This window comes from Taudactylus pleione, unplaced genomic scaffold (assembly GCF_031769625.1).
Source record: "Taudactylus pleione unplaced genomic scaffold, aTauple2 ptg002204l, whole genome shotgun sequence".
Taxonomy (NCBI): Eukaryota; Metazoa; Chordata; class Amphibia; order Anura; family Myobatrachidae; genus Taudactylus; species Taudactylus pleione.
Genome location: NW_028286597.1, coordinates 1 through 455,000, shown reverse-complemented (window position 1 = coordinate 455,000; position 455,000 = coordinate 1). Strand labels below are relative to the sequence as shown.

Sequence of the window (455,000 nt, the reverse complement as noted above, 5' to 3'; positions counted from 1 at the left end):
CCTACCGTAACCCTAACCTAACCCTAACCCTAACCCCTTACCCTAACCCTAATCTAACTAACCCTAACCCTAAACTCTAACCCTAACCCCTAACTCGTAACACTAACCCCTAACCCTAATCCTAAACCCTAACCCCTAACCCTGACCCTGAAACCTAACCCTAACACCCTAAACATAAACCCTAACCCTAACTAACCCTAACCCATAACCCTTACCCTAACCTAACCCTAACCCTAACCCCAACCCCTAAACACTAACCCTTACCCCAACCCCTAAACCGAACCCAAAACCCTAACCCTAAACCTTAACCCTGAACCCTAAGCCTAAACCCTAACCCTAACCCTAAAACTAAACCTTAACCCTAACCCCTAACCCTACCTCTAAGCCTAACCCTAAACACTAACCCTAATCCTAGCCCCTTACCCTAACAATCACCTTAATCTATCTCTAAACCCAAATACTAACCCTTACCGTAACACTAACCCTAACCCTAACTCTTTAACCCCTAACCCTAGCCCCTGACCCTAAACCTAACCATAAAACCTAACCCTAAACCCTAACCCTAACCCCTATCCTTACCTGACCCCAACTCCTTACCCTAAACCCTAACCCTAACTCCTAACCCATAACCCCATAGCACAACCCTAACCCTTAACGCTAACCATAATCCCAACCCTAACCTCTAACCCTAAAATCTAAACCTAAATCTTCCCTAACCCTAGGCTAAACCTAATCCCTAACCCTAACTTTGACCTAACCCTAACCCACACCCTCACATTAAACCTAACCCCTAACCCTTACCCCTAACCCTAATGATTACTCTAACCCAAACCCTAACCCCAAACCCTAACGATAACCCCTAACCTCTAACCCTAACCCCAAACCCTTACCCTAACCCTATCCCTTAACCCTAACCCTAAACCCCGACCCTAACCCCTAACCTAACTCTATCCCTAACCCCTAACGAATAATCCTAACCTTATCCAATAACCCTAACCCTAACTCTTAACCCTAAGCATCACCCTAAGCCTATCCCTAAACCCTAACCCTTACCCTAACCCTTACTCTAACCCCTAAACCTTTAACTCCTGAGGCTAGCCACTAACCCTGCACCTAACCCCAACCATAAACCCTAACCCCTAACATCTAACCCTAACTCCTTACCCTTACACCAACCCTTTCCCCTAACCCTTACCCCAACCCTTTCCCCTAACCCTAAACCCAAGCCTAACCCCTAACCCTAACTATAGACTAACCCTAACCCCTAACCCTGACCCTAACCCCGAGCCCTAACCCTTACCCTAGCCCTAACCCCTAACCCTAACCCCTAGCCCTTAACCCTAACCAATACACCCTAACCCTCACGCCGAACCCTAAACCTAACCCCTAAAGCCTAACCCTAACCCCTATCCATAACCCTAACCGCAACCCCTAAACCCTAACACTTACTACAACCCCTAACCCTAAACCCTAACCCTAACCCTAAACCTAACCCTAACTAACCATAACCCCTAAACCTAACCCTAAACCCTGAACTTAACCCTAACCCCGAACCCTAACCCTAAACCTAACCCCTAACCCTAACACTAGACTAACCCTAACCCTAAACCCTAACCCCAACCCTAACCCTAAACCCAAACCCTAACCCTAAAACCCTAACTAACCCTAACCTAACCCTAAACCTAACCATAACCAATAACCCTACCCTAACCCTACCCCTAGCCGTACCCTTAACCCTACCCCTACCCTAACCCTTTACCCTAACCCTAACTAACGCTAACCCCTAACCATAACCCTAAACCCTAACCCCTAACACTAACCCTAAACCCTAACCCTAACCCCAAACCCTAACGATAACCCCTAACCTCTAACCCCTAACCCTTACCCTATCCCTTAACCCCAACCCCTAACCTAACTCTATCCCTAACCCCTAACCAATAATCCTAACCTTATCCCCTAACCCTAACTCTTAACCCTAATCATCAGCCTAATCCTATCCCTAAACCATATCCCTTAAACTAACCCTTACCATAACCCCTAACCCTTTAACTCCTAAGGCTAGCCACTAACCCTGCACCTAACCCCAACCATAAGCCCTAACCCCTAACATCTAACACTAACCCTAACTCCTTACCCTAAACCCTAACACTAACCCTTACCCCAACCCTTTCCCCTAACCTTAAACACAAGCCTAACCCCTAACCCTAGACTAACCCTAACCCCTAACCCTAACCCCGAGCCCTAACCCTAAACCCTAACCCTTACCCTAGCCCTAAACCTAACCCCTAACCCTAAACACTAACCCTGACCCTAACCCTAACCCTTAACCCTAACCCCTAAACCTCACCCCTAAACCTAACCCTAAACCTAAACCCTAAAACTAACCCCTAAACTCTAACCCTAACCCCTATCTGTAACCCTAACCCCAACCCCTAAACCCTAACACTTACCACAATCCCTAACCCTAACCTAACCCTAACTAACCCTAACCCGAACCCAAACCCTAACCCCTAACCCTAAACCCTGACCTTAACCCTAACCCTAAACCCTAACCCTAACCCTGACCCTAAATCCTAACCCTAGACTAATCCTAACCCTAAACCCTAACCCCAAACCCTAACCCTAAACCCTAACTAACCCTAAAATAACCCTAACCCTAACCAATAACCCTAACCCAACCCTAGCCGTACCCCTAACCCTACCCCTAACCCTACCCTAACCTAACCCTAACCCTTTACCCTAACCCTAAACCTAACTAACCCTAACCCTAACCCCTAACACTAACCCTAAACCCTAACCCCTAACTCTGATCCTGAAACTGACCCTAAACCCTAACCCTAGACTAACACTAACCCTAAACCCTAGCCCTAACCCTAAAACCTAACCCTAACCCCTAACCCTAACCTAACTAACCTTAACCCTAACCCCTAACACTAACCCTAACCCCTAACACTAACCCTAAACCCTAACTCTGACCCTGAAACTGACCCTGACCCTAAACCCTAAACTAACCCTAACCCCTAAACCTAACCTAACCTTAACCCTAACCCTAAATCCTAACCAATAACTCTAACATAACCCTACCCCTAACCAAACCCTAACCATAAACCCTAAACACTAAAACTTACCCCAACATCTAACCCTAAACCTAACCCTAAACCCTAACCCTTAACCCTGAACCCTAAGCCTAAACCCTAACCCTTAACCCAAACCTTAACCCCTAAACCCTAACCCTACCCCTAAGCCTAACCCTAAATGCTAACCCTAATCCTATCCCCTTACACTAACAATCACCCTAACCTATCTCTAAACCCTAATACTAATGCTTACTGTAACACTAACCCTAACCCTAAACCCCAACACTAACTCTTTAACCCCTAACCCTAGCCCCTGACCCTAACCATAAAACCTAACCCTAAACCCTAATCCCTAACCTAACCTGACCCCAACTTCTTACCCTAACACCTAACCCTAACTCCTAACCCATAACCCCATAGTCCAACCCTAACCCCTAACCCTAAACCCCAACCCTAACCTCTAACCCTAAACTCTAAACCTAAATCTTCCCTTACCCTAGGCTAAACCTAACCGTAATCCCTAACCCTGACCCTAAACCCGTGACCTAACCCTAACTCTCACCCTCACATTAAACCTAACCACTAACCCTAACCCCTAATGATTACTCTAACCCAAACCAGAACCCAAAACCCTAACGATAACCCCTAACCTCTAACCCTAACCAGTAACCCCAAACCCTTACCCTAACCCTATCCCTTAACCCTAACCCTAAACCCCGACCCTAACCCCTAACCTAACTCTATCCCTAACCCCTAACCAATAGCCTTAACCTTATCCCATAACCCAAACCTCTGACCCTAACTCTTAACCCTAACAATCACCCTAAGCCTATTCCTAAACCCTAACCCTTACCCTAACCCCTAACCCTTTAACCCCTAATGCTAGCCCCTAACCCTGTCCCTAACCCTAACCCCTAACATCTAACCCTAACTCCTTACCCCAACCCTAACCCTAAACCCAAGCCTAACCCCTAACCCTAACCCTAGACGAACCCTAACCCTAAACCCTAACCCTGACCCTAACCCCGAGCCCTAACCCTAAACCTTACCCTTGCCCTAACCCTAAACCTAACCACTAACCCCTAACCCTTAACAATAACCCTAAACCCTAACCCTAAACCCTAACCCTAATGCTTAACCCTAACCCCTAAACCCTAACCCCTAACCCTAAACCCTAAACCTAACCCCTAACACTAACCCTAACCCCTATCCGTAATCCTAACCCCAACCCCTAACACTTACCCCAACCTCTAACCGTAAATCTTAACCCTGAACCCTAACCCTTAACCCAAACCGTAACCCTAACCCCTAAACCCTAACCTAAATCTAACCCTAACCCTTTAAACATAAATCTTCCCTAACCCTAGGCTAAACCTAACCCTAATCCCTAACCCTAAAACCTAACCCTCACCCTCACATTAAACCTAACCCCTAACCCTTACCCCTAACCCTAATGATTACTCTAACCCAAACCCTAACCCCAAACCCTAATGATAACCCCTAATCTCTAACCCTAACCCTAAACCTTTACCCTAACCCTATCCCTTAACCCTAACCCTAAACCCCGACCCTAACCCTAACCCCTAACCTAACCCTATCCCTAAACAATAACCCTAACTTTATCCCATAACCCTAACCCCTAACTCTTAACCCTAACCATCACCCTAAGCCTACCCCTAAACCGTAACCCTTACCCTAACCCTTTAACCCCTAAGGCTAGCCCCTAACCCTGGCCCTAACCCCAACCATGAACCCTAACCCCTAACCCTAACCATTAACCTTTAACCCTAACTCCTTACAATAAACCCTAACCCTAACCCCTAAACCCTAACCCTACCCCTAAGCCTAACCCTAAACGCTAACCCTTATCCTAGCCCCTTACCCTAACAATCACCCTAACCTATCTCAAAACACTAATACTAACCCTTACCGTAACACTAACCCTAAATCTTAACACTAACCCTAACTCTTTAAACCCTAACCCTAACCATAAAACCTAACCCTAACCCTAACCCCATAGCCCAACCCTAACCCCTAACCCTAACCATAAACCCAACCCTAACCTCTAACCCTAAACTCTAAACCTAAATCTTCCCTAACCCTAGGCTAAACTTAACCCTAATTCCTAAACCCTAACCATTGACCTAACCCTAACCTTCACATTAAACCTAACCCCTAACCCTTACCCCTAACCCTAACAATTACTCTAACCCAAACCCTAACCAATAATCCTAACCTTATCCCAAAACCCTAACCCCTAACTCTAACTCTTAACCCTAACCTTCACCCTAAACCTATCCCTAAACCCTAACCCTAACCCTTTAACTCCTAAGGCTAGCCACTAACCCTGTCCCTAACCCCAACCATAAACCCTAACCACTAACCCTAACCCCTAACATCTAACCCTAAACCCTAACTCCTTACCCTAAACCCTAACCCTTACCCCAACCCAAGCCTAACCCCTAACCCTAGACTAACCCTAACCCTAACCCCGAGACCTAACCCTAAACCCTAACGCTTACCCTAGCCCTAACCCAAAACCTAACCCTAACCCTAAAGCTAACGCCTAACCCTAACTCTGCCCCTATATCCTAACCCTAAACTTAACCCCTAAACCCTAATGCTCACCCCTAACCCTAAACCATAAACTAACCTCTAACCCTAAACCTAACCCTAACACTAACTCTAACTAACCCTAACCCAATCCCTAACCCTAAACCCTGACCTTAACCCTAACCCCTAACCCTAAACCCTAACCCTAAACCTAACCCTGACCTTAATCCCTAACCCTAACCCTAGACTAACCCTAACCCTAAACCCCAACCCTAAACCTAACTCTAAACACTAACCCTAACCCTAAACCCTAACCTAACCCTAAACCCTAACCCTAACCAATAACCCTAACCCTACCCCAAACCCTACCCCTAACCCTACCCCTAACCTAACCCTTTACCCTAACCCTAACCGCTAACCCTAAACCCGAACCCTAACCCCTTACCCCTAACACTAACTCTAACCCCTAACCCTAACCGCCAACCAAGACCCTGAAACTGACCCTGACCCTAAACCCTAACCCTAGACTAACCCTAACCCTAAACCCTAACCATAAAACCTAACCCTAACCCTAAACCCTATCCCTAACTAACCCTAACCTAACCTTAACCCTAACCCTAAACCCTAACCCTAACCAATAACCCTAACCTAACCCTACCCCTACCCTAAACCCAAACCCTAAACACTAAACCTTACCCCAACCTCTAACCCTAACCCTAAACCTTAACACTAAGCCTAAACCCTAACCCTTAACCCAAACCTTAACCCTAACCCCAAAACCCTAACCCTACCCCTAAGCCTAACCCTAAACGCTAACCCTAATCCTAGCCCCTTACCCTAACAATCACCCTAACCTATCTCTAAACCCTAATACTAACCCTTACCGTAACACTAACCCTAACCCTAAATCTTAACACTAACCCTAACTCTTTAAATACTAACCCTAGCCCCTAACCCTAACCATAAAACCTAACCCTAACCCTAACCCCAAAGCCCAACTCTAACCCCTAACCCTAACCATAAACCCAACCCTAACCTCTAACCCTAAACTCTAAACCTAAATCTTCCCTAACCCTAGGCTAAACCTAACCCTAATTCCAAAACCCTAACCCTTTACCTAACCCTAACCCTCACCCTCACATTAAACCTAACCCCTAACCCTTACCCCTAACCCTAACAATTACTCTAACCCAAACCCTAACCCCAAACCCTAACGATAACCCATAACCTCTAACCCTAACCCTTAAGCTAAACCTATCCCTTAACCATAACCCTAAACCCCGACCCTAACCCTAACCACTAATCTAACTCTATCCCTAACCCCTAACCAATAATCCTAACCTTATCCCAAAACCCTAACCCCTAACCCTAACTCTTAACCCTAACCATCACCCTAAGCCTATAACTAAACCCTAACCCTTACCCTAACCCTTTAACTCCTAAGGCTAGCCACTAACCCTGTCCCTAACCCCAACCATAAACCCTAACCACTAACCCTAACCCCTAACATCTAACCCTAAACCCTAACTCCTTACCCTAAACCCTAACCCTAACCCTTACCCCAACCCTAACCCTAACCCTAACCCTAACCCCTAACATCTAACCCTAAACCCTAACTACTTACCCTAAACCCTAACCCTTACCCCAACCCATTACCCTAACCCTAAACCCAAGCCTAACCCCTAACCCTAGACTAACCCTAACCCTAAACCCTAACCGTAACCCCGAGCCCTAACCCTTACCCTAGCCCTAACCCAAAACCTAACCCTAAAGCTAAACCCTAACCCTAACCCTGCCCCTATATCCTAACCCTAACCTTAACCCCTAAACCCTAACGCTCACCCCTAACCCTAAATCCTAACCTTACCTCTAACCCTAACACTAACCCTAACTAACCCTAACCCAATCCCTAACCCCTGACCTTAACCCTAACCCTAAACCTAACCCTGACCCTAACCCTAACCCTAAACCCTAACCCCAACCCTAAACCTGACTCTAAACCCTAACCCTAACCCTAACCATAAACCCAACCCTAACCTCTAACCCTAAACTCTAAACCTAAATCTTCCCTAACCCTAGGCTAAACCTAACCCTAATTCCTAAACCCTAACCCTTTACCTAACCCTAACCCTCACCCTCACTTTAAACCTAACCCCTAACCCTTACCCCTAACCCTAACAATTACTCTAACCCAAACCCTAACCCCAAACCCTAACAATAACCCCTAACCTCTAACCCTAACCCTTAAGCTAAACCTATCCCTTAACCATAACCCTAAACCCCGACCCTAACCCTAACCACTAATCTAACTCTATCCCTAACCCCTAACCAATAATCCTAACCTTATCCCAAAACCCTAACCCTTAACCCTAACTCTTAACCCTAACCATCACCCTAAGCCTATAACTAAACCCTAACCCTTACCCTAACCCTTTAACTCCTAAGGCTAGCCACTAACCCTGTCCCTAACCCCAACCATAAACCCTAACCACTAACCCTAACCCCTAACATCTAACCCTAAACCCTAACTCCTTACCCTAAACCCTAACCCTAACCCTTACCCCAACCCATTACCCTAACCCTAAACCCAAGCCTAACCCCTAACCCTAGACTAACCCTAAACCTAAACCCTAACGGCAACCCCGAGCCCTAACCCTAACCCTTACCCTAACCCAAAACCTAACCCTAAAGCTAAACCCTAACCCTAACCCTGCCCCTATACCCTAACCCCTAACGCTCACCCCTAACCCTAAATCCCAACCTAACCTCTAACCCTAACCCTAACACTAACCCTAACCCAATCCCTAACCCCTGACCTTAACCCTAACCCTAAACCTAACCCTGACCCTAACCCTAGACTAACCCTAACCCTAAACCCTAACCCCAACCCTAAACCTAACTCTAAAACCTAACCCTAAACCCTAACTAACCCTAACCTAACCCTAACCAATAACCCTAACCCCACCCCTAACCCTACCCTAACCTAACCCTTTACCCTAACCCTAACCCCGAACCCTAACCCCTTACCCTAAACACTAACCCTAACCCCTAACCCTGACCCTAGACTAACCCTAACCCTAACCCTAAACCCTATCCCTAACTAACCCTAACCTAACCTTAACCCTAACCCCTAACCAATAACCCTAACCTAACCCTACCCCTACCCCCTAACCCTAAACCCAAACCACTAAACCTTACCCCAAACTCTAACCCTAACCCTAAACCTTAACACTAACCCTTAACCCTAACCCCTAAACCCTAACCCTACCCCTAAGCCTAACCCTAAACGCTAACCCTAATCCTAGCCCCTTACCCTAACAATCACCCTAACCTATCTCTAAACCCTAATACTAACCCTAACCCTAAACCCTAACCCCGAGCCATAACCCTTACCCTAGCACTATCCCAAAACCTAACCCTAACCCTTACCCCAACCTCTAACCCTAAACCTAACCCTAAACCCTAAACCTGAACCCTAAGCCTAAACCCTAACACTTAACCCAAACCTTAACCATAACGCCAAAACCCAAACCCTACCACTAAGCCTAACCCTAAGTGCTAACCCTAATCCTAGCCCCTTACCCTAACAATCACCCTAACCTATCTCTAAACCCTAATACTAACCCTTACCGTAACCCTAACCCCTAACCCTAGCCCCTGACCCTAACCATAAAACCTAACCCTAAACCCTAACCTAACCTGGCCCCAACTCCTTACCCTAACACCTAACCCTAACTCCTAACCCATAACCCCATAGCCCAACCCTAACCCTAACCATAAACCCCAACCCTAATCTCAAACCCTAAAATCTAAACCTAAATCTTCCCTAACACTAGGCTAAACCTAACCCCTAACCCTGACCCTAAACCCTAACCCTTGACCTAACCCTAACCCTCACCCTCACATTAAACCTAACCCCTAATCCATACCCCTAACCCTAACAATTACTCTAACCCAAACACGAACCCCAAACCCTAACGATAACCCCTAAGATCTAACCCTAACCCCTAAGCCTAAACCCTTACCCTAATCCTATCCCTTAACCCTAAACCCCGACCCTAACCCTAACAACTAACCTAACTCTATCCCTAACACCTAACCAATAACCCTAAACTTAACCCATAACCCTAACCCCTAACACTAACTCTTAACCCTAACCATCACCCTAAGCCTATCCCTAAACCCTAACCCTTAACCTAACCCTTACCCTAACCCCTAACCCTTTAACCCCTAATGCTAGCCCCTAACCCTGTCCATAACCCCAACCATAAACCCTAACCCCTAACATCTAACCCTAACTCCTTACCCTAAACCCTTACCACAACCCTAACCCCTAACCCTAAACCCAAGCATAACTCCTAACCCTAACCCTAGACTAACCCTAACCCTAAACCCTGACCCTAACCCCGAGCCCTAACCCTAAACCTTACCCTTGCCCTAAACCTAACCCCTAACCCTAACCCCTAACACTAACCCTAAACCCTAACCCTGACATTAACCCTAAACCCTAACACTAACCCTTAACCCTTTGCCCCTAAACCCTAACCCCTAACACTAAACCTAACCCCTAAACCCTAAACTCTAACCCTAACCCCTATCCGTAATCCTAACCCCAACCCCTAACCCTTACCCCAACCCCTAACCCTTAACCCTAAGCCTAAACCCTAACCCTTAACCCAAACATTAACCCTAACCCCTAAACCCTAACCTAAACCTAACCCTAAACCTCTAAACCTAAATCTTCCCTAACCCTAGGCTAAACCTAACCCTAAACCCTAACCCTTGACCTAACCCTCACATTAAACCTAACCCCTAATCCTTACCCCTAACCCTAACGATAACCCCTAACCCCTAACCCTTACCCTAACCCTATCCCTTAACTCAAACCCTAAACCCTTACCCTAACCCTATCCCTTAACCCTAACCCCTAACCTAACCCTATCCCTTAACCCTAACCCCCGACCCTAACCCTAACCACTAACCCAACTCTATCCCTAACCCCTAACCAATAATCCTAACCTTATACCATAACCCTAACCCTAACTCTTAACCCTAACCATCACCCTAAGCCTATCCCTAAACCCTAACCTTTACCCTAACCCTTTAACTCCTAAGGCTAGCCACTAACCCTGTCCCTAACCCCAACCATAAACCCTAACCACTAACCCTAACATCTAACCCTAACTCCTTACCTAAACACTAACCCTTAACCCAACATTTTCCCCTAACCCTAAACCTAAGCCTAACCCCTAACCCTAGACTACTCCTAACCCTAAACGCTAACCCCGAGCCCTAACCCTAAACCCTAACCTTTACCCTAGCCCTAACCCAAAACCTAACCCCTAACCCTAAACCTAATGCTAACCCCTAACCCTGACCCTAACCCCTAACACTAACCCTTAACCCTAATCCCTTAACCCTAACCCTCACCCCTAACCTAACCCCTAAACCTAACCCTAACTAACCGTAACACAAAACCCTAACCCTAAACTCTGACCTTAACCCTAACCCCTAACCCGAAATCCTAACCCTAAACCCTAACCCTAAACCTAACCCCTAACCCTGACCCTAATCCCTAACCCTAACCCTAGACTAACATTAGCCCTAACCCCAACCCTAAAACTAACCCTAAACCCTAACCCTAACCTTAACCCTACACCCTAACTAACCCTAACCCTAACTTAACCCTACCCCTAGCCCTACCCCTAACCCTACCCTAACCATAACCAAACCCTAACCATAACCCTAAACCTAACTAACCCTAAAATCTAACCCTAACCCCTTACCCCTAACACTAACCCTAACCCTGAAACTGACCCTAAACCCTAACCTTAGACTAACCCTAACCCCTAACCCTAAAACCTAACCCTAAACCCTATCCCTAACTAACCCTAACCCTAACCTTAACCCTAACCAATAACCCTAACCTAACCCTACCCCTAACCCTACCCTAACCCCTACCCCCAAACCCTAAACACTAAACCTTACCCCAACCTCTAACCCTAAACCCTAAACCTTAACCCTGAACCCTAAGCCTAAACCCTAACCCTTAACCCAAACCTTAACCCTAACCCCTAAACCCTAACCCTATCCCTAAGTCTAACCCTAAACGCTAACCCTAATCCTAGCCCCTTACCCTAACAATCACCCTAACCTATCTCTAAACAATAATACTAACCCTAACCCTAACCCCGAGCCCTAAACCTAAACCCTAACCCTCACCCTAGCCCTAACCCAAAACCTAACCCCTAACCCTAACCTAAGCCCTAATCCTAAACCTAACCCTAACTAACCCTAACCATAACCCTGAACCCTGACCTAAACCCTAACCCCTAACCCTGACCCTAATCCCTAACCCTAGACTAACCCTAACCGTAAACCCTAACCCCAACCCTAAACCCTAACCCTAACCCCTAACCTTAACCCTAAACCCTAACTAACCCTAACCCTAAACCCTAACCCATAACCCTAACCCTACCCTAACTGTACCCCTAGCCCTAACCCCACCCCTAACACTACCCCTAACCATAACTTAACCCTAACCCTTTACCCTAACCCTAAACCTAACTAACCCTAACCCTAAACCCTTACCCCTAACACTAACCCTGACACTGAAACTGACCCTGACCCTAAACACTAACCCTAACCCTAGACTAACCCTAACCCTAAAACCTAACTCTAACCCTAAAACCTAACCCTAAATCAAAACCCTATCCCTAACCCTAACTAACCCTAACCCTAACCAATAACCCTAACCTAACCCTTCCCCTACCCTAACCCCTACCCCTAACCCCAAACCCTAAACACTAAACCTTACCCCAACCTCTAACCCTAAACCTGAGCCCTAAGCCTAAACCCTAACCCTTAACCCAAACCTTAACCCTAACCCCTAAACCCTAACCCTACCCCTAAGTCTAACCCTAAACGCTAACCCTAACCCTAGCCCCTTACCCTAACAATCACCCTAACCTATCTCTAAACCCTAATACTAACCTTAACCCCTAAACCCTAACCCTAACCCCGAGCCCTAACCCTAAACCCTAACCCTTACCCTAGCCCTAACCCAAAACCTAACCCCTAACCCTAACGCTAACCCTAAACCTGACCCTAACCCTTAACCCTAACCCCTAACCTTACCCCTAACCTTAACCCCTAACCCTAACCTAACCCCTAACCCTAACTCTAACCATAACTAACCCTAACCCTAAACCCTGACCTTAACCCTAACCCCTAATCCTAAACCCTAACCCTAACCCCTGACCCTAACCCTAGACTAACCCTAACCCTAACCCCAACCCTAAACCCTAACCCTAACTAACCCAACCCTAACCTAACCCTAACCAATAACCATAACCCTACCCCTACCACTAACCCTACCCTAACCTAACCTAACCCTTTACCCTAAACCTAACTAACCCTAAACCCTAACCCTAAACCCTTACCACTAACACTAACCCTAACCCCTAACCTTGACCCTGAAACTGACCCTGACCCTAAACCCTAACCCTAGACTAACCCTAAACCCTAATCCTAACCCTAAAACCTAACCCTAACCCTAAACCCTATCCTTAACCTAACCTTAACCCTTACCAAAAACCCTAACCTAACCCTTCCCCTACCCCTAACCCTACCCTAACCCCAAACCCTAAACACTAAACCTTACCCCAACCTCTAACCCTAACCCTAAACCTTAACCGTGAACCCTAAGCCTAACCCCTAAACCCTAACCCTACCCCTAAGCCTAACCCTAAACGCTAACCCTAATCCTAGCCCCTTACCCTAACAATCACCCTAACCTATCTCTAAACCCTTATACTAACCCTTACCGTAACACTAACCCTAACCCTAAACCCTAACACTAACCCTAACTCTTTAACCCCTAAACCTAGCCCCTGACCCTAACCATAAAACCTAACCCAAACCCTAACCCCTAACCTAACCTGGCCCCAACTCCTTACCCTAACACCTAACCATAAACCCCAACCCTAACCTCTAACCCTAAAATCTAAACCTAAATCTTCCCTCACCCTAGGCTAAACATAACCCTAATCCCTAACCCTGACCTTAAACACTAACCCTAAACCCTAACCCTAAACCCTAACCCAAACCCCTAATCCTAACCCCAACCCTAAACCCCTAAACCCTAACCCTAAGCCCTAACTCTAACCCTAAACCCTAACCCTAAACCTAACACTAACTCTAAACCCTAACCATAAACTCCAACCCTAACCCCTAACCCTAAACCCAACCCTAACTCCTAACCCTAACCCTAGACTAACCCTAACCCCTAACCCTGACCCTAACCCCAAGCCCTAACCTTACCCTAACCCTTACCCTATCCCTAACCCTCACCCTAAACCAAACCCCTAACCCTAATCCCTAACCCTAAACCCTACCCCTACCCTATCCTTAATATTAAACTTAAAACTAACCCTTACCCTAACCCAAACCCTAAACTTTACCCCAAACCCTAACCCTAAGCCCTAAACCCTAACTCCTAACCCTAACCCTAAACCTAACCCCTAACCCTAACCCCTAACCATAACAGTAACCCCAACCCTAACCTCTAAACCCTAACCCCTAACCCTAACCCCTAACCCTAAACCTTAACCCTAATCCTAACCCTAAACCTTAACCCTAATCCTAACCCCTAAGCCTAAACCTAACCCTAAACCCAAACCTTAACCCCTAACCCTAAACCCTAACCCTATCCCTTCCCTAACCCTAGGCTAAACCTAACCCTAATCCCTAACCTTAAACCCTAACCCTAAACCCTAACCCTGACCCAAACCCCTAATCCTAACCGCAACCCTAAACCCCTAAGCCCTAACCCTAAGCCCTAACCCCTAACTCTAACCCTAAACCCTAAACCTAACACTAACCCTAATCCCTAACCATAAACCCTAACCCTAAACCCTAACCTTAACTCCTAATCCTAACCCCAACCCGACCCTAACCCCTAAACCTTAACCCTAACCCCTAACCCTAACCCCTAAACCCTAACCCTAAACCTAACCCTAACCCCTAACTCTAACCCTAAACCCTAACCCTAAACCTAACACTAACCCTAACCATAAACCCTAACCCCTAACCCTAACCTTAAGCCCTATCCGTAACCCTAACCCCAACCCCTAATCCCTAACCCTACAATAAAGGTTAGTATTAGGGTTTAAAGATAGGTTAGGGTGATTGTTAGGGTAAGGGGTTAGGATTAGGGTTAGGGTTTAGGCTTAAGGGTTAGGGTTTAGGGGTTAGGGTTAAGGTTTGGGTTAAGGGTTAGGGTTTTGGCTTAGGGTTTAGGTTTAGGGTTTAGAGTTAGGGGTTAGGGTTAGAGTTTAGGGTTGGGGTTACGGATAGGGGTTAGGGTTAGAGTTTAGGGGTTAGGGTTTAGGGCTTACGGTTAGGGGTTAGGGTTAAGGTTTAGGGGTTAGGGTCGGGGTTAGGATTAGGGGTTAAGGTTTATGGTTAGGGTTTAGGGTTAGTGTTAGGGTTTAGGATTAGGGTTTAGGGTTAGGGGTTAGGGTTAGGTTAAGGGTTAGGGTTTAGGGTTAATGTCAGGGTCAGGGATTAGGGTTAGATTTAGCCTAGGGTTAGGGAAGGGTTAGGGTTAGAGTTTAGGGTTAGAGGTTAGGGTTAGGGTTGGGGTTTATGGTTAGGGTTAGGGTTGATGAAGAATTAGAACCAAAACTAAGACCAAAACATAGGGGTCCACACACATTTCTAATTTTTATGAGTGTTCCCTTTACATTCTGTTTTTCAGAAAACATTTGTTCTATTTTTGCAGAAATCTACAGTGAGCACAGAACTTTAGTAAAAATGTTATTAACAAATGTATATGAAATGCCAATATGCCAATGTGCCAATCTGTCTGAGCCCACAACACTATAAAATCACAGGAGAAATGCTGCTTCATGAGGTTTCAAATCTACGATTATGAGGAAGTGCAGAAATATGTGAGCTAAGAAGGCAGCATGTGGGCAGTTGTGTCAAAATTTGAACTGTAAGATGGGAGGAACAAAAGGCTTAGAAAGGTCTAGTGCAGTTTGTAATGGAACATTTATAGGAGTTATTTATAAACCGATTGTTCGGTAGGGATGGCCAATTTGCTGTCCTCTATAGATCTTTTGAATCTATACGGGATCGGCACCTTTGTACTCAATACATTTAAAAACCATAAAAATAATAATGATCTTTTCCAGAATTTTTTGGTTCAGTTGGTGAGTTATAGAAAGTTTGCTCATGCACAGTGGAGCAAGATTAGTACGTTGTTTATTTGCATCCAATATGAAATTTGCAGCAATGTCCTTTGGGGGCCTCACAGTCTTTCACACTCCCTGGCCTGGAGGTTGCCACAGTGTTGGGGTCTTTCTATCATCTGGTCACCCCCGCCAACTCTTACATACTAAACTCTCCATTTCATTCTCTCCATTCAGCGCACATGACATTCGCTTCTTCCTACTTCTTAGAGTAGCTGCCTTTTTACGTCCCCCTGGCCTTAGCTCAAATTCCTTGAAAACCTTGTTCCCTGGCTCCTAGGGGCATATTCAATTAGATGCGAAAAGTCGGAAAGGTTTCACCTGCCATACTTTTCACCGACTTCACGTGTTTTGGAGGTGAAAATTTTTCCTGCGCAGCCCCTCTTTTCGCCCTATTCAATTCCAAAGACGCGAAAATGGGACCCGGCGAAACGCAAACAGGCGAAAAGTGCTGTCAGATTTGGGGAAATCAGCCTGACACCCCCTAAAAGATGTAGTTGCCCCTGAATAGCCCTACTGAAGCTATTTGGGGTACTTCAATGCTCTCAATAGCTGCTAATTAGCGTCTTTGCACAAGTGGTGAAGAATAGTATTTCGCAGCTTTTTTTGGTGAAAATAACTAGTCCCAGCAAATTTGGGGTACATGAAAATGGGTGCAACTATGGTTAAAAATCGCAAAAGTGACGGTTTAAAAAATGTGAAAAATGCATCTTCAGCAAGCACCTGCAATCAAAAAAACACCTCCTCCCCCATACTTGCAGACCCCCCCAAATGCTTATTTTGCTAGTTTTTAAGTTTGTAACCCAACTTTGAACTTTTTCACCCACATTTTCAAAGTAATTTTTTGGGGTGTTCTTAATTTTAGTTTTTGACACAGTTAACCTTTGGGGGCCTGTCCCAACGGTGCAGGGTGGTTTCCCCACTTTTGCACCCCAAAACCGCAATTCTGCACTTTTTTCCGCCTGCTTTCATAGGCAAATCTTTTTCGCCTAAACCAATGCATTGATTTTCCGCCTAAGCGAAAAGTCTTTGGGATTGAATACGAGAATACGTTTCTTACCTGGCGAAATGACGTCATCGGTGAAACTTTTTCGCCGAAAACGGCTTATTGCGGGTAATTGAATATGCCCCCTAATCTTCAAATGGGCTCTCGAGACCCCTTTTTTCCTCAAAGCTTTCCAGCGCTCATCCTAACCCATTACTCCATGTTCCTTCCTCACAAGCCAGCCCATTTATGTCACCCCTGTTTGTTTGTCCCTCCCCTTTAGAATGTAAGCTCTCACGAGCAGGGCCCTTTTTCCTCACGCGCTTCTTCTTCCCTTAATTATATTTTCATTTACAACAGCACCTAACACTTGGTTTCTGACACCCTGCATACAGCACTGTTACGCAGCAATATTTATAAATCATGTATTTGTCCTGAATTGTTTGTACTGTTAATAACTGTATTTCTTGTGTGCTCATTTTTTTATGTACTTTGTAAGGTGCTGCGGAACCCTTGTGGCTCCATATAAATAAAGGATGATAATAATAATATGAATTTCCATTAGTAACTGTGCTATTTCCAACATTGCTAAAGGACTGTTGTAATTATTTGAAATCACTAGATAAAATTACATTTTGACAATGATAACTACATCTAGCATTTCAGTGGTAAAATCACTTCTTATAGAAAACAGACAGAAACTAAGTGAAGCAGCAGAGAAGAATCGCTGGCAGCCTACAAACAATATCAATACCAGGGAACGGGGAACAGGGTTATACAAATAGTACAAGTGATGTAGGTACAAATCATAGATTTTCCACAATAATTATGCATTGAGCCCTGCTTAGGGGGTCACAATAACACAGGTGCGTCCCCGAGAGCGTATGAACATAGGTAGAACGTTTTAGTAGAAAAGAAAAAACTCATTGTTTGGGGGCATTCAATTGAAATATAAAACATAAAACATCACGTTTATTAGATATCGACAAATAATAATAATAATAATAATAATAATAATAATAACAATAATCATCATCATCATAATAATAATCATAATAATAATAATAATAATAATAATAATAATAATAATGATAATCATAATAATAATAATAATAATAATAATAATAATAATAATGATAATCATAATAATAATAATAATAATAATAATAATAATAATAATAATCATCATCATAATAATAATAATCATAATAATAATAATAATAATAATCATAATAATAATAATAATAATAATCATAATAATAATAATAATCATAATAATAATAATAATAATAATAATAATAATAATAATAATAATAATAATGATAGCTGCCAAAATTCACACATCAGAAGCAGATCATAAAAAAACGAAAGTTTTAAAAGAGTCATTTCACACAAAGGGAAGCTGATGAAATATAAACAGTGATTTTACAATCACGGTATAATAACCAAGCGTTTGTCCTTGGCTTTATCAGTCAGTTGGGGCACGTCACGGAATTGCCACCCCCCATTACGTACATCACCCACAGGTATAATCCTGTCTTGTATTAAGCTATAAAATAAATATCACTTGTTATGTGGCTGTTGTCATAATAGTCTGGGCAGAGTCAGCAAATCGTTGCATAACAATTCCCCCTCCCTGTGTTCTCTCACTTCCTCAGCAGATGTGACTCTCTCCTCCCATCTCAGCTGTCAGGAAGAAGCACAGGACCTGGGGCAGAGAGAGAGAAAGAGGTAATATAACATACAATAGGAGCAGAGACTGGGTCTACACCCATATCTAATACTAGCATACTGTACTAACGCTAATTGTAACAATCTGCAAACTCTGATATGCAAAAGAGCAGTCTGACGCACACCACACACTGTACACAAACTACACGCTACAGAACACACACACACACACCACACACTGTACACAAACTGCACGCTACAGAACACACACACACACACCACACACTGTACACAAACTACACGCTACAGAACACACACACACACACCACACACTGTACACAAACTACACGCTACAGAACACACACACACACACCACACACTGTACACAAACTGCACGCTACAGAACACACACACACACACCACACACTGTACACAAACTACACGCTACAGAACACACACACACACACCACACACTGTACACAAACTGCACGCTACAGAACACACACACCACACACTGTACACAAACTGCACGCTACAGAACACACACACACACACCACACACTGTACACAAACTGCACACTACAGAACACACACACACACACCACACACTGTACACAAACTGCACGCTACAGAACACACACACACACCACACACTGTACACAAACTGCACGCTACAGAACACACACACACACACCACACACTGTACATATACACACTGCACGCTACAGAACACACACACACACACACCACGCACTGTACACAAACTGCACGCTACAGAACACACACACACACACCACACACTGTACATATACACACTGCACTCTACAGAACACACACACACATACCACACACTGTACACAAACTGCACACTACAGAACACACACACACACACCACACACTGTACACAAACTGCACGCTACAGAACACACACACACACACCACACACTGTACACAAACTGCACGCTACAGAACACACACACACACACCACACACTGTACATATACACACTGCACGCTACAGAACACACACACACACACCACACACTGTACACAAACTGCACGCTACAGAACACACACACACACACCACACACTGTACATATACACACTGCACTCTACAGAACACACACACACACACCACACACTGTACACAAACTGCACGCTACAGAACACACACACACACACACACCACACACTGTACACAAAGGGGTGAGCGGGTTCGGTTTTACTCGGTTTTACTCGGTTCTTATCGCCACTTTACCGCAAATTCGGCTCGATTTTATTCGCTATCCAAAACACGTGTTCGGCGATAGCCAATAAAAAGATCCGAGTAAAACCGAGTAAAACCGAACCCGCTCACCAACTGCACGCTACAGAACACACACACACACACCACACACTGTACATATACACACTGCACGCTACAGAACACACACACACACACACCACACACTGTACACAAACTGCACGCTACAGAACACACACACACACACCACACACTGTACATATACACACTGCACTCTACAGAACACACACACACACACCACACACTGTACACAAACTGCACGCTACAGAACACACACACACACCACACACTGTACACAAACTGCACTCTACAGAACACACACACACACCAAACCCTGTGCATATACACACTGCACTCTACAGAACACAAACACACCAAACCCTGTACACACACACACTGCACTCTACAGAACACACATACATACACACACACACACACACACACACCAAACCTTGTACACACACACTGCGCTCTAGACCAGCCTGTTCAATGCACACAACATGCGGCCGGCGGTAAATCGTTTGTATTCCCCATACACAAAGCTTTCTGTACAGCACAAACAGCACTCTATACAACACGGAATCGTTATGTAATGTCAGAGTCTGAATCAAATACCGACAGCGGCATCCCAGCGGTCAATATCCCGACAACTGAAGGTAAGTACCCTAACCCTCCCCTCTCCCCCCCTAACTCCAACCCTCCCATAGGGGTGTCTAACCTTAACCCCCCCTAGTGCCTAACCCCAACTTCCCCCCTGTTAGTGCCTAAGCCTAACCCCCCCTTCCCCTACCCTCCTAGGGGTGTCCTGAGGAAGGTCCGCACAGGACCGAAACGTTGGTATTCAACCTGGCAACTTACTGTTCTTTTATATTGAGGATGGCTACTTAAAGCCTGAATAAAGAGTTACCTATACTATATCGAGAGTGCCCTTGTCTACGTGTATTGTGACAATCTCTATTTCTATGTGGATTTCAAGAAGCCTAGAGGCACCCCCACATTCACTGATTCAAGATGGTGTGAGTGCAAGATCCACGAAATAGATATATATATACACATACGTACGTACGTACGTACGTACGTACACACACACAACTCCAGCTCTACCTCAACTGACATATTCTTTCTTGTAACCCCAGTGACATTACACACACACTACCCCAGCTCTACTCCTCAGCTGCTGTATTACCTACATATATAGTGCACCACTGCCCTGTATTACCCCCAGTGTCATTATATACACATAATAAACCAGCTTTGGCTATGCCCCGCTGATATCACACTGCCCCGTGCATGTCATTCTCTGCTTGCCCATTTTGTGTGCAGACATTACTACCTGCTCACTGTGTGCACCTTTCCTATTCCTGACACTTATTCTGTCTGTGTCCTCCGTGTCCTCCCAGCAACAGATACAAGCCCATCACCTCCCATTCTCTGTGTACTCTCTCTCTCACCCACCCCCCCATGGCAGCCTCATCCTGTACCAACCCCACCTCCTGTTCTGCCACTTACCGCAGTCATCTTCCACGGGCATGCTCCGCAGTCAGTTATCTGGCTCCTGTTGATCACAGACGGTGCACCGCGGCTTTCCTCAGTAATGTAACTGGCCTCATCCCCTGCCCGGCAGTAACCGCCCCCGGCCACACATAGCAGGCTGGATGATCAGCTTTCTGTCCTCTGGCTCCTGTAGAGCACTGACGGTGCACCGCGGCTTTCCTCAGTAATGTAACTGGCCTCATCCCCTACCCAGCAGTAACCGCTCCCGACCACACATAGCAGGCTGGATGATCAGCTTTCTGTCCTCTGGCTCCTGTAGAGCACTGACGGTGCACCGCGGCTTTCCTCAGTAATGTAACTGGCCTCATCCCCTGCCCGGCAGTAACCGCCCCCGGCCACACATAGCAGGCTGGATGATCAGCTTTCTGTCCTCTGGCTCCTGTAGAGCACTGACGGTGCACCGCGGCTTTCCTCAGTAATGTAACTGGCCTCATCCCCTGCCCGGCAGTAACCGCCCCCGGCCACACATAGCAGGCTGGATGATCAGCTTTCTGTCCTCTGGCTCCTGTAGAGCACTGATGGCGCACCGCGGCTTTCCTCAGTAATGTAACTGGCCTCATCCCCTGCCCGGCAGTAACCGCCCCCGGCCACAGATAGCAGGCTGGATGATCAGCTTTCTGTCCTCTGGCTCCTGTAGAGCACTGACGGTGCACCGCGGCTGTCCTCAGTAATGTAACTGGCCTCATCCCCTGCCCGGCAGTAACCGCCCCCGGCCACACATAGCAGGCTGGACGATCAGCTTTCTGTCCTCTGGCTCCTGTAGAGCACTGACGGTGCACCGCGGCTTTCCTCAGTAATGTAACTGGCCTCATCCCCTGCCCGGCAGTAACCGCCCCCGGCCACACATAGCAGGCTGGATGATCAGCTTTCTGTCCTCTCGCTCCTGTAGAGCACTGACGGCGCACCGCGGCTTTCCTCAGTAATGTAACTGGCCTCATCCCCTGCCTGGCAGTAACCGCCCCCGGCCACACATAGCAGGCTGGATGATCAGCTTTCTGTCCTCTGGCTCCTGTAGAGCACTGACGGTGCACCGCGGCTTTCCTCAGTAATGTAACTAGCCTCATCCCCTGCCCGGCAGTAACTGCCCCCGGCCACACATAGCAGGCTGGATGATCAGCTTTCTGTCCTCTGGCTCCTGTAGAGCACTGACGGTGCACCGCGGCTTTCCTCAGTAATGTAACTGGCCTCATCCCCTGCCCGGCAGTAACTGCCCCCGGCCACACATAGCAGGCTGGATGATCAGCTTTCTGTCCTCTGGCTCCTGTAGAGCACTGACGGTGCACCGCGGCTTTCCTCAGTAATGTAACTGACCTCATCCCCTGCCCAGCAGTAACCGCCCCCGGCCACACACAGCAGGCTGGATGATCCGAATCCTGTGCGGAGCAGAGAGTGAGATCACAGTCTCTATGTTCTCCTCCCCTTCCTCTGCTTCTGAAGCATGAAACAGATTATTACAGGACAGCGCTGCTGATTGGTCAGAGCGCGTCCTTAGGGACCCATCGGTTTATTTTTTTCGAGTCCCCACTGCCAATTATCGGGTAAAATATGCGCTATAGTGAGTATTTGCGAACACTGCTATGTCCATGTTTTCTTCAACTCCCCCCTTGACTCAATCTCTACCTAATCCTCTATTCTGCCCCTGCTTCCTCCTTTATCCTTCCCCTTATCTCCTTTCCTCTGTATGCCTTGCTCCCCTTCCTCTCCCATTACTTCACTTTCATTCTCTTCTACCCTACCATGGTTCTACTAGCCAACCCCTAATCCCTCCTCTCCATGTCCCTTCACCCCACCTCCATCCACATCACATTAAACACCAACTGTGACCAGACGCCTTTTTTCTAAGCCGGCCCTGGTCACGGGTTAGCGCTTTTGGACTCCCACTCACCGTCAGTGACCGCCTGTCACTAACTCCACCCACTGCGCCATGGGCGTTTACTGAAGCTGCCACCACCAAACTCTACCATCGGCATTTGGAACCGCTTATTAGGTACACTCAGGCTCCTATCTCGGCACCTGGAACGGCTTCTGCTGCGTATGCGTTTGATTAGCTGCGGCCACACCCCCTGATTGGTGTCGGCTTATTCCTCCTGATCCCTCGCAATGGACCAGGTCTGCATGGTAGCTTGGCAGAGGGCTTGAACTTGGAGACACGGAGCTCTTACCCAGAACAGCCGGAGAACGAAATAGCGTTTGGCGCAATTCTTTTGGTCGCAGGGTACAGACGTAGTTGAATTAAAAGGCAAAGGTGTTTATTGCTCACAGTCTTAAAGAAGACTCGTCCCTTTAGATTGAAGGGGAATAATCAGCATATAATACAAGATGTTACAGGAATCAAACAGCAGGTCTTCTCCACAAAGGATTGTCAAAGATGTACACCTACAGGACTCACAGTCCCTCTTTTTATCTCATTCTTACACACAATATCACAGGGGGGCAAATCCGCCCTGTGTTCGACTCAACCAATTATGCTGTTTCACATAATATAATTTAACCACATTACATTTCAAAGGAGTCACCTAAACCTAAACAAAACTGATTTATCATATAGTAATAATAACTGTCTCCTAAAATGTTGATATAACATTTCACAGGAAATAGTAAATAACATTCATCCTTTGATACATTTATCACACAGTGTCAACATATCTATGTAAAATAGCCATAGTATTCGCTTTGGTCTTCCTGCAATAATCATGAAAAGCAAACACTTTTTCCCCAGAAGTGCACACACACAGGAGACAGGTCTCAGGCCATTTCAAAGGAAGATTTGGCAATTTGACTCTCTTCATACCTTCCCACTACCTGGTCTCACTTGGAATGCACTTCAAAGAAAGCTTTGTTACACAATGGGTTTGACCACTACCATAGGTCAGGACAATTAACATATCACTTCCTATGTCAGGAGGGAAATCCCCCATTACACTAATATACTCTTAAACCATATAGTGCATAGCCTATTAAATATACGTTGCTTCATGCACTAATGCATTGCAGATCAGCTGCAGTGCATTACAGCAATACATATATACTTTAATACAGTTTATTATAAACCATGTGCAGTGTGCTTTTACACTGTCCTGTGTCCTGGGACTTTAACTGTTTCAGCGCTGGTCGCAGTGGGAGCTGGCTCTCCCTGTCTCCCAGTGTGCAGCCACACTCTACCCACACTCCTCCAGTGCAGCAGGTCCAGGCCGCGACATATAAAACATTAAAAACACACTTATTAACACTCAGAGCATAGCGCAGAGTATACATTTTTGTCCTTTTAAAAAAGAAGCCGCAGCATGAGGGTTAACCCATTCGGTGCCGCGGCCGCCATTCCACTAGTGAGGCCGGCCTCCGGCCACACCATCCCTGTCTACCTCCTCCAGGTTCCCTCCCTAGCACTGGAGCCCGCACTATTGCTACACTCTATTCATCTTGGTCCCCCCATGTTAATCTCACCTCCTCATTACAGTAACCCTGATAATCTCATTCATATCTATCCCACAAACGTTGGGCCTGATTCAGAGCCGCTCGCAAGATGTATATGCAAATTGCGTAGGCAGTACTATCGCACAGCAATACACTAGCACGCCCAGTATTTCTTAGAGAGCGTTCGCATAGTGTATGCAGACACCCACCAGCCTGTTTTAAGACACCCACTTGTGCACGTCATGTCCAGGAAGTGTATGCAACCATCGGTACACCAGATGCTATCGCAGCACTTGAGGTTGACCATACCCTGCCGCAAGCACTTCAGTGTAAAAACAAGCCAGGTGACTCCAACATACTCCATACTCTTATAAAACAGACATCTACAATTACCTATAAGATCAATATGCTATATAATCACTTGATAAGTGATAATACCACGGTCTCTTGGACTTCCCTATTTGATAAATGGAAAACAGACATTCCCTCAATAATTTAAATACCAGATATTATTAATCATTTTGACTCTACTCTCAAATATTTACAATCCGCCTACCTTCAGGAGGTACGTATACGCACAATTCATAGGGCATATATTTCCCCTGCACAGAGGAGGCATATGACAGACTCAGAACAGGGAATATGCCCGAAATGTCAGATATCCAATGCCACATTCTTTCATTGCATATGGGGGTGTAGAAAAATAAAAAAAATTTGGTGCAAAGTAATGAAATACTTAAATAATATGCTTTCTATTCATCTATCCCCCAATCCATTAGCTTGTCTTTGTGCTAATTTTAAATGTTGGAATTTGGGTTCGGAGGGAACACCTACATTTCGATTAATAGTGACTCTTCTAATTATAGCAAAGAAGGTAATTCTCACTCATTGGATCAAGAGATCTTCGCCATCCCTTTCCGAAGTTAAAATTAAAATGCTAGAAATATTATATTATGATCGTCGTTCAACCATTCCTGATATTAACGCAGGAGTAGATACATTTTATCAGAAATGGGAGCCTTTTATTAACACTCTAGAAAAAACTTCTCAGACTCACATTATAAAGCTCTTTGAAAATACTGACTGGCACCTCCTTAGGCGTCTTTCATTTACGACATAAATAAATAACATTATCACCTTATCTCCTAGGTCCTCCTTATATTATTTGGCTCTTTCATACCTGTTATTGATATCAATGTATAGGCGTGTTTGTGTTGGTATAGGTATTTATGTATATGCAAGTATGGATATACAGTCAGGTCCATAAATATTGGGACATTGACAGAATTTTCAGATTTTGGCCTCTATTCACCACCACAATGGCTTTGAAATGAAACAAACAAGATGTGCTTTAACTGCAGACTTTCAGATGTAATTTGAGGGTAATTACATCCAAATCGGGTGAACGGTGTAGGAATTACAACAGTTTCAATATGTGCCTCCCACTTTTTAAGGGACCAAAAGTAATGGGACTATCAACTCAAAAGCTATTTCATGGACAGGTGTGAGCTATTCCCTCGTTATTTCATTATCAGATAAGCAGGTAAAAGGTCTGGAGTTGATTCTAGTTGTGACATTTGCATTTGGAATCAGTTGCTATCAACTCTCAATATGAGAGCCAAAGAGCTGTCACTATCAGTGAAGCAAGCCATCATTAGGCTGAAAAATCAAAACAAACCCATCAGAGAGATAGCAAAAACATTAGGTGTGGCCAAATCAACTGTTTGGAACATTCTTAAAAAGAAAGAATGCACCGGAGAGCTCAGCAACACCAAAAGACCCGGAAGACCACGGAAAACAACTGTGGTGGATGACAAAAGAATTATTTCCCTGGTGAAGAAAAACCCCTTCACAACAGTTGGCCAAATCAAGAACACTCGACAGGAGGTAGATGTATATGTGTCAAAGTCAACAATCAAGAGAAGACTTCACAAGAGTGAATATAGAGGGTTCACCACAAGATGCAAACCATTGGTGAGCCACAAAAACAGGAAGACCAGATTAGAGTTTGCCAAACAACATCTAAAAAGCCATTACAGTTCTGGAACAACATCCTATGGACAGATGAGACAAAGATCAACTTGTACCAGAGTGATGGGAAGAGAAGAGAAGGAAAGGAACTGCTCATGATCCAAAACATACCATCTCATCAGTGAAGCATGGTGGTGGTAGTGTCATGGCGTGGGCATGTATGGCTGCCAATGGTACTGGTTCCCTTGTATTTATTGATGATGTGACTGCTGACAAAAGCAGCAGAATGAATTCTGAAGTGTTTCGGGCAATATTATATGCTCATATTCAGTCAAATACTTCAGAACTCATTGGACGGCGCTTCACAGTGCAGACGGACAATGACCTAAGCATACTGCATAAGCAACCAAGGAGTTTTTTAAGGCTAAAAAGTGGACTGTTATGCAATGGCCAAGTCAATCCCCTGACCTGAATCCAATTGAGCATGCATTTCACTTGATGAAGGCAAAACTGAAGGGAAAATGCCCCAAGAACAAGCAGGAACTGAAGACATTTGCAGTAGAGGCCTGGCAGAGCATCACCAGGGATGAAACCCAGCGTCTGGTGATGTCTATGCATTCCAGACTTCAGGCTGTAATTGCCTGCAAAGGATTTGCAACAAAGTATTAAAAAGTGAAAGTTAGATTTAGGATTGTTTAGTTTGTCCCATTACTTTTGGCCCCTTAAAAAGTGGGGAGGCACATATAGAAACCATTGTAATTCTTACACCGTTCACCTGATTTGGATGTAATTACCCTCAAATTAAATCTGAAAGTCTGCAGTTAAAGCACATCTTGTTTGTTTCATTTCAAAGCCATTGTGGTGGTGAATAGAGGCCAAAATATGAAAATTCTGTCAATGTCCCAATATTTATGGACCTGACTGTATATATATATATATATATATATATATATATATATATGTGTTAAACTTGATCCTATTCTAAAAGACGAGTTAGACAATTATTCTTCACTTCAATTCCTTCTTCTCCCCCAAATGTATGTCTTCACCCTTTGTGTTCTTCCCTTCCCCCTGTCTTGTCTCGTTTCATTATTTCAGTCATTTATTATAATCAGGGCTGCCATCAGAAATTGTGGGGCCCAGGACTTAGAAAATAGGCAGGGCCCCCCCTTCCCATATATAGCTCAGAAACCGTGAGCGAGAGAGAGAGAGCGAGAGAGAGAGAGCGAGAGAGAGAAAGAAATATCGGACGGCACTCCAGATCTCAATAATGGAAATCACGACAAACTAAAGTAGTGAAGTCGTGATTTTCTTTATTGAGACCTGGGGTGCCATCTGTTATTTTTTGCTATATACGAGTTCCACTTGGAGGGGCACCAGGGCACGCTGTAGTGCTGCTGTATTGAGTGCTGGTCTATATATATATATATATATATATATTTTTTATTTTTTTTACACACACACACTATATATATATATATATATACATACAATTATGTATATATATATATATATATATATATATACACACACACAATTGTGTTTGTGTGTATATATATATATATGTATATATATATATACAGTGAGTGTGTGTGTATATATATATATATATATATATATATATATACACACAAACACAATTAGTTATATATATATATATATATATATAACTAATTGTGTATATATATATATATATATATAGTATATATATAGACACACGCACACACAAGCCTTCAGCCCTGCCCTGCATTTTCTGACTTACTTACCTTTTTCCTTGAAGAAGGCTCAGAGTTCTTCCTTCTGACTTCTTCTATTCACAACCTCCGGCAGACGCTGCTCCTCGATCAACACGGCTCCTCCGACCTCTCACCTCAGCGGCGCAGCGTGACGTCATAACGTCATGAGCACTGACTACAGGGACGTCTTTAGTGTACATAGGGGCCGGCAGGTCTCTGTGTGCCCGGCTGTAGGAGCGGCCCGACCATTGACTTAAGGAGGACCATGTCTGCGGCGGCCACTATCAGCGGCTGGCTGTGCCCGAGTAGTAGGAGCCAGCGGGCACCCCCCCCCCCATTCTGCCAGCGTCCGGGCCCGGGACTCAAGTCCCGGCCGTCCCCCCTGATGGCGGCCCTGATTATAATTAATCTATTACTTCTTATTGGATAATTGTGCAGTTAATTGCAGTGGATGTCCTCTTTTCTTTCTGATATTTTTCTACAACATTTTGGGATGATCGGTGGGGAAAGAGTCTGTTCTTTGTAAACTCTATTGTTGATGTAATTTCTGATAAAGAATTATAGACAAAGTGATATTTACCCTACTGTTGTACGTTATTTGAAATACAATTTCTCTATCTTAACTCTCACCTTACGAGGTGTAGGTTATCTTTCCTATCTTATTGTAATTCACTCAATAAAATTCAATAAACTTTATTAAAAAAAAAAAAACAAGCCAGGTGATGTGTACTATGATGCTGTCCTATAATTATGCACGCCTCTAAAACTCCATTGAGATGCTCAGGCACGCCTGCGTTTGCACCTCCACTCCCCCGTTTTTAATGGCCAGCCCGTTACCACCTACAAACAGCTTCCCCTGTCACTCACTCTGCTGGGCTGTCTATGTGCAGCGAGCGAATGCATTGTGAACTTTCGCTAAGGTATGCACATGCGCACAATGCATACACACTGCATACCAGCGACAGCAGCGAGAGTATGCATCTTAGCGAGCGGCTCTGAATCAGGCCCATTGTCTCTCTAGCCTGTGCCCTCTGGAATGCCAGATTGGTCTGTAATAAACTGGTCCCAACTGATAACCTTTTCATCTCCAACTCCCTGCATCTCCTTGACATTACTGAAACCTGGATTTCACCCTTCTTAATCTACTAGTCCAATTCTTTTCAGTTATCCATGGTTGCATTATCATAACCCACACATCGACTGATCTGCTCCACACCTAGGGTCCCAACTGAGCTAAATCTTGCCTTTAGCCGGTGTTACCTCATCATTCTATTGCTAAAGATGTACAGTCTGGACTACCTGCTCCCTACAGACAGTTTTTAGACGTCTTTAGCAAAAAAACAGCAGCTGAGACCTCACAGACTGCTCAATTGATCTCATTGCTGGGAAAATTCCTCCTCGTGGCCGGGTTTATCCACTATCTGTTCCTGAGACCCAAGCCATGTCCGATTACATTAAGAAACACTTGGAACGTGGATTCATTTGAACTTCATCCTCTCCAGCAGGTGCAGTGTTCTGTTTTGTAAAGAAAAAAATTGGAGGATTACGTCCATGCATCGACTATCGAGGTCTTAATGATATAACCGTGAAAGACAGATACTTGTTGCCACTTATAATGGAATTATTTGACAGAGTCAAAGGAGCCACAATCTTTACAAAATTGGACTTACGGGGTGCATACAATTTTATATGAATCCAACAAGGTGATGAATGGAAAACTGCAGTCAGTAGAGACAGTCATTATGAATATCTCTTGACGCCATTCAGTCTCAGTAATGCAGTTTTTCAAAAATTTGTGAATTACATCTTTCAGGATTTATTGTACAAGACTGTTGTATATCTGGATGATATATATTAATCTTTTCTTCTGACATCCAAAGTCATCGGGGTCATGTGAAGAAGGTTCTACAGAGACTTTGCCAAAATCAATTGTATTGCAAAATTTAAAAGTGCACAATTGAGACCACAACCATTTTGTTCTTGTGATATATTATTTCTGATACTGGTCTGGCCATGGATCCTGAGAAAGTGCAAACCATTCTGAATTGGCCACAGCCATCTACTTAATGAACAATACAATGCTTTTTGGGTTTTGCAAACTACCGAAAATTTATTCGGGGCTACACGATGGTTGTTGCTCCCATCATATTACTAAACGAAGGGGCCAAACCTGCTAAATGGCCTGATTAAGCTCAATTAGCTATGAAACAAGCATTTACTTCAGCTCCTAACCTAAAACAGCCTGAGATTGACAGTTCTTTTCTTCTGGAAGTGGATGCTTCGTCCGTAGGAGTAAGAGCAGTTCTCTCACAAAAATCATCGGATGATCTATGACATCCTTGTGGATGCCATTGGTGACCAAGAACTGCTTGCCATAAAATTAGCCTTGGAAGAGTGGCGACATCTTCTAGAAGGCGCGGGTTATCTAGTGACTGTTCTTACTGACCACTTGAAATCTGCACTATGTATGAATCCTCAACAGGCCAGATGGCCACTGATTTCTCCCATTTTGAGTCACATTTAATGCAGGGAATAAGAACTGTAAAGGCCCCTACACACTAGACAATATCGTGAGCGATTTAGCAGATTGCGACGCATCAGACCGAAAAATCATTCATATAGTCCAGTGTGTACACTCTATCACGACCTGATGTGCGTTCCGCAGGTTGTTGGTCGCATCTTCAGATCTTTTGTACATGTGTGATAACCCATCTTGGGGTTCTGTATCGGTAAGACAGTTATGTCAGGTGTGCTGCAGTGTGCAATACCTGTTTCCTTACCACCTCTGGTCCTTCTCTCGGCTGGGTTTCCTCTAGGTTATGCAAAGCAGATGTCCACAATAAGTTAAATAAGAGATGAATTTATTCACACATTACCATTTTGTAAAAGAATGAACTTGAGCAATTCAGGATTACATTAAGAATGCACGTTACAGTAAATGCATACAAGTATATGACAACAGTAAACGGACTCTGGTTCCGTGGTAACATTATTTAATCAGAACACTTCGTTCTTGTGCTATGAATGAGTTAGTGCTATATTTACACTCTACGCAACTTTGCCACACGCTCAATGCAATAGTACTATTAACCAATTATGAGTAACAGTATTTGAACTTAGGGTCTGATTCAGACCCGGACGCTATGCTGCGCTCGCATTGAGTGATTTTTCGCAATCTGCGCATGCGTATGAGTCGCAATGCTCGTGCGCGAACCACTCATTGTGTCTGGAAAGTGCTCGCCCATAGCCCGCAGTTGGGCCGCTATTTTGAGTGACAGATAGTGCCGTTTGTGGGTGGTAACAGGGGAGGTGCTTGAAAACGGGGGTGTGGATGTGCGAACGCAGGCGTGCCCGACCGTCAGAACGGCGTTTAATTGGTGTGCATAATTAGCAAAGTAGCGTCATTACACACGTGACTAGGTTGTATTTTAGCCAGAACTGCTCGCAATGTTGTGGTGGAAAAAGGCTACCACAAGCACTGCGAGCAGCTCCGATGGCTCTCGATGTTCCCGATTAATACTACAACTGCCGGAGATGACGTGTGTTGCGAGTGGCAAAAGGGGTGTCTTTATACAGGTGCGAGCGCATAGTGCAGCCGCTCGCTATTACTTAGTGGGCGGCTTTACGTGACGCAGTGCGAGCACATGATTTAAATAGCTGGCTCCTTTTAGCCAGTGAGCGGACACAAATAGTGTCCGGGTCTGAATCAGGCACTTAGTCCCCAAAAGTCTGGCCAAAAACTCCTTTCATTGGTGCACTTTTTAATTCTTTGTAGTTTTTACATTAAAACTTCCTGACGACTGGTGATACTGCCCTGCCCCTTGATACTGTCCCTTACGCTGGTACTGACACTTATTACTCTTCTACGCTGCAAGCCCGGGACTGTGAGGTCCTTTAAGCAAACTGTAGCTGTCCCTGTAGAAGGCTGGCTCTGCCTATGATGGATATTTCCCTGTGGTATTTAACTTTCATACGTAGTCTATACAGGTTTTACTGTACCATAAGTAATGCTGTACTCAGAGGGATCTGTAGTATCCTGATAATGGTTACTTTATGTGCAGGTGGTCACACGCTCAGCAGCCGCCTCCTAGTCAGTGGATCGGCTCGCTCGGCTCCTCTGGCTCCCGTCCTCGATCTGCTCAGCTCTCAGGTAAGTGCGTGGTCACCACGCTGTACCTCTGCCACCTCAGGACTGACTCCAATGGTTCGTTTGCCAGCCCTTTTTAAAAGCTCCATCTGGGTCTATTCTTCACACGCCGACTCTGTTCCCGCCGGGCGCACGTGTCACAATAGTCACTGGTCCCCACTCACTGCAAGAGGGCACAAACTTTCTCCCCTGTAGAGTCCGGTGGGCAAGTCCTAGCCTCGTGCCCCTTCATTATACAGAGTCTATGGCAGGGGCTAGTCTACCATCTCAGGAGGGGGAAACATAGTGAGTCTGGCTAGCATCATATAAGGCATGTAAATGCCAGTATTCAGTGCGCAATCACTACACAATACAATTCAATCTACAATACAGCTCTGGGGCAACAGTCACACTTGTATATAGTACACACCTATATTGTGTCAAAAAGGCACCCTAAAAATACACATATAACTTGGGGTTACACATTGGAAGGTATTTAATAGTGATACTCCGATTCCCCTCTTATCGTGCAGTGTGTATGCACTACTCTGTGGTGCCATGGGGAGGATAACTTCTTTATTGAGGGGTCCCCACCTCCCAAGGGATCCCCGGCCTGGGCTGACTATTGGTCAGGTGTAATGCTTTGGCCGGGGACCTGGTGAAAGGGTACCCCTGGCTGTGGCATTACACCCCTGCTAGAAAGAGTGCAGTGCTGGTTATGGAAAGTGCTGGGGACCCCTACTCATTTTGTCTCCTGTATTTCCAAATTAATACCAGCTCACTGAGCCCAGTGCTGGTTGTGCTAAATAGAGGGGACCCCTATGTCTTTTGTCCCCTGTATTTAGACAACCAGGACTGGTTCTGAAAAGACTGATGTTGGTTGTGCACTTAGGGAGGACCGCACGTAATATGTTTTTATTTTAACACTTAACAAGCTTTTACACAGATGCATGCATGAATCTCATTGGTCTGTGTCATAGCATAGTCCCCTATTTACATTTTGAAGAAATCTTTAAGATGGTCATCAGGTGTTTTGGCAAGCAATCGATATATCATTAATGATCTAATGATTTGTACATCATTATTGACACACGATAAATCGTTTGGTCGTTGGTAAGATTGCGCAGTGTGTATGCACTATGGGCCTGATTCAGCATGGATCGCAAGTGCTAATATGCACGCAGATGGCCAATTGTTACGTTCTGCACAAGCATATGCATCGCAGTGTGCGTTCGTGGACTAACTACTGCAATTGGGACTACGATCGCAGAGACTACACAGACCCAATGCAGAGAGATTGACAAGAAGTGCCATTTGTGGGAGGTGATGGGGGGTGGTCGGTGAAACACAGACGTGCTAGTGCGTTCGAACGCCATTTCCGGGGCGTGCCTAAATTAGCCATTGCGATGGTGTACGCAGCCTGGGCTCTCACTGTGTGCAGGAATTTCTGTGTAAGGTCTGATCTGTTGTAATTGTGCATGAGACTGATTTTACTCTATGTAACCAATGCTTTTGCTGACTTACAAGGTATTTATGTGAGACAGGGGAACTGGGCATCCATATTTTGTACTGCCGCGGTATTGCGATCGCAGTCATTAGCATATTTTCACATCCATACTGAATCATGCCCTATATCATTTGCCTGGGAGTTCCAGGTAGTTCAAGGGAAATCGTTGATGACGTTGCATCATTTGCAAGTTGTTTAATGTGTACCCAGCTTAAGGCTGATGCCCTTTCATGGTCCATGATGGAGGAAGAGACTTCTGTCTACAGTACCACAACTCATTCTCAAACCTTTGAGCATTGCAGTTAGTAAACCAGAAGACACTCCTCCTTTAGGCAAAACTTTTGCGGTTGAGAACTTGAGGAAAACATTGTTACAGTGGACACATTCCTCGAAATGTGCTGGACATGCTGGGGTACTTAAAACATATGTTTTTATTTCCTGAAGTTATTGGTGGCCCTCACTTCTTCAAGATGATCAACAATTTGTATCAACCTGTGCCATCTGCGGTCAACACAAAAGCTCAAGACTCACAGACCCTGGACTCATGTCTCTATGGGTTTTATTATGGATATACCCAATTCTGATGGCTTCATTACTATTTAGGTAGTGGTGAATAGATTTTCCAAAATGGCACATTTCATTTCACGTCATGGACTTCCATCTGCTCCAGTTCTTGCACAGTTGTTTGTCAAAGAGATTTTCAGACTGCATGGATCTCCAGAGGATATCGTCTCAGATAGAGGGGTGCAATTCGTGGCCAAATTCTGGCATTCATTGTGTCAAAGTCTACAAATCAAACTCATTTTCTCATCTTCATACCATCCACAGTGGACAAACGGAGAGAATTAATCAGGGTCTAGAGACTTTCTTACGAATGTTAATTTCTTCTTCACAGGATGACTGGGTCCAATTACTACCGTGGGCTGAATTATCGCATAACTAACATCTTCTACTCTACTTTTTTTTATAGTTTTCATGCTGCATCTTAGAGTTCCATTGTTCCATTGTTTACACCACTTCCAGCAGAAACAGTTCCTGCTTCAGGACGATTTGTCCGAAACTTTGCTAGTAATTGACGTTGTGTGAGAGAGGCCTTACTCAAGTCTTCCAAATGTTACAACATTCAAGCTGACAAAAGGTGCAGAGCTATTGCCAGCATGAAAGTTGGAGACAAGGTCTGGTTGTCTATCCGAAACTTCCATTTAAGGGTAGCCTCCATGAAGTTTGCACCTCGACTCATCAGTCCATTTCCCATTAGCCAACTCATCAATCCTGATTCATACAAAATACGTTTACCTGCATATGTCAAAATACCGAACTCATTTAATATATCACTTCTCAAGCCTTTGATCCTAAATCGAGTTTATTTTCCAAGATCAGACAGACAGAACATAGTGAAGAGTATGAGGTGAGGAGATTGTTGATTCCCATTTCAGGAGAAATAACTTACATTATTTGGTGGATTGGAAAGGATACAGACCAGAGGATCTTGGATTAAAGCTTCTGATGACCATGCACCAGATCTGATTAAGAAGTTTCACCTCAAATATCCTGCTAAACCTCATCCTAAATGTCTGGTGACCACTAGTGTAAGGGGGGTACTGTCACACATCGGGGTCTTAGCATTCCTGTAAAGACCATACTTTTATTTGTTTCTATCTCAAAACATCACAGGAATGTTTCCCTGTGATTATTGCTGTTCCTGTGGCACTCTCTACTAGGCCAATTGCTAGAGACCACTCCCTATTTAAGCTAACTCCTGTGTACAACCGATTGCCGGAACAATGTGGTACTACGCCAGCTCCAGGACTACTCTGTATCCTGTATTGTGTCTTCCGTGACTTCCTACTACTCCTTTATCCAGCTTGTTATCATCTGTTGCTGTGTATCACTCACCTGCCAGCACCACAGCATCCACACTGGCTTCTGACTTTCCAACTGCTGCTGTGTTTCGGTTCAGTCAGCATTGTAGTTTACTTTCTGCACAAGAACTCGTTGCTCATCTGCCACTGTGACTTTACTTTGCCAGCCTACAGTGTTCCCACTATTCATCAACTGCAACCAGACCCCCATCGTGCTCTGTTACCTGCAGTCTGCTGTTTCTACGCTGCATACAAGTCAGCTTACCATCAGCAAGTATACCACTCCTATTATCTGAACTATATTTGCCTGTGGTCTATGCCATCTACTTGCAGGATATTGCATATTCCTTGTTTACTGTTCTCCTCTGTGCTTGATGGTTATTCAGGTATATAGTGTGCTATTCTGCTGTGTGGTATTGGTATCACTGCAATGGTGGAATGGAGCATGAAGGGCCCACAGGGGAACAACATAATAGAGGCCCAAAAGGGGTGTGGCCAGTCACTAGAGAGGGTGTGGCCAGCTATAATGGGAATATTTTATAGTCTGCTATTTATACATACTAAAAATAGAATACTATAAAACTCTCTCTCTCGATATATATGAAGGCAGTGCAATGTTTGGTATGGAGGGGCCAGGGGGATAGTACAACAGCAGAGACATAGTGTTTGGTATGGAAGGGTCAGGGAAGTAGTGCAGATAGGTAGTGGTGAGTATGGAGGGGTCAGGGAAGTAGTGCAGATAGGTAGTGGTCAGTATGGAAGGGTCAGGGAAGTAGTGCAGATAGGTAGCAGTGAGTATGGAGGTGTCACAGAGTTGTGTAGTTAGGTAGAGGTGAGTATGGAGGGGTTAGGGAGGTAGTGTAGATAGGTAGAGGTGAGTATGGAGGGGTTAGGGAGGTAGTACAGATAGGTAGTGGTGAGTATGGAGGGGTCAGGGAGGTAGTGCAGATAGGTAGTGGTGAGTAAGGAGGTGTCTCGAAGTAGTGTAGATAGGTAGTGGTGAGTATGGAGGGGTTATGAAGGTAATGCAGAGAGATAGTGATTGGTAAGGAGGGGTCAGGGAGATAGTGCAGATAGGTAGTGGTGAGTATGGAGGGGTCAGGGAGGTAGTGCAGATAGGTAGTGGTGAGTAAGGAGGTGTCACGGAGTTGTATAGATAGGTAGTGGTGAGTATGGAGGGGTTATGAAGGTAATGCAGAGAGATAGTGATTGGTAAGGAGGGGTCAGGGAGGTAGTACAGATAGGTAGTGGTGAGTAAGGAGGTGTCACGAAGTAGTGCAGATAGGTAGTGGTGAGTAAAGAGGGGTCAGGGAGGTAGTGCAGATAGGTAGTGGTGAGTAAAGAGGGGTCAGGGAGGTAGTGCAGAGATAGTGATTGATAAGGAGGGGTCAGGGGAGTAGTGCTGATAGGTAATGGTATGGAGGGGTCAGGGAGGTAGTGCAGAGAGATAGTGTTTTGTATGGAGGGGTCAGAGAGGTAGTGTAGATAGGGAGTAGTGAGTATGGAGGGGTCAGGGAGGTAGTGCAGATAGGTAGTGGCAAGTATGGAGGGGATAGGGAAGTAGTGCAGATAGGTAGTGGTGATTATGGAGAGGTCAGGGAGGTAGTGCAGAGATAGTGATTGATAAGGAGGGTCAGGGGAGTAGTGCTGATAGGTAGTGGTATGGAGGGGTCAGGGAGGTAGTGCAGAGAGATAGTGTTTTGTATGGAAGGGTCAGAGAGGTAGTGTAGATAGGTAGTGGTGAGTATAGAGGGATCAGAGAGATAGTGTAGATAGGTAGTGGTGAGTATGAAGGGATCAGGGAGTTAGTGCAGATAGGTAGTGGTGAGTATGGAGGGATCAGGGAGGTAGTGCAGATAGGTAGTGGTGAGTATGGAGGGGTCAGGGAGGTAGTGTAGATATGTAGTGGTGAGTATGGAGGGATCAGGGAGTTAGTGCAGAAAGGTAGTGGTGAGTATGGAGGGATCAGGGAGGTAGTACAGATAGGTAGTGGTGAGTATGGAGGGATCAGGGAAGTAGTGCAGATAGGTAGTGGTGAGTATAGAGGGGTCAGGGAGGTAGTGCAGATAGGTAGTGGTGAGTATGGAGGGGATAGGGAAGTAGTGCAGATAGGTAGTGGTGATTATGGAGGGGTCAGGGAGGTAGTGCAGAGATAGTGATTGATAAGGAGGGGTCAGTGGAGTAGTGCTGATAGGTAGTGGCGAGTATGGAGGGGATAGGGAAGTAGTGCAGATAGGTAGTGGTGATTATGGAGGGGTCAGGGAGGTAGTGCAGAGATAGTGATTGATAAGGAGGGGTCAGTGGAGTAGTGCTGATAGGTAGTGGTATGGAGGGGTCAGGGAGGTAGTGCAGAGAGATAGTGTTTTGTATGGAGGGGTCAGAGAGGTAGTGTAGATAGGTAGTGGTGAGTATGGAAGGGGTCAGGGAGGTAGTACAGATAGGTAGTGGTGAGTATGGAGGGGTCAGGGTGGTAGTACAGATAGGTAGTGGTGAGTATGGAGGGATCAGGGAGGTAGTACAGATAGATAGTGGTGAGTATGGAGGGGTCAGGGAGGTAGTACAGATAGGTAGTGGTGAGTATGGAGGGGTCAGGGAGGTAGTACAGATAGGTAGTGGTGAGTATGGAGGGGTCAGGGAGGTAGTACAGATAGGTAGTGGTGAGTATGGAGGGATCAGGGAGGTAGTAGAAATAGGTAGTGGTGAGTATGGAGGGGTCAGGGAGGTAGTGCAGATAGGTAGTGGTATGGAGGGATCAGGGAGTTAGTGCAGATAGGTAGTGGTGAGTATGGAGGGATCAGGGAGGTAGTACAGATAGGTAGTGGTGAGTATGGAGGGATCAGGGAGGTAGTACAGATAGGTAGTGGTGAGTATGGAGGGATCAGGGAGGTAGTACAGATAGGTAGTGGTGAGTTTGGAGCGGATAGGGAAGTAGTGCAGATAGGTAGTGGTGAGTATAGAGGGGTCAGGGAGGTTAGTGCAGAGATAGTGATTGATAAGGAGGGGTCAGGGAAGTAGTGCAGATAGGTATTGGTGAGTATAGAGGGGTCAGGGAGGTTAGTGCAGAGATAGTGATTGATAAGGAGGGGTCAGGGAGGTAGTGCAGATAGGTAGTGGTGAGTATAGAGGGGTCAGAAAGGTAGTGCAGATAGGTAGTGGTGAGTATAGAGGGGTCAGGGAGGCAGTGCAGACATAGTGATTGATAAGGAGGGGTCAGGGGAGTAGTGCAGAGATAGTGATTGATAAGGAGGGGTCAGGGAGGTAGTGCAGATAGGTAGTGGTGAGTATAGAGGGATCAGGGAGGTAGTGCAGAGATAGTGATTGATAAGGAGGGGTCAGGGAAGTAGTGCAGATAGGTATTGGTGAGTATAGAGGGGTCAGGAAGGTAGTGCAGAGGTAGTGATTGATAAGGAGGGGTCAGGGAAGTAGTGCAGATAGGTAGTGGTGAGTTTGGAGCGGATAGGGAAGTAGTGCAGATAGGTAGTGGTGAGTATAGAGGGGTCAGGGAGGTTAGTGCAGAGATAGTGATTGATAAGGAGGGGTCAGGGAGGTAGTGCAGATAGGTAGTGGTGAGTATAGAGGGGTCAGAAAGGTAGTGCAGATAGGTAGTGGTGAGTATAGAGGGGTCAGGGAGGCAGTGCAGACATAGTGATTGATAAGGAGGGGTCAGGGGAGTAGTGCAGAGATAGTGATTGATAAGGAGGGGTCAGGGAGGTAGTGCAGATAGGTAGTGGTGAGTATAGAGGGGTCAGGGAGGTAGTGCAGAGATAGTGATTGATAAGGAGGGGTCAGGGAAGTAGTGCAGATATGTATTGGTGAGTATAGAGGGGTCAGGGAGGTAGTGCAGAGATAGTGATTGATAAGGAGGGGTCAGGGAAGTAGTGCAGATAGGTATTGGTGAGTATAGAGAGGTCAGGGAGGTAGTGCAGATAGGTAGTGGTGAGTATAGAGGGGTCAGGGAGGTTAGTGCAGAGATAATGATTGATAAGGAGGGGTCAGGGAAGTAGTGCAGATAGGTATTGGTGAGTATAGAGGGGTCAGGGAGGTTAGTGCAGAGATAGTGATTGATAAGGAGGGGTCAGGGAGGTAGTGCAGATAGGTAGTGGTGAGTATAGAGGGGTCAGAAAGGTAGTGCAGATAGGTAATGGTGAGTATAGAGGGGTCAGGGAGGCAGTGCAGACATAGTGATTGATAAGGAGGGGTCAGGGGAGTAGTGCAGAGATAGTGATTGATAAGGAGGGGTCAGGGAAGTAGTGCAGATAGGTATTGGTGAGTATAGAGGGGTCAGGGAGGTAGTGCAGAGATAGTGATTGATAAGGAGGGGTCAGGGAAGTAGTGCAGATAGGTATTGGTGAGTATAGAGGGGTCAGGGAGGTAGTGCAGATAGGTAGTGGTGAGTATAGAGGGGTCAGGGAGGCAGTGCAGAGATAGTGATTGATAAGGAGGGGTCAGGGGAGTAGTGCTGATAGGTAGTGGTATGGAGGGGTCAGGGAGGTAGTGCAGAGAGATAGTGTTTTGTTTGGAGGGAGTCAGAGAGGTAGTGCAGATAGGTAGTGGTGAGTATGGAGAGGTCAGGGAGGTAGTGCAAAGAGATAGTGATTGGTTAGGAGGGGTCAGGGAGGTAGTGCAGATTGGAAGGGGTAAGCATGGCGGAGTCAGAGAAGTAGTGGTGAGCCACCCAGTAACCCTTGTAGTGCTGGTCAGTTGTTGGTAAATGAGACCACTACACATGTACTAACATTATGCCACACTGTAGTGCTCCCCATATTAAGCCACAGTATATTGCATTTAGTTTATACCGCACTGTAGTGCCTCCCACATGATGCCACTGTAGTGTCCACACATTATGCCGCACTGTAGTGCCAACATTATGCTGCAATGTAGCGTGCACACATTATGCCATCTGTAGTGCCCATACGTTATTCTACACTTTAGTGTCAACACATTATGCCACTGTAGTGTCCACACATTATGCCATCTGTAGTGCTAACACATTATGCCGCCTGTAGTGCTAACACATTATGCCGCCTGTAGTGCTAACACATTATGCCATCTGTAGTGCTAACACATTTTGCCATCTGTAGTGCTAACACATTATGCCGCCTGTAGTGCTAACACATTATGCCGCCTGTAGTGCTAACACATTATGCTGGACTGTAGTGCTAACACATTATGCCGCCTGTAGTGCTAACACATTATGCCATCTGTAGTGCTAACACATTATGCCATCTGTAGTGCTAACACATTATGCCGCCTGTAGTGCTAACACATTATGCCGCCTGTAGTGCTAACACATTATGCCGCCTGTAGTGCTAACACATTTTGCCATCTGTAGTGCTAACACATTATGCCGCCTGTAGTGCTAACACATTATGCCATCTGTAGTGCTAACACATTATGCCGCCTGTAGTGCTAACACATTATGCCATCTGTAGTGCTAACACATTATGCCGCCTGTTGTGCTAACACATCATGCTGGACTGTAGTGCTAACACATTATGCCGCCTGTAGTGCTAACACATTATGCTGGACTGTAGTGCTAACACATTTTGCCATCTGTAGTGCTAACACATTATGCCGCCTGTAGTGCTAACACATTATGCCATCTGTAGTGCTAACACATTATGCCGCCTGTAGTGCTAACACATTATGCCATCTGTAGTGCTAACACATTATGCCATCTGTAGTGCTAACACATTATGCCGCCTGTAGTGCTAACACATTTTGCCATCTGTAGTGCTAACACATTATGCCGCCTGTAGTGCTAACACATTATGCCATCTGTAGTGCTAACACATTATGCCGCCTGTAGTGCTAACACATTATGCCATCTGTAGTGCTAACACATTATGCCGCCTGTTGTGCTAACACATTATGCCGCCTGTAGTGCTAACACATTATGCTGGACTGTAGTGCCAACATTATGCTGCAATGTAGCACAAACACATTATGCCATCTGTAGTGCCCATACATTATGCTACACTGTAGTGCCCCCACATTAAGCTACACTGTAGTGCCCCCACATTATGCCTCCTGTAGTGCCCCCACATTATAACACCTGTGGTACCCCCCCGCATTATGCTATACTGTAGTACCCACACATTATGCTACACTGTAGTGCCCCCACATTAAGCTAAACTGTATTATACCACCTGTAGTTCCCCCCTCCGCATTATACTATACTGTAGTGCCCGCACATTGTGCCACCTGTAGTGCCCCCACATTATACCACCTGTAGTGCCCCCCCGGCATTATACTATACTGTAGTGCCCACACAGTGTACTCACTAGAACCCACAGCAGCCTCGAGGCTCAGGCAGAGAACATAAAATAAATAAGTGGGAGCGCTGGTACACAGCTGCTGGTTTGAGAAATAATATATTTTATTAAACAATCAATCAATTTCATTAATAAAGTTGTAATACCATGGTACGCAGATGGAAATAATCTATAAAATCTATGGCCAAAATCTAATCATATATTGAACAAATCTAGCTAAAAACATATACATAAATAAAAGTATTTTAGTTAAAAATTGTATTAAAATGCATATGAAGAACGGTAGGTTATATATATCTTTGACCGGTCTTTATAGCAAAGATTAACAGTAAGCAGCAGCAAAGCATGGAATATAAATGTTCAGTCACAGCCAATGTTAGTACAATAGGCAGATTAGTGGATTGAAAACTGGTTAGTATCAAACAATATGCATTACCTTCCAGCAGCTTTTCCAAAGTTCCATAGAACCTGTATAACAGCGGCTCTGACCTGTACCCTAGGTAAGGGAGGCTGTGCAGTGTAGTGCAGTTGCTATGCACTTTAATAGGCAGTCCTGCTATATTCACCGTGCGGTCTGGAGATGCTGTGGTCCTAAGGCAGAGAGACCTCCACTAGTATTCCTCGGCACACCTGGCTACTTACGATGTTGTAGTTGGTAAGCAAATAGGTGCAGAATCCGCACCAGGACAACAACAGTCTACAATTCTGCACAGAAAAGGAATATATATGTACCCCAATTAACAAGCAGAGGTCGTGAGGCAGATATCCCTATTGCCAAATACTATCATTTTATATGATCATTGCTGTTTAGTATAGAAGGTTAACGGTGCTCCCCTGCAATATTCAAAAAGTGAAAAAAGAAAAAGAAGACTTGTTTGGGGGCGCACTTATGTAATAATGATGTGATTAAAACGTAGCTTTTAATAAGCAACACTAAAATAAGTAGAAAAAGATTTTGGTTTCAAAACTAGAAAAAATGCAAAGAAAGAAGAAAAATATATATACGAAAAAAGTACAGTATATGTTTGTTTTATTATTTTAGAAAAAATTAGAATAGTTGCTTATGTGGGTCAATGTCCAAGCAGTGCCGTATTGGTAAGGCGAAATATTTTGCATATATATATATATACAGTGTGAAAAAACTGATAACTATACCCTTGTGCTGCACAGTCAGCACCAGAAAATAATAATGATGGAGAAAGTGTTAATAACAATTGTGTCAATTTCTCCTAGAACAATGAACTCAGGATATATGCTATAAATACTTAAACCTTTGTTTTAAGAAATATTAGGAAAGGATGTGTCAATAATAAGCAATGATATATAATCATATAATCTTCTTATGACTATATGTCCAGACAAATTGCTGCAGTATGACTCCTGCACGAAAAAGGGGGGGCTCCCTGCTGCCAGGTTAAGTAAATAGATTAGATGGTTAAAGGTCTGTCTGTAAGGTTAAAGAGACTGTCTGTAAGGTCTCCTTAATCAGGTGTTGAGATAATATTAGACAGGTTTCAACATCTTTATGCTTTTACTACAGCAAAGGGGGGTATTCAATTACAGGTGAAATCATCAGTTTTTGCCATCGTTGGCGAAATCGGACTTCCAGCCGATTTCGCCAACAACGGGAAAAACGGACGTTTTTTGCCTAAAACTGGAGAAAACCTCTCTCCGGCCTTGGGCAGGAGAAAAAATGTGCAAAATCCCTATTTTTGGGTAAAAATGTGGGGATTTCTTACAGAACACTTTGGACAGCCCCCCTAATGATACTTTAGTGGAAAAATAATCGTAAGTTGCGCACTTTGGCAAAAAACGACCGCTGAAATTTCGGTCAAAATTTTTTTTTCCAACGAAAAATGCGTTTAACGTATTGGGGCTGGTATTTCAGAGGGCCATAAGGATGTCCCAATTGTTTTAAACATCGCACGTGGCTGGCGCAGGTGTTTTTTTTATAACCACTAAAAAAACACCTGCGCCAGCCACGTGCGATGTTTAGAACACTTGATGCATTCTTATGGCACTCCAAAATATCAGCCCCAATACGTTATTCATGGGAAGAAAATTGTGACTGAAATTTCAGCCGTCGTTTTTCACCAAAGTGCGCAACTTATGATTTTTTTCCGCTAAAATATCATTAGAGGGGCTGTCCAAAGGATTCTGATAGAAATCCCCACATTTGTATCCAAAAATAGGGATTTTGCATTTTTTTTCACCTGATCTGGGATGGAGAAAACTTTTCTCCAGTTTATTTCTCCAATTGCGTTTTCGCCTGTTTTTTGCCAAAAATATCTCAAATTTTGGTGAAATACGTCCGTTTTCGCCACTAATTGAATATGGCCCATAGAGAGAAAATAGCTCAATCATAGAGGATACATTTGTATCAAATAGTAACAGGAAATATTGTGTTGCTCAGTGTTATGCTGGGCATACACTACAACTATCTGTCATATATCTGTCCTATCTGGCTGGTTACTAATGCTGGGTATACACTATACATTATCTGTCACATATCTGTCCTATCTGGCTTGTTACTAATGCTGGGCGTACACTATACATTATCTGTCACATATCTGTCCTATCTGGCTGGTTACTAATGCTGGGCGTACACTATACATTATCTGTCACATATCTGTCCTATCTGGCCGGTTACTAATGCTGGGCATACACTACAATTATCTGTCATATATCTGTCCTATCTGGCTGGTTACTAATGCTGGGCGTACACTATACATTATCTGTCACATATCTGTCCTATCTGGCTGGTTACTAATGCTGGGCGTACACTATACGTTATCTGTCACATATCTGTCCTGTCTGGCTGGTTACTAATGCTGGGCATACACTACAATTATCTGTCATATATCTGTCCTATCTGGCTGGTTACTAATGCTGGGCGTACACTATACATTATCTGTCACATATCTGTCCTATCTGGCTGGTTACTAATGCTGGGCGTACACTATACATTATCTGTCACATATCTGTCCTATCTGGCTGGTTACTAATGCTGGGCGTACACTATACATTATCTGTCACATATCTGTCCTATCTGGCCGGTTACTAATGCTGGGCGTACACTATACATTATCTGTCACATATCTGTCCTCTCTGGCTGGTTACTAATGCTGGGCGTACACTATACATTATCTGTCACATATCCGTCCTCTCTGGCTGGTTACTAATGCTGGGCGTACACTATACATTATCTGTCACATATCTGTCCTATCTGGCCGGTTACTAATGCTGGGCATACACTATACATTATCTGTCACATATCTGTCCTATCTGGCTGGTTACTAATGCTGGGCGTACACTATACATTATCTGTCACATATCTGTCCTATCTGGCTGGTTACTAATGCTGGGCGTACACTATACATTATCTGTCACATATCCGTCCTCTCTGGCTGCTTACTAATGCTGGGTATATACTATACATTATCTGTCACATATCTGTCCTATCTGGCTGGTTACTAATGCTGGGCGTACACTATACATTATCTGTCACATATCCGTCCTCTCTGGCTGGTTACTAATGCTGGGCGTACACTATACATTATCTGTCACATATCCGTCCTCTCTGGCTGGTTACTAATGCTGGGCGTACACTATACATTATCTGTCACATATCCGTCCTCTCTGGCTGGTTACTAATGCTGGGCGTACACTATACATTATCTGTCACATATCCGTCCTCTCTGGCTGGTTACTAATGCTGGGCGTACACTATACATTATCTGTCACATATCCGTCCTCTCTGGCTGGTTACTAATGCTGGGCGTACACTATACATTATCTGTCACATATCCGTCCTCTCTGGCTGGTTACTAATGCTGGGCGTACACTATACATTATCTGTCACATATCCGTCCTCTCTGGCTGGTTACTAATGCTGGGCGTACACTATACATTATCTGTCACATATCCGTCCTCTCTGGCAGGTTACTAATGCTGGGCGTACACTATACATTATCTGTCACATATCCGTCCTCTCTGGCTGGTTACTAATGCTGGGCGTACACTATACATTATCTGTCACATATCCGTCCTCTCTGGCTGGTTACTAATGCTGGGCGTACACTATACATTATCTGTCACATATCCGTCCTCTCTGGCTGGTTACTAATGCTGGGCGTACACTATACATTATCTGTCACATATCCGTCCTCTCTGGCTGGTTACTAATGCTGGGCGTACACTATACATTATCTGTCACATATCCGTCCTCTCTGGCTGGTTACTAATGCTGGGCGTACACTATACATTATCTGTCACATATCCGTCCTCTCTGGCTGGTTACTAATGCTGGGCGTACACTATACATTATCTGTCACATATCCGTCCTCTCTGGCTGGTTACTAATGCTGGGCGTACACTATACATTATCTGTCACATATCCGTCCTCTCTGGTTGGTTACTAATGCTGGGCGTACACTATACATTATCTGTCACATATCCGTCCTCTCTGGCTGGTTATTAATGCTGGGCGTACACTATACATTATCTGTCACATATCCGTCCTCTCTGGCTGGTTACTAATGCTGGGCGTACACTATACATTATCTGTCACATATCCGTCCTCTCTGGCTGGTTACTAATGCTGGGCGTACACTATACATTATCTGTCACATATCCGTCCTCTCTGGCTGGTTACTAATGCTGGGCGTACACTATACATTATCTGTCACATATCCGTCCTCTCTGGCTGGTTACTAATGCTGGGCGTACACTATACATTATCTGTCACATATCCGTCCTCTCTGGCTGGTTACTAATGCTGGGCGTACACTATACATTATCTGTTACATATCCGTCCTCTCTGGCTGGTTACTAATGCTGGGCGTACACTATACATTATCTGTCACATATCCGTCCTCTCTGGCTGGTTACTAATGCTGGGCGTACACTATACATTATCTGTCACATATCCGTCCTCTCTGGCTGGTTACTAATGCTGGGCGTACACTATACATTATCTGTCACATATCCGTCCTCTCTGGCTGGTTACTAATGCTGGGCGTACACTATACATTATCTGTCACATATCCGTCCTCTCTGGCTGGTTACTAAAGCTGGGCGTACACTATACATTATCTGTCACATATCCGTCCTCTCTGGCTGGTTACTAATGCTGGGCGTACACTATACATTATCTGTCACATATCCGTCCTCTCTGGCTGGTTACTAATGCTGGGCGTACACTATACATTATCTGTCACATATCCGTCCTCTCTGGCTGGTTACTAATGCTGGGCGCACACTATACATTATCTGTCACATATCCGTCCTCTCTGGCTGGTTACTAATGCTGGGCGCACACTATACATTATCTGTCACATATCCGTCCTCTCTGGCTGGTTACTAATGCTGGGCGCACACTATACATTATCTGTCACATATCCGTCCTCTCTGGCTGGTTACTAATGCTGGGCGCACACTATACATTATCTATCACATATCCGTCCTCTTTGGCTGGTTACTAATGCTGGGCGCACACTATACATTATCTGTCACATATCCGTACTCTCTGGCTGGGTACTAATGCTGGGCGCACACTATACATTATCTGTCACATATCCGTCCTCTCTGGCTGGTTACTAATGCTGGGCGCACACTATACATTATCTGTCACATATCCGTCCTCTCTGGCTGGTTACTAATGCTGGGCGCACACTATACATTATCTGTCACATATCCGTCCTCTCTGGCTGGTTACTAATGCTGGGCGCACACTATACATTATCTGTCACATATCCGTCCTCTCTGGCTGGTTACTAATGCTGGGCGCACACTATAAATTATCTGTCACATATCCGTCCTCTCTGGCTGGTTACTAATGCTGGGCGCACACTATACGTTATCTGTCACATATCCGTCCTCTCTGGCTGGTTACTAATGCTGGGCGCACACTATACGTTATCTGTCACATATCCGTCCTCTCTGGCTGGTTACTAATGCTGGGCGCACACTATACATTATCTGTCACATATCCGTCCTCTCTGGCTGGTTACTAATGCTGGGCGTACACTATACGTTATCTGTCACATATCCGTTCTCTCTGGCTGGTTACTAATGCTGGGCGTACACTATACGTTATCTGTCACATATCCGTCCTCTCTGGCTGGTTACTAATGCTGGGCGTACACTATACGTTATCTGTCACATATCCGTCCTCTCTGGCTGGTTACTAATGCTGAGCGTACACTATACGTTATCTGTCACATATCCGTCCTCTCTGGCTGGTTACTAATGCTGGGCGTACACTATACGTTATCTGTCACATATCCGTCCTCTCTGGCTGGTTACTAATGCTGGGCGTACACTATACGTTATCTGTCACATATCCGTCCTCTCTGGCTGGTTACTAATGCTGGGCGCACACTATACGTTATCTGTCACATATCCGTCCTCTCTGGCTGGTTACTAATGCTGGGCGTACACTATACGTTATCTGTCACATATCCGTCCTCTCTGGCTGGTTACTAATGCTGGGCGTACACTATACGTTATCTGTCACATATCCGTCCTGTCTGGCTGGTTACTAATGCTGGGCGTTCACTATACGTTATCTGTCACATATCCGTCCTGTCTGGCTGGTTACTAATGCTGGGCGTACACTATACGTTATCTGTCACATATCCGTCCTGTCTGGCTGGTTACTAATGCTGGGCGTACACTATACGTTATCTGTCACATATCCGTCCTGTCTGGCTGGTTACTAATGCTGGGCGTACACTATACGTTATCTGTCACATATCCGTCCTGTCTGGCTGGTTACTAATGCTGGGCGTACACTATACGTTATCTGTCACATATCCGTCCTGTCTGGCTGGTTACTAATGCTGGGCGTACACTATACGTTATCTGTCACATATCCGTCCTGTCTGGCTGGTTACTAATGCTGGGCGTACACTATACGTTATCTGTCACATATCCGTCCTGTCTGGCTGGTTACTAATGCTGGGCGTACACTATACGTTATCTGTCACATATCCGTCCTGTCTGGCTGGTTACTAATGCTGGGCGTACACTATACGTTATCTGTCACATATCCGTCCTGTCTGGCTGGTTACTAATGCTGGGCGTACACTATACGTTATCTGTCACATATCCGTCCTGTCTGGCTGGTTACTAATGCTGGGCGTTCACTATACGTTATCTGTCACATATCCGTCCTGTCTGGCTGGTTACTAATGCTGGGCGTACACTATACGTTATCTGTCACATATCCGTCCTGTCTGGCTGGTTACTAATGCTGGGCGTACACTATACGTTATCTGTCACATATCCGTCCTGTCTGGCTGGTTACTAATGCTGGGCGTACACTATACATTATCTGTCACATATCCGTCCTGTCTGGCTGGTTACTAATGCTGGGCGTACACTATACATTATCTGTCACATATCCGTCCTGTCTGGCTGGTTACTAAGGCTGGGCGTACACTATACATTATCTGTCACATATCCGTCCTGTCTGGCTGGTTACTAAGGCTGGGCGTACACTATACATTATCTGTCACATATCCGTCCTGTCTGGCTGGTTACTAAGGCTGGGCGTACACTATACCTTTTCTGTCACATATCCGTCCTGTCTGGCTGGTTACTAAGGCTGGGCGTACACTATACATTATCTGTCACATATCCGTCCAGTCTGGCTGGTTACTAAGGCTGGGCGTACACTATACATTATCTGTCACATATCCGTCCTGTCTGGCTGGTTACTAAGGCTGGGCGTACACTATACATTATCTGTCACATATCCGTCCTGTCTGGCTGGTTACTAATGCTGGGCGTACACTATACATTATCTGTCACATATCCGTCCTGTCTGGCTGGTTACTAATGCTGGGCGTACACTATACATTATCTGTCACATATCCGTCCTGTCTGGCCGGTTACTAATGCTGGGCGTACACTATACATTATCTGTCACATATCCGTCCTATCTGGCCGGTTACTAATGCTGGGCGTACACTATACAATTATCAGTCACATATCCGTACTATATGGCCGGTTACTAATGCTGGGCATACACTATACAGTATCTGTCACATATGTGTCCTATCTGGCCGGTTACTAATGCTGGGCGTACACTATACATTTTCTGTCACATATGTGTCCTATCTGGCCGGTTACTAATGCAGGGCATACACTATACATTATCTGTCACATATGTGTCCTATCTGGCCGGTTAGTAATGCTGGGCGTACACTATACATTATCTGTCACATATCTGTCCTATCTGGCCGGTTACTAATGCTGGGCGTACACTATACATTATCTGTCACATATCTGTCCTATCTGGCCGGTTACTAATGCTGGGCGTACACTATACATTATCTGTCACATATCTGTCCTATCTGGCCGGTTACTAATGCTGGTCGTACACTATACATTATCTGTCACATATCCGTCCTCTCTGGCTGGTTACTACTAATGCTGGGCGCACACTATACATTATCTGTCACATATCCGTCCTCTCTGGCTGGTTACTAATGCTGGGCGCACACTATAAATTATCTGTCACATATCCGTCCTCTCTGGCTGGTTACTAATGCTGGGCGCACACTATACGTTATCTGTCACATATCCGTCCTCTCTGGCTGGTTACTAATGCTGGGCGCACACTATACGTTATCTGTCACATATCCGTCCTCTCTGGCTGGTTACTAATGCTGGGCGCACACTATACGTTATCTGTCACATATCCGTCCTCTCTGGCTGGTTACTAATGCTGGGCGTACACTATACGTTATCTGTCACATATCCGTTCTCTCTGGCTGGTTACTAATGCTGGGCGTACACTATACGTTATCTGTCACATATCCGTCCTCTCTGGCTGGTTACTAATGCTGGGCGTACACTATACGTTATCTGTCACATATCCGTCCTCTCTGGCTGGTTACTAATGCTGGGCGTACACTATACGTTATCTGTCACATATCCGTCCTCTCTGGCTGGTTACTAATGCTGGGCGTACACTATACGTTATCTGTCACATATCCGTCCTCTCTGGCTGGTTACTAATGCTGAGCGTACACTATACGTTATCTGTCACATATCCGTCCTCTCTGGCTGGTTACTAATGCTGAGCGTACACTATACGTTATCTGTCACATATCCGTCCTCTCTGGCTGGTTACTAATGCTGGGTGTACACTATACGTTATCTGTCACATATCCGTCCTCTCTGGCTGGTTACTAATGCTGGGCGCACACTATACGTTATCTGTCACATATCCGTCCTCTCTGGCTGGTTACTAATGCTGGGCGTACACTATACGTTATCTGTCACATATCCGTCCTCTCTGGCTGGTTACTAATGCTGGGCGTACACTATACGTTATTTGTCACATATCCGTCCTGTCTGGCTGGTTACTAATGCTGGGCGTTCACTATACGTTATCTGTCACATATCCGTCCTGTCTGGCTGGTTACTAATGCTGGGCGTACACTATACGTTATCTGTCACATATCCGTCCTGTCTGGCTGGTTACTAATGCTGGGCGTACACTATACGTTATCTGTCACATATCCGTCCTGTCTGGCTGGTTACTAATGCTGGGCGTACACTATACGTTATCTGTCACATATCCGTCCTGTCTGGCTGGTTACTAATGCTGGGCGTACACTATACGTTATCTGTCACATATCCGTCCTGTCTGGCTGGTTACTAATGCTGGGCGTACACTATACGTTATCTGTCACATATCCGTCCTGTCTGGCTGGTTACTAATGCTGGGCGTACACTATACGTTATCTGTCACATATCCGTCCTGTCTGGCTGGTTACTAATGCTGGGCGTACACTATACGTTATCTGTCACATATCCGTCCTGTCTGGCTGGTTACTAATGCTGGGCGTACACTATACGTTATCTGTCACATATCCGTCCTGTCTGGCTGGTTACTAATGCTGGGCGTTCACTATACGTTATCTGTCACATATCCGTCCTGTCTGGCTGGTTACTAATGCTGGGCGTACACTATACGTTATCTGTCACATATCCGTCCTGTCTGGCTGGTTACTAATGCTGGGCGTACACTATACGTTATCTGTCACATATCCGTCCTGTCTGGCTGGTTACTAATGCTGGGCGTACACTATACATTATCTGTCACATATCCGTCCTGTCTGGCTGGTTACTAATGCTGGGCGTACACTATACATTATCTGTCACATATCCGTCCTGTCTGGCTGGTTACTAAGGCTGGGCGTACACTATACATTATCTGTCACATATCCGTCCTGTCTGGCTGGTTACTAAGGCTGGGCGTACACTATACATTATCTGTCACATATCCGTCCTGTCTGGCTGGTTACTAAGGCTGGGCGTACACTATACCTTTTCTGTCACATATCCGTCCTGTCTGGCTGGTTACTAAGGCTGGGCGTACACTATACATTATCTGTCACATATCCGTCCAGTCTGGCTGGTTACTAAGGCTGGGCGTACACTATACATTATCTGTCACATATCCGTCCTGTCTGGCTGGTTACTAAGGCTGGGCGTACACTATACATTATCTGTCACATATCCGTCCTGTCTGGCTGGTTACTAATGCTGGGCGTACACTATACATTATCTGTCACATATCCGTCCTGTCTGGCTGGTTACTAATGCTGGGCGTACACTATACATTATCTGTCACATATCCGTCCTGTCTGGCCGGTTACTAATGCTGGGCGTACACTATACATTATCTGTCACATATCCGTCCTATCTGGCCGGTTACTAATGCTGGGCGTACACTATACAATTATCAGTCACATATCCGTACTATATGGCCGGTTACTAATGCTGGGCATACACTATACAGTATCTGTCACATATGTGTCCTATCTGGCCGGTTACTAATGCTGGGCGTACACTATACATTTTCTGTCACATATGTGTCCTATCTGGCCGGTTACTAATGCAGGGCATACACTATACATTATCTGTCACATATGTGTCCTATCTGGCCGGTTACTAATGCTGGGCGTACACTATACATTATCTGTCACATATCTGTCCTATCTGGCCGGTTACTAATGCTGGGCGTACACTATACATTATCTGTCACATATCTGTCCTATCTGGCCGGTTACTAATGCTGGGCGTACACTATACATTATCTGTCACATATCTGCCTATCTGGCCGGTTACTAATGCTGGTCGTACACTATACATTATCTGTCACATATCTGTCCTATCTGGCCGGTTACTAATGCTGGGCGTACACTATACGTTATCTGTCACATATCCGTCCTATCTGGCCGGTTACTAATGCTGGGCGTACACTATACGTTATCTGTCACATATCCGTCCTCTCTGGCTGGTTACTAATGCTGGGCGTACACTATACGTTATCTGTCACATATCTGTCCTGTCTGGCTGGTTACTAATGCTGGGCGTACACTATACATTATCTGTCACATATCCGTCCTGTCTGGCCGGTTACTAATGCTGGGCGTACACTATACGTTATCTGTCACATATCCGTCCTATCTGGCCGGTTACTAATGCTGGGCGTACACTATACGTTATCTGTCACATATCCGTCCTCTCTGGCTGGTTACTAATGCTGGGCGTACACTATACGTTTTCTGTCACATATCCGTCCTCTCTGGCTGGTTACTAATGCTGGGCGTACACTATACGTTATCTGTCACATATCCGTCCTGTCTGGCTGGTTACTAATGCTGGGCGTACACTATACGTTATCTGTCACATATCCGTCCTGTCTGGCTGGTTACTAATGCTGGGCGTACACTATACGTTATCTGTCACATATCCATCCTGTCTGGCTGGTTACTAATGCTGGGCGTACACTATACGTTATCTGTCACATATCCGTCCTGTCTGGCCGGTTACTAATGCTGGGCGTACACTATACATTATCTGTCACATATCCGTCCTATCTGGCCGGTTACTAATGCTGGGCGTACACTATACGTTATCTGTCACATATCCGTCCTCTCTGGCTGGTTACTAATGCTGGGCGTACACTATACGTTATCTGTCACATATCCGTCCTCTCTGGCTGGTTACTAATGCTGGGCGTACACTATACGTTATCTGTCACATATCCGTCCTGTCTGGCTGGTTACTAATGCTGGGCGTACACTATACGTTATCTGTCACATATCCGTCCTGTCTGGCTGGTTACTAATGCTGGGCGTACACTATACGTTATCTGTCACATATCCATCCTGTCTGGCTGGTTACTAATGCTGGGCGTACACTATACGTTATCTGTCACATATCCGTCCTGTCTGGCTGGTTACTAATGCTGGGCGTACACTATACGTTATCTGTCACATATCCGTCCTGTCTGGCTGGTTACTAATGCTGGGCGTACACTATACGTTATCTGTCACATATCCGTCCTGTCTGGCTGGTTACTAATGCTGGGCGTACACTATACGTTATCTGTCACATATCCGTCCTGTCTGGCTGGTTACTAATGCTGGGCGTACACTATACGTTATCTGTCACATATCCGTCCTGTCTGGCTGGTTACTAATGCTGGGCGTACACTATACGTTATCTGTCACATATCCGTCCTGTCTGGCTGGTTACTAATGCTGGGCGTACACTATACGTTATCTGTCACATATCCGTCCTGTCTGGCTGGTTACTAATGCTGGGCGTTCACTATACGTTATCTGTCACATATCCGTCCTGTCTGGCTGGTTACTAATGCTGGGCGTACACTATACGTTATCTGTCACATATCCGTCCTGTCTGGCTGGTTACTAATGCTGGGCGTACACTATACGTTATCTGTCACATATCCGTCCTGTCTGGCTGGTTACTAATGCTGGGCGTACACTATACATTATCTGTCACATATCCGTCCTGTCTGGCTGGTTACTAATGCTGGGCGTACACTATACATTATCTGTCACATATCCGTCCTGTCTGGCTGGTTACTAATGCTGGGCGTACACTATACATTATCTGTCACATATCCGTCCTGTCTGGCTGGTTACTAAGGCTGGGCGTACACTATACATTATCTGTCACATATGTGTCCTATCTGGCCGGTTACTAATGCTGGGCGTACACTATACATTATCTGTTACATATCTGTCCTATCTGGCCGGTTACTAATGCTGGGCGTACACTATACATTATCTGTCACATATCTGTCCTATCTGGCCGGTTACTAATGCTGGGCGTACACTATACATTATCTGTCACATATCCGTCCTGTCTGGCTGGTTACTAAGGCTGGGCGTACACTATACATTATCTGTCACATATCCGTCCTGTCTGGCTGGTTACTAATGCTGGGCGTACACTATACATTATTTGTCACATATCCGTCCTGTCTGGCTGGTTACTAATGCTGGGCGTACACTATACATTATCTGTCACATATCCGTCCTGTCTGGCCGGTTACTAATGCTGGGCATACACTATACATTATCTGTCACATATCCGTCCTATCTGGCCGGTTACTAATGCTGGGCGTACACTATACAATTATCAGTCACATATCCGTACTATCTGGCCGGTTACTAATGCTGGGCGTACACTATACAGTATCTGTCACATATGTGTCCTATCTGGCCGGTTACTAATGCTGGGCGTACACTATACATTATCTGTCACATATGTGTCCTATCTTGCCGGTTACTAATGCAGGGCGTACACTATACATTATCTGTCACATATGTGTCCTATCTGGCCGGTTACTAATGCTGGGTGTACACTATACATTATCTGTCACATATCTGTCCTATCTGGCCGGTTACTAATGCTGGGCGTACACTATACATTATCTGTCACATATCTGTCCTATCTGGCCGGTTACTAATGCTGGGCGTACACTATACATTATCTGTCACATATCTGTCCTATCTGGCCGGTTACTAATGCTGGGCGTACACTATACATTATCTGTCACATATCTGTCCTATCTGGCCGGTTACTAATGCTGGGCGTACACTATACATTATCTGTCACATATGTGTCCTATCTGGCCGGTTACTAATGCTGGGCGTACACTATACATTATCTGTCACATATCTGTCCTATCTGGCCGGTTACTAATGCTGGGCGTACACTATACATTATCTGTCACATATCTGTCCTATCTGGCCGGTTACTAATGCTGGGCGTACACTATACATTATCTGTCACATATCTGTCCTATCTGGCCGGTTACTAATGCTGGGCGTACACTATACATTATCTGTCACATATCTGTCCTATCTGGCCGGTTACTAATGCTGGGCGTACACTATACATTATCTGTCACATATCTGTCCTATCTGGCCGGTTACTAATGCTGGGCGTACACTATACATTATCTGTCACATATCTGTCCTGTCTGGCCGGTTACTAATGCTGGGCGTACACTATACATTATCTGTCACATATCTGTCCTGTCTGGCCGGTTACTAATGCTGGGCGTACACAATACATTATCTGTCACATATCTGTCCTGTCTGGCCGGTTACTAATGCTGGGCGTACACTATACCTTTTCTGTCACATATCCGTCCTGTCTGACCGGTTACTAAGGCTGGGCGTACACTATACATTATCTGTCACATATCCGTCCAGTCTGGCCGGTTACTAAGGCTGGGCGTACACTATACGTTATCTGTCACATATCCCTCCTGTCTGGCCGGTTACTAAGGCTGGGCGTACAGTACACTATACGTTATCTGTCACATATCTGTCCTATCTGGCCGGTTACTAATGCTGGGCGTACACTATACGTTATCTGTCACATATCTGTCCTGTCTGGCCGGTTACTAATGCTGGGCGTACACTATACGTTATCTGTCACATATCTGTCCTGTCTGGCCGGTTACTAATGCTGGGCGTACACTATACGTTATCTGTCACATATCTGTCCTGTCTGGCCGGTTACTAATGCTGGGCGTACACTATACGTTATCTGTCACATATCTGTCCTGTCTGGCCGGTTACTAATGCTGGGCGTACACTATACGTTATCTGTCACATATCTGTCCTGTCTGGCCGGTTACTAATGCTGGGCGTACACTATACGTTATCTGTCACATATCCGTCCTGTCTGGCCGGTTACTAATGCTGGGCGTTCACTATACGTTATCTGTCACATATCCGTCCTGTCTGGCCGGTTACTAATGCTGGGCGTTCACTATACGTTATCTGTCACATATCCGTCCTGTCTGGCCGGTTACTAATGCTGGGCGTACACTATACGTTATCTGTCACATATCCGTCCTGTCTGGCCGGTTACTAATGCTGGGCGTACACTATACGTTATCTGTCACATATCCGTCCTGTCTGGCCGGTTACTAATGCTGGGCGTACACTATACGTTATCTGTCACATATCCGTCCTGTCTGGCCGGTTACTAATGCTGGGCGTACACTATACGTTATCTGTCACATATCCGTCCTGTCTGGCCGGTTACTAATGCTGGGCGTACACTATACGTTATCTGTCACATATCCGTCCTGTCTGGCCGGTTACTAATGCTGGGCGTACACTATACGTTATCTGTCACATATCCGTCCTATCTGGCCGGTTACTAATGCTGGGCGTACACTATACGTTATCTGTCACATATCCGTCCTATCTGGCCGGTTACTAATGCTGGGCGTACACTATACATTATCTGTCACATATCCGTCCTATCTGGCCGGTTACTAATGCTGGGCGTACACTATACATTATCTGTCACATATCTGTCCTATCTGGCCGGTTACTAATGCTGGGCGTACACTATACATTATCTGTCACATATCTGTCCTATCTGGCCGGTTACTAATGCTGGGTGTACACTATACATTATATGTCACATATCTGTCCTATCTGGCCGGTTACTAATGCTGGGCGTACACTATACATTATCTGTCACATATCTGTCCTATCTGGCCGGTTACTAATGCTGGGCGTACACTATACATTATCTGTCACATATCTGTCCTATCTGGCCAGTTACTAATGCTGGGCGTACACTATACATTATCTGTCACATATCTGTCCTATCTGGCCGGTTACTAATGCTGGGCGTACACTATACATTATCTGTCACATATCTGTCCTATCTGGCCGGTTACTAATGCTGGGCGTACACTATACATTATCTGTCACATATCTGTCCTATCTGGCCGGTTACTAATGCTGGGTGTACACTATACATTATCTGTCACATATCTGTCCTATCTGGCCGGTTACTAATGCTGGGCGTACACTATACATTATCTGTCACATATCTGTCCTATCTGGCCGGTTACTAATGCTGGGCGTACACTATACATTATCTGTCACATATCTGTCCTATCTGGCCGGTTACTAATGCTGGGCGTACACTATACATTATCTGTCACATATCTGTCCTATCTGGCCGGTTACTAATGCTGGGCGTACACTATACATTATCTGTCACATATCTGTCCTATCTGGCCGGTTACTAATGCTGGGCGTACACTATACATTATCTGTCACATATCTGTCCTATCTGGCCGGTTACTAATGCTGGGTGTACACTATACATTATCTGTCACATATCTGTCCTATCTGGCCGGTTACTAATGCTGGGCGTACACTATACATTATCTGTCACATATCTGTCCTATCTGGCCGGTTACTAATGCTGGGCGTACACTATACATTATCTGTCACATATCTGTCCTATCTGGCCGGTTACTAATGCTGGGCGTACACTATACATTATCTGTCACATATCTGTCCTATCTGGCCGGTTACTAATGCTGGGCGTACACTATACATTATCTGTCACATATCTGTCCTATCTGGCCGGTTACTAATGCTGGGCGTACACTATACATTATCTGTCACATATCTGTCCTATCTGGCCGGTTACTAATGCTGGGCGTACACTATACATTATCTGTCCCATATCCGTCCTATCTGGCCGGTTACTAATGCTGGGCGTACACTATACATTATCTGTCCCATATCCGTCCTATCTGGCCGGTTACTAATGCTGGGCGTACACTATACATTATCTGTCACATATCTGTCCTATCTGGCCGGTTACTAATGCTGGGCGTACACTATACATTATCTGTCACATATCTGTCCTATCTGGCCGGTTACTAATGCTGGGCGTACACTATACATTATCTGTCACATATCTGTCCTATCTGGCCGGTTACCAATGCTGGGCATACACTATACATTATCTGTCACATATCTGTCCAATCTGGCCGGTTACCAATGCTGGGCATACAGTAAACATTATCTGTCACATATCTGTCCTATCTGGCCGTTTACCAATGCTGGGCATACACTATACAATATCTGTCACATATCTGACCTATCTGGCCGGTTACCAATGCTGGGCATACACTATACATTATCTGTCACATATCTGTCCTATCTGGCCGGTTACCAATGCTGGGCATACACTATACATTATCTGTCACATATCTGTCCTATCTGGCAGGTTACCAATGCTGGGCATACACTATACATTAGGGCATACACTATACATTATCTGTCACATATCTGTCCTATCTGGCCGGTTACTAATGCTGGTTGTACACTATACATTATCTGTCACATATCTGTCCTATCTGGCCGGTTACTAATGCTGGGCGTACAATATCTGTCCTATCTGGCCGGTTACTAATGCTGGTTGTACACTATACAATTATCTGTCACATATCTGTCCTATCTGGCCGGTTACTAATGCTGGGCGTACACTATACATTATCTGTCACATATCTGTCCTATCTGGCCGGTTACTAATGCTGGGCGTACACTATACATTATCTGTCACATATCTGTCCTATCTGGCCGGTTACTAATGCTGGGCGTACACTATACAATTATCAGTCACATATCTGTCCTATCTGGCCGGTTACTAATGCTGGGCGTACACTATACATTATCTGTCACATATCTGTCCTATCTGGCCGGTTACTAATGCTGGGCGTACACTATACATTATCTGTCACATATCTGTCTTATCTGGCCGGTTACTAATGCTGGGCGTACACTATACATTATCTGTCACATATCTGTCCTATCTGGCCGGTTACTAATGCTGGGCGTACACTATACATTATCTGTCACATATCTGTCCTATCTGGCCGGTTACTAATGCTGGGCGTACACTATACGTTATCTGTCACATATCTGTCCTATCTGGCCGGTTACTAATGCTGGGCGTACACTATACATTATCTGTCACATATCTGTCCTATCTGGCCGGTTACTAATGCTGGGCGTACACTATACATTATCTGTCACATATCTGTCCTATCTGGCCGGTTACTAATGCTGGGAGTACACTATACATTATCTGTCACATATCTGTCCTATCTGGCCGGTTACTAATGCTGGGCGTACACTATACATTATCTGTCACATATCTGTCCTATCTGGCCGGTTACTAATGCTGGGCGTACACTATACATTATCTGTCACATATCTGTCCTATCTGGCCGGTTACTAATGCTGGGCGTACACTATACATTATCTGTCACATATCTGTCCTATCTGGCAGGTTACTAATGCTGGGCGTACACTATACATTAACTGTCACATATCTGTCCTATCTGGCCGGTTACTAATGCTGGGCGTACACTATACATTATCTGTCACATATCTGTCCTATCTGGCCGGTTACTAATGCTGGGCGTACACTATACATTATCTGTCACATATCTGTCCTATCTGGCCGGTTACTAATGCTGGGCGTACACTATACATTATCTGTCACATATCTGTCCTATCTGGCCGGTTACTAATGCTGGGCGTACACTATACATTATCTGTCACATATCTGTCCTATCTGGCCGGTTACTAATGCTGGGCGTACACTATACATTATCTGTCACATATCTGTCCTATCTGGCCGGTTACTAATGCTGGGCGTACACTATACGTTATCTGTCACATATCTGTCCTATCTGGCCGGTTACTAATGCTGGGCGTACACTATACATTATCTGTCACATATCTGTCCTATCTGGCCGGTTACTAATGCTGGGCGTACACTATACGTTATCTGTCACATATCTGTCCTATCTGGCCGGTTACTAATGCTGGGCGTACACTATACGTTATCTGTCACATATCTGTCCTATCTGGCCGGTTACTAATGCTGGGCGTACACTATACGTTATCTGTCACATATCCGTCCTCTCTGGCCGGTTACTAATGCTGGGCGTACACTATACATTATCTGTCACATATCCGTCCTCTCTGGCCGGTTACTAATGCTGGGCGTACACTATACATTATCTGTCACATATCCGTCCTGTCTGGCTGGTTACTAATGCTTGGCGTACACTATACGTTATCTGTCACATATCTGTCCTATCTGGCCGGTTACTAATGCTGGGCGTACACTATACATTATCTGTCACATATCCGTCCTGTCTGGCCGGTTACTAATGCTGGGCGTACACTATACATTATCTGTCACATATCCGTCCTGTCTGGCCGGTTACTAATGCTGGGCGTACACTATACATTATCTGTCACATATCTGTCCTATCTGGCCGGTTACTAATGCTGGGAGTACACTATACATTATCTGTCACATATCTGTCCTATCTGGCCGGTTACTAATGCTGGGCGTACACTATACATTATCTGTCACATATCCGTCCTGTCTAGCCGGTTACTAATGCTGGGCGTACACTATACATTATCTGTCACATATCCGTCCTATCTGGCCGGTTACTAATGCTGGGCGTACACTATACATTATCTGTCACATATCTGTCCTATCTGGCCGGTTACTAATGCTGGGCGCACACTATACATTATCTGTCACATATCTGTCCTATCTGGCCGGTTACTAATGCTGGGCGTACACTATACATTATCTGTCACATATCTGTCCTATCTGGCCGGTTACTAATGCTGGGCGTACACTATACATTATCTGTCACATATCTGTCCTATCTGGCCGGTTACTAATGCTGGGCGTACACTATACATTATCTGTCACATATCTGTCCTATCTGGCCGGTTACTAATGCTGGGCGTACACTATACATTATCTGTCACATATCTGTCCTATCTGGCCGGTTACTAATGCTGGGCGTACACTATACATTATCTGTCACATATCTGTCCTATCTGGCCGGTTACTAATGCTGGGCGTACACTATACATTATCTGTCACATATCTGTCCTATCTGGCCGGTTACTAATGCTGGGCGTACACTATACATTATCTGTCACATATCTGTCCTATCTGGCCGGTTACTAATGCTGGGCGTACACTATACATTATCTGTCACATATCTGTCCTACCTGGCCGGTTACTAATGCTGGGCGTACACTATACATTATCTGTCACATATCTGTCCTACCTGGCCGGTTACTAATGCTGGGCGTACACTATACATTATCTGTCACATATCTGTCCTACCTGGCCGGTTACTAATGCTGGGCGTACACTATACATTATCTGTCACATATCTGTCCTACCTGGCCGGTTACTAATGCTGGGCGTACACTATACATTATCTGTCACATATCTGTCCTACCTGGCCGGTTACTAATGCTGGGCGTACACTATACATTATCTGTCACATATCTGTCCTACCTGGCCGGTTACTAATGCTGGGCGTACACTATACATTATCTGTCAAATATCTGTCCTACCTGGCCGGTTACTAATGCTGGGCGTACACTATACATTATCTGCCACATATCTGTCCTACCTGGCCGGTTACTAATGCTGGGTGTACACTATACATTATCTGCCACATATCTGTCCTACCTGGCCGGTTACTAATGCTGGGCGTACACTATACATTATCTGCCACATATCTGTCCTATCTGGCCGGTTACTAATGCTGGGCGTACACTATACATTATCTGCCACATATCTGTCCTATCTGGCCGGTTACTAATGCTGGGCGTACACTATACATTATCTGCCACATATCTGTCCTATCTGGTCGGTTACTAATGCTGGGCGTACACTATACATTATCTGCCACATATCTGTCCTATCTGGCCGGTTACTAATGCTGGGCGTACACTATACATTATCTGCCACATATCTGTCCTATCTGGCCGGTTACTAATGCTGGGCGTATACTATACATTATCTGCCACATATCTGTCCTATCTGGCCGGTTACTAATGCTGGGCGTACACTATACATTATCTGTCACATATCTGTCCTATCTGGCTGGTTACTAATGCTGGGCGTACACTATACATTATCTGTCACATATCTGTCCTATATGGCTGGTTACTAATGCTGGGTATACACTATACATTATCTGTCACATATCTGTCCTATCTGGCTGGTTACTAATGCTGGGCGTACACTATACATTATCTGTCACATATCTGTCCTATCTGGCTGGTTGGAATGAAAACCTGGTAAAGTATGGGAGCAAATGACAATCGACTAATTGCTCACAAACAATGCAAAACAGACAAAAACGGTTGTTCGAACAAATTGGTTAAAACACACAAATTTAACCAATTTGAAGAATTGTTTTTTGCCCATTTTCCAGTGTTTAAAACCATATAATTGTCTGTCATTTTCTCCCATACATTACCAGGTTTTCATTCCAACCAGCCAGATTGGACAGATATCTGACAGATAATTGTATAGTCTTTGCCCAGCATTAATGCTCAGTTGATACAGTTTGCCTGGTAAGACAGAGGTATGGCCGGCTTTTTGCACCGTTCACAAATATTCATAGCTCCCATCTGTTATATAGGTTGTATGGAATTTTGGAAAAACTGTTTGACACTAACCAGTTTGCATGGTAACTGAACTTTTCAATCCGCTTTTGCTACTAATCTGTCTATTGTGCTAACATTGGTTGTGACTGAACATTAATATTCGGTGCTTTGCTGCTGCTCAGGGCCAGCAACAGAAATCTCAGGGCCAGGTACACTGATGTCTCTGAGGGGCCCACCTTCTCACCACCACCCCCGATCCTGCACATCCCTCTCCTGTATGTGTGATACGTGCAGCATGAGAATGGTAACTGAAATATATACCAGCCTTTACATACAGTAATAATACACTATGGCCCTCATTCCGAGGCGGTCGCAAGAAGCGATCGCTCTCTCTGAATTAGGGCGGCCGCTTCTTTTTTTTAAGTGCGGTCTCCTGGTTGCTAGCTAAGCTGTGGGTTACCACCAACAGTTTAGCGACTGACCAGGGTGATGGTCACGGTGGTCAAGACCATCGCGACCATCGGGGCTTGCGACGAGACCCTACGGTTAGGTCTCGGCAACCGCAAGCCCCAGGGAGCTTCCTGCTCTGATCGAGAAGGAAACTCCCCACTGACATCACTGCTGGTGTCAGTGTGGCCGCCCACAAAATGGCAAGCATTCCTCAAGGAACGCCTCCGTTTTGGAAACCACCCCCCCACCCCGCCTACATTATGGGGCGAGCTGTTGATCAACATCGACAGCCGCCCCTTTTGTAGTGAGCTCCGGAGCGAGAGAGTTTCTCTCTCGCTCCGGGGCTTGCGCACGCGCAGTGTGGCTGCTATGCGTGCGCAGGACCAAAACATCGATTTGGTTGCGAGTGCTCAGCACTTGCGACCGACTCTGAATGAGGTCCTATGACTAACCACACTGTCTCTCTATCACTATTGATGCAGGCAGTAGTTCTTCTCTGCCATCTCTTGCAAGGTCATCTTGATGACAGTGCTGTTGATGCCTCATGGGTAGGAAGATGGTGTCTGTAGCCAGCCAACCTCAGTCCTCAGCCCCTCATCGCCTTCCTCAAATTCAGCCTCTCATCACCATCCTCAGCTCAGAAACCCCCAATCACCTTTCTCCTTCCCCAGCCCCCATCCTCAGTCCCCAGCCGCTATCACCTTCTGTCCCCAGCCCCTATCACCTTTCTCCATCACCAGCCCCCATCACCATCCTCCAACCCCAGCCCCCATCACCTTTTACCTTCCCCAGCCCCTCTCACCTTCCTCCATCCCTAGCCCCCCATCACCCTCCTCCATCCCCAGGCACCATCACCTTCCTCTGCATCCAGCCCCTGTTAGCTTCTGCCCCCAGCCCCCCATCACCTTCATCTGCCCCTGCCCCATCCCCTTCTGCCCCAGCCCCATCACCTTCCTCTGCATCCAGCCCCTGTTACCTTCTGCCCCCAGCCCCCATCACCTTCATCTGCCCCAGCCCCCATCACCTTCTGCCTCAGCCCCCATTACCTTCCTCTGCCCCAGCCCCCATCACCTTCCTCTGCCCCAGCCCCTATCACCTTCCTCTGCATCCAGCCCCCATCACCTTCCTCTGCATCCAGTGCCCATCACCTTCCTCTGCATCCAGTCCCCATCACCTTCTGCCTCAGCCCTCATCACCTTCATCTGCCCCAGCCCCATCACCTTCCTCTGCATCCAGCCCCCATCACCTTCTGCCCCAGCCCCCATCACCTTCCTCTGCCCCAGCCCCCATCACCCTCCTCTGCCCCAGCCACCATCACCTTCCTCTGCCCCAGCCTCCTTCACCTTCCTCTGCCCCAGCCCCCATCACCTTCCTCTGCCCCAGCCCCCATCACCTTCCTCTGCCGCAGCCTCCTTCACCTTTCTCTGCATCCAGCCCCATCACCATCTGCCCCAGCCCCCAACACCTTCCTCTGCCCCAGCTCCATCACCTTCCTCTGCCCCAGCCTCAATCACATTCCTCTGCCCCAGCCCCCATCACCTTCCTCTGCCCCAGCCCCCATCACCTTCCTTTGCCGCAGCCCCATCACCTTCCTCTGCATCCAGCCTATCACCTAGCCACTGTTACCTTCTGCCCCAGCCCCTGTCACCTTCTGCCCCAGCCCCTGTCACCTTACTCTGCTCTTTTCACCTTCCTCCATCCACAGGCACCATCACCTTCCTCTGCCCCCAGCCTGTCACCTTCTGCCCCCAGCCCCCCATCACCTTCATCTGCCCCAGCCTCCTTCATCTTCCTCTGCTCTCTTCACCTTCCTCCATCCCCAGGCACCATCACCTTCCTCTGCCCCCAGCCTGTCACCTTCTGCCCCCAGCCCCCCATCACCTTCATCTTCCTCTGCTCTCTTCACCTTCCTCCATCCCCAGGCACCATCACCTTCCTCTGCATCCAGCCTGTCACATTCTGCCCCAGCCCCTGTCACCTTCTGCCCCAGCCCACATAACCTTCCTCTGCCCCAGCCTCCTTCACCTTTCTCTGCTCCCTTCACCTTCTTCTGTCCCCAGCCCCATCCCTAATGGCAGCCTCATCTCCATACTACTGCAGCAGCGCAGCCTGCCTGATGGCCGGCTGGGGATCTATCCACTTCCGCCCGGACAGGGAAGACGTGCAGCGACGTGACCTATGATGTCACATCGCCGCGTTGCAGAGTTAAAGGTCATGCCCGGCCCGGGCAGCAGCTGAGCCACCTGGAAAACCCCAGCACTTCCCGCCACAGGCTACATGGAAGCTGGGGCTGGATGGCGGCTATGGGTCCTGGCGGCTGCTGCTGGAACAGTGAGTCCGCTGTCCGCGGCCCTGTTTTGTGCCTGTCTGGATCTCGGGCCCAATATGGGTGTCCCATTACTCCCCACATCGCCGGGCCTGCTGCTGCTTACTGCTAATCTTTGCTATAAAGACCGGTCGAAGATATATATCAGCTAACATTCTTCATATGCTTTTTAATACAATTTTTTACTTAAAATACTTTTATTTATGTATATGTTATTAGCTAGAGTTGTGCAATATATGATTAGATTTTGGCCATAGATCTTACAGATTGTTTCCATCTGCGTACCATGCTATTACAACTTTATTAATGAAATTGATTGATTGTTTAATAAAATATATTATTTTTCAAACCAGCAGCTGTGTACCAGCGCTCCCACTTATTTATTTTTTGTTCTAATTAATTATATTGGGTGGAGTTCCAGATCCACTTATGTGGGAGCAGCTATATCAGTTTGCCCACTATAATAAATAAGTAAAATCAGCTACATATTAGCGCCCACTTTGTTTTTTCCTTTTTAGGCTGCAGAGAACCAGACAGAGCAGCAGTCACAGCATCACAATGAGTCACACCCATGAGGCTGCGCTGCTGCTGGGTCAGTGGAGCATGTGATGGACTCATCCAATCAGAGCTCAGCACATGCTCCTCTGACCCCTCTGCAGAGACTATTGGGATTTATTACCTAGTAATGCACTGCAGTGGTGAATCTGACTGCAGTCTGCTCCAGTCCCCTGCGTGGTAGCTGCTGGCTGGATCAGTCACAGCCTTGATGACTGCCCAGCAAGCAGCTGCACTGCAATAAACAAATTGCTCCATAGGCCATGCCCTCCCACGATAGAGGGTGTGGCTACAAATCTCCGGCGGCCCAGACTAAGCCTGTTTCCCTGCACTGTGTGCTGTTGTCTTGGGCTGGGTCAGAGAAGGGTGAGGTATACAGTCTGTGCATTGTGTTGCTCAGTCCTGTATTACTTTACCTAACACACAGTCACTGAGTTCCGCACTGGTTCCAGTTCCAGGTCTTGCATCAGAGTGGTGTCAGGGTTTCAACTTCCTGTTCTGAGTTCCTATCTGCCAATACAATGCTATCCTGAGTTCCAGGGTCTCTCTAGTGCTGAAGCATTTCCTTGGCCTGGCCTGGTTGATCTCTTGAGGTTACTAGGTGAGGGGGTGCCCGGTGTACTGGTCATTCATCCCGGTTCCATTTTAGTATCCTTGCATATCACTAGTCTGTGATTCCTACACTGGCATTAGTTACTAGCCTCCTGTTAATACTCATGAGCTAGAGCTGGATTAAGCCACCTCGTCTTACATGCACGTCAGCTAGACCCAGGGTCCTGAGCCAGATCTTTAAGATAAATAGACTATGCTCTTGACTCTGTTACTCCAGCAATCACTACTCACCCTCGCAGATCTAAACCTTAACCCTGGCATTCCACATGCACCAGACACGTGCAAAAGTATTCATGAACCAATTGCACTCTAAGGCAGACTTACTTAATTTCAAATGTATGCTCTTTCCCTCTCTAAACAGTCATATTTCAAGAACTTCATCTCCTCCCAGTCCATCTTCAATTCCCTCCTCTGCCCATCCCTTCCTTGCCTCCCCTTCTCGCTCTCTGTTCTTGACTTTGCTACCTACTTTGCATCTTAAATAGGCTCCATACATCAGGATATCATGTCCTAGCAGACACTGAGCATTCCACCTCCTCCTTTCCCGGACCACCACTCTTCATTCATCCTTCCAACTCTGACATCATTCTCCCCTGTATCTGCAGAGGAAGTCATGACCCTCATCTGGTCCTCATCCCTGCCCCCCCCCGCTCCACCCCTGTCAAGATGCAGACTGGGATCGCCCGTTACTCACGTCTGCGATGGCGTCTTCAAGCTCCTAAGTATCCGGACATCAGCCATGGAGACAGGTAGTATTCTGCCCAGGGACTGCTAGAGCTTTCATACGTGCATCCTGGTTGCTGCAGGTGCAGTCCTCTGCGCCGCCATGTTGGTTCATGTCCTCTGATCAGTATCCTCCTATGGTACTTCTGTTGTCGGTCAGCTGATGTCTCTGGCCAATGACCAGCTACGAAGGGGTATTTTAGGGCACTTCCTGCTGCGGGAAGTTGCCTGTACAACTTTGCTCCTATAGTGGTTTCTACTGATACTGCGTCTCAGGCTCCGTAGTGTTCCGTCGCAGTGAACCCTCCTCGTGACTACCACCGCTGTTCAGCATCTCATACCAACTATCAATTTACCATCGATTCTCAGTGTCTTATACCAAGTCGTGATAACCATCGCTATTCAGCATCCCATACCAGGTGCTGACTACCATCGATTAGCCAGTGTTTCATATCAAGTGCTGGTTACCAATGCCATTCAGCATCTCATACCAACTATCGACTACCATAGCCATTCAGCATCTCATACCAACTATCGACTACCATAGCCATTCAGCATCTCATACCAACTATCGATGTACATCGATTCTCAGTGTCTAATTCCAAGTGCTGATTACCATTGATTCTCAGTGTCTCATTCCAAGTGCTGATTACAATAGATTCTCAGTGTCTCATTCCAAGTGCTGACTACCATCGATTATCAGTACTGGCTACCACCACCACTCAGCACCTCATGCCAACTATTGATTACCATCAATTCTCAGTGTCTCATTCCAAGTGCTGACTACCTTCAATTCTCAGTGTCTCATTCCAAGTGCTGACTACCATCAATTCTCAGTGTCTTATACCAAGTGCTTGCTACCATCGCTTCTCAGCATACCAACTATCGACTACCATAACCATTCAGCATCTCATACCAACTATCGACTACCATAGCCATGCAGCATCTCATACCAACTATCGATTACCATTGATTCTCAGTGTCTTATACCAAGTCCTTATAATCATCACTATTCAGCATCCCATACCAGGTGCTGATTACCAGTGCAACTCACATATCAGTCTTTGGAGCATCATCCTTGTTCATCAGTGCTTATATAGTCCCATATCTATCTCTGTTTTCTCCAGGTACGTGCCTCATGGGCTGTGACCTGTTCACTTGGTGCAGTGAAACCCACATCCCGCTTGGAGGGGTCAGTGGTGAATACCATCAAGTTGACTAGACTCTGCGCCCTGGGGTAGGTCTCGCCAACACCTGGGAAAGAGATATGAAGAGGACATACATATTGCCTTCCCATTTCCACTCTCCCGCTACCCTTAGACCACCAGCCCAAGTTCCTGCAGTTGAAGCCTATATACATCCGGACGTGACACCCCCTCCACCTCCCGCCTTGACCCTATTCCTTCCTGTCTCCTCTGCTACCTCTCTCCTTCTGCCTGTTCCCATCTAGCCGACTTCCTCAATCTTTCACTCTCACCTGGCACTGTTCTTTCTGCATTAAAACATGCCCTTGTCTCCCCTATTCTTAAAAAAACATACCCTTGATCCTAACACTCTTTCCAAATACCAACCCATCTCTCTCCTTTCTTTTCTCTCCAAACTCCTTTACATATTGTTTACATCCACCACTCTTTCTTCCCACTCCCTCCTTGACCCATTTCAGTCTGGTTTCCATTCTCTCTCCACTCCACTAAAACTGGCCTCATGAAAGTCAGCAATGACCACCTTGCTGCCAAATCCAAGGCCATTACTTTATGCTCTTTCTACTCAATCTCTCTGCTTCTTTTGACACTGTGGACCAACCTCTCCTCTCAAAAATCCTTCACTCCATTGCTCTATGTGACACTGCCCTCTCCTGGTTATCCTCCTATCTCTCTGGGTGTTCCTATTCTATCTTCTCTCATGACTTCTCTTACCCCCCACTTCCACTTAAAGTAGGTGTTCCACAAGGTTCTGTTCTTGGACTTCTATTTTCCTTTTATATATCCTCTCTAGGTGACCTCATCAGCTCATTTGACCTCCAATATCTCTATGTTGTGGATACTCAGATCTACCTTTCCTTCCTTGACCTCTCCCCTCTCTCTTAAGCTTAATATGTTTAAGTCTGGGATGATCATCTTCCCACCATGAATAACCACACATTCTGCACCTCTCATAGTCCTGCCATTTCCACCTCTATCCACTCCAATCTGTCCTCAATGCTGTGCTTGGCTCATCTTCATCTCCAAATGTTCTAAATCTGCCTCTCATCTCTTACAAGCCATCCACTAACACCCCTTCTCCTTCAGATCCCAATTCAAGGTTCTTACACTCACTTACAAAGCTGTCACCCATTCCTCTCCCATTCCTATCCTCAACAGACTCTCCACCTCTCTACAAATCTTCAAATGGGCTCTCAAGACCCACTACTTCGTCATAGCCTTCCAGCTCTCATCCTAACCTGCTGCTACATGCTCCTTCCTAACTGTGTCTATCCCATCTGTGTCACACCAGTTTGTCTGCCCCCCCCATTAGAATGTAAACTTTCATAAGCAGGGCCCTCTACCCTCTTGTGCTTCGCCTTACTTATACCTTCATCTACTCCTCACTCCCCACCTGGGCACCTAACACTTGGCTGCATATGACCTGTTGTTTATTTGAGGTTTATGATTGCTAATGCACTAATATATATATAAACTGTATCCTGTATTTTACTGTAAGTCATTGGTTTCTTGTTCCCTTATTAATGTACTCTGTAAGGCGCTGCGGAACACTTGTGGCACCATATAAATAAAGGATAATAATAATAATAATAATATTAACAATCTGCCAGTCTCTGAAATAGTCCCTGCATCTCAATGTGAGCTGTGTGCATTCTTACTATAAGTGTACTGGTCTTAATACTTGTGTGCTTGAGATCATGTCCAAACTACACATTGGTGCAAACACTATCACACACAATGCACTGACCTACACTGATGCACACTACTAAACATTAATACAGCATTGTGCATTCTCATTCCACCACCAGGATGGCATCTTACAATGAGACATTCGACCTTCTGAGACGCAGCTTCCGGGAGGGAAAAACTCGGCCCCTGCAGTTCCGGTTGTCTCAGCTGGAAGCTCTGAGTAAACTCCTGGAAGAAAATAAGACACAAATACTTCAGAGTCTAAAGAAAGATCTGAATAAGGTGAGATAAAATCCAAAACGTGACAAGAAAACCATTTACTGTATAAAACAAAGCCATGACATTGTAGATTTCAGTCTTGGTAAGGCATGCACAACATCCAATTAAATAATTATATACATAACTATCAAGGGTCCTGAGGGGTACTAATACCATACATATAACCTCCACATACTTTTATTATTTAAGTGGAAATGAGCATGGAGATCTATGGGAGGCAGTATATGCCTATGTGAACTGTCACAGCTGTATGGAGGAACCATCCAGAGGCTCTGCCCCACACTACAGTCCTAGGATGCAGTGACTAGGAATATGGCGCCTGATTCAGATGGTTTGCGCACAACTCTAACATTTAATGATCGGCGTATGTGTGTCATGATAAACAGAGTCAAGCAAGAAGGGCCCATGGGGGAAGGCAGTGGTAGGGGCCCATGCTTAAGGTACGGCGTGCATCTCTTTATAACTGCTGTATGTACTGCGTCCATCTCTGTATAACTGCTGTATGTACTGCGTCCATCAATGTATAGCTGCTGTATGTACTCCGTCCATCTCTGTATAGCTGCTGTATGTACTGCATCCATCTGCTGTATAGTGTATGTGCATGGTCATGTAATAGTAAGATGAGGTAGTGTACCTATAAGGATCCTGCAGCCTAGAAGGACATGTGATCAGGAAGTGGATATAGGGGAAAGGAAGGGGGAGATATAGTATGTATATAGATAGTGTATGTGCATTGTCATGTAATAGTAAGATGAGGTAGTGTACCTATAAGTATCCTGCAGCATAGAAGGACATGTGATCAGGAAGTGGATATAGGGGAAAGGAAGGGGGAGATATAGTATCTATATAGATAGTGTATGTGCATTGTCATGTAATAGTAAGATGAGGTAGTGTACCTATAAGGATCCTGCAGCATAGAAGGACATGTGATCAGGAAGTGGGTATAGGGGAAAGGAAGGGGGAGATGTAGTATCTATATATATATATATATATATATATATATATATATATATATATATATATTGTATGTGCATTGTCATGTAATAGTAAGATGAGGTAGTGTACCTATAAGCAGGGTTGCCTACCTTTAACATTTTCTTCCCGGGAGAAGCCCGGGTAAGAGATGCAGCAGGGGGCCGACGGGGGTGGGACTTGACGAATCGCGTCATTAAGCCCCGCCCCCTCGCGATAAAATTGCCGCGATTGGGCACAATTTACATAGGGGGCGGGGCCAAATGCTGTGATTCCTGCAGAATCACAGCTTAAGCCCCGCCCCCTTCACGGAGACCCGCGATTGCCGCCGGTATTCTCCTAATTCTGCCCACTTCACTAGGAAGTGGGCAGAATCCCGGAGAAATGCCTACCCTTCCGGGGGTGCGGGGGGTTACCCGAAAAATCGGGAGCCTCCTGCGAAAACCGGGAGGGTAGGCATGTATGCCTAGAAGGATCCTGCAGCATAGAAGGTCATGAGATCAGGAAGTGGATATAGGGGAAAGGAAGGGGAGATGTAGTATCTATATAGATAGTGTATGTGCATTGTCATGTAATAGTAAAATGAGGTAGTGTACCTATAAGGATCCTGCAGCATAGAAGGACATGTGATCAGGAAGTGGATATAGGGGAAAGGAAGGGGAGATGTAGTATCTATATAGATAGTGTATGTGCATTGTCATGTAATAGTAAGATGAGATAGTGTACCTATAAGGAACCTGCAGCATAGAAGGACATGTGATCAGGAAGTGGATATAGGGGAAAGGAAGGGGGAGATATAGTATCTATATGGTGTATGTGCATTATCATGTAATAGTAAGATGAGGTAGTGTACCTATAAGGATCCTGCAGCATAGAAGGACATGTGATCAGGAAGTGGATATAGGGGAAAGGAAGGGGGAGATATAGTATCTATATAGTGTATGTGCATTATCATGTAATAGTAAGATGAGGTAGTGTACCTATAAGGATCCTGCAGCATAGAAGGACATGTGATCAGGAAGTGGATATAGGGGAAAGGAAGGGGGAGATATAGTATCTATATATATAGTGTATGTGCATTGTCATGTAATAGTAAGATGAGGTAGTGTACCTATAAGGATCCTGCAGCATAGAAGGACATGTGATCAGGAAGTGCGTATAGGGGAAAGGAAGGGGGAGATATAGTATGTATATATATAGTGTATGTGCATTGTCATGTAATAATAAGATGAGGTAGTGTACCTATAAGGATCCTGCAGCATAGAAGGACATGTGATCAGGAAGTGGATATAGGGGAAAGGAATGGGGAGATGTAGTATCTATATATAGATAGTGTATGTGCATTGTCATGTAATAGTAAGATGAGGTAGTGTACCTATAAGGATCCTGCAGCATAGAAGGACATGTGATCAGGAAGTGGATATAGGGGAAAGGAAGGGGGAGATATAGTATGTATATAGATAGTGTATGTGCATTGTCATGTAATAGTAAGATGAGGTAGTGTACCTATAAGTATCCTGCAGCATAGAAGGACATGTGATCAGGAAGTGGATATAGGGGAAAGGAAGGGGAGATGTAGTATGTATATAGATAGTGTATGTGCATTGTCATGTAATAGTAAGATGAGGTAGTGTACCTATAAGGATCCTGCAGCCTAGAAGGACATGTGATCAGGAAGTGGATATAGGGGAAAGGAAGGGGAGATGTAGTATCTATATAGATAGTGTATGTGCATTATCATGTAATAGTAAGATGAGATAGTGTACCTATAAGGATCCTGCAGCATAGAAGGACATGTGATCAGTAAGTGGGTATAGGGGAAAGGAAGGGGGAGATGTAGTATATATATATATAGATAGTGTATGTGCATTGTCATGTAATAGTAAGATGAGGTAGTGTACCTATAAGGATCCTGCAGCATAGAAGGACGTGATCAGGAAGTGGATATAGGGGAAAGGAAGGGGGAGATATAGTATGTATATAGTGTATGTGCATTGTCATGTAATAGTAAGATGAGGTAGTGTACCTATAAGGATCCTGCAGCATAGAAGTACATGTGATCAGGAAGTGGGTATAGGGGAAAGGAATGGGGAGATGTAGTATCTATATATATAGTGTATGTGCATTGTCATGTAATAGTAAGATGAGGTAGTGTACCTATAAGGATCCTGCAGCCTAGAAGGACATGTGATCAGGAATTGGATATAGGGGAAAGGAATGGGGAGATGTAGTATCTATATATATAGTGTATGTGCATTGTCATGTAATAGTAAGATGAGGTAGTGTACCTATAAGGATCCTGCAGCCTAGAAGGACATGTGATCAGGAATTGGATATAGGGGAAAGGAATGGGGAGATGTAGTATCTATATAGATAGTGTATGTGCATTGTCATGTAATAGTAAGATGAGGTAGTGTACCTATAAGGATTCTGCAGCATAGAAGTACATGTGATCAGGAATTGGATATAGGGGAAAGGAATGGGGAGATGTAGTATCTATATAGATAGTGTATGTGCATTATCATGTAATAGTAAGATGAGGTAGTGTACCTATAAGGATCCTGCAGCCTAGAAGGACATGTGATCAGGAATTGGATATAGGGGAAAGGAATGGGGAGATGTAGTATCTATATAGATAGTGTATGTGCATTGTCATGTAATAGTAAGATGAGGTAGTGTACCTATAAGGATTCTGCAGCATAGAAGTACATGTGATCAGGAATTGGATATAGGGGAAAGGAATGGGGAGATGTAGTATCTATATAGATAGTGTATGTGCATTATCATGTAATAGTAAGATGAGGTAGTGTACCTATAAGGATCCTGCAGCCTAGAAGGACATGTGATCAGGAAGTGGATATAGGGGAAAGGAAGGGGGAGATGTAGTATCTATATATATATATATATATATATATATATATATATATATATATTGTATGTGCATTGTCATGTAATAGTAAAATGAGGTAGTGTACCTATAAGGATCCTGCAGAATTGAAGGACATTTGATCAGGAAGTGGGTATAGGGGAAAGGAATGGGGAGATGTAGTATCTATATATAGATAGTGTATGTGCATTGTCATGTAATAGTAAGATGAGGTAGTGTACCAATAAGGATCCTGCAGCATAGAAGGACATGTGATCAGGAAGTGGGTATAGGGGAAAGGAAGGGGGAGATATAGTATGTATATAGATAGTGTATGTGCATTATCATGTAATAGTAAGATGAGGTAGTGTACCTATAAGGATCCTGCAGCCTAGAAGGACATGTGATCAGGAAGTGGATATAGGGGAAAGGAAGGGGAGATGTAGTATCTATATAGATAGTGTATGTGCATTGTCATGTAATAGTAAGATGAGGTAGTGTACCTATAAGGATCCTGCAGCATAGAAGGACATGTGATCAGGAAGTGGGTATAGGGGAAAGGAAGGGGGAGATGTAGTATCTATATATATATATATATATATATATATATATATATATATATATATATTGTATGTGCATTGTCATGTAATAGTAAAATGAGGTAGTGTACCTATAAGGATCCTGCAGAATTGAAGGACATTTGATCAGGAAGTGGGTATAGGGGAAAGGAATGGGGAGATGTAGTATCTATATATAGATAGTGTATGTGCATTGTCATGTAATAGTAAGATGAGGTAGTGTACCAATAAGGATCCTGCAGCATAGAAGGACATGTGATCAGGAAGTGGGTATAGGGGAAAGGAAGGGGGAGATATAGTATGTATATAGATAGTGTATGTGCATTATCATGTAATAGTAAGATGAGGTAGTGTACCTATAAGGATCCTGCAGCCTAGAAGGACATGTGATCAGGAAATGGATATAGGGGAAAGGAAGGGGGAGATATAGTATCTATATATATAGTGTATGTGCATTGTCATGTAATAGTAAGATGAGGTAGTGTACCTATAAGGATCCTGCAGCATAGAAGGACATGTGATCAGGAAGTGGGTATAGGGGAAAGGAAGGGGGAGATATAGTATCTATATATATAGTGTATGTGCATTGTCATGTAATAGTAAGATGAGGTAGTGTACCTATAAGGATCCTGCAGCATAGAAGGACATGTGATCAGGAAGTGGATATAGGGGAAAGGAAGGGGAGATGTAGTATCTATATAGATAGTGTATGTGCATTATCATGTAATAGTAAGATGAGATAGTGTACCTATAAGGATCCTGCAGCATAGAAGGACATGTGATCAGTAAGTGGGTATAGGGGAAAGGAAGGGGGAGATGTAGTATATATATATATAGATAGTGTATGTGCATTGTCATGTAATAGTAAGATGAGGTAGTGTACCTATAAGGATCCTGCAGCATAGAAGGACGTGATCAGGAAGTGGATATAGGGGAAAGGAAGGGGGAGATATAGTATGTATATAGTGTATGTGCATTGTCATGTAATAGTAAGATGAGGTAGTGTACCTATAAGGATCCTGCAGCATAGAAGTACATGTGATCAGGAAGTGGGTATAGGGGAAAGGAATGGGGAGATGTAGTATCTATATATATAGTGTATGTGCATTGTCATGTAATAGTAAGATGAGGTAGTGTACCTATAAGGATCCTGCAGCCTAGAAGGACATGTGATCAGGAATTGGATATAGGGGAAAGGAATGGGGAGATGTAGTATCTATATATATAGTGTATGTGCATTGTCATGTAATAGTAAGATGAGGTAGTGTACCTATAAGGATCCTGCAGCCTAGAAGGACATGTGATCAGGAATTGGATATAGGGGAAAGGAATGGGGAGATGTAGTATCTATATAGATAGTGTATGTGCATTGTCATGTAATAGTAAGATGAGGTAGTGTACCTATAAGGATTCTGCAGCATAGAAGTACATGTGATCAGGAATTGGATATAGGGGAAAGGAATGGGGAGATGTAGTATCTATATAGATAGTGTATGTGCATTATCATGTAATAGTAAGATGAGGTAGTGTACCTATAAGGATCCTGCAGCCTAGAAGGACATGTGATCAGGAATTGGATATAGGGGAAAGGAATGGGGAGATGTAGTATCTATATAGATAGTGTATGTGCATTGTCATGTAATAGTAAGATGAGGTAGTGTACCTATAAGGATTCTGCAGCATAGAAGTACATGTGATCAGGAATTGGATATAGGGGAAAGGAATGGGGAGATGTAGTATCTATATAGATAGTGTATGTGCATTATCATGTAATAGTAAGATGAGGTAGTGTACCTATAAGGATCCTGCAGCCTAGAAGGACATGTGATCAGGAAGTGGATATAGGGGAAAGGAAGGGGAGATGTAGTATCTATATAGATAGTGTATGTGCATTGTCATGTAATAGTAAGATGAGGTAGTGTACCTATAAGGATCCTGCAGCATAGAAGGACATGTGATCAGGAAGTGGGTATAGGGGAAAGGAAGGGGGAGATGTAGTATCTATATATATATATATATATATATATATATATATATATATATTGTATGTGCATTGTCATGTAATAGTAAAATGAGGTAGTGTACCTATAAGGATCCTGCAGAATTGAAGGACATTTGATCAGGAAGTGGGTATAGGGGAAAGGAATGGGGAGATGTAGTATCTATATATAGATAGTGTATGTGCATTGTCATGTAATAGTAAGATGAGGTAGTGTACCAATAAGGATCCTGCAGCATAGAAGGACATGTGATCAGGAAGTGGGTATAGGGGAAAGGAAGGGGGAGATATAGTATGTATATAGATAGTGTATGTGCATTATCATGTAATAGTAAGATGAGGTAGTGTACCTATAAGGATCCTGCAGCCTAGAAGGACATGTGATCAGGAAGTGGATATAGGGGAAAGGAAGGGGAGATGTAGTATCTATATAGATAGTGTATGTGCATTGTCATGTAATAGTAAGATGAGGTAGTGTACCTATAAGGATCCTGCAGCATAGAAGGACATGTGATCAGGAAGTGGGTATAGGGGAAAGGAAGGGGGAGATGTAGTATCTATATATATATATATATATATATATATATATATATATATATATATATATATATATATATGTATGTGCATTGTCATGTAATAGTAAAATGAGGTAGTGTACCTATAAGGATCCTGCAGAATTGAAGGACATTTGATCAGGAAGTGGGTATAGGGGAAAGGAATGGGGAGATGTAGTATCTATATATAGATAGTGTATGTGCATTGTCATGTAATAGTAAGATGAGGTAGTGTACCAATAAGGATCCTGCAGCATAGAAGGACATGTGATCAGGAAGTGGGTATAGGGGAAAGGAAGGGGGAGATATAGTATGTATATAGATAGTGTATGTGCATTATCATGTAATAGTAAGATGAGGTAGTGTACCTATAAGGATCCTGCAGCCTAGAAGGACATGTGATCAGGAAATGGATATAGGGGAAAGGAAGGGGGAGATATAGTATCTATATATATAGTGTATGTGCATTGTCATGTAATAGTAAGATGAGGTAGTGTACCTATAAGGATCCTGCAGCATAGAAGGACATGTGATCAGGAAGTGGGTATAGGGGAAAGGAAGGGGGAGATATAGTATCTATATATATAGTGTATGTGCATTGTCATGTAATAGTAAGATGAGGTAGTGTACCTATAAGGATCCTGCAGCATAGAAGGACATGTGATCAGGAAGTGGATATAGGGGAAAGGAAGGGGGAGATGTAGTATGTATATGGTGTATGTGCATTATCATGTAATAGTAAGATGAGGTAGTGTACCTATAAGGATCCTGCAGAATTGAAGGACATGTGATCAGGAAGTGGGTATAGGGGAAAGGAAATAGAAGAAAAACAGCAATGAGGAGATGATGTCTTTATCTACCTGTAATAATTAGAGATGAGCGGGTTCTGTTCTAAGAGAACCGAACCCACCCTAACTAAGGGGATCCGTGTCGAATCCAAACGGGCTCAGATATTTACCGCCTACTCGGATTTCCAAATCGAGGCAAAACTGTAGTGTCTGAAATCTCGCGGTTTGCGAGCTTTCACCTGTATGATCAATGTAGTATATAAGGGACCACGCGACGGACACCATTTCACTCCGGCTGTGGAGACTGAACAGGGAGGGTGGGTAGTGTAGGGCTGGGAGAGGTGCTGGTGCTGTCTGCTGTGTCCTAGGCTGGTTCTGATCCATTATGGGCTGGTGCTGTCACCGTGCTGTCACTGCGCTGTCTGCTGTGTCCATCTGGGCTGTTGCTGATCCATCTGGGCTGTCTGTTCTGTCTGCTGTGTCCTCCTGGGCTGGCTGGTGCTTTGATGTCTGCTGTCTCCATCTGGAATGGTTCAGATACATCTGGGCTGGTGCTATGTCCATCTGGGCCCAAGTTCTGGACTAAAAAAAAAAAAATATATTGTCAAAAAATAAATCAAAGTGTATTTTATATTTTTCTGTGTTTGTGTGTGCATGCGTGTTAGGCCTAACAGCAATACCACACAAGATCCAGCCAGCAACCAAGTTGCAACCTAGTGCTGCTGCCCAACTCCAGACGTGCTAACAAAAAAATAACTAAATAAAAGTGTCTTTTATATTTTTCTGTATGTGTGTGTGTGCGTGTGCGTGTTAGGTTTAACCGCAGTACCACACAAGACCCAGCCAGCAACGCAAGTTGCAACCTAGTGCTGCCCGAGTCCAGGCGTGATCAATCGGTGCTCTGGGCCCAAGGTCTGGACCAGAAATAAATCAAATAGTGTATTTTTTTTGTCTAATATTTTTGTGTGTGTGCACAACTGCACATGTGTGAATTTTTGTAGCCGCACCTTGGCTACACTATTAGTGCTTGTGACACTGCTTCAAGTCCGCCAAAAATATGGAGGGCTGTCACATGACAGGAGAGCAAGGCCAAGAAACACATATTGTAGCTACCGTCAGCAATGCAAGGCCGTCAACTTCCTCATCCTCTATGAAGGCCCATGCCCCTGGGCTTAAGTCATGCCATTGATATGGTAAAGCTACTTTTACAGAAGTAAAGAAAAAAAAATCAATAGGCAAGTTGCCTTTAGATAAACAAAACATTGCCAATATGCCCTTCACTACACGAAGTGGCAAGGAAAGGATAAGGCCTTGGACTTTCTTTAGGAAAACTGCTGATTGCCCTTCGGAAAAAAACAGTGCCCTGAGAAATCGAAATCACAAATCCCAGAGGAGAGTGCAAGTGTGTCCGCGGTTGCCATGTGTGAGCCAGACCTAAATACTAGTGTACTGGAGGATCCTCCAAGTTCCAACATTTGTGTGCCCTCTGTAAATGTGGGGAAGGGCAGTCCACATCTTGCAGACGTAGTCATCGAGGATGCTTCTGTGAAATTGCACATGGAGGAGGAGGATATTTTGGTAGTTGAAGGTGCTAAGGATGATGAGGATGTTGGTGATGAGGATGTTGATGACGAGGATGTCCTTTGTGTAAGTAAGGCAACAGCTGTTGCCCATGGATTGAAAAAGCCAAAGCCCATTGTTGTCATGCCTGGACAAAAGACAAAAAAATCCACTTCTCATGTGTGGAATTATTTCAACCCCGATCCGGACAACAGTTGTCAAGCCATATGTGCCCATTGCCATGCAAGAGTGAGTAGAGGGAGGGACCTAAACCACCTAGGAACCTCCTCCTTGTTACTTCACTTGGAGCGGATTCATCAAATATCAAAGTGTACGTCGCCACGTTGCAAAACTCAAAACGTAACAAGTCCAGTGTCACCTACCTGCTCCCTCTCTGTGAGATCCAAGCACCTTCAATCTCCAACACCAACACCTGCATCATCAACCTTATTAATGTCCTCAGAAATGCCATTGTACCCACTGTCCACTTGACCACTGATATGTGGACAAGTGGGACAGGGCAAACTAAGGATTACATGACTGTGACAGCCCACTGGGTAGGTGTATTGCCTACACAGAGGCAGGCTATTCTTTTTATAACTGATTTCACTAAGAGGCATACTGCTGAGAACCTCTTAGAAAAACTCAGGGAAATCATTGCTAAATGACTTACCCCACTTGGACTCTCCTCGGGATTTGTGATTTCAGACAATGACAGCAATATTTTGAGAGCATTAAATCTGGGTGAATTCCAGCATGTCCAATGTTTTGCTCAAACAATTAAATTGGCGGTGCAACGTTTTTTAAAAACTGACACGGTCGTGCAGGACATGCTCTCGGTGGCCCGTAAAATATCCGGACATTTTAGACACTCGGCGACCACTTGTCGAAGATTGCATGACCAGCAGGTACTGTTAAATTTGCCCTTTCATCAGCTGAAGCAAGAGGTAGTAACTCGGTGGAATTCTACCCTCTATATGCTTCAGCGGATGGAGGAACAGCAAAAGGGCTTCCAGGCCTATACAACGGACTATGACATAGGCTGTGGAGGGGGAAAGCACCTTACTCAAGCGCAGTGGAGAATAATTTCCGTGTTGTGCAAGGTTCTCAAACCCTTTGAACTTGCCACATGTGAAGTTAGTTCAGACACTGCCAGCTTGAGTCAGGTCATTCCCCTCATTAGACTTTTGCAAAAACAGCTGGAGAAACTGAAAGGAGGTGAAATGGAGCGATTGTGCAAAGTATGTCGGACTGGTGGATCAAGCCCTTGATTCACTTCACCAGGATCCAAGAGTCGTCAATCTATTGAAATCTGAAAAATATATTTTGGATACCATTCTGGATCCCAGGTTTAAGTCCTACCTTGTGAGTTTTTTTCCAACAGACAAAAATCTAAAACTGTGCAAAGAGATGTTGGTAAAAAAAATTTCAGCTGCAGCCGCACGTGAAACGCCATAATCTCCTCCTTCAGTTTCTGCAGCTGCCAGGAAAAGATTACATTTTCCTTACAGAATGCCTGCTGGTCATTCAGATCGTTCACCAATAAATTACATCTGGTCGGGCCTGAGAGAACTGCCTACTAGTGACATGTCTTCTACCGTGACTATGTGTGATATGGTCTCCATTCACAGAATGGTGGAGGACTATTTCAGAGATAACATCCTAATAGGCATGTGAGACAGTCCCTTTCAGTACTGGCAGGAAAAAGAGGCAATTTGGAGGCCCATACACAAACTGGCTTTGCATTACTTAAGGTTCCCACCCTCCAGTGTGTACTCCGAAAGAGTTTTCAGTGCAGCTGGCAACCTTGTCAGTGATCGGCGTAGGAGGTTACTTCCTCAAAATGTGGAAAAGATGATGTTCATTAAAATGAATTACAAATTCCACGAGGAAGACCTCTACCAACAATGACATGAAAAAATTACAGAGGCGCCTATGGTGGATTCCAGCAGGGATGAATTAAAATTGTGTGAAGAGGAGGATGTACACACTGATTGGGATGATGAGGACAAGGACAAAGACAACTGGTAATGTAAAGCCAGTTTGGGTATGGGATCATTTTCATTTCCATGTCCATATCACATTGGCAGCTTGTTTTATGGGGGTCCAAACAAATCAATCATTTCAAGCACAATTGGCAGTCCTTGTCGCTGAAATGATTGGTTTGTTAAACTGTCCTGTTTCGTATACAACATAAGGGTGGGTGGGAGGGCCCAAGGACTATTCCATCTTGCACCTTTTTCCTTTCCATTATGTGCTGATTGGGGCATTGCTGCCTGACATTTTAAATTAATGTTATGGTTGGTTTAGGAACCAATGATTTATTTTTTATTTATTTTGTATGATCAATTTAACAGCCAGGGGCTGTACCAATGAATTGCTTTTTATTAATTTTTCAGCCAGGGGCTGCACCCAATTAATTGTTTTTTAATTAATTTATTTATCAATTTTACAGCCAGGGGCTGCACAAATGAATTTCTTTTTATTAATTATTCAGCCAGGGACTGCACCGAATGAATTTTTTACTTTTTAAATTAAATTATTATTAATTTTTCAGCCCAGGGCTGCACCAATTAATTGTTTTTTAATTAATTTATTATCAATTTTACAGCCAGGGGCTGCACCAACTATCAACTATCAATTCTTCAATCCTCAAGGGCATACCAACCATCATCTTTGCACAGTCCTCAACTCTATCAATAATTATATCAATCAGTTTTGAGCCAGCAAGCCGGATGCAACCTTTTGCCCTATAACTAGATGAAAAAAATCAATATTGTGAGCTGTGAGGTGGTCAGAATTGACTGGAAATTAGTGGAAATAAATTTTATTGAGGTTATTAATACTGTAGGAACAAAAAAAAGGCCCATTTTATGTGATTTTAGCTGTTTTTGTGATTTTTTAAGAAAAAAATCCAGATCCAAAACCAAAAAAAGAAAACAAAACACGAAGGTGAGGTTTTGGCAAAACCAAGCCACATCCAAAACCAGGGGAGATCCAGATCCAAAACCAAAACATGGGGGTCAGCGCACATCTCTAGTAATAATAAAGGTATTACTAATAATAAATAAACTACATAAACAGCATACTTGATAAGTCATTGCTATGAAGAAAGGTACATCAGGATATAACAGACATGGCCTGTCTGAGATAACAAACACTCTGTACATATGTGCACATTTCTGAACTGGCCAGAGTAATCTTACTTGGGTGGCAAGTCTAGCATTTGAGTTTGTTTGGTATGCATGCAGTGTATAACTGACCGAGGACAGTATGTACTAAAGCAAACTTAGCTACTCTCCCGGAATCGCCAGGAAGCTCATGAAAATTGGGTGGCAATTTTTCAAAGCCAGCCGCCACCTGCCCAAAAACCCCCATAGCTGCCCCCACCGCCTGCAGCCAAAGTCTTTGGGTTTCTTTCCACAGATTTCCCCTGTAAAGTGATCCGAAGGTACTCTCTCTTCACCTCCCCCCCCTGCAGCTTGCCATGCACAGGCCGACGGCATGTGCAGTAGGACTCCACGGTCAAAAACCCAGACATCCACACAATGCAAAGGACAGCTCTCCATTGAAATTTTAATCACAATTATACATGAGAAAAGTGGGGGATGTATCACATACATCCTGCTCTGATACTGGGGTGTGTGGCTAGTGACAGAACTGCTGGAGACAATGGAAACATCACCTCTGGGTGCTAGCACTGAAGGTGGTGCTTTGCCCTCCTCCATTGCACCAGGTTCTGCATTTGGCATCCCAGAGCCAGGTTGAGGAGGGTGCCCAACTGGCAAATGTCTCTGTCTCCTCTTTCCGAGGGACCTCAAAGGAAGCCAAAACATAGGGACGGCTCAATGGCAAGATGCACTCACAACCCTGCTGCACATAACAAGGGTGGTACACTACCCCAGCCCTATCTCCTGTTGGTGGTGGGAGTTGGGACCCACTTCATCTGACTGCAGGTCTGCTCTGGCAGCTGTGGGAGGTAGGGAACAGCACATAACTGACTCAGAATTGAAGTCCAGTCATAAGTAGAATCAAGTGAAGGAGGTGTGTACTGTTATATCTCCGGGTGCTGCTGAGGTTGGGGTGTTGTTAGGAGGGGTAAGTGTTTCTCTGGGTGCTGCTGAGGTTTGGGTAATGGTAGGGGACAATGTGTCTCTGGGTGCTGCAGGGGTTGGGGTGGAGGTAGGGGGTAAGTTTATCATTGGTTGCAGCAGGGCTTGGGGTGTTGGTAAGAGAGGTAAGTGTATCTCTGGGTGCTGCAGGGCTTGGGGTGTTGGTAGAAGGGCAGTGTATCTCTGGGTGCTGCTGAGGTTTGGGTGTTAGTAAGAGGGGTAAGTGTATCTATGGTGGCTGCTGAGGTTGGGGAGTTAGTAAGAGGGATAAGTGTGTCTCTGGGTGCTGCTGAGGTTGGGGTGTTAGTAAGAGGGGTAAGTGTGTCTCTGGGTGCTGCTCAGGTTGGGGTGTTAGTAAGAGGGGTAAGTGTGTCTCTGGGTGCTGCTGAGGTTGGGGTGTTAGTAAGAAGGGTAAGTGTGTCTCTGGGTGCTGCTGAGGTTTGGGTGTTAGTAAGAGGGGTAAGTGTGTCTGGGTGCTGCTGAGGTTTGGGGTGTTAGTAAGAGGGGTAAGTGTATCTCTGGTTGCTGCAGGGGTTGGGGTATTAGTAAGAGGGGTAAGTGTGTCTATGGGTGCTACTGAGGTTTGGGTTGTAAGTAAGAGGGGTAAGTGTGTCTCTGGGTGCTGCAGGGGTTGGGGTAAGTGTGTCTCTGGGTGCTGCTGAGGTTTGGGTAATGGTAGGGGGCAATGTGTCTCTGGGTGCTGCAGGGGTTGGGGTGGAGGTAGGGGTTAAGTTTATCATTGGTTGCTGCAGGGCTTGGGGTGTTGGTAAGAGAGGTAAGTGTATCTCTGGGTGCTGCAGGGCTTGGGGTGTTGGTAAGAGAGGTAAGTGTATCTCTGGGTGCTGCAGGGCTTGGGGTGTTGGTAGAAGTGCAGTGTATCTCTGGCTGCTGCTGAGGTTTGGGTGTTAGTAAGAGGGGTAAGTGTATCTCTGGGGGCTGCTGAGGTTGGGGTGTTAGTAAGAGGAGTAAGTGTGTCTCTGGGTGCTGCTGAGGTTGGGGTGTTAGTAAGAGGGGTAAGTGTGTCTCTGGGTGCTGCTGAGGTTGAGGTGTTAGTAAGAGGGGTAAGTGTGTCTCTGGGTGCTGCTGAGGTTTGGGATGTTCGTAAGAGGGGTAAGTGTAGCTCTGGGTGTTACTGAGCTTTGGGTATTAGTAAGAGTGGTAAGTGTGTCTCTGGGTGCTGCTGAGGTTGGGGTGTTAGTAAGAGGGGTAAGTGTGTCTCTGAGTGCTGCTGGGGTTGGGGTGCTGGTAGGAGGGGTAAGTGTAGCTCTGGGTGCTGCAGGGTTGGGGTGTTAGTAAGAGGGGTAAGTGTGTCTCTGGGTGCTGCAGGGTTGTGGTGAAGGATTTTCAGCAGGAGAGGGTGGTCCACAGTGTCAAAAGCAGCAAAGAGATCAAGGAGAATGAGAAGAGAGTAGTGGCCTTGGGATTTGGCAGCAAGGAGGTCATTGCTGACTTTTGTGAGGGCAGTTTCAGTGGAGTGGAGAGAACGAAAGCCAGACTGAAAAGGGTCAAGGAGGCAGTGGTAGGAAAGAAAAGTGGTAAGGCGGTTGTAGACAATCCGCTCAAGGAGTTTGGAGGCAAAGGGGAGGAGAGAGATGGGTCGGTAGTTAGAAAGAAGGTTAGGATCAAGGATAGATTTTTTAAGAATGGGGGAGACAAGGGCATGTTTGAATGCAGAAGGAACAGTGCCTGATGAGAGGGAGAGGTTAATGAGGTGGGCAAGATGGGAGCAGGCAGAGAGAGAGGAAGCGGAGGAGGCGAGAGCGGATGGAATCAAGGGGCGAGGTGGAAGGGGGGGAGGACCGTATGAGTGCTATGACTTCCTCTCCAGATACAGGGATGTTAGTAGGAGGGGTAGGTGTGTCTCTGGGTGCTGCTGAGTTTTGGGTGTTAGTAAGAGGGGTAAGTGTGTCTCTGGGTGCTGCTGAGGTTTGCGTGTTAGTAAGAGGGGTAAGTGTAGCACTGGGTGCTGCTGATGTTTGGGTGTTAGTAAGAGGGATAAGTGTGTCTCTGGGTGCTGCTGAGGTTGGGGTGTTATTAAGAGGGGTAAGTGTGTCTCTGGGTGTTGCTGCAGGCGTTGGGGTATTAGTAAGAGGGGTAAGTGTATCTCTGGTTGCTGCAGGGTTTGGGGTGTTAGTAAGAGGGGTAAGTGTGTCTATGGGTGCTACTGAGGTTTGGGGTGTAAGAAAGAGGGGTAAGTGTGTCTCTGGGTGCTGCTGAGCTTGGGGTGTTAGTAATAGGGGTAAGTGTAGCTCTGGGTGTTGCTGAGCTTTGGGTGTTAGTAAGAGGGTTTTAGTGTGTCTCTGAGTACTGCTGAGGTTTGGGATTATTATTTATTATTATCATTTATTTATATGGCGCCACAAGTGTTCCGCAGCGCCTTACAAAGTACATAAACAATTTGTAGACAAGTGACTTACAGAACAATACAATACAGGACAGGGATAATATATATTGCTACATTAGCGACCATATCACCCAGATAAGCAACAGAGCATAAGCAACCAAGTGTTAGGTGCCCTAGTGGTGAGTACGAAGTTAATGACACTATAGTAAGGAGAAGCAAAGAGGGTAGCTGGCCCTGCTCGTGATAGCTTACATTCTAAAAAGGTGGGGGAAGATAAACAGTGGTGACACAGATGGGGTAGATGGGGAGGAAGGAGCATGTAGCAAGGAGTTAGAATTATAGCTGGAAGGCTTTGATGGATTGAAAACAGGTGGAGAGTCTGATGGGGAGTGGGAGAGAGTTCCAGAGGTGGGGAGCAGTGCGGGCAAAATCTTGGAGGCGGGAGTGGGAGGAAGTAATCAGCTGGCATGAAAGGCAGCATGCATTAGTTGAACGAAGAGGGCGGAGAGGAGCGTGAAGGGAGATGAGATCAGAGATGTATATGGGAGAAGATTGGGTGAGGGCTTTGTGAGCGAGTGTGAGAACCTTAAATTGGGTTCTAAAAGGGAAGGGGAGCCAGTGGAGAGCTTGTAGGAGAGGGGACGCAGATGTAGAGCATTTGGAGAGGAAGATAAGCCGTGCCGCAGCATTAAGGATAGACTGGAGAGGAGAGAGATGGGATTTGGGGAGGCCAGATAGGAGGAGGTTACAATAGTCCAATCTGGAGATGACCAGTAAGTGTATGAGTGTTTTAGTAGCATCCTGGGTGAGATAGGGTCTGATCTTAGAAATATGTTTGAGATGGAAATGACAGGACTGCGAAAGGTTCTTGATATGTGGTTTGAAGGAGAGGGATGAGTCCAGGATAACTCCAAGACAGCGCACCTTGGGAATAGATGAGATTTTTATTACATCAATTGATAAAGAAATAGTGGGAAGTGAGGTGATGTGGAAGGGTGGAAAGATGACATATTAAGTTTAAGAAATCGCTGGGACATCCAGGAAGAGATAGCAGAGAGACAGTTGGAGATACGAGTTAGAAGAGAGGGGGAGAGATCAGGGGAGGAAAGGTAGATTTGAGTATCATCAGCATAGAGATGATAATGGAGGTCAAAAGAGCTGATGAGTTCACCTAGAGAGGAAGTATAGAGGGAGAATAGGAGAGGACCAAGAACAGAACCTTGGGGAACACCTACTGTAAGAGGCTGTGTGGGGAGAAGAGGAGTCATGAGAGGAAACTGAGAAAGATCGGTCAGAGAGGTAGGACGACAGCCAGGAGAGGGCAGTTTCACGTAGACCAAGGGAGTAAAGGATATTCAGCAGGAGAGGGTGGCCCACAGTGTCAAAAGCAGCAGAGAGATCAAGGAGAATGAGAAGAGAGTGTATCTCTGGTTGCTGCCTTGGGATTTGGCAGCAAGGAGGTCATTGCTGACTTTTGTGAGGGCAGTTTCAGTGGAGTGGAGAGAACGAAAGCCAGACTGAAAAGGGTCAAGGAGGGAGTGGGAGGAAAGAAAAGTGGTAAGGCGGTTGTAGACAATCCGCTCAAGTAGTTTGTCGGCAAAGGGGAGGAGAGAGATGGGTCGGTAGTTAGAAAGAAGGTTAGGATCAAGAGTAGATTTTTTAAGAATGGGGGAGACAAGGGCATGTTTGAATGCAGAAGGAACAGTGCCTGATGAGAGGGAGAGGTTAATGAGGTGGGCAAGATGGGAGCAGGCCGAGAGAGAGGAAGAGGTGGAGGAGGGAGGGGATGGGATCAAGGGGGGAGGTGGAAGGGGGGAGGACCAGATGAGGGCCATGACTTCCTCTCCAGATACAGGGATGTTAGTAAGAGGGGTAGGGGTGTCTCTGGGTGCTGCTGAGGTTGGGGTGTTAGTAAGAGGGGTAAGTGTGTCTCTGGGTGCTGCTGAGGTTTGGGTGTTAGTAAGAGGGGTAAGTGTGTCTCTGGGTGCTGCTGAGGTTTGCGTGTTAGTAAGAGGGGTAAGTGTAGCTCTGGGTGCTGCAAGGGTTGGGGTGTTAGTAAGAGGGGTAAGACTATCTCTGGGTGCTGTGAGATTTGGGTGTTAGTAAGAGGGGTAAGTGTAGCACTGGGTGCTGCTGAGGTTTGGGTGTTAGTAAGAGGGGTAAGTGTGTCTCTGGGTGCTGCTGAAGTTGGGGTGTTATTAAGAGGGGTAAGTGTGTCGCTGGGTGCTGCTGAGGCTTGGGTGTTAGTAAGAGGGGTAAGTGTAGCTCTGGGTGCTGCAGGGTTGGGGTGTTAGTAAGAGGGGTAAGTGTATCTCTGGCAGCTGCTGAAGTTTGGGTGTTAGTAAGAGGGGTAAGTGTATCTCTGGTTGCTGCAGGGGTTGGGGTGTTAGTAAGAGGGGTAAGTGTGTCTCTGCGTGCTGCAGGCGTAGGGGTGTTAGTAAGAGGGGTAAGTGTATCTCTGGGTGCTGCAAGGCTTGGGGTGTTAGTAAGAGGGGTAAGAATATCTCTGGGTGCTGTGAGATTTGGGTGTTAGTAAGTGGGGTAAGTGTAGCAGTGGGTGCTGCTGAGGTTTAGGTGTTAGTAAGAGGGGTAAGTGTGTCTCTGGGTGCTGCTGAAGTTGGGGTGTTATTAAGAGGGGTAAGTGTGTCTATGGGTGCTAATGAGGTTTGGGGTGTTAGTATAAGGGGTAAGTGTATATCTGGTTGCTGCAGGGGTTGGGGTCTTAGTAAGAGGGGTAAGTGTATCTCTGGATGCTGCAGGCGTAGGGGTGTTAGTAAGAGGGGTAAGTGTAGCTCTGGGTGCTGTGAGATTTGGGTGTTAGTAAGTGAGGCAAGTGTAGCACTGGGTGCTGCTGAGGTTTGGGTGTTAGTAAGAGGGGTAAGTGTGTTTATGGGTGCTGCTGAATTTGGGGTGTTTGTAAGAGGGGTAAGTGTTGCTCTGAGTGCTGCAGGGTTGGGGTGTTAAGAAGAGGGGTAAGTGTGTCTCTGGCAGCTGCTGAAGTTTGGGATGTTAGTGAGAGGGGTAAGTGTATATCTGGATGCTGCAGGCGTTGGGGTGTTAGTAAGAGGGGTAAGTGTATCTCTGGTTGCTGCAGGGGTTGGGGTGATAGTAAGAGGGGTAAGTATGTCTATGGGTGCTGCTGAGGTTTGGGGTGTTAGTAAGAGGGGTAAGTTTGTCTCTGTGTGCTGCAGGGTTGGGATGTAAGTATGAGGGGTAAGTGTAGCACTGGGTGCTTCTGAGTTTTGGGTGTTAGTAAGAGGGGTAAGTGTGTCTGTGGGTGCTGCTGAAGTTGGGGTGTTATTAAGAGGGGTAAGTGTGTCTCTGGATGCTGCAAGGCTTGATTGTTAGTAAGAGGGGTAAGTGTGTCTCTGGGTGCTGCAGGCTTGGGGTGTTAGTAAGAGGGGTAAGTGTGTCTCTGGCAGCTGCTGAAGTTTGGGTGTTAGTAAGAGGGGTAAGTGTGTCTCTGGCAGCTGCTGAAGTTTGGGTGTTAGTAAGAGGGGTAAGTGTATATCTGTATGCTACAGGCGTTGGGGTGTTAGTAAGAGGGGTAAGTGTATCTCTGTTTTCTGCAGGGGTTGGGGTGTTAGTAAGAGGGTAAGTGTGTCTATGGGTGCTACTGAGGTTTGGGGAGTTAATAAGAGGGGTAAGTGTGTCTCTGGGTGCTGCAGGCTTGGGGTGTTAGTAAGAGGGGTAAGTGTGTCTCTGGCAGCTGCTGAAGTTTGGGTGTTAGTAAGAGGGGTAAGTGTGTCTCTGGCAGCTGCTGAAGTTTGGGTGTTAGTAAGAGGGGTAAGTGTATATCTGTATGCTACAGGCGTTGGGGTGTTAGTAAGAGGGGTAAGTGTATCTCTGTTTTCTGCAGGGGTTGGGGTGTTAGTAAGAGGGTAAGTGTGTCTATGGGTGCTACTGAGGTTTGGGGAGTTAATAAGAGGGGTAAGTGTGTCTCTGGGTGCTGCAGGGGTTGGGATGTTAGTAAGAGGGGTAAGTGTATCTCTGTTTGCTGCAGGGGTTGGGGTGTTAGTAAGAGGGGTAAGTGTGTCTATGGGTGCTTCTGAGGTTTGGGGAGTTAATAAGAGGGGTAAGTTGTCTCTGGGTGCTGCAGGAGTTGGGGTTTTAGTAAGAGGGGTAAGTGTATCTCTGGTTGCTGCAGGGGTTGGGGTGTTAGTAAGAGGGGTAAGTGTGTCTATGGGTGCTGCTGAGGTTTGCGGGGTTAGTAAGAGGGGTAAGTTTTTCTCTGGGTGCTGCAGGGGTTGGGATGTTAGTAAGAGGGGTAAGAATATCTCTGGGTGCTGCTGGCGTAGGGGTGTTAGAAAGAGGAGTAAGTGTAGCTCTGGGTGCTGCAAGGGTTGGGGTGTTAGTAAGAGGGGTAATAATATCTCTGGGTGCTGTGAGATTTGGGTGTTAGTAAGAGGGGTAAGTGTAGCTCTGGATGCTGCTCAAGTTTGAGTGTTAGTAAGAGGGGTAAGTGTATATCTGGATGCTGCAGGTGTTGGGGTGTTAGTAAGAGGGGTAAGTGTGTCTATGGGTGCTACTGAGGTTAGGGGTGTTAGTAAGAGGGGTAAGTGTGTCTCTGGGTCCTGCAGGCATTGGGGTGTTAGTAAGAGGGGTAAGTGTATCTCAATTGCTGCAGGGGTTGGGGTGTTAGTAAGAGGGGTAAGAATATCTCTGGGTGCTGTGAGATTTGGGTGTTCGTAAGAAGAGTAAGTGTAGCTCTGGGTGCTGCTGAGGTTTGGGTGTTAGTAAGAGGGGTAAGTGTGTCTCTGGGTGCTGCTGAGGTTTGGGTGTTAGTAAGAGGGGTCAGTGTATATCTGTATGCTACAGGCGTTGGGGTGTTAGTAAGAGGGGTAAGTGTATCTCTGTTTGCTGCAGGGGTTGGGGTGTTAGTAAGAGGGGTAAGTGTGTCTCTGGCAGCTGCTGAAGTTTGGGTGTTAGTAAGAGGGGTAAGTGTATATCTGTATGCTACCGGCGTTGGGGTGTTAGTAAGAGGGGTAAGTGTATCTCTGTTTGCTGCAGGGGTTGGGGTGTTAGTAAGAGGGGTAAGTGTGTCTCTGGCAGCTGCTGAAGTTTGAGTGTTAGTAAGAGGGGTAAGTGTATATCTGGATGCTGCAGGCATTGGGGTGTTAGTAAGAGGGGTAAGTGTATCTCTGGATGCTGCAGGCGTAGGGATGTTAGTAAGAGGGGTAAGTGTAGCTCTGGGTGCTGCAAGGATTGGGGTGTTAGTAAGAGGGGTAAGTGTGTCTCTGGGTGCTGGTGAGGTTTGAGTGTTAGTAAGAGGGGTAAGTGTGTCTCTGGGTGCTGCTGAGGTTTGGGTGTTAGTAAGAGGGGTAAGTTTGTCTCTAGGTGCTGCTGAAGTTGGGGTGTTATTAAGAGGGGTAAGTGTGTCTCTGGGTGCTGCTGAGGTTTGGGTGTTAGTAAGAGGGGTAAGTTTGTCTCTAGGTGCTGCTGAAGTTGGGATGTTAGTAAGAGGGGTAAGTGTAGCTCTGGGTGCTGCAGGGTGGGGTGTTAGTAAGAGGGGTAAGTGTGTCTCTGGCAGCTGCTGAAGTTTGGGTGTTAGTAAGAGGGGTAAGTGTATCTCTGGTTGCTGCAGGGGTTGGGGTGTTAGTAAGAGGGGTAAGTGTATCTCTGGATGCTGCAGGCGTAGGGGTGTTAGTAAGAGGGGTAAGTGTAGCTCTGGGTGCTGTGAGATTTGGGTGTTAGTAAGTGGGGTAAGTGTAGCAGTGGGTTCTGCTGAGGTTTAGGTGTTAGTAAGAGGGGTAAGTGTGTCTCTGGGTGCTGCTGAAGTTGGGGTGTTATTAAGAGGAGTAAGTGTGTCTCTGGGTGCTGCTGGGGTTGGGGTGTTAGTAAGAGGGGTAAGTGTGTCTCTGGCAGCTGCTGAAGTTTGAGTGTTAGTAAGAGGAGTAAGTGTGTCTCTGGGTGCTGCTGGGGTTGGGGTGTTAGTAAGAGGGGTAAGTGTATATCTGGATGCTGCAGGCGTTGGGGTGTTAGTAAGAGGGGTAAGTGTATCTCTGGATGCTGCAGGCGTAGGGATGTTAGTAAGAGGGGTAAGTGTGTCTCTGGGTGCTGCAAGGGTTGGGGTGTTAGTAAGAGGGGTAAGTGTGTCTCTGGGTGCTGGTGAGGTTTGAGTGTTAGTAAGAGGGGTAAGTGTGTCTCTGGGTGCTGCTGAGGTTTGGGTGTTAGTAAGAGGGGTAAGTGTGTCTCTGGGTGCTGCTGAAGTTGGGGTGTTATTAAGAGGGGTAAGTGTGTCTCTGGGTGCTGCTGAGGCTTGGGTGTTAGTAAGAGGGGTAAGTGTGTCTCTGGGTGCTGCTGAGGTTTGGGTGTTAGTAAGAGGGGTAAGTGTGTCTCTGGGTGCTGCTGAAGTTGGGGTGTTAGTAAGAGGGGTAAGTGTATCTCTGGATGCTGCAGGCGTTGGGGTGTTAGTAAGAGGGGTAAGTGTATCTCTGGGTGCTGCAGGCGTAGGGATGTTAGTAAGAGGGGTAAGTGTGTCTCTGGGTGCTGCAAGGGTTGGGGTGTTAGTAAGAGGGGTAAGTGTGTCTCTGGGTGCTGGTGAGGTTTTGGTGTTAGTAAAAGGGGTAAGTGTGTCTCTGGGGGCTGCTGAAGTTGGGGTGTTAGTAAGAGGGGTAAGTGTATCTCTGGATGCTGCAGGCGTAGGGATGTTAGTAAGAGGGGTAAGTGTGTCTCTGGGTGCTGCAAGGGTTGGGGTGTTAGTAAGAGGGGTAAGAATATCTCTGGGTGCTGTGAGATTTGGGTGTTAGTAAGAAGGGTAAGTGTGTCTCTGGGTACTGCTGAAGTTGGGGTGTTATTAAGAGGGGTAAGTGTATATCTGTATGCTACAGGCGTTGGGCTGTTAGTAAGAGGGGTAAGTGTATCTCTGGGTGCTGCAGGCTTGGGGTGTTAGTAAGAGGGGTAAGTGTGTCTCTGGCAGCTGCTGAGGTTTGGGTGTTAGTAAGAGGGGTAAGTGTGTCTCTGGGTACTGCTGAAGTTGGGGTGTTATTAAGAGGGGTAAGTGTATATCTGTATGCTACAGGCGTTGGGCTGTTAGTAAGAGGGGTAAATGTATCTCTGGGTGCTGCAGGCATCGGGGTGTTAGTAAGATGGGTAAGTGTGTCTATGGGTGCTGCAGGGGTTGGGGTGTTAGTAAGAGGGGTAAGTGTGTCTATGGGTGCTGCTGAGGTTTGGGGTGTTAGTAAGAGGGGTAAGTTTGTCTCTGGGTGCTGCAGGGGTTGGGATGTTAGTAAGAGGAGTACGTTTATCACTGGATGCTGCAGGCGTAGGGGTGTTAGTAAGAGGGGTAAGAATATCTTTGGGTGCTGTGAGATTTGGGTCTTAGTAAGAGCGGTAAGTGTATATCTGGATGCTGCAGGCGTTGGAGTGTTAGTAAAAGGGGTAAGTGTATCTCTGGTTGCTGCAGGGGTTGGGGTCTTAGTAAGAGGGGTAAGTGTATCTCTGGATGCTGCAGGCGTAGGGGTGTTAGTAAGAGGGGTATGTGTAGCTCTGGGTGCTGCAAGGGTTGGGGTGTTAGTAAGAGGGGTAAGAATATCTCTGGGTGCTGTGAGATTTGAGTGTTAGTAAGAGGGGTAAGTGTGTTTATGGGTGCTGCTGAATTTGGGGTGTTATTAAGAGGGGTTAGTGTGTCTCTGGGTGTTGCTGAGGCTTGGGTGTTTGTAAGAGGGGTAAGTGTATATCTGGATGCTGCAGGCGTTGGAGTGTTAGTAAAAGGGGTAAGTGTATCTCTGGTTGCTGCAGGGGTTGGGGTCTTAGTAAGAGGGGTAAGTGTATCTCTGGATGCTGCAGGCGTAGGGGTGTTGGTAAGAGGGGTATGTGTAGCTCTGGGTGCTGCAAGGGTTGGGGTGTTAGTAAGAGGGGTAAGAATATCTCTGGGTGCTGTGAGATTTGAGTGTTAGTAAGAGGGGTAAGTGTGTTTATGGGTGCTGCTGAATTTGGGGTGTTATTAAGAGGGGTTAGTGTGTCTCTGGGTGTTGCTGAGGCTTGGGTGTTTGTAAGAGGGGTAAGTGTATATCTGGATGCTGCAGGCGTTGGAGTGTTAGTAAAAGGGGTAAGTGTATCTCTGGTTGCTGCAGGGGTTGGGGTCTTAGTAAGAGGGGTAAGTGTATCTCTGGATGCTGCAGGCGTAGGGGTGTTAGTAAGAGGGGTATGTGTAGCTCTGGGTGCTGCAAGGGTTGGAGTGTTAGTAAGAGGGGTAAGAATATCTCTGGGTGCTGTGAGATTTGAGTGTTAGTAAGAGGGGTAAGTGTGTTTATGGGTGCTGCTGAATTTGGGGTGTTATTAAGAGGGGTTAGTGTGTCTCTGGGTGTTGCTGAGGCTTGGGTGTTTGTAAGAGGGGTAAGTGTTGTTCTGAGTGCTGCAGGGTTGGGGTGTTAATAAGAGGGGTAAGTGTGTCTCTGGCAGCTGCTGAAGTTTGGGATGTTAGTAAGAGTGTTAAGTGTAGCTCTGGGTGCTGCAGGCGTTTGGGTGTTAGTAAGAGGGGTAAGTGTATCTCTGGATGCTGCAGGCGTTGGGGTGTTAGTAAGAGGGGTAAGTGTGTCTATGGGTGCTTCTGAGGTTTGGGGAGTTAATAAGAGGGGTAAGTGTGTCTCTGGGTGCTGCTGAGGTTGGGGTGTTAGTAAGAGGGGTAAGTGTGTTTCTGGTTGCTGCAGGCGTTGGGGTGTTAGTAAGAGGGGTAAGTGTGTCTATGGGTGCTGCTGAGGTTTGGGGTGTTAGTAAGAGGGGTAAGTTTGTCTCTGTGTGCTGCAGGGTTGGGATGTTAGTATGAGGGGTAAGTGTAGCACTGGGTGCTTCTGAGTTTTGGGCGTTAGTAAAAGGGGTAAGTGTGTCTCTGGGTGCTGCAGGCTTGGGGTGTTAGTAAGAGGGGTAAGTGTATCTCTGGCAGCTGCTGAAGTTTGGGTGTTAGTAAGAGGGGTAAGTGTATATCTGTTTGCAGCAGGGGTTGGGGTGTTAGTAGGAGGGGTAAGTGTATCTCGGTTTGCTGCAGGGGTTGGGGTGTTAGTAAGAGGGGTAAGTGTGTCTATGGGTGCTACTGAGGTTTGGGGAGTTAATAAGAGGGGTAAGTGTGTCTCTGGGTGCTGCTGAAGTTTGGGTGTTAGTAAGAGGGGTAAGTGTATATCTGTATGCTACAGGCGTTGGGATGTTAGTAAGAGGGGTAAGTGTGTCTCTGGGTGCTGCAGGAGTTGGGGTTTTAGTAAGAGGGGTAAGTGTATCTCTGGGTGCTGCAGGAGCTGGGGTTTTAGTAAGAGGGGTAAGTGTATCTCTGGTTGCTGCAGGGGTTGGGGTGTTAGTAAGAGGGGTAAGTGTGGATATGGGTGCTGCTGAGGTTTGGTGTGTTAGTAAGAGGGGTAAGTTTTTCTCTGGGTGCTGCAGGGGTTGGAATGTTAGTAAGAGGGGTAAGAATATCTCTGGGTGCTGCAGGCGTAGGGGTGTTAGTAAGAGGGGTAAGTGTAGCTCTGGGTGCTGCAAGGGTTGGGGTGTTAGTAATAGGGGTAATAATATCTCTGGTTGCTGCTGAGGTTTGGGTGTTAGTAAGAGGGGTAAGTGTGTCTCTGGGTGCTGCTGAAGTTGGGGTGTTATTAAGAGGGATAAGTGTGTCTCTGGATGCTGCTGAGGCTTGGGTGTTAATAAGAGGGGTAAGTGTAGCTCTGGGTGCTGCAGGGTTGGGGTGTTAGTAAGAGGGGTAAGTGTGTCTCTGGCAGCTACTCAAGTTTGAGTGTTAGTAAGAGGGGTAAGTGTGTCTATGGGTGCTTCAGGGGTTGGGATTTTAGTAAGAGGGGTAAGTGTGTCTCTGGGTGCTGCAGGCGTTGGGGTGTTAGTAAGAGGGGTAAGTGTATCTCAGGTTGCTGCAGGGTTGGGGTGTTAGTAAGAGGGGTAAGTGTGTCTATGGGTGCTGCTGAGGTTTGTGGTGTTAGTAAGAGGGGTAAGTTTGTCTCTGGGTGCTGCAGGGTTGGGATGTTAGTAAGAGGGGTAAGTGTATCTCTGGATGCTGCAGGCCTAGGGGTGTTAGTAAGAGGGGTAAGTGTAGCTCTGGGTGCTGCAATGCTTGGGGTGTTAGTAAGAGGGGTAAAAATATCTCTGGGTGTTGTGAGGCTTGGGTGTTAGTAAGAGGGGTAAGTGTAGCTCAGGGTGCTGCAGGGTTGGGTTGTAAGTAAGAGGGGTAAGATTATCTCTGGGTGCTGTGAGATTTGGGTGTTAGTAAGAGGGGTAAGTGTGTCTCTGGGTGCTGCTGAGGTTTGGGTGTTAGTAAGAGGGGTAAGTGTGTCTCTGGGTACTGCTGAAGTTGGGGTTTTATTAAGAGGGGTAAGTGTATCTCTGTTTGCTGCAGGCTTGGGGCGTTAGTAAGATGGGTAAGTGTGTCTCTGGGTGCTGCAGGGGTTGGGGTGTTAGTAAGAGGGGTAAGTGTGTCTATGGGTGCTGCTGAGGTTTGGGGTGTTAGTAAGAGGGGTAAGTTTGTCTCTGGGTGCTGCAGGGGTTGGGATTTTAGTAAGAGGAGTACGTTTATCTCTGGATGCTGCAGGCGTAGGGGTGTTAGTAAGAGGGGTAAGAATATCTTTGGGTGCTGTGAGATTTGGGTGTTAGTAAGAGGGGTAAGTGTGTCTCTGGTTGCTGCTGAGGTTTGGGTGTTAGTAAGAGGGGTAAGTGTGTCTCTGGGTGCTGCTGAAGTTGGGGTGTTATTAAGAGGGGGTAGTGTGTCTCTGGGTGCTGCTGAGGCTTGGGTGTTAGTAAGAGGGGTAAGTGTAGCTGTGGGTGCTGCAAGGGTTGGGGTGTTAGTAAGAGGGGTAAGTGTGTCTGGGTGCTGGTGAGGTTTGAGTGTTAGTAAGAGGGGTAAGTGTGTCTCTGGGTGCTGCTGAGGTTTGGGTGTTAGTAAGAGGGGTAAGTGTGTCTCTGGGTGCTGCTGAAGTTGGGGTGTTATTAAGAGGGGTAAGTGTGTCTCTGGGTGCTGCTGAGGCTTGGGTGTTAGTAAGAGGGGTAAGTGTAGCTCTGGGTGCTGCAGGTTGGGGCGTTAGTAAGAGGGGTAAGTGTGTCTCTGGGTGCTGCTGAAGTTTGGGTGTTAGTAAAAGGGGTAAGTGTATATCTGGATGCTGCAGGCGTTGGGGTGTTAGTAAAAGGGGTAAGTGTATCTCTGGTTGCTGCAGGGGTTGGGGTGTTAGTAAGAGGGGTAAGTGTATCTCTGGATGCTGCAGGCATAGGGGTGTTTGTAAGAGGGGTAAGTGTAGCACTGGGTGCTGCTGAGGTTTGGGTGTTAGTAAGAGGGGTAAGTGTGTCTATGGGTGCTGCTGAATTTGGGGTGTTATTAAGAGGGGTAAGTGTGTCTCTGGTAGCTGCTGAAGTTTGGGTGTTAGTAAGAGGGGTAAGTGTATCTCTGGTTGCTGCAGGCGTTGGGGTGTTAGTAAGAGGGGTAAGTGTATCTCTGGTTGCTGCAGGGGTTGGGGTGATAGTAAGAGGGGTAAGTATGTCTATGGGTGCTACTGACGTTTGGGGTGTTAATAAGAGGGGTAAGTGTGTCTCTGGTTGCTGCAGGGGTTGGGATGTTAGTAAGAGGGGTAAGTGTGTCTCTGGATGCTGCAGGCGTTGGGGTGTTAGTAAGAGGGGTAAGTGTACCTCTGGTTGCTTCAGGCGTTGGGGTGTTAGTAAGAGGGGTAAGTGTGTCTATGGGTGCTGCTGAGGTTTGGGGGGTTAGTAAGAGGGGTAAGTTTTTCTCTGGGTGCTGCAGGGGTTGGGATGTTAGTAAGAGGGGTAAGAATATCTCTGGGTGCTGCAGGCGTAGGGGTGTTAGTAAGAGGGGTAAGTGTAGCTCTGGGTGCTGCAAGGGTTAGGGTGTTATAAAGAGGGGTAAGAATATCTCTGGGTGCTGTGAGATTTGGGTGTTAGTAAGAGGGGTAAGTGTGCCTCTGGGTGCTGCTGAGGCTTGGGTGTTAGTAAGAGGGGTAAGTGTAGCTCTGGGTGCTGCAGGGTTGGGGTGTTAGTAAGAGGGGTAACTGTGTATCTGACAGCTGCTCAAGTTTGAGTGATAGTAAGAGGGGTAAGTGTATATCTGGATGCTGCAGGCGTTGGGGTGTTAGTAAGAGGGGTAAGTGTATCTCTGGTTCCTCCAGGGATTGGGGTGTTAGTAAGAGGGGTAAGTGTGTCTATGGGTTCTACTGAGGTTTTGGGTGTTAATAAGAGGGGTAAGTATCTCTCTGGGTTCTGCAGGGATTGGGATGTTAGAAAGAGGGTTAAGTGTCTGTGGGTGCTGCTGAGGTTTGGGTGTTAGTAAGAGGGGTAAGTGTGTCTCTGGGTGCTGCTGAAGTTGCTGTGTTATTAAGAGGGGTAAGTGTGTCTCTGGGTGCTGCTGAGGCTTGGGTGTTAGTAAGAGGGGTAAGTGTAGCTCTGGGTGCTGCAGGTTGGGGCGTTAGTAAAAGGGGTAAGTGTATCTCTGGTTGCTGCAGGGGTTGGGGTGTTAGTAAGAGGGGTAAGTGTATCTCTGGATGCTGCAGGCGTAGGGGTGTTTGTAAGAGGGGTAAGTGTAGCACTGGGTGCTGCTGAGGTTTGGGTGTTAGTAAGAGGGGTAAGTGTGTCTATGGGTGCTGCTGAATTTGGGGTGTTATTAAGAGGGGTAAGTGTGTCTCTGGTAGCTGCTGAAGTTTGGGTGTTAGTAAGAGGGGTAAGTGTATCTCTGGTTGCTGCAGGCGTTGGGGTGTTAGTAAGAGGGGTAAGTGTATCTCTGGTTGCTGCAGGGGTTGGGGTGATAGTAAGAGGGGTAAGTATGTCTATGGGTGCTACTGACGTTTGGGGTGTTAATAAGAGGGGTAAGTGTGTCTCTGGTTGCTGCAGGGGTTGGGATGTTAGTAAGAGGGGTAAGTGTGTCTCTGGTTGCTGCAGGCGTTGGGGTGTTAGTAAGAGGGGTAAGTGTGTCTATAGTAGGGGTGAGCGGGTTCGGATTTCTGAAATCCGAACCCCCCCGAGCCCCCCCGATCCGAGTCCGATCCGAGTCAGGCTCGACTTTTCCCGCCTGACTCGGATCTGACATCGAGGCAAAACGTCATCATCCCGCCTTCCGAGTCTCGCGGATTTTGGATCCTATATAAGGTACCCGCGTCGGCGCCATTTTCTCACTCGGCTGTGGACAGTGAAGAGGGAGGGTGGGAGTTAGTGCTGTGTAGTGTAGTGTAGTGTAGTGCTGCTGTTGTCCACTACTTCAAAGTCCATAGGGGCTGGCTGTGTTGTGCTGTGCTGCTGTTGTTAATAGGGGCTGTGTCCACTACTTCAAAGTCCATAGGGGCTGGCTGGACTGTGTTGTGCAGTCAGTTCCAAAGTCCTGTGCAGTGTCCCAGTCCTAAAGGGGTGCTGTAGTGTTGTCCAGGGGGTGCTCTGTCCATCAGGGGTGCTCCCCCCAAGTGCTAAAAAAATAATATATTTTCTGTGTTTGTGAATTGTGTGCGCAGTAGCCGCACGTGCATCAACAAAGTAGTGCCAAGCGTGCGCCTGTGTCATAAGTAAAGGGCCGGCTGGCTTGACCGTTAAGGGTGCTGTAACCCCCGAAAGTACACTCCAGTCCAAACCAAAAAAAAAATTATTTTCTGTGTTTGTGAATTGTGTGCGCAGTAGCCGCACGTGCATCAACAAAGTAGTGCCAAGCGTGCGCCTGTGTCATAAGTAAAGGGCCGGCTGGCTTGACCGTTAAGGGTGCTGTAACCCCCGAAAGTACACTCCAGTCCAAACCTAAAAAAAAATTATTTTCTGTGTTTGTGAATTGTGTGCGCAGTAGCCGCACGTGCATCAACAAAGTAGTGCCAAGCGTGCGCCTGTGTCATAAGTAAAGGGCCGGCTGGCTTGACCGTTAAAGGGTGCTGTAACCCCCGAAAGTACACTCCAGTCCAAACCAAAAAAAAATTATTTTCTGTGTTTGTGAATTGTGTGCGCAGTAGCCGCACGTGCATCAACAAAGTAGTGCCAAGCGTGCGCCTGTGTCATAAGTAAAGGGCCGGCTGGCTTGACCGTTAAGGGTGCTGTAACCCCCGAAAGTACACTCCAGTCCAAACCTAAAAAAAAATTATTTTCTGTGTTTGTGAATTGTGTGCGCAGTAGCCGCACGTGCATCAACAAAGTAGTGCCAAGAGTGCCCCTGTGTCATAAGTAAAGGGCCGGCTGGCTTGACCGTTAAAGGGTGCTGTAACCCCCGAAAGTACACTCCAGTCCAAACCAAAAAAAAATTATTTTCTGTGTTTGTGAATTGTGTGCGCAGTAGCCGCACGTGCATCAACAAAGTAGTGCCAAGCGTGCGCCTGTGTCATAAGTAAAGGGCCGGCTGGCTTGACCGTTAAAGGGTGCTGTAACCCCTGAAAGTACACTCCAGTCCAAACCAAAAAAAAATTATTTTCTGTGTTTGTGAATTGTGTGCGCAGTAGCCGCACGTGCATCAACAAAGTAGTGTCAAGCGTTCGCCTGTGTCATAAGTAAAGGGCCGGCTGGCTTGACCGTTAAGGGTGCTGTAACCCCCGAAAGTACACTCCAGTCCAAACCAAAAAAAAAATTATTTTCTGTGTTTGTGAATTGTGTGCGCAGTAGCCGCACGTGCATCAACAAAGTAGTGCCAAGCGTGCGCCTGTGTCATAAGTAAAGGGCCGGCTGGCTTGACCGTTAAGGGTGCTGTAACCCCCGAAAGTACACTCCAGTCCAAACCAAAAAAAAAATTATTTTCTGTGTTTGTGAATTGTGTGCGCAGTAGCCGCACGTGCATCAACAAAGTAGTGCCAAGCGTGCGCCTGTGTCATAAGTAAAGGGCCGGCTGGCTTGACCGTTAAGGGTGCTGTAACCCCCGAAAGTACACTCCAGTCCAAACCAAAAAAAAAATTATTTTCTGTGTTTGTGAATTGTGTGCGCAGTAGCCGCACGTGCATCAACAAAGTAGTGCCAAGCGTGCGCCTGTGTCATAAGTAAAGGGCCGGCTGGCTTGACCGTTAAGGGTGCTGTAACCCCCGAAAGTACACTCCAGTCCAAACCTAAAAAAAAATTATTTTCTGTGTTTGTGAATTGTGTGCGCAGTAGCCGCACGTGCATCAACAAAGTAGTGCCAAGCGTGCGCCTGTGTCATAAGTAAAGGGCCGGCTGGCTTGACCGTTAAGGGTGCTGTAACCCCCGAAAGTACACTCCAGTCCAAACCAAAAAAAAAATTATTTTCTGTGTTTGTGAATTGTGTGCGCAGTAGCCGCACGTGCATCAACAAAGTAGTGCCAAGCGTGCGCCTGTGTCATAAGTAAAGGGCCGGCTGGCTTGACCGTTAAGGGTGCTGTAACCCCCGAAAGTACACTCCAGTCCAAACCTAAAAAAAAATTATTTTCTGTGTTTGTGAATTGTGTGCGCAGTAGCCGCACGTGCATCAACAAAGTAGTGCCAAGAGTGCCCCTGTGTCATAAGTAAAGGGCCGGCTGGCTTGACCGTTAAAGGGTGCTGTAACCCCCGAAAGTACACTCCAGTCCAAACCAAAAAAAAATTATTTTCTGTGTTTGTGAATTGTGTGCGCAGTAGCCGCACGTGCATCAACAAAGTAGTGCCAAGCGTGCGCCTGTGTCATAAGTAAAGGGCCGGCTGGCTTGACCGTTAAGGGTGCTGTAACCCCCGAAAGTACACTCCAGTCCAAACCTAAAAAAAAATTATTTTCTGTGTTTGTGAATTGTGTGCGCAGTAGCCGCACGTGCATCAACAAAGTAGTGCCAAGAGTGCCCCTGTGTCATAAGTAAAGGGCCGGCTGGCTTGACCGTTAAAGGGTGCTGTAACCCCCGAAAGTACACTCCAGTCCAAACCAAAAAAAAATTATTTTCTGTGTTTGTGAATTGTGTGCGCAGTAGCCGCACGTGCATCAACAAAGTAGTGCCAAGCGTGCGCCTGTGTCATAAGTAAAGGGCCGGCTGGCTTGACCGTTAAAGGGTGCTGTAACCCCTGAAAGTACACTCCAGTCCAAACCAAAAAAAAATTATTTTCTGTGTTTGTGAATTGTGTGCGCAGTAGCCGCACGTGCATCAACAAAGTAGTGTCAAGCGTTCGCCTGTGTCATAAGTAAAGGGCCGGCTGGCTTGACCGTTAAGGGTGCTGTAACCCCCGAAAGTACACTCCAGTCCAAACCAAAAAAAAAATTATTTTCTGTGTTTGTGAATTGTGTGCGCAGTAGCCGCACGTGCATCAACAAAGTAGTGCCAAGCGTGCGCCTGTGTCATAAGTAAAGGGCCGGCTGGCTTGACCGTTAAGGGTGCTGTAACCCCCGAAAGTACACTCCAGTCCAAACCAAAAAAAAAATTATTTTCTGTGTTTGTGAATTGTGTGCGCAGTAGCCGCACGTGCATCAACAAAGTAGTGCCAAGCGTGCGCCTGTGTCATAAGTAAAGGGCCGGCTGGCTTGACCGTTAAGGGTGCTGTAACCCCCGAAAGTACACTCCAGTCCAAACCAAAAAAAAAATTATTTTCTGTGTTTGTGAATTGTGTGCGCAGTAGCCGCACGTGCATCAACAAAGTAGTGCCAAGCGTGCGCCTGTGTCATAAGTAAAGGGCCGGCTGGCTTGACCGTTAAGGGTGCTGTAACCCCCGAAAGTACACTCCAGTCCAAACCTAAAAAAAAATTATTTTCTGTGTTTGTGAATTGTGTGCGCAGTAGCCGCACGTGCATCAACAAAGTAGTGCCAAGCGTGCGCCTGTGTCATAAGTAAAGGGCCGGCTGGCTTGACCGTTAAGGGTGCTGTAACCCCCGAAAGTACACTCCAGTCCAAACCAAAAAAAAAATTATTTTCTGTGTTTGTGAATTGTGTGCGCAGTAGCCGCACGTGCATCAACAAAGTAGTGCCAAGCGTGCGCCTGTGTCATAAGTAAAGGGCCGGCTGGCTTGACCGTTAAGGGTGCTGTAACCCCCGAAAGTACACTCCAGTCCAAACCTAAAAAAAAATTATTTTCTGTGTTTGTGAATTGTGTGCGCAGTAGCCGCACGTGCATCAACAAAGTAGTGCCAAGCGTGCGCCTGTGTCATAAGTAAAGGGCCGGCTGGCTTGACCGTTAAAGGGTGCTGTAACCCCCGAAAGTACACTCCAGTCCAAACCAAAAAAAAATTATTTTCTGTGTTTGTGAATTGTGTGCGCAGTAGCCGCACGTGCATCAACAAAGTAGTGCCAAGCGTGCGCCTGTGTCATAAGTAAAGGGCCGGCTGGCTTGACCGTTAAAGGGTGCTGTAACCCCCGAAAGTACACTCCAGTCCAAACCAAAAAAAAATTATTTTCTGTGGTTGTGAATTGTGTGCGCAGTAGCCGCACGTGCATCAACAAAGTAGTGCCAAGCGTGCGCCTGTGTCATAAGTAAAGGGCCGGCTGGCTTGACCGTTAAGGGTGCTGTAACCCCCGAAAGTACACTCCAGTCCAAACCTAAAAAAAAATTATTTTCTGTGTTTGTGAATTGTGTGCGCAGTAGCCGCACGTGCATCAACAAAGTAGTGCCAAGCGTGCGCCTGTGTCATAAGTAAAGGGCCGGCTGGCTTGACCGTTAAAGGGTGCTGTAACCCCCGAAAGTACACTCCAGTCCAAACCAAAAAAAAATTATTTTCTGTGGTTGTGAATTGTGTGCGCAGTAGCCGCACGTGCATCAACAAAGTAGTGCCAAGCGTGCGCCTGTGTCATAAGTAAAGGGCCGGCTGGCTTGACCGTTAAGGGTGCTGTAACCCCCGAAAGTACACTCCAGTCCAAACCTAAAAAAAAATTATTTTCTGTGTTTGTGAATTGTGTGCGCAGTAGCCGCACGTGCATCAACAAAGTAGTGCCAAGCGTGCGCCTGTGTCATAAGTAAAGGGCCGGCTGGCTTGACCGTTAAAGGGTGCTGTAACCCCCGAAAGTACACTCCAGTCCAAACCAAAAAAAAATTATTTTCTGTGTTTGTGAATTGTGTGCGCAGTAGCCGCACGTGCATCAACAAAGTAGTGCCAAGCGTGCGCCTGTGTCATAAGTAAAGGGCCGGCTGGCTTGACCGTTAAAGGGTGCTGTAACCCCCAAAGTACACTCCAGTCCAAACCAAAAAAAAAATTATTTTCTGTGTTTGTGAATTGTGTGCGCAGTAGCCGCACGTGCATCAACAAAGTAGTGCCAAGAGTGCGCCTGTGTCATAAGTAAAGGGCCGGCTGGCTTGACCGTTAAAGGGTGCTGTAACCCACAAAGTACACTCCAGTCCGAACCAAAAAAAAATTTATTTTCTGTGTTTAGCCGCACGTATATATCAAATCGATATAACATAAATGGAGGACCAAACTTTCTCCGATAAAAATAAAATAGAGAAAGATCAAGAACCACTTCCTCCTAGTGCTGAAGCTGCTGCCACTAGTCATGACATAGACGATAACATGCCATCAACGTCGTCTGCCAAGGCCGATGCCCAATGTCATAGTAGAGGGCACATACAATCCCAAATGGCAAAGTTCAGGAAAATGACCTTGAAAAAGACATTTAAATCAGCTGAAGAGAAACGTAAACTTGCCAATATGCCATTTACGACACGGAGTGGCAAGGAACGGCTAAGGTCGATCCCTAGTATGTTCATGACTAGTGGTTCAGCTTCACATGACGATGGAAGCACTCCTCCCACTAAAAAAATCAAAAGAGTTAAGCTGGCAAAAGCACAGCGAAGAACTGTGCTTTCTAAGAAGATATCACAAATCCCCAAAGAGAGTCCAAGTGTGGTGGTGGTTGCGATGCCTGACCTTCCCAGCACTGGACGGGAAGAGGTGGCTCTTTCCACCATTTGCACGCCCCCTGCAAGTGCTGAAAGGAGCACCCACAGTCCACTTGCTGATATGCAAATTGAAGATGTCACTGTTGAAGTACAACAGGATGAGGATACTGGTGTAGCTGGCGCTGAGGAGGAAGTTGGCGAGGAGGATTCTGATGGTGATGTGGTTTGTTTAAATCAGGCTCCGGGGGAGACAGTTGTTGTCCGTGGGATGAAAAAGCCCATCACGGTCATGCCTGGGCAGAAGACCAAACATTCCACCTCTTTGGTCTGGCAATATTTCTATCCAAATCCGGACAACAACTGTCTTGCCATATGTACCATATGTAAAGGTGAAATAAGTAGGGGTAGGGACGTCAACCACCTAGGAACATCCTCCCTTATACGGCACCTGCAGCGCGTTCATAAAAAGTTACTGTCAAGTTCAGAAACTTTGGCTCAGACCGTAAGCAGTCCAGGGACACCTAAATCCCGTTGTCCTGTTGTATCCAAGCGCCTGCAAACCACACCGTCAACTCCCTCCTCGTCAATTTCCTCCTTAGTCAGGATCGGAAGTAGTCCTGCAGGCCATATCACTGGCATGACTGACTCTCCTATCCGGGATTCCTCCGGAGGATCCTGCATTGCTACGCCTACTGCTGCCGCTGCTGCTGTTGCTGCTGCTGCTGGGAGTCGTTCATCATCCCAGAGAGGAAGTAGGAACACCACTACTTTTACTAAACAATTGACCCTCCAACAGTCCTTAGCGAGGAGGATGAAGTACGACAGCAGTCATCCTGAAGCAAAACGTATAACTGAGGCCTTGACTGCTATGTTGGTGTTAGACGTGCGTCCGGTATCCGCCATTAGTGCAGTGGGATTTAGACAATTGATGGAGGTAGTGTGTCCCCGGTTCCAAATCCCGTCTAGATTCCACTTCACTAGGCAGGCGATACCGAGACTGTACAGAAACGTCAGAAAAAGTGTCCTCAGTGTCCTGAAAAATGCCGTTGTACACAATGTCCACTTAACCACGGACATGTGGACAAGTGGAACAGGGCAGACTAAGGACTATATGACTGTGACAGCCCACTGGGTAGATGTATCACCTTACGCAGCAACAGCAGCAGCGTCACCAGTAGCAGCATCTCAGAAACGCCAGCTCGTTACAAGGCAGGCTACGCTGTGTATCACCGGTTTCAGTAAGAGGCACACCGCCGACAACCTCTTAGAGAAACTGAGGGAAATCATCGCCCAGTGGCTTACCCCACTTAGACTCTCCTGGGGATTTGTGATATCTGACAACGCCACCAATATTGTGCGGGCATTACATCTGGGCAAATTCCAGCACGTCCCATGTTTTGCTCACACAATAAACTTGGTGGTGCAGAATTTTCTGAAAAGCGACAGGGGCGTGCAGGAGACGCTTTGGGTGGCCCGAAAAATTTCTGGCCACTTTCGCCATTCAGCGACTGCGTGCCGAAGACTGGAGCGCCAGCAAACACTCTTGAACCTGCCCCGCCATCACCTGAAGCAAGAGGTTGTGACGCGGTGGAACTCAACCCTCTATATGCTTCAGAGGATGGAGGAGCAGCAAAAGGCCATACAAGCCTATACATCCACCTATGACATAGGCAAAGGAGGGGGTATGCACCTGACTCAAGCGCAGTGGAGAATGATTTCCGTGTTGTGCAAGGTTCTTCAGCCCTTCGAACTTGCCACACGTGAAGTCAGTTCAGACACTGCCAGCTTGAGTCAGGTCATTCCCCTCATCAGGCTTTTGCAGAAGCAGCTGGAGAAAGTGAAGGAGGAGCTAAGACGGAGCGATTCCGCTCGGCATGTGGGACTTGTGGATGAAGCCCTTCATTCGCTTTGCCAGGATTCCAGGGTGGTCAATCTGTTGAAATCAGACCACTACATTTTGGCCACCGTGCTCGATCCTAGGTTTAAAGCCTATGTGGTGTCTCTCTTTCCGGCCGACACAAGCCTGCAGAGGTGCAAAGACCTGCTGGTGAACACACTGTCAGCTGAAGCGGAACGTGACACGTCAACGGCTCCTTCTTCATTTTCTCCCGCAACTGGGGCTGCCAGGAAAAAACTTAGGTATCCTAAGCAACCCGCTGGCGGTGATGCAGGGCAGGCAGGACCAAGTTTGGACATCTGGTCCGGACTGAAGGACCTGGCAACAATTTCTGACATGTCTACTGTCACTGCATATGATACTGTCACCATTGACAGAATGGTGGAGGATTACATCGGTGACAGCATCCAAGTAGGCATGTCAGACAGTCCATACCTGTACTGGCAGGAAAAAGAGGCAATTTGGAGGCCCCTGTACAAACTGGCTCTATTTTACCTGAGTTGCCCCCCCTCCAGTGTGTACTCCGAAAGAGTGTTTAGTGCAGCCGGGAACCTTGTCAGCGAAAGGCGTAGGAGGTTGCTTCCACAGAATGTGGAGAAGATGATGTTCATCAAAATGAATTATCAGCTCTTCCAGGGAGACCAGCCTCCAGAAGGTACAGAGGGACCTGTGGTGGTGGATTCAAGTGGGGACGAGTTAATACTTTGTGAGGATGAGGATGTACACACTGAAGAGGGTGAGGAATCGGTGGATGAGGAGGATGAGGATGACATCTTGCCTCCGTAGAGCCAGTTTGTGCAGGGACACATTAATTGCCAGCTTGTTTTGTGGGGGCCCAAACGAACCAATCATTTCAGCCACAGTTGTGTGGCAGACCCTGGCGCTGAAATGATTGATTTGTTAAAGTGTGCATGTCCTGTTTATACAACATAAGGGTGGGTGGGAGGGCCCAAGGACAATTCCATCTTGCACCTCTTTTTTTCTTTGCATTATGTACAGTTTGGGGCCTAGTTTTTCTAACTGCCATCCTGCCTGCCACTGCAGTGTCACTCCTAGATGGGTCACGTGTTTGTGCCGCCCACTCGTGTCGCTTAGCATAGTCATCCAGCTACCTCGGTGCAACCTTTTGGACATAAAAACACTATTGTGAGGTGTGAGGTGTTCAGAATAGACTGGAAATGAGTGGAAATTAAGGTTATTGAGGTTAATAATAGCATAGGAGCAGAAAAACCTACAAATTCTGTGATTTTAGCTGTTTTTATGCTTTTTTTCAAAAAAATACAGATCCAAAACACAAAACCCAGAACCCAAAACACGGAAGGGTGGTTTTGGCAAAACCAATCCAGATCCAAAACACGAAGAAAGATCCAGATCCAAAACCAAAACACAAAACACGAAAAGTGGCCGGTGCACACCCCTAGTCTATAGGTGCTGCTGACGTTTGGGGTGTTAGTAAGAGGGGTATGTTTGTCTCTGGGTGCTGCAGGATTGGGGTGTTAGTAAGAGGGGTAAGAATATCTCTGGGTGCTGTGAGATTTGGGTGTTAGTAAGAGGGGTAAGAGTAGCACTGGGTGCTTCTGAGTTTTGGGTGTTAGTAAGAGGGGTAAGTGTGTCTGTGGGTGCTGCTGAAGTTGGGGTGTTATTAAGAGGGGTAAGTGTAGCTCTGGGTGCTGCAGGGTTGGGGTGTTAGTAAGAAGGGTAAGTGTGTCTCTGGCAGCTGCTGAAGTTTGGGTGTTAGTAAGATGGGTAAGTGTATATCTGTTTGCTGCAGGCATTGGGGTGTTAGTAAGAGGGGTAAGTGTGTGTATGGGTGCTGCAGGGGTTGGGGTGTTAGTAAGAGGGGTAAGTGTGTCTATGGGTGCTGCTGAGGTTTGGGGTGTTAGTAAGAGGGGTAAGTTTGTCTCTGGGTGCTGCAGGGGTTGGTATGTTAGTAAGAGGAGTACGTTTATCTCTATATGCTGCAGGCGTAGGGGTGTTAGTAAGAGGGGTAAGAATATGTTTTGGAGCTGTGAGATTTGGGTGTTAGTAAGAGCGGTAAGTGTAGCACTGGTTGCTGCTGAGGTTTGGGTGTTAGTAAGAGGGGTAAGTGTGTCTCTGGGTGCTGCTGAAGTTGGGGTGTTATTAAGAGGGATAAGTGTAGCTGTGGGTGCTGCAAGGGTTGGGGTGTTAGTAAGAGGGGTAAGTGTGTCTGGGTGCTGGTGAGGTTTGAGTGTTAGTAAGACGGGTAAGTGTGTCTCTGGGTGCTGCTGAGGCTTGGGTGTTAGTAAGAGGGGTAAGTGTAGCTCTGGGTGCTGCAGGTTGGGGCGTTAGTAAGAGGGGTATGTGTGTCTCTGACAGCTGCTGAAGTTTGGGTGTTAGTAAAAGGGGTAAGTGTATATCTGGATGCTGCAGGCGTTGGGGTGTTAGTAAAAGGGGTAAGTGTATCTCTGGTTGCTGCAGGGGTTGGGGTGTTAGTAAGAGGGGTAAGTGTAGCACTGGGTGCTGCTGAGGTTTGGGTGTTAGTAAGAGGGGTAAGTGTGTCTATGGGTGCTGCTGAGTTTGGGGTGTTATTAAGAGGGGTAAGTGTGTCTCTGGTAGCTGCTGAAGTTTGGGTGTTAGTAAGAGGGGTAAGTGTATCTCTGGTTGCTGCAGGCGTTGGGGTGTTAGTAAGAGGGGTAAGTGTATCTCTGGTTGCTGCAGGGGTTGGGGTGATAGTAAGAGGGGTAAGTATGTCTATGGGTGCTACTGACGTTTGGGGTGTTAATAAGAGGGGTAAGTGTGTCTCTGGTTGCTGCAGGGGTTGGGATGTTAGTAAGAGGGGTAAGTGTGTCTCTGGTTGCTGCAGGCGTTGGGGTGTTAGTAAGAGGGGTAAGTGTGTCTATAGGTGCTGCTGACGTTTGGGGTGTAAGTAAGAGGGGTATGTTTGTCTCTGGGTGCTGCAGGATTGGGATGTTAGTGAGAGGGGTAAGTTTAGCACTGGGTGCTGCAAGGGTTGGGGTGTTAGTAAGAGGGGTAAGAATATCTCTGGGTGCTGTGAGATTTGGGTGTTAGTAAGAGGGGTAAGAGTAGCACTGGGTGCTTCTGAGTTTTGGGTGTTAGTAAGAGGGGTAAGTGTGTCTGTGGGTGCTGCTGAAGTTGGGGTGTTATTAAGAGGGGTAAGTGTAGCTCTCGGTGCTGCAGGGTTGGGGTGTTAGTAAGAAGGGTAAGTGTGTCTCTGGCAGCTGCTGAAGTTTGGGTGTTAGTAAGAGGGGTAAGTGTACATCTGGATGCTGCAGTCGTTGGGTGTTAGTAAGAGGTGTAAGTGTATCTCTGGTTGCTGCAGGGGTTTGGGTGTTAGTAAGTGGGGGAAGTGTTTCTATGGCTGCTGCTGAGGTTTGGGGTGTTAGTAAGAGGAGTAAGTTTGTCTCTGGGTGCTCAGGGGTTGGGATGTTAGTAAGAGGGCTAAGTGTGTCTCTGGGTGCTGCTGAGGCTTGGGTGTTAGTAAGATGGGTAAGTGTAGATGTGGGTGCTGCAGGGTTGGGGTGTTAGTAAGAGGGGTAAGTGTGTCTCTGGTTGCTGCATGGGTTGGGGTGTTAGTAAGTGGGGGAAGTGTTTCTATGGGTGCTGCTGAGGTTTGGGGTGTTAGTAAGAGGAGTAAGTTTGTCTCTGGGTGCTCAGGGGTTGGGATGTTAGTAAGAGGGCTAAGTGTGTCTCTGGGTGCTGCTGAGGCTTGGGTGTTAGTAAGATGGGTAAGTGTAGATGTGGGTGCTGCAGGGTTGGGGTGTTAGTAAGAGGGGTGTGTCTCTGGGTGCTGTAGTGGTTGTGGTGTTAGTTTGAGGGGTAAGTGTGTCTCTGGATGCTGCTGAGGTTGGGGTGTTAGTAAGAGGGGTAAGTGTGTCTCTGGGTGCTGCCTAGGTTGGGGTGTTAGTAAGAGGGGTAAGTGTGTCTCTGGGTGCTGCAGGGTTGGGGTATTGTAAAAAGGGGTAAGTATTTCTCTGGGTGCTGCAGGGTTGGGGTGTTGGTAAGAGGGGTAAGTGTATCTCTGGGTGCTGCTGAGGTTTGGGTGTTAGTAAGAGGGGTAAGTGTGTCTCTGGGTGCTGCAGGGTTTGGGGTGTTAGTAAGAGGGGTAAGTGTGTCTCTGGGTACTGCAGTGGTTGGGTGTTGGTAAGAGGGGTATGTGTGTCTCTTGGTGCTGCTGAGGTCGGGGTGTTAGTTTGAGGTGTAAGTATGTCTCTGGGTGCTGCAGGCATTGGGGTGTTAGTAAGAGGGGTAAGTATGTCTCTGGGTGCTGCTGAAGTTGGGGTGTTAGTACGAGGGGTAAGTGTGTCTCTGGATGCTGCTGAGGTTGGGGTGTTAGTAAGAGGGGTAAGTGTGTCTCTGGGTGCTGCCTAGGTTGGGGTGTTAGTAAGATTGGTAAGTGTGTCTCTGGGTGCTGCTGAGGTCGGGGTGTTAGTAAGAGGGGTAAGTTTGTCTCTGGGTGCTGCTGAGGTTGGGGTGTTAGTAAGAGGGGTAAGTGTGTCTCTGGGTGCTGCTGAAGTTGGGGTGTTAGTAAGAGGGGTAAGTGTCCATCTGGGTGCTGCAGGGTTGGGGTGTTAGTAAGAGGTGTAAGTGTGTCTCTGGGTGCTGCAGGGTTGGGGTGTTAGTAAGAGGGGTAAGTGTGTCTCTGGGTGCTGCAGGGTTGGGGTGTTAGTAAGAGGGGTAAGTGTGTCTCTGGGTGCTGTAGGGGTTGGGGTGCTAGTTTGAAGGGTAAGTGTGTCTCTGGATGCTGCTGAGGTTGGGATGTTAGTAAGAGGGGTAAGTGTGTCTCTGGGTGCTGCCTAGGTTGGGGTGTTAGTAAGAGGGGTAAGTGTGTCTCTGGGTGCTGCAGGGTTGGGGTATTGTAAAAAGGGGTAAGTATGTCTCTGGGTGCTGCAGGGTTGGGGTGTAGGTAAGAGGGGTAAGTGTATCTCTGGGTGCTGCTGAGGTTTGGGTGTTAGTAAGAGGGGTAAGTGTGTCTCTGGGTGCTGCAGGGTTTGGGGTGTTAGTAAGAGGGGTAAGTGTGTCTCTGGGTACTGCTGGGGTTGGGGTGTTGGTAAGAGGGGTATGTGTGTCTCTTGGTGCTGCTGAGGTCGGGGTGTTAGTTTGAGGTGTAAGTATGTCTCTGGGTGCTGCAGGCATTGGGGTGTTAGTAAGAGGGGTAAGTATTTCTCTGGGTGCTGCTGAGGTTGGGGTGTTAGTACGAGGGGTAAGTGTGTCTCTGGATGCTGCTGAGGTTGGGGTGTTAGTAAGAGGGTAAGTGTGTCTCTGGGTGCTGCCTAGGTTGGGGTGTTAGTAAGAGAGGTAAGTGTGTCTCTGGGTGCTGCCTAGGTTGGGGTGTTAGTAAGAGGGGTAAGTATATCTCTGGGTGCTGCAGGGTTGGGGTGTTAGTAAGAGGGGTAAGTGTGTCTCTGGGTGCTGCTGAGGTTGGGGTGTTAGTAAGAGAGGTAAGTGTGTCTCTGGGTGCTGCTGAGGTTGGGGTGTTAGTAAGAGGGGTAAGTGTTTCTCTGGGTGCTGCAGGGTTGGGGTGTTAGTAAGAGGGTTAGTGTGTCTCTGGGTGCTGCCGGGTTTGGGGTGTTAGTAAGAGGGGTAAGTGTGTCTCTGGGTGCTGCAGGGGTTGGGGTGTTGGTAAGAGGGGTAAGTGTGTCTCTGGGTGCTGCAGGGTTTGGGGTGTTAGTAAGAGGGTAAATGTGTGTCTCTGGGTGCTGCTGAGGTCGGGGTGTTAGTAAGAGGGGTAAGTTTGTCTCTGGGTGCTGCATGGGTTGTGGGCTAGTAAGAGGGGTAAGTGTGTCTCTGGGTGCTGCTGAGGTTGGGGTGTTAGTAAGAGGGTTAAGTGTGTCTCTGGGTGCTGCTGAGGTTGGGGTGTTAGTAAGAGGGGTAAGTGTCTCTCTGGGTGCTGCAGGGTTGGGGTGTTAGTAAGAGGTGTAAGTGTGTCTCTGGGTGCTGCAGGGTTGGGGTGTTAGTAAGAGGGGTAAGTGTGTCTCTGAGTGCTGCAGGGTTGGGGTGTTAGTAAGAGGGGTAAGTGTGTCTCTGGGTGCTGTAGGGGTTGGGGTGCTAGTTTGAGGGGTAAGTGTGTCTCTGGATGCTGCTGAGGTTGGGGTGTTAGTAAGTGGGGTAAGTGTGTCTCTGGGTGCTGCCTAGGTTGGGGTGTTAGTAAGAGCGGTAAGTGTGTCTCTGGGTGCTGCAGGGTTGGGGTATTGTAAAAAGGGGTAAGTATGTCTCTGGGTGCTGCAGGGTTCGGGTGTTGGTAAGAGGGGTAAGTGTATCTCTGGGTGCTGCTGAGGTTTGGGTGTTAGTAAGAGGGGTAAGTGTGTCTCTGGGTGCTGCAGGGTTTGGGGTGTTAGTAAGAGGGCTAAGTGTGTCTCTGGGTACTGCAGGGGTTGGGGTGTTGGTAAGAGGGGTATGTGTGTCTCTTGGTGCTGCTGAGGTCGGGGTGTTAGTTTGAGGTGTAAGTATGTCTCTGGGTGCTGCAGGCGTTGGGGTGTTAGTAAGAGGGGTAGTATGTCTCTGGGTGCTGCTGAGGTTGGGGTGTTAGTACGAGGGGTAAGTGTGTCTCTGGATGCTGCTGAGGATGGGGTGTTAGTAAGAGGGGTAAGTGTGTCTCTGGGTGCTGCCTAGGTTGGGGTGTTAGTAAGAGGGGTAAGTATATCTCTGGGTGCTGCAGGGTTGGGGTGTTAGTAAGAGGGGTAAGTGTGTCTCTGGGTGCTGCTGAGGTTGGGGTGTTAGTAAGAGGGGTAAGTGTGTCTCTGGGTGCTGCTGAGGTTGGGGTGTTAGTAAGAGGGGTAAGTGTCTCTGGGTGCTGCAGGGTTGGGGTGTTAGTAAGAGGGTAAGTGTGTCTATGGGTGCTGCAGGGTTTGGGGTGTTAGTAAGAGGGGTAAGTGTGTCTCTGGGTGCTGCAGGGGTTGGGGTGTTGGTAAGAGGGGTAAGTGTGTCTCTGGGTGCTGCAGGGTTTGGGGTGTTAGTAAGAGGGGTAAGTTTGTCTCTGGGTTCTGCATGGGTTGTGGGCTAGTAAGAGGGGTAAGTGTGTCTCTATGTGCTGCTGAGGTTGGGGTGTTAGTAAGAGGGGTAAGTGTGTCTCTGGGTGCTGCAGGATTGGGGTGTTAGTAAGAGGGGTAAGAATATCTCTGGGTGCTGTGAGATTTGGGTGTTAGTAAGAGGGGTAAGAGTAGCACTGGGTGCTTCTGAGTTTTGGGTGTTAGTAAGAGGGGTAAGTGTGTCTGTGGGTGCTGCTGAAGTTGGGGTGTTATTAAGAGGGGTAAGTGTAGCTCTGGGTGCTGCAGGGTTGGGGTGTTAGTAAGAAGGGTAAGTGTGTCTCTGGCAGCTGCTGAAGTTTGGGTGTTAGTAAGATGGGTAAGTGTATATCTGTTTGCTGCAGGCATTGGGGTGTTAGTAAGAGGGGTAAGTGTGTGTATGGGTGCTGCAGGGGTTGGGGTGTTAGTAAGAGGGGTAAGTGTGTCTATGGGTGCTGCTGAGGTTTGGGGTGTTAGTAAGAGGGGTAAGTTTGTCTCTGGGTGCTGCAGGGGTTGGTATGTTAGTAAGAGGAGTACGTTTATCTCTATATGCTGCAGGCGTAGGGGTGTTAGTAAGAGGGGTAAGAATATCTTTTGGTGCTGTGAGATTTGGGTGTTAGTAAGAGCGGTAAGTGTAGCACTGGTTGCTGCTGAGGTTTGGGTGTTAGTAAGAGGGGTAAGTGTGTCTCTGGGTGCTGCTGAAGTTGGGGTGTTATTAAGAGGGATAAGTGTAGCTGTGGGTGCTGCAAGGGTTGGGGTGTTAGTAAGAGGGGTAAGTGTGTCTGGGTGCTGGTGAGGTTTGAGTGTTAGTAAGACGGGTAAGTGTGTCTCTGGGTGCTGCTGAGGCTTGGGTGTTAGTAAGAGGGGTAAGTGTAGCTCTGGGTGCTGCAGGTTGGGGCGTTAGTAAGAGGGGTATGTGTGTCTCTGACAGCTGCTGAAGTTTGGGTGTTAGTAAAAGGGGTAAGTGTATATCTGGATGCTGCAGGCGTTGGGGTGTTAGTAAAAGGGGTAAGTGTATCTCTGGTTGCTGCAGGGGTTGGGGTGTTAGTAAGAGGGGTAAGTGTAGCACTGGGTGCTGCTGAGGTTTGGGTGTTAGTAAGAGGGGTAAGTGTGTCTATGGGTGCTGCTGAGTTTGGGGTGTTATTAAGAGGGGTAAGTGTGTCTCTGGTAGCTGCTGAAGTTTGGGTGTTAGTAAGAGGGGTAAGTGTATCTCTGGTTGCTGCAGGCGTTGGGGTGTTAGTAAGAGGGGTAAGTGTATCTCTGGTTGCTGCAGGGGTTGGGGTGATAGTAAGAGGGGTAAGTATGTCTATGGGTGCTACTGACGTTTGGGGTGTTAATAAGAGGGGTAAGTGTGTCTCTGGTTGCTGCAGGGGTTGGGATGTTAGTAAGAGGGGTAAGTGTGTCTCTGGTTGCTGCAGGCGTTGGGGTGTTAGTAAGAGGGGTAAGTGTGTCTATAGGTGCTGCTGACGTTTGGGGTGTAAGTAAGAGGGGTATGTTTGTCTCTGGGTGCTGCAGGATTGGGATGTTAGTGAGAGGGGTAAGTTTAGCACTGGGTGCTGCAAGGGTTGGGGTGTTAGTAAGAGGGGTAAGAATATCTCTGGGTGCTGTGAGATTTGGGTGTTAGTAAGAGGGGTAAGAGTAGCACTGGGTGCTTCTGAGTTTTGGGTGTTAGTAAGAGGGGTAAGTGTGTCTGTGGGTGCTGCTGAAGTTGGGGTGTTATTAAGAGGGGTAAGTGTAGCTCTCGGTGCTGCAGGGTTGGGGTGTTAGTAAGAAGGGTAAGTGTGTCTCTGGCAGCTGCTGAAGTTTGGGTGTTAGTAAGAGGGGTAAGTGTACATCTGGATGCTGCAGTCGTTGGGTGTTAGTAAGAGGTGTAAGTGTATCTCTGGTTGCTGCAGGGGTTTGGGTGTTAGTAAGTGGGGGAAGTGTTTCTATGGCTGCTGCTGAGGTTTGGGGTGTTAGTAAGAGGAGTAAGTTTGTCTCTGGGTGCTCAGGGGTTGGGATGTTAGTAAGAGGGCTAAGTGTGTCTCTGGGTGCTGCTGAGGCTTGGGTGTTAGTAAGATGGGTAAGTGTAGATGTGGGTGCTGCAGGGTTGGGGTGTTAGTAAGAGGGGTAAGTGTGTCTCTGGTTGCTGCATGGGTTGGGGTGTTAGTAAGTGGGGGAAGTGTTTCTATGGGTGCTGCTGAGGTTTGGGGTGTTAGTAAGAGGAGTAAGTTTGTCTCTGGGTGCTCAGGGGTTGGGATGTTAGTAAGAGGGCTAAGTGTGTCTCTGGGTGCTGCTGAGGCTTGGGTGTTAGTAAGATGGGTAAGTGTAGATGTGGGTGCTGCAGGGTTGGGGTGTTAGTAAGAGGGGTAAGTGTGTCTCTGGGTGCTGTAGTGGTTGTGGTGTTAGTTTGAGGGGTAAGTGTGTCTCTGGATGCTGCTGAGGTTGGGGTGTTAGTAAGAGGGGTAAGTGTGTCTCTGGGTGCTGCCTAGGTTGGGGTGTTAGTAAGAGGGGTAAGTGTGTCTCTGGGTGCTGCAGGGTTGGGGTATTGTAAAAAGGGGTAAGTATTTCTCTGGGTGCTGCAGGGTTGGGGTGTTGGTAAGAGGGGTAAGTGTATCTCTGGGTGCTGCTGAGGTTTGGGTGTTAGTAAGAGGGGTAAGTGTGTCTCTGGGTGCTGCAGGGTTTGGGGTGTTAGTAAGAGGGGTAAGTGTGTCTCTGGGTACTGCAGTGGTTGGGTGTTGGTAAGAGGGGTATGTGTGTCTCTTGGTGCTGCTGAGGTCGGGGTGTTAGTTTGAGGTGTAAGTATGTCTCTGGGTGCTGCAGGCATTGGGGTGTTAGTAAGAGGGGTAAGTATGTCTCTGGGTGCTGCTGAAGTTGGGGTGTTAGTACGAGGGGTAAGTGTGTCTCTGGATGCTGCTGAGGTTGGGGTGTTAGTAAGAGGGGTAAGTGTGTCTCTGGGTGCTGCCTAGGTTGGGGTGTTAGTAAGATTGGTAAGTGTGTCTCTGGGTGCTGCTGAGGTCGGGGTGTTAGTAAGAGGGGTAAGTTTGTCTCTGGGTGCTGCTGAGGTTGGGGTGTTAGTAAGAGGGGTAAGTGTGTCTCTGGGTGCTGCTGAAGTTGGGGTGTTAGTAAGAGGGGTAAGTGTCCATCTGGGTGCTGCAGGGTTGGGGTGTTAGTAAGAGGTGTAAGTGTGTCTCTGGGTGCTGCAGGGTTGGGGTGTTAGTAAGAGGGGTAAGTGTGTCTCTGGGTGCTGCAGGGTTGGGGTGTTAGTAAGAGGGGTAAGTGTGTCTCTGGGTGCTGTAGGGGTTGGGGTGCTAGTTTGAAGGGTAAGTGTGTCTCTGGATGCTGCTGAGGTTGGGGTGTTAGTAAGAGGGGTAAGTGTGTCTCTGGGTGCTGCCTAGGTTGGGGTGTTAGTAAGAGGGGTAAGTGTGTCTCTGGGTGCTGCAGGGTTGGGGTATTGTAAAAAGGGGTAAGTATGTCTCTGGGTGCTGCAGGGTTGGGGTGTAGGTAAGAGGGGTAAGTGTATCTCTGGGTGCTGCTGAGGTTTGGGTGTTAGTAAGAGGGGTAAGTGTGTCTCTGGGTGCTGCAGGGTTTGGGGTGTTAGTAAGAGGGGTAAGTGTGTCTCTGGGTACTGCTGGGGTTGGGGTGTTGGTAAGAGGGGTATGTGTGTCTCTTGGTGCTGCCTAGGTTGGGGTGTTAGTAAGAGAGGTAAGTGTGTCTCTGGGTGCTGCCTAGGTTGGGGTATTAGTAAGAGGGGTAAGTATATCTCTGGGTGCTGCAGGGTTGGGGTGTTAGTAAGAGGGGTAAGTGTGTCTCTGGGTGCTGCTGAGGTTGGGGTGTTAGTAAGAGAGGTAAGTGTGTCTCTGGGTGCTGCTGAGGTTGGGGTGTTAGTAAGAGGGGTAAGTGTTTCTCTGGGTGCTGCAGGGTTGGGGTGTTAGTAAGAGGGTTAGTGTGTCTCTGGGTGCTGCCGGGTTTGGGGTGTTAGTAAGAGGGGTAAGTGTGTCTCTGGGTGCTGCAGGGGTTGGGGTGTTGGTAAGAGGGGTAAGTGTGTCTCTGGGTGCTGCAGGGTTTGGGGTGTTAGTAAGAGGGTAAATGTGTGTCTCTGGGTGCTGCTGAGGTCGGGGTGTTAGTAAGAGGGGTAAGTTTGTCTCTGGGTGCTGCATGGGTTGTGGGCTAGTAAGAGGGGTAAGTGTGTCTCTGGGTGCTGCTGAGGTTGGGGTGTTAGTAAGAGGGTTAAGTGTGTCTCTGGGTGCTGCTGAGGTTGGGGTGTTAGTAAGAGGGGTAAGTGTCTCTCTGGGTGCTGCAGGGTTGGGGTGTTAGTAAGAGGTGTAAGTGTGTCTCTGGGTGCTGCAGGGTTGGGGTGTTAGTAAGAGGGGTAAGTGTGTCTCTGAGTGCTGCAGGGTTGGGGTGTTAGTAAGAGGGGTAAGTGTGTCTCTGGGTGCTGTAGGGGTTGGGGTGCTAGTTTGAGGGGTAAGTGTGTCTCTGGATGCTGCTGAGGTTGGGGTGTTAGTAAGTGGGGTAAGTGTGTCTCTGGGTGCTGCCTAGGTTGGGGTGTTAGTAAGAGCGGTAAGTGTGTCTCTGGGTGCTGCAGGGTTGGGGTATTGTAAAAAGGGGTAAGTATGTCTCTGGGTGCTGCAGGGTTCGGGTGTTGGTAAGAGGGGTAAGTGTATCTCTGGGTGCTGCTGAGGTTTGGGTGTTAGTAAGAGGGGTAAGTGTGTCTCTGGGTGCTGCAGGGTTTGGGGTGTTAGTAAGAGGGCTAAGTGTGTCTCTGGGTACTGCAGGGGTTGGGGTGTTGGTAAGAGGGGTATGTGTGTCTCTTGGTGCTGCTGAGGTCGGGGTGTTAGTTTGAGGTGTAAGTATGTCTCTGGGTGCTGCAGGCGTTGGGGTGTTAGTAAGAGGGGTAGTATGTCTCTGGGTGCTGCTGAGGTTGGGGTGTTAGTACGAGGGGTAAGTGTGTCTCTGGATGCTGCTGAGGATGGGGTGTTAGTAAGAGGGGTAAGTGTGTCTCTGGGTGCTGCCTAGGTTGGGGTGTTAGTAAGAGGGGTAAGTATATCTCTGGGTGCTGCAGGGTTGGGGTGTTAGTAAGAGGGGTAAGTGTGTCTCTGGGTGCTGCTGAGGTTGGGGTGTTAGTAAGAGGGGTAAGTGTGTCTCTGGGTGCTGCTGAGGTTGGGGTGTTAGTAAGAGGGGTAAGTGTGTCTCTGGGTGCTGCAGGGTTTGGGGTGTTAGTAAGAGGGGTAAGTGTGTCTCTGGGTACTGCAGTGGTTGGGTGTTGGTAAGAGGGGTATGTGTGTCTCTTGGTGCTGCTGAGGTCGGGGTGTTAGTTTGAGGTGTAAGTATGTCTCTGGGTGCTGCAGGCATTGGGGTGTTAGTAAGAGGGGTAAGTATGTCTCTGGGTGCTGCTGAAGTTGGGGTGTTAGTACGAGGGGTAAGTGTGTCTCTGGATGCTGCTGAGGTTGGGGTGTTAGTAAGAGGGGTAAGTGTGTCTCTGGGTGCTGCCTAGGTTGGGGTGTTAGTAAGATTGGTAAGTGTGTCTCTGGGTGCTGCTGAGGTCGGGGTGTTAGTAAGAGGGGTAAGTTTGTCTCTGGGTGCTGCTGAGGTTGGGGTGTTAGTAAGAGGGGTAAGTGTGTCTCTGGGTGCTGCTGAAGTTGGGGTGTTAGTAAGAGGGGTAAGTGTCCATCTGGGTGCTGCAGGGTTGGGGTGTTAGTAAGAGGTGTAAGTGTGTCTCTGGGTGCTGCAGGGTTGGGGTGTTAGTAAGAGGGGTAAGTGTGTCTCTGGGTGCTGCAGGGTTGGGGTGTTAGTAAGAGGGGTAAGTGTGTCTCTGGGTGCTGTAGGGGTTGGGGTGCTAGTTTGAAGGGTAAGTGTGTCTCTGGATGCTGCTGAGGTTGGGGTGTTAGTAAGAGGGGTAAGTGTGTCTCTGGGTGCTGCCTAGGTTGGGGTGTTAGTAAGAGGGGTAAGTGTGTCTCTGGGTGCTGCAGGGTTGGGGTATTGTAAAAAGGGGTAAGTATGTCTCTGGGTGCTGCAGGGTTGGGGTGTAGGTAAGAGGGGTAAGTGTATCTCTGGGTGCTGCTGAGGTTTGGGTGTTAGTAAGAGGGGTAAGTGTGTCTCTGGGTGCTGCAGGGTTTGGGGTGTTAGTAAGAGGGGTAAGTGTGTCTCTGGGTACTGCTGGGGTTGGGGTGTTGGTAAGAGGGGTATGTGTGTCTCTTGGTGCTGCTGAGGTCGGGGTGTTAGTTTGAGGTGTAAGTATGTCTCTGGGTGCTGCAGGCATTGGGGTGTTAGTAAGAGGGGTAAGTATTTCTCTGGGTGCTGCTGAGGTTGGGGTGTTAGTACGAGGGGTAAGTGTGTCTCTGGATGCTGCTGAGGTTGGGGTGTTAGTAAGAGGGTAAGTGTGTCTCTGGGTGCTGCCTAGGTTGGGGTGTTAGTAAGAGAGGTAAGTGTGTCTCTGGGTGCTGCCTAGGTTGGGGTATTAGTAAGAGGGGTAAGTATATCTCTGGGTGCTGCAGGGTTGGGGTGTTAGTAAGAGGGGTAAGTGTGTCTCTGGGTGCTGCTGAGGTTGGGGTGTTAGTAAGAGAGGTAAGTGTGTCTCTGGGTGCTGCTGAGGTTGGGGTGTTAGTAAGAGGGGTAAGTGTTTCTCTGGGTGCTGCAGGGTTGGGGTGTTAGTAAGAGGGTTAGTGTGTCTCTGGGTGCTGCCGGGTTTGGGGTGTTAGTAAGAGGGGTAAGTGTGTCTCTGGGTGCTGCAGGGGTTGGGGTGTTGGTAAGAGGGGTAAGTGTGTCTCTGGGTGCTGCAGGGTTTGGGGTGTTAGTAAGAGGGTAAATGTGTGTCTCTGGGTGCTGCTGAGGTCGGGGTGTTAGTAAGAGGGGTAAGTTTGTCTCTGGGTGCTGCATGGGTTGTGGGCTAGTAAGAGGGGTAAGTGTGTCTCTGGGTGCTGCTGAGGTTGGGGTGTTAGTAAGAGGGTTAAGTGTGTCTCTGGGTGCTGCTGAGGTTGGGGTGTTAGTAAGAGGGGTAAGTGTCTCTCTGGGTGCTGCAGGGTTGGGGTGTTAGTAAGAGGTGTAAGTGTGTCTCTGGGTGCTGCAGGGTTGGGGTGTTAGTAAGAGGGGTAAGTGTGTCTCTGAGTGCTGCAGGGTTGGGGTGTTAGTAAGAGGGGTAAGTGTGTCTCTGGGTGCTGTAGGGGTTGGGGTGCTAGTTGAGGGGTAAGTGTGTCTCTGGATGCTGCTGAGGTTGGGGTGTTAGTAAGTGGGGTAAGTGTGTCTCTGGGTGCTGCCTAGGTTGGGGTGTTAGTAAGAGCGGTAAGTGTGTCTCTGGGTGCTGCAGGGTTGGGGTATTGTAAAAAGGGGTAAGTATGTCTCTGGGTGCTGCAGGGTTCGGGTGTTGGTAAGAGGGGTAAGTGTATCTCTGGGTGCTGCTGAGGTTTGGGTGTTAGTAAGAGGGGTAAGTGTGTCTCTGGGTGCTGCAGGGTTTGGGGTGTTAGTAAGAGGGCTAAGTGTGTCTCTGGGTACTGCAGGGGTTGGGGTGTTGGTAAGAGGGGTATGTGTGTCTCTTGGTGCTGCTGAGGTCGGGGTGTTAGTTTGAGGTGTAAGTATGTCTCTGGGTGCTGCAGGCGTTGGGGTGTTAGTAAGAGGGGTAGTATGTCTCTGGGTGCTGCTGAGGTTGGGGTGTTAGTACGAGGGGTAAGTGTGTCTCTGGATGCTGCTGAGGATGGGGTGTTAGTAAGAGGGGGCAAGTGTGTCTCTGGGTGCTGCCTAGGTTGGGGTGTTAGTAAGAGGGGTAAGTATATCTCTGGGTGCTGCAGGGTTGGGGTGTTAGTAAGAGGGGTAAGTGTGTCTCTGGGTGCTGCTGAGGTTGGGGTGTTAGTAAGAGGGGTAAGTGTGTCTCTGGGTGCTGCTGAGGTTGGGGTGTTAGTAAGAGGGGTAAGTGTGTCTCTGGGTGCTGCAGGGTTGGGGTGTTAGTAAGAGGGTAAGTGTGTCTATGGGTGCTGCAGGGTTTGGGGTGTTAGTAAGAGGGGTAAGTGTGTCTCTGGGTGCTGCAGGGGTTGGGGTGTTGGTAAGAGGGGTAAGTGTGTCTCTGGGTGCTGCAGGGTTTGGGGTGTTAGTAAGAGGGGTAAGTTTGTCTCTGGGTTCTGCATGGGTTGTGGGCTAGTAAGAGGGGTAAGTGTGTCTCTATGTGCTGCTGAGGTTGGGGTGTTAGTAAGAGGGGTAAGTGTGTCTCTGGGTGCTGCTGAGGTTGGGGTGTTAGTAAGAGGGGTAAGTGTCTCTCTGGGTGCTGCAGGGTTGGGTCGTTAGTAAGAGGTGTAAGTGTGTCTCTGGGTGCTGCAGGTTTGGGGTGTTAGTAAGAGGGGTAAGTGTGTCTCCGGGTGCTGCAGGGTTGGGGTGTTAGTAAGAGGGGTAAGTGTGTCTCTGGGTGCTGCAGGTTGGGGTGTTAGTAAGAGGGGTAAGTGTGTCTCTGGGTGCTGCTGATGTTGGGGTGTTAGTAAGAGGGGTAAGTGTGTCTCTGGGTGCTGCAGGGTTGGGGTGTTAGTAAGAGGGGTATATGTAACTCTGGGTGCTGCATGGTTGGGGTGTTAGTAAGAGGGGTAAGTGTGTCCCTGGGTGCTGCAGGGTTGGGGTGTTAGTAAGAGGGGTAAGTGTGTCTCTGGGTGCTGCAGGGTTGGGGTTTTTGTAAGAGGGGTAAGTGTGTCTCTGGGTGCTGCAGGGTTGGGGTGTTAGTAAGAGGGGTAAGTGTGACTCTGGGTGCTGCAGGGTTGGGGTGTTAGTAAGAGAGGTAAGTGTGTCTCTGGGTGCTGCAGGGTTGGGGTGTTAGTAAGAGATGTAAGTGTGTCTCTGGGTGCTGCAGGGTTGGGGTGTTAGTAAGAGGGGTAAGTGTGTCTCTGGGTGCTGCAGGGTTCTGGTGTTAGTAAGAGGGGTAAGTGTGTCTCTGGGTGCTGATGAAGTTGGGGTGTTAGTAAGAGGGGTAAGTGTGTATCTGGGTGCTGCAGGGTTGGGGTGTTAGTAAGAGAGGTAAGTGTGTCTCTGGGTGCTGCAGGGTTGGGGTGTTAGTAAGAGAGGTAAGTCTGTCTCTGGGTGCTGCAGGGTTGGGGTGTTAGTAAGAGAGGTAAGTGTGTCTCTGGGTGCTGCAGGGTTGGGGTGTTAGTAAGTGGGGTAAGTGTGTCTCTGGTTGCTGCAGGGTTGGGGTGTTAGTATGAGAGGTAAGTGTGTCTCTGGGTGCTGCTGAAGTTGGGGTGTTAGTAAGAGGGGTAAGTGTGTCTCTGGGTGCTGCAGGGTTGGGGTGTTAGTAAGAGGGATAAATGTATCTCTGGGTGCTGCAGGGTTGGGGTGTTAGTAAGAGGGGTAAGTGTGTCTCTGGGTGCTGCTGAAGTTGGGGTGTTAGTAAGAGGGGTAAGTGTGTCTCTGGGTGCTGCAGGGTTGGGGTGTTAGTAAGATGGGTAAATGTATCTCTGGGTGCTGCAGGGTTGGGGTGTTAGTAAGAGGGGTAAGTGTGTCTCTGGGTGCTGCAGGGTTGGGGTGTTAGTAAGAGGGGTAAGTGTGTCTCTGGGTGCTGCAGGGTTGGGGTGTTAGTAAGAGGGGTAAGTGTGTCTCTGGGTGCTGCAGGGTTGGGGTGTTAGTAAGAGGTGTAAGTGTATCTCTGGTTGCTGCAGGGGTTTGGGTATTAGTAAGAGGGGTAAGTGTGTCTCTGGTTGCTGCAGGGGTTGGGGTGTTAGTAAGTGGGGGAAGTGTTTCTATGGGTGCTGCTGAGGTTTGGGGTGTTAGTAAGAGGAGTAAGTTTGTCTCTGGGTGCTCAGGGGTTGGGATGTTAGTAAGAGGGCTAAGTGTGTCTCTGGGTGCTGCTGAGGCTTGGGTGTTAGTAAGATGGGTAAGTGTAGATGTGGGTGCTGCAGGGTTGGGGTGTTAGTAAGAGGGGTAAGTGTGTCTCTGGTTGCTGCATGGGTTGGGGTGTTAGTAAGTGGGGGAAGTGTTTCTATGGGTGCTGCTGAGGTTTGGGGTGTTAGTAAGAGGAGTAAGTTTGTCTCTGGGTGCTCAGGGGTTGGGATGTTAGTAAGAGGGCTAAGTGTGTCTCTGGGTGCTGCTGAGGCTTGGGTGTTAGTAAGATGGGTAAGTGTAGATGTGGGTGCTGCAGGGTTGGGGTGTTAGTAAGAGGGGTAAGTGTGTCTCTGGGTGCTGTAGTGGTTGTGGTGTTAGTTTGAGGGGTAAGTGTGTCTCTGGATGCTGCTGAGGTTGGGGTGTTAGTAAGAGGGGTAAGTGTGTCTCTGGGTGCTGCCTAGGTTGGGGTGTTAGTAAGAGGGGTAAGTGTGTCTCTGGGTGCTGCAGGGTTGGGGTATTGTAAAAAGGGGTAAGTATTTCTCTGGGTGCTGCAGGGTTGGGGTGTTGGTAAGAGGGGTAAGTGTATCTCTGCGTGCTGCTGAGGTTTGGGTGTTAGTAAGAGGGGTAAGTGTGTCTATGGGTGCTGCAGGGTTTGGGGTGTTAGTAAGAGGGGTAAGTGTGTCTCTGGGTACTGCAGTGGTTGGGTGTTGGTAAGAGGGGTATGTGTGTCTCTTGGTGCTGCTGAGGTCGGGGTGTTAGTTTGAGGTGTAAGTATGTCTCTGGGTGCTGCAGGCATTGGGGTGTTAGTAAGAGGGGTAAGTATGTCTCTGGGTGCTGCTGAAGTTGGGGTGTTAGTACGAGGGGTAAGTGTGTCTCTGGATGCTGCTGAGGTTGGGGTGTTAGTAAGAGGGGTAAGTGTGTCTCTGGGTGCTGCCTAGGTTGGGGTGTTAGTAAGATTGGTAAGTGTGTCTCTGGGTGCTGCCTAGGTTGGGGTGTTAGTAAGAGGGGTAAGTGTGTCTCTGGGTGCTGCTGAGGTTGGGGTGTTAGTAAGAGGGGTAAGTGTGTCTCTGGGTGCTGCTGAGGTTGGGGTGTTAGTAAGAGGGGTAAGTGTGTCTCTGGGTGCTGCCTAGGTTGGGGTGTTAGTAAGATTGGTAAGTGTGTCTCTGGGTGCTGCCTAGGTTGGGGTGTTAGTAAGAGGGGTAAGTGTGTCTCTGGGTGCTACTGAGGTTGGGGTGTTAGTAAGAGGGGTAAGTGTTTCTCTGGGTGCTGCAGGGTTGGGGTGTTAGTAAGAGGGTAAGTGTGTCTCTGGGTGCTGCAGGGTTTGGGGTGTTAGTAAGAGGGGTAAGTGTGTCTCTGGGTGCTGCAGGGGTTGGGGTGTTTGTAAGAGGGGTAAGTGTGTCTCTGGGTGCTGCAGGGTTTGGGGTGTTAGTAAGAGGGTAAATGTGTGTCTCTGGGTGCTGCTGAGGTCGGGGTGTTAGTAAGAGGGGTAAGTTTGTCTCTGGGTGCTGCATGGGTTGTGGTCTAGTAAGAGGGGTAAGTGTGTCTCTGGGTGCTGCTGAGGTTGGGGTGTTAGTAAGAGGGGTAAGTGTGTCTCTGGGTGCTGCTGAAGTTGGGGTGTTAGTAAGAGGGGTAAGTGTCCATCTGGGTGCTGCAGGGTTGGGGTGTTAGTAAGAGGTGTAAGTGTGTCTCTGGGTGCTGCAGGGTTGGGGTGTTAGTAAGAGGGGTAAGTGTGTCTCTGGGTGCTGCAGGGTTGGGGTGTTAGTAAGAGGGGTAAGTGTGTCTCTGGGTGCTGTAGGGGTTGGGGTGCTAGTTTGAAGGGTAAGTGTGTCTCTGGATGCTGCTGAGGTTGGGGTGTTAGTAAGAGGGGTAAGTGTGTCTCTGGGTGCTGCCTAGGTTGGGGTGTTAGTAAGAGGGGTAAGTGTGTCTCTGGGTGCTGCAGGGTTGGGGTATTGTAAAAAGGGGTAAGTATGTCTCTGGGTGCTGCAGGGTTGGGGTGTAGGTAAGAGGGGTAAGTGTATCTCTGGGTGCTGCTGAGGTTTGGGTGTTAGTAAGAGGGGTAAGTGTGTCTCTGGGTGCTGCAGGGTTTGGGGTGTTAGTAAGAGGGGTAAGTGTGTCTCTGGGTACTGCTGGGGTTGGGGTGTTGGTAAGAGGGGTATGTGTGTCTCTTGGTGCTGCTGAGGTCGGGGTGTTAGTTTGAGGTGTAAGTATGTCTCTGGGTGCTGCAGGCATTGGGGTGTTAGTAAGAGGGGTAAGTATTTCTCTGGGTGCTGCTGAGGTTGGGGTGTTAGTACGAGGGGTAAGTGTGTCTCTGGATGCTGCTGAGGTTGGGGTGTTAGTAAGAGGGTAAGTGTGTCTCTGGGTGCTGCCTAGGTTGGGGTGTTAGTAAGAGAGGTAAGTGTGTCTCTGGGTGCTGCCTAGGTTGGGGTGTTAGTAAGAGGGGTAAGTATATCTCTGGGTGCTGCAGGGTTGGGGTGTTAGTAAGAGGGGTAAGTGTGTCTCTGGGTGCTGCTGAGGTTGGGGTGTTAGTAAGAGAGGTAAGTGTGTCTCTGGGTGCTGCTGAGGTTGGGGTGTTAGTAAGAGGGGTAAGTGTTTCTCTGGGTGCTGCAGGGTTGGGGTGTTAGTAAGAGGGTTAGTGTGTCTCTGGGTGCTGCCGGGTTTGGGGTGTTAGTAAGAGGGGTAAGTGTGTCTCTGGGTGCTGCAGGGGTTGGGGTGATGGTAAGAGGGGTAAGTGTGTCTCTGGGTGCTGCAGGGTTTGGGGTGTTAGTAAGAGGGTAAATGTGTGTCTCTGGGTGCTGCTGAGGTCGGGGTGTTAGTAAGAGGGGTAAGTTTGTCTCTGGGTGCTGCATGGGTTGTGGGCTAGTAAGAGGGGTAAGTGTGTCTCTGGGTGCTGCTGAGGTTGGGGTGTTAGTAAGAGGGTTAAGTGTGTCTCTGGGTGCTGCTGAGGTTGGGGTGTTAGTAAGAGGGGTAAGTGTCTCTCTGGGTGCTGCAGGGTTGGGGTGTTAGTAAGAGGTGTAAGTGTGTCTCTGGGTGCTGCAGGGTTGGGGTGTTAGTAAGAGGGGTAAGTGTGTCTCTGAGTGCTGCAGGGTTGGGGTGTTAGTAAGAGGGGTAAGTGTGTCTCTGGGTGCTGTAGGGGTTGGGGTGCTAGTTTGAGGGGTAAGTGTGTCTCTGTATGCTGCTGAGGTTGGGGTGTTAGTAAGTGGAGTAAGTGTGTCTCTGGGTGCTGCCTAGGTTGGGGTGTTAGTAAGAGCGGTAAGTTTGTCTCTGGGTGCTGCAGGGTTGGGGTATTGTAAAAAGGGGTAAGTATGTCTCTGGGTGCTGCAGGGTTCGGGTGTTGGTAAGAGGGGTAAGTGTATCTCTGGGTGCTGCTGAGGTTTGGGTGTTAGTAAGAGGGGTAAGTGTGTCTCTGGGTGCTGCAGGGTTTGGGGTGTTAGTAAGAGGGCTAAGTGTGTCTCTGGGTACTGCAGGGGTTGGGGTGTTGGTAAGAGGGGTATGTGTGTCTCTTGGTGCTGCTGAGGTCGGGGTGTTAGTTTGAGGTGTAAGTATGTCTCTGGGTGCTGCAGGCGTTTGGGTGTTAGTAAGAGGGGTAGTATGTCTCTGGGTGCTGCTGAGGTTGGGGTGTTAGTACGAGGGGTAAGTGTGTCTCTGGATGCTGCTGAGGATGGGGTGTTAGTAAGAGGGGTAAGTGTGTCTCTGGGTGCTGCCTAGGTTGGGGTGTTAGTAAGAGGGGTAAGTATATCTCTGGGTGCTGCAGGGTTGGGGTGTTAGTAAGAGGGGTAAGTGTGTCTCTGGGTGCTGCTGAGGTTGGGGTGTTAGTAAGAGGGGTAAGTGTGTCTCTGGGTGCTGCTGAGGTTGGGGTGTTAGTAAGAGGGGTAAGTGTGTCTCTGGGTGCTGCAGGGTTGGGGTGTTAGTAAGAGGGTAAGTGTGTCTATGGGTGCTGCAGGGTTTGGGGTGTTAGTAAGAGGGGTAAGTGTGTCTCTGGGTGCTGCAGGGGTTGGGGTGTTGGTAAGAGGGGTAAGTGTGTCTCTGGGTGCTGCAGGGTTTGGGGTGTTAGTAAGAGGGGTAAGTTTGTCTCTGGGTTCTGCATGGGTTGTGGGCTAGTAAGAGGGGTAAGTGTGTCTCTATGTGCTGCTGAGGTTGGGGTGTTAGTAAGAGGGGTAAGTGTGTCTCTGGGTGCTGCTGAGGTTGGGGTGTTAGTAAGAGGGGTAAGTGTCTCTCTGGGTGCTGCAGGGTTGGGTCGTTAGTAAGAGGTGTAAGTTTGTCTCTGGGTGCTGCAGGTTTGGGGTGTTAGTAAGAGGGGTAAGTGTGTCTCCGGGTGCTGCAGGGTTGGGGTGTTAGTAAGAGGGGTAAGTGTGTCTCTGGGTGCTGCAGGGTTGGGGTGTTAGTAAGAGGGGTAAGTGTGTCTCTGGGTGCTGCTGATGTTGGGGTGTTAGTAAGAGGGGTAAGTGTGTCTCTGGGTGCTGCAGGGTTGGGGTGTTAGTAAGAGGGGTATATGTAACTCTGGGTGCTGCATGGTTGGGGTGTTAGTAAGAGGGGTAAGTGTGTCCCTGGGTGCTGCAGGGTTGGGGTGTTAGTAAGAGGGGTAAGTGTGTCTCTGGGTGCTGCAGGGTTGGGGTTTTTGTAAGAGGGGTAAGTGTGTCTCTGGGTGCTGCAGGGTTGGGGTGTTAGTAAGAGGGGTAAGTGTGACTCTGGGTGCTGCAGGGTTGGGGTGTTAGTAAGAGAGGTAAGTGTGTCTCTGGGTGCTGCAGGGTTGGGGTGTTAGTAAGAGATGTAAGTGTGTCTCTGGGTGCTGCAGGGTTGGGGTGTTAGTAAGAGGGGTAAGTGTGTCTCTGGGTGCTGCAGGGTTGTGGTGTTAGTAAGAGGGGTAAGTGTGTCTCTGGGTGCTGATGAAGTTGGGGTGTTAGTAAGAGGGGTAAGTGTGTATCTGGGTGCTGCAGGGTTGGGGTGTTAGTAAGAGAGGTAAGTGTGTCTCTGGGTGCTGCAGGGTTGGGGTGTTAGTAAGAGAGGTAAGTGTGTCTCCGGGTGCTGCAGGGTTGGGGTGTTAGTAAGAGGGGTAAGTGTGTCTCTGGGTGCTGCAGGGTTGGGGTGTTAGTAAGAGGGGTAAGTGTGTCTCTGGGTGCTGCTGATGTTGGGGTGTTAGTAAGAGGGGTAAGTGTGTCTCTGGGTGCTGCAGGGTTGGGGTGTTAGTAAGAGGGGTATATGTAACTCTGGGTGCTGCATGGTTGGGGTGTTAGTAAGAGGGGTAAGTGTGTCCCTGGGTGCTGCAGGGTTGGGGTGTTAGTAAGAGGGGTAAGTGTGTCATTGGGTGCTGCAGGGTTGGGGTTTTTGTAAGAGGGGTAAGTGTGTCTCTGGGTGCTGCAGGGTTGGGGTGTTAGTAAGAGGGGTAAGTGTGACTCTGGGTGCTGCAGGGTTGGGGTGTTAGTAAGAGAGGTAAGTGTGTCTCTGGGTGCTGCAGGGTTGGGGTGTTAGTAAGAGATGTAAGTGTGTCTCTGGGTGCTGCAGGGTTGGGGTGTTAGTAAGAGGGGTAAGTGTGTCTCTGGGTGCTGCAGGGTTGTGGTGTTAGTAAGAGGGGTAAGTGTGTCTCTGGGTGCTGATGAAGTTGGGGTGTTTGTAAGAGGGGTAAGTTTGTATCTGGGTGCTGCAGGGTTGGGGTGTTAGTAAGAGAGGTAAGTGTGTCTCTGGGTGCTGCAGGGTTGGGGTGTTAGTAAGAGAGGTAAGTGTGTCTCTGGGTGCTGCAGGGTTGGGGTGTTAGTAAGAGAGGTAAGTGTGTCTCTGGGTGCTGCAGGGTTGGGGTGTTAGTAAGTGGGGTAAGTGTGTCTCTGGTTGCTGCAGGGTTGGGGTGTTAGTATGAGAGGTAAGTGTGTCTCTGGGTGCTGCTGAAGTTGGGGTGTTAGTAAGAGGGGTAAGTGTGTCTCTGGGTGCTGCAGGGTTGGGGTGTTAGTAAGAGGGGTAAATGTATCTCTGGGTGCTGCAGGGTTGGGGTGTTAGTAAGAGGGGTAAGTGTGTCTCTGGGTGCTGCTGAAGTTGGGGTGTTAGTAAGAGGGGTAAGTGTGTCTCTGGGTGCTGCAGGGTTGGGGTGTTAGTAAGATGGGTAAATGTATCTCTGGGTGCTGCAGGGTTGGGGTGTTAGTAAGAGGGGTAAGTGTGTCTCTGGGTGCTGCAGGGTTGGGGTGTTAGTAAGAGGGGTAAGTGTGTCTCTGGGTGCTGCAGGGTTGGGGTGTTAGTAAGAGGGGTAAGTGTGTCTCTGGGTGCTGCAGGGTTGGGGTGTTAGTAAGAGGTGTAAGTGTATCTCTGGTTGCTGCAGGGGTTTGGGTATTAGTAAGTGGGGTAAGTGTGTCTCTGGTTGCTGCAGGGGTTGGGGTGTTAGTAAGTGGGGGAAGTGTTTCTATGGGTGCTGCTGAGGTTTGGGGTGTTAGTAAGAGGAGTAAGTTTGTCTCTGGGTGCTCAGGGGTTGGGATGTTAGTAAGAGGGCTAAGTGTGTCTCTGGGTGCTGCTGAGGCTTGGGTGTTAGTAAGATGGGTAAGTGTAGATGTGGGTGCTGCAGGGTTGGGGTGTTAGTAAGAGGGGTAAGTGTGTCTCTGGTTGCTGCATGGGTTGGGGTGTTAGTAAGTGGGGGAAGTGTTTCTATGGGTGCTGCTGAGGTTTGGGGTGTTAGTAAGAGGAGTAAGTTTGTCTCTGGGTGCTCAGGGGTTGGGATGTTAGTAAGAGGGCTAAGTGTGTCTCTGGGTGCTGCTGAGGCTTGGGTGTTAGTAAGATGGGTAAGTGTAGATGTGGGTGCTGCAGGGTTGGGGTGTTAGTAAGAGGGGTAAGTGTGTCTCTGGGTGCTGTAGTGGTTGTGGTGTTAGTTTGAGGGGTAAGTGTGTCTCTGGATGCTGCTGAGGTTGGGGTGTTAGTAAGAGGGGTAAGTGTGTCTCTGGGTGCTGCCTAGGTTGGGGTGTTAGTAAGAGGGGTAAGTGTGTCTCTGGGTGCTGCAGGGTTGGGGTATTGTAAAAAGGGGTAAGTATTTCTCTGGGTGCTGCAGGGTTGGGGTGTTGGTAAGAGGGGTAAGTGTATCTCTGGGTGCTGCTGAGGTTTGGGTGTTAGTAAGAGGGGTAAGTGTGTCTCTGGGTGCTGCAGGGTTTGGGGTGTTAGTAAGAGGGGTAAGTGTGTCTCTGGGTACTGCAGTGGTTGGGTGTTGGTAAGAGGGGTATGTGTGTCTCTTGGTGCTGCTGAGGTCGGGGTGTTAGTTTGAGGTGTAAGTATGTCTCTGGGTGCTGCAGGCATTGGGGTGTTAGTAAGAGGGGTAAGTATGTCTCTGGGTGCTGCTGAAGTTGGGGTGTTAGTACGAGGGGTAAGTGTGTCTCTGGATGCTGCTGAGGTTGGGGTGTTAGTAAGAGGGGTAAGTGTGTCTCTGGGTGCTGCCTAGGTTGGGGTGTTAGTAAGATTGGTAAGTGTGTCTCTGGGTGCTGCCTAGGTTGGGGTGTTAGTAAGAGGGGTAAGTGTGTCTCTGGGTGCTGCTGAGGTTGGGGTGTTAGTAAGAGGGGTAAGTGTGTCTCTGGGTGCTGCTGAGGTTGGGGTGTTAGTAAGAGGGGTAAGTGTGTCTCTGGGTGCTGCCTAGGTTGTGGTGTTAGTAAGATTGGTAAGTGTGTCTCTGGGTGCTGCCTAGGTTGGGGTGTTAGTAAGAGGGGTAAGTGTGTCTCTGGGTGCTACTGAGGTTGGGGTGTTAGTAAGAGGGGTAAGTGTTTCTCTGGGTGCTGCAGGGTTGGGGTGTTAGTAAGAGGGTAAGTGTGTCTCTGGGTGCTGCAGGGTTTGGGGTGTTAGTAAGAGGGGTAAGTGTGTCTCTGGGTGCTGCAGGGGTTGGGGTGTTTGTAAGAGGGGTAAGTGTGTCTCTGGGTGCTGCAGGGTTTGGGGTGTTAGTAAGAGGGTAAATGTGTGTCTCTGGGTGCTGCTGAGGTCGGGGTGTTAGTAAGAGGGGTAAGTTTGTCTCTGGGTGCTGCATGGGTTGTGGTCTAGTAAGAGGGGTAAGTGTGTCTCTGGGTGCTGCTGAGGTTGGGGTGTTAGTAAGAGGGGTAAGTGTGTCTCTGGGTGCTGCTGAAGTTGGGGTGTTAGTAAGAGGGGTAAGTGTCCATCTGGGTGCTGCAGGGTTGGGGTGTTAGTAAGAGGTGTAAGTGTGTCTCTGGGTGCTGCAGGGTTGGGGTGTTAGTAAGAGGGGTAAGTGTGTCTCTGGGTGCTGCAGGGTTGGGGTGTTAGTAAGAGGGGTAAGTGTGTCTCTGGGTGCTGTAGGGGTTGGGGTGCTAGTTTGAAGGGTAAGTGTGTCTCTGGATGCTGCTGAGGTTGGGGTGTTAGTAAGAGGGGTAAGTGTGTCTCTGGGTGCTGCCTAGGTTGGGGTGTTAGTAAGAGGGGTAAGTGTGTCTCTGGGTGCTGCAGGGTTGGGGTATTGTAAAAAGGGGTAAGTATGTCTCTGGGTGCTGCAGGGTTAGGGTGTAGGTAAGAGGGGTAAGTGTATCTCTGGGTGCTGCTGAGGTTTGGGTGTTAGTAAGAGGGGTAAGTGTGTCTCTGGGTGCTGCAGGGTTTGGGGTGTTAGTAAGAGGGGTAAGTGTGTCTCTGGGTACTGCTGGGGTTGGGGTGTTGGTAAGAGGGGTATGTGTGTCTCTTGGTGCTGCTGAGGTCGGGGTGTTAGTTTGAGGTGTAAGTATGTCTCTGGGTGCTGCAGGCATTGGGGTGTTAGTAAGAGGGGTAAGTATTTCTCTGGGTGCTGCTGAGGTTGGGGTGTTAGTACGAGGGGTAAGTGTGTCTCTGGATGCTGCTGAGGTTGGGGTGTTAGTAAGAGGGTAAGTGTGTCTCTGGGTGCTGCCTAGGTTGGGGTGTTAGTAAGAGAGGTAAGTGTGTCTCTGGGTGCTGCCTAGGTTGGGGTGTTAGTAAGAGGGGTAAGTATATCTCTGGTTGCTGCAGGGTTGGGGTGTTAGTAAGAGGGGTAAGTGTGTCTCTGGGTGCTGCTGAGGTTGGGGTGTTAGTAAGAGAGGTAAGTGTGTCTCTGGGTGCTGCTGAGGTTGGGGTGTTAGTAAGAGGGGTAAGTGTGTCTCTGGGTGCTGCCGGGTTTGGGGTGTTAGTAAGAGGGGTAAGTGTGTCTCTGGGTGCTGCAGGGGTTGGGGTGTTGGTAAGAGGGGTAAGTGTGTCTCTGGGTGCTGCAGGGTTTGGGGTGATAGTAAGAGGGTAAATGTGTGTCTCTGGGTGCTGCTGAGGTCGGGGTGTTAGTAAGAGGGGTAAGTTTGTCTCTGGGTGCTGCATGGGTTGTGGGCTAGTAAGAGGGGTAAGTGTGTCTCTGGGTGCTGCTGAGGTTGGGGTGTTAGTAAGAGGGTTAAGTGTGTCTCTGGGTGCTGCTGAGGTTGGGGTGTTAGTAAGAGGGGTAAGTGTCTCTCTGGGTGCTGCAGGGTTGGGGTGTTAGTAAGAGGTGTAAGTGTGTCTCTGGGTGCTGCAGGGTTGGGGTGTTAGTAAGAGGGGAAAGTGTGTCTCTGAGTGCTGCAGGGTTGGGGTGTTAGTAAGAGGGGTAAGTGTGTCTCTGGGTGCTGTAGGGGTTGGGGTGCTAGTTTGAGGGGTAAGTGTGTCTCTGGATGCTGCTGAGGTTGGGGTGTTAGTAAGTGGGGTAAGTGTGTCTCTGGGTGCTGCCTAGGTTGGGGTGTTAGTAAGAGCGGTAAGTTTGTCTCTGGGTGCTGCAGGGTTGGGGTATTGTAAAAAGGGGTAAGTATGTCTCTGGGTGCTGCAGGGTTCGGGTGTTGGTAAGAGGGGTAAGTGTATCTCTGGGTGCTGCTGAGGTTTGGGTGTTAGTAAGAGGGGTAAGTGTGTCTCTGGGTGCTGCAGGGTTTGGGGTGTTAGTAAGAGGGCTAAGTGTGTCTCTGGGTACTGCAGGGGTTGGGGTGTTGGTAAGAGGGGTATGTGTGTCTCTTGGTGCTGCTGAGGTCGGGGTGTTAGTTTGAGGTGTAAGTATGTCTCTGGGTGCTGCAGGCGTTGGGGTGTTAGTAAGAGGGGTAGTATGTCTCTGGGTGCTGCTGAGGTTGGGGTGTTAGTACGAGGGGTAAGTGTGTCTCTGGATGCTGCTGAGGATGGGGTGTTAGTAAGAGGGGTAAGTGTGTCTCTGGGTGCTGCCTAGGTTGGGGTGTTAGTAAGAGGGGTAAGTATATCTCTGGGTGCTGCAGGGTTGGGGTGTTAGTAAGAGGGGTAAGTGTGTCTCTGGGTGCTGCTGAGGTTGGGGTGTTAGTAAGAGGGGTAAGTGTGTCTCTGGGTGCTGCTGAGGTTGGGGTGTTAGTAAGAGGGGTAAGTGTGTCTCTGGGTGCTGCAGGGTTGGGGTGTTAGTAAGAGGGTAAGTGTGTCTATGGGTGCTGCAGGGTTTGGGGTGTTAGTAAGAGGGGTAAGTGTGTCTCTGGGTGCTGCAGGGGTTGGGGTGTTGGTAAGAGGGGTAAGTGTGTCTCTGGGTGCTGCAGGGTTTGGGGTGTTAGTAAGAGGGGTAAGTTTGTCTCTGGGTTCTGCATGGGTTGTGGGCTAGTAAGAGGGGTAAGTGTGTCTCTATGTGCTGCTGAGGTTGGGGTGTTAGTAAGAGGGGTAAGTGTGTCTCTGGGTGCTGCTGAGGTTGGGGTGTTAGTAAGAGGGGTAAGTGTCTCTCTGGGTGCTGCAGGGTTGGGTCGTTAGTAAGAGGTGTAAGTGTGTCTCTGGGTGCTGCAGGTTTGGGGTGTTAGTAAGAGGGATAAGTGTGTCTCCGGGTGCTGCAGGGTTGGGGTGTTAGTAAGAGGGGTAAGTGTGTCTCTGGGTGCTGCAGGGTTGGGGTGTTAGTAAGAGGGGTAAGTGTGTCTCTGGGTGCTGCTGATGTTGGGGTGTTAGTAAGAGGGGTAAGTGTGTCTCTGGGTGCTGCAGGGTTGGGGTGTTAGTAAGAGGGGTATATGTAACTCTGGGTGCTGCATGGTTGGGGTGTTAGTAAGAGGGGTAAGTGTGTCCCTGGGTGCTGCAGGGTTGGGGTGTTAGTAAGAGGGGTAAGTGTGTCTCTGGGTGCTGCAGGGTTGGGGTTTTTGTAAGTGGGGTAAGTGTGTCTCTGGGTGCTGCAGGGTTGGGGTGTTAGTAAGAGGGGTAAGTGTGACTCTGGGTGCTGCAGGGTTGGGGTGTTAGTAAGAGAGGTAAGTGTGTCTCTGGGTGCTGCAGGGTTGGGGTGTTAGTAAGAGGGGTAAGTGTGTCTCTGGGTGCTGCTTATGTTGGGGTGTTAGTAAGAGGGGTAAGTGTGTCTCTGGGTGCTGCAGGGTTGGGGTGTTAGTAAGAGGGGTATATGTAACTCTGGGTGCTGCATGGTTGGGGTGTTAGTAAGAGGGGTAAGTGTGTCCCTGGGTGCTGCAGGGTTGGGGTGTTAGTAAGAGGGGTAAGTGTGTCTCTGGGTGCTGCAGGGTTGGGGTTTTTGTAAGAGGGGTAAGTGTGTCTCTTGGTGCTGCAGGGTTGGGGTGTTAGTAAGAGGGGTAAGTGTGACTCTGGGTGCTGCAGGGTTGGGGTGTTAGTAAGAGAGGTAAGTGTGTCTCTGGGTGCTGCAGGGTTGGGGTGTTAGTAAGAGATGTAAGTGTGTCTCTGGGTGCTGCAGGGTTGGGGTGTTAGTAAGAGGGGTAAGTGTGTCTCTGGGTACTGCAGGGTTGTGGTGTTAGTAAGAGGGGTAAGTGTGTCTCTGGGTGCTGATGAAGTTGGGGTGTTAGTAAGAGGGGTAAGTGTGTATCTGGGTGCTGCAGGGTTGGGGTGTTAGTAAGAGAGGTAAGTGTGTCTCTGGGTGCTGCAGGGTTGGGGTGTTAGTAAGAGAGGTAAGTGTGTCTCTGGGTGCTGCAGGGTTGGGGTGTTAGTAAGAGAGGTAAGTGTGTCTCTGGGTGCTGCAGGGTTGGGGTGTTAGTAAGTGGGGTAAGTGTGTCTCTGGTTGCTGCAGGGTTGGGGTGTTAGTATGAGAGGTAAGTGTGTCTCTGGGTGCTGCTGAAGTTGGGGTGTTAGTAAGAGGGGTAAGTGTGTCTCTGGGTGCTGCAGGGTTGGGGTGTTAGTAAGAGGGGTAAATGTATCTCTGGGTGCTGCAGGGTTGGGGTGTTAGTAAGAGGGGTAAGTGTGTCTCTGGGTGCTGCTGAAGTTGGGGTGTTAGTAAGAGGGGTAAGTGTGTCTCTGGGTGCTGCAGGGTTGGGGTGTTAGTAAGATGGGTAAATGTATCTCTGGGTGCTGCAGGGTTGGGGTGTTAGTAAGAGGGGTAAGTGTGTCTCTGGGTGCTGCAGGGTTGGGGTGTTAGTAAGAGGGGTAAGTGTGTCTCTGGGTGCTGCAGGGTTGGGGTGTTAGTAAGAGGGGTAAGTGTGTCTCTGGGTGCTGCTGAAGTTGGGGTTTTAGTAAGAGGGGTAATTGTGTCTCTGGGTGCTGCAGGGTTGGGGTGTTAGTAAGAGGGGTAAATGTATCTCTGGGTGCTGCAGAAGTTGGGGTGTTAGTAAGAGGGGTAAGTGTGTCTCTGGGTGCTGCTGAAGTTGGGGTGTTAGTAAGAGGGGTAAGTGGTGTGTATCTGGGTGCTGCAGGGTTGGGGTGTTAGTAAGAGAGGTAAGTGTGTCTCTGGGTGCTGCAGGGTTGGGGTGTTAGTAAGAGAGGTAAGTGTGTCTCTGGGTGCTGCAGGGTTGGGGTGTTAGTAAGAGAGGTAAGTGTGTCTCTGGGTGCTGCAGGGTTGGGGTGTTAGTAAGTGGGGTAAGTGTGTCTCTGGTTGCTGCAGGGTTGGGGTGTTAGTATGAGAGGTAAGTGTGTCTCTGGGTGCTGCTGAAGTTGGGGTGTTAGTAAGAGGGGTAAGTGTGTCTCTGGGTGCTGCAGGGTTGGGGTGTTAGTAAGAGGGGTAAATGTATCTCTGGGTGCTGCAGGGTTGGGGTGTTAGTAAGAGGGGTAAGTGTGTCTCTGGGTGCTGCTGAAGTTGGGGTGTTAGTAAGAGGGGTAAGTGTGTCTCTGGGTGCTGCAGGGTTGGGGTGTTAGTAAGATGGGTAAATGTATCTCTGGGTGCTGCAGGGTTGGGGTGTTAGTAAGAGGGGTAAGTGTGTCTCTGGGTGCTGCAGGGTTGGGGTGTTAGTAAGAGGGGTAAGTGTGTCTCTGGGTGCTGCAGGGTTGGGGTGTTAGTAAGAGGGGTAAGTGTGTCTCTGGGTGCTGCTGAAGTTGGGGTGTTAGTAAGAGGGGTAATTGTGTCTCTGGGTGCTGCAGGGTTGGGGTGTTAGTAAGAGGGGTAAATGTATCTCTGGGTGCTGCAGAAGTTGGGGTGTTAGTAAGAGGGGTAAGTGTGTCTCTGGGTGCTGCTGAAGTTGGGGTGTTAGTAAGAGGGGTAAGTGTGTCTCTGGGTGCTGCAGGGTTGGGGTGTTAGTAAGAGGGGTAAATGTATCTCTGGGTGCTGCAGGGTTGGGGTGTTAGTAAGAGGGGTTAGTGTGTCCCTGGGTGCTGCAGGGTTGGGGTGTTAGTAAGAGGGGTAAGTGTGTCTCTGGGTGCTGCAGGGTTGGGGTGTTTGTAAGAGGGGTAAGTGTGTCTCTGCGTGCTGCAGGGTTGGGGTGTTAGTAAGAGGGGTAAGTGTGTCTCTGGGTGCGACAGGGTTGGGGTGTTAGTTAGAGAGGTAAGTGTGTCTCTGGGTGCTGCAGGTTTGGGGTGTTAGTAAGAGAGGTAAGTGTGTCTCTGGGTGCTGCAGGGTTGGGGTGTTAGTAAGAGGGGTATGTGTGTCTCTGGCAGCTGCAGGGTTGGGGTGTTAGTAAGAGGGGTAAGTGTGTCTCTGGGTGCTGCAGGGTTGTGGTGTTAGTAAGAGGGGTAAGTGTGTCTCTGGGTGCTGCAGGGTTGGGGTGTTAGTAAGAGAGGTAAGTGTGTCTCTGGGTGCTGCAGGGTTGGGGTGTTAATAAGAGAGGTAAGTGTGTCTCTGGGTGCTGCAGGGTTGGGGTGTTAGTAAGAGAGGTAAGTGTGTCTCTGGGTGCTGCAGGGTTGGGGTGTTAGTAAGAAAGGTAAGTGTGTCTCTGGGTGCTGCAGGGTTGGGGTGTTAGTAAGAGGGGTAAGTGTCTCTCTGGGTGCTGCAGGGTTGGGGTGTTAGTAAGAGGGGTAAGTGTGTCTCTGGGTGCTGCTGAAGTTGGGGTGTTAGTAAGAGGGGTAAGTGTGTCTCTGGGTGCTGCAGGGTTGGGGTGTTAGTAAGAGAGGTAAGTGTGTCTCTGGGTGCTGCAGGGTTGGGGTGTTAGTAAGAGAGGTAAGTGTGTCTCTGGGTGCTGCAGGGTTGGGGTGTTTGTTAGAGAGGTAAGTGTGTCTCTGGGTGCTGCAGGGTTGGGGTGTTAGTAAGAGGGGTAAGTGTGTCTCTGGGTGCTGCAGGGTTGGGGTGTTAGAAAGAGAGGTAAGTGTGTCTCTGGGTGCTGCTGAAGTTGGGGTGTTAGTAAGAGGGGTAAGTGTGTCTCTGGGTGCTGCAGGTTTGGGGTGTTAGTAAGAGGGGTAAATGTATCTCTGGGTGCTGCAGGGTTGGGGTGTTAGTAAGAGGGGTAAGTGTGTCTCTGGGTGCTGCAGGGTTGGGGTGTTAGAAAGAGAGGTAAGTGTGTCTCTGGGTGCTGCTGAAGATGGGGTGTTAGTAAGAGGGGTAAGTGTGTCTCTGGGTGCTGCAGGGTTGGGGTGTTAGTAAGAGGGGTAAATGTATCTCTGGGTGCTGCAGGGTTGGGGTGTTAGTAAGAGGGGTAAGTGTGTCTCTGGGTGCTGCAGGGTTGGGGTGTTAGTAAGAGGGGTAAGTGTGTCTCTGGGTGCTGCAGGGTTGGGGTGTTTGTAAGAGGGGTAAGTGTGTCTCTGGTTGCTGCTGAAGTTGGGGTGTTAGTAAGAGGGGTAAGTGTGTCTCTGGGTGCTGCATGGTTGGGGTGTTAGTAAGAGGGGAAAATGTATCTCTGGGTGCTGCAGAAGTTGGGGTGTTAGTAAGAGGGGTAAGTGTGTCTCTGGGTGCTGCTGAAGTTGGGGTGTTAGTAAGAGGGGTAAGTGTGTCTCTGGATGCTGCAGGGGTAGGGTGTTAGTAAGAGGGGTAAATGTATCTCTGGGTGCTGCAGGGTTGGGGTGTTAGTAAGAGGGGTAAGTGTGTCCCTGGGTGCTGCAGGGTTGGGGTGTTAGTAAGAGGGGTAAGTGTGTCTCTGGGGGCTGCAGGGTTGGGGTGTTTGTAAGAGGGGTAAGTGTGTCTCTGGGTGCTGCAGGGTTGGGGTGTTAGTAAGAGGGGTAAGTGTGTCTCTGGGTGCTGCAGGGTTGGGGTGTTAGTAAGAGGGGTAAGTGTGTCTCTGGCAGCTGCAGGGTTGGGGTGTTAGTAAGAGGGGTAAGTGTGTCTCTGGGTGCTGCAGGGTTGTGGTGTTAGTAAGAGGGGTAAGTGTGTCTCTGGGTGCTGCTGAAGTTGGGGTGTTAGTAAGAGGGGTAAGTGTGTCTCTGGGTGCTGCAGGGTTGGGGTGTTAGTAAGAAAGGTAAGTGTGTCTCTGGGTGCTGCAGGGTTGGGGTGTTAGTAAGAGAGGTAAGTGTGTCTCTGGGTGCTGCAGGGTTGGGGTGTTAGTAAGAGGGGTAAGTGTGTCTCTGGGTGCTGCAGGGTTGGGGTGTTAGTAAGAGAGGTGTATCTCTGGGTGCTGCAGTGTTGGGGTGTTAGTAAGAGGGGTAAGTGTGTCTCTGGGTGCTGCTGAAGTTGGGGTGTTAGTAAGAGGGGTAAGTGTGTCTCTGGGTGCTGCAGGGTTGGGGTGTTAGTAAGAGAGGTAAGTGTGTCTCTGGGTGCTATGAGGTTTGGGTATTAGTAAGAGGGGTAAGTGTATCTCTGGGTGCTGCAGGGTTGGGATGTTAGTAAGAGGGGTAAGTGTGTCTCTGGGTGCTATGAGGTTTGGGTATTAGTAAGAGGGGTAAGTGTGTCTCTGGGTGCTGCAGGGTTGGGCTGTTAGTAAGAGGGGTAAGTGTGTCTCTGGGTGCTATGAGGTTTGGGTATTAGTAAGAGGGGTAAGTGTGTCTCTGGGTGCTGCAGGGGTTGGGGTGTTAGTAAGAGGGGTAAGTGTGTCTCTGGGTGCTGCAGGGGTTGGGGTGTCAGTAAGAGGGGTAAGTGTAGCTCGGGGTGCTGCAGGGTTGGGGTGCTAGTAAGAGGTTTAAGTGTGTCTCTTGGTGCTGCTGAGGTTGGGGTGTTAGTAAGAGGTGTAAGTGTGTCTCTGGGTGCTGCTGAGGTCGGGATGTTAGTAAGAGAGGTAAGTGTGTCTTTGGGTGCTGCAGGGTTGGGGTGTTAGTAAGAGAGGTAAGTGTGTCTCTGGGTGCTGCTGAGGTTTGGGCTGTTAGTAAGAGAGGTAAGTGTGTCTCTGGGTGGTGCAGGGTTGGGGTGTTAGTAAGAGAGGTAAGTGTTTCTCTGGGTGCTGCAGGGTTGGGGTGTTAGTAGGAGAGGTAAGTGTGTCTCTGGGTGCTATGAGGTTTGGGTATTAGTAAGAGGGGTAAGTGTGTCTCTGGGTGCTGCAGGGTTGGGGTGTTAGTAAGAGAGGTAAGTGTGTCTCTGGGTGCTGCAGGGTTGGGGTGTTAGTAAGAGGGGTAAGTGTGTTTCTGGGTGCTGCTGAAGTTGGGGTGTTAGTAAGAGGGGTAAGTGTGTCTCTGGGTGCTGCAGGGTTGGGGTGTTAATAAGAGAGGTAAGTGTGTCTCTGGGTGCTATGAGGTTTGGGTAATAGTAAGAGGGGTAAGTGTATCTCTGGGTGCTGCAGGGTTGGGGTGTTAGAAAGAGGGGTAAGTGTGTCTCTGGGTGCTATGAGGTTTGGGTATTAGTAAGAGGGGTAAGTGTGTCTCTGGGTGCTGCAGGGTTGGGGCGTTAGTAAGAGGGGTAAGTGTGTCTCTGGGTGCTATGAGGTTTGGGTATTAGTAAGAGGGGTAAGTGTGTCTCTGGGTGCTGCAGGGGTTGGGGTGTTAGTAAGAGGGGTAAGTGTGTCTCTGGGTGCTGCAGGGGTTGGGGTGTCAGTAAGAGGGGTAAGTGTAGCTCGGGGTGCTGCACGGTTGGGGTGTTAGTAAGAGCGGTAAGTGTGTCTCTGGGTGCTGCTGAGGTCGGGGTGTTAGTAAGAGGTGTAAGTGTGTCGCTGGGTGCTGCTGAGGTCGGGATGTTAGTAAGAGGGGTAAGTGTGTCTCTGGGTGCTGCTGAGGTTTGGGGTGTTATTAAGAGAGGTAAGTGTGTCTCTGGGTGCTACAGGGTTGGGGTGCTAGTAAGAGAGGTAAGTGTGTCTGTGGGTGCTGCAGGGTTGGGGTGTTAGTAAGAGAGGTAAGTGTTTCTCTGGGTGCTCCTGAGGTTTGGGGTGTTAGTAAGAGAGGTAAGTGTGTCTCTGGGTGCTGCTGGGATGGGGTGTTAGTAAGAGAGGTTAGTGTGTCTCTGGGTGCTGCAGGGTTGGGGTGTTAGTAAGAGAGGTAAGTGTGTCTCTGGGTGCTATGAGGTTTGGGTATTAGTAAGAGGGGTAATTGTGTTTCTGGGTGCTGCAGGGTTGGGGTGTTAGTAAGAGAGGTAAGTGTGTCTCTGGGTGCTGCAGGGTTGGGGTGTTAGTAAGAGGGGTAAGTGTGTCTCTGTGTGCTGCTGAAGTTGGGGTGTTAGTAAGAGGGGTAAGTGTGTCTTGGGTGCTGCAGGGTTGGGGTGTTAGTAAGAGAGGTAAGTGTGTCTCTGGGTGCTGCAGGTTTGGGGTGTTAGTAAGAGGGGTAAATGTATCTCTGGGTGCTGCAGGGTTGGGGTGTTAGTAAGAGGGGTAAGTGTGTCTCTGGGTGCTGCAGGGTTGGGGTGTTAGAAAGAGAGGTAAGTGTGTCTCTGGGTGCTGCTGAAGATGGGGTGTTAGTAAGAGGGGTAAGTGTGTCTCTGGGTGCTGCAGGGTTGGGGTGTTAGTAAGAGGGGTAAATGTATCTCTGGGTGCTGCAGGGTTGGGGTGTTAGTAAGAGGGGTAAGTGTGTCTCTGGGTGCTGCAGGGTTGGGGTGTTAGTAAGAGGGGTAAGTGTGTCTCTGGGTGCTGCAGGGTTGGGGTGTTTGTAAGAGGGGTAAGTGTGTCTCTGGGTGCTGCTGAAGTTGGGGTGTTAGTAAGAGGGGTAAGTGTGTCTCTGGGTGCTGCATGGTTGGGGTGTTAGTAAGAGGGGAAAATGTATCTCTGGGTGCTGCAGAAGTTGGGGTGTTAGTAAGAGGGGTAAGTGTGTCTCTGGGTGCTGCTGAAGTTGGGGTGTTAGTAAGAGGGGTAAGTGTGTCTCTGGATGCTGCAGGGGTAGGGTGTTAGTAAGAGGGGTAAATGTATCTCTGGGTGCTGCAGGGTTGGGGTGTTAGTAAGAGGGGTAAGTGTGTCCCTGGGTGCTGCAGGGTTGGGGTGTTAGTAAGAGGGGTAAGTGTGTCTCTGGGGGCTGCAGGGTTGGGGTGTTTGTAAGAGGGGTAAGTGTGTCTCTGGGTGCTGCAGGGTTGGGGTGTTAGTAAGAGGGGTAAGTGTGTCTCTGGGTGCTGCAGGGTTGGGGTGTTAGTAAGAGGGGTAAGTGTGTCTCTGGCAGCTGCAGGGTTGGGGTGTTAGTAAGAGGGGTAAGTGTGTCTCTGGGTGCTGCAGGGTTGTGGTGTTAGTAAGAGGGGTAAGTGTGTCTCTGGGTGCTGCTGAAGTTGGGGTGTTAGTAAGAGGGGTAAGTGTGTCTCTGGGTGCTGCAGGGTTGGGGTATTAGTAAGAGAGGTAAGTGTGTCTCTGGGTGCTGCAGGGTTGGGGTGTTAGTAAGAAAGGTAAGTGTGTCTCTGGGTGCTGCAGGGTTGGGGTGTTAGTAAGAGAGGTAAGTGTGTCTCTGGGTGCTGCAGGGTTGGGGTGTTAGTAAGAGGGGTAAGTGTGTCTCTGGGTGCTGCAGGGTTGGGGTGTTAGTAAGAGAGGTGTATCTCTGGGTGCTGCAGTGTTGGGGTGTTAGTAAGAGGGGTAAGTGTGTCTCTGGGTGCTGCTGAAGTTGGGGTGTTAGTAAGAGGGGTAAGTGTGTCTCTGGGTGCTGCAGGGTTGGGGTGTTAGTAAGAGAGGTAAGTGTGTCTCTGGGTGCTATGAGGTTTGGGTATTAGTAAGAGGGGTAAGTGTATCTCTGGGTGCTGCAGGGTTGGGATGTTAGTAAGAGGGGTAAGTGTGTCTCTGGGTGCTATGAGGTTTGGGTATTAGTAAGAGGGGTAAGTGTGTCTCTGGGTGCTGCAGGGTTGGGCTGTTAGTAAGAGGGGTAAGTGTGTCTCTGGGTGCTATGAGGTTTGGGTATTAGTAAGAGGGGTAAGTGTGTCTCTGGGTGCTGCAGGGGTTGGGGTGTTAGTAAGAGGGGTAAGTGTGTCTCTGGGTGCTGCAGGGGTTGGGGTGTCAGTAAGATGGGTAAGTGTAGCTCGGGGTGCTGCAGGGTTGGGGTGCTAGTAAGAGGTTTAAGTGTGTCTCTTGGTGCTGCTGAGGTTGGGGTGTTAGTAAGAGGTGTAAGTGTGTCTCTGGGTGCTGCTGAGGTCGGGATGTTAGTAAGAGAGGTAAGTGTGTCTTTGGGTGCTGCAGGGTTGGGGTGTTAGTAAGAGAGGTAAGTGTGTCTCTGGGTGCTGCTGAGGTTTGGGCTGTTAGTAAGAGAGGTAAGTGTGTCTCTGGGTGGTGCAGGGTTGGGGTGTTAGTAAGAGAGGTAAGTGTTTCTCTGGGTGCTGCAGGGTTGGGGTGTTAGTAGGAGAGGTAAGTGTGTCTCTGGGTGCTATGAGGTTTGGGTATTAGTAAGAGGGGTAAGTGTGTCTCTGGGTGCTGCAGGGTTGGGGTGTTAGTAAGAGAGGTAAGTGTGTCTCTGGGTGCTGCAGGGTTGGGGTGTTAGTAAGAGAGGTAAGTGTGTTTCTGGGTGCTGCTGAAGTTGGGGTGTTAGTAAGAGGGGTAAGTGTGTCTCTGGGTGCTGCAGGGTTGGGGTGTTAATAAGAGAGGTAAGTGTGTCTCTGGGTGCTATGAGGTTTGGGTAATAGTAAGAGGGGTAAGTGTATCTCTGGGTGCTGCAGGGTTGGGGTGTTAGAAAGAGGGGTAAGTGTGTCTCTGGGTGCTATGAGGTTTGGGTATTAGTAAGAGGGGTAAGTGTGTCTCTGGGTGCTGCAGGGTTGGGGCGTTAGTAAGAGGGGTAAGTGTGTCTCTGGGTGCTATGAGGTTTGGGTATTAGTAAGAGGGGTAAGTGTGTCTCTGGGTGCTGCAGGGGTTGGGGTGTTAGTAAGAGGGGTAAGTGTGTCTCTGGGTGCTGCAGGGGTTGGGGTGTCAGTAAGAGGGGTAAGTGTAGCTCGGGGTGCTGCACGGTTGGGGTGTTAGTAAGAGCGGTAAGTGTGTCTCTGGGTGCTGCTGAGGTCGGGGTGTTAGTAAGAGGTGTAAGTGTGTCGCTGGGTGCTGCTGAGGTCGGGATGTTAGTAGGAGGGGTAAGTGTGTCTCTGGGTGCTGCTGAGGTTTGGGGTGTTATTAAGAGAGGTAAGTGTGTCTCTGGGTGCTACAGGGTTGGGGTGCTAGTAAGAGAGGTAAGTGTGTCTGTGGGTGCTGCAGGGTTGGGGTGTTAGTAAGAGAGGTAAGTGTTTCTCTGGGTGCTGCTGAGGTTTGGGGTGTTAGTAAGAGAGGTAAGTGTGTCTCTGGGTGCTGCTGGGATGGGGTGTTAGTAAGAGAGGTTAGTGTGTCTCTGGGTGCTGCAGGGTTGGGGTGTTAGTAAGAGAGGTAAGTGTGTCTCTGGGTGCTATGAGGTTTGGGTATTAGTAAGAGGGGTAATTGTGTTTCTGGGTGCTGCAGGGTTGGGGTGTTAGTAAGAGAGGTAAGTGTGTCTCTGGGTGCTGCAGGGTTGGGGTGTTAGTAAGAGGGGTAAGTGTGTCTCTGTGTGCTGCTGAAGTTGGGGTGTTATTAAGAGGGGTAAGTGTGTCTTGGGTGCTGCAGGGTTGGGGTGTTAGTAAGAGAGGTAAGTGTGTCTCTGGGTGCTATGAGGTTTGGGTATTAGTAAGAGGGGCAAGTGTATCTCTGGGTGCTGCAGGGTTGGGGTGTTAGTAAGAAGGGTAAGTGTGTCTCTGGGTGCTATGAGGTTTGGGTATTAGTAAGAGGGGTAAGTGTGTCTCTGGGTGCTGCAGGGTTGGGGTGTTAGTAAGAGGGGTAAGTGTGTCTCTGGGTGCTATGAGGTTTGGGTATTAGTAAGAGGGGTAAGTGTGTCTCTGGGTGCTGCAGGGGTTGGGGTGTTAGTAAGAGGGGTAAGTGTGTCTCTGGGTGCTGCAGGGGTTGGGGTGTCAGTAAGAGGGGTAAGTGTAGCTCGGGGTGCTGCATGGTTGGGGTGCTAGTAAGAGGTTTAAGTGTGTCTCTTGGTGCTGCTGAGGTTGGGGTGTTAGTAAGAGGTGTAAGTGTGTCTCTGGGTGCTGCTGAGGTCGGGATGTTAGTAAGAGAGGTAAGTGTGTCTTTGGGTGCTGCAGGGTTGGGGTGTTAGTAAGAGAGGTAAGTGTGTCTCTGGGTGCTGCTGAGGTTTGGGCTGTTAGTAAGAGAGGTAAGTGTGTCTCTGGGTGGTGCAGGGTTGGGGTGTTAGTAAGAGAGGTAAGTGTTTCTCTGGGTGCTGCAGGGTTGGGGTGTTAGTAGGAGAGGTAAGTGTGTCTCTGGGTGCTATGAGGTTTGGGTATTAGTAAGAGGGGTAAGTGTGTCTCTGGGTGCTGCAGGGTTGGGGTGTTAGTAAGAGAGGTAAGTGTGTCTCTGGGTGCTGCAGGGTTGGGGTGTTAGTAAGAGGGGTAAGTGTGTTTCTGGGTGCTGCTGAAGTTGGGGTGTTAGTAAGAGGGGTAAGTGTGTCTCTGGGTGCTGCAGGGTTGGGGTGTTAATAAGAGAGGTAAGTGTGTCTCTGGGTGCTATGAGGTTTGGGTAATAGTAAGAGGGGTAAGTGTATCTCTGGGTGCTGCAGGGTTGGGGTGTTAGAAAGAGGGGTAAGTGTGTCTCTGGGTGCTATGAGGTTTGGGTATTAGTAAGAGGGGTAAGTGTGTCTCTGGGTGCTGCAGGGTTGGGGTGTTAGTAAGAGGGGTAAGTGTGTCTCTGGGTGCTATGAGGTTTGGGTATTAGTAAGAGGGGTAAGTGTGTCTCTGGGTGCTGCAGGGGTTGGGGTGTTAGTAAGAGGGATAAGTGTGTCTCTGGGTGCTGCAGGGGTTGGGGTGTCAGTAAGAGGGGTAAGTCTAGCTCGGGGTGCTGCACGGTTGGGGTGTTAGTAAGAGCGGTAAGTGTGTCTCTGGGTGCTGCTGAGGTCGGGGTGTTAGTAAGAGGTGTAAGTGTGTCGCTGGGTGCTGCTGAGGTCGGGATGTTAGTAAGAGGGGTAAGTGTGTCTCTGGGTGCTGCTGAGGTTTGGGGTGTTTTTAAGAGAGGTAAGTGTGTCTCTGGGTGCTACAGGGTTGGGGTGCTAGTAAGAGAGGTAAGTGTGTCTGTGGGTGCTGCAGGGTTGGGGTGTTAGTAAGAGAGGTAAGTGTGTCTCTGGGTGCTGCTGAGGTTTGGGGTGTTAGTAAGAGAGGTAAGTGTGTCTCTGGGTGCTGCTGGGATGGGGTGTTAGTAAGAGAGGTTAGTGTGTCTCTGGGTGCTGCAGGGTTGGGGTGTTAGTAAGAGAGGTAAGTGTGTCTCTGGGTGCTATGAGGTTTGGGTATTAGTAAGAGGGGTAATTGTGTTTCTGGGTGCTGCAGGGTTGGGGTGTTAGTAAGAGAGGTAAGTGTGTCTCTGGGTGCTGCAGGGTTGGGGTGTTAGTAAGAGGGGTAAGTGTGTCTCTGGGTGCTGCTGAAGTTGGGGTGTTAGTAAGAGGGGTAAGTGTGTCTTGGGTGCTGCAGGGTTGGGGTGTTAGTAAGAGAGGTAAGTGTGTCTCTGGGTGCTATGAGGTTTGGGTATTAGTAAGAGGGGCAAGTGTATCTCTGGGTGCTGCAGGGTTGGGGTGTTAGTAAGAAGGGTAAGTGTGTCTCTGGGTGCTATGAGGTTTGGGTATTAGTAAGAGGGGTAAGTGTGTCTCTGGGTGCTGCAGGGTTGGGGTGTTAGTAAGAGGGGTAAGTGTGTCTCTGGGTGCTATGAGGTTTGGGTATTAGTAAGAGGGGTAAGTGTGTCTCTTGGTGCTGCAGGGGTTGGGGTGTTAGTAAGAGGGGTAAGTGTGTCTCTGGGTGCTGCAGGGGTTGGGGTGTCAGTATGAGGGGTAAGTGTAGCTCGGGGTGCTGCAGGGTTGGGGTGTTAGTAAGAGGGGTAAGTGTGTCTCTGGGTGCTGCTGAGGTCGGGGTGTTAGTAAGAGGTGTAAGTGTGTCTCTGGGTGCTGCTGAGGTCGGGATGTTAGTAAGAGGGGTAAGTGTGTCTCTGGGTGCTGCTGAGGTTTGGGGTGTTAGTAAGAGAGGTAAGTGTGTCTCTGGGTGCTACAGGGTTGGGGTGCTAGTAAGAGAGGTAAGTGTGTCTGTGGGTGCTGCAGGGTTGTGGTGTTAGTAAGAGAGGTAAGTGTGTCTCTGGGTGCTGCTGAGGTTTGGGGTGTTAGTAAGAGAGGTAAGTGTGTCTCTGGGTGCTGCTGGGATGGGGTGTTAGTAAGAGAGGTTAGTGTGTCTCTGGGTGCTGCAGGGTTGGGGTGTTAGTAAGAGGGGTAAGTGTGTCTCTGGGTGCTGCTGAAGTTGGGGTGTTAGTAAGAGGGGTAAGTGTGTCTTGGGTGCTGCAGGGTTGGGGTGTTAGTAAGAGAGGTAAGTGTGTCTCTGGGTGCTATGAGGTTTGGGTATTAGTAAGAGGGGCAAGTGTATCTCTGGGTGCTGCAGGGTTGGGGTGTTAGTAAGAAGGGTAAGTGTGTCTCTGGGTGCTATGAGGTTTGGGTATTAGTAAGAGGGGTAAGTGTGTCTCTGGGTGCTGCAGGGTTGGGGTGTTAGTAAGAGGGGTAAGTGTGTCTCTGGGTGCTATGAGGTTTGGGTATTAGTAAGAGGGGTAAGTGTGTCTCTGGGTGCTGCAGGGGTTGGGGTGTTAGTAAGAGGGGTAAGTGTGTCTCTGGGTGCTGCAGGGGTTGGGGTGTCAGTAAGAGGGGTAAGTGTGTCTCTGGGTGCTGCTGAGGTCGGGGTGTTAGTAAGAGGTGTAAGTGTGTCTCTGGGTGCTGCTGAGGTCGGGATGTTAGTAAGAGGGGTAAGTGTGTCTCTGGGTGCTGCTGAGGTTTGGGGTGTTAGTAAGAGAGGTAAGTGTGTCTCTTGGTGCTGCAGGGTTGGGGTTCTAGTAAGAGAGGTAAGTGTGTCTCTGGGTGCTGCAGGGTTGGGGTGTTAGTAAGAGAGGTAAGTGTGTCTCTGGGTGCTGCTGAGGTTTGGGGTGTTAGTAAGAGAGGTAAGTGTGTCTCTGGGTGCTGCAGGGTTGGGGTGTTAGTAAGAGGGGTAAGTGTGTCTCTTGGTGCTGCTGAGGTTTGGTGTGTTAGTAAGAGAGGTAAGTGTGTCTCTGGGTGCTGCAGGGTTGGGGTGTTAGTAATAGAGGTAAGTGTGTCTCTGGGTGCTACTGAGGTTTGGGGTGTTAGTAAGAGAGGTAAGTGTGTCTCTGGGTGCTGCAGGGTTGGGGTCTCAGTAAGAGAGGTAAGTGTGTCTCTGGGTGCTGCTGGGGTTTGGGGTGTTAGTAAGAGAGGCAAGTGTGTCTCTGGGTGCTGCAGGGTTGGGGTGTTAGTAAGAGGGGTAAGTGTGTCTCTGGGTGCTGCAGGTTTGGGGTGTTAGTAAGAGGGGTTAGTGTGTCTCTGGGTGCTGCAGGTTTGGGGTGTTAGTAAGAGAGGTAAGTGTGTCTCTGGGTGCTACAGGGTTGGGGTGTTAGTAAGAGAGGTAAGTGTGTCTCTGGGTGCTGCAGGGTTGGGGTGTTAGTAAGAGGGGTAAGTGTGTCTCTGGGTGCTGCTGAAGTTGGGGTGTTAGTAAGAGGTGTAAGTGTGTCTCTGGGTGCTGCAGGGTTGGGGTGTTAGTAAGAGAGGTAAGTGTGTCTCTGGGTGCTATGAGGTTTGGGTATTAGTAAGACGGGTAAGTGTATCTCTGGGTGCTGCAGGGTTGGGTTGTTAGTAAGAGGGGTAAGTGTGTCTCTGGGTGCTATGAGGTTTGGGTATTAGTAAGAGGGGTAAGTGTGTCTCTCGGTGCTGCATGGTTGGGGTCTTAGTAAGAGAGGTAAGTGTGTCTCTGGGTGCTGCTGGGGTTTGGGGTGTTAGTAAGAGAAGCAAGTGTGTCTCTGGGTGCTGCAGGGTTGGGGTGTTAGTAAGAGGGGTAAGTGTGTCTCTGGGTGCTGCAGGTTTGGGGTGTTAGTAAGAGGGGTAAGTGTGTCTCTGGGTGCTGCTGAAGTTGGGGTGTTAGTAAGAGGGGTAAGTGTGTCTCTGGGTGCTGCAGGGTTGGGGTGTTAGTAAGAGAGGTAAGTGTGTCTCTGGGTGCTATGAGGTTTGGGTATTAGTAAGAGGGGTAAGTGTATCTCTGGGTGCTGCAGGGTTGGGTTGTTAGTAAGAGGGGTAAGTGTGTCTCTGGGTGCTATGAGGTTTGGGTATTAGTAAGAGGGGTAAGTGTGTCTCTCGGTGCTGCAGGGTTGGGGTGTTAGTAAGAGGGGTAAGTGTGTCTCTGGGTGCTATGAGGTTTGGGTATTAGTAAGAGGGGTAAGTGTGTCTCTGGGTGCTGCAGGGGTTGGGGTGTTATTAAGAGAGGTAAGTGTGTCTCTGGGTGCTACAGGGTTGGGGTGCTAGTAAGAGAGGTAAGTGTGTCTGTGGGTGCTGCAGGGTTGGGGTGTTAGTAAGAGAGGTAAGTGTTTCTCTGGGTGCTGCTGAGGTTTGGGGTGTTAGTAAGAGAGGTAAGTGTGTCTCTGGGTGCTGCTGGGATGGGGTGTTAGTAAGAGAGGTTAGTGTGTCTCTGGGTGCTGCAGGGTTGGGGTGTTAGTAAGAGAGGTAAGTGTGTCTCTGGGTGCTATGAGGTTTGGGTATTAGTAAGAGGGGTAATTGTGTTTCTGGGTGCTGCAGGGTTGGGGTGTTAGTAAGAGAGGTAAGTGTGTCTCTGGGTGCTGCAGGGTTGGGGTGTTAGTAAGAGGGGTAAGTGTGTCTCTGTGTGCTGCTGAAGTTGGGGTGTTAGTAAGAGGGGTAAGTGTGTCTTGGGTGCTGCAGGGTTGGGGTGTTAGTAAGAGAGGTAAGTGTGTCTCTGGGTGCTATGAGGTTTGGGTATTAGTAAGAGGGGCAAGTGTATCTCTGGGTGCTGCAGGGTTGGGGTGTTAGTAAGAAGGGTAAGTGTGTCTCTGGGTGCTATGAGGTTTGGGTATTAGTAAGAGGGGTAAGTGTGTCTCTGGGTGCTGCAGGGTTGGGGTGTTAGTAAGAGGGGTAAGTGTGTCTCTGGGTGCTATGAGGTTTGGGTATTAGTAAGAGGGGTAAGTGTGTCTCTGGGTGCTGCAGGGGTTGGGGTGTTAGTAAGAGGGGTAAGTGTGTCTCTGGGTGCTGCAGGGGTTGGGGTGTCAGTAAGAGGGGTAAGTGTAGCTCGGGGTGCTGCATGGTTGGGGTGCTAGTAAGAGGTTTAAGTGTGTCTCTTGGTGCTGCTGAGGTTGGGGTGTTAGTAAGAGGTGTAAGTGTGTCTCTGGGTGCTGCTGAGGTCGGGATGTTAGTAAGAGAGGTAAGTGTGTCTTTGGGTGCTGCAGGGTTGGGGTGTTAGTAAGAGAGGTAAGTGTGTCTCTGGGTGCTGCTGAGGTTTGGGCTGTTAGTAAGAGAGGTAAGTGTGTCTCTGGGTGGTGCAGGGTTGGGGTGTTAGTAAGAGAGGTAAGTGTTTCTCTGGGTGCTGCAGGGTTGGGGTGTTAGTAGGAGAGGTAAGTGTGTCTCTGGGTGCTATGAGGTTTGGGTATTAGTAAGAGGGGTAAGTGTGTCTCTGGGTGCTGCAGGGTTGGGGTGTTAGTAAGAGAGGTAAGTGTGTCTCTGGGTGCTGCAGGGTTGGGGTGTTAGTAAGAGGGGTAAGTGTGTTTCTGGGTGCTGCTGAAGTTGGGGTGTTAGTAAGAGGGGTAAGTGTGTCTCTGGGTGCTGCAGGGTTGGGGTGTTAATAAGAGAGGTAAGTGTGTCTCTGGGTGCTATGAGGTTTGGGTAATAGTAAGAGGGGTAAGTGTATCTCTGGGTGCTGCAGGGTTGGGGTGTTAGAAAGAGGGGTAAGTGTGTCTCTGGGTGCTATGAGGTTTGGGTATTAGTAAGAGGGGTAAGTGTGTCTCTGGGTGCTGCAGGGTTGGGGTGTTAGTAAGAGGGGTAAGTGTGTCTCTGGGTGCTATGAGGTTTGGGTATTAGTAAGAGGGGTAAGTGTGTCTCTGGGTGCTGCAGGGGTTGGGGTGTTAGTAAGAGGGATAAGTGTGTCTCTGGGTGCTGCAGGGGTTGGGGTGTCAGTAAGAGGGGTAAGTGTAGCTCGGGGTGCTGCACGGTTGGGGTGTTAGTAAGAGCGGTAAGTGTGTCTCTGGGTGCTGCTGAGGTCGGGGTGTTAGTAAGAGGTGTAAGTGTGTCGCTGGGTGCTGCTGAGGTCGGGATGTTAGTAAGAGGGGTAAGTGTGTCTCTGGGTGCTGCTGAGGTTTGGGGTGTTATTAAGAGAGGTAAGTGTGTCTCTGGGTGCTACAGGGTTGGGGTGCTAGTAAGAGAGGTAAGTGTGTCTGTGGGTGCTGCAGGGTTGGGGTGTTAGTAAGAGAGGTAAGTGTGTCTCTGGGTGCTGCTGAGGTTTGGGGTGTTAGTAAGAGAGGTAAGTGTGTCTCTGGGTGCTGCTGGGATGGGGTGTTATTAAGAGAGGTTAGTGTGTCTCTGGGTGCTGCAGGGTTGGGGTGTTAGTAAGAGAGGTAAGTGTGTCTCTGGGTGCTATGAGGTTTGGGTATTAGTAAGAGGGGTAATTGTGTTTCTGGGTGCTGCAGGGTTGGGGTGTTAGTAAGAGAGGTAAGTGTGTCTCTGGGTGCTGCAGGGTTGGGGTGTTAGTAAGAGGGGTAAGTGTGTCTCTGGGTGCTGCTGAAGTTGGGGTGTTAGTAAGAGGGGTAAGTGTGTCTCTGGGTGCTGCAGGGTTGGGGTGTTAGAAAGAGAGGTAAGTGTGTCTCTGGGTGCTATGAGGTTTGGGTATTAGTAAGAGGGGTAAGTGTATCTCTGGGTGCTGCAGGGTTGGGTTGTTAGTAGGAGGGGTAAGTGTGTCTCTGGGTGCTATGAGGTTTGGGTATTAGTAAGAGGGGTAAGTGTGTCTCTCGGTGCTGCAGGGTTGGGGTGTTAGTAAGAGGGGTAAGTGTGTCTCTGGGTGCTATGAGGTTTGGGTATTAGTAAGAGGGGTAATTGTGTTTCTGGGTGCTGCAGGGTTGGGGTGTTAGTAAGAGAGGTAAGTGTGTCTCTGGGTGCTGCAGGGTTGGGGTGTTAGTAAGAGGGGTAAGTGTGTCTCTGGGTGCTGCTGAAGTTGGGGTGTTAGTAAGAGGGGTAAGTGTGTCTTGGGTGCTGCAGGGTTGGGGTGTTAGTAAGAGAGGTAAGTGTGTCTCTGGGTGCTATGAGGTTTGGGTATTAGTAAGAGGGGCAAGTGTATCTCTGGGTGCTGCAGGGTTGGGGTGTTAGTAAGAAGGGTAAGTGTGTCTCTGGGTGCTATGAGGTTTGGGTATTAGTAAGAGGGGTAAGTGTGTCTCTGGGTGCTGCAGGGTTGGGGTGTTAGTAAGAGGGGTAAGTGTGTCTCTGGGTGCTATGAGGTTTGGGTATTAGTAAGAGGGGTAAGTGTGTCTCTGGGTGCTGCAGGGGTTGGGGTGTTAGTAAGAGGGGTAAGTGTGTCTCTGGGTGCTGCAGGGGTTGGGGTGTCAGTATGAGGGGTAAATGTAGCTCGGGGTGCTGCAGGGTTGGGGTGTTAGTAAGAGGGGTAAGTGTGTCTCTGGGTGCTGCTGAGGTCGGGGTGTTAGTAAGAGGTGTAAGTGTGTCTCTGGGTGCTGCTGAGGTCGGGATGTTAGTAAGAGGGGTAAGTGTGTCTCTGGGTGCTGCTGAGGTTTGGGGTGTTAGTAAGAGAGGTAAGTGTGTCTCTGGGTGCTACAGGGTTGGGGTGCTAGTAAGAGAGGTAAGTGTGTCTGTGGGTGCTGCAGGGTTGTGGTGTTAGTAAGAGAGGTAAGTGTGTCTCTGGGTGCTGCTGAGGTTTGGGGTGTTAGTAAGAGAGGTAAGTGTGTCTCTGGGTGCTGCTGGGATGGGGTGTTAGTAAGAGAGGTTAGTGTGTCTCTGGGTGCTGCAGGGTTGGGGTGTTAGTAAGAGGGGTAAGTGTGTCTCTGGGTGCTGCTGAAGTTGGGGTGTTAGTAAGAGGGGTAAGTGTGTCTTGGGTGCTGCAGGGTTGGGGTGTTAGTAAGAGAGGTAAGTGTGTCTCTGGGTGCTATGAGGTTTGGGTATTAGTAAGAGGGGCAAGTGTATCTCTGGGTGCTGCAGGGTTGGGGTGTTAGTAAGAAGGGTAAGTGTGTCTCTGGGTGCTATGAGGTTTGGGTATTAGTAAGAGGGGTAAGTGTGTCTCTGGGTGCTGCAGGGTTGGGGTGTTAGTAAGAGGGGTAAGTGTGTCTCTGGGTGCTATGAGGTTTGGGTATTAGTAAGAGGGGTAAGTGTGTCTCTGGGTGCTGCAGGGGTTGGGGTGTTAGTAAGAGGGGTAAGTGTGTCTCTGGGTGCTGCAGGGGTTGGGGTGTCAGTAAGAGGGGTAAGTGTAGCTCGGGGTGCTGCAGGGTTGGGGTGTTAGTAAGAGGGGTAAGTGTGTCTCTGGGTGCTGCTGAGGTCGGGGTGTTAGTAAGAGGTGTAAGTGTGTCTCTGGGTGCTGCTGAGGTCGGGATGTTAGTAAGAGGGGTAAGTGTGTCTCTGGGTGCTGCTGAGGTTTGGGGTGTTAGTAAGAGAGGTAAGTGTGTCTCTTGGTGCTGCAGGGTTGGGGTTCTAGTAAGAGAGGTAAGTGTGTCTCTGGGTGCTGCAGGGTTGGGGTGTTAGTAAGAGAGGTAAGTGTGTCTCTGGGTGCTGCTGAGGTTTGGGGTGTTAGTAAGAGAGGTAAGTGTGTCTCTGGGTGCTGCAGGGTTGGGGTGTTAGTAAGAGGGGTAAGTGTGTCTCTTGGTGCTGCTGAGGTTTGGTGTGTTAGTAAGAGAGGTAAGTGTGTCTCTGGGTGCTGCAGGGTTGGGGTGTTAGTAATAGAGGTAAGTGTGTCTCTGGGTGCTACTGAGGTTTGGGGTGTTAGTAAGAGAGGTAAGTGTGTCTCTGGGTGCTGCAGGGTTGGGGTCTTAGTAAGAGAGGTAAGTGTGTCTCTGGGTGCTGCTGGGGTTTGGGGTGTTAGTAAGAGAGGCAAGTGTGTCTCTGGGTGCTGCAGGGTTGGGGTGTTAGTAAGAGGGGTAAGTGTGTCTCTGGGTGCTGCAGGTTTGGGGTGTTAGTAAGAGGGGTTAGTGTGTCTCTGGGTGCTGCAGGTTTGGGGTGTTAGTAAGAGAGGTAAGTGTGTCTCTGGGTGCTACAGGGTTGGGGTGTTAGTAAGAGAGGTAAGTGTGTCTCTGGGTGCTGCAGGGTTGGGGTGTTAGTAAGAGGGTTAAGTGTGTCTCTGGGTGCTGCTGAAGTTGGGGTGTTAGTAAGAGGGGTAAGTGTGTCTCTGGGTGCTGCAGGGTTGGGGTGTTAGTAAGAGAGGTAAGTGTGTCTCTGGGTGCTATGAGGTTTGGGTATTAGTAAGAGGGGTAAGTGTATCTCTGGGTGCTGCAGGGTTGGGTTGTTAGTAAGAGGGGTAAGTGTGTCTCTGGGTGCTATGAGGTTTGGGTATTAGTAAGAGGGGTAAGTGTGTCTCTCGGTGCTGCAGGGTTGGGGTGTTAGTAAGAGGGGTAAGTGTGTCTCTGGGTGCTATGAGGTTTGGGTATTAGTAAGAGGGGTAAGTGTGTCTCTGGGTGCTGCAGGGGTTGGGGTGTTAGTAAGAGGGGTAAGTGTGTCTCTGGGTGCTGCAGGGGTTGGGGTGTCAGTAAGAGGGGTAAGTGTAGCTCGGGTTGCTGCAGGGTTGGGGTGTTAGTAAGAGGGGTAAGTGTGTCTCTGGGTGCTGCTGAGGTCGGGGTGTTAGTAAGAGGTGTAAGTGTGTCTCTGGGTGCTGCTGAGGTTTGGGGTGTTAGTAAGAGAGGTAAGTGTGTCTCTGGGTGCTGCAGGGTTGGGGTGCTAGTAAAAGAGGTAAGTGTGTCTCTGGGTGCTGCAGGGTTGGGGTGTTAGTAAGAGGGGTAAGTGTGTCTCTGGGTGCTGCTGAAGTTGGGGTGTTAGTAAGAGGGGTAAGTGTGTCTCTGGGTGCTGCAGGGTTGGGGTGTTAGAAAGAGAGGTAAGTGTGTCTCTGGGTGCTATGAGGTTTGGGTATTAGTAAGAGGGGTAAGTGTATCTCTGGGTGCTGCAGGGTTGGGTTGTTAGTAGGAGGGGTAAGTGTGTCTCTGGGTGCTATGAGGTTTGGGTATTAGTAAGAGGGGTAAGTGTGTCTCTCGGTGCTGCAGGGTTGGGGTGTTAGTAAGAGGGGTAAGTGTGTCTCTGGGTGCTATGAGGTTTGGGTATTAGTAAGAGGGGTAAGTGTGTCTCTGGGTGCTGCAGGGGTTGGGGTGTTAGTAAGAGGGGTAAGTGTGTCTCTGGGTGCTGCAGGGGTTGGGGTGTCAGTAAGAGGGGTAAGTGTAGCTCGGGTTGCTGCAGGGTTGGGGTGTTAGTAAGAGGGGTAAGTGTGTCTCTGGGTGCTATGAGGTTTGGGTATTAGTAAGAGGGGTAAGTGTGTCTCTGGGTGCTGCTGAGGTCGGGATGTTAGTAAGAGGTGTAAGTGTGTCTCTGGGTGCTGCTGAGGTTTGGGGTGTTAGTAAGAGAGGTAAGTGTGTCTCTGGGTGCTGCAGGGTTGGGGTGCTAGTAAGAGAGGTAAGTGTGTCTCTGGTTGCTGCAGGGTTGGGGTGTTAGTAAGAGAGGTAAGTGTGTCTCTGGGTGCTGCTGAGGTTTGGCGTGTTAGTAAGAGAGGTAAGTGTGTCTCTGGGTGCTGCAGGGTTGGGGTGTTAGTAAGAGGGGTAAGTGTGTCTCTGGGTGCTGCTGAGGTTTGGGGTGTTAGTAAGAGAGGTAAGTGTGTCTCTGGGTGCTGCAGGGTTGGGGTGTTAGTAAGAGAGGTAAGTGTGTCTCTGGGTGCTGCTGAGGTTTGGGGTGTTAGTAAGAGAGGTAAGTGTGTCTCTGGGTGCTGCATGGTTGGGGTGTTAGTAAGAGAGGTAAGTGTGTCTCTGGGTGCTGCTGAGGTTTGGGGTGTTAGTAAGAGAGGTAAGTGTGTCTCTGGGTGCTGCAGGGTTGGGGTGTTAGTAAGAGGGGTAAGTGTGTCTCTGGGTGCTGCAGGATTGGGGTGTTAGTAAGAGGGGTATGTGTGTCTCTGGGTGCTGCAGGGTTGGGGTGTTAGTAAGAGGGGTAAGTGTGTCTCTGTGTGCTGCAGGTTTGGGGTGTTAGTAAGAGGGGTAAGTGTGTCTCTGGGTGCTGCAGGTTTGGGGTGTTAGTAAGAGAGGTAAGTGTGTCTCTGGGTGCTGCAGGGTTGGGGTGTTAGTAAGAGAGGTAAGTGTGTCTCTGGGTGCTGCTGAGGTTTGGGGTGTTAGTAAGAGAGGTAAGTGTGTCTCTGGGTGCTGCAGGGTTGGGGTGTTAGTAAGAGGGGTAAGTGTGTCTCTGGGTGCTGCTGAGGTTTGGGGTGTTAGTAAGAGAGGTAAGTGTGTCTCTGGGTGCTGCAGGGTTGGGGTGTTAGTAAGAGGGGTAAGTGTGTCTGGGTGCTGCAGGATTGGGGTGTTAGTAAGAGGGGTAAGTGTGTCTCTTGGTGCTGCAGGGTTGGGGTGTTAGTAAGAGGGGTAAGTGTGTCTGGGTGCTGCCGGTTTGGGGTGTTAGTAAGAGGGGTAAGTGTGTCTCTGGGTACTGCATGGGTTGGGGTGTTAGTAAGAGGGGTAAGTGTAGCTCGGGGTGCTGCACGGTTGGGGTGTTAGTAAGAGCGGTAATTGTGTCTCTGGGTGCTGCTGAGGTCGGGGTGTTAGTAAGAGGTGTAAGTGTGTCGCTGGGTGCTGCTGAGGTCGGGATGTTAGTAAGAGGGGTAAGTGTGTCTCTGGGTGCTGCTGAGGTTTGGGGTGTTATTAAGAGAGGTAAGTGTGTCTCTGGGTGCTACAGGGTTGGGGTGCTAGTAAGAGAGGTAAGTGTGTCTGTGGGTGCTGCAGGGTTGGGGTGTTAGTAAGAGAGGTAAGTGTGTCTCTGGGTGCTGCTGAGGTTTGGGGTGTTAGTAAGAGAGGTAAGTGTGTCTCTGGGTGCTGCTGGGATGGGGTGTTAGTAAGAGAGGTTAGTGTGTCTCTGGGTGCTGCAGGGTTGGGGTGTTAGTAAGAGGGGTAAGTGTGTCTCTGGGTGCTGCTGAAGTTGGGGTGTTAGTAAGAGGGGTAAGTGTGTCTTGGGTGCTGCAGGTTTGGGGTGTTAGTAAGAGAGGTAAGTGTGTCTCTTTGTGCTATGAGGTTTGGGTATTAGTAAGAGGGGCAAGTGTATCTCTGGGTGCTCCAGGGTTGGGGTGTTAGTAAGAGGGGTAAGTGTGTTTCTGGGTGCTGCTGAAGTTGGGGTGTTAGTAAGAGGGGTAAGTGTGTCTCTGGGTGCTGCAGGGTTGGGGTGTTAATAAGAGAGGTAAGTGTGTCTCTGGGTGCTATGAGGTTTGGGTAATAGTAAGAGGGGTAAGTGTATCTCTGGGTGCTGCAGGGTTGGGGTGTTAGAAAGAGGGGTAAGTGTGTCTCTGGGTGCTATGAGGTTTGGGTATTAGTAAGAGGGGTAAGTGTGTCTCTGGGTGCTGCAGGGTTGGGGCGTTAGTAAGAGGGGTAAGTGTGTCTCTGGGTGCTATGAGGTTTGGGTATTAGTAAGAGGGGTAAGTGTGTCTCTGGGTGCTGCAGGGGTTGGGGTGTTAGTAAGAGGGGTAAGTGTGTCTCTGGGTGCTGCAGGGGTTGGGGTGTCAGTAAGAGGGGTAAGTGTAGCTCGGGGTGCTGCACGGTTGGGGTGTTAGTAAGAGCGGTAAGTGTGTCTCTGGGTGCTGCTGAGGTCGGGGTGTTAGTAAGAGGTGTAAGTGTGTCGCTGGGTGCTGCTGAGGTCGGGATGTTAGTAAGAGGGGTAAGTGTGTCTCTGGGTGCTGCTGAGGTTTGGGGTGTTATTAAGAGAGGTAAGTGTGTCTCTGGGTGCTACAGGGTTGGGGTGCTAGTAAGAGAGGTAAGTGTGTCTGTGGGTGCTGCAGGGTTGGGGTGTTAGTAAGAGAGGTAAGTGTTTCTCTGGGTGCTGCTGAGGTTTGGGGTGTTAGTAAGAGAGGTAAGTGTGTCTCTGGGTGCTGCTGGGATGGGGTGTTAGTAAGAGAGGTTAGTGTGTCTCTGGGTGCTGCAGTGTTGGGGTGTTAGTAAGAGAGGTAAGTGTGTCTCTGGGTGCTATGAGGTTTGGGTATTAGTAAGAGGGGTAATTGTGTTTCTGGGTGCTGCAGGGTTGGGGTGTTAGTAAGAGAGGTAAGTGTGTCTCTGGGTGCTGCAGGGTTGGGGTGTTAGTAAGAGGGGTAAGTGTGTCTCTGTGTGCTGCTGAAGTTGGGGTGTTAGTAAGAGGGGTAAGTGTGTCTTGGGTGCTGCAGGGTTGGGGTGTTAGTAAGAGAGGTAAGTGTGTCTCTGGGTGCTGCAGGTTTGGGGTGTTAGTAAGAGGGGTAAATGTATCTCTGGGTGCTGCAGGGTTGGGGTGTTAGTAAGAGGGGTAAGTGTGTCTCTGGGTGCTGCAGGGTTGGGGTGTTAGAAAGAGAGGTAAGTGTGTCTCTGGGTGCTGCTGAAGATGGGGTGTTAGTAAGAGGGGTAAGTGTGTCTCTGGGTGCTGCAGGGTTGGGGTGTTAGTAAGAGGGGTAAATGTATCTCTGGGTGCTGCAGGGTTGGGGTGTTAGTAAGAGGGGTAAGTGTGTCTCTGGGTGCTGCAGGGTTGGGGTGTTAGTAAGAGGGGTAAGTGTGTCTCTGGGTGCTGCAGGGTTGGGGTGTTTGTAAGAGGGGTAAGTGTGTCTCTGGGTGCTGCTGAAGTTGGGGTGTTAGTAAGAGGGGTAAGTGTGTCTCTGGGTGCTGCATGGTTGGGGTGTTAGTAAGAGGGGAAAATGTATCTCTGGGTGCTGCAGAAGTTGGGGTGTTAGTAAGAGGGGTAAGTGTGTCTCTGGGTGCTGCTGAAGTTGGGGTGTTAGTAAGAGGGGTAAGTGTGTCTCTGGATGCTGCAGGGGTAGGGTGTTAGTAAGAGGGGTAAATGTATCTCTGGGTGCTGCAGGGTTGGGGTGTTAGTAAGAGGGGTAAGTGTGTCCCTGGGTGCTGCAGGGTTGGGGTGTTAGTAAGAGGGGTAAGTGTGTCTCTGGGGGCTGCAGGGTTGGGGTGTTTGTAAGAGGGGTAAGTGTGTCTCTGGGTGCTGCAGGGTTGGGGTGTTAGTAAGAGGGGTAAGTGTGTCTCTGGGTGCTGCAGGGTTGGGGTGTTAGTAAGAGGGGTAAGTGTGTCTCTGGCAGCTGCAGGGTTGGGGTGTTAGTAAGAGGGGTAAGTGTGTCTCTGGGTGCTGCAGGGTTGTGGTGTTAGTAAGAGGGGTAAGTGTGTCTCTGGGTGCTGCTGAAGTTGGGGTGTTAGTAAGAGGGGTAAGTGTGTCTCTGGGTGCTGCAGGGTTGGGGTATTAGTAAGAGAGGTAAGTGTGTCTCTGGGTGCTGCAGGGTTGGGGTGTTAGTAAGAAAGGTAAGTGTGTCTCTGGGTGCTGCAGGGTTGGGGTGTTAGTAAGAGAGGTAAGTGTGTCTCTGGGTGCTGCAGGGTTGGGGTGTTAGTAAGAGGGGTAAGTGTGTCTCTGGGTGCTGCAGGGTTGGGGTGTTAGTAAGAGAGGTGTATCTCTGGGTGCTGCAGTGTTGGGGTGTTAGTAAGAGGGGTAAGTGTGTCTCTGGGTGCTGCTGAAGTTGGGGTGTTAGTAAGAGGGGTAAGTGTGTCTCTGGGTGCTGCAGGGTTGGGGTGTTAGTAAGAGAGGTAAGTGTGTCTCTGGGTGCTATGAGGTTTGGGTATTAGTAAGAGGGGTAAGTGTATCTCTGGGTGCTGCAGGGTTGGGATGTTAGTAAGAGGGGTAAGTGTGTCTCTGGGTGCTATGAGGTTTGGGTATTAGTAAGAGGGGTAAGTGTGTCTCTGGGTGCTGCAGGGTTGGGCTGTTAGTAAGAGGGGTAAGTGTGTCTCTGGGTGCTATGAGGTTTGGGTATTAGTAAGAGGGGTAAGTGTGTCTCTGGGTGCTGCAGGGGTTGGGGTGTTAGTAAGAGGGGTAAGTGTGTCTCTGGGTGCTGCAGGGGTTGGGGTGTCAGTAAGAGGGGTAAGTGTAGCTCGGGGTGCTGCAGGGTTGGGGTGCTAGTAAGAGGTTTAAGTGTGTCTCTTGGTGCTGCTGAGGTTGGGGTGTTAGTAAGAGGTGTAAGTGTGTCTCTGGGTGCTGCTGAGGTCGGGATGTTAGTAAGAGAGGTAAGTGTGTCTTTGGGTGCTGCAGGGTTGGGGTGTTAGTAAGAGAGGTAAGTGTGTCTCTGGGTGCTACTGAGGTTTGGGCTGTTAGTAAGAGAGGTAAGTGTGTCTCTGGGTGGTGCAGGGTTGGGGTGTTAGTAAGAGATGTAAGTGTTTCTCTGGGTGCTGCAGGGTTGGGGTGTTAGTAGGAGAGGTAAGTGTGTCTCTGGGTGCTATGAGGTTTGGGTATTAGTAAGAGGGGTAAGTGTGTCTCTGGGTGCTGCAGGGTTGGGGTGTTAGTAAGAGAGGTAAGTGTGTCTCTGGGTGCTGCAGGGTTGGGGTGTTAGTAAGAGGGGTAAGTGTGTTTCTGGGTGCTGCTGAAGTTGGGGTGTTAGTAAGAGGGGTAAGTGTGTCTCTGGGTGCTGCAGGGTTGGGGTGTTAATAAGAGAGGTAAGTGTGTCTCTGGGTGCTATGAGGTTTGGGTAATAGTAAGAGGGGTAAGTGTATCTCTGGGTGCTGCAGGGTTGGGGTGTTAGAAAGAGGGGTAAGTGTGTCTCTGGGTGCTATGAGGTTTGGGTATTAGTAAGAGGGGTAAGTGTGTCTCTGGGTGCTGCAGGGTTGGGGCGTTAGTAAGAGGGGTAAGTGTGTCTCTGGGTGCTATGAGGTTTGGGTATTAGTAAGAGGGGTAAGTGTGTCTCTGGGTGCTGCAGGGGTTGGGGTGTTAGTAAGAGGGGTAAGTGTGTCTCTGGGTGCTGCAGGGGTTGGGGTGTCAGTAAGAGGGGTAAGTGTAGCTCGGGGTGCTGCACGGTTGGGGTGTTAGTAAGAGCGGTAAGTGTGTCTCTGGGTGCTGCTGAGGTCGGGGTGTTAGTAAGAGGTGTAAGTGTGTCGCTGGGTGCTGCTGAGGTCGGGATGTTAGTAAGAGGGGTAAGTGTATCTCTGGGTGCTGCTGAGGTTTGGGGTGTTATTAAGAGAGGTAAGTGTGTCTCTGGGTGCTACAGGGTTGGGGTGCTAGTAAGAGAGGTAAGTGTGTCTGTGGGTGCTGCAGGGTTGGGGTGTTAGTAAGAGAGGTAAGTGTTTCTCTGGGTGCTGCTGAGGTTTGGGGTGTTAGTAAGAGAGGTAAGTGTGTCTCTGGGTGCTGCTGGGATGGGGTGTTAGTAAGAGAGGTTAGTGTGTCTCTGGGTGCTGCAGGGTTGGGGTGTTAGTAAGAGAGGTAAGTGTGTCTCTGGGTGCTATGAGGTTTGGGTATTAGTAAGAGGGGTAATTGTGTTTCTGGGTGCTGCAGGGTTGGGGTGTTAGTAAGAGAGGTAAGTGTGTCTCTGGGTGCTGCAGGGTTGGGGTGTTAGTAAGAGGGGTAAGTGTGTCTCTGTGTGCTGCTGAAGTTGGGGTGTTAGTAAGAGGGGTAAGTGTGTCTTGGGTGCTGCAGGGTTGGGGTGTTAGTAAGAGAGGTAAGTGTGTCTCTGGGTGCTATGAGGTTTGGTTATTAGTAAGAGGGGCAAGTGTATCTCTGGGTGCTGCAGGGTTGGGGTGTTAGTAAGAAGGGTAAGTGTGTCTCTGGGTGCTATGAGGTTTGGGTATTAGTAAGAGGGGTAAGTGTGTCTCTGGGTGCTGCAGGGTTGGGGTGTTAGTAAGAGGGGTAAGTGTGTCTCTGGGTGCTATGAGGTTTGGGTATTAGTAAGAGGGGTAAGTGTGTCTCTGGGTGCTGCAGGGGTTGGGGTGTTAGTAAGAGGGGTAAGTGTGTCTCTGGGTGCTGCAGGGGTTGGGGTGTCAGTAAGAGGGGTAAGTGTAGCTCGGGGTGCTGCATGGTTGGGGTGCTAGTAAGAGGTTTAAGTGTGTCTCTTGGTGCTGCTGAGGTTGGGGTGTTAGTAAGAGGTGTAAGTGTGTCTCTGGGTGCTGCTGAGGTCGGGATGTTAGTAAGAGAGGTAAGTGTGTCTTTGGGTGCTGCAGGGTTGGGGTGTTAGTAAGAGAGGTAAGTGTGTCTCTGGGTGCTGCTGAGGTTTGGGCTGTTAGTAAGAGAGGTAAGTGTGTCTCTGGGTGGTGCAGGGTTGGGGTGTTAGTAAGAGAGGTAAGTGTTTCTCTGGGTGCTGCAGGGTTGGGGTGTTAGTAGGAGAGGTAAGTGTGTCTCTGGGTGCTATGAGGTTTGGGTATTAGTAAGAGGGGTAAGTGTGTCTCTGGGTGCTGCAGGGTTGGGGTGTTAGTAAGAGAGGTAAGTGTGTCTCTGGGTGCTGCAGGGTTGGGGTGTTAGTAAGAGGGGTAAGTGTGTTTCTGGGTGCTGCTGAAGTTGGGGTGTTAGTAAGAGGGGTAAGTGTGTCTCTGGGTGCTGCAGGGTTGGGGTGTTAATAAGAGAGGTAAGTGTGTCTCTGGGTGCTATGAGGTTTGGGTAATAGTAAGAGGGGTAAGTGTATCTCTGGGTGCTGCAGGGTTGGGGTGTTAGAAAGAGGGGTAAGTGTGTCTCTGGGTGCTATGAGGTTTGGGTATTAGTAAGAGGGGTAAGTGTGTCTCTGGGTGCTGCAGGGTTGGGGTGTTAGTAAGAGGGGTAAGTGTGTCTCTGGGTGCTATGAGGTTTGGGTATTAGTAAGAGGGGTAAGTGTGTCTCTGGGTGCTGCAGGGGTTGGGGTGTTAGTAAGAGGGATAAGTGTGTCTCTGGGTGCTGCAGGGGTTGGGGTGTCAGTAAGAGGGGTAAGTGTAGCTCGGGGTGCTGCACGGTTGGGGTGTTAGTAAGAGCGGTAAGTGTGTCTCTGGGTGCTGCTGAGGTCGGGGTGTTAGTAAGAGGTGTAAGTGTGTCGCTGGGTGCTGCTGAGGTCGGGATGTTAGTAAGAGGGGTAAGTGTGTCTCTGGGTGCTGCTGAGGTTTGGGGTGTTATTAAGAGAGGTAAGTGTGTCTCTGGGTGCTACAGGGTTGGGGTGCTAGTAAGAGAGGTAAGTGTGTCTGTGGGTGCTGCAGGGTTGGGGTGTTAGTAAGAGAGGTAAGTGTGTCTCTGGGTGCTGCTGAGGTTTGGGGTGTTAGTAAGAGAGGTAAGTGTGTCTCTGGGTGCTGCTGGGATGGGGTGTTAGTAAGAGAGGTTAGTGTGTCTCTGGGTGCTGCAGGGTTGGGGTGTTAGTAAGAGAGGTAAGTGTGTCTCTGGGTGCTATGAGGTTTGGGTATTAGTAAGAGGGGTAATTGTGTTTCTGGGTGCTGCAGGGTTGGGGTGTTAGTAAGAGAGGTAAGTGTGTCTCTGGGTGCTGCAGGGTTGGGGTGTTAGTAAGAGGGGTAAGTGTGTCTCTGGGTGCTGCTGAAGTTGGGGTGTTAGTAAGAGGGGTAAGTGTGTCTTGGGTGCTGCAGGGTTGGGGTGTTAGTAAGAGAGGTAAGTGTGTCTCTGGGTGCTATGAGGTTTGGGTATTAGTAAGAGGGGCAAGTGTATCTCTGGGTGCTGCAGGGTTGGGGTGTTAGTAAGAAGGGTAAGTGTGTCTCTGGGTGCTATGAGGTTTGGGTATTAGTAAGAGGGGTAAGTGTGTCTCTGGGTGCTGCAGGGTTGGGGTGTTAGTAAGAGGGGTAAGTGTGTCTCTGGGTGCTATGAGGTTTGGGTATTAGTAAGAGGGGTAAGTGTGTCTCTGGGTGCTGCAGGGGTTGGGGTGTTAGTAAGAGGGGTAAGTGTGTCTGTGGGTGCTGCAGGGGTTGGGGTGTCAGTATGAGGGGTAAGTGTAGCTCGGGGTGCTGCAGGGTTGGGGTGTTAGTAAGAGGGGTAAGTGTGTCTCTGGGTGCTGCTGAGGTCGGGGTGTTAGTAAGAGGTGTAAGTGTGTCTCTGGGTGCTGCTGAGGTCGGGATGTTAGTAAGAGGGGTAAGTGTGTCTCTGGGTGCTGCTGAGGTTTGGGGTGTTAGTAAGAGAGGTAAGTGTGTCTCTGGGTGCTACAGGGTTGGGGTGCTAGTAAGAGAGGTAAGTGTGTCTGTGGGTGCTGCAGGGTTGTGGTGTTAGTAAGAGAGGTAAGTGTGTCTCTGGGTGCTGCTGAGGTTTGGGGTGTTAGTAAGAGAGGTAAGTGTGTCTCTGGGTGCTGCTGGGATGGGGTGTTAGTAAGAGAGGTTAGTGTGTCTCTGGGTGCTGCAGGGTTGGGGTGTTAGTAAGAGGGGTAAGTGTGTCTCTGGGTGCTGCTGAAGTTGGGGTGTTAGTAAGAGGGGTAAGTGTGTCTTGGGTGCTGCAGGGTTGGGGTGTTAGTAAGAGAGGTAAGTGTGTCTCTGGGTGCTATGAGGTTTGGGTATTAGTAAGAGGGGCAAGTGTATCTCTGGGTGCTGCAGGGTTGGGGTGTTAGTAAGAAGGGTAAGTGTGTCTCTGGGTGCTATGAGGTTTGGGTATTAGTAAGAGGGGTAAGTGTGTCTCTGGGTGCTGCAGGGTTGGGGTGTTAGTAAGAGGGGTAAGTGTGTCTCTGGGTGCTATGAGGTTTGGGTATTAGTAAGAGGGGTAAGTGTGTCTCTGGGTGCTGCAGGGGTTGGGGTGTTAGTAAGAGGGGTAAGTGTGTCTCTGGGTGCTGCAGGGGTTGGGGTGTCAGTAAGAGGGGTAAGTGTAGCTCGGGGTGCTGCAGGGTTGGGGTGTTAGTAAGAGGGGTAAGTGTGTCTCTGGGTGCTGCTGAGGTCGGGGTGTTAGTAAGAGGTGTAAGTGTGTCTCTGGGTGCTGCTGAGGTCGGGATGTTAGTAAGAGGGGTAAGTGTGTCTCTGGGTGCTGCTGAGGTTTGGGGTGTTAGTAAGAGAGGTAAGTGTGTCTCTTGGTGCTGCAGGGTTGGGGTTCTAGTAAGAGAGGTAAGTGTGTCTCTGGGTGCTGCAGGGTTGGGGTGTTAGTAAGAGAGGTAAGTGTGTCTCTGGGTGCTGCTGAGGTTTGGGGTGTTAGTAAGAGAGGTAAGTGTGTCTCTGGGTGCTGCAGGGTTGGGGTGTTAGTAAGAGGGGTAAGTGTGTCTCTTGGTGCTGCTGAGGTTTGGTGTGTTAGTAAGAGAGGTAAGTGTGTCTCTGGGTGCTGCAGGGTTGGGGTGTTAGTAATAGAGGTAAGTGTGTCTCTGGGTGCTACTGAGGTTTGGGGTGTTAGTAAGAGAGGTAAGTGTGTCTCTGGGTGCTGCAGGGTTGGGGTCTTAGTAAGAGAGGTAAGTGTGTCTCTGGGTGCTGCTGGGGTTTGGGGTGTTAGTAAGAGAGGCAAGTGTGTCTCTGGGTGCTGCAGGGTTGGGGTGTTAGTAAGAGGGGTAAGTGTGTCTCTGGGTGCTGCAGGTTTGGGGTGTTAGTAAGAGGGGTTAGTGTGTCTCTGGGTGCTGCAGGTTTGGGGTGTTAGTAAGAGAGGTAAGTGTGTCTCTGGGTGCTACAGGGTTGGGGTGTTAGTAAGAGAGGTAAGTGTGTCTCTGGGTGCTGCAGGGTTGGGGTGTTAGTAAGAGGGGTAAGTGTGTCTCTGGGTGCTGCTGAAGTTGGGGTGTTAGTAAGAGGTGTAAGTGTGTCTCTGGGTGCTGCAGGGTTGGGGTGTTAGTAAGAGAGGTAAGTGTGTCTCTGGGTGCTATGAGGTTTGGGTATTAGTAAGAGGGGTAAGTGTATCTCTGGGTGCTGCAGGGTTGGGTTGTTAGTAAGAGGGGTAAGTGTGTCTCTGGGTGCTATGAGGTTTGGGTATTAGTAAGAGGGGTAAGTGTGTCTCTCGGTGCTGCATGGTTGGGGTCTTAGTAAGAGAGGTAAGTGTGTCTCTGGGTGCTGCTGGGGTTTGGGGTGTTAGTAAGAGAAGCAAGTGTGTCTCTGGGTGCTGCAGGGTTGGGGTGTTAGTAAGAGGGGTAAGTGTGTCTCTGGGTGCTGCAGGTTTGGGGTGTTAGTAAGAGAGGTAAGTGTGTCTCTGGGTGCTACAGGGTTGGGGTGTTAGTAAGAGAGGTAAGTGTGTCTCTGGGTGCTGCAGGGTTGGGGTGTTAGTAAGAGGGGTAAGTGTGTCTCTGGGTGCTGCTGAAGTTGGGGTGTTAGTAAGAGGGGTAAGTGTGTCTCTGGGTGCTGCAGGGTTGGGGTGTTAGTAAGAGAGGTAAGTGTGTCTCTGGGTGCTATGAGGTTTGGGTATTAGTAAGAGGGGTAAGTGTATCTCTGGGTGCTGCAGGGTTGGGTTGTTAGTAAGAGGGGTAAGTGTGTCTCTGGGTGCTATGAGGTTTGGGTATTAGTAAGAGGGGTAAGTGTGTCTCTCGGTGCTGCAGGGTTGGGGTGTTAGTAAGAGGGGTAAGTGTGTCTCTGGGTGCTATGAGGTTTGGGTATTAGTAAGAGGGGTAAGTGTGTCTCTGGGTGCTGCAGGGGTTGGGGTGTTATTAAGAGAGGTAATTGTGTCTCTGGGTGCTACAGGGTTGGGGTGCTAGTAAGAGAGGTAAGTGTGTCTGTGGGTGCTGCAGGGTTGGGGTGTTAGTAAGAGAGGTAAGTGTTTCTCTGGGTGCTGCTGAGGTTTGGGGTGTTAGTAAGAGAGGTAAGTGTGTCTCTAGGTGCTGCTGGGATGGGGTGTTAGTAAGAGAGGTTAGTGTGTCTCTGGGTGCTGCAGGGTTGGGGTGTTAGTAAGAGAGGTAAGTGTGTCTCTGGGTGCTATGAGGTTTGGGTATTAGTAAGAGGGGTAATTGTGTTTCTGGGTGCTGCAGGGTTGGGGTGTTAGTAAGAGAGGTAAGTGTGTCTCTGGGTGCTGCAGGGTTGGGGTGTTAGTAAGAGGGGTAAGTGTGTCTCTGTGTGCTGCTGAAGTTGGGGTGTTAGTAAGAGGGGTAAGTGTGTCTTGGGTGCTGCAGGGTTGGGGTGTTAGTAAGAGAGGTAAGTGTGTCTCTGGGTGCTATGAGGTTTGGGTATTAGTAAGAGGGGCAAGTGTATCTCTGGGTGCTGCAGGGTTGGGGTGTTAGTAAGAAGGGTAAGTGTGTCTCTGGGTGCTATGAGGTTTGGGTATTAGTAAGAGGGGTAAGTGTGTCTCTGGGTGCTGCAGGGTTGGGGTGTTAGTAAGAGGGGTAAGTGTGTCTCTGGGTGCTATGAGGTTTGGGTATTAGTAAGAGGGGTAAGTGTGTCTCTGGGTGCTGCAGGGGTTGGGGTGTTAGTAAGAGGGGTAAGTGTGTCTCTGGGTGCTGCAGGGGTTGGGGTGTCAGTAAGAGGGGTAAGTGTAGCTCGGGGTGCTGCATGGTTGGGGTGCTAGTAAGAGGTTTAAGTGTGTCTCTTGGTGCTGCTGAGGTTGGGGTGTTAGTAAGAGGTGTAAGTGTGTCTCTGGGTGCTGCTGAGGTCGGGATGTTAGTAAGAGAGGTAAGTGTGTCTTTGGGTGCTGCAGGGTTGGGGTGTTAGTAAGAGAGGTAAGTGTGTCTCTGGGTGCTGCTGAGGTTTGGGCTGTTAGTAAGAGAGGTAAGTGTGTCTCTGGGTGGTGCAGGGTTGGGGTGTTAGTAAGAGAGGTAAGTGTTTCTCTGGGTGCTGCAGGGTTGGGGTGTTAGTAGGAGAGGTAAGTGTGTCTCTGGGTGCTATGAGGTTTGGGTATTAGTAAGAGGGGTAAGTGTGTCTCTGGGTGCTGCAGGGTTGGGGTGTTAGTAAGAGAGGTAAGTGTGTCTCTGGGTGCTGCAGGGTTGGGGTGTTAGTAAGAGGGGTAAGTGTGTTTCTGGGTGCTGCTGAAGTTGGGGTGTTAGTAAGAGGGGTAAGTGTGTCTCTGGGTGCTGCAGGGTTGGGGTGTTAATAAGAGAGGTAAGTGTGTCTCTGGGTGCTATGAGGTTTGGGTAATAGTAAGAGGGGTAAGTGTATCTCTGGGTGCTGCAGGGTTGGGGTGTTAGAAAGAGGGGTAAGTGTGTCTCTGGGTGCTATGAGGTTTGGGTATTAGTAAGAGGGGTAAGTGTGTCTCTGGGTGCTGCAGGGTTGGGGTGTTAGTAAGAGGGGTAAGTGTGTCTCTGGGTGCTATGAGGTTTGGGTATTAGTAAGAGGGGTAAGTGTGTCTCTGGGTGCTGCAGGGGTTGGGGTGTTAGTAAGAGGGATAAGTGTGTCTCTGGGTGCTGCAGGGGTTGGGGTGTCAGTAAGAGGGGTAAGTGTAGCTCGGGGTGCTGCACGGTCGGGGTGTTAGTAAGAGCGGTAAGTGTGTCTCTGGGTGCTGCTGAGGTCGGGGTGTTAGTAAGAGGTGTAAGTGTGTCGCTGGGTGCTGCTGAGGTCGGGATGTTAGTAAGAGGGGTAAGTGTGTCTCTGGGTGCTGCTGAGGTTTGGGGTGTTATTAAGAGAGGTAAGTGTGTCTCTGGGTGCTACAGGGTTGGGGTGCTAGTAAGAGAGGTAAGTGTGTCTGTGGGTGCTGCAGAGTTGGGGTGTTAGTAAGAGAGGTAAGTGTGTCTCTGGGTGCTGCTGAGGTTTGGGGTGTTAGTAAGAGAGGTAAGTGTGTCTCTGGGTGCTGCTGGGATGGGGTGTTAGTAAGAGAGGTTAGTGTGTCTCTGGGTGCTGCAGGGTTGGGGTGTTAGTAAGAGGGGTAAGTGTGTCTCTGGGTGCTGCTGAAGTTGGGGTGTTAGTAAGAGGGGTAAGTGTGTCTTGGGTGCTGCAGGGTTGGGGTGTTAGTAAGAGAGGTAAGTGTGTCTCTGGGTGCTATGAGGTTTGGGTATTAGTAAGAGGGGCAAGTGTATCTCTGGGTGCTGCAGGGTTGGGGTGTTAGTAAGAAGGGTAAGTGTGTCTCTGGGTGCTATGAGGTTTGGGTATTAGTAAGAGGGGTAAGTGTGTCTCTGGGTGCTGCAGGGTTGGGGTGTTAGTAAGAGGGGTAAGTGTGTCTCTGGGTGCTATGAGGTTTGGGTATTAGTAAGAGGGGTAAGTGTGTCTCTGGGTGCTGCAGGGGTTGGGGTGTTAGTAAGAGGGGTAAGTGTGTCTCTGGGTGCTGCAGGGGTTGGGGTGTCAGTAAGAGGGGTAAGTGTAGCTCGGGGTGCTGCAGGGTTGGGGTGTTAGTAAGAGGGGTAAGTGTGTCTCTGGGTGCTGCTGAGGTCGGGGTGTTAGTAAGAGGTGTAAGTGTGTCTCTGGGTGCTGCTGAGGTCGGGATGTTAGTAAGAGGGGTAAGTGTGTCTCTGGGTGCTGCTGAGGTTTGGGGTGTTAGTAAGAGAGGTAAGTGTGTCTCTTGGTGCTGCAGGGTTGGGGTTCTAGTAAGAGAGGTAAGTGTGTCTCTGGGTGCTGCAGGGTTGGGGTGTTAGTAAGAGAGGTAAGTGTGTCTCTGGGTGCTGCTGAGGTTTGGGGTGTTAGTAAGAGAGGTAAGTGTGTCTCTGGGTGCTGCAGGGTTGGGGTGTTAGTAAGAGGGGTAAGTGTGTCTCTTGGTGCTGCTGAGGTTTGGTGTGTTAGTAAGAGAGGTAAGTGTGTCTCTGGGTGCTGCAGGGTTGGGGTGTTAGTAATAGAGGTAAGTGTGTCTCTGGGTGCTACTGAGGTTTGGGGTGTTAGTAAGAGAGGTAAGTGTGTCTCTGGGTGCTGCAGGGTTGGGGTCTTAGTAAGAGAGGTAAGTGTGTCTCTGGGTGCTGCTGGGGTTTGGGGTGTTAGTAAGAGAGGCAAGTGTGTCTCTGGGTGCTGCAGGGTTGGGGTGTTAGTAAGAGGGGTAAGTGTGTCTCTGGGTGCTGCAGGTTTGGGGTGTTAGTAAGAGGGGTTAGTGTCTCTGGGTGCTGCAGGTTTGGGGTGTTAGTAAGAGAGGTAAGTGTGTCTCTGGGTGCTACAGGGTTGGGGTGTTAGTAAGAGAGGTAAGTGTGTCTCTGGGTGCTGCAGGGTTGGGGTGTTAGTAAGAGGGGTAAGTGTGTCTCTGGGTGCTGCTGAAGTTGGGGTGTTAGTAAGAGGTGTAAGTGTGTCTCTGGGTGCTGCAGGGTTGGGGTGTTAGTAAGAGAGGTAAGTGTGTCTCTGGGTGCTATGAGGTTTGGGTATTAGTAAGAGGGGTAAGTGTATCTCTGGGTGCTGCAGGGTTGGGTTGTTAGTAAGAGGGGTAAGTGTGTCTCTGGGTGCTATGAGGTTTGGGTATTAGTAAGAGGGGTAAGTGTGTCTCTCGGTGCTGCATGGTTGGGGTCTTAGTAAGAGAGGTAAGTGTGTCTCTGGGTGCTGCTGGGGTTTGGGGTGTTAGTAAGAGAAGCAAGTGTGTCTCTGGGTGCTGCAGGGTTGGGGTGTTAGTAAGAGGGGTAAGTGTGTCTCTGGGTGCTGCAGGTTTGGGGTGTTAGTAAGAGAGGTAAGTGTGTCTCTGGGTGCTACAGGGTTGGGGTGTTAGTAAGAGAGGTAAGTGTGTCTCTGGGTGCTGCAGGGTTGGGGTGTTAGTAAGAGGGGTAAGTGTGTCTCTGGGTGCTGCTGAAGTTGGGGTGTTAGTAAGAGGGGTAAGTGTGTCTCTGGGTGCTGCAGGGTTGGGGTGTTAGTAAGAGAGGTAAGTGTGTCTCTGGGTGCTATGAGGTTTGGGTATTAGTAAGAGGGGTAAGTGTATCTCTGGGTGCTGCAGGGTTGGGTTGTTAGTAAGAGGGGTAAGTGTGTCTCTGGGTGCTATGAGGTTTGGGTATTAGTAAGAGGGGTAAGTGTGTCTCTCGGTGCTGCAGGGTTGGGGTGTTAGTAAGAGGGGTAAGTGTGTCTCTGGGTGCTATGATGTTTGGGTATTAGTAAGAGGGGTAAGTGTGTCTCTGGGTGCTGCAGGGGTTGGGGTGTTAGTAAGAGGGGTAAGTGTGTCTCTGGGTGCTGCAGGGGTTGGGGTGTCAGTAAGAGGGGTAAGTGTAGCTCGGGTTGCTGCAGGGTTGGGGTGTTAGTAAGAGGGGTAAGTGTGTCTCTGGGTGCTGCTGAGGTCGGGGTGTTAGTAAGAGGTGTAAGTGTGTCTCTGGGTGCTGCTGAGGTTTGGGGTGTTAGTAAGAGAGGTAAGTGTGTCTCTGGGTGCTGCAGGGTTGGGGTGCTAGTAAGAGAGGTAAGTGTGTCTCTGGGTGCTGCAGGGTTGGGGTGTTAGTAAGAGGGGTAAGTGTGTCTCTGGGTGCTGCTGAAGTTGGGGTGTTAGTAAGAGGGGTAAGTGTGTCTCTGGGTGCTGCAGGGTTGGGGTGTTAGTAAGAGAGGTAAGTGTGTCTCTGGGTGCTATGAGGTTTGGGTATTAGTAAGAGGGGTAAGTGTATCTCTGGGTGCTGCAGGGTTGGGTTGTTAGTAGGAGGGGTAAGTGTGTCTCTGGGTGCTATGAGGTTTGGGTATTAGTAAGAGGGGTAAGTGTGTCTCTCGGTGCTGCAGGGTTGGGGTGTTAGTAAGAGGGGTAAGTGTGTCTCTGGGTGCTATGAGGTTTGGGTATTAGTAAGAGGGGTAAGTGTGTCTCTGGGTGCTGCAGGGGTTGGGGTGTTAGTAAGAGGGGTAAGTGTGTCTCTGGGTGCTGCAGGGGTTGGGGTGTCAGTAAGAGGGGTAAGTGTAGCTCGGGTTGCTGCAGGGTTGGGGTGTTAGTAAGAGGGGTAAGTGTGTCTCTGGGTGCTGCTGAGGTCGGGATGTTAGTAAGAGGTGTAAGTGTGTCTCTGGGTGCTGCTGAGGTTTGGGGTGTTAGTAAGAGAGGTAAGTGTGTCTCTGGGTGCTGCAGGGTTGGGGTGCTAGTAAGAGAGGTAAGTGTGTCTCTGGGTGCTGCTGAGGTTTGGCGTGTTAGTAAGAGAGGTAAGTGTGTCTCTGGGTGCTGCAGGGTTGGGGTGTTAGTAAGAGGGGTAAGTGTGTCTCTGGGTGCTGCTGAGGTTTGGGGTGTTAGTAAGAGAGGTAAGTGTGTCTCTGGGTGCTGCAGGGTTGGGGTGTTAGTAAGAGAGGTAAGTGTGTCTCTGGGTGCTGCTGAGGTTTGGGGTGTTAGTAAGAGAGGTAAGTGTGTCTCTGGGTGCTGCATGGTTGGGGTGTTAGTAAGAGAGGTAAGTGTGTCTCTGGGTGCTGCTGAGGTTTGGGGTGTTAGTAAGAGAGGTAAGTGTGTCTCTGGGTGCTGCAGGGTTGGGGTGTTAGTAAGAGGGGTAAGTGTGTCTCTGGGTGCTGCAGGATTGGGGTGTTAGTAAGAGGGGTATGTGTGTCTCTGGGTGCTGCAGGGTTGGGGTGTTAGTAAGAGGGGTAAGTGTGTCTCTGTGTGCTGCAGGTTTGGGGTGTTAGTAAGAGGGGTAAGTGTGTCTCTGGGTGCTGCAGGTTTGGGGTGTTAGTAAGAGAGGTAAGTGTGTCTCTGGGTGCTGCAGGGTTGGGGTGTTAGTAAGAGAGGTAAGTGTGTCTCTGGGTGCTGCTGAGGTTTGGGGTGTTAGTAAGAGAGGTAAGTGTGTCTCTGGGTGCTGCAGGGTTGGGGTGTTAGTAAGAGGGGTAAGTGTGTCTCTGGGTGCTGCTGAGGTTTGGGGTGTTAGTAAGAGAGGTAAGTGTGTCTCTGGGTGCTGCAGGGTTGGGGTGTTAGTAAGAGAGGTAAGTGTGTCTCTGGGTGCTGCTGAGGTTTGGGGTGTTAGTAAGAGGGGTAAGTGTGTCTCTGGGTGCTGCAGGGTTGGGGTGTTAGTAAGAGAGGTAAGTGTGTCTCTGGGTGCTGCTGAGGTTTGGGGTGTTAGTAAGAGGGGTAAGTGTGTCTCTGGGTGCTGCAGGATTGGGGTGTTAGTAAGAGGGGTATGTGTGTCTCTGGGTGCTGCAGGGTTGGGGTGTTAGTAAGAGGGGTAAGTGTGTCTCTGTGTGCTGCAGGTTTGGGGTGTTAGTAAGAGGGGTAAGTGTGTCTCTGGGTGCTGCAGGTTTGGGGTGTTAGTAAGAGAGGTAAGTGTGTCTCTGGGTGCTGCAGGGTTGGGGTGTTAGTAAGAGGGGTAAGTGTGTCTGGGTGCTGCAGGATTGGGGTGTTAGTAAGAGGGGTAAGTGTGTCTCTTGGTGCTGCAGGGTTGGGGTGTTAGTAAGAGGGGTAAGTGTGTCTGGGTGCTGCCGGTTTGGGGTGTTAGTAAGAGGGGTAAGTGTGTCTCTGGGTACTGCAGGGGTTGGGGTGTTAGTAAGAGGGGTAAGTGTAGCTCGGGGTGCTGCACGGTTGGGGTGTTAGTAAGAGCGGTAATTGTGTCTCTGGGTGCTGCTGAGGTCGGGGTGTTAGTAAGAGGTGTAAGTGTGTCGCTGGGTGCTGCTGAGGTTGGGATGTTAGTAAGAGGGGTAAGTGTGTCTCTGGGTGCTGCTGAGGTTTGGGGTGTTATTAAGAGAGGTAAGTGTGTCTCTGGGTGCTACAGGGTTGGGGTGCTAGTAAGAGAGGTAAGTGTGTCTGTGGGTGCTGCAGGGTTGGGGTGTTAGTAAGAGAGGTAAGTGTGTCTCTGGGTGCTGCTGAGGTTTGGGGTGTTAGTAAGAGAGGTAAGTGTGTCTCTGGGTGCTGCTGGGATGGGGTGTTAGTAAGAGAGGTTAGTGTGTCTCTGGGTGCTGCAGGGTTGGGGTGTTAGTAAGAGAGGTAAGTGTGTCTCTGGGTGCTATGAGGTTTGGGTATTAGTAAGAGGGGTAATTGTGTTTCTGGGTGCTGCAGGGTTGGGGTGTTAGTAAGAGAGGTAAGTGTGTCTCTGGGTGCTGCAGGGTTGGGGTGTTAGTAAGAGGGGTAAGTGTGTCTCTGGGTGCTGCTGAAGTTGGGGTGTTAGTAAGAGGGGTAAGTGTGTCTTGGGTGCTGCAGGGTTGGGGTGTTAGTAAGAGAGGTAAGTGTGTCTCTTTGTGCTATGAGGTTTGGGTATTAGTAAGAGGGGCAAGTGTATCTCTGGGTGCTGCAGGGTTGGGGTGTTAGTAAGAAGGGTAAGTGTGTCTCTGGGTGCTATGAGGTTTGGGTATTAGTAAGAGGGGTAAGTGTGTCTCTGGGTGCTGCAGGGTTGGGGTGTTAGTAAGAGGGGTAAGTGTGTCTCTGGGTGCTATGAGGTTTGGGTATTAGTAAGAGGGGTAAGTGTGTCTCTGGGTGCTGCAGGGGTTGGGGTGTTAGTAAGAGGGGTAAGTGTGTCTCTGGGTGCTGCAGGGGTTGGGGTGTCAGTAAGGGGGGTAAGTGTAGCTCGGGGTGCTGCAGGGTTGGGGTGTTAGTAAGAGGGGTAAGTGTGTCTCTGGGTGCTGCTGAGGTCGGGGTGTTAGTAAGAGGTGTAAGTGTGTCTCTGGGTGCTGCTGAGGTCGGGATGTTAGTAAGAGGGGTAAGTGTGTCTCTGGGTGCTGCTGAGGTTTGGGGTGTTAGTAAGAGAGGTAAGTGTGTCTCTTGGTGCTGCAGGGTTGGGGTTCTAGTAAGAGAGGTAAGTGTGTCTCTGGGTGCTGCAGGGTTGGGGTGTTAGTAAGAGAGGTAAGTGTGTCTCTGGGTGCTGCTGAGGTTTGGGGTGTTAGTAAGAGAGGTAAGTGTGTCTCTGGGTGCTGCAGGGTTGGGGTGTTAGTAAGAGGGGTAAGTGTGCTTGGTGCTGCTGAGGTTTGGGGTGTTAGTAAGAGAGGTAAGTGTGTCTCTGGGTGCTGCAGGGTTGGGGTGTTAGTAATAGAGGTAAGTGTGTCTCTGGGTGCTACTGAGGTTTGGGGTGTTAGTAAGAGAGGTAAGTGTGTCTCTGGGTGCTGCAGGGTTGGGGTGTTAGTAAGAGAGGTAAGTGTGTCTCTGGGTGCTGCTGAGGTTTGGGGTGTTAGTAAGAGAGGTAAGTGTGTCTCTGGGTGCTGCAGGGTTGGGGTGTTAGTAAGAGGGGTAAGTGTGTCTCTGGGTGCTGCAGGTTTGGGGTGTTAGTAAGAGGGGCAAGTGTGTCTCTGGGTGCTGCAGGTTTGGGGTGTTAGTAAGAGAGGTAAGTGTGTCTCTGGGTGCTGCAGGGTTGGGGTGCTAGTAAGAGAGGTAAGTGTGTCTCTGGGTGCTGCAGGGTTGGGGTGTTAGTAAGAGGGGTAAGTGTGTCTCTGGGTGCTGCTGAAGTTGGGGTGTTAGTAAGAGGGGTAAGTCTGTCTCTGGGTGCTGCAGGGTTGGGGTGTTAGAAAGAGAGGTAAGTGTGTCTCTGGGTGCTATGAGGTTTGGGTATTAGTAAGAGGGGTAAGTGTATCTCTGGGTGCTGCAGGGTTGGGTTGTTAGTAGGAGGGGTAAGTGTGTCTCTGGGTGCTATGAGGTTTGGGTATTAGTAAGAGGGGTAAGTGTGTCTCTCGGTGCTGCAGGGTTGGGGTGTTAGTAAGAGGGGTAAGTGTGTCTCTGGGTGCTATGAGGTTTGGGTATTAGTAAGAGGGGTAAGTGTGTCTCTGGGTGCTGCAGGGGTTGGGGTGTTAGTAAGAGGGGTAAGTGTGTCTCTGGGTGCTGCAGGGGTTGGGGTGTCAGTAAGAGGGGTAAGTGTAGCTCGGGTTGCTGCAGGGTTGGGGTGTTAGTAAGAGGGGTAAGTGTGTCTCTGGGTGCTATGAGGTTTGGGTATTAGTAAGAGGGGTAAGTGTGTCTCTGGGTGCTGCTGAGGTCGGGATGTTAGTAAGAGGTGTAAGTGTGTCTCTGGGTGCTGCTGAGGTTTGGGGTGTTAGTAAGAGAGGTAAGTGTGTCTCTGGGTGCTGCAGGGTTGGGGTGCTAGTAAGAGAGGTAAGTGTGTCTCTGGTTGCTGCAGGGTTGGGGTGTTAGTAAGAGAGGTAAGTGTGTCTCTGGGTGCTGCTGAGGTTTGGCGTGTTAGTAAGAGAGGTAAGTGTGTCTCTGGGTGCTGCAGGGTTGGGGTGTTAGTAAGAGGGGTAAGTGTGTCTCTGGGTGCTGCTGAGGTTTGGGGTGTTAGTAAGAGAGGTAAGTGTGTCTCTGGGTGCTGCAGGGTTGGGGTGTTAGTAAGAGAGGTAAGTGTGTCTCTGGGTGCTGCTGAGGTTTGGGGTGTTAGTAAGAGAGGTAAGTGTGTCTCTGGGTGCTGCATGGTTGGGGTGTTAGTAAGAGAGGTAAGTGTGTCTCTGGGTGCTGCTGAGGTTTGGGGTGTTAGTAAGAGAGGTAAGTGTGTCTCTGGGTGCTGCAGGGTTGGGGTGTTAGTAAGAGGGGTAAGTGTGTCTCTGGGTGCTGCAGGATTGGGGTGTTAGTAAGAGGGGTATGTGTGTCTCTGGGTGCTGCAGGGTTGGGGTGTTAGTAAGAGGGGTAAGTGTGTCTCTGTGTGCTGCAGGTTTGGGGTGTTAGTAAGAGGGGTAAGTGTGTCTCTGGGTGCTGCAGGTTTGGGGTGTTAGTAAGAGAGGTAAGTGTGTCTCTGGGTGCTGCAGGGTTGGGGTGTTAGTAAGAGAGGTAAGTGTGTCTCTGGGTGCTGCTGAGGTTTGGGGTGTTAGTAAGAGAGGTAAGTGTGTCTCTGGGTGCTGCAGGGTTGGGGTGTTAGTAAGAGGGGTAAGTGTGTCTCTGGGTGCTGCTGAGGTTTGGGGTGTTAGTAAGAGAGGTAAGTGTGTCTCTGGGTGCTGCAGGGTTGGGGTGTTAGTAAGAGAGGTAAGTGTGTCTCTGGGTGCTGCTGAGGTTTGGGGTGTTAGTAAGAGGGGTAAGTGTGTCTCTGGGTGCTGCAGGGTTGGGGTGTTAGTAAGAGAGGTAGGTGTGTCGCTGGGTGCTGCTGAAGTTTGGGGTGTTAGTAAGAGAGGTAAGTGTCTCTGGGTGCTGCAGGGTTGGGGTGTTAGTAAGAGGGGTAAGTGTGTCTGGGTGCTGCAGGATTGGGGTGTTAGTAAGAGGGGTAAGTGTGTCTCTTGGTGCTGCAGGGTTGGGGTGTTAGTAAGAGGGGTAAGTGTGTCTGGGTGCTGCCGGTTTGGGGTGTTAGTAAGAGGGGTAAGTGTGTCTCTGGGTACTGCATGGGTTGGGGTGTTAGTAAGAGGGGTAAGTGTAGCTCGGGGTGCTGCACGGTTGGGGTGTTAGTAAGAGCGGTAATTGTGTCTCTGGGTGCTGCTGAGGTCGGGGTGTTAGTAAGAGGTGTAAGTGTGTCGCTGGGTGCTGCTGAGGTCGGGATGTTAGTAAGAGGGGTAAGTGTGTCTCTGGGTGCTGCTGAGGTTTGGGGTGTTATTAAGAGAGGTAAGTGTGTCTCTGGGTGCTACAGGGTTGGGGTGCTAGTAAGAGAGGTAAGTGTGTCTGTGGGTGCTGCAGGGTTGGGGTGTTAGTAAGAGAGGTAAGTGTGTCTCTGGGTGCTGCTGAGGTTTGGGGTGTTAGTAAGAGAGGTAAGTGTGTCTCTGGGTGCTGCTGGGATGGGGTGTTAGTAAGAGAGGTTAGTGTGTCTCTGGGTGCTGCAGGGTTGGGGTGTTAGTAAGAGGGGTAAGTGTGTCTCTGGGTGCTGCTGAAGTTGGGGTGTTAGTAAGAGGGGTAAGTGTGTCTTGGGTGCTGCAGGTTTGGGGTGTTAGTAAGAGAGGTAAGTGTGTCTCTTTGTGCTATGAGGTTTGGGTATTAGTAAGAGGGGCAAGTGTATCTCTGGGTGCTCCAGGGTTGGGGTGTTAGTAAGAGGGGTAAGTGTGTTTCTGGGTGCTGCTGAAGTTGGGGTGTTAGTAAGAGGGGTAAGTGTGTCTCTGGGTGCTGCAGGGTTGGGGTGTTAATAAGAGAGGTAAGTGTGTCTCTGGGTGCTATGAGGTTTGGGTAATAGTAAGAGGGGTAAGTGTATCTCTGGGTGCTGCAGGGTTGGGGTGTTAGAAAGAGGGGTAAGTGTGTCTCTGGGTGCTATGAGGTTTGGGTATTAGTAAGAGGGGTAAGTGTGTCTCTGGGTGCTGCAGGGTTGGGGCGTTAGTAAGAGGGGTAAGTGTGTCTCTGGGTGCTATGAGGTTTGGGTATTAGTAAGAGGGGTAAGTGTGTCTCTGGGTGCTGCAGGGGTTGGGGTGTTAGTAAGAGGGGTAAGTGTGTCTCTGGGTGCTGCAGGGGTTGGGGTGTCAGTAAGAGGGGTAAGTGTAGCTCGGGGTGCTGCACGGTTGGGGTGTTAGTAAGAGCGGTAAGTGTGTCTCTGGGTGCTGCTGAGGTCGGGGTGTTAGTAAGAGGTGTAAGTGTGTCGCTGGGTGCTGCTGAGGTCGGGATGTTAGTAAGAGGGGTAAGTGTGTCTCTGGGTGCTGCTGAGGTTTGGGGTGTTATTAAGAGAGGTAAGTGTGTCTCTGGGTGCTACAGGGTTGGGGTGCTAGTAAGAGAGGTAAGTGTGTCTGTGGGTGCTGCAGGGTTGGGGTGTTAGTAAGAGAGGTAAGTGTTTCTCTGGGTGCTGCTGAGGTTTGGGGTGTTAGTAAGAGAGGTAAGTGTGTCTCTGGGTGCTGCTGGGATGGGGTGTTAGTAAGAGAGGTTAGTGTGTCTCTGGGTGCTGCAGGGTTGGGGTGTTAGTAAGAGAGGTAAGTGTGTCTCTGGGTGCTATGAGGTTTGGGTATTAGTAAGAGGGGTAATTGTGTTTCTGGGTGCTGCAGGGTTGGGGTGTTAGTAAGAGAGGTAAGTGTGTCTCTGGGTGCTGCAGGGTTGGGGTGTTAGTAAGAGGGGTAAGTGTGTCTCTGTGTGCTGCTGAAGTTGGGGTGTTAGTAAGAGGGGTAAGTGTGTCTTGGGTGCTGCAGGGTTGGGGTGTTAGTAAGAGAGGTAAGTGTGTCTCTGGGTGCTGCAGGTTTGGGGTGTTAGTAAGAGGGGTAAATGTATCTCTGGGTGCTGCAGGGTTGGGGTGTTAGTAAGAGGGGTAAGTGTGTCTCTGGGTGCTGCAGGGTTGGGGTGTTAGAAAGAGAGGTAAGTGTGTCTCTGGGTGCTGCTGAAGATGGGGTGTTAGTAAGAGGGGTAAGTGTGTCTCTGGGTGCTGCAGGGTTGGGGTGTTAGTAAGAGGGGTAAATGTATCTCTGGGTGCTGCAGGGTTGGGGTGTTAGTAAGAGGGGTAAGTGTGTCTCTGGGTGCTGCAGGGTTGGGGTGTTAGTAAGAGGGGTAAGTGTGTCTCTGGGTGCTGCAGGGTTGGGGTGTTTGTAAGAGGGGTAAGTGTGTCTCTGGGTGCTGCTGAAGTTGGGGTGTTAGTAAGAGGGGTAAGTGTGTCTCTGGGTGCTGCATGGTTGGGGTGTTAGTAAGAGGGGAAAATGTATCTCTGGGTGCTGCAGAAGTTGGGGTGTTAGTAAGAGGGGTAAGTGTGTCTCTGGGTGCTGCTGAAGTTGGGGTGTTAGTAAGAGGGGTAAGTGTGTCTCTGGATGCTGCAGGGGTAGGGTGTTAGTAAGAGGGGTAAATGTATCTCTGGGTGCTGCAGGGTTGGGGTGTTAGTAAGAGGGGTAAGTGTGTCCCTGGGTGCTGCAGGGTTGGGGTGTTAGTAAGAGGGGTAAGTGTGTCTCTGGGGGCTGCAGGGTTGGGGTGTTTGTAAGAGGGGTAAGTGTGTCTCTGGGTGCTGCAGGGTTGGGGTGTTAGTAAGAGGGGTAAGTGTGTCTCTGGGTGCTGCAGGGTTGGGGTGTTAGTAAGAGGGGTAAGTGTGTCTCTGGCAGCTGCAGGGTTGGGGTGTTAGTAAGAGGGGTAAGTGTGTCTCTGGGTGCTGCAGGGTTGTGGTGTTAGTAAGAGGGGTAAGTGTGTCTCTGGGTGCTGCTGAAGTTGGGGTGTTAGTAAGAGGGGTAAGTGTGTCTCTGGGTGCTGCAGGGTTGGGGTATTAGTAAGAGAGGTAAGTGTGTCTCTGGGTGCTGCAGGGTTGGGGTGTTAGTAAGAAAGGTAAGTGTGTCTCTGGGTGCTGCAGGGTTGGGGTGTTAGTAAGAGAGGTAAGTGTGTCTCTGGGTGCTGCAGGGTTGGGGTGTTAGTAAGAGGGGTAAGTGTGTCTCTGGGTGCTGCAGGGTTGGGGTGTTAGTAAGAGAGGTGTATCTCTGGGTGCTGCAGTGTTGGGGTGTTAGTAAGAGGGGTAAGTGTGTCTCTGGGTGCTGCTGAAGTTGGGGTGTTAGTAAGAGGGGTAAGTGTGTCTCTGGGTGCTGCAGGGTTGGGGTGTTAGTAAGAGAGGTAAGTGTGTCTCTGGGTGCTATGAGGTTTGGGTATTAGTAAGAGGGGTAAGTGTATCTCTGGGTGCTGCAGGGTTGGGATGTTAGTAAGAGGGGTAAGTGTGTCTCTGGGTGCTATGAGGTTTGGGTATTAGTAAGAGGGGTAAGTGTGTCTCTGGGTGCTGCAGGGTTGGGCTGTTAGTAAGAGGGGTAAGTGTGTCTCTGGGTGCTATGAGGTTTGGGTATTAGTAAGAGGGGTAAGTGTGTCTCTGGGTGCTGCAGGGGTTGGGGTGTTAGTAAGAGGGGTAAGTGTGTCTCTGGGTGCTGCAGGGGTTGGGGTGTCAGTAAGAGGGGTAAGTGTAGCTCGGGGTGCTGCAGGGTTGGGGTGCTAGTAAGAGGTTTAAGTGTGTCTCTTGGTGCTGCTGAGGTTGGGGTGTTAGTAAGAGGTGTAAGTGTGTCTCTGGGTGCTGCTGAGGTCGGGATGTTAGTAAGAGAGGTAAGTGTGTCTTTGGGTGCTGCAGGGTTGGGGTGTTAGTAAGAGAGGTAAGTGTGTCTCTGGGTGCTGCTGAGGTTTGGGCTGTTAGTAAGAGAGGTAAGTGTGTCTCTGGGTGGTGCAGGGTTGGGGTGTTAGTAAGAGAGGTAAGTGTTTCTCTGGGTGCTGCAGGGTTGGGGTGTTAGTAGGAGAGGTAAGTGTGTCTCTGGGTGCTATGAGGTTTGGGTATTAGTAAGAGGGGTAAGTGTGTCTCTGGGTGCTGCAGGGTTGGGGTGTTAGTAAGAGAGGTAAGTGTGTCTCTGGGTGCTGCAGGGTTGGGGTGTTAGTAAGAGGGGTAAGTGTGTTTCTGGGTGCTGCTGAAGTTGGGGTGTTAGTAAGAGGGGTAAGTGTGTCTCTGGGTGCTGCAGGGTTGGGGTGTTAATAAGAGAGGTAAGTGTGTCTCTGGGTGCTATGAGGTTTGGGTAATAGTAAGAGGGGTAAGTGTATCTCTGGGTGCTGCAGGGTTGGGGTGTTAGAAAGAGGGGTAAGTGTGTCTCTGGGTGCTATGAGGTTTGGGTATTAGTAAGAGGGGTAAGTGTGTCTCTGGGTGCTGCAGGGTTGGGGCGTTAGTAAGAGGGGTAAGTGTGTCTCTGGGTGCTATGAGGTTTGGGTATTAGTAAGAGGGGTAAGTGTGTCTCTGGGTGCTGCAGGGGTTGGGGTGTTAGTAAGAGGGGTAAGTGTGTCTCTGGGTGCTGCAGGGGTTGGGGTGTCAGTAAGAGGGGTAAGTGTAGCTCGGGGTGCTGCACGGTTGGGGTGTTAGTAAGAGCGGTAAGTGTGTCTCTGGGTGCTGCTGAGGTCGGGGTGTTAGTAAGAGGTGTAAGTGTGTCGCTGGGTGCTGCTGAGGTCGGGATGTTAGTAAGAGGGGTAAGTGTATCTCTGGGTGCTGCTGAGGTTTGGGGTGTTATTAAGAGAGGTAAGTGTGTCTCTGGGTGCTACAGGGTTGGGGTGCTAGTAAGAGAGGTAAGTGTGTCTGTGGGTGCTGCAGGGTTGGGGTGTTAGTAAGAGAGGTAAGTGTTTCTCTGGGTGCTGCTGAGGTTTGGGGTGTTAGTAAGAGAGGTAAGTGTGTCTCTGGGTGCTGCTGGGATGGGGTGTTAGTAAGAGAGGTTAGTGTGTCTCTGGGTGCTGCAGGGTTGGGGTGTTAGTAAGAGAGGTAAGTGTGTCTCTGGGTGCTATGAGGTTTGGGTATTAGTAAGAGGGGTAATTGTGTTTCTGGGTGCTGCAGGGTTGGGGTGTTAGTAAGAGAGGTAAGTGTGTCTCTGGGTGCTGCAGGGTTGGGGTGTTAGTAAGAGGGGTAAGTGTGTCTCTGTGTGCTGCTGAAGTTGGGGTGTTAGTAAGAGGGGTAAGTGTGTCTTGGGTGCTGCAGGGTTGGGGTGTTAGTAAGAGAGGTAAGTGTGTCTCTGGGTGCTATGAGGTTTGGGTATTAGTAAGAGGGGCAAGTGTATCTCTGGGTGCTGCAGGGTTGGGGTGTTAGTAAGAAGGGTAAGTGTGTCTCTGGGTGCTATGAGGTTTGGGTATTAGTAAGAGGGGTAAGTGTGTCTCTGGGTGCTGCAGGGTTGGGGTGTTAGTAAGAGGGGTAAGTGTGTCTCTGGGTGCTATGAGGTTTGGGTATTAGTAAGAGGGGTAAGTGTGTCTCTGGGTGCTGCAGGGGTTGGGGTGTTAGTAAGAGGGGTAAGTGTGTCTCTGGGTGCTGCAGGGGTTGGGGTGTCAGTAAGAGGGGTAAGTGTAGCTCGGGGTGCTGCATGGTTGGGGTGCTAGTAAGAGGTTTAAGTGTGTCTCTTGGTGCTGCTGAGGTTGGGGTGTTAGTAAGAGGTGTAAGTGTGTCTCTGGGTGCTGCTGAGGTCGGGATGTTAGTAAGAGAGGTAAGTGTGTCTTTGGGTGCTGCAGGGTTGGGGTGTTAGTAAGAGAGGTAAGTGTGTCTCTGGGTGCTGCTGAGGTTTGGGCTGTTAGTAAGAGAGGTAAGTGTGTCTCTGGGTGGTGCAGGGTTGGGGTGTTAGTAAGAGAGGTAAGTGTTTCTCTGGGTGCTGCAGGGTTGGGGTGTTAGTAGGAGAGGTAAGTGTGTCTCTGGGTGCTATGAGGTTTGGGTATTAGTAAGAGGGGTAAGTGTGTCTCTGGGTGCTGCAGGGTTGGGGTGTTAGTAAGAGAGGTAAGTGTGTCTCTGGGTGCTGCAGGGTTGGGGTGTTAGTAAGAGGGGTAAGTGTGTTTCTGGGTGCTGCTGAAGTTGGGGTGTTAGTAAGAGGGGTAAGTGTGTCTCTGGGTGCTGCAGGGTTGGGGTGTTAATAAGAGAGGTAAGTGTGTCTCTGGGTGCTATGAGGTTTGGGTAATAGTAAGAGGGGTAAGTGTATATCTGGGTGCTGCAGGGTTGGGGTGTTAGAAAGAGGGGTAAGTGTGTCTCTGGGTGCTATGAGGTTTGGGTATTAGTAAGAGGGGTAAGTGTGTCTCTGGGTGCTGCAGGGTTGGGGTGTTAGTAAGAGGGGTAAGTGTGTCTCTGGGTGCTATGAGGTTTGGGTATTAGTAAGAGGGGTAAGTGTGTCTCTGGGTGCTGCAGGGGTTGGGGTGTTAGTAAGAGGGATAAGTGTGTCTCTGGGTGCTGCAGGGGTTGGGGTGTCAGTAAGAGGGGTAAGTGTAGCTCGGGGTGCTGCACGGTTGGGGTGTTAGTAAGAGCGGTAAGTGTGTCTCTGGGTGCTGCTGAGGTCGGGGTGTTAGTAAGAGGTGTAAGTGTGTCGCTGGGTGCTGCTGAGGTCGGGATGTTAGTAAGAGGGGTAAGTGTGTCTCTGGGTGCTGCTGAGGTTTGGGGTGTTATTAAGAGAGGTAAGTGTGTCTCTGGGTGCTACAGGGTTGGGGTGCTAGTAAGAGAGGTAAGTGTGTCTGTGGGTGCTGCAGGGTTGGGGTGTTAGTAAGAGAGGTAAGTGTGTCTCTGGGTGCTGCTGAGGTTTGGGGTGTTAGTAAGAGAGGTAAGTGTGTCTCTGGGTGCTGCTGGGATGGGGTGTTAGTAAGAGAGGTTAGTGTGTCTCTGGGTGCTGCAGGGTTGGGGTGTTAGTAAGAGAGGTAAGTGTGTCTCTGGGTGCTATGAGGTTTGGGTATTAGTAAGAGGGGTAATTGTGTTTCTGGGTGCTGCAGGGTTGGGGTGTTAGTAAGAGAGGTAAGTGTGTCTCTGGGTGCTGCAGGGTTGGGGTGTTAGTAAGAGGGGTAAGTGTGTCTCTGGGTGCTGCTGAAGTTGGGGTGTTAGTAAGAGGGGTAAGTGTGTCTTGGGTGCTGCAGGGTTGGGGTGTTAGTAAGAGAGGTAAGTGTGTCTCTGGGTGCTATGAGGTTTGGGTATTAGTAAGAGGGGCAAGTGTATCTCTGGGTGCTGCAGGGTTGGGGTGTTAGTAAGAAGGGTAAGTGTGTCTCTGGGTGCTATGAGGTTTGGGTATTAGTAAGAGGGGTAAGTGTGTCTCTGGGTGCTGCAGGGTTGGGGTGTTAGTAAGAGGGGTAAGTGTGTCTCTGGGTGCTATGAGGTTTGGGTATTAGTAAGAGGGGTAAGTGTGTCTCTGGGTGCTGCAGGGGTTGGGGTGTTAGTAAGAGGGGTAAGTGTGTCTGTGGGTGCTGCAGGGGTTGGGGTGTCAGTATGAGGGGTAAGTGTAGCTCGGGGTGCTGCAGGGTTGGGGTGTTAGTAAGAGGGGTAAGTGTGTCTCTGGGTGCTGCTGAGGTCGGGGTGTTAGTAAGAGGTGTAAGTGTGTCTCTGGGTGCTGCTGAGGTCGGGATGTTAGTAAGAGGGGTAAGTGTGTCTCTGGGTGCTGCTGAGGTTTGGGGTGTTAGTAAGAGAGGTAAGTGTGTCTCTGGGTGCTACAGGGTTGGGGTGCTAGTAAGAGAGGTAAGTGTGTCTGTGGGTGCTGCAGGGTTGTGGTGTTAGTAAGAGAGGTAAGTGTGTCTCTGGGTGCTGCTGAGGTTTGGGGTGTTAGTAAGAGAGGTAAGTGTGTCTCTGGGTGCTGCTGGGATGGGGTGTTAGTAAGAGAGGTTAGTGTGTCTCTGGGTGCTGCAGGGTTGGGGTGTTAGTAAGAGGGGTAAGTGTGTCTCTGGGTGCTGCTGAAGTTGGGGTGTTAGTAAGAGGGGTAAGTGTGTCTTGGGTGCTGCAGGGTTGGGGTGTTAGTAAGAGAGGTAAGTGTGTCTCTGGGTGCTATGAGGTTTGGGTATTAGTAAGAGGGGCAAGTGTATCTCTGGGTGCTGCAGGGTTGGGGTGTTAGTAAGAAGGGTAAGTGTGTCTCTGGGTGCTATGAGGTTTGGGTATTAGTAAGAGGGGTAAGTGTGTCTCTGGGTGCTGCAGGGTTGGGGTGTTAGTAAGAGGGGTAAGTGTGTCTCTGGGTGCTATGAGGTTTGGGTATTAGTAAGAGGGGTAAGTGTGTCTCTGGGTGCTGCAGGGGTTGGGGTGTTAGTAAGAGGGGTAAGTGTGTCTCTGGGTGCTGCAGGGGTTGGGGTGTCAGTAAGAGGGGTAAGTGTAGCTCGGGGTGCTGCAGGGTTGGGGTGTTAGTAAGAGGGGTAAGTGTGTCTCTGGGTGCTGCTGAGGTCGGGGTGTTAGTAAGAGGTGTAAGTGTGTCTCTGGGTGCTGCTGAGGTCGGGATGTTAGTAAGAGGGGTAAGTGTGTCTCTGGGTGCTGCTGAGGTTTGGGGTGTTAGTAAGAGAGGTAAGTGTGTCTCTTGGTGCTGCAGGGTTGGGGTTCTAGTAAGAGAGGTAAGTGTGTCTCTGGGTGCTGCAGGGTTGGGGTGTTAGTAAGAGAGGTAAGTGTGTCTCTGGGTGCTGCTGAGGTTTGGGGTGTTAGTAAGAGAGGTAAGTGTGTCTCTGGGTGCTGCAGGGTTGGGGTGTTAGTAAGAGGGGTAAGTGTGTCTCTTGGTGCTGCTGAGGTTTGGTGTGTTAGTAAGAGAGGTAAGTGTGTCTCTGGGTGCTGCAGGGTTGGGGTGTTAGTAATAGAGGTAAGTGTGTCTCTGGGTGCTACTGAGGTTTGGGGTGTTAGTAAGAGAGGTAAGTGTGTCTCTGGGTGCTGCAGGGTTGGGGTCTTAGTAAGAGAGGTAAGTGTGTCTCTGGGTGCTGCTGGGGTTTGGGGTGTTAGTAAGAGAGGCAAGTGTGTCTCTGGGTGCTGCAGGGTTGGGGTGTTAGTAAGAGGGGTAAGTGTGTCTCTGGGTGCTGCAGGTTTGGGGTGTTAGTAAGAGGGGTTAGTGTGTCTCTGGGTGCTGCAGGTTTGGGGTGTTAGTAAGAGAGGTAAGTGTGTCTCTGGGTGCTACAGGGTTGGGGTGTTAGTAAGAGAGGTAAGTGTGTCTCTGGGTGCTGCAGGGTTGGGGTGTTAGTAAGAGGGGTAAGTGTGTCTCTGGGTGCTGCTGAAGTTGGGGTGTTAGTAAGAGGTGTAAGTGTGTCTCTGGGTGCTGCAGGGTTGGGGTGTTAGTAAGAGAGGTAAGTGTGTCTCTGGGTGCTATGAGGTTTGGGTATTAGTAAGAGGGGTAAGTGTATCTCTGGGTGCTGCAGGGTTGGGTTGTTAGTAAGAGGGGTAAGTGTGTCTCTGGGTGCTATGAGGTTTGGGTATTAGTAAGAGGGGTAAGTGTGTCTCTCGGTGCTGCATGGTTGGGGTCTTAGTAAGAGAGGTAAGTGTGTCTCTGGGTGCTGCTGGGGTTTGGGGTGTTAGTAAGAGAAGCAAGTGTGTCTCTGGGTGCTGCAGGGTTGGGGTGTTAGTAAGAGGGGTAAGTGTGTCTCTGGGTGCTGCAGGTTTGGGGTGTTAGTAAGAGACCTAAGTGTGTCTCTGGGTGCTACAGGGTTGGGGTGTTAGTAAGAGAGGTAAGTGTGTCTCTGGGTGCTGCAGGGTTGGGGTGTTAGTAAGAGGGGTAAGTGTGTCTCTGGGTGCTGCTGAAGTTGGGGTGTTAGTAAGAGGGGTAAGTGTGTCTCTGGGTGCTGCAGGGTTGGGGTGTTAGTAAGAGAGGTAAGTGTGTCTCTGGGTGCTATGAGGTTTGGGTATTAGTAAGAGGGGTAAGTGTATCTCTGGGTGCTGCAGGGTTGGGTTGTTAGTAAGAGGGGTAAGTGTGTCTCTGGGTGCTATGAGGTTTGGGTATTAGTAAGAGGGGTAAGTGTGTCTCTCGGTGCTGCAGGGTTGGGGTGTTAGTAAGAGGGGTAAGTGTGTCTCTGGGTGCTATGAGGTTTGGGTATTAGTAAGAGGGGTAAGTGTGTCTCTGGGTGCTGCAGGGGTTGGGGTGTTATTAAGAGAGGTAATTGTGTCTCTGGGTGCTACAGGGTTGGGGTGCTAGTAAGAGAGGTAAGTGTGTCTGTGGGTGCTGCAGGGTTGGGGTGTTAGTAAGAGAGGTAAGTGTTTCTCTGGGTGCTGCTGAGGTTTGGGGTGTTAGTAAGAGAGGTAAGTGTGTCTCTGGGTGCTGCTGGGATGGGGTGTTAGTAAGAGAGGTTAGTGTGTCTCTGGGTGCTGCAGGGTTGGGGTGTTAGTAAGAGAGGTAAGTGTGTCTCTGGGTGCTATGAGGTTTGGGTATTAGTAAGAGGGGTAATTGTGTTTCTGGGTGCTGCAGGGTTGGGGTGTTAGTAAGAGAGGTAAGTGTGTCTCTGGGTGCTGCAGGGTTGGGGTGTTAGTAAGAGGGGTAAGTGTGTCTCTGTGTGCTGCTGAAGTTGGGGTGTTAGTAAGAGGGGTAAGTGTGTCTTGGGTGCTGCAGGGTTGGGGTGTTAGTAAGAGAGGTAAGTGTGTCTCTGGGTGCTATGAGGTTTGGGTATTAGTAAGAGGGGCAAGTGTATCTCTGGGTGCTGCAGGGTTGGGGTGTTAGTAAGAAGGGTAAGTGTGTCTCTGGGTGCTATGAGGTTTGGGTATTAGTAAGAGGGGTAAGTGTGTCTCTGGGTGCTGCAGGGTTGGGGTGTTAGTAAGAGGGGTAAGTGTGTCTCTGGGTGCTATGAGGTTTGGGTATTAGTAAGAGGGGTAAGTGTGTCTCTGGGTGCTGCAGGGGTTGGGGTGTTAGTAAGAGGGGTAAGTGTGTCTCTGGGTGCTGCAGGGGTTGGGGTGTCAGTAAGAGGGGTAAGTGTAGCTCGGGGTGCTGCATGGTTGGGGTGCTAGTAAGAGGTTTAAGTGTGTCTCTTGGTGCTGCTGAGGTTGGGGTGTTAGTAAGAGGTGTAAGTGTGTCTCTGGGTGCTGCTGAGGTCGGGATGTTAGTAAGAGAGGTAAGTGTGTCTTTGGGTGCTGCAGGGTTGGGGTGTTAGTAAGAGAGGTAAGTGTGTCTCTGGGTGCTGCTGAGGTTTGGGCTGTTAGTAAGAGAGGTAAGTGTGTCTCTGGGTGGTGCAGGGTTGGGGTGTTAGTAAGAGAGGTAAGTGTTTCTCTGGGTGCTGCAGGGTTGGGGTGTTAGTAGGAGAGGTAAGTGTGTCTCTGGGTGCTATGAGGTTTGGGTATTAGTAAGAGGGGTAAGTGTGTCTCTGGGTGCTGCAGGGTTGGGGTGTTAGTAAGAGAGGTAAGTGTGTCTCTGGGTGCTGCAGGGTTGGGGTGTTAGTAAGAGGGGTAAGTGTGTTTCTGGGTGCTGCTGAAGTTGGGGTGTTAGTAAGAGGGGTAAGTGTGTCTCTGGGTGCTGCAGGGTTGGGGTGTTAATAAGAGAGGTAAGTGTGTCTCTGGGTGCTATGAGGTTTGGGTAATAGTAAGAGGGGTAAGTGTATCTCTGGGTGCTGCAGGGTTGGGGTGTTAGAAAGAGGGGTAAGTGTGTCTCTGGGTGCTATGAGGTTTGGGTATTAGTAAGAGGGGTAAGTGTGTCTCTGGGTGCTGCAGGGTTGGGGTGTTAGTAAGAGGGGTAAGTGTGTCTCTGGGTGCTATGAGGTTTGGGTATTAGTAAGAGGGGTAAGTGTGTCTCTGGGTGCTGCAGGGGTTGGGGTGTTAGTAAGAGGGATAAGTGTGTCTCTGGGTGCTGCAGGGGTTGGGGTGTCAGTAAGAGGGGTAAGTGTAGCTCGGGGTGCTGCACGGTCGGGGTGTTAGTAAGAGCGGTAAGTGTGTCTCTGGGTGCTGCTGAGGTCGGGGTGTTAGTAAGAGGTGTAAGTGTGTCGCTGGGTGCTGCTGAGGTCGGGATGTTAGTAAGAGGGGTAAGTGTGTCTCTGGGTGCTGCTGAGGTTTGGGGTGTTATTAAGAGAGGTAAGTGTGTCTCTGGGTGCTACAGGGTTGGGGTGCTAGTAAGAGAGGTAAGTGTGTCTGTGGGTGCTGCAGAGTTGGGGTGTTAGTAAGAGAGGTAAGTGTGTCTCTGGGTGCTGCTGAGGTTTGGGGTGTTAGTAAGAGAGGTAAGTGTGTCTCTGGGTGCTGCTGGGATGGGGTGTTAGTAAGAGAGGTTAGTGTGTCTCTGGGTGCTGCAGGGTTGGGGTGTTAGTAAGAGGGGTAAGTGTGTCTCTGGGTGCTGCTGAAGTTGGGGTGTTAGTAAGAGGGGTAAGTGTGTCTTGGGTGCTGCAGGGTTGGGGTGTTAGTAAGAGAGGTAAGTGTGTCTCTGGGTGCTATGAGGTTTGGGTATTAGTAAGAGGGGCAAGTGTATCTCTGGGTGCTGCAGGGTTGGGGTGTTAGTAAGAAGGGTAAGTGTGTCTCTGGGTGCTATGAGGTTTGGGTATTAGTAAGAGGGGTAAGTGTGTCTCTGGGTGCTGCAGGGTTGGGGTGTTAGTAAGAGGGGTAAGTGTGTCTCTGGGTGCTATGAGGTTTGGGTATTAGTAAGAGGGGTAAGTGTGTCTCTGGGTGCTGCAGGGGTTGGGGTGTTAGTAAGAGGGGTAAGTGTGTCTCTGGGTGCTGCAGGGGTTGGGGTGTCAGTAAGAGGGGTAAGTGTAGCTCGGGGTGCTGCAGGGTTGGGGTGTTAGTAAGAGGGGTAAGTGTGTCTCTGGGTGCTGCTGAGGTCGGGGTGTTAGTAAGAGGTGTAAGTGTGTCTCTGGGTGCTGCTGAGGTCGGGATGTTAGTAAGAGGGGTAAGTGTGTCTCTGGGTGCTGCTGAGGTTTGGGGTGTTAGTAAGAGAGGTAAGTGTGTCTCTTGGTGCTGCAGGGTTGGGGTTCTAGTAAGAGAGGTAAGTGTGTCTCTGGGTGCTGCAGGGTTGGGGTGTTAGTAAGAGAGGTAAGTGTGTCTCTGGGTGCTGCTGAGGTTTGGGGTGTTAGTAAGAGAGGTAAGTGTGTCTCTGGGTGCTGCAGGGTTGGGGTGTTAGTAAGAGGGGTAAGTGTGTCTCTTGGTGCTGCTGAGGTTTGGTGTGTTAGTAAGAGAGGTAAGTGTGTCTCTGGGTGCTGCAGGGTTGGGGTGTTAGTAATAGAGGTAAGTGTGTCTCTGGGTGCTACTGAGGTTTGGGGTGTTAGTAAGAGAGGTAAGTGTGTCTCTGGGTGCTGCAGGGTTGGGGTCTTAGTAAGAGAGGTAAGTGTGTCTCTGGGTGCTGCTGGGGTTTGGGGTGTTAGTAAGAGAGGCAAGTGTGTCTCTGGGTGCTGCAGGGTTGGGGTGTTAGTAAGAGGGGTAAGTGTGTCTCTGGGTGCTGCAGGTTTGGGGTGTTAGTAAGAGGGGTTAGTGTCTCTGGGTGCTGCAGGTTTGGGGTGTTAGTAAGAGAGGTAAGTGTGTCTCTGGGTGCTACAGGGTTGGGGTGTTAGTAAGAGAGGTAAGTGTGTCTCTGGGTGCTGCAGGGTTGGGGTGTTAGTAAGAGGGGTAAGTGTGTCTCTGGGTGCTGCTGAAGTTGGGGTGTTAGTAAGAGGTGTAAGTGTGTCTCTGGGTGCTGCAGGGTTGGGGTGTTAGTAAGAGAGGTAAGTGTGTCTCTGGGTGCTATGAGGTTTGGGTATTAGTAAGAGGGGTAAGTGTATCTCTGGGTGCTGCAGGGTTGGGTTGTTAGTAAGAGGGGTAAGTGTGTCTCTGGGTGCTATGAGGTTTGGGTATTAGTAAGAGGGGTAAGTGTGTCTCTCGGTGCTGCATGGTTGGGGTCTTAGTAAGAGAGGTAAGTGTGTCTCTGGGTGCTGCTGGGGTTTGGGGTGTTAGTAAGAGAAGCAAGTGTGTCTCTGGGTGCTGCAGGGTTGGGGTGTTAGTAAGAGGGGTAAGTGTGTCTCTGGGTGCTGCAGGTTTGGGGTGTTAGTAAGAGAGGTAAGTGTGTCTCTGGGTGCTGCAGGGTTGGGGTGTTAGTAAGAGAGGTAAGTGTGTCTCTGGGTGCTGCAGGGTTGGGGTGTTAGTAAGAGGGGTAAGTGTGTCTCTGGGTGCTGCTGAAGTTGGGGTGTTAGTAAGAGGGGTAAGTGTGTCTCTGGGTGCTGCAGGGTTGGGGTGTTAGTAAGAGAGGTAAGTGTGTCTCTGGGTGCTATGAGGTTTGGGTATTAGTAAGAGGGGTAAGTGTATCTCTGGGTGCTGCAGGGTTGGGTTGTTAGTAGGAGGGGTAAGTGTGTCTCTGGGTGCTATGAGGTTTGGGTATTAGTAAGAGGGGTAAGTGTGTCTCTCGGTGCTGCAGGGTTGGGGTGTTAGTAAGAGGGGTAAGTGTGTCTCTGGGTGCTATGAGGTTTGGGTATTAGTAAGAGGGGTAAGTGTGTCTCTGGGTGCTGCAGGGGTTGGGGTGTTAGTAAGAGGGGTAAGTGTGTCTCTGGGTGCTGCAGGGGTTGGGGTGTCAGTAAGAGGGGTAAGTGTAGCTCGGGTTGCTGCAGGGTTGGGGTGTTAGTAAGAGGGGTAAGTGTGTCTCTGGGTGCTGCTGAGGTCGGGATGTTAGTAAGAGGTGTAAGTGTGTCTCTGGGTGCTGCTGAGGTTTGGGGTGTTAGTAAGAGAGGTAAGTGTGTCTCTGGGTGCTGCAGGGTTGGGGTGCTAGTAAGAGAGGTAAGTGTGTCTCTGGGTGCTGCTGAGGTTTGGCGTGTTAGTAAGAGAGGTAAGTGTGTCTCTGGGTGCTGCAGGGTTGGGGTGTTAGTAAGAGGGGTAAGTGTGTCTCTGGGTGCTGCTGAGGTTTGGGGTGTTAGTAAGAGAGGTAAGTGTGTCTCTGGGTGCTGCAGGGTTGGGGTGTTAGTAAGAGAGGTAAGTGTGTCTCTGGGTGCTGCTGAGGTTTGGGGTGTTAGTAAGAGAGGTAAGTGTGTCTCTGGGTGCTGCATGGTTGGGGTGTTAGTAAGAGAGGTAAGTGTGTCTCTGGGTGCTGCTGAGGTTTGGGGTGTTAGTAAGAGAGGTAAGTGTGTCTCTGGGTGCTGCAGGGTTGGGGTGTTAGTAAGAGGGGTAAGTGTGTCTCTGGGTGCTGCAGGATTGGGGTGTTAGTAAGAGGGGTATGTGTGTCTCTGGGTGCTGCAGGGTTGGGGTGTTAGTAAGAGGGGTAAGTGTGTCTCTGTGTGCTGCAGGTTTGGGGTGTTAGTAAGAGGGGTAAGTGTGTCTCTGGGTGCTGCAGGTTTGGGGTGTTAGTAAGAGAGGTAAGTGTGTCTCTGGGTGCTGCAGGGTTGGGGTGTTAGTAAGAGAGGTAAGTGTGTCTCTGGGTGCTGCTGAGGTTTGGGGTGTTAGTAAGAGAGGTAAGTGTGTCTCTGGGTGCTGCAGGGTTGGGGTGTTAGTAAGAGGGGTAAGTGTGTCTCTGGGTGCTGCTGAGGTTTGGGGTGTTAGTAAGAGAGGTAAGTGTGTCTCTGGGTGCTGCAGGGTTGGGGTGTTAGTAAGAGAGGTAAGTGTGTCTCTGGGTGCTGCTGAGGTTTGGGGTGTTAGTAAGAGGGGTAAGTGTGTCTCTGGGTGCTGCAGGGTTGGGGTGTTAGTAAGAGAGGTAAGTGTGTCTCTGGGTGCTGCTGAGGTTTGGGGTGTTAGTAAGAGGGGTAAGTGTGTCTCTGGGTGCTGCAGGATTGGGGTGTTAGTAAGAGGGGTATGTGTGTCTCTGGGTGCTGCAGGGTTGGGGTGTTAGTAAGAGGGGTAAGTGTGTCTCTGTGTGCTGCAGGTTTGGGGTGTTAGTAAGAGGGGTAAGTGTGTCTCTGGGTGCTGCAGGTTTGGGGTGTTAGTAAGAGAGGTAAGTGTGTCTCTGGGTGCTGCAGGGTTGGGGTGTTAGTAAGAGGGGTAAGTGTGTCTGGGTGCTGCAGGATTGGGGTGTTAGTAAGAGGGGTAAGTGTGTCTCTTGGTGCTGCAGGGTTGGGGTGTTAGTAAGAGGGGTAAGTGTGTCTGGGTGCTGCCGGTTTGGGGTGTTAGTAAGAGGGGTAAGTGTGTCTCTGGGTACTGCAGGGGTTGGGGTGTTAGTAAGAGGGGTAAGTGTAGCTCGGGGTGCTGCACGGTTGGGGTGTTAGTAAGAGCGGTAATTGTGTCTCTGGGTGCTGCTGAGGTCGGGGTGTTAGTAAGAGGTGTAAGTGTGTCGCTGGGTGCTGCTGAGGTTGGGATGTTAGTAAGAGGGGTAAGTGTGTCTCTGGGTGCTGCTGAGGTTTGGGGTGTTATTAAGAGAGGTAAGTGTGTCTCTGGGTGCTACAGGGTTGGGGTGCTAGTAAGAGAGGTAAGTGTGTCTGTGGGTGCTGCAGGGTTGGGGTGTTAGTAAGAGAGGTAAGTGTGTCTCTGGGTGCTGCTGAGGTTTGGGGTGTTAGTAAGAGAGGTAAGTGTGTCTCTGGGTGCTGCTGGGATGGGGTGTTAGTAAGAGAGGTTAGTGTGTCTCTGGGTGCTGCAGGGTTGGGGTGTTAGTAAGAGAGGTAAGTGTGTCTCTGGGTGCTATGAGGTTTGGGTATTAGTAAGAGGGGTAATTGTGTTTCTGGGTGCTGCAGGGTTGGGGTGTTAGTAAGAGAGGTAAGTGTGTCTCTGGGTGCTGCAGGGTTGGGGTGTTAGTAAGAGGGGTAAGTGTGTCTCTGGGTGCTGCTGAAGTTGGGGTGTTAGTAAGAGGGGTAAGTGTGTCTTGGGTGCTGCAGGGTTGGGGTGTTAGTAAGAGAGGTAAGTGTGTCTCTTTGTGCTATGAGGTTTGGGTATTAGTAAGAGGGGCAAGTGTATCTCTGGGTGCTGCAGGGTTGGGGTGTTAGTAAGAAGGGTAAGTGTGTCTCTGGGTGCTATGAGGTTTGGGTATTAGTAAGAGGGGTAAGTGTGTCTCTGGGTGCTGCAGGGTTGGGGTGTTAGTAAGAGGGGTAAGTGTGTCTCTGGGTGCTATGAGGTTTGGGTATTAGTAAGAGGGGTAAGTGTGTCTCTGGGTGCTGCAGGGGTTGGGGTGTTAGTAAGAGGGGTAAGTGTGTCTCTGGGTGCTGCAGGGGTTGGGGTGTCAGTAAGGGGGGTAAGTGTAGCTCGGGGTGCTGCAGGGTTGGGGTGTTAGTAAGAGGGGTAAGTGTGTCTCTGGGTGCTGCTGAGGTCGGGGTGTTAGTAAGAGGTGTAAGTGTGTCTCTGGGTGCTGCTGAGGTCGGGATGTTAGTAAGAGGGGTAAGTGTGTCTCTGGGTGCTGCTGAGGTTTGGGGTGTTAGTAAGAGAGGTAAGTGTGTCTCTTGGTGCTGCAGGGTTGGGGTTCTAGTAAGAGAGGTAAGTGTGTCTCTGGGTGCTGCAGGGTTGGGGTGTTAGTAAGAGAGGTAAGTGTGTCTCTGGGTGCTGCTGAGGTTTGGGGTGTTAGTAAGAGAGGTAAGTGTGTCTCTGGGTGCTGCAGGGTTGGGGTGTTAGTAAGAGGGGTAAGTGTGCTTGGTGCTGCTGAGGTTTGGGGTGTTAGTAAGAGAGGTAAGTGTGTCTCTGGGTGCTGCAGGGTTGGGGTGTTAGTAATAGAGGTAAGTGTGTCTCTGGGTGCTACTGAGGTTTGGGGTGTTAGTAAGAGAGGTAAGTGTGTCTCTGGGTGCTGCAGGGTTGGGGTGTTAGTAAGAGAGGTAAGTGTGTCTCTGGGTGCTGCTGAGGTTTGGGGTGTTAGTAAGAGAGGTAAGTGTGTCTCTGGGTGCTGCAGGGTTGGGGTGTTAGTAAGAGGGGTAAGTGTGTCTCTGGGTGCTGCAGGTTTGGGGTGTTAGTAAGAGGGGCAAGTGTGTCTCTGGGTGCTGCAGGTTTGGGGTGTTAGTAAGAGAGGTAAGTGTGTCTCTGGCTGCTACAGGGTTGGGCTGTTAGTAAGAGAGGTAAGTGTGTCTCTGGGTGCTGCAGGGTTGGGGTGTTAGTAAGAGGGGTAAGTGTGTCTCTGGGTGCTGCTGAAGTTGGGGTGTTAGTAAGAGGGGTAAGTGTGTCTCTGGGTGCTGCAGGGTTGGGGTGTTAGTAAGAGAGGTAAGTGTGTCTCTGGGTGCTATGAGGTTTGGGTATTAGTCAGAGCGGTAAGTGTATCTCTGGGTGCTGCAGGGTTGGGTTGTTAGTAAGAGGGGTAAGTGTGTCTCTGGGTGCTATGAGGTTTGGGTATTTGTAAGAGGGGTAAGTGTGTCTCTCGGTGCTGCATGGTTGGGGTGTTAGTAAGAGGGGTAAGTGTGTCTCTGGGTGCTATGAGGTTTGGGTATTAGTAAGAGGGGTAAGTGTGTCTCTGGGTGCTGCAGGGGTTGGGGTGTTAGTAAGAGGGGTAAGTGTGTCTCTGGGTGCTGCAGGGGTTGGGGTGTCATTAAGAGGGGTAAGTGTAGCTCGGGTTGCTGCAGGGTTGGGGTGTTAGTAAGAGGGGTAAGTGTGTCTCTCGGTGCTGCTGAGGTCGGGGTGTTAGTAAGAGGTGTAAGTGTGTCTCTGGGTGCTGCTGAGGTTTGGGGTGTTAGTAAGAGAGGTAAGTGTGTCTCTGGGTGCTGCAGGGTTGGGGTGCTAGTAAGAGAGGTAAGTGTGTCTCTGGGTGCTGCAGGGTTGGGGTGTTAGTAAGAGGGGTAAGTGTGTCTCTGGGTGCTGCTGAAGTTGGGGTGTTAGTAAGAGGGGTAAGTGTGTCTCTGGGTGCTGCAGGGTTGGGGTGTTAGTAAGAGAGGTAAGTGTGTCTCTGGGTGCTATGAGGTTTGGGTATTAGTAAGAGGGGTAAGTGTATCTCTGGGTGCTGCAGGGTTGGGTTGTTAGTAAGAGGGGTAAGTGTGTCTCTGGGTGCTATGAGGTTTGGGTATTAGTAAGAGGGGTAAGTGTGTCTCTCGGTGCTGCAGGGTTGGGGTGTTAGTAAGAGGGGTAAGTGTGTCTCTGGGTGCTATGAGGTTTGGGTATTAGTAAGAGGGGTAAGTGTGTCTCTGGGTGCTGCAGGGGTTGGGGTGTTAGTAAGAGGGGTAAGTGTGTCTCTGGGTGCTGCAGGGGTTGGGGTGTTAGTAAGAGGGGTAAGTGTAGCTCGGGTTGCTGCAGGGTTGGGGTGTTAGTAAGAGGGGTAAGTGTGTCTCTGGGTGCTGCTGAGGTCGGGGTGTTAGTAAGAGGTGTAAGTGTGTCTCTGGGTGCTGCTGAGGTTTGGGGTGTTAGTAAGAGAGGTAAGTGTGTCTCTGGGTGCTGCAGGGTTGGGGTGCTAGTAACAGAGGTAAGTGTGTCTCTGGTTGCTGCAGGGTTGGGGTGTTAGTAAGAGAGGTAAGTGTGTCTCTGGGTGCTGCTGAGGTTTGGCGTGTTAGTAAGAGAGGTAAGTGTGTCTCTGGGTGCTGCTGAGGTTTGGGGTGTTAGTAAGAGAGGTAAGTGTGTCTCTGGGTGCTGCAGGGTTGGGGTGTTAGTAAGAGAGGTAAGTGTGTCTCTGGGTGCTGCTGAGGTTTGGGGTGTTAGTAAGAGAGGTAAGTGTGTCTCTGGGTGCTGCAGGGTTGGGGTGTTAGTAAGATAGGTAAGTGTGTCTCTGGGTGCTGCTGAGGTTTGGGGTGTTAGTAAGAGAGGTAAGTGTGTCTCTGGGTGCTGCAGGGTTGGGGTGTTAGTAAGAGGGGTAAGTGTGTCTCTGGGTGGTGCAGGATTGGGGTGTTAGTAAGAGGGGTATGTGTGTCTCTGGGTGCTGCAGGGTTGGGGTGTTAGTAAGAGGGGTAAGTGTGCCTCTGTGTGCTGCAGGGTTGGGGTGTTAGTAAGAGGGGTAAGTGTGTCTCTGGGTGCTGCAGGATTGGGGTGTTAGTAAGAGGGGTATGTGTGTCTCTGGGTGCTGCAGGGTTGGGGTGTTAGTAAGAGGGGTAAGTGTGCCTCTGTGTGCTGCAGGTTTGGGGTGTTAGTAAGAGAGGTAAGTGTGTCTCTGGGTGCTGCAGGGTTGGGGTGTTAGTAAGAGAGGTAAGTGTGTCTCTGGGTGCTGCTGAGGTTTGGGGTGTTAGTAAGAGAGGTAAGTGTGTCTCTGGGTGCTGCAGGGTTGGGGTGTTAGTAAGAGGGGTAAGTGTGTCTCTGGGTGCTGCTGAGGTTTGGGGTGTTAGTAAGAGAGGTAAGTGTGTCTCTGGGTGCTGCAGGGTTGGGGTGTTAGTAAGAGAGGTAAGTGTGTCTCTGGGTGCTGCTGAGGTTTGGGGTGTTAGTAAGAGGGGTAAGTGTGTCTCTGGGTGCTGCAGGGTTGGGGTGTTAGTAAGAGAGGTAAGTGTGTCTCTGGGTGCTGCTGAGGTTTGGGGTGTTAGTAAGAGAGGTAAGTGTGTCTCTGGGTGCTGCAGGGTTGGGGTGTTAGTAAGAGGGGTAAGTGTGTCTCTTGGTGCTGCAGGATTGGGTTGTTAGTAAGAGGGGTAAGTGTGTCTCTTGGTGCTGGAGGGTTGGGGTGTTAGTAAGAGGGGTAAGTGTGTCTGGGTGCTGCAGGTTTGGGGTGTTAGTAAGAGGGGTAAGTGTGTCTCTGGGTACTGCAGGGTTGGGGTGTTAGTAAGAGGGGTAAGTGTGTCTCTGGGTGCTGCTGAGGTTTGGGGTGTTAGTAAGAGAGGTAAGCGTGTCTCTGGGTGCTGCAGGGTTTGGGTGTTAGTCAGAGAGGTAAGTGTGTCTCTGGGTGCTGCAGGGTTGGGGTGTTAGTAAGAGGGGTATGTGTGTTGGTTTGCAGGAGTGTCTCTGGATGCGAGTGCCCTGTGGCACCTCAGGGTGCCACATCTCCCACTATGTGAGCCACTGCAATGATGGCAGAAATCCCTTAGTTGCATGAAGCCTTAGCAGGACAATCCTTTATATTTGTGTTATCTGTACAAAGTTTTTCATCTATCTTTTAATAACATTTTTGGTTTCAATCAATATTATTTATGAAGCTAATATCCAAAATGCCATGTCAGTGAACTACTAATGTATAGTTTTTACTATATTTAATGTTTGGCCGTTGGCACATGGTATAAGTGTTATAACCTATATTAATCATTTTTATAGCCACCATTTGAAGCAGAGTTGTCGGAGTTGAGCATAGTGAAAAGTGAAATTAACCTGGCAATAAACAGTCTGAGTGCTTGGATGAAGGATGAGCATGTGCCAAAAAATCTGGTGAGTCAAAAATAACCTAATGCTAAGTTTTGGTGGATTTGCGTTATCTGGCTGCATTGTGTTCTTACAAATAGCTGCAGATTTTCACCGCTATGTACAGTTACTGTATGTGTCTTCACTGCCCCTATACATTGGCGTCATCATTACCAGCCCTACCATTGGGATACATCTGACATCAGTGGATCACAAAGGAACAAATGACACAAAGCAGACAGGCATGATAATGAATGTACATGTGGTAGACACCAGGAAGGCATATTGGGGCTTATTCATCATAAAATAAATGGCCCAGTAACCATGCAGAAATGCTAGTTTCCACAACTTAGGTTACTGGGCCATTCATCATTAGGCATCTGAATAGGACCACCCAGTGGTGGGCTGGGCAGGGTGCCATGTGCCCCCCGTGCTGCAGCATCATGCGGGCCACGGGCAGTCTGTGTCACTGTGACACAGACTGCACCGTGTGTGTAACGTTGACCGAAGGAGTTCGGTCAGCGCTACACAAGTGACAAACACACAGCCGCCGGCTCCGGCAGCTGTGTGTTTGTTGTAAGCAGCAGCCAATGAGAGTCTTTCAGACTCTCATTAGCTGCTGCTGCACCCACTGCAGGAGCTGCTCCATCTTCCGGCTTCCGCAGTGGGCAATGGGAGAGGCATCATGACATCATATGACGTCTCTCCCATAATGCCTGGGAAGGACAGACGGAGGAGCGGACGGCGACGGTGGGAGCGGGGAATTAGGTAAGTGTTTTTTTTTTTTACTACGTGTGTCTACTGGGGGGGAGGCTGGCACTACAAGGGGGAGACCACTACTGGGGGCACCACAAGGGGGAACCACCACTGGAGGCACTGCAAGGGGGGGACTACTACTAATGGGGGCAATACAAGGGGGGGGACTACTACTACTGGGGGCACTACAAGGGGGGGACTACTGGTGGCACTACAAAGGGGGAACCACTACTGGACTGGGGGCACTATAAGAGGGAGGGACTACTACTGGGGGCACTGCAAGAGGGAGACCACTACTGGGGGTACTACAAGGGGGAGATCACTACTGGGGGCACTACAGGGGGGGACCACTACTGGGGATTATAACTGGGGGCACTTCAAGGGGGGGACTACAACTGGGGGCACTACAAGGGGGGGACTACTATTACAAAGGGGGACTACTACTACTAGGTGCACTACAAGGGGAGGGGACAACTACTAGGGGCACTGCATAGGGGGGAGGGGACTACTACTAGGGCACTACTTAGGGGGGAAGGGACTACCACTGGGGGCACTGCATCGAGGGACCACTGCTGGGGGCTCTATAAAAAGGGCAATACTGAGGGTACTGCATAGGGGGGAGACTACAACTGGGGCCACTATTTAAGGGGCACTGCATAAGGGATACCACTATTTGGGGCACTGCATGGGGTGTGGACTGCTACTGTGGGCACTATATAAGGAGCACTGCATAGGGGGTACCACTAATGGGGGCACTATATAAGGGGCTTACTACTGGGGGCATAAGGGACACTGTACAAGGGGGACCACTACTGTATAAGGGGCACTGCATAGGGGGATCACTACTGGGAGCACTACTGGAGGCCTGCATAAGGGGATCCTCTCCTGGGGCACAGGGGGTCACTGCATATGGGCACCCCGACGGGGCTGTTCCTAATTTTTATTTTTACTTTATATTAATCCCATATGGATCCGCCTCCTCCCTGGAACACTTGAGGGGGGGGGCGCCGTAGCACGCATGTTCTTCGGGCACCCTGGCTACACGCTACCCCTCTGCCAGGGCCGCCTGCATGCATTTGCCCCCCAGGCTAAAAGTTGCCAGCCAGCCCCTGGGACCACCTTATATTCAGCAAACTCCAAAAACTGAAAGTTTACTGAGTTTGCCTGTGAGAACAAGCTCCATCTCAGATGTTCTCTCAGCCCCACTCCTTACCCTTACCCTAACCCTATGGGAAGAGATCACTTTGCCGTCTCCTCATTGACTCCCCGGTGGCTTTGCGCATGCATGACCTCGGGCCACGGGTACAGGTAAGTAACTAATCATAGGGACAACTGCTTTTCGGAGCAGCTGTCCCCAATCCGGAGCAATGATGAATTGCTCCGGTGTAAAATATCCCCCCAGATATTGACTTTGCAATACAACATGGCATAGCCTTCAAAAGGTAGTTAGATATGCTCCAAAGCAAAGTGGTCAGGTGTAGGCAAACAGACTTTATATTTTCTGAATAATACTAGGGTCATTCCTTTGAAAAAGCAGAGAAAAAGCAAAATGCATGTCAAGAGATTGAAGCATATGCTATCAGATCTGGCATGACCCCACTCTTGGTTATCAAGCAGTTTGCTAGCACTGTTTGCAAAAATATACTAAGCAACTAGATCAACGAGATTTTATTGACATCAGTACTTTGTAGGTCCACCACGTGCAGTGATTACTACAGATGCCCTTCTTTTCAAACTGTCCACAAGTTCCTGGACAACAGCAGTCGGTATGTTTTGCCATTCCACCTTACGTACAGACCAACTGTTACACTGGTGAGATCAAGTCAGCCTAGAATGCACTTGTTGCACCAATTCGTCCCAGAGTTTCTTAATGGGGTTTATATCTGGACTCTGAGCTGGCCAGTCTATCTGGGTTACTAAACTTTCTGTATACAAGTCCAGCGTCTCCCTGGAAACATGACAGGTGGCATTTTCGTCCTGATAAAACCATTTGTTGTGTCCATAGAACTGCCACAATGCAGGGAACACAGAGTTATTGAGACCATCTCTATACTTCTCAGAAATAATGTGACCATTACAGCTAGTGGTGCCAAAATGAAACTTGGGGTGTCCAATCACTTTTGTCTACATAGTGTAGTAATCAATGAATGAATGTTAATTTCATGGACCAAATGTAATAGGATGAGAGTTTAGCAAATGTGAGAGTTTAGCAGTAACCTCTCACATTGGTCGAGTTTCATCTGCAAAATGGAAAAACATCTGGATGAGAGTTTAAATTGTGAGAGTTTGAGTCTTGGGGTAAATTTACTAAGATTCGAGTTTGGTCGAGTTTTGGTTTTTTGAATCTTGATTTGCATGGCTGAAACTCGGACGTGTTTTTTTTTTTAGTTCTGCAAATTTACTAAGAAGCGAGTTTAGGTGAAAGTCAGTTTTCCGATGGTGAAGCAAATCGAGATTTCTCTCCCGAGTTACAAGTGAAGACGAGATTTCTCACCCGAGATTCCTGTGTTTTCTCTCACTGGAAATCTCGCCCGAGCTAGCAGCCTGCACATATCAGGGAGATATGTGTTAGCTGCTTATGTTGTAATTGTTAAGAAATTGTTTTTTTTTAATTAAAAATTACGTGAAGCCCCCCAAAAAACACTAACCAGCCCGGGACTAGGCAGCCTGTCCTGGTCCCTAAAATTACGGGGTACAAAATGAATAGGGTACCCCCGTAAATTAGGTACCAGCACCAGGCAGGTGGTTAAGGGCTGGTTTGAAATATAGGAGCTAAAATTTTGCGTAGGGGACCCCTATATTTCAAACCAGCCCTGGACCCTTTCTAGCGGGGGGCTGATGCCACAGCCAGGGGAGCCCCCCAGCCGCAGCATCAGTCCTGACCGCTAGTCAACCCAGGCCAGGGATCTCCAGGGCACCCCTGGCCTAGGCTGATAGCCCGGGGCTATCCCCGCCACCCCTGGGCGGTGGGTGGCGGGTTGATAGCATCGGTGTTGCATAAAAATAGAAAAATAAACATTGTCCTTACAGTCGAACTATAAGTGCCAGCAAGCCTCCCCCACATGCTGGTACTTGGAGAACCACAAGTACCAGCATGCGGGGCATTAAGGGCCTGCTTGGACCAGTAGTTCACCTGTAAAGAAATGAGTAAAAAAACACTACACACACCGTGAATTAAAAGTTTTATTACACACATACATAAATACATACACTGACTTACCTGCTGCCAGATGTTCGCGTCCACTTGTCAACGTAAAGTATCCGAGGGACCATCCTGCAAGAAAAAGACATCACTCACCATTATGTCCCGCGACGTTCTCCGCAGATATCCAATTCTGTGGGCGGAGACACTGTAACAGCATGTATCACCATACTGTAATAGTGTTGCTAATGATTTCAGTCTCCCGGCCGACAGCCAATCAGCGGCGGCTTCCATTAGCGGCCGCTCATTGGCTGGGACCCATGTGGACTTAGCCAATGAGCGGCTCCTCCACATGGGTCTCAACCAATGAGCTGGGAAAATACTCTGGATTAACATGGATGACACTGGTAATCTCTCACCTCGAGATGTGCTGGAAAATCTCTTTGCCAGAGTTAAGAAGCAAGAACAAGACCAGGCCCAAATTATGCAGTACCTGCAAATGTATATATAACGAGTAGTTGCCGCTCAGTCCCCTCTGGTGCAACCAACTCCACCTCCTGTGGTGCTCATACAGGCTGCCGGTGCTTCTGCACCATCACGGTTTCCAAATCCTTTGAAGTATGAAGAGAATCCGAAAGGCTGTCAAGGATTCCTTAATCAGTGCTCATTTCAGTTTGAGGTCCAGGAAGTGAATTTCCCTTCTGATAGGACAAAAGTAGCTTTTGTTGTCTCACTGCTGTCCGGACAGGCATTGGCTTGGGCTCCATTATGAGTAAGAAATTACCCTCTGGTCAGTAACAGCGCTGAGCTCCTAGCAGCCTTACAGGAGAGCCTGGGCGAGTATCTTCCGCAGGCTCGTCTATTCTGCAATTGAAGCAAGACAAAAAGTCTGCGAGGCATATGCAGTGCAATTCTGAACCCTTGCCTCGGAGTTACGGTGGAACAATGAGGCCTTGGTAGCTGCATTTATGCAGGGTCTGTCAGAACAAATCAAGGATATACTGGTGTCAAAGGAATTGCCATGGTTAACCTGATCTCCTTGTGTATCCGGGTAGATCTTCACCACAGAGAGAGGGCATGAGAGAGGGATCAGTCTCTGTGCTTCAGCTTTAAGCTCGCTCCACATTTCACAGTCCCTGTTGAGTCTCCATGAAGAGTCCATGCAGATTTGGAAGCTTCAACTCTCTGCTGTGGAATGGGAAAGGAGATTCAAGAATAAGATTTGTCTGTACTGTGGAAAACCAGGTCATCTCCTTGCCAGCTGCTCCAAGCACCCAGGAAAGACCTAACTGATTGATGGGTGGTGAAGTAAGGTGCACTTAATCACACACCAAAAGAGGGCAATATTTCCCATTTCTCTTTCATCCACTAGGGGACACTGGAGGTGCTTACGCTGGGGTATAGAGGCGTGGATAGCTGGAGCCAGCACTTTAAATAATTTAGAAGTGTGAAGCTCCTCCCCCTCTATGCCCCACCAGCCCTCAGTTTAGAAAATGTGCCTCATGGAGCTGGTCACAATCTGCATAGCGCTGCTGCGCTGCTTCAGGCGGGGGCATTCAGACTGCCGGATAGGCTGTAATCAGTCCCTGCTCGCCGCTAAGGGCTGCAGAGGGACGGAGGGGGCCTGCATTGTGGGGCTGAACTCCGACCTGCACCCCCCCGGCGCACGTCGCCTGCCGCCCGCCCGCTCGCCACCCAGTATAGCGCTGCTGTGCTGCTTCAGGCGGGGGCATACAGCCGGATAAGCTGAAATCAGTCCCTGCTCGCCGCTAAGGGCTGCAGAGGGACGGAGGGGGCGTGCATTGCGGGGCTGAACACTCCAGACTCCGCTGAGTCTGTCCTGCACAATGAGCTCCTTCGTTAGACAGGGGCAGCCATTTTAGTCTGCAGACAGACTTGATAAGGACGGGGGGCGGAGCCACCCAGCGCGGTCTCTCTCACACTGCTCAGGCACAGAGCTGTTACAAACAGCGTGCCTGCCATATTTTGCAAAACTTAATGCCTGCGTTCTCTCCCTCCTGAAGGCAGAGTGCAGCTGCATGGCTACAGAAGGCTGGACTCCTGCCCAAAGGCTGTGAGAAAGTGCAGGGAGTCTAATCTGTGAGAGGGGAGTGGAGTGTATCTCCTCCTCTGTGTCCCAGACCAGCCTTATGTTTTCAGTGTGTCCTTCTGAGTGACTGTGTTTATCAATGTCAAGCAGAACAAAGGCTACGCAAAAGTTGTTTGTCTGTTCTAAGTGTAACACGTATGCCGCTTGGTCCACGTTATGTTACGCTTGTATAACAATGGAGCCATCTATGGCTGTTACTAACTCACCTCCATGGGCCGCTGACATGGTAGGAGTTATGACGAACTTAACGTCACAGTTAGCTGAGGCACGCAGGTCTCAATATTGGTATCAGTACACGCAAATCTGCGTCTACTATTTCCTCCCTGGGTGGCTGGGTTAAACAGATCTCTAGACACTGTGGTACAGGTTATGGGTACAGCGGTGTCTGTACCCTCCAATTCACACCATTAACGGGAGTTAGAGTCCGCCTCTCCCGGGGTGGAATCTGTAATTTTGGCAGTCAGTTATATCCTCAATTTACCTAAGGATATGATTCCTGCGTCCCAGAGTGTGAATTAGTTCATGTACCCGGCTGTTTTTCCGTTGTCACAGCAGCTTTCTGTGACCTAGAAACAGCCGAATAAGCGGTTCAAAATTCCACGTCTGTTTCCGCCTAGCTATCATTTTCCATCGTCCATGTTGGAAAAGTGGGAAACGTCTCTTCATGTAGATGCGTCAATCTCCCATCTCTAAGAAAACAGCACTTCTGGTACAGGAGCTACTGTACTAAAAGACTATACTGCAGTGGAAGATCAACATAGACTTACCCTTGTTACCGCCTGGGTTAACAGGGCTGTGGTTTGCCGGGCTGACTAGTTGATACAGGTTTGGACCCAAGTCTTTCCAGAGCAGAATTACATCTACTAGCAAACATACGTGAGTCTGCAGTTTACCTGGGAGAAGCCTCTAGGGACAGCCCACAGAGCCCTCTGGTCGCGCGCTTGGCAAGCAGATGCAGAATCCAAGCGTGCGGTGGAGTGTTCACCTTTCATTGGTGACTTGCTTTTTGGCCCGGCAATTGGACACGGGGGGGAGGGGTAAGTTTTCTTTCCTCCCGTCTACTGCTCCAGCTCCCAGAAGATCTTACATGGGACCTTCATTTCATTCGTGCGCCACATTCCTCTTGTGGTAGACCCAGAGGTGCTCCCACGCAAGCAAGAAGCGGCAGAGGTAGAGGTTGACCACACACTGTTGCTTGTCGACAGGAGCCTAAACCAGCTGAGAAACAGGTGGCATGACTGTCTTCCGTCCCACCTGGGGTCCCCTGCGGTGGGAGCCCGCTTGCAGAAATTTCAACAAGTTCGGAACCAGACCTCTTTAGAACCGTGTAGACTAATTTCCCTGGAGTACCAAATAGACTTCGAGGTCCCCCCTCCACCTCAGTTCTTCACTATGAGTCTGCCAGTACCTGCAGACAAGAGGGTTCTACAGGAGGCAATCCATTCTCTAATAATATCATATGTGTTAGGTCTGGAGCATGTATGGGATTTTACTCAAACCTGTTTTTAATGCCCAACCGGATGGTTTGGTCAGGCACATCTTAAACCTCAAGTCCTTGATTCTGTATCTGAAGATGTATTGTTTAAAAATGGAGACTCTGCAGTTAGTCGTAGTGAGCTTGGAACCAGGGGAGTTCCTACTATCCTGGATATCAAGGATGCCTACCTCCATGTTCCCATTTGGGAACCACACCAGGCCTTTCTGCGCTTCGCCATATTGAAAGATCATTATCAGTTTCGGGCATTGCCGTTCGGGTTATCCTCTGCTCCCTGCATCTTCACCAGACTCATGTAAGTCATGATCGCCCTACTTCGGTCATCAGGAGTGAACATAACCCCTTATTTGAACGACCTGTTACTCAAGGCTCCATCGGTATCTCTTCTCTTACATCATGCCTTACTGACATATCACACTCTAATCCAACACGGTTGGATAATCAACTTCAAGAAGCCGAATCTCAATACGTTCCAGAAACTTCTGTTTCTGGGCATGATATTGGATACAGAATCACCGAGGATTTTTCTTCCAGCAGACAAGGCCAGGGATATCCGGTTGTTAGTTCAGCTGGTCCTCAGACCAAAGAAGGTATCAATGCTTCTTTGTCTGCATCTCTTGGGGATGATGGTAGCTGCTTTCGAGGCTGGACCTGCTAGCACAGGGGTCAGGGTCCCATCTGCTTCTACATCGACAGATCCGTCTGAGCCCGGTTGCCAGAGTGGCCCTTCTTTGGTGGACACAATCTGTTAGCGGGCAGAAGTTTCGGAGTGTGGGACTGGATCATCGTAACAATGGATGCCAGCCTTCGAGGATGGGGAGCAGTAGTCCTCGATTATCATTTTCAGGGTCGATGGTCCCTTCTAAAACAGAAGTGGCCCATAAAGGTGTTGGACCTCAGAGCGATTTACAATGCTCTGATAAAGGCAACAGAGTTTCTAAAGGCTCGTCCGGTAAGAGTTCAGTCTGACAACACAACGGCCTTCGCTTACATCGATCGCCAAGGAGGGACTCTGAGTCGCATGGCTATGCGAGAAGTAACTCGGATCCTCCGGTGGGCCGAGAACCAATAATCCTGTCGGCGTTATTCATCCCTGGTGTGGACAACTGGGAAGCAGATTACCTAAATTGACAGGATATCCATCCCGGGGAATGGAAGCTTCATCCAGACGTGTTCAACACGCTGATACGTTGATGGGGATGTCCTCAGGTGCACCTCATGTCGTCACGATTGAATCGTCAGCTCCCAGTATACGTGTCAAGAACTCAAGATCTGCAGGCGGAAGCAGTAGATGCTCTGACAAGTCCGTGGGTCTACGACTTCGATTACCTTTTTTCCTCCGATTCCGCTTCTTCCTCGTCTTCTAAAAAGGTTGAAACAAGAGTCAGCCTCTGTAATTCTCAGGGCTCTGAACTGGCCTCAGAGAAGTTGGTTCTCGGACCTTCGGTTCCTATTGTCAGATGATCCGTGGCCCCTTTCCCTGCGCCCGGAGCTTGTACAGCAGGGCCCTTTCATAGTTTAACGGGGTGGCTCTTGAAATAGATATCCTAAAACGCAATGGGATCCCAGACACTATTCCCACCATGCTACGCACCAGGAAGCCAATTTCGGGTGTGAATTATCATCGCATCTGGCGTGTTTATATCTCATGGTGTTCCAGTCGGGGTCTTCCATCTAGGACTTTTCGTTTGTTCTGGTTTCGGTTTTTCCTTCAGAAGGGTCTGGATTCTGGCCTTCGTCTGGGAACCTTAAAGGTGCAGGTTTTCTGCCCTTTCCATTTTCTTTCAAAGGAATTGGCCCTCATTCCTGAGGTGCAGACGTTTCTTCAAGGGGTCTTGCGCGTGCAGCCTCCTTTTTGTACATCCAATAGCTCCCTGGGACCTAAACTTAGTGCTTCTGTTTCTTCAGTCGCCCATGTTTGAACCTTTTGGAGGAGGTTGATCTTAAGTACCTGTCTGGGAAGACGGTCCTCCTCCTGGCTCTCGCTTCGGCTCGTAGAGTTTCGGAATTGGGTGCTCTGTCCTATAAGCCACCTTACCTTGTGTTTCATGCTGAACTCCGTACGTTAGCCGCTTTCCTTCACAAAGTTGTGTCGGCTTTCCATATCAATCAGCCTATTTTTGTACCATCGTTGGTGGAGGACTCTGACACAATCTTCTAGGTTTTTCTACCTTGCATGTGGTTAGGGCTCTCCGCATCTATATTGCCAGGAAAGCGTCCATCCGTAACTCTGGGTTGCCTTTTGTCCTCAATGATGCTGTTCAGAAGGGATGGCCAGTGTCTAAGCAGACTTTGGCAGGTTGGATCCGGCTGACTATTCACCAGGCTTATGTTAGTACCGACCGTCATCCTCTTTCGTCCATTTCGGCTCAGTCCACACGTTCTGTGGGTGCGTCATGGGCGGCCGGTAGAGGAGCCTCCACGTCACAATTGTGCCATATGGCCACTTGGTCTTCAGTTCACACGTTTGTCAGATTTTAACAAATTTGATACGTTTGCTACTTCGGCATCCCGTTTTGGCCGCCTTGGTCTGCAGGTGCCACAGAGCGCTCCCGCCCGTGGGGAAAACTTTGGGACGTCCCCAGCGTAAGCACCTCCAGTGTCCCCTAGTGGATGAAAGAGAAAATGGGATTTTGGTACCTACCGGTAAATCCTTTTCTCTGATTCCACAGGGGACACTGGACGCCCACCTCAGCGCTCTTAGCCTGCCTGTTCGGCTTGTTCCGTATGTTGTATGATTCAGTTATTGTGTGTTCTTCTCTCCTTTTTACTCCGCTTGTTCTTCATCTCCTCTCGGTCTTCATTTTCTAAACTGAGGGCTGATGGGGCATAGAGGGGGAGGAGCTTCACACTTCTAAATTATTTAAAGTGCTGGCTCCAGCTATCCACGCCTCTATACCCCAGCGTAAGCACCTCCAGTGTCCCCTGTGGAATCAGAGAAAAGGATTTACCGGTAGGTACCAAAATCCCATTTTTTCTATTGATGTGACCTGGTATTATAAAAGACCATGGAGACTCTCATGGCATTCCTGGAATCTTGCACCAATGGCAACTTCATTACAGTGAAGAAGGATCAGGAGCTATTAATTCCTAGTGTATCATTGGAGTGGATGGGAATAAACTTCCCATAGCTACCATCCATTCCCGAACAACAGAAGTTACCATGCAAGTGGGCGCTTTCCATTGGGAGTTGATTGCCTTCAACAAACTCCCATCAGCCGAGAGTCCAATTATCCTGGGTCTTCTGTGACTACACAAGAATGCTCCCACATTAGATTGGAGTATGCCCTAAATCCTGTCATGGGGAGTTCAGTGCCATCAGAAAAGCTTGCCAACTATTAGACCACCACATTGTGTCATACAGAGTTCATTCATCACCCCCAAGGATCCATTTCTAGATCCATACTGGTATTTAGTATAAAGGCAACTGAAACACTCCAAGCTCATCAAGAGTGGTGTTGAATTTGTCAATAAAGCTATTAATACATTCCTGCCTAGAACCTCTAAGACAAAACCTGCCTGTACCTTCTAAAACCACAAGATGTCGCTATTTTGATTATACCATTAATGAAATACTGAGACAGTTGAATAGCGGTCCAAAGCGCTAAAGATTATTATTCAGGTAAAAGTACAGATGTTACAACGCTATGATCTAATAATGAGCGCAAATAAACTGTACAAACATTAGGTCATAAGGTACAGTTAATATACATGAAACGTTTATTAAAGATCAAAATACAATGAGCAATATGAGAGAGAGAGAGAGAGAGAGAGAGACAGACATCAAAATACAATGAGACAGATATCAATGTCTGCTGAGAGCACATGTTCAAGATGGCTGGTGATGGTGTGTTTGTGTGTGAGGGGGGGGGGTTGGGAATGGTTCCTGCCCTATTGTCCAAACCGCATGGTCTACAAACAAACTCCATTATGAAGCTACCTCATTGAAATCTCCCATAATGCCATAGTTAATTAAATATGCACGCTGGATATCATATGCCAACACATCAGGCAAACACTGCACCATTTAATATTCCAACATGTACAACACAAGCTGATTCCAATATACAACAATACCATCCTACAACGGACCTCATCCAGTAGTCACTAGACCGTGGGGAGGGGGAAGGGCCAAAGCACATGTTTTTCCTTTGTTTGCAAGCCTCATGATCCCTAGGCAAACTTCACCCTGCACCAAGCTGCAACTCCGCAAATCATACATCCATCAATGACCACAACCACAACAAAGACAATATACCTATCTGACACACACAACACCACAACTGGGCAGAATCACAATTTCCCTTGTTCACCCCACATGGAGGCAAGCCATCTCCAACAAACCGCAGACAACATACCCATCTGACCCACACAACACCACACGGCAACCACCCACGACCACTCAAAGCTGCCATCAATTCAACCTCCACGATACAACACTGACACCACCCTATGATCACATTCATGAGTATACAACACACACCAAGCCCATCTCTCCCAAGCAGAGATACCGTTCAAGCACATGGGAAGGCCCCAACACAGAGCACACCAGAGGGTCTCAATCAACCAGCATCAATCATCCACAAATATCACGACAACTCCACAATCAATCCCTTTCCTGCATGCTGACAACAGACCACTGTACCCTACAGTGCAGATGAAAAGCACAGACCAGACAACACATCATCCACTGCATGCCAACACAGACCCATGAATATCCCCAGAAAGCCACAAACCACAAACCATGCCAAGCCAACAACAGACTAACACCAAAAATAGCCACAGACACCCAAATAGGCTAAATATTGCACAATTTATACTTAGCTATAACCCAGGGGAACTGAGATCCATTTTCCGTTGTCTTGTGAGAGAGGAAACCTCTCTCTCCTCCAAAGATCTGCCAGGGTGTGTGCCGGCTGCCGGCCTTTTTTGTCCTCAGAATGTGCATGCTATGGTTCCCACCCCCTTTTACCTGTGAGGTCATCAGAAAGGGAGTATCCTTTTGATTACCTGAAACTACTGTTAATTAGGTTCTACTCCCAGTTAGCTAGCTCTATTGATTAGACTGGAATAACCAGTCCTTTGGACAAAAATGTAAACAGGCCTACACCATGTTATTGTCTTTTGGTAAAGGTTAGAAATCTGTTACAGGGCATTTATTGGACAATTCCAAATGGATACAAAAGGTCTCCAACCTCCTTTTGTATCCCCCACATGCAAATCTAAGCTGCTATGGCAAACAATATTTCAAACAGTTATTCTCTCTAACATTCATATTTCATAGCCGCATGTTCTGATCTTCATATTGATGTCACCGGAACGCTGTGGAAACAGAGTAGATCAGTACGGCTCCACACACAGTCCAATTGTCATTTACTAAGCCATAGTTACAGAAAACATTCATTTCTTTATATACTGACATTGCGTTTAAACCAAGTTATAATTATCCTTTTTTCGTTACGGGACCATTGCTTTTAAATGTATGTATGCGGGGAAAACACCACTGCTTTGCTGTTGCTCAAATATAAGTCTGTGGTGATTTTAATGTGTTGGAAAGTTATTTTATGTATTATGAACACTGTCGGTATGTGTTTGGAGAAGATTGTTAAAAAGCTGTTCGTGCTACTTTTAGCAACTTTGCACTGTGGATTGTGTACTATGTATTTTTGACAAAATGGCGCTTGTGTAAGCTTTCTTTTCTAAAATGGAGTCTTGCTGCCATTCACAAGATGGCGTCGTGCAGGTTTTTCTGATTGCAAACATATTCTGTCTTACCCAATTATCCGGTTTCGACAGTGGGACTGCTTTATAGATTTGCTGCTTGGGAAAATGCCTCCTCATGGAAGACTTTCCTCTCTCACTTCCTAAGGCCCAAGCAGTATCTGAATACGTCAAGGTGAACCTTGAGGGCAGTTTCATTGGAAAGTCTAAATCAACCACAGGAGCTGGTCTATTTTTTTTTTAAAAAGAAGGATGGAGGGCTGAGACCATGTATTGACTATCTGGGTCTGAAAGCTATCACCATCAAGGATCAGTATCCATTACCACTTATCTCAGAACTCTTTGACCATATAAAAGGGGCAAAGGGTTTTCCAAATTAGATCTCTGTGGGGCCTATAACCTAACCAGGATCCGAGAAGGGGCTGGATGGAAGATGGGGCTTCAACACACGGAATGGTCATTACAAGTACTTAGTCATGCCTTTTGGTTTAAGCAATGCACCGGCTGTTTTCCTAATACATATATAACATCTTTCGAGACCTCTCTATGGACAATGTGAGTCATCCTCAGCACGTATGTATGCGAAGTACTGTCATGACTTCCAGATCACAAGCTCTTTTGCAAGTTAGAGAACAAAAAGAGCTGCCATTCCTGGGATACATCAGTTTGGGCTCTAGTCTCCTAGACGCTGATAAGCTTCCTGCAGTTGTCAACTGGCCCCGTCCAGTTGGGTTAAAGGCAATACATTTCCTGGGCTTCTGTAACTTTTACCGGCAGTTCATCAGGATTTTTTCTTCTGTTTTAGTTCCCATCACTGCTCTCACCAAGCAGAGTTAATACACCCGGGTGTGGCCTTCTGAGGCAGAGAAGGTCTTTGACTAGTTGAAGCAGTGTTTCACCTAGGCCTCCATCACGAGGCAACCTGATTGTGACCAACCTTTCTATTTGGAGGTGGATGCCTCTAAGGTCGGGGTTGGGGCAGTGCTCTAGCAGAAGGACAAGGAAGGAAAGTGGTACTCTTGTGGGTTCCTGCAAGTTTTCAGCCCCTGCCATTAAAGATAAAGAATTGTTAGCCGTCAAGCTGGCCCTGCAGGAATAGCGACATCTGTTGGAGGTGGCAAAATTCCATGTGATGGTTTACACAGACCACCAGAACCTTACTTACTTCAAGACACGAGTGCCATACATAGTTTCATTATTAATGGGCCAAGCCCTTGATTGGGCCTCTCCACTGAGGGAGAAATCCGATCCATTATTGTCTGACTATTCAGGATTCATTACAACTTTCCAGAAAATCTTTGACGAACCCAGGAGGACTGCCTCAGCCTTGATGGATATTATGTGCCTTCGACAAGACAATAAAACCATGGGACAGTAGATCTATTTCAAACCCTGGCTTCTGAACTACAGTGAAATGAGGAAGCGTTGTTGGCGGCATTCTGGAATGGCCTCTCAGACAAATTAAAAGATGAATTAGGAACTCGCGATCCTCCTGCTAAAATCAAATTTTTCTTTGAAATAAAGTGGATTTATGTCTTAGAGAACAATCAATGAAATAGAGTTATGGAGCACACACATGGAGGGATATTAATGCACGATTTGAACGATGATATCATTCATATCGTTATTGTTCAAATCGTGCATTTTTGCTCCCTACCAACCTACCAACGACCAGCAATGTGCGGGCATGTATGGACTATAGCGATATCGTCAGTCGGTCGTGAATGCTGGCCAGGGTGCTCGATATCGAATAGGTTACTATATCGAGCAGGTTGTTATAGTCATTGGTAAGTTGATAGTGTGCTGCATGATCGATATCGATCATCCAGCACACCAGGGAGGGTGCAGGATGATCAGCCAGCGATATCGTATCGCTGGCTGATTGCTCCGCGTATACACACCATAAGAGTCCTTCTCCTCGTCTTAGTCACCACCTCCAGAAGGAGAACCAATGCAAGTTTACAATGGAATACATGTTCTGACTTTCACAAGATAATGTATGTGGTGTTGCCTAGCAAATCTCTGTGTGCTGAACCTGGTCATACGGTCAGCTCCTGTTCGCAGCAGTTGGAATGGTCAAATATATATTGGAAGGACTAAATTGGGAGCACTTAATCAGAAAATTTATGTCACGATCCTGACTTATGTTTCCCTAATTGTCCTGTGCAGGCTACAGCATGTCTGTGTTTGTAATGCTGGGCATACACTATGCAATTATCTGTCAGATATCTGTCCAATCTGGCTGGTTGGAATGAAAACCTGGTAATGTATGGGAGCAAATGACAATAGAAATTTGCTCCCAAACACTAGAAACGGACCAGATTTTCCTTCCCACCAGACAGATTTGACAGATATCTGACAGATAATTGTAGAGTGTATGCCCAGCATTAGCTGCTGGATTCCTCTCCTGGATTGATTGCGCACCTGTGAGTCTCTCTGCCTCTGAGAGCTGCAAACTCCTGACTACAGGTAGACTTTGGAAATCCAGCTGAGCTGCAGAGATTATGTGGATATATTGTTCCAGTCCTTTAGTGCTCCCTGCATGGCTCCAGTGTGCAGCGATGTCAGAGGAAGCAGGGTCTTCTCTGATGAGCCACCATTCTCCATATGCTCAGGAGACATGCGCCATCTTCCCCAGGATCAGCTTATCGGATCACTGCTAATCCGAAGCTGACTCTGAAGGCCTGATTCAGACCCGCTCGTGAGCGCTGAGCGCTCACAAGCGGGTCGATGTTGCCCAAATGCGCATGCGCACGACGGAGGCGCCTCCATCGTGCGCATGCGCGAGACCCGAATAACGACACGGAAGCCGTCGTTATGGGTCTCGCACCAAAGGGGGCATGCTGTCGATGGTGAGTGACAGCACGCCCCCTTTGGTGGGCATGCCGGGGGTGTGGCTGCCCAGACGGAGGCGTTCCCATGGGAACGCCTACCATCTGGGTCCGGCCCCACTGACATCACTAGTGATGTCAGTGGGAGTGATTTTGGCTCTGATAGAGCCAAAATCACTCCTGGGCTTGCAGTCAACGAGACTCTACCGCAAGGGTCTCGCCGCAAGCCCGATGGTTGCGATGGTCTTGACCATCGTGACCATCATCATGGACGCTCGCATAAGCTGTGGGTGGTAACCCACAGTTATGCGAGCATCCAAGAGGCCGCTTCGCAAAAAAAATAAAATGCCCTGATTCAGAGTGGGCGCTCGTTCACAGCGTCCGGCTCTGAATCGGGCCCTGAGTCAGCTGATTTCTGCATCCAATCCCCACTGGTTAGGGGGGATAAAAGGAGTAGCCTTGGTTAAAAACAATCCTACATGGGGGGGTTCTAAAAGAAATTTGGAAATTCACTAAGCTCCCGTGTTTGACAGGACCAATGGAGTATGTGATTGTCCCTAGCCGTGTTTGACTGTCTGTGTTTCCCTAGCCCAACACTGCTGAACAAGCAGCCCGCACATATCAGTGACATATGTGCAAGCTGCTTGTGTATAATAATGTTTAAGTAAGGGTTAATAATTACATTTCTTCTCTGTTAAATGACGGAGACTTCATGGTTAACATCATTTACTGGGCCGCCAGCCAATTAGAGGCCACTCTAGAATAAGTGCCAGCTGATTGGCTGTGAGCTGTGTGGCTGTTGATTGACAGCCATGTGGTTCACAGCCAATCATCTGCCACTTACTCTAGAGCGGCCTATAATTGGCTGGCTGTTCGGCAAATTATGTTAACCATGAAGTCTCCGTCATTTACCAGGGAAGAGGTGTATATGGAAACACATAACATTTCTTCACTGTCCACACTAGTCCGAGCAATTCAGTTTGTTATTTTCTATGGCCGGGACTCTACAACAATTTTTTTTAATTAACCCTTTTTTAAACATTATTACACTCACGCAGCTTGCAGATATCTCACTGATATGTGCAGGCTGCTTGCTCAGGAGTGTTGGGCTAGAAAAACCCAGGCAGTCAAACATGGGTAGGAACAATCACACTGGTCTGCATTATTTGGTTTGTTATTTTGTATGGCCGGGACTCTACTAGCGAAGAGGCCCGACCTGCTCCAGTAGATAGGTATTTTTGTTTTAGGGATAACTGTGGATTACTACTGGAGAAGGGGACCAATCACAGTGGACAGTGAGTATGTTTGTATGTGTTTTGTGTGTAATAAACATACCTTCTATGGTGTGTGTGTACTGTCATTTTTTTTACAATTTTTTTTACAGTGGGGATAATGGTGCTGGCTTATTCCACAAGTGCCAAAAGGCAAGCATGCTGGCACCTGTAGTCCCAACTGTATACATTAAATATTATCACTATTACCCCTGCACCCATCAGCCAGGGGTGCAGGGATGAACTCTGGGCTTCAGCCCATGCCTGGGGTGCTCAGGAGGGGGGGGTCACTTTATTTGGGAGTTCCCACCTCCCCTGGGATCGCCAACCTGGGCTGACTAGTTTGGGGTGTTTGGGGTGTTAATGCTTTGGCCGGGTTGATCCAGGGAAAAGGTCCCTTGACTGTGGCATTACACTCCAACTAGTTTGTGTCCGGTGCTGGTATTAAAATTACAGGGAACCCTACACCATTGCTCCCCATATTTTTAAAACCAGGCCTGGCTCACAGAACCCAGTGCTGATTCATAAAATACAGGGGTCCCCAACACATTTTGTCCCTCTTATTTTTCCTGTCTATGGAAGGTACTGCCATGTTGTGATGATGGTGTATTCATTTATATTTGTATTTACGGGTGCATTTTAACTTCAGATTTGGCCATGTTCACCTCTGAAAATACAGAAAATACACCCGTTTTTGCCATAGTAAATTTCTGTGTTTGTAAAAATGCTAAATTATTCCTGTGACTGCAAACTCAGACCAACATGGAGCTTAGTAAATGTACTCCCTTATAGGAGTTCTACACTCTAAAGAATTATCCTTCCTGATCATTCTAATGGCATCTCATCCTATCGTCATTGGTCTACCCTGGCTACAGAAACATAACCTCCAAATTGTAACTATGTTACAAATTCTTTCTTGGAGCCAATTTTGATTAAAAACCTGCCTTCAAAAATTCTTCCAACTGTGGTATTCTGAAGCATCTAATCTTGGGATGTTACCTTTACAGTTTCACTCATTCACCGATGTGTTAAGCAAGCGAGGTGCAGACACTCTTTCCCCTCATTGGGAGTAGGACTGTCCCATAGACCTGATCCTCCTAGGGGGCATGTTTATGATCTATATGTACCTAAAACCAAAGCACTGTCTGAGTACATTAAGGAAAAGTTGGAAAAGGTTTCATCAAACCTTCCCTCTTCACCTGCTGGACCGGGGTTTTTCATAAAAAAAAAAAGATGGCAGATGGTGGACATGTATAGAGTATAGTGGCTTGAACGATATCACTTTCAAAATTTGCTACCCAATTGCCATTAATCACAGAGCTCTTTGATAGAGTTATAGGTTGTGTAATTTTTACTAAGCTTGATCTAAAAGGAGCATACAATTTAATTGAGATCAGTGCAGGTGACAAATGGAAGACAGCCTTCAATACCAGAGACAGGCATGATGAATATCTGGTTATGCCTTTTCGGTTGAGTAATACACCAGCCATCTTTCAACATTTCCGCAATCTTCTCTACAAATACGTGGTTGTGTACTTGGATGATATACTCATATTTTTACAGGATTTCGAATCCCATTGCTCTCCAAAGACTGTACTCCAACCAACTCTTTTGTAAATTAGGGCAATGTACCTTCCATTCCATTTTAGGGTACAACATCTCTGGATCAGGCCTCCAAATAGATCCCAAAAAGGTACAGGCAATCCTCACTTGGTCCGAACCTACTTCTTTGACATCCATTCAGCGATTCCTTGGCTTTGCCAATTATTATCACAAGTTAATCAAACGATTCTCCACTCTAGTGGAAACATTAACCTGTAAAGGTATGGATCCCTTTTAATGTTCTGCAGAAGCCAGTTCAGCATTCCAACTTCTTAAACAATCATTTATCTTTGCACCCATTCTACAACTATGGGATGTTTCTCTACGATTTATCCTTGAAGTGGATGCTTCTTCTGAAGGAGTGGGGGAGTTCTTTCTCAATGATTTGAAGGGAATAAAATGCATCCATGTGGGTACTTTTCCAAAAAGTTCCTTCCCACAGAAAAAACTATCCCATTGGAGAACATAAGCTTCTTGCAATCAAATTGGCATTTGAAGAATTGTGCTACCTTTTGGAGCTTGAAAAAGTCCAGAAGACTGGACGAAACGTGTTGCTGTGTGTATTTATTTATTTATTGCAAGCAAATCATATATAATTCACCAACTCCTGATGGGCTGGTAAGTACGGCTTGCATCCACAGCCCCTGTACTAGCGGCCAACAGGTGAGGCTGTGAGAGCCTGCTCACTCCCTGTTTACCAGGGATCATCTTTCACTGGGTCTCTGTTCACTCCAGAACTTGGATAGTGCCGCACCTAGCAGCCGGCATTTGGATATATGCCAGCGTGCTGCTTGATCGGTTAGGAGTGGTAGTGATTGTGAGTACCAGCAACTGGCTTTGTGTCATGCAGATTACCCTACAGATGGCTCTAGGGATTTTTTTTAGTCAGTGTGCCTGGTCTTCCGACAAATGAGACCCGTTTACAACTTATTTTGGTTCTTTGTGACTATTTGATACGGACATATATCACTTGAACTTTTATTAACATTGTTTCCTCCAATTACTAACTAGTTCTTCTGAATTGGCAAACTGTTAGTATAACAACTGGATAGTGCCAAATTGTATTAGTATTGGAACTTTGCTACGTTTTAGCTGACTGTGAATGTGAATGTATCTATTTGTCTGAATACTTAAGTGTCCAATGCTATCTGATTGGAAATGAAATACCGGTATATATTTAGACACTTTTTATAAACATAACTGTTTCTATTTGTTGAGACATATCTTTTAGTGATAAATATAATGCGTGTGAGGCGCTAATAGAAATACATTTATTTATTAATTAATGAAGATAAAAATAAAAATAAATTAAAAGTATAAAGTTACATATGTACAAAGTTATATGTACACCATTGAGTAATGCAACACTCAATAAACTAATTGGAATAAAATGGACTGCTGTCATACCAGGTGCCTTAATACATGACAATAATATTCATGTGTTAAAATGATAAAGACAAACATTAAAAAACAATTGTTATGCAGGCTGTGAACTCATGTTGTTAAAATTGCATTAAAAAAGTTGCTGCAAAAAAATCCTTCAGCCTAACAGGTGGTCAAGTCTTGGTATGAGTGAAAGTTAGAATGATGAGTTATAAATAAAGGAGAAGGAGGTAATGTGTGACTTAAGTCTTTTCCTCATTCTCCCTCTGGGTGGATGGGGTGTAAACTTGCAGAAAAGTCTGTAGAAAGCGTGAGTCGGTGCGTGCACCTCCTACCTCCGATACCAGTGTTGCCGTCTGCTGAGTGAGATGTTGCCTCCCGGGTCTTGATGGTAAAGTTGGAGACCCGTCCTTGGTTGGTCCCACGATGGCAGCTGGATCGTCACTCTCGGCTGCTAGGAGTAAGGGGTAGTTGGCAGTGAGCGTGCACGCCTATGTCACCGCCGGATCCCTTCTTCCGGGTAGCATTCCGTACAGGGGGCATGGCCTCTTTATACTATATTATATCTTTTAGTATCAATTTGAATTAATATGTATATTACTGCTGATCCCTGATTGCGGTCCATGTTATATGTTCAGAGCCGGCCCTAGGCATAGGCAGAATAAGCAAATGCCTAGGGCAGCATCTGAGCATGGGGGGCACCACTGAGGCTAGATGATATAATTATCTAAATTCAGGTGCGCAGACCAAGATGCAGGGAGCTCAGGTTCTTAGTCTCTCTCCCCCTGCAGCTTCTGACCAGATCATTCTGACAGAAGCTGCAAGTGGGAGAGGAGAAACTATAACCCTGAGCTCCCTGCATCGCTCTGCTTGCTGTACGTCAGGGAGTGATTCAGAGGCTACAGCAACATCAGGGTCATGTGTCATCAAGTCTGAACGTCAGATCTCCCAGTCAGCCTGCGCGCTGCAGCTTAGAAGAGAGCAGAGGGGGCAGAAAAATGAGTGAAAGAAAACTGAACAGATAACTGCTTGAGCAGGAAGACCATTAGAACTTACATGTACGTTTTTTTTAGGTGTCTTTTTTGCATAAATACCAATGTGCCTGAAAAGGTTTTGCTGAGGTCAGCGTGTTCCTGCTTATTCTACTCTGCATGGAATATTCATCACACCCTGTCATGCTCCCAACCCCCCTCTATCCTGATAGTCCCCTCTGCATTTAATATTCATCACACCCTGTTTATCATGTCCCCACTATCCTGTCCTCCTACCTCTCCCTCTTTCTTTTTACAAGATCCCACATCACTCCACTTATCCAGACCCCCTCCAGGACACATAAATGGAGTCTTTACTTAAAAACACTCACGCATGCAAATCAACACAGTTGCCTATCATTTTATAAAATACGCTCCCCACGGCACTCAGATGCACACACCTGCAGCTATTGGGACAGAGTGGACGGCAGTGAGTCAGTGCGTCACCGTCAAGGCCTCAATGGGAACGGAGGAGCTATGCGCTGCAGCTTCCCCTAGATTCAGCCAGCCTCTCAGTCTTGTTGATATGAGGAGGCAGGTAGCTGCAGCCACCTTACTGGTACAGGTGCCTGAGCTCCTCCGCCTACCTAAAAAACATTTTGTTCAGCTGTGGTGATAGATCTGCGGTCTGGGGGGTTTCTAGGTACTCAGAAACCCCTCCTGCTTGCACGCCAGCTGGACCCATACATAAAAAACGTAAGTAATTCACCAATGTGCTAATTTTGGTGTCCGCATTTAAACACTAAAGGTGCCTACACACTTGGCGATGTGCTCACGATCCCACGATGTGTATGATTTCCCTTGAAACTCCTCCCTGGCAGCTCTGCACATGATTTGGTGTTTAAAGTGTCCAATTTACAAACGATCTATTGTGCATCCAGACTTTTTCCAGTGCATTGTGTCCCAGATTGGCAGATCTGCCCTACAGAATGGCAGATCTGACGATGCGATGTGCGACCAGTGGGGACTCACGATTTGGGCATATTTTACATGACCGGTCATTCTGATGCATTGGAATCGGCCAGATCAGGTAAAATATCGCCAAGTGTGTAGGCACCTTAAGCTTGGTGGTGGGATTATCTGCTAGGGGGCATCAGCCACAATCTTGCCTAGGGCACCAAATTGGTTAGGGCCGGCTCTGTATATGTTTACCTGAGCTTTCACACAAAATTGGTTCTACCTTTTGGAGGGTGCAAAATTTCCTGTAACTGTGTATATGGAACACAAGAATCTTCTGTACATAAAATCTGCACAATGTCTCAAACCCTGACAAGTGCAATGGGAACTGTTCTTTTCAAGATTTGATTTCAAAATATATTTTTGTCCAAGTTACCACAATGGCAAGGTGGACTCTCTCTCATGTTAAATGTCTTTCAGCGAAGAGCCAAATATTACAAAGAATTATTCTCTTTTGAATTCGGCAGTCTTTACTTTACTACAAACTTGTCTCCCTCTCCTCCACCTTTGTGGCCTCTAAGCTAGTGGGCTCATGCTTTATATTTCTGCAGTCATGCAGGGGTTCAAAAGATTCTTGACTTCATTCAAAGGTCAAACTAGTGGTCAACCATGAGAACTGATATCCAAACTGCATCAAGCCCCAGTTATGCCACTTCAACCTCTTGCTAGTCTTAATCACCCAGTGTGGCCAGAGGCCGGCCCCACGTGTACAATGGCGGCCGCAACACTGAAGGGGTTAACCCCAGTACTGCGGCGCCATTTTTAAATACCAAAATAGGCGGTATGTGCCCTGTATTTAATGTATTGCCGGCGCTAGGCGCCATGTGTTTAATGTTGCTGGCGCTACCACCGGGAAGATCTGTGTAGCTGCCGCGGTCCAGGGAGGGACCATGGCAGCCTAGTGTGTATACCCGCTGGGGGCCGGCTCTTAGCGCCGATGCTGCCGGAAACAGGCTCCGGCAGGCGTGGCGCTTAGCATTAACCCCGGTGTGCCACACCGGGGGGTGAACAAGGGAGCCGTTCAGCGCTTCCAGCCGGGGACGGGGAGCTCCGCTCCCAGCGCTCCAACTGTACACTGGCCGCTGACTGCTGGGGATGGGAGCAGGGCTCCCAGCCCGCCAGCACTCCAGAGCGGCAGGTCGCCTTTGCAGCCGGGACAAGCTTGTCCCGGACTGCAAAGGCACAAGCCGCTGTGGTGGCACAGGGACTTAGCCCCTGGTGTGCCACACCGGGGAAGGGCAGGGGCAAGGGAGACGCTCTGCGGCTCCAAGCTGGAGACCAGGAGCGGTGGCTCCTGGTGCTCCAGCGGCCCAGCCTCCCAGATGGATGTGGCGCGCTGACCCCTGGAGGCAGGGAACCTAGCTTCCGGCTCTGCAGCGACATCGGGCAGCGTGGCCAGCAGTTTAACCCTCGGTGCACTGCACCGAGGGGGAGACTGAGGTAGCCGTGCACTGGGGGTCAGGAGCGCTGGCTCCTGGTGCCCCAGGGCGCCAACAAGGGAGCAGCAGCTGAGCGCTGCTGAAATAGGTACAGCTGCTGCAGGGGGGGCATGGTCCCAGGCTGCAGAGCTAAGAGCCCGGTACTGGGGACTGAGAGCTCAGCTCCCAGTATCCCAGCACTGCAGGGATGGTTTAGTAAAGCCCAGCGCTGAGCGCTGGACACAGTGTATATAATCATCTGTATAAAGCACACACTACACATACTTAAGTAAAAATGTTTCAGTGTACATAAATGTATTATAACATGCAATGTATAATTTAAGAAAATGCACTTACCTGTGGTCTGTGGAGGTCCAGGGGGATCCGGAGCTCTCTGTGGGCTGCTGGGTCCCCCAGCCTCTTCTCTAGGGTTATAAAATGTTCTCCTATGCAGCCTCATGCTTGGAAGTGGTATGACGGGGTGCATAGGAAGCTGGCTAAGGCAACCAGCTAACTGTGGCAGGGAGCTCCAAATGAGCTTCCCTTCCGTGGCCAGGAAACAAGGAGGTAGCAAGCTTGATCCCTTAGCAGATTCCTGGAAGTCCATTTTTGGAGGGAGATCCTTATCTTCCCAGGCTGTATCCAGACGGAGCAGAGCCGTGGGCGTTGCCCAGCTCCGAGGGTGAGCCCTGGCACAGGGGAGTCACCACTCCCCCTTGCCATAAGGGACAATGCTAAATGTGCATGATTGGTTGGAAACTACAGGGCGGGCTTACCCCCTGTGGAAGTGTGTGTTAGAATGACATAAAAAGAGGGCCTGTGAGCCCTGTATTTGTACATCTTTGAAAATCCTCTGTGGAGGAGACCTGCTGTTTGATTCCTGTAACATTTTATGTATGCTGATATTCCCCTTCAATCCAAAGGGAGGGTCTTTTTTAAGACTGAGAGCAATAAACACCTTTTTGCCTTTAAATTCTACCACATCTGTACCCTGCGACCAACAGAATTGCGCAAAACGCTATTGCGTTCTCCTGCTGTTCTGGGTAAGAGCTCCATGTCTCCAAGTTCAAGCCCTCTGCCAAGCTACCATGCAGACCTGGTCCATTGCGAGGATCAGGAGGAATCAGTCGACACCAATCAGGGGGTGTGGCCGCAGCTAGTCAAATGCATACGCAGCAGAAGCAGTTCCAGGCTCCGAGGAAGGAGCCTTGGCACCTGGAACCCAATAAAGCGGTTCCCAATCGGCACCCAATAAAGCGGTTCCAAATGCTGATGGTAGAGTTTGGTGGTGGCAGCATCGTTAAATGCCCACGGCGCAGTGGGCGGAGTCAGTGACAGGCAGTCACTGGCGGTGAGTGGGAGTCCAAAAGCGCTAACCCGTGACCAGGGCTGGCCTAGGCGAAAGGTGTCCGGTCACACCCATGGACCCATATTTCTATGGATTTCATCACGGATCTTCTTCCCTCCAAAGCCACACCACCATTTGGGTCATAGTGGACCAATTTTCTAAGATGGCTAATTTCATTCCATTAGTTGGTCTTCTCTCTGCTCCTTTTCTGAACTATTTATTTCTGAAATCTCCAAACTCTATGGACTTCCAATTGAAATCATCTCTGACAGAGGAGTACAATTTGTAGCACAATTTTGGAGATCCCACCATGCAGCCTTACAGATCAAATTAAAATTTCATAAGCTCATCATCCTTAGACCAATGGTCAAAATGAGAGGGTTTAACCAAGACCTAGAAACCTTTTTGCTGCTCTATGTATCCTCCTCTCAAGACGTCTGGATTTAACTTCTACATTGGGCATTGCCCACAATAATTCCTGCCATTCCTCCTCTGGATCTACACCTTCCTTGACAGTATTTGGCCTTCATCATCATGTCCCAGAGTTTCAATCTTTACCAGCATTTTACATTCCAGCAGCAAAGTCATCCCTTCAACATTTTCCAAAAATCTGGAAAGAGGTACATTCCTCCTTCCTTTGCGGATTACAAGAGGCTGCTGTTCCTAGTCTAAAAGTAGGTGATCGTGTATGCGATATCTGCTTTTAGGGATGGTTCTCTAATGATGACCTAATGCCTAGGCAGTGCAGGACACCACACCAGGGGGCCACTGATGAAGAGTACCGTGATTAACAAAAAATACCTGTGGAAAATAAATTCTCCTTTGTGGATGTTGCAGGTGCTGGAGGTATCCTTTAGGCACAAAAACACCTCCGCGTGGTTGTTGACATGCATTTTGCCAAGGCTTGATCATAAAAGCTGCATTTTCGACCTTAACATTACACTCCCAGGGGTAAATTTACTAAGATCCGTGTTGGTCCCGATTTGCATTTTCGGGTGATAGAACTTTTTTGAAAATCTGGAATTTACTATCATTAAAGTTGGGTGATTTCTTCATTTTTTTAGCTGGGAAATCCGGTGGTTTAATGCAGCAAATTCAGCCACTTTGAACAACAGAAATTATATCACCGTCGGCTCAATTCGGAAGAACTTTTCACTTTTTTAATACAAATCGGGAATTTGCCATTATTCGTTTTGCTAAAGTCACCAGTTTTACACTCAAATCGGGGACTCAATAGAAGTTTTCAATGCACCACCTCCTGAGCTGCGAGTTGCCATCGAACATACACAAATCAGTGTGATTTGTGCTTGTTTCTGACTGGCAAGGGTGTTGTAAGGGCTAATATGAAAAAAAAATTATGTGAGGTCCCCCGCCAAAAGGCTAACCAGCCCCGGACTTGCCAGCCTATCCTAGTACCTAAAATTATGGGGTACAAAACGTGTAGGGTTCCACCGTAAATTAGGTACCAGCACCAGGCTGCATGGCCAGTCCTGGTTTTATTTATAGGGGGAAAAAAATTGCGTAAGGGTCCCCCTATAATTAAAACCAGCACTGGACCCTTTCTAGCTGCGGGCTGATGCCACAACCAGGGGAGCCCTTTCACCAGGCCCCCCAGCCGCAGCATCAGTCCTGACAGCTAGTCAGCCCAGGGATCCCAGGGGAGTTGGGGAACCCCCCAATAAAGGGATCCTCCTCTCCAGGGCACCCCTGGCCTAAGCTGATAGCCCGGGGCTTTCCAGCCAACCTAGGGCGGTTGGTGGCGGGTTGATGGTGTATGTAGTGTGTAAAAAATAGATTTAGCAATATTGTCTTTACAGTGGAACTACAGGTCCCAGCAAGCCTCACCCGCATGCTGGTACTTGGAGAACCACAAGTACCAGCATGCAGGGCCTTAAGGGCCCGCTGGTACCTATAGTTCACCTGTAAAGAAATGTGTAAAAAAAAAACACACACACCGTGAAAGTAGTTTTATTACATACATACACACATACACATACTCACCTACATTACCATGAGTGGTCACCTTGTCCAAAGTAGACATCCAAGGTCTTCAGAAAACAAAAAAATTTAATTTGCATTCCACGCAACAGATACCAACCAGGATGGTTGATAGCTCCCAAATTAAATGCTGAGATGTGGCTTCTGCCTTTATAGAGCCATATCTGAGCATTCATTGGCTGAGTGAGGTGAGCCCCCGCCTCTCTCAGCCACTGAACAGCTCCTCCATTTAAGTTAATGGTGGGAGCCGCAGGTTACGAAAGTTTATTCTCGGCTCCCACCATATACTTCAATGGAGGAGCCATTCATTGGCTGATAGAGGCAGGGGCTCACCCTCTCAGCCAATGCACGCTCAGATACAGCTCTATAAAGGCAGAAGACGAACCTGAGCGTTTCATTCGCGGTGGTCAGCGCCATTTCCTTGCTGAATCCCGGGCTGTGCTGTGCTCCGTCCAGGGGGGGCTCTTTTGTCCAAACCAGGGGATTGCAGGAGTGTGCTGTGCTCCATCCAGGGGGCTGTGATGTCCATCCAGGGGTGTGCAGGGGTGTGCTGTGCTCCATCCAGGGGGCTGTGATGTCCATCCAGGAGTGTGCTGTGCTCCATCCAGGGGGCTGTGATGCCCATCCAGGGGTGTGCAGGGGTGTGCTGTGCTCCATCCAGAGGTGTGCTGTCCATTACAAAGAAAAAAAAAGGTCATTTTTTTTTTTAAAGTAGACTTTTTTTGTGCTGTACCCGTATATCTATATAAGCACTGTGACACTGCAGGCTGTTACATCTGTTATACCCCAGTGTATCCATATAAGCACTGTGACACTGCAGGCTGTACCCCAGTAAAATATCCATACAATTAATGTGACGCTGCAGGCCACAGGGCAGTGTAATATTCATACATGTATTGTGAAGTGGTAGGTAATACCCCAGTGTAATATTCAATTTCATACATGCATTGTGAAGCTGTAGGTCGTACCTTAGTGTAATATTCATACAAGTATGTTGACGCAGCAAGCAGTACCACAGTGTAATATTCATACACATATTGTGATGCTGTAGATCATACCGCAGTGTAATATTCATACAAGAATTGTGACACTGCAGGCCGTACCGCAGTGTAATATTCAATTTCAAAAGGTCTACAAATATCTAAACACCTTTCTATTAATGATGATCCAGAACTAACTAAAGAGCGGGAATTAGCCCTTAAACATTGCTCTGTTTCATTGATTAAATCTCTTATAAATTATAGAGAAAGGAAAATAGAAAAAGTCACTAAAGAGATCGAACAAAGTCAAAAAGATCTATTACAATTTAAAGATAATCCAGATTTTAAGAGGAGGGAATCTGAACTAAGCCAAACAGTTATCTTGTATGAAAAAGAACTAATAGCAAAGAAGAGGCAAAAATTATCTAGAGATGAAAACCAATCATATGCTCATGTTAGGAGTCATTTAAGAAGACCTTTCTCTAAACAGAAGTTACCTCCCAATGTTAGAACTAACTCACCATTAACATCATCCTATAGATACAGACCAGTTAGGACTAATACTATCATAAATTCTACTAATTTACATACCAATTCAGATAGAGATGATATAGCCCCAAGTAGATCACCTAAACTGGATTTAGGAGCTAGACCTAAAAATAGATCTAATCAAGTGTATCAACGGGATTTTCCCAACAGAGACAAAGATTGGAGGACATTCCCCAATCGCAATCGATATCTACCCCTCCAAGAGAGAACCCCAAAAATAACAAGAGAACTAGGGGAAAGAGGGGAATGGGAGGGAGGAGATCTGAGACGTCCAAGGTTCCACTAATAACAACGGGCATCTTCAATCTATCTACTAGACCCTTAAGTGAGGCTGAAACATCATTACTCTCTAAGGGCCTAAACTTTGCCCCTAGCACAAACCCAAATTTATTTAATCTATTTTCTGAACTCAACCGCTACGTTAGATCACTATGTAGACAAAGATATTTTTTTTCTAAACTCAGAAAAGATAAATTGGAGAAATTTGATGATCCAATTTTTTGGGATAGTGATGATTTAGAATGTGTATCAACTTTGGAATCATTACAGGCTGAGGGAGGGTTAGAAGAACAAGAAGTTTTAAAGTTTGATTTAAAGAGTTCCTCTTCGTCTGTAGATAGAACTAAATTTAAAAATAAATCCAACTTCTACCCACTCAGCCATAAAAGTTCGAATATACAATTATTCTATAAAAATACGTTTAAAGAATTCCAAAATCTTTGTAATTCTAATCCTAATAGAGACCTAGGTTTTAGAAATTTGTCACACGGTGAGAGGCTTGCTCTTAGGACCCTTCGAGATGACGGCTCCATTACTATCAAATCCGCCGACAAGGGCGGTGGGGTTGTCATCTTAAATACTGAAGATTATATCAAGGAGGCTTTGAATCAACTTCAGAATATACATTTCTATCAGATCTTCAAGGATGACCCAACGCTAATTTTTCAGAAAGAACTTAAAACTTTATTAGATGATGCAAGAGAAAAAAATCTTATAAATAAAGATGAATTTCACTTTTTGTTTATTAATCACCCTATCACACCGGTGTTTTATTATTCACCTAAAATTCACAAGTCTTTGATTCTCCACCAGGTCGTCCTATTATTTCAGGTATTAATTCAATTTCTTCTAATTTATCATTTTTTGTTGATCACTTTTTGCAAAAATATGTCACTACACAGAAATCATATATTCGAGATACATCAGATTTACTTACCAAATTGAGCACCATTTCCTGGCGTCCAGGGTATGCCTTTTTCACCCTGGACGTCCAGGCTCTTTACACCAATATTCCGCATGAGGCGGGGATCTTGGCAGTTGGAAAAATGTTAGATAAAGATGAAGATATCACATATGATCAACAGGATTTTTTGGTGAATTGTATTCGTTTTATGTTGACACATAATTATTTTGTTTTTGACTCCACCTACTACTTACAAATTCACCGGACGGCCATGGGCACCAGATTTGCTCCGAGCTTCGCCAATATTTATATGGGTATATTTGAGGATTAACACATATGGAATGGTTTAGCCGGAGTGAATCTGGTGTTCTATGGCCGTTACATAGATTATTTATTTTTTATTTGGGATGGGGATATTGTTTCTGCCACTAATTTCACTGCTTATTTGAACACTAACACTTCTAATTTACGGTTCACTTCGCACTTTAGTCACAATTCGATTGATTTTTTAGATGTAACGTTATCAACTGCTGATGATAGAATCATCTCAACTCTCTATACTAAACATGTAGACTCGAGCTCCTATCTCCATTTTAAAAGCGGACATTATCGTCCATGGATTGAAAATATTCCTAAGAGCCAAATGGGGAGAGTCAGGCGTAACTGCACGAGAGATGAGGACTTTCATCTGCATGCTGATAAATTAAAAGATAATTTTCTAGTGAGAGGGTATCCCCTTGATCTGATAGAGAATGCTAAAATCCATGCTGAAACTATCCATGGATCCAAGCCTTTAGTGAATATTCTTTCTGGTAACAATCCGATTGAATCCACTGATACCATGGTTAATATAGCAAATATCTCTTCAACTTCAGAGACCAATACTAAACATATGAAGAAAGACACGTCCTTATTATTTATTTCCCAATTTAACAACAAATCTAAAAAGATTAAGACAATTATTAATAAAAATTATAAAATTTTATTATGTGACCCAATACTCTCACATAATATTGCACCAAAACTGACAGTTGTCTTTAAAAAGAACAGAAATTGAAAAAGTTTTTTGACTCCTAGTATTTTCATAAGAAAAGATGATAGAAATATAAAAATGAACACTTGGCTTCCAGCGAAACCATTGGGTTGCTTTCCCTGTAACCGTACAAGATGCCTCACATGCAAGCATATTAATAAAAATAAACACTGTATATCAGTTACAACTAATACTACTTTCGATATTACAGGTTACATAAATTGTGAATCCACCTATAGTGTATATGTACTCAACTGTGATTGTCCTATACAATATGTGGGTCGAACAACTAGGACTTTAAAAGAACGTTTTCGTGAGCATAGACTCAACGTTCTTAAAGGTCTGGCGACACATAGCATCTCCAGACATTTCTCAGAGGTCCATCAGAGCAATCCGGCTTGCCTAAGGGTCACAGGGGTCAAACATGTTGGCAGCACCCTAAGGGGTGGCGATAGATATAAGAAACTATGTGAAGCAGAATCAAAATGGATTTATTAACTTCAAACACTCGTTCCAGATGGTCTCAATGAAGCACTTGAATTTCATAACTAATTCTTTTTATGTGTGTGCGGGATGGACTGTCGCCGCTTCTTATGTACTGTCTGGACAAATAAGCGGTCACGGCCTATCCCCTACACACATACCATTTCTTCTTTGCTGCTCCGGGTGTCGCTGCCTTTTCTGACCTAATAGGTTTTCTTTTCTTTTCATATTTTTTGGTATTCTGTCATTCAATTCATGTATGACTGTGTATATATTGGGTACATTTGGGTTTCTTATTTGGTTTGTCCGGGTATTTACTAATAGTTTACATGGGAACTTGGATGTGGTCTAGCCATCTAGTTAGTAGTAGCGGCCAATTTTACTATATGTGAGGTTCTAAGCGTCTATCAGGTACCAGTACTTTTTAGGCATCGTTGGGTTGAGAGATTGAGCTATTCTCTCATAAACTGCAATTTCAGGGACGTGTATATATGTATGCATGTGTGTATTTACATGTGTGTATATGTATATATGTATGTATATTTGTGTATATGTATGTGTGTGTATATATGTGTATGTGTGTGTGCCTATGTGTATATATGTATGTGTATGTATGTGTATGTATATGTGTGTGTATGGGTGTGTGTATATATATGTGTATATGGTCATTATATTTCCATTTATAGTAATTTATTATTTAAATGAGTATTATCCTGAATTAGAGGATATAATTTTAATGTTGTTAATATCACTATCCTTAGATAAATTATTACAATAGTATTCTCTATTTATTTTAATATAAATGTATTTTTGTCTTGCTATTTTTACTTAACTGTCTTTCATATATTTTTATTTTTATTTATATATTTTTATTTTTATTTATATCTACTTATACTTATATTAATCAAGAGTTGAACACCCTGACTTAATAAGTCATATTTATGTTGGGACACCATATTGATTTTTTATTTATTGTCATATATATATATTCATATGTTATGTTTCTTTTGAATATTAATATTATTGTTCAATTTATTATTTATTATTATTTTTTATATATTAATGTTTTTTTATTATCTGTGAATTATGTATATTAGTTTATTTATTTAACAGAAAAGGATCCCATAGCTAAGGATGTAGATTGTTGTAATTAGATATAACTAATTATAAACCTGCCAAATGATTTTTCAGAAAATACCACTATGGGTTAAAATAAATTAAAAAAAATTGATTGATTGACCAATAAAATTACTGCTGGGGTTATTTAAACTAGACAATGGATATCTTGGCTTGAAAAAGGCTACAGTGGTAGCCGAAATGCGTTGGTGTTCCCCTGGATGCCTGGAGATCCGAATTGCCTACAGATGTTTTTTATCCTTCAAATCCAAGCCGCAGTGTAATACCGAATTCAGCTCCTGGTCTGCCTTGACCTGTATCACCCCATGAGCAGAGAATCATTTGTCATTGAAGGTTAGCAGGACGCTCATTCATCGCCCATGCTGCCGCTCTCCTGGCTTAATTGTCAGCCGGCACATTGCACGTGAGTGTTCCTGACCGTTTCACTTGCTTCCACGGATTGCCGATACCTACTAGCCGCTCAAGAGCTATTGCGGCTTACCTTGGAGACTATTTTACAGCTGGGACTTTACATGGTCACGTCCTGATATTTCTCTGCTCGAGGGATACAGCTATTTTCCTGGAGATGGCTCCCTGCTGACTGATAATTACACAAGTGAGTCCTATTATGAACAGCCCATTTATGCAGCAATAGTTTGCAAACAGGTCTATTCAGGATAAAAGGAAACCAGTCCTATCTGTATAACCTACTTTTTATACTGACCTTATATGAGACTTGTCTGCTATATACAGATAGCCGTTTATATGTAATCTAACTCTGGACAATACCTACGAACTACTGTGTTATAAATACCGGTATATTATTCCTGAATCCTGTCTCGTGCTGAAATAATATGTGACAATTAATACACTGTTTCATTATTAAGGCAATTATTTAGCCTCCAGGTTACCTTGGTTTCTATTTCTGAATTGAATGATTTTTTTGATACATTGACTTGCACGTCATTGTTACTTTTACCTTGCCTTAGAGATGAGTTAATTTTAGACTGTTTACTTTAGATTTTTATGTATTGAGAGTCTGATCAACTCCATTGCATTGTTTTGTTTTTGTTTTTATTAATATATTTTTTTCAATTGTATATGTGTGGCTAATTAGCCTTTTTTAATAAATATATATATATTTTTCATTATCATGCTGGTGTCCCAACATAGACTTTAGAGCGCAGTTATAATTTGTTCAGTAAAATATTCAATTTCATACAAGTATTGTTATGCTGTAGGTCATACCACATTGTAATATTCATACAAGTATTGTGACTCTTCAGGCCATACCGGAGTGTAATGTTCATACAAGTATTGTGACTCTGCCAGCCATAGCGCAGTGTAATATTCAATTTCATACAAGTATTGTGACGTTGTAGTTCGTACCCCAGTGTAATATTCATACATGTATTGTGATGCTGTAGGTCATATCCCAGTGTAGTATTGTGACGCTGCCAGCTGTACCTCATTGTAATATTCAATTTCATACAAGTATTGTGATTCTGTAGGTTGTAACGCAGTGTTTTATTCATACAAGTATTGTGATGCTGTCGGCCATAACTCATTGTAATATTCAATTTCATAAAAAGTATTGTGACACTGTATTAAGGCTTGGGCATGACTATAGGGAATTAGTCCTGAAACAGCCTTGAGGGCTGGTATACCTCGGCTGGATGTGGCCATGCAGCAGCCTTGAGGGCTAGCTATGACTTGGCTAGTTGTGGTCCGAGGGCTAAGGGGGAGATGCAGCCTTTGGGCTGTGGGAGAAGCCTTGATGGCTGATGTGCCTTGACTAGTTGTGGCCTGAGGGCCAAGGGTGTGATGTAGCCTTTGGGCTGTGGAGGCAGCCATGACACTGGTGGTGGTGCGCTGGATTGCGCACTTTAGTTGCTGAGATGAGACCAATGTCACCAGGTGGACACTAGCAATGGTGCACCAGACTGCGCACTTTGGATGATGAGGTGCGGCCAATGTCGCTGGGTTGACACTGGCAATGGTGTGCCAGACTGCGCACTTTGAATGCGGCCAATATTGCCAGGTTGACACTAGCTGCCAGAAGCTGGCATGCGCCCCAGGATGAGAATGCATGCCATGCTTCCTAGATGACACAAGCAGCACTAGCAGACAGCGCACGAGCCGGACAACCTGGATGGAACAAATGGCAGTGGGTAAACAGAGCAAAACAGGATTCTGGAACTTGACTGACAAACAGGAGACTGGGCACAACTAGAAACTCGAGAAATGCTATCACCAGCATGGAGTGAAGGGCTGGCTGGAATTTAACAGAAATAGGGCCCAACCAGAGCAAGCCAATGACAGACTAGTGTGCAATTGGGCTGTACACAATCAGGAGAATCAATTAGTGTGCACCTGATACTGCACACAGACAGGCAGTAATTAGTGCAGAGCCTCAGTAGCAACTAAGGCTGGAACTGCAAACAATATGCTGCAACCACAGATCCTAATAGGAGGAAGGAGGAGACTTCAGCGAATGCTTGCCCGGTATTCACCCTGCACAGCATTGGCCGCACGGTGGCTTGTGACATTACACCCCCCTTGACGTGGGGTTGAAGAACCCCTAATTCCTGGTTTAAAGGGAAACTCCTGAAAAAATATCTTCTTCAGCCTGGAAGCATGTAAGGCATCTTCCTGAATCCATGTTCTTCTGGACTGTAGCCCTTCCAATGCAGCAGTCCTCTGGAGACTCTAGAGACAAGAATCCTCTCCACCACAAACTCCTGTTGACCATGGATCACCACCGGAGCAGGCCTGGAAGAAACTCTGCCTCCAAATTTATCCGATCTATGCACTGGCTTCGATAAAGAGGCATGAATGGTGTTGTTGATCCTCAACGAATTCGGCAATTGTAGTTTGAAGGCCACTGGGTTAACCTGGGAAATGATCCAGAATTGACCAATGAACCAAGGGCCCAACTTGTGAGCAGACTGCTGGAGTTTGATATTCCTAGTAGACAGCCAGACCAAGTCACCCCTCCTGAAGTTGCAAGACCTCTGGTGTTTGTCTGCCAAGCTCTTAGAATGGATAGAAGCCTTGAAGAGATTACGATGTACATTTGCCCAAATTCCCCAAAGTCTGGAAACTGTAGATGAATCAGAGGAACTGGAGGAACTGAAGTCAAAAGAATTGGCTCGAGGATGCTGCCCAGTCACACAAATGAATGGAGAGACTGAAGATGCTGAGTGACAGGAGTTGTTGAATGCAAACTCAGCCATGGGCAGATGGGAAACCCAATCGTTCTGACACTTCGAGACATAGCAATGTAGATTTTGCTCCAAGGTTTGATTAGCACGTTCTGTCTGCCCATTGGACTGTGGGTGATATCCTAAAGACAAGCTGAGACTGATGCCTAGTGAAGCACAGAAACATCTACAGAACTGTGCAATGAATTGTGTCCCATGGTTGGGAACGATGTCACTAGGAAGTCCATGAAACCTAAAGAGAAAGTTCTTTGGCAGATGGCAATTTGGGCAGAGGGACAAAATGTGCCATCTTGCTGAAACGGTCAACGATGGTCCAAATTACGGAGCGACGAGCAGAGCGAGATAGATCTACAATGAAGTCCATCACAATGTGTGTCCAGGGTCTCCTAGTTGTAGAAAGAGGGAACAGTAATCCTGAAGGCGGAGTTCGAGGAGTCTTATTACAAGCACAAATCTCAAATGCCAGAACAAACTCCTGAATGTCCAAAGACAAGGATGGCCACCTGACAGCACGAGAAATTAACTCAGTGGTCTTATTGATGCCTGGATGTCCAAAGGCTCACATCACTTGGAAGTCCTGCAAGACGGCCTTCCTCAGGCCCTCGGGGACAAACAAATGATTGGACAGTCTACCGGGAGGAGACTCCACTTGAAATCTAGATATATCCTCAGCCAGGTTCCGAGACAAAGCCACGTGAATACAGGAACTGGGAATGATGGACTCTTTCACCACAGTATCCTGCTGTACTGGGGCGAATCTCCTGGACAGTGCATCAGCATTGATGTTTCTAGACCCAGAGCAAAAAGAGATGAGGAAGTTAAACCTGGTAAAAAATAATGCCCAACGTGCATGCCTGGAGTTGAGTCTTTTGGCGGGGCTCGATGTACACCAAATTCTTGTGGTCAGTAAGGACAGAGATCTGGTGTTTGGCTATCTCAAGCCAATGTCTCCAATCTTCAAAAGCAAAGTTGATGGCAAGCAGCTTCCTGTTGCCAATGTCATAACTACATTCAGCTGAGGAAAATTTGCATGAGAAGAATGCTTATCGATGAAGTTTGCCATCCAGCGGATCCTTCTGAGAGAGAATAGCTCCAGCTCTGACCTCAGAGGTGTCCACTTCAATAACAAAAGGCTGATCTGGATCTGGATGTATAAGGACTGGAGCGCTGGTTAAAGCAAGTTTAAGAAGTTCAAATGCCCAGAGAGCCTGAGAAGGCCAGTTGTAGGTGTCTGCACCTTTCTTGGTTAACTCCACTATGGGGGCAACAATGGTGGAAAAAGAGCCAATAAATCTCCGATAGTAATTGGAGAATCCCAGGAATTGCTGGATACCTTTCAACGTGGTAGGCTGGACCAACTCCATCACTGCTTTCACTTTCCCAGGATCCATGGAGAAGCCACAAGGAGAAATGACATGTCCGAGAAAAGATACTTGCTCCACATGAAACTCACACTTCTCCAATGTTGCAAACAACAGATTTTCTCTAAATCTACACAAGACCTGACTAACGTGCTGGACATGTTGGTGCATGGATTGAGAGTAAAGGAGAATATCGTCCATATACACGACCACAAATTTGGCCAGGAACTCTTGGAGGACATCATTAATCAAATCTTGGAACACTGCTGGGGCATTGGCCAACCCAAACGGCATAACAAGATACTCGTAATGTGTAGTATGTGTGTTGAACTCCATCTTCCACTCGTCTCCAGCTTTAATCCGGATCAAATTATAGGCTCCTCAAAGATCAATCTTGGAAAAGATGGTGGCCTGCCGGAGCTGGTCAAAAAGCATGGAGATGAGGGCAAAGGGTATGAGTTTTTGACTGTAATCTCGTTCAGAGACTGTAGTCAATACGAGGGTGTAATGATCCATCCTTCTTCTGGACAAAGAAAAAACCTGCCCCTACTGGAGATTTAGAAGGACGGATGAATCCCTTGGCCAAGGCATCCTCAATATACTCTTCCAGGGCCTTATTCTCAGGAATAGAAAGAGAATAGAGGTGACCCTTGGGTAACCTGGCTCCTGGTGACAGATGTATGGCACAATCGTATGTACAATGAGGTGGTATCTTGAACTTAACGATGCTGACAGCCACCAACCACCATCCAAACCACAGATAGGGACTTCTTGAAGCAAAGAGATTGCTGACAGCCTAAAGAATGGAAGGAAAGATCCAAAAAGTTTCCACCAGTTTCACTATCCACGAATACAGAGACGGAATGGGCGGATTGAGACAGATGCACCACCGCAGGAACCAGAGCAGAATTTTTTGAGGAAATAGGTGCTAGGCCTAAGTGTAACGCCTCATTTACACTTAGACCCAATCTTTTACTGGCCTGTGAGGACAGGACTTCCATAACCACAGTCTAAACAGAGGCCATGGGTCCGACTTCTTTGTCTCTCTTTGGGTGACTCCACCGAGAGACTGCCTTACCTCCTGCATTCTTGGAGGCATCGGTCAATACAGATGATGGAAGATATCAAGTAGAGATTCTGGTGGCGGATGTTGGACCAAAACATCTTTGATGGCTTCTGAGAGACCCAGGTGAAATTGGCTTCGCAAGGCATGATCGTTCCATCCAGAATCCATCACCCACCTCCGGAACTTTGAAGAATAATCTTCTGCAGGTTTTGTCCCCTGTCAACGAGTCCATAGATTGGACTCGGCCAGAGCATTAATGTATGGGTCTGCATACAATAATCCTACGGCCTTAAAGAAGGCATCAACTGATTGAAGCGCAGGCTGTGCCGGAGGCAGACTAAATGCCCATGTCTGTGAATCCCGTTGTAGGAGTGAAATCACTAAACCAACTCTCTGAGTCTCTGATCCAGAGGACAAAGGTCTGAGATGAAAGTAGAGTTTACAACTATCCTGAAAGTTCAGGAAACAGGTATGATCTCCAGAAAATCAATCAGGGAGGTTCATTTTGGGCTCCTTAGAAACTGTATCAGTGGCAGAAGTCCGAATGTCCTCCATGTGTAAGGTGAGCTCCTGCACTCTTTGCGTGAGCACTTGAATCTGCACTGCCAAGACTTGGACTGGATTAATGGACTGCTCCATTCTTACAGGCAGGGATTATGCCAAAAAAGATGAAAGAAAAAATAATTTATGTGGGGCCAGTGATAATGTTAAAGCTTGGACATGACCATAGGGAATTAGTCCTGCAACAGCCTTGAGGGCTGGTATACCTTGGCTGGATGCAGCCGTGCAGCAGCTTTGAGGGTTGGGTATGACTTGGCTAGTCGTGGCCCGAGGGCCAAGGTGAGATGCAGCCTTTGGGCTGTGGGAGCAACCTTGAGGGCTGGTATTTCTTGACTAGTTGTGGCCTGAGGGCCAAGGGTGTGATGCAGTAGAGGCAGCTTTGAGGGCTGGATGCATCCTTTGGACTGTTTAGGCAGCCTTGAGGTCTGGATGCAGTCTTTGGGCTGTGGAGGCAGCCTTGAGGGCTGTTAAGTCTCTGGTGTAATATGCCCAAGGGCGTGGAGGTGCGACCAGTGTCGCCAGGTTGACACTGGCAATGGTGCGCTGGACTGCGCACTTTGGATGCTGAGGTGCAGCCAATGTTGCCAGGATGACACTGGCGATGGTGCGCTGGACTGCGCACTTTGGATGCTGAGCTGCGGCCAATGTCGCTGGGTTGACACTGGCGATGGTGCACCGGACTGTGCAATTTGTATGCTGAGATGCGGCCAATGTCACCGGGTTGACACTAGTCGCCAGATGCTGGCATGCGCCCCAGGATGAGAATGCAGGTCATGCTGCCTAGATGACACAAGCAGCACTAGCAGACAGTGTGTGAGCCAAACCGCCTGTATGGAACAAATGGCAACAGGTAAACACAGCAAAACAGGGTTCTGGAACTCGACTGATGAACAGGAGACTGGGCACAACTGGAAACTCGAGAAATGCTATCACCGGCATTAAATAAATTGTCTAGTGGATGGGCACCTTAAGGCTGGAACTGCAAACAGTATGCTGCAACCACAGATCCTAACAGAAGGAAGGAGGGGACTTCATTGTCCGTTCACTCTGCACAGCATTCTCAGCACGGTGGCTTGTGACATACTGTAGGTCGTGCCATAATGTAATATTCATACAAGTATTGTGACGCTATAGGTCATACTGCAGTGTAATATTCATAGAAGTGCTGTGATGCTGCCGGCTGTACCGCAGTGTAATAATCAATTTCATACAAGTGTTGTGATGCTGTATGTCATACTGCAGTGTAATATTCATACAAGTATTGTGACATTGTAGGTCATACCGCAGTGTAATATTCATAGGAGAATTGAGACGCTGCAGGCCGTACCACAGTGTAATATTAAATTTCATACAAGTATTGTGACGCTGCAGGCCGTACAGCAGTGTAATATTCATGCAAGTATTGAGATGCTGTAGGTCATATCCCAGTGTAATATTTTTTTTCATAAAAGTATTGTGATGCTATATGTCACACCGCAGTTTAATATTCATACAAGTATTGTGATGGTGTAGGTCATACCGCAATGTAAAATTCATGCAAGTATTGTGATGCTGCAGGCCGTACCGCAGTGTAATATTCATACAAGTATTGTGACACTGCTGACCGTACCACTGTGTAATATTCAAATTCATTCAAGTATTGTGATGCTGTAGGTCATACTGCAGTGTAATATTCATACAAGTATTGTGACGCTGTAGTTTGTACCCCAGTGCATTCACATACGCAATGTGACTCTGCAGTGTCATTTGTGAATAAAGATTTAAAAAAAGTAAAATAAATAAATAAAATAGTGGTATGTGTTGTACCCCACTTCATTTGTGTTTGTTGATATGGAGAACGATCATTTGAGAGGAGAGCAGAAACCACATACTAGTGCTGGAGCTGCTGCCACCAGTCATGATGATACTAGTCTTTCAACATCATCTACTAAAGCCGATGCTGAAGGGCATAGAGGGCTTGAGTCAGGGCATCTAAAATCAAAGAACCAATATTTTACAGTGTTAAAGAAAAAACAATCAAAGGGAAAGTTAGCTGCAGAAAGACAAAATTGCCAATATGCCATTCACCACATGAAGTGGCAAGTAAAGGCTAAGGACTTGGCCTTTATTTATGACTGGTGGTACTGCCTGTTCAGTGTTCACGCTGAGCGCAAAAAATTGTGGGTCCCAGATCAGTTTTTAATACTGGGTCCCCAGGTTGCTGTAGCACGTAAAAATGCACTATAGTGCGTATTTTGCGAACCCTGCTCTTACATCGATGTATGCCCCTCTCCCGATAGAAGTGGCAAAAAAATAAAAATCATTAAGGCACAGGAACCAATGATGTGCTTAGAAATCCCTGAGGAGAGTCTAAGGGGTAAATTTACTAAAGTGAGAGTTTTTAGAAGTGAGTTGTAAAAGTGATGTTGCCCATAGCAACCAATCAGATTCTAGCTATTATCTTCTAGAAGGTGCTAGTTAAATGTTAAGTAGAATCTGATTTTTTGCTAGGGGCAATATCACTTTTAAAACACTTCTAAAAACTCTCACTTTAGTAAATTTACCCCTAAGTGTAAAGCCTCTGCAAATGTGGGGATGAGTAGCACAAGTCAACTAGCTGACATAGAAATTGAGGATGCTGCTGTGGAAGTGCACCAGGATGAGGAAGATATTTGTGTAGCTGATGCTTATAAGGATGTTGATGATGAGGATGTTGTTGATGTGGATGTTGTTTGGGTAAATCAGGCACCAGTGGAAAAATTTTTTGCCCTTGATAAGAAAAAGTCTATTGTAATGCTTGGGCATAAAACAAAAAAATCCACTTCTTATATGTGTAATTATTTCCACGCAAGTCTGGACAACAATTGTCAAGCCATCTGTAGTGTTTGTAAACCCACAGTAAGCAGAGGTAGGGACCTTAACCATCTAGGAACCTCTTCCCTTTTACATAATTTTCAGCAAGTTCATGGAACGTTTTTGGGAAAATTAGAAACTGGTGCTAAAAAAACAACAACAGACAGTCCAGCATCAGTTAGCTCCCTTCCCTCAGCTAAATACCAGCACCTGCAATCTCCACCACCAACACCTTCATCATCAATATCCTCACTAATGATCGGAGGTAGTTCTGCATCCAGGATAAGGCTAGGTGACTCCTCCCTTATCCAGGATTCCTCAGAAGAATCACTGGGCCTGATTCAGAGGTGGACGCATTGCAATTCACATGCAGACTGAGCGATTAATTGCCACTGCACATGCGTATGCATCGCTGTGCGCCTGCATGAATGCAGCTGTGCGATCCAGCAGCGATCGCTGTGCGAGCCCGAAGATCATGGAGGCCCATTGCAGATTGATTGACATGAAGTGACCATTTGGGGGTGTTGATGGGTGGTGGTTAAGGAAACACAGGCTTTCCAAAGGCGTTTGAACGCCGTTTCATGGGCGTACATAAATTAGCCACTGCAAGTGCATATGCAGCCCTGCATGGCAGAAGAGCTCCATAGGCTGTGGCAGGTCAGACCTGCCACAAGAGTAAAATGGCCGCCAATGTCCTTCGATGTTACCGATATTAATGATATTTATACATGCATGCGATCGCGCATGTAAGTACGAAGGCAGCAGTGGGCGTCTTTATGCTCGGGTGATCTTTGCTAACATGAGCATATATTCACAGCTGCGTGCAGTGAGTTCATGCAATTTATTAACAAAATTATAATAATTTGTAAATTAATAACAAGCAGTCCAGTATCAGCTACTAGCAGTTTGGACAGCACATGCAATCTCCACCGCCAACACCCTCATCATCAACCTCCTCCTTAATAATTGGAGGTAGTCCTTCCAAAAAATTGTTTTATGGTGGCCCAAACAAACCAATCATGTCAGCCACAAAAGTGTCAATTCTTGTCACTAAATTGCTTGGTTTAGTTAAACTGTGCATGTCCTTTTTAATATACAACATAAGAGTGGGAGGGCCCAAGGACAATTCCATCTTGTACCTCTTTTCTTTGCATTATGTGCTGTTTGGGGCATTGTTGACTGACATTTTGTATAGCTTATTAAACTGCCATCCTGTCTGCCACTACTGTGTAGTAACGCTGCATAGATGTCCTATATTTTTTCAACTGCCATGCGGTTGTGCCGCTGCTCAGTTGCTTACTTTACCCAGCCAGCTTGCTGCAGCCTTTGGTGGAAAGTAGTGAAAACAATATTGTGAGCTGTGAGGTGGTTAAAATTGACTGGAAATGCATGAAAATAAATGTTATTAAGGTTAATAATACTGCAAGAACAAAAACAGGCCCAAATCATGTGATTTTAGCTGTTTTTATCATTTAAAAAAAAAAAATACAGATTCAAAACCAAAACACGCAAGGGTGGTTTTTCAAAACCAAATCCAAAACCAAAACACAAGGGAGATACAGATCCAAAACCAGCAAGCATGGTCTGGCTCACATCTCTAGGAAGTACACACTTGACTCTATAACAGCGCAGAGGATGCTCATTTTAAAACTCATAGGGGTATATACAATTACCCGCGGGGTTTACCCCGTGACTAATTGTTGCGCTGGTGGTGAGTCAATTAATGGGGACTCCACGCGCGGGTGTCCACGAGACCCCGCGAGTGAGTCCCCCGCTGTGGTGCTTTACCTCGCACCTCATGTAGGTGCGAGGTAACAGCTGCACGAAACCGCCCTTGTCGGCCTCGCGCGCGTCAGAAAAACACACTGTTCCCGTGAGCGAGGGCACATTTACCGGTGCGGGGAATAAGCTATTTTATTGAATAGCTTGACCCCGCGCCGCGGGACTTTCGAGCCCCAATTACTCGCGGGGTAAACCCCGCGGGTAATTGTATATACCCCATAATTGGACACTTTGGATTGGATTTATCCTTGGAATTTAAAAAAGAAAAGCAATTTTTAACAAACCACCAGAAAATCTGGTGTGACAGTAAATTGAATTTTTTGGATTACAGTGCTTGCTTTTTTTAGATCCCACAAAATAAATATAATATTTTGGTTCTTATATGGTAGACCAAAACTAAAATCCTAAAATTATTAAAAAATAGAGTTTTCATTGTATTTTTATATTTATTTTGTTATGTGGCTAAGTGGTCATCTTCATCACTGACAATATTGACAATGTCATCAAACTATACAGTAGTTATCATAATCCTCATCATTCATATCAAGGAGATCATTCAATGTTATCTCCACTAGAATCTAGAGTTGCAAATTCATATTGTAATTGGTGGCTATGGTGTTCCTCAAACAATTTGTAGTTCATTTTGAGTAACACCATTTCTCAACTCTTTTGGTACTAGTCTCTTATGTTGAATGCCCACAATGATACTGGCTGTGCTGAATACTCTTTCATAATCTTGATAGCTACAGTAGTTTAAACAAAGTTTTCCAAACTTGTTTTTTTCCTCCCAGAATTTAAATGGACATCCCTCAATGCTAATTCAGCCGTGCTCATGTTAAATTTAGTTAGTGTTCAGAATTAAATTAAAGTAGTGATCATTTTATCCAAATAAAAAAAATAATAATGTTCAATCAAAAAAAATTATGAAAAACAAAGACTAAATGGCATTGGGTCCACCCTAAATCATTAACCATCCCTAGACCACTCAGCTTGTTCTGGTACTGGATCTCCCAATTTTCCAATAACTACTGTAGCACTGGGTTGGACCAAATGGGAGACTTACACTATAGCAGGGAGGCACACAATGTGGGGACCCCTGCCATAATGTAAAGCCATTCACAAACTGGACAGCACAGGTCTAGAAATCCTCAGAAAGTGGGGACTCCAAAAACTCTTTGTCTTTACTTGTAACCCTCAATCAAATTTAAAACCGATCTAAAATTGATCTTCAGTAAATTTACCCCTAGTGTCTGAAACAAGACTGACACCACCTCTAAGCACAATAGTCACCTTCTGAATGTGAATTTTATAATTTTCTTTTAGTTTAGTACTCCAGCTTCCATGCAGTATCCACTCTCCAACAATTCTTCCTTTCCCACGTGACCTTTTTCATTAGTAGAGTTTGAAAAAGTACTACAATTGCCATTAGTACTGGGATGCTTCTGATCTATAGACTGAACCATGAGTGACAAAAAGACTAAAATAATTTTAATTGAAAATAAAATTAATTATTGTTGGCAGTTGTAGGCAATTCCTTCAAATAAAAGGGTCAATAAAATAACTTTGTTTGCTCTATATGGGGGAGGGGGTTATTATTAAATTGATTTCATGAGCAAGGAGATTGAATTAATATTTTTTTAATTGATTGATTATTGATTTAATTAAGTTTTAATGTTTTCGTTTTTATGTTTTAGCCTCGAAAGCTAATCTGTGTCAAGGCTGGGAACTCTGGTTTGCTCGGAGTAAAGAAGGCCTAATGTAACTCTTCCTCATAGATGTAAACATACAATAGCAGGCAGCACTACAGTATAGGAACACTAATGCAGTCAGCACCACATAACCTGTGTGGGATTGAACTATGAACATACAATGGGACTGAAATGGAGTAGCACTTGAATTATAAACTGGATCTGGAAAGGAGCCGGACTGAGAGTTCACAACAAAGCTGGAATGAAGTTACAGTAAACTTGATAGAGCAAATGGATCCAGAGTGGAACCGGACTAACAACTTGAACTGGAGCAGGACCAGATTTAGCAACTGGAGCTGGAGTGGGACTGGACTTATCAACTTGAGCTGGAGTGGGACTGGACTTAGCAACTGCAGCCAGAGTGGAAATCGTCAAAATGTCTAAGACAACTAACATGGTAGCTGGAGCTGGAGTGGGACTGGACTTAGCAACTGGAACTTGAGCAGGACCAGACTTAGCAACAGGAGCTGGAGTGGGATTGGATTTAGCAACTGGAACCAGAGTAGGACTGGACTTAGAAACTGGAACTGGAGCAGGTCTAGACTTTGCAATTGGAGCCAGAATGGGACTGGACTTTGCAACTGGAGCAGGAGTGGGACTGTACTTAGCAACTGCAGCCTGAGTGGAAATTATCAGAATGTCTAAGACAACTAACATGGTAGCTGGAGCCAAGGATAAGTAAGAGCAATGAAGCTCTGGCTGCAGAATGTTGTCAGGACTAGGAATATATACCCTGTGATCTGCAAGGATTGGCTGGTGTGGTCAGGTAGACACTGGCTTGGCTAGCGTTGGACATTAGTGATCAGCTGATTGGGATCACCATGGTGGCACCAGTGTCTGAGACTGGTAGTACCCCGAGTCCACCAAGACCGCCACATCCAGTGTCCATAGCCGGAGGGGATGCTGCTGGAGCTCCGGACCCCTGGAAGCACAACCATTCAAGGAACTCACTGACAGCACATTCCCACACACCCCCAGGCTGGACCCCATACAAAAGACAGAGCAGCAGGACCCTGAGGGTATGCCCTATTCTTGACAGTATCGCCTCCTCAAAGGGTGGATTCCAGACAGCCTTTGGTTTTAGATGTATTCTTCTTATGGAAAAGCTTCACAAGCTGTGGAGCATGAACATCTTTGGAATCAATCAAAAATCTTTCCTCTGGGCCATAGCCCTTCCAGTCAATGAGATATTGCATATGACTGAAGTGATGACGGGAATCAAGGATTTTATCAAGTTCAAACTCCACTGCTCTACAGGTCTTAATTTTAGGAGCCTTAGGTGCTGAAGACTGGAATCTATTTAGAACTAATGGTCCTAGAAGAGATATATGGAAGGCATTCGGAATCCAAGGATGTGGTGGTATTTCCAACTTGTAAGTAAAAGGATTCAATACACAAGAAATTGGGAAAATTCCAATGTAATGAGGAGCAAACGTCATACTTGGGACTCTGAATCAAATATTCAGGGTTGAAAGCCAAACACGGTCTACAGGTTTCAGAGCAGGAATGGCTCAATGTTTCCTGTCTACAAACTTCTTGTAATTGGAAAAAACTTTTTTCAGAGGAAAGTACATTGTTCCAAATTTTTTTTAAATGATTCAAGAGTACTGGTCACAGCTGGATCATCCACAGAAGGTAATTGGAATTCCGGAATACGAGGGTGGAAGCCAAAAACTGTGAGGAGTAGAATTAGTAGCAATATGATAATTGGAATTATGGGCAAATTCTGCCAAAGGTAGTAGATTCACCCAGTTATTCTGGGAAGAGGTCACATATAATCAGATGAAAGTCTGTAGATCTTGGTTTACCCTTTTAGTTTGCCCATTAGTTTGGGAATGGTATTAAGAAGAAAACTTTAGTTGAATCTGAATTGCAGAACATGCTACAAGCTGTACACCTCTATCAGAGATTATTTCTTTAGAAAGACCATGAAGACATAAGATCTCACATATGAAGATGTGCCAATTGAGGTGCAGAGGGAAGACCAGACAAAATGGCCCATGAAATGGGCCATTTTTGAAAAACGATGTACCACCACCCAGACCATATTACATATTTTGGAAACCAGCAAATCAGTAATAAAGTCCATTGATACATTGGTCCGGGAATGCTTTGGAACTGGTAGTGGCATGAGAGGACCAAATGGCTTTTGATGTGGACTTTTGTGCTGAGTGCATTTAATATGAGAGGCATTGAAGTCTTGAATATCATGTTTCATGGAAGGCCACCAATAGGAACGAGAAAGGAACTCAAGAGTTTTTCGAATACCGACATGTCCAGCAAACAAGGATGCCTGAGCCCAGGTTAATAGCTTTAGGTGAAGTTCTTTTTGGCGTATGTACAAGCATTTTACCCAGTGGTGGTATAGGAGCCAACTGTGTGTTAGCAAAGAAAGTAGATTGAGGATAGAATGAGATTTTTTGAGGAGTAGTGTCTTCTTCATTAGACTAGGTACGGGATAGGGCATCTGCCCTCCAATTTTGAATCTTGGAGCGGGATGTGATTTTGTAGATAAATCTTGAGAAATATAAAGCCCAACAAGATTGCCGAGGGTTAATACATTGAGCAAATTTTAAATACAACAAATTTTTCTGATCAGAAAACATAGTCACAGGATGCTTGGCCCCTCTAAAGATATGGCTGCCTCTCTAAAGCTAATTTAATAGTTCTTGATCACCAATTGTATAATTTTTCTCTGTAGGGGCGAATCTTCGTGAGAAAAATCCACAAGGATGGAGTTTGCCATCTTCCAAGTTTTGAGATTAGACAACCCCTACACCCATGGATAAAGCATCAATTACCAGAAAGAATAGTCTTTCCAAATCAGGTTGACGGATATGAATTCCTATTAACCTCTATACCCTAAAGTCTCTATTTAGCATCACGTACGCACATGAAATAATCGCTTTCCAGACTTTGAGTGTGGTTCCAAAGCACAAAAGTTATTATTCACATAAAAGCATATAGTTACACGCCTTGATCTATAACACAATTAGCGCAAAGGTTATACAAAATACAAGGTACAGTTGATACATACGCATGCGCTCTGGATCCAGATTTCCCGGCATCAACTATGAAACCTCCGCCAACAGAAAGAAAAAATGACTAACTACAAGATCCAGGGTGCTTGCATATGTACCCTTGCAGAGATAGGCAATACAATAGAACAAGTTGGCATAATCCCATTGGTTCTTCTTCCTGGTTCTTCTGTTATGATACAGTTCATAGGTCAGTTTGTATTGCAATAGTTCAGCCCTCCAATAGCTCTTTGTGTGCATTTTCCCGCTGAAGAACAAGTCTAAACTGGCTAATAAACATTACATTACAGAGTACATTTCAATGACTATCTGTCTATGATCCATAATTCGCAGACGCATGTTGCGATTTCCTCGCCGATGGTACCGGAAGTCTGCAAATAAACAGTGGTTTAGAATAGCACCAAACACAGTCTGCTTATCATGTACTAAACCCTAGAACTGCATTTCACAATAGATTTGATAACGTATAAAACCTTTAATATTAACCTTAATGCTAGGGAACCTTTTTGTGTAAGTATGAAATGTGTCAGTGTGGGAATATTAAGAAAAGACACTAGTTAGCATTGTGCGTCTACGTGTTTGTGGAGTACACCATGGTATGTGTTTTGCAGGGTTGTTCCAATTATGGGTATTAATAAATGGGTGTATAGTTTTAGTAAGGACTTTTAATAGTGTTCTATTGCATAGGAGACGCACAACGCTAAATAATAACATAGCGCCGTCTATTACTGATATTGTGTGGGGAACGAAAAATGGCGTTGGGCGGCCATTCGCAAAATGGCGTCTTGTTGCCAGTCGCAAAATGGCATTATGCAGATTTGAATTTTAACAGATTCTGTCTCAGCCAATGATCCGGCTTCGACAGTCCACCCTTTGTTTGCAAACAATACGCTATCACACTCTGATTTTAAAATCAATTTAGGCTTACACTATGACATATTATTTAATGTTATATTATGGGATGGCACAAGGTGGTTCTTAACCCATCAATAATGTGTCTCTCGGAGGGACATAAAACTACCCTTATATGCACACCGCGGATCTTGGAAGATCATGAGAAAGATGTGGGGATGCACCTAACCTATAAAGGAAGTCTTGAAGGGGATAGGGACTTATATTATTTAAGATGTTTAAAATAACATTTCATAATACATTTCATGCATGGCTAAAACTATACATCATCTGATGGTACATTCTAGTTCAGGGTTGTAATGCAGTCCTTCATTTACCTCAGTATTCATATTGTTACTACTGACCACCATCATAATTTCATTCCTTTGATTTACCTTATCTTTACATTTTCCACATTTCAACACAGTAGGATCACACCTGACACATAAGACAATTACTATTATGACAACCAATATGAGGATCAGGAGTTTACCTATGCTAGCAACTATTTCCTGGACCCACTCTCCTAGGCCGGAGAACCATTTCACTGGGTTCAACCAAGACACCCATTCTTCTACCTTTTCCTCTACTTCAGCCACTGAAGCATTATGGTTCTTCTGAAATTCCCATTTTAACTGCAGAATTTCATCCATCTTCCAGTCTATCACCTCCTTGGGGTCACTAGTATCGTTTGTGATGTATGTGCAACACTTTACACCAAATTGGGTTGCTAAGGGCACACAGTACCCTCCAGTGACAGCTGTTAGATAATTTAACACTAGTCTATGTTGCACCAGTTCTTTCTTGTAGGCCTGTAACTCCTTAGCTGTGTACTTAAATGTGTCATCATACATCTCGGTGATATTATCTATTAATTTAGCAAGATCTGGAATATATCTGAAATTTAGAGTACCCCGAGCGATCCTGGTGGGATCCAATGCTACTAAAACTTGAAAGCCAGTTGTTTCACTAATCAATTGTGTGGCTTTATGTACATCACCAGGTATCATGTTACTTTTGTCACAGTGTTCATACTGTGTGTGAAGATATGGTGATGGTGTGTTTTTATGAATACCAAGCATTTCACCATGTGTAAGGGTCATAACTTCTGGAACTACTCTTCCTGGGTAACATAAACCTTCTGAACTCGGAGGGAGCCACTTATACGCTTTTCTTCCACATATAAAATACACATCATCAGGGAGTACATAAGGGATAGTAAATATCATTATTGTCAAAAAAAGAAAAATATCACCATAAAAGGGATCCTCAGTCTTGAATGAACAGTGTAGAGTAATAATGCTTTGGCCGTGGGACCCAATGAAGCGGGTCTCATAGTTGTGGCATTACACCCCCACTAGAAAGAGTCCACTTCTTGTTGTGCATAATTCGGGGAACCCCTATTTATTTTGTACCTTGTATTTCCACAACCAGGACTGGCTCGCAAAGCCTGGTTCTGAATTATGAAAATATGGGGGGACCCATATGTCTTCTGTCCCCCACCCATATTGTCACAACCAGGACTGGCTCAGAAAAGCCTGGTACTCATTGTGCTTTAATAGGGGGACCCCACATAATTTTTTATTTTATTTTAACATTTAATAGCTTTTTTAACACAGAATCATGCACAGATCCTACTGTTAATAGTTAACTATTTCCTTTACACTGCACTTTTCCTATTAGAGTGGTGTCTTGGGGTGGCTTAGCTGGGCTAGTTTGGGGGAGTCTTGCGCTCTGGATTTGAACCCTATTATGTTAGGTACCTACCCGACAGAGGTTACCCGGATGTGGTGGGTAGGCCTATAACCTTGGCCAAGATTATGCCAAAAACCTCTATTTACTGCAAAATGTATTTATTTATATATAATCAGTTAATTTGGAGTTGTGCACCTGTATTTCTTCTTTTTCTATATATCAGGTAGTCCTGCTAATATTTAAGGTGCATACACACGTAACGATTTTTGAACAATTTGTCGATAACAACGTCATTATCATTAAAAGGTTCAAAAAATTAATTCAGTTTATGAGTTATAACGATGAACAATAATCACATATGCGCACTCCCGTTTGTAGTTTGTAGTTATCGTTCATCGTCCATCTCAGACTGTCCAACATGAGGATTTTCATTAAGGGAAGGAACAGCACAGACGGTGTAATGGTTAGCGTTACTGCCTCACAGCACTGAGGTTGTGGGTTCGATTCCCACCATGGCCCTAACTGTGTGGAGTTTGTATATTCTCCCTGTGTTTGCATAGGTTTACCCCAGGTACTTCGGTTTCCTCCCACACTCCAAAAATATACTGGTAGGTTAATTGGCTCCAAAACGTAAAATGAACCCTAGTGTGTATGTGTGTGAGCATGTGATAGGGGACATAGAGTGTAAGCTCCACTGGGGCAGGGACTGATGTAAATGGCCATCTATTCTCAGTAAAGCGCTGCGGAATATGTGTGCGCTATATAAATAACTGGTAATAAATAAAATTAAAACATTATTTGTTCATCGGTCAGAAAAAATCGTTCATTACACTTCAAAAAATTGTTCACTTTTATAAGGGAAAATCGTTGGTTACAAAATCGTTATGTAGTGCAGCTTTGGTTCATTTTTGGAGCGCAGCTCCCCCTGGATTGCTTTCCTTTGATCGGCTTCAGGGCACCGCATTATAACATAATTTTACTTTATAACACATTTTAACGCTTCACTCTCTGTTTATTATACATGTATTTCACTTTTTTATATTTATTCTTTATATCTAGCTGCAGCTGCTCTTAACTATTTCCTTTACACTTCACTTTTCTTATTAGAGTGGTGTCTTGGACTGGCTTAGCTGGGCTAGTTTGGGGGAGTCCTGCGCTCTGGATTTGAACCCTAGTATGTTAGGTACCTGCCCTACAGAGGACACCCGGATGTGGTGGGTAGACCCATAACCTTGGCCAAGTTATATAATCAGTTAATTTGAAGTTGTGTACTTGTATTATTTTTGTATATATATCAATTGTCTCCACAGGTAGCACCTCCAATTATATATATATATGTTCAGGGTGTGCAGTCTGAGGCCCATTTTCTATACACTAGATTGTGTCAGCTAGCTGCAGACTGTCCCTTTCTATCAGCCTTGCAGTGGATCATGTGCAGCAAGCAGGAGGTGGAGGAACTATGCAGGTGCACAACATACACTTTCTGAGTGAGAAGAACAGTGGCCAGTGTAGAGACTTGTGGCAGCCGCAATGGCCTCGCCCTCCAAAACATGGGCAGAGCGCAGGAAGTCCCGCTTCTGCCTTTTGGCTCTGATTACTCCTACTTCTAACTAACTGGTCACCCCTAGATCTAACTATAGAGATTGACCACACCCCCCTGGCAGAGATGGCTCATGTGCAGGCTCCGATCGGGCCCCCTCCACTCCGGTGGTGCAGTAGCTCTGGCAATGTGCCCGCCATGTTCCCGGGACATCTCTACTGCACATACACAAATCACCAGGGAAATGGCCACGGTGGCCATTGTCCAGGTGATTTCTGCAGCGCTGCAGCCAGCGCCGGGCTGACGGAGAGGTAAGTATATGTAATTGGGTGCAGGGAGTGCGGTATGTGGGCCCCCCAGAACCCAGGGGCCTATGTGCCCCGCACACCTTGCACCCATTATAAATATGCCCCAGCCCCCTGGTGATGCTCATTCTCCAAAGTCACCAGGGTGCAAGGGCACACAATCACTCTGAACAGGCAGTAACAAAGGTATTACATACAGGTCAACTGAACTAGAGAATTGACTGTAATATATCCTGGTATAAGGGAGAAAATAAGTGGTACTATGCAGTAGATGTAGTACTATGCAGTCACATATAATGCATGAGTATACAGGAGGAGATTCTCTGTATTTATCAGTGGAGAAAGAAAACTACCACAGCCGGCTGGGCAATTTGTAAATGACTAAATTAATTTATTTGCTATTGATCAATGACTGGCGATGAACGACTGGCTATGTATGACTGGCTATGTATGACTGGCTATGTATGACTGGCTATGAATGACTGGCTATGAATGACTGGTTATGTATGACTGGCTATGAATGACTGGCTATATATGTATGACTGGCTATGTATGTATGACTGGCTAAGAATGACTGGATATGTATGACTGGCTATGTATGTATAACTGGCTATGAATGACTGGATATGTATGACTGGCTATGTATGACTGGCTATTTGTGACTGGTTATGAGCGACTGGCTATGAACGACTGGCTATGAACGACTGGCTAAGTATGACTGGCTATGAACGACTGGCTATGTATGACTGGCTATGTATGACTGGCAATGAACGACTGGCTATATATGACTGGCTATGTATGACTGGCTATGTATGACTGGCTATGAATGACTGGCTATGAATGACTGGCTATGAACGACTGGCTATGTATGACTGGCTATGAATGACAGGCGATGAACGACTGGCGATGAACGACTGGCTATGTATGACTGGCTATGTATGACTGGCTATGTATGACTGGCTATTTATGACTGGCTATGAAACACTGGCTATGTATGACTGGCTATGTATGACTGGCTATGAATGACTGGCTATGAACGACTGGCTATGAAGGACTGGCTATGAATGACTGGCTATGTATGACTGGCTATGTATGACTGGCTATGAATGACTGGCTATGAACGACTGGCTATGTATGACTGGCTATGAATGACTGGCTATGAATGACTGGCTATGTATGACTGGCTATGAACGACTGGCTATGAAAAACTGGCTAAGTATGACTGGCTAAGTATGACTGGCTATGAATGACTGGCTATGTATGACTGGCTATGTATGACTGGCTATGTATGACTGGCTATGTATGACTGGCTATGAATGACTGGCTATGAACGACTGGCTATGAACGACTGGCTATGAACGACTGGCTATGAAATTCTGGCTATTTATGACTGGCTATGTATGACTGGCTATGAAAAACTGGCTATGTATGACTGGCTATATGTGACTGGCTATGAACGACTGGCTATGAAAAACTGGCTATGTATGACTGGCTATGTATGACTGGCTATTTATGACTGGCTATGTATGATTGGCAATGAACGACTGGCTACGAACGACTGGCTATGTATGACTGGCTATGTATGACTGGCTATGAATGACTGGCTATGCATGACTGGCTATTTATGACTGGGTATGTATGACTGGCTATGAACGACTGGCTACGTATGACTGGCAATGAACGACTGGCTACGAACAACTGGCTATGTATGACTGGCTATGTATGACTGGCTATGTATGACTGGCTATGAATGACTGGCTATGCATGACTGGCTATTTATGACTGGCTATGTATGACTGGCTATGAACGACTGGCTTCGTATGACTGGCTATGTATGACTGGCTATGAATGACTGGCTATGAACGACTGGCTATGAATGACTGGCTATGAACGACTGGTTATGAACGACTGGCTATGTATGACTGGCTATGTATGACTGGCTATGAATGACTTGCTATGAATGACTGGCTATGTATGACTGGCTATGTATGACTGGCTATGTATGACAGGCTATGAAAGACTGGCTATGTATGACTGGCTATGTATGACTGGCTATGTATGACTGGCTATGAACGACTGGCTATGAAGGACTGGCTATAAAGGACTAGCTATGAATGACTGGCTATGAATGACTGGCTATGAATGACTGGCTATGTATGACTGGCTATGAACGACTGGCTATGAACGACTGGCAATGTATGACTGGCTATGTATGACTGGCTATGAAAAACTGGCTAAGTATGACTGGCTATGAATGACTGGCTATGTATGACTGGCTATGTATGACTGGCTATGTATGACTGGCTATGAATGACTGGCTATGAGCGACTGGCTATGAATGACTGGCTATGAATGACTGGCTATGAAGAACTGGCTATGTATGACTGGCTATGAAAAACTGGCTATGTATGACTGGCTGTGAACGACTGGCTATGAAAAACTGGCTATGTATGACTGGCTATGTATGACTGGCTATGTATGACTGGCTATGAAAACTGGCTAAGTATGACTGGCTATGTATGACTGGCTATGAATGACTGGCTATGAACGACTGGCTATGAATGACTGGCTATGAAGAACTGGCTATGTATGACTGGCTATGAAAAACTGGCTATGTATGGCTGGCTATGAACGACTGGCTATGAAAAACTGGCTATGTATGACTGGCTATGAATGACTGGCTATGTATGACTGGCTATGAATGACTGGCTATGTATGACTGGCTATGAATGACTGGCTATGTATGACTGGCTATGAATGACTGGCTATGTATGACTGGCTATTTATGACTGGCTATGTAGGACTGGTAATGAACGACTGGCTACGAACGACTGGCTACGAATGACTGGCTATGTATGACTGGCTATGAACGACTGGCTATAAGTGACTGGCTGTGAACGACTGGCTGTGAATGACTGGCTGTGAACGACTGGCTATGAACGACTGGCTATGAAGGACTGGCTATGAAGGACTGGCTATATATGACTGGCTATGAATGACTGGCTATGAATGTCTGGCTATGAATGACTGGCTATGTATAACTGGCTATGAATGACTGGCTATGAATGACTGGCTATGAATGACTGGCTATGAATGACTGGCTATGTATGACTGGCTATGTATGACTGGCTATGAATGACTGGTTATGTATGACTGGCTATGAAGGACTGGCTATGAATGACTGGCTATGAACGACTGGCTATGTATGTATGACTGGCTATGAACGGCTCGCTATAAATGACTGGCTATGAACGACTGGCTATGAATGAATGGTTACGAACAACTGGCTACGAATGACTGGCTATGTATGACTGGCTATGAATGACGCTATGTATGACTGGTTATGAATGACTGGATATGAATGACTGGCTATGAATGACTGGCTATGAACGACTGGCTATGTATGTATGACTGGCTATGAACGGCTGGCTACGAACGACTGGCTATGAATGACTGGCTATGTATGACTGGCTATGTATGTATGACTGGCTATGAACGACTGGCTACGAATGACTGGCTATGTATGACTGGCTATGTATGACTGGCTACGAATGACTGGCTACAAATGACTGGCTATGAATGACTGGCTGTGTATGAATGGCTACGAGCAACTGGCTACGAATGACTGGCTATGTATGACTGGCTATGTATTACTGGTTATGAATGACTGGCTATGTATGACTGGCTATGAATGACGCTATGTATGACTGGTTATGAATGACTGGCTATGAATGACTGGCTATGTATGACTGGCTATGTATGACCGACTATGAATGACTGGCTATGTATGACTGGCTACGAATGTCTGGCTACGAATGACTGGCTACAAATGACTGGCTATGAATGACTGGCTATGTATGACTGGCTATGTATGACTGGCTATGTATGCCTGGCTATGTATGACTGGGTATGTATGACTGGTTATGAATGACTGGCTATGAATGACGCTATGTATGACTGGCTATGTATGACTGGCTATGAATGACGCTATGTATGACTGGTTATGAATGACTGGCTATGAATGACTGGCTATGTATGACTGGTTATGAATGACTGGCTATGTATGACTGGGTATGTATGACTGGTTATGAATGACTGGCTTTGAATGACGCTATGTATGAATGGCTATGTATGACTGGCTATGAATGACGCTATGTATGACTGGCTATGTATGACTGGCTATGTATGACTGGCTATGAATGACTGGCTATGTATGACTGGCTATGAATGACGCTATCTATGACTGGTTATGAATGACTGGCTATGTATGACTGGCTATGTATGACTGGCTATGTATGACTGGCTATGTATGACTGGTTATGAATGACTGGCTATGTATGACTGGCTATGAATGACGCTATGTATGACTGGCTATGAATGACTGGCTATGAACGACTTGCTATGAATGACTGGCTATGAACGACTGGCTATGTATGACTGGCGATGAATGACTGGCTATGAATGACGCTATGTATGACTGGCTATGAATGACTGGCTATGTATGACTGGCTATGAATGATGCTATGTATGACTGGCTATGTATGACTGGCTATGAATGTTTGGCTATGTATGACTGGCTATGAATGACTGGCTATGAATGACTGGCTATGAATGACTGGCTATGAAGAACTGGCTATGTATGACTGGCTATGAAAAACCGGCTATGTATGACTGGCTGTGAACGACTGGCTATGAAAAACTGGCTATGTATGACTGGCTATGTATGACTGGCTATGTATGCTGGCTATGAAAAACTGGCTAAGTATGACTGGCTATGTATGACTGGCTATGAATGACTGGCTATGAACGACTGGCTATGAATGACTGGCTATGAATGACTCGCTATGAAGAACTGGCTATGTATGACTGGCTATGAAAAACTGGCTATGTATGACTGGCTATGAACGACTGGCTATGAAAAACTGGCTATGTATGACTGGCTATGAATGACTGGCTATGTATGACTGGCTATGAATGACTGGCTATGTATGACTGGCTATGAATGACTGGCTATGTATGACTGGCTATGAATGACTGGCTATGTATGACTGGTAATGAATGACTGGCTACGAACGACTGGCTACGAATGACTGGCTATGTATGACTGGCTATGAACGACTGGCTATAAGTGACTGGCTGTGAACGACTGGCTGTGAATGACTGGCTGTGAACGACTGGCTATGAACGACTGGCTATGAAGGACTGGCTATGAAGGACTGGCTATATATGACTGGCTATGAATGACTGGCTATGAATGTCTGGCTATGAATGACTGGCTATGTATAACTGGCTATGAATGACTGGCTATGAATGACTGGCTATGAATGACTGGCTATGTATGACTGGCTATGTATGACTGTCTATGAATGACTGGCTATGTATGACTGGCTATGAAGGACTGGCTAGGAATGACTGGCTATGAACGACTGGCTATGTATGTATGACTGGCTATGAACGGCTGGCTATAAATGACTGGCTATGAACGACTGGCTATGAACGACTGGCTATGAATGAATGGGTACGAACAACTGGCTACGAATGACTGGCTATGTATGACTGGCTATGAATGACGCTATGTATGACTGGTTATGAATGACTGTATATGAATGACTGGCTATGAATGACTGGCTATGAACGACTGGCTATGTATGTATGACTGGCTATGAACGGCTGGCTATGAACGACTGGCTATGAATGACTGGCTATGTATGACTGGCTATGTATGTATGACTGGCTATGAACGACTGGCTATGTATGTATGACTGGCTATGAACGACTGGCTACGAATGACTGGCTATGTATGACTGGCTATGTATGACTGGCTACGAATGACTGGCTACAAATGACTGGCTATGAATGACTGGCTGTGTATGAATGGCTACGAGCAACTGGCTACGAATGACTGGCTATGTATGACTGGCTATGTATTACTGGTTATGAATGACTGGCTATGTATGACTGGCTATGAATGACGCTATGTATGACTGGTTATGAATGACTGGCTATGAATGACTGGCTATGTATGACTGGCTATGTATGACCGACTATGAATGACTGGCTATGTATGACTGGCTACGAATGTCTGGCTACGAATGACTGGCTACAAATGACTGGCTATGAATGACTGGCTATGTATGACTGGCTATGTATGACTGGCTATGTATGACTGGCTATGTATGACTGGCTATGTATGACTGGCTATGAATGACTGGCTATGTATGACTGGCTATGAAGGACTGGCTATGAATGACTGGCTATGAACGACTGGCTATGTATGTATGACTGGCTATGAACGGCTGGCTATAAATGACTGGCTATGAACGACTGGCTATGAACGACTGGCTATGAATGAATGGGTACGAACAACTGGCTACGAATGACTGGCTATGTATGACTGGCTATGAATGACGCTATGTATGACTGGTTATGAATGACTGGATATGAATGACTGGCTATGAATGACTGGCTATGAACGACTGGCTATGTATGTATGACTGGCTATGAACGGCTGGCTATGAACGACTGGCTATGAATGACTGGCTATGTATGACTGGCTATGTATGTATGACTGGCTATGAACGACTGGCTATGTATGTATGACTGGCTATGAACGACTGGCTACGAATGACTGGCTATGTATGACTGGCTATGTATGACTGGCTACGAATGACTGGCTACAAATGACTGGCTATGAATGACTGGCTGTGTATGAATGGCTACGAGCAACTGGCTACGAATGACTGGCTATGTATGACTGGCTATGTATTACTGGTTATGAATGACTGGCTATGTATGACTGGCTATGAATGACGCTATGTATGACTGGTTATGAATGACTGGCTATGAATGACTGGCTATGTATGACTGGCTATGTATGACCGACTATGAATGACTGGCTATGTATGACTGGCTACGAATGTCTGGCTACGAATGACTGGCTACAAATGACTGGCTATGAATGACTGGCTATGTATGACTGGCTATGTATGACTGGCTATGTATGCCTGGCTATGTATGACTGGGTATGTATGACTGGTTATGAATGACTGGCTATGAATGACGCTATGTATGACTGGCTATGTATGACTGGCTATGAATGACGCTATGTATGACTGGTTATGAATGACTGGCTATGAATGACTGGCTATGTATGACTGGTTATGAATAACTGGCTATGTATGACTGGGTATGTATGACTGGTTATGAATGACTGGCTATGAATGACGCTATGTATGAATGGCTATGTATGACTGGCTATGAATGACGCTATGTATGACTGGCTATGTATGACTGGCTATGAATGACTGGCTATGTATGACTGGCTATGAATGACGCTATCTATGACTGGTTATGAATGACTGGCTATGTATGACTGGCTATGTATGACTGGCTATGTATGACTGGCTATGTATGACTGGCTATGTATGACTGGTTATGAATGACTGGCTATGTATGACTGGCTATGAATGACGCTATGTATGACTGGCTATGAATGACTGGCTATGAATGACTTGCTATGAATGACTGGCTATGAACGACTGGCTATGTATGACTGGCGATGAATGACTGGCTATGTATGACTGGCTATGTATGACTGGCTATGAATGACTGGCTATGTATGACTGGTTATGAATGACTGGCTATGAATGACGCTATGTATGACTGGCTATGAATGACTGGCTATGTATGACTGGCTATGAATGACTGGCTATGTATGACTGGCTATGAATGACTGGCTATGTATGACTGGCTATGAATGACTGGCTATGTATGACTGGCTATGAATGACTGGCTATGTATGACTGGCTATTTATGACTGGCTATGTAGGACTGGTAATGAACGACTGGCTACGAACGACTGGCTACGAATGACTGGCTATGTATGACTGGCTATGAACGACTGGCTATAAGTGACTGGCTGTGAACGACTGGCTGTGAATGACTGGCTGTGAACGACTGGCTATGAACGACTGGCTATGAAGGACTGGCTATGAAGGACTGGCTATATATGACTGGCTATGAATGACTGGCTATGAATGTCTGGCTATGAATGACTGGCTATGTATAACTGGCTATGAATGACTGGCTATGAATGACTGGCTATGAATGACTGGCTATGTATGACTGGCTATGTATGACTGGCTATGAATGACTGGTTATGTATGACTGGCTATGAAGGACTGGCTATGAATGACTGGCTATGAACGACTGGCTATGTATGTATGACTGGCTATGAACGGCTCGCTATAAATGACTGGCTATGAACGACCGGCTATGAACGACTGGCTATGAATGAATGGTTACGAACAACTGGCTACGAATGACTGGCTATGTATGACTGGCTATGAATGACGCTATGTATGACTGGTTATGAATGACTGGATATGAATGACTGGCTATGAATGACTGGCTATGAACGACTGGCTATGTATGTATGACTGGCTATGAACGGCTGGCTACGAACGACTGGCTATGAATGACTGGCTATGTATGACTGGCTATGTATGTATGACTGGCTATGAACGACTGGCTACGAATGACTGGCTATGTATGACTGGCTATGTATGACTGGCTACGAATGACTGGCTACAAATGACTGGCTATGAATGACTGGCTGTGTATGAATGGCTACGAGCAACTGGCTACGAATGACTGGCTATGTATGACTGGCTATGTATTACTGGTTATGAATGACTGGCTATGTATGACTGGCTATGAATGACGCTATGTATGACTGGTTATGAATGACTGGCTATGAATGACTGGCTATGTATGACTGGCTATGTATGACCGACTATGAATGACTGGCTATGTATGACTGGCTACGAATGTCTGGCTACGAATGACTGGCTACAAATGACTGGCTATGAATGACTGGCTATGTATGACTGGCTATGTATGACTGGCTATGTATGCCTGGCTATGTATGACTGGGTATGTATGACTGGTTATGAATGACTGGCTATGAATGACGCTATGTATGACTGGCTATGTATGACTGGCTATGAATGACGCTATGTATGACTGGTTATGAATGACTGGCTATGAATGACTGGCTATGTATGACTGGTTATGAATGACTGGCTATGTATGACTGGGTATGTATGACTGGTTATGAATGACTGGCTTTGAATGACGCTATGTATGAATGGCTATGTATGACTGGCTATGAATGACGCTATGTATGACTGGCTATGTATGACTGGCTATGAATGACTGGCTATGTATGACTGGCTATGAATGACGCTATCTATGACTGGTTATGAATGACTGGCTATGTATGACTGGCTATGTATGACTGGCTATGTATGACTGGCTATGTATGACTGGTTATGAATGACTGGCTATGTATGACTGGCTATGAATGACGCTATGTATGACTGGCTATGAATGACTGGCTATGAACGACTTGCTATGAATGACTGGCTATGAACGACTGGCTATGTATGACTGGCGATGAATGACTGGCTATGAATGACGCTATGTATGACTGGCTATGAATGACTGGCTATGTATGACTGGCTATGAATGATGCTATGTATGACTGGCTATGTATGACTGGCTATGAATGTTTGGCTATGTATGACTGGCTATGAATGACTGGCTATGAATGACTGGCTATGAATGACTGGCTATGAAGAACTGGCTATGTATGACTGGCTATGAAAAACCGGCTATGTATGACTGGCTGTGAACGACTGGCTATGAAAAACTGGCTATGTATGACTGGCTATGTATGACTGGCTATGTATGCTGGCTATGAAAAACTGGCTAAGTATGACTGGCTATGTATGACTGGCTATGAATGACTGGCTATGAACGACTGGCTATGAATGACTGGCTATGAATGACTCGCTATGAAGAACTGGCTATGTATGACTGGCTATGAAAAACTGGCTATGTATGACTGGCTATGAACGACTGGCTATGAAAAACTGGCTATGTATGACTGGCTATGAATGACTGGCTATGTATGACTGGCTATGAATGACTGGCTATGTATGACTGGCTATGAATGACTGGCTATGTATGACTGGCTATGAATGACTGGCTATGTATGACTGGTAATGAATGACTGGCTACGAACGACTGGCTACGAATGACTGGCTATGTATGACTGGCTATGAACGACTGGCTATAAGTGACTGGCTGTGAACGACTGGCTGTGAATGACTGGCTGTGAACGACTGGCTATGAACGACTGGCTATGAAGGACTGGCTATGAAGGACTGGCTATATATGACTGGCTATGAATGACTGGCTATGAATGTCTGGCTATGAATGACTGGCTATGTATAACTGGCTATGAATGACTGGCTATGAATGACTGGCTATGAATGACTGGCTATGTATGACTGGCTATGTATGACTGGCTATGAATGACTGGCTATGTATGACTGGCTATGAAGGACTGGCTATGAATGACTGGCTATGAACGACTGGCTATGTATGTATGACTGGCTATGAACGGCTGGCTATAAATGACTGGCTATGAACGACTGGCTATGAACGACTGGCTATGAATGAATGGGTACGAACAACTGGCTACGAATGACTGGCTATGTATGACTGGCTATGAATGACGCTATGTATGACTGGTTATGAATGACTGGATATGAATGACTGGCTATGAATGACTGGCTATGAACGACTGGCTATGTATGTATGACTGGCTATGAACGGCTGGCTATGAACGACTGGCTATGAATGACTGGCTATGTATGACTGGCTATGTATGTATGACTGGCTATGAACGACTGGCTATGTATGTATGACTGGCTATGAACGACTGGCTACGAATGACTGGCTATGTATGACTGGCTATGTATGACTGGCTACGAATGACTGGCTACAAATGACTGGCTATGAATGACTGGCTGTGTATGAATGGCTACGAGCAACTGGCTACGAATGACTGGCTATGTATGACTGGCTATGTATTACTGGTTATGAATGACTGGCTATGTATGACTGGCTATGAATGACGCTATGTATGACTGGTTATGAATGACTGGCTATGAATGACTGGCTATGTATGACTGGCTATGTATGACCGACTATGAATGACTGGCTATGTATGACTGGCTACGAATGTCTGGCTATGAATGACTGGCTACAAATGACTGGCTATGAATGACTGGCTATGTATGACTGGCTATGTATGACTGGCTATGTATGCCTGGCTATGTATGACTGGGTATGTATGACTGGTTATGAATGACTGGCTATGAATGACGCTATGTATGACTGGCTATGTATGACTGGCTATGAATGACGCTATGTATGACTGGTTATGAATGACTGGCTATGAATGACTGGCTATGTATGACTGGTTATGAATAACTGGCTATGTATGACTGGGTATGTATGACTGGTTATGAATGACTGGCTATGAATGACGCTATGTATGAATGGCTATGTATGACTGGCTATGAATGACGCTATGTATGACTGGCTATGTATGACTGGCTATGAATGACTGGCTATGTATGACTGGCTATGAATGACGCTATCTATGACTGGTTATGAATGACTGGCTATGTATGACTGGCTATGTATGACTGGCTATGTATGACTGGCTATGTATGACTGGTTATGAATGACTGGCTATGTAAGACTGGCTATGAATGACGCTATGTATGACTGGCTATGAATGACTGGCTATGAATGACTTGCTATGAATGACTGGCTATGAACGACTGGCTATGTATGACTGGCGATGAATGACTGGCTATGTATGACTGGCTATGTATGACTGGCTATGAATGACTGGCTATGTATGACTGGTTATGAATGACTGGCTATGTATGACTGGCTATGAATGACGCTATGTATGACTGGTTATGAATGACTGGCTATGAATGACGCTATGTATGACTGGCTATGAATGACTGGCTATGTATGACTGGCTATGAATGATGCTATGTATGACTGGCTATGTATGACTGGCTATGAATGTTTGGCTATGTATGACTGGCTATGAATGACTGGCTATGAATGACTGGCTATGTATGACTGGCTATGAATGACTGGCTATGAATGACGCTATGTATGACTGGCTATGAATGACTGGCTATGAATGACTGGCTATGTATGACTGGCTATGAAGGACTGGCTATGTATGACTGGCTATGAATGACGCTATGTATGACTGGTTATGAATTACTGGCTATGTATGACTGGCTATGTATGACTGGCTATGAATGACACTATGAATGACTGGCTATGAATGACTGGCTATGAAGAACTGGCTATGTATGACTGGCTATGAAAAACTGGCTATGTATGGCTGGCTATGAACGACTGGCTATGAAAAACTGGCTATGTATGACTGGCTATGAATGACTGGCTATGTATGACTGGCTATGAATGACTGGCTATGTATGACTGGCTATGAATGACTGGCTATGTATGACTGGCTATGAATGACTGGCTATGTATGACTGGCTATTTATGACTGGCTATGTAGGACTGGTAATGAACGACTGGCTACGAACGACTGGCTACGAATGACTGGCTATGTATGACTGGCTATGAACGACTGGCTATAAGTGACTGGCTGTGAACGACTGGCTGTGAATGACTGGCTGTGAACGACTGGCTATGAACGACTGGCTATGAAGGACTGGCTATGAAGGACTGGCTATATATGACTGGCTATGAATGACTGGCTATGAATGTCTGGCTATGAATGACTGGCTATGTATAACTGGCTATGAATGACTGGCTATGAATGACTGGCTATGAATGACTGGCTATGTATGACTGGCTATGTATGACTGGCTATGAATGACTGGTTATGTATGACTGGCTATGAAGGACTGGCTATGAATGACTGGCTATGAACGACTGGCTATGTATGTATGACTGGCTATGAACGGCTCGCTATAAATGACTGGCTATGAACGACCGGCTATGAACGACTGGCTATGAATGAATGGTTACGAACAACTGGCTACGAAAGACTGGCTATGTATGACTGGCTATGAATGACGCTATGTATGACTGGTTATGAATGACTGGATATGAATGACTGGCTATGAATGACTGGCTATGAACGACTGGCTATGTATGTATGACTGGCTATGAACGGCTGGCTACGAACGACTGGCTATGAATGACTGGCTATGTATGACTGGCTATGTATGTATGACTGGCTATGAACGACTGGCTACGAATGACTGGCTATGTATGACTGGCTATGTATGACTGGCTACGAATGACTGGCTACAAATGACTGGCTATGAATGACTGGCTTTGTATGAATGGCTACGAGCAACTGGCTACGAATGACTGGCTATGTATGACTGGCTATGTATTACTGGTTATGAATGACTGGCTATGTATGACTGGCTATGAATGACGCTATGTATGACTGGTTATGAATGACTGGCTATGAATGACTGGCTATGTATGACTGGCTATGTATGACCGACTATGAATGACTGGCTATGTATGACTGGCTACGAATGTCTGGCTACGAATGACTGGCTACAAATGACTGGCTATGAATGACTGGCTATGTATGACTGGCTATGTATGACTGGCTATGTATGCCTGGCTATGTATGACTGGGTATGTATGACTGGTTATGAATGACTGGCTATGAATGACGCTATGTATGACTGGCTATGTATGACTGGCTATGAATGACGCTATGTATGACTGGTTATGAATGACTGGCTATGAATGACTGGCTATGTATGACTGGTTATGAATGACTGGCTATGTATGACTGGGTATGTATGACTGGTTATGAATGACTGGCTTTGAATGACGCTATGTATGAATGGCTATGTATGACTGGCTATGAATGACGCTATGTATGACTGGCTATGTATGACTGGCTATGAATGACTGGCTATGTATGACTGGCTATGAATGACGCTATCTATGACTGGTTATGAATGACTGGCTATGTATGACTGGCTATGTATGACTGGCTATGTATGACTGGCTATGTATGACTGGTTATGAATGACTGGCTATGTATGACTGGCTATGAATGACGCTATGTATGACTGGCTATGAATGACTGGCTATGAACGACTTGCTATGAATGACTGGCTATGAACGACTGGCTATGTATGACTGGCGATGAATGACTGGCTATGAATGACACTATGTATGACTGGCTATGAATGACTGGCTATGTATGACTGGCTATGAATGATGCTATGTATGACTGGCTATGTATGACTGGCTATGAATGTTTGGCTATGTATGACTGGCTATGAATGACTGGCTATGAATGACTGGCTATGAATGACTGGCTATGAAGAACTGGCTATGTATGACTGGCTATGAAAAACCGGCTATGTATGACTGGCTGTGAACGACTGGCTATGAAAAACTGGCTATGTATGACTGGCTATGTATGACTGGCTATGTATGACTGGCTATGAAAAACTGGCTAAGTATGACTGGCTATGTATGACTGGCTATGAATGACTGGCTATGAACGACTGGCTATGAATGACTGGCTATGAATGACTCGCTATGAAGAACTGGCTATGTATGACTGGCTATGAAAAACTGGCTATGTATGACTGGCTATGAACGACTGGCTATGAAAAACTGGCTATGTATGACTGGCTATGAATGACTGGCTATGTATGACTGGCTATGAATGACTGGTTATGTATGACTGGCTATGAAGGACTGGCTATGAATGACTGGCTATGAACGACTGGCTATGTATGTATGACTGGCTATGAACGGCTCGCTATAAATGACTGGCTATGAACGACCGGCTATGAACGACTGGCTATGAATGAATGGTTACGAACAACTGGCTACGAAAGACTGGCTATGTATGACTGGCTATGAATGACGCTATGTATGACTGGTTATGAATGACTGGATATGAATGACTGGCTATGAATGACTGGCTATGAACGACTGGCTATGTATGTATGACTGGCTATGAACGGCTGGCTACGAACGACTGGCTATGAATGACTGGCTATGTATGACTGGCTATGTATGTATGACTGGCTATGAACGACTGGCTACGAATGACTGGCTATGTATGACTGGCTATGTATGACTGGCTACGAATGACTGGCTACAAATGACTGGCTATGAATGACTGGCTTTGTATGAATGGCTACGAGCAACTGGCTACGAATGACTGGCTATGTATGACTGGCTATGTATTACTGGTTATGAATGACTGGCTATGTATGACTGGCTATGAATGACGCTATGTATGACTGGTTATGAATGACTGGCTATGAATGACTGGCTATGTATGACTGGCTATGTATGACCGACTATGAATGACTGGCTATGTATGACTGGCTACGAATGTCTGGCTACGAATGACTGGCTACAAATGACTGGCTATGAATGACTGGCTATGTATGACTGGCTATGTATGACTGGCTATGTATGCCTGGCTATGTATGACTGGGTATGTATGACTGGTTATGAATGACTGGCTATGAATGACGCTATGTATGACTGGCTATGTATGACTGGCTATGAATGACGCTATGTATGACTGGTTATGAATGACTGGCTATGAATGACTGGCTATGTATGACTGGTTATGAATGACTGGCTATGTATGACTGGGTATGTATGACTGGTTATGAATGACTGGCTTTGAATGACGCTATGTATGAATGGCTATGTATGACTGGCTATGAATGACGCTATGTATGACTGGCTATGTATGACTGGCTATGAATGACTGGCTATGTATGACTGGCTATGAATGACGCTATCTATGACTGGTTATGAATGACTGGCTATGTATGACTGGCTATGTATGACTGGCTATGTATGACTGGCTATGTATGACTGGTTATGAATGACTGGCTATGTATGACTGGCTATGAATGACGCTATGTATGACTGGCTATGAATGACTGGCTATGAACGACTTGCTATGAATGACTGGCTATGAACGACTGGCTATGTATGACTGGCGATGAATGACTGGCTATGAATGACACTATGTATGACTGGCTATGAATGACTGGCTATGTATGACTGGCTATGAATGATGCTATGTATGACTGGCTATGTATGACTGGCTATGAATGTTTGGCTATGTATGACTGGCTATGAATGACTGGCTATGAATGACTGGCTATGAATGACTGGCTATGAAGAACTGGCTATGTATGACTGGCTATGAAAAACCGGCTATGTATGACTGGCTGTGAACGACTGGCTATGAAAAACTGGCTATGTATGACTGGCTATGTATGACTGGCTATGTATGACTGGCTATGAAAAACTGGCTAAGTATGACTGGCTATGTATGACTGGCTATGAATGACTGGCTATGAACGACTGGCTATGAATGACTGGCTATGAATGACTCGCTATAAAGAACTGGCTATGTATGACTGGCTATGAAAAACTGGCTATGTATGACTGGCTATGAACGACTGGCTATGAAAAACTGGCTATGTATGACTGGCTATGAATGACTGGCTATGTATGACTGGCTATGAATGACTGGCTATGTATGACTGGCTATGAATGACTGGCTATGTATGACTGGCTATGAATGACTGGCTATGTATGACTGGTAATGAACGACTGGCTACGAACGACTGGCTACGAATGACTGGCTATGTATGACTGGCTATGAACGACTGGCTATAAGTGACTGGCTGTGAACGACTGGCTGTGAATGACTGGCTGTGAACGACTGGCTATGAACGACTGGCTATGAAGGACTGGCTATGAAGGACTGGCTATATATGACTGGCTATGAATGACTGGCTATGAATGTCTGGCTATGAATGACTGGCTATGTATAACTGGCTATGAATGACTATCTATGAATGACTGGCTATGAATGACTGGCTATGTATGACTGGCTATGTATGACTGGCTATGAATGACTGGCTATGTATGACTGGCTATGAAGGACTGGCTATGAATGACTGGCTATGAACGACTGGCTATGTATGTATGACTGGCTATGAACGGCTGGCTATAAATGACTGGCTATGAACGACTGGCTATGAACGACTGGCTATGAATGAATGGGTACGAACAACTGGCTACGAATGACTGGCTATGTATGACTGGCTATGAATGACGCTATGTATGACTGGTTATGAATGACTGGATATGAATGACTGGCTATGAATGACTGGCTATGAACGACTGGCTATGTATGTATGACTGGCTATGAACGGCTGGCTATGAACGACTGGCTATGAATGACTGGCTATGTATGACTGGCTATGTATGTATGACTGGCTATGAACGACTGGCTATGTATGTATGACTGGCTATGAACGACTGGCTACGAATGACTGGCTATGTATGACTGGCTATGTATGACTGGCTACGAATGACTGGCTACAAATGACTGGCTATGAATGACTGGCTGTGTATGAATGGCTACGAGCAACTGGCTACGAATGACTGGCTATGTATGACTGGCTATGTATTACTGGTTATGAATGACTGGCTATGTATGACTGGCTATGAATGACGCTATGTATGACTGGTTATGAATGACTGGCTATGAATGACTGGCTATGTATGACTGGCTATGTATGACCGACTATGAATGACTGGCTATGTATGACTGGCTACGAATGTCTGGCTACGAATGACTGGCTACAAATGACTGGCTATGAATGACTGGCTATGTATGACTGGCTATGTATGACTGGCTATGTATGCCTGGCTATGTATGACTGGGTATGTATGACTGGTTATGAATGACTGGCTATGAATGACGCTATGTATGACTGGCTATGTATGACTGGCTATGAATGACGCTATGTATGACTGGTTATGAATGACTGGCTATGAATGACTGGCTATGTATGACTGGTTATGAATAACTGGCTATGTATGACTGGGTATGTATGACTGGTTATGAATGACTGGCTATGAATGACGCTATGTATGAATGGCTATGTATGACTGGCTATGAATGACGCTATGTATGACTGGCTATGTATGACTGGCTATGAATGACTGGCTATGTATGACTGGCTATGAATGACGCTATCTATGACTGGTTATGAATGACTGGCTATGTATGACTGGCTATGTATGACTGGCTATGTATGACTGGCTATGTATGACTGGCTATGTATGACTGGTTATGAATGACTGGCTATGTATGACTGGCTATGAATGACGCTATGTATGACTGGCTATGAATGACTGGCTATGAATGACTTGCTATGAATGACTGGCTATGAACGACTGGCTATGTATGACTGGCGATGAATGACTGGCTATGTATGACTGGCTATGTATGACTGGCTATGAATGACTGGCTATGTATGACTGGTTATGAATGACTGGCTATGAATGACGCTATGTATGACTGGCTATGAATGACTGGCTATGTATGACTGGCTATGAATGACTGGCTATGTATGACTGGCTATGAATGACTGGCTATGTATGACTGGCTATGAATGACTGGCTATGTATGACTGGCTATGAATGACTGGCTATGTATGACTGGCTATTTATGACTGGCTATGTAGGACTGGTAATGAACGACTGGCTACGAACGACTGGCTACGAATGACTGGCTATGTATGACTGGCTATGAACGACTGGCTATAAGTGACTGGCTGTGAACGACTGGCTGTGAATGACTGGCTGTGAACGACTGGCTATGAACGACTGGCTATGAAGGACTGGCTATGAAGGACTGGCTATATATGACTGGCTATGAATGACTGGCTATGAATGTCTGGCTATGAATGACTGGCTATGTATAACTGGCTATGAATGACTGGCTATGAATGACTGGCTATGAATGACTGGCTATGTATGACTGGCTATGTATGACTGGCTATGAATGACTGGTTATGTATGACTGGCTATGAAGGACTGGCTATGAATGACTGGCTATGAACGACTGGCTATGTATGTATGACTGGCTATGAACGGCTCGCTATAAATGACTGGCTATGAACGACCGGCTATGAACGACTGGCTATGAATGAATGGTTACGAACAACTGGCTACGAATGACTGGCTATGTATGACTGGCTATGAATGACGCTATGTATGACTGGTTATGAATGACTGGATATGAATGACTGGCTATGAATGACTGGCTATGAACGACTGGCTATGTATGTATGACTGGCTATGAACGGCTGGCTACGAACGACTGGCTATGAATGACTGGCTATGTATGACTGGCTATGTATGTATGACTGGCTATGAACGACTGGCTACGAATGACTGGCTATGTATGACTGGCTATGTATGACTGGCTACGAATGACTGGCTACAAATGACTGGCTATGAATGACTGGCTGTGTATGAATGGCTACGAGCAACTGGCTACGAATGACTGGCTATGTATGACTGGCTATGTATTACTGGTTATGAATGACTGGCTATGTATGACTGGCTATGAATGACGCTATGTATGACTGGTTATGAATGACTGGCTATGAATGACTGGCTATGTATGACTTGCTATGTATGACCGACTATGAATGACTGGCTATGTATGACTGGCTACGAATGTCTGGCTACGAATGACTGGCTACAAATGACTGGCTATGAATGACTGGCTATGTATGACTGGCTATGTATGACTGGCTATGTATGCCTGGCTATGTATGACTGGGTATGTATGACTGGTTATGAATGACTGGCTATGAATGACGCTATGTATGACTGGCTATGTATGACTGGCTATGAATGACGCTATGTATGACTGGTTATGAATGACTGGCTATGAATGACTGGCTATGTATGACTGGTTATGAATGACTGGCTATGTATGACTGGGTATGTATGACTGGTTATGAATGACTGGCTTTGAATGACGCTATGTATGAATGGCTATGTATGACTGGCTATGAATGACGCTATGTATGACTGGCTATGTATGACTGGCTATGAATGACTGGCTATGTATGACTGGCTATGAATGACGCTATCTATGACTGGTTATGAATGACTGGCTATGTATGACTGGCTATGTATGACTGGCTATGTATGACTGGCTATGTATGACTGGTTATGAATGACTGGCTATGTATGACTGGCTATGAATGACGCTATGTATGACTGGCTATGAATGACTGGCTATGAACGACTTGCTATGAATGACTGGCTATGAACGACTGGCTATGTATGACTGGCGATGAATGACTGGCTATGAATGACGCTATGTATGACTGGCTATGAATGACTGGCTATGTATGACTGGCTATGAATGATGCTATGTATGACTGGCTATGTATGACTGGCTATGAATGTTTGGCTATGTATGACTGGCTATGAATGACTGGCTATGAATGACTGGCTATGAATGACTGGCTATGAAGAACTGGCTATGTATGACTGGCTATGAAAAACCGGCTATGTATGACTGGCTGTGAACGACTGGCTATGAAAAACTGGCTATGTATGACTGGCTATGTATGACTGGCTATGTATGCTGGCTATGAAAAACTGGCTAAGTATGACTGGCTATGTATGACTGGCTATGAATGACTGGCTATGAACGACTGGCTATGAATGACTGGCTATGAATGACTCGCTATGAAGAACTGGCTATGTATGACTGGCTATGAAAAACTGGCTATGTATGACTGGCTATGAACGACTGGCTATGAAAAACTGGCTATGTATGACTGGCTATGAATGACTGGCTATGTATGACTGGCTATGAATGACTGGCTATGTATGACTGGCTATGAATGACTGGCTATGTATGACTGGCTATGAATGACTGGCTATGTATGACTGGTAATGAATGACTGGCTACGAACGACTGGCTACGAATGACTGGCTATGTATGACTGGCTATGAACGACTGGCTATAAGTGACTGGCTGTGAACGACTGGCTGTGAATGACTGGCTGTGAACGACTGGCTATGAACGACTGGCTATGAAGGACTGGCTATGAAGGACTGGCTATATATGACTGGCTATGAATGACTGGCTATGAATGTCTGGCTATGAATGACTGGCTATGTATAACTGGCTATGAATGACTGGCTATGAATGACTGGCTATGAATGACTGGCTATGTATGACTGGCTATGTATGACTGGCTATGAATGACTGGCTATGTATGACTGGCTATGAAGGACTGGCTATGAATGACTGGCTATGAACGACTGGCTATGTATGTATGACTGGCTATGAACGGCTGGCTATAAATGACTGGCTATGAACGACTGGCTATGAACGACTGGCTATGAATGAATGGGTACGAACAACTGGCTACGAATGACTGGCTATGTATGACTGGCTATGAATGACGCTATGTATGACTGGTTATGAATGACTGGATATGAATGACTGGCTATGAATGACTGGCTATGAACGACTGGCTATGTATGTATGACTGGCTATGAACGGCTGGCTATGAACGACTGGCTATGAATGACTGGCTATGTATGACTGGCTATGTATGTATGACTGGCTATGAACGACTGGCTATGTATGTATGACTGGCTATGAACGACTGGCTACGAATGACTGGCTATGTATGACTGGCTATGTATGACTGGCTACGAATGACTGGCTACAAATGACTGGCTATGAATGACTGGCTGTGTATGAATGGCTACGAGCAACTGGCTACGAATGACTGGCTATGTATGACTGGCTATGTATTACTGGTTATGAATGACTGGCTATGTATGACTGGCTATGAATGACGCTATGTATGACTGGTTATGAATGACTGGCTATGAATGACTGGCTATGTATGACTGGCTATGTATGACCGACTATGAATGACTGGCTATGTATGACTGGCTACGAATGTCTGGCTATGAATGACTGGCTACAAATGACTGGCTATGAATGACTGGCTATGTATGACTGGCTATGTATGACTGGCTATGTATGCCTGGCTATGTATGACTGGGTATGTATGACTGGTTATGAATGACTGGCTATGAATGACGCTATGTATGACTGGCTATGTATGACTGGCTATGAATGACGCTATGTATGACTGGTTATGAATGACTGGCTATGAATGACTGGCTATGTATGACTGGTTATGAATAACTGGCTATGTATGACTGGGTATGTATGACTGGTTATGAATGACTGGCTATGAATGACGCTATGTATGAATGGCTATGTATGACTGGCTATGAATGACGCTATGTATGACTGGCTATGTATGACTGGCTATGAATGACTGGCTATGTATGACTGGCTATGAATGACGCTATCTATGACTGGTTATGAATGACTGGCTATGTATGACTGGCTATGTATGACTGGCTATGTATGACTGGCTATGTATGACTGGTTATGAATGACTGGCTATGTAAGACTGGCTATGAATGACGCTATGTATGACTGGCTATGAATGACTGGCTATGAATGACTTGCTATGAATGACTGGCTATGAACGACTGGCTATGTATGACTGGCGATGAATGACTGGCTATGTATGACTGGCTATGTATGACTGGCTATGAATGACTGGCTATGTATGACTGGTTATGAATGACTGGCTATGTATGACTGGCTATGAATGACGCTATGTATGACTGGTTATGAATGACTGGCTATGAATGACGCTATGTATGACTGGCTATGAATGACTGGCTATGTATGACTGGCTATGAATGATGCTATGTATGACTGGCTATGTATGACTGGCTATGAATGTTTGGCTATGTATGACTGGCTATGAATGACTGGCTATGAATGACTGGCTATGTATGACTGGCTATGAATGACTGGCTATGAATGACGCTATGTATGACTGGCTATGAATGACTGGCTATGAATGACTGGCTATGTATGACTGGCTATGAAGGACTGGCTATGTATGACTGGCTATGAATGACGCTATGTATGACTGGTTATGAATTACTGGCTATGTATGACTGGCTATGTATGACTGGCTATGAATGACACTATGAATGACTGGCTATGAATGACTGGCTATGAAGAACTGGCTATGTATGACTGGCTATGAAAAACTGGCTATGTATGGCTGGCTATGAACGACTGGCTATGAAAAACTGGCTATGTATGACTGGCTATGAATGACTGGCTATGTATGACTGGCTATGAATGACTGGCTATGTATGACTGGCTATGAATGACTGGCTATGTATGACTGGCTATGAATGACTGGCTATGTATGACTGGCTATTTATGACTGGCTATGTAGGACTGGTAATGAACGACTGGCTACGAACGACTGGCTACGAATGACTGGCTATGTATGACTGGCTATGAACGACTGGCTATAAGTGACTGGCTGTGAACGACTGGCTGTGAATGACTGGCTGTGAACGACTGGCTATGAACGACTGGCTATGAAGGACTGGCTATGAAGGACTGGCTATATATGACTGGCTATGAATGACTGGCTATGAATGTCTGGCTATGAATGACTGGCTATGTATAACTGGCTATGAATGACTGGCTATGAATGACTGGCTATGAATGACTGGCTATGTATGACTGGCTATGTATGACTGGCTATGAATGACTGGTTATGTATGACTGGCTATGAAGGACTGGCTATGAATGACTGGCTATGAACGACTGGCTATGTATGTATGACTGGCTATGAACGGCTCGCTATAAATGACTGGCTATGAACGACCGGCTATGAACGACTGGCTATGAATGAATGGTTACGAACAACTGGCTACGAAAGACTGGCTATGTATGACTGGCTATGAATGACGCTATGTATGACTGGTTATGAATGACTGGATATGAATGACTGGCTATGAATGACTGGCTATGAACGACTGGCTATGTATGTATGACTGGCTATGAACGGCTGGCTACGAACGACTGGCTATGAATGACTGGCTATGTATGACTGGCTATGTATGTATGACTGGCTATGAACGACTGGCTACGAATGACTGGCTATGTATGACTGGCTATGTATGACTGGCTACGAATGACTGGCTACAAATGACTGGCTATGAATGACTGGCTTTGTATGAATGGCTACGAGCAACTGGCTACGAATGACTGGCTATGTATGACTGGCTATGTATTACTGGTTATGAATGACTGGCTATGTATGACTGGCTATGAATGACGCTATGTATGACTGGTTATGAATGACTGGCTATGAATGACTGGCTATGTATGACTGGCTATGTATGACCGACTATGAATGACTGGCTATGTATGACTGGCTACGAATGTCTGGCTACGAATGACTGGCTACAAATGACTGGCTATGAATGACTGGCTATGTATGACTGGCTATGTATGACTGGCTATGTATGCCTGGCTATGTATGACTGGGTATGTATGACTGGTTATGAATGACTGGCTATGAATGACGCTATGTATGACTGGCTATGTATGACTGGCTATGAATGACGCTATGTATGACTGGTTATGAATGACTGGCTATGAATGACTGGCTATGTATGACTGGTTATGAATGACTGGCTATGTATGACTGGGTATGTATGACTGGTTATGAATGACTGGCTTTGAATGACGCTATGTATGAATGGCTATGTATGACTGGCTATGAATGACGCTATGTATGACTGGCTATGTATGACTGGCTATGAATGACTGGCTATGTATGACTGGCTATGAATGACGCTATCTATGACTGGTTATGAATGACTGGCTATGTATGACTGGCTATGTATGACTGGCTATGTATGACTGGCTATGTATGACTGGTTATGAATGACTGGCTATGTATGACTGGCTATGAATGACGCTATGTATGACTGGCTATGAATGACTGGCTATGAACGACTTGCTATGAATGACTGGCTATGAACGACTGGCTATGTATGACTGGCGATGAATGACTGGCTATGAATGACACTATGTATGACTGGCTATGAATGACTGGCTATGTATGACTGGCTATGAATGATGCTATGTATGACTGGCTATGTATGACTGGCTATGAATGTTTGGCTATGTATGACTGGCTATGAATGACTGGCTATGAATGACTGGCTATGAATGACTGGCTATGAAGAACTGGCTATGTATGACTGGCTATGAAAAACCGGCTATGTATGACTGGCTGTGAACGACTGGCTATGAAAAACTGGCTATGTATGACTGGCTATGTATGACTGGCTATGTATGACTGGCTATGAAAAACTGGCTAAGTATGACTGGCTATGTATGACTGGCTATGAATGACTGGCTATGAACGACTGGCTATGAATGACTGGCTATGAATGACTCGCTATGAAGAACTGGCTATGTATGACTGGCTATGAAAAACTGGCTATGTATGACTGGCTATGAACGACTGGCTATGAAAAACTGGCTATGTATGACTGGCTATGAATGACTGGCTATGTATGACTGGCTATGAATGACTGGTTATGTATGACTGGCTATGAAGGACTGGCTATGAATGACTGGCTATGAACGACTGGCTATGTATGTATGACTGGCTATGAACGGCTCGCTATAAATGACTGGCTATGAACGACCGGCTATGAACGACTGGCTATGAATGAATGGTTACGAACAACTGGCTACGAAAGACTGGCTATGTATGACTGGCTATGAATGACGCTATGTATGACTGGTTATGAATGACTGGATATGAATGACTGGCTATGAATGACTGGCTATGAACGACTGGCTATGTATGTATGACTGGCTATGAACGGCTGGCTACGAACGACTGGCTATGAATGACTGGCTATGTATGACTGGCTATGTATGTATGACTGGCTATGAACGACTGGCTACGAATGACTGGCTATGTATGACTGGCTATGTATGACTGGCTACGAATGACTGGCTACAAATGACTGGCTATGAATGACTGGCTTTGTATGAATGGCTACGAGCAACTGGCTACGAATGACTGGCTATGTATGACTGGCTATGTATTACTGGTTATGAATGACTGGCTATGTATGACTGGCTATGAATGACGCTATGTATGACTGGTTATGAATGACTGGCTATGAATGACTGGCTATGTATGACTGGCTATGTATGACCGACTATGAATGACTGGCTATGTATGACTGGCTACGAATGTCTGGCTACGAATGACTGGCTACAAATGACTGGCTATGAATGACTGGCTATGTATGACTGGCTATGTATGACTGGCTATGTATGCCTGGCTATGTATGACTGGGTATGTATGACTGGTTATGAATGACTGGCTATGAATGACGCTATGTATGACTGGCTATGTATGACTGGCTATGAATGACGCTATGTATGACTGGTTATGAATGACTGGCTATGAATGACTGGCTATGTATGACTGGTTATGAATGACTGGCTATGTATGACTGGGTATGTATGACTGGTTATGAATGACTGGCTTTGAATGACGCTATGTATGAATGGCTATGTATGACTGGCTATGAATGACGCTATGTATGACTGGCTATGTATGACTGGCTATGAATGACTGGCTATGTATGACTGGCTATGAATGACGCTATCTATGACTGGTTATGAATGACTGGCTATGTATGACTGGCTATGTATGACTGGCTATGTATGACTGGCTATGTATGACTGGTTATGAATGACTGGCTATGTATGACTGGCTATGAATGACGCTATGTATGACTGGCTATGAATGACTGGCTATGAACGACTTGCTATGAATGACTGGCTATGAACGACTGGCTATGTATGACTGGCGATGAATGACTGGCTATGAATGACACTATGTATGACTGGCTATGAATGACTGGCTATGTATGACTGGCTATGAATGATGCTATGTATGACTGGCTATGTATGACTGGCTATGAATGTTTGGCTATGTATGACTGGCTATGAATGACTGGCTATGAATGACTGGCTATGAATGACTGGCTATGAAGAACTGGCTATGTATGACTGGCTATGAAAAACCGGCTATGTATGACTGGCTGTGAACGACTGGCTATGAAAAACTGGCTATGTATGACTGGCTATGTATGACTGGCTATGTATGACTGGCTATGAAAAACTGGCTAAGTATGACTGGCTATGTATGACTGGCTATGAATGACTGGCTATGAACGACTGGCTATGAATGACTGGCTATGAATGACTCGCTATGAAGAACTGGCTATGTATGACTGGCTATGAAAAACTGGCTATGTATGACTGGCTATGAACGACTGGCTATGAAAAACTGGCTATGTATGACTGGCTATGAATGACTGGCTATGTATGACTGGCTATGAATGACTGGCTATGTATGACTGGCTATGAATGACTGGCTATGTATGACTGGCTATGAATGACTGGCTATGTATGACTGGTAATGAACGACTGGCTATGAACGACTGGCTACGAATGACTGGCTATGTATGACTGGCTATGAACGACTGGCTATAAGTGACTGGCTGTGAACGACTGGCTGTGAATGACTGGCTGTGAACGACTGGCTATGAACGACTGGCTATGAAGGACTGGCTATGAAGGACTGGCTATATATGACTGGCTATGAATGACTGGCTATGAATGTCTGGCTATGAATGACTGGCTATGTATGACTGGCTATGAATGACTGGCTATGAATGACTGGCTATGTATGACTGGCTATGTATGACTGGCTATGAATGACTGGCTATGTATGACTGGCTATGAAGGACTGGCTATGAATGACTGGCTATGAACGACTGGCTATGTATGTATGACTGGCTATGAACGGCTGGCTATAAATGACTGGCTATGAACGACTGGCTATGAACGACTGGCTATGAATGAATGGGTACGAACAACTGGCTACGAATGACTGGCTATGTATGACTGGCTATGAATGACGCTATGTATGACTGGTTATGAATGACTGGATATGAATGACTGGCTATGAACGACTGGCTATGAACGACTGGCTATGTATGTATGACTGGCTATGAACGGCTGGCTATGAACGACTGGCTATGAATGACTGGCTATGTATGACTGGCTATGTATGTATGACTGGCTATGAACGACTGGCTATGTATGTATGACTGGCTATGAACGACTGGCTACGAATGACTGGCTATGTATGACTGGCTATGTATGACTGGCTACGAATGACTGGCTACAAATGACTGGCTATGAATGACTGGCTGTGTATGAATGGCTACGAGCAACTGGCTACGAATGACTGGCTATGTATGACTGGCTATGTATTACTGGTTATGAATGACTGGCTATGTATGACTGGCTATGAATGACGCTATGTATGACTGGTTATGAATGACTGGCTATGAATGACTGGCTATGTATGACTGGCTATGTATGACCGACTATGAATGACTGGCTATGTATGACTGGCTACAAATGTCTGGCTACGAATGACTGGCTACAAATGACTGGCTATGAATGACTGGCTATGTATGACTGGCTATGTATGACTGGCTATGTATGCCTGGCTATGTATGACTGGGTATGTATGACTGGTTATGAATGACTGGCTATGAATGACGCTATGTATGACTGGCTATGTATGACTGGCTATGAATGACGCTATGTATGACTGGTTATGAATGACTGGCTATGAATGACTGGCTATGTATGACTGCTTATGAATAACTGGCTATGTATGACTGGGTATGTATGACTGGTTATGAATGACTGGCTATGAATGACGCTATGTATGAATGTCTATGTATGACTGGCTATGAATGACGCTATGTATGACTGGCTATGTATGACTGGCTATGAATGACTGGCTATGTATGACTGGCTATGAATGACGCTATCTATGACTGGTTATGAATGACTGGCTATGTATGACTGGCTATGTATGACTGGCTATGTATGACTGGCTATGTATGACTGGCTATGTATGACTGGTTATGAATGACTGGCTATGTATGACTGGCTATGAATGACGCTATGTATGACTGGCTATGAATGACTGGCTATGAATGACTTGCTATGAATGACTGGCTATGAACGACTGGCTATGTATGACTGGCGATGAATGACTGGCTATGTATGACTGGCTATGTATGACTGGCTATGAATGACTGGCTATGTATGACTGGTTATGAATGACTGGCTATGTATGACTGGCTATGAATGACGCTATGTATGACTGGTTATGAATGACTGGCTATGAATGACGCTATGTATGACTGGCTATGAATGACTGGCTATGTATGACTGGCTATGAATGATGCTATGTATGACTGGCTATGAATGATGCTATGTATGACTGGCTATGTATGACTGGCTATGAATGTTTGGCTATGTATGACTGGCTATGAATGACTGGCTATGAATGACTGGCTATGTATGACTGGCTATGAATGACTGGCTATGAATGACGCTATGTATGACTGGCTATGAATGACTGGCTATGAATGACTGGCTATGTATGACTGGCTATGAAGGACTGGCTATGTATGACTGGCTATGAATGACGCTATGTATGACTGGTTATGAATGACTGGCTATGTATGACTGGCTATGTATGACTGGCTATGTATGACTGGCTATGAATGACGCTATGAATGACTGGCTATGAATGACTGGCTATGAATGACTGGCTATGAATGACGCTATGAATGACTGGTTATGAATGACTGGCTATGTATGACTGGCTATGTATGACTGGCTATGTATGACTGGCTATGAATGACGCTATGAATGACTGGTTATGAATGACTGGCTATGTATGACTGGCTATGTATGACTGGTTATGAATGACTGGCTATGAATGACTGGTTATGAATGACTGGCTATGTATGACTGGCTATGAATGACGCTATGAATGACTGGTTATGAATGACTGGCTATGTATGACTGGCTATGTATGACTGGTTATGAATGACTGGCTATGAATGACTGGTTATGTATGACTGGCTATGTATGACTGGCTATGAATGACGCTATGTATGACTGGTTATGAATGACTGGCTATGAATGACGCTATGTATGACTGGCTATGAATGACTGGCTATGTATGACTGGTTATGTATGACTGGTTATGAATAACTGGCTATGAATGACTGGCTATGTATGACTGGTTATGAATGACTGGCTATGAATGACTGGCTATGAATGACTGGCTATGTATGACTGGCTATGAATGACTGGCTATGAATGACTGGCTATGAATGACTGGCTATGTATGACTGGTTATGAATGACTGGCTATGAATGACTGGCTATGAATGACTGGCTATGAATGTTTGGCTATGTATCAAATATAGTTCAGTGACGCTTTAACTCAAAACAGCTAAATCATGAATGTTCATTAACTTTATGCAACTTATTTTACTAATCAATTTTATATTTCACCTTTATAAAAATTATATTGTGTTTTATATTTATTGTACTACTTGTGAATTTATATTTTCCAGGTTACATATTTGGATTCTGCTTTTATACGAAAGGATCCATTTGGGGTAGTTCTTATTATCTCCCCTTGGAATTACCCTGTTCATCTGACTCTTATTCCACTTGTTGGGGCAATATCTGCAGGTGAGTAAGACAGCTTGTCAGTAGTGCTTTGTGGTCAGCTGGTTAGTGAGTTGGCTACCAGATAAGGTGATATGGTGGACTCCTTTTTATTTTATGCTTGGGGCTGGATTTGTTATTTAGTGCTAGACACCATGATTACATCATTATTACATAGATAGCAGCCTTATTTATATAGTAAGAGTTGGTGAATCATACATCACCGCCTGAGAGTGGTGAGATTACTTGTACTAATGCTCCAGAGCCAAAGAGCATGATGGGAAGGATACTGGGCCTGATTCTGACCCGCTCGCGAGCGCTGTTCGCTCGCAAGCGGGTCGATGGTGCCGAAGTGCACATGCTCAGGGAGGTCGTCGCTCCGGGTCTCGCACCAAAGGGGGCGTGCTGTCGATGGTGAGTGACAGCACGCCCCCTTTGGTGGGCATTCCGGGGGCGTGGCTGCCAGACGGAGGCGTTCCCATGGGAACGCCTACCGTCTGGGTCCGGCCCTACTGACATCACTAGTGATGTCACTGGGAGTGATTTTGGCTCTGATAGGACCAAAATCACTCCAGGGCTGGCGGCAGCGAGACCATACTGCAGGGTCTCGTCGAAAGCCCGATGGTCGCGATGGTCTTGACCATCGCGACCATCATCATGGACGCTCGATATAGCTGTGGGTGGTAACCCACAGCTATGCGAGCGTCCATGAGGCCGCTCCATTTTTAGGGAGGAGGGCCCTGATTCAGAGCGAGCGCTCTGGTCAGAGCGTTCGGCTCTGAATCAGGCCCACTGTTCCTCACATGTATTATATGTATTATATAGTTCTCTGGCTAATCTTATGAAATGCAATACTATAAGTGCTTGACTGTTCCTGATTGGTGTATAGTTCCACCTGATTTTTATATCACGTTCTGGGCTGCTCTTCTGTACAATTTATTTAAAATGCAACTGCTACAGTCAGTGGTATGTTGCTCTACCATAACATATTTAGGAATCATGCCTCTCACTTTGAAAGTTTAGAAGGAGAAAGATTAACCCAGTAAAATGATTTTCAGAAATTCCATATATTGCACATAGCTGGAAGTGGATTCATACTGTAGTTCCCGATGCTTGAAGAGCCGGCCGCAGCCCTAGATTTTGGCTAGTGCCCCCGTAGCATATAATCCCACCACCGATGTTAGTGTTTATACACGGATTCAAAAAGATATATATACAGTACATATATATATATATATATATATATACATATATAGAAATACACGGTAGCGGCGGCACTCCAAAAACACAACACTTCAGTTATGAGACTTTGAACGTTGAAGTAAACTTGTGGTTATTTACGCTGCTTCTATGAATTCTGTTATTGGTGTGCCGCCGTTACCGTGTATTTCTATTATTGTTATTTGCGGAAGGCACCCAGGACTATACTAGAGGACGAGTGCTGTGCCCATGCTGTTTATATTTATACTGTGCAAATAACCCATCCAATCCATGGCTGTTGTGTACCCGGGTGCCCTTCAATGGATGCGTGAATCAAAGAAATAAATACAGCGGCATTCCGGGTTTTAGAAAATCAATCCAGATTATATTTCAAATCATTAGCGTGATGACCAACGTTTCTGGGTCATTAAGCCCCTTTGTCTAGGTCAAGGGTTCTCTCACCTATTTAAGTTAAGCTTCACTGTATACACACTTTTGTACACCTTGCGCCCGCAGCCTCTGTTCCTGATGTCTTCTCTCTGTGCCCGCAGCCTTTGTCCCCGGTGTCTCCTCTCCGTGCCTGCAGCCTCTGTCCCTGGTTTCTCCTTTCCATGCTCACTGCCTCTGTCCCCGGTGTCTTCTCTACGTGTTTGCAGCCTCTGTTCCCGGTGTCTTCTCTCTGTGCCCGCAACCTCTGTCTCCGGTGTCTCCTCTTCGTGCCCGCAGCCTCTGTCCCCGGTGTCTACTCTTGATGACCGCAGCTCTGTCCCCGGTGTCTTCTCTCTGTGCCCGCAACCTCTGTCCTCGGTGTCTCCTCTACGTGCCAACAGCCTCTGTCCCCGATATCTTCTCTCTGTGCCCGCAGCCTCTGTCCCCGGTGTCTCCTCTCCGTACCCGCAGCTTCTGTCCCCGGTGTCTCCTCTCTGTGCCCGCAGCCTCTGTCCCCGGTGTCTCCTCTCTGTGCCCGCAGTCTCTGTCCCTGATGTCTTCTCTCGATGGTCTTGACCATCGCGACCATTATCCTGGCCGCTCGCATTAGCTGTGGGTGACAACCCACAGCAATGCGAGCGGCCAGGAGGCCGCTTCATAAAAAAAAAAAAAAGACGCCCTGATTCAGAGCGAGCGCTCTGTCAGAGCGTACAGCTCTGAATCAGGGTCTCTGTCCCCGGTGTCTCCTCCCTGCATACACAGCCTTTGTCCCTGATGTCTTCTCTCTGTGCCCGCAGCCTCTGTCCCCGGTATCTCCTCTCTGTGCCCGCACCCTCTGTCCCTGTTGTCTCCTCTCTGTGCCCGCAGCCTCTGTCCCCGGTGTCTCCTCTTCGTGCCAACAACCTCTGTCCCTGATATCTTCTCTCTGTGCCTGCAGCCTCTGTCCCCGGTGTCTCCTCTCTGTGCCCGCAGCCTCTGTCCCCGTTATCTCCTCTCCGTGCCCGCACCCTCTGTCCCTGTTGTCTCCTCTCTGTGCCCGCAGCCTCTGTCCCCAGTGTCTCCTCTTCGTGCCAACAACCTCTGTCCCTGATATCTTCTCACCGTACCCACAGCTTCTGTCCCCGGTGTCTCCTCTCTGTGCCCTCAACCTCTGTCCCCGGTGTCTCCCCTCTGTGCCCGCAGCCTCTGTCCCTGATGCCTTCTCTCTGTGCACGCAGCCTCTGTCCCCGATGTCTTCTCTCTGTGCCCGCAGCCTCTGTCCCCGGTGTCTTCTCTCTGTGCCTGCAGCCTCTGTCCCTGGTTTCTCCTTTCTGTGCCCGCTACCTCTGTCCCTGGTGTCTTCTCTCCGTGTTTGCAGCCTCTGTTCCTGGTGTCTTCTCTCTATGCCCACAGCCTCTGTCCCCGGTTTCTGCTCTTGATGACCGCAGCCTCTGTCCCCTGTGTCTTCTCTCTGTGCCCGCAGCCTCTGTCCCCGGTGTCTCCTCTTCATGCCAACAGCCTCTGTCCCCGATATCTTCTCTCTGTGCCCACAGCCTCTGTCCCTGGTGTCTCCTCACCGTACCCGCAGCTTCTGTCCCCGGTGTCTCCTCTCTGTGCCCGCAGCCTCTGTCCCCGGTGTCTCCTCTCCGTACCCGCAGCTTCTGTCCCTGGTGTCTCCTCTCTGTGCCCGCAGCCTCTGTCCCCAGTGTCTGCTCTTCATGCCCACAGCCTCTGTCCCTGGTGTCTCCTCTCCGTGCCTGCAGCCTCTGTCCCCGGTGTATCCTCTCCGTACCCGCAGCTTCTGTCCCCGGTGTCTCCTCTCTGTGCCTGCAGCCTCTGTCCCCGGTGTATCCTCTCCGTACCCGCAGCTTCTGTCCCCGGTGTCTCCTCTCTGTGCCTGCAGCCTCTGTCCCGGTGTCTTCTCTCTGTGCCAACAGCCTCTGTCCCTGATATCTTCTCTCTGTGCCCGCAGCCTCTGTCCCCGGTGTCTCCTCTCTGTGCCCACAGCCTCTGTCCCCGGTGTCTTCTCTCTGTGCCAACAGCCTCTGTCCCCGATATCTTCTCTCTGTGCCCGCAGCCTCTGTCCCCGGTGTCTCCTCTCTGTGCCCACAGCCTCTGTCCCTGGTGTCTTCTCTCTGTGCCCGCAGCCTCTGTCCCAAATGTCTCCCCTCTCTCTCTCTCTCTCTCTTTCTATATATTTACACTTATATACTTTTATATACATACACACATATACAAATAGCCTGCACCCCTTTCTGCCCAGTGAGTGCTCTGGTACTGCCCCTTTCCCAGCCTGAGCTAACTTACCCTGAGACTCGCTCTTGTCTGGATGTCTTTGGTCTCAGGTCAGCCAGACTGGAGTGGGAGTCATTGGGACTAACTTGAATTGTGTCAGTGGACTGGTGCCTGTCTTCTAATGCCTGGACTGGGCCGATGGGCGGCGGCAGCTAATATGGAGGTGGAGTGATGAGTTGTCTCCGCAAAGGACCATGGGAGAAGTGGTTGTTGCTGGGCATGCCCTCCCATGGCCGTGGCTATCTTCTCCCTCTCCGGTAGCCAGAATAAGCTTCTGGGCAGAAGCTCATTCTGACCTGGGTTTCACCACAGTCACCAGATGCATATTCCTAGGGCTGGCTCTGCATGCATAGTTACATTATCTGCTCAGGTGTTACAAACTGATATACACCAGTAAGTGAGCCATGCCCCCTAAGCAGAGAAACTTCACCTAGCAGTCAGTGTTTGGTGATTACTGAGTACCTGCTCAGAACTGATCTTGTTCTGTCCAACTCCCCTTCCCCTTAAGATCCCAATTCAAGGTTATATTTACAAAGGCCTCACTCAATCCTCTCCCATATACAGCTCAGATCTCATCTCACTTAACACTCCTGCCTGCCCACTTTGCTCAACAAATGCATGCCGTCTCTCCTGCCAACCAATTACTTCCTCCTACTCCCGCCTCCAAGATTTTGCTTGTGTTGCTCCCTACTTCTGGATATCCCTCCCTCTCCCTTTCAGCATTTCTACCTGTCTACAAATGTTCACACAGATGCTCAAGACCCACTACTACATAAAAGCCTTCCAGCTCTCACCCTAACCAACTGCTAATTGCTCCTTTCTCCCTGTCTACCCAGGGGCACCGAGAGGGGGGGAGCGGGTACAGATTACCCGGGCCCGGGCTTTCTGAGGGGCCCGGTGGGGGCCCGGGTCCGGTGCCACCCCCCCCTCACAGCAGCCCAGCACACAGCATGTGCTGAGCTGCAGTTGGAGACTGGTCATGGCTCCTATCGTGCCCCCCGTGGCTTTGCACTGAGCTGAGGGGGCTCAGAGCGCCCCCCCTCCCCAGTGCACAGCGACGCTTCGTGGCAGTGCGCCTCCCCGCTATAAGGCCACGCCCCCTATTACCGGGGCCCGCCGCGGCTCTTGGCGGGCCTGTGTCTACCCTATCTGTGTCACCCCTGTCTGCCCCTCCCCTTTAGCATGTAAACTCTCACGAGCAGGGCCCTCTTCCCTAATGTGCTTCTCTTTCCCTTACTCATACAATCATCTATACATAGGTCCCCACAAGGGTACCTAACAGTTAGTTGCTCATTTGAGTGTTATTGTAAGCAGAGTAAGAGGAGTGCGGTGCCAGCTGCCGTTCAGTTGTACTATCGTAGCTTACCTGGCATCGCACCCTCACCTTCAGTTCGTATGCTTAACAGACAGTCCTGGTATGCCAACTGGACATGGACCTGGTGACCTAGGAGGAAGGAGATGATATGAGAGCCGTCATTCCTCAATGCAGATCAATATATCCTACCGGACCGAGAACGGCTTGAAACGGGGATTCAGATTGAAGATCACTTTTGGCCTCAGACCCAGAGATTCACCTATAGGTACTCACGCACCAGGTAAAAACTCCACATTCCAAGGCCCACTGCCCACTCAGAAACAAAAAAAAGACAGGTGGAGACAGACAGTAAGGGGTAAAATTACTAAGATTCGAGTTTGGTCGAGATTGCAATCTCGGGTGAGTTTATGCATTTTTTTCAACTCCCAAATTTACTAAAGCCAACTTGTGTGAGATTTCTCTCTTTACACTGAAAAACTCTGGTGAGATTGCAAACTCGAATAAACTCACATCTGGCCAAACTCAGAGGTACTTTTCATGAAAAAGATACAACTCGGGAATTTACCAAGATTCAAGATTACAATCTTGGGTGTAATTGTAGCAAACTCACAGCTAAATTGAAGTTTCAAATAGACCACCTCTCGAGCTGTGAGTTTCTCAGAAACCTACACAGATCAGGACTGGCTGCTCAACCAGCATTGGGCTACTGAGCCTGTACTGGTTTTCAAAATAGAGGGAAAAAATGCATAGGGGTCTACTTAATTTTAAAACTGGTACTGGACTCAAATCTGTCCAGGGTGTAATGTCGCAGCCAGGAGACCCTATCACCGGGTCTCCCCGGCCAAAACATTATCACCCCAAGCCAGTCAGCCTAAGCTGGAGATCTCAGGTGAGGTTGGGACACCACCTATAAAAGGGTCCCCCCTCTTCCAAGCACCCCAGGCTTTGGCTGAAGTCAGGGGCTCTTCCCGGGACCCCTGGGCTGTGGATACAAGGGTAATAGTAGTGAAAATAGTGATAAACTATTGTTTTTTACAGTGGAACTACAGGTGCCAGCATGCCTGCCCTTTGGCACTTGTGGAACTACAAGTGCCAGCAGGCGGTCGGTGCCCATATCCCCGCTCAATAAGCCTAGCAGGAGGTTTAATGACTGTGCCTCTTTCATCTGAATATGTGATTCTTCACTCAAAGAAACAGTCTCCATGATCGGATCACTTGATGCTGAGGATGGTAAAGGTACTGTGTTGACATCCTCTTGAGGTGGTCCATCAGAAGATAAAAATGGAAATATCTTCTTGAAATGGAACACATTCCTTGTCACTGTTTGACTGTCATTTCCTGCAACAATCATTGTTCCTTCCCTTTTCATTATAGTAAGTGGACTTGCATACTACTTTTTGACCAGAACACGTTCTCCTTCTTGTAAATCAGAAATAATAGGTCTCCTTTTCTGGTCTGCGTAGAGTTTAGCTTTTTGTTTGTTAGCAGAGGGCTTGATTCAGAGCTGAACGCTCTGACCAGAGTGCTCGCTCTGAATCAGGGCCCTCCTCCATGAAAATGGAGCGGCCTCCTGGAGTGACCACCCACAGCAAATGCGAGCGGCCAAAAAGATGGAGACCATCGCGACCATTGGACTTGCAACGGAGACCCTGCAGTAGGGTCTCCCTGCCACAAGCCCTGGAGTGATTTTGGCTCCATCAGAGCCAAAATCACTCCCACTGACATCACTAGTGATGTCAGTGGGGCCGGCTTCAGATGGTAGGCGTTCCCATGGGAACGCCTCCGTCTGGCAGGCACACCCCCGGCACGCCCACCAAAGGGGGCGTGCTCTCAATCAACATCGACAGCACGCCCCCTTTGGTGCGAGACCCGGAGCGATGGAGAGCCCATCGCTCCCCAGGTCTCGCCCATGCGCACGACGGAGCTCCCTCCGTCATGCGCATGCGCAGTGGGGAACATCGACCCGCTTGCGAGCGTCCTGATGCTCACAAGCGGGTCTGAATGACCCCCAGAGTCCGTCTTTCTAATCTGATGATCTTTAGACACAGGAGTTAAAACAGGATTTTGGTACTTACTGATAAACCCCTTTCTCCGATTCCATAGGGGACACTGGAGGATTCTAGACAGTGGGGATATAGACGGTGCTTAGTGGGAGCTGGCACTTTAAATTTTAATAAGTTTGACTAACTCCTCCCTCTCTTTACCCTCCTACAAGCCCAGTCTTAGAAAACTGTGCCCGAGGAGAGCTGAGTAAAAGCAAACGGAAGAGGAGGAGGCGAAGCAAGTACACAGAACATATGAAAAGATTGAAAGAACAGTAACACAACCAGAGACATCAAACAGTTCTCTAACAGTCATAACATAAAAATACCACAACCCTGGCAGGAAGGAACAGCGCAGGGTGGGCGTCCAGTGTCCCCTATGGAATTGGAGAAAAGGGATTTATCGGAAAGTACCAAAATCCACTAGGGGACTCTGGAGGATTCTAGACAGTGGGGACGTTCCAGAACTCCCATCACCGGCGGGAGAGCGCTGAGTACCCTGCAAATCAGACCAGCCATACTGTGTTGCAGAGGTCGCAAACGTGTAAAATCTATAAAAACGAGTAAAGGTATGTCAGCCAGACCAAGGAGCCGTCTGGCAAAGTGACTCCATGGAAAAAACCAGCAAGCAGCCACCCATGAACCCACTGAATGAGTGGAATGTGCTGTAATAGAAGGTGGAGGCTCCCTAGATGCGGCCATATACGCCAGTCTGATGGTCAGACTAATCCAGTGGGCTAGCGACTGGCCAACCAGGATGAACAGCATCATACAAAACAAATAGAGTGTCTGTTTTACATATGACTAAAGTCCTCTCCGCATAGATCCGAAGAGCCCTAACAACATCCAAAGATCTTGACAAAGGTGAATCCTGTGGAAGAACCGGTACCACAATAGGTTGGTTGATGTGGAAAGCCTAAACCACTTAAGGAAGAAAATCCATTCTTGTACGGAGTTCCGCTCTATACTCATGAAATGCCAAGTATGGGGGACAACAGGATAGAGCTCCTAATTCCGACACCCTCCTGGCTGATTCCAGTGCGAGAAGTGTTACCTTCCACAAAATGTATTTTAACTCCTCTGAATCCAAAGGTTCAAACAGAGTAGACTGTAAGAAGGAAAGGACGAGATCCAAATCCCATGGAGCTGTAGGAGGAACAAAGGGTGGCTGTAACCGAATCGCACCTTGCAGAAATGTTTGCACCTCCGATATCAAGGCCAGCTTCTTTTGGAAGAAAACCATCAGAGCTGAAAATAGAACTTTCAGAGAACCCAACCGCAGACTGGCTGAGAAACCTGCTTGCAGAAAAAGCAGAAATCTTGTTAGGTTGAATTTTGTAGGAGGAGTCCCTCTACATTCACACCATGAAACCTAAGTCTTCCAAATATGGTGGTAATGGTTAGAAGTAACTACCTTCCAAGTTCTAAGAATAGTAGGGATTACCTTGGATGGGATCCCTTTATGTCTCAACATGACCCTTTCAACAGCCACGCTGTCACATGTAGCCGCCTTAAGTCTGGATAGGCTAAATAACCCTATAGTAAGAGATCTTCTCTCAGAAAAAGGGGCCACGGATCGTTGATCAGCAGAAGCTGGAATACCAAGCTCTGCAAGGCCAGTCCAGAGCTACCAATAGAACCTTGGCCTTCTCCCTTTTGATGCATTGTAGAATCCGATGGAGAAGAGGAAATGGAGGAAACAGATAGACAAATCTGGAACTGTCATGGTGTTGACAGTGTGTCCACTGCCACTGCCTCCAGGTCCCTGGACTGCGAGCAGTAGAGAAGTAGTTGATGATTTTGCCTGGTGCCATGAGGTCAACCTACGGAAGACCCCAGGGTTGGACCAGCTATTGAAAAACCTGCAGATGTGGCACATCCTGCCGGCTGAGTTAGTCTGCCTCCCAATTTTCTATGCCTGGAATGAAGATTGCTGAGATTTCCATTGCAAACTTTTCTGCCCAGGTTGGAATCCGGCTTACCTCCTTTACAGCGCCCGACATCTGGTGCTGCCTTGGTTAATGTACGCCACTGTGATGGCATTGTCTGACTGGACCCTGACTGCTTGGCCCTGCAACAGGTGATCTTTTGTCTGACTAGTTTAGTGAGCACTGCCTGCAATTCCAATATTGGATAGAGACAGTGGGGTACGGATGGTGCGCTCGCCCTGTGGGTGCAATGATGATGGGGGAGTATTGGACTGTGTAAGTGGTTGCTAGTGTCTGTGGTGTGAATGAGTGGGGAGGGGTGGACCAATGGAATGATAGAGGCGGACACAAGGTGGGAGTAAATGGTTTTATTGGAGTAGTCACAGTGCTTCTCCTATATAGTCTCGGGCAACAAGGTGGGTGTGGTGGTGGTGGGTGGGAGAGGTGGGGGGGAGACTGGGGAGGTGGGTCGACCCTTTCAAGGGTCTCCTTTCCGTGCAGTTAAATAGACTGGCACGTTACCCCTGCTGGACACTATGGTCGACAGTCTTGGGAGTCTCGGTGGGTGAGGGTGGGAGAGCAAGAGGGGTATGGTGTGGTTGGTGGGTGTAGTACACCTGGCGGCGTCCCGCGAATGAATGAAAAGTCTCGGAGTCTTGTACCTACCGGTAGGTAAGGCCTGAGATCGGTAGGCCGTAGGGGTGTTGCGTTGCTGCAGTTCCTTGTTGACTGATTGAAGCTGCTGTGGTGGTGAAGATGAGTAGATGTTGTTCAAGAGGATCTTCTATTTTGCAGCGGTCAGCGACCGGGTGGTGCTGGTGGTTGTGAATGCAGTGGGGCTGAGTTGCTTGTGGGAGCTGCCACTGGTGCCGGGTCAATGGGGTGGGTCCCCCTGTGAGAGCCAGGGGTGCGGTGTGGGTCACCCTTCTGGCAAGTAGATGGACTGCCCAGGACGGGCTTGATGTGTGATGATCTGTGGTCTGTATGGTTAGGATGGAGGCGCTTGCAGCAGCAAGTGTGGGGGTGATGCAAATGGGACGGCTGAGGCCAACCGGAGGTCCCCGTGGGGATGAGGAGCTTCGGTGGAAGTAGGCAGTGGGTCTGGAATGTGGCCGTATGGGGTCTCCAATGCATTTCGGCAGGGGTTCTGCCTTCTTCAAGGAGGTAAGGAGAATGGTGTTGCAGGTATGGGGTTTAAATCCTGTGCCTGGTGGTGGTCATGTGATGTGGGCGGCCAATGGTGGACAGGGAGGTGGGGGGTGGGTCTGTGTGGGGTAGGTTGCTGAACTCGCTGTGTGGTGAGGCATGGGGGGGTTGGGCTGCCTCTGGTGATGTGTGCTGCGGATCTGTTGATAGGCTGTGACATGTGGGAGGGGCCGTGTTTACACAGCTGTCTGTGATTGCTGTAATTAGGGGCTGTGGTTACACAGCTGTCTGTGATTGCTGTAATTAGGGGCCATGGTTACACAGATGTCTGTGATTACTGTAATTAGGGGCTGTGGTTACACAGCTGTCTGTGATTGCTGTAATTGAGGGCCATAGTTACACAGATGTCTGTGATTACTGTAATTAGGCCTGTGTGTTGGAGGGCCGAGGCCGCGTGTGTGGCATGCTGGCTGGGGTGCTTAAAGGACAGGGGTGTGTGTGTGGCGGCTCGTGGCACAGTGTGTGGGCATGGTGGGGGTAATGTGAACATACAGTGATGTGTTTATGTGAGGAGGGGGGGTGAAGTGGGTGTAGTGGTGAGTAGTGCTGAAGTCATAAGTCCATGGAAATGGTTGGGGTATGGGGCGATGGATACGTGGTGTGTTGTGTGGGGGATGTCGCTGTGTGGTGGGGCTGCATGTTGTATGTGTCCCTCATACTCAGCGACAAAAGGGGGGGTTATTGTGGTGTGGGCTGATCATATCACTTAATGGTCCTTCTACGTCAAACCAGCCAACAGCCCAGAAGCCCACACCACAATAACTCCCCCCTTTTGTGGCTGAGAATGAGGGACACACACAATACATGCGACCCCACCACACAGCGACATCCCCCACACAACACACCACGTATCCATCGCCCCATACCCCAACCATTTCCACGGACTTATGACATCAGCACTACTCACCACTACACCCACATCACCCCCCTCCTCAAATATACACATCACTGTATGTTCACATTACCTCTCCCCCCCACGCCCACGCACTGTACCGCAAGTCGCCACACACACCGCTGTCCTTTAAGCACCCCAGTCAGCATGCCGCACACGCGGCCTCGGCCCTCCAACACACAGGCCTAATTACAGTAATCACAGACAGCTGTGTAACCACAGCCCCTAATTACAGCAATCACAGATATCTGTGTAACCACGGCCCTCAATTACAGTAATCACAGACATCTGTGTAACCACAGCCCCTAATTACAGTAATTACAGACATCTGTGTAACCATGGCCCCTAATTACAGCAATCACAGACATCTGTGTAACCATGGCCCCTAATTACAGTAATCACAGACAGCTGTGTAACCACAGCCCCTAATTACAGTAATCACAGACAGCTGTGTAACCACAGCCCCTAATTACAGTAATCACAGACATCTGTGTAACCATGACCCCTAATTACAGCAATCACAGACATCTGTGTAACCATGGCCCCTAATTACAGTAATCACAGACAGCTGTGTAACCACAGCCCCTAATTACAGTAATCACAGACATCTGTGTAACCATGACCCCTAATTACAGCAATCACAGACATCTGTGTAACCATGGCCCCTAATTACAGTAATCACAGACAGCTGTGTAACCACAGCCCCTAATTACAGTAATCACAGACAGCTGTGTAACCACAGCCCCTAATTACAGTAATCACAGACATCTGTGTAACCATGGCCCCTAATTACAGCAATCACAGACAGATGTGTAACCACAGCCCCTAATTACAGTAATCACAGACATCTGTGTAACCATGACCCCTAATTACAGCAATCACAGACATCTGTGTAACCATGGCCCCTAATTACAGTAAATCACAGACAGCTGTGTAACCTCAGCCCCTAATTACAGTAATCACAGACATCTGTGTAACCATGGCCCCTAATTACAGTAAATCACAGACAGCTGTGTAACCACAGCCCCTAATTACAGTAATCACAGACATCTGTGTAACCATGGCCCCTAATTACAGCAATCACAGACAGCTGTGTAAACACGGCCCCTCCCACATGTCACAGCCTATCAACAGATCCACAGCACACATCACCAGAGGCAGCCCAACCCCCCCATGCCTCACCACACAGCGAGTTCAGCAACCTACCCCACACAGACCCACCCCCACCTCCCTGTCCACCATTGGTCGCCCACATCACATGACCACCACCAGGCACAGGATTTAAACCCCATACCTGCAACACCATTCTCCTTACCTCCTTGAAGAAGGCAGAACCCCTGCCAAAATGCGTTGGAAACCCCATACGCCCAAATTCCAGACCCACGGCCTACTCCCACCGAAGCTCCTCATCCCCACGGGGACCTCCGGTTGGCCTCAGCTGTCCCATTTGCATCACCCCCGCATTTGTTGCTGCAAGCGCTTCCACCCTAACCATACAGGCCACAGATCGTCACACATCAAGCCTGTCCCGGGCAGTCCATCTACTTACCAGAAGGGTGACCCACACCGCACCCCCGGCTCTCACAGGGGGACCCACCCCAGTGACCCGGCACCAGTGGCAGCTCCCACAAGCAACTCAGCCCCACTGCTGCATTCACAACCACCAGCACCACACGGTCGCTGACCGCTGCAAAATAGGAACTGCAGCAACGCAACACCCCTACGGCCTACCGACCTCAGGCCTTACCTACCGGTAGGTACAAGTCTCCAAGACTTTTCATTCATATGCGGGACACCGCCAGGTGTACTACACCCACCCACCACACCATACCCCTCTCGCTCTCCCCCCCTCACCCACCGAGACTCCCAAGACTGTCGACCATAGTGTCCAGCAGGGGTAACGTGCCGGTCTATTGAACCGCATGGAAAGGAGACCCCTGAAAGGGTCAACCCACCTCCCAAGTCTCCCCCCCACCTCTCCCACCCACCACCACACCCACCTTGTTGCCCATGACTATATAGGAGAAGCACTGTGACTACTCCAATAAAACCATTTACTCCCACCTTGTGTCTGCCTCTGTCATTCCATTGGTCCACCCCTCCCCACTCATTCACACCACACACACTAGCAACCACTTACACAGTCCAATACTCCCCCATCATCATTGCACCCACAGGGTGAGTGCACCATACGTACCCCACCGTCTCTATCCAATTTTACGCAGGACCTGGTATGCCTGCGATCAGGAAGTGCAGCACCCCACTCACTCATATAGCATACCTTTCAGCCCACTAACATGTCACATTTGCCCACACAGCAGAGCGCAGTCCTACCCAACCATCACCATGCAATTCCAATATGTTTATCAGCATACTCTCTTCCTGTGATGTCCAGCGGCCTTGGAAGTGATGTTCCTGATTCACAACCCCAAATGCTCTCAGACTCATGTCTGTGGTGATAAGAGTCCCATCCCACACTCTGAATCTCTTTCCCTCCAGTAGGTGTATCGAGTTTAACCACCAGAGAAGGGTATCCAAATTCTGGGACTTAACCATACCCGTTGGTGAAGGAAAAGATGGGATCCTGTCCACTGAAAGACGAGGTCTAGCTGAAACATCCTGGAGTGAAATTGTTCCTAAAGAAAGGCCTCTAATGCAGTAACCATCTTACCCAGGAGTCGAATGCAAACATGCACCAATACCAGACGAAGTTGAAGGACTTTTTCCTGAGGGAGGAACACTCTCAGACATAAGGTGTCCATGAGCATACCTAGAAACTGTAGCCTCTGCATCGGTTGCAGATGAGACTTGGGAAAATTCAGAATCCACCCATGACGAATTAGATGGCTGTGAGTTACAGTGATGTTCTGCAGTAATTGGTCCCTGGAATGGGCCTTCAGCAGAAGATAATCCAGGTAAGGGATAATAGTGATCCCCTGTTACTGAAGGATAGTCCTCATCACGGCCATGACCTTTGTGAATATCCTGGGGACTGATGATAAGCCAAAGGATAAGTGTCACAGTTGGTGATAGTGAGTTACCTGTCTCAGGTGATTAACTGGAATCACTGGAGGCCGGCTGGACTGGAACCATGGGTAACATGAATAGCTCTTTTAATATAAGAAGTGGGTAGCAGTGAGAACTGCCTTTGGTGATGAGTGACTGGAACTTGAAACTTGAAATGTTGGAGTGAGACCAGACGGAACTTGGAGGGACCGGACTGGGACCGGCAGGTAGGTTGACTGAGCTGGTCGGGGTACCAGTAGATGAGCATGCAGATGGATGGTAGCACGGAAGCTACTTGGTGCAGCTAATGAGCCGTGAGGTAAGTGGACTTGGAGGAACCAGACTAGGACCGGCAGGAAGGCAGACTGTGCTGGTCGGGTTACTAGTAGATAGGCTTGCAGATGGATGGTAGTGTGGAAGCTGCTTGCTGTGGCTTGGGAAGCTGTGGGCAGACGTTAGTAGCTGGGTGGCTACGTGGAGTGGCTGGATAGCCGTGGGTAGACGCTGGTAGCTGGGTAGCTACGTGGAGCGGCTGGATAGCTGTGGGTAGACGCTGGTAGCTGGGTGGCTACGTGGAGCAGCTGGATAGCTGTGGGTAGACGCTGGTAGCTTGGTGGCTACGTGGAGCGGCTGGATAGCCGTGGGTAAATGCTGGTAGCTGGGTGGCTACGTGGAGCGGCTGGATATCCGTGGGTAGATGCTGGTAGCTGGGTAGCTACGTTTAGCAGCTGGATAGCCATGGGTAGACGCTGGTAGCTGGGTGGCTACATGGAGCAGCTGGATAGCCGTGGGTAGACGCTGGTAGCTGGGTGGCTACATGGAGCACCTGGATAGCCATGGGTAGATGCTGGTAGCTGGGTGGCTACGTGGAGCGGCTGGATGCTGTGGGTAGACGCTGGTAGCTGGGTAGCTACGTGGAGCGGCTGGATAGCTGTGGGTAGATGCTGGTAGCTGGGTGGCTACGTGGAGCGGCTGGGGAGCCGTAGGTGAGAGATGGTAGTGTGGAAGCTACTTGGTGCGGCCTGGGAGCCGTGGGTGAGAGATGGTAGCATGGAAGCTACTTGGAGCGGCCTGGGAGCTGTAGGTGAGAGATGGTAGTGTGGAAGCTACTTGGTGCAGCCTGGGAGCCGTGGGTGAGAGATGGTAGCGTGGTAGCTACTTGATGTGGCCTGGGAGCCGTGTGGAAAAGCTGGTAGTGTGGAAGCTACTTGGAGTGGCCTGGGAGCCATAGGTAAGAGGCTGGTAGCATGGATAGCTGAACGCAGCAGGCTTACAGATAGCACTGGTCTAGGAACCAGCAGGAGCCTGGGACACACTGGTACTCAGAGGTACAGCTATAGCACAAGTTGTACACCACGGGATGTAATGAGATGTTCAAGCACAGAGTGCTATCAGAGGAGGATCTATATACCTAGAGTCTGGCAGCAATTGGTGGATACAGACAGGTGGTCTGGCAGTGGCATTCTGAGTGGAGCAAGGCACAACATGCAGAGGGAGTAATCATCTCTGCAGCCCTTGAGAGACAGGACCACACCTGTGATTCCAATTAAGACTAGCAATGCTCACAGACAGAGTAGAGTCCAGGTGATTAATCAGTGTGGGGAGGAGAGCAGTCTGCACACACAGAGTTGTCACAGCCAGCATGATTCAGCCAGAGCAGATCTCCCAGGAGAATTACAAACACAGATCCATGGAGCAGCTGGCAGAGGTAAATCTCAAAGCAAAGGTAAAAACTAGCCAGGATTGTGACAGTACCTCCCTCTTCATGGGTGGACTCCGAACACCCAATTAAATACATAGGAGAACATGAAAAAATTAGACACCCGAAAAACTGAAAAACTTTCTTCCAAACGTGACATTACAGGAGCTTCAAACATAGGGACACCATCACTCTTGACACATCTCTTTAGATATCTTCTTAATTCTTATATTTATTGGAATACCAGAAGTGGAAATTCTTCAAAGGAGATGTTTCAAGACCTTCGTCGATTCTTCTTTCTGCTGCGAGAACGTTTTGTGCCAACCAACGGACAAGGGATCTCTGGTAACTCCTGTGGAAATACATGACTGGAAAGGACAGGGTCCAATGGCAGATGGTTTTCAGGGAATGGAGAATTATCATATGCAGGATCGAGTTCAGAGTCCAAGTCAGTATCTAAAGGTAAAATCGAAGGTTTAGTAGGACTTGAACATTGATAGGACTCCTGGGAGGAACTAAGTGAAATACAACCAATTTTGATGGTGTTTTGGGAGGTACCGCAGTATGAAGAGAACAAGGAGGTGGGCGCACATCTCATGTTCAGGGATGCCAATTCTATAGTGCCAGTCTCCTTGGATGCTTCGAATTCAGCACGTTGACCCTTGAAAACTTGACCTTGTTCGGATTTCAGGGAAGGGAAGAACTCAGCAGAGGATGATTCCTTAGTAGAACCGACAGACTGCTTGGACCGATTTTCAGAACTGAGAATTTCACTAGAATTTCATTTGACAGGTTTAAGACCAAATTCTCTAATAACAGCTTCACTGAAAGTCTTTATTTTTAGAAGCACAGGGTCTTTAGACCCGATGAAAGGATTGGCCCAGTCCAACACCTTACCTCTAAAGGAAGAGAGAAGGTACTTAGTAAAGTTGGTAGGAGTGATACCACAAGCTGGATCTGCTTCCTTGATTGCATATATTGCTCCAGTAATGCAAAGTATTGCGATAAGTCCCCATCAAAATATATGCATCCTGGAGTATCCGATGAAGTTTGTGTGTTCGAGGATTGTGGAGCACATTCAGGTGCAGGGCTGGAAGAGACTTGAGGATGCTATGATTGTTGAGGAATCAAAACAACTGAAGTTGACAGCTGTTCGGTACTTGGACCAACTAAAGGAACTGGAAGGAGTCCGGAGGAGCCAGAGACAGCAGCTTCAACATTCGAGGCTGAGAACAGATGCTGGTAGCTGGGTGGCTACGTGGAGTGGCTGGATAGCTGTGGGTAGATGCTGGTAGCTGGGTGGCTACGAGGAGCGGCTCGATAGCTGTGGGTAGATGCTGGTAGCTCGGTGGCTACATGGAGTGGCTGGATAGCCGTGGGTAGACGCTGGTAGCTGGGTGGCTACGTGGAGCGGCTGGATAGACGCTGGTAGCTGGGTAGCTACGTGGAGTGGCTGGATAGCCGTGGGTAGACGCTGGTGGCTGGGTGGCTACATGGAGTGGCTGGGGAGCTGTAGGTGAGAGATGGTAGCGTGGAAGCTACTTGGTGTGGCCTGGGAGCCGTGGGTGAGAGATGGTAGCGTGGAAGCTACTTGGAGCGGCCTGTGAGCTGTAGGTGAGAGATGGTAGCATGGAAGCTACTTGGTGCAGCCTGGGAGCCGTGGGTGAGAGATGGTAGCATGGTAGCTACTTGGTGCAGCCTGGGAGCCGTGTGGAGAAGCTGGTAGCATGGAAGCTACTTGGAGTGGCCTGGGAGCTGTAGGTGAGAGGCTGGTAGCATGGATAGCTGAACGCAGCAGGCTTACAGATAGCACTGGTCTAGGAACCAGCAGGAGCCTGGGACACACTGGTACTCAGAGGTACAGCTATAGCACAAGTTGTACACCACGGGACATAACGAGATGTTCAAGCACAGAGTGCTATCAGAGGAGGATCTATATACCTAAAGTCTGGCAGCAATTGGTGAATACAGACAGGTGGTCTGGCAGTGGCATTCTGAGTGGAGCAAGGCACAACATGCAGAGGGAGTAATCATCTCTGCAGCCCTTGAGAGACAGGACCACACCTGTGATTCCAATTAAGACTAGCAATGCTCACAGACAGAGCAGAGTCGAGGTGATTAATCAGTGTGGGGAGGAGAGCAGTCTGCACACACAGAGTTGTCACAGCCACCATGATTCAGCCAGAGCAGATCTCCCAGGAGAATTACAAACACAGATCCATGGAGCAGCTGGCAGAGGTAAATCTCAAAGCAAAGGTAAAAACTAGCCAGGATTGTGACAGTAAGGCCTGAATCTGGAAATGAGAGTTCCAAACTACTAATCTCAGAAACGCCCGGTGACGTGGCCAGATAAGAATGTGAAGAAGGTGTCCTTGATATCTGGAGATATCATGAATTCACCATCCTCTAGTCCCTCAATCCCCAACTGAAGGGACTCCATCTTGAACTTGAAAATCCTTAGGTAGAGATTGAGATTCTTCAAGTTCAGAGTAGGTCTGACCAAGCTGTCAGGCTTCAAAACCATAAATAAACCGGAGTAAAAACTTTGTCCAGTTTGATGTCTGGGAACCTGGCCCACCACTCTTATAGATATAAGCTAGTGTATAGTTTGCTGTAAAACGATACTCCTGTCGTTGGAAACTGGCAAACCTGTAGTAAAAAATCCAAGGTGGAGGAATAGACTGAAAGTCAAGCTTGTATCCCAGAGTGATGAGATCCCGGACCCAAACATCCATACAAGATGCCGTCCATACTTCTCTGAAGTCCTTAAAATGCTCTCCCACGTTTGGATCCCCCAGGTGAGAGGAAAGCCCGTCATGCCTAGGCTTGGTAGTGTACTTAACCTCATATTGAGTAGATGTTGTTGCGACTCTGCCCCTACTTTCGGAACCACTCCTGTGAAACGACCACGTGAACAACCCGGAGCACTAAAGGACCAAAACAAGGGTCCTGAGTAAGAACTTCTAGGGGGAGAAGCCGCAGATGGAAGATTAGAGGATTTACCCCCAGTAACTTGAGAAATCCATTTATCTAGATCCACTGCAAGTAATACACTATCTGCAAATGGAAGTGTTTTCACAGCTTTCTTCGTTTCTGCATCTGCCTTCAGCAGATTACAATGACAGGATGCAGTGTCACACCTGCAGCTGTATAAATGGACTTTAGAGCATTCTTCAATCTCCTGTCCGATGTCTTTAAAAGACATGGCCCCAGGAACCGGTAGCATCAACTTCTTAAACAGCCGCAAAACCGATGGATCTACTGTAGTGGGAGTCTCACAAGATTTTCTGCTATTAGCAGGAAAAAGAAAAAAGATAATAACCGCCGGGACATCTTTATAAAGAAATACTGTGGAGCAGGACTAGTGTCCTCCTCCTGTATCTGCAATACCTGGAGGACTGCAGAAAATAAAGACTCTGGCCCTCATTCAGAGCCATACGCTCTGAGCAGAGCGCACGCTCTGAATGAGGGCCGCCCTCCATAAAAATGGAGCGTCCTCCTGGACGCTCGTATAGCTGTGGGTCACCACCCACAGCCTATACGAGCGTGCAGTTTGATGGCCGCGATGGTCGTGACCATCGCGACCATCGAAACTGCGAGCCGGAGCCTGCGGTTGAGGTTTTCAACCGCAAGCTCCGGAGTGATTTTGGCTCTATCAGATGTGATGTCAGTGGGCCGGCTTCTGACGGGAGGCGTTCCCTTAGGAACGCCCCCGTCAGGGAGGCACGCCCCCGGCACGCCCACCAAAGGGGGTATGCTGTCAATCAACATCGATAGCACGCCCCCTTTGATCAGACACAACGAGCGAAGGAAAGTCCTTCGCTCGTCGCGTCTGGCGCATGCGCACGACGGAGCTCCCTCCGTCGTGCGCATGCTCAGTGCAGAACATCGACCCACTTGCGAGCGGACAGCCGCTCGCGAGTGGGTCTGAATCAGGGCCTCTCTCCCATCTGACACTGTTTACTGGTATGGGAAAGAAAGATGGGGTATATTCAATGCGCAATTAACTGATGGTATGCAGCTCAAAAACTTAAAAATAAAACAAGTTGTACACAAGTTGTACCATCAGATATCTGTGATATCTCCTGTGCTAAGTGGCTACATGAATACCAAAATAACGTTATTTAAGGAAAATGTCCTTAAAAATGTTATTTTAGTGTTGATGAATAGGCCCCTAAGTCTTGTTCTTCATCAGTTGAAAATAGAAACTTCCCCAGCCGCCAATCGATGGAAATAATACAGTGTTTCACTGCTGACAATACTTTATCTGAGGAAGAAGCCTCTTTGATGCTATCACTAGTCAGTGAATCAGGAATTGAATTGTTGATAAAATTGATAATAAAGTTCACATACTCCTCCACTGAAGTAGACTGTGAGATGTCAGAAGGCAAAGGGTGTCTAGACATGTAGTCTGAAGGACTATCAGCGCCAGCTCTATGAAAGATGGAGAAATTTTATGCCTGTAAGCATAAGCCCCATCGCTGTATCCTAGCTGGTTATTTGGATTTTGGATTCCCAAAAAGTGTCACCAGTTCTTGATGATCAGTGTCTGGATGGTAAAGTCAATGCTGTATAAATAGAGATGAAAGTGTTCACAACCCCAGGCTACTGCAAGAGCTTCCCTTTCTGCTAGGAGTAACGTTTTTCCACCTCTGTCAAACTGCAACTCACACATGCTACAATGGAATGATCCCCATGGGTATTCATCTGAGTCAAGATAGCTCCTACCCACTGTTGCCAACCCTGAAATGAGAAACAAGCAACTCTTGAGTGAAAAACAAGCCCAACCCAATCCGATAAAGCCCAAAACATAAGCTCAACGTAATATGGTGGTACTGGTGTGGGGGTAATTTAATGAAAACCACAAACGTTATTGTTTATTGTTCATTTTATTAAAATACGTATAAATATTTGCAAAGCGCGGCTTTTCCCTGCCCTATGAATAAACTCCACTGTGCGATGTAAAGCGCAGGGACTCGGGGCCTGATTTGGCATAGGACGGAGTTGCAGAGCCGCACACAAGCAGCTTTGTAATCTCGTCCTTGCTAAAATGCAAATGCAGCAGAAGGTGCCTGAAATCTCCTTGCTGCATCTGCGAGCCCAAGCTGCGACCGAGGTTGCAGTCTGGGATCACCATTGCACCCATCGATCGCGATGGTTGTACCTTTGGTCAGGCTGCGGTAGCTGAAGCTGGCCGTGTTCTGTCATCCTGCAAGGCCAGGAAGTCTGCGTCCATGGATGCAGATCCTAGTCTTGCCACTCCCGGAAAACGGGGGCTACATACCCTCATTTCCGGGAATGCAGAAAACAGGTGCAACATGCCCCCATTTGCAGGAACACAGGCCGTCTCCACCCCGCAAACTCCTCTGCCTGTCAATCAGGCAGATCCATACAGGTGCCTGTGCTATATAGCAGGATGCGTTCTGTACATGCACAGAATGGGTCCTGCGCAGATTCCCAATAACTAGTGTGCACTGGTGAATGAGGCCCTCTGTGCGCGGTAAAGTACAGGACAAAAGAGTCATTTACACAAACACGTCACAACAACAACATAACTGACATATGGGAGAATGTAACTTCTATTCATCGTATATACGAGTCATTCTAGTTACCCAAATCTATGTAACTACATATACAGAGAGATATACATACAGACAGCTAAACATAAATGGATTGGGGAAGGATTTATATAACATTTGCTCACCTTAGTAGTGGGACCTGGCTATCAAGCCAAAAAACAAGCTACCTAAAAAAAAATAAGCCCAAAAACAAGCAACAAGCAATCATCCAAAAAAACAAGCAACTGGGGAAAAAAACAAGCCCAATTCCGCTTGTTATAAGTGGACTTGGCAACTATGCTCCTAACCCCACAGGAATAGCATCCACAATAAGTTCTGTTTTCCAAGCAGTGTTGTAATATGACATTGTGACACTATCCTGCAGACATCATTTTATGTCATCTAATGCTTGTGATGAAGAGGTAGTCCATAAGAATTTAGCATTTTTCTTTGTAAGTTCCCTAAGTGGGGCTTTCAGAGTGGCGTAATTTGGAATGAATTGGGAATAATAGTTGATCATCCCAAGAAATGACTTGACTTCACCAGCATTGGTAGGTTTCGACATATTTGTAATAGCCTGAAGTTTTTGTGGATCAGGACTCACTCCATCTTCAGAGAAAATGTGACCCAAAAATTGGAACTGCTGTTGAAGAAAAACGCATTTATTCAGTGATAAGTTCCTGTCTTGAAGACACTGAAACACTTGACGCAGAGCCGCATCATGTTCCTGGCGACTTGCTCCACAAACCAGAATATCATCCCTGTAATTGATAGCATTTTGATGTGACTGTATGACTTGACGGATAGAATTTTTAAACACCTCTCCTGCGGATATGATTGCAAATGACAGCCATTTGTATCGTCGTAGCCCAACATGAGCTGAGAATGCTGTTATTTGTCGCGACTCTTCATCAAGTTCCAGTTGATGATAACCTTTATTTAAATCTAATTTAGAAAAGAGACATGCACCTATGAGTCAATGTATAATATCATCCATAGTAGGAGTAATATTGCACTCTATTTTAATGGAAACATTAGGATGACACATATCAACACATATTCTCACTGCATTGGGTTGACCTGGTTTGGGCACAATCACAATAGGTGATGCCCATGGTGTTGGGCCAGATACCTTTTCAATGATATCTAAGTCTTCAAGAGACTGTGGGCCTGATTCAGACCCGGACGCTATTTGCGGACGCTCGTTCTTAAAAAGGGGCCAGATATTTAAATTGAGCGCTCGCTCTTTGCGGTGTGTTGACGCCTCTATGTCTGAGCGAGCATCCGAAAAATAGACTCGCTATTTTGTAAAGACGCCCCTTTGCCGTTCACATCACACATCATCTCCGTTATTTATTAGATTAATCGGGAACATCGAAAGGCATCTGAACTACTCGCAGTGCTTGTGGTAGGATTTACTTCCCGCAATCACTGCGAGCAAAAGACAACCAAGTGACGTGGTCGATGACGCTCCTTTACTAATTATGCACTCCCATTAAATGCCATTTTCACCGTTTGGCACGCCTGCGTTCGGATCTCCACTCCCCATTTTCAAGCACCTTCCCCTGTTAACACCCACAAACTATACATTCTGTCAATCAAATTAGCAGCCCCTCGTTGTTTTACGAGCGCACGATTTCCGACCGCAATTACTGGTTTGCGCAAGGGCATTGCGAACCATACGCATGCGCAGTTGTGCGAACATAGTTCAGAGCGAACGAGCGGCCGCTTACGAGCGGCTCTGAATCAGGCCCTGTATTTCCTTTTCCACTTGTTTCCTTATGTTGATAGGAATGCACCAATGTTCTTGAGCAATTGGTATAACTGAGTGATCAATGTGAAGATGAACTTGATAGTCTGTTTTCCAATGCCATGAAAAAGATGATCATACTCCTGCAGTAAAACATCCACATCACTTTGTAGTGGCTTTGGTTCATGTAGGACTGGAGTGGAATTGGAAGTGTCAGGTATGATAGGAGTTTAATTGTGAGTGTGGGCCACAATTTTTATAAGACCCAATTCTGATGCAGTATCAACAGGGCCGGATTAATGGGGGGGCAACAGGGGCGATCGTCCCTGGTCCCCCACACATTATGGGCCCCCACACCCATCGGGGTTAAAGTGGACCGGAGGAGGCGGAAACAGTTACGCCTCCTCCGGCCAACCTAACCCCGGCACTGCAGGGAGGCTCCATTTATCAGGCGCCTGCTGTAACCAGCGGGCGCCCGGCTCCCTCCCCGCAGCGGCACCCTGAGTTGGAGGCTTGAGCTCACATGAGCTCCAGCTTCCGGCTCACGCAGAGCACTATGGCAGAGACATCATGACGTTTCTGCCATAGTGCAGAGGAGCAGCCGAGTGGACTGCAGCGGACGCGGGGCTTATCTTAAGGTGAGCTTTATTTTTTTTTAGGGCAAGCGGCAGACTGGGGGCATTACTGGAGGGGGGCATTACTGCAGGGGACATTACTCGGGGGGGAGCATTACATCTGGGGCATTACTACAGGGGACATTACTCGGGGGGGAGCATTACTACTGGGGCATTACTATTAGGGGCAGTACTGGGGGGGGAATTACTACTGGGGGCATTATTCGGGGGGAGGCATTACTCGGAGGGGGAGGCATTACTCGGAGGGGGAGGCATTACTACTGGGGGCATTAATCAGGGGGCATTACTATTGGGGGCTCTACTAGAGAAGGAGCATTAGTATTGGGGGCACTAATAGAGGGGCATTACTACTGGGGGCATTTCTATAGAGGGCTCTACTAAAGGGGGAATGACTACTGGGGCATTAATATTGGGGGCACAACTACATGGGTATTACTACTGGGGGATTTATACAGGGGGCATTACTACAGTAGCATTACTATTGATCACATGCCCAATTACTACTGGGGAGCATTACTATTTGGGGCACAACTACAGGGGTATTACTACAGGGGGCACTACTAATGGGAGTATTGCGTAGGGGGCACTGCATAAGGGGCACTACTACTGGGTGCACTGCATACGGGGCACTACCACTGTGGGCACTGACACTACTGGGGGCTCTGCAGAAGGTCCCCATTGCGCATACCCCGAGTTTGTCATATTTAATAGGGGCCCCCACATGTTTGTTGCCCAGGGGCCTCCACAGACCTTAATGCGGCCCTGAGTATCAAATCCCAAGAGATTGCCTCTTGCATATTTAGTGACAAAAAATAATGCTTTTGTCATTTTGTCACTTTTGCATGCAATAACGTCAAAAGAACCCTGTAAGGGAAGGGGTCGTTTATTACCATAAGTGAATATTCTTACAGATGTTGGATTCAAAACCACCTTGCCATGCAGCTTCTTGAAACTGATAGCATCCAATAGATTTACAGAAGCACCGGAATCTATTAGAAATTCAACAGAAGTGTTGTGTAGGGTGATGTCAGTTGTTGGGATGACCTTGTTTTTGCTGACTTGATGAATTATGGAGATAAAAGCTTCTGGCATATTATTATCACTGTCAGATGATTCTGTAGTTGGAGATGATGTAGAATTTTGATCCACACAATGTACATTGTCTTTTCTTGGATTTGCAAACAAGGGAAAAGTGATTCAGTTTGCCACATGCAGGTCAAATGTTACCAGTGGCAGGACAGTCACCTGAATGTGGATAGGAGCATCCACACCTGTAACATGATCTAGATCAGGCATGTCAAACTCAATTGTCATACCAACTGGGCTGAATATTCAAGGTCTAAGAGTGTGTGGGCCACAACAATTCCCCAAGAATTTGTGCCCATTATGCAATGCCCCTTATGCAGTGCCCTAGTTGTGCCTATTATCCAGTGCCCCCAGTAATGCCCCTTATGCAGAGCCCCCAGTAATGTCCCTAGTAGTGCCCCTTATGCAGAGCCCCAGTAATGCCTCTTATGCAGAGCCCCCAGTAATGATCCTTATGCAGAGCCCCCAGTAATGCCCCTTATGCAGAGCCCCCAGTAATGCCCCTTATGCAGAGCCCCCAGTAATGCCCCTTATCCAGTGCTCCCAGTAAAGCCCCTAGAAGTGCACCTTATGCAGAGCCTCCAGTAATGACCCTTATGCAGAGCCCCCAGTAATGTCCCTAGTAGTGCCCCTTATGCAGTGCTCCCAGTAAAGCCCCCAGTAATGCCCCTTATGTTATGCCTCCAGTAATGACCCTTATGCAGAGCCCCCAGTAATGTCCCTAGTAGTGCCCCTTATGCAGTGCTCCCAGTAAAGCCCCTAGAAGTGCACCTTATGCAGTGCCCCCAGTAATGCCCCTTATGTTATGCCTCCAGTAATGCCCCTTATGCAGAGCCCCCAGTAATGTCCTTAGTAGTGCCGCTTATGCAGAGACCCCAGTAATGCCCCTTGTGCAGAGCCCCCAGTAATGCCCCTTATGCAGTGCCCCCAGTAATGCCCCTTATGCAGTGCCCCAGTATTGCCCCTTATGCAAAGCCCGCAGTAATGCCCCTAGAAGTGCACCTTATGTAGTGCCCCCAGTAATGCCCCTTATGTTGTGCCCCCAGTAATGGCCCTTATGTAGAGCCCCCAGTAATTCCCCCTTATGCAGAGCCCCCAGTAATGTCCTTAGTAGTGCCCCCAGTAGTGTTCCTTATGCAGTGGCCCCAGTAATGCCCCTTATGCAGAGCCTTAGTGGTGCCCCTTATGCAGAGCCCCCAGTAATGCCCCATATGCAGAGCCCCAAAAATGCCCCTTAATCAGAGCCCCTTATATTGTGACTCCAGTAATGCCCCTTATGCTGTGCCCCCTACCAGAATAGAACAGGTCCCACTCAACTGTGCAGTACTTACCTTTCTTCACGATATCCGCTGGGTGCTGCAACCAGTCCACGCCGTCATCACTCCCAATGTCTCGCGTAGACACTGCCACTGACTAGATCTAATTAGATCCAGAACGGCAGGTGCAGGCTCCTCTCATCATGGGAGGCGGGCTGCATCACTGGGAACGCTGGCCTGTGAAGTGATCAGAGGCTTCTGAGCTCCGATCGTGGCAGGGGTATGGGCTGCATATTATACATATGTGAGCCCACAATCTCTGGCCGCATGTTTGACTTCCCTGATCTAGATCTACTTGACTCCATATAGCCACTTGTGTCACTATGTCATTTATTGCACACTTCCAGCTGGTTCATGACCCTCTCCATGTCCAAAGCATGTGTTTCAGAAAGTTCAAGACTTCTAGCATATTACTGCAGCTCTGTCAGCGTCATTTCAGATTTAAGAGCATGTCTGTGCAACTTTCCAGCTGTGCCAAATGCAATTAGCAACTTCATCATCTCCATACACTGTACACACAGCCCCTTCATCATCTCCATACACTGTACACACAGCCCCTTCATCATCTCCATACACTGTACACACAGCCCCCTCATCATCTCCATACACTGTACACACAGCCCCTTCACCATCTCCATACACACTGTGCACACAGCCCCTTCACCATCTCCATACACAGTACACACAGCCCCTTCACCATCTCCATACACAGTACACACAGCCCCTTCATCATCTCCATACACCGTACACACAGCCCCTTCATCATCTCCACACACTGTACACACAGCCCTTTCATCATCTCCATACACAGTACACACAGCCCCTTCATCATCTCCATACACCGTACACACAGCCCCTTCATCATCTCCATACACTGTACACACAGCCAATTCACCATCTCCATACACTGTACACACAGCCCCCTCACCATCTCCATACACTGTACACACAGCCCCTTCACCATCTCCATACACACAGTACACACAGCCCCTTCACCATCTCCATACACACAGTACACACAGCCCCTTCACCATCTCCACACAGAGTAGACACAGCCCCCTCATCATCTCCATACACTGTACACACAGCCCCTTCATCATCTCCATACACAGTACACACAACCCCTTCACCATCTCCATACACTGCACACACAGCCCCCTCATCATCTCCATACACTGTACACACAGCCCCTTCATCATCTCCATGCACACAGTACACACAGCCCCTTCACCATCTCCATACACTGTACACACAGCCCCTTCATCATCGCCATACACTGTACACACAGCCCCTTCATCATCTCCACACACTGTACACACAGCCCCCTCATCATCTCCATACACTGTACACACAGCCCCCTCATCATCTCCATACACTGTACACACAGCCCCTTCACCATCTCCATATACACTGTACACACAGCCCCTTCACCATCTCCACACACCGTACACACAGCCCCTTCATCATCTCCACACACCGTACACACAGCCCCTTCATCATCTCCACACACTGTACACACAGCCCCTTCACCATCTCCATACACTGTACACACAGCCCCTTCATCATCTCCATACACTGTACACACAGCCAATTCACCATCTCCATACACTGTACACACAGCCCCTTCACCATCTCCATACACAGTACACACAGCCCCTTCACCATCTCCATACACACAGTACACACAGCCAATTCACCATCTCCATACACTGTACACACAGCCCCTTCATCATCTCCATACACAGTACACACAGCCCCCTCACCATCTCCATACACTGTACACACAGCCCCTTCACCATCTCCATACACTGTACACACAGCCCCTTCATCATCTCCATACACTGTACACACAGCCCCTTCATCATCTCATTACACTGTACACACAGCCCCTTCATCATCTCCATACACAGTACACACAGCCCCTTCATCATCTCCATACACTGTACACACAGCCAATTCACCATCTCCATACAGAGTACACACAGCCCCCTCACCATCTCCATACACTGTACACACAGCCCCCTCACCATCTCCATACACTGTACACACAGCCCCTTCATCATCTCCATACACACAGTAAACACAGCCCCTTCACCATCTCCATACAGACTACACACAGCCCCCTCATCATCTCCATACACTGTAAACACAGCCCCTTCATCATCTCCATACACACAGTACACACAGCCCCTTCACCATCTCCATACACAGTACACACAGCCCCCTCACCATCTCCATACACAGTACACACAGCCCCTTCATCATCTCCATACACTGTACACACAGCCCCTTCATCATCTCCATACAATGTACACACAGCCCCTTCACCATCTCCATACACAGTACACACAGCCCCTTCATCATCTCCATACACAGTACACACAGCCCCTTCACCATCTCCATACACTGTACACACAGCCCCTTCACCATCTCCATACACTGTACACACAGCCCCCTCATCATCTCCATACACAGTACCCACAGCCAATTCACCATCTCCATACACTGTACACACAGCCCCTTCATAATCTCCATACACAGTACACACAGCCCCTTCACCATCTCCATACAATGTACACACAGCCCCCTCATCATCTCCATACACTGTACACACAGCCCCTTCATCATCTCCATACACAGTACACACAGCCGCTTCATCATCTCCATACACTGTACACACAGCCAATTCACCATCTCCATACACTGTACACACAGCCCCTTCATCATCTCCATACACAGTACACACAGCCCCTTCATCATCTCCATACACTGTACACACAGCCAATTCACCATCTCCATACACAGTACACACAGCCCCTTCATCATCTCCATACACAGTACACACAGCCCCTTCATCATCTCCATACACTGTACACACAGCCCCCTCATCATCTCCATACACTGTACACACAGCCCTTCCCCATCTGCATACACAGTACACACAGCCCCCTCATCATCTCCATACACTGTACACACAGCCCCTTCATCATCTCCATACACAGTGCACACAGCCCCCTCATCATCTCCATACACAGTACACACAGCCCCCTCATCATCTCCATACACAGTACACACAGCCCCTTCATCATCTCCATACAAAGTACACACAGCCCCTCATCATCTCCATACACTGTACACACAGCCCCTTCACCATCTCCATAAACTATACACACAGCCCCCTCATCATCTCCATACACTGTACACACTGCCCCTTCATCATCTCCATACACACAGTACACACAGCCCCTTCATCATCTCCATACACAGTACACACAGCCCCTTCGTCATCTCCATACACTGTACACACAGCCCCATCATCATCTCCATACACTGTACACACAGCCCTTCCCCATCTGCATACACAGTACACACAGCCCCCTCATCATCTCCATACACAGTACACACAGCCCCTTCATCATCTCCATACACTGTACACACAGCCCCCTCATCATCTCCATACACAGTACACATCTGCATACACAGTACACACAGCCCCCTCATACATCTCCATACACAGTACACACAGCCCTTCCCCATCTGCATACACAGTACACACAGCCCCCTCATCATCTCCATACACAGTACACACAGCCCCTTCACCATCTCCATACACTGTACACACAGCCCCTTCACCATCTCCATACACAGTACACACAGCCCCTTCATCATCTCCATACACAGTACACACAGCCCCATCATCATCTCCATAAACAGTACACACAGCCCTTCCCCATCTGCATACACAGTACACACAACCCCATCATCATCTCGATACACAGTACACACAGCCCCTTCATCATCTCCATATACTGTACACACAGCCCCTTCATCATCTCCATATACTGTACACACAGCCCCTTTCTCATCTCCATACACACAGTACACACAGCCCCTTCATCATCTCCATACACTGTACACACAGCCCCATCATAATCTCCATACACAGTACACACAGCCCTTCCCCATCTGCATACACAGTACACACAGCCCCTTCATCATCTCCATACACAGTACACACAGCCCCTTCATCATCTCCATACACTGTACACACAGCCAATTCACCATCTCCATACACAGTACACACAGCCCCTTCATCATCTCCATACACAGTACACACAGCCCCTTCATCATCTCCATACACTGTACACACAGCCCCCTCATCATCTCCATACACTGTACACACAGCCCTTCCCCATCTGCATACACAGTACACACAGCCCCCTCATCATCTCCATACACTGTACACACAGCCCCTTCATCATCTCCATACACAGTGCACACAGCCCCCTCATCATCTCCATACACAGTACACACAGCCCCCTCATCATCTCCATACACAGTACACACAGCCCCTTCATCATCTCCATACACAGTACACACAGCCCCTCATCATCTCCATACACTGTACACACAGCCCCTTCACCATCTCCATAAACTATACACACAGCCCCCTCATCATCTCCATACACTGTACACACTGCCCCTTCATCATCTCCATACACACAGTACACACAGCCCCTTCATCATCTCCATACACAGTACACACAGCCCCTTCGTCATCTCCATACACTGTACACACAGCCCCATCATCATCTCCATACACTGTACACACAGCCCTTCCCCATCTGCATACACAGTACACACAGCCCCCTCATCATCTCCATACACAGTACACACAGCCCCTTCATCATCTCCATACACTGTACACACAGCCCCCTCATCATCTCCATACACAGTACACATCTGCATACACAGTACACACAGCCCCCTCATACATCTCCATACACAGTACACACAGCCCTTCCCCATCTGCATACACAGTACACACAGCCCCCTCATCATCTCCATACACAGTACACACAGCCCCTTCACCATCTCCATACACTGTACACACAGCCCCTTCACCATCTCCATACACAGTACACACAGCCCCTTCATCATCTCCATACACAGTACACACAGCCCCATCATCATCTCCATAAACAGTACACACAGCCCTTCCCCATCTGCATACACAGTACACACAACCCCATCATCATCTCGATACACAGTACACACAGCCCCTTCATCATCTCCATATACTGTACACACAGCCCCTTCATCATCTCCATATACTGTACACACAGCCCCTTTCTCATCTCCATACACACAGTACACACAGCCCCTTCATCATCTCCATACACTGTACACACAGCCCCATCATAATCTCCATACACAGTACACACAGCCCTTCCCCATCTGCATACACAGTACACACAGCCCCCTCATCATCTCCATACACAGTACACACAGCCCCTTCATCATCTCCATACACTGTACACACAGCCCCTTCACCATCTCCATACACAGTACACACAGCCCCTTCATCATCTCCATACACAGTACACACAGCCCCTTCATCATCTCCATACACTGTACACACAGCCCCTTCATCATCTCCATACACTGTACACACAGCCCCTTCATCATCTCCATACACTGTACACACAGCCCATTCATCATCTCCATACACAGTACACACAGCCCCATCATCATCTGCATACACAGTACACACAGCCCCATCATCATCTCCATACACAGTACACACAGCCCTTCCCCATCTGCATACACAGTACACACAGCCCCTTCACCATCTCCATACACAGTACACACAGCCCCTTCATCATCTCCATACACAGTACACACAGCCCCATCACCATCTCGATACACTGTACACACAGCCCCTTCATCATCTCCATACACCGTACACACAACCCCTTCATCATCTCCATACACCGTACACACAGCCCCTTCATCATCTCCATACACCGTACACACAGCCCCTTCATCATCTCCATACACCGTACACAGAGCCCCTTCATCATCTCCATACACCGTACACACAGCCCCTTCATCATCTCCATACACAGTACACACAGCCCCTTCATCTTCTCCATACACAGTAGACACAGCCCCCTCATCATCTCCATACACAGTACACACAGCCCCTTCATCATCTCCATACACTGTACACAAAGCCCCATCATCATCTCCATACACAGTACACATAGCCCTTCCCCATCTGCATACACAGTACACACAGCCCCCTCATCATCTCCATACACAGTACACACAGCCCCTTCACCATCTCCATACACAGTACACACAGCCCCTTCACCATCTCCATACACTGTACACACAGCCCCTTCACCATCTCCATACACAGTACACACAGCCCCTTCACCATCTCCATACACAGTACACACAGCCCCATCATCATCTCCATACACAGTACACACAGCCCCTTCATCATCTCCATACACAGTACACACAGCCCCTTCATCATCTCCATACACTGTACACACAGCCCCTTCATCATCTCCATACACAGTACACACAGCCCCATCATCATCTGCATACACAGTACACACAGCCCCAACATCATCTCCATACACTGTACACACAGCCCTTCCCCATCTGCATACACAGTACACACAGCCCCTTCACCATCTCCATACACAGTACACACAGCCCCTTCATCATCTCCATACACTGTACACAAAGCCCCTTCATCATCTCCATACACTGTACACACAGCCCCTTCATCATCTCCATACACAGTACACACAACCCTTCCTCACCTGCATACACAGTACACACAGCCCCTTCACCATCTCCATACACAGTACACACAGCCCCTTCATCATCTCGATACACTGTACACACAGCCCCATCATCATCTCCATACACAGTACACACAGCCCTTCCCCATCTGCATACACAGTACACACAGCCCCCTCATCATCTCCATACACAGTACACACAGCCCCTTCTCCATCTCCATACACAGTACACACAGCCCCTTCACCATCTCCATACACTGTACACACAGCCCCTTCACCATCTCCATACACAGTACACACAGCCCCTTCACCATCTCCATACACAGTACACACAGGCCCATCATCATCTCCATACACAGTACACACAGCCCCATCACCATCTCGATACACCGTACACACAGCCCCTTCATCATCTCCATACACCGTACACACAACCCCTTAATCATCTCCATACACCGTACACACAGCCCGTTCATCATCTCCATACACCGTACACACAGCCCCTTCATCATCTCCATACACACAGTACACACAGCCCCTTCACCATCTCCATACACAGTACACACAGCGCCTTCATCATCTCCATACACAGTACACACAGCCCCTTCATCATCTCCATACACTGTACACACAGCCCCTTCATCATCTCCATACACTGTACACACAGCCTCTTCATCATCTCCATACACAGTACACACAGCCCCATCATCATCTGCATACACAGTACACACAGCCCCATCATCATCTCCATACACTGTACACACTGCCCTTCCCCATCTGCATACACAGTACACACAGCCCCTTCACCATCTCCATACACAGTACACACAGCCCCTTCATCATCTCCATACACCGTACACGCAGCCCCTTCATCATCTCCATACACTGTACACGCAGCCCCTTCATCATCTGCATACACAGTACACGCAGCCCCATCATCATCTCCATACAGAGTACACGCAGCCCCCTCATCATCTCCATACACAGTACACACAGCCCCCTCATCATCTCCATACACAGTACACCCAGCCCCTTCATCATCTCCATACACAGTACACACAGCCCCCTCATCATCTCCATACACAGTACACACAGCCCCTTCATCATCTCCATACACTGTACACACAGCCCCATCATCATCTCCATACACAGTACACACAGCCCTTCCCCATCTGCATACACAGTACACACAGCCCCCTCATCATCTCCATACACAGTACACACAGCCCCTTCACCATCTCCATACACAGTACACACAGCCCCTTCACCATCTCCATACACTGTACACACAGCCCCTTCACCATCTCCATACACAGTACACACAGCCCCTTCACCATCTCCATACACAGTACACACAGCCCCATCATCATCTCCATACACAGTACACACAGCCCCTTCATCATCTCCATACACTGTACACACAGCCCCTTCATCATCTCCATACACTGTACACACAGCCCCTTAATCATCTCCATACACAGTACACACAGCCCCATCATCATCTGCATACACAGTACACACAGCCCCATCATCATCTTCATACACTGTACACACAGCCCTTCCCCATCTGCATACACAGTACACACAGCCCCCTCATCATCTCCATACACAGTACATACAGCCCCTTCATCATCTCCATACACTGTACACACAGCCCCTTCATCATCTCCATACACTGTACACACAGCCCCTTCATCATCTCCATACAGTACACACAGCCCTTCCCCATCTGCATACACAGTACACACAGCCCCTTCATCATCTCCATACACTGTACACACAGCCCCTTCATCATCTCCATACACTGTACACACAGCCCCTTCATCATCTCCATACACTGTACACACAGCCCCTTCATCATCTCCATACACAGTACACACAGCCCTTCCCCATCTGCATACACTGTACACACAGCCCCTTCATCATCTCCATACACAGTACACACAGCCCCGTCATCATCTCCATACACTGTACACACAGCCCCCTCATCATCTCCATACACTGTACACACAGCCCCATCTTCATCTGCATACACAGTACACACAGCCCCTTCATCATCTCCATACACAGTACACACAGCCCCCTCATCATCTCCATACACAGTACACACAGCCCCCTCATCATCTCCATACACAGTACACACAGCCCCTTCATCATCTCCATACACTGTACACACAGCCCCATCATCATCTCCATACACAGTACACACAGCCCTTCCCCATCTGCATACACAGTACACACAGACCCCTCATCATCTCCATACACAGAACACACAGCCCCTTCATCATCTCCATACACAGTACACACAGCCCCTTCACCATCTCCATACACAGTACACACAGCCCCTTCATCATCTCCATACACTGTACACACAGCCCCTTCATCATCTCCATACACTGTACACACAGCCCCCTCATCATCCCCATACACTGTACACACAGCCCCTTCATCATCTCCATACACAGTACACACAGCCCCCTCATCATCTCCATACACTGTACACACAGCCCCTTCATCATCTCCATACACTGTACACACAGCCCCTTCACCATCTCCATACACAGTACACACAGCCGCTTCACCATCTCCATACACTGTACACACAGCCCCTTCATCATCTCCATACACAGTACACACAGCCCCTTCACCATCTCCATAATCTGTACACACAGCCCCCTCATCATCTCCATACACTGTACACACAGCCCCTTCATCATCTCCATACACACAGTACACACAGCCCCTTCACCATCTCCATACAGAGTACACACAGCCCCCTCATCATCTCCATACACTGTACACACAGCCCCTTCATCATCTCCATACACAGTACACACAGCCCCCTCATCATCTCCATACACAGTACACACAGCCCCCTCATCATCTCCATACACAGTACACACAGCCCCCTCATCATCACCATACACAGTACACACAGCCCCCTCATCATCTCCATACACAGTACACACAGCCCCTTCATCATCTCCATACACAGTACACACAGCCCCCTCATCATCTCCATACACAGTACACACAGCCCCTTCATCATCTCCATACACAGTACACACAGCCAATTCACCATCTCCATACACTGTACACACAGCCCCTTCATCATCTCCATACACAGTACACACAGCCCCCTCATCATCTCCATACACAGTACACACAGCCCCTTCATCAACTCCATACACAGTACACACAGCCCCTTCATCATCTCCATACACAGTACACACAGCCAATTCACTATCTCCATACACTGTACACACAGCCCCCTCATCATCTCCATACACAGTACACACAGCCCCTTCATCATCTCCATACACTGTACACACAGCCCCTTCATCATCTCCATACACTGTACACACAGCCCCTTCATCATCTCCATACACTGTACACACAGCCCCTTCATCATCTCCATACACTGTACACACAGCCCCTTCATCATCTCCATACACAGTACACACAGCCCCTTCACCATCTCCATAAACTGTACACACAGCCCCCTCATCATCTCCATACACTGTACACACAGCCCCTTCATCATTTCCATACACTGTACACACAGCCCCTTCATCATCTCCATACACTGTACTCACAGCCCCCTCATCATCTCCATACATTGTACACACAGCCCCTATATCATCTCCATACACAGTACACACAGCCCAGTCATCATCTCCATACACAGTACACACAGCCCCCTCATCATCTCCATACACAGTACACACAGCCCCCTCATCATCTCCATACACTGTACACACAGCCCCATCATCATCTGCATACACAGTACACACAGCCCCCTCATCATCTCCAAACACTGTACACACAGCCCCATCATCATCTCCATACACAGTACACACAGCCCCTTCATCATCTCCATACACAGTACACACAGCCCCATCATCATCTCCATACACAGTACACACAGCCCCATCATCATCTCCATACACAGTACACACAGCCCCTTCATCATCTCCATACACAGTACACACAGCTCCTTCATCATCTCCATACACAGTACACACAGCCCCTTCATCATCTCCATACACTGTACACACTGCCCCTTCACCATCTCCATACACAGTACACACAGCCACCTCATCTTCTCCATACACAGTACACACAGCCCCTTCATCATCTCCATACACTGTACACACAGCCCCTTCATCATCTCCATACACAGTACACACAGCCCCTTCATCATCTCCATACACTGTACACACAGCCCCATCATCATCTCCATACACTGTACACACAGCCCTTCCCCATTTGCATACACAGTACACACAGCCCCCTCATCATCTCCATACACAGTACACACAGCCCCTTCATCATCTCCATACACTGTACACACAGCCCCCTCATCATCTCCATACACAGTACACACAGCCCTTCACCATCTCCATACACAGTACACAGAGCCCCTTCATCATCTCCATACACAGTACACACAGCCCCTTCATCATCTCCATACACTGTACACACAGCCCCTTCATCATCTCCATACACAGTACACACAGCCCCTTCATCATCTCCATACACTGTACACACAGCCCCCTCATCATCTCCATACACAGTACACACAGCCCTTCACCATCTCCATACACAGTACACAGAGCCCCTTCATCATCTCCATACACAGTACACACAGCCCCTTCATCATCTCCATACACTGTACACACAGCCCCTTCATCATCTCCATACACAGTACACACAGCCCCTTCATCATCTCCATACACTGTACACACAGACCCTTCATTATCATCATACACAGTACACACAGCCCGATCATCATCTGCATACACAGTACACACAGCCCCATCATCATCTCCATACACAGTACACACAGCCCTTCCCCATCTGCATACACAGTACACACAGCCCCCTCATCATCTCCATACACAGTACACACAGCCCCTCATAATCTCCATACACAGTACACACAGCCCCTTCACCATCTCCATACACAGTACACACAGCCCCTTCATCATCTCCATACACTGTACACACAGCTCCATCATCATCTCCATACACAGTACACACAGCCCTTCCCCATCTGCATGCACAGTACACACAGCCCCCTCATCATCTCCATACACAGTACACACAGCCCCTTCACCATCTCCATACACTGTACACACAGCCCCTTCACAATCTCCATACACAGTACACACAGCCCCTTCATCATCTCCATACACAGTACACACAGCCCCATCATCATCTCCATAAACAGTACACACAGCCCTTCCCCATCTGCTTACACAGTACACACAGCCCCTTCATCATCTCCATACACAGTACACACAGCCCCATCATCATCTGCATACACAGTACACACAGCCCCCTCATCATCTACATACACTGTACACACAGCCCCATCATCATCTCCATACACAGTACACACAGCCCCCTCATCATCTGCATACACAGTACACACAACCCCATCATCATCTCCATACACAGTACACACAGCCCCCTCATCATCTCCATACACAGTACACACAGCCCCTTCATCATCTCCATATACTGTACACACAGCCCCTTTCTCATCTCCATACACACAGTACACACAGCCCCTTCATCATCTCCATACACTGTACACACAGCCCCATCATAATCTCCATACACAGTACACACAGCCCTTCCCCATCTGCATACACAGTACACACAGCCCCCTCATCATCTTCATACACAGTACACACAGCCCCTTCATCATCTCCATACACTGTACACACAGCCCCTTCACCATCTCCATACACAGTACACACAGCCCCTTCATCATCTCCATACACAGTACACACAGCCCCATCATCATCTCCATACACAGTACACACAGCCCTTCCCCATCTGCATACACAGTACACACAGCCCCTTCACCATCTCCATACACAGTACACACAGCCCCTTCATCATCTCCATACACAGTACACACAGCCCCATCACCATCTCGATACACTGTACACACAGCCCCTTCACCATCTCCATACACAGTACACACAACCCCTTCATCATCTCCATACACCGTACACACAGTCCCTTCCTCATCTCCATACACCGTACACACAGCCCCTTCATCATCTCCATACACCGTACACACAGCCCCTTCATCATCTCCATACACCGTACACACAGCCCCTTCATCATCTCCATACACAGTACACACAGCCCCTTCATCATTTCCATACACAGTACACACAGCCCCCTCATCATCTCCATACACAGTACACACAGCCCCTTCATCATCTCCATACACTGTACACAAAGCCCCATCATCATCTCCATACACAGTACACACAGCCCTTCCCCATCTGCATACACAGTACACACAGCCCCCTCATCATCTCCATACACAGTACACACAGCCCCTTCATCATCTCCATACACAGTACACACAGCCCCATCATCATCTGCATACACAGTACACACAGCCCCATCATTATCTCCATACACTGTACACACAGCCCTTCCCCGTCTGCATACACAGTACACACAGCCCCTTCACCATCTCCATACACAGTACACACAGCCCCTTCATCATCTCCATACAATGTACACACAGCCCCTTCATCATCACCATACACTGTACACACAGCCCCTTCATCATCTCCATACACAGTACACACAGCCCTTCCTCATCTGCATACACAGTACACACAGCCCCTTCACCATCTCCATACACAGTACACACAGCCCCCTCATAATCTCCATACACAGTACACACAGCCCCTTCACCATCTCCATACACAGTACACACAGCCCCTTCACCATCTCCATACACTGTACACACAGCCCCTTCACCATCTCCATACACAGTACACACAGCCCCTTCACCATCTCCATACACAGTACACACAGGCCCATCATCATCTCCATACACAGTACACACAGCCCCTTCATCATCTCCATACACTGTACACACAGCCCCTTCATCATCTCCATACACTGTACACACAGCCCCTTCATCATCTCCATACACAGTACACACAGCCCCATCATCATCTGCATACACAGTACACACAGCCCCATCATCATCTCCATACACTGTACACACAGCCCTTCCCCATCTGCATACACAGTACACACAGCCCCTTCACCATCTCCATACACAGTACACACAGCCCCTTCATCATCTCCATACACCGTACACGCAGCCCCTTCATCATCTCCAAACACTGTACACGCAGCCCCTTCATCATCTGCATACACAGTACACACAGCCCCATCATCATCTCCATACACAGTACACACAGCCCCATCATCATCTCCATACACAGTACACACAGCCCCCTCATCATCTCCATACACAGTACACACAGCCCCTTCATCATCTCCATACACAGTACACACAGCCCCCTCATCATCTCCATACACAGTACACACAGCCCCTTCATCATCTCCATACACTGTACACACAGCCCCATCATCATCTCCATACACAGTACACACAGCCCTTCCCCATCTGCATACACAGTACACACAGCCCCCTCATCATCTCCATACACAGTACACACAGCCCCTTCACCATCTCCATACACAGTTCACACAGCCCCTTCACCATCTCCATACACTGTACACACAGCCCCTTAACCATCTCCATACACAGTACACACAGCCCCTTCACCATCTCCATACACAGTACACACAGCCCCATCATCATCTCCATACACAGTACACACAGCCCCTTCATCATCTCCATACACTGTACACACAGCCCCTTCATCATCTCCATACACTGTACACACAGCCCCTTCATCATCTCCATACACAGTACACACAGCCCCATCATCATCTGCATACACAGTACACACAGCCCTTCCCCATCTGCATACACAGTACACACAGCCCCTTCACCATCTCCATACACAGTACACACAGCCCCTTCATCATCTCCATACACAGTACACACAGCCCCATCACCATCTCGATACACTGTACACACAGCCCCTTCACCTTCTCCATACACAGTACACACAACCCCTTCATCATCTCCATACACCGTACACACAGTCCCTTCATCATCTCCATACACCGTACACACAGCCCCTTCATCATCTCCATACACCGTACACACAGCCCCTTCATCATCTCCATACACCGTACACACAGCCCCTTCATCATCTCCATACACAGTACACACAGCCCCTTCATCATTTCCATACACAGTACACACAGCCCCCTCATCATCTCCATACACAGTACACACAGCCCCTTCATCATCTCCATACACTGTACACAAAGCCCCATCATCATCTCCATACACAGTACACACAGCCCTTCCCCATCTGCATACACAGTACACACAGCCCCCTCATCATCTCCATACACAGTACACACAGCCCCTTCATCATCTCCATACACAGTACACACAGCCCCATCATCATCTGCATACACAGTACACACAGCCCCATCATCATCTCCATACACTGTACACACAGCCCTTCCCCGTCTGCATACACAGTACACACAGCCCCTTCACCATCTCCATACACAGTACACACAGCCCCTTCATCATCTCCATACAATGTACTCACAGCCCCTTCATCATCACCATACACTGTACACACAGCCCCTTCATCATCTCCATACACAGTACACACAGCCCTTCCTCATCTGCATACACAGTACACACAGCCCCTTCACCATCTCCATACACAGTACACACAGCCCCCTCATAATCTCCATACACAGTACACACAGCCCCTTCACCATCTCCATACACAGTACACACAGCCCCTTCACCATCTCCATACACTGTACACACAGCCCCTTCACCATCTCCATACACAGTACACACAGCCCCTTCACCATCTCCATACACAGTACACACAGGCCCATCATCATCTCCATACACAGTACACACAGCCCCTTCATCATCTCCATACACTGTACACACAGCCCCTTCATCATCTCCATACACTGTACACACAGCCCCTTCATCATCTCCATACACAGTACACACAGCCCCATCATCATCTGCATACACAGTACACACAGCCCCATCATCATCTCCATACACTGTACACACAGCCCTTCCCCATCTGCATACACAGTACACACAGCCCCTTCACCATCTCCATACACAGTACACACAGCCCCTTCATCATCTCCATACACCGTACACGCAGCCCCTTCATCATCTCCAAACACTGTACACGCAGCCCCTTCATCATCTGCATACACAGTACACACAGCCCCATCATCATCTCCATACACAGTACACACAGCCCCATCATCATCTCCATACACAGTACACACAGCCCCCTCATCATCTCCATACACAGTACACACAGCCCCTTCATCATCTCCATACACAGTACACACAGCCCCCTCATCATCTCCATACACAGTACACACAGCCCCTTCATCATCTCCATACACTGTACACACAGCCCCATCATCATCTCCATACACAGTACACACAGCCCTTCCCCATCTGCATACACAGTACACACAGCCCCCTCATCATCTCCATACACAGTACACACAGCCCCTTCACCATCTCCATACACAGTTCACACAGCCCCTTCACCATCTCCATACACTGTACACACAGCCCCTTAACCATCTCCATACACAGTACACACAGCCCCTTCACCATCTCCATACACAGTACACACAGCCCCATCATCATCTCCATACACAGTACACACAGCCCCTTCATCATCTCCATACACTGTACACACAGCCCCTTCATCATCTCCATACACTGTACACACAGCCCCTTCATCATCTCCATACACAGTACACACAGCCCCATCATCATCTGCATACACAGTACACACAGCCCTTCCCCATCTGCATACACAGTACACACAGCCCCTTCACCATCTCCATACACAGTACACACAGCCCCTTCATCATCTCCATACACAGTACACACAGCCCCATCACCATCTCGATACACTGTACACACAGCCCCTTCACCTTCTCCATACACAGTACACACAACCCCTTCATCATCTCCATACACCGTACACACAGTCCCTTCATCATCTCCATACACCGTACACACAGCCCCTTCATCATCTCCATACACCGTACACACAGCCCCTTCATCATCTCCATACACCGTACACACAGCCCCTTCATCATCTCCATACACAGTACACACAGCCCCTTCATCATTTCCATACACAGTACACACAGCCCCCTCATCATCTCCATACACAGTACACACAGCCCCTTCATCATCTCCATACACTGTACACAAAGCCCCATCATCATCTCCATACACAGTACACACAGCCCTTCCCCATCTGCATACACAGTACACACAGCCCCCTCATCATCTCCATACACAGTACACACAGCCCCTTCATCATCTCCATACACAGTACACACAGCCCCATCATCATCTGCATACACAGTACACACAGCCCCATCATCATCTCCATACACTGTACACACAGCCCTTCCCCGTCTGCATACACAGTACACACAGCCCCTTCACCATCTCCATACACAGTACACACAGCCCCTTCATCATCTCCATACACTGTACTCACAGCCCCTTCATCATCACCATACACTGTACACACAGCCCCTTCATCATCTCCATACACAGTACACACAGCCCTTCCTCATCTGCATACACAGTACACACAGCCCCTTCACCATCTCCATACACAGTACACACAGCCCCTTCATCATCTCCATACACCGTACACACAGCCCCATCATCATCTCCATACACAGTTCACACAGCCCTTCCCCATCTGCATACACAGTACACACAGCCCCCTCATCATCTCCATACACAGTACACACAGCCCCTTCACCATCTCCATACACAGTACACACAGCCCCTTCACCATCTCCATACACTGTACACACAGCCCCTTCACCATCTCCATACACAGTACACACAGCCCCTTCACCATCTCCATACACAGTACACACAGGCCCATCATCATCTCCATACACAGTACACACAGCCCCTTCATCATCTCCATACACTGTACACACAGCCCCTTCATCATCTCCATACACTGTACACACAGCCCCTTCATCATCTCCATACACAGTACACACAGCCCCATCATCATCTGCATACACAGTACACACAGCCCCATCATCATCTCCATACACTGTACACACAGCCCTTCCCCATCTGCATACACAGTACACACAGCCCCTTCACCATCTCCATACACAGTACACACAGCCCCTTCATCATCTCCATACACCGTACACGCAGCCCCTTCATCATCTCCAAACACTGTACATGCAGCCCCTTCATCATCTGCATACACAGTACACACAGCCCCATCATCATCTCCATACACAGTACACACAGCCCCCTCATCATCTCCATACACAGTACACACAGCCCCCTCATCATCTCCATACACAGTACACACAGCCCCTTCATCATCTCCATACACAGTACACACAGCCCCCTCATCATCTCCATACACAGTACACACAGCCCCTTCATCATCTCCATACACTGTACACACAGCCCCATCATCATCTCCATACACAGTACACACAGCCCTTCCCCATCTGCATACACAGTACACACAGCCCCCTCATCATCTCCATACACAGTACACACAGCCCCTTCACCATCTCCATACACAGTTCACACAGCCCCTTCACCATCTCCATACACTGTACACACAGCCCCTTCACCATCTCCATACACAGTACACACAGCCCCTTCACCATCTCCATACACAGTACACACAGCCCCATCATCATCTCCATACACAGTACACACAGCCCCTTCATCATCTCCATACACTGTACACACAGCTCCTTCATCATCTCCATACACTGTACACACAGCCCCTTCATCATCTCCATACACAGTACACACAGCCCCATCATCATCTGCATACACAGTACACACAGCCCCATCATCATCTTCATACACTGTACACACAGCCCTTCCCCATCAGCATACACAGTACACACAGCCCCCTCATCATCTCCATACACAGTACACACAGCCCCTTCATCATCTCCATACACTGTACACACAGCCCCTTCATCATCTCCATACACTGTACACACAGCCCCTTCATCATCTCCATACAGTACACACAGCCCTTCCCCATCTGCATACACAGTACACACAGCCCCTTCACCATCTCCATACACAGTACACACAGCCCCTTCATCATCTCCATACACTGTACACACAGCCCCTTCATCATCTCCATACACAGTACACACAGCCCTTCCCCATCTGCATACACCGTACACACAGCCCCTTCATCATCTCCATACACAGTACACACAGCCCCTTCATCATCTCCATACACTGTACACACAGCCCCCTCATCATCTCCATACACTGTACACACAGCCCCATCTTCATCTGCATACACAGTACACACAGACCCTTCATCATCTCCATACACAGTACACACAGCCCCTTCATCATCTCCATACACAGTACACACAGCCCCCTCATCATCTGCATACACAGTACACACAGCCCCCTCATCATCTCCATACACTGTACACACAGCCCCTTCATCATCTCCATACACTGTACACACAGCCCCATCATCATCTCCATACACAGTACACACAGCCCTTCCCCATCTGCATACACAGTACACACAGCCCCCTCATCATCTCCATACACAGTACACACAGCCCCTTCATCATCTCCATACACAGTACACACAGCCCCTTCACCATCTCCATACACAGTACACACAGCCCCTTCATCATTTCCATACACAGTACACACAGCCCCATCATCATCTCCATACACTGTACACACAGCCCCTTCATCATCTCCATACACTGTACACACAGCCCCTTCATCATCTCCATACACTGTACACACAGCCCCTTCATCATCTCCATACACTGTACACACAGCCCCTTCACCATCTCCATACACTGTACACACAGCCCCTTCATCATCTGCATACACAGTACAAACGGCCCCATCATCATCTCCATACACAGTACACACAGCCCTTCCCCTTCTGCATACACTGTACACACAGCCCCTTCATCATCTCCATACACAGTACACACAGCATCTTCACCATCTCCATACACTGTAGACACAGCCCCCTCATCATCTCCATACACAGTACACACAGCCCCTTCATCATCTCCATACACACAGTACACACAGCCCCTTCATCATCTCCATACACTGTACACACAGCCCCTTCATCATCTCCATACACACAGTACACACAGCCCCTTAATCATCTCCATACACAGTACACACAGCCCCCTCATCATCTCCATACACACAGTACACACAGCCCCTTCATCATCTCCATACACACAGTACACACAGCCCCCTCATCATCTCCATACACTGTACACACAGCCCCCTCATCATCTCCATACACAGTACACACAGCCCCTTCATCATCTCCAAACACAGTACACACAGCCCCTTCATCATCTGCATACACTGTACACACAGCCCCTTCATCATCTCCATACACAGTACACACAGCCCCTTCACCATCTCCATACACTGTACACACAGCCCCTTCACCATCTCCATACACAGTACACACAGCACCTTCATCATCTCCATACACAGTACACACAGCCCCTTCATCATCTCCATACACTGTACACACAGCCCCTTCATCATCTCCATACACTATACACACAGCCCCTTCATCATCTCCATACACTGTACACACAGCCCCTTCACCATCTCCATACAGAGTACACACAACCCCCTCATCATCTCCATACACTGTACACACAGCCCCTTCATCATCTCCATACACACAGTACACACAGCCCCTTCATCATCTCCATACACACAGTACACACAGCCCCTTCATCATCTCCATACAGTACACACAGCCCTTCCCCATCTGCATACACAGTACACACAGCCCCTTCACCATCTCCATACACAGTACACACAGCCCCTTCATCATCTCCATACACAGTACACACAGCCCCCTCATCATCTCCATACACTGTACACACAGCCCCTTCATCATCTCCATACACTGTACACACAGCCCCCTCATCATCTCCATGCACTGTACACACAGCCCCTTCATCATCTCCATACACAGTACACACAGCCCCTTCATCATCTCCATACAGAGTACACACAGCCCCTTCACCATCTCCATACACTGTACACACAGCCCCTTCATCATCTCCATACACAGTACACACAGTCCCTTCATCTCCATACACAGTACACACAGCCCCATCATCATCTCCATACACTGTACACACAGCCCCTTCATCATCTCCATACACAGTACACACAGCCCCTTCATCATCTCCATACACTGTACACACAGCCCCTTCACCATCTCCATACACAGTACACACAGCACCTTCATCATCTGCATACACAGTACACACAGCCCCTTCATCATCTCCATACACTGTACACACAGCCCCTTCATCATCTCCATACACTGTACACACAGCCCCTTCATCATCTCCATACACTGTACACTCAGCCCCTTCATCATCTCCATACACTGTACACACAGCCCATTCACCATCTCCATACACTGTACACACAGCCCCTTCATCATCTCCATACACTGTACAGACAGCCCCCTCATCTTCTCCATACACTGTACACACAGCCCCCTCATCATCTCCATACACTGTACACACAGCCCTTCTCCATCTGCATACACAGTACACACCTCCACATCATCATCTCCATACACAGAACCCACAGCCCCTTCACCATCTCCATACACAGTACACACAGCCCTTCCCCATCTGCATACACAGTACACACAGCCCCCTCATCATCTCCATACACAGTACACACAGCCCCTTCATCATCTCCATACACTGTACACACAGCCCCTTCATCATCTCCATACACTGTACACACAGCCCCTTCATCATCTCCATACACACAGTACACACAGCCCCTTCATCATCTCCATACACTGTACACACAGCCCCCTCACCATCTCCATACACTGTACACACAGCCCCTTCACCATCTCCATACACAGTACACACAGCCCTTCTCCATCTGCATACACAGTACACACCTCCCTCTCATCTTCTCCATACACAGTACACACAGCCCCTTCACCATCTCCATACACAGTACACACAGCCCTTCCCCATCTGCATACACAGTACACACAGCCCCCTCATCATCTCCATACACAGTACACACAGCCCCTTCATCATCTCCATACACAGTACACACAGCCCTTCCCCATCTGCATACACAGTACACACAGCCCGCTCATCATCTCCATACACAGTACATATGCAGCCCCTTCACCATCTCCATACACTGTACACAAAGCCCCTTCATCATCTCCATACACAGTACACACAGCCCCTTCATCATCTCCATACACAGTACACACAGCCCCCTCATCACCTCCATACACAGTACACACAGCCCCCTCATCATCTCCATACACAGTACACACAGCCCCTTCATCATCTCCATACACAGTACACACAGCCCCCTCATCATCTCCATACACAGTACACACAGCCCCTTCATCATCTCCATACACTGTACACACAGCCCCATCATCATCTCCATACACTGTACACACAGCCCCTTCATCATCTCCATACACAGTACACACAGCCCCCTCATCATCTCCATACACAGTACACACAGCCCCATCATCATCTCCATACACTGTACACACAGCCCCTTCATCATCTCCATACACTGTACACACAGCCCCTTCATCATCTCCATACACAGTACACACAACCCCTTCATCATCTCCATACCCAGTACACACAGCCCCTTCATCATCTCCATACCCAGTACACACAGCCCCCTCATCATCTCCATACACAGTACACACAGCCCCCTCATCATCTCCATACACAGTACACACAGCCCCCTCATCATCTCCATACACAGTACACACAGCCCCCTCATCATCTCCATACACTGTACACTCAGTCCCTTCATCTCCATACACAGTACACACAGCCCCCTCATCATCTCCATACACAGTACACACAGCCCCCTCATCATCTCCATACACAGTACACACAGCCCCCTCATCATCTCCATACACTGTACACTCAGTCCCTTCATCTGCATACACAGTACACACAGCCCCATCATCATCTCCATACACTGTACACACAGCCCCTTCATCATCTCCATAGACAGTACACACAGCCCCTTCATCATCTCCATACACTGTACACACAGCCCCTTCATCATCTCCATTCACTGTACACACAGCCCCCTCATCATCTCCATACACAGTACACACAGCCCCTTCATCATCTCCATACACAGTACACACAGCCCCTTCATCATCTCCATACACAGTACACACAGCCCCTTCATCATCTCCATACACAGTACACACAGCCCCTTCATCATCTCCATACACAGTACACACAGCCCCTTCACCATCTCCATACACTGTACACACAGCCCCTTCCTCATCTCCATACACTGTACACACAGCCCCTATATCATCTCCATACACAGTACACACAGCCCCTTCATCATCTCCATACACACAGTACACACAGCCCCTTCATCATCTCCATACACTGTACACACAGCCCCTTCATCATCTCCATACACAGTACACACAGCCCCTTCATCATCTCCATACACAGTACACACAGCCCCTTCATCATCATCATACACAGTACACACAGCCCCTTCATCATCTCCATACACACAGTACACACAGTCCCTTCATCATCTCCATACACACAGTACACACAGCCCCTTCACCATCTCCATACACTGTACACACAGCCCCTTCATCATCTCCATACACAGTACACACAGCCCCTTCATCATCTCCATACACAGTACACACAGCCCCTTCATCATCTCCATACACACAGTACACACAGCCCCTTCATGATCTCCATACACAGTACACACAGCCCCTTCATCATCTCCATACACACAGTACACACAGCCCCTTCATCATCTCCATACACAGTACACACAGCCCTTCTCCATCTGCATACACAGTACACACCTCCCCCTCATCATCTCCATACACAGTACACACAGCCCCTTCACCATCTCCATACACAGTACACAGCCCTTCCCCATCTGCATACACAGTACACACAGCCCCCTCATCATCTCCATACACAGTACACACAGCCCCTTCATCATCTCCATACACAGTACACACAGCCCCTTCATCATCTCCATACACTGTACACACATCCCCATCATAATCTCCATACACTGTACACACAGCCCCCTCGTCATCTCCATACACAGTACACACAGCCCTTCCCCATCTGCATACACAGTACACACAGCCCCCTCATCATCTCCATACACAGTACACACAGCCCCTTCACCATCTCCATACACTGTACACAAAGCCCCTTCATCATCTCCATACACAGTACACACAGCCCCTTCATCATCTCCATACACAGTACACACAGCCCCCTCATCATCTCCATACACAGTACACACAGCCCCCTCATCATCTCCATACACAGTACACACAGCCCCCTCATCATCTCCATACACTGTACACTCAGTCCCTTCATCTCCATACACAGTACACACAGCCCCATCATCATCTCCATACACAGTACACACAGCCCCTTCATCATCTCCATACACTGTACACACAGCCCCTTCATCATCTCCATACACAGTAAACACAGCCCCCTCATCATCTCCATACACAGTACACACAGCCCCATCATCATCTCCATACACTGTACACACAGCCCCTTCATAATCTCCATACACAGTACACACAGCCCCTTCATCATCTGCATACCCAGTACACACAGCCCCTTCATCATCTCCATACCCAGTACACACAGCCCCCTCATCATCTCCATACACAGTACACACAGCCCCCTCATCATCTCCATACACAGTACACACAGCCCCCTCATCATCTCCATACACAGTACACACAGCCCCCTCATCATCTCCATACACTGTACACTCAGTCCCTTCATCTCCATACACAGTACACACAGCCCCCTCATCATCTCCATACACAGTACACACAGCCCCCTCATCATCTCCATACACAGTACACACAGCCCCCTCATCATCTCCATACACAGTACACACAGCCCCCTCATCATCTCCATACACTGTACACTCAGTCCCTTCATCTACATACACAGTACCCACAGCCCCATCATCATCTCCATACACTGTACACACAGCCCCTTCATCATCTCCATACACTGTACACACAGCCCCTTCATCATCTCCATTCACTGTACACACAGCCCCCTCATCATCTCCATACACAGTACACACAGCCCCTTCATCATCTCCATACACAGTACACACAGCCCCTTCATCATCTCCATACACAGTACACACAGCCCCTTCATCATCTCCATACACAGTACACACAGCCCCTTCATCATCTCCATACACAGTACACACAGCCCCTTCACCATCTCCATACACTGTACACACAGCCCCTTCATCATCTCCATACACTGTACACACAGCCCCTTCATCATCTCCATACACAGTACACACAGCCCCTTCATCATCTCCATACACACAGTACACACAGCCCCTTCATCATCTCCATACACTGTACACACAGCCCCTTCATCATCTCCATACACAGTACACACAGCACCTTCATCATCTCCATACACAGTACACACAGCCCCTTCATCATCATCATACACAGTACACACAGCCCCTTCATCATCTCCATACACACAGTACACACTGCCCCTTCATCATCTCCATACACACAGTACACACAGCCCCTTCACCATCTCCATACACTGTACACACAGCCCCTTCATCATCTCCATACACAGTACACACAGCCCCTTCATCATCTCCATACACAGTACACACAGCCCCTTCATTATCTCCATACACACAGTACACACAGCCCCTTCATCATCTCCATACACAGTACACACAGCCCCTTCATCATCTCCATACACACAGTACACACAGCCCCCTCATCATCTCCATACACTGTACACACAGCCCCTTCACCATCTCCATACACAGTACACACAGCCCCATCATCATCTCCATACACTGTACACACAGCCCATTCACCATCTCCATACACTGTACACACAGCCCCTTCATCATCTCCATACACTGTACACACAGCCCCTTCATCATCTCCATACACTGTACACACAGCCCCTTCATCATCTCCATACGCACAGTACACACAGCCCCTTCACCATCTCCATACACAGTACACACAGCCCCTTCATCATCTCCATACACACAGTACACACAGCCCCCTCATCATCTCCATACACAGTACACACAGCACCCTCATCATCTCCATACACTGTACACACAGCCCCTTCATCATCTGCATACACAGTACACACAGCCCCCTCATCATCTCCATACACAGTACACACAGCCCCTTCACCATCTCCATACACTGTACACACAGCCCCTTCACCATCTCCATACACTGTACACACAGCCCCATCATCATCTCCATACACTGTACACACAGCCCCTTCATCATCTCCATACACTGTACACACAGCCCCTTCATCATCTCCATACACTGTACACACAGCCCCTTCACCATCTCCATACACTGTACACACAGCCCCTTCATCATCTGCATACACTGTACACACAGCCCCTTCACCATCTCCATACACTGTACACACAGCCCCTTCACCATCTCCATACACTGTACACACAGCCCCTTCATCATCTCCATACACAGTACACACAGCCCTTCTCCATCTGCATACACAGTACACACCTCCCCCTCATCATCTCCATACACAGTACACACAGCCCCTTCATCATCTCCATACACAGTACACACAGCCCTTCTCCATCTGCATACACAGTACACACCTCCCCCTCATCATCTCCATACACAGTACACACAGCCCCCTCTTCATCTCCATACACAGTACACACAGCCCCTTCACCATCTCCATACACAGTACACACAGCCCCCTCATCATCTCCATACACAGTACACACAGCCCCCTCATTATCCCCATACACAGTACACACAGCCCCCTCATCATCTCCATACACAGTACACACAGCCCCCTCATCATCTCCATACACTGTACACTCAGTCCCTTCATCTCCATACACAGTACACACAGCCCCCTCATCATCTCCATACACAGTACACACAGCCCCCTCATCATCTCCATACACAGTACACACAGCCCCCTCATCATCTCCATACACTGTACACTCAGTCCCTTCATCTGCATACACAGTACACACAGCCCCATCATCATCTCCATACACTGTACACACAGCCCCTTCATCATCTCCATAGACAGTACACACAGCCCCTTCATTATCTCCATTCACTGTACACACAGCCCCCTCATCATCTCCATACACAGTACTCACAGCCCCTTCATCATCTCCATACACAGTACACACAGCCCCTTCATCATCTCCATACACAGTACACACAGCCCCTTCATCATCTCCATACACAGTACACACAGCCCCTTCATCATCTCCATACACAGTACACACAGCCCCTTCACCATCTCCATACACTGTACACACAGCCCCTTCATCATCTCCATACACTGTACACACAGCCCCTTCATCATCTCCATACACAGTACACACAGCCCCTTCATCATCTCCATACACACAGTACACACAGCCCCTTCATCATCTCCATACACTGTACACACAGCCCCTTCATCATCTCCATACACTGTACACACAGCCCCTTCATCATCTCCATACACAGTACACACAGCCCCTTCATCATCTCCATACACACAGTACACACAGCCCCTTCATCATCTCCATACACTGTACACACAGCCCCTTCATCATCTCCATACACACAGTACACACAGCCCCTTCACCATCTCCATACACTGTACACACAGCCCCTTCATCATCTCCATACACAGTACACACAGCCCCTTCATCATCTCCATACACAGTACACACAGCCCCTTCATCATCTCCATACACACAGTACACACAGCCCCTTCATCATCTCCATACACAGTACACACAGCCCCTTCATCATCTCCATACACACAGTACACACAGCCCCTTCATCATCTCCATACACAGTACACACAGCCCCTTCATCATCTCCATACACAGTACACACAGCCCCATCATCATCTCCATACACTGTACACACAGCCCCCTCATCATCTCCATACACTGTACACACAGCCCCTTCACCATCTCCATACACAGTACACACAGCCCCATCATCATCTCCATACACTGTACACACAGCCCATTCACCATCTCCATACACTGTACACACAGCCCCTTCATCATCTCCATACACAGTACACACAGCCCCTTCATCATCTCCATACACAGTACACACAGCCCCTTCATCATCTCCATACACACAGTACACACAGCCCCTTCATCATCTCCATACACAGTACACACAGCCCCTTCATCATCTCCATACACACAGTACACACAGCCCCCTCATCATCTCCATACACTGAACACACAGCCCCTTCACCATCTCCATACACAGTACACACAGCCCCATCATCATCTCCATACACTGTACACACAGCCCATTCACCATCTCCATACACTGTACACACAGCCCCTTCATCATCTCCATACACTGTACACACAGCCCCTTCATCATCTCCATACACTGTACACACAGCCCCTTCATCATCTCCATACGCACAGTACACACATCCCCTTCACCATCTCCATACACAGTACACACAGCCCCTTCATCATCTCCATACACACAGTACACACAGCCCCCTCATCATCTCCATACACAGTACACACAGCACCCTCATCATCTCCATACACTGTACACACAGCCCCTTCATCATCTGCATACACAGTACACACAGCCCCCTCATCATCTCCATACACAGTACACACAGCCCCTTCACCATCTCCATACACTGTACACACAGCCCCTTCACCATCTCCATACACTGTAAACACAGCCCCATCATCATCTCCATACACTGTACACACAGCCCCTTCATCATCTCCATACACTGTACACACAGCCCCTTCACCATCTCCATACACTGTACACACAGCCCCTTCACCATCTGCATACACTGTACACACAGCCCCTTCACCATCTCCATACACTGTACACACAGCCCCTTCACCATCTCCATACACTGTACACACAGCCCCTTCATCATCTCCATACACAGTACACACAGCCCTTCTCCATCTGCATACACAGTACACACCTCCCCCTCATCATCTCCATACACAGTACACACAGCCCCTTCATCATCTCCATACACAGTACACACAGCCCTTCTCCATCTGCATACACAGTACACACCTCCCCCTCATCATCTCCATACACAGTACACACAGCCCCCTCTTCATCTCCATACACAGTACACACAGCCCCTTCACCATCTCCATACACAGTACACACAGCCCCCTCATCATCTCCATACACAGTACACACAGCCCCCTCATCATCCCCATACACAGTACACACAGCCCCCTCATCATCTCCATACACAGTACACACAGCCCCCTCATCATCTCCATACACTGTACACTCAGTCCCTTCATCTCCATACACAGTACACACAGCCCCCTCATCATCTCCATACACAGTACACACAGCCCCCTCATCATCTCCATACACAGTACACACAGCCCCCTCATCATCTCCATACACTGTACACTCAGTCCCTTCATCTGCATACACAGTACACACAGCCCCATCATCATCTCCATACACTGTACACACAGCCCCTTACATCATCTCCATAGACAGTACACACAGCTCCTTCATCATCTCCATACACTGTACACACAGCCCCTTCATCATCTCCATTCACTGTACACACAACCCCCTCATCATCTCCATACACAGTACACACAGCCCCTTCATCATCTCCATACACAGTACACACAGCCCCTTCATCATCTCCATACACAGTACACACAGCCCCTTCATCATCTCCATACACAGTACACACAGCCCCTTCATCATCTCCATACACAGTACACACAGCCCCTTCACCATCTCCATACACTGTACACACAGCCCCTTCATCATCTCCATACACTGTACACACAGCCCCTTCATCATCTCCATACACAGTACACACAGCCCCTTCATCATCTCCATACACTGTACACACAGCCCCTTCATCATCTCCATACACAGTACACACAGCCCCTTCATCATCTCCATACACTGTACACACAGCCCCCTCATCATCTCCATACACTGTACACACAGCCCCTTCACCATCTCCATACACAGTACACACAGCCCCATCATCATCTCCATACACTGTACACACAGCCCATTCACCATCTCCATACACTGTACACACAGCCCCTTCATCATCTCCATACACAGTACACACAGCCCCTTCATCATCTCCATACACAGTACACACAGCCCCTTCATCATCTCCATACACACAGTACACACAGCCCCTTCATCATCTCCATACACAGTACACACAGCCCCTTCATCATCTCCATACACACAGTACACACAGCCCCCTCATCATCTCCATACACTGAACACACAGCCCCTTCACCATCTCCATACACAGTACACACAGCCCCATCATCATCTCCATACACTGTACACACAGCCCATTCACCATCTCCATACACTGTACACACAGCCCCTTCATCATCTCCATACACTGTACACACAGCCCCTTCATCATCTCCATACACTGTACACACAGCCCCTTCATCATCTCCATACGCACAGTACACACAGCCCCTTCACCATCTCCATACACAGTACACACAGCCCCTTCATCATCTCCATACACACAGTACACACAGCCCCCTCATCATCTCCATACACAGTACACACAGCACCCTCATCATCTCCATACACTGTACACACAGCCCCTTCATCATCTGCATACACAGTACACACAGCCCCCTCATCATCTCCATACACAGTACACACAGCCCCTTCACCATCTCCATACACTGTACACACAGCCCCTTCACCATCTCCATACACTGTAAACACAGCCCCATCATCATCTCCATACACTGTACACACAGCCCCTTCATCATCTCCATACACTGTACACACAGCCCCTTCACCATCTCCATACACTGTACACACAGCCCCTTCACCATCTGCATACACTGTACACACAGCCCCTTCACCATCTCCATACACTGTACACACAGCCCCTTCACCATCTCCATACACTGTACACACAGCCCCTTCATCATCTCCATACACAGTACACACAGCCCTTCTCCATCTGCATACACAGTACACACCTCCCCCTCATCATCTCCATACACAGTACACACAGCCCCTTCATCATCTCCATACACAGTACACACAGCCCTTCTCCATCTGCATACACAGTACACACCTCCCCCTCATCATCTCCATACACAGTACACACAGCCCCCTCTTCATCTCCATACACAGTACACACAGCCCCTTCACCATCTCCATACACAGTACACACAGCCCCCTCATCATCTCCATACACAGTACACACAGCCCCCTCATCATCATCCCCATACACAGTACACACAGCCCCCTCATAATCTCCATACACAGTACACACAGCCCCCTCATCATCTCCATACACTGTACACTCAGTCCCTTCATCTCCATACACAGTACACACAGCCCCCTCATCATCTCCATACACAGTACACACAGCCCCCTCATCATCTCCATACACAGTACACACAGCCCCCTCATCATCTCCATACACTGTACACTCAGTCCCTTCATCTGCATAGACAGTACACACAGCCCCATCATAATCTCCATACACTGTACACACAGCCCCTTACATCATCTCCATAGACAGTACACACAGCCCCTTCATCATCTCCATACACTGTACACACAGCCCCTTCATCATCTCCATTCACTGTACACACAACCCCCTCATCATCTCCATACACAGTACACACAGCCCCTTCATCATCTCCATACACAGTACACACAGCCCCTTCATCATCTCCATACACAGTACACACAGCCCCTTCATCATCTCCATACACAGTACACACAGCCCCTTCATCATCTCCATACACAGTACACACAGCCCCTTCACCATCTCCATACACTGTACACACAGCCCCTTCATCATCTCCATACACTGTACACACAGCCCCTTCATCATCTCCATACACAGTACACACAGCCCCTTCATCATCTCCATACACTGTACACACAGCCCCTTCATCATCTCCATACACAGTACACACAGCCCCTTCATCATCTCCATACACAGTACACACAGCCCGTTCATCATCATCATACACAGTACACACAGCCCCTTCATCATCTCCATACACACAGTACACACAGCCCCTTCATCATCTCCATACACACAGTACACACAGCCCCTTCACCATCTCCATACACTGTACACACAGCCCCTTCATCATCTCCATACACAGTACACACAGCCCCTTCATCATCTCCATACACAGTACACACAGCCCCTTCATCATCTCCATACACACAGTACACACAGCCCCTTCATCATCTCCATACACGGTACATACAGCCCCTTCATCATCTCCATACACACAGTACACACAGCCCCTTCATCATCTCCATACACAGTACACACAGCCCCTTCATCATCTCCATACACAGTACAAACAGCCCCATCATCATCTCCATACACTGTACACACAGCCCCCTCATCATCTCCATACACTGTACACACAGCCCCTTCACCATCTCCATACACAGTACACACAGCCCCATCATCATCTCCATACACTGTACACACAGCCCCTTCACCATCTCCATACACTGTACACACAGCCCCTTCATCATCTCCACACACTGTACACACAGCCCCTTCATCATCTCCATACACTGTACACACAGCCCCTTCATCATCTCCATACACACAGTACACACAGCCCCTTCACCATCTCCATACACAGTACACACAGCCCCTTCATCATCTCCATACACACAGTACACACAGCCCCCTCATCATCTCCATACACAGTACACACAGCCCCCTCATCATCTCCATACACTGTACACACAGCCCCCTCATCATCTGCATACACAGTACACACAGCCCCCTCATCATCTCCATACACAGTACACACAGCCCCTTCATCATCTCCATACACTGTACACACAGCCCCTTCACCATTTCCATACACTGTACACACAGCCCCCTCATCATCTCCATACACTGTACACACAGCCCCTTCATCATCTCCATACACTGTACACACAGCCCCTTCATCATCTCCATACACTGTACACACAGCCCCTTCACCATCTCCATACACTGTACACACAGCCCCTTCATCATCTGCATACACTGTACACACAGCCCCTTCACCATCTCCATACACTGTACACACAGCCCCTTCACCATCTCCATACACTGTACACACAGCCCCTTCATCATCTCTATACACAGTACACACAGCCCTTCTCCATCTGCATACACAGTACACACCTCCCCCTCATCATCTCCATACACTGTACACACAGCCCCCTCATCATCTGCATACACAGTACACACAGCCCCCTCATCATCTCCATACACAGTACACACAGCCCCTTCATCATCTCCATACACTGTACACACAGCCCCTTCACCATTTCCATACACTGTACACACAGCCCCCTCATCATCTCCATACACTGTACACACAGCCCCTTCATCATCTCCATACACTGTACACACAGCCCCTTCATCATCTGCATACACTGTACACACAGGCCCTTCACCATCTCCATACACTGTACACACAGCCCCTTCACCATCTCCATACACTGTACACACAGCCCCTTCATCATCTCTATACACAGTACACACAGCCCTTCTCCATCTGCATACACAGTACACACCTCCCCCTCATCATCTCCATACACAGTACACACAGCCCCCTCATCATCTCCATACACAGTACACACAGCCCTTCTCCATCTGCATACACAGTACACACCTCCCCCTCATCATCTCCATACACAGTACACACAGCCCCCTCATCATCTCCATACACAGTACACACAGCCCCTTCACCATCTCCATACACAGTACACACAGCCCCCTCATCATCTCCATACACTGTACACACAGCCCCCTCATCATCTGCATACACAGTACACACAGCCCCCTCATCATCTCCATACACAGTACACACAGCCCCTTCATCATCTCCATACACTGTACACACAGCCCCTTCACCATTTCCATACACTGTACACACAGCCCCCTCATCATCTCCATACACTGTACACACAGCCCCTTCATCATCTCCATACACTGTACACACAGCCCCTTCATCATCTCCATACACTGTACACACAGCCCCTTCACCATCTCCATACACTGTACACACAGCCCCTTCATCATCTGCATACACTGTACACACAGCCCCTTCACCATCTCCATACACTGTACACACAGCCCCTTCACCATCTCCATACACTGTACACACAGCCCCTTCATCATCTCTATACACAGTACACACAGCCCTTCTCCATCTGCATACACAGTACACACCTCCCCCTCATCATCTCCATACACTGTACACACAGCCCCCTCATCATCTGCATACACAGTACACACAGCCCCCTCATCATCTCCATACACAGTACACACAGCCCCTTCACCATTTCCATACACTGTACACACAGCCCCCTCATCATCTCCATACACTGTACACACAGCCCCTTCATCATCTCCATACACTGTACACACAGCCCCTTCATCATCTGCATACACTGTACACACAGGCCCTTCACCATCTCCATACACTGTACACACAGCCCCTTCACCATCTCCATACACTGTACACACAGCCCCTTCATCATCTCTATACACAGTACACACAGCCCTTCTCCATCTGCATACACAGTACACACCTCCCCCTCATCATCTCCATACACAGTACACACAGCCCCCTCATCATCTCCATACACAGTACACACAGCCCTTCTCCATCTGCATACACAGTACACACCTCCCCCTCATCATCTCCATACACAGTACACACAGCCCCCTCATCATCTCCATACACAGTACACACAGCCCCTTCACCATCTCCATACACAGTACACACAGCCCCCTCATCATCTCCATACACTGTACACACAGCCCCTTCATCATCTCCATAGACAGTACACACAGCCCCTTCTCCATCTGCATACACAGTACACACCTCCCCTTCATCATCTCCATACACTGTACACACAGCCCCTTCACCATTTCCATACACTGTACACACAGCCCCCTCATCATCTCCATACACTGTACACACAGCCCCTTCATCATCTCCATACACTGTACACACAGCCCCTTCATCATCTCCATACACTGTACACACAGCCCCTTCACCATCTCCATACACTGTACACACAGCCCCTTCATCATCTGCATACACTGTACACACAGCCCCTTCACCATCTCCATACACTGTACACACAGCCCCTTCACCATCTCCATACACTGTACACACAGCCCCTTCATCATCTCTATACACAGTACACACAGCCCTTCTCCATCTGCATACACAGTACACACCTCCCCCTCATCATCTCCATACACTGTACACACAGCCCCCTCATCATCTGCATACACAGTACACACAGCCCCCTCATCATCTCCATACACAGTACACACAGCCCCTTCACCATTTCCATACACTGTACACACAGCCCCCTCATCATCTCCATACACTGTACACACAGCCCCTTCATCATCTCCATACACTGTACACACAGGCCCTTCACCATCTCCATACACTGTACACACAGCCCCTTCACCATCTCCATACACTGTACACACAGCCCCTTCATCATCTCTATACACAGTACACACAGCCCTTCTCCATCTGCATACACAGTACACACCTCCCCCTCATCATCTCCATACACAGTACACACAGCCCCCTCATCATCTCCATACACAGTACACACAGCCCTTCTCCATCTGCATACACAGTACACACCTCCCCCTCATCATCTCCATACACAGTACACACAGCCCCTTCACCATCTCCATACACAGTACACACAGCCCCCTCATCATCTCCATACACTGTACACACAGCCCCTTCATCATCTCCATAGACAGTACACACAGCCCCTTCTCCATCTGCATACACAGTACACACCTCCCCTTCATCATCTCCATACACTGTACACACAGCCCCTTCACCATCTGCATACACAGTACATCATGATGTCATCATCCCGCAAGACAAGGACAGAGAGCAGTGAGGTTGAGCTTGGACTTCTGCATAATCACATACCCGCCTCCTTTATAATTTACCACGCCCCCTTTATTTTTGGCCACGCCCCCTGTATCGGATTCTATATTTGAAATGTTGGAGGGAATGTATGTATTCAACAGACTCAGGGTCTAATTCAGAGCCGGACGCTATTTGCGCTCGCTCGTTCAGAAAAAGGGGGTGGCTATTTAAATTAACCGTTCGCTCTTTGCGGTCTATTCACACCTCTATGTCTGATCGAGCGAACAAAACACGCGGTCGTTATTTTGAAAAAAACGCCCCCTGGCCACTCGCATCATACGTCATGTCCGCTATTTATTAGATTAATCAAGTACATCGAACGGCGTATGAACTGCTCACTATTCTTGTGGTTGGATTTTCCTACCGCAATCATGCGAGTAGTTCTGACTATAAAACAACCAAGTGACGTGGTTCGATGACGCTACTTTATTCATTATGCACACCCTTAAAACGCCCGTTTTGACCTTTAGGCACGCCTGCGTCCTGATCTCCACTCCCCGTTTTCAAGCACCTTCCCCTGCTACCACCCACATACACCTCCTCCTGTCACTCAAAATAGCAGGCATTCGCTATTTAGCTAGCACACGATTTTCGGCCGCACTGACTGGTTCGCGCATGCGTTTTACAATCCGTACGCATGCGCAGATGTGTGAACATCGCTCGGAACGAACGAGCGGCCGCTTACGAGCGGCTCTGAATGAAGCCCTCAGTGCAAATCCTAAGATCTAAGCACAGCTCAGTCTCATACAATCAGATACAGGCAGCACTCCTCGGGTACTCAATAATCCCAGCTTATTAATCAATTTCTGTGCCACGTTTCAGATGCATTTATTACATATTTTGTCAAGGCATCTGAAAGGTTAATGGATTGACAAGCTTGGATTATTGAGGAGGAGGAGGAGGAGTGCTGCTGGTATGTGTTTAGATTTTTTGCCATTGATTTTGTAACCAAGTATTGGAAAACCCCCCTTTCAAAATCCTGCATTTGCCACTGCAGGGGTATGGCATCTTATACCCCTTTTCCACCAAAATTCCGGGTCTGACCCGGAGTGGGAACAGAAGCCCTGATTCAGAGCCGGACTATCTGACAAAGCGCTCGCTCTAAATCAGGGCCGACCCTCTGAAATTAAGAGCGGCCTCCAGGCCGCTCGCATAGCTGTGGGTGACCACCCACAGCTATAGCGAGCGGCCAAAATGATGGTCGCGATGGTCAAGACCATCGCGACCATCGGGCTTGCGACGAGACCCTTGCGGTAGGGTCTCGTGGCCACAAGCCCTGGAGTGCTTTTGGCTCTATCAGAGCTGAGAGCACTCCCACTGACATCACTAGTGACGTGATGTCACTAGTGACATCACTAGTGATGTCAGTGGGGCCGTGACATCACTAGTGATGTCAGTGGGGCCGGCCCCAGATGGTAGGCGTTCCCATGGGAACACCTCCATCCTGGCAGCCACGCCCCCGGCATGCCCACCAAAGGGGGCGTGCTGTCACTCACCATCGACAGCACGCCCCCTTTGGTGCAAGACCCATAACGACGGCTTGGCCGTCGTTATTCGGGTCTCGCGCATGCGCACAACAGAGCCGCCTCCGTCGTGCACATTAACACGTGGCCAACATCATGGGGTAGCTCTAGTCTCAGTGAACAATGCATTATCTATCATTTTGATTCAAACACAATGTCCATCAATCTGTGAATTCTCAAATAGCTGTGTGCTTCTATCATTGGGACAGATCCACCAGGACACATAGACACCCTGGAGACTACTGGGGACAATTAAAACAAATGAATGAGGTTTTCATGGTGATTCCCCCACCCCTCCGTTAGCCATAACAAATGCTACGTTACATGTAATATCTCAACATATCAGTAAATGAAATATAATATAAATGCATTTAAAATAATACATTCAATAAATAAATGTTTTCATCTGTTCTTGCAGGAAACTGTGTTATAATAAAGCCGTCTGAGATCAGTCAGAACACAGAGAAACTTCTTGCAGATCTTCTTCCTCGTTACCTTGATAAGGTAACTAATGGACTAGCTTATAATACATGAGCGGTATGAATACTTTTAGAAATAAAAAGTATATAAACAAAACCAGCACTCTATTAAATAACCAGTGTAACTGTATCACATATAAATAGTGACACTCAGAACACTAATACAATAAATAATAATAAATTGTGGGAATACATGTTCAATACAAACACCTTGGTGCAGTGCAGTGGTTCCCAAACTTTCTTGGTTCATGACACCCTTACTGTCTCAGAACTGCTTTGTGGCACCCGTAGACCAAGGGATAAATTAATTTACCATTGAGGGGCTATAAACAATGATTTAGGACCCGGCGCTAGCAGTGGTGTATTGCAAAAAGTGTCACAAAGCTGCACATCTGACTTTTTGAGAAAGCCTTCATGTGAGGAGAAACGTGTTAAAGATACAGAAGGAGTTTGTCAAAGATTTACTCACTGGACCTGAGAATCAATTCAACTCTCACTATACCTTGGATTTAAACCATAGGAAGTGTGGACAATCTAACTGAGGGGGAGAATACAGGCGTCCAACTTGAGAATCTGCTGCCGTTTGCCCCTTATTTGATTACACTGATTATGGAAGTCGTTACCAGAGGACACATGCCGCTATAATTGAGAGTCTCTATCCAGCCACTGTACCAAGAACACTGTTGCTCCGCTGCAATTTAACACGAGCACAGACCCTGCTCTCATCACCTTTTTGGAGACGCCATGCAAGTCCTGGAACACCACCTTGTTTCGATTGATGGTGCGAGTGGAAGGCCAGGAGGTCTGGGCCTTAGTGGATACTGGCAGCAAATTAACCATCATCTCTGCCAACCTGGTTCCACCTGGGGCTGATCAGGTGCTACCCCGGTAAAGGTTATATGTGTACATGGGGATGTAGAAGAATGCCCGCGAGTGCACTTCCCAATAGTGATCAAAGGGCAATCCCTGAAGGTGATAGCCACATCAGCCACCAGGCCACTCTACCCAATGATCCTAGGTCAGGACTTTCCATTGTTACAAGAGGTGGTTACGTGGCATGATGACAGCAAAAGGTCCACATCAGAGGTGTCCCAGGAGCCAAGCTCTGCTGTTTCCGAAAGTTTGGTGGTTTTAACACCCTCTTTGGCCAGTGAGCAACCGGAGGGGAGTGAGACCGAGACACAGTGGGTTCCCATTGGCAAGGAAGTGTCCTTGCAGATCTTTGGCCAGGATCAACAGAATGATGGAAACTTGATAAATGCATTTGAAAATGTTGTAGAGATAAATGGTAGAGTAATCATGGTTTTACCAGCAGAAGGTGTACCATACAGTACTTTGCATTGAAAAATTATTTGTTATATCATGTAACTTATTTGCAGGTTAAGAGAGTAGACCAATTGTTGGTTCCCCGGAAACACGAGCAGTTGGTGTTGAGGGCGGCTCATACACACCTGTGGGGTGGCCATTTGGGGGAGAAGAAAACTCTCCAGCGTATTCAGGTAAGATTCTCCTGGCCCGGCATTCCTGCAGCAATAAAAGGTATTGTCAGGAATGGCTAGTCTGTCAGAAGACAGCACCCCGGCCAGGGATTCGGGCACCCTTGGTTCCCTTCCCTGTCATTTCTGTACATTTTGAGAGAATTGGTATGGATCTGATCGGGCCGGTGGAAAAATCTGCTCGTGGGCATCAATACATATTAGTGGTGGTAGATTATGCCACAAGGTACACGGAGGCCATCCCGCTACATAACATGAAATCTAGCACTAAATGACCTGGAATTGTTGATGCTATATACCCACTTGGGAATACCAAAGGAGGTCTTAACAGACCAAGGTACCGCTTTTGTCTCTAAATTAATGAAAGATATGTGCTGACTGTTAGGTGGATAGGATTACTACCTCAGTTTAGCACCCACACACAGATGGGCTTGTTGAATGCTTTAACCAGACCCTTAAACAAATGATAAAAAGGGCGGTGTCTGAGGATAAGTGAGATTGGGACTTACTCCTACCCTATTTAATATTATCAGTGCGAGAGGTACCCCAATCCTCTACGAGATTTAGTCCCTTTGATCTGCTCTATGGGAGGCAACCTAGAGGGATTTAGATCTGTTGAAAGAAGGGTGGGAACAAAAGTCATGCCAAGAGCCAAACACCGTTCAGTTTATGACCCAATTGTATGGTCGTTTAAGGCAAATTGCGCCACTTGTGAATGAGCACATGGATAGGGCACAACAGCGGCAAAAACATTGATATGACGTGACCGCAGTGAATCAGTCTTTTAAACCAGAAGAAAAGGTACTGGTTCTGGTGCCCACCTCTGAAAGCAAAATGTATGCCCAGTGGAGAGGCCCTTATGAAGTTATAGAGGCAGTGGGACCTGTTAATTATAAAGTTCGACAGGAATGTAGAAGGAAAGAAGTGAAAATCTACCATGTAAACCTGTTAAAACCCTGGAAAGAGAGCGCTGGTCAGCCCTCATTGATTGCCAAGAAAACCCCGGAATGCCAGGTACCCATTACCCTTAATCCCCGCCAGAAACAGTGAGCACAGCACCAATATGTGTTCTCTGCCAATCCGGGGAAACCCCATATTATCCAGCATGATATAGTTACTCCTCCTGGGGTGGTAATAAAACAGAGGCCATACCGTATACCTAAGGCAAAGCAGGCAGCGGTTAAACAGGAAGTAGAGGAAACGCTGCGCCTAGGGGTCATAGAGGAATCCAATAGCGGATGGAATATTCCCATAGTTGTAGTGCCTAAGCCTTCAGGTGCTTTAAGATTCTGCCATGTTTTCGCAAATTAAATAAAGTGTCACATTTTGATTCCTATCCGATGCCCCGGGTGGATGAGCTGGTGGAGAATTAGCAAACATCCAGTATCTCACCACCATAGATGTGACAGAAGGATATTGGCAGATTCCTTTACCTGAGGCTGCTAATGCCAAAACAGCCTTCTCTACCCCAGGAGGTTTGTATCAGTATAAAATGCTGCCGTTTGGTCTGCATGGGGCTCCGGCAACCTTCCAGAGGGTTATGAACAGGTTGCTGTGATCTCACAAGGAATATACAGCTGCATATCTAGAGGACATGGTCATCTTTAGCCCCGAGTCACACCTTACAAGAGTAGAAGCAGTGTTGCAATTTTTCATGGGTTTAATGCTAATCCTGAGAGGTCTGCAATTTGAATGGTGGAGGCAAAATATTTGGGATATACTGTAGACAGAGGGTACGTAAACCTTGGCCCAGTATGGTGGAGGTGGTCCTCACATGGTCTAAACCCAAATGTAAATCTCAGCTCAGAAAATTCCTTAGCCTAGTGGGTTAGTACTGCAGATTCATTTGTGATTTTGCCAATAGGGCAGCACCATTAACAGAGTGCCTTAAAAAGCAGTCCCCAGACAAGATACTATGGTCTAGAGCAGCAGATTTAAGGTGCGCCTTGTGTGCAGAACCTGTTTTGCAGGCTCCTAATTTTAAAAAGCAGTTTATATTGCAGACAGATGCCTCAGGTACAGGATTGGGAGCTGTCCTTTCCCAAGTGGTATAAGGGGAAGAGAAACCCATCCTCTACCTTAGCTGGAAATTGCTGCCCAGGAAGCATAAGTACTCAACTGTGGAGCAAGACTGCTGGGCGATCAAGTGGGCAGCAGACTCGTTAAAATATTATTTGTTGGGGCGGGATCATGTTGGTTACAGATCAGGCCCCCTTACAGTGGATGCACATGAACAAAGAAGAGAATGCTCGTGTAACCAGCTGGTTTTTGTCTTTGCAGCCATTTAAGTTTGAGGTGCAGCCTCGTCCGGGGAATCAGCACCTCAATGCTGATGCCCTTTCCAGAAGGTTTGTTGGGCCTGATCCTCCAAGCAATCCTATGGTGAAGCTAGAGAAGGAGGAGGAGGACGAGGGTGAGGATGGCAAACTGTGGAAATTGGTAGAGAGCTGTGTACCCAGACAGATGGCACAAATAGATGTGGGCGAGGCAGATAGCTCGCCTGAAAGTGTTTTAGCTTCACCAGGGTCGTTGAAGCTAAGGGGGAGGAGTGTGACAGGGTCAGCATAATTCCACATGAGGTAAATGTGGAATATCCATATCTCCCAGGTTTGGCAGAGCAAAGGCATTAGGGATGTGTAATGTCCAGTTCAGGTGTTGCCTCAATCAGTGCATGGAAAGGCAGCTAATTACAGACACCTATAAGAAGCTGGTTTAAGAACTGCAGAGACACTGGGGAATCTGAGCCCGACGGTGAGATAGTTGCACAGCTTATAGGCCCAGGTGTGACTAGTGTTAGGGCTCCTGGACCTGCGACTCCACTGAAGAGATATTGCTGTTTGGAAGAGTTTGTATGACATTTTGCCTGTGAAACTGCCGTATCCTGTGTACCTGCCTGTGATACTGCTGTATCCTGTGTACCTGCCTGTGGTACTGCCATATCCTGTGTACCTGCCTGTGAAACTGCCATATCCTGTGTACCTGCCTGTGATACTGCTGTATCCTGTGTACCTGCCTGTGGTACTGCCGTATCCTGTGTACCTGCCTGTGAAACTGCCATATCCTGTGTACCTGCCTGTGATACTGCCGTATCCTGTGTACCTGCCTGTGGTACTGCCGTATACTGTGTACCTGCCTGTAATACTGCCATATCCTGTGTACCTGCCTGTGATACTGCCGTATCCTGTGTACCTTCCTGTGGTACTGCCATATACTGTGTACCTGCCTGTGATACTGCCGTATCCTGTGATACTGCCGTATCCTGTGTACCTGCCTGTGGTACTGCCGTATCCTGTGTACCTGCCTGTGATACTGCCGTATCCTGTGTACCTTCCTGTGGTACTGCCGTATACTGTGTACCTGCCTGTGATACTGCCATATCCTGTGTACCTGCCTGTGATACTGCCGTATCCTGTGTACCTGCCTGTGAAACTGCCGTATCCTGTGTACCTTCCTGTGGTACTGCCGTATCCTGTGTACCTGCCTGTGATACTGCCGTATCCTGTGTACCTTCCTGTGGTACTGCCGTATCCTGTGTACCTGCCTGTGATACTACCGTATCATGTGTACCTGCCTGTGATACTGCCGTATCCTGTGTACCTGCCTGTGGTACTGCCGTATCCTGTGTACCTGCCTGTGGTACTGCCGTATCCTGTGTACCTGCCTGTGGTACTGCCGTATCCTGTGTACCTTCCTGTGGTACTGCCGTATACTGTGTACCTGCCTGTGGTACTGCCGTATCCTGTGTACCTGCCTGTGATACTGCCGTATCCTGTGTACCTGCCTGTGGTACTGCCGTATCCTGTGTACCTTCCTGTGGTACTGCCGTATCCTGTGTACCTACCTGCCTGTGATACTGCCGTATCCTGTGTACCTGCCTGTGGTACTGCCGTATCCTGTGTACCTGCCTGTGATACTGCCGTATCCTGTGTACCTTCCTGTGGTACTGCCGTATACTGTCTAAATGCCTGTGGTACTGCCGTATCCTGTGTGCCTTCCTGTGGTACTGCCGTATTCTGTGTACCTGCCTGTGGTACTGCCGTATCCTGTGTACCTGCCTGTGATACTGCCGTATCCTGTGTACCTTCCTGTGGTACTGCCGTATCCTGTGTACCTGCCTGTGGTACTGCCGTATCCTGTGTACCTGCCTGTGGTACTGCCGTATCCTGTGTACCTTCCTGTGGTACTGCCGTATCCTGTGTACCTGCCTGTGGTACTGCCGTATCCTGTGTACCTGCCTGTGGTACTGCCGTATCCTGTGTACCTGCCTGTGGTACTGCCGTATCCTTTGTACCTGCCTGTGATATTGCCGTATCCTGTGTACCTGCCTGTGGTACTGCCGTATCCTGTGTACCTGCCTGTGGTACTGCCGTATCCTGTGTACCTTCCTGTGGTACTGCCGTATCCTGTGTACCTGCCTGTGATACTGCCGTATCCTGTGTACCTTCCTGTGGTACTGCCGTATCCTGTGTACCTGCCTGTGATACTGCCGTATCCTGTGTACCTGCCTGTGGTACTGCCGTATCCTGTGTACCTGCCTGTGGTACTGCCGTATCCTGTGTACTTTCCTGTGGTACTGCCGTATCCTGTGTACCTGCCTGTGATACTGCCGTATCCTTTGTACCTGCCTGTGATACTGCCGTATCCTGTGTACCTTCCTGTGGTACTGCCGTATCCTGTGTACCTGCCTGTGGTACTGCCGTATCCTGTGTACCTTCCTGTGGTACTGCCGTATCCTGTGTACCTGCCTGTGATACTGCCGTATCCTGTGTACCTGCCTGTGATACTGCCGTATCCCGTGTACCTACCTGTGATACTGCCGTATCCTGTGTACCTGCCTGTGGTGAGCAATAAAGCTACTGATGGATTTTACCCTGACTATGTGATTCTTGTCACAGTACATACATACATATAGGCTCACACACACATTCATTCATACATACATACACACACATACATACATACATACAGGCAGGTTCACACAGAAGACACAAAAATTCATTCATAAATACAGATATACAGGGTCACAAATACATTCATACATAAATACATACATACTTACAGGCAGGATCACATACATACATACATGGTCACACAATCATGCATAAATACACACAGGGTCACACATACTTATGTAAACACATGCAGGCATGGTCATACATACAGGCATACATACAGGGTCACACATGCTTAAGTAAACACATGCAGGCATGGTCATACATACACACTACATATATGCATGTAAATAGGGTCTCACTGACACATATACACATACATGCAGGGTCACACATACTTAAAACAGGCATGATCACACATACAGGCAGGATTACATACATACATACATACATACAGGGTCACACACACATACACACATACATACAGGCAGGATTACATACATACATACAGGGTCACACACATACATACAGGCAGGATTACATACATACATACAGGGTCACACACACACACATACACACATACATACAGGGTCACACAATCATACATACAGGCAGAATCACATTTATACACACATACAGGCAGGTTCACACATACTTATATAAACACATGCAGGCATGGTCATACATACACCATACACACTAAATACATGCATGTAACTAGGATTACACAGACACATATACACATACATGCAGGATCACACCTACATAAAAACAGGCATGATCATACATACATACATACATACATACATGCAGGGTCACGCATACAGACATATACTTAGAGACAAACTCACAATTATACACACATACATACATACAGGCAGGGCCACACATAAATACAGGCATGATCACACATACATACAGATCACACATACATACATACATACATACATACATACATACAGGCAGGGTTACACATACACACATATACTTACAGACAAGCTCACAATTATACACACATACACACAAACATACATACAGGCAGGGTCACACATACACACATATACTTACAGACAAGCTCACAATCATACATACATACAGGCATGATCATACATACATACTTGTATGATCACACATACATATAGGCAGGGTCACACATATACATACATACATACAGGCATGATCACACATACATACATACATACATACAATACATATAGGCAGGGTCAAACATATACATACAGGCTGGGCCACACAGACACATACATATATACACATACAGACAGGGTCACACATATACATACAGGCTGGGCCACACAGACACATACATATATACACATACAGACAGGGTCACACATATACATACAGGCTGGGCCACACAGACACATACATAAATATATACACATACAGACAGGGTCACACATACATACAGGCTGGGCCACACAGACACATACATATATACACATACAGACAGGGTCACACATATACATACAGGCTGGGCCACACAGACACATACATATATACACATACAGACAGGGTCACACATTCAATAGCTGCTACGTTGTTTATCTGATAGGCCCCAGGTGGTTAAGCAGGATGTAGGGGTACCACAGGGTTGTGTTCTCATTGTATTCATTGTTCTGACCTACGGGATTGCCATATGGTTTGGGAACTGTACAGCTGATGAATATAAGGCCCTGGATCGGGTGGTTGGAACGGCTTGAAAAACAATTGGTGTTGTGCTACCATGGACCCAGGAGGTCTATGTTAAGAGAGTCCTGAAGATATCGAACACAAATTTGGAAGATCTCCTTGCAAACATACCATCTTTGAGAGGCCACCATCAAAAGGCATTTTAGAACTCTGCAGTCACACACAAAACGTTTGCGTTTTCCCTAATGCTGTGCATGTGCTAAATGGTTGTATAGATCTTTGATTTATATGGTGAATGTTTTATATTTTTAAAATGTGTAATGTAACTGGCGCTTGTCTTATTATGTGGTAATGTGCTACATGGTTTTTCGTTTACATCACGTGTTGTAAAGTACAATAAAGTTGTCAGGCACCACCCTTATCCTCAGGGTCACACTGCCTTGTCTTGTCAGGGGTCCCAGCTGGGGGAATCTCAGGCTGCGCTGTCAATGGGTTCTCAGCATGGCAGTGGTCTCTGGGGCCCGGCGGCGTTCCCGTCAGCTTCAGACACTGGGCACTGTCATGCCAGGCCCATCCGTGCTGTCGGGATCCCAGCGTTGTGGTGGTCTCAGGAGGCTCAGAGCTCCGGCGGGGTTCCCGCCTGCTCCGTACTCAGGGCACACCATACTGGTCCTGGTTAGGTGATCACAAGTCTCCACTGACGGCCAGGCCAGAGTCCACCTGACCAGGGCAGCCAATCTCTATGAGACTCGGGGTATAAGAATCCTGCACTGACAGCAGAGTACAAAACAAATAACCCTAATCAAGGTGCTATAAAATGATATAAAGGTGCTGGGTGCGCAGCCATGTGGAGCCCTCTCAATGCTCCTATGTAAGTTCTTGTAAGAACTATTAAACATGTGATACAAAATAGAACACAGCGCAGTAACTGTCTAGTAATCCTCCGTATACCTATGTACATTTTATATTTATTCATACTTTATACCATTTATAAATCATTTTAACATAGTAACAACTTAAAGATTTTAATTCTCTGCTTATAACTATGTGACTAATATATTAATCTTTAGAACCATCTGTATTTAAACATGAGTTTGGTTTTTTTTGGTATCATCTATATCAAAACTCGACAAATCCCGGGGGCCAGGTCGCCATGGGGACCAGGAATTTAGTCCTGGCGACTAACTTTTACTAGCCAGGTACTTCTAATAAAGCTAATTGTTAGAAAAAAAAAAAAGCTCCCGTGCAGGTGGTTACAGGCACTCATTATGTTCCCGCCCCATTCACTTATCAGCGTGGCTCTGCCTCCTCTAACCTGCTCGCGGGAAATGTAACGCGAAGATGGGCATCATGCGGAGACGGAGACCATGCGGGGATGGAGACCATGCAGGGATGGAGACCATGCAGAGATGGAGACCATGCGGAGATAGAGACCATGCAGGGATGGAGACCATGCGGAGATGGAGACCATGCGGAGATGGAGACCATGCGGGGATGGAGACCATGCGGAGATGGAGACCATGCGGAGATGGAGACCATGCAGAGATGGAGACCATGCGGAGATGGAGACCATGCGGAGATGGGTATCATGCGGAGATGGAGACCATGCGGAGATGGAGACCATGCGGAGATGGGTATCATGCGGAGATGGAGACCATGCAGAGATGGAGACCATGCGGAGATGGAGACCATGCAGGGATGGAGACAATGCAGAGATGTAGACCATGCGGAGATGGAGACCATGCAGGGATGGAGACCATGCGGAGATGGAGACCATACGGAGATGGGTATCATGCGGAGATGGAGACCATGCAGAGATGGAGACCATGCAGGGATGGAGACCATGCGGAGATGGAGACCATGCGGAAATGGGTATCATGCGGAGATGGAGACCATGCAGAGATGGAGACCACGCAGGGATGGAGACCACGCGGAGATGGAGACCATGCAGAGATGGAGACCATGCAGAGATGGGCATCGGAAGCCGCGGAGACCTAGGTGTGAGGCTCCGAATGTCACTATTTATACAGCTCGCTGCATAGCCTCCTGCCCTCCGCTATGCTGCTACCTGCATGTGCCCAGGGCTCTGCAGTCTCCGCCAGCACTGCCATGCCCTGCAACCACAGGAGGCGATGAGGGAGACTCGGCTCTGGTCCGGATGAGCAGCAGCGCTAGAGGGAGAGGCAGAGACCGCTACTTTGGCATGAAGTCCGGATATCCAGGTGCTCCTGAACTCCAACAGGGTGGATGGCTTGCTGCTGCTGCTGGAGACAAGTTAAGCGGCCATGGGTGGTGTGGGGATCGGGGGGAAGGCATCCAGGACAGCTGCAGCAAGAAGCAGGGGGCAAGCAGGAGCTTGTTGGGAAAGCCGCTGTCATTATAACAGCAGCCGGTGCAGGAGGCTGCAAAACAAACTGTACAATGTGCTGGACAGACTCCGGGGCCGGGCTTCCATCTACGTCATATACATGTAAGGTAATATAGTAATATAGTATAAGTATTTACCATTTACAACATGTGTGCTCTAATATTTGTTTTCTTAAATGTGTGCACTGATTAAAGCAGTCGTAGAAGGTTTGCCCTTGAAGGCTGCTTAGTAGGACCATAGCTAGGGTAGTGTGGCCGGTGCCATCGCATAGGGCACCACAGATCAGGGGGCGCTGTTTGGGCCTGTCAAATTTCTGTTTATTATCATTCTTGCTTGTAGCTTCCACTTATTTCATCCCCAGCATCTCAATACCTCTCCTATCTCTTCCGTGGCCCTTCCCCATGAAGCCATGGCCCTTTTAGGGGTTCATTATGTCCCTTTGAAAAATGAGGGGGCACCAATGCTCTTTTTGGCACAGGGCACCAAAAAGTCTAGTTACGGCTCTACTGCTTAGTGACCTGTGATCATCACACTGTGGACCAGGGTCCCTGTGTGCAAGTATAAGCTAGTTATAGTAGCCTCTACTAGTGTGCCTCTGCCCCAACCCTCCCAAGTGTGCCCTGATCCCACTCCCCAAGTGTGCCTCTGCCACCATCCCACCCTAAGTGTGCTTCTTTTCTACCCCTTGCCCAAATTACATGTCTCATCCTATGTACTTATATTACTTATCCCACATGTGGCGTAATATGAATTTGGGTTTTATTTTATGGGATAATATAAATTTGGGCGCCTCTATATGGGATAATTTAAATTTGGGCCATACTTTTTAGGATATGTATTTGAGCCCTACTGTGTGGCTTATTTTGATATAGGGGCAGGAATGTGCATGTGGCAGAATCTGATGACCATGGAGGGGGCATGTGTGGTGGTCTGATGGCATGTGTGGTGGTTGAGGGGCATTGATGGTGCATGTGTGGTGTCTATACAAGTTTACAGATATTTTGGACGCAAGCGATGGTTTGGCTCCTAAACTTTTAAGCTGGCTCCTAGATTTTAAAAATGTTTGTCAAGCCCTGATCTATATCTCTAGATTAATATACAAACTGTCAGTTGTGGATCATTATAGATTCCAGACCACAATGGAATTTGCTTTTTATTTTTCATTTATTTCTTCTTCATTTATATTACCATGTTATTAATATACAAATGTTGCCATTCTCCCCTTTTTTGAGATTGTCTTCTAATAGTGTTTTAGTATTGGATTATACTAATGCTGTTTTTATTGATGGATTTTTTTGGACACAAATGATTGAATTAATTACAGCTGGATTGATTTTATTTGTTAACAGCCCTATATAAAGCTGGTTATTTTGCACTAGCGACACAAGCCTCTGATGAAGCCGTGAGAGGAGCCATGGGGAAACGCGTCACCTGCCATTGCAGGTTACTGAATTGTACCAGCCGCCACCTTGCTCATCGATACAGTTGTTACCAATTTCCAAAGACTGGAGCGGACCTCCACTGGGTATTGCTGCATAGGACATCACGATTTCAGCTCCCATGCAAGTCTGATTACCTGGAGGTACACATAGCTACACACTGGCCATTCCGGAACGTTTGGAGATCATACACAGCAACCCGCACTACACCAGCGGTGAGAAATGATCATCTCTCTGTGGTCTCCAGTCCCACAGACGCTCTGCACTTAGCTGCTGACTTGCTTTATATAGGGACGCATACTGTCCGTGCACCATAGGAGACCTCCAGTGGATGGCAGATCTGTATGACTCCAGTTTCCATGGACTCAGTCCTATTAGTAACATGTATCTATTTACATTTATGCAGTGATTGTTTTGGCTGTTCTATTCTATTCATTGGCTACTTATTAGTTACAATATCTTTGCTATGTTATTGTTACATTTATTGTGATTGATACATAATCATCACGTTTTTGATATTAAAACTGTTTTTTTACTTTTAATACATTGCTGTCAGTGATACAAAATAGAACACAGCGCAGTAACTCAGCACCAACCAGAATGCCTGATCTTTGTCGCTGATACACGTCGTAAGCTCTACTCCTGGCTTGTTATTTTGGTGCTTCCCACTCCGGCTCCAGTGTATGTTCCAAGTCCGGTCCCATTCCGGATCCAGTTTATGTTCCATCTAGGGATGTGCGCTGGACCATTTCTGCCGGATTTGGTTCTAATTCGTCATCCGGATTTGAATTTGCCAAACTGCGGTGACTGGCTTTGGATTTGGATTTTTTATAAAAATTGACAAAAGCTAAAAATCACATAAATTGTTTTTTTTTCTTCCTAGAGTATTATTAACCTCGATAACATTAATTTCCAGTCAATTTAGACCATATCACAGCTTATAGTATTGTCTTCACCATTATTGGCCAAAGGTTGCAGTGAGCTGACTGGTTACTAAGCGACAAAGCAGCGACACAGACACCACAGTATAAAGCACATCTATGACACATTACCACACAGCAGTGGCAGAAATGAAAAGTAGTGCACCCACCCAGTGGGGTACGGCCAGCAGAGTCACAGTACTTGTATACACAGGTGGCTACGGCCCTAGGAGTCACAGTGCACAATCTTATTCACATTACACCGCACATAGTGCCTGATTCACATTACACCATAAAGTAGTGTCTCTTATTTATGTTACGACACACAGTAGTGCCCCTTTTATACAATGCCCACAGTAGTAGTGCCACTTACTCAATGCCCCCAGTAGTAGTGGTGCCCACAATGCAGTCCCCTTAGTAGTGGTGCCCCCTATGCAGTGCCCCCAGTAGTAGTACCCCAAGTAGTATGCCCACAATAGCAGTGCCCCCATTAGTAGTGTGCCCCCAGTAGTGTGTCCCCATTAGCAGTGGTGCCCCCAGTAGCACCCCCTTACACACACCCCCACACCCCCACCCACCCCCTTACCTGAATCCCCGCTCCTGCCGCCGTCTGCTCTGCTCTGTCACCCACCTGAGGAGGGAGCCAGAAGACAGAGCTCATGAGTGAGCTCCACTCGGCTCCCTCTGTGCAGCAGCCAATGAGTGTGTGTGTGTGACTCTCATTGGCTGCTATAACAAACACACAGCTGCCACTGGCGGCTGTGTGCTTGTTTCTGTGTAGGGCAGACCGCTATCACTGCGGTCTGCCCTACACTAGTGGGGCCCTGACGTCAGATTCTCTCACAAGAATCCGACATCAGGAGGCCGCCGTTCGGCCTCGAACAGGGATCCGAGTCAGATGGGGAACACCCAAACAGGGTTCGGGTGGACTCGGATCCCCAATGTTCAGAGCGGTTCAGATTCCACAGAATCCGAACCGCTCATCTCTAGTTCCATCCAGTCCCATTATGGATCCAGTCTATGTTCCAAGTCTGGTCCCACTCCGGATCCAGTTGTGCTTCAATTCCATTGTACATTCCAAGTCTGGTCCCATTCCGTATCCAGGTGTGCTTTAAGTCCAGTTCCCTTCAAGCTACAGTGTAGATTCCAAGTCCGGTACTCCGGATCCAGTTGTGCTATAAGTCAGGTCCTGCTCTGGCTTCAGTCTCTACTCTGGCTTCAGTCTCTAGTTCGGTCCCGATCCAGTCTTCCAATACTGTCCTACTGCATACCTATTAGTATAAATACATCTATGAAGAAGTGTTATATTCGACCATCTCTACTCCAAACCTACCGTACTACTGCTGAGCAGGTATCCAGGTCTCTTCCAGGCAATCCAGAGTCCCCAGACTTGATAAAAGTATTCTATTCTAAAGGCAGAGTCACAAATAAATAAATACATACAGTACATACATACGGGCAGGGTCACACATATACCTACATACATAGATATAGACAGGGTCACATAAATACATACAGGCAACAGGCAGGCAGGGTCCAACACACAGGTACATACAGGCAGGGTAACACATACATACATACATACAGGGTCATACATAGACACACACGTACACTAAAGTGCCAAAAGTTATGGGATAGATGTCTGGTATCATGTAGGACCCCTTATAGCCCAGTGAAGTGCAGCAACATGACGTAGCATCGATTCCACAAGTGGACAGAAGACCTCTGGAGACATGTTGACCCATGTCACCTGGGTAGCTTTACACAGCTTCCTGATATTTGGAGGTGCAGGATCTTGGGTGCAAATGGACCTCTCCACAACGTCCCATAAATGATTTTGTCCATGTCAGGCAAACGTGGTGGCCACACCATAAACTGGGACTCTCCAGAATACTCCTTGAACCAATTCTGAACAACTTGGGACCAATCACACAGTGTCTTATCCTGCTGGAATATTCCATCATAGTTGGGGATACATGAAGTCTATGAAGGGCTGCAGATGATAATCAAGCAGTTGCCGGTCAATGACATTTTCAGGTGGACCAGCAGACCCAACCCTTTCCATGTGAACACCCCCACACCATTATGGAACCACCACCAGCCTGCACGGTGCCTTGGAGAAAGCTGGGGCCCATGGCCTCATGGGGTGTGTGCAACACCTGAACCCTAATCTATCAGCCCAAAACAACTAGAACCATGACTCATTGGTACAGGCCACATGTTGCCAGATCTCCAGGGATAAATTTGCAAAATCAGGAGCCCAGGTGAGGCATTGTGTTTGGTGTCATAGTTTTAACAAGGGGTCGCTGGTGGGTCTTCTGCTCACATATCCAATGGAAGCTAAAGAACATTGCAATGACCTGATCTGTATCTGGCACCTCCTGCACTGAATGTAGATGTACTGCCAATTACCATTGTGAAAGTCTTGAAGACTGTGTGGTTGCTTTGAAGAAATCAGGGATTGAACAAGTTGCATCTTTGTCTCCCAAACCAGTGTAAGCATAATCTCTGGTTTATCAGAGTGCCAGTGGAAGGAATAATCTATTACCACATATATAGTGGTGAAGGACAATTTGTTTTATATATATATATATATATATATATATATATTGTTATACCACATTGAATTTACTCTATTATGATGTGATTTTTTACACACTAAGCAGTTGCATTGCACATTTGCACAGTTTGTTAACAATGCGTCTGTGTACATGTCTTCCCGCTATTTATTATACTTTTATAAATGTCTGAAGACGCAGAATGTTACCTCTCCCCTTTCTATCCTGCATTTCCAACTGCCGCTCCACCTGGATGTCTGTGTCTACTTCATCTTTTCATTCTCTGACATAACAGCTCACAGCTAAAAATAACTTTTTCTTATGTACTACAGTCTGCAAATGAAAGGGCTATGATAAATCACAGAGAAGTCCTGTAATCACATAACGGCAGAAAGTTCCAGGCCATGGATCTTTGAGATGTTCATCCACAGGGAGGTGGCAGTGCCATAACTCTGAGTGTGCCCCACAGCCCTTACTTATGGAAAGCAGGGTGCCTGTAACTGCATTCTGCAGCCAGGATCGCTGCATCCTTTGAACACTCCTGACACGCACCCTGCAGCCTGCGCAGCCTCTGTTCTTCTCTACGCTAGCGTCCCGCCACCTTGGCATGGTGTCATTATGTCATCTTGTCAGGGGTGTGAATGGCATAAGGCACAGCGCCGGCTACTTACGGCACTGATAGGTGGTGCAATAATTCTTATAACATAGAACTTCTCCTAATGAAAATCAAAGTGATAACGCCAGAATTTAACAACTAAAATCAATTAAATCAGTGGGTAAATTTCTTAAGCGGAGTGTTTGTCTGGGGCTTGATATGGCCGGACATCACGGCAGATTGAAACATCAAATGACAGAATTTACTGTTCATCTGTTTTTATACAATCGATATCCATTGTTTTACAAAAGACCAAACCACTGATGTTTTGGTCAAAAACCCGTGGAAACAAAATCGCCACAAAACCACGTAAAACTTCTGCTTTTGTTTGGCCAATCAGAAGAAGAAGAATAACAATACACTGAAAGGGAGATATATACTATGTGTCCATTTTATAGTATACGTTAGTTTCCCGGTGGTTTTGCACTCCACCGAATTACTAAAGGTAAACTGATGGGAAAATGCCATCAATACAGACTTTACAACATTGGGTCCCATCGATATTTTTTACATTAGAAGTATAGAAACCCCATATTTACTATGTCTCGGCTTTAGAAATAGACAAAAATTGGATGGCAAACTCTCCCAAATAATAGACTAGCTTCTGGGAGCCAAAGGCCCGATTCTGACCCGCTCACTAGATGCGTTCGCACACAGCCATCAGCTGCCAAAGTATGCAAATCCCGCGATCGCATGCCAAGGCATTAGCATGCCCACTATGTCTTGGCGTGTGATCGCGATGACTATTTAGATGCCCTCCAGCCTGTCTTAAGATACCCACTTTCCCTTAGTGATACACATCATCTCCAAGAAGTGAATGCAACAATCGGTGACATTGAGTACCATCGGACCCGTACGCAGTACTTGTGGCTGACCATACCCACTGCGAGTGCTTCAGTGTGTAATTCAGCCATGTGACGTGTACTATTACGCAGCATCTTAATTATGCACGCCTCTGATATGGCATTAAGATGCACAGACACGTCTGCATTTGCACCACCACACCCCCGTTTCTATCGACCAACCCTGTTACCACCCACAAACGGCTCGTCCTGTCACTCAATCTAGCAAGGCATCTATAAGCTAGGGGCCATCGCTTTACGCATGCGCAGATTACAAACATCGGCAGGCTACGTGCGAACGCAGCCTAGCGAAGGGATCTGAATCGGGCCCCAGAAAACACTGCATAGACTAATATAATCTGTGCAGGCTTTTATGTAATACAATGTAAAAAAAATGCTAATATCCCTGTCCCTTTTTCAACTTGGTAACCAGACCTAGGCCACGTAGTCTTGGCTGGTATAGAAAGTTGGTGTAAAAACTACATAGCACTAAGATGGACCAGCAAGGGTGGGTGGCACTATAGCAGGGAGACACGCAGCATGGACTACGACTTGTCCCAGGGCTGGCATCCCTATGGAAATGGTGACCCCCGCCAAAAAAAATAAAATAAATCCATGGTTCTCCCTCCCTAAGGACAACCAGCGCAGGGCTTTTCTCTGCAGCCACAGAAGCCATGTTTAGCCAGAGGTCAGAAGCAGACAATGCTCTGGACATAGGCGAGGGGGGAATGCGACGGTGCGCCAATGGCAGAGTGTTTGGAGCCACCCTCAGATTTATACTGTGCGGCACATGCCGGTACACCAGGGGAAGCAGGAGAACCAGCATTTGCATATTATTGCTGCTCTTCTTCCATAAGCAAATGACAAATACACATATGTTACTGTGCTGCTCTGCATCAGGCCCACATGGGGCAAATGTAATAGTCAGCGACTTCCTGACACGTCTGGCCGGTGCTTTCATTCGCAATCATTTCAGAGACAACACCGGAATGGTATTAAATTATTACTACTTTAAGGCTTCGGCCAGACTTGTTGGGAGGTTGTGACTATTACATTTATCCCAATATCTGTAGTAACCTCTGTCTCTTTCTACACATAGAGCTGTTTCGCTGTGGTTTGTGGCGGAGTGGATGAAACAACTCGACTCCTAGAGAACAAATTTGATTATCTATTCTTTACAGGTAAGTCTACATAATCATTCACTAAATGTGGTTAATTGCCAAGTTTATACGGACCCCACATACTGCCTATGAAAACAAGTGCCTCCACCACACACCCCCTCCCCCATATTATGTTTATGCGCTTGATAAGACTTCATCCCCTCCTTTTGCTCCTGGAAATGATTAGTAGGTAGAAGCTGTAGTACTATTGCCTAAACTCCCTGACTTTATAAAGAGAATAATATATTTATTACGTTGTTATCCCAGAGGCGCACACGCCATGGGAGAAATGAATCAATCAATAATTGTCTGTGGTCTTTTCCACACGATTTAAAGTAGTGATTTTAAAATAAATTTCCACAATCCCATGTAAAAAATTGCTGTAAATAATCAATTTCACAAATCACTGTTCATTACATTTCTCCCTTGGAGCTTGCGTTTGGAGCTGCGGAAATTTGTGGCGCCTTATTAATAAAGGATAATAATTGTATGGAATTTGCAAATTGTGAGGGCATAATACTCCTCTAAGAAGCTACAAACTGCTAAATGCAACCCAGCGTGTGTAACATATGTGTCTGTATAACTCCATGAGATGTGGCTGCACAGTGTTAGATGCGTTACTCAGCCTGTGTAACATATGTGTCTGCCTAACTCCCTGAGATGTGGCTGCACAGTGCTACATGCGTTACCCAGCCTGTGTCACATATGTGTCTGCCTAACTCCCTGAGATGTGGCTGCACAGTGCTACATGCGTTACTCAGCCTGTGTAACATATGTGTCTGCCTAACTCCCGGAGATGTGGCTGCACAGTGCTACATGCGTTACTCAGCATGTGTAACATATGTGTCTGCCTAACTCCCTGAGATGTGACTGCACAGTGCTACATGCGTTACCCAGCCTGTGTCACCTATGTGTCTGCCTAACTCCCTGAGATGTGGCAGCACAGTGCTACATGCGTTACTCAGCCTGTGTAACATATGTGTCTGTCTAACTCCCTGAGATGTGGCTGCACAGTGCTAGATGCGTTACCCAGCCTGTGTCACATATGTGTCTGCCTAACTCCCTGAGATGTGGCTGCACAGTGCTACATGCGTTACCCAGCCTGTGTCACATATGTGTCTGCCTAACTCCCTGAGATGTGGCTGCACAGTGCTACATGCGTTACTCAGCCTGTGTAACATATGTGTCTGCCTAACTCTTGGAGATGTGTCTGCACAGTGCTAGATGCGTTACTCAGCATGTGTAACATATGTGTCTGCCTAACTCCCTGAGATGTGTCTGCACAGTGCTAGATGCGTTACCCTGCCTGTGTAAAATATGTGTCTGCCTAACTCCCTGAGAGGTGGCTGCACAGTGCTACATGCGTTACCCAGCCGGTGTCACATATGTGTCTGCCTAACTCCCTGAGATGTGTCTGCACAGTGCTAGATGCGTTACCCTGCCTGTGTAACATATGTGTCTGCCTAACTCCCTGAGATGTGTCTGCACAGTGCTAGATGCTTTATCCAGCCTGTGTCACATATGTCTGCCTAAGTCCCTGAGATGTGTCTGCACAGTGCTACATGCGTTACTCAGCCTGTGTCACATATGTGTCTGCCTAACTCCCGGAGATGTGGCTGCACAGTGCTAGAGGCGTTACCCAGCCTGTGTCACATATGTGTGTCTGCCTAACTCCCTGAGATGTGTCTGCACAGTGCTAGATGCGTTACTCAGCCTGTGTAACATATGTGTCTGCCTAACTCCCGGAGATGTGGCTGCAGAGTGCTAGATGCGTTACTCAGCCTGTGTAACATATGTGTCTGCCTAACTCCCTGAGATGTGTCTGCACAGTGCTACATGCGTTACTCAGCATGTGTAACATATGTGTCTGCCTAACTCCCGGAGATGTGGCTGCACAGTGCTACATGCGTTACTCAGCCTGTGTAACATATGTGTCTGCCTAATTCCCTGAGACGTGGCTGCACACTGCTACATGCTTTACCCAGCCTGTGTAACATATGTGTCTGCCTAACTCCTGGAGATGTGTCTGCACAGTGCTACGTGCGTTACTCAGCATGTGTAACATATGTGTCTGCCTAACTCCCTGAGATGTGGCTGCACAGTACTAGATGTGTTACCCAGCCTGTGTCACATATGTCTGCCTAAGTCCCTGAGATGTGTCTGCACAGTGCTACATGCGTTACTCAGCCTGTGTCACATATGTGTCTGCCTAACTCCCTGAGATGTCTGCACAGTTCTGCATGCGTTACTCAGCCTGTGTAACACATGTGTCTGCCTAACTCCCTGAGATGTCTCTGCACAGTGCTAGATGCTTTACCCAGCCTGTGTAACATATGTCTACCTAACTCCCTGAGATGTGGCTGGACAGTGCTACATGCGTTACCCTGCCTGTGTCACATATGTGTCTGCCTAACTCCCTGAGATGTGTCTGCACAGTGCTACATGCGTTACCCAGCCTGTGTAACATATGTGTCTGCCTAACTCCCGGAGATGTGGCTGCACAGTGCTAGAGGCATTACCCAGCCTGTGTCACATATGTGTGTCTGCCTAACTCCCTGAGATGTGTCTGCACAGTGCTAGATGCGTTACTCAGCCTGTGTAACATATGTGTCTGCCTAACTCCCGGAGATGTGGCTGCACAGTGCTAGATGCGTTACTCAGCCTGTGTAACATATGTGTCTGCCTAACTCCCTGAGATGTGTCTGCACAGTGCTACATGCGTTACTCAGCATGTGTAGCATATGTGTCTGCCTAACTCCCGGAGATGTGGCTGCACAGTGCTACATGCGTTACTCAGCCTGTGTAACATATGTGTCTGCCTAACTCCCGGAGATGTGGCTGCACAGTGCTAGATGCGTTACTCAGCCTGTGTAACATATGTGTCTGCCTAACTCCCTGAGATGTGACTGCACAGTGCTACATGCGTTACCCAGCCTGTGTCACAAATGTCTGCCTATCTCCCGGAGATGTGGCTGCACAGTGCTACATGCGTTACCCAGCCTGTGTAACATATGTGTCTGCCTAACTCCCGGAGATGTGTCTGCACAGTGCTACATGCGTTACCCTGCCTGTGTAACATGTGTGTCTGCCTAACTCCCTGAGATGTGGCTGCACAGTGCTAGATGCGTTACCCAGCCTGTGTCACATATGTGTCTGCCTAACTCCCTGAGATGTGGCTGCACAGTGCTACATGCGTTACTCAGCCTGTGTAACATATGTGTCTGCCTAACTCCCGGAGATGTGGCTGCACAGTGCTAGAGGCGTTACCCAGCCTGTGTCACATATGTGTCTGCCTAACTCCCGGAGATGTGGCTGCACAGTGCTAGAGGCGTTACCCAGCCTGTGTCACATATGTGTCTGCCTAACTCCCGGAGATGTGTCTGCACAGTGCTAGATGCGTTACCCTACATGTGTCACATATGTGTCTGTCTAACTCCCGGAGATGTGGCTGCACAGTGTTAGATGCGTTACTCAGCCTGTGTAACATATGTGTCTGCCTAATTCCCTGAGATGTGTCTGCACAGTGCTACATGCGTTACTCAGCCTGTGTCACATATGTGTCTGCCTAACTCCCTGAGATGTGTCTGCACAGTGCTAGATGCTTTACCCAGCCTGTGTCACATATGTCTGCCTAAGTCCCTGAGATGTGTCTGCACAGTGCTACATGCGTTACTCAGCCTGTGTGACATGTGTGTCTGCCTAACTCCCTGAGATGTGTCTGCACAGTGCTACATGCGTTACTCAGCCTGTGTAACATATGTGTCTGCCTAACTCCCTGAGATGTCTGTGCACAGTGCTAGATGCTTTACCCAGCCTGTGTAACATATGTGTCTGCCTAACTCCCTGAGACGTGGCTGCACACTGCTACATGCTTTACCCAGCCTGTGTAACATATGTGTCTGCCTAACTCCAGGAGATGTGTCTGCACAGTGGTACATGCGTTACTCAGCATGTGTAACATATGTGTCTGCCTAACTCCCTGAGATGTGTCTGCACAGTGCTACATGCGTTACTCAGCCTGTGTCACATATGTGTCTGCCTAGCTCCCTGAGATGTGTCTGCACAGTGCTACATGCGTTACTCAGCCTGTGTAACATATGTGTCTGCCTAACTCCCTGAGATGTGTCTGCACAGTGCTACATGCGTTACTCAGCCTGTGTAACATATGTGTCTGCCTAACTCCCTGAGATGTGTCTGCACAGTGCTACATGCGTTACTCAGCATGTGTAACATATGTGTCTGCCTAACTCCCTGAGATGTGTCTGCACAGTGCTAGATGCTTTACCCAGCCTGTGTAACATATGTGTCTGCCTAATTCCCTGAGACGTGGCTGCACACTGCTACATGCTTTACCCAGCCTGTGTAACATATGTGTCTGCCTAACTCCTGGAGATGTGTCTGCACAGTGCTACGTGCGTTACTCAGCATGTGTAACATATGTGTCTGCCTAACTCCCTGAGATGTGGCTGCACAGTACTAGATGCGTTACCCAGCCTGTGTCACATATGTCTGCCTAAGTCCCTGAGATGTGTCTGCACAGTGCTACATGCGTTACTCAGCCTGTGTCACATATGTGTCTGCTTAACTCCCTGAGATGTCTGCACAGTGCTGCATGCGTTACCCAGCCTGTGTAACATATGTGTCTGCCTAACTCCCTGAGATGTCTCTGCACAGTGCTAGATGCTTTACCCAGCCTGTGTAACATATGTCTACCTAACTCCCTGAGATGTGGCTGGACAGTGCTACATGCGTTACCCTGCCTGTGTCACATATGTGTCTGCCTAACTCCCTGAGATGTGTCTGCACAGTGCTACATGCGTTACCCAGCCTGTGTAACATATGTGTCTGCCTAACTCCCGGAGATGTGGCTGCACAGTGCTAGAGGCATTACCCAGCCTGTGTCACATATGTGTGTCTGCCTAACTCCCTGAGATGTGTCTGCACAGTGCTAGATGCGTTACTCAGCCTGTGTAACATATGTGTCTGCCTAACTCCCGGAGATGTGGCTGCACAGTGCTAGATGCGTTACTCAGCCTGTGTAACATATGTGTCTGCCTAACTCCCTGAGATGTGTCTGCACAGTGCTACATGCGTTACTCAGCATGTGTAACATATGTGTCTGCCTAACTCCCTGAGATGTGACTGCACAGTGCTACATGCGTTACCCAGCCTGTGTCACATATGTCTGCCTATCTCCCGGAGATGTGGCTGCACAGTGCTACATGCGTTACCCAGCCTGTGTAACATATGTGTCTGCCTAACTCCCTGAGATGTGTCTGCACAGTGCTAGAGGCGTTACTCAGCCTGTGTAACATATTTGTCTGCCTAACTCCCGGAGATGTGGCTGCACAGTGCTACATGCGTTACTCAGCTTGTGTAACATATGTGTCTGCCTAACTCCCTGAGATGTGTCTGCACAGTGCTAGAGGCGTTACTCAGCCTGTGTAACATATGTGCCTGCCTAACTCCCGGAGATGTGTCTGCACAGTGCTACATGCGTTACCCAGCCTGTGTCACATATGTGTGTATGCCTAACTCCCTGAGATGTGTCTGCACAGTGCTACATGCGTTACCCTGCCTGTGTAACATGTGTGTCTGCCTAACTCCCTGAGATGTGGCTGCACAGTGCTAGATGCGTTACCCAGCCTGTGTCACATATGTGTCTGCCTAACTCCCTGAGATGTGGCTGCACAGTGCTACATGCGTTACTCAGCCTGTGTAACATATGTGTCTGCCTAACTCCCGGAGATGTGGCTGCACAGTGCTAGAGGTGTTACCCAGCATGTGTCACATATGTGTCTGCCTAACTCCCAGAGATGTGGCTGCACAGTGCTAGAGGCGTTACCCAGCCTGTGTCACATATGTGTCTGCCTAACTCCCGGAGATGTGTCTGCACAGTGCTAGATGCGTTACCCTACATGTGTCACATATGTGTCTGTCTAACTCCCGGAGATGTGGCTGCACAGTGTTAGATGCGTTACTCAGCCTGTTTCACATATGTGTCTGCCTAACTCCCTGAGATGTGTCTGCACAGTGCTAGATGCTTTACCCAGCCTGTGTAACATATGTGTCTGCCTAAGTCCCTGAGATGTGTCTGCACAGTGCTACATGCGTTACTCAGCCTGTTTCACATATGTGTCTGCCTAACTCCCTGAGATGTGTCTGCACAGTGCTAGATGCTTTACCCAGCCTGTGTCACATATGTCTGCCTAAGTCCCTGAGATGTGTCTGCACAGTGCTACATGCGTTACTCAGCCTGTGTGACATGTGTGTCTGCCTAACTCCCTGAGATGTGTCTGCACAGTGCTACATGCGTTACTCAGCCTGTGTAACATATGTGTCTGCCTAACTCCCTGAGATGTCTCTGCACAGTGCTAGATGCTTTACCCAGCCTGTGTAACATATGTGTCTGCCTAACTCCCTGAGACGTGGCTGCACACTGCTACATGCTTTACCCAGCCTGTGTAACATATGTGTCTGCCTAACTCCAGGAGATGTGTCTGCACAGTGGTACATGCGTTACTCAGCATGTGTAACATATGTGTCTGCCTAACTCCCTGAGATGTGTCTACACAGTGCTACATGCGTTACTCAGCCTGTGTCACATATGTGTCTGCCTAGCTCCCTGAGATGTGTCTGCTCAGTGCTACATGCGTTACTCAGCCTGTGTAACATATGTGTCTGCCTAACTCCCTGAGATGTGTCTGCACAGTGCTACATGCGTTACTCAGCCTGTGTAACATATGTGTCTGCCTAACTCCCGGAGATGTGTCTGCACAGTGCTAGATGCTTTACCCAGCCTGTGTAACATATGTGTCTGCCTAACTCCCTGAGATGTGTCTGCACAGTGCTACATGCGTTACTCAGCCTGTGTAACATATGTGTCTGCCTAGCTCCCTGAGATGTGTCTGCACAGTGCTACATGCGTTACTCAGCCTGTGTCACATATGTGTCTGCCTAACTCCCTGAGATGTGTCTGCACAGTGCTACATGCGTTACTCAGCCTGTGTAACATATGTGTCTGCCTAACTCCCTGAGATGTGTCTGCACAGTGCTACATGCGTTACTCAGCCTGAGTAACATATGGTGTCTGCCTAACTCCCTGAGATGTCTCTGCACAGTGCTAGATGCTTTACTCAGCCTGTGTAACATATGTGTCTGCCTAACTCCCGGAGATGTGGCTGCACAGTGCTACATGCGTTACTCAGCTTGTGTAACATATGTGTCTGCCTAACTCCCTGAGATGTGTCTGCACTGTGCTAGAGGCGTTACTCAGCCTGTGTAACATATGTGCCTGCCTAACTCCCGGAGATGTGTCTGCACAGTGCTACATGCGTTACCCAGCCTGTGTCACATATGTGTGTATGCCTAACTCCCTGAGATGTGTCTGCACAGTGCTACATGCGTTACCCTGCCTGTGTAACATGTGTGTCTGTCTAACTCCCTGAGATGTGGCTGCACAGTGCTAGATGCGTTACCCAGCCTGTGTCACATATGTGTCTGCCTAACTCCCTGAGATGTGGCTGCACAGTGCTACATGCGTTACTCAGCCTGTGTAACATATGTGTCTGCCTAACTCCCGGAGATGTGGCTGCACAGTGCTAGAGGTGTTACCCAGCATGTGTCACATATGTGTCTGCCTAACTCCCGGAGATGTGGCTGCACAGTGCTAGAGGCGTTACCCAGCCTGTGTCACATATGTGTCTGCCTAACTCCCGGAGATGTGTCTGCACAGTGCTAGATGCGTTACCCTACATGTGTCACATATGTGTCTGTCTAACTCCCGGAGATGTGGCTGCACAGTGTTAGATGCGTTACTCAGCCTGTGTAACATATGTGTCTGCCTAAGTCCCTGAGATGTGTCTGCACAGTGCTACATGCGTTACTCAGCCTGTGTCACATATGTGTCTGCCTAACTCCCTGAGATGTGTCTGCACAGTGCTAGATGCTTTACCCAGCCTGTGTCACATATGTCTGCCTAAGTCCCTGAGATGTGTCTGCACAGTGCTACATGCGTTACTCAGCCTGTGTGACATGTGTGTCTGCCTAACTCCCTGAGATGTGTCTGCACAGTGCTACATGCGTTACTCAGCCTGTGTAACATATGTGTCTGCCTAACTCCCTGAGATGTCTCTGCACAGTGCTAGATGCTTTACCCAGCCTGTGTAACATATGTGTCTGCCTAACTCCCTGAGACGTGGCTGCACACTGCTACATGCTTTACCCAGCCTGTGTAACATATGTGTCTGCCTAACTCCAGGAGATGTGTCTGCACAGTGGTACATGCGTTACTCAGCATGTGTAACATATGTGTCTGCCTAACTCCCTGAGATGTGTCTACACAGTGCTACATGCGTTACTCAGCCTGTGTCACATATGTGTCTGCCTAGCTCCCTGAGATGTGTCTGCTCAGTGCTACATGCGTTACTCAGCCTGTGTAACATATGTGTCTGCCTAACTCCCTGAGATGTGTCTGCACAGTGCTACATGCGTTACTCAGCCTGTGTAACATATGTGTCTGCCTAACTCCCGGAGATGTGTCTGCACAGTGCTAGATGCTTTACCCAGCCTGTGTAACATATGTGTCTGCCTAACTCCCTGAGATGTGTCTGCACAGTGCTACATGCGTTACTCAGCCTGTGTAACATATGTGTCTGCCTAGCTCCCTGAGATGTGTCTGCACAGTGCTACATGCGTTACTCAGGCTTGGTCACATATGTGTCTGCCTAACTCCCTGAGATGTGTCTGCACAGTGCTACATGCGTTACTCAGCCTGTGTAACATATGTGTCTGCCTAACTCCCTGAGATGTGTCTGCACAGTGCTACATGCGTTACTCAGCCTGAGTAACATATGGTGTCTGCCTAACTCCCTGAGATGTCTCTGCACAGTGCTAGATGCTTTACTCAGCCTGTGTAACATATGTGTCTGCCTAACTCCCGGAGATGTGGCTGCACAGTGCTACATGCATTACTCAGCTTGTGTAACATATGTGTCTGCCTAACTCCCTGAGATGTGTCTGCACTGTGCTAGAGGCGTTACTCAGCCTGTGTAACATATGTGCCTGCCTAACTCCCGGAGATGTGTCTGCACAGTGCTACATGCGTTACCCAGCCTGTGTCACATATGTGTGTATGCCTAACTCCCTGAGATGTGTCTGCACAGTGCTACATGCGTTACCCTGCCTGTGTAACATGTGTGTCTGTCTAACTCCCTGAGATGTGGCTGCACAGTGCTAGATGCGTTACCCAGCCTGTGTCACATATGTGTCTGCCTAACTCCCTGAGATGTGGCTGCACAGTGCTACATGCGTTACTCAGCCTGTGTAACATATGTGTCTGCCTAACTCCCGGAGATGTGGCTGCACAGTGCTAGAGGTGTTACCCAGCATGTGTCACATATGTGTCTGCCTAACTCCCGGAGATGTGGCTGCACAGTGCTAGAGGCATTACCCAGCCTGTGTCACATATGTGTCTGCCTAACTCCCGGAGATGTGTCTGCACAGTGCTAGATGCATTACCCTACATGTGTCACATATGTGTCTGTCTAACTCCCGGAGATGTGGCTGCACAGTGTTAGATGCGTTACTCAGCCTGTGTAACATATGTGTCTGCCTAAGTCCCTGAGATGTGTCTGCACAGTGCTACATGCGTTACTCAGCCTGTGTCACATATGTGTCTGCCTAACTCCCTGAGATGTGTCTGCACAGTGCTAGATGCTTTACCCAGCCTGTGTCACATATGTCTGCCTAAGTCCCTGAGATGTGTCTGCACAGTGCTACATGCGTTACTCAGCCTGTGTGACATGTGTGTCTGCCTAACTCCCTGAGATGTGTCTGCACAGTGCTACATGCGTTACTCAGCCTGTGTAACATATGTGTCTGCCTAACTCCCTGAGATGTCTCTGCACAGTGCTAGATGCTTTACCCAGCCTGTGTAACATATGTGTCTGCCTAACTCCCTGAGACGTGGCTGCACACTGCTACATGCTTTACCCAGCCTGTGTAACATATGTGTCTGCCTAACTCCAGGAGATGTGTCTGCACAGTGGTACATGCGTTACTCAGCATGTGTAACATATGTGTCTGCCTAACTCCCTGAGATGTGTCTACACAGTGCTACATGCGTTACTCAGCCTGTGTCACATATGTGTCTGCCTAGCTCCCTGAGATGTGTCTGCACAGTGCTACATGCGTTACTCAGCCTGTGTAACATATGTGTCTGCCTAACTCCCTGAGATGTGTCTGCACAGTGCTACATGCGTTACTCAGCCTGTGTAACATATGTGTCTGCCTAACTCCCGGAGATGTGTCTGCACAGTGCTAGATGCTTTACCCAGCCTGTGTAACATATGTGTCTGCCTAACTCCCTGAGATGTGTCTGCACAGTGCTACATGCGTTACTCAGCCTGTGTAACATATGTGTCTGCCTAGCTCCCTGAGGTGTGTCTGCACAGTGCTACATGCGTTACTCAGCCTGTGTCACATATGTGTCTGCCTAACTCCCTGAGATGTGTCTGCACAGTGCTACATGCGTTACTCAGCCTGTGTAACATATGTGTCTGCCTAACTCCCTGAGATGTGTCTGCACAGTGCTACATGCGTTACTCAGCCTGAGTAACATATGGTGTCTGCCTAACTCCCTGAGATGTCTCTGCACAGTGCTAGATGCTTTACCCAGCCTGTGTAACATATGTGTCTACCTAACTCCCTGAAATGTGGCTGGACAGTGCTACATGCGTTGCCCAGCCTGTGTCACATATGTGTCTGCCTAACTCCCTGAGATGTGTCTGCACAGTGCTACATGCGTTACCCAGCCTGTGTAACATATGTGTCTGCCTAACTCCCGGAGATGTGGCTGCACAGTACTAGATGCGTTACTCAGCCTGTGTAACATGTGTGTCTGCCTAACTCCCTGAGATGTGTCTGCACAGTGCTACATGCGTTACTCAGCATGTGTAACATATGTGTCTGCCTAACTCCCGGAGATGTGGCTGCACAGTGCTAGATGCGTTACTCAGCCTGTGTAACATATGTGTCTGCCTAACTCCCGGAGATGTGGCTGCACAGTGCTAGATGCGTTACTCAGCCTGTGTAACATATGTGTCTGCCTAACTCCCTGAGATGTGACTGCACAGTGCTACATGCGTTACCCAGCCTGTGTCACATATGTCTGCCTAACTCCCTGAGATGTGGCTGCACAGTGCTACATGCGTTACCCAGCCTGTGTCACATATGTGTCTGCCTAACTCCCTGAGATGTCTCTGCACAGTGCTAGATGCTTTACCCAGCCTGTGTAACATATGTGTCTGCCTAACTCCCTGAGACGTGGCTGCACACTGCTACATGCTTTACCCAGCCTGTGTAACATATGTGTCTGCCTAACTCCAGGAGATGTGTCTGCACAGTGGTACATGCGTTACTCAGCATGTGTAACATATGTGTCTGCCTAACTCCCTGAGATGTGTCTACACAGTGTTACATGCGTTACTCAGCCTGTGTCACATATGTGTCTGCCTAGCTCCCTGAGATGTGTCTGCTCAGTGCTACATGCGTTACTCAGCCTGTGTCACATATGTGTCTGCCTAACTCCCTGAGATGTGTCTGCACAGTGCTACATGCATTACCCTGCCTGTGTAACATGTGTGTCTGCCTAACTCCCTGAGATGTGGCTGCACAGTGCTAGATGCGTTACCCAGCCTGTGTCACATATGTGTCTGCCTAACTCCCTGAGATGTGGCTGCACATTTCTACATGCGTTACTCAGCCTGTGTAACATATGTGTCTGCCTAACTCCCGGAGATGTGGCTGCACAGTGCTAGAGGCGTTACCCAGCCTGTGTCACATATGTGTCTGCCTAACTCCCGGAGATGTGGCTGCACAGTGCTAGAGGCGTTACCCAGCCTGTGTCACATATGTGTCTGCCTAACTCCCGGAGATGTGGCTGCACAGTGCTAGATGCGTTACCCTACATGTGTCCCATATGTGTCTGCCTAACTCCCGGAGATGTGTCTGCACAGTGTTAGATGCATTACTCAGCCTGTGTAACATATGTGTCTGCCTATCTCCCTGAGATGTGTCTGCACAGTGCTACATGCGTTACTCAGCCTGTGTAACATATGTGTCTGCCTAACTCCCTGAGATGTGGCTGCACAGTGCTAGAGGCGTTACCCAGCCTGTGTCACATATGTGTCTGCCTCTCCCTGAGATGTGCCTGCATAGTGCTAGATGCGTTACCCAGCCTGTGTAACATATGTGTCTGCCTAACTCCCTGAGATGTGGCTGCACAGTGTTAGAAGCATTACTCAGCCTGTGTAACATGTGTGTCTGCCTAACTCCCTGAGATGTGGCTGCACAGTGCTAGATGCGTTACCCAGCCTGTGTCACATATGTGTCTGCCTAACTCCCGGAGATGTGGCTGCACAATGCTAGATGCGTTACCCTACATGTGTAACATATGTGTCTGCCTAACTCCCGGAGATGTGGCTGCACAGTGCTAGAGGCGTTAGTGTACATGAGCGAGTCAGGCGCTGTGGTCGGGAATGCGTTTGCAGGCAGTACGCAGACCCATCACTTAGTGACTGACAGGTATTGCCTTTTGTGGGTGGTGAAGGGGGGTGGTCGTGTGTACGCAGGCGTGTTGCCGTTGCAGGGGCGTGTATAAATTATCCTCAGTGAACCCATATGCAGCCTGAGTTTAGTAACTTCTGTGGCAGGGTCATGTCAACCACAAATGTGCGTGCAGCTCCGATGTTACTCAATGTTACCGATTATTTTGCATACTTGCACATTAGTACGGATGTGAGAACAGGGTGAGGGGGCGGCACAATGTAGTGCTGGGCGTGCTGCGACCGCAGCCTTGCCATCTGTGCTCATTCAGGCCTTGAATCCATATACTTCCATATCTAGTGTTTATATACCTCACCTTTCTATTCTCATTTTATTCTAATTACACCGGTGAACCTGCCATGTAGTTTACAAAGGACACCTTATTCCACCCAACTGCTCCACTAGCTGTACACATTTCTGCACCTCAAATGCTGTAATCTTATTCACTAACCCATGCAGCTTGGCAGATATCTACTGTAGGTCCAGGTAAGTAAATCAAGGTGCATGTCAAACATACAGTATATACCTGCAAATGATTGGTTAGAACTGCACTCTGCTGTATGGGCAGATGGAATGTGGGATGTATGGTTTGTGTCGGGGTGCTGCACCTTCCTAAAAGCAGGAGTACCGAGTCCTGTTCAGCGATCAAATGGGGTAGAGGGTGCGGAGGGTGCGCTCGCCCTATGGGTGTAATGCTGGAGTAAATGGTATGTTGTGGTCTTATGTGTTTGATGTTGTGTGTGGAGTGATTGGGTGTAGGGAGGGAGGGGGGTTGAATGGACTGAAGGTGGTGGGTGAGAAATGAAGACAGAGGCAGAAATGGGGGCCAAAGGGTTTATTGGAAAAAACACAGTACTAATCCTGTTCGGTCCCAGGCACCCCGGTGGGGTGAGCGATCCACTTTGGGGTGTGTGTGGGTGAAGACTGGGGAGGTGAGTGGACCCTTTTAGGGGGCTCCTTTCTGTGCAGTTTAATCGACCGGCACGTTACCCCTGCTGGACCTTTGGTCAACAGTCTTAGGATGTCTCGGGGGGAGGGGAGTGGTGGGTTGGCAGCGGGTCTGGCGGTTGTGGATGTACAACCTGGCGGCGTCCCGCGCAGGGGTAAAAGTCTCGGAGTCACTTACCTACCGGTAGGATTTGTTTGTGAAGATAGCTTGGGCTGCTGGTAGCTGGTGTTGGAGTTTCCTTTTGCAGATGCAGTGTTGGATGGCTGCTGCGATGTCAGCGGTTGGAGGAAGCTTTGTGTGTGGTGGTAGCTTAGCTGTGGGGCTTGGTGAGGCCGCGTTGCTGGCGTTCTGCTCCCACTGCCTGGTGGGTGCCTGTTTGTGTGGATCTCTTCGGGATTGCTGCTGGACGAACAGCTGCGAGTGGAGCTGGTGTTGGTTACTCCCGGGGGGCAGTGCGTGGTTGCCTGGGTAGGACAGGCGGAGTGGTGATCAGGAGGGGTGCGCAGGGCCTTGCTAGGTGTGATGCCCAGCGCGGCCCTGCGGGTGGCAGGTAAAAAAGGGTTCTGGAAGCAGCAAGGCTCGACTGAGTTCTCCGCGGGAATGAAGAGCTCTGGTGTAAGCTGGCTGTGGTGTCAGGATGAAGGGGGTCTCCGACGCATTTTGGCATGGGCTCTGCCTTCTTCAAGGAGGTAAGAAGTGTTGCTATGAATGTGTGGGGTTTAAATGTGGAACTTCCGGGTTCTGTGTTTGTCAGGTGGTGGAGATGACCAATCAGTGCTGAGAGTGGGTGTGGCCCATGTATCTGATAGGTCGTGGGTGATTGTGCGAGGCTAAGCCTGTAATTGGGTGATATCGTCACGTGGTTTGGGCAGCCAATGGTGTGCTGCGCTGCTGTGGGTCTGTTAGCTGGGGCTCGTGTCTGGGTGCGTGTGTGGCTGCTATGGGGTTCATGTCTGGCTGGGATGGTCAGCGGCGGTCACGTGGTGTTGGCAGCCAATCGTGTGCTCTGCTGGTGTGGGTGTGTATGCTGGAGCTGGTGTACTGTAATGCATTATGCGGTTGCTATGGGGATCGTGAGCGGTAGTTGGTTGGAGGTGGTCACGTGGTGCGGGCAGCCAATCTTATGCTGTGTAGGGTTTCCGTTTGTTTACATGGGTTGAGGTGACAGCTGGTTCTGGCGTGCGTAGAGCGGAGGAGGTAAGCGGAAGAAATAACTGAGTGTTTGGTGCTGGGTGGAGGATTTAATGATCGGGCAGGGGTATATGCGAGTAGGGTGGGGGTCAGGGGCACTGGGATGTGTGTGGCAATTATAGTGGAGGTGGGGATGTGAAACCGCACTGTTGTGGTAGTTTAGTCCCATGGTGCGAGCGGCCAATCATGTGCTGTGATAGGCTGGGTGTGTGTGGGAGTGATTATGAAGGTGATGGTTGGTGGCTCAGGTGGCCTAAGGGGTCCAGGGAGGTGTGGATGGGCGTCTCTCCGGGGATGGTGGCTAAGTGATCGGGCAGGGAGTGATGGAATTAAACTTATGTGTGTAGCGTGTGTCACGCTGGCAGTGCTGTATTGTACATTGCTGTTATATGTATAATGGTGTCTAGATGATGGCCACGTGTGGTAGGAGGGTGGGTGTGGTGGTTAGTATCGCTAACCTGTGTGATGTGTGGAATGCCGGGGTTGTGTACGTATATTATATATATCAAAATCCTCAACAACATAACATGGGGTGATGACCACTGGCTGGTCACCAGCAGTGTTACATCACTCTACACTAGAATCACACACACAAGGACTCGACAGCATCAACGAACACCTCAAACATGACTCACTGGAACCAGACCAATTATCCTTCATTCTACAAGGCATTGATTACATCCTTTCACATAACTATTTCTGGTTCAATGGGGAATTTTTCCTGCAGAGGAAGGGCACTGCCATGGGGACAAAGTTCGCGCCCAGCTATGCGAACCTGTTCATGAGTAGCTGGGAAGACTCCCACATATGGACGGGCCATGGCTGGGACACGAACTTGGTCCTATGGACGAGGTACATCAACGACGTCCTCTGCATCTGGAAAGGCCCCCTCAACACATTACTTGACTTCATCAACTACATCAATAACAACGATAGAAACCTCCATTTCACGACACACTACAGCCAGACATCAGTCAACTTCCTCGACTTGGAAGTCTTCATCGCAAACAATCAGATACATACAAGAACCTACCAAATACCAGTGGACGTCAACAGCTACATCCTATCCACCAGTGGTCACCACCCCACCTGGCTTGACAATATCCCCACAGGACAATTCAAATGCATTAGACATAACTGCACAAGACTCACAGACTACAAGGAACAAGCCAACACCCTCAAAAAACAATTTTTGGACAAAGCATACAAACCAGACAAGTTAGAAAGCACCCTCATACAAATAGATAAAGAAGACAGACAGCCACTTCTTGACTACAAACAAAAACCGCAAGATATACAGGACAACATCCCATTTATCACGCAATACAACACACACGCAAACAGCATAAAACGCATCGTGAACAAACATTGGCACCTACTACTACATGACGAACAACTCATCGACATTTTACCCAGCAAACCAAAAGTCATCTACAGGAAAGCCCCCAACATACAGAACCAACTGGTCCGCAATCACATCCCACCCCTGCAACATTCACAGACTACACAGGACAATTCTAGACCTACACAAGTTTTCTTCCACTGCGGTACGTGCACCAGCTGTACCACCTTGAAATATTGCAGCACCAGACCCACCACGTCATTAACATCAACACAGACAGGAGAAACATACAAAATACAGGAACACATAATATGTAACACCACAAACGTCATATATCTTATACAATGCCCCTGCAACCAACAATACATTGATAGAACCACCAGACCACTGAAAACCAGGATCCAAGAACACCTCAGAAACATCACGAAACAGACAGACAATCACAGCATACCGATACACTTCCAAGAACACCACCATAGCAACACGACAGGCATCAAGTTCACAGGCATTAAACACATCAAGAAAAACTGGAGGGGAGGGGACCACACCAAGATCCTAAACAAGGAGGAACTCCGGTGGATCTTCACCCTCAAAACACTAGCACCCAAAGGACTAAACATTGATAACGAGATTAAATCAGTCATCTCCAAATGAACACCATATACTTGACACATAATAACACCTATCCCCACGCAACCCCGCGTACTTCACCCCTCTAATTGTCAAGAAATCCGACCTTCCACCTTTTCCGACCATCCAACCCCCCCTCCACTACCCCCCCACCCCCCCTAATCTATCACCTCCCCCTACCGCCCCATCAAGCCATACCAAACATTCCAATTCTGACACCCAGAATCAGTGATCCCAATATCACCCCCCGCATCACCGTTACCTCGACATCCCCTTCCCCTACCAACCCTGCCCTGATACAAACACACCTTGACACCTTAAGCACCACCACCCCCATACCCCTTATACCGACTGCACCACCCATTCCAACACCCCTACCCACATCCCAACTGGACACCCAGCCCCCCCCCAACACAACAGACAGCACCGTCACACGAATACACCTAGCCACGACCATCATCCGAGCCACCCCCATCCCCCCCACCTCATCGCCCAGCACAACAAGCACCCATCACACCCCACTGCCACACACATCTAGGACACTCCCCGCCCCTCGCATCTCTATGTTGCTATGGCTCTTGTCTGACACATCACCGGTCCTTATACGAACACACACCTGCACTCCCCCCGCCCCCCCTCACGCTACACTATATCCCAGCCCCCACATACAATCCTGACTGCCTCTATAGTGACCACACCATCCCAAGATGGCACCCCTTCCTCCCCCCCCTCTCTCCACAACATGACCATTTACACACTACTGCAACAAACACATACCACACAGTAAGAACCTATTAGTCAACAGACCAACCTTACTCCTCCTCGCCACACGTTAACACACACTTCCCCGTATGAGTTCATTTAACATCACCACTCGGTCACACCACATATATACGTACACAACCCCGGCATTCCACACATCACACAGGTTAGTGATACTAACCACCACACCCACCCTCCTACCACACGTGGCCATCATCTAGACACCATTATACATATAACAGCAATGTACAATACAGCACTGCCAGCGTGACACACGCTACACGCACCAGTTTAATTCCATCACCCCCTGCCCGATCACTTAGCCACCATCCCCGGAGAGACGGCCATCCACACCTCCCCGGACCCCTTAGGCCACCCGAGCCACCAACCATCACCTTCATAATCACTCCGACACACACACCCAGCCTATCACAGCACATGATTGGCCGCCCGCACCATGGGACTAAACCACCACAACAGTGCGGTTTCACATCCCCACCTCCACTACAATTGCCACACACATCCCAGTGCCCCTGACCCCCACCCTACTCGCATATACCCCTGCCCGATCATTAAATCCTCCACCCAGCACCAAACACTCAGTTATTTCTTCCGCTTACCTCCTCCGCTCTACGCACGCCAGAACCAGCTGTCACCTCAACCCATGTAAACACACGGAAACCCTACACAGCATAAGATTGGCTGCCCGCACCACGTGACCACCTCCAACCAACTACCGCTCACGATCCCCATAGCAACCACATAATGCATTACAGTACACCCACACCAGCAAAGCACACGATTGGCTGCCAACACCACGTGACTGCCGCTGACCATTCCAGCCGGTCACGTTCCCCATAGCAGCCACACATGTACCCAGACACGAGCCCCAGCTAACAGACCCACAGCAGCGCAGCACACCATTGGCTGCCCAAACCACGTGACGATATCACCCAATTACATGCTTAGCCTCGCACAATCACCCACGACCTATCAGATACATGGGCCACACCCACTCTCAACACCGATTGGTCATCTCCACCACCTGACAAACACAGAACCCGGAAGTTCCACATTTAAACCCCACACGTTCATAGCAACACTTCTTACCTCCTTGAAGAAGGCAGAGCCCCTGCCGAAATGCGTTGGAGACCCCCTTCATCCTGACACCACAGCCAGCTTACACCAGAGCTCTTCATTCCTGCGGAGAACTCGGTCGAGCCTTGCTGCTTCCAGAACCCTTTTTTACCTGCCACCCGCAGGGCCGCGCTGGGCATCACACCTAGCAAGGCCCTGCGCACCCCTCCTGATCACCACTCCGCCTGTCCTACCCAGGCGACCACGCACCGCCCCCCGGGAGTAACCAACACCAGCTAAACTCGCAGCTGTTTGTCCAGCAGCAATCCCAAAGCGATCCACACAAACAGGCACCCACCAGGCAGCGGGAGCAGAACGCCAGCAATGCAGCCTCACCAAGCCCCACAGTGCACCAGCTAAGCTACCACCACACACAAAGCTTCCTCCAACCGCTGACATCGCAGCAGCCATCCAACACTGCATCTGCAAAAGGAAACTCCAACACCAGCTACCAGCAGCCCAAGCTATCTTCACAAACAAATCCTACCGGTAGGTAAGTGACTCCAAGACATTTACCCCTGCGCGGGATGCCGCCAGGTTGTACATCCACAACCGCCAGCCCCGCTGCCAACCCACAGTCTTAGCATGTCCCCCCGTAACATCCTAAGACTGTTGACCAAAGGTCCAGCAGGGGTAACGTGCCGGTCGATTGAACTGCACAGAAAGGAGCCCCCTAAAAGGGTCCACTCACCTCCCCAGTCTCCACCCACACACACCCCAAAGTGGATCGCTCACCCCACCTGGGTGCCTGGGACCGGACAGGATTAGTACTGTGTTTTTTCCAATAAACCCTTTGGGCCCCATTTCTGCCTCTGTCTTCATTTCTCACCCACCACCTTCAGTCCATTCAACCCTCCTCCCTCCCTACACCCAATCACTCCACACACAACATCGAACACATAAGACCACAACATACCATTTACTCCAGCATTACACCCAGAGGGCGAGCGCACCCTCTACCCCATACAGTATATACCATAATTAGTGAGTGAATGTTTCCTTTCCCATCCTGCAGGGAATCCTCATGTAGGGAAGGTTGTAATGACAGCTGCAGCAAAGCATCTGACACCAGTCACACTGGAGCTAGGCGGAAAGAATCCTTGTTATGTACATGATGATTGTGACGTGAAGAACGCAGCTAGACGGATTGCATGGGCGCGATTCTTTAACGCAGGTCAGACATGTTTGGCCCCAGATTATGTCCTCTGCTCTGAGAGAATCAAGGATAAGTTGCTGAGTGCTTTGCAGACCACTATCCATGAGTTCTATGGGGAAGATCCAAAACAGTCCCCTGACCTTGGCAGGATCATCAGTGAGAGGCATTTCAATCGGGTGTCTGCGCTACTGCAATGCGGGAAAATCGTGATCGGTGGACAGACGGATGAGTCACAGAAGTACATAGGTAAGAATCTTACAGTCTGATGGAATGTGCCATGTATGAAGACTCGCACTGACGTTCACAATACTTTTCTCTGAATCTTCTTTCTTGGGACACAGGGAGACCATTCAAATCACAGGAAATAAATACATTATAAACCTCATGCTTTCACAGTATTTTAATGCATTTAAATACTACTTGTTAATAAACAATGATTTATTTATCACTGAGAAAAATGCATATAGAGATTACATTCTATGTACATAATAAGGTACCATAGGGGTCAGGAATGCACAGATTAGACAACTGTGAGGACACAATGGTAACTTTGTTATATGTAAGGTAGCAAAACCACCCAATACACCAATATACTGTAGCAGTAATCTCTGTCTGTGCAATCAACACCCTTATATCAGATCTACCCTCTGTCTGCTGTCACTCACACATTTCTCCTATGAACATGTCTCTTATACGTCCTCTCTATCCCATGGGACAGTCGTCTATTCTCATATACCCTGTGAGTACTTAAGGGGCCGATTCAGACCCAGACGTTAAGTCGCTCGCTATGGGTGATTGTCGCCTGTCTGCGCATATGCACAAGCCGTCACTGCGATCAGGAATCGTGCGCTCGTTGTACACAGACTGAGTGCTACTTTGAGTGACAGCGCCATTTATGGGTGGTGACAGGGGAAGGTGCGTGTGAATGGGGGAGTGGTGGTGCAAACGCAGGCATGTCTGGGCGTCAAAATGGCGTTTAATGGGCATCCATAATTAGTATGGAAGCGTCATTGTACACATCACCTGGTTGTATTTCAGCCTGCAGTGCTTGTGGTGGGGTAGGGTCTACCTCAAGTGCTGCGTGCAGCTCCGATGGCTCTCGATGTTACTGATTAATCATACACTTCCTGGAGATGACGTGTGCTAATAAAGAAAAGTGGGCAACTTTACACCGGCGTGCGCTCACTCTGCCATCGCTCTCTAAGACAGAGAGCGTCCTTAAGCCAGACAGTGCGATCGCGGAATTTGCATACTCGGACCCTTTTGTATGCGAGCGATCGCGGCTTAGCGTCCGGGTCTGAATCGCCCCCCTAAGTTGCTCACACCCTCCCCTTGAGTGGTAGGTACCCACTTTTGTGTAAGTGCTACTGAGTCTACCTGCCACCTTGGTAGTATAATGGGAACTGACCAATGATAACTAAGGGGAGTGTATATGCTAATGATAAGTGACTAATTATGGTAACCCATTACATGCTTTTAAAATGCAATTAGTGTTGTAACTACTGTTTTCTTCTTCCGCCATAATCCATTGAGACCACCAGAACTCGGTGCACCCATACAGTATATTAGTGTTCATTCTAGCTCCGGCAAGGCGCCGGAGCTAGAGAGGGCTTGTCCATGCGCGCGCCGAAGGCGTGCACGCGACCGAGAAGGGGGTGTGGTCATTGAAAAGGGGTGTGTCTATAAGACACGTCCCCTTTTCGTCACTCTTGGGGGCGTGCCCGGCACTTACGGACATGCCAGGCAGCCCCCAAGCCCTGCAGACAGTGAGAATAGATGCCGGGCGCATGCGCCCGGCGTCTATTCTCCTGCGGTGACCGGGTCACCGCACATTTCTTCACCCGTGGGACACTGCGACCCGCGGGTGAAGACGGCTCCCACAGGCTGTTAGGGCAGGGCGCTTTTTGCCCTCTTTCTGGAGGGCAGGGCGCTTTTTGCCTTCCAGAAGGAGGGCAGGGCGCCGCGCCCCACTAAAACAGCCTAGCGGGAACGCTAGTATATGGTTGTAGACCTGCTCATGTTAACTGTCACCTGAGAGCACCTGGCAACATTTTAGAAACAAGCGTGATAACAAAATTGTAGACAATGCACCTATCACCCACAATACATGCTGAAAACCAAAGAGTCCATGGTTACAATACCCAACTACATGTCATTGTCCAGCTAGTCACAAGTAATCTGTTTAACATTTACCTGCGGGGCCTAACCTGGTATGAGCATATTGAAAAATCATATATTCTGTAATATATCCCTGGCCAAAGAGAGGAGGTTTGTTATATCCCTACCTTTTCTGAGCTCTTGGAACGGGATGCATTTATTATGCCTACAGCCTGGGTGCCTGGTACAAGAAATACCAGGCATCCTCATTGCTTGGTATTCTCATTGTAAGAGACAGAAATGTTACTACTTTGTAGAAACAAGCTCCACCAGAATAATGGAATGTTCTTTCCCTATGTACCAAGTGATGGTGTTATGGTCAGTCATTGCCTTCTATGGTGGTTCTGTACACCATCTCCTGCCCCTCCAATTGTGTGACAAAATAGGCTACTGGGTGGTCTAAACCATTCTCTCCTACTTGACTCAATAATGCCCCAAATCTTCATTGTGAGGCACCTGGGTACCAAAAACCCTTATGAAAGTCAGTGGTGTATAATTGGGGACTTAGCACAGATTGAAGCTAATTAATTGTACTGTATTATGGCACAAACTTACAGAAATACTGATAGTCCCTAGGAAAGTATGTACCTGCTTTTGGGTAGAGAATCTGGGCCATTCCAGTTTTGCAAGATCAGGGGAAATCTGACCCTTTCTAACCTGTGTCCTGGATACTTTAATTCAGCCATTCCTATAAGATATTTGCCAGGGCTAACAGTCAGCATGCCTGATGGTTACATATTAAAACCTCTGAGATTGCAACAATGTAGAAGAAGAAAGTATTTCTTACAGGGTGCACTCGCAGGATTTTATTAAACCTCTAATGTAAATCTATTTACTAATCATGCTCTGGTGATCACGAATAAAGCCACCCGTGCACGCAGGGGGGTTTCCGAGTACCTAGAAACCCCCCCTGCCCGCCACTCCATCGCAGCCCAGCTTAACAATAATTTTTTTTTTGTTTAAAACATGTGAGCCGGCAACTGTCCCTGGCTGAGCTGCCTGTAGGGGGAGCTGCAGCGCTTGCGCACAGCTCCTCCCAGGCAGTTCCCATAGGGCACAGCACACCAGCAGCATTGTTGGAGGCTGAGACATCGGAGCCTGCTGCGTGACAGTGACCAGCGCTCTCTCCCAGAGCCGCACCACAACTGGGTGTAATGTTTTACATGTGGGGGGAGGGTGATCTTTGTCAGTGTGCCAGTCTGTGTGTGTATAGGCTTTGTCAGTGTGTGTGTGTATAGGTTTTGTCAGTGTGTGTGTATATAGGCTTTGTCAGTGTGTGTGTGTGTGTGTCAGTCTGTGTGTGTGTGTGTCAGTCTGGGTGTGTGTATAGGCTTTGTCAGTGTGTGTACAGGCTTTGTCAGTGTGTGTGTGTATAGGCTTTGTCAGTGTGTGTGTGTGTGTATAGGCTTTGTCAGTGTGTGTGTACAGGCTTTGTCAGTGTGTGTGTGTCAGTGTGTGTGTGTGTCAGTCTGTGTGTGTATAGGCTTTGTCAGTGTGTGTGTGTGTGTATAGGCTTTGTCAGTGTGTGTGTGTACAGGCTTTGTCAGTGTGTGTGTGTCAGTCTCTGTGTGTGTGTATATAGGCGTTGTCAGTCTGTGTGTATAGGCTTTGTCAGTGTGTGTGTATAGGCTTTGTCAGTGTGTGTGTACAGGCTTTGTCAGTGTGTGTGTGTCAGTCTGTGTGTGTGTGTATAGGCTTTGTCAGTGTGTGTGTGTCAGTCTGTGTGTGTGTGTCAGTGTGTGTGTGTATAGGTTTTGTCAGTGTGTGTGTATATAGGCTTTGTCAGTGTGTGTGTGTGTATATAGGCTTTGTCAGTGTGTGTACAGGCTTTGTCAGTGTGTGTGTACAGGCTTTGTCAGTGTGTGTGTGTCAGTGTGTGTGTGTGTCAGTCTGTGTGTGTATAGGCTTTGTCAGTGTGTGTGTGTGTGTATAGGCTTTGTCAGTGTGTGTGTGTACAGGCTTTGTCAGTGTGTGTGTGTCAGTCTCTGTGTGTGTGTATATAGGCGTTGTCAGTCTGTGTGTATAGGCTTTGTCAGTGTGTGTGTATAGGCTTTGTCAGTGTGTGTGTACAGGCTTTGTCAGTGTGTGTGTGTCAGTCTGTGTGTGTGTGTATAGGCTTTGTCAGTGTGTGTGTGTCAGTCTGTGTGTGTGTGTCAGTCTGTGTGTGTGTGTGTCAGTCTGGGTGTGTGTATAGGCTTTGTCAGTGTGCGTGTATAGGCTTTGTCAGTGTGTGTGTGTACAGGCTTTGTCAGTGTGTGTGTGTCAGTCTCTGTGTGTGTGTATAGGCTTTGTCAGTGTGTGTGTGTCAGTCTGTGTGTGTGTCAGTCTGTGTGTGTGTGTATAGGCTTTGTCAGTGTGCGTGTATAGGCTTTGTCAGTGTGTGTGTACAGGCTTTGTCAGTGTGTGTCAGTCTCTGTGTGTGTGTATAGGCTTTGTCAGTGTGTGTCAGTCTGTGTGTGTGTGTATAGGCTTTGTCAGTGTGAGTTTGTATAGGCTTTGTCAGTGTGTGTGTCAGTCTCTGTGTGTGTATAGGCTTTGTCAGTGTGTGTGTATAGGCTTTGTGTGTGTGTGTATAGGCTTTGTCAGTGTGTGTCAGTCTCTGTGTGTGTATGTATAGGCTTTTTCAGTGTGTGTGTGTGAGTGTACAGGCTTTGTCAGTGTGTGTGTCAGTCTCTGTGTGTGTGTATAGGCTTTGTCAGTGTGTGTGTGTATAGGCTTTGTCAGTGTGTCAGTCTCTGTGTGTGTGTATAGGCTTTGTCAGTGTGTGTCAGTCTGTGTGTGTGTGTGTGTATAGGCTTTGTCAGTGTGTGTTTGTATAGGCTTTGTCAGTGTGTGTGTCAGCCTCTGTGTGTGTGTCAGTCTCTGTGTGTGTATAGGCTTTGTCAGTGTGTCAGTCTCTGTGTGTGTGTATAGGCTTTGTTAGTGTGTGTGTATAGGCTTTGTCAGATTGTGTGTGTGTCAGTCAGTCAGTCAGTCTCTCTGTGTGTGTGTATAAGCTTTAAGGCAAAATCATTATTCATTTCTGCATATCACTGTTGCTTGTTTCTTTGTAGTGTGTGTGTATAGGCTTTGTCAGTGCAGTGTCTGTCAGTGTGTGTGTGTCTAGGCTTTGTCAGTGCATATGTGTGTGTGTGTGTGTGTGTGTGTGTATAGGCTTTGTCAGTGCAGTGTCTGTCAGTGTGTGTGTGTCTAGGCTTTGTCAGTGCATATGTGTGTGTGTGTGTGTGTGTATAGGCTTTGTCAGTGCAGTGTGTGTGTGTTAGTGTGTCTGTGTCAGTGTGTGCGTCTGTGTGCATGTATATGTCACTGTGTATGTTTGCAGTGCTGCCATTTTATTTCTTCAAGGAGCTGAAAAGCTCCATATAAATATAGTCAAGTAGACTCCAAATAAAACAGTTCAACACCCGGGGTGAAGATCCTAAGAACTAAGCAGACCGCTCAGTCTTGAACATACAATCACATACAGGCAGCGCTCCTCAGGTACTCAATAATCCAAGCTCGTTATTCCATTACTGTGCAACGTTTCAGATGCAATTATTACATATTTCGTCAAGGCATTGAGGAGTGCTGCCTGTATGTGGTTAGATTTTTTGCCATTGGTTTTGTAACCAAGTATTGGAAACCCCTCTTTCATAATCCTGCGTTTCCCACTGAAGGCACCTGCCTGTAAAATAAAATATAAGTTTTATTTGATATATCTAAAATTATAAGCAAGCGAAATATGAAGCACACATTAAAATTTGTGTTTTAATTGTATAGCAAATAAATGATATATGATGTCCCCAATGTGTTACTAACTCTACATAAATTGAGTAGAAAAAAGCAAGTTCTATTTACCTATAATGATACGACATTTTGTATATCAATAACCTGATAGGTAATCGGAGTCCAATATAAATTATACAACTGAAAGGTGCCTGATAATATTAACCTTTTTATATTTCGATAATAGGATGTATCAGAATCCTCTTACAGAGTAGAGCAATGTTAGGCAATTAATGTGTCCTCATACACCAAAAAGTGTATAACCAGTATACACATACTAGATTAAAGGAGCATTATGATATAAGAGATACATTTTTTTTCCAAAATGGCATATTGAATTATATATTTACTTATCACTATATGTATGATATGTCGTTACTATGGTCATTCAAGTTCCACAACTCTCTTCAGTATGTGCCAGCTGGTTCATTCACATTTATCTCCGTGGAATCATAGTTATATAAAGCCTAATAGCAACATTGTATTCACTAAATCACATGTTTGTAACAATCTAACACTACTGTAGCAGCTGTTGTTGCTCTGTATATCTACAATTTACTGGTACTTACTGTATATGAACTAAAATCGATAACACATATAAATGCACACATTTTATACCCCATTGCCTAAATGATGCTGCCTTGCCCGGGACAACCACCAATCTCAATCATGTGATCCCTCATAGAGTGAGTGACCGGGCTACTCTGTGCTCATCTTTCTGTATGTATGTGTACCGGCTCATAGAGAGAGTGACCGGGCTACTCTGTGCTCACCTCTCTGTATGTATGTGTAGCGGCTCATAGAGAGAGTGACCGGGCTACTCTGTGCTCATCTTTCTGTATGTATGTGTACAGGCTCATAGAGAGAGTGACCAGGCTACTCTGTGCTCACCTTTCTGTATGTATGTGTACTGGCTCATAGAGAGAGTGACCGGGCTACTCTGTGCTCACCTCTCTGTATGTATGTGTACCGGCTCATAGAGAGAGTGACCGGGCTACTCTGTGTTCACCTCTCTGTATGTATGTGTACCGGCTCATAGAGAGAGTGACCGGGCTACTCTGTGCTCAACTCTCTGTATGTATGTGTACCGGCTCATAGAGAGTGACCGGGCTACTCTTTGCTCACCTTTCTGTATGTATGTGTACTGGCTCATAGAGAGAGTGACCGGGCTACTCTGTGCTCATCTTTCTGTATGTATGTGTACCGGCTCAGAGAGAGTGAGAGACCGGGCTACTCTGTGCTCACCTTTCTGTGTGTATGTGTACCGGCTCATAGAGAGAGTGTCCGGGCTACTCTGTGCTCACCTCTCTGTATGTATGTGTACTGGCTCATAGAGAGAGTGACCGGGCTACTCTGTGCTCATCTTTCTGTATGTATGTGTACCGGCTCATAGAGTGAGTGACCGGGCTACTCTGTGCTCACCTTTCTGTATGTATGTGTACCGGCTCATAGAGAGAGTGACCGGGCTACTCTGTGCTCACCTTTCTGTATGTATGTGTACCGGCTCATAGAGAGAGTGACCGGGCTACTCTGTGCTCACCTTTCTGTATGTATGTGTACCGGCTCATAGAGAGAGAGACCGGGCTACTCTGTGCTCACCTTTCTGTATGTATGTGTACCGGCTCATAGAGAGAGTGACCGGGCTACTCTGTGCTCATCTTTCTGTATGTATGTGTACCGGCTCATAGAGTGAGTGACAGGGCTACTCTGTGCTCATCTTTCTGTATGTATGTGTACCGGCTCATAGAGAGAGTGACCGGGCTACTCTGTGCTCACCTTTCTGTATGTATGTGTACCGGCTCATAGAGAGAGTGACCGGGCTACTCTGTGCTCACCTCTCTGTATGTATGTGTACCGGCTCATAGAGAGTGACCGGGCTACTCTTTGCTCATCTTTCTGTATGTATGTGTACTGGCTCATAGAGAGAGTGACCGGGCTACTCTGTGCTCATCTTTCTGTATGTATGTGTACTGGCTCATAGAGAGAGTGACCGGGCTACTCTGTGCTCATCTTTCTGTATGTATGTGTACCGGCTCAGAGAGAGAGAGAGACCGGGCTACTCTGTGCTCACCTTTATGTGTGTATGTGTACCGGCTCAAAGAGAGAGTGTCCGGGCTACTCTGTGCTCACCTCTCTGTATGTATGTGTACCGGCTCATAGAGAGAGTGACCGGGCTACTGTGTGCTCACCTTTCTGTATGTATGTGTATCGGCTCATAGAGAGAGTGACCTGGCTACTCTGTGCTCACCTTTCTGTATGTATGTGTACCGGCTCATAAAGAGTGACCAGGCTACTCTGTGCTCACCTCTATGTATGTATGTGTACTGGCTCATAGAGAGAGTGACTGGGCTACTCTGTGCTCACCTTTCTGTATGTATCTGTACTGGCTCATAGAGAGAGTGACCGGGCTACTCTGTGCTCACCTCTCTGTATGTATCTGTACCGGCTCATAGAGAGAGTGACCGGGCTACTCTGTGCTCACCTTTCTGTATGTATGTGTACCGGCTCATAGAGAGAGTGACCGGGCTACTCTGTGCTCCCCTTTCTGTATGTATGTGTACCGGCTCATAGAGAGAGTGACCGGCTACTCTGTGCTCACCTTTCTGTATGTATGTGTACCGGCTCATAGAGAGAGTGACCGGGCTACTCTGTGCTCACCTTTCTTTATGTATGTGTACCGGCTCATAGAGAGAGTGACCGGGCTACTCTGTGCTCACCTCTATGTATGTATGTGTACCGGCTCATAGAGAGAGTGACCGGGCTACTCTGTGCTCCCCTTTCTGTATGTATGTGTACCGGCTCATAGAGAGAGTGACCGGGCTACTCTGTGCTCACCTCTCTGTATGTATCTGTACCGGCTCATAGAGAGAGTGACCGGGCTACTCTGTGCTCACCTTTCTGTATGTATGTGTACCGGCTCATAGAGAGAGTGACCGGGCTACTCTGTGCTCCCCTTTCTGTATGTATGTGTACCGGCTCATAGAGAGAGTGACCGGCTACTCTGTGCTCACCTTTCTGTATGTATGTGTACCGGCTCATAGAGAGAGTGACCGGGCTACTCTGTGCTCACCTTTCTTTATGTATGTGTACCGGCTCATAGAGAGAGTGACCGGGCTACTCTGTGCTCACCTCTATGTATGTATGTGTACCGGCTCATAGAGAGAGTGACCGGGCTACTCTGTGCTCCCCTTTCTGTATGTATGTGTACCGGCTCATAGAGAGAGTGACCGGGCTACTCTGTGCTCACCTTTCTGTATGTATGTGTACTGGCTCATAGAGAGAGTGACCGGGCTACTCTGTGCTCACCTTTCTGTATGTATGTGTACCGGCTCATAGAGAGAGTGACCGGCTACTCTGTGCGCACCTTTCTGTATGTATGTGTACCGGCTCATAGAGAGAATGACCGGGCTACTCTGTGCTCACCTTTCTGTATGTATGTGTACTGGCTCATAGAGAGAGTGACCGGGCTACTCTGTGCTCACCTCTCTGTATGTATGTGTACCGGCTCATAGAGAGAGTGACCGGCTACTCTGTGCTCCCCTTTCTGTATGTATGTGTACCGGCTAATAGAGAGAGTGACCGGGCTACTGTAAGCCGGTAAACATACTTACTGTGTGCTCACCTTTCTGTAAGTATGTTTACCGGCTTATAGAGAGAATGACCGGGCTACTCTGTGCTCACCTCTCTGTATGTATGTGTACTGGCTCATAGAGAGAGTGACAGGGCTACTCTGTGGTCCCCTTTCTGTATGTATGTGTACCGGCTCATAGAGAGAGTGACCGGGCTACTCTGTGCTCACCTCTCTGTATGTATGTGTACCGGCTCATAGAGAGAATGACCGGGCTACTCTGTGCTCACCTCTCTGTATGTATGTGTACCGGCTCATAGAGAGAGTGACCGGGCTACTATGTGGTCCCCTTTCTGTATGTATGTGTACCGGCTCATAGAGAGAGTGACCGGGCTACTCTGTGCTCATCTTTCTGTATGTATGTGTACCGGCTCATAGAGAGAGTGACCAGGCTACTCTGTGCTCATCTTTCTGTATGTATGTGTACCGGCTCATAGAGAGAGTGACCAGGCTACTCTGTGCTCACCTTTCTGTATGTATGTGTACTGGCTCATAGAGAGAGTGACCGGGCTACTCTGTGCTCACCTCTCTGTATGTATGTGTACCGGCTCATAGAGAGAGTGACCGGGCTACTCTGTGCTCACCTCTCTGTATGTATGTGTACCGGCTCATAGAGAGAGTGACCGGGCTACTCTGTGCTCAACTCTCTGTATGTATGTGTACCGGCTCATAGAGAGTGACCGGGCTACTCTTTGCTCACCTTTCTGTATGTATGTGTACTGGCTCATAGAGAGAGTGACCGGGCTACTCTGTGCTCATCTTTCTGTATGTATGTGTACCGGCTCAGAGAGAGTGAGAGACCGGGCTACTCTGTGCTCACCTTTCTGTGTGTATGTGTACCGGCTCATAGAGAGAGTGTCCGGGCTACTCTGTGCTCACCTCTCTGTATGTATGTGTACTGGCTCATAGAGAGAGTGACCGGGCTACTCTGTGCTCATCTTTCTGTATGTATGTGTACCGGCTCATAGAGTGAGTGACCGGGCTACTCTGTGCTCACCTTTCTGTATGTATGTGTACCGGCTCATAGAGAGAGTGACCGGGCTACTCTGTGCTCACCTTTCTGTATGTATGTGTACCGGCTCATAGAGAGAGTGACCGGGCTACTCTGTGCTCACCTTTCTGTATGTATGTGTACCGGCTCATAGAGAGAGAGACCGGGCTACTCTGTGCTCACCTTTCTGTATGTATGTGTACCGGCTCATAGAGAGAGTGACCGGGCTACTCTGTGCTCATCTTTCTGTATGTATGTGTACCGGCTCATAGAGTGAGTGACAGGGCTACTCTGTGCTCATCTTTCTGTATGTATGTGTACCGGCTCATAGAGAGAGTGACCGGGCTACTCTGTGCTCACCTTTCTGTATGTATGTGTACCGGCTCATAGAGAGAGTGACCGGGCTACTCTGTGCTCACCTCTCTGTATGTATGTGTACCGGCTCATAGAGAGAGTGACCGGGCTACTCTGTGCTCACCTTTCTGTATGTATGTGTACTGGCTCATAGAGAGAGTGACTGGGCTACTCTGTGCTCACCTTTCTGTATGTATGTGTACCGGCTCATAGAGAGAGTGACCTGGCTACTCTTTGCTCATCTTTCTGTATGTATGTGTACTGGCTCATAGAGAGAGTGACCGGGCTACTCTGTGCTCATCTTTCTGTATGTATGTGTACTGGCTCATAGAGAGAGTGACCGGGCTACTCTGTGCTCATCTTTCTGTATGTATGTGTACTGGCTCATAGAGAGAGTGACTGGGCTACTCTGTGCTCACCTTTCTGTATGTATGTGTACCGGCTCATAGAGAGAGTGACCGGGCTACTGTGTTCTCACCTTTCTGTATGTATGTGTATCGGCTCATAGAGAGAGTGACCGGGCTACTGTGTGCTCACCTTTCTGTATGTATGTGTACTGGCTCATAGAGAGAGTGACCGGGCTACTCTGTGCTCACCTTTCTGTATGTATGTGTACTGGCTCATAGAGAGAGTGACTGGGCTACTCTGTGCTCACCTTTCTGTATGTATGTGTACCGGCTCATAGAGAGAGTGACCGGGCTACTCTGTGCTCACCTTTCTGTATGTATGTGTACCGGCTCATAGAGAGAGTGACCGGCTACTCTGTGCTCACCTTTATGTGTGTATGTGTACCGGCTCAAAGAGAGAGTGTCCGGGCTACTCTGTGCTCACCTCTCTGTATGTATGTGTACCGGCTCATAGAGAGAGTGACCGGGCTACTGTGTGCTCACCTTTCTGTATGTATGTGTATCGGCTCATAGAGAGAGTGACCGGGCTACTGTGTGCTCACCTTTCTGTATGTATGTGTACTGGCTCATAGAGAGAGTGACCGGGCTACTCTGTGCTCACCTTTCTGTATGTATGTGTACTGGCTCATAGAGAGAGTGACTGGGCTACTCTGTGCTCACCTTTCTGTATGTATGTGTACCGGCTCATAGAGAGAGTGACCGGGCTACTCTGTGCTCACCTTTCTGTATGTATGTGTACCGGCTCATAGAGAGAGTGACCGGCTACTCTGTGCTCACCTTTCTGTATGTATGTGTACCGGCTCATAGAGAGAGTGACCGGCTACTCTGTGCTCACCTTTCTGTATGTATGTGTACCGGCTCATAGAGAGAGTGACCGGGCTACTGTGTGCTCATCTTTCTTTATGTATGTGTACCGGCTCATAGAGAGAAAGACCGGGCTACTCTGTGCTCACCTTTCTGTATGTATGTGTACTGGCTCATAGAGAGAGTGACCGGGCTACTCTGTGCTCAGCTTTCTGTATGTATGTGTACTGGCTCATAGAGAGAGTGACCGGGCTACTCTGTGCTCACCTCTCTGTATGTATGTGTACCGGCTCATAGAGAGAGTGACCGGCTACTCTGTGGTCCCCTTTCTGTATGTATGTGTACCGGCTAATAGAGAGAGTGACCGGGCTACTGTAAGCCGGTAAACATACTTACTGTGTGCTCACCTTTCTGTAAGTATGTTTACCGGCTTATAGAGAGAATGACCGGGCTACTCTGTGCTCACCTCTCTGTATGTATGTGTACTGGCTCATAGAGAGAGTGACAGGGCTACTCTGTGGTCCCCTTTCTGTATGTATGTGTACCGGCTCATAGAGAGAGTGACCGGGCTACTCTGTGCTCACCTCTCTGTATGTATGTGTACCGGCTCATAGAGAGAATGACCGGGCTACTCTGTGCTCACCTCTCTGTATGTATGTGTACCGGCTCATAGAGAGAGTGACCGGGCTACTATGTGGTCCCCTTTCTGTATGTATGTGTACCGGCTCATAGAGAGAGTGACCAGGCTACTCTGTGCTCACCTCTCTGTATGTATGTGTACCGGCTCATAGAAAGAGTGACCGGGCAACTCTGTGCTCACCTCTCTGTATGTATGTGGACTGGCTCATAGAGTGACCGGGCTACTCTGTGCTCCCCTTTCTGTATATATGTGTACCGGCTCATAGAGTGAGTGACCGGGCTACTCTGTGCTCACCTTTCTATATGTATGTGTACTGGCTCTTAGAGAGAGTGACCGGGCTACTCTGTGCTCACCATTCTGTATGTATGTGTACCGCCTCATAGAGAGAGTGACCGGGCTACTCTGTGGTCCCCTTTCTGTATGTATGTGTACCGGCTCATAGAGAGAGTGACCGGGCTACTCTGTGCTCACCTTTCTGTATGTATGTGTACCGGCTCATAGAGAGAGTGACCGGGCTACTCTGTGCTCACCTTTCTGTATGTATGTGTACCGGCTCATAGAGAGAGTGACCGGGCTACTCTGTGCTCACCTTTCTGTATGTATGTGTACTGGCTCATAGAGAGAGTGACCGGGCTACTCTGTGCTCCCCTTTCTGTATGTATGTGTACTGGCTCATAGAGAGAGTGACCGGGCTACTCTGTGGTCACCTTTCTGTATGTATGTGTACCGGCTCTGAGAGAGAGAGAGAGACCGGGCTACTCTGTGCTCACCTTTCTGTATGTATGTGTACCGGCTCATAGAGAGAGTGACCGGGCTACTCTGTGGTCCCCTTTCTGTATGCATGTGTACCGGCTCATAGAGAGAGTGACCGGGCTACTCTGTGCTCCCCTTTCTGTATGTATGTGTACCGGCTCATAGAGAGAGTGACCGTGCTACTCTGTGCTCACCACTCTGTATGTATGTGTACCGGCTCATAGAGAGAGTGACCGGGCTACTCTGTGCTCACCTCTCTGTATGTATGTGTACCGGCTCATAAGAGAGAGTGACCGGGCTACTCTGTGCTCCCCTTTCTGTATGTATGTGTACCGGCTAATAGAGAGAGAGACCGGGCTACTCTGTGCTCACCTTTCTGTATGTATGTGTACCGGCTCATTGAGAGAGTGACCGGGCTACTCTGTGCTCACCTCTCTGTATGTATGTGGACTGGCTCATAGAGTGACCGGGCTACTCTGTGCTCCCCTTTCTGTATATATGTGTACCGGCTCATAGAGTGAGTGACCGGGCTACTCTGTGCTCACCTTTCTATATGTATGTGTACTGGCTCTTAGAGAGAGTGACCGGGCTACTCTGTGCTCACCTCTCTGTATGTATGTGTACCGGCTCATAGAAAGAGTGACCGGGCTACTCTGTGCTCACCTCTCTGTATGTATGTGGACTGGCTCATAGAGTGACCGGGCTACTCTGTGCTCCCCTTTCTGTATATATGTGTACCGGCTCATAGAGTGAGTGACCGGGCTACTCTGTGCTCACCTTTCTATATGTATGTGTACCGGCTCTTAGAGAGAGTGACCGGGCTACTCTGTGCTCACCATTCTGTATGTATGTGTATCGGCTCATAGAGAGAGTGACCGGGCTACTCTGTGGTCCCCTTTCTGTATGTATGTGTACCGGCTCATAGAGAGTGACCGGGCTACTCTGTGTTCACCTTTCTGTATGTATGTGTACCGGCTCATAGAGAGAGTGACCGGGCTACTCTGTGCTCACCTTTCTGTATGTATGTGTACCGGCTCATAGAGAGAGTGACCGGGCTACTGTAAGCCGGTAAACATACTTACTGTGTGCTCACCTTTCTGTAAGTATGTTTACCGGCTTATAGAGAGAATGACCGGGCTACTCTGTGCTCACCTCTCTGTATGTATGTGTACTGGCTCATAGAGAGAGTGACAGGGCTACTCTGTGGTCCCCTTTCTGTATGTATGTGTACCGGCTCATAGAGAGAGTGACCGGGCTACTCTGTGCTCACCTCTCTGTATGTATGTGTACCGGCTCATAGAGAGAATGACCGGGCTACTCTGTGCTCACCTCTCTGTATGTATGTGTACCGGCTCATAGAGAGAGTGACCGGGCTACTATGTGGTCCCCTTTCTGTATGTATGTGTACCGGCTCATAGAGAGAGTGACCGGGCTACTCTGTGCTCACCTCTCTGTATGTATGTGTACCGGCTCATAGAAAGAGTGACCGGGCAACTCTGTGCTCACCTCTCTGTATGTATGTGGACTGGCTCATAGAGTGACCGGGCTACTCTGTGCTCCCCTTTCTGTATATATGTGTACCGGCTCATAGAGTGAGTGACCGGGCTACTCTGTGCTCACCTTTCTATATGTATGTGTACTGGCTCTTAGAGAGAGTGACCGGGCTACTCTGTGCTCACCATTCTGTATGTATGTGTACCGCCTCATAGAGAGAGTGACCGGGCTACTCTGTGGTCCCCTTTCTGTATGTATGTGTACCGGCTCATAGAGAGAGTGACCGGGCTACTCTGTGCTCACCTTTCTGTATGTATGTGTACCGGCTCATAGAGAGAGTGACCGGGCTACTCTGTGCTCACCTTTCTGTATGTATGTGTACCGGCTCATAGAGAGAGTGACCGGGCTACTCTGTGCTCACCTTTCTGTATGTATGTGTACTGGCTCATAGAGAGAGTGACCGGGCTACTCTGTGCTCCCCTTTCTGTATGTATGTGTACTGGCTCATAGAGAGAGTGACCGGGCTACTCTGTGGTCACCTTTCTGTATGTATGTGTACCGGCTCTGAGAGAGAGAGAGAGACCGGGCTACTCTGTGCTCACCTTTCTGTATGTATGTGTACCGGCTCATAGAGAGAGTGACCGGGCTACTCTGTGGTCCCCTTTCTGTATGCATGTGTACCGGCTCATAGAGAGAGTGACCGGGCTACTCTGTGCTCCCCTTTCTGTATGTATGTGTACCGGCTCATAGAGAGAGTGACCGTGCTACTCTGTGCTCACCACTCTGTATGTATGTGTACCGGCTCATAGAGAGAGTGACCGGGCTACTCTGTGCTCACCTCTCTGTATGTATGTGTACCGGCTCATAAGAGAGAGTGACCGGGCTACTCTGTGCTCCCCTTTCTGTATGTATGTGTACCGGCTAATAGAGAGAGAGACCGGGCTACTCTGTGCTCACCTTTCTGTATGTATGTGTACCGGCTCATTGAGAGAGTGACCGGGCTACTCTGTGCTCACCTCTCTGTATGTATGTGGACTGGCTCATAGAGTGACCGGGCTACTCTGTGCTCCCCTTTCTGTATATATGTGTACCGGCTCATAGAGTGAGTGACCGGGCTACTCTGTGCTCACCTTTCTATATGTATGTGTACTGGCTCTTAGAGAGAGTGACCGGGCTACTCTGTGCTCACCTCTCTGTATGTATGTGTACCGGCTCATAGAAAGAGTGACCGGGCTACTCTGTGCTCACCTCTCTGTATGTATGTGGACTGGCTCATAGAGTGACCGGGCTACTCTGTGCTCCCCTTTCTGTATATATGTGTACCGGCTCATAGAGTGAGTGACCGGGCTACTCTGTGCTCACCTTTCTATATGTATGTGTACCGGCTCTTAGAGAGAGTGACCGGGCTACTCTGTGCTCACCATTCTGTATGTATGTGTACCGGCTCATAGAGAGAGTGACCGGGCTACTCTGTGGTCCCCTTTCTGTATGTATGTGTACCGGCTCATAGAGAGTGACCGGGCTACTCTGTGTTCACCTTTCTGTATGTATGTGTACCGGCTCATAGAGAGAGTGACCGGGCTACTCTGTGCTCACCTTTCTGTATGTATGTGTACCGGCTCATAGAGAGAGTGACCGGGCTACTCTGTGCTCACCTTTCTGTATGTATGTGTACTGGCTCATAGAGAGAGTGACCGGGCTACTCTGTGCTCCCCTTTCTGTATGTATGTGTACTGGCTCATAGAGAGAGTGACCGGGCTACTCTGTGGTCACCTTTCTGTATGTATGTGTACCGGCTCTGAGAGAGAGAGAGACCGGGCTACTCTGTGCTCACCTTTCTGTATGTATGTGTACCGGCTCATAGAGAGAGTGACCGGGCTACTCTGTGGTCCCCTTTCTGTATGCATGTGTACCGGCTCATAGAGAGAGTGACCGGGCTACTCTGTGCTCCCCTTTCTGTATGTATGTGTACCGGCTCATAGAGAGAGTGACCGGGCTACTCTGTGCTCACCTCTCTGTATGTATGTGTACCGGCTCATAGAGAGAGTGACCGGGCTACTCTGTGCTCACCTCTCTGTATGTATGTGTACCGGCTCATAGAGAGAGTGACCGGGCTACTCTGTGCTCCCCTTTCTGTATGTATGTGTACCGGCTCATAGAGAGAGTGACCGGGCTACTCTGTGCTCAACTTTCTGTATGTATGTGTACTGGCTCATAGAGAGAGTGACCGGGCTACTCTGTGCTCACCATTCTGTATGTATGTGTACCGGCTCATAGAGAGAGTGACCGGGCTACTCTGTGCTCACCTCTCTATATGTATATGTACTGGCTCATAGAGAGAGTGACCGGGGTACTCTGTGCTCATCTTTCTGTATGTATGTGTACCGGCTCATAGAGAGAGTGACCGGGCTACTCTGTGCTCATCTTTCTGTATGTATGTGTACCGGCTCACAAAGAGAGTGACCGGGCTAATCTGTGCTCACCTTTCTGTATGTATGTGTACCGGCTCATAGAGAGAGTGACCGGGCTACTCTGTGCTCCCCTTTCTGTATGTATGTGTACCGGCTCATAGAGAGAGTGACCGGGCTACTCTGTGCTCCCCTTTCTGTATGTATGTGTACCGGCTCATAGAGTGAGTGACCGGGCTACTCTGTGCTCCCCTTTCTGTATGTATGTGTACCGGCTCATAGAGAGAGTGACCGGGCTACTCTGTGCTCACCTTTCTGTATGTAAGTGTACCGGCTCATAGAGAGAGTGACCGGGCTACTCTGTGGTCACCTTTCTGTATGTATGTGTACCGGCTCTGAGAGAGAGAGAGACCGGGCTACTCTGTGCTCACCTTTCTGTATGTATGAGTACCGGCTCATAGAGAGAGTGACCGGGCTACTCTGTGGTCACCTTTCTGTATGTATGTGTACCGGGTCTGAGAGAGAGAGAGACCGGGCTACTCTGTGCTCACCTTTCTGTATGTATGTGTACCGGCTCATAGAGAGAGTGACTGGGCTACTCTGTGCTCCCCTTTCTGTATGTATGTGTACCGGCTCATAGAGAGATTGACCGGGCTACTCTGAGCTCACCTCTCTGTATGTATGTGTACCGGCTCATAGAGAGAGTGACCGGGCTACTCTGTGCTCCCCTTTCTGTATGTATGTGTACCGGCTCATAGAGAGAGTGACCGTTCTACTCTGTGCTCCCCTTTCTGTATGTATGTGTAACGGCTCATACAGAGAGTGACCGGGCTACTCTGTGCTCACCTCTCTGTATGTATGTGTACCGGCTCATAGAGAGAGTGACCGGGCTACTCTGTGCTCACCTCTCTGTATGTATATGTACCGGCTCACAGAGAGAGAGACCGGGCTACTCTGTGCTCACCTTTCTGTATGTATGTGTACCGGCTCATAGAGAGAGTGACCGGGCTACTCTGTGCTCCCCTTTCTGTATGTATGTGTACCGGCTCATAGAGAGAGTGACCGGGCTACTCTGTGCTCCCCTTTCTGTATGTATGTGTACCGGCTCATAGAGAGAGTGACCGGGCTACTCTGTGCTCCCCTTTCTGTATGTATGTGTACCGGCTCATAGAGAGAGTGACCGGACTACTCTGTGCTCGCCTTTCTGTATGTATGTGTACCGGCTAATAGAGAGAGTGACCGGGCTACTCTGTGCTCACCTTTCTGTATGTATGTGTACCGGCTCATAGAGAGAGTGACCGGGCTACTCTGTGCTCACCTCTCTGTATGTATGTGTACCGGCTCATAGAGAGAGTGACCGGGCTACTCTGTGCTCCCCTTTCTGTATGTATGTGTACCGGCTAATAGAGAGAGAGACCGGGCTACTCTGTGCTCACCTTTCTGTATGTATGTGTACCGGCTCATTGAGAGAGTGACCGGGCTACTCTGTGCTCAACTTTCTGTATGTATGTGTACTGGCTCATAGAGAGAGTGACCGGGCTACTCTGTGCTCACCATTCTGTATGTATGTGTACCGGCTCATAGAGAGAGTGACCGGGCTACTCTGTGCTCACCTCTCTATATGTATATGTACTGGCTCATAGAGAGAGTGACCGGGGTACTCTGTGCTCATCTTTCTGTATGTATGTGTACCGGCTCATAGAGAGAGTGACCGGGCTACTCTGTGCTCATCTTTCTGTATGTATGTGTACCGGCTCACAAAGAGAGTGACCGGGCTAATCTGTGCTCACCTTTCTGTATGTATGTGTACCGGCTCATAGAGAGAGTGACCGGGCTACTCTGTGCTCCCCTTTCTGTATGTATGTGTACCGGCTCATAGAGAGAGTGACCGGGCTACTCTGTGCTCCCCTTTCTGTATGTATGTGTACCGGCTCATAGAGTGAGTGACCGGGCTACTCTGTGCTCCCCTTTCTGTATGTATGTGTACCGGCTCATAGAGAGAGTGACCGGGCTACTCTGTGCTCACCTTTCTGTATGTAAGTGTACCGGCTCATAGAGAGAGTGACCGGGCTACTCTGTGGTCACCTTTCTGTATGTATGTGTACCGGCTCTGAGAGAGAGAGAGACCGGGCTACTCTGTGCTCACCTTTCTGTATGTATGAGTACCGGCTCATAGAGAGAGTGACCGGGCTACTCTGTGGTCACCTTTCTGTATGTATGTGTACCGGGTCTGAGAGAGAGAGAGACCGGGCTACTCTGTGCTCACCTTTCTGTATGTATGTGTACCGGCTCATAGAGAGAGTGACTGGGCTACTCTGTGCTCCCCTTTCTGTATGTATGTGTACCGGCTCATAGAGAGATTGACCGGGCTACTCTGAGCTCACCTCTCTGTATGTATGTGTACCGGCTCATAGAGAGAGTGACCGGGCTACTCTGTGCTCCCCTTTCTGTATGTATGTGTACCGGCTCATAGAGAGAGTGACCGTTCTACTCTGTGCTCCCCTTTCTGTATGTATGTGTAACGGCTCATACAGAGAGTGACCGGGCTACTCTGTGCTCACCTCTCTGTATGTATGTGTACCGGCTCATAGAGAGAGTGACCGGGCTACTCTGTGCTCATCTCTCTGTATGTATATGTACCGGCTCACAGAGAGAGAGACCGGGCTACTCTGTGCTCACCTTTCTGTATGTATGTGTACCGGCTCATAGAGAGAGTGACCGGGCTACTCTGTGCTCCCCTTTCTGTATGTATGTGTACCGGCTCATAGAGAGAGTGACCGGGCTACTCTGTGCTCCCCTTTCTGTATGTATGTGTACCGGCTCATAGAGAGAGTGACCGGGCTACTCTGTGCTCCCCTTTCTGTATGTATGTGTACCGGCTCATAGAGAGAGTGACCGGACTACTCTGTGCTCGCCTTTCTGTATGTATGTGTACCGGCTAATAGAGAGAGTGACCGGGCTACTCTGTGCTCACCTTTCTGTATGTATGTGTACCGGCTCATAGAGAGAGTGACCGGGCTACTCTGTGCTCACCTCTCTGTATGTATGTGTACCGGCTCATAGAGAGAGTGACCGGGCTACTCTGTGCTCCCCTTTCTGTATGTATGTGTACCGGCTAATAGAGAGAGAGACCGGGCTACTCTGTGCTCACCTCTCTGTATGTATGTGTACCGGCTCATAGAAAGAGTGACCGGGCTACTCTGTGCTCACCTCTCTGTATGTATGTGGACTGGCTCATAGAGTGACCGGGCTACTCTGTGCTCCCCTTTCTGTATATATGTGTACCGGCTCATAGAGTGAGTGACCGGGCTACTCTGTGCTCACCTTTCTGTATGTATGTGTACTGGCTCATAGAGAGAGTGACCGGGCTACTCTGTGCTCACCTTTCTGTATGTATGTGTACCGGCTCATAGAGAGAGTGACCGGGTTACTCTGTGGTCCTCTTTCTGTATGTATGTGTACCGGCTCATAGAGAGAGTGACCGGGCTACTCTGTGCTCACCTTTCTGTATGTATGTGTACCGGCTCATAGAGAGAGTGACCGGGCTACTCTGTGCTCACCTTTCTGTATGTATGTGTACTGGCTCATAGAGAGAGTGACCGGGCTACTCTCTTCTCCCCTTTCTGTATGTATGTGTACCGGCTCATAGAGAGAGTGACCGGGCTACTCTGTGCTCCCCTTTCTGTATGTATGTGTACCGGCTCATAGAGAGAGTGACCGGGCTACTCTGTGCTCACCTTTCTGTATGTATGTGTACCGGCTCATAGAGAGAGTGACCGGGCTACTCTGTGCTCACCTTTCTGAATGTATGTGTACTGGCTCATAGAGAGAGTGACCAGGCTACTCTGTGCTCACCTTTCTGTATGTATGTGTACCGGCTCATAGAGAGAGAGACCGGGCTACTCTGTGCTCACCTTTCTGTATGTATGAGTACCGGCTCATAGAGAGAGTGACCGGGCTACTCTGTGGTCACCTTTCTGTATGTATGTGTACCGGCTCTGAGAGAGAGACTGGGCTACTCTGTGCTCACCTTTCTGTATGTATGTGTACCGGCTCATAGAGAGAGTGACCGGGCTACTCTGTAGTCCCCTTTCTGTATGCATGTGTACCGGCTCATAGAGAGAGTGACCGGGCTACTCTGTGCTCACCTTTCTGTATGTATGTGTACCGGCTCATAGAGAGAGTGACCGGGCTACTCTGTGCTCACCTTTCTGTATGTATGTGTACCGGCTCATAGAGAGAGTGACCGGGCTACTCTGTGCTCCCCTTTCTGTATGTATGTGTGCCGGCTCATAGAGAGAGTGACCGGGCTACTCTGTGCTCCCCTTTCTGTATGTATGTGTACCGGCTCATAGAGAGAGTGACCGGACTACTCTGTGCTCCCTTTTCTGTATGTATGTGTACCGGCTAATAGAGAGAGTGACCGGGCTACTGTGTGCTCACCTTTCTGTATGTATGTTTACCGGCTTATAGAGAGAATGACTGGGCTACTCTGTGCTCACCTCTCTGTATGTATGTGTACTGGCTCATAGAGAGAGTGACCAGGCTACTCTGTGGTCTCCTTTCTGTATGTATGTGTACCGGCTCATAGAGAGAGTGACCGGGCTACTCTGTGCTCACCTCTCTGTATGTATGTGTACCGGCTCATAGAGAGAATGACCGGGCTACTCTGTGCTCACCTCTCTGTATGTATGTGTACCGGCTCATAGAGAGAGTGACCGGGCTACTATATGGTCCCCTTTCTGTAAGTATGTGTACCGGCTCATAGAGAGAGTGACCGGGCTACTCTGTGCTCACCTCTCTGTATGTATGTGTACCGGCTCATAGAAAGAGTGACCGGGCTACTCTGTGCTCACCTCTCTGTATGTATGTGGACTGGCTCATAGAGTGACCGGGCTACTCTGTGCTCCCCTTTCTGTATATATGTGTACCGGCTCATAGAGTGAGTGACCGGGCTACTCTGTGCTCACCTTTCTGTATGTATGTGTACTGGCTCATAGAGAGAGTGACCGGGCTACTCTGTGCTCACCATTCTGTATGTATGTGTACCGGCTCATAGAGAGAGTGACCGGGCTACTCTGTGGTCCCCTTTCTGTATGTATGTGTACCGGCTCATAGAGAGAGTGACCGGGCTACTCTGTGCTCTCCTTTCTGTATGTATGTGTACCGGCTCATAGAGAGAGTGACCGGGCTACTCTGTGCTCACCTTTCTGTATGTATGTGTACTGGCTCAAAGAGAGAGTGACTGGGCTACTCTGTGCTCCCCTTTCTGTATGTATGTGTACTGGCTCATAGAGAGAGTGACCGGGCTACTCTGTGGTCACCTTTCTGTATGTATGTGTACCGGCTCTGAGAGAGAGAGAGACCGGGCTACTCTGTGCTCACCTTTCTGTATGTATGTGTACCGGCTCATAGAGAGAGTGACCGGGCTACTCTGTGGTCCCCTTTCTGTATGCATGTGTATCGGCTCATAGAGAGAGTGACCGGGCTACTCTGTGCTCCCCTTTCTGTATGTATGTGTACCGGCTCATAGAGAGAGTGACCGGGCTACTCTGTGCTCACCTCTCTGTATGTATGTGTACCGGCTCATAGAGAGAGTGACCGGGCTACTCTGTGCTCACCTCTCTGTATGTATATGTACCGGCTCATAGAGAGAGTGACCGGGCTACTATATGGTCCCCTTTCTGTAAGTATGTGTACCGGCTCATAGAGAGAGTGACCGGGCTACTCTGTGCTCACCTCTCTGTATGTATGTGTACCGGCTCATAGAAAGAGTGACCGGGCTACTCTGTGCTCACCTCTCTGTATGTATGTGGACTGGCTCATAGAGTGACCGGGCTACTCTGTGCTCCCCTTTCTGTATATATGTGTACCGGCTCATAGAGTGAGTGACCGGGCTACTCTGTGCTCACCTTTCTGTATGTATGTGTACTGGCTCATAGAGAGAGTGACCGGGCTACTCTGTGCTCACCGTTCTGTATGTATGTGTACCGGCTCATAGAGAGAGTGACTGGGCTACTCTGTGGTCCCCTTTCTGTATGTATGTGTACCGGCTCATAGAGAGAGTGACCGGGCTACTCTGTGCTCTCCTTTCTGTATGTATGTGTACCGGCTCATAGAGAGAGTGACCGGGCTACTCTGTGCTCACCTTTCTGTATGTATGTGTACTGGCTCATAGAGAGAGTGACTGGGCTACTCTGTGCTCCCCTTTCTGTATGTATGTGTACTGGCTCATAGAGAGTGTGACCGGGCTACTCTGTGGTCACCTTTCTGTATGTATGTGTACCGGCTCTGAGAGAGAGAGAGACCGGGCTACTCTGTGCTCACCTTTCTGTATGTATGTGTACCGGCTCATAGAGAGAGTGACCGGGCTACTCTGTGGTCCCCTTTCTGTATGCATGTGTACCGGCTCATAGAGAGAGTGACCGGGCTACTCTGTGCTCCCCTTTCTGTATGTATGTGTACCGGCTCATAGAGAGAGTGACTGGGCTACTCTGTGCTCCCCTTTCTGTATGTATGTGTACCGGCTCATAGAGAGAGTGACCGGACTACTCTGTGCTCACCTTTCTGTATGTATGTGTACTGGCTCATAGAGAGAGTGACCGGGCTACTCTGTGCTCCCCTTTCTGTATGTATGTGTACCGGCTCATAGAGAGAGTGACCCGGCTACTCTGTGCTCCCCTTTCTGTGTGTATGTGTCCCGGCTCATAGAGAGAGTGACCGAGCTACTTTGTGCTCCCCTTTCTGTATGTATGTGTACCGGCTCATAGAGAGAGTGACCGGGCTACTCTGTGCTCACCTTTCTGTATGTATCTGTACTGGCTCATAGAGAGAGTGACCGGGCTACTCTGTGCTCCCCTTTCTGTATGTATGTGTACCTGCTCATAGAGAGAGTGACCGGGCTACTCTGTGCTCCCCTTTATGTATTTATGTGCACCGGCTCATAGAGAGAGTGACTGTGTTACTCTGTGCTCCCCTTTCTGTATGTATGTGTACCCGCTCATAGAGAGAGTGACCGGGCTACTCTGTGCTCACCTTTCTGTATGTATGTGTACCGGCTCATAGAGAGAGTGACCGGGCTACTCTGTGGTCACCTTTCTCTATGTATGTGTTCCGGCTCAGAGAGAGAGAGAGACCGGGCTGCTCTGTGCTCCCATTTCTGTATGTATGTGTACTGGCTCATACAGAGAGTGACCAGGCTACTCTGTGCTCACCTTTCTGTATGTATGTGTACCAGCTCATATAGAGAATGACCGGGCTACTCTGTGCTCCCCTTTCTGTATGTATGTGGACCGGCTCATAGAGAGAATGACCAGGCTACTCTGTGCTCACCTTTCTGTATGTATGTGTACTGGCTCATAGAGAGAATGACCGGGCTACTCTGTGCTCACCTTTCTGTATTTATGTGTACCGGCTCATAGAGAGAGTGACCGGCTACTCTGTGGTCCCTTTTCTGTATGTATGTGTACCGGCTCATAGAGAGAGTGACCAGGCTACTCTGTGCTCACCTCTCTGTATGTATGTGTACTGGCTCAAAGAGAGAGTGACCAGGCTACTCTGTGCTCACCTTTCTGTGTGTAAGTGTACCGGCTCATAGAGAGAGTGACCGGGCTACTCTGTGGTCACCTTTCTGTATGTATGTGTACCGGCTCTGAGAGAGAGAGAGACCGGGCTACTCTGTGCTCACCTTTCTGTATGTATGAGTACCGGCTCATAGAGAGAGTGACCGGGCTACTCTGTGGTCACCTTTCTGTATGTATGTGTACCGGCTCTGAGAGAGAGAGAGACCGGGCTACTCTGTGCTCACCTTTCTGTATGTATGTGTACCGGCTCATAGAGAGAGTGACTGGGCTACTCTGTGCTCCCCTTTCTGTATGTATGTGTACCGGCTCATAGAGAGAGTGACCGGGCTACTCTGTGCTCACCTCTCTGTATGTATGTGTACCGGCTCATAGAGAGAGTGACCGGGCTACTCTGTGCTCCCCTTTCTGTATGTATGTGTACCGGCTCATAGAGAGAGTGACCGTTCTACTCTGTGCTCCCCTTTCTGTATGTATGTGTACCGGCTCATAGAGAGAGTGACCGGGCTACTCTGTGCTCACCTCTCTGTTTGTATGTGTACCGGCTCATAGAGAGAGTGACCGGGCTACTCTGTGCTCACCTCTCTGTATGTATATGTACCGGCTCACAGAGAGAGAGACCGGGCTACTCTGTGCTCACCTTTCTGTATGTATGTGTACCGGCTCATAGAGAGAGTGACCGGGCTACTCTGTGCTCCCCTTTCTGTATGTATGTGTACCGGCTCATAGAGAGAGTGACCGGGCTACTCTGTGCTCCCCTTTCTGTATGTATGTGTACCGGCTCATAGAGAGAGTGACCGGACTACTCTGTGCTCGCCTTTCTGTATGTATGTGTACCGGCTAATAGAGAGAGTGACTGGGCTACTGTAAGCCGGTAAACATACTTACTGTGTGCTCACCTTTCTGTAATTATGTTTACCGGCTTATAGAGAGAATGACCGGGCTACTCTTTGCTCACCTCTCTGTATGTATGTGTACTGGCTCATAGAGAGTGACAGGGCTACTCTGTGGTCCCCTTTCTGTATGTATGTGTACCGGCTCATAGAGAGAGTGACCGGGCTACTCTGTGCTCACCTCTCTGTATGTATGTGTACCGGCTCATAGAGAGAAAAACCGGGCTACTCTGTGCTCACCTTTCTATATGTATGTGTACTGGCTCATAGAGAGAGTGACCGGGCTACTCTGTGCTCACCATTCTGTATGTATGTGTACCGGCTCATAGTGAGAGTGACCGGGCTACTCTGTGGTCCCCTTTCTGTATGTATGTGTACCGGCTCATAGAGAGAGTGACCGGGCTACTCTGTGCTCACCTTTCTGTATGTATGTGTACCGGCTCATAGAGAGAGTGACCGGGCTACTCTGTGCTCACCTTTCTGTATGTATGTGTACTGGCTCATAGAGAGAGTGACCGGGCTACTCTGTGCTCCCCTTTCTGTATGTATGTGTACTGGCTCATAGAGAGAGTGACCGGGCTACTCTGTGGTCACCTTTCTGTATGTATGTGTACCGGCTCTGAGAGAGAGAGTGACCGGGCTACTCTGTGCTCACCTTTCTGTATGTATGTGTACCGGCTCATAGAGAGAGTGACCGGGCTACTCTGTGGTCCCCTTTCTGTATGTATGTGTACCGGCTCATAGAGAGAGTGACCGGGCTACTCTGTGCTCACCTCTCTGTATGTATGTGTACCGGCTCATAGAGAGAGTGACCGGGCTACTCTGTGCTCACCTCTCTGTATGTATATGTACCGGCTCATAGAGAGAGAGACCGGGCTACTCTGTGCTCACCTTTCTGTATGTATGTGTACCGGCTCATAGAGAGAGTGACCGGGCTACTCTGTTCTCCCCTTTCTGTATGTATGTGTGCCGGCACATAGAGAGAGTGACCGGGCTACTCTGTGCTCCGCTTTCTGTATGTATGTGTACCGGCTCATAGAGAGAGTGACCGAACTACTCTGTGCTCCCTTTTCTGTATGTATGTGTACCGGCTAATAGAGAGAGTGACCGGGCTACTGTGTGCTCACCTTTCTGTATGTATGTTTACCGGCTTATAGAAAGAATGACCGGGCTACTCTGTGCTCACCTCTCTGTATGTATGTGTACTGGCTCATAGAGAGAGTGACCGGGCTACTCTGTGCTCACCTTTCTGTATGTATGTGTACTGGCTCATAGAGAGAGTGACTGGGCTACTCTGTGCTCCCCTTTCTGTATGTATGTGTACTGGCTCATAGAGAGAGTGACCGGGCTACTCTGTGGTCACCTTTCTGTATGTATGTGTACTGGCTCATAGAGAGAGTGACTGGGCTACTCTGTGCTCCCCTTTCTGTATGTATGTGTACTGGCTCATAGAGAGAGTGACTGGGCTACTCTGTGGTCACCTTTCTGTATGTATGTGTACCGGCTCTGAGAGAGAGAGAGACCGGGCTACTCTGTGCTCACCTTTCTGTATGTATGTGTACCGGCTCTGAGAGAGAGAGAGACCGGGCTACTCTGTGGTCCCCTTTCTGTATGCATGTGTACCGGCTCATAGAGAGAGTGACCGGGCTACTCTGTGCTCCCCTTTCTGTATGTATGTGTACCGGCTCATAGAGAGAGTGACCGGGCTACTCTGTGCTCACCTCTCTGTATGTATGTGTACCGGCTCATAGAGAGAGTGACAGGGCTACTCTGTGCTCACCTCTCTGTATGTATATGTACCGGCTCATAGAGAGAGTGACCGGGCTACTATATGGTCCCCTTTCTGTAAGTATGTGTACCGGCTCATAGAGAGAGTGACCGGGCTACTCTGTGCTCACCTCTCTGTATGTATGTGTACCGGCTCATAGAAAGAGTGACCGGGCTACTCTGTGCTCACCTCTCTGTATGTATGTGGACTGGCTCATAGAGTGACCGGGCTACTCTGTGCTCCCCTTTCTGTATATATGTGTACCGGCTCATAGAGTGAGTGACCGGGCTACTCTGTGCTCACCTTTCTGTATGTATGTGTACTGGCTCATAGAGAGAGTGACCGGGCTACTCTGTGCTCACCGTTCTGTATGTATGTGTACCGGCTCATAGAGAGAGTGACTGGGCTACTCTGTGGTCCCCTTTCTGTATGTATGTGTACCGGCTCATAGAGAGAGTGACCGGGCTACTCTGTGCTCTCCTTTCTGTATGTATGTGTACCGGCTCATAGAGAGAGTGACCGGGCTACTCTGTGCTCACCTTTCTGTATGTATGTGTACTGGCTCATAGAGAGAGTGACTGGGCTACTCTGTGCTCCCCTTTCTGTATGTATGAGTACTGGCTCATAGAGAGTGTGACCGGGCTACTCTGTGGTCACCTTTCTGTATGTATGTGTACCGGCTCTGAGAGAGAGAGAGACCGGGCTACTCTGTGCTCACCTTTCTGTATGTATGTGTACCGGCTCATAGAGAGAGTGACCGGGCTACTCTGTGGTCCCCTTTCTGTATGCATGTGTACCGGCTCATAGAGAGAGTGACCGGGCTACTCTGTGCTCCCCTTTCTGTATGTATGTGTACCGGCTCATAGAGAGAGTGACCGGGCTACTCTGTGCTCACCTCTCTGTATGTATGTGTACCGGCTCATAGAGAGAGTGACCGGGCTACTCTGTGCTCACCTCTCTGTATGTATATGTAGCGGCTCATAGAAAGAGAGACCGGGCTACTCTGTGCTCACCTTTCTGTATGTATGTGTACCGGCTCAAAGAGAGAGAGTGACCGGTCTACTCTGTGCTCCCCTATCTGTATGTATGTGTACCGGCTCATAGAGAGAGTGACTGGGCTACTCTGTGCTCCCCTTTCTGTATGTATGTGTACCGGCTCATAGAGAGAGTGACCGGACTACTCTGTGCTCTCCTTTCTGTATGTATGTGTACCGGCTCATAGAGAGAGTGACCGGGCTACTCTGTGCTCCCCTTTCTGTATGTATGTGTACCGGCTCATAGAGAGAGTGACCCGGCTACTCTGTGCTCCCCTTTCTGTGTGTATGTGTCCCGGCTCATAGAGAGAGTGACCGAGCTACTTTGTGCTCCCCTTTCTGTATGTATGTGTACCGGCTCATAGAGAGAGTGACCGGGCTACTCTGTGCTCACCTTTCTGTATGTATCTGTACTGGCTCATAGAGAGAGTGACCGTGCTACTCTGTGCTCCCCTTTCTGTATGTATGTGTACCTGCTCATAGAGAGAGTGACCGGGCTACTCTGTGCTCCCCTTTATGTATTTATATGCACCGGCTCATAGAGAGAGTGACTGTGTTACTCTGTGCTCCCCTTTCTGTATGTATGTGTACCCGCTCATAGAGAGAGTGACCGGGCTACTCTGTGCTCACCTTTCTGTATGTATGTGTACCGGCTCATAGAGAGAGTGACCGGGCTACTCTGTGGTCACCTTTCTCTATGTATGTGTACCGGCTCAGAGAGAGAGAGAGACCGGGCTGCTCTGTGCTCCCATTTCTGTATGTATGTGTACTGGCTCATACAGAGAGTGACCAGGCTACTCTGTGCTCACCTTTCTGTATGTATGTGTACCAGCTCATATAGAGAATGACCGGGCTACTCTGTGCTCCCCTTTCTGTATGTATGTGGACCGGCTCATAGAGAGAATGACCAGGCTACTCTGTGCTCACCTTTCTGTATGTATGTGTACTGGCTCATAGAGAGAATGACCGGGCTACTCTGTGCTCACCTTTCTGTATGTATGTGTACCGGCTCATAGAGAGAGTGACCGGCTACTCTGTGGTCCCTTTTCTGTATGTATGTGTACCGGCTCATAGAGAGAGTGACCAGGCTACTCTGTGCTCACCTCTCTGTATGTATGTGTACTGGCTCAAAGAGAGAGTGACCGGGCTACTCTGTGCTCACCTTTCTGTGTGTAAGTGTACCGGCTCATAGAGAGAGTGACCGGGCTACTCTGTGGTCACCTTTCTGTATGTATGTGTACCGGCTCTGAGAGAGAGAGAGACCGGGCTACTCTGTGCTCACCTTTCTGTATGTATGAGTACCGGCTCATAGAGAGAGTGACCGGGCTACTCTGTGGTCACCTTTCTGTATGTATGTGTACCGGCTCTGAGAGAGAGAGAGACCGGGCTACTCTGTGCTCACCTTTCTGTATGTATGTGTACCGGCTCATAGAGAGAGTGACTGGGCTACTCTGTGCTCCCCTTTCTGTATGTATGTGTACCGGCTCATAGAGAGAGTGACCGGGCTACTCTGTGCTCACCTCTCTGTATGTATGTGTACCGGCTCATAGAGAGAGTGACCGGGCTACTCTGTGCTCCCCTTTCTGTATGTATGTGTACCGGCTCATAGAGAGAGTGACCGTTCTACTCTGTGCTCCCCTTTCTGTATGTATGTGTACCGGCTCATAGAGAGAGTGACCGGGCTACTCTGTGCTCACCTCTCTGTTTGTATGTGTACCGGCTCATAGAGAGAGTGACCGGGCTACTCTGTGCTCACCTCTCTGTATGTATATGTACCGGCTCACAGAGAGAGAGACCGGGCTACTCTGTGCTCACCTTTCTGTATGTATGTGTACCGGCTCATAGAGAGAGTGACCGGGCTACTCTGTGCTCCCCTTTCTGTATGTATGTGTACCGGCTCATAGAGAGAGTGACCGGACTACTCTGTGCTCGCCTTTCTGTATGTATGTGTACCGGCTAATAGAGAGAGTGACCGGGCTACTGTAAGCCGGTAAACATACTTACTGTGTGCTCACCTTTCTGTAATTATGTTTACCGGCTTATAGAGAGAATGACCGGGCTACTCTTTGCTCACCTCTCTGTATGTATGTGTACTGGCTCATAGAGAGTGACAGGGCTACTCTGTGGTCCCCTTTCTGTATGTATGTGTACCGGCTCATAGAGAGAGTGACCGGGCTACTCTGTGCTCACCTCTCTGTATGTATGTGTACCGGCTCATAGAGAGAAAAACCGGGCTACTCTGTGCTCACCTTTCTATATGTATGTGTACTGGCTCATAGAGAGAGTGACCGGGCTACTCTGTGCTCACCATTCTGTATGTATGTGTACCGGCTCATAGTGAGAGTGACCGGGCTACTCTGTGGTCCCCTTTCTGTATGTATGTGTACCGGCTCATAGAGAGAGTGACCGGGCTACTCTGTGCTCACCTTTCTGTATGTATGTGTACCGGCTTATAGAGAGAGTGACCGGGCTACTCTGTGCTCACCTTTCTGTATGTATGTGTACTGGCTCATAGAGAGAGTGACCGGGCTACTCTGTGCTCCCCTTTCTGTATGTATGTGTACTGGCTCATAGAGAGAGTGACCGGGCTACTCTGTGGTCACCTTTCTGTATGTATGTGTACCGGCTCTGAGAGAGAGAGTGACCGGGCTACTCTGTGCTCACCTTTCTGTATGTATGTGTACCGGCTCATAGAGAGAGTGACCGGGCTACTCTGTGGTCCCCTTTCTGTATGTATGTGTACCGGCTCATAGAGAGAGTGACCGGGCTACTCTGTGCTCACCTCTCTGTATGTATGTGTACCGGCTCATAGAGAGAGTGACCGGGCTACTCTGTGCTCACCTCTCTGTATGTATATGTACCGGCTCATAGAGAGAGAGACCGGGCTACTCTGTGCTCACCTTTCTGTATGTATGTGTACCGGCTCATAGAGAGAGTGACCGGGCTACTCTGTTCTCCCCTTTCTGTATGTATGTGTGCCGGCTCATAGAGAGAGTGACCGGGCTACTCTGTGCTCCGCTTTCTGTATGTATGTGTACCGGCTCATAGAGAGAGTGACCGAACTACTCTGTGCTCCCTTTTCTGTATGTATGTGTACCGGCTAATAGAGAGAGTGACCGGGCTACTGTGTGCTCACCTTTCTGTATGTATGTTTACCGGCTTATAGAAAGAATGACCGGGCTACTCTGTGCTCACCTCTCTGTATGTATGTGTACTGGCTCATAGAGAGAGTGACCGGGCTACTCTGTGCTCACCTCTCTGTATGTATGTGTACTGGCTCATAGACAGAATGACCGGGCTACTCTGTGCTCACCTCTCTGTATGTATGTGTACCGGCTCATAGAGAGAGTGACCGGGCTACTATATGGTCCCCTTTCTGTATGTATGTGTACCGGCTCATAGAGAGAGTGACCGGGCTACTCTGTGCTCCCCTTTCTGTATGTATGTGTACCGGCTCATAGAGAGAGTGACCGTTCTACTCTGTGCTCCCCTTTCTGTATGTATGTGTACCGGCTCATAGAGAGAGTGACCGGGCTACTCTGTGCTCACCTCTCTGTTTGTATGTGTACCGGCTCATAGAGAGAGTGACCGGGCTACTCTGTGCTCACCTCTCTGTATGTATATGTACCGGCTCACAGAGAGAGAGACCGGGCTACTCTGTGCTCACCTTTCTGTATGTATGTGTACCGGCTCATAGAGAGAGTGACCGGGCTACTCTGTGCTCCCCTTTCTGTATGTATGTGTACCGGCTCATAGAGAGAGTGACTGGGCTACTCTGTGCTCCCCTTTCTGTATGTATGTGTACCGGCTCATAGAGAGAGTGACCGGACTACTCTGTGCTCGCCTTTCTGTATGTATGTGTACCGGCTAATAGAGAGAGTGACTGGGCTACTGTAAGCCGGTAAACATACTTACTGTGTGCTCACCTTTCTGTAATTATGTTTACCGGCTTATAGAGAGAATGACCGGGCTACTCTTTGCTCACCTCTCTGTATGTATGTGTACTGGCTCATAGAGAGTGACAGGGCTACTCTGTGGTCCCCTTTCTGTATGTATGTGTACCGGCTCATAGAGAGAGTGACCGGGCTACTCTGTGCTCACCTCTCTGTATGTATGTGTACCGGCTCATAGAGAGAAAAACCGGGCTACTCTGTGCTCACCTTTCTATATGTATGTGTACTGGCTCATAGAGAGAGTGACCGGGCTACTCTGTGCTCACCATTCTGTATGTATGTGTACCGGCTCATAGTGAGAGTGACCGGGCTACTCTGTGGTCCCCTTTCTGTATGTATGTGTACCGGCTCATAGAGAGAGTGACCGGGCTACTCTGTGCTCACCTTTCTGTATGTATGTGTACCGGCTCATAGAGAGAGTGACCGGGCTACTCTGTGCTCACCTTTCTGTATGTATGTGTACTGGCTCATAGAGAGAGTGACCGGGCTACTCTGTGCTCCCCTTTCTGTATGTATGTGTACTGGCTCATAGAGAGAGTGACCGGGCTACTCTGTGGTCACCTTTCTGTATGTATGTGTACCGGCTCTGAGAGAGAGAGTGACCGGGCTACTCTGTGCTCACCTTTCTGTATGTATGTGTACCGGCTCATAGAGAGAGTGACCGGGCTACTCTGTGGTCCCCTTTCTGTATGTATGTGTACCGGCTCATAGAGAGAGTGACCGGGCTACTCTGTGCTCACCTCTCTGTATGTATGTGTACCGGCTCATAGAGAGAGTGACCGGGCTACTCTGTGCTCACCTCTCTGTATGTATATGTACCGGCTCATAGAGAGAGAGACCGGGCTACTCTGTGCTCACCTTTCTGTATGTATGTGTACCGGCTCATAGAGAGAGTGACCGGGCTACTCTGTTCTCCCCTTTCTGTATGTATGTGTGCCGGCTCATAGAGAGAGTGACCGGGCTACTCTGTGCTCCGCTTTCTGTATGTATGTGTACCGGCTCATAGAGAGAGTGACCGAACTACTCTGTGCTCCCTTTTCTGTATGTATGTGTACCGGCTAATAGAGAGAGTGACCGGGCTACTGTGTGCTCACCTTTCTGTATGTATGTTTACCGGCTTATAGAAAGAATGACCGGGCTACTCTGTGCTCACCTCTCTGTATGTATGTGTACTGGCTCATAGAGAGAGTGACCGGGCTACTCTGTGCTCACCTTTCTGTATGTATGTGTACTGGCTCATAGAGAGAGTGACTGGGCTACTCTGTGCTCCCCTTTCTGTATGTATGTGTACTGGCTCATAGAGAGAGTGACCGGGCTACTCTGTGGTCACCTTTCTGTATGTATGTGTACTGGCTCATAGAGAGAGTGACTGGGCTACTCTGTGCTCCCCTTTCTGTATGTATGTGTACTGGCTCATAGAGAGAGTGACTGGGCTACTCTGTGGTCACCTTTCTGTATGTATGTGTACCGGCTCTGAGAGAGAGAGAGACCGGGCTACTCTGTGCTCACCTTTCTGTATGTATGTGTACCGGCTCTGAGAGAGAGAGAGACCGGGCTACTCTGTGGTCCCCTTTCTGTATGCATGTGTACCGGCTCATAGAGAGAGTGACCGGGCTACTCTGTGCTCCCCTTTCTGTATGTATGTGTACCGGCTCATAGAGAGAGTGACCGGGCTACTCTGTGCTCACCTCTCTGTATGTATGTGTACCGGCTCATAGAGAGAGTGACCGGGCTACTCTGTGCTCACCTCTCTGTATGTATATGTACCGGCTCATAGAGAGAGTGACCGGGCTACTATATGGTCCCCTTTCTGTAAGTATGTGTACCGGCTCATAGAGAGAGTGACCGGGCTACTCTGTGCTCACCTCTCTGTATGTATGTGTACCGGCTCATAGAAAGAGTGACCGGGCTACTCTGTGCTCACCTCTCTGTATGTATGTGGACTGGCTCATAGAGTGACCGGGCTACTCTGTGCTCCCCTTTCTGTATATATGTGTACCGGCTCATAGAGTGAGTGACCGGGCTACTCTGTGCTCACCTTTCTGTATGTATGTGTACTGGCTCATAGAGAGAGTGACCGGGCTACTCTGTGCTCACCGTTCTGTATGTATGTGTACCGGCTCATAGAGAGAGTGACTGGGCTACTCTGTGGTCCCCTTTCTGTATGTATGTGTACCGGCTCATAGAGAGAGTGACCGGGCTACTCTGTGCTCTCCTTTCTGTATGTATGTGTACCGGCTCATAGAGAGAGTGACCGGGCTACTCTGTGCTCACCTTTCTGTATGTATGTGTACTGGCTCATAGAGAGAGTGACTGGGCTACTCTGTGCTCCCCTTTCTGTATGTATGAGTACTGGCTCATAGAGAGTGTGACCGGGCTACTCTGTGGTCACCTTTCTGTATGTATGTGTACCGGCTCTGAGAGAGAGAGAGACCGGGCTACTCTGTGCTCACCTTTCTGTATGTATGTGTACCGGCTCATAGAGAGAGTGACCGGGCTACTCTGTGGTCCCCTTTCTGTATGCATGTGTACCGGCTCATAGAGAGAGTGACCGGGCTACTCTGTGCTCCCCTTTCTGTATGTATGTGTACCGGCTCATAGAGAGAGTGACCGGGCTACTCTGTGCTCACCTCTCTGTATGTATGTGTACCGGCTCATAGAGAGAGTGACCGGGCTACTCTGTGCTCACCTCTCTGTATGTATATGTAGCGGCTCATAGAAAGAGAGACCGGGCTACTCTGTGCTCACCTTTCTGTATGTATGTGTACCGGCTCAAAGAGAGAGAGTGACCGGTCTACTCTGTGCTCCCCTATCTGTATGTATGTGTACCGGCTCATAGAGAGAGTGACTGGGCTACTCTGTGCTCCCCTTTCTGTATGTATGTGTACCGGCTCATAGAGAGAGTGACCGGACTACTCTGTGCTCACCTTTCTGTATGTATGTGTACCGGCTCATAGAGAGAGTGACCGGGCTACTCTGTGCTCCCCTTTCTGTATGTATGTGTACCGGCTCATAGAGAGAGTGACCCGGCTACTCTGTGCTCCCCTTTCTGTGTGTATGTGTCCCGGCTCATAGAGAGAGTGACCGAGCTACTTTGTGCTCCCCTTTCTGTATGTATGTGTACCGGCTCATAGAGAGAGTGACCGGGCTACTCTGTGCTCACCTTTCTGTATGTATCTGTACTGGCTCATAGAGAGAGTGACCGTGCTACTCTGTGCTCCCCTTTCTGTATGTATGTGTACCTGCTCATAGAGAGAGTGACCGGGCTACTCTGTGCTCCCCTTTATGTATTTATGTGCACCGGCTCATAGAGAGAGTGACTGTGTTACTCTGTGCTCCCCTTTCTGTATGTATGTGTACCCGCTCATAGAGAGAGTGACCGGGCTACTCTGTGCTCACCTTTCTGTATGTATGTGTACCGGCTCATAGAGAGAGTGACCGGGCTACTCTGTGGTCACCTTTCTCTATGTATGTGTACCGGCTCAGAGAGAGAGAGAGACCGGGCTGCTCTGTGCTCCCATTTCTGTATGTATGTGTACTGGCTCATACAGAGAGTGACCAGGCTACTCTGTGCTCACCTTTCTGTATGTATGTGTACCAGCTCATATAGAGAATGACCGGGCTACTCTGTGCTCCCCTTTCTGTATGTATGTGGACCGGCTCATAGAGAGAATGACCAGGCTACTCTGTGCTCACCTTTCTGTATGTATGTGTACTGGCTCATAGAGAGAATGACCGGGCTACTCTGTGCTCACCTTTCTGTATGTATGTGTACCGGCTCATAGAGAGAGTGACCGGCTACTCTGTGGTCCCTTTTCTGTATGTATGTGTACCGGCTCATAGAGAGAGTGACCAGGCTACTCTGTGCTCACCTCTCTGTATGTATGTGTACTGGCTCAAAGAGAGAGTGACCGGGCTACTCTGTGCTCACCTTTCTGTGTGTAAGTGTACCGGCTCATAGAGAGAGTGACCGGGCTACTCTGTGGTCACCTTTCTGTATGTATGTGTACCGGCTCTGAGAGAGAGAGAGACCGGGCTACTCTGTGCTCACCTTTCTGTATGTATGAGTACCGGCTCATAGAGAGAGTGACCGGGCTACTCTGTGGTCACCTTTCTGTATGTATGTGTACCGGCTCTGAGAGAGAGAGAGACCGGGCTACTCTGTGCTCACCTTTCTGTATGTATGTGTACCGGCTCATAGAGAGAGTGACTGGGCTACTCTGTGCTCCCCTTTCTGTATGTATGTGTACCGGCTCATAGAGAGAGTGACCGGGCTACTCTGTGCTCACCTCTCTGTATGTATGTGTACCGGCTCATAGAGAGAGTGACCGGGCTACTCTGTGCTCCCCTTTCTGTATGTATGTGTACCGGCTCATAGAGAGAGTGACCGTTCTACTCTGTGCTCCCCTTTCTGTATGTATGTGTACCGGCTCATAGAGAGAGTGACCGGGCTACTCTGTGCTCACCTCTCTGTTTGTATGTGTACCGGCTCATAGAGAGAGTGACCGGGCTACTCTGTGCTCACCTCTCTGTATGTATATGTACCGGCTCACAGAGAGAGAGAGCGGGCTACTCTGTGCTCACCTTTCTGTATGTATGTGTACCGGCTCATAGAGAGAGTGACCGGGCTACTCTGTGCTCCCCTTTCTGTATGTATGTGTACCGGCTCATAGAGAGAGTGACCGGACTACTCTGTGCTCGCCTTTCTGTATGTATGTGTACCGGCTAATAGAGAGAGTGACCGGGCTACTGTAAGCCGGTAAACATACTTACTGTGTGCTCACCTTTCTGTAATTATGTTTACCGGCTTATAGAGAGAATGACCGGGCTACTCTTTGCTCACCTCTCTGTATGTATGTGTACTGGCTCATAGAGAGTGACAGGGCTACTCTGTGGTCCCCTTTCTGTATGTATGTGTACCGGCTCATAGAGAGAGTGACCGGGCTACTCTGTGCTCACCTCTCTGTATGTATGTGTACCGGCTCATAGAGAGAAAAACCGGGCTACTCTGTGCTCACCTTTCTATATGTATGTGTACTGGCTCATAGAGAGAGTGACCGGGCTACTCTGTGCTCACCATTCTGTATGTATGTGTACCGGCTCATAGTGAGAGTGACCGGGCTACTCTGTGGTCCCCTTTCTGTATGTATGTGTACCGGCTCATAGAGAGAGTGACCGGGCTACTCTGTGCTCACCTTTCTGTATGTATGTGTACCGGCTTATAGAGAGAGTGACCGGGCTACTCTGTGCTCACCTTTCTGTATGTATGTGTACTGGCTCATAGAGAGAGTGACCGGGCTACTCTGTGCTCCCCTTTCTGTATGTATGTGTACTGGCTCATAGAGAGAGTGACCGGGCTACTCTGTGGTCACCTTTCTGTATGTATGTGTACCGGCTCTGAGAGAGAGAGTGACCGGGCTACTCTGTGCTCACCTTTCTGTATGTATGTGTACCGGCTCATAGAGAGAGTGACCGGGCTACTCTGTGGTCCCCTTTCTGTATGTATGTGTACCGGCTCATAGAGAGAGTGACCGGGCTACTCTGTGCTCACCTCTCTGTATGTATGTGTACCGGCTCATAGAGAGAGTGACCGGGCTACTCTGTGCTCACCTCTCTGTATGTATATGTACCGGCTCATAGAGAGAGAGACCGGGCTACTCTGTGCTCACCTTTCTGTATGTATGTGTACCGGCTCATAGAGAGAGTGACCGGGCTACTCTGTTCTCCCCTTTCTGTATGTATGTGTGCCGGCTCATAGAGAGAGTGACCGGGCTACTCTGTGCTCCGCTTTCTGTATGTATGTGTACCGGCTCATAGAGAGAGTGACCGAACTACTCTGTGCTCCCTTTTCTGTATGTATGTGTACCGGCTAATAGAGAGAGTGACCGGGCTACTGTGTGCTCACCTTTCTGTATGTATGTTTACCGGCTTATAGAAAGAATGACCGGGCTACTCTGTGCTCACCTCTCTGTATGTATGTGTACTGGCTCATAGAGAGAGTGACCGGGCTACTCTGTGCTCACCTCTCTGTATGTATGTGTACTGGCTCATAGACAGAATGACCGGGCTACTCTGTGCTCACCTCTCTGTATGTATGTGTACCGGCTCATAGAGAGAGTGACCGGGCTACTATATGGTCCCCTTTCTGTATGTATGTGTACCGGCTCATAGAGAGAGTGACCGGGCTACTCTGTGCTCACCTTTCTGTATGTATGTGTACTGGCTCATAGAGAGAGTGACCGGGCTACTCTGTGCTCACCGTTCTGTATGTATGTGTACTGGCTCATAGAGAGAGTGACCGGGCTACTCTGTGGTCCCCTTTCTGTATGTATGTGTACCGGCTCATAGAGAGAGTGACCGGGCTACTCTGTGCTCTCCTTTCTGTATGTATGTGTACCGGCTCATAGAGAGAGTGACCGGGCTACTCTGTGCTCACCTTTCTGTATGTATGTGTACTGGCTCATAGAGAGAGTGACTGGGCTACTCTGTGCTCCCCTTTCTGTTTGTATGTGTACTGGCTCATAGAGAGAGTGACCGGGCTACTCTGTGGTCACCTTTCTGTATGTATGTGTACCGGCTCTGAGAGAGAGAGACCGGGCTACTCTGTGCTCACCTTTCTGTATGTATGTGTACCGGCTCATAGAGAGAGTGACCGGGCTACTCTGTGGTCCCCTTTCTGTATGCATGTGTATCGGCTCATAGAGAGAGTGACCGGGCTACTCTGTGCTCCCCTTTCTGTATGTATGTGTACCGGCTCATAGAGAGAGTGACCGGGCTACTCTGTGCTCCCCTTTATGTATTTATGTGCATCGGCTCATAGAGAGAGTGACCGTGTTACTCTGTGCTCCCCTTTCTGTATGTATGTGTACCGGTTCATAGAGAGAGTGACCGGGCTACTCTGTGCTCCCCTTTCTGTATGTATGTGTACCGGCTCATAGAGAGAGTGACCGGGCTACTCTGTGCTCCCCTTTATGTATTTATGTGCACCGGCTCATAGAGAGAGTGACCGTGTTACTCTGTGCTCCCCTTTCTGTATGTATGTGTACCGGCTCATAGAGAGAGTGACCGGGCTACTCTATGCTCACCTTTCTGTATGTATGTGTACCGGCTCATAGAGAGAGTGACCGGGCTACTCTGTGGTCACCTTTCTGTATGTATGTGTACCGGCTCAGAGAGAGAGAGAGACCGGGCTGCTCTGTGCTCCCCTTTCTGTATGTATGTGTACTGGCTCATATAGAGAATGACCGGGCTACTCTGTGCTCACCTTTCTGTATGTATGTGTACCAGCTCATATAGAGAATGACCGGGCTACTCTGTGCTCCCCTTTCTGTATGTATGTGGACCGCCTCATAGAGAGAATGACCAGGCTACTCTGTGCTCACCTTTCTGTATGTATGTGTACTGGCTCATAGAGAGAATGACCGGGCTACTCTGTGCTCACCTTTCTGTATGTATGTGTACTGGCTCATAGAGAGAATGACCGGGCTACTCTGTGCTCATCTTTCTGTATGTATGTGTACCGGCTCATAGAGAGAGTGACCGGGCTACTCTGTGCTCATCTTTCTGTATGTATGTGTACCGGCTCATAGAGAGAGTGACCGGGCTACTCTGTGCTCACCTTTCTGTATGTATGTATACTGGCTCATAGAGAGAGTGACCGGGCTACTCTGTGCTCACCTTTCTGTATGTATGTGTACCGGCTCATAGAGAGAGTGACCGGCTACTCTGTGCTCACCTCTCTGTACGTATGAGTACTGGCTCAAAGAGAGAGTGACCGGGCTACTCTGTGCTCACCTCTCTGTATGTATATGTACCGGCTCATAGAGAGAGTGACCGGGCTACTCTGTGCTCACCTCTCTGTACGTATGTGTACTGGCTCAAAGAGAGAGTGACCGGGCTACTCTGTGCTCACCTTTCTGTAAGTATGTGTACCAGCTCATAGAGAGAGTGACCGGGCTACTCTGTGGTCCCCTTTCTGTATGTATGTGTACCGGCTCATAGAGAGAGTGACCGGGCTACTCTGTGCTCACCTCTCTGTATGTATGTGTACCGGCTCATAGAAAGAATGACCGGGCTACTCTGTGCTCAACTCTCAGTATGTATGTGTACTGGCTCATAGAGAGTGTGACCGGGCTACTCTGTGGCCCCTTTCTGTATGTATGTGTACCGGCTCATAGAGAGAGTGACCGGGCTACTCTGTGCTCACCTCTCTGTATGTATGTGTACCGGCTCATAGAGAGAGTGACCGGGCTACTCTGTGCTCACCTCTCTGTATGTATGTGGACTGGCTCATAGAGTGACCGGGCTCCTCTGTGCTCCCCTTTCTGTATGTATGTGTACCGGCTCATAGAGTGAGTGACCGGGCTACTCTGTGCTCACCTTTCTGTATGTATGTGTACCGGCTCATAGAGAGAGTGACCGGGCTACTCTGTGTTCCCCTTTCTGTATGTATGTGTACCGGCTCATAGAGAGAGTGAACGGGCTACTCTGTGCTCACCTTTCTGTATGTATGTGTACCGGCTCATAGAGAGAGTGACCGGGCTACTCTGTGCTCACCTTTCTGTATGTATGTGTACTGGCTCACAGAGAGAGTGACCGGGCTACTCTGTGCTCACCTTTCTGTATGTATGTGTACCGGCTCATAGAGAGAATGACCGGGCTTCTCTGTGGTCCCCTTTCTGTATGTATGTGTAGCGGCTCATAGAGAGAGTGACCCGGCTACTCTTTGCTCATCTTTCTGTATGTATGTGTACTGGCTCATAGAGAGAGTGACCGGGCTACTCTGTGCTCACCTTTCTGTATGTATGTGTACTGGCTCATAGAGAGAGTGTCCGGGCTACTCTGTGCTCACCTCTCTGTATGTATGTGTACTGGCTCAAAGAGAGAGTGACCGGGCTACTCTTTGCTCATCTTTCTGTATGTATGTGTACCGGCTCTTAGAGAGAGTGACCGGGCTACTCTGTGCTCACCTTTCTGTATGTATGTGTACCGGCTCATAGAGAGAGTGACCGGGCTACTCTGTGCTCCCCTTTCTGTGTGTATGTGTACCGGCTCATAGAGAGAGTGACCGAGCTACTTTGTGCTCCCCTTTCTGTATGTATGTGTACCGGCTCATAGAGAGAGTGACCGGGCTACTCTGTGCTCACCTTTCTGTATGTATCTGTACTGGCTCATAGAGAGAGTGACCGGGCTACTCTGTGCTACCCTTTCTGTATGTATGTGTACCGGCTCATAGAGAGAGTGACTGGGCTACTCTGTGCTCCCCTTTATGTATTTATGTGCACCGGCTCACAGAGAGAGTGACCGTGTTACTCTGTGCTCCCCTTTCTGTATGTATGTGTAACGGCTCATAGAGAGAGTGACCGGGCTACTCTGTGCTCACCTTTCTGTATGTATGTGTACCGGCTCATAGAGAGAGTGACCGGGCTACTCTGTGCTCACCTTTCTGTATGTATGTATAATGGCTCATAGAGAGAGTGACCGGGCTACTCTGTGCTCACCTTTCTGTATGTATGTGTACCGGCTCATAGAGAGAGTGACCGGCTACTCTGTGGTCCCCTTTCTGTATGTATGTGTACCGGCTCATAGAGAGAGTGACCGGGCTACTCTGTGCTCACCTCTCTGTACGTATGTGTACTGGCTCAAAGAGAGAGTGACCGGGCTACTCTGTGCTCACCTCTCTGTATGTATATGTACCGGCTCATAGAGAGAGTGACCGGGCTACTCTGTGCTCACCTCTCTGTACGTATGTGTACTGGCTCAAAGAGAGAGTGACCGGGCTACTCTGTGCTCACCTTTCTGTAAGTATGTGTACCAGCTCATAGAGAGAGTGACCGGGCTACTCTGTGGTCCCCTTTCTGTATGTATGTGTACCGGCTCATAGAGAGAGTGACCGGGCTACTCTGTGCTCACCTCTCTGTATGTATTTGTACCAGCTCATAGAAAGAATGACCGGGCTACTCTGTGCTCACCTCTCAGTATGTATGTGTACTGGCTCATAGAGAGTGTGACCGGGCTACTCTGTGGCCCCTTTCTGTATGTATGTGTACCGGCTCATAGAGAGAGTGACCGGGCTACTCTGTGCTCACCTCTCTGTATGTATGTGTACCAGCTCATAGAGAGAGTGACCGGGCTACTCTGTGCTCACCTCTCTGTATGTATGTGGACTGGCTCATAGAGTGACTGGGCTCCTCTGTGCTCCCCTTTCTGTATGTATGTGTACTGGCTCATAGAGTGAGTGACCGGGCTACTCTGTGCTCACCTTTCTGTATGTATGTGTACCGGCTCATAGAGAGAGTGACCGGGCTACTCTGTGTTCCCCTTTCTGTATGTATGTGTACCGGCTCATAGAGAGAGTGAACGGGCTACTCTGTGCTCACCTTTCTGTATGTATGTGTACCGACTCATAGAGAGAGTGACCGGGCTACTCTGTGGTCACCTTTCTGTATGTATGTGTACCGGCTCAGAGAGAGAGAGAGACTGGGCTACTCTGTGCTCACCTTTCTGTATGTATGTGTACCGGCTCATAGAGAGAGTGACCGGGCTACTGTGTGCTCACCTTTCTGTATGTATGTGTACCGGCTCATAGAGAGAATGCCCGGGCTACTCTGTGCTCACCTCTCTGTATGTATGTGTACTGGCTCATAGAGAGAGTGACCGGGCTACTGTGTGCTCATCTTTCTGTATGTATGTGTACCGGCTCATAGAGAGAGTGACCGGGCTACTCTGTGCTCACTTTTCTGTATGTATGTGTACTGGCTCACAGAGAGAGTGACCGGGCTACTCTGTTCTCACCTTTCTGTATGTATGTGTACCGGCTCATAGAGAGAATGACCGGGCTTCTCTATGGTCCCCTTTCTGTATGTATGTGTACCGGCTCATAGAGAGAGTGACCGGGCTACTCTGTGCTCACCTTTCTGTATGTATGTGTACCAGCTCAAAGAGAGAGTGACCAGGCTACTCTTTGCTCATCTTTCTGTATGTATGTGTACTGGCTCATAGAGAGAGTGACCGGGCTGCTCTGTGCTCACCTTTCTGTATGTATGTGTACTGGCTCATAGAGAGAGTGTCCGGGCTACTCTGTGCTCACCTCTCTGTATGTATGTGTACTGGCTCATAGAGAGAGTGACCGAGCTACTTTGTGCTCCCCTTTCTGTATGTATGTGTACCGGCTCATAGAGAGAGTGACCGGGCTACTCTGTGCTCACCTTTCTGTATGTATCTGTACTGGCTCATAGAGAGAGTGACCGGGCTACTCTGTGCTCCCCTTTCTGTATGTATGTGTACCGGCTCATAGAGAGAGTGACCGGGCTACTCTGTGCTCCCCTTTATGTATTTATGTGCACCGGCTCATAGAGAGAGTGACCGTGTTACTCTGTGCTCCCCTTTCTGTATGTATGTGTACCGGTTCATAGAGAGAGTGACCGGCCTACTCTGTGCTCCCCTTTATGTATTTATGTGCACCGGCTCATAGAGAGAGTGACCGTGTTACTCTGTGCTCACCTCTCTGTATGTATGTGTACTGGCTCATAGACAGAATGACCGGGCTACTCTGTGCTCACCTCTCTGTATGTATGTGTACCGGCTCATAGAGAGAGTGACCGGGCTACTATATGGTCCCCTTTCTGTATGTATGTGTACCGGCTCATAGAGAGAGTGACCGGGCTACTCTGTGCTCACCTCTCTGTATGTATGTGTACCGGCTCATAGAAAGAGTGACCGGGCTACTCTGTGCTCACCTTTCTGTATGTATGTGTACTGGCTCATAGAGAGAGTGACCGGGCTACTCTGTGCTCACCGTTCTGTATGTATGTGTACTGGCTCATAGAGAGAGTGACCGGGCTACTCTGTGGTCCCCTTTCTGTATGTATGTGTACCGGCTCATAGAGAGAGTGACCGGGCTACTCTGTGCTCTCCTTTCTGTATGTATGTGTACCGGCTCATAGAGAGAGTGACCGGGCTACTCTGTGCTCACCTTTCTGTATGTATGTGTACTGGCTCATAGAGAGAGTGACTGGGCTACTCTGTGCTCCCCTTTCTGTTTGTATGTGTACTGGCTCATAGAGAGAGTGACCGGGCTACTCTGTGGTCACCTTTCTGTATGTATGTGTACCGGCTCTGAGATAGAGAGACCGGGCTACTCTGTGCTCACCTTTCTGTATGTATGTGTACCGGATCATAGAGAGAGTGACCGGGCTACTCTGTGGTCCCCTTTCTGTATGCATGTGTATCGGCTCATAGAGAGAGTGACCGGGCTACTCTGTGCTCCCCTTTCTGTATGTATGTGTACCGGCTCATAGAGAGAGTGACCGGGCTACTCTGTGCTCCCCTTTATGTATTTATGTGCACCGGCTCATAGAGAGAGTGACCGTGTTACTCTGTGCTCCCCTTTCTGTATGTATGTGTACCGGCTCATAGAGAGAGTGACCGGGCTACTCTGTGCTCACCTTTCTGTATGTATGTGTACCGGCTCATAGAGAGAGTGACCGGGCTACTCTGTGGTCACCTTTCTGTATGTATGTGTACCGGCTCAGAGAGAGAGAGAGACCGGGCTGCTCTGTGCTCCCCTTTCTGTATGTATGTGTACTGGCTCATACAGAGAGTGACCGGGCTACTCTGTGCTCACCTTTCTGTATGTATGTGTACCAGCTCATATAGAGAATGACCGGGCTACTCTGTGCTCCCCTTTCTGTATGTATGTGGACTGCCTCATAGAGAGAATGACCAGGCTACTCTGTGCTCACCTTTCTGTATGTATGTGTACTGGCTCATAGAGAGAATGACCGGGCTACTCTGTGCTCACCTTTCTGTATGTATGTGTACTGGCTCATAGAGAGAATGACCGGGCTACTCTGTGCTCATCTTTCTGTATGTATGTGTACCGGCTCATAGAGAGAGTGACCGGGCTACTCTGTGCTCATCTTTCTGTATGTATGTGTACCGGCTCATAGAGAGAGTGACCGGGCTACTCTGTGCTCACCTTTCTGTATGTATGTATACTGGCTCATAGAGAGAGTGACCGGGCTACTCTGTGCTCACCTTTCTGTATGTATGTGTACCGGCTCATAGAGAGAGTGACCGGCTACTCTGTGCTCACCTCTCTGTACGTATGAGTACTGGCTCAAAGAGAGAGTGACCGGGCTACTCTGTGCTCACCTCTCTGTATGTATATGTACCGGCTCATAGAGAGAGTGACCGGGCTACTCTGTGCTCACCTCTCTGTACGTATGTGTACTGGCTCAAAGAGAGAGTGACCGGGCTACTCTGTGCTCACCTTTCTGTAAGTATGTGTACCAGCTCATAGAGAGAGTGACCGGGCTACTCTGTGGTCCCCTTTCTGTATGTATGTGTACCGGCTCATAGAGAGAGTGACCGGGCTACTCTGTGCTCACCTCTCTGTATGTATGTGTACCGGCTCATAGAAAGAATGACCGGGCTACTCTGTGCTCAACTCTCAGTATGTATGTGTACTGGCTCATAGAGAGTGTGACCGGGCTACTCTGTGGCCCCTTTCTGTATGTATGTGTACCGGCTCATAGAGAGAGTGACCGGGCTACTCTGTGCTCACCTCTCTGTATGTATGTGTACCGGCTCATAGAGAGAGTGACCGGGCTACTCTGTGCTCACCTCTCTGTATGTATGTGGACTGGCTCATAGAGTGACCGGGCTCCTCTGTGCTCCCCTTTCTGTATGTATGTGTACCGGCTCATAGAGTGAGTGACCGGGCTACTCTGTGCTCACCTTTCTGTATGTATGTGTACCGGCTCATAGAGAGAGTGACCGGGCTACTCTGTGTTCCCCTTTCTGTATGTATGTGTACCGGCTCATAGAGAGAGTGAACGGGCTACTCTGTGCTCACCTTTCTGTATGTATGTGTACCGGCTCATAGAGAGAGTGACCGGGCTACTCTGTGCTCACCTTTCTGTATGTATGTGTACTGGCTCACAGAGAGAGTGACCGGGCTACTCTGTGCTCACCTTTCTGTATGTATGTGTACCGGCTCATAGAGAGAATGACCGGGCTTCTCTGTGGTCCCCTTTCTGTATGTATGTGTAGCGGCTCATAGAGAGAGTGACCCGGCTACTCTTTGCTCATCTTTCTGTATGTATGTGTACTGGCTCATAGAGAGAGTGACCGGGCTACTCTGTGCTCACCTTTCTGTATGTATGTGTACTGGCTCATAGAGAGAGTGTCCGGGCTACTCTGTGCTCACCTCTCTGTATGTATGTGTACTGGCTCAAAGAGAGAGTGACCGGGCTACTCTTTGCTCATCTTTCTGTATGTATGTGTACTGGCTCTTAGAGAGAGTGACCGGGCTACTCTGTGCTCACCTTTCTGTATGTATGTGTACCGGCTCATAGAGAGAGTGACCGGGCTACTCTGTGCTCCCCTTTCTGTGTGTATGTGTACCGGCTCATAGAGAGAGTGACCGAGCTACTTTGTGCTCCCCTTTCTGTATGTATGTGTACCGGCTCATAGAGAGAGTGACCGGGCTACTCTGTGCTCACCTTTCTGTATGTATCTGTACTGGCTCATAGAGAGAGTGACCGGGCTACTCTGTGCTACCCTTTCTGTATGTATGTGTACCGGCTCATAGAGAGAGTGACTGGGCTACTCTGTGCTCCCCTTTATGTATTTATGTGCACCGGCTCACAGAGAGAGTGACCGTGTTACTCTGTGCTCCCCTTTCTGTATGTATGTGTAACGGCTCATAGAGAGAGTGACCGGGCTACTCTGTGCTCACCTTTCTGTATGTATGTGTACCGGCTCATAGAGAGAGTGACCGGGCTACTCTGTGCTCACCTTTCTGTATGTATGTATAATGGCTCATAGAGAGAGTGACCGGGCTACTCTGTGCTCACCTTTCTGTATGTATGTGTACCGGCTCATAGAGAGAGTGACCGGCTACTCTGTGGTCCCCTTTCTGTATGTATGTGTACCGGCTCATAGAGAGAGTGACCGGGCTACTCTGTGCTCACCTCTCTGTACGTATGTGTACTGGCTCAAAGAGAGAGTGACCGGGCTACTCTGTGCTCACCTCTCTGTATGTATATGTACCGGCTCATAGAGAGAGTGACCGGGCTACTCTGTGCTCACCTCTCTGTACGTATGTGTACTGGCTCAAAGAGAGAGTGACCGGGCTACTCTGTGCTCACCTTTCTGTAAGTATGTGTACCAGCTCATAGAGAGAGTGACCGGGCTACTCTGTGGTCCCCTTTCTGTATGTATGTGTACCGGCTCATAGAGAGAGTGACCGGGCTACTCTGTGCTCAACTCTCTGTATGTATTTGTACCAGCTCATAGAAAGAATGACCGGGCTACTCTGTGCTCACCTCTCAGTATGTATGTGTACTGGCTCATAGAGAGTGTGACCGGGCTACTCTGTGGCCCCTTTCTGTATGTATGTGTACCGGCTCATAGAGAGAGTGACCGGGCTACTCTGTGCTCACCTCTCTGTATGTATGTGTACCAGCTCATAGAGAGAGTGACCGGGCTACTCTGTGCTCACCTCTCTGTATGTATGTGGACTGGCTCATAGAGTGACTGGGCTCCTCTGTGCTCCCCTTTCTGTATGTATGTGTACTGGCTCATAGAGTGAGTGACCGGGCTACTCTGTGCTCACCTTTCTGTATGTATGTGTACCGGCTCATAGAGAGAGTGACCGGGCTACTCTGTGTTCCCCTTTCTGTATGTATGTGTACCGGCTCATAGAGAGAGTGAACGGGCTACTCTGTGCTCACCTTTCTGTATGTATGTGTACCGACTCATAGAGAGAGTGACCGGGCTACTCTGTGGTCACCTTTCTGTATGTATGTGTACCGGCTCATAGAGAGAGTGACCGGGCTACTGTGTGCTCACCTTTCTGTATGTATGTGTACCGGCTCATAGAGAGAATGCCCGGGCTACTCTGTGCTCACCTCTCTGTATGTATGTGTACTGGCTCATAGAGAGAGTGACCGGGCTACTGTGTGCTCATCTTTCTGTATGTATGTGTACCGGCTCATAGAGAGAGTGACCGGGCTACTCTGTGCTCACTTTTCTGTATGTATGTGTACTGGCTCACAGAGGGAGTGACCGGGCTACTCTGTTCTCACCTTTCTGTATGTATGTGTACCGGCTCATAGAGAGAATGACCGGGCTTCTCTATGGTCCCCTTTCTGTATGTATGTGTACCGGCTCATAGAGAGAGTGACCGGGCTACTCTGTGCTCACCTTTCTGTATGTATGTGTACCGGCTCAAAGAGAGAGTGACCAGGCTACTCTTTGCTCATCTTTCTGTATGTATGTGTACTGGCTCATAGAGAGAGTGACCGGGCTGCTCTGTGCTCACCTTTCTGTATGTATGTGTACTGGCTCATAGAGAGAGTGTCCGGGCTACTCTGTGCTCACCTCTCTGTATGTATGTGTACTGGCTCATAGAGAGAGTGACCGAGCTACTTTGTGCTCCCCTTTCTGTATGTATGTGTACCGGCTCATAGAGAGAGTGACCGGGCTACTCTGTGCTCACCTTTCTGTATGTATCTGTACTGGCTCATAGAGAGAGTGACCGGGCTACTCTGTGCTCCCCTTTCTGTATGTATGTGTACCGGCTCATAGAGAGAGTGACCGGGCTACTCTGTGCTCCCCTTTATGTATTTATGTGCACCGGCTCATAGAGAGAGTGACCGTGTTACTCTGTGCTCCCCTTTCTGTATGTATGTGTACCGGTTCATAGAGAGAGTGACCGGCCTACTCTGTGCTCCCCTTTATGTATTTATGTGCACCGGCTCATAGAGAGAGTGACCATGTTACTCTGTGCTCCCCTTTCTGTATGTATGTGTACCGGCTCATAGAGAGAGTGACCGGGCTACTCTGTGCTCACCTTTCTGTATGTATGTGTACCGGCTCATAGAGAGAGTGACCGGGCTACTCTGTGGTCACCTTTCTGTATGTATGTGTACCGGCTCAGAGAGAGAGTGACCTGGCTACAATGTGGTCCCCTTTCTGTATGTATGTGTACCGGCTCATAGATAGAGTGACCGTTCTACTCTGTGCTCACCTCTCTGTATGTATATGTACTGGCTCATAGAGAGAGAGACCGGGCTACTCTGTGCTCACCTTTCTGTATGTATGTGTACCGGCTCATAGAGAGAGTGACCGGGCAACTCTGTGCTCCCCTTTCTGTATGTATGTTTACCAGCTCATAGAGAGAGTGACCGGGCTACTCTGTGCTCCCCTTTCTGTATGTATGTGTACCGGCTCATAGAGAGAGTGACCGGGCTACTCTGTGCTCACCTTTCTGTATGTATGTGTACCGGCTCATAGAGAGAGTGACCGTGCTACTCTGTGGTCCCCTTTCTGTATGTATGTGTACCGGCTCATAGAGAGAGTGACCGGGCTACTCTGTGCTCCCCTTTCTGTATGTATGTGTACCGGCTCATAGAGAGAGTGACCGGGCTACTCTGTGCTCACCTCTCTGTATGTATGTGTACCGGCTCATAGAGAGAGTGACCGGGCTACTCTGTGCTCACCTTTCTGTATGTATGTGTACTGGCTCATAGAGAGAGTGACCGGGCTACTCTGTGCTCACCTTTCTGTATGTATGTGTACTGGCTCATAGAGAGAGTGACCGGGCTACTCTGTGCTCACCTTTCTGTATGTATGTGTACTGGCTCATAGAGAGAGTGACCGGGCTTCTCTGTGGTCACCTTTCTGTATGTATGTGTACTGGCTCATAGAGAGAATGACCGGGCTATTCTGTGCTCACCTTTCTGTATGTATGTGTATCGGCTCATAGAGTGAGTGACCGGGCTACTCTGTGGTCCCCTTTCTGTATATATGTGTACCGGCTCATAGAGAGTGTGACCGGGCTACTCTGTGCTCACCTTTCTGTATGTATGTGTACTGGCTCATAGAGAGAGTGACCGGGCTTCTCTGTGGTCACCTTTCTGTATGTATGTGTACTGGCTCATAGAGAGAATGTCCGGGCTACTCTGTGCTCATCTTTCTGTATGTATGTGTACCGGCTCATAGAGAGAGTGACCGGGCTACTCTGTGCTCACCTTTCTGTATGTATGTGTACTGGCTCATAGAGAGAGTGACCGGGCTACTCTGTGCTCACCTTTCTGTATGTATGTGTACCGGCTCATAGAGAGAGTGACCTGGCTACTCTGTGGCCCCCTTTCTGTATGTATGTGTACCGGCTCATAGAGAGAGTGACCGGGCTACTCTGTGCTCCCCTTTCTGTATGTATGTGTACTGGCTCATAGATAGAGTGACCGGGCTACTCTGTGCTCACCTTTCTGTATGTATGTGTACCGGCTCATATAGAGAATGACCGGGCTACTCTGTGCTCACCTTTCTGTATGTATGTGTACCGGCTCATAGAGAGAATTACCGGGCTACTCTGTGCTCCCCTTTCTGTATGTATGTGTACCGGCTCATAGAGAGAGTGACCGGGCTACTCTGTGCTCCCCTTTCTGTATGTATGTGTACCGGCTCATAGAGAGAATGACCAGGCTACTCTGTGGTCACCTTTCTGTATGTATGTGTACCGGCTCATAGAGAGAGTGACCGGGCTACTCTGTGCTCACCTCTCTGCATGTATATGTACTGGCTCATAGAGAGAGAGACCGGGCTACTCTGTGCTCACCTTTCTGTATGTATGTGTACCGGCTCATAGAGAGAGTGACCGGGCTACTCTGTGCTCCCCTTTCTGTATGTATGTGTACCGGCTCATAGAGAGAGTGACCGGGCTACTCTCTGCTCCCCTTTCTGTATGTTTGTGTACCGGCTCATAGAGAGAGTGACCTGACTACTCTGTGCTCACCTCTCTGTATGTATGTGTAACGGCTCATAGAGAGAGTGACCGGGCTACTGTGTGCTCACCTTTCTGTATGTATGTGTCCTGGCTCATAGAGAGAATGACCGGGCTACTCTGTGCTCTCCTCTCTGTACATATGTGTACTGGCTCATAGAGAGAGTGACCGGGCTACTCTCTGGTCCCCTTTCTGTATGTTTGTGTACCGGCTCATAGAGAGAGTGAACGGGCTACTCTGTGCTCACCTCTCTGTATGTATGTGTACCGTCTCATAGAGAGAGTGATCGGGCTACTCTGTGCTCCCCTTTCTGTATGTATGTGTACCGGCTCATAGAGAGTGATCGGGCTACTCTGTGCTCACCTTTCTGTATGTATGTGTACCGGCTCATAGAGAGAGTGACCGGGCTACTGTGTGCTCACCTCTCAGTATGTATGTGTACTGGCTCATAGAGAGAGTGACCGGGCTAATCTGTGGCCCCTTTCTGGATGCATGTGTACCGGCTCATAGAGAGAGTGACAGGGCTACTCTGTGCTCACCTCTCTGTATGTATGTGGACTGGCTCATAGAGTGACCGGGCTCCTCTGTGCTCCCCTTTCTGTATGTATGTGTACCGGCTCATAGAGTGAGTGACCGGGCTACTCTGTGCTCACCTTTCTGTATGTATGTGTACCGGCTCATAGAGAGAGTGACCGGGCTACTCTGTGTTCCCCTTTCTGTATGTATGTGTACCGGCTCATAGAGAGAGTGACCGGGCTACTCTCTGGTCACCTTTCTGTATGTATGTGTACCGGCTCAGAAAGAGAGCGAGACCGGGCTACTCTGTGCTCACCTTTCTGTATGTATGTGTACCGGCTCATAGAGAGAGTGACCGGGCTACTCTGTGGTCACCTTTCTGTTTGTATGTGTACCGGCTCAGAGAGAGAGAGAGACCGGGCTACTCTGTGCTCACCTTTCTGTATGTATGTGTACCGGCTCATAGAGAGAGTGACCGGGCTACTCTGTGCTCCCCTTTCTGTATGTATGTGTACCGGCTCATAGAGAGTGACTGGGCTACTCTGTGCTCACCTCTCTGTATGTATGTGTACTGGCTCATAGAGAGAGTGACCGGGCTACTCTGTGCTCACCTTTCTGTATGTATGTGTACCGGCTCATAGAGAGAGTGACCGGGCTAACCTGTGCTCCCCTTTCTGTATGTATGTGTACCGGCTCATAGAGAGAGTGACCGGGCTACTCTGTGCTCACCTCTCTGTATGTATGTGTACCGGCTCATAGAAAGAATGACCGGGCTACTCTGTGCTCACCTCTCAGTATGTATGTGTACTGGCTCATAGAGAGTGTGACCGGGCTACTCTGTGGCCCCTTTCTGTATGTATGTGTACCGTCTCATAGAGAGAGTGACCGGGCTACTCTGTGCTCACCTCTCTGCATGTATGTGTACCGGCTCATAGAGAGAGTGACCGGGCTACTCTGTGCTCACCTCTCTGTATGTATGTGGACTGGCTCATAGAGTGACCGGGCTCCTCTGTGCTCCCCTTTCTGTATGTATGTGTACCGGCTCATAGAGTGAGTGACCGGGCTACTCTGTGCTCACCTTTCTGTATGTATGTGTACCGGCTCATAGAGAGAGTGACCGGGCTACTCTGTGTTCCCCTTTCTGTATGTATGTGTACTGGCTCATAGAGAGAGTGACCGGGCTACTCTGTGCTCACCTTTCTGTATGTATGTGTACCGGCTCATAGAGAGAGTGACCGGGCTACTCTGTGGTCACCTTTCTGTATGTATGTGTACCGGCTCAGAGAGAGAGAGAGACCGGGCTACTCTGTGCTCACCTTTCTGTATGTATGTGTACCGGCTCACAGAGAGAGTGACCGGGCTACTCTGTGGTCACCTTTCTGTATGTATGTGTACCGGCTCAGAGAGAGAGAGTGACCGGGCTACTCTGTGCTCACCTTTCTGTATGTATGTGTACCGGCTCATAGAGAGAGTGACCGGGCTACTCTGTGGTCCCCTTTCTGTATGTATGTGTACCGGCTCATAGAGAGAGTGACCGGGCTACTCTGTGCTCCCCTTTCTGTATGTATGTGTACCGGCTCATAGAGAGAGTGACCGGGCTACTCTGTGCTCACCTCTTTGTATGTATGTGTACTGGCACATAGAGAGAGTGACCGGCCTACTCTGTGCTCACCTCTCTGTATGTAAATGTACTGGCTCATAGAGAGAGAGACCGGGCTACTCTGTGCTCACCTTTCTGTATGTATGTGTACCGGCTCATAGAGAGAGTGACCAGGCTACTCTGTGCTCCCCTTTCTGTATGTATGTGAACCGGCTCATAGAGAGAGTGACTGGGCTACTCTGTGCTCCCCTTTCTGTATGTATGTGTATCGGCTCATAGAGAGAGTGACCGGACTACTCTGTGCTCACCTTTCTGTATGTATGTGTACCGGCTCATAGAGAGAGTGACCGGGCTACTCTGTGCTCCCCTTTCTGTATGTATGTGTACAGGCTCATAGAGAGAGTGACCTGGCTTGTCTGTGCTCCCCTTTCTGTATGTATGTGTACCGGCTGATAGAGAGAATTACCGTGCTACTCTGTGCTTACCTTTCTGTATGTATGTGTACCGGCTCATAGAGAGAGTGACCGGGCTACTGTGTGCTCACCTTTCTGTATGTATGTGTACTAGCTCATAGAGAGAATGACCGGGCTACTCTGTGCTCACCTCTCTGTATGTATGTGTACTGGCTCATAGAGAGAGTGACCGGGCTACTGTGTGCTCATCTTTCTGTATGTATGTGTACCGGCTCATAGAGAGAGTGACCGGGCTACTGTGTGCTCATCTTTCTGTATGTATGTGTACTGGCTCATAGAGGGATTGACCGGGCTACTGTGTGCTCATCTTTCTGTATGTATGTGTACTGGCTCATAGAGAGAGTGACCGGGCTACTGTGTACTCATCATTCTGTAAGTATGTGTACCGGCTCATAGAGAGAGTGACCGGGCTACTCTGTGCTCACCTTTCTGTATGTATGTGTACTGGCTCATAGAAAGAGTGACCGGGCTACTCTGTGCTCACCTTTCTGTATGTATGTGTACCGGCTCATAGAGAGAGTGACCGGGCTACTCTGTGCTCACCTTTCTGTATGTATGTGTACCGGCTCATAGAGAGAGTGACCGGGCTACTCTGTGCTCATCTTTCTGTATGTGTGTGTACCGGCTCATAGAAAGAGTGACCGGGCTACTCTGTGCTCATCTTTCTGTATGTATGTGTACCGGCTCATAGAGAGAGTGACCGGGCTACTCTGTGCTCATCTTTCTGTATGTATGTGTACCGGCTCATAGAGAGAGTGACCGGGCTACTCTGTGCTCATCTTTCTGTATGTATGTGTACTGGCTCATTGAGAGAGTGACCGGGCTACTGTGTGCTCATCTTTCTGTATGTATGTGTGCTGGCTCATAGAGAGAGTGACCGGGCTACTGTGTGCTCATCTTTCTGTATGTATTTGTACTGGCTCATAGAGAGAGTGACCGGGCTACTGTGTGCTCATCTTTCTGTATGTATGTGTACCGGCTCATAGAGAGAGTGACCGGGCTACTCTGTGCTCACCTTTCTGTATGTATGTGTACTGGCTCATACAGAGAGTGACCGGACTACTCTGTGGTCCCCTTTCTGTATGTATGTGTACCGGCTCATAGAGAGAGTGACCGGGCTACTCTGTGCTCACCTTTCTGTATGTATGTGTACCGGCTCATAGAGAGAGTGACCGGGCTACTCTGTGCTCACCTTTCTGTATGTATGTGTACCGGCTCATAGAGAGAGTGACCGGGCTACTCTGTGCTCACCTTTCTGTATGTATGTGTACCGGCTCATAGAGAGAGTGACCGGGCTACTCTGTGCTCTCCTTTCTGTATGTATGTGTACTGGCTCATAGAGAGAGTGACCGGGCTACTCTGTGCTCATCTTTCTGTATGTATGTGTACTGGCTCATAGAGAGAATGACCGGGCTACTCTGTGCTCATCTTTCTGTATGTATGTGTACCGGCTCATAGAGAGAGTGACCGGGCTACGCTCTGCTCACCTTTCTGTATGTATGTGTACCGGCTCACAGAGAGAGTGACCGGGCTACTCTGTGCTCACCTTTCTGTATGTATGTGTACCGGCTCAAAGAGAGAGTGACCTGGCTACTCTGTGCTCCCCTTTCTGTATGTATGTGTACCGGTTCATAGAGAGAGTGACCGGGCTACTCTGTGCTCACCTCTCTGTATGTATATGTACCGTCACATAGAGAGAGAGACCGGGCTACTCTGTGCTCACCTTTCTGAATGTCTGTGTACCAGCTCATAGAGAGAGTGACCTGGCTACTATGTGGTCCCCTTTCTGTATGTATGTGTACCGGCTCATAGAGAGAGTGACCGGGCTACTCTTTGCTCCCCTTTCTGTATGTATGTGTACCGGCTCATAGAGAGAGTGACCGGGCTACTCTGTTCTCCCCTTTCTGTATGTATGTGTACCGGCTCATAGAGAGTGTGACCGGACTACTCTGTGCTCACCTTTCTGTGTGTATGTGTACCGGCTCATAGAGAGAGTGACCTGGCTACTCTGTGCTCCCCTTTCTGTATGTATGTGTACTGGCTCATAGAGAGAGTGACCGGGCTAATCTGTGGCCCCTTTCTGTATGCATGTGTACCGGCTCATAGAGAGAGTGACCGGGCTACTCTGTGCTCACCTCTCTGTATGTATGTGGACTGGCTCATAGAGTGACCAGGCTCCTCTGTGCTCCCCTTTCTGTATGTATGTGTACCGGCTCATAGAGTGAGTGACCGGGCTACTCTGTGCTCACCTTTCTGTATGTATGTGTACCGGCTCATAGAGAGAGTGACCGGGCTACTGTGTGCTCATCTTTCTGTATGTATGTGTGCTGGCTCATAGAGAGAGTGACCGGGCTACTGTGTGCTCATCTTTCTGTATGTATTTGTACTGGCTCATAGAGAGAGTGACCGGGCTACTGTGTGCTCATCTTTCTGTATGTATGTGTACCGGCTCATAGAGAGAGTGACCGGGCTACTCTGTGCTCACCTTTCTGTATGTATGTGTACTGGCTCATAGAGAGAGTGACCGGACTACTCTGTGGTCCCCTTTCTGTATGTATGTGTACCGGCTCATAGAGAGAGTGACCGGGCTACTCTGTGCTCACCTTTCTGTATGTATGTGTACCGGCTCATAGAGAGAGTGACCGGGCTACTCTGTGCTCACCTTTCTGTATGTATGTGTACCGGCTCATAGAGAGAGTGACCTGGCTACTCTGTGCTCCCCTTTCTGTATGTATGTGTACCGGCTCATAGAGAGAGTGACCGGGCTACTCTGTGCTCACCTTTCTGTATGTATGTGTACCGGCTCATAGAGAGAGTGACCGGGCTACTCTGTGCTCACCTTTCTGTATGTATGTGTACCGGCTCATAGAGAGAGTGACCGGGCTACTCTGTGCTCTCCTTTCTGTATGTATGTGTACTGGCTCATAGAGAGAGTGACCGGGCTACTCTGTGCTCATCTTTCTGTATGTATGTGTACTGGCTCATAGAGAGAATGACCGGGCTACTCTGTGCTCATTTTTCTGTATGTATGTGTACTGGCTCATAGAGAGAGTGACCGGGCTACTCTGTGCTCATCTTTCTGTATGTATGTGTACTGGCTCATAGAGAGAATGACCGGGCTACGCTGTGCTCATCTTTCTGTATGTATGTGTACCGGCTCATAGAGAGAGTGACCGGGCTACGCTCTGCTCACCTTTCTGTATGTATGTGTACCGGCTCACAGAGAGAGTGACCGGGCTACTCTGTGCTCACCTTTCTGTATGTATGTGTACCGGCTCAAAGAGAGAGTGACCTGGCTACTCTGTGCTCCCCTTTCTGTATGTATGTGTACCGGTTCATAGAGAGAGTGACCGGGCTACTCTGTGCTCACCTCTCTGTATGTATATGTACCGGCTCATAGAGAGAGAGACCGGGCTACTCTGTGCTCACCTTTCTGAATGTATGTGTACCAGCTCATAGAGAGAGTGACCTGGCTACTATGTGGTCCCCTTTCTGTATGTATGTGTACCGGCTCATAGAGAGAGTGACCGGGCTACTCTGTGCTCCCCTTTCTGTATGTATGTGTACCGGCTCATAGAGAGAGTGACCGGGCTTCTCTGTTCTCCCCTTTCTGTATGTATGTGTACCGGCTCATAGAGAGTGTGACCGGACTACTCTGTGCTCACCTTTCTGTGTGTATGTGTACCGGCTCATAGAGAGAGTGACCTGGCTACTCTGTGCTCCCCTTTCTGTATGTATGTGTACTGGCTCATAGAGAGAGTGACCGGGCTAATCTGTGGCCCCTTTCTGTATGCATGTGTACCGGCTCATAGAGAGAGTGACCGGGCTACTCTGTGCTCACACCTCTGTATGTATGTGGACTGGCTCATAGAGTGACCAGGCTCCTCTGTGCTCCCCTTTCTGTATGTATGTGTACCAGCTCATAGAGTGAGTGACCGGGCTACTCTGTGCTCACCTTTATGTATGTATGTGTACCGGCTCATAGAGAGAGTGACCGGGCTACTCTGTGTTCCCCTTTCTGTATGTATGTGTACCGGCTCAAAGAGAGAGTGAACGGGCTACTCTGTGCTCACCTTTCTGTATGTATGTGTACCGGCTCATAGAGAGAGTGACCGGGCTACTCTCTGGTCACCTTTCTGTATGTATGTGTACCGGCTCAGAAAGAGAGCGAGACCGGGCTACTCTGTGCTCACCTTTCTGTATGTATGTGTACCGGCTCATAGAGAGAGTGACCGGACTACTCTGTGGTCACCTTTCTGTTTGTATGTGTACCGGCTCAGAGAGAGAGAGAGACCGGGCTACTCTGTGCTCACCTTTCTGTATGTATGTGTACCGGCTCATAGAGAGAGTGACCGGGCTACTCTGTGCTCCCCTTTCTGTATGTATGTGTACCGGCTCATAGAGAGTGACTGTGCTACTCTGTGCTCACCTCTCTGTATGTATGTGTACTGGCTCATAGAGAGAGTGACCGGGCTACTCTGTGCTCACCTCTCTGTATGTATATGTACTGGCTCATAGAGAGAGAGACCGGGCTACTCTGTGCTCACCTTTCTGTATGTATGTGTACCGGCTCATAGAGAGAGTGACCGGGCTAACCTGTGCTCCCCTTTCTGTATGTATGTGTACCGGCTCATAGAGAGAGTGACCGGGCTACTCTGTGCTCACCTCTCTGTATGTATGTGTACCGGCTCATAGAAAGAATGACCGGGCTACTCTGTGCTCACCTCTCAGTATGTATGTGTACTGGCTCATAGAGAGTGTGACCGGGCTACTCTGTGGCCCCTTTCTGTATGTATGTGTACCGTCTCATAGAGAGAGTGACCGGGCTACTCTGTGCTCACCTCTCTGCATGTATGTGTACTGGCTCATAGAGAGAGTGACCGGGCTACTCTGTGCTCACCTCTCTGTATGTATGTGGACTGGCTCATAGAGTGATCGGGCTCCTCTGTGCTCCCCTTTCTGTATGTATGTGTACCGGCTCATAGAGTGAGTGACCAGGCTACTCTGTGCTCACCTTTCTGTATGTATGTGTACCGGCTCATAGAGAGAGTGACCGGGCTACTCTGTGTTCCGCTTTCTGTATGTATGTGTACTGGCTCATAGAGAGAGTGACCGGGCTACTCTGTGCTCACCTTTCTGTATGTATGTGTACCGGCTCATAGAGAGAGTGACCGAGCTACTCTGTGGTCACCTTTCTGTATGTATGTGTACCGGCTCAGAGAGAGAGAGAGACCGGGCTACTCTGTGCTCACCTTTCTGTATGTATGTGTACCGGCTCACAGAGAGAGTGACCGGGCTACTCTGTGGTCACCTTTCTGTATGTATGTGTACCGGCTCAGAGAGAGAGAGTGACCGGGCTACTCTGTGCTCACCTTTCTGTATGTATGTGTACCGGCTCATAGAGAGAGTGACCGGGCTACTCTGTGGTCCCCTTTCTGTATGTATGTGTACCGGCTCATAGAGAGAGTGACCGGGCTACTCTGTGCTCCCCTTTCTGTATGTATGTGTACCGGCTCATAGAGAGAGTGACCGGGCTACTCTGTGCTCACCTCTCTGTATGTATGTGTACTGGCACATAGAGAGAGTGACCGGGCTACTCTGTGCTCACCTCTCTGTATGTAAATGTACTGGCTCATAGAGAGAGAGACCGGGCTACTCTGTGCTCACCTTTCTGTATGTATGTGTACCTGCTCATAGAGAGAGTGACCGGGCTACTCTGTGCTCCCCTTTCTGTATGTATGTGAACCGGCTCATAGAGAGAGTGAATGGGCTACTCTGTGCTCCCCTTTCTGTATGTATGTGTACCGGCTCATAGAGAGAGTGACCGGACTACTCTGTGCTCACCTTTCTGTATGTATGTGTACCGGCTCATAGAGAGAGTGACCGGGCTACTCTGTGCTCCCCTTTCTGTATGTATGTGTACCGGCTCATAGAGAGAGTGACCTGGCTTGTCTGTGCTCCCCTTTCTGTATGTATGTGTACCGGCTCATAGAGAGAATTACCGTGCTACTCTGTGCTTACCTTTCTGTATGTATGTGTACCGGCTCATAGAGAGAGTGACCGGGCTACTGTGTGCTCACCTTTCTGTATGTATGTGTACTGGCTCATAGAGAGAATGACCGGGCTACTCTGTGCTCACCTCTCTGTATGTATGTGTACTGGCTCATAGAGAGAGTGACCGGGCTACTGTGTGCTCATCTTTCTGTATGTATGTGAACCGGCTCATAGAGAGAGTGTCCGGGCTACTCTGTGCTCACCTCTCTGTATGTATGTGTACTGGCTCATAGAGAGAGTGACCGGGCTACTCTTTGCTCATCTTTCTGTATGTATGTGTACTGGCTCATAGAGAGAGTGACCGGGATACTCTGTGCTCACCTCTCTGTATGTATGTGTACTGGCTCATAGAGAGAATGACCGGGCTACTCTTTGCTCATCTTTCTGTATATCTCTGTACCGGCTCATAGAGAGAGTGACCGGGCTACTCTGTGCTCACCTTTCTGTATGTATGTGTACCGGCTCATAGAGAGAGTGACCGGGCTACTCTGTGCTCACCTTTCTGTGTGTATGTGTACCGGCTCATAGAGTGAGTGACCGGGCTACTCTGTGCTCACCTTTCTGTATGTATGTGTACCGGCTCATAGAGAGAGTGACCGGGATACTCTTTGCTCATCTTTCTGTATGTATGTGTACTGGCTCATAGAGAGAGTGACCGGGATACTCTGTGCTCACCTCTCTGTATGTATGTGTACTGGCTCATAGAGAGAGTGACCGGGATACTCTTTGCTCATCTTTCTGTATGTATGTGTACTGGCTCATAGAGAGAGTGACCGGGATACTCTGTGCTCACCTCTCTGTATGTATGTGTACTGGCTCATAGAGAGAGTGACCGGGCTACTCTTTGCTCATCTTTCTGTATGTCTGTGTACCGGCTCATAGAGAGAGTGACCGGGCTACTCTGTGGTCCCCTTTCTGTATGTATGTGTACCGGCTCATAGAGAGAGTGACCGGGCTATTCTGTGCTCACCTTTCTGTGTGTATGTGTAACGGCTCATAGAGTGAGTGACCGGGCTACTCTGTGCTCCCCTTTCTGTATGTATATGTACCGGCACATAGAGAGAGTGACCGGGCTACTCTGTGCTCACCTCTCTGTATGCATGTGTACTGGCTCATAGAGAGAGTGACCAGGCAACTCTGTGGTCACCTCTCTGTATGTATGTGTACCGGCTCATAGAGAGTGAACGGGCTACTCTTTGCTCATCTTTCTGTATGTATGTGTACCGGCTCTTAGAGAGAGTGACCGGGCTACTCTGTGCTCACCTTTCTGTATGTATGTGTACCGGCTCATAGAGAGTGTGACCGGGCTACTCTGTGCTCCCCTTTCTGTGTGTATGTGTACCGGCTCATAGAGAGAGTGACCGGGCTACTCTGTGCTCACCTTTCTGTATGTCTGTGTACCGGCTCATAGAGAGAGTGACCGAGCTACTTTGTGCTCCCCTTTCTGTATGTATGTGTACCGGCTCATAGAGAGAGAGACCGGGCTACTCTGTGCTCACCTTTCTGTATGTATCTGTACTGGCTCATAGAGAGAGTGACCAGGCTACTCTGTGCTCCCCTTTCTGTATGTATGTGTACCGGCTCATAGAGAGAGTGACCGGGCTACTCTGTGCTCCCCTTTATGTATTTATGTGTACCGGATCATAGAGAGTGTGACCGTGTTACTCTGTGCTCCCCTTTCTGTATGTATGTGTACCGGCTCATAGAGAGAGTGACCGGGCTACTCTGTGCTCCCCTTTCTGTATGTATGTGTACCGGCTCATAGAGAGAGTGACCGGGCTACTCTGTGGTCACCTTTCTGTATGTATGTGTACCGGCTCAGAGAGAGAATGACCGGGCTGCTCTGTGCTCCCCTTTCTGTATGTATGTGTACTGGCTCATACAGAGAGTGACCGGGCTACTCTGTGCTCACCTTTCTGTATGTATGTGTACCGGCTCATATAGAGAATGACCGCGCTACTCTGTGCTCCCCTTTCTGTATGTATGTGGACCGGCTCATAGAGAGAATGACCGGGCTACTCTGTGCTCACCTTTCTGTATGTATGTGTACTGGCTCATAGAGAGAATGACCGGGCTACTCTGTGCTCATCTTTCTGTATGTATGTGTACCAGCTCATAGGGAGAGTGACCGGGCTATTCTGTGCTCACCTTTCTGTATGTATGTATACTGGCTCATAGAGAGAGTGACCGGGCTACTCTGTGCTCACCTCTCTGTATGTATATGTACCAGCTCATAGGGAGAGTGACCGGGCTATTCTGTGCTCACCTTTCTGTATGTATGTATACTGGCTCATAGAGAGAGTGACCGGGCTACTCTGTGCTCACCTTTCTGTATGTATGTGTACCAGCTCATAGAGAGAGTGACCGGGCTACTCTTTGGTCCCCTTTCTGTATGTATGTGTACCGGCTCATAGAGAGAGTGACCGGGCTACTCTGTGCTCACCTCTCTGTATGTATGTGTACCGGCTCATAGAAAGAATGACCGGGCTACTCTGTGCTCACCTCTCAGTATGTATGTGTACTGGCTCATAGAGAGTGTGACCGGGCTACTCTGTGGCCCCTTTCTGTATGTATGTGTACCGTCTCATAGAGAGAGTGACCGGGCTACTCTGTGCTCACCTCTCTGCATGTATGTGTACTGGCTCATAGAGAGAGTGACCGGGCTACTCTGTGCTCACCTCTCTGTATGTATGTGGACTGGCTCATAGAGTGATCGGGCTCCTCTGTGCTCCCCTTTCTGTATGTATGTGTACCGGCTCATAGAGTGAGTGACCAGGCTACTCTGTGCTCACCTTTCTGTATGTATGTGTACCGGCTCATAGAGAGAGTGACCGGGCTACTCTGTGTTCCGCTTTCTGTATGTATGTGTACTGGCTCATAGAGAGAGTGACCGGGCTACTCTGTGCTCACCTTTCTGTATGTATGTGTACCGGCTCATAGAGAGAGTGACCGAGCTACTCTGTGGTCACCTTTCTGTATGTATGTGTACCGGCTCAGAGAGAGAGAGAGACCGGGCTACTCTGTGCTCACCTTTCTGTATGTATGTGTACCGGCTCACAGAGAGAGTGACCGGGCTACTCTGTGGTCACCTTTCTGTATGTATGTGTACCGGCTCAGAGAGAGAGAGTGACCGGGCTACTCTGTGCTCACCTTTCTGTATGTATGTGTACCGGCTCATAGAGAGAGTGACCGGGCTACTCTGTGGTCCCCTTTCTGTATGTATGTGTACCGGCTCATAGAGAGAGTGACCGGGCTACTCTGTGCTCCCCTTTCTGTATGTATGTGTACCGGCTCATAGAGAGAGTGACCGGGCTACTCTGTGCTCACCTCTCTGTATGTATGTGTACTGGCACATAGAGAGAGTGACCGGGCTACTCTGTGCTCACCTCTCTGTATGTAAATGTACTGGCTCATAGAGAGAGAGACCGGGCTACTCTGTGCTCACCTTTCTGTATGTATGTGTACCTGCTCATAGAGAGAGTGACCGGGCTACTCTGTGCTCCCCTTTCTGTATGTATGTGAACCGGCTCATAGAGAGAGTGAATGGGCTACTCTGTGCTCCCCTTTCTGTATGTATGTGTACCGGCTCATAGAGAGAGTGACCGGACTACTCTGTGCTCACCTTTCTGTATGTATGTGTACCGGCTCATAGAGAGAGTGACCGGGCTACTCTGTGCTCCCCTTTCTGTATGTATGTGTACCGGCTCATAGAGAGAGTGACCTGGCTTGTCTGTGCTCCCCTTTCTGTATGTATGTGTACCGGCTCATAGAGAGAATTACCGTGCTACTCTGTGCTTACCTTTCTGTATGTATGTGTACCGGCTCATAGAGAGAGTGACCGGGCTACTGTGTGCTCACCTTTCTGTATGTATGTGTACTGGCTCATAGAGAGAATGACCGGGCTACTCTGTGCTCACCTCTCTGTATGTATGTGTACTGGCTCATAGAGAGAGTGACCGGGCTACTGTGTGCTCATCTTTCTGTATGTATGTGAACCGGCTCATAGAGAGAGTGTCCGGGCTACTCTGTGCTCACCTCTCTGTATGTATGTGTACTGGCTCATAGAGAGAGTGACCGGGCTACTCTTTGCTCATCTTTCTGTATGTATGTGTACTGGCTCATAGAGAGAGTGACCGGGATACTCTGTGCTCACCTCTCTGTATGTATGTGTACTGGCTCATAGAGAGAATGACCGGGCTACTCTTTGCTCATCTTTCTGTATATCTCTGTACCGGCTCATAGAGAGAGTGACCGGGCTACTCTGTGCTCACCTTTCTGTATGTATGTGTACCGGCTCATAGAGAGAGTGACCGGGCTACTCTGTGCTCACCTTTCTGTGTGTATGTGTACCGGCTCATAGAGTGAGTGACCGGGCTACTCTGTGCTCACCTTTCTGTATGTATGTGTACCGGCTCATAGAGAGAGTGACCGGGATACTCTTTGCTCATCTTTCTGTATGTATGTGTACTGGCTCATAGAGAGAGTGACCGGGATACTCTGTGCTCACCTCTCTGTATGTATGTGTACTGGCTCATAGAGAGAGTGACCGGGATACTCTTTGCTCATCTTTCTGTATGTATGTGTACTGGCTCATAGAGAGAGTGACCGGGATACTCTGTGCTCACCTCTCTGTATGTATGTGTACTGGCTCATAGAGAGAGTGACCGGGCTACTCTTTGCTCATCTTTCTGTATGTCTGTGTACCGGCTCATAGAGAGAGTGACCGGGCTACTCTGTGGTCCCCTTTCTGTATGTATGTGTACCGGCTCATAGAGAGAGTGACCGGGCTATTCTGTGCTCACCTTTCTGTGTGTATGTGTAACGGCTCATAGAGTGAGTGACCGGGCTACTCTGTGCTCCCCTTTCTGTATGTATATGTACCGGCACATAGAGAGAGTGACCGGGCTACTCTGTGCTCACCTCTCTGTATGCATGTGTACTGGCTCATAGAGAGAGTGACCAGGCAACTCTGTGGTCACCTCTCTGTATGTATGTGTACCGGCTCATAGAGAGTGAACGGGCTACTCTTTGCTCATCTTTCTGTATGTATGTGTACCGGCTCTTAGAGAGAGTGACCGGGCTACTCTGTGCTCACCTTTCTGTATGTATGTGTACCGGCTCATAGAGAGTGTGACCGGGCTACTCTGTGCTCCCCTTTCTGTGTGTATGTGTACCGGCTCATAGAGAGAGTGACCGGGCTACTCTGTGCTCACCTTTCTGTATGTCTGTGTACCGGCTCATAGAGAGAGTGACCGAGCTACTTTGTGCTCCCCTTTCTGTATGTATGTGTACCGGCTCATAGAGAGAGAGACCGGGCTACTCTGTGCTCACCTTTCTGTATGTATCTGTACTGGCTCATAGAGAGAGTGACCAGGCTACTCTGTGCTCCCCTTTCTGTATGTATGTGTACCGGCTCATAGAGAGAGTGACCGGGCTACTCTGTGCTCCCCTTTATGTATTTATGTGTACCGGATCATAGAGAGTGTGACCGTGTTACTCTGTGCTCCCCTTTCGGTATGTATGTGTACCGGCTCATAGAGAGAGTGACCGGGCTACTCTGTGCTCCCCTTTCTGTATGTATGTGTACCGGCTCATAGAGAGAGTGACCGGGCTACTCTGTGGTCACCTTTCTGTATGTATGTGTACCGGCTCAGAGAGAGAATGACCGGGCTGCTCTGTGCTCCCCTTTCTGTATGTATGTGTACTGGCTCATACAGAGAGTGACCGGGCTACTCTGTGCTCACCTTTCTGTATGTATGTGTACCGGCTCATATAGAGAATGACCGCGCTACTCTGTGCTCCCCTTTCTGTATGTATGTGGACCGGCTCATAGAGAGAATGACCGGGCTACTCTGTGCTCACCTTTCTGTATGTATGTGTACTGGCTCATAGAGAGAATGACCGGGCTACTCTGTGCTCATCTTTCTGTATGTATGTGTACCAGCTCATAGGGAGAGTGACCGGGCTATTCTGTGCTCACCTTTCTGTATGTATGTATACTGGCTCATAGAGAGAGTGACCGGGCTACTCTGTGCTCACCTCTCTGTATGTATATGTACCAGCTCATAGGGAGAGTGACCGGGCTATTCTGTGCTCACCTTTCTGTATGTATGTATACTGGCTCATAGAGAGAGTGACCGGGCTACTCTGTGCTCACCTTTCTGTATGTATGTGTACCAGCTCATAGAGAGAGTGACCGGGCTACTCTGTGGTCCCCTTTCTGTATGTATGTGTACCGGCTCATAGAGAGAGTGACCGGGCTACTCTGTGCTCACCTCTCTGTATGTATGTGTACCGGCTCATAGAAAGAATGACCGGGCTACTCTGTGCTCACCTCTCAGTATGTATGTGTACTGGCTCATAGAGAGTGTGACTGGGCTACTCTGTGGCCGCTTTCTGTATGTATGTGTACCGGCTCATAGAGAGAGTGACCGTTCTACTCTGTGCTCACCTCTCTGTATGTATGTGTACCGGCTCATAGAGAGAGTGACCGTTCTACTCTGTGCTCACCTCTCTGTATGTATGTGTACCGGCTCATAGAGAGAGAGACCGGGCTACTCTGTGCTCAACTTTCTGTATGTATGTGTACCGGCTCATAGAGAGAGTGACCGGGCTGCTCTGTGCTCCCCTTTCAGTATGTATGTGTACTGGCTCATAGAGAGACTGACCTGGCTACTCTGTGCTCACCTTTCTGTATGTATGTGTTCCGGCTCATAGAGAGAGTGACCGGGCTACTCTGTGTTCACCTCTCTGTATGTATGTGTACCGGCTCATAGAGAGAGAGACCGGGCTACTCTGTGCTCACCTTTCTGTATGTATGTGTACTGGCTCATAGAGAGAATGACCGGGCTACTCTGTGCTCACCATTCTGTATGTATGTGTACCAGCTCATATAGAGAATGACCGGGCTTCTCTGTGCTCCCTTTTCTGTATGTATGTGTACCGGCTCATAGAGAGAATGACCAGGCTACTCTGTGCTCACCTTTCTGTATGTATGTGTACTGGCTCATAGAGAGAGTGACCGGGCTACTCTGTGCTCACCTTTCTGTATGTATGTGTACTGGCTCATAGAGAGAATGATCGGGCTACTCTGTGCTCACCTTTCTGTATGTATGTGTACTGGCTCATAGAGAGAATGACCGGGCTATTCTGTGCTCACCTTTCTGTATGTATGTGTATCGGCTCATAGAGAGAGTGACCGGGCTACTCTGTGGTCCCCTTTCAGTATATATGTTTACCGGCTCATAGAGAGAGTGACCTGGTTACTCTGTGCTCCCCTTTCTGTATGTATGTGTACCGGCTCATAGAGAGAGAGACCGGGCTACTCTGTGCTCACCTTTCTGTATGTATGTGTATCGGCTCATAGAGAGAGTGACCGGGCTACTCTGTGGTCCCCTTTCTGTATATATGTGTACCGGCTCCTAGAGAGAGTGACCGGGCTACTCTGTGCTCCCCTTTCTGTATGTATGTGTACCGGCTCATAGAGAGAGTGACCGGACTACTCTGTGCTCACCTCTCTGTATGTATGTGTACTGGCTCATAGAGAGAGTGACCTGGCTACTCTGTGGTCCCGTTTCTGTATGTATGTTTACCGGCTCATAGAGAGAGTGACCGGGCTACTCTATATTCACCTTTCTGTATGTATGTGTACTGGCTCATAGAGAGAGTGACCGGGCTACTCTGTGCTCACCTTTCTGTATGTATGGGTACCGGCTCATAGAGATAATTACCGGGCTACTCTATATTCACCTTTCTGTATGTATGTGTACTGGCTCATAGAGAGTGACCGAGCTACTCTGTGCTCACCTTTCTGTAAGTATGTGTACTGGCTCATAGAGAGAGTGACCGGGCTACTCTGTGCTCACCTTTCTGTATGTATGTGTACTGGCTCATAGAGAGAATGTCCGGGCTGCTCTGTGCTCATCTTTCTGTATGTATGTGTACCGGCTCATAGAGAGAGAGTCCGGGCTACTCTGTGCTCACCTTTCTGTATGTATGTGTACTGGCTCATAGAGCGAGTGACCGGGCTACTCTGTGCTCACCATTCTGTATGTATGTGTACTGGCTCATAGAGAGAGTGACCTGGCTACAATGTGGTCCCCTTTCTGTATGTATGTGTACCGGCTCATAGATAGAGTGACCGTTCTACTCTGTGCTCACCTCTCTGTATGTATATGTACTGGCTCATAGAGAGAGAGACCGGGCTACTCTGTGCTCACCTTTCTGTATGTATGTGTACCGGCTCATAGAGAGAGTGACCGGGCTACTCTGTGCTCCCCTTTCTGTATGTATGTTTACCAGCTCATAGAGAGAGTGACCGGGCTACTCTGTGCTCCCCTTTCTGTATGTATGTGTACCGGCTCATAGAGAGAGTGACCGGGCTACTCTGTGCTCACCTTTCTGTATGTATGTGTACCGGCTCATAGAGAGAGTGACCGTGCTACTCTGTGGTCCCCTTTCTGTATGTATGTGTACCGGCTCATAGAGAGAGTGACCGGGCTACTCTGTGCTCCCCTTTCTGTATGTATGTGTACCGGCTCATAGAGAGAGTGACCACGCTACTCTGTGCTCACCTCTCTGTATGTATGTGTACCGGCTCATAGAGAGAGTGACCGGGCTACTCTGTGCTCACCTTTCTGTATGTATGTGTACTGGCTCATAGAGAGAGTGACCGGGCTACTCTGTGCTCACCTTTCTGTATGTATGTGTACTGGCTCATAGAGAGAGTGACCGGGCTACTCTGTGCTCACCTTTCTGTATGTATGTGTACTGGCTCATAGAGAGAGTGACCGGGCTTCTCTGTGGTCACCTGTCTGTATGTATGTGTACTGGCTCATAGAGAGAATGACCGGGCTATTCTGTGCTCACCTTTCTGTATGTATGTGTATCGGCTCATAGAGAGAGTGACCGGGCTACTCTGTGGTCCCCTTTCAGTATATATGTGTACCGGCTCATAGAGAGAGTGACCGGGTTACTCTGTGCTCCCCTTTCTGTATGTATGTGTACCGGCTCATAGAGAGAGAGACCGGGCTACTCTGTGCTCACCATTCTGTATGTATGTGTATCGGCTCATAGAGAGAGTGACCGGGCTACTCTGTGGTCCCCTTTCTGTATATATGTGTACCGGCTCATAGAGAGAGTGACCGGGCTACTCTGTGCTCCCCTTTCTGTATGTATGTGTACCGGCTCATAGAGAGAGTGACCGGACTACTCTGTGCTCACCTCTCTGTATGTATGTGTACTGGCTCATAGAGAGAGTGACCTGGCTACTCTGTGGTCCCGTTTCTGTATGTATGTTTACCTGCTCATAGAGAGAGTGACCGGGCTACTCTATATTCACCTTTCTGTATGTATGTGTACTGGCTCATAGAGAGAGTGACCGGGCTACTCTGTGCTCACCTTTCTGTATGTATGGGTACCGGCTCATAGAGATAATTACCGGGCTACTCTATATTCACCTTTCTGTATGTATGTGTACTGGCTCATAGAGAGTGACCGAGCTACTCTGTGCTCACCTTTCTGTAAGTATGTGTACTGGCTCATAGAGAGAGTGACCGGGCTACTCTCTGCTCACCTTTCTGTATGTATGTGTACTGGCTCATAGAGAGAATGTCCGGGCTGCTCTGTGCTCATCTTTCTGTATGTATGTGTACCGGCTCATAGAGAGAGAGTCCGGGCTACTCTGTGCTCACCTTTCTGTATGTATGTGTACTGGCTCATAGAGCAAGTGACCGGGCTACTCTGTGCTCACCATTCTGTATGTATGTGTACTGGCTCATAGAGAGAGTGACCTGGCTACAATGTGGTCCCCTTTCTTTATGTCTGTGTACCGGCTCATTGAGAGAGTGACCTGGCTACAATGTGGTCCCCTTTCTGTATGTATGTGTACCGGCTCATAGATAGAGTCACCAGGCTACTCTGTGCTCCCCTTTCTGTATGTATGTGTACCGGCTCATAGAGAGAGTGACCGTTCTACTCTGTGCTCACCTCTCTGTATGTATATGTACTGGCTCATAGAGAGAGACCGGGCTACTCTGTGCTCACCTTTCTGTATGTATGTGTACCGGCTCATAGAGAGAGTGACCGGGCTACTCTGTGCTCCCCTTTCTGTATGTATGTTTACCAGCTCATAGAGAGAGTGACCGGGCTACTCTGTGCTCCCCTTTCTGTATGTATGTGTACCGGTTCATAGAGAGAGTGACCGGGCTACTCTGTGCTCACCTTTCTGTATGTATGTGTACCGGCTCATAGAGAGAGTGACCGTGCTACTCTGTGGTCCCCTTTCTGTATGTATGTGTACCGGCTCATAGAGAGAGTGACCGGGCTACTCTGTGCTCCCCTTTCTGTATGTATGTGTACCGGCTCATAGAGAGAGTGACCGGGCTACTCTGTGCTCACCTTTCTGTATGTATGTGTACTGGCTCATAGAGAGAGTGACCGGGCTACTCTGTGCTCACCTTTCTGTATGTATGTGTACTGGCTCATAGAGAGAGTGACCGGGCTACTCTGTGCTCACCTTTCTGTATGTATGTGTACTGGCTCATAGAGAGAGTGACCGGGCTTCTCTGTGGTCACCTTTCTGTATGTATGTGTACTGGCTCATAGAGAGAATGTCCGGGCTACTCTGTGCTCATCTTTCTGTATGTATGTGTACCGGCTCATAGAGAGAGTGACCGGGCTACTCTGTGCTCACCTTTCTGTATGTATGTGTACTGGCTCATAGAGAGAGTGACCGGGCTACTCTGTGCTCACCTTTCTGTATGTATGTGTACCGGCTCATAGAGAGAGTGACCTGGCTACTCTGTGGTTCCCTTTCTGTATGTATGTGTACCGGCTCATAGAGAGAGTGACCTGGCTACTCTGTGCTCCCCTTTCTGTATGTATGTGTACTGGCTCATAGATAGAGTGACCGGGCTACTCTGTGCTCACCTTTCTGTATGTATGTGTACCGCTCATATAGAGAATGACCGGGCTACTCTGTGCTCACCTTTCTGTATGTATGTGTACCGGCTCATAGAGAGAATGACCGGGCTACTCTGTGCTCCCCTTTCTGTATGTATGTGTACCGGCTCATAGAGAGAGTGACCGGGCTACTCTGTGCTCACCTCTCTGCATGTATATGTACTGGCTCATAGAGAGAGAGACCGGGCTACTCTGTGCTCACCTTTCTGTATGTATGTGTACCGGCTCATAGAGAGAGTGACCGGGCTACTCTGTGCTCCCCTTTCTGTATGTATGTGTACCGACTCATAGAGAGAGTGACCGGGCTACTCTGTGCTCCCCTTTCTGTATGTATGTGTACCGGCTCATAGAGAGAGTGACCTGACTACTCTGTGCTCACCTTTCTGTATGTATGTGTAACGGCTCATAGAGAGAATGACCGGGCTACTCTGTGCTCACCTTTCTGTATGTATGTGTACCGGCTCATAGAGAGAATGACCAGGCTACTCTGTGGTCACCTTTCTGTATGTATGTGTACCGGCTCATAGAGAGAGTGACCGGGCTACTCTGTGCTCACCTCTCTGCATGTATATGTACTGGCTCATAGAGAGAGAGACCGGGCTACTCTGTGCTCACCTTTCTGTATGTATGTGTACCGGCTCATAGAGAGAGTGACCGGGCTACTCTGTGCTCCCCTTTCTGTATGTATGTGTACCGGCTCATAGAGAGAGAGACCGGGCTACTCTGTGCTCCCCTTTCTGTATGTATGTGTACCGGCTCATAGAGAGAGTGACCTGACTACTCTGTGCTCACCTTTCTGTATGTATGTGTAACGGCTCATAGAGAGAGTGACCGGGCTACTGTGTGCTCAC

At 48.2% G+C, this 455,000-nt stretch overlaps 1 protein-coding gene across 1 annotated transcript; it reads left to right on the top strand.

The window, feature by feature from the left end:
* Positions 1-18,541: 18,541 nt before the first annotated feature.
* Positions 18,542-383,364, top strand: LOC148431505 (aldehyde dehydrogenase family 3 member B1-like; the record flags this gene model as incomplete). The annotated part of the gene is made up of 9 exons (XM_088465975.1): positions 18,542-18,602; positions 32,582-32,670; positions 69,713-69,822; positions 71,596-71,758; positions 198,386-198,496; positions 281,165-281,285; positions 345,305-345,390; positions 363,285-363,366; positions 382,978-383,364. Coding segments are annotated over exons 4-9 (949 nt in total), but the record flags the coding sequence as incomplete, so codon positions are not given.
* Positions 383,365-455,000: the final 71,636 nt, after the last annotated feature.